Below are 576,716 nucleotides of genomic sequence, written 5' to 3' on the forward strand. Positions count from 1 at the left end.
TTCACTCAACTTCACCTGGCCCTTCACTGAAACATTCCCATAACCAATGGGTTCACTTTCAAAGACTCTTCACCTCATGTTTTCAATGTTTATTGTTTACTTCTTCTTCTTCTTCTTCTTCTTCTTCTTCTTCTTCTTCTTCTTCTTCTTCTTCTTCTTCTTCTTCTTCTTCTTCTTCTTCTTCTTCTTCTTATTATTATTATTTATTTCTCTTCATATTTGCACAGTTTGATGTCTTTTACGCACTGGTTGAACGCCCAAGTTGGTGTGGTCTTCATTGATTCTGTTATCATTATTATTCTACAAATTTACTGAGTGTGCCCACAAGAAAATAAATTTCAGGGTTGTATATGGTGACACTTATGTACTTTGTAATGAATTAATTTTGAACTTTAGGGATTTTTATGATCACTCTCTTCTAACTGAGATAATTGAGTATTGATCAGGTTGGAGGTTGTTAGTCAATTTTCTCTTTACTGATTCAGGAGTATTAAAGCTAATTATAACACCCCATCTCCACCAGGTCAAAACCGAATAACTCAGCACTGATTGGAAATTGAACAACCGTTCACTGTTGCTCTCAGTACAGAGTTTCTTTAACTGTTCTTCTTGTAAGAAGCCATTTAAGACTTCTCTTTTTTGGATTGGAAAGAATAGTATCTGTCCTGAAAAATATAATTACAACAAACTGCCATAAGGCCAAAATTAACACAGGGTAACTGATTGGAAAAATGGACAGGGGCGTATGAAGCCAGATATCTATCTACATTCTTCAAGGTGTACATTATGATATAAGGTTCTGAAATTAATTAGGTAACTTTGGTGAATGTGGGATATCATTTATATCCATACTCAAACAATTTAACTTGAAAATTGGACTTGACTTGATTTAAATTACTGTGAAATTCAAAGAGTTGTTTTCGGGCCACTTGTTTGATCATTTCATTCATATTTTCTCTCTACCACATGGATTTTAATGCAACAATTTAATTTATGGGGTGATGTATCATAAGAATTACGTATCTACATTAATCTCATTTTATTCTTCCCACATTATCATCCCCTACAAATGGTGACAAGGAGGCATACAAGAGCAGGATAGATCAGCTGGATGAGTGGTGTTGCAGCCACAACCTTGCCAGTTAACATCAGTAAGCATGATCATTCATGCTTTTGCATCATTATAACAATTTAAATTAGAGTGGATCATAAATTATTATTTTCTTTCATGATGAATCAGTTACTATAAAATGATCTGATCACACACATTGATTGCATCAATACTTTCACTGATTCTGCAGCCCTTGTAGTCATATCTACACTGCTATGCAGCGAGTTAAACAGTTTTCAAAATTCACCCAAAATGGAACTTTGTCTGGAGTTTTTAATGAGAATTTTTACTTGTGAAATAGCAAAAAGTCAAACAGAACATATTATCAAATTCAATACAGCATCATTGCACGCCTGAATATACCAATACTGTTGATTATTCTCACAATCAGTGTTAACTAATGTAGTACACAAATGCAATACTGCATAACTATGGCATGTAAACAAGAGTAAACTCATGCACAACAATGGCGTAGTGGCTAGTACAACCCTTTACAGTACCAGTGATGTAGGTTCAATTCCCACCGCTGCTTGTAAGGAGTTTGTTTGTTTTTCCTCTGGGTGCTCCAGATCCTCCTCTGTCCAAAAGCATGATTGGTTATTGATAGGAGTTGATAGGTTAATTAGTCATTGTAAATTTTCCCGTGATTAGGCTAGAGTTAAATCAGCAGTTGCTTGGCAGAATGGCTCAAAGGGCTGGAAGGGCCGATTGTACACTGTATCTCAATAAATAATTCAATAGATATTTTTAATAATGATAGGTGATAAACTCACTGCTTCCTTCAAAGTATATCCACTAAGTGTTTAGCAATAGAAACAAACTCTTAAGACTCACAGCTATTGCTGTTTCAAGAACAACTAAAGAGAGGATGGAAATGTATGTCTTTCCACCGTCTGCTTCAAACTGAATGAACTAACCCACAGGAAATGATATAAAAACAGCTTATTTACAAGAAGTAATAATCATACAAAAATTTGCATCTCTAGAGATGCTGATTATAATAAATCCTCTCCAGTTTCAAATCTAATTCTGAAAGTGTTAATTAATTTTTTAAAATCTGAACTCTACAACCTCAGAGGATATTGCAACGACTTAATTCTATTTTCAGACGTTAGAGCACAATGATTGATCATCATGATGCAATGAAGCAGTCAGACACATCAATGGAAGTCATGCATAACTTCCCAATTTCCCCTTCACTGTTAGCCTTCAGCATCCAGCTCACTTCTCTCCCATGTAGTCACATCCATCTAAGAGTCTGATTTCCACCCTCCACCAACGTCTGATTCCTGTGTACCTTCCATGCCTCTGATCTCTACTCTCCTCTTTGACCTGTACTCTCTCCAGCATCTTGTCTTCTGTCACCTCCCATCCTCATCTCTCTTCTAATTACCCACCCTCTGATCTACCACTCATGACCAGTGACTGTTCTGTAGTCCCCTCTCGCAGCCTTCCATCCCTCAAGCCTCTCCCAGAATTTATTCACCCACCCTCTGCTAATCTCCAATTTCTCACCACCAGGGAAAGTTATTATAGTAACTGAGCTACAGACATGACAAGAAATGAGCAATATCACAGAAAATGCTGGCATGTTTTGCTGTTTCTGTCGAAATACCAGTGAGCCAGAAATCAGCTTACAATTTCATTTAATGGTCACTTCATTGAAGTGGCTAAACAGGGGGTCAATCCATTATTGGGTGGTGGGTGGAGATATGTCTCTACCAAAGGAGAGGTAAAGTGCACCTTCCCTCCACTAGCCTGCACGTCACCCTTGGGCAAGGTGCAACACCTGCTTAGCCCACTGCTCATGGCCATGTGAAGCCATAGGAGCAGCGGAGGATGGTCGTAGCTGGAGTATATCACGTCCCAGTTATGCGACCACTGATGGCAGGTGGACGACCTCTGTAGAGTATTGATAATGGCTGGGGTCACCCATCTTGTAAAGACACTGCCCAGAAGGAGGCGGTGACAAACCACTTCCGTAGAAACATTTTCCAAGAGTAGTCAGGGTCATGGAAAGACCATGATTGCACATGTTATATGACACAGCACATTACGAACAAATGATCCAATCCTAGGGTTTTGACTGGAAAACTAGAGACATTTCTTGGTTGGCTGGACAATTCATTGGTGGAAACCAATCAAGTTTTGTGTTATTGATACAAGTTTAGAAAATAGCCTACTCTAGGATTCAGTATGATCGTGTCTGACCTCTATTTCAAAGACATCATCCTGTTCTCCCCCATACGCCTTTTAGAACATAGAACATTGAAGAGTACAACATAGGAATGAGCCATTCAGCCCACAATGTTGTGTTGAGAAGCTAAACAGCAAATCAAAAATGCCCAAACATTAATCCCTCCTACCTACATCATGTCCGTATCCTTCCATCATTTCTACATCCATGTGCCTATCCAAAGGTCTCTTAAAAGCCTCCAATGTATTTGCCTCTGCCACCATACCAGGCAGTGTATTTCAGGCATCCACCACCCTCTGAGTAAAAGACTTACCCCTCACATCGCCTTTGAACCTAACCCCTATCATTTTCAAAGTATGCTGTCTGGTATTAGACATTTCAACCCTGGGAAACAGATACTCTCTGTCCACTCCATCTATGCCTCTCATAATCTTGTAGATCTCTGTCAGATCTCCTCTGTGAAAACAACCCAAGTTTATCCAGTCTCTCTTGATAGCATTTGCCTTCTAAACCAGGAAACATCCTGGTAAACCTCTTCTGCACCCTCTCCACAATCTCAACATCCTTCCTATAGTGGGGGCAACTAGAACTGTATGCTATATTCCAGATGTAGCCTAACCAGAGTTTTATAAAGTTGCAACATAAACTCTTGACTTTTGACCTCAATGCCTCAACTAATAACAGCGAGCATTTCATAAGCCATCATAACCATATTGATGACCTGTGTAGCCACTTTCAAAGGGCTATGAACTTGGATCCTAAGATCTCTCTGCTCAGCAACACTGTTAAGACCTTGCCCTTGACAGTGTACTGTCCCCTTATATTTTGCTTATTGAGGTGCAACATCTCAGGTTAAACATCTGCCATTTCTCAGCCCAGATCTGCATCTAATCTATATTGTGCTGTATTCTTTGCCAGTCTTCCACACTATCTGCAACTCCACCACCAATCTTGGGATCATCCACAATCTTACTAACCTACCCATCTACATTTTCTTCCAGGTCATTTATATATGTCCATTGCAAACAACAGACCCTGCAGGACTACACTAATTACTGACCTCCAGCTTGATTAACTCTCTTCAAACAATACCCTCTATCTTCTGTGTGACTACCCACTGTTACCACTTCCTCTGACAGCTCATTCCACACACCTTTGTGTGAAAAGATTGCCGCTCAGAATCCTTCTAAATCTTTTCCCTCTAACCTTTAACCTCTGTCTTCTAGCTTTAGACACCCTTACTCTTGGATCTTCACCTTATCAATATCCTCATGAATTTATGACTGTCTATACGATCAGCCTTCAGCCTCCTACACTCCAGAGAAAATCAGTTTCAGTCTATCTAACCTTTCTTTATAGCTCAAGGCCTCCAGTTCTTCATCCTCAAGAACCTTTGCACCATTTCCAACTCAGAGTCATAGAAAAGTACAGCACAGAAATAGGCCCTTCAGCCCATCTAGTGCATTCTGAATGATTAAACTGCCTACTCCCATAGACTTCATTGGAACCATAGCCCTCCAAACCCTACCATCCATGCACCTATGCAAACTTCTCTTAAGTATTGAAATTGAGCTCACATGCACCACTTGGCGCTGGCAGCTCATTCCACACTCTCGTGACCCACTAAGTGAAGAAGGTTCCTCTCATGTTTCCCTGAACCATTTCACCTTTCACCCTTAACCCATGACTTCTAGTTGTAGTCCTACCCGACCGCAGTGGAAGACCAGACCAAGAGGGCGGGGAAACAAGCAATGTGCTAAAGACAACAAAATATGCAAGTACCAAAGAGAAAAAAAGAAGTAATAATAATAAATAAATAAGGACTAAATATCAAGAACATGAGATGCAGATTGCTTAAGAATGAATCCACAAGTTGTGGGAACTTTTCAAAGATGGGGCAAGTACAGTTGAGTGAAGTTATCCCTGCTGGTTCAAGAGCCTGGCCTGATCGTTGAGGGGTAAGAACTGTTTTTGAACTTAGTGGTGTGAGCACTGAGACTCCGATACCACCCTTCTGATGAGAGCAGTATTAAAAGAGCACGGCCTGGGTGGTATAGAGGCCCTCGGTAATAGTTGCTGCTTTCCCGCGACAGCGCTCTCTGTAGATGCGCTCACTGATGAAGAAGGCTCTACTCATGATGGACTGGGCTGTATCCACTACTTTTCCATTCAAGGGCTGAGGTGTTTCCATTCCAGGCTGTGATACAGCCAGTCAATATACTCTTCACCACACATCTATTTGAATGCCAGTAAGGACTCGATGGGCCAAAAGGCCTGTTCCAATGCTGTACAGCACTATGACTGGAACGGTGGTACAGGGACTGCCTGTGGTCACTCTTGCCTTTCCTGACTCCACATTTGGAAGTATATTTTGATTTGGCAGCCTGATGTGGTCACTTTAAGAAATGTTAATCAAGCTGCATGCACACCTGTTTTTACTGAGCAGAGAGAATGAAAGCCTGACAGACACATCAACCTGAGCTCAGGAGTCCCAGATAAACTGTTGTTTTCAAGGTTCTTGGATATACTTAGAAAAAAACTCAGCTGTTTATTTCCCTGGTGAATAAGAAGTGTTGTTCTTTCATCTAGCAAGACCAACACATTGAGTGAGTATTCTTATTTTCAATGAAATTAAGGAAAAGTCATGTTTCTAATCATTTATTGCTAATGGTTAGTTTTATATATCTTTCATAAATGACTTTGTGCTTTTGGTAGATTGGGCAAGTGTTAACTCCAGCATGCTTTTCTTCTTTCCGTTTTGCTCACGTTTCACTGATTATGAAGGTTTCAAACTATTAGTGAACCCCAAACATTTGATTGCCCATTTGTGTTTTGACAATACCCCCCACCATTTTGAAGAAAAAGAATTTGTGCTCTTCATCTGTCATTTGGTTTTATGGCTTAATTTTGCAGTTGCCTTCCTTGTCCCTGCAGCATGGGAATTAGGCTTAAAATCATTTGCATATGTTGTGAAAATTCCTGTTTTGCAGCTGCAGTACATTGCAATACATATTTATAAACTATAAATAGCAATAAGTGTATTTGAAAAATTAAATACTATTACATTGTATTGTGTTTAAATTAAATTGTAATTAAATTCAGTTGCATTTAAATTGAATACAATGATTCAGGAATTGCTTCTACCCCCTCTGCCATTGGATTCCTGAATGGATATTAATCCCATGAACTATACTTCACTGTGTTTTTTCCCCTCTCTTTTACCACTACTTACTTAATTTAACTTTTTAAAAAAACATATTTAGCTGTAATTTGCAGTTTTTTATAATGTATTGCAATGTACTGTTGCTGCAAAACAACGTATTTCATTACATATGCCAGTAAGGGTAAAGCTGGTTCTGATTCTGGAGTAATACAAAATGACAGAAAAATATAGTGAAGTTGTGTTCATTGTTTCACTGTCTGTTCAGAAGTCTGTGCCAGTGGAGAAAAAGCTGTCCCTGAAATGTTGAATGTGTGTGCTCGGGCTCCTGTACCACCTTCTTGATGGTAGCAGTGAGAAGAGCACGTGTCCTGGGTGATGGGGGTCCTCATTGAGGCCTGTTGTCTGTTTGAGGCACTGCCTTTTGAAGGTGCATTGGATGCTAGGGAGGATAATGCTCATGATGAGCTGGCTGAGTTTACAACTTACTGCAACTTTTTTCAACCCTGTGCCATACCCACCCTTCCACCCCCCCCCCCACCATACCAGACGATGATGCATCCAGTTAGAAAGCCTCCCCATGCTACATCTATAGACATTTGTGAGAGTCTTTTGGCGATATACCAAGCCTCCTCAAGCTAATCTGGATCTCAGGAAGGCCTAACAGTGCGAGTCAATGGTAAAGTTATCTTTACTGCTGCAGTGCTAATTTTGAGAAGCCATAAAAAGGAAAGCTTTTAACTGCACATGAAGATTTAATTATCATCAGTCTTTATTTGAGATTAATCATCTTAAATCACTAGAATTAAGAATGCCACGGGTTTAATTTGGGCAATAAACAGAAGAGGATTATCTAGCTTACTCAGTACTATACAGTGGAGTGTGAACAGCACTCTTAATGTATTGCAATTATGTTTAACCATTATTGCTTGTAGAAATGTGTCTTATTTGTGTACAATAATTATATGCTTTAGGTTATAAAATAGGGACTCGTGGACTCCCTCTTCTGGATAAACAGCATATGATCATATAGTAGTTTGGTGTGATACTACTTTTTGGTGTAAACAAACATAATTCAAAATTTAGTTTTGTGTGTTTTAGTTTGGTTTTCTTGTTGATCACACTTTCTACACCCTATGGCCAAGATGATTAGAGACCACACTTTAATCTTTGTATTTGGAATGAAATGACCAAATAAATCCTTTAAGCAGGAACTGTTTAAAATATCTGTTTAAAGATGTTTTTTTTTTCAATCCTAATATTCATATTGAGAGGCTATTATCTTAATATAACTATATTTTCACATTTAGATATTATTGAGTAGATTTTCTAGCTTATCAGTAAATCAATAGGAATCCTGGAGAGTTATACATGTGCACAATTTTATATTTAAAACCTTTCTGTTCAAAAGAGTTTTAATCATTGTATCACTTATTTTTATCAGCCTTTGTGATCTGCTTCTGTTACATATTGTGTAGAAACAACAAGGTAAAAGAGGGTGTAGTTTGAGCAAGTTGGATTTTTATTATTACATCACAGTAATGCTTGTGCTACCTGTGAGAATAGAATGATTTCACTTATCACTGAGCATGACAGAATATTTTCAGCGGTGTTCTGCTGAATTCTAATAGCCCGGGATTTGACAGTGATGCTTAATCCTATCAGTTAATGTTATCACAGGTGAGAAAATTGAGAATATACCATAGAGAGAGAAAAGATGTCTTGTGTTTACTGGCTCTTCTTCTGTAAAAGGTTCTTGGGTCAGCTTTCATCGAATCCGTTTTGATTCTGCTCCCGGCTATTTGGCATTGTAGAAATCTCAAAGCCCAATCACCTGACTTTGTTGTAAATAATGGGCTCCAGCTCTTTTTATACTTGTATATTGGCGTAGATGGCCATGGAATCAGGTGCACTGCAGGATCAGAATCAGGTTTATTATCACTGATAGATGTTGTGCTTTTGTAGTACAATGCAAGACCTGAAATATTACTACAAATTACAACAGAGTCATAGAAAACTACAGCACAGAAACAGGCCCTATGGCCCAACCAGTCTGTACTGAACCATTAAAACTGCCTAGTCCCATTAACCTGCACCAGCCCATTGAGTAGAACAGGGGGCTAAGCACTTAGCCTCATGGTGCACATGGGCTGACAGAGATCATGGAGCAGAAGCTGCTCCATTTGGGGAAGGAAGTCGGAGGATCAGAACGGGAGTGCGGCGGGAGCCATTTTGATTTTTTCTTCTCATTGGCGTTAAGAGAGGCGGGACTGCGCAGACGTGTGACGTCGGGCAGTGAAGCAGGGAAGATTTAAAAAGGACGGAGCCTTATACAGCGGGCAGTGTCATTTGCGGGCACCGGAGTGAGCCGGGAGCAGAGTGAAGGCTGAAGGGCTTTGGCTCAATGGGCTTAGGCGGAAACGCGCAAGGCAAGGTAGGTTTAGATTTCAGTTCTTCCTGTTATTTGAGGAAAGGGGAAGTATGAGTGTGAGGGCAGCTTGTTGTTCTCGGTGTCAGATGTGGGAGGTCCTGGGGTCTCCTAGTCTCCCAGACATCCATATCTGCGTCAGGTGCGCTGAGCTGCAGCTCCTAAGGGACTGTGTTAGGGAACTGGAGCTGCAGCTCGATGACCTTCGCCTGGTCAGGGAGAGTGAGGAGGTGATAGAGAGGAGTTACAGGCAGGTGGTCACACCAGGGCCACGGGAGGCAGACAGGTGGGTCATGGTTAGGAGGGGGAAGGGGAAGAGTCCAGTTCTAGAGAGTACCCTAGTGGCTGTACCCCTTGAGAACAAATACTCCTGTTTGAGTACTGTTGGGGGCGGACAGTCTACCTAACAGTGGCCATGCCTCCGGCACAGAGTCCTGCCCTGCAGCTCAGGAGGGTAGGGAAAGGAAGAGAAAGGCAGTAATAATAGGGGACTCGATAGTTAGGGGTCAGATAGACGATTCTGTGGACATGCTCAAGAGACCCGGATGGTAGTTTGTCTCCCTGGTGCCAGGGTCTGGAATGTTTCTGATCGCGTCCAAGATATCCTGAAGTGGGAGGGCGAGGAGCCAGAGGTTGTGGTACATGTAGGTGCCAATGACATAGGTAGGAAAAGGGAACAGGTCCTGAAAGGAGAATATAGGGAGTTAGGAAGGCAGTTGAGAAGAAGGTCCACAAAGGTAGTAATCTCGGGATTCCTGCCTGTGCCACATGACAGTGAGAGTAGGAATGGAATGAGGTGGAGGATAAATGTGTGGCTGAGGGATTGGAGTAGGGTGCAGGGATTCAAGTTTCTGGATCATTGGGACTGCTTTTGGGGCAGGTGTGACCTATACAAAAAGGACAGGTTGCACTTGAATCCCAGGGGGACCAATATCCTGGCGGGGAGATTTGCTAAGGCTACTGGGGAGACTTTAAACTAGAATGGTTGGGGGGTGGGAATCAATTTGAAGAGACTAGGGGAGAGGAGGTTAGTTCACAAATAGAGAAAGATAGTAGACCGTGTGTGAGGGAGGATAGGCAGGTGATAGAGAAGGGGAGTGCTCAGACTGAAGATGTAGGGAAGAAAAAGACAATAAAGTTGTTTGCATCGTTAGGTATAAACAGAGAGAAAGAGGTGGATATTTTCTTAAATGCATCTTTTTTAATGCAAGGAGCATTGTAAGAAAGATGGATGAGCATAGAGCATGGATTGATACCTGGAAATATGATGTTGTAGCTATTAGTGAAACATGGTTGCAGGAGGGGTGGGATTAGCAAATAAACATTCCTGGATTTTGTTGCTGCAGGTGTGATAGAATCGGAGGGGCAAGAGGGGGAGGTGTTGCATTGCTTGTCCTAGAAAATATTACAACAGTGCTTTGGCAGAATAGATTAGAGAGCTCCTCTAGGGAGACTATTTGGGTGGAATTGAGGAATGGGAAAGATGTAGTAACACTTATAGGGGTGTATTATAGACCACCTAAAGGGGAGTGAGGAGCAAATTTGTAAGGAGATAGCATATATTTGTAGTAAGCACAAGGTTGTGATTGTGGGAGATTTTAATTTTCCACACATAGACAATAGGTGCAGAAGTGGACCATTCGGCCCTTTGAGCCTGCACCACCATTCTGAGATCATGGCTGATCATCTACTATCAATACCCGGTTCCTGCCTTGTCCCCATATCCCTTGATTCCCCTATCCATAAGATACCTATCTAGCTCCTTCTTGAAAGCATCCAGAGAATTGGCCTCCACTGCCTTCTGAGGCAGTGCATTCCAGACCCCCACAACTCTCTGGGAGAAGAAGTTTTCCCTTAACTCTGTCCTAAATTACCTACCCCTTATTCTCAAACCATGCCCTCTGGTACTGGTCTCTCCCAGCATCTGGAACATATTTCCTGCCTCAATCTTGCCCAATCCCTTAATAATCTTATATGTTTCAATCAGATCCCCTCTCAATCTCCTTAATTCCAGCGTGTACAAGCCCAGTCTCTCTAACCTCTCTGCATAAGACAGTCCGGACATCCCAGGAATTAACCTCGTGAATCTACGCTGCACCTCCTCTACAGTCAGGATGTCCTTCCTTAACCCTGGAGACCAAAACTGTACACAATACTCCAGGTGTGGTCTCACCAGGGCCCTGTACAAATGCAAAAGAATTTCCTTGCTCTTGTACTCAATTCCCTTTGTAATAAAGGCCAACATTCCATTAGCCTTCTTCACTGCCTGCTGCACTTGTTCATTCACCTTCAGTGACTGATGAACAAGTACTCCTAGATCTCTTTGTATTTCTCCCTTACCTAACTCTACACTGTTCAGATAATAATCTGCCTTCCTGTTCTTACTCCCAATGTGGATAACCTCACTTATTCACATTAAACTTCATCTGCCAAGTATCTGCCCACTTACTCAGCCTATGCAAGTCACCCTGAATTCTCCTAACATCCTCATCACATGTCACACTGCCACCCAGCTTAGTATCATCAGCAAACTTGCTGATGTTATTCTCAATGCCTTCATATAAATCGTTGATGTAAATCGTAAACATCTGTGGTCCCAATACTGAGCCCTGTGGCACCCCACTAGTCACCACCTGCCATTCCGAGAAACACCCATTCACCGTTACCCTTTGCTTTCTATCTGCTGACCAGTTTTCTATCCATATCAATATCTTCCCCCCCCCCCCCCCCAATGCCATGAGCTTTGATTTTATCCACCAATCTCCTATGTGGGACCTTATCAAATGCCTTCTGAAAATTGAGATACACTACATCCACTGGATCACCCTTGTCTAACTTCCTGGTTACATCCTCGAAAAACTCCAATAGATTAGTCAAGCATGATTTACCCTTGGTAAATCCAGGCTGGCTCGGTCCAATCCTATCACTGCTATCTAGATATGCCACTATTTCATCTTTAATAATGGACTCTAGCATCTTCCCCACTACTGATGTTAGGCTGACAGGATGATAGTTCTCTGTTTTCTCCTTCCCTCCTTTCTTAAAAAGTGGGATAACATTAGTCATTCTCCAATCCTCAGGAACTGATCCTGAATCTAAGGAACATTGGAAAATGATTACCAATGCATCTGCAATTTCCAGGGCCACCTCCTTTAGTACTCTAGAATGCAGACCATCTGGACCTAGGGATTTGTCAGCCTTCAGTGCCATCAGTCTACTCATCACCATTTCCTTCCTAATGTCAATCTGTTTCATTTCCTCTGTTACCCTATGTCCTTGGCCCATCCATACATCTGGGAGATTGCTTGTGTCTTCCCTAGTGAAGACAGATTAAAAGTACTTATTAAATTCTTCTGCCATTTCTCTGTTTCCCATAACAATTTCACCCAATTCATTCTTCAAAGGCCCAACATTGTTCTTAACTATCTTCTTTCTTTTCACATACCTAAAAAAGCTTTTGCTATCCTCCTTTATATTCCTGGCTAGCTTGCATTCGTACCTCATTTTTTCTCCCTGTAATGCCTTTTTAGTTAAGTTCTGTTGTTCCTTAAAAATTTCCCAATCATCTGTCCTCCCACTCACCTTAGCTCTGTCATACTTCCTTTTTTTTAATGCTATGCAATCTCTGACTTCCTTTGTCAACCACTGTGCCCCCCCCCCTTTTTGAATCCTTCCTTCTCCGGGGGATGAACTGATTTTGCACCTTGTGCACTATTCCCAAGAATACCTGCCATTGCTGTTCCACTGTCTTTTCTGCTGTTAACTTTGGCCAGCTCCTCCCTCATGGCTCCATAGTCCCCTTTGTTCAACTGCAACACTGACACCTCCGATCTGCCCTTATCCTTCTCAAATTCCAGATAAAAACTTATCACTACCTCCTAATGGCTCCTTTACTTCAAGATTGCTTATCAAATCCTGTTCATTACACAACACTAAATCCAGAATAGCCTTGCCCCTGGTTGGCTCTTGTACAAGCTGTTCCAAGAATGCATCCCGTAGGCACTCTACAAACTCCCTATCCTGGGGTCCAGCACCAACCTGATTCTCCCAGTTCACCTGCATGTTGAAATCCCCCATAACTTCTGTGACATTACCTTTGCCACATGCCAATGTTAACTCCCTATTCAACTTGCACCTAATATCCATGCTACTGTTTGGTGGCCTGCAGACAACACCCATTAGGGTCTTTTTGCCCTTGCTGTTCCTCAGTTCTATCCACACAGACTCCACTTCTCCTGATCCTATGTCCCCCACTTGCAAAGGACAGAATCTCATTCCTCACCAATAGGGCCAATTTCTGTCCCTATGATAGCACGTATACCCTTGTACATTCATTTCCCAGGTCTGATCTCCCTGCAGCCATGTCTCCGTTATCCCAACAACATCATAGACACCCATTCACACCTGAGCTTCAAGCTCATCCGCCTTATTTCTGACACTTTGAGCATTCAGATATAGAATTTTTAGCCCATTTCTCCTCTCTCTGTTTAAATCGCTGCCTATTGTGCTTAACCCAGGTCCCCAAACTCCCATTGGGCTACACGCCCCTTGAATTTTGTTGTCCTTCCTAAATTATTCTTTCTGCACATTTAACTCCATGTTCCGTCAAACCATCCCTCTGTACATGTGTCCTCCTTATCACTTGTTCCGCCTCACCTTACTCTACTACACACTTAATATTCCAGAACCGTGTAGTCCCCAACTGTCCTTTATTCTTCATCTCGTTATCCTCTCTCACATTCTGGATCCCTGCCACCTGCAAATTTAGTTTAAACCCCCCCGAGAAGCACTAGCAAACTTCCCTGCAAGAATGTTATTACCGCTCCAGTTCAGGTGTAAACCGTCCCGCCGGAACGGATCCCACCTTCCCATAGACTAGGAAGCCAATACTGTAAAAGGACTGGATGGTTTGGAGTTTGTAAAATGTGTGCAGGATAGTTTTTTTTTTTGCAGCAATACATAGAGGTACCAACTAGAGACGGGGCAGTGTTGGATCTCCTGTGGGAATGAGATAGGTCAGGTGACGGAGGTTATAGTGGGGTGCAGTGACTAGTGGGGTACCGCAAGGCTCAGTGCTGGGACCCCAGTTGTTTACAATATATATTAATGATTTAGACAAGCGAATTAAATGCAGCATCTCCAAGTTTGCGGATGATACGAAGCTGGCGGTGTTATCTGTGAGGAGGATGCTAAGAGGATGCAGGGTGACTTGGATAGGTTAGGTGAGTGGGCAAATTCATGGCAGATGCAATTTAATGTGGATAAATGTGAGGTTATCCACTTTGGTTGCAAGAACAGGAAAACAGATTATTATCTGAACGGTGGCTGATTAGGAAAAGGGGAGGTGCAACGAGACCTAGGTGTCATTGTACACCAGTCATTGAAGGTGGGCATGCAGGTACAGCAGGTGGTGAAAAAGACAAATGGTATGTTGGCATTCATAGCAAAAGGATTTGAGTACAGGAGCAGGGAGTTTCTACTGCAGTTGTACAAAGCCTTGGTGAGACCGCACCTATTCTTGGTTCCCTATTCTTGCCATAGAGGGAGTACAAAGAAGGTTCACCAGATTGATTCCTGGGATGGCAGGACTTTCATATGAAGAAAGACTGGATCAACTAGCTTATACTCACTGGAATTTAGAAGATTGAGGGGAGGATCTTATTGAAACGTATACAATTCTAAAGGGATTGGACAGGCTAGATGCAGGAAGATGGTTTCTGATGTTGGGGAAGTCAAAAACGAGGGGTCACAGTTTAAGGATAAAGGGGAAGCCTTTTAGGACCGAGATGAGGAAAAATTTCTTCACACAGAGAATGGTGAATCTGTGGAATTCTCTGCCACAGGAAGCAGTTGAGGCCGGTTCATTGGCTATATTTAAGAGGAAGTTAGATATGGCCCTTGTGGCTAAAGGGATCAGGGGGTATGGAGAGAAAGCAGGTACGGGGTTCTGAGTTGGATGATCAGCCATGATCATACTGAATGGTGGTGCAGGCTTGAAGGGCCAAATGGCCTACTCCTGCACCTGTTTTCTATGTTTCTATGTATGTGTTGAGGAGTACTTTGGGTCCAGTGATCACAATGTTTCAATATAATTATGGAGAAGGATAGGACTGGACTTAAGGTTGAGATTTTTTGATTGGAGAAAGGCTAACTTTGAGGAGATGCAAAAGGATTGGATTGGGTCAATTTGTTTTATGGGAAGGATGTAATAGAGAAATGGAGGTTATTTAAAGGTGAAATTTGGAGGGTACAGAATCATCATGCTCCTGGTACGTTGAAAGGAAAGGTTAAAAGTTTGAGAGAGCCATGATTTTCGAGGGATATTGGAAACTTGGTTTGGAAAAGGAGAGAGATCTGTAGTAAATTTAGGCAGCATGGAGTAAATGAAGTGCTTGAGGAATATAAAGAATGTAAAAAGAATCTTAAGAAAGAAATTAGAAAAGCTAAAAGAAGATATGAGGTTGCTTTGGCAAGTAAGGTGAAAATAAATCTGAAGGGTTTCTACAGTTATATTAATAGCAAAAGGATAGTGAGGGATAAAATTGGTCCCTTAGAGAATCAGAGTTGACAGCTATGTGTGGAGCCAAAAGAGATGGGGGAGATTTTGAACAATTTCTTTTCATTGGTATTCACTAAGGAGAAGGATATTGAATTGTGTAAGGTAATGGAAACAAGTTAGATAGTTATGGAAACTATGACAATTAAAGAAGAGGAAGAACTAGAGCTTTTAAAGAATATAAAAGTGGATAAGTCTCTGGGTTCTGACAAGATAATCCCCGGCACCTTGAGGGAAGTTAGTGTACAAATAGCAGGGGCTCTGACAGAAATATTTCAAATGTCTTTAAAAATGGAGGATTGCCTGAAGATTGGCATTTTCCATTGTTTAAAAAGGGTTCTAAGAGTAAACCTAGCAATTATCAGCCTGTAAGTTTGAACATCAGTGGTGGGTAAATTAATGGAAAGTATTCTTAGAGATGGTATATATAATTACCTGGATAGACAGGGTCTGATTAGGAGCAGCCAATATGGATTTGTGTGTAGAATGTCATGTTTGACAAATCTTATTGAATTTTTTGAAGAGGTTACTAGGAAAGTTGGCAAGGGTAAAGCAGTGGATTTTGTCCATATGGACTTCAGTAAGGCCTTTGATAAGGTACCGCTTGGAAGGTTAGTTAGGAAGGTTCAATAGTTAGGTATTAATATTGAAGTACTGAAATGGATTCAACAGTGGCTGGATGGGAGATGCCAGAGAGTAGTGGTGGATAACTGTTTGTCAGGTTGGAGGCCGGTGACTAGTGGTGTGCCTCAGGGATCTGTACTGGGTCCAATGTTGTTTGTCATATACATTAATGATCTGGATGATGGGGTGGTAAATTGGATTTGTAAGTATGCAGATGATACCAAGATAGGTGGCATTGTGGATAATGAAGTAGGTTTTCAAAGCTTGCAGAGAGATTTAGGCCAGTTAGAAGAGTGGGCTGAAAGATGGCAGATGGAGTTTAATGCTGATAAGTGTGAGGTGCTCATTTTGGTAGGAATAATCCAAATAGGACATACATGGTAAATGGTTGGGCATTGAGGAATGCAGTAGAACAGAGTGATCTAGGAATAATGGTGCATAGTTCCCTGAAGGTGGAATCTCATGTGGATAGGGTGGTGAAGAAAGCTTTTGGTATGCTGGCCTTTATAAATCAGAGTATTGAGTATTTAGTATAGGAGTTGGGATGTAATGTTAAGGCATTGGTGAGGCCGAATTTGGAGTATTGTGTACAGTTCTGGTCACTGAATTATAGGAAAGATCTTAACAAATTAGAGAGAGTACAGAGGAGATTTACTAGAATGTCACCTGGGTTTCAGCAACTAAATTACGGAGAAAGGTTGAACAAGTTAGGTCTTTATTCTTTGGAGTATAGAAGGCTGAGGGGGGACTTTATAGCGGAATTTAAAACTATGAGGGGGATAGTTAGAGTTGACGTGGATTGGATTTTTCCATTGAGAGTAGGGGAGATTCAAATAAGAAGACATGAGTTGAGAGTTAAGGGACAAAAGTTTAGGGGTAACACAAGGGGGATCTTCTTTACTCAGAGTAGTAGCTCTGTGGAACAAGCTTCCAGTAGAAGTGGTAGAGGCAGGTTCGATTTTGTCATTTAAAAAAAAATTGGATAGGTATATAGACAGGAAAGGGATGGAGTATTATGGGCTGAGTGCAGGTAGGTGGGACTAGGTGAGAGTAAGCATTCAGCACGGACTAGAAGGACTGAGATGGCCTGTTTCTGTGCTGTAATTGTTATATGGTTATATATGCTGCCAATCCAAACTGACCTGGGTCTGTAATTGAGGAAATTGAGGATCCAATTGCACAAGGAGGTATTGAGGCCAGGGTCTTAAGCTTATTGATTAGTTTTGAGGGGATGATGGTCATAGAGCCATAGAGAATACAGCACAGAAACATGCCCTTCAGCCCATCTAGCTCATGCTGAACCATTTAAGCTGCCTGGTCCCATTGACTTGCACCATGATCAGAGCCCTCTACACACCTGCCATCCCTGTACCTATCCAAACTTCTCTTAGACATTGGAATTGAGCTCACGCGCACCACTTGCACCGACAGCTCGTTCCACACTCTCAGGACACTCCTGAGACAAGAAGTTTCTCCTCATGTTTCCCTTAAACTTTTCACCTTTCACCTTTACCCCATGAACTCTTGTTGCAGTCTCACCCAACCATTTATATTTCAGTAAAAAATATAATAAATGAATAAATAGTGTGGAAATATATTTAAAGAGTCCAATAATATGTAGATAATGAATAAATTGGATTCCTTATGTTATAGCCTGTGGGTGGCAATGGAGATAAATTCCCACTACCTATTAAATGTTCCCAAATGTGAGTTAATGTCATCTTAAAACAAGTCACTTAGGGCAGATGGGACAGGGTAGTGGACCTTGGGCCATTTCAATGAACCATCTTTGTCTTTTTTCCTTCCATCAAACTGTATGATCATACACTTCTGTACACTATATTCCATCTGAGATTCTTTCTTGTCTCTTCTCCCAATCTGTTGAAATCCCTGCTTTCTCAACACTACCTGCCACTGCACCTATTTTTGCATTGTCTACAAATTTGCTCATAATTCCATCGTCCAAATCACTGAAGTATAATGTGAGAAGAAGTGGTCCCAGCACCAATCCCCGTGGAACATCACTAGTCAAAGCAGCCAATCAGAAAAGGCTCTCTTTATTCCCACCTGCCAGTCAGGCAATCTTCTGTCCATGCTGGTATCTTTCCTGTAATACCATGGATTCTTGTTCAATTGCCTCAAAAGCGGCTGAAGTCAAAGTATATTACACCCACTGTCTCCTCTTTGTCTATCCTGCTTGTTATTTCCTCAAAGAAATCCAACTGATTTGTCCGGCAATATTCCCCCTGAAGGAATCCATGCTGACTTTGGTCTATTTTATCATATGCCTCTAAGTACCCTGAAACCTGATCCTTAAAAATGGACTTCAACATCTTCCTAATCACTGAGATCAGGTTAATTGGCCTATAATTTCTTCTGCCTCCTCAGAAACATAGAAAACCTTCTTAAAGATTGGAGTGACATTTTCATTTTTCCAAACCTTGGTAACCATTCCAGAATCTAGTGATTCTTGTAACATCTTTGCCAATGTCCTTTCAATCTCCTCAGCTACCTCTTTCAGAACAGTGGGTCTAGTCCATCTGCTCCAGGTGACATACCTACCTTCATATCTTTCAGCTTCCCTTTTCTGCAATTTCTTTGTCCCCATTATTACCTCTACAGCTTAAATTTTCCAATGGTCTGATATCCACTCTTGCTTTTCTTCTGCTCTTTGTATATCTGAAATAAAACTTTTGATATCATGTTTTATATTAATATATATTAGCTTATCTTCATATTACTTTTGTCTCTTTATGGCATTTTTTAGTTACCTTCTGTTTGTTTGTAAAAGCTTCCTATTCATCTAGCTTCCTACTAATTTTCACTACATACCATCTTTGACTTCCCTCATCAGGTCATGGTTGCATCATCTGCCCTTTAGAATACTACTTCAACTTTGGGATGTATTTATTCTGCACCTTGTCCAAAGAACCTAACACCATTTTTGTTCTGCTCTCATTGCTGCTAGTATCCCCTTCTAATTAGCTTAAGCCAGTTCCTCTCTCATGCCTCTGTAATTCCCTTTACTCCACTGTAATATTGATACATCTGACATTAGCTTCTCCCTCTCAAACTTCAGGGTGAATTCAATCATATTATGATCACTACCTCATCAGGGTTCCTTTACCTTAAGTTCCCTACCCCACATTCCGGCTTCTGTTCAGAGGGGCGTATAAAATTCCCATGAGGATCTTTTTACCCTTGCAGTTTCTTAACTCTGCTCTCAAGGATTCTACATCTTCCAATCCTATGAAACCTCTTTCAAGGGATTTGATTTCAATTTTTTAAACCAACAGAGCCACCCCAACCCCTCTGTCTTTCCAACTGTCCTTTTGATACAATATGTACCTTCCGCAGATGTGATATCAGTGATCCAAAAATCTGAAACCCTGCCCCTTGCACCAGTTCCTCAACCATTCCTTCATCTGTACTATCATGCTGTTCCTGCCCTGACTAGCATGTGACGCTGGGAGTCATCCAGAGATTACCAGCTTGCAGGTTCTGCTTTTCAGCCTCTTTCCTAATTCCCTGTACTCACTGCACAGGACTTCATCCCCATTTCAATCTATGTCATTGATGTCAATATGCAACATGACCTCTGACTGCTCACTCTCCCTCTCGACAATATTCTGTAGCTGTTCTGAGACATCCTGGACCCTAGCTCCTGGACACTAGGTTTACTGATCTATAGTTCCCAGGTTTTCTTTTGCAGCTTTTCTTAAGTAAAGGTACAATGTTACCCACCCTCCTGTGTTTCACCAATTGTTAATGACGCCTATTTCTCAGCCAGTGCTCCCACAATTTCTTCTCTTATTTCCCACGGTGTTCTTGGATATACCTGATCAGGCCCCGCAGATTTATTTATTTTCATATGTTTCAAGGCAACTTGTACCTTCTCCACTCTAATGCAGCCTACTCCAAGACATCTTGGAGTATCAGAGAGATAGAAACTTAGAAACCCTACAGTACAACACTGCTGCGCAGGTTGACTGTGGTTAAGAAGGCATACGGTGCATTGACCTTCAATCGTGGGATTGAGTTTAAGAGCCGAGAGGAAATGTTGCAGCTATATAGGACCCTGGTCAGACCCCACTTGGAGTACCGTGCTCAGTTCTGGTTGCCTCACTACAGGAAGGATGAGGAAGCCATAGAAAGGGTGCAGAGGAGATTTACAAGGATGTTGCCTGGATCAGGGAGCCTGCCCTTTGAGAATAGGTTGAGTGAACTTGGCTTTTTCTCCATGGAGCGACGGAGGATGAGAGGTGATCTGATAGAGGTGTATAAGATGATGAGAGGTATTGATCGTGTGGATAGTCAGAAGCTATTTTCCAGGGCTGAAATGGCTAATGCAAGAGGACACAGTTTTAAGGTGCTTAGAAGTAGGTACAGAGGAGATGTCAGTGGTAAGTTTTTTTTTTACGCAGAGAGTGGTGAGAGCATGAAATGGGCTGCCAGTGAAGGTGATGGAGGCAGATACAATGGGGTCTTTTAAGAGACTCCTGGACAGGTATATGGAGCTCAGAAAAATAGAGGGTTATGGGTAATCTTAGGTAATTTCTAAAATAAGTATAATGTATGTTCAGCACAGCACCGTAGGCCGAAGGGCCTGTATTGTGCTGTAGGCTTTTTTGTGATTTCTATCTCTATAAAACTATCTCAATCTCTGACGTCTTCACGTCCTTCTTCATGGTAGGAGCAAAGATGACATATTGATTGTCTTTCCCACATTCTGAAACTCCACTCTAAGCTTTAGTTTGACTACGAGAGGTGCTATTCTCTCTATTCTCTTTTTCCCTAATCTCTTTTTCTCTTAATATACTTTTAAAGACCTTTTGGGTTCTCCTTAATCATCTCTTCCAAAGCTATCTCATGCCTCCCTTTCTGCCCTTTAGATTTCTTCGAATACACACCCACATCCCCTATGCTTGATGGATTCACCCTGCTGCCTGGACCTGACCCTTTTCACTAACAAGCGCATCAATATCCCAGTTCACCCAGTCTTTCCTACTCTTGCCAGCCTTGCCCTTCATTCTAACAGATCTTGAACTCTCAATCACACTTTTAAAAGCTTCCCACTTGCCAGACATCGCTCCACTTTTGCAAGTTCCTATCCAGTTGTTCACTGCCTGTTATTCACTCGTGGTTAGGGCAGCAATGAAGGTTCTCCATCTCTGTCTGTCCTTGGTCATCTTCCCTATTTTGGCATAAGTGTGGTTCAAACCCCTCATTTCTGCCTTTATGGTACATTGTCAAGTTTTCTTTGGTCTCCCGTGTTTCCTCCACTCACAGGAGTCCAATAAAAAGCTGTCTTTTTTTTGTAATTTACTTTTTTATTGAAGTTCATCAAACAAACATTTCCATAAGATGTATTTCAGACATTGTACATATATATCACAAATCTCCACAAAGTATTTATCTGGGGTATACACTTATAGAAAAGAGTGGAAAGAAAAAACAAGCAAAAGGAAAGAACTATGTGCAAGTAGGAGTGATCTATTTTTTTTTACAACAGATTCATTGATTTGTGAGAATAAAATCAGGCTTATGAGGCATTATGTAGTTAAACCATTTTTCCCAGTATGAATCAAATCGTTCCAGCTTATGATTAACAGATGCTGTTATCTTCTCCATTTTGTAAATGTCCATTGAAATTTCATTCCATGTATTTAAAGTTGGGCTCTCCTGTGATAACCATTTCCTCGTAAGAGTCTTTTTACCAGCCACCAACAGTATATTCATTAAATATTTATCTCTTTTCAACCATTCTTGATGTATATATCCAAAATATATGGTCTGACTCTCTAAGGGTATTACACATTTAAAGATGTCTTGTAGAGCATTGTGTATCCCCCTCCAATAGTTTTTGATAACAGGGCAGTCCCAAAAAATATGATCATGATTTGCATTTTGATTTCCACAATTTCTCCAGCATACAGGGAGGTTACCATCATAATGGGATTTCTGAGAAGGTGTAATAAAATATCTTGTCAAGTTTTTCCATCCAAACTCCCTCCATTTCTGTGAATTGGTACACTTCCACTGATATCTCTATATTGTTGTCCATTCTTCCTCAGATATAATTATCCTTCCTTCCTTCTCCCATTTTGTTTTAATGTATGAAGTTGAATGTGTTTTCAGATTTGACAACCCCTTATACATGCTTGAAATGATTCTACTACCATTATCTGAATTATATGCTTTTCTAAATAGCTCTATCAAGCATGTATTTGCCTTGGTTACTTTTTAAGCGTCTTATTAACATTGTCGCATCTGTAAATACCGATTTTTAAAAAATTTTGTTTTTCTAATAAGTGTTTCTCCTTAAACATTCCAAAACTGAACAATGTTCCTTTTTTCATTATATTGCAAAGAACTGTTATTCCTTTAGCTGTCCAGTCCTTAAATCTAGCATCCAATTTATTTGGTGTAAAATCAGAGTCATATGCACACCATTTAAGAATTGCAATATCTCCCTCTAGATTATATTCTTCTATAGTAGTTTTCCATATTTTAAGAGTCAATTTCACCCATGGGTTATCAATAGTATTTATGTACCTTTGCAGGTTGTTATCAGCCAAAATTGCTTGTATGGGGATGGGAAGTACCTGCTCCTCAATGTTTTCCCATTGAGCGTCATATGATGGGTTGCACCAACATATCACAGCTCTCAACTGTGCTGCAAAATAATAATCTCTAAGAGAAGGTAATCCCCATTCCCCCCCCCCTTTTCCTTTGCTAATTGCAAAGTTTTGAGACGAACTCTAGGCCTTTCACCCTGCTGAATATACCTTGATAGCATCTTGTTCCATTCATTGAATTGATTTTGATTAATCTCTATTGGTAGGGTCTGAAATAGATGTAACAGTCTGGGCAGTATATTCATTTTAATAGACTCTGCTGTGTCTGTGTCTGTCTGTAATTGACCTCTCTTCTCATGTCTGATGTTTCCTTCCACATGACAAGGAAACATCTGTCTAATACAGGCAAAATTTGCCCTGCACTGATTTAGAACTTATGGACAAGATCTGTTATGACCCTTTTCAAAATTAATTTAAAACTAATAGTCACTGTTATGTTTCGGTAACTCCAGAAACTAATCAAAAGAATCGGGAGACGGGGAGACGGATCTACTTAGCTTTAATTTTGATCAGACGCTTACAAATGATGCGGTGGTGTACTACCTGCATATAACCCATAATGAATTATGGAAACAAAGAATGCTTAATCAAACAATGTATTTACAATATTACTCATTAGTGAAATATTAAACACACTACACTCCTTCCGACTTAAACTCCAGCTCAATATAGAATGCATCTCAACTCAAATATGTAACTTATTGTTGTCTAGTAATCATAAAGAGTACAGTGGGAAAAGTCTGAGGCATATATAGCTAAGATGCCTAAGATTTTTGTACAGTACAATCCCACCAAGGTGATCATACCCTTCTTATTTCACAGCTCCAGGCAGAAAAACTCACTGGATGATCCCTCTGGAATTTTATCTTGGACAACTGCAGTTATGCCTTAATCAGAAATGTAACTCTCTTCCTCTCTATCCTTCTAACTAATACCTGTTGATAGTTTTCATACCTTGTGGTGCGTTGGGTGGCATTTTTTGCTGTATCCTTAGCATCTGTTGGTTTTTAATGAGGTTGAGTTACTAGCTCAACGCTGAACCTAGCACAGATGGAAAGCGATCAAGGGGCTGGCTGGATTCGAACCTGGGACCATTTGTCTTGAAGTCTGGTGCTCATGCCACTAACAGCCGGCTGTCTAATACTTATATCCTGAAACATTTAGCTGCCAACCTGCTCCTCCCTTAGCTACGTGCCTGCAATGGCTATGGTGTCCCACGTCCTCTTATCTATCGCTATCCTGAATTCATTTTCTGGCACTGAAAAAAAAAGTCATATTATCTAAATGTGATTTTTGTCTAAAGGGTGGCACAGCAGATTAACAGTTAGTGTATCACTTTATAGCACTGGCAAGCAGTCACCAATCGGGGTTCAATTGCCCCTGCCTGTAAGGAGTTTGTAAGTTCTCCCCCGACCATGTGAGTTTCCCCTGGGTGCTCCGGTTTCATCCAAAATTGCAAAGATGTATGATTAGGGTTGGTGAATTACGAGCAAGCTGCATTGGTGCAGGAAGTGTGCCCAGCACAATCTTTGCATATTTCATTTGATGCAGATGATGCATTTCACTGTACACTTTGATACATACATAACAAATAAAACTAAACACTTAAAAATAAAAGGTTTATCCTCGCTCTCTGCCACACTGCTGCCCATTTTGTCTGCTGACCTGACAGACATTGAATTCGATCTTGTCTTTCAGTCTTCCATCCGGTTTGGATCCCTCACCACTGCCCATCTGTTTTAAACACACCCTAGTAGCACTGGAAAATATGCCTGCCAGATCTACCCCCAGTTGCAGTGAAACCTGTCTTGTTGTGCCGGCCTCTTCTGTCCCAGAAAAAAATCTTATTGGGTCAATAAACTGAAACGCTGTTCCCATTTCCCATATCCTCCTCTCCTTGCCCTCACTAGCAGGTGGCACAGAGAGTAATCCAGAGTTTACTGCCCACAAAGTCTTATCTTTGCAACCTTATTCCAAACTACCTGTATTCACTCTGCACACTACATCCATTTTTTTGTTTTTTTTTTACCTATCTCATTCGTGCCAACATGCCCAATAACTTCTGGCTGCCTTTGAGAATGTCCTACAGGTTGATGAGCACTATCCTTGAGCCTGGCACCAAGGAGGCAACCTACTAGTCTTTGCACATTCCTTGCTAATTGAAATGTTTGTTGATCTTTGTTCGGATGTAGTTTTTCATTGATTCTATTCTATTTATTCAACTGTAAATGCCTGCAAGAAAATGAAACTCAGGATAGCATATGATGACAAAAACTGTATTACCTTTGATAATAAGTTTACTTTGAACTTTGAATAAATAATGTTTCAAATATTTACATTCACTGTTTTCTGGAGACTGAAGATAATTACCTGGCCTGTAGTTGCTACAGAGTTGACTTGCACCAGTTGCCTTTTTAATGAATAGGTATTTTTGCAATTAAATGAGATTACAGCCAAGTCAAGTTTCGTGAATCCTAGTCTGCAACTTGTTGTAAGAAGTGCCAATGTCTGTAAATTGATCCTATTTTAAGATCCGTTTTTATCATCAGTACTTGCATGTTGTTTTGATCTTCCCAGAAATCTGAGATCCAATTTTATTTTGCCCATATGGAAACTAATTAGACCTAATTTTCAGCTTTCGATAATCCATTTTAAACATACTGGTTATTTATTTCACTGTATGTCTGTTAGATTCCCACTAGTCTTGCATTCAGAATTCCACTTGGCTCCTCTAGTACTTTGTGCCTTAATTTAATTCTGTAGTTTACCAAACCATCTTGTTTCTGGATTTTATGACGATTCCATAAGAAATGAACCAAAATAAAAGCCTGTGGAATTGTAATGAGCAATTTAACATGTGTAGCGATCGAAGTGCCAGCAATTGGGGTTTTGATTCCCATCGCTGTCTGTAAGTACAAACGAGAGAAAATCTGCAGTTGCTGGAAATCCAAAAGCAACTCGCACAAGATCCTGGAGGAACTCAGGCCAGGCAGCATCTACAGAAAAGGGTAAACAGTCAATGTTTCGAGCTGAGAACCTGCATCAGGACATCAGGACTAGAGACAGAAGAAGTCAGAGTAAGAAGAAAGAGGAGGGGAGGGGAGGAAAAAGCAGCACAAGGTAGCAGGCGATAGCTGAAACTGGGGGAAGTAAAGGGCTGGGAAGTCGATTGGAAAGTAAAAGAGAGAAAGGGCTGGAGATTGGATGGAAGGCCATGAAAGGAAGGGGCGGGGAGGAGTATCAGAGGGAGGTGACGGACAACGTAAGAAGATAAGGTGAGAGGGGGAAATGGGAATGGTGAAGGGGGGGCAAGCTCAGTTACTGGAAGTTCGAGATGCTCCCTGTCCTCTGGCATTTTGTGTGTACAGTCTGTAAGTACTGTTGTTTGTACATTCTCCCCCTTAACTGCATGGCCTTCCTCTGGCTGTTTGAATTTCTTCTCGTGTTCCAAAGAGGAATGGGTTGGGACTAGTAAACAGTGGGCATGCTATGTTGGAACTAGAGGCATTGTGAGGACTTGTGTGGGCATTCTCTGTTTAAATTCCTTACTTGTACCGTTCTGACAGTGCACGTTAAACCAGTCTATATGAATGCCATGGCCACTTTCTTAGAGGTACAGTACATCATGTCATCAATCTTTCAATTCTGCCAATACTCCCACCATTAAAAACAAACAATCATTATTTGTGTGTGTGCCACTCAGAATCATTATCTGAAGCCTGCCCATGAAATTATTGTGTCATATCCACATTCAGATCATACACAGTGTCAGTATCTGAGCTGGACAGCTTAATCAAGTGAAAGTGTGCGCTTACCTTTGCGTTCTTCCACCATAACCTGGTTACATCGCAGCTCATGTTCACCGAAAGGAGAAAATCTCAACTCGGGTGGCAGTGAGAGGAGTGGGTGAGGTAGCAGTGCGTGACTGCCAGGTTGGCAGCTGGGAAACTGGAACAGATCGTGGCATTTTGGGGATGTAAGGAGGACACAAGGTTTATCATAGTCTTCAGTGTTTCAACCCCACATTAAACCGATCAGACACTGCTACTGTTTTGGTGCTAACTGCAGTTACTTCTTAGCTGCTTCTATGATAATTGGTAACTAGCTTATTCTTGTGACACATGCAATGAGGTACAATGAGAAAACATTTTTTTGTGTGCTACCCATACCCAATTAAGATAGGACAAGGGAAAACAATAACAAAACGCTGAATATAGCACTACAGTTATAGAGAAAGTGCAGACAGATCAAAAAGAAAGAAATGGCTTTATTTAATCACATGTACATTGGAAAATTTGACATCATTTGTGTCAAATCAAATCAGTGAGGCTTCTACTAGAGCAATACATGGCCAGTGACCATAAGACAGGAGCAGAATTAGGCCATCTGGTCCATCGAGTCTGCTCTGCCATTCAATCATGGCTGATCCTTTTACTCTGTCTCTCCTCAACCTTAGTCCCAGCCTTCTTCCCATAACCTTTGACATCATGTCCAATCAAGAACCTATCAATCTCTGCCTTAAATACACCCTACGACCTGGCCTCCACAACTGCACGTGGCAACAAATTCCACAAATTCACCACCCTTTGACTAAAGAAATTTCTCCACATCTCTCTGTCACCATACTTCCAGCACAAACAAAGAATACTAACCCTAACCTGTATATCTTTGGATTGTGGTAGGAAATGACAGCTGACACTAATAACATTACACTAACCGCTATGCTACTGCGTCGCGTCCTATGCTATAGTACCGTCTCTAATACCGTACCAACGATAAGGTGCAAGACCTTCATGAAGTAGATTGCAAGGTTTTCAGTTTAGTGGAGCAAAATTAATGTAGCATTTCAAGCTCAACTTGACTACACATGTGAAGTCATTGACCTTATGGTGGCATCAAATTCCAGCCCTGCCATTGACTTTTCACAGAAAAAGCTCTTCTTTTGAATGTGCTGTTTGATGGTCTCCTGATTGCCGGTAAATTTCAAAACTATAGGGGTCATCAATTTAGTGTAGAATGTAGTTTAAAAGGAAATGAAGTTTCTAGTCAGGAAATACCAGCATTGTTTTTTTTTATAACTTGAAACTGTATTTTGGGAGAGGCCACATCCATTTATGAACTTGAACTTCAATTGTGGTTCTCACAAAAATGCTTTTTTTTTGCTTTCTTGTGTGGGCTGTTTTGAAACTGGTGTTGCAGTCTGACATTCCCTATTGATATATGGAGTCACAGAGAGGGCATACAATATTGCAAAAGTTTGTGAGAACCTAGAGGATTGGGGAGCTTTTTAAAAACTAACAGGAGGCAGCTGAGGAAGCAATAATAAGAGGAAAGATGAACTATGAAGGTAAGCCCAGGCAATAATATAAGAAAATACTCTTTTCATACATACAGTATGTAATGTCGAGACTTTATAAAGTACTGATGAGACCTCACATGGGGTATTGTGAGCAGATTTGGGCCTCTTGTCTTAGAAGAAAAACTGGAGAGGGTTCGAAGGAAGTTCACAAAAATGATTCCAGGATTGAATATGAAGAGTGTTTGATGGCTGTGGGCCTGTATTCACTAAAATTCAGAAGAATGAGGGGTGACCTCATTGAAACCTATTGAATGGGAAAAGGCCTTGATGTGGAGAGTCTAAGACCAGAGGACACAGGCTGTCTATAGAGGGGTGTCCTTTTAGTGGTGAGTAAATACCTTGCTCAGATTCTGTATGTCTAGGGTTGATCTGAAGCTGGGAGCTTGGGATATCTCATCCACCCTGAACTCAGACCTGTATGAATACTGTGTAACTACTGCTCCCATGCAATCTGCCGTCAGCAAGAGATAACAGATGGTAGACAATTATAAAGAAAGTATATTTATGAAAGTTAACTTCATCAAACCATTGTTGAAGAAAAAAGAAGTGGGGGGGGGGGAAGGCCCCATTATAATTAAAACAGCCAAATGTGCATCAGGTTGGAGCTCAAATCTTCCAAAACTGACGTGTCTGGTGTGCTCACAGCGCCAACTCCTATTCATCAATCACTGGTAGAATTTTCTGTCTCAGAATCCATTGAATCGCGCATTCCATTTGCATCGAATCCTACAGCCAGTTCTCTTGGGCTTCTTCTCACTCCAACTCCCACAGAAGAAGACCTCTACCTACCCCAGCGTCCATCACAAAACTTTTCTGCCCAGCATTTTCCAGAACCTCCTCTCAATTCCACCATCCTGATGGGATGATATGACATTTCTAAGCTAATCATAACAACTCCTTATCTTTAATGGTAACCAAAGACGACCAGCAGAGCACACTGCATCTACAGAAAACCATTAAATCGAATACCCTACAACTTCAGTGGTAAGTTATTAACCAGGGTGTTGCATATAAAGGGAACAAGATTGATGAGAGTGGACTGCTGGAAAATGACACTGGACAGGTAGTAATAGGGAGCAAAGAAATGGTGGATGAACTGAATTTTGTGTGGGAGTTCACTGTGGAAGAGATTGGCACCATGCCAGTTATTTGAGTGTAGCTGCTAATACTAAGGAGATGGTGCTTAGGAAGCTGAAAGTCTGAAAAGTGGATAATACACCTGGACCAGATGGACCACACTCCAGGGTTTTGAGAGAGCTAGCTGAAGAGATCATAAAAGCATTAGCAGTGATCTTTCAAGAATCAGTCGATTCTGTAATGGTTCTGGAAGACCCACAAGTCGCAAATATCACTCCACTCTAAGAATGTATGGAGGCAAAAGACAGGAATTTATAGGCTAGTTAGTCTGACGTCAGTGGTTGACAAGATAGTAGAGTCCATGATGAAGGATGAGGTTCCGGGACACATAGTAAAATAAGCCAAAGTCGTCATGGTTTTCTTAAGACGAAATTTGCCTGAAAAATCTGTTGGAAATCTTTGAGGAAATAACAGGCAGGATAAACAAAAGTTGAACACTGAGAGAATCATTATGAACCTCAGACCAATAGATTGAAATCACTTACAATGGGGAAAAAACTGATCTCTTTATTTCTTTTGATTTCTACATGCATTCCAGTTGTCCCATAGCTCCAGATCCCTGGGTTAAATCCTGATCGCCCTGTAAACTGCAGAAAGACCATCGCACCATTGCCCAAGTATAATGGCTTCTTGTATCATGTCAGTTCATTTGGTACTATTAATTGTCCTCTTGCATAATATTAAGTACTTAATTGATTCTGAGTGGGAAATTATAGTTATTGCAGTTGGTAGGAAAGATTTTCTGTAATGCTCCTTGTAACAGTGGAGCTGAATGAGCCTGTTCGAAAGGGTATTCTTCTGCTTATTCAGTGGGTCATGGAGAGGATGTGCCTGATTGTCCATAATGGATAACATTTTGTTTAGTGACCTCCTCTCCAACACTAACTCAAAAGAGACCAGATTGTAGCCAAGGACGGATCCAGCCTTTCTGAAAAGAATTAAAGCATGGGTTCCCAACCTTCTTTAGGGTCCATTAACCTCAGTTTGGGAACCCACGGATTAAAGGGTCATTGATGGCAGTGTAATCTCGTTAGCTTGAGCAATGACAATAAAGTTCTATTCTATTGTTTTTATGGGGACTGAGAATGCTGGATTGCTCTATTGGCAACTGACGTGGACTTGACGGATGGAATGTTTTCTATTGTAACAAATAGGTAAACATGTTAACAAGCTGTGAAATTGTAAAGAGGGGAAGATCAACTCTCTCTCTTCTGTATCACTACTCTGTATCACTACTCTGTATCACTACTCTGTATCACTACTCTGTATCACTACTCTGTATCACTACTCTGTATCACTACTCTGTATCACTACTCTGTATCACTACTCTGTATCACTACTCTGTATCACTACTCTGTATCACTACTCTGTATCACTACTCTGTATCACTACTCTGTATCACTACTCTGTATCACTACTCTGTATCACTACTCTGTATCACTACTCTGTATCACTACTCTGTATCACTACTCTGTATCACTACTCTGTATCACTACTCTGTATCACTACTCTGTATCACTACTCTGTATCACTACTCTGTATCACTACTCTGTATCACTACTCTGTATCACTGCGAAACCCGAATTGTTCAAATGTTATTGTTATTGCCACATGGCTGTGCAACCTGTCATTGGGTATATTTCAAATGGAGGCTGATAGGTTCTCGATGACTGAGGGCTTCAAGGATATGAAGAGAAGACAGGAGAATGTGACTAAGAGGATAATAAATCTGCCATGCTGGAATGGCAGAGCAGACTTGATGGGCTGAAAAGTCTATAACTCTGCTGGTATGTCTCATGGTCTTATTTGTCAATCACATTAACTAGTCTCTTTCCCCCTGCCCAAAAATGACTTTTGACAATTGTCATCACATTTTACCTTGTATCTTGTGGACTTGCAGGAGGCAGCCAAATGATCTGAACTAAAGTGAGTTGTTTCTATCATCCTAATTTGCTCAACATGCACAGTTAAGATTTCTTGCCAATGAAAATGACTTTTATATTAAGTTTTGTGAGCTGTAAAATTGCTTTATTTGGCAGCCATCCATGAATTTCAGAAAAGAAATAATTAATTTTCTGAGAGCAGTAACATAATCATAACGGATGGATTGAGATGATGCCGGTAAGAGTGACTGAATCACCATCCAATCAATGGCCTTCACATGTGGCTTGCAGAGCCATTTCCACTGACAGGAGAAGGGGCAAAGGCAGGTTACTGGCATTTAAAACCAGTCATTTCAGGCAGGTGGGGCTCATCAGCCATGGTTGGCAGCTCATCTAGGAGAAAGACCACTCTGATCCCAAACCTCCGCTGCCTTGCAGCTATACCCACTCATGGGGGCGGTTTCAGGAGTAAACCCTGGATAAAAGTCTGGAGTTGGAGTCTTTATGTCATTCCTACGTTGAGTTCAACACTTACTGCCAATGCCTGTGATGCCCCTGGTGCCAAAGTGTCTCTGCTGCTCCTTTAGATTCACCAGCTGCATGGAGAGGGGGTGTCTGCTGCACAGGCATCATGTTCCTCTTCACACTGTACTGCCCTGGCTGCGTGTTATGTAGACAGCTGGGACGCAACATCCATGGTCGACTCCAACCAACAGAGGGCCTCAATGACCGTGTCATACATGCATTATAATAAGAATATATTTTAAAAAGTGATGGTAGCAGCCATGCATCTGTTTTCAATTGAATTTCATGTTGCATGTTTATTACGGTAGTTAGTCACGTGGATGGGAGCACGATAGAAGTAAAGTGGTTTAATTAAGTGTTCATGCTTTTTAGACATTCTGGTTAGTTTAGCATTACGGAGTTGGTCATGCGATATCTTTTGACTTTATTTTTGTTTAACTTTGTTTAACTTAATTTCATTTTAGTTTGATTATTCAAGATTGTTTTACTAATTACTTAATAAAGGATCGAATACATTTTTCAACTTTGAACATTAGTATTATTAGATTGTATGGAAGATGCATCAACCAACGCCCCCCCCCCCCCCCCCCCAACCGTGTCAAATCTCTGAGCAGTTTTGGTTATTTGAGTAGCTACTACAAGGAGCAATATAGTGAGGTAGTCTTCATGGACCACTCAGTAATTTGAATGGTCATTTGACTGCATTCTACATGCATGCAGAATGATTAAGAGCAGACTGTAAAGAATTACATAGAAACATAGAAAATAGGTACAGGAGTAGGCCATTTGGCCCTTTGAGCCTGCACTGCCATTCAGTATGATCATGGCTGATCATCCAACTCAGAACCCTGTACCTGCTTTCTCTCCATACCCCCTGATCCCTTTAGCCACAAGGGCCAGATCTAACTTCCTCTTAAATATAGCCAATGAACTGGCCTTAACTGTTTCCTGTGGCAGAGAATTCCACAGATTCACCATTCTCTGTGTGAAGATGTTTTTCCTCATCTCGGTCCTAAAAGGCTTCCCCTTTATCCTTAAACTGTGACCCTTTGTTCTAGACTTCCCCAACATCAGAAACAATCTTCCTGCATCCAGCCTGTCCATTCCCTTTAGAATTCTAAATGTTTCAATAAGATCCCCCCCCCCTCAATCTTCTAAATTCCAGTGAGTATAAGCCTAGTCGATCCAGTCTTTCTTCATATGAAAGTCCTGCCATCCCAGGAATCAATCTGGTGAACCTTCTTTGTACTCCCTCTATGGCAAGAATAGGAGACCAAAACTGCACACAATATACTCTAGGTGCAGTCTCACCAAGGCCTTGTACAACTGCAGTAGAACCTCCCTGCTCCTGTACTCAAATCCTTTTGCTATGAATGCCAACATATCATTTGCCTTTTTCATCGAATGCTGTACCTGCATGCCCACCTTCAATGACTGGTGTACAATGACACCCAGGTCTCATTGCACCTCCCCTTTTCATAATCGGCCACCGTTCAGATAATCTGTTTTCCTGTTCTTGCAACCAAAGTGGATAACCTCACATTTATCCACATTAAATTGCATCTGCCATGAATTTGCTCACTCACCTAACCTATCCAAGTCACCTTGCATCCTCTCAGCATCCTCCTCACAGCTAACACCACCACCCAGCTTCGTATATCCATTTTTACAGCATTAACTCTACCTATTAATGTTATTGACATCTTTCCTTTCCAAAGAAATTTCCTTACATATTTATTCAGTCCTTGAAAAAACTTCTGAGGTAATTGTATTGGTAAAGTTTGGAATAAATATTGCAATCTAGGAAATATATTCATTTTTACAGCATTAACTCTTCCTATTAATGTTATTGGTAACATCATCCATTTATCAAGATCCTCTTATTTTTTTTAATAATGGCAAATAATTTTGTCTATAAATTTTTTACATCATTATCAACTCTAATACCTAAATATTTTATCCCATTTATTGACCATCGAAATTGAGTTACTAATCGACATTGATTATTTCCTTTGGTAAGGGGTAAAATTTCACTTTTATCCCAATTTACTTTATACCCTGATACTTTCCCATATTCTTCCAATCTAAAAGATAATCTTTGCAAAGATTGCAATGGGTTTGTTAAATAAATCAAAACATCATCAGCAAATAAATTAATCTTATATTCTTCTTGATTAACTCTAAAGCCCCTGATGTCTGAATCAGTTGTAATTAATTCAGCTAATGGTTCTAGTGCCAATACAAATAAAGCATGTGATAATGGGCAGCCTTGTCTAGTTGACCTCGTTAAGCAAAATGGTGTTGAAATCTGACCATTTGTAACTAGTTTCGCTTGAGGTTTAGTATTTAAGGTTTTAATCCATTGTATAAAAGATTTTCCTAACTCTTATTTTTCCAATACCTTAAATAAAAAATCCCATTCCAATCTATCAAATGCTTTTTCTGCATCCAAAGCAACTGCCACACTCATTTCCTCTCTTTGTGCCAAATGAATTATACTAAGTAACCGGGTTATATTATCCATTGATTGTTTTTAATAAAACCTGTTTGATCCATATGTATTAATTTTGGTAAATGTTTAGATATTCTATTAGATAAAATTTTTGCTAATATTTTATAATCTGTATTCAACAAAGAAATAGGCCTATGTGATGTTGGTTTTAAAGGATCTCTTTTTTTGGCAATACAGTTATGATCGTTGTTAAAAAAGATTGTGGGAGTTTATGTGTTCTTTCCACTTGATATATTAATTCCATAAAAGGAGGAATTAATAAATCTTTAAATTTTTTATAAAATTCTGGAGGAAAACCATCTTCTCCTGGGGATTTATTACTCTGAAGTGATCCTAAAGCTTCTTCAACCTCTTTTAATATAAAGGGCATATCTAATCCTTTCTGTTCTTCCAAATTTAATTTTGGAAGGGTTATTTGTGATAAAAATTTATCTATCTCAGCAATCTTATTTTGTGATTCTGATTGATATAGTTCAGTATAAATTTTTTTAAAAGTTTCATTAATTTCTAAAGGTTTATAAGTAACTTTATTTACACTTGTTCTAATTGCATTTATTGTTTTAGAAGCCTGTTCTGTTTTCAACTGCCAAGCAAGAATCTTATGTGATCTTTCACCTAATTCGTAATATTTCTGTTTAGTTCTCATAATTACTTTTTCTGTACGATATGTCTGGAGTGTGTTATATTGTAATTTTTTATTAACAAGTTGTCTTTGTTTTTCTTCTGTCATATCTTTGAGATTCTTTTTCTAACTTTATGATATCTTTTACCAATTGATCTATTTCTGCCATGTATTCCTTCTTAATTTTAAATGTATAACTTATAATCTGACCCCTTAAATATGCTTTCATCACTTCCCATAATACAATTTTATCCTCAACTGAATGCAAATTTGTATCCAAAAAAAATTGAATGTTTTTTCATAAAATCACAAAAATCTTGACGTTTTAATAAAATTGAATTAAATCTCCATCTATAGATCAATTCCTCCTGATCCATCATTATCATTGTCATTATCAAGGGGGAATGATCTGACAGTATTCTTGCTTTATATTCCACACTTTTCACTCTATCCTGAATATTTTTTGATAATAAAAGAAATCAATCCTTGAGTAAGTTTTATGTCTATTTGAATAAAATGAATAGTCTCTTTCTCTCGGATTAATTTTTCTCCATATATCAATCAGGTTTAAATCTTTCATTAATGACAAAGTTAGTTTTATTACTTTTGATTTTGTAGCAACTTTAGTTGACCTATCCAAAACTGGATCTAAGCAAAAGTTAAAGTCTCCACCTATTAATATTTTATCATGTGCATCAGCCAAGTTCAAAAAATCTTCTTGTATGAATTTTGCATCATTTTCATTTGGTTCATAAATGTTCATAAGAGTCCATAATTCTGAAAAAATTTGACAATGTATAATCACATATCTCCCCACAGAATCAATTACTACATTTTGTATTTTAATTGGTAAAGTTTTATTAACCATAATTGCAACTCCTCTCGATTTTGAATTAAATGAAGCTGCAATGACATTTCCAACACAATTTCTCTTTAATTTCTTATGTTCTGTTTCTGTTAAATGTGTTTCTTGTAAAAAAAAAAGCTATATCTCCTTTCATTTTCTTAATATGTTAAAACTCTTTTTCTTTTCACAGGTCCATTAACATTAAAACTTAAAAAATTAAGTAAATTAATCATTCATAATACCTTGGGAACTCTTTAAAATTCTCCATGTTGCTATGAATCTCTCCCCAACCATCCAGGCAAAAAAGAAGAAAAATAGAAGAAAGGTAAATATATAAGAGAAAAAAACAAAATCTCCCCCCCCCCACTAATGTTGCGAATAAAAAGAAACACATTACCCTCCCATTTTACGGGTCATGGCAATCGCCATGATTGTACACGTGAAACTTGCAGCCATCGATCAGGAGCTCCTCCAACTCCCCCGCAAAAAAAAAGAAAGAAAGAAAATATATTAATGAAGAAAAAAAAATTAATATCTCTACTCCCAATTAATACTCCTCAACTATTTTTTTTCCTTATAAATGTCCGTCAAGTCCAACCTTATTTCAGTCTTCATCATTAGTCCACTTCATTTCTATAATTCTTTACTATTCCTTGTGGATATCAGGTAGTTCTTGTACAAATTTCTCCACTTTCCGGTAGTCAACGAAAAATCTTCTTTCTTTGTTATCCAGGAAAATTATCAACTTTGCTGGGTAGTTCAATAAAAATTTATAGCCCTTTTCCCATAAAGATTTTTTCACTGCATTAAATTTCTTCCGCCTTTTCAGAAGATCGTAGCTTATGTCTGGATAAAAAAAAAACAACTCTTTTCCCTTCTATCATCAATGGGCCATTTCTCTTTTTAGCACCTTGAGTAGCTGCCTTCAAGATCATTTCTTTGTCTTGGTACCTTAAGCATTTTATCAAAATTGATCTTGGATTTTGATCTTGTTGAGGTTTTGGTCTTAAAGCTCTGTGTGCTCTTTCAATTTCAATTACTTGGCTTCCATCTTTCATTTCCAAAATTTTCGGAATCCATTCTTGAGAGAATTTTATTGGATTTTCTCCATCTGTACCTTTCATAAGACAAACAATTTGAATATTATTTTGTCTACTAGAGTTTTCAAGCGCATCTATTTTTTCCAACATCCGTTTTCTTTCTATTGTCCAGGCAAGATTATTGTCTTCTATCTTATCTGTTCTTTCAGTGTTTTCTTCCACTTTTACTTCCATCTCTTTAACTTTATTATCCATCTTCTCTTGTTTTTCCACCACATTATCAAGTGTAATCTGCATCCTTCTTATATCTGTTCTTATAGCTTTTAATTCATTCATCATATATATCAGGATATCACTTATGTCTCCTTTAATCTCTTTCTTCTTTTCCTCTTCTTCATCCTCTGTATTTCCCAAAGAATCTGATTCCACTTCCGATTCACTTCCAATTTCACTTCCAGCTGTAGTTGGGATTTGTAGTTTTGTTAATATCTGTTCATGCATACTTATTTCTTCGCGCATGCATTGTTCTTGCCGTTTCTTCTTAGAGACCGCAGACATTGCCGCAACTTCCTGTCCCGCATCATCAGAAGTGCCATGCACTTCGCCGGGAGGAGATCCAACTTGAGTACGAGGCTTCGCCGAGATGGTTCGGCCTTTTTCCCCGCTGATTTGCGCAGTCTTCGAAGTAGTAGCTTCTGTTTTGGTTTAGGAGCCATATCTAAAAATAATCCTGAGTTGCTTATAAATAGTTTCTAGTAGATATTTGTTAGCTCTTCTTCATTGAAACCCTATTTCATTACTTTTTATGATGGAGCTGGATTCCCAATGTCTTGATCCTACGTCATCACGTGACCGCCCCCCCATCTAAATCATTAATATATATTGTAAACAACTGGGGTCCCAGCACTGAGCCTTGCGGTACCCCACTAGTCACTGCCTGCCATTTTGAAAAGGTCCCGTTTACTCCTACTCTTTGCTTCCTGTCTGCCAACCAATTCTCTATCCACATCAATACCATACCTCCAATCCCATGTGCTTTAAGTTTGCACACTAATCTCCTGTGTGGGACCTTTTGAAAATCTAAATATACCACATCCACTGGCTCTCCCCTATCCACTCCACTAATTACATCTTCAAAAAATTCTATAAGATCCGTCAGGCATGGTTTTCCTTTCACAAATCCATGCTGACTTTGTCCGATGATTTCACCTCTTTCCAAATGTACTGTTATCACATCTTTGATAACAGACTCTAGTATTTTCCCCTCCACCGATGTCAGACTAACCGGTCTATAATTCCCCGGTTTCTCTCTCCCTCCTTTTTTTAAAAAGTGGGGTTACATTAGCCAGGTTCCAATCCTCAGCAATTAATCCAGAATCTAAGGAGTTTTGGAGAAATTATCACTAATGCATCAATTATTTCTTGGGCTACTTCCTTAAGCACTCTGGGATGCAGACCATCTGGCCCTGGGGATTTATCTGCTTTTAATCCCTTCAATTTACCTAACACCACTTCCCTACTAACATGTATTTCCCTCAGTTCCTCCATCTCACTAGACCCTCGGTCCCTTACTATTTCCGGAAGATTATTTATGTCCTTCTTAGTGAAGACAGAACCAAAGTAGTTATTCAGTTGTTCTGCCATGACCTTGTTCCCTATGATCAATTCACCTGTTTCTGACTGTAAGGGACCTACATTTGTCTTGACCAATCTTTTTCTTTTCACATATCTATAAAAACATTTACAGTCAGTTTTTATGTTCCCTGCCAGCTTTCTCTCATAATCATTTTTCCCTTTCCTAATTAAACCCTTTGTCCTCCTCTGCTGGACTCTGAATTTCTCCCAGTCCTCAGGTGTACCGCTTTTTTTTTTTTGCTAATTTATGTTTCTTCTTTGGACTTGATACTATCCCTAATTTCCTTTGTCAACCACGAGTGCACTACCTTTCCTGGTTTATTCTTTTGCCAAACTGGGATGAACAATTGTAGTTCATCCATGCAATCTTTAAATGCTTGCCATTGCATATCCACCATCAACCCTTTAAGTATCATTTGCCAGTCTATCTTGGCTAATTCACGTTTCATACCTTCAAAGTTACCTTTCTTTAAGTTCAGAACCTTTGTTTCTGAATTAACTATGTCACTCTCCATCTTAATGAAGAATTCCACCATATTATGGTCACTCTTACCCAAGGGGCCTCGCACGACAAGATTGCTAACTAACCCTTCCTCATTGCTCAATACCCAATCTAGAATGGCCTGCTCTCTAGTTGGTTCCTCGACATGTTGGTTCAGAAAACCATCCCGCATACATTCCAAGAAATCCTCTTCCTCAGCACCCTTAACAATTTGGTTCACCCAACCTATATGTAGATCGAAGACACCCATTATAACTACTGTTCCTTTTATTGCACGTATTTCTAATTTCCTGTTTAATACCATCCCCAACCTCACTACTACTGTTAGGTGGCCTGTACACAACTCCCACCAGTGTTTTCTGCCCCTTAGTGTTATGCAGCTCTACCCATATCGATTCCACATCCTCCAGGCTAATGTCCTTCCTTTCTATTGTGTTAATCTCCTCTCTAACCGGCAATGCTACCCCACCTCCTTTTCTTTCCTGTCTATCCCTCCTGAATATTGAATATCCCTGTATGTTGAGCTCCCATCCTTGGTCACCCTGGAGCCATGTCTCTGTGATCCCAACGATATCATATTCATTAATAACTATCTGCGCATTCAATTCATCCACCTTGTTACGAATGCTCCTCGCATTGACACACAAAGCCTTCAGGCTTGTTTTTACAACACTCTTAGCCCTTATTCAATTATGTTGAAAAGTGCCCCTTTTTGCTTTTTGCCCTGGATTTGCCTGCCAGCCACTTTTACTTTTCACCTTACTACTTTTTCCTTCTACCCTCATTTTACACCCCTCTGTCTCTCTGCACTTGTTCCCATCCCCCTGCCACATTCGTTTAAATCCTCCTGAACAACAGTAGCAAACGCTTCACCCAGGACATTACCTTATCACTTTGCTGCTTTTCTGCTCAATTCCCTTTGCAAGTAGAGCTTTCCTCAGATAATAGACTTCTCGTTCTGAAATATGCATGAAATTTTCCTAGTTTAAATAGCTTATAGGGATGCCCAAGTAAATCAGTTGCTACAGGGTGGCAACAAAGATAAAAAGGTACAAACTAACTTCTCCACTTCTTGCACTCCTCCAAACATCACCAGAGTTTATTTTTGGGCCGTTTGTTTTTGGGAGATTATGATCATCACAGCCATCAATGTAGCTGCAAGATTTGGTTCCATAGCTGTGCTCAGAATCAGAATCAGGTTTATTATCACTGGCGAGTGATGTGAAATTTGTTAACCTAGCAGCAGCAGTTTAATGCAATAAATAATCTAGCAGAGTGAGAGAAAAAATAATAAATAAAATAAAACATAATTGTAATTAAATCAATTACATATTGAATAGATTTTTTAAATGTTAAAAAACAGAAATACTGTATGTTAAAAAAGTGAGGTATTGTCCAAAATTTCAATGTCCATTTAGGAATCAGATGGCAGAGGGGAAGAAGCTGTTCCTGAATCGCTGATTGAGTGCCTTTGGGCTTCTGTACCTCCTACCTGATAGTAACAGTGAGAAAAGGGCATTCCCTGGGTGCTGGAGGTCCTTAATAATGGACGATGCCTTTCTGAGACGCTGCTCCCTAAAGATGTCTTGAAACTCCTGATAAAGTATAGCCACTGTCTTGCCTTACTTGACTTAAATGACCTAGAAGAAGAAATCCCCATGTCCTTGAAAGCTCACCAATATTTCAGAAATATCTACAGTAGACGAGCTCTAGAATACACCAAGGCATGAATCAAGTAACGGTAAATGGGTTTGAGCATATCTACATGAAGCAGTGTTGCAGGAAAGCAGCATCCATCATCAGGGGCCCCTACTATCCAGGTCCTGCTGCCATCAGGAAGAAGGTACAGGAGCTTCAAACTCGTATCTCCAGGTTCAGGAACAGTTATTACCCCTCAACTGTTTCTGGAACTGCTGGTGCATGCAATTTACAATTTGGAGATCAACTCAGTGATCTAGCACTTTACTATCTCAGAGAATTCCAGGAAGTGAGCGCGGAGCTTGAGGTGAAGCTTAGAGATGGTGTGCGAGCCCTTGATCAACTCCATTTTGCTGATTGAAACATCGAGGCGAGCGAGTGTTCAGCGCTAACTACCTGCCTCTCTCTGTGCTATGATGGAGCTTTGCTGGATGAAGTAGGTGTCTGTGGGTGGAAGCCTATCTCTCTCGCAGCTCTGCCTCTGTGATTGTGCAGTCACCCACTCTCGAGGCTGTCAAAGGATGTTACCAGAGTTCTGTGATTTATAGATTGGACAGGACTGTTTCTGGTTTTATGTCTTTTATATTCTTTGTTTTCACCCGTTCATTCTTGTTGCGATTTAATTTGGCGCGATTTCTAAGTCTTTTTTGTGTGGGCAGAAGGATGGTTGATGTTTTTCTTCGAACAACGTTTATGGTATTCTTTGTTTCATGGCTATTTGGGGAAGATGAATTTCAGAGTTGTATACTGAATACATAATTTTATAACAAAATGAACCTTTGAACCCTTGGGCTCATTAACAAAAGGGGCAACTTCACTCAACTTCATTTGCCCCATCATTGAAATGTTTCCACAAACTATGGACTTGCTCTCAAGGACTCTTCATTTCACATTCTTGATATTTATTGCTTATTTATTTATTATTATTATTTCTTTTCATGTTTGCCCTGTTTTCAAGTTGGTTGACTGCCCAAGTTGCCGGGGTCTTTCATTGATTCTATTGTTAATATTCCATTATGGATTTATTGAGTATGCCAGCCAGAAAATTAATCTTAGCTGTGTAATTAAGCTGTGTGCCATAGGGGGCATGAGTGGGAGGTTGAGAGAGGAGTTGGTAGCAGGCCCGAGTTATCCCCAGTTGTGTCCGAGCCTGAAGGGTTTAGGTGAGGGGGTACAGAGGTCTCTGAGGGTTAGGAAACACCCAGATAAGTTGGCCTATGTAGCGCCTGAGGAACAGGGTGTGAGGTTTACTGTGTGAGGAGGAGATGTCATTGTTTGTGCTTGGGTTAGGGTGCTTTGGCAGGAAAGGTGGCGAGTTATTTAATAGTCATGAGGTCATGACTTTTATTTGATGGGGGGAGAGTGTAAAGGGGGTATCTTTTTCTTTGTTACTGTGTATGTTAATCAAAAATGGCTTCTTTGTTTTAAAAGTAGGAATGCTTCTTTGTTGCGGGAGAGTGCTGGAAGCTTTTTTGGGTTAAAATTTACTGATAACGAGAATTGTATTCCTTTGTAAACCAATTGGGATTAATGTTGTTCTTCTGAGTCTGTAAACTATTGTTGGCAGGCTTTTGGGGAGATCAGTGCGAGGGGGTGAGAGAGAGAGAGAGGACGCAATGCTGTAAACTGGGGTGAGGAACTGACCCCAAGCGGGGGTCCAAGGCCAGGAGGTACCCTGAGGAGAGGAGGCGATGATAGATGTGCTTGGTTGACCACTTCGGGTGGTCCTGAGCTGTGAGTCGAGGAGGTCTGAGGGGATCGAATGGATGCCAGAAGACTTCAGTAACTGAGCTCCAATGGTTGTGCACAAAGTGGTTTGGACTTTGATAAGTTTGGCGCCTTTTCTTTATTTTTTTTTCCTTCATATATACTATATCGTCATTAGTCACTTAGTTATAGTAACCTTTATAAATTGTACTCATTTAATTGCTTATGGTGTACTGTCTGTTTTTGGGTGAGGCGGGGACATCACACAGCATCCACACCAGCTGATTACCCAGTTTGGCGGGGCCGAAGGCTGCTCCCCCTAGACGAGAACAAGCTGAGCGAGCCTGAGGTGACCCAGGGGGTTACATATATAATGACATACATGTAGTTTTTTAGTAAATTTACTTTGATCTTTGAGTTTCAGAACTAGAGTCAGGTTTAATATTACTAGCATATGTCGTGAGACTTTGGCATAAAATAATAAATCTTAAAAACTTGTTTTACAGTAAGTATATGTAAAACAATCAAGTTCAAGGTAAATTTATTATCAAAGTACATATATGTTGACATGAGATTCATTTTCTTGCGGGCATACTCCAAGTCCTAGAACCATAATAGAATCAATGAAAGACTGCAGCCAATAGGATTGATAAACAATCAACCTGCAAAAGAAAAACTGTAAATACAAAAGGAAAAATAATAATCATAAATACCAATAAATAGAACATGAGATAAAGAATAATTAAAAATTAGTCCTTGAAAATAACAAAGAAGTAGTGCAAAACGAAAGGGTGAAAATACTGATGAAGTATTCATGGGTCAGAAATCATGGGTCATGTCCTTTCAAAAAACTGATGGTGAAGAATAAGAAGTTGTTCTTGAAATGTTGATTGTCTCTCTTCTGGCTCCTGTACCACCTCCTTGATGGTAACAATGAGAAGAGGGAATGGAGGAATGGGATGGAGGTCCTTAATGATAAATGCCGTCTTTTGAGGCTTTGCCCTTTGAAGGTGGTCTGGATGCTGGGGAGGTTAGTGCCCATGATGGAGCTATAACTTTCCACAGCTTTTTCCGATCCTGTGCGGTGGTCCCTCCATCCCAGACGGTGATGCAGCCAGTTAGAATGCTCTCCATGGTACACCTGTAGAAATCTGTCAGTGTCCTTGGTGACATCATAATAAGCACTTTATTGATCCTGAGTAGGAAATTCTTTTGTTGGAGCAGCAGCATTTAAGAACACACTTGGCGGTGAGCAGATTTAACTAATAGTAACAGACTGAATAATAATATACATAATGTACCAATGTCCAATAATGTGCAAAAGTAATGTATGAAATAATAAAGCAGAGACTATTGCACTATGATGTGTGTTTTCCTGTCACACAGAGATGAAGTGTTGTAAATGCTTGTTGTTTATATGTCATGTGCTTTTATGACATACCAATCCTCCTTAAGCTCCTGAAGAAATATAGCTACTGTTGGGCCCAGGATAGATCCTCAGAGGTGTCAACTCCCAGGAACCTGAAAATGCTCACCCTTTCCACTTCCCATCTCTCAGAGTTATAGAGAAGTACAGCACAAAACAGGTCCTTTGGCCCAACTAGTCCATGCTGAATCATTTAAACTGCCCACTCCCATTGACCTGCACCGGGACAATTGCCATCCATTTCCCTACTATCCACATACCTATACAAACTTCTCTCAAATGTTGAAGTTGAGCTCACATGTACCATTTGTGCTGGCAGCTTATTCCATACTCTCCCAACCCTCTGAGTGGAGAAGTTTCCCCTCATGTTCCCATTAAACTTCTCACTTTTCACCCTTAAGCCATTACCTCTGGCTGTAGTCCCACCCAACCTCAGTGGGAAAAGCATTTCTTGATAAGAACTGGTGCGTGTTCCCTTGACCTACTCTTCCAGAAATCCACGATCAGTTTCCTTCATCTTACTGACACTGAGTGCAAGGTGGTTCTGCAACACCTCTCAACCAGCTGATCTATCTCACTCCTGTATGTCTCCTTGTCACCATCTGAAATTCTGCCAAGAATAGCTGAGTCATCGACAAATTTATAGATGGCATTTGAGCTGTACCAAGGGTGTAGAGAGAGTAGAGCAGTGGGCTAAGCAGCTATCCTTGAGGTGCACTGGCGTTGATTGTCAGTGAGGAGGAGAGTTTTTTTCTGATCTGCACAGACTGTGAGGATCCAGTTGCTTGGAGAAGTACAGAGGCCCAGATTTTGGAGCTTACTAGAGCTGAGGGTATGATTGTGTTGAATGATGACCTGTAGTCAATAAATAGCAGCCTGATGCAAGTATTACTGTTGTCCAGGTGGTGCAAGGCCGAGTGGAGAGTCAGTGAGATAGCATCCACTGTAGACCAATTTTGGTGCTAGTCAAATTGCTGCCGGTCCAGTTCGTTGTATAGGTCCTTGGTTAGCAGGAACTGGATTGACTGAAGGGCCCGTTTCCTTACTATATGACTCACAAGACCTGAGCTGTCCAGCATGCTGATTGTCTCCAGTGTTGGTATCTTTAAATTACCTTCCTATTGATGTTTATATGTGGGCATTTTATCCAGTAATTAAAATATCTTTCAAAGCTTTTCAAATGCTCTTTTAGAGTGGAGTGATGTTTTAAATTTAAAACTAAACCCTGTCTAATTCTGTTAAAGATTAGCTTTATTTGTCACGTGTACATTGAAACATTGAAACATACCTCCTGTACCTTATAAATGGTCACCGAGTGTTTATGGTCTTCTCCAATTGTAGACTATCTATTTCAAGGCTTGATGTGTTGAGTGTTCAGAGTTGTAACATATGGTTACTTGAGATATTGTTGCTTTCCTGTCAGCTTGAACCAGTCTGGCCATTCTCTTCTGACCTATCTCATTAACAAGGCATTTTTGCCCACATAATTGCCATTAACTGAGTTTTATTTTTTTGTTTTTCACACCATTCTCTGTAAACTCGAAAGACTGCTGTGTGTGAAGATCCCAGGAGATCAGCAGTTTCTGAGATACTCAAACCACCCCGTCTGGCACTAACAATCATTCCACAGTCAAAGTCACATAGATCACATTTCTGATGTTTGGTCTGAACAATAATCAAACTTCTTGACCATTTCTGCATGCCTTTATGCATTGAGTTGCTGCCAAATGATCTGTTGATTAGACATTTGCACTGAGTGACTAGTAAAGCACGCCTCTTCGTGTCAATGACCAACACAGTCTGAGGAAGTGCTGGTGCAGCCCATGCATGTTGCTGTGCTCCAGTACCAAGACAGTATCCCTCCAGCTTAATAGCCTTAGCTCTAATCTGTGTGTCTTTGAAACCAGCACACCTCAAGGAATCCCATGCAGTCCTGGAGAGAATGTACAAACTCCATACAGACAGTGGCAGGAATTGAACCCCAGTCAATGTTCACTGATGCTGCAAGGTAGTTGTATTGAGTTTTGTGAAGTCATCCTTTCCCTTTAAATGTTCTTTACCCGTACTGTGTAAGATAGCTAAAGCCACAGAAACCAAGAAAGGATTAACCTCGAGCAGTGGGAAGTGCTCTTATAACAACCAACCCTTCACTTCCTTGGCTAAGTCATACACTGGGTCAGATACACTGATAGAGGATCACAATGGCTCTTTCCAAGACTTGGGTTAAAATTAATAAATGAACCATGAAGAAAGATCCTGTTTGTGGAGAATGCCCTTCCTGTCTATTCAGGAAAGCTGACTGAAATCTTTGGGAACCCTAATGTCTACATGATTCATTTTGTTTTCACTCTCCTCCAGGCTAGTCTCTGCTGTAGAGGAAGGGCTAACAATTTCCCTGTCTCATTGTTGCACACCAAAGTTTGATTATTCTTTACAAAAAACACAACTTTTCAAGGAGAATGTGGATGCAACGTTACAGTGCTACTTCTACTGAGTTAATGTTCAGTTGGCAACATTCCCTCTAATTTTTTTTTAAACAGCAGCGTAGACCAGCCATTACTCTGAGAAGGATATTTTTATATAGCCTGAAACTGCACGGCACTTAAAATGTTTTATTTTTGCACAATGGCAAAAGTAAAATATTTAGACAAGACTGTGTTCGTGTTCATCAGGACAGCAGTTTATTAAAAATGAACTACCGACTTCATTCTGTGTTTATTTTTACAATTTGCAACAGAGTTGTAACTTGAAACACTGACAATGCAAATCTGTTGAAGCTCTTACAAAAAAACTGTTTCAAAGTAAAGGATATAGCACGTTTATTATTTTAAAAAAAGTTATAGAAAATTTATTAATGCAAAGTTCATATTCACAATTATATTAACATTTCAAAATTGTTAGCAGAATTTCATAACTATATTAACATTATTTTAAAGAAAATCCTAGTGGCATGGCAGCAAAGACTCTGTATACAGGAGCATTTGTTCCTGCATACTGTGTAGCACATAGCTGAGAGGAAACACTTCAGGATGCAGGCATGGCATCTCTTGCATATGGGCACTGCATGCAAGTGTTGGTATGTAAGTGATAACAAGTTTACCTTTTTCTCTCATACTTGCTCATGTGTCATATCAAATTTGAAGGAGTGAGTGTTAGAGATTTCTGAAAGCCATCGTGATGCCCCACAGACCATTTCTTTCCTTTTACAAGTTGAAATTGCCTACAGGTTTTTCAACAGTTGCTTTCGATGATTAACTTTCTCCTGCCACTGTCCAAATTTGCATTCCCATTTGATCTTGGGCTAAATTCCCACAGGATTATAGCATGTGTCAAATATTAACTTTCATTTTATTTTACTGTTGAATAGTTAGCCAAACTTGTTGGTCCAGAGAGAAAAAAATGAGTGACCAGCATAACAGCATTAGAGTGGAAAGTGATGGTGTGGGATAAATCTTTAAGGAGTATCACTTAAAATACCTATTGAAATTAACCATCTGCAGGGATCCTGTAGTGAACTTTGAATAAGTATAACACAAACCATAGGCCATAAGAGCAGAATTAGGCCATTTAGCCCATCAAGTCAGCCCCACTATTCCATCATGGTTGATTTATTATCTCAACAATGTGTCTGGATGACAAGTGATATGACTTTTGAAATATTGCTACACTTGACACTGCCATGACTTGAGAATATTGACTTCAATAAAACATGGCTTTTCTTAGCCCTTCTTGGTTTTAATGAGCAAGTAAGCCTAACAACACCATAATAGTAAGGATTACAGTTACGAAAGGTTTATAGGCACATAGATTTTTTTTTACATAGAAAGTAGGTGCAGGAGTAGGGCATTCAGCCCTTTGAGCCTGCACCGCCATTCAGTATGATCATGGCTGATCATCCAACTCAGAACCCTGTACCTGCTTTCTCTCCATACCCCCTGATCCCTTTAGCCACAAGGGCCATATCTAACTTCCTCTTAAATATAGCCAATGAACTGGCTTCAACTGTTTCCTGTGGCAGAGAATACCACAGATTCACCACTCTCTGTGTGAAGAAGTTTTTCCTCATCTCGGTCCTAAAAGGCTTCCCCTTTATCCTTAAACTGTGACCCCTTGTTCTGGACATCCCCAACATCAGAAACAATCTTCTTGCATCTATCCTGTCCAATCCCTTTAGAATCTTATATGTTTCAATAAGATCTCCCCTCAATCTTCTAAATTCCAGTGAGTATAAGCTAGTTGATCCAGTCTTTCTTCATATGAAAGTCCTGCCATCCCAGGAATCAATCTGGTGAACCTTCTTTGTACTCCCTCAATGGCAAGAATAGGGAACCAAGAATAGGTGCGGTCTCACCAAGGCCTTGTACAACTGCAGTAGAAACTCCCTGCTCCTGTACTCAAATCCTTTTGCTATGAATGCCAACATACCATTTGCCTTTTTCACCGCCTGCTGTACCTGCATGCCCACCTTCAATGACTGGTGTACAATGACACCCAGGTCTCGTTGCACCCCCACTTTTCCTAATCAGCCACCGTTCAGATAATAATCTGTTTTCCTGTTCTTGCAACCAAAGTGGATAACTTCACATTTATCCACATTAAATTGCATCTGCCATGAATTTGCTCACTTACCTAACCTATCCAAGTCACCCTGCATCCTCTTAGCATCCTCCTCACAGCTAACACCGCCGCCCAGCTTCGTGTCATCCGCAAACTTGGAGATGCTGCATTTAATTCGCTCGTCTAAATCATTAATATATATTGTAAACAACTGGGGTCCCAGCACTGAGCCTTGCGGTACCCCACTAGTCACTGCCTGCCATTCTGAAAAGATCCCGTTTACTCCCACTCTTTGCTTCCAATTTGCCAACCAATTCTCTATCCACATCAATACAATACCCCAAAACTGTGCGCTTTAAGTTTGCACACTAATCTCCTGTGTGGGACCTTGTCAAAAGCCTTTTGAAAATCTAAATATACCACATCCACTGGCTCTCCCCTATCCACTCTACTAGCTACATCCTCAAAAAATTCTATAAGATTCGTTGGACATGATTTTCCTTTCACAAATCCATGCTGACTTTGTCCGATGACTTCAGCTCTTTCCAAATGTGCTGTTATCACATCTTTGATAACAGACTCTAGCATTTTCCCCACCACCGATGTCAGACTAACCGGTCTATAATTCCTGGTTTCTCTCTCCCTCCTTTTTTTTTTAAAAACTGGGGTTACATTAGCCACCCTCCAATCCTCAGGAACTAATCCAGAATCTAAGGAGTTTTGAAAAATTATCACTAATGCATTCACTATTTCTTGGGCTACTTCCTTAAGCACTCTGGGATGCAGACCATCTGGCCCTGGGGATTTATCTCCCTTTAATCCCTTCAATCTACCTAACACCACTTCCCTACTAACATGTATTTCCCTCAGTTCCTCCATCTCACTGGACCCTTGGTCCCTTACTATTTCCGGAAGATTATTTATGTTCTTCTTAGTGAAGACAGAACCAAAGTAGTTATTCAGTTGTTCTACCATGTCTTTGTTCCCCATGATCAATTCACCTGTTTCTGACTGTAAGGGACCTACATTTGTCTTGACCAATCTTTTTCTTTTCACGTATCTATAAAAGCTTTTACAGTCAGTTTTTATGTTCCCTGCCTGCTTTCTCTCATAATCTTTTTTCCCTTTCCTAATTAAGCCCTTTCTCCTCCTCTGCTGGACTCTGAATTTCTGCCAGTCCTCAGGTGTGCTGTTTTTTTTTGCTAATTTATATGTTTCTTCTTTGGACTTGATACTATCCCTAATTTCCTTTGTCAACCACGAGTGCACTACCTTTCCTGGTTTATTCTTTTGCCAAACTGGGATGAACAATTGTTGTAGTTCATCCATGCAATCTTTAAATGCTTGCCATTGCATGTCCACCATCAACCCTTTAAGTATCATTTGCCAGTCTATCTTGGCTAATTCACGTTTCATACCTTCAAATTTACCTTTCTTTAAGTTCAGAACCTTTGTTTCTGAATTAACTATGTCACTCTCCATCTTAATGAAGAATTCCACCATATTATGGTCACTCTTACCCAAGGGGCCTCGCACGACAAGATTGCTAACTAACCCTTCCTCATTGCTCAATACCCAATCAAGAATGGCCTGCTCTCTAGTTGGTTCCTCGACATGTTGGTTCAGAAAACCATCCTGCATACATTCCAAGAAATCCTCTTCCTCAGCACCCTTAACAATTTGGTTTACCCAACCTATATGTAGATTGAAGACACCCATTATAACTACTGTTCCTTTATTGCACGTATTTCTAATTTCCTGTTTAATACCATCCCCAACCTCACTACTACTGTTAGGTGGCCTGTACACAACTCCCACCAGTGTTTTCTGCCCCTTAGTGTTATGCAGCTCTACCCATATCGATTCCACATCCTCCAGGCTAATGTCCTTCCTTTCTATTGTGTTAATCTCCTCTCTAACCGGCAATGCTACCCCACCTCCTTTTCTTTCCTGTCTATCCCTCCTGAATATTGAATATACCTGGATGTTGAGCTCCCATATTTGGTCACCCTGGAGCCATGTCTCTGTGATCCCAATGATATCATATTCATTAATAACTATCTGCACATTCAATTCATCCACCTTGTTACGAATGCTCCTCGCATTGACACACAAAGCCTTCAGGCTTGTTTTTACAACACTCTTAGCCCTTGTACAATTATGTTGAAAAGTGCCCCTTTTTGCTTTTTGCCCTGGATTTGCCTGCCAGCCACTTTTACTTTTCACCTTACTACTTTTTCCTTCTACCCTCATTTTACACCCCTCTGTTTCTCTGCACTTGTTCCCATCCCCCTGCCACATTAGTTTAAAGCCTCCTGAACAGCAGTAGCAAATGCACTCCCAGGACATTGGTTCCAGTCCAGTCCAGCCCAGGTGCAGACCGTTCTGTTTATACCGGTCCCACCTCCCCCAGAACTGGTTCCAATGCCCCAGAAATTTGAATCCCTCCCCCTTGCACCTTTTTGCAAGCCACGTATTCATCTGAAATATCCTCCTATTTCTACTCTGACTAGCACATGGCATTGGTAGTAATCCAGAGATTATTACCTTTGTGGTCCTACTTTTTAGTTTATCTCCTAACTCCCTAAATTCACCTTGTAGGACCTCATCCTGTTTTTTTACCTATATCGTTGGTACCTATGTGCACACAAATGTTAAAGGCTTATAGCCTGTTTTGTGCATATCTTGAATTTCTTTTATCCAAAAAGAGGTCTGAGGGTACTGAATTCTTTTTTTTTTTCTGAATGATCAGTTAAAATCTCTGCGATGGAGATGCTAAGACCTTTTGAGTGCAATCTTAAGGGTTCTTTGGAACTAGATAGGTGAATAAAAGGGAGAAAGGAACCAGGAGGTTCTTCACTGAGGCCAGGATGATGCCAGAGAAATTGAAGTCTATAATCTCTCACTATCCACTTAATGAATGTAGCTGTATGGTTAATTTGGAAAATATTTGAAGCTCTAATAAGAAGAATTAAGCATGTTGTAAATGCATTTCTTCTAGTTCAATAATTCCTTGTTCTATTGAGGCTTAATTTTGAGATGCACTAGTTGGCAGTACATGCTGAATGTAATAAAGAAACTGATGACTTCTGCAGCTTCATTTTGAAATGTCAAACAAGGGTAAGCAGATTTGATGAATAAGAAATTGATTCTGTCCTCTTGGGGACATGAATGAAAGAAAACTGTAAGGTTTTGCAAGAGGGAAGTGTTAGATTGATTTTGGTTAAAAGCTCGGTACAGCATCACAGTCAAAATACATGTACTGTTCTGTGCCCTTCAGTATGTTTTGTCTTTTTGCTGGACGATAATGATTTGATGGACAACTGACCTATACCGCCTGAAATTGTTTTGAAATGCTGGCTGCTACAAAACAAAGCAAAAGCAATAGATCCTGGATATCTATTGGAAATCAGGGAAAATGTCATGGCAGTGCTCAGTCAGCAATTCTGGAGAATATGTCTAGTGAGGCTCTATCGGTGAAACTGAGGAATTAAAAAGGTGTGCCCATGTTAATGGGACTATAGATCGCCTAACAGTCCAAGAGATTTAGAGGAACAAATTTGTAGAGAGATTATAGACTGGTGCAAGAAATATGATAGTTATATTTTGGGGATTTTAACTTTCTATATATTGAATGGGAATCCCATACTGTAAAAGGACTAATGAGTTGGAGTTCATCAAAGGTGTTCTGGAAATGTGAAGTCCAATGAGAGAGTGTGAAACACTTGATCTGCCTTTAGGGAATGAGAAAGGGCAGATAACAAAAGTTTGTGTAGGTGGGCACTTTGCATCTAGTGATCACAAAGCTATTAGTTTCAAAGTAAATATGGAAAAAGGTAGGTCTGCTCCAAATTGGAGAAAGACCAATTTTGATGGCATCAGAAAGGATCTATCAAGTGTGTATTGGGACAGGCTGTTTTCTGGCAAAGGTGTACTTGGTAAGTGGGAGGCCTTCAAAAGTGAGATTTTTGGGACTACAAAGCTAATACATCCCTGTCAGAATAAAAGGCAAAGATAACAGGTTTAGGGAATATCGGTTTTCAAGAGATATTGAAGTCCTAGCAGATGAGGTGAAGGAGAATCCTAAGGGATTCTACTGACATGTTAAGAGCAAAAGGATTGCAAGAGACAAAATTGGTCCTCTGTCAGAACATAATGATACTCTACATGTGGAGATGGGGAGAAACCTTATTTTTTTTTGCATCTTATTGGGAGGTGAACACAATTGATAGAAGTGAGGCAAAACAGCAAGTAGGCCATGGATCCAACATTAAAACCTGCCTGTTTTTAATTTGCAATGGTTATGCAAAAATTGTAATGGAATTTGGGAATTCTAGGTTTTGATTTCGCTGAAAATTAATTTGCAGGTTAACTCAGTATAAAAGGCAACAAATGCAATAGCAATCATTTTGCGAGGACTTCAGTACAAAAGCTGAGGGTTTATAAGGTGTTGGTCAGAATGCATTTTGAATATTGTGAGCATTTTTTTTTTGCTCTTCTATCAAAGGAAAGATACAGTGGCCTAGGAGAGGGTCCAGAGGAGGTTCAAAAGAATGATGCTGGTGGGAAAGACTGAGAGCATTTGCATCTCTGAACTTGGATTTACTACATGCAGTAAATTCTATAACAGTATCACAAAGCATCAAATATCACATGGTATATGGTGATACCAAACAGTATCATAGACATAGAGAAGTACAGCACAGAAACAAGCCATTTGTCCCATCTAGTCCATGCCAAACCATTTAACACTGACGCTATTTTGAAGTTCTTAAAGATAGTTAGTAACTTTTATTTACAGGGAAAGCAGTTTAGTGCAATAAAATTTCCGATGCCTTTAATTATAGTTTTTCTCTGTGGCCTAGACACTTTGATCAAGGCAGCAGAGCAAGTGGTCAATTCTAAACTCCTTATGAGCAAAACAGCAACCACCTCAGCACAGCAGTCAACCATTGGTACTCCAGCATGTACACCAGTCTCAATTGCTAATGAACTTTTTTGCAAAGCACTAGACACAGCAGTCATCAGAAGACACAAAAATCAATTGGAAGTGTTGGGTAAAGCAAAAAGCAATCAATGCCCCCAGCTGACAACAATCAATCCCAAATCATTGATTCAAAAGTGGCTCCATTTTGCAAGGAATTAAGCTATCATTGTAAATCTGTTGATAAACCAATCAGTACATACTCACACACCACAAAAGTGGTTGGTGGTGTTGTAGCTTTATTTGAACATGGAAATAGAAGGGAGAGAATATCCACAAGCCCGGTGGGGATGGGGAAGAGTTCCGGCACATGCTGAAAGCGCCGATGGGAGGACAAAAGTGATGGAAGCAGTTGTCCAACTTCAACAGTGTTTGTTGACAACTAGCAGTATATGGACAATTCACAGGGTGTTGAAACATCACTACATCAAAATTAAACAGAACTACAGAGCAACCTTTGATAGAAATAGTGACTGGGTTAAGGCACTGAGGGATCTATATGTATAGCAGAGGCTGAGGGGAGATCTGGTAGAGGTTTATAAAATTACGAGAGGCATAGGTAGAGTATACATGGTGCATCTGTTTCCCAGGGTTGAAATGTCTAATACCAGAGGGCTTGCATTGAAAGTGAGAAGGGGTAGGTACAAAGGGGATGTGAGGGCAAAGTTTTTTTACTCAGTGGTGGATGCCTGGAATGCATGGTAGAGGCAAATACAATAGAGGCATTTAGGAGATGTTTCGATAGGCACTTGAATGTGAGGAAGATGTAGGGAATTGGACATTGTGTAAGTAGGAGAGATTGGTGTTTGTGTTTTCTTTAATTTGCTTTTTAGCTGGTTTGGCACAACATTGTGGACCAATAGGCCTGTTCTTGTGCTGTATTGTTCTATGTTCTAGCTAAGTTGTCAACATCATATGTGTAGGTTTTGCAAAGAAGTACTATATATTTTTAATACACTCTTGCTGGTGTTTCATTTTATCTTGTCTACTGTGATTATTGTGATGGCAGAGGATAATGGAACTATATGGGTGGTAGGGTCACTGTCTTGTAAAGACACTGCCCAGAAGGGGGCAATGGCAAACCACTTCTGTCAAAAATAATTGCCAATAACATGATCGCCCATGTCACATGACACGGCACAAAACAAATGAGTAAATGGAGCCAGAGGCCAATGTGATACCACAAATTCATTTATGTTGACGAAGCTGGCTTCAATGTCTAAGACAAGGAGGTGAGGAGGGAATACTGTATTGCAAAGGACTAGGTCCAGGTACCATGCCAGAGAGATTTAAACATTACAATGTGTGTAGCCATATCAGACAATGGCATTTTGGCTCACCTCCCAATGACTGGGCGAGATAACACCCCACGCCTTATCACATTCCTTGATGGCTTTACAGACAACTCTTGGAGTTCGAGGAGGAACAGAATTCCAGGATCACTGGCCCACGTTATGTCAACATGTGGGACAATTTATCTTGCCAGCACTTAGCTGCAGTGTCAGACTGGTTTCAGCTCATCCATGCATGTGCATAGAATTCCTTTCAACATTTTCTCTATTCCTCAACCCTACTGAGGATTTTTTTGCCCCCTTGCTGGAGACGGAAGGTCTATGACAAGCATCCTTATGACCAACATTCCTTACTAATTGTTTATACAGCTGCATAGACCAACTCTGAGCCGGATGTTATTACACAACTTGAAAAACGCGCCACACTTCAATAAAACATTATATGAAGGAAAATTCCAGCTGAGTGGCAACAAAGGCTTTGTGTATGGGAGCATTTCAGTCACACCATGGCCATGCAACTTAGAGGGAGCAGTGCTTGTGATAAAATGACACTGATAGACATTATGAATGAGGCTTGTCGGATAATCACTGTGTCAGACTGCCAGGGCTGAAATGGGGGAAAAATCCAGGAGATATTTTCTCCCTGCATCACTAGGGAGCACATTCTAAGTGACTTTGAGGAAAACATGGCCCAACATTAGGGCCAGAATAGATCAAAAGTAATCATTATTGTACTTCTGTTATCAGAGATGTATGATTTTTTTTCCCTAAGCATATTATTTTGGAGGACCTACCCTGCACGAGTGCAGTTAGAAGAAAGCACAGCAGTGCCTCTGCTTCCTCAGGAGTTTCCATAGATTCGGCATGACATCTAAAACTTCAAAAAACTTTTATGGTTGTGCAGTGGGGAGTACATTGACTGGTTGCATCCCAAACTGTTATAGAAATACCAATGCCTTTGAATGGAAAATACTACAAAAAGTAGTGGATATGGCCCAGTCCATCATTGGTAAACGTCTACATGAAATGCTGTTGAAAGCAGCATCCATCATCAGGGACGCCCACCACACAGGATGTGCTCTTTTCTCGCTGCTGACATTATGAAGAAGGTATGCAAACCACCAGGTTCCGAAACAGCTATTATTCTGCAACCATCAGGCTCTTGAACCAACTTCACTCGCCCTAGCGATGAAATGTTCACACAACCAATGCAGTCGCTCTCAAGGACTCTACATCTCATGTACTCAATATTTATTTACTATTATTGTTTCTTCATTTTGTATTTGCATAATTTGCTATCTTCTGCACTTTGGTTGTATGCTCTTGGTTGGTGGTCTTTCATTGATTCTATTATAGTCATTATTCTATATCCTTGTTGAGTATGCCCACAAGAAAATGAATTTCTGGGTAGTATATGGTGACATTAATGTACCTTGATAATAAATTTACTTTGAACTTTTAGCAATTTTGGCTTTTGATTTTCACTTAATGACAGATAGTAAACTGCTGAGATTACAGTGAAAGTGTGTGGGTGTTTTCATTCATTCTGTTAGACCTTCAGTTAGACCTTATTCCTGATTGGCATTATAATCACTTTATTTGCAAAAAATGAACTAAATATCATGATCTCTGGCAGTATGCACAATGAGCAGCAAGCATCACACTGTACAACTGATGACACCAGTTCTGTTATTGTTACCACCCTGGGAGAGGTTTCACTGCTAACGTAATGATCTTCCTGCAGAAGCAGTGTTTGGATTATGGGTGCTTTGGAATGGAAGTCATCCAATCAGGGGAGCAGGTTTTTGTGTTGTGTGCCTGATACCGGTGTGAGCTGGGGGCCTTTGTTCATCTGGAGATGAAGAGAGGAGGTTGGAGAGAACCAGTCATAAAATTTGACCTGGTGGGGGGACCATGATTTGATGGAGCAAGGTGCTGGGGTCGACAGAGGATCAGTGAATATGACTCTTGGAAAAGCTGAGCTTCAACATGTGCACTTTGACGGTTTAATTATAATGGGCCCTTTTTCTGTTTTACTTTTCTTTACTAACCCTTTAGTTAAGGTTCATAAATATCCTTTAATCGTATGCAGCGTGCTGTCTGTTGTTTCTTGGCACTGAGTTGGAACAGGGTAGCAAATTACACAGAAGCCACGCAAACCAGGATTTGGGGTGAGAGCCAACTCAATCTGACAGGTTTGACGGGACTGGAAGTGTATTCCCTGGACTTACACAGCCAAGGAAACAGGGGAGGTGGGGGTTTCTCTCATCATGCTTCAGTGAGAAGGATGGTGTGTGTTAGTGATGTAATGCTATGGTTTTAAGTTAATTATTCACTTTTGCTGTGAGTATTTGTCATTTTGAGTGTTTTGCAAACTGTATTAGTGTTTTGCGGGCTGTGGTGATTGGTTTGAGAACGTGGCTACTGTTTAGACCGGTGTGGTTAGGTTGCTGAGAAAACTTCAAGTTACAAATTTATGCGCTGACTGCAGTATCAACAGATTCTTGTAACCATGCTGCATTGTGACTGATTCAGTCAAACTTCCGATGTGTCTTAACTGGTAATTAGGATGTAAATATAATGTGAATAATTAATTGAACAACTGCATTAAATGAATACAATTGAGCTACTGTGGATGAATCTGCCTACGACTAGGTCTTGTGTACATAATGTACTTGGTGACATCTAACCCCTTCCACTCTAATATCACCTGCTTACATTTTGATTTACAGTACAGGTGACCCGGGTTCAATTCCTGCCACTGCCCGTAAGGAGATTGCACGTTCTCCCCGTGACGGGGTGGGTTTCTTCCCTGTGCTCCAGTTTCCTCCCACAGTGCAACGATGTTCTGATTGGTAGGTTGATTGGTCATTGCAAATTGTCCTGTGATTAGCCTAGGATTAAATTGAGGGACTGCTGGGCAGCGTGGCTCAAAGGGCCAGTAAGGCCTGATCAGCTCCTCATCTCAATAAATAAATTTATAATGAGTTTGGATCTGGTTAGTTAAAATTTTATGAAATTACAGCAACATTCATTTTGAGCAACTAACTTTATTTTCATTATATAAAAAACTTTATTGCATTTCTGTACATATAAAAACCAAGTGAAAAAATAGCTGTTATAATATTTACAAAGTGTAATATAAATAGAACTTTGGTATTAAAATACTCAGCTGTAAACTTGTTTTAAAAACAGTAGAAACAGCAAAATATATCCTTTTTTTTCAAAGTGCTAGTTAGTAATTTTCTATTATCATACCATGTCTTTGTATAAGGCTCTTTGACTGAGATTCTTCCCTTTCTTATAAATTAAAAATGAGTTAAAAATTGTATTTATTTCAGTTAATCACCATGATTCCCTTGTTATGAGGTGCATAGTTTATGGTTAGAAATAGATTTAAAGTTTGGGAAGTGTAACCAGTTACACAATAGTACACACAACACTCTAGGCTCTCGAACACTACACACAAAATGCTAAATGAACTCAGCAGGCAAGGCAGCATCTATGCAAATAATATTTCAGGCCGAAACCCCTCTTCTTCAGGGCTTGAAAGGAAGAGGAAGACAGCACAATAAAAAGATCAGGGGAAAAGGAGGATGGCTAGAAGATGATAGGTGAAGCTAGGTAGATGGGAAAGGTAAAGGGCTGTAGGTGAAGGAATTTGATAAGAGTGGGAAGTGGGGAAAGGGAAGGAATAGGGAACCTGGAGGAGGTGATAGGTGAGATGAGTCAATGGGCTCTTGAACTGTTTATAATGAATATTGGGTCACCCATCAGTAAGTAATTTATGGGCAGACCATTAGGCTCAGGATGCAAAGGATTGGTAGTGACCGATGAGGTTAGATTCTCAACTCATGGCAAACAGGTATGAGCAAGGAGGCAAGGGACATGTTGAAGGAAATCCAGATTCAGAAGGTAGGCTGGGTATAGTGCACCAAGGAAATTGGGTGAGAGTCTGAGCTGCTGTTAAAATGTCACAATTGTGCTATTGCAAATCATTCATTACCTTGTCCCCTTCCCATTACATCTTTTCTCACATCGGTCGACAAAGATAAACTTGGACAATGGAACAGTTGTGGGGGATTTTGAGCAAGGTGTCATGGTTTAACACTAGCTAAATGGTGGCTTATGGAAAAACTGACTATAAAAAAAAATTGATACATTTCTATGTCACTAATTCCCAGGGCCCAAAAACTTTTATACCAGGCCACACTTTGGCTCTTGTGGGTCAGTGTACTTTGTAGGTTTGATATTGTCACTGAATATAAAGAGCACTGAAATGGATCATCCCATAACTGGAACTATAATTAAAGGAGAATGGAAGCCTAGAGATAGTCCTGGAGTTGGAGTACTGTCAACATACGTGAATGGGTGGGAGGAGAAGGGCTTGTTTTGCTGGTGTTGTTTTGTTGCACGTTGTGTTCTGTGTTGTTCTGCTGAGCATTATGGGCATGCTATGAAGGCTCCGGCCTGTGTGGCAGCATTTGTGTGGCACGCCCTCAGGTGTGTTGGTTGCTGACAAAAATGATGCAGTTTTGATGTACATAAATCTGTATCTAAATTAACATTCAGGGTAAAAATGAATACCATTGAGATAGCTGGACCAGGAAGGAAGAAATAAAGACTTGTGCTCTTCATTGGCTCCTGCAGGGATGTTAAGTGAAGTTATGAGATTAGGTGGTTGGGTGGAGATATGCCTCTACTAAAGGAGGTGTGAGGCACTCCTTCCCTCTGCTTGCCTGAAGGTCACCCTTGGTTCTTCCCACCTGCTGATCCCCCTCCCCCCACCCCACAAATCAGGGTCACGTGAAGCCATGGGAGCAGGTGGTGGTTGGTCGTATGAGCATCTTAAATCCTGGTTATGCGATCACTGATGCCAGGCAGAATACTCTGAAGAGTATTGATTATGGCTGATGTCACCTGCCTTGCAAAAAGACACTGCCAAGAAAAAGGCAATCGCAAAGCACTTGAAGAAAAAATTTGCCAAGAACATTCATGATCGTGAGACCATGATCACCTACGCCATACAATATGGCATGGTTAATGATTTCGAAAAAAAATCAGAAACTTGTTTCTCGTGTTGCCTAATCCAATAAAACTAGGCATGTTGACAGACTCCAAGAATACAAAAAAGAGAGAGATTCGCTTTCTGACCTTTTAGGCTGAATAATATGTGGTAACATTAAGAAAAGTGTAGATATACAGTGGAAATTCTGGAAAAGGTGATCAGAAAGACTACTTTGAGAAGAAGAATATATGCAGAAAAAGATGGCGAGCTTATGTAACCAATTGGACAAGAGGCCTCTGTGAGAACGGAAGCTATACTACATATTGGAATCAATTGGAATCAACACCAGGTCAAAGTGAAATATTTTTCCTAAGTATTTAAATGTTCTATCTCAGTTCATAATCAAGTGCCTGTGTGTAGTATGTGGAGAGATGAGTAGAAAGGTATCATTATCATTACACAGGAACAGCGTTTTTGGTTATTTCACATACTTCTAGATTGCCGCAGTATGAATTCCAAAGCAGAAAATGTCAATGGTTTTCTATGCTATAAAATTAGAACACCCAAAGCATTTTTATAATTTATATTCCACAATTCCTTTGGTAGAATTTTGTTCAAAATAACAAATATATTTATCACCGTCACTCTGTTTACTTAGCAAGTCATCTCTTTCTAGAGTGATTTTTGTCTAATTATTAGTTTAAAAAGAAAACAATCTCGAAATCCAATTTGCTATACTAAATTAAAAAAGCATTGCAGTGGTGATGTGGAAAGAACCAATTAATTATTTACTCTTTTGCTCTAGGCATAATCAATTTCCATTTGCAATGGCACACAGTGTTGCAGACTATTGATGCACCAAAAGCAATACCATTTTTTCCCCAATATGCTGATTTATTTTTCTCATCTGTGGGATGAAAGATACCAGATGCCTGTGCCTTCTCATAAGAGAAGAAGAAAATCCAATAGTTATCCCTGTGCTTTTTTTTTCCCCGAATATTTTCCATCATTAAGCACTGATGACTAATGCTCTGTCCTTCCACTATATGACGCAGTTTGCTTGCAGGACTGTTTGCCGAGCTTGGAAGTTCAGTTGCAAATGTTTCGTCGCCAATTGAGGTGGCATCATCGGTGCGCAATTGAGTGTTGTTTCTGCCGTGAGCTCATGTTTATATTGGTCTGACCCGTTCTGATTGGGTGCTGTCACACTGGCCGCTCGTCTCTGCTGGGTCTATTGGAGACTGGCGGCCAGTGAGACAGCACCCAATCAGAACAACGCGTCAGACCAATATATACACGAGCACTCAGCAGAAACACTCAATTGCACTCTGATATCACCTGAACTGGAGGTGAAACGTTAGCAAGTTAACCTCCAAGCTCAGTGAACTACCCTACAAAGCAAGTAGCTAACCTGATCTACTAATCTTGCCTTTCATTTCATATAAAGTAGCATTGAGAGTTTGCAAATATTTTCCTACTTTTCACTTTTATACAAAACAGAACATGTTCCAGTGTTAGTTTAATAACGTACTTTGGAACTTTGGATCATTATGCATATTCCTATCTGGAGCTGATCTTTTATATAACTACATCTGTTTCTATGTCAATATTAAATTTGTCTTTAAACCAATTAAAGTAGCAGAGCTCGAATTACATTCCCACATGACTTCAAATACAGATCTATACTCTTTGGTGTTTAACCATTATGGGAAAAGAAAAATTTTGATCTTTCTCACTACGAGTCTAATCGTAGTAACTTTTTGCTTCTATTTAGAAGGATGCTATAGATAACCTTTCTGCTTTAGGGCTGATGTAATTTTCAGTGCTTGTGTTAATTCTAATCCTAAGCTAATCAGTGAACATTTCTGTGTTCCTAAACCCTTATTATTTAGAAAATAATCTTTGTTACTTCCAACATTTTTTTCAGTCAATTACTGGCTGCAGCAAGTGCGGAGAGAATACCATATATAGTAAATCACAATGAACTGTGAATTGTTTCTATTTTTTTTAGTATATAGTTTACACAAGTTGCTCTCCCCAAGATTTGATCATTCCAGCTTGGTGTGTTTTCAGACGTCATTCAGCCTGTTATTCAGTGCTGACTATGAAGGACTCTTCTTTGAAAAAGTGAGTGAAATTCTGAGGCTGGTGATCTTACCATAAAAATAAGCAGAGTGTGGAGATGGATTTTTACTTGGTATTATCTAGTAAAACCCAAGTATTGTTGTGACTTGGAAGATAACTTTGCCCAGCAATGATCAGATTATGTTCATAGTTTGTTTTCAGATCAACTACACAAGTTAATTGTTCAAATAGGTATCTTCCACACTTTAAGTAAAACAATGTTTCCAGTGTTTCACCCTTCCTTTCAAGGAGGATGTGTCTTAATTTACAGAAGCACCTGCACATCTCTGGCACTTTAAGTCAGTACTCTAATGTGCAAGGTAGGCATTGAATATTAACAACTAATCAACCTTGGTGAAGCAAAATCAAACATCATAACCAAGTCCAAGAGCTGCACAGAAGCTCAGTTCTTATTATATTAGCAAATTGTAAAGCTTCAATCTTCTGCAGGTTAACTCCATTAAAAAAAATGGGGATTAAATCACAGTTTCCTAATCAGTTGTGTTCTGTGCCTGCTTGGCATTTAAGCCCTTGAAAGTTCAAACTTTTGAAAGTTAAAATCTAAAGTCAAATTCACCAGTCTGAACAATGCCACATAGCCAACTCAAATATATTGAGTTGTATCACTAGATTCAAATACAGTCTCTTAATCAAATAAAATAGCTTTAATTTAAATCAGATTTGTCGGAATCAGTTTTTACCTTCAGTAGTTTTAGGTTGGGGTGTGGGGTTAAGAACCAAGAGTTAAATATTTGTACATTCCATAACACCATCTTTCAACAAAGCTTCGTTCTTGGCTCATTCAGACATTAGTTGCAATGCTGCTTTATGGCTATTTAATGAAAGTCCTCAGGATAAAAGTGCTTACAAGATAAAAATGCTGTCACTGAGTAATACAGTTGTCACCCATATCCTGAGCATATCGGTCAGATATTATGGTCCGTAATTCGTCAATATCTTTCCGTAATTGATAGACATCGGTTAGCTTCTTTGAAAGAAATTCATCACTGTGGTTATTCTCTTCATCACCCGAACACTGCAAAGCTGTGAAACAAAAGGCACAGAAAACTTGAATTACTACAAAAATTCATCACAAAGAGAGGGTCTACTTGTTTGTATGTTATTTCAGTAATTCCCCATATCATATTCCCACTCATGCTAAATAGTGACTATCTATATATTTATTTTATTTGTTACAATACTCATAGGTTTGGCTCTGTTTTTAAGTTGACATCCTGATTAGTTTTTATCATTGATTCCCTTTATGAACTCCACCATGGACGGTCCAAAAAACCAGTTACAAAAGCACTTTGGTGGAAGAAATAAATGAGCAGACTATTTTTAGATGGGGAGAGAATTCAAAATGCAGAGATGCAAAGGGACTTTGGAGTCCTTGTGCAGGATACCTAAAAGTTAACCTGCAAGTTGAGTCAGTGGTGAAGAAGGCATTCATTTCTAGAGGCATAGAATATAAGAGCAGGGATCTGATGTTGAGGCTCTATAAGGCACTTCACACTTGGAGTTTTGTGTGCAGTTTTGGGCTCCTTATTTTCGAAAGGATATACTGATATTGGAGAGGGTTCAGAGAAGATTCACGAGAATGAAAGGGTTACCCATATGTGGAACATCTGGCAGCTCTTGGGCTGTATTCCCCAGAGTTCAGGAGAATGAGGGGGGATCTCATAGAAACATAACAAATATTAATAGGCCTTAACAGATTAGATATGGCAAAGTTATTTCCCATGGTAGGGGAGTCTGGGACAAGAGGGCATGACTTCAGGATTGAAGGACATCCATTTAGAATAGAATGTGGAGAAATTACTTTAGTCAAAGGGTGGTAAATCTGTAGAATATGTTGCCGCAAGTGGCTGTGGAGGCCAAATCATTGGGTGCATTTAAGGCAGAGATAGGTTCTTGATTAGCCAGGACATCAAAGGGTATGGGGAGAAGACAGGGGAGTGGGGATGACTGGAAGAATTGGATCAGCCCATGATTGAATGGCAAAGCAGACTCGATGGGCCAAATAGCCTACTTCTGCTCCTATATCTTATGGTCATATGGTCTTAAGGTATGTTGGGCATTGGGCTAGTGAAAATCCAGTGCTACAGAACATCAACAGAAGCTCTAAAGACCTCATTCCTGAGAAAGGAAGGATCTTCACCTGGAAGACATATGAAGTTGTGTGGTGGTAGCCACAAGTCTGTTGAAGCTACAGGGCTGATCAAACTTCTAAGAAAGGCTGGTCAAAGAACACCCCAGGAACACCCAGAAGATGGCCTCACCTGGAGGCAACTTGGAAGTCTAGCCCAGAACAGAGGACCCTGGCGGGCTGCTCTTTGTGGCCTATGCCCCAGTAGGGGAGGTGAGCTCAACTAACATTCCCTTCATGACAATACTCTATTGCTTGAACTTCTCCAATTTTGTGTCTGGAATCCAAATAGTCGGTAATAAATTCAACTTCCTATTAGAAGAACAGCCCAAACAACGCAATGCTGGCTAAACTAAACCCAGTCTGGAGAGACAATAACATCACTTTCTGATCCAAGTTGAAACTCCTGTGTGCACTTGTGCTCTCTATCTTCTGGTGCGCATGCAACCCATGGACAGCAGAAATGGAAAAGAAGATCCAGGCAGTAGAAATGAGATGTTTCAGAAGGCTCAAACGACGGAGTACGAAGAACAGTCATCCAGCACATGAGACACTATGAAGATCTACTGTCCACAGTGAAGAAGGGGAAACTGAGATGGTATGGCCACATAACAAGATCAAGTGGATTCTCAAAGACCATTTTTCAAGGAACAGTGCAGGGATAAAGAAAAAGGGGATAGACAGTGGAAGAAGTGGGCAGATAACGCTGCTGAGAGGACCAGAGAGAACTTTGCTGTAACCCAGGTACTCGCCCACAACCGTGAGAGATGGAGGCAACTGGTGTAGCGCTCATCTGTACAATGCCCCTTTAACTCAGGTTAGTTGTGGGGTCTGTAGCTATTAGAAAGGACAAATTTTTTGTCTCCCTGCCCCTCTCATTTGAGATTAATCTTGGCATCTGAAATTTAAAATTCAGTTGTTTGGGGCCAAGCATTGATCATATATGTATATATAATGCAATGTATTATGATGCAACTGTGACAATCAGCAGGAACAACTCAGAATGTCGAGCAGCCTCTGTGGGAGGAAAACATAATATAAAATCACTGTAGGAATATCATTCTTCAGAGGATATGTATCTCAGTAATTTAGCTATAGAAAGGAAATGAAACTATTTCTACAGTGTAAAGTAATCCATGCCTCTGTTATGTTGCACTTAAAGCTCTTCCTGTCCTGTCCTTGAATCAATAACTTAATTTAACCCTCTATTCCCTTCTCTCACAATTGTCCAACCAGGCCTTAAATGCAACTATCCTATTTGCTGCACTCACTGGTCTTCACTGCAATATCTTTATAATGATGGTCGCTAGCTGCGCGTCAGCATTGCCCTCCTATCTCGAGGATATACATCCATGAATAGTGAGACAAGATCGATGCACAATATTTCAAGTGTGATCCAACCAAGGGTCTGTAATATTTGGGGTAAGAGGTCTTTACCCTTTATATACTTCCTTTTGTAATGTAGAGATTGGCTTCCCAATTGTTTGTTAACTTAAGAGTGATTCCAGTACTATAAGACCATAAAGAGAAGAATTAGACCATTCTACCCATTGAGTCTGCTCCATCACAGCTGATTTACTATCCCTCTCAACCCCATTCTCCTGCCTTCCCCCTGTAACCTTTGACACTCTGAATAATCAAGAACCTATCAAACTCCATTTTGAATATACTCAATAACTCGGCCTCCACAGCCACCTGTGGCAATGAACATTCGGGATTATCTGAAAGCCAACACCTTTCAATCTCTTGCAATTTAAAAATCCTCCACCTTTTACTTATTCTGTCACAGGGCCTCATGTTTGTTTTATATTTATATTCCATTTCTCATATCCTTACCCATTCACCTAACCTGACTATATCCCCCAAAACCCCTACCATCCTCCTTTTAATTTGCCCTACTAGGTTCACTTTTTCAGGGCTGAGAGATAAAGATGGCTGGATTTTTCAGATATTCATAAAATCAAAAGATATGGAGTCAGCACGGGATAATGGTGCTAAGGGTAGAAGATCATCTAAGTATTTTAAAGCTACATTAACATCCATAAGGCATGGATTCCTGAAGTTTTGTGCTTTTTGAAATGGGCATGCATAGGACTGAGTGGCCAGTGAGGTCATTCACTAAAAGCTGTCATTATTGTAAAATAACTAGGAATGATGCATCCAATTGTGTCAATACACCCCAGTCTAATTATCTACCAAGCTATAGAAAATCAATAATATGTTCAATGAATACTTGCATTGTATCCCAAGTAACAGTGAAAGATTTGGCTCCTTTCCCTGTGCTCTCTGAGTAAGAATATTGCACAGTGCCTGCAGATCACGCAGGCAATTAGACATTTCCTTCAGCACCATCTGGATGGCTCTTCTCTCGTCAGCTGAGGAGTGCTTGTGCTTCTCAGTTTCCTGTGATCGTTCTTCTAAATTTGAGTTTTCTTCCGCTGTCCTTTGGTTCTTTGATGAATTCTTTAAAGGCAAGAAAATAGATTCAATTTGCATGTCATAGAATTACATCCAAGTAAATATATGTTGTCCATTTCCAACCTGCCAGAGATGCATTGATTAAAACTGTGCATCCTTTTAAGACAACTGGCAGATTTTTGGTTTAATGATTTACTCACAATTCAGAGTTGGGTTTATTATTACTGACGTATGTTGTGAAATTTGTGGCAGCAGTACAGGGCAAGAGAAAAAGGTTACTATAAGTTACAATAAAAACTAAATCAATAGTGCAGAAGAGGAATAACAATTTGTGGGCCATTCAGAAATCTGATGCTGGAGGGGAAGAAGCTATTCCTGAAACATTGAGCGTATATCGAAATGCACAGTGAGATGCATCATTTGCACTAATAACCAACACACCCAAGGATGTGATGGGGGGCAGCCCACAAGAGTTGCCACACATTCCAGCACCAACAGTCCTTGCACACCATGTTCAATAGAACAACACAGAACACACCAAACAGCAAAGCAACAACTGCAAAATAAGCCATATTTCCCCCTCCCATATTAGGGTGGCTTGGTAGAGTAATGGTTAGCACAACACTTTACAGTACAGGGGTCCCAGGTTCCATTCCCACCACTGTCTGTAAGGAGTTTTTATGTTCTCCCTGTGACCGCGTGGGTTCCTTCCAGTGCTCTGATTCCCTCCCATATTTCAAAAGCAAACTGGTCTGTAAGTTAGTAGGTCGTTGTAAATTGTTCCATGATTAAGCTAGGATTAAATCAGGGGATTGCCGGCCAGTGCAGCTTGAAGGGCCGGAATAAATAAACAAATAAATAAATGTTTTCAGGCTCGGTATCTCCTCGCTGATGACGGTGATGAAGGGGGGGGGGGCAGGTGCTGAGGGCCTTTAATGATGGATACCAGCTTCTTGAGACACCACCTCTTGAAGATGTCCTCAATGGTGGGGAAGGATGCTCCTACGATCGGCCTGGTGAGTCTGCAGCCCTCTGCAGTTCTTTCAATCCAATCAGTTCTGGTCGCCTCACTACAGGAAGGTTGTGGAAACCGTAGAAAGGGTGCAGAGGAGACTTACAAGGATGTTGCCTAGGTTGCAAGCATGCCTCATGGAAAAACAGGTTGCCTGAACTTGGCCTTTTCTCCTTGGGCAACGGAGGATGAGAGGTGACCTGATAGAGGTGTATAAGATGAGGAGAGGCATTAATTGTGTGGATAGCCAGAGGCTTTTTCCCAGGGCTGAAATAGCTAACATGAGGGGGCATAGTTTTAAGGTTCTTGGAAGTAGGTACAAGGGGGATGTCAGGGGTAAATTTTTCACACAGGGGTGGGTGCGTGGAATGCACTGCCAGTGACAGTGGTGGAGGCGGATACAATGGGGTCTTTTAAGAGACTCTTAGATAGGTACATTGAACTTAGCGGGCTATGTGGTAGGGAAATTCTAGGCAGTTTCTAGAGTAAGTAATGTGGTTGGCACAACATGCTGGGATGAAGGGCCTGTTCTATATAATCCTGTGCATTATACCAGGTAGTGTTACAACCAGAATGCCCTCTGCAGTACACCTGTAGACCTTTGCCAGTCTCTCTGGTGACATACCAAATCTCCTCAAACTCCCCGTGAAATGTAGCTGATTTAGCTTCTTTGTATTAATATAAAGGAACTTGGAAGTCCTTGTTCCCTACAGGTCAACTTGCAGCTTGAGTCAGTAGGAAAGAAGGCAAATATAATAGGAACATTCACTTTGGGATGAATTTCTATTCTCAAACCGAATGCTTGCCTTGCATTGCAAGAAAGCACAGCTGAGGCTTCATTAGGTGTCAGTCAGATACACTTGAAATATTGTCAGTGACTTTGCGTTCTGTAGCTAAGGAAGAAATGGTTTCAGAGGAGGTTCGCTAGAATGATCCCAGGAATGAAAGGTTTAATACACAAGGAGAGACTGATGGCTCTGGGCATGTACTTGGTCAAACTCAGAAGGATGAAGCAGGGATCTTATTGAAACCTACTGAATACTGAAAGGTTTTGGTAGAATGGTCTTGGAGAGGACGTTTCCAATAAGGAGAGAGTATAGAACCTAGAGGGTGCAGTCTCATAATAAAGGGACATCCCTTTAGAACTGAGATGAGGAGGAACCTTCAACAAGAAGTTTGTGAATCTATGGAATTCACTGCCATAGGGGCCTGTTGAAGGTCAAGTAATCTAGTGCATTTGAAGAGATTAGTCAGATATTGATTTGTAGTAGGGTTACTGGGGAAAAAGCAGCAGAATGCGGTTGTGAAAAAAAATCAACTATTATTGAACGATGGACGAGTCTCAATGGGCTGAATGCCCTAATTCTGCTCCTTTGTTTTATGGTCTCCCTGTTGCTTGCAAAAATAAATCTATATATCCTGAGCTGTAAATCATTTTGGTTAACGCATTAAAAAAATTGCACTTACAGAAGTTAGCAGTCGTCAAATGATAGCATTAGGCCCAAACAAGGTGTCGCCACTCACCCTGAACTAGACTATTTGAAGAGGACTAGCGCACTTACTCCACTACCAGGTGGGCTATTTTTAACAATAGTTTCTGGCCTAATCATTCCCTGGACTCATTCCCTGATGTCTCACTTTCTTTCCAAAACTGCCTAACCCTCATCTCTTCAAATTTCTTCCACTATTGTAGCAAATGCTCTCCGCTGCTCCTGAATCCTAATGTTGCCCAAAGTCCATCTACACTCCTCTGACACCCCTGTGGTAATGGACAAAAGTGGCATTGTGTGCGTGATTGAGTATAGGTTTCCTGGGCAAAACAAGTATTGCTGGCAGGAGACATGCACAATACTATCAAGGAGGCCTGAAACCTTGACTGTGCTTTAATTTCCATAGATGCTGCCTGACCTGCTGAATTTCTCCAGCGTGTTGTATGTGTTGCTAAAGGACTTCCTTATACTTTGCCAAATTTAACATAACTTTTTGGTTGATTATCTCCATCCGCTTGTCTCACATTTCACAGAGCTGTGAACCTAGATTCACCAACTTTACTCAATGCTGTCCTTACTCAAACAAAATTGTTGTTTGTGGCATCATTTTAAAAAAAGCAGCAGAATAAATCTATCTTTCCAATAATTGTGATGATGGTATTATAAAATCGCAGCTGGTTTACTGCTCTCTTTACAGTGAGTAATTTATCAGCAGCCAGGATTCCTTCACAATAAAGACCATTGTTATCTATTTCCTGTTGAAGCAAAAAATTCCATGTCAAGAATATATTAACTGTAATTGCCTCCTAGAATACACATTATTGAGTCCAAATATTAATGATCTAATCTTTTAAGCTGTGACTTGGAAATGATTGTGCATTGAATATTACATCTTCCGCCTATCATTGCTGAGCTTCCCACTTCATTCTGCTTCCCCCTCCCCCCCCACCCCATCTACCTACCCTCTTGCCTGGTTCACCTTCTAGCTTGTACTCCCTTCCCTGCCCTCCCCACCTTATTCTGGCTTGTTTCCTTTCCAGTCCTGATGGAGGGTCTCAGCCCAAAACATCAACTGGTTAGTATTCCTTTCTATAGATGCTGCCTAACCTACTGATTTCCTCCAGCGTCCAGCGTGTTACTCTGGATTTCCAGCATCTGCGGAATCTCTAGTGTTTATGACTTGATGTTTGAAAGACTTGCCAAATGTGCTTCCAAAAATGGTCACATTGTAGTTTTGAAAGTCTCTGACTAACTTTGAATACCAAACACATTAGGATTTGGAATGCACAGTCTGTGGACAGCAGACCCATCATTTTCTGCAATGCATTTGTCCAAGTTCCTTTTAAACAGCCACAAAGATATTGGGCCAGATTTCACTGGATGTAGCCAGTGCCTTGTCTTTGATATTGTGTTTGCAACTAATATTAGGAACAGATGAATAAAAATGTAATTCAATTATTAAAATAATTAAGTAGATTCACTTCAACTTTATGGAAACTAATTATAAATGCAGAATCTATTTCTAACAGATGGTAATGGGCCAGTTGCATCTGGTGTAAAGTGTTTCTGGCACCTCGACCCAGGCCACAAAGAATACTGTACTTGATGGTGGATGTCCTTGCATCTGGCTGCCACTGTATTTCAGGTTTCTGTGTGCACTGTTGAAAATTGAAATCTAGCTCTTTATTGCTATACACACAAAAAAAAAATAATTGCTGGAGGAACTCAGCAGGTCAGGCTGCAGCTATGGAATGAATAAGCACTTGATGTTTTGGGTTAAGGACCCTTCTTCAGGAAATTTAATTTCCAGCTCTCGTGACCAAGAGAGTGTTGTTCAATTTTATTTCAATAAAATCCTTTATTAAGGAAGGATTCTGTAGAGCAATAGACAAAAAATGTATGGAGCTTAATCCTGTACTCAGTGGGGTTCTGTTGATGTCAAGGTGGAGGCTAGAGGGCCCAAGAAAAGGACATTGTTGTTCCTGGGGTGCTTAGAAGTTTAGACAGAAAGTTGAATAGCTTATTCCCCTCTGCCAACAGATGTATGAATGGACACTGAACCCCAGAACACTACCTCACTATTTCTTACTTTTCTCTCTTTTTGCACTAAAGCTTTTTTACAGTATATATTTATTATGGTAATTTATCGTTTTTTAGTATTATGCATAGCAATGTGCTGCTGCCACAAAACAACAGATTTCACAACAGATTCACAGCAGTACACTGGAGAACTCAACAGGAATGAGGTATGCCAGTGATATTAAACCTAATTCAGATATACAGAGAAATGTAGGCCTATGATGGAGAATGGAGAGACCCAGAGTCCCCTGGGGGAACTACATTTGCGTGAAGTGCATCAGGCCGCAGATCCTTGAAGACCGTATTAGGGATCTGGAGCAGCAACTGGATGACCTTCGGCTTGTACAGAGAGTGAGAAGATAATTGATCAAAGTTACAGGGAAGTAGTCACCCTGAAGTTACAGGAGACAAGTAGCTGAGTGACTGTCAGAAGCAATGGAAATGGGCAGTTAGAGCAGAGCATCCCTGTGGCCATTCCCCTCAAAAACATGTATGCTGCTCTGGGTACTTTTGTGGGGGATGACCTCCCAGGAGAATACCACGACGACCACGTTACAGGCACTGAGCATGGGTCCGTGGTGCAGAGGGGAAAGAGAGAGAAGAAGGGAATGGTAGTGATAGGGGACTCAATAGTGAGGGGAACAGACAGCAGATTCTGTGGACTTCCTTGCCTAGTTTGGTACAGACTAGAGAGGCTGAAGGACCTGTGTGTATGTGTTGTAGTGTTCCAATCAATAGTAGCTGTGCTAGGTTTGGTGATTGCTTCAGCAAAATAGTTTCAACAAAAAAAATAGCTTCCCAATTTAACTGTCATATTTATTAGAATAGGCCCATCCCTTAGAAATTAAGAACAATAAACATCTATTTTTGCTATAAGAATTAGCTTTACCTTAAGATTAAAAATGTCACTTCCATTCATTATAACTGCATTTGTCTTTGAGATATACAACTAGACCCAATATCAACCACAGGCAACCCAAAAGGTTCACTCACGTCTTCCATGAGGTCTTTCAACAGCTGCAGGTTTCTCTGTGTCTCTCCAAGTTCCTTCCGAAACATCTGTGAGGCGAACTTTTCTTGTGCCAACCTTTCCTCTAAAGCCTTCAAAATGTATTACAGCAGTTGGTGAACATCTGGCAAATTAGCATTACCACATCAAACTTGACTTCTTTCATTGGCATGCTGAAGGATTTGATTATGGAGGTACTATAGTGGTCTCAAAATTTATTCATAAGGACCAAATTTTCTGTTCTGAGCTGAACAATTTAATTACTAACAATTGCTAAATCTCATATATACTCACTGCACAAGTTGCACATATCAAAAATATTGCCGATGTTTCATGTTTATTGATGCCCTAACCACCTGAAAGTGCTCAGTCACATCAAATGGAACATAATACAAGTTTTGAATTTTTATTGAACTCATTCTGCTTACAAGGTCCATGGCAGCACATGCTGGATTTTTCCCTGAAACAGGAGAAATGTCTTCCTACATGAATTAGAAGGGATTAACCTGACCTGCTCCATTGGGCTTGGTGACTAAAATCTGGTGAAAGGATGTCTATACAAGACTTGGTCCTTACCTTTTGTTCCATCCTGCAGCTATCCTCCTCTTCGACTCTGGCTGGATTCCTCTATTTTTATCATTCCATCTCTGCATTCCCCCCCCCCCCCACCATTGTCCTTGATGCTCTAATATAACCACCAAAGACAATCAACATTGGGAAGTCCATTCCCTAATCAAGCAACTAATGTCCATCCTCCTCTGTGTATTTATCAGAAGCCATGAATTATGTTGAGTTTATAAATTCAACAGACAACTTTGTGAAGACTTGGCAAAAATAATCAGACATAAATATAACTTTTTTTCATTCCTTTTATTCTGAATCCTATGCTCTTAAATTTGACTGAGCTCTTAACATATAATACTAAAAATGCTTTACTTTTATAAATAGTTATCATCCTATAAAAATCTCTAAATAAACTTTATAAATGTTCTTCCACACTGGGGAATCCAAGACAGTACTCAATATTCCTAACAAGCTATGTGTATTAATGTTCAAATTCTCTTATTCTCTAATATGCAAATAATGTAATTTTTTTTTCATGAAATTGACTTAATGAAATAGCACTTATGTAATATCTTTTCCCACTCATCCATACAAGTTCAAACTTATTCAATTTATAGAATGGGATAGAAAAGGATACAGCTGAAGAACACAAAACAAACGTCAGCGACCAGGCTCATTGGCGCTCAGTGTCTGTGCTGATCAAAATGTCAGTTTAAACTAATCCCCTCTGTCTGTACGCAGTCTATAATCTCTTCAACCCTTGCCTGTACATGTGTCTTTTGTATCTGTTTCCACCACCTGCCCTGGCAGCCCATTCCAGGCGCCAAACTCTACGTTTAAAAGAAAAGCAAATTACATTGTGATTACACTTTTCCCTCTCACCTTACAGCTATGTTCTCTAATATTTGATATCTGGGGATAAAAGAATGCCTGCCCAATCTATTTCCTCTTATATTTTCATAAATATCTCTCAGCTTCAGTCATTCCCAAGGAAAAACAGTTTTCCAAATTTGTCCAAACTCTCAGATTAATACTTCTAATCCAGGCTCCCTTCCCAAAGTTGTCACATCCTTCCAGCAATGTGGTGGCCTCCGCAGCGTGCAGTACTCCAAACATGGCCCAACTGAAGTTTAATCCAGGTATGTCATGACTTTCCTTTATCAAAATGTTAATTCCCCAAGAGCAGCTCACACAAATGTACAGATAAAGGGAAATTCTCTCTCCACATTAGCAGAGCCTCAGTGGGATGAACACATTTTGAATCCAGTTAAGCTGACTTTTCAAACTGATTTGAATTCCTACATAGAGACTGAGACCTCTGGATACTTTGCCCAAGTCGTCTGGTGAAAAGGAGATTGCTCACACTCAGGATTCCTTACAAGTGCACAGCGAGACTTGCCTGTGCCAATAGCACCAGTTGCATATGGTGCTGACATGGAGATCATGGCCTTAATCCCCAGTGGTAATTTTTGTCAATAACTGTTAGTTTCTTAACAAATGCCTGCTCACATTCTAAGATGCTTGATTACCTTTTTCTCCAGGTTGGACTTTTCTATTTGCTGTTCTTGATTGTCAATCACCTGTAGACCAAGAAAAGAAAACCAAAGGAGTTTTGCAACAGTACATTGACTCCAGGCTGACAAGCCTTGTTCATTCAGGTTGCTTGTTACCAACCTGGCATTTTTACCATTAGCAACACTTTGCTGTTTGCTTCTACAAAGAGGGTATGTCAAAGAAGCAGACATGTTTACACAACCACAAAATTGTTTTCAGTGAAACTGGTCTCGAGCATTCCACTGTACTGGTGCTTCCTGAGTGATTTTAAATAGTGTGGAGGAATCGGAGAAATGGAAGAAAAAGACAGTGGGGGACAAAAGTGGGAAGATCAGGACAAAGCAAGGTTCCCTGAGGACTTGGAGGAGGCATAGGGGGAGGGAGAAAAAGAGGGGGGGGAGAGAGGGGCAAGATAGGAGAAGACAAAGGGAAGGAGTGAAGGAGGGGAGAGATTAATTGAAATAAGGACAAATAAGAGAAACAAGCTCAGCATACACAGCTGCAAATGATAAGGGGATAGAAGGGATCTGATGATGGATGGATGGAGGGAGGGAGAGATTTCCAGCCATAAATTTAAAAATGTGAAACCCAATTCCAATCTATTTTTTAAAAAAACTTACTTTTATTTTAACAGATATCATCGACTCTGCTTTTCATGTGAGCTTATCATTTAATTAGCTGATAAATGAGTCCATCCCCATTTCTATCTTACATATTTAAGCTCTGTGGACTAAGTTTCCAATGATTTGATAAACCTGGGAGCTGCAAAGAAGCAAGGACTAACATAACCAAAATAATAGTGATAGTGAATATAATGAAACTAAAGCACCAAAAACAAGATCATTTCCATTCCAGGATTTTAAAGGATGTGAGTGAAGATGCCCTGAGTGCACTTCCTCAAATCAGGAGCATTTCTTTCAGATTGGCTGAGAGACAGTGACAGGTGCAATTGTTGAAACATCCATTTTTCAAGACACTACTGCCGAAGTCTATTAGTTGATTAGACTGACTAATTGCCTTAAATTTTCATGAGGCCACAGATGGATTTGTAAAGAGCAATTCACAATGAAGAATGAATATTTTGAAGAATAAGGTCAGGAGAGCAGAATCAGGGTTTCAGCCTGAAATGTCGACTGTTTACTCTTTTCTATAGCTGCTGCCTGGCATGCTGAATTCCTCCAGCATTTTGTGTGTATTACTTTGATTTCCAACATCTGCATATTTTCTCTTGTTAGTGGAATTTCTAAGGATGTTGTTGTTAAGATTCACTAAAGGTATTTGATAAGTCAGGACGACGAAAGAGCTGATTGTGGACTTCAGGAAGAGTAAGACAAGGGATCAGAAGTGGTGAGAGTGAGCAGCTTCAAGTTCCTGGCTGTCAAGATCTTTGAGCATCTAACCTGGTCCCAGCATATTGATGTAGTCCTAAAGAAGGCAAGACGGTGGCTATACTTCATTAGGAGTTTGAAGCGATTTGGCATGTCAATAAATGCACTCAAAAACTTCTACAGTTGCACTGTGGAGAGCATTCTGACAGGCTGCATCACTGTCTGGCATGGAGGGACTACTGCACAGGACCGAAAGAAGCTGCAGAGTGTTGTAAATCTAGTCAGCTCCATTTTGGGCACTAGCCTACCAAGTACCCAGGACATCTTTAGGAAGCGGTTTCTCAGAAAGGCAGCGTCCATTATTAAAGACCTCCAGCCCCCAGGGCATGCCCTTTTCTCACTGTTACCATCAGGTAGGAGGTACAGAAGCCTGAAAGCACACACTCAGTGATTCAGGAACAGCTATCTGATTCCCAAATGAACATTGAAGCTTTGGACACTACCTCACTTTTTTTAATATACGGTGTTTCTGTTTTTGCACACTTTTTAATAATCTATTCAATATATGTAATTGATTTACTTGTTTATTTATTTATTATGTTTTTTCTCTCTGCTAGATTATATATTGCATTGAACTGCTGCTGCTAAGTTAACAAATTTTACATCACAAGCCAGTAATAATAAACCTGATTCTGAGGTTCCTCTTGAGACAGTTAAAAGAGATCTTGAAATTGATTCAAATTCTCTGCCCATGTGACAAGAACCAGAGACAAGGTGTGGGATGTTCAGATGCCACATTGAGATCCTTTTTAACAAGTAAGGGACCTCAACTACTTACTCCATTTATAAATTGTTGAGGGAGGCTGGTACAGAGAATTGCAAAAACTAAATTTGCTGTTGACAGAAAGGTTAGCTGACAAGAACATAAAACTAAAATACCATAAGATACAGGAATCTGCTAAGTCAGAGAGAGGAAAACAAGGTTAATTCCTGGGATGTCCGGACTGTCTTACGCAGAGAGGTTAGAGAGACTGGGCTTGTACACGCTGGAATTAAGGAGATTGAGAGGGGATCTGATTGCAACCTATAAGATTATTAAGGGATTGGACAAGATAGAGGCAGGAAATATGTTCCAGATGCTGGGAGAGTCCAGTACCAGATGGCATGGTTTGAGAATAAGGGGTAGGTCATTAGGACAGAGTTAAGGAGTTGTGGGGGTCTGGAATGCACTGCCTCGGAAGGCAGTGGAGGCCAATTCTCTGGATGCTTTCAAGAAGGAGCTAGATAGGTATCTTATGGATAGGGGAATCGAGGGATATGGGGACAAGGCAGCAACCGGGTATTGATAGTAGATGATCAGCCATGATCTCAGAATGGCGGTGCAGGCTCGAAGGGCTGAATGGTCTACTTCTGCACCTATTGTCTATTATCATTTCATCATGGCTGATCCATTTTCCCTCTCAACCCCAGTCTCCTACCTTCATCCTGTATCCTTTCTTGCTCTGACTAATCAAGAATCTATCAACCTCTGCCTGCAACCAATACAGAGAAAACTATGACTCTGGGATTTCAGTACAAGCAAATACCATTCATTCAGAGCAGCACACACATTGCAGGAGGAAGTCAGCAGGTCATGCGGCATATACAGAAATGAACGGACACTCAAAGTTTCAGACCAAGACCCTTCTTCAGGACTGAGAATAAAAAGGTGGAGGGAGGGGAAGTAGGCTAGCTGGGAGGTGATAGGTGAAGCCAAGTGAGTGGGAAAGCTCAAGAGCTGGAGAAGATATGTGGTTCTTGTGGGTACATGGTCAAAGAGTCAGAGGCTAGCAGACCCTTCCTGGCTTCACCCATCACCTTCCAGCCACCGTTCTTCCCCTCTCCCCACCATTTTATTCTGGCATCCTCCTCCTTCTCACTCCTGAAGCATGGTCCTGACCTGAAACATCGACTGTTCATTTCCATAGATGCTGCCTGACCTGTGGAGTTCCTCCAGCATTTTGTGTGTGCTGCTTTGAATTTCCAGCTTTTGCAGACTTCCTCATCTTTATGATTTATTCATCTTGGATTTTAAAAAAGAGAGGATGGAGCATTTCCTCAGGCAAGACAAGTAGTAGCCAAGGTCCACTGAGACTTGAGGAACCATGCAAGTAAGTCATGCAAAGTTGCAGAAAATAAAATGTTGGCCTTTAAGTTAGAGTATTGGGATGCAATAAAAGTTTTACTGTATCTATACAAAACCAGGGTTAGACTGCCCTCTACAGTACTAAATGATATGCTGATCACCAGGCCATCAGAAGGATACAGCAACCTAAGACAGAATGGGGTGCACGTACCAAAATTATTATTGGACTCCAAGAATAAATTTTGAGAAGATGTTACTGAAGCAAGCATTGAGGAGTAGCAATAGATTCCAAGAACATCCATATTTTTCAAAGTTGTCAGGACCCAGCATGCTACTACTAGAGAAAAAGCTTCAAGCAATCACAACTGTACTTGGCCGTAAATGAAGAGTAAACGTTGAATTGAGGCAACCTGACCATTACAGAGAGCAGGTCTTCAAATAATTTGGTTCACTTTTTAATGTTAAAACATGGCTGATAGCACAGGCTAAAGGGTCTATATGAACTGATCCTTCCTGAAACTTCCTATAAATCTACCTATATTGGATCTTCTGATCTATCCACCACCACTCCCCTGTTATCCCCAATAACGCTACCCTCTGAGCTCTCTCTCCGTCTCACTCTCTGATCTGCAGACATGGCTGGTATCTGCAGCTTTCCTTGCCAAGTGGATCACCCTTTAAACCATCTTGGGATTGGAGCTAAGAACTGCAGTTGGAGATAATGGAGTCACAGATCGCCACAGCACAAAAACTAGTCCTTTGATACATGCAGTCTGCATCATACTACCAGTCTGCCTAGCCCCAACAACCTACACCTGGATCATGGCCCCTGCACTTCCCTATCTCCTAAACATACACACCAGGTCCAGAAAGGTTCTCATCACAGAAACAAAGGATATGAGCGAGCATTAGAAGCATAAATAAAAGCATTCATCAAACAACAGGACATAAGATGAGAACAATGCACACAAGTCACACTGTGGTGGAGAACAAATGGAAAACTACTGCTTGGTGCTCTCAAATCAACCATTAGGAAGTACGTTTCAGAGAGCATGTGGAAAAACTCAAACTCCCTCCTAAAAGGCTGTATTAAAGTGATCAAGAGTAGATGTTGGCAGGTGTCATAAACAAATCTGGGGCTTTGGAACTGGATTATTTTCCTCAATATTTCACAACACCAAGTGACTGCATGAACATACTTGGATGAAGTGGCCCAATGGGTTGTTTGAACACAGATCAGTGTTTCTATTGTGATGAGCAAACCAGGCTGAGATGGGGTCCAGAGTTGACCCCCCTGTGAACTATGCTGCTAATGAGAGAAAGAGATGGGGGGGGGGGAGGCATTCCGCACAGATGAGAGAGAGAGACAGATGATTTAATATTATGGCTCCCTGACTGATTGTTTACCCTTTACTCCAAGGACACTTCTGCCTGCTTGTAAGATTCCTGCAGAGACAGCAAGACAGCTGGTTTGATGGACAGCCAGTGTCCAGCAAGTGATGATAAAAAGCTTCTAAGGCACAGGCAGACACACCATGGGACACTGAAAGAGCATTGTGCACCCACATGAAGATGGGGGTATGGAGGATCGATTCAGGGGGAAATCAATCAGTGGCTCACGGTGTGTGAAGGTGTGATCGGCGGGGGCTTGTTTGTGTGTCCACCCTTGCCTGGGTGACAGGTCTACCACTGAAGAACGGTTGTACGGGGTCACAGTCGGTGACCAGAACAGGACAGGAAGACAATGGGAAGATTGGAGATGACATCATATCTCCCTCTCTCCCCCCCCCCCCCACGGTACACCAGCAACTACCTTGACCTAAAGGAAACTGAACTCTTCACCATCGTAAAACTATTCATTTACCCCCAGACTTTGAAAGAGCTTGGTTTTGATTCCTATTTCCACATGTCTGTATATATCATTGATAACCTGTTTCATATATTTGCATTTTATAGTACTGTATTACTTAGTTTACTAAAACACTTAGTTACAGTAACACCAGGCTCCAACGTGTATTCCATGACTGTTGGTTTGGTAACGTGGTAACGTGGTCACGGGGTACGTGACACTATCAACAATGGTATCACACAGGAAGGAAAGTGGACAAGACGAACCTTGCTGGCATGTTCACACCTTTTCCTGAGGTAGTCATTCTCATTCTGGAGTTGCTTCATGTCCAGCATGGGAAGCCGAGCTCCATCTTCCAGGCACTTTTCTACCTTCTGCTGTAGGCTAGGTTTAAAAACATCAGAAGGCAAATAATGAGGGCACTGAATATCAAAGGTAAACAGAAACACAGTTAAACTGCTATAAATCCGTGCTCAACAGGACAAGGTCGGCGGAATGAAAGGTCGATTCTGTGTGTGCGTCCGTTCAGCTGCCGACTACTGAGAACTGATGTCCTTGCCAATAACACCTGTGGATCATCAATGCATAGGAAATGTCAATCAGTGACTTGAGCTATCTATATTCTTGATGACTGCATGTTTTACTGCTGTCTTATATTTCTTATATGCGCTTTGTACTGTGTGTGACTGTTTGTACTGTTTTGCACCTTGGCCCAAGAGGATCGCTGTTTCATTTGGCTGTATTCATGGGTATTCATGTATAGTTAATTAAACTTAAATATGAACTTGATGATACAGTGCACGAATGAAAAAAAAATGATTTTTGTTTGGTTCAAAGGCATTGACTTGAAACTGACTTGAAATTTTATTTATTCCTTTTCCTATGTGACCTGCTGAATTTTTCCCCATATTCCCAATTCCATAAAGCCACATGAGGCTGCCCTTAGCATTCACAGCAACACTTTACTGGTGTCAGGACAGAAGACTTGTCACTTTTAAGCACACACTTCTCTCATCCATTATCCAAAAGCAGTATTTGTTGCATTGTACTCATTTCTTTTAACAAAAAGATCAAAGTCTTGGAGCTCATTATGTAACACAACCATGAGCTGACCGTATATTTATTACATGGACAGGAGAAGTTCAAAGTGTGCAGGGTTGCAATAGTCACATGGTTCTCAAAATCAATTGTGATTAGATACTATTTTTTGCCATCACAAATAAACAGCGAGATATGGAAGATGTTTTGTGCATTGAAATCTTCTGTAATTCACACCGTTCAATTCAACACGCTTACATCAACATATGGTGTGTGCAGTTCTTTAAAGATAAAAGAGAAATTGCCACCTTAAAATGTATTTTTTAATGATTGAAATCAAATGGGTGGCCAGTCTTCCACCCTATGCCTACAGAAGATGTTTTAAAAAATTAAAATAAAGTTGTTATAATAGCGTTAGGACATTCCTCAAGTAAATTTGACAAGAAAGCAATGGCCCTGAACAGGAACTCAAGGTAGTATATGGTACAATATATATCCTTTCATAATAAATTTACTTTGAACTTTAGTACTGCATACCAAATGCAGCCTCACTAATGACTTGTACAATTGTAACATATTGTTCCAGCTCCTATATTCAATGCCCTGACTTGAAGGCCAGCATACTAAATACCCTTTTTACCATTCTCACTACCTGTGACTCCACTTTCCATAAACTTGTTCTCCAAGGTTCCTCTGTTCCATTACATCCTGTAGTGCCCTACCATTCACAGAGAAATATGGACCGAGCACAAGAAATTGTGACGACCAGCTGGGTGGGCTCAACGGTTAGCATGGACTCATTTGGTCCAAGTGCCTGTGTCCAAACTGTATTGTTCTATGCCTGTGAACTGGAACATACAAACCCTATAAAGCACAGCATCTAGGGAGCAAAGAAAAATGATTATATATAATCAGTAAATGCTGCTTTTTCTACAAGGCTGAGTAACCACACAAGATTTTATTTTGGGAATAGAGGAGAAAGCTCAAATGATTATGGTGGGCAGTGGAATAAATCAACACAGCTGCAGATAAAATAATTCTTGCTGAATCAAATCTGTGACATTTTGCCCCCTATTTTTGTACATTTAATGTGCAAAGCAAGAAATAAGGTGATGGGGTCTGCGTTGTGTTGATGGGGTCTTTATTTCTTGCTTTGAACATGAAGTTTGTACGGGGTAAGGTGTCTTGATACAGCATAGTATTATTGGCCCAGATGCTGTGATTGCAAGGTCAGCAAAATAATTATCTCATCAATTAGAAACTGACTGTAACTTCAGAGAATAACTTGGATGCTTAAATCCTGAAATTGAGGAAGAGGCCTTCAGGACCATGGCTCTGGCAAGAATCCCAAGTTGTGATGGCATCAGTCTGGCACACTCTTTGCTCAGTTGCAATCCTCTAGATTTCAGATGCCAGCCTTAGCATTTGCTCTAGCTGGTTGCATTGAGGAGCACATCCCACCCATCCAAACTATTCGGCAGTATCCGGGTCTGGAGAAGATGACACTGTTGGTGGTTCCTTCTCCCCAACAACGTGCGCTCTCTTGTGATCTTGCCCAGGCCTAATCTTCAGTAATCAGTGAATTTGTGAGAAAGTCATATTTTTATAAACTGTTCTTGCTGCAAAGCACACTGAAAATGTAATGTGGTGAGGTGCGAAGTGTGTGGAGGTTTCATTGGTAGACAGAACTGAGACTAATGCTTAACAACATCTCAGCTGAATATGTGTGTATTATTAATAACTCAGAGTTCAAAGTAAGTATAGTATTAAAGGATGTATATGCCAATATATACCATGCTGAGATGCATTCACAGTAGAACAAAAATACAATAGGATCAATGAAGAACTACACACAAAGACTGACAAACAGCCAATGTGCAAGCAAAGGTAAACTATTCAAACTTAAAAAAAAGATAGTAATAATAGTAAGTATTATTAGTGATAATAAGTAATACTGAGAACATAAGTCCTTAAAAAGAATCCATAGGTTGTGTTTGGTGATCAGTTCAGTGTTGAGTTGAGTGAATTGGGGTTCATGTGCCCAATGATGGAGAAAATTTATAAGAATGTTGACTGGACTTGAGAATCTGAGTTATAAGGAAAGGTTTAATAGGTCAGGACTTTTATTCCCTGGAATGTAGAAGAATGTGGGGAAATTTGATAAGGTATACAAAATTATGAGGGATATAGATAGGGTAAATGCGAGCAGGATTTTTCCACTAAAGTTGGGTGAGGCTAGAACTAGAGGTCATGGGTTAAAGCTGAAATGTGAAATGTTTAAGGGGAACATGAGGGGAAACTTCTTCATTCAGAGGGTCATAAGAGTGTGCAACCAACTACCAATGGAAGTGGTGGATGAGGGTTAGATTGAAGAAAAGTTTGGATAAGTACAGTACATGGCTGAGAGGGGCATGGAGGGCTAAGGTTCAGATGCAAATCGATGGGACTAGATAGAAAAATAATTCAGCACGGAAATGGGCTGAAGGGCCTGTTTCTGTGCTACAGTGCTCCATGACTCTGTCTTCAATGTAATGCCATGGACCATTTATTTACGAGAGCAACAATGCCTCAGTTTGACAATTCATTTGAAGGATTTTATCTCTAAAAATGCAGCACTCCTTAAGCATTTCACTACAATTGCTACCTAGATTTTTGTCCTCTCGTCTCTAGAATGCAAGGACAAATTAGAGCACGCAAAGGCAGAAAACAGTTATCTGATGAATTATTACCTTTGCACAGTAGTGACCAATTCCTTCTCCCTTTTTTTCAAGTTTTCCAGAAGGACCTCCTTCTCTCTGCAAAGGACCCGATTTTCTCCTAGTTTTCTCTCAAAATCTTTGAAGGCACTCTGAAATTGTTCATTTTTCTCTTCCAGGATTGTAAGCTGGAGTGTCAACAACAGGAGTGTTTCAGTCAGTACAGACAAAAATATTCAAGTATTGTACAGAATGATATTACATCATACTATGAACTAATGCATCTTACACAAAAAACCTTTGTCACCTGGATTTAGAGTGACCATTTAGCAGTCACAGATGCTTTTCCACTTGCTCATAATGAGGTTATTCTGCAGTCACAACCCAGTGTTGGATCTCATAACAGCCTTGTTGCCCACTTACTGCTCCCTTGATAAAATACATTCACAAATCCTGATTGCCATATCAGCTGATATTGTATATCATTATCATCATTATCAGGTGCCATGCCCAGTCTGAGCTTTGACTGCCATGACCCACACACTCCTGTTTTGGGTCAAGTGGATCAATTTATTGGTATTCATTTCCAGTTCTCTGGCTGCTGTCTCCATCATCATTTGTCTTTGCCTTCCTCTTGCTTTCTTCCCTTCAATCTTTCCCTTTCTTTCTTTCTTTCTAAATCTTTTTATTAGTATTAGTAATATGGACAGAATACAAATGATATAATGATAAAAAAATTACCAACATACACATTCCATTAATATGAAAAAAAACATACATAATAGTTACAATATATATGAGTTTACCAAGACCTAAGCCATAAGATATATGTATGGACATAATAAATCTAAATATTTCACAATGTATAATATAAAGAAAACAGAAAAAGGAAAGAAAAAAAACAAAAAAAAATTTATAATGCAAAACTAGCTAATCTAATAACTATAACTAATAAGTAATAAAAAAAAGAAACAAAAAAAAGAGAAGGAAAAGAAAAAAAAAGAAGGGGGGCTGTTTATAATATCTCACAAAAATAAGTATTCATCAATGCCGTCACTTCCGGTCCTCTCAAAATACATAAGCTAAAAGCTGGGAAATCAAATGAACTTGGCACAGGGTCATGTTACATCATATGAAAATGTTGAATAAATGGTCTCCATAACTTTTCAAATTTAATAGAAGTCTCAAAAGTACCACTTCTAATTTTTTCTAAATTTAAACATAGCATAGTTTGAGAGAACCAATTAAATACAGTGGGAGGATCAATTTCTTTCCAATTCAACAATATAGATCGTCTAGCCATCAGAGTTAGAAATGCAATCATTCGACGGGCTGAAGAAGATAAATGCAGTGAGTCTAACATTGGTAAACCAAAAATTGCGGTAATAGGATGAGGTTGTAAATCGATATTCAAAACTGCAGAAATAATATCAAAAATATCTTTCCAATATTTCTCCAAAAATGAACACGACCAAAACATATGAGTTAAAGACGCAATTTCAGAATGACATCTATCACAAATAGGACTTATATGAGAGTAAAAACGAGCTAATTTATCCTTGGACATATGGGCCCTATGTACGACCTTAATCTTTCCCATAATTACCGTGCATTCTAACTCCTCTTTCCTAATCACATGTCCAATGAAGTTACGTTGTCTTTTCATGATCTCATACATTATTTCTCTTTTTGTGCTTGCTCTGTTCAAGACATCCTCATTAGATATTCATTTCGTCCATGATATTCTTTGCATCCTCAAAAACCACATCTCTGCTGTTTCAATTCATCTCCTCATGTTACTAGATATTGTCCAACATTCTGAGCCTTATAACATAAATGCATAAACGCAACGTTTCAATACTCTGAGGAGGGTTGTCGTGCCTAGTTTTAGTGTTGGTCAGTAAACTCTTCATTCTGGCAAAGGTGTCTTTTGCCATCTCTATTCTTCTTTTGATGTCTATGTTGATGTGAAGGTCATCACATCCTCCTTAATAAAACTAGCTGCCTATGCCAATTATCTTCATCCCTACCCCTTCCCTTGTCACTGTTTTAACACTTCCAATACTCTCCTCAACAGCTTCCCATGCTCTACCCTCTGTTATCCAGAATATTATTACTGCATTCTATCCTGAATTGATCCTCTTTGTTCCTCAACTATACACATGCCAAAGAACATGAGTTTCTGGGGATCAGTGCAATTTTATTTATTAAGATTATAGCATGGAATAAGCCCTTCCGATCCTTACAGCTATGTTGCCCTGTAATCCCCCAATTTAACCTGAACCTAATCACGGGACAATTTACAACGGGCAATTAACCTACCAACCGGTATGTCTTTGGATGGTGGGAGGAAACAGGAGCACCCAGAGCAAACCCACGCAGTCACGGGGAGAACGTACAAAATCCTTACAGGCAGCATCAGGAATTGAACCCAAGTCACCTGTACTGTAAAGTGTTGTGCTAACCACTACCCTACTGTGCCACCCCATCTACATTCTCAAACGTTTGAATATCTCGCATGCATCCACTCAATAACATTACCAAAATTGCAACACACAAAAAAATACCGCAGGAACTCAGCAGGTCAGGTGGCATGTATGGAGGGGAACAAACAGTCGATGTTTTGAACTGAGACCCATCACAGGACAGGAAAGGGGGAGAAGTCAGGATGTGAGGGAAGAAGGAGGAGTACAAGCTGGCAAATGATAGAGAGACCAGGTGAAGGGGTGGGGGGGGGACTGGTGGAGAATGAAGTACGAAGTTGGGAGTGGTTCTTCTCAGTTTCTTGCAACCTCTCCCTTAACCACACCCAAAAAGCTTCTCCCTCACCTGCCAGCTTATAGTCCTTCCCCTCTCCCTCCCCCTACCTTCTTAATTCTGGCTTCTGACCTCTTCTTGACGAAGCATCACAACCCAAAATATCAACTGTTTATTTCTCTCCACAGATGTTACCTGATCTGTTGTGTTGCTCCAGCATTTTGTGTGCATTACTCTGGATTTTCAGCATCTACAGAATCTCTTATGGTGTGTTTATTAAAATTGTATTCCCTGCCAAATATGCTAGAGCTTTCAGCAACTTTAGATGCTGTCTGTAAGGAGCTTGTATGTTCTCCCATGACTGTATGGGTTTCCTCTGGGTGCTCCAAGTGGTTTCCTCCCACAGTCCAAAGGCTTACCAGTTGGTAGATTAATTGGTCATTGTAAATTGCCCTGTGATTAGGCTAGGATTAAATTGGGGGTCGCTGGGTTGGGCAGCTCCATGGGCCAGAAGGGCTTATTCTGCATTGTTTCTCAATAATTATAGAATTTTGTTTTAATTTCTCCTACAAGATACCTCCCTCCCCCCCAGCATTAAAAAAGGCCCTAATGCACAACACAAATCCCCTAATTCATTGAAGTCATCATATCATTTCGGTTGAACTTTCAAAGATCATATTGGTTATGAGACAACGTATCACATTCCAGATCCGCTCACATTCTTAGTGTTAAGTGGTTTTCATTTAGGGCATCATGCTCAACTAAATTAAATTGCAATAAAGGTCACATCTGTGGGAGATCTTTCTTCAGATGGTGGTGACTAGGATTAGTCTTTCCTTTGTATACGGCAGTTGCAGTGATCAGAGCCTGTCATCAACTTCCAGCACAAACCAGAGAAATCTGCATTTGCTGGAGATTTTTCCGTGTTGATCAAGTTTCAGCAGCTTCGTCCACTCTCCATCGCAGTTCAAACTAAGTGAGTCTTTCCTACTATTAATGCTGCCATATGAATAAAAAAGTATTTAGATTTTTTAATTAATTTAATGAGTAAACCTATAACTACTTCATTCCTGTGCTGTATGGTTCTATGTTCTAAACTTTTAGATAGGTACCTGAATGTGAGGGAAGTGGAAAGATGTGGGCATTATGTCGGTAGATAGGTTAGTTTCATTTGCTATTTGATTACTAATTTAAATTGGTTCAGCAGAAAATAGTGGGCTGAAGAGCCTGTTTCTGTGTTGTACTGCTCCATTTTCTATGTATGATGGAAGCTGTGTGTGGTGAACTATGTGCCTGTCTGGACACGCCCCCTGCTGACTGCTCCTGTGGCTCCTCCCACAGGCCCCCGTATAAAGGCGATCTGAGGCCTGACGCTCGGCCTCAGTCTCCAGGACATAGTATGATGGACACTCACTCCTGGTTCCTTCTTCCAGTCAATAAAAGCCAATATCTCGCCTTACGTCTCAGTGTGAGTTATTGATGGTGCATCACTGTGATTTATATTAAGTATTCTTTACAGTGGTTCAGAAGTTGTGAAGTTCTACTAATAGTAATTCACCTAACATAGGAGATTTTGAAAACACAACACCAAGCTACTTGAGTACTCAGTAAAGTCTTTACATAAAAGAAACAAATTAAATTAGTTTAAATTTAGCTGACTTTAAGTAATTTTGTACTTACGTTTGATTTCAAGTTCAAAGCTCAAAGTAAATTTATTATCGAAGTACATACAGGATATGTCATCAAAATTCCAAACCAACTAGACACACAGAGAATGTGCAAAGACAACAAACACAAAAAGAAAGAATTAAAAAATAATAAATAATTGTGATAAATATTGAGAACATGAGATGAAGAGTCCTTGAAAGTGAGTCCATTGGTTGTGAGAACAATTCAATGATGGGGCAAGTGAAGTTGAGTGGTTACCCCCTTTGGTTCAAGAGTCAGATGGTTGAGTGGTTATAACTGTGGCTGAACCTGGTGGTGTGAGTCCTGAGGATCTTGTATCTTCTTCCTCATGATAGCAGCAAGAAGAGAGCGTGAACTGGGTGGTAGGGGTCCTTGATGATGGATGCTGCTTTCCTACAACAATGCTCTGTGTTAATGTGCTCAATAGTGGGGAGGGCTTTACCTGTGATGATCTGGGCCGTATCCATTACTTTTTGTAGGATTTTCTGTTCAAGGGCAATGGTGTTTCCATACCAGGCTGTGATGCAGCCCCACTCAATATATTGTCCACCACTCATCTATTGAAGTTTGTCAAAATTTTAGATGTCATGCCAAATATTTGTAAACTCCTAAGGAAGTAGGGCACTGTTGCGGTTTCACTGTTGAACTTACATGCTGGGCCCAGGGCAGGTCCTCTGAAAGGATAACACCAAGGAATTTAAAGTTGCTGACCCTCCCCACCTCTGATCCCTCAAGGAGACTGGTTACTGGACCTCCAATTTCCTCCTTTTGAAGAAAATAATCAGTTCCTTCATCTTACTGACATTGAGTGAGAGGTTGGTGTTATGGCACCACTCAGCCAGATTTTCAATCTCACTCCTATATGCTAATTTGTCACAACCTTTAATTCAGCTTATGACTGTGATGTCATCAGCAAACATAAATATGGCATTGAAGCTGTGCTTAGCATCACAGTATAAAGTAATATTGTACTGAAGTCCTGAAGAAGGGGTAGCCCAAAACATTGACTGTTCATTCATCTCCATAGATGCTGCCTGACCTGCTGGGTTCCTCAGGCATTTTGTGTGTGTTGCTCTGGATTTCCAGTGCTCTTGTCTTTAATATATTGTACTGATGTTTTATTTACTCAAAAGGGACCTTATTAGAATTGCAAGAGAAATTGTGGAGTTGTTTGTACTTGCAAATTAATTTGCATAATTCTACAGATGAAAGGTGGTGATGTAAAGATGTGTATAACTATGGTAATAAAGCATTCCACAAATGATTCTTTGAAATAATTCACATCAAGAAATTAATTAGAATCTACTGATAGCTGCCCAAAGCTCAATTTGATTATTTCCACCTTTCAGAGAGAGAAATGAATATAAAAGTTGTATCTCATTGAATCTGAATAGCATGTTGCACAAAGTTCCACAGATTCACTCCCTTCATCTAATGTCAAATCAGAAATACAAGACTAATCGCTTCATTGTTTTTCTGTAGAAATGCGTGCTTCTTGAAGTATAGCATACACGTATGTGTGTGAGAAATGAAAATGTCATAATTAGTAAGAAAGACCCTATTTCACATCAGAATGGTTCAATTTGTACATAATGTATTTTGCAATAGCTCTAGTTTCAAAAGACCAATTCCTTTGAGGGCTGGGAATATATAATTTCAAAAATACAAGGAAGTCTGCAGATGCTGGCAATCCAGAGCAACACACACAAAATGCTGGAGGAATTCAGCAGGTCGGGCAGCATCTATGGAAGCGAACAAACAGTTAATGTTTTGGGCTAAGTAAGACCCTTCTTCAGGGCTGAAAAGGGGGGAAGATGCCAGAATGAAAAGGTAGGGATGGGAAGGGGAGGAAGCTGGCTAGAAGGTGAGAGGTGAAGTCAGGTTAGGAAAGGTGAGGGGCTGGAGGGAAGGAATCTGATAGGAGAGTAGAGTGGACCGTGGGGGTGCGGAGACCTGGGAGGAAGTGATAGGTATGTGAGAAGAGGTAAAAGGTCAAAGTGAGGAATAGGAGAAGATGGGAGGGAGAGGAAATGCTTTTTTTAAATGATCGGAAGGAGAAATCGACATTCATGCCATCAGGTTGGAGGATATCCAGACAGGATACAAGGTGCTGCTTCTTCATCCTGAGCGTGGCCTCATCTTGGCACAAAAGGAAATCATGAACCGACATTCGGAATGGGAATTAAAATGCTTGGCCAATGTGAAGTCCCACTTTTTAATTCAAATATTTTTATAATTTCTATTGCCACTTATATGGTTGTGATAGAAATAATGCAAAATCACAAATGACATTTATTTTCATTTAATGAAAATCAGAGCAATTCTTTCCTGTCAAATTACTCTTAATTTTTGAACTTTCATTGTTAAAATGCTCTCTAAAATTCTGTTTGACTTAATTTCAAATAGTATGGACAATGTGCTAAAATTGAGAACCATTTCCAGCAATTGAAGAATATATCAGTAGATAAGGCTACAAAAGTAATTAAAGAACAAAGCTCTGTACATGGATACACTTAACATTTAAAGTGCAGCGGATTTGTCGAGGGTAACTAATGAGGATAAGCAAACTGCAATCACATCTGAATACTGAAGGGCCTCCGGCATTTAGATCAGGAAAAGATGGAGAAGAGAATCTGTCTACTAATTGTGCTCTAACACAACAGAGAGGTATGACCCGAGTGAATGAAGCAGTTTGGGTAGAGATGAAAAATAATGAAAGCACGACGACACTTGTGAAGGCCCCCAGAACGGAAAGCATATGATAGGACAAACAAAAACGATGAAAATTTACACTTGAAATAAAAACAGAAGATGTTGAAAACAGAAGCTGATAAAGAAACCTCAACATAAAATGTTAATTGTTTCCATAAGGCCTTAAGACTCAAGAACAGAACTAGGCCACTTGACCCATTAATGGAATCTCTTGGCCATTCCATCACAGCTGACTTATTATCCCTCTCAACTGTATTCTGATATACCCGATGACTTGGCCTCCTCAGCCATCTGTGGTAATGAAGTCCACAGACTTGCTAAAGAAATTCTGTTTCATCTTGGTTCTACAAGGATGTCCTTCTATTCTCAGGCAGTGCCTTTTGCAGCTATAGGAAACATCATCACCAGGTCCACTCTATCTGGTCCTTTCAATATTCAATGGGCTTTAATTAGTTTACCCTCTCTTCTGAACTCCAGCAAGTACAGGCTACTGCCTCCTTGTCCTAGACTCCACCACCAGGGGAAACATTCTTTCCACACCTACTCTGTCTAGACCTTTCATTCAAAAAGGTTTCAATGAGATCCTCTCCTCATCCTTCTAAATTCCAGCGAGTACAGACACAAAGCTTGTATAAAGTTTTGTGCAGAGTATATGCCTGTCAGAATAAAGGGTAAAGATAACAGGTTTAGAGAACCTTGCTTTTCAAGAGATATTGAGGCCCTGGTTAAGAAAAAAAATGAGTTGCATAGCAGGGAGAGGCAGGGCTAATAGAAGGCATAGAGTTGACAAGGTGAAGGTGAATCCAAAAGGACCCTACGGCTATGTTAAAAGCAAGAGGACTGCAAGGGTCAAAATTGGTCTTCTGGAAGATCAGATTGGTAATCCATTTGTGAAGTCAAAAGAGAGAGGAGATCTTAAATTGATTTTTTTTTTTGCATCTGTATTTGCTCAGGAGATGGACGTAGAACCAATCAAAGTGAGGCAAAGCAGCATCAAGTTCATGGACCCAAAACAGATTACAGAGGAGGAGTTGTTTGCTGTCCTGAGGCAAATTAGAGTGGATAAATCCCTATGTCCAGACAAGTTGTTCCCTTGGACCCTGTAGGAGACAAGAGTGCAAAAATTGCTGGGACCCTAGCAGGCATATTTAAATTATCCTTAGTGACAGGTGAGGTGCCGGAGGATTAGAGGATAGCTAGTGTTATTCCATTGTTTAACAAAGGCTCTAAACATAAAATAGGAAACTATAGGAAGCTGCCAAAAAGTGGTGAAGGCAAGGCAGTGGATGCTGTCTACGTGGACTTTAGCAAGCTAATTGACAAGTTCCTGCATGGGAGATTGGTCAAAAAGGTTCAGTCCCTTGGCATTCAAGATGAGGTACTAAATTTGATTAGATATTGGCTTTGTGGGAGAAGTCAGAAAGTGGTAGTAGATGGTTGGCTATCTGACTGGAGGCCTGTGACTAGTGGTATACTGCAGGGATTGGTGCTAGGTCCATTGTTGTCATATGTATCAGTTACCTGGATGATACTGTGATTAACTGGATCAACAAATTTGCAGATGACACCAAGATTGGGTCATAGTGGACAGCGAGGAAGATTATCGGAGATTGCAGTGGGATCTGGGCCAGCTGGAAAAGATGGGATGAAAAATGGCAGATGGAATTTAATGCAGACAAGTGGGAGGTGGTCCACTTTGGCAGGACCAACCAGGGTAGGTCTTACACAGTGAACGATAGGTCACTGAGGAACAAAGAGATCTGGGAATACAGATTCATTATTCATTGAAAGCGCTATCACAGGTAGATAGGGTCATAAAGAAAGCTTTTTGGCACATTGGCCTTCATAAATCAAAGTGTTGAGTACAGGAGGTGCAATGTTGTGTTGAATTTGTGTAAGACATTGTTGAGACCTAATTTAGGGTATTGTGTGCTGTTTTAATCACCTACTTGCAGGGAAGTGTAAATAAGATTGAAAGAGTACAGTTAAAATGTACAAGGATGTTGACCATTTCTCCTTGGAGTGACGGAGGATGAGAGGTAACCTGTTAGAGGTGTATAAGATGATGAGGGATGTTGATTGTGTGGATAGTCAGAGACTTTTTCCCAGGGCTGAAATGGCTATCATGAGAGGGCACAGTTTTAAGGTGCTTCGAAGTAGGCACAGAGGAGATGTCAGGGGTAAGTTTTTTACTCAGAGAGTAGTGAGTGCGTGAGATGGGCTGCCGGCAATGGTGGTGGAGGTCGGTACGATAGGGTCTTTTAAGAATCTCCTGAATAGGTACATGCAGCTTAGAAAAATAGAGGGCTATGGATAATCATAGGTAATTTCTAAGGTAAGGACATGTTCAGCACAGCTTTGTGGGCTGAAGGGTCTGTATTGTGCTGTAGCTTTTCTATGTTTCTGTGTTTCTAAAACCATGAGGGATATAGATAAGGTATATGCAAGCAGGTTAATTTTTTACCGAGGTTGTGTGGGATAACAACTAGAGATCATAGGTTAAAGGGGAATGGTAAAAAGTTTAAAGGGAATGAAGGGAAACTCCTTTACTCAGAGCTTTGTGAGAGTGTGGAATGAGTTGCCAGCTTAATGATAGGCTCCATTTTAATGTTTAAGAGATGTTTGGATTGGTACAAAGATGGTAGGGATATGGAGAGCTATGGTTCCGGTGCAGGTTGATGGGAGTAGGCAGTTTAAATGGTTCAGCATGAACTAGGTGGGCCAAAGGGTCTGGTTCTGTGCTCTACTTTTATATGATTACATGATTCTACCAACAAGTACTGATAATGATTTACTAGTTCAGCTGAATCATTCATTTTTTCCTCTGAGATCTCTGTTGGCAGAACTTTTTCAACATTGGAGCTATAATATATCAGAAAATCTTAAAAATAATGTACAATAATAGTGAAAGTTCTGTAAACACTGAATAATTCCGAGAACTTTTGTGGAGACAGAAACAAGTTAACATGCCCAGCTGTAATGAGGGCTGATTTTCTGTGGTGTGAAAGGCAATGGGTGTGGGAAGAAATACTTCAGCATAGTTTTAGCTATCTTTTCCAGCAGATTCCCTATCAGTGTGTGGGGAGAATGGGTGAGTGGTGGGGGTAGAGTGCGAGTCAGTGATGGGGGGATGGGAGCTGGTGGATAGGGGAGGTTAGTAGCATAGGTTGCTGGTCTTGAGGCTGGAGATGATCGCTGTGCGAAGATAATCATCCTGGAAGAAGCATAAAGCAGGCCTGGGGTTTTCAGGAGTGTGACATGCCAGCGATCCTGGGAGATCTTGGGGAGCTCAGAAAGATGGATCCTGTGATGGGAGAAAATGGATCTGTAAACAGATCAGTATTGGACATGGACAGAGGGGACCATCTTGACCAGTTTTGAGAAGATGTGTCTCCTTTTTGCTGCAATCTCCTTTAGTTTCAATTCAGAGTTCATGCTTGGTATTCCTTTGCTAGGTTTCCCCTTGCTCTACCTTTATTAAATGAGAGGCAGCAGCAGTGATAATGCTGTAGCTGGTCAAACCGCTTCATAGGATCAATGGCCAGAGTTTAATCCAGTGTTGTCTACACTGAGTGGCCATTTTATTAGGTACACCTGTATACCTGCTCATGAATGCACATATCTGATCAGCCAATCATGAGACAGCAAAACATGCAGACACGGTCAAGAAGTTTAGCTGTTGTTCAGACAAAACATCAGAATGAGGAAGAAATGTGATGTAAGTGATTTTGACTGTTGGTGCCAGATGGGGTGGTTTCAGTATCAGAGTAACTGCTAATCTCCTGGGATTCTTATGCACATCTGTCTCTAGAGTTTACAGGGAATGGTGAATAAATAAAATAAAACATTCAGTGAGTATCAGTTCTGTGGGCAAAAATGTCTTGTTAATGAGAGAGTTCGGAGGAGAATGGCCAGACTGGTTCAAGCTGGCAGGAAGGTGGAAGTAAATCAAGCAGGCATGAATTACAGCAGTGATGTTTAAATGGTCATCTCTGAATGTGTATTGAAACTTGAAGTGGATGGGGTACAGCAGCAGAAGACAACGAACATACACTCAGTGGCTACTTTATTCGATACAGGAGGTACGAGTACCTACCCTACTGTTATATGGTAGGGTAGGCCAATGCACAGGATAGGCAAACACTGTAGGCCATTGTAGACCCAGCCAATGCAAGATTTTCCCACAGCAAACATGTTAATTGCTTCTCCTGTTTGGAAAGAAATATTCAACATCCAAATTTCGAGGATGTAACCAGGAAGTTAGATGGGGGAGATCCAGTGGATGTAGTATACCTCGATTTTCAGAAGGCATTTGATAAGGTCCCACATAGAAGATTGGTGGGTAAAATCAAAGCTCAGGGCATTGGGGGGAAGGCATTGACATGGATAGAAAACTGGTTGGCAGATAGAAAGCAAAGGGTAGCGGTGAATGGGTGTTTCTCGGAATGGCAGGTGGTGACTAGTGGGGTGCCACAGGGCTCGGTATTGGGACCACTGCTGTTTACCATTTACGTTAACGATTTGGATGAAGGCATAGAAAATAACATCAGTAAATTTGCTGATGATACTAAGCTGGGTGGCAGTGTGACGTGATGAGGATGTTAGGAGAATTCAGGGTAACTTGGATAGGCTGGGTGAGTGGGCAGATACTTGGCAGATGGCATTTAATGTGAGTAAGTGTGAGGTTATCCACTTTGGGAGTAAGAACAGGAAGGCAGATTATTATCTGAATGGTGTAGAGTTAGGTAAGGGAGAAATACAAAGAGATCTAGGAGTCCTTGTTCATCAGTCACTGAAGGTGAATGAGCAAGTGCAGCAGGCAGTGAAGAAGGCTAATGGAATGTTGGCCTTTATTACAAAGGGAATTGAGTACAAGAGCAAGGAAATCCTCTTGCATTTGTACAGGGCCCTGGTGAGACCACACCTGGAGTATTGTGTACAATTTTGGTCTCCAGGGTTAAGGAAGGACATCCTGGCTGTAGAGGAAGTGCAGCGTAGATTCACAAGGTTAATTCCTGGGATGTCTGGACTGTCTTACAAAGAGAGGTTAGAGAGATTGGGCTTGTACACGCTGGAATTAAGGAGATTGAGAGGGGATCTGATTGAAACATATAAGATTATTAAGGGATTGGACAAGATAGAGGCAGGAAATATGTTCCAGATGCTGAGAGAGTCCAGTACCAGAGGACATGGTTTGAGAATAAGGGGTAGGTCATTTAGGACAGAGTTAAGGAAAAACTTCTTCTCCCAGAGAGTTGTGGGGGTCTGGAATGCACTGCCTTGGAAGGTAGTGGAGGCCAATTCTCTGGATGCTTGCAAGAAGGAGCTAGATAGGTATCTTATGGATAGGGGAATCAAGGGATATGGGGACAAAGCAGGAACCGGGTATTGATAGTAATTGATCAGCAATGATCTCAAAATGGCAGTGGAGGCTCGAAGGGCCGAATGGTCTACTTTTGCACCTATTGTCTATAAACTGTTTAATGGCGTATTTGCTATCAGCTTGTTCATTTGTGCTTAATAATGTTTGACCAAATTCTGAAAATCTGCCAGGAATGATCTCAAGTACTAATTACCTGTTGGCTCTGGCTCTGAAAGTCGTCTAGGGTGGGCAGGTCTGCAAGATATTTCTCCAAAGTTTCTATCCTCTGTTGCCGTTCATGACTTTGCTCAGATTCCTTTTGCATCTTCTTTTTCAGGCTGCTAATATACTTCTCTCGTGCCTTCATCTGAAACATTTTAAATAATAATTAATGAGAAACCAGTCTTTTTTCAGAAATATTTGGATTGGTGGTGCCATGGTAACATAGCAGTCCCCACAATTCTATTACAGCTCTGGGCATTCTGGAGCTTGGAGTTCAACAGCCATGCCATTCCGTAAGGAGTCTGTCTGTCCTCCCCGTGGAATACTTGGGTTTCCCCCAGTTGCTCTGGTTTTCTCCCACAATCCAAAGATGTACTGGGTAGGTTAAATGTTCATTGTAATTTGTCTTGTGAATAGGTTAGGGTTAATCAGGGTTGTCAGGATTTGCTGAGGCAGCATGGCTCGAAGGGCCGGAAGGGCCCACTCGGCACTCTATCAGTAAGTAAATAAGTTAAATAAATAATGACCTTCAGCCACTTCAGCCATTGATTTGCACAACCTGGAGAGTGGAAGGGGTGATGTGAACATTGAATCCAACTGTGCTCGCTTTCTGAACACCAAAGAACTACAATAGTTATGAAGAAGTTTACCAACTTAAACAGTTTATTCTGGGTAACTGTTCTGATTGCTTGTGTGCAGAACTTGGGTGTGCTCAATGACAGAGGAGCATTTGGATAGGTAAGATATCGAACTGGGTTGGGATGAACAGAACCAAACTGAATATGGACTCTTTCGAAGACTTTGTGGCTTGGTGCTTTATGTTCTGTGTCTTGCTTGTTTTATTTTGCCATATTGTGCAATTTGTTCTTTGTGCATTGGGGTCTTGATGTCTTTCTTTGTACAGTATCCATGGCTTTCTTTATTGCATGGCTGTCTGTCGGAAGACGAATCTCAGGGTTGTGTATCGCATATATACTCTGATAATAAGTGTACTTTGAATCTTTGAACATAGATGGGCGGGACTGAGAGAGATAAGGGGCTGAACAGAGGAAATTTGGAGTAGTTGGGTGGGCACTGTGGTCGTCAGGGACTGGTTGGGCAGAGGGCTCCTATCCATGCTGTGTTGGTCTAGACTCAAAATCAGTGCATCAGGAGAATGCCTCCACAGGCACAAGAACACAGAAGGCACCAGAGGTCAGGATTCAAGCTAGGCTGCTGGAGTAGTGAGGGAGTAGGTCTGCCAGCTCTGTCACCCAGCTACGCTACTCTGCACTTCCGTTTGAATTTCCATACAAATTGGGATGGAACAGGACAAGTGCTGTGGAAAATCATTGCCATGAGATTCTTGTATGCCTTCACAATCACACTGCTGTAATCTGTCTCCATGGCCAGCCCATAATCTAAGCTCCTGCAGAAGTTGGCAATGTTCCTCTTTTATCTCTATCTTTCTCCAATTCACATGACAATCTTCACCTCATCCCTATGTGTCCCTCTGTGTGAAAACGCTGCTCTGAAAATAATGAGTCCAATGCACAATTTTACAATGTTGCCAATATGGAGTTTCAACTATTCTCTTTGAAATCCAGCCACATTGACATCTTACTGTTAATAATCATTAAGAATACAATTATTTTTCAAGGGAAAAAGTCCTGAAATATATTTGGCACCAAGGTTGAAATTTACTAAAACTTCAGAAGAATATTAAAGTTTATTTGCACTATCTACAATTGTCATTTCACTGTATTAGTTCTATAAATCATCATTTAGACTCTCTACCTTCTCTTCAATTCTCTTCATATCTTCCATGTATTTTTGTGCATTTTTCTTGAGATTTTCTTTGAGACGTACAATTTCAAGTTCAGCAACCGACAGCCTTTGCTGTAGATCCTTTTTTCCACAGTCAACCACTTTGGACATTTCTGTAAGCTGTGAATGTCTCACATTCTCACAAGGAGGCTGAAGCTGCTAAAGAAAAATATTGCAATGTTTATTGGAAATTCTGGTACCTTGGTTATTTCATTACATCCCATCTTGTTGAAGATACAAGTCTCGACACCTTACACATTTAATTTCAATGGAACAAAGGGGTACAATTTTAGTGTAGACTAACTTGTGTGTATTTCTCTGGAGATAGTTGTTCAGACATCCACCATTCAGGGTGGCTCGGTAGTGTAGTGGTTAGCACAATCTCTTTACAGCGCCAGTGAACGCCGATCATGGTTTGATTTCTGCCGCTATCTTTAATGAGTTGATACAATTTCCCTATAACAACATGGTTATCTTCATGTGCTCCAGATACCTCCCATACTCCAAGGGTGTATGATTAGGGTCAGTGAGTTGTGGACATGTTACTTTGGTGCCCAAAGCGCAGTGACACTTCCAATTCCACCCCAGCACAATCCGCGGACTGTGTCGGTCATTAATGCTAAATGACACATTCACTGCACGTTTTGATGTACACGTGACAAAAAAGCTAATCTTTACAACCTTTCAGCTCAGTTGCAGCCAAACTTTGCTGTCAACTTTTTGAATGCTCCCTTGATTAGCTCTTCAAACCTATGATATTGAGAGGCCCATGCAAAAAAACTGACACCATGGAAGGATATAGAAAAGGTCAAAGTAACTTTTACTACATCGATGCCCTGGGAGTATCCACTTCATGGCTGCTGAGGTGCTTTTAAAGAGCAGTCATAATTATAAATAATGGATGTGGCTAAAGGTTAGTGCACAGAAAGTCAAAATTATCTTTCCTTTTGTTATCATTTGTTTTAAGCAGAACTATAGTATTCTGCAACTTCTCATGAAAAGATTATATCTCCCCCTGCACACATTTCCTGTAGGCAATTCCATCTCTCAAGTTGCATCTCCACCTGGTATGGGAGTAGCTGAGCATCGGACCAGAATTCTGTACAAAGGACTGTGAGAATGGCTGAGAGGATCAGAGGGGTCTCCTTAACATCCATTTGGGACATTTATCAGGAGTGCTGCATATGTGAGGCCCTTTATATTACTAAGGATCCCACCCATCCATCCAGCATCCTCTTGGACTTTGTCCATTGGGCAGGAGACGGCGATGCATAAAAACAAGAACGGTCAGGATGAGAAACCGTTTCTACCCTCAGATCATTAGGCTTCTGAATTCCCTGCTGCATCACTTTCAAAGTGTCCCTGGGTTAACCTGTTCTGTACCTTACAATATAATTTAAGTCCTGCCGACGAGGCTTGGCACGAAATGTCGACTGTATATTTTTCCATAGATGCTGTCTGGCCTGCTGAGTTCCTCCAGAATTTTGTGTGTGTTGCTTTAATTTATGCACTTTGCTTTGTTAACTTATGTGGAATTCATCCGTAGATTTCATTCTCACTTAGCTAAGTTGCTGTGTGTTATATGTACTATTGTGGTTTACACTTCCATCCAGAGAAATGTGGTCTTGTTTGACAGTATACACATATATAGTTAAATGACAATAAACTTGACTTGATGACTTGAGTTGACTTGATCACCACTCAAGCCTCTGTAATGGAGTTTGAACACACAATCTTTTTTCTGAGAGGAACATTTGCTATTGCTAAGGCAAGTCTAAAAAGCTGGATGGTTGATAATAAATGAATTGGTCAAGAAAATAAAGCACTCTGATAGAAAATAGATGAGATTGATAGATAAATGAATAAAGGTGTAATTAATCACCAGTAGGTTATTACTTATCCATGGGTTCAAGCTGCATCTTGAGAAGATGCCTGATTGGAAATCTCTGACAAAGATTATTTTTAATAGCATTGCAAAGAATCAGGGTGATGCACCATCAATAACTCTCTGAGACATGAGGTGAGATATTGGCTTTTATTGACTGGAAGAAAAAACAAGCAGCAATTGACCACCATGCTACATCCTGGAGACTGAGGGCCAGGTTCAGGCCTTAATCGCCTTTATGCCGGGGTCTGTGGGAGAAGCCACAGGAGCAGTCAGCAGGGGGCGAGTCCAGACAGGTATATGTAGTTCACCACACAGAGTCAAGGGAACTCCTGTTTCTAGGACCCTCTAGGCTATCTTACATATTATAAATAGGCTAGTAAGGGCAAGGTAGCTCTCAAGAATATCGTTAAACAAAAATAGAAATATTCAGCTCAGAAACACAAGAGATTCTGCAGATGCTGGAAATCCATTGCAACATGCACAAAACGCCGGAGGAATTCAGCAGGTCAGGCAACATCTATGGAAATGAATAAACAGTCAATGTTACGTGCTGAGACCCTTCTTCAGGACTGGAAAAAAGGGGGAAGATGCCAGTATAAAAAGGTGGGGGGAGCAGAAGGAGGATCGCTAGAGGCTGATAGGTGGAGCCAGGTGGGTGGGAAAGGTAAAGGGCTGGAGAAGAAGGAATTTAATAGGAGAGGAGAGTGGACCATGGGAGAGAGAGGAGGAGGAGGTGATAGGCAGCTGAGAAGAAGAGGTCAGAGTGGGGAATAGAATGAGGGAAGGGGGAGGGGAGAAATACTAGAAGACAAAATAGACATTCATGCCATCAGGCTGGAGGAATATGAGGTATATAACAGAATATGAGGTATTGCTCCTCCAACCTTGAGAGTGAGCTCATCGTGGCAAAAGTGGTTGCCATGGACTGACATGTTGGAGCATAAATGGGGAAAGATATTAAAATGATTAGCCACCAGAAAATTCCGCTTTTGGCAAATGGGCAGAGTTGCTTGACAAAGCTGTCCCCCTGTTTACAATAGATCAGGTCTCAGAAATGCAGAGGGAAGCTACACCAGGAGCACCAGATACAATAGATGACGTACTGCCTCACCTGGAAGGACTGCTTGGGGCCCTGATTGGAGGTCAGAGAAGAGGTGAGTGGGCAGGTGGAGAAATATTCAGTTCAGACTATATGTGTAGAGAGCATTAACATTCCAAGCCAATGATCCCGTATCATCACAAAGCTGAAATGTCACTTTGAATCTATTCACTGTACATGTTTAATAGAAATGGTTGGATTTTATATCCTCTTCTGAATGTAATCAAGATACAACATAACTGCTTACTTCCCATTCCCATTCCAACATGGTAGTCCATGGCTTCCTCTACCGATGAGGCCACACTCAGGGTGGAAGAGCAACACCTTATATTTTGTCTGGGTAGCCTCCAACCTGATAACATGAACATCGATTTCTCGAACTCTGGTAATTGCCCCCGCTCACCATCCCCCATTCCTGTTTCCCTCTCTCACCTTTTATCTTTGCCTGTCCATCACTGCTCCCCCCCCCCACCCCGCCAATTGGGTGCTCTTCCTCGTTCCCTTTCTTCCATGATCTTCTGTCCTCTCCTATCAGACTCCCCTTCCTCCAGCCCTTTATCTTTTTCACCAATCCATTTCCTAGCTCTTTACTTCACCCCCTGCCCCTTTCCCAATTTCTCCTACCATCTTGTACTCCTTCCGGTCCTCCTCCCTCTTCTTACTCTGACGTCCATTAATTTATTCCAGTCCTGATGAAGGGTCTTAGCCTGAAACACTAACGGTTTATTCATTTCCATCGACGCTGCCTGGCCTGTTGATTTCCTCCAGCATTTTGTGTGTGGTGCCTTGGATTTCCACTACCAGTAGATTTTTTCATGTTTGTAGAACTGCTATATTGTATATTGTTTACCGTGTTTATATGTAGTGTAAGAGTATGAAGCCCCTATCTGAATATCTAAAGGGGCTGCTCTTTTTGTTTTGGGTGCACTTCACCCCCACACTCCTGATATATGGACGCCCAGAACAGAAGGGGGCGGGTCACTCGGAGGACTAACTGCTGGGCTTGCTCCTGGGCCTGGCCAAGAAGGCCATTCACAGGTCCAGGCAGCGGACAGCCGAGTGCTCCTCCTGCCCCTCTTCCAGGGGTATGTTTCGTGCCCGGGTGTCCCTGGAGAGGGAGCAAGCAATCACGATGGGTACAGTGAGGGATTTCCTGAAACGGTGAGGACACCCCCCTCGGTATTAACTGTTTTATAGACAGTAATAATCATATTTTAATTTGAATTTGTTCACAATCTTGTAAGTACTTGATGTTCATATTTTGTGAAATTTTGTAGTTTTGTATATTAAAAAAATGCTCATTGAGCATACATTACTACAAATTCAATTCCATTCTGTGTGCTTCATGCATCCAGGACCTGTTCCAATTTCTACCCAGAGTTATATAGAAATGCATATAAAGGGCAATACATTGTACTAGCACCATGGTATTCAGAATTACCTGTGTTTTCAGCAAGAGTACAGGGTCGACATGCTCCAAAAATGCCTTTTGTACTTGTAATTCATTTTCTTGTATTTTTCGCTGAAGCTGGAAGATTTGCTGCTCCTGGCTAAAATAAAAAGAGTCAATCAAGTTCTTTTAGTATTAAGTTTACTCATGGGCCTCCAAACAAACCATATATGTTTTTCCTGTCGTTATTTCTCTCAAGTATATAAATTTCTCTGGATCCTCTTCTTTGCTGCTTCATACATCCAGTGTATTTATAGGCAAGGCAACCTATGCGAACAGCATAACGTTTAGCCATGTCATCTCAGTTTCTAATAACAGGCAAAACCAATTCTAGTACTTTTACTGGAACTACAATGAAGGCAAAAGTAAAGCAAATAAAATCTATCAGAATCCAAAGGTACTGCACTGTGCGTCTTCTGATATATGGACACCCAGAACAGAAGGGAGCGCGTCGCCTGGAGGACCAACTGGTGGGCTTGCTCCTGGGCCTGACCAAGAAGGCCATTCATGGGTCCAGATGATGAAAGATGAAAGACGGACAAAGCAAACTGTTCGATCAATTGAACTGTTTTAGGACTGCAAAAAGCAAAACTATTTTTTTAATACAACTCCTATCATTTGCTTCCCGAGATTTAAAAGAAATCCAGAAACCTCAGAAGAATTTGAGATTGGCTCAAGGAATACTTAGATAATAATAAAACAAAACTTAACCCAAAGCTGTGTAAAATGGCCTGCAAATTCCCAAAAAAGTTGTCTTGCGTATTGCTTACGCAGATCAAATAATATACAGTTAGATTGAGCTAGATAAGTTAAAACAATAACAACGCAAAATAAAGTGTAAAAACTACTGAAAGAGTGCAGTGTAGGTAAACAATAAAGTGCTAGATCATAATGAGGTAGATTGTGAGGTCAATGATCCGTCTTATCATACGAGATGTCCATTTAGGAGGCTGATAACAGTGGGATAGAAGTTGTTCTTGACACTGGTGGTACACACTTACATGCTTTTGTATCTGCTGCTCAGTGGGAGAGGGAAGAAGAGACAATGTCCAGGGTGGGTGAGGGCTTCGATTATGTTGGCTGCATTATTGAGGCAGGGAGAATTATAGACAGAGTCCAAAGAGGGAACGTCGGTTCCTGCGATGTGCAGAACTGTGCCCACAACTTTCTGCAGTTTCTTGTGATCACAGGAAGATCAGTTGCCATACCAAGCCACTATGCATCCAGACAGATGCGTTTCTGTGGCACATCAATAGGGATTGGTAAGGATCCACAGGGACATGCCAAGTTTCTTTAGCTTCGTGAGGAAGTAGAGATGTTGGTGAGCTTTCTTGTCTGTGTTGGATCAGGACAGGCATTTGGTGATGTTCCTAGCTAAGAACATGGAGCTTTCAACACATTGGAGTCAGACATGAGCAAGTGCACCACCCACCTTTCTGAAGTCAATAAGCAACTCCTGTGTTTTGCTGACTGAGGTAAGTGTTGCCATGACATCATGTCACAAAGCACTCTATCTCCTTCCTGTACTCCAACTCATTGAAGTGTGGCTCACTACAGTGGTATCATCTACAAACTTGTAAATGCTGAATCTGGTCATACAGTTATGAGATACAGAGAGAAAAGTGGGATCTTATATCCATATTTTCAGAGAATTGCGATAATATTTACAGGGATATAAAAATTGGTGTGAAATATGTGGAAATCAAAATAAACAATTCCAAACATAGGAAACGCGGAGGAAATATTAACAGATCACATCTTTCAATGCTTCTTTTTCATAATAAAATTATGAGATGAATGTCTAAAGTGAATGTTACAAGCATCTTAAAAGATTGTAATTATTAAAACATTGCTACACCATCAGCCAGTAGCGTAGTGGTATCAGATTGGACTTTGAGGCAAATGGTCCTGACTTTGAATCTGACCGAGTCCCAACCTGCGCAGTAGTTACTTCCGTATCTTGCCACAAAACCCTATGGACCACCTCCATGCTATAACTTGACAATGGCACTCAACACCAACCTCTTCAATACAACATTCTGCCCCCAAAAAATTACCTAAAATGCAGTTTAGATCTTGGTAATATATCACAGAAGAAACCAGAAATAATGTTTAGTCTGTGCAGAGCCTAATTTGCGTAAATGTGCACCTGTTCAGAGAGAGCAACTGTGGAACGAGACATTCTTCAGTCACTTGAGGAGCTACAGTATATGCAGTAAGTGCATTCATACAAGTGAGGAATTTCACAGAGGCACCTTGAGAATTTGAAATGCTCAAAGCGATTATAACCATATAACAATTACAGCACGGAAACAGGCTATCTTGGCCCTTCTAGTCCGTGCTGAACGCTTACTCTCACCTAGTCCCACTGGCCCGCACTCAGCCCATAACCCTCCATTCCTTTCCTGTTCATATACCTATCCAATTTTATTTTAAATGACAATATCGAACCTGCCTCTACCAATTCTACTGGAAGCTCGTTCCACACAGCTACCACTCTCTGAGTAAAGAAATTCCCCCTCGTGGTACCCTTAAACTTTTGCCCCCTAACTTTTAACTCATGTCCTCTTGTTTGAATTTCCCCTACTCTCAATGGAAAAAGCCTATCCACATCAACTCTATCTATCCCCCTCATAATTCTAAATACCTCTATCAAGTCCCCCCTCAACCTTCTACGCTACAAAGAAAAAAGACCTAACTTGTTCAACCTTTCTCTGTAATTTAGGTGCTGAAACCCAGGTAACATTCTAGTAAATCTCCTCTGTACTCTCTCCATTTTGTTGACATCTTTCCTATAATTCGGTGACCAGAACTGTACACAATACTCCAAATTCGGCCTTACAAATGCCTTGTACAATTTTAACATTTCATCCCAACTCCTATACTCAATGCTCTGATTTATAAAGGCCAACATACCAAAAGCTTTCTTCACCACCCTATCCACATGAGATTCCACCTTCCGGGAACTATGCACCATTATTCCTAGATCACTCTGTTTTACTGCATTCTTCAATACACTACCATTTACCATGTATGTCCTATTTGGATTATTCCTACCAAAATGAGCACCTCACACTTATCAGCATTAAACTCCATCTGCCATTTTTCAGCCCACTCTTCTAACTGGCCTAAATCTCTCTGCAAGATTTGAAAACCTACTTCATTATCCACAACGCCACCAACCTTAGTATCATCTGCATACTTACTAATCCAATTTACCACCCCATCATCCAGATCATTAATGTATATGACAAACAACATTGGACCCAGTACAGATCCCTGAGGCACACCACTAGTCACCGGCCTCCAACCTGACAAACAGTTATCCACCACTACCCTCTGGCATCTCCCATCCAGCCACTGTTGAATACATTTTACTACTTCAATATTAGTACCTAACGATTGAACCTTCCTAACTAACCTTCCATGTGGAACCTTGTCAAAGGCCTTACTGAAGTCCATATAGACAACATCCACTGCTTTACCCTCAACTTTCCTCGTAACCTCTTCAAAAAATTCAATAAGATTTGTCAAACATGACCTTCCATGCACAAATCCATGTCGACTGTTCCTAATCAGGCCCTGTCTATCCAGAAAATTACATATACCATCTCTAAGAATACTTTCCAATAACTTACCCACCACTGACGTCAAAGTGACAGCCCTATAATTGCTAGGTTTACTCTTAGAACCCTTTTTAAACAATGGAACCACATGAGCAATATGCCAATCCTCCGGCATCATCCTCGTTTCTAATGACATTTGAAATATTTCTGTCAGAGCCCCTGCTATTTCTACACTAACTTCCCACAAGGTCCTAGGGAATATCCTGTCAGGATCTGGAGATTTATCCACTTTTATGTTCCTTAAAAGCGCCAGTACTTCCTACACTTTAATCATCATAGTTTCCATAACTTCCCTACTTGTTTCCCTTACCTTACACAATACAATATCCTTCTCCTTAGTGAATACCAAAGAAAAGAAATTGTTCAAAATCTCCCCCATCTCTTTCGGCTCCACACATAGATGTACACCCTGATTCTCTAAGGGAACAATTTTATCCCTCACTATCCTTTTGCTATTAATATAACTGTAGAAACACTTCAGATTTATTTTCACCTTACTTGCCAAAGCAACTTTGTATCTTCTTTTAGGTTTTCTAATTTCTTTCTTACAATTCTTCTTACATTCGTTATATTCCTCAAGCAATTCATTTACTCCATGCTGCCTATATTTATTGTAGATATTTCTCTTTTTCCTAACCAAGTTTCCAATATCCCTTGAAAACCATGGCTCTCTCAAATTTTTTACCTTTCCTTTCAACCTAACAGGAACATAAAGATTCTGTACCCTGAAATTTTCACCTTTAAATGACCTCCATTTCTCTATTATATCCTTCCCATAAAACAAATTGTCTCAATCCAATCCTTCGAAATCCTTTCACATCTCCTCAAAGTTAGCCTTTCTCCAATCAAAAATCTCAACCCTGGGTCCAGTCCTATCCTTCTCCATAATTATATTGAAACTAATGGCATTGTGATCACTGGACCTGAAGTGTTCCCCAACACATACCTCCGTCACCTAACCTATTTCATTCCCTAACAGAAGATCCAACACTGCCCCTACTCTAGTTGGTACCTTTATGTACTGATGCAAAAAACTATCCTGCACACATTTTACAAACTCCAAACCATCCATCCCTTTTACAGTATGGGCTTTCCAGTCTATGTGTTGAAAATTAAAGTCTCCCACAATCACAATCCTGTGCTTACTACAACTATCTGTTATCTCCTTGCAAATTTGCTCTTCCAATTATTGCTCCCCATTAGGTGGTCTATAATACACCCCTATAAGTGTTATTACACCTTTCCCATTCCTCAATTCCACCCACATAGTCTCCCTAGACGAGCCCTCTTATCTATCCTGCCAGAGCACCGCTGTAATATTTTCTCTGACAAGCAACGCTACACCTCCCCCTCTTGTCCCTCCAATTCTATCACACCTGAAGCAACAAAATCCAGGAATATTTAGTTGCCAATTGCACCCCTCCTTCAACCATGTTTCACTAATAGCTACAACATCATATTTCCAGGTATCAATCAATGCTCTGAGCTCATCCACCTTTCTTTTTTTATTTTTTTATTAATTTTTCAAAACATTTTACAAATTAAAAAGCCCAAATCCCAATGAGGAACATTAAAACAGTGCAATATTAAGCATACAATAACAATATGCTACAAAGGAAGAGAATTTAACAAAAAAAAGCACCTAAATTAAAGACAAGTAAGCTTAGTGTCCTCCCCAAGCCCCACAACACCATCCACCTTTCTACAATGCTCCTAGCATTAAAATTAATTCATTTAAGAAATTCTCCACCTCTTCCTCTCTGTTTATCTCTAACAGTACAAACAACTTTACTGTCTTCTTTTTCTTCCTTCTCCCATACGTCTGTTCCTACACTCTGGCTCCCCTCCCCCCTCATATCTAGTTTAAATCCACTGGAGCCTCTCTAGCAAACCTACCTGCAAGAATATTTGTCCCCCTCCAGTTCAGATGTAAACTGTCCCACCAGAACAGGTCCTACCTTCCCTGGAAAACGTCCCAATTTTCTATAAATCTGAAGCCCTCCCTCCTGCACCATGTCTTCAGCCACGTGTTGATCTGCACTATCTTACTATTTCTAAACCCACCTGCATGTGGAACTGGTCGTAATCGTGAGATTGCTATCCTGGAGGTTCTGTCCTTTAACTTGGCACCTAGCTCTCTAAACTCACCTTTCAGGACCTCCTCTCTCTTCCTAGTCACGTCATTGATCCCTACATGGACCACGACATCCAGCTGCTCCCACTCCCTCTTGAGAATACTGAGAACTCAATCTGAGATATCATGGACCCTGGCACCAGGGAGGCCACATACCATCCATGATTCTCGATCTCTTCCACAGAACCTCCTATCTGTCCCCCTAACTATCGAATCCCCTATCACTACTACTCTCCTCCTTTCCCTCCTTCCCTTCTTGTGCCAGAGACGCAGTCACTGCAACTTGTCCCTGGTAGGTCGTCCCCACCAACAGTATCCAAAATGGTATACTTATTGTTGATGGGAATGGCCACAGGGATGCTCTGCTCTTCCTGTCTATTCCCCTTCTCTCTCCTGACAGTCACCCAACTACCTATCTCCTGACTCCTAGGGGTGACTATCTCCCTGAAACTCCTGTCTATTTCTGCCTCTGCCTCCCGAATGATCCGAAGTTCATCCAGCTCCAGCTCCAGTTCCCTAACACGGTTTGTCAGGAGCTGCAGCTGGATGCACCTTTTGCAGGTGTAGTCATCAGGGACAGCCGTGCTCGCCCTGACTTCCCACATACTGCAAACGGAGCACTTAACTGCCCTAACTGCTGACTCCATTACCTACTCCTAATCTAATTAGATTAATTAAAGGAGTTTACCCAGCCTTACCTCACCTGGAGTGAAGCTCATACTCAGCCTCTGCTCGCTTTTTAATTTCCACCGCTGATGTCGGAGGCCGACTTTCACGTGCCTGTGCAGTCTAGCCTCTTTGCCGCGATCAGTTAAAAGAAACAGCTTCTCTCCGAGCTTCTTTTACCTCTTCCCTCTCCACCCCTTGCTGCGATTTAAATAACTGTTGAAAACTTCCTCTCCTTTTTAAACCTTTGGTGCGTTACATCACGCACCTGCGCAGTCTAGTCTCTTTGCCCCGATCAGTTAAAAAAACCAGCTTCTCTCCGAGTTTCTTATACCTCTTCCCTCTCCACCTCTTGCCGCGATTTCTATTTATTTATTTAAATTATGCTACGGTTGAAAGGTTTATCATATGAGAAGCTTTTGATGGCCCTGTGCTTGCACTCAATGAAATTCAGAAGAATGAAGGGCAGACCTCATTGAAACCTATTGAATGTTGAAAGGCCTCAATTGAGTGGATGTGAAGATAATGTGTTACATACCCTGTAACTGGGTTTACAGACCAGCAGAAGTAGAAGAATCCGTTGGCTTCTGGTGGTACCAAAATCTAAAGGCGTATATTAGTAAACTACACAATACAGTATCAAAAATGCAAATATACATATAAAACAGGCTAGCAATAATAAACATAGAAATGTAGGAATAATAATCAACAATAATAAACAAGCTCTATCAATGCCTCTATCAATGTCTAGGGGTAAATGAATTGTCATTGAAGAATATAAAGTTCAGTTCATGTGTGCTGAGATAGTTGCGGTTGCTGTATTGTAATTTGTTGGAGAGAGAGAGAGAGAACAAGAGATTGAGCAGCTGCAGCCAGCAAACCTTCTGTTGTATTCTTATTCCGTTGTACCGTTGTGGTCATTCAGTTATGACCCCTCCGTTCTCAGCGAGACCGTTCGTCTGTGGTGGACTCGTCACTCTGGCATGAGTGGACACACACTCAAGTCCCCACCGGCCCTGCCATCACACTGTGAGCTTTGTGACCGATCTCCTGATTCGGTCCTCGAAGCCCCCACCTTCCTGTGGGTGCACAACACTCGGCCAGTGTTCACTGGTGTGTCTGTGGGGAGTCTCCCCACACCTGTCTTTTATCCCCACTGACAAGGTATCAGCCATCCATCAACTCAAAATGACCATGTCCATCAAATCAGGCCACTCCTGCTGTCTCCTCAGGAATGTTAACGAGCAAAGTAACGTCCTTGCAGCGAAAAGTAAACAATCCAGGAAGAAGCCGTAATACATAAATCAAATGTGTGTGTCTCTCTCTTATCTGTAGCAGATGTTCCTGCCTCTGAGCTTCATCTCTCTCTCTCTCATTAGCAGCATAGCATAACAATAGTTCATAGTTCTCAAAGGGGGGGGGGAAGAATGGTTAACTCTGCACCCCATTTCCATCAGGTCTGTTCATCACTCATAACAGATGTGTCCTATGGTAGGGGAGCCTAGAAACAGAGGGCCTCAAGAATAAAGGAATATCCATTTAGAATAGAGATGAGGAGGAGTGGTCTTTCTTTAGCCAGGGAGTGGTGAATCTGTGGAATTCACTGTTACAGGCAACAAAGCCAAGTATATTTAAGGCAGAGGGAGATAGATCCTTGATTAGTCAAGCATGAGGGAATACAGGGAGAAGGCACGAGTTTGAGGCTGAGAGAAAAACAGATCAGCCATGATGAAATGGCGGCGTAGACTCAAAGGGCCAAAGGGCCTGATTCTGCTCCTATATCTTCTGGTCTTATTCCAAACCCGCACCACCCTCTGAGGGAAGAAACTCCCCCTCAGTTTCTGCTTAAGTATTTCATATTTCACCCTTTAACCTATGATCTCTCATCCTATTCTCACCTAAACTGAGCAGAAAAGGCCTGCATATGCATTTGCCCTTTCTATATCGCTTATTATTTAAGATATCCCTTCATTCTCTGGTGCTCCAGAGAATAAAATCCTAACTTTTTCAACCTTTCCCCAAAGCTCAGGTCCTCAAATACCAGAAACATCCATGTAAATTTCTTCTGCATATCTTCGGGCTTATTGATCTCTTTAGTGTAAGAAGCTGACCAGAACTGCACGCTATACTCGTGTAGCCTCACCAATATCTTGTTCGTATGACAATAAACTTAAATTTGACTCTTCAAAACTGCTGTAACATACTTACTTATCCCATAATAAGTGGTTCAAATATTTTATGTCACTGGTTACACATTTAACTTAAATAGCTGCCTCCACAATATTTGGTAAAGGTTTGCCCAGAGCAGCCCAAGAAACTGAAATACCAAGTCAGTTTGTCGCTAACCATATCTAAAAATGCCATTATTTTCAAACAACATATTGACGCAGTCACAAAGAAGGCACGACAGGGGCTATACTTCACTGGGAGTTTGAAGAGATTTGCTGTGTCACCAAAGACGTTTGCAAATTTCTACAGATGCTCCGTGGCGAGCACTCTACTGGCTGTGTTATGGGGAGGGGGCGGCACCACTGCACGGGATTGAAATAAGCTGCAGAAGTTGTAAACTCAGTCAGCTCCAACGTAGGCGTTAACATACAATACATCTTCAAGGAGCGATGCTTCAAAAAGGCGGCGTCCATCATTAAGGACCCCATCACCCAGGTCATGCCCTCATCTCATTGCTACCATCAAGAAGGTGGTACAGGAGCCTGATGGAACACACTCAATGTTTTAGTTCTTCTCCTCTGCCATCAGATTTCTGAATGAACCCATGAATGTTACCTCACTACTTTTTAAACTTTTTTTCTATTTTTGCACTACTTATTTAAGTTAACTTTTTCAATATATATATATACTTACTGTAATTTACAGTCTTTATTATGTATTGCAATATATTGCTGCCGCATAACAACAAATTTCATGAGATATGATAAATCTGATTCTGAAGCAAAACCTATAGTTTTTCCATTAAACATCTACCATTTCTTGTCAAGGTTTACTTTGAAACATCAAAAGTGTCATTGCTTTTATTTAGCAGTCAATGATTGATAGATGAGAGGTTCAGTATGACATCACAATTACTGTAGTAGGCAAAGCCGTTGCATAGATTTGGTTAACATTATGGATTAGTTCATTGGACTTTTCCGACAGAATGTTCTTCCACTATTGTGAATAAACATCACTTAAGTTGTGACAAAATAATTATATTTGTAGCTCCAGTACTTCAGTGGATTGAAGAAGTTCATGCTCAATGTGAATTTAACTTCTTTGGACTAAAGTTGACACAATTTAAATACAATTTATTTATTTATTGAGGTACAGTGCAGAATAGGCCCTTCCTGCCATTTGAGCTCTCCTGCCCAACAATCCCCAATTCAACACTAGCCTAACCATGGGACAATTTACAATGACCAATTACTCTACCAACAGCTAGGTCTTTAGACTGTGGAAGGAAATCAGAGCACCCAGAGGAAACCCACATAGTCATGAGGAGAATATCCAAACTCCTTACAGACGGCGGCAGCTAATGAACCTCAATCACTGGTACGAAAAGTGTTATGCTAATGCACTGCCCCAAGATAAGATACAAGATAGAATCCTCTATACTAGAAGACACAGTCATTCGGGTTGTTTGTTATATGTTGAGGATATGAGCTCCATATCCTTACAAATGCTCTAATATATATTAATTATCCAGAAAAGTCAAATATGATTTTCAGAAGCCAGCCAGTAATAGATAATACTATAACCATACTGTTCATGAGTAATTATGTGTCAAAAACTACCAGCCCTTTGAAGGAAAAGAGGGCTGATAATTCGTTATATTGTAGAAGTTATATCAATATTAATTAGCCAGAAAGGACTTTCTACAGTTCCAGTTGTACAATAGGAATTTTTACTTCACCAACAATGATATTAAGTCTTTTACTTACTCTGGATTATCAGTCAAATCCTTGCTGACATTTCCCTTCAGTTAAACACTGAGAAGGCACAATATCGTTAACAATCTGGGTTGTCACAATAATGTAATGGTTAAAAAACATAAATTTCTACAGATGTACCATGGAGAGTGTTCTGACTGGCTGCTTCACCATCCGATTGAAACACATAGCAATCCTGATAGACGGATTAGAAGTGGAAAGACTGGGCAGCTTCAAGTTCCTGGGTGTCAAGATCTCTGAGGATCTAACCTGGTCCCAACATATCGATGTAGTCATAAAGAAGGCAAGACAGCGGCTATACTTCATTAGGAGTTTGAAGAGATTTGGCATGTCAACAAAAACACTAAAAAACTTCTATTGTTGAACGGTGGAGAGCATTTTGACAGGCTGCATCACTGTCTGGTATGGAGGGGCTACAGCACAGGACTGAAAGAAGCTGCGGTAGGTTGTAAATCTAGTCAGCTCCATCTTCAGCACTAGCCTACAAAGTACCCAGGACATCTTTAGGGACCGGTATCTCAGAAAGGCAGGGTCCATTATTAAGGACCTCCAGCACCCAGGGTATGTCTTTTTCACACTGTTACCATCAGGTAGGAGGTGCAGAAGCCTGAAGGCCCACACTCAGTGATTCAGGGACAGATTCTTCTCCTCTTCCATCTGATTCCGAAATGGACATTGGACGCTTGGACACTAACTCACTTTTTTTAATATACAGTATTTCTGATTTTGCACATTTTTAAAAAATCTATTCAATATATGTAATTGGTTTACTTGTTTATTTATTGTGTTTTGTTTATTATTATTTTTTCCTCTCTCTGCTAGACTATATATTGCATTGAACTGCTGCTGCTAAGTTAACAAATTTCAGGTCACATGCTGGTGATAATAAACACAAAGTCCACTGCAGATGTTGTGATCAAATCAACACGTACAACACGCTGGAGGAACTCAGCAAGGTGAGCAGCATCCATGGAAATGAGCAATCAACGTTTCAGGCCGAGACCCTTCGTCAGGACTGAAGGATGAAACTAGGATGGGGGAAGTGAGGGGGAGGGAATTACCAAAAGTTTCATTCTGCCTCCTCCTCCAGCTGCCTATCATCTCCCTCATGGTTCCACCTCCTTCTACTACCCATAGTGCTTTCCCCTTACATTCCTTCTTCACCTCTCCTGCCTATCCCCTCCCCCACCCCTTGATCTTTCCTCTGATTGGTTTTTCACCAGGCACCTACCAGCCTTCTCCTTCCCACCCTCCCCCTGCCTCCTTTATAGGGCCCCTGCCCCCTCCTTCAGTCCTGACGAAGGGTCTTGGCCCGAAACATTGACTGCTCGTTTCTACGGATGCTGCCCGACCTGCTGAGTTCCTGCAGCGTGTTGTATGTGTTCCGGTGATAACAGACAGACATACTTTGTTGATCCCGAGAGAAATTGGGTTTCATTACAGTCACACCAACCAAGAAGAGTGTAGAAGTATAGCAATATAAAAACCATAAATAATTAAATAATAATATGTAAGTTATTCCAAGTGGAAATTAGCCAGGACCAGCCTATTGGCTCAGGGCGTCTGACACTCTGAGGGAGGAGTTGTAAAGTTTGATGGCCACAGGCAGGAATGACTGCCTTTGACGCTCAGTGTTGCATCTCAGTGGAATGAGTCTCTGGCTGAATGTACTCCTGTGCCTAACCAGTACATTATGGAGTGGATGGAAGACATTGTCCAAGATGGCATGCAACTTGGACAGCATCCTCTTTTCAGACACCACCGTCAGAGAGCCCAGTTCCACCCCCACAACATCACTGGCCTTACGAATAATAAACCTGATTCTAGAATGGTGGGGGGGGGGTGGTACTGCAGAGAGTTGTAAAATTAGATGGCTCCATCATGGGCACTAGCCTCCGTAGTTTCCAGGACATCTTCAAGGAGTGAAGCCTCAAAAACAAGTGGCATCCATCATTAAGAATCCCATCACCGAGGTGATGCCCTGTTCTTATTGCTGCCATCAGGGAGGAGGTATGGAAGCCTGAAGAAACACACTCAACAATTCAGGAACAGCTTCTTCTCCTTTGCCATCCGATGTTGGAATAGGCATTGAACTCATGAATACTACCTCACTACTTTTTAATTTTCTACTTTGCACTACTTAATTAATTTAACTATTTGACATGTATATATTTACAGTAATTCAGCTTTTTTTTTCTATTATTATGTATTGCAATGTATTGCTGCTGCAAAGTCAACAAATTTCACAACATGTGCCGGTGATATTAAACCTGATTCTGATTCTGAATTACATGGCCCAGGTTCAATTCCCACCACTGACTGTAAGGAGTTTGGATGCTTTCTCTGTGACTGTGTGGGTTTCCTCCGGGTACTCTAGTTTCCTTCCACATTGCAAACGTCTGTACAGGATAGTAAGCTAACCGGTCACATGAGTGTAATTAAATTACGGGCACATTGGGCCATTTGGATCTGTTATCGTACTGTATCTCTCAATTAAAATAAATATAAACCTTTGCTGCAAATGCAGACAAACAGTGCTCCAGTAGGTGAGAGAAGGTTAGAGACCAAGAGAAATGAGGACAAAAATGAGAAGAAAATACACAGATGATACAAAACTTCATCAAATACATACCAGAAACTTAACTCCTTAAGGACTTTTAATGGAGATGTTTTGGACATAAGGGTTCAAAATAGATTAGAACATATATAAAAAGATTGTTAAAGTTGTTATAGCCAGAGGCTTTGGAGGGGAAAGCACTTCCTGCCTATTAAATGCTCCCACTAGAGTGTGTCTTAAAAAGCCTCTGACAACCAAGCCCACCTCCAGGCCTTATATGGGATTTAGTTAGTAAGCCTGGTGGAACCGTTTTTGGCAGAAGGGGCAAAAGCATCAATCGCTTCAGGCAGATGGAGCTCGTCAGCTGTGGATGGCAGCTCATCCAGGAGAAGGAATTCCTCATCTCAAACCACTGAGGCAAAACCCACTCATGGGGAAAGCTTTGGCAGTAAACCCCGAGGGAAAAATCCCAGAGCTGAATTCCCCAAGGCAGTACTACATTGAGTTCACTGCTGACCAGCAACTCCACTGAAGCTGCTGGTGCCAAACTGTATTGGTCTCTGCTGTTTCTTTGGCTTCTTCAGATGCATTGAGCGGGGGAGATTGCTCCAAAGGGAATGTTTTGCGTATCTAGGCAGACAGGAGGCAACATCCAGGGTGGACCCAAACCAACGAAGGCCTCATTATCATCATATATCAAAACAAAGAGCAATTTTTAGTTTCAATAGCAAGCAGTCATATTTTCAGTCAATGGACCGTTCAATATTTATCCATTATACTCTTTGAGTACAGCCTTCATGTCAATCATCCAGCTGTCAGTATTTTCAATATGAGGTTTTGATTTCATAACAATAGAGCTGCACAAAATGATTGCTGATATGAAATAAATGTAAACCAGTGATTTATATCTCAACAAAATGGATAATTTAATGGAAAGAAAATTGTCTGTCGATGTGATTTCTGGACTTGTTGCAGCAAAATGTGGTAGTGTTAAAGTGGCATCTGCTTGCAAATTGGATGGCAGAGTTCTGCTTGAAAAGTGTTTAAATTTCAGTGAAAATTAATTTACAAAAGAAAATGAGCACTGACTGCAAGTACAACGATTCCAACATTTTCTGTCCTCAGTCCTCCATTTATCTGATGCAGGCCAGAGCCCTACATCCAGAGCAATGCACACAAAATACTGGAGGAATTTGGCAAGTCGGGTAGCATCTATGGAAATGAATAAACTGTCGATGTTATGGGCCAAGATCCTCTTTCAGGACATCCAGCTGCATATGGTATATCGCTGGATTCAATTCCAAGACAGGTCAATGCTTAGTGTGGACTCTGGATAGCACTATGCCACGGGTTTATCTTAGCCTTCTCCTGTCCTCAGGGTTTCCCCATGCATGCAGTTTGCTTTCTAACTCTCACTTTGAAGAATGCAAAGCAATCACAGCAAGGGTGGTTTGTTTGCATCAAACGTTCTCTGCTAGTTACCGAATACTTGAAAATTATTTTGATTTCTAGGTATAGGAAAACATTTAAAATTTGGTTTCCAGGTACTAACTTAGGAAGAAGAAGTTGTCCATGTATCTACCATGACTCCCTTACAAGTATATTGACAGATTTGTCTTTAAGAAAGACCTGTTGATGCAATCATGAAGAAGGCACACCAGTGGTTATAGGTCATTAGGAGATTGAGAAGTTTGCTACGTTGCAAAGACTCAAGCAAACTTTTGCACATGTATTGTGAAGAGAATTTTGACTGGTTACATCATTGCTCGGTGTGGAGGGTCGATACACAGGATCGGTAAAAGCTGCAGAGGCTTGTGAACTCAGCCAGCTCCATTATCGACACTAGCCTCCCCACCATCAAGGACGTATTCAACAGGCGGTGTCTCAAGAATGTGGCATCTGTCATTATTATCATAAGGGAGGAGCCTCAAGATGCACACTCAGCATCATCAGATTGGTGAATTGTTCATAAACCATACCATATTCAAGTTTGCTGATGACACCACTGTTGTGGACTGTATCAGAGGCAGTGATGAATCAGTATACTGAGGCAGATTGAAAATTTGGCAGAGCGGTGTCATAACAATAACCTCTCACTCAATGTCAGCAAGATCAAGGAAATGGTCAAAGACTTCAGCAGAGGGAAAGCAAAAATCCATGATCCTTGGAGGATCAGAAGTGAGATGGTCAGTAAGTTTAAGTTCTTGGGTGTTATTATTTCAGAGGATCTATTCTGGACCCATCACATACAGTAAGTGCAATTGCAAAGAAAGCACTGCAGCACCTGTACTTCCTTGGGAGTCTGCAGAGATTCAGTTGACATCTAAATCTTTAACAGACTTCTATAGATGTGTAGTGGAGAAAGTATTGACTGGCTGCATTCTGGCCTGGTATAGAAACACCAATGCCTTTGAATGGAAAATCCTACAAAAGATGTTGGATTCAACCCAATGTATCATGGGATAAGCCCTCCCAACCATTGAGCACATTGACATGAAATGTTGTCGTATGAAAGCAGCAATCATCTTCAGAGATCCCCACCACCCAGATCATGCTCTTTTCTCACTGCTGCCATCAGGTAGAAGGTGCAAGTGCCTCAGGACCCCTCCAACAGGTTCAAGAACAGTTATTACCTCTCAAACATCTGGTTCTTGAACAAAAAGAGAATAACTACAGTCATTTGCCCATCCTTTGATATGTTCCCACAACCAATTATCTCACTTTTGGGTCTCTTTATCTTGTTATTTCATGTTCTCATTATTTATTACTTTTTATTTATATTTGCATTTGTACCATTTGTTGTCTTCTGCACTCTAATTGATCTCTTTTTGATCCTGTTATAGTTACTATTCTATAGATTTGCTGAATATGCCCACAGGAAAATGTAAAAGGTGACATATATATACTAAGGAATAAAATTTGAACTTTTGAATACTACCTCAGTATTTTCATGTTTTCACATTTATTTATTTATACTTTGAATTTCTTATGTAACTTATTGTAATATTTTAGATGTATTTCATTCTATCACTGCCACAAGACAATGGATTTCACCACATATGTTAGTAACAATAAAGCTGATTCTGAATCAGATATAACATCAGCAAATTCAGGCTGGGGGAGACCAGTTTCTGAAGAGGCAAAGTTTGTTAGTGAACTGGTTATGAACCTTTTGGAAAATCCAGTTTGAGAAGTATTTGTGTATGAGACTTAAAAAGTTCAGCATTTGTGCAGACATAACACTTGTTAAGAGAAGTAGGGAACTCAAATTTCCATCTGGCTTCATGTCTCATGTGATCTTTCAATAGAACAAAGCCAACCTTGCAAGAGAAAACCTAAACACAGAGATTGTTAAAATGTTGAAATCCTGACAGTGCTTTTGTTATTTGATACAATCTAGACCGGGGGTTCCCAACATTTTTTATGCCATGGACCCCTACCATTAACCAAGGGGATTTGTGGACCCCAGGGTGGGAACACCAGATCCAGCATAAGCTGTTGTGTGGCCCATTTGTGATACCAGCTACAGCAAAGCAGTATTACACTGCAAACTTTCAGCTTCAGATTCCTGTGAGCAGGCTGCTTCTGCCACTGGCAAAAGTGAAAAATATTTCAGTCAAAGTCACTTTCAAAATACATGTTTCAGTTAAGTTATAACTTGAAAATGTAATTCTAATAATAATCCACAAAGGAAAAGCTTGAAGGACTAAATGGAATGGGAAATGTTTGGAAGCTGAGTATTGGCTGCTTTCTTTAGTTTATAAAGCTATTCATGAAGAATTGACTTCTTCTAAAGTGAACCTAGTCTAAACTCCATCACGATCTATTAAAATATAACTTATTCCAAAAATGGAATTTAATAAATGCCATAAAACTGAAAATGCAGTCTCTATTCACACTGAAAAATTTGAAGCAATCCTCCAACGAATTGGCTTCCGATGGTGGAAAAATATATGACACATGTCATTTATTCACACAGTTGTAGATGAAGTGGAACACTGCTCAGGAGAGCACTATAGGATGAATACTTGAGGTGCAAAGAAGTCCTTGTGCAGGATTCCTAAAGGTTAATTTGCAGGAGGAGCTGATGGTGAGGAAAACAAATGCAATGTTTTTTTGGTACTCAGACCATAAAACCATAAGATATAGGAACAGAATTAGGCCCGTTGACCCATCGGGTCAATTCATCATGGCTGATCCATTTCTCTCTCAGCCCCTATCCCCTGCCTTCTCCCTGTATCTCTTCAAGCCCTGAGTAATCAAGAATCTATCAACCTCTGTCTTAAATGTATCCAGTGATTTGGCCTCTACAGCTGCCTGTGGCAATGAATTCCACAGATTTATCACTCACTGGCTAAAGAAATTCTTCCTCATCTCCATTCTGCATGGACGTCTCTCCTTTCTGAGGCTGTCCACTAGACTAGCCCACCATAGCAAATGCCCTCTCCACATCCATTGTATCGAGGCCTTTCAGCATTTGATAGGTTTCAATAAGAACCCCCTCCTCATTCTTCTGAATTCCAGTGAGTAAAGGCCCAGAGGCCTCACACAGTCCTCATATGATAAGCCTTTCAATCCCGGAAACATTTTCATGAGCCTCCTTTGAACCTTTCCAATGTCAGCACATCCTTTCTTAGATAAGGGGCCTAAAAATGCTCTTAGTATTCCAAGTGAGGCCTCAACAGTGCTTTATAAAGCCTTATAAAGTCCTTTTTTTTAATATATGCTAGTCCTCCCGAAATGAATGCTAACTTTGCATTTGCCTACCTCACCACCAATTCTATCTGCAAATTAACCTCCAGGGAATCCTACATGAGGTCTCCCAAGTCTCTTTGCACCTCAGCTTTTTAAATTTGGTCTACACTTTTATTTCTTCTACCAAGTGCATGATCATACACTTTCTGACACTGTATTCCATCTGCCATTTCTTTGTGCATTCTCCTAATGTCCTTCTAATAAGTCCTTCTGCAGCTTCTCTGCTTCCTCAACACTACCTGACCCCTTATCTATCTCTGTATCGTTCACAAATTTGGACACAAAACCATCACCAAAATTATTGGGATGTAATGTTAAAATTGTACAAGGCATTGGTGAGGCCAAATTTGGAGTATTGTGTACAGTTCTGGTCACTGAATTATAGGAAAGATGTCAGCAAAATAGAGAGAGTACAGAGGATATTTACTAGAATGTTACCTGGGTTTCAGCACCTAAGTTACAAAGAAAGGTTGAACAAGTTAGGTCTTTATTCTTTGGAGCGTAGAAGGTTGAGGGGGGAACTTGATAGAGGTATTTAAACTTGAGGGGGATAGATAGAGTTGACGTGGATAAGCTTTTTCCATTGAGAGTAGGGGAGATTCAAACAAGAGGACGTGAGTTGTGAGTTAAGGGGCAAAAGTTTAGGGGTAACACGAGGGGGAACTTCTTTACTCAGAGAGTGGTAGCTGTGTGGAACGAGCTTCCAGTAGAAGTGGTAGAGGCAGGCTCGATTTTGTCATTTAAAAAAAAAATTGGATAGGTATATGGACAGGAAAGGAATGGGGGGTTATGGGCTGAGTGCAGGTAGGTGGGACTAGGTGAGAGTAAGCGTTCAGCATGGACTAGAAGGGCAGAAATGGCCTGTTTCCGTGCTGTAATTGTTATATGGTTATATGGTTATTGACATAGAACGTAAAAAAAAGTGGTCCCAATACAGACCCCTGTGGAACACCACTAGTCACTGGCAGCCAACCAGAAAAGGCTCCCTTTATTCCCACTCTTTGCCTCCTGCCTATAAGCCAATGCTCTACCCATGCTAATATCTTTCTTGTAATACCATGGGCTCATAACTTGTTAAGCAGCCTCATGTATGACATCTTGTCATAGGCCTTCTAAAACCCAAGTACGTACATCATTCGATTCTGCTTTGTCTATCCTGCTTGTTATTTCTTCAAAGGATTCCAATAGATTTGCCGGCAAGATTTTCCCATAAGGAAACCTAGTTGACTTCAGATTAGTTAATCATGTGCCTCCAAGTAACCCGAAACCACATCCTAATAATTGATTTCAGCACTTTCCCAGCCATTGTGGTCAGACTAATTGAACTGGAACTTCATCTGCTTCGTCTTTCTCAGGTGATATTTTAATATTACTTCAATTCTGCTCATAAAACACTGCATCTGGACAAAGCAAATAACATCAAATCCCAAAAACTATCTGCATTTAATTTTATTGAAACATCCATGTGTCAGTGCAGGTTAGGACCAGTATCCTTATTTTTAAAAAGCTTGGACTGAAAATCCCATTATAATGTTTTGAGCACAAATTCTAGTCAGAGACTCCAGACAAAGCTGAATGGAGTGTCTCTGTGCTCAGATCAATACTGTTCCAATTTAACAGAAATGACCAGAATTCAGAATTACAGTGCAGATTTCCCAGTCCTGTGAAGATGGATTGTTTTTGGTTCCTGCAAGCAACTCCATTCCCTAGCTGTCAACATTATTCTGCTTTTTGCCACTGTCTGAGGCTGAAACAGATTGCTCTTAACTCCCACAAAATGCTGGTGGAACACAACAGGCCAGGCAGCATCTATAGGGAGAAGCGCTGTCGACGTTTCGGGCCGAGGCCCTTCGTCAGGACTAACTGAAAGGAACGATAGTAAGAGATTTGAAAGTAGGAAGGGGAGGGGGAAATGCGAAATGATAGGAGAAGACCGGAGGGGGTGGGATGAAGCTAAGAGCTGGAAAGGTGATTGGCGAAAGTGATACAGAGCTGGAGAAGGGAAAGGATCATGGGACGGGAGGCCTCAGGAGAAAGAACGGGCGAGGGGAGCACCAGAGGGAGATGGAGAACAGACAGAGTGATGGACAAAGAGAGAGAAAAAAAACAAACATCTAAATATGTCACGGAACTTCCGCCACCTCCAATGGGATCCCACTACCAAGCACATCTTTCCCTCCCCCCCTTTCTGCTTTCCGCTGGGATTGCTGCCTATGCAACTCCCTTGTCCACTCGTTCCTCCCCCCCATCCTTTCCCACCAATCTCCCTCCTGGCACTTATCCTTGTAAACAGAACAAGTGCTACACCTGCCCTTACACTTCCTCCCTCACCACCATTCAGGGCCCCAGACAGTCCTTCCAGGTGAGGCGACACTTCACCTGTGAGTTGGCTGGTGTGGTATACTGCATCCGGTGCTCCTGGTGTGGCCTTTTATATATTGGAGAGACCCAACGCAGACTGGGAGACCATTTTGTTGAACACCTATGCACTGCCCGCCAGAGAAAGCAGGATCTCCCAGTGGCCACACATTTTATTTCCACGTCCCATTCCCATTCTGATATGTCTATCCATGGCCTCCTCTACTGTCAAGATGAAGCCACACTCAGGTTGGAGGAACAACACCTTATATACCAGCTAGGTAGCCTCCAACCTGATGGCATGAACATTGACTTCTCCAACTTCTGTTAATGTCCCTCCTCCCCTTCTTACTCCATCCCTGACATATTTAGTTGTTTGTTTTTTTCTCTTACTCTGCCTGTTCTCCATCTCCCTCTGCTGCTCCCCTCCCCCTTTCTTTCTCCCTAGGCCTCCCGTCCCATGATCCTTTCCCTTCTCCAGCTCTGTATCACTTTTGCCAGTCACCTTTCCAGCTCTTAGCTTCATCCCACTCCCTCTGGTCTTCTCCTATCATTTTGCATTTCCCCCTCCTCTCACTACTTTCAAATCTCTTACTATCTTTCCTTTCAGTTAGTCCTGATGAGGGGTCTCAGCCCGAAACATCGACAGTGCTTCTCCCTATAGATGCTGCCTGGCCTGCTGTGTTCCACCAGCACTTTGTGTTTGTTGTTCGAATTTCCCGCATCTGCAGATTTTGTTGTGTTTGCTCATAACTCCGGTGTCTTATTGGGCCAAATTACAGATCAGCTCATTTACAAAGATAATTTACTTCCATCTCTGTAACAGTGTCCAAGCCTGCCGTTGCCTCTGATATGCAATCTCTCCTTTGTCAAAATATGCAGCCCATTTTCAAGACCAACTGGCTCATCATGACTTCATTTGCCTTCCCATTAAAGCAATGTCCTGATTTTTGACATGCTTGTTCCAATCCTTCCTTGCCGCTATCTCTTCCAAACTTTTATTTCCCAAGCCTCTTTATCCAGGTCTTCCAGTTCTGGCAAAGTAGTCTCCAAGATTATAGTTGCTCCAGAATTGTCTTCTATGCCTTCTGCTGAATTCCCTCCCCAAGCCTCTCAAACTCTGTCTCTGTTTCACCTTTACAATGTTTTTGTAAACATTGCTGTTGCTTAGTGCTGCTGTAGTTAAATGCAGGGGAACAGGAATACCATAGGGTCAGGGTGACGACTTAAAGCTAGAACTATCCCATTCATACAGACAAGTGGAGCAAGAGATGAAGGACCTGGGACCTGTAGGTTCTGAGGAGGACACAGCACTTACAGAATACACATCAGAGATTCTGCAGATGGTGGAAGTTTTAAGCAACACACACAAAATGCTCAATTCCTTCAGCATTCTTTTGTGTGTAACTTATATTGCATTTTTCAGTAACATTCCATATCTGATAATTACTTTGCTCTTATGTCACAACACATCAGCTATTTACGTTTCTTAAATTGCAACAGAGATTTTCGTTCAAAAGTACCTCGCTGACAGTAAATTGTTCTGAGTGCTTCTGAAAAGAATGTAGAAAGTGATATATAGATGCATATCCTTTCCATCAAGATCCTGTAGCAATAAAGTAAGTGAACTGGGATTCTTTTCATCTTTCGCTGTTCTACAAAAAAAAACAATTGCTTTGGTACTAAGGAAACTTACTGCTCCTTTTTCAGTGCGTCTGAAGAGATAGAACCCAGGTGTGTTGGAAATTACCAGCATTTTGCCCCGCCATTTTCCTAAGTGCTGGTCATTTTCCTCTGTGATGCAGCATCAGCCAAACTGCTGAGATTTAGGAGATCAACTACCAGACCTGGGGTCCAACTACAAACTGGAGACAATCGACAACTCTTGATGCCTATAGTGCATTCATAACGTTATTAAAGACCCATCCCATCCCGGAGACTGTCTGTTCAATCTCTTGTCATCTGGCAGGAGATACAGAAACATTTTAGCCAAGATGGTAAGACTGAGAAACAGTTTCTTCTCAAGGCTTGTTGTGCAGCTGAATGGTGCTACACCCCAGAATGCCAATGTCCTTTATGTGTTATGGACTATTGAAGTCACTTGTTGCAGGTAAATATGGGATTTTGTTTTTAATTAAGCCGTACCACATGCATTGCAAGTATCTGTTTTGCATGGACTGGAAGCACCACAAGCTCATTGTCTTGAGCAATGACAATAAAGTTCTATTCTATTCTATTAAAGCTTTTGTTCAACAATTACAGATTTGAAGATTAAGGGGTAAAGGGTTTTTTTTAAATAACTTTATTTTAGTGCTTTCAATGTTTTCTTTGGAGTTAGTATGTTTATGATCTTACTTTTTAAGAAATGTTATCTTTTTGTTAAGTTGTTAATTGCAATGTTACACAGAGGCAATGAAATGGTTAAAAACAACTTTAAGCTTTGACAGAAGTTACAAATGACCTACTCCAGATCCTATACTCTATTTTCCTGTTCTCAATGACAAACATTCAACCCATTTTTCCCCGACACCACGGTTAGTATCAGCTTTGAGAATCTCGGTTATAATTCTTCCGGAGCTATCATTTCCACCCCCCCCCCCCCACTACTCTCAGTCATGCAAATCCTGGGTGGAGATTCAGGAAGACCATCGCATGCAGATAGATATATGATTGTTCATTGCTGTTTCAGTGACCATTTTTTTTTGATCAGTCAGAGTTGTTCGCCCTGAGCTGAACCCACGACCCTGGAGGGCCGCTGGGCCGCTCTTTGTTTGGCTTCTAACACTGACCTGTTTGGCATGTGCGACTCGACTGTGAGCCAAACCACAAGGCCCTGACTCCATCCAATATAACTCTCTGGATCATTGAGGCAGGCAAGCCTCCAAACCTCACAACAAGGCTGCGGGCCTCTTGGCAAATGACACTTTCTTTATGACACTGCTACCACATTTTCTTTAATGCCGTCAGCCTTTCGATCATTTAACCCTTTCTTGCTACAGAACATGCCTAAAACCTGAAACATCTCTATTTCCATTTCCATCTACCCATAACACTAGTGGATCAATCATTACATGAATAAGACTAGAAAGAACATACTTAAAAAAGGTGCAAAGTTGTAATTTACTTACATAAGCTACAGCACTGAAAACACAGAAAACAAGCTGTACAGGTCTTATACAATCGGCAATTTGTCTGCAATTTGAAAGCTGCAGTCATGATTAATGCTGCAATTCTATTTCATAATGACAAGCAAATTAGGTTGAAGAAAACTAAATGGATTTTGACACTTAAAAAGGGCAAAGTACTTTTTACATCACCTGTGCATTTTTAAGACTGATACACCTTTACTTATGTACTTTAAAATATACTTCACAAAATAAAATTTTGCCACTCTTTAATGTCCAGAGGATGATAGATGGTATTGACTTAATGACTTCTCTGCTCATTCAAGCAAAGACAAATAATAAGTGTATCATTTTTACTAAGCGGTGCTCAGCTTGATGCAGTAATGGGTTTAAATGGAGCCAAATAATTGGAAAAAAAAGCCTTTAGGTGCACCTGTCTTCCTGACATGTGATGGTGTTATTAAATCACAAGTATAGCACCTGCAAACAGTTAATATTTAGTACAGAGGAAGTAGAGGGTTGTGAAGATGAAAATCCTATCCTAACTGAAATGTGTAGACTGTATACATAATTTTAATTGGAGGAAATTATATAGCCAAGTTCTTTTTTCCACTCAGAGTGGTGGGTGGTGGCAGAGGCAGATACATTAAGGGACTCCTAGATAGGCACATTGATGATAGAAGAAAGGAGGGGTATTTGGGAGGGAAGGGTTAGATTGATCTTAGAGTGGGTTAAAATATCAACACAACATCATGAGCCCAAAGGTCTGCACTGTGATAGTGTTGCATAGCAGAGATCTTGGGATCCAAGTTCAGAGCTGCTTGGAAGTGGCTACACAGGTCTGCAGGGCGGTTAAGGAGGCTCACGGAATGCTTGCTTTTATTTGTCAAGGCATTGAGTTCAAAAGTCAAGTGGTTATGCTACAATTTTGTAAAACCCTGGTTAGACCGCATTTGGACACAGGTCTGGTTACCCCACTATACGGTGGATGTTGAGGCTTTGCAAAGGGCGCAGAAGAGGTTTACCAGACGCTGCCAGTTTTTAGAGGGGCTGGACAAATTTGGGTTGTTTTCTTTGGAGCACCAGAGGCTGAAAGGAGATCTGACAGAGACTTGTACGATTATGGGAAGCACAGATAGAGTAGACAGGGAGTATCTGTTTCCCAGGGTAGAAATGTCTAATACTAGAGGACATTCACTGAAGGTGAGGGGGGGGGGGTAAGTTCAAGGGGGACGTGAGGTCTAAGTTTTTTTACGTAGAAGGTTGTGGATGCCTGGAATGCACTGCCTGGTATGGTGGTAGAGGAAAATACATTAGAGGCTTTTAAGGGCTATTTAGATAGGCACATGGATGTAAGAAAGATGGAGGGATATGGATCTTGTGTTGGTAGGAGGAATTCGCGTTTGGTTGTTTTTGATTTGCTTTTTTAGCTGATTCAGCACGATATTCGGAAGGCCCAGTCAGCGGCAGGAGCAGACCACAGTGATGAGGTTTCTTGCAGGTTGGCGACACTTGTTTAAAAGTACAGAAGGGACAAGCGGGGCAGCCGTTGTCAGGTGTAGGCCAGTGGTGAGAGTAGGAGTGTCAGGGTTTGGCTCAAAGGAGGCTTTGGTTTGGAAGCCGTGATGATTCTGGTAAGCTTCTGTTCAGGTTGCCTTTCTTCCCTCTTACTGTACTCAGTACAGTAAATGGCTTTTGTGTGTTCTTCATTCCAGATGCCAGACCCACAGTCTCCCAAGAAACAAAACCTGTGTGAAGTGCATTTGGATGCAGTTCCTTGAAGACCATGTTAGGGATCTGGAGCAGCAGCTGGATGAACTTTGGCTTGTACGGGAGAGTGAGGAGGTCATCAATCAGAGTTCCAGGAAAGTAATTACCCCTAAATTGCAGGAGGTGAGTAGTTGGTCAGGAGAAGTGGAAATGTGAATAGGTAGGTTGCACATAACATCCCTGTGGCCATTTCCCACAATAGTAAGCATATCATTTGGGATACTGTTGTGGAGGGCAACATCCCAGGGGAACGCCACGGAGACCGGGTTGCTGCCACTAAGCATAGGTGTGTGGTACAAAAGGGAAAGAGGGAGAAGAGGGGACTGGTAGTGATAGGGGACTCAATAGTCAGAGGAACAGACAGGGGATTCTGTGGACATGAACAGGGCACCTGAATGGGATGATGCCTTCTAGATGACAGGGTCAGGGACATCTTAGATCACATCCACAACATTTTGGAGAGGGAGGGAGAGCAGTCAGTTATCTTGGTACATATTCGTACTGATGACATAGGAAGGAAAAGCAAAGAGATCCTGAAAAGAGAATTTAGAGAGCTAGGTAGAAAGCTGAGAAGCAGGACCTCCAGGGTAGTAATTTCTGGATTGCTGCCTTTGCCACGTACCATTGAGGGTAAAAACAGGATGGTTTGGCAAATCAATGAGTCGTTGAGAAGCTGGTTTGTTAGAGCTGCAGCAGATGGGTGAAACTAATCTGGCAGGGTGGGGACTGGAGTGAGAGGACTCAGGATAGGATGGATGGTAAAAAAGCAAAGATAATGTACAGCTGGTCTGTGAGGAGAGCCGGCAGATGATAGGACAAAATTGCAGCCAACTGGGTGAGTATCATTGCTTTAGGGATTTAGAATTAAAAAGGGTAGCACATACAGTATTCAAGGTGTTATATTTCGATGCTGGGTGGTTTTGCTGGTAAAGAATTGGCATCAAATCCATCAAAAAATGTGTCATAGGATTGGAAGATGTTGAGTCCTCAAGGGTTGAGTTAAGAAACTGCAAGGGTAAAAGGACCCTGATGGCAATTGGATTACAGGCCTCCCAACACTGGGATGAGGACCACAGATTACAACAGGAAATAGAAAAGGCATATCACAAGCGCAATGTTATGACATTCATGGAAGATTTCATCAGGCAGGTTGTTTGGGAAAATCAGGTTGGAAATGGATCTCAAGAGAGTGAGTTTGTTGAATGCCCATGAGATGGCTTTTTCGAGCAGTTTGTCATTGAGCTCACTAGGAGATCAGCTATACTGCATTCGGTGTTGTGTAGTGAACTGGAGGGGATTAGGGAGCTTAAGGTAAAAGAACCCTTAGGAAGCAGTGATTGAGTTCAACGTGAAATTTGAGAGGGAGAAAGTAAAGACTGACATAGCAGTATTTCAATGGAGTAAAGGAAATTACAGTGGTATGAGAATGGAATTGGCCAAAGTAAATTGGAAGGAGAAGCTGGCAGGGATGACAGCAGAGCAGCAATCGTGTGAGTTTCTGGGCAAACTGAGGGATGTGCAGGATATATGTATTCCAAATATGAAGAAATACTAACTTGGCAAAATAGTACTACCGTGGCTCACAGGGAAATTCAAAGCTAATGTAAAAGCAAAAGAGAAGGCATAAATCAAAACAAAAATTATTGAGAAGACAGAGGATTGGGAAGCTTTTAAAACCCTACAGAGAGCAACTAAGAGAATTATTAGGAGGGAAAAGATGAAATATGAAAGCAAGCTTGCAAACAATATCAAAGTAAATAGTAAAAAGTACGTTAAAAAGTAAGAGAGGTGAGAGTGGATATAGGACTGCTAGAAAATTAGGCCACAAAATAATAAGTGGGGACAAGGAGAGGGCAGATGAACTGAATAAGTATTTAGCATCAGTAGTCACTGTGGAAAACACTAGCAGTGTGCCTGATGTTGAAGGGTACTAAGGAGAGCAGTTAATTATACAAGGGAAAAGGTGATCAAAAAGCTGAAATACTTAGGGATATGTAAGTCATCCAGACCAAATGAACTGCACTCTAGGGTTCTAAAAGAGGTAGTGTTAGAGAGTGTGGAGGCATTAGTAATGATCTTTCAAAAATCGTGGGACTCTGGCATGGTGCCAGAAGTCTGGAAAATTGCGAATGTCACTCCACTCTTTAAGAAAGGATATCTAAGGGTATGACAAAGGGTCTCAGCCCAAAACATTGACTGCTCGTTTCAATGCATGCTGCCCGACCTGCTGAGTTCATCCAGCTTGTTTGTACATGAGGAAATTATAAGCCAGTTAGCCTGACCTCAGTGGTGGGAAGATGTTGGAGACAATTATTTAGGATGAGGTTGCAGAGTACTTTACGACACAGGACAAGATAGGACAAAGTCAGCTAGGTTTCCTTAAGGGAAAATCTTGCCTGACAAACCTGTTGGAATTCCTTGAGGAGATTACACATAAAATAGATAAAGGGGATGGAGTGGATGTAGTAGATTTGACCTTTCTGGAGGCCTTTGACAAGGTGCCACACATGAGGCTGCTTACCAAGTTAAGACCCCATGGTATTACAGGAAATTTACTAACATGGCTAGAGCATTGGCTGAATGGTAGGATCAGTGAGTGGGAATAAAAGGATCCTTTTCTGGTTGGCGGCCAGTGACTAATGGTGTTCCACAGGGGTTAGTGTTGGGACCGCTTCTCTTTATGCTGTATATAACTGATTTAGATGGTGTAATAGAAGGCTTTTTTGCAAAGTTAGCAGATGATACAAAGATTGGTGGAGGGACAGGTGGTGTTGAGGAAACAGGCAGAATGCAAAAGGACTTAGATTAGGAGAAAGGGCAAGAAAGTGGCAAATGAAATACAGTGTTGGAAAATGCATGGTCATGCACTTTGGTAGTAGAAATAAATGTTCAGACTATTTTCTAAACTGAGAAAGAAATTCAAAAATGTGAAATGCAAGTGGACTTGGGAGTCCTTGTGCAGAACACCCTGAAGGTTAACTTGCAGGTTGGGTTGGTGGTGAGGAAGGCAAATGCAACGTTAGCATTCATTTCAAGAGGTCTAGAATACCAGAGAAGGGATGTGATGCTGAGGCTTTATAAGGCACTGGTGAGACCTCACCTTGAATATCATGGACAGTTTTGGGCTTCTCATCTAAAAGATGTGTTGGCATTAGAGAGGGTTCAGAAGAAGTTCACATGGATGATTTCGGGAATGAAAGGGTTATCTTATGAGAAACTTTTTATAGCTCTGGGTCTGTACTCACTGAAATTTAGAAGGATGAGGGCAAATTTCATTGAAACATTTTGAATGTTGAAAGGCCTAGACAGAGCAGAGGAGGAAAGGATGTTTCCAATGGTGGGGCAGTCTCGGACAGGAGTGCACAGCCTCAGGATAGAGGGGCATCCATTTAAAACAGAGATGCAGATAAATTTATTTAGCCAGAGGGTGGTGAATTTCATGAGTTTATTACCAGGGGCAGCTGTGGACTCCAGGTCATTGGGTGTATTTAAGGCAGAGCTCGATAGGTTCTTGATTGGACTTGGCATCAAAGATTACGGGGAAAAGGCCCAGTGAGTGGTCCTGAGAAGAGGAAAAAGGGATCAGCCATATTTGAATGGCAGAATAGACTCTATAGGACAACTGGCCTAATTCTGCTCCTATGTCTTATGGTCTTGTGGTCTAACATTGCGGACCAGTAGGCCTGTTCCTGTTTTGTACTCTTCTATATATTCTTCATATAATTTTCTAAGTTTGTATGTTCTATAATTCAGTATTGAACATTTCAGGTCTTTAATCAGACCTATGGAGAAGCGTGTGGACTGGATTGATAATTGGATTAGACTTTATTTGTAATGCCCACTGCGGAACAGATGCATTTCGAAGATTCAAACCCTTGTTTCACTTTAGCCAAATTCCTTGTTTTGAGCTGCCATTATTTAAGTCTTAGTTGTTTTCCACATGTCAATCTGACATTTCCTTACTGGGCTCTTTATTCCCTATGCACTACAGAGCATGACATCTCCCATTACAAGTGATATTCAGACTCCCTACCTGTACCATGTTCTCAGCTCTTTATGCATTGCATCTTGGAAGCACAACAGTTTTTAGATCAGTTTACATTCTACTGTTGTGCAGGCTCAGCCATTTGGAACAGTAACCACATGCTCCATACAGGTTCCTGCTGGGCATAGAATACTGCACTATATGTCATCATAATGGTAGTCACTGTACTTAAAGATAATTCAAGAGACACAAATAATTTTAAAGTCTTCGAGAGACTGAGGTATACTGTACTGATGGACACATTTCTTTCTTATTGTTGCATGTCTTTGTACTTTTAATGTCTCAAGAGGAAAACACATAATGAAGGAACCAAGGAGATTTTAATTACAGTAATTTTGTGTCACACCTCTATCTTTGCTATGACATTAGTATAGAATTTTGCTCACAAATAAACATATAATTTTCTGCCCACAGTGCACCACCATTATTAGGAGTGATTCCTCATGCTTTCATTATCTTTTTATGAAGCTGGTACATCCTCAATAAATTCAGTCATAACAGATGCAAGTGATGCATGTGTGTATTAGGGAAGCAGATAGTTTATAGATAACCTCATCCAAGGCTTCCTGTTGGTTGGGAATATTGAGCTAAACTGGAAATACACCAATGTAGATTTTCAACTTGCCATTCACTTTGGCTAAGGGATTTTACTTTTTAAAAATACACAATTTTAATATGATTATGCCGAACAATATGAAATGATTTATCATGAATGAATTGTATCATGGGATGAAACAGTGAAGCGGAAGTTGAGAAGATGAATTAGTTACAATCATTTCAAGCTGGGAATGGTGAACCTTTGGATTTGACCGCCAGATGGGTTAGTGAGGCAGAAACTGGGTAGCAAATTGAAATGTGGAAGAACAACAGAATATAAAATATTTTGTTTTTGAAGTCAGCAGCAGGACAGATTGCTTTTACCTAGTTCTGAACATTTTCCTATGAATTATAATAACCCTTCATTTATCGAACCAGTGAACAACATTTTTTTTACTCAACTCATTTCTACCATTGCATTTTTGAAGTTAGTAGAGAAACCCATCCCCCTCTCACACACAGGCGTTGTTTCTGTACACTTGTGAGACTTAATTCTATGTCAATTTAGATTTCCAGAATCTAGAACAATATTGTGTGATCGAGACATAATGGTAGCTTTAAAGCTATCTCATGATAGTTAAAGCAACACACACAAAATGCTGGAGGAACTCAGCAGGTCAGGTGCCATCTATAAAACTTAATAAATAGTCAATGTTTCACATTAAGGCACTTCTTCAGGACTAAAAGGGAAAGGGGAAGATACCAGAATAAAAAGATGTGGGGAGGGGAAGGAGGTTTGCTAGAAGGTGATAGGTGAAACCAGGTGGGTGGAAAAGATCAAGGGCTGGAGAAGAAAGAAACTGATTGGAGCAGAGAGTAGACAATAGGAGAAAAGGAAGGAAGAGGGGACCCGGGGGAAAGTAACAGACTGGTGGGCACAAGTGAAAGGTCAGAATGGGGGATAGAGGAATGGGAGAGGGGGTGGTTGCTCACCTGATGGAGAAATCAATACTTATGTCATCAGACTGGTGACAGAATATAAGCTGTTGCTCCTCCACCCTGAGGGTGGCCTCATCTTGACATAGGAAGAGGCCATGGATCAACACATCAGAATGGGAATGGGAACCAAAATTAAAATGCCTGGCCACTGAGATGTCTCACTTGTGGCAGATGGTGCAGAAGTGCTTGATGAAGCGGTCCCCCAAATTACAACGGGTCTTACCAATGTTGAGGGAGCCATGTCAGGAGCACCAGACACAGGAGATTCGCAACTGAAGCGTTGCCTCACGTGGAAAAACTGTTTGGGGCCCTGAGGGAGGTTGTGTACGGGCAGGTGTAGCACTTGGGCTACTTGCAAGGGGTAAGTGCTTAGTGGGAGATAAGTGGGGAGGGACAAATGGACAAGGGAATCATGCAGGGAGCAATACCAGTGAATGTGGAGGGGGAGAGGTAAAAATATTTAGAGGTAGGTCCCTTTGGAGATGGTGAAAGTTGCAGAAGATGATGTGTTGGATATACATTATCCTCTGCATGCTAGCTAATAAAGGTTCAGAATTTTATTGCAACTTATCATATTTATGAATTCAACTATTATATAGAGCTGCAACAAAAAGAAAACATTTAGCCATGCAGACTGTTTATCTAAACACTTCCACAGCCTTTTTAACAGGATTACTGGAGAATTAACTTCTTCAATTTATGCATTGGCTGTTAAGCTGGCAAACTGGAAGATTATCCTGTTGCACGTAAAGCAAGAAAACCAAGAATGATAGAAAATGTCCAGTACTTTACCGTTCAATAATCATGTCCTTTTTTCTGAGCAGACTCTCCTTTATCTTTAACTGTGCATCCTTTTGACATGGGTCATGGTCTAACTGGGTGGGGTACACCATTGAAACCTGCAATGGTGACTTAGTGTGCATCTGAAGAGGAAAATAAGAAAGGCAAATTTAATAAACATTTCAGAATTCATTGACTATGTTCAGTTGATATTGATTAGAATCAAAGTTCAGAGTAAATTTTATTAACAAAGTACATATGTGACACTATATACAACCCTGAGATTCATTTTCTTGTAGGCATACTCAGCAAATCTATAGAATGGCAACTGAAAGATCTACCAGAGTGCAGAAGACAATGAAAATATAAATAAATAGTAATAAGTAACAAAAAAAAATTGGATAAAGATTCCTTGAAAGTGAGACAATTAGTTGTAAGAACATTTCAATGATGGGGCAAGTGAGTGTAGTTATCCCCATTTCTTCAAAAGCCTGAGGGTTGAGGGCTCATAACTGTTCTTGAACCTGGTGCTGTGAGTCTTGAGACTCCTTCTGTACCTAGGCATGGTCTAGATAGTGGGGGTCGCTGATGTTGTATGCTACCTTCCTACAATAGCATTTCATGTACATATGCTCAATGGTGGGATGGGAGTTAGCCATGATGTAGTGGGCAGAAAACTCTACTTTTTGTATAATCATGAAGAATAATTGACACCGTATAAAATATTTCTACCAAGAAACAAGATACTTAAGAAATTACCTTATATAATCATTATTTTTCTGTCTTACCATCACCATCTTGCTTTCATTCACAGTCCCTAGCATACTTAAAGAAAATCCATAATAACATTTGCCATATTTGGATTTTTCAAGCTGGATTTCTGGCCTTGAAGATGCACATGTTGCTCTGTTCCTGTAACCTATTTAGAATCTGGTTTATAATATCACTTACCTTGAAAATCAGATCGCTCTATGTTTTATGTTAAATGTAACCAATTAACGTCTATATTGGGGTTTTAATCATCCTCTAATATCAGACAGATTTATTAAATTTCATATCTATCACTTTTTTCAGTTTCATGGAGTCACAGAGAAGGACAGCACAGAAACAGGTTCTTTGGTCCATCTCATCCCTGATGAAACCATTTGAACAGCCCATTCAAACCATTCAAGCTTATAAAAAATATTTCAAGTTAGATCATTCCAAACTAAGTTTTATTGAAGGACCCTCACCATCCAGGACATGGCCTTCTCTGCTATGATCAAGTAGGAGGTACAGGAGCCTGAAGACACACACTCAACATTCTAGGAACAGTTTCATCCCCCTCCACTATCAGATTTCTGAATGGCCCATGAACACTACCCTGTTATTCCTTTTTCTTTGCACTATTTATTTAATTTGTAATTTATAGTAATTTTTACATCTCTTCATTGGACAAATTTTATGTCATAAGTGAGTGATAATAAAGAAAGGGTAATTCATGCATCTAAATGATCTCTGAAATGTAATCCTCTGATGCAAGAAACCAGAATGATAGAATTAATGTGTAGGGTTAATGGCAATATTTCAATTGATAAAGTGGTAAAGCTTAGAGGTTTATAAATTATTTTGTACTTAAAAATGTATACTAAGTGCTATGGGAGACCCATATCACTTCTAGCCACGGACCACAACAGCAATTATCCAATTGCACACAAGACTCAAGGCATCATGGATAGAGAGATCGGCCTTTCACAGTAAACCACACATGTCCCCTTCTTCTGCTAGCTCCACACTCAGTAAAACAGTATAGAAAATAGGGTGGCACTGTAGTCTGGTGATTAGCGCAAGAGTTTAGAGCTGTAAGATCAGGGTTCGATTCCCATTTCCATCTGTAAGGAGTTTATACGTCCTCCCCATGACAGCATGTCTTTCCTCTGGGTGCTCCGGTTCCTTCTCACACTCCAAAGACGCACAAGTCAGTAAGCTGAGGACATGTTATATGGTGCCAAAAGCATGGTGACAGCCCCTAGCACATCCTCAGGCTGTGTTTGGCTTTGATGCAAGTGACACATTTCAATCTATGCTTCAGTGTAATGTTACAATTAAAGCTAATCTTTAATAGAGCACATCACCCTTCCCAAGAGTGAATAAAGACACAGTGGCGTTGGGTTACTCTGTAAGCAACAAAGTGCATAATTTGTTTTTTATTTGTTTGGAGATACTGTACAGAATGGGCCCTTCTGGCCCAACAAGCCACGCTGCCAGGGAACCACCTATTTAACCCTAGTCAATTCAGAATGACCAATTAACCCACTAACTAGTACATCTTTGGACAATGGGAGGAAACCAGAGCACCTGGAGAAAACCCATGCGCCCTTGGGAAAGACATACATACATTTTACAGATGGCAGAATTGAAGTCCAAACGCTGACAGCCCAGGCTGCAGTAGCACCAGAATAACTGCTATACTACCATTATGTCAGTGTTACTAAATCTAATGTTGGGATTCAAGATAGTGTTGTCAGATATGAAGCAGGACTTAAAGAACATTCTAAAGCAAGGAAGAGATGGAGCAGAGTTCGGAAACATTCCACAGTTGTGTATTCAAAGTTCAAAGTAAACTTATTATCAAATAACATATATGTCACCACATACAACACTGAACTTCAATTTCTTGTGGGTATACACAATAAATTTATAGAAAAATAACCATAATAGAATCAATGAAAGACAGCACCAACTTGGGTGTTCAACCAGTATGCAAAAGACAACAAACTGTGCAAATATAAAATGAAATAAATAAAAATAATAAATAAATATTGAGATGATGAGATGAAGAGTCCTTGATAGTGATTCCATTGGCTTTGGGAATGTTTCAATGAAGAACAAATGAAGTTGAGTGAAACTATCCCCTTTGTTTCAAGACCCTGATGATTGATGGGTACTAACCACCCCTGAACCTGGATCTTAGATGGTTGTAGGCTCAAGATGGTTACAGAAATATGGAGGGAGCCACAGTGAAATTAATACAATGAAGACAACTTCAATTGAAAAGAAAAATATACTGCACATGTAAGTAGTCTAACGTGGAAATAGAAAATGCTGCTAGTGTGGAGATGTTGTTTTTCTATGAAAGAGAATCAAAGTTCATCTTTCAAGCTGAATGAAGTCTGTACTGACAAAGGGTCTTTGACCTGAAATGTTGATGCTATATTTTCTTTTCTCAGATGTGACCAAACTTGCAGAGAATTTCCAATATTCATAAACACGGCAAAGTCTGGAAATGCTGGAAATCAAAAGCAACACACATAAGTTGCTGGAGGAATTCAGCAGGTCAATCAGTATCTATGGAAATTAATAGATAGTTGATGCTTTAGACTGAGACCCTTCTTTAGGACTGAAGAGGAAGGGTAAGACACCAGAATAAAAAGGTGGGGGGGGGGGAGAGGGAAAAAGTCTAGCTAGACAGGTGAAGCCAGATGGGTGGGAAAAGTTGACAGCCAGAGAGGAAGGAATCTGATAGAAGAGGGGAGTGGACCACAGGAGAAAGGGAAGGAGCAGGTGACCCAGAATGAAGTTCTAGGCAGGTGAGAAGAAGTAAAAGGTCAGAATGGGGAATAGAGGAACCGGGTGGGTGAAATAGGAGAAACCGGTAAGATTGGAGGGTATATTTTCTTTTTGTTCAAGACAACTGTAACATAGTAGTATTGTCTGACTGGGAGTTATTGTAGGTCAGGGAACATGGAGGCAATGTAAGCTGAACAGTTTTGGAGGAGCTCCGACAGATAAGTTGTTGAGAATGAGTGAGAGAGACATAGAGCTATACAACATGGAATCAGGTTTCTGGCACAGCTCGTCTGTGCTGACTATGTTGCTTAGTCCATTCTTCTCTATTTGGCCCTGGTTGCTCCAAAGCATTCCTATCCATGTATCTGTCCAATGCCTTTAAAATGTCATAATCGTACCTCCTCTGCCACATCATCTGGAAGCTCATTTTATAGACTCACCCCCCCTTTGTGTGAAGAAGTTGCCCCTCAGATCCCATTTAACGTCTTTCCTTTCACTTGAAAACTATACCCATTACTTTTAGACGCCCCTTTCTAGGGTGAACAGGTGGCAGGGTGGAGACACATCTCTACCAAAGGAGATGTAAAGTGCTCATTCCCTGCGCCAGCTTGCAGATCACCCTTAGGCAGAGTGTAGCACCTGCTTAGCCCCCAGTCAGGGTCACGTAGGAACAGATGGTGGATGGTTGTATGAGCAGCTGGTGCATACAAGAAGTCCTGGTTTTGCGACTACTGACACCAGGCAGACAATCCCTGAAGAGTATTACTAATGACTAGGGTTACCTGTCTTGTAAAGACACTTCCCAGCAGAAGGCAATGGCAAACCACTTCTGTAGGAAAATTTGACAAGAACAATCATGGTCATGGAAAGACCGTGATCACCCACGTCATACGATATGGCACATAATGAATGATCCTGGTGGATGAAAACTGTTTACCTTAACTTACCTATGCCACTCATTATTTTGTAAATCTCTACAAGGTCTTTCCTCAGCCTCCTATGCTATAAAAAGCCAATCTGGAAAGTGAAGCATTATTTTCATGTCCAGGAAATCCACCTTCACATTTTATTTTTATTGGATTAAAAGTGTTTGGTTCCATTTTCTAACCTTCCTGAAGGTTAGATGAGGCCTTTGCAAGTACCCCACACATTGGCAGCCCTATAGTACTCAGCCACTTTCTTTGGCTCTTTACAAATCCAATCCCCAGTATTCCATAAGACCATAAGACATAGAAGTAGAATTAGGCCAATCAGCCCATCAAGTCTGTTCTGCCATTTTTCATGGCTGATGTATTATCCTTTTCAACTCTATTCTCCTGCCTTCTCCCCATAACTTTTGACATCCTTACTAATCAAAAATCCATTAACCTACACTTTAAGTATTTCTGAAGTACATTATCATGCAGAAACATTGCCAATATACCTTATATTGCTGTCTTCATCTATAAACGTTGAAAGCCTATGATTAGCTGTCTCAAGTGAAGCATTGACCTTTAATTAATTCTCTTGCCTAAATGTCATTTCTGGGTTTAATTAATTTTGCTGGTGAACAAGCACTTGAGAATTTATAACTGCAGACCTTAATGTTTTGTGCAAGATAACTGCATATTGCTAGCTGAACGCAGAGAGCTCTTGAAAGGAATAATCTTATGGTGTCCATTAAGCTCTAAGAATGATTGCTACATCTGAAAGGAATAGTTCAGATATTCTGAAATAAAAGCAGATACTATATTGTCACTCAATTTGTATCCATTTGTGGCAAACGTCTACAGATGGTTGGTGGAAATTGTGCTGACTGTCTGCATTATGGTCTGGTGTGAGAACACCAAAGCCTTTGAATGAAGAATCCTACAAAAAGTAATGGTTTCAGGCCAATACATCATGGATAAAACCATCCCAACCACTGAGCACATCTACATGAAACATTGATGTTGAAAAGCAGCATCTATCATCAAAGATCCTCACCACCCAGCCTACACTCTCAACCATAATGCTCTTGAACAAAAGGAAATAACAACACTCATTTTGTTTCTGGTAGTCTCACTTTAAGGACTCTATATCTTGTTATTTCATACTTGTTACTTATTGCTATTTATTTAGATTTGCATCTGCACAGTTTGTTGTTCATTGATCCTGTTTACAGTTACTGTTCTGTAGATTTGCCAAGTATGCCTACAGGAATAAGAATCTCAGGGTTTAAATGCATAACTTGTTTGTCTTTAATTCATTTTTAATATCACCTTTTCACATCCTTTCTCCCCACCTCCCATTCTCTCCCATCTTCTCTCTATATCCAGGCTTCTCTGCACCATTCATCTTTTCCCCTTCCTCCAAATTCACTCTCCCTTTTTGCTTTTTGCTCATTTTCATAAAATATCTCTAGCATTGCTTCCAACATTTGTACCACTGGACTGTTGCCCACAAAATAACAAAGTTCACAACAACAAGTCAGAGATAATAAACATGATTCTGAATAGTTAACTGGTTGATTTAGCATCGGGAACGTATTGAATAAGGAAAAGTCACAGTTTGGAAGCTTTGTTGGAAATGGAAAATACAAGGAGTTGGAAGTTGTTATGGAAATTAAGTGTCCTGCTGTATCACGACTAGACATAGCCTGATAATTTTGTATATCGTTGGGTAGATGGCAGCGTTACAGCTGAACTAGAACACCCTGCTCCCTGGACTGGAAAACCATGGTTTGTCCTGGAGTACCAAACTTTAAAACTAGAGTTGAGATTTTGGTCCTTTGTCAGTCAGTCATTTTTATTGGAACTGAATCATAGTGGCTGAAAACTGGCTCTGTGTTAGTGGGAGCTCAGAGGCCAAGGTGGATTACCCACTCTGTGATCCTGGCTGATAGACTGCTGGCCACTGAGACAACATTGGCTATGTTCTCCTGCAATGAGTCATAGAGTATTATAGAGCACAACAATGAAGAAACAGACCCTTCAGCCCATCTAGTCCATGCTGAACTATTATTCTGCCTACTTCCCATTGACCTGCACCTGGACCATAAGCTCTCCATACCCCTTCCATTCACATACTTATCCGAACTTCTCTTAAATGTTGAAATTGAACCTGCTGGCAGCTCATTCCACACACTCAATGACCTTCAGAGTTCCCGCTCATCTTTCCCTTAAACATTTCACATTTCATCCTTAATCCATGACCTTTAATTCTAGTCTCACCCAACCTCAATGGAAGAAGCCTGTTTGTATTTATCCGATCTATACCCCTCATAATGTTGTATACCTCTATCAAAACTTCTCTTATTACTCTATGCTCCAGGGAATAAAGTCCTAATCTATTAAACCCTTCCCTATAACATAGGTCCTCAAGTCCCAGCCACATCCTTAAAATTTTTCTCTGTACTCTTTCAATCTTATTGATATCTTTCTTGTAGGTAGTTGACCAAAAGTGCACCCAATACTCCAAATTGGAACCTCACCAATAGTGAATACAACTTCAACATAACATCCCAACTCTTGAACTCAGTACTTAGATTTATAAAGGTCAATGTACCAAAAGATTTCTTTATGACCCAGCTACCTGCGATGCCACTTTCAAGTGAATATGGACCTGTATTCCCGGATCCCACTGTTCTATCACATGCCTCAGTGCCCTACCATTCACTCTGTAAATCCTACCCTGGCCTGTCCTCCTAATTGGCAACATCTCACACTTATCTATATTAAATTCCATCTATTATTTTTCAGCCCTGCTTTTCAGCAGATTCAGATCTCTCCGCAAGCTTTGATAGCCTTCCACACTTAGGCCCCAGTCTTGGTTTCATTCACAAAATCACGGATTCGGTTCACCACATTATCATCCAGATCATTGAGGTGGATGACAAGCATGCTTCAAATGGTTGCACAAGTGTGATTCACAGCAGGAGAAGCCTGGTGACATTTTCAGAGTGAAGGAAAGTGAACTTGAAATGGGAGAGATTGTGTTCCAGTCATGGAAAAAATGATTAACAATTGCCCATTAAAATAAAGTTACTCAATTGTAACTCAAGGCAATGGTAAATTAAATCCAACTTCACCAATATACTCAGAGCAGCTGTTAATAAAACTTTATTATCCTGACAGAAATCAGAAATCACTGTGGGCTGAGAAGGCAATGTAGGTAACCACAAATAAATAGATGATTATTTTCTTGACTGTTATTTTCATTTTGTGAGCTTATAAAAATTATCAACATCATACTTGTCAAACATACTTGATGTAAGAGTTATGCTAATGCAATGATTAATATACTTGACAAGGAGCTGGAGATCAGGACCAGAGGAATGTTTGATTTCCACTGTGGCAGCTGGGAACATTAAATTCAAGTAATTAAATCCTGTTTCTTAAAAAGCTAAGCTCAGAGATAATAAGCGTTAAAGTACTGAATTGTTGTAAAATCACTCCTGTTCACTGATGTTCTTTAAGGAATAAAATCGACTAACACTACCCTGTCTGAATAATATGCAATTCCAGACTCATAGGTTGCCAGTTAACTGCTACCTCAGGATAGGGACAATCTGGCATGAAGTAAAAATGCTGGCAATGTCAGGGACATACATATTCTCTGAACACACAGGAACTAAAATACTCCACCAAAACCTTTGGATTCTGCGTGGTATGGAAACTGCACTGTGGTGGACACAGGAGGGCTCTACAACAGGTAGTCAAGCTTCCCAACACATCTCTGTCACCAGCCTGTTTGCTATTAAGGACATGGTTACAGAAAGGTGCCTGAAGGAAGACAGCAATATCATAAAGAATCCCACCTACCCTGCTCTTGGACTGTTTGACCCACTCCTGTCAGCGAAGAGGCTATGCAGCATCCACGTCTGGACCACTACACCCAAAAACAGTTACTTCCCCAATCCACCATGCTCATCAACACCTCCACCCATTAACACACCCCTCCATCACTATAAGTATCATTTAATGTCACTTTACGCACATACAATCAGTCCATATATACAGTACTATGCAAAAGTCGAGGGTTCCTGAGGCTTTCGTACTGTGCTGCATTTGTTGACGTGCAGAGAGGAAGTTTGTATGTCTGGCAGGGACAAAGGAGGTTGGGAATTGCAAGGATGGAGAGCTGCAGGAGGAGTGTGTGTGCTACGGGTAGCAGAGAGGAAGTGCCAAGGGTGAAGGGTGGTGCCAATGCAGACACGCCCAGCCCTAAGAATCCAGGCAAGGTAATTTAATTCCAAACAAATACAAAATGTCTCTCTGGTGCTTCCTGCTCTCTCCCCTCTCCCTTCCCCTTTTTGCAATGATGATTCTCCTCTCCCTGCCTCTTTTCCCACTCTCAGTCCACGATAGAGCCCATATCAGAATCAGGTTTATCATCATTCACATACATCACAAAATTTGTTTTATTGTGTGACAGCTGTACAGTGCAATATATAAAATTACTACAGTACTGTGGAATACTCTTAGACATCCTAGCAATATATAAGTGCTTAAGACTTTTGTTCAGTATTGTACAACAGTTGCTTGTACATTCCATTTTATAGGATTGTCTTTATATTTATAGGGTTTTTAATTTTTTTTCCTGTGTTCCTCATGCTCAGATTTCTGTGCTTCACTGGATACTAATCACTTTGTTCTCCTTTTCACTCACGTACTGAAGAATGACAAACATTCTTGAATCTTTGAAATTGTACATTGTTTTCATGATAGGAACAATTTAACTTTCAAAACACCAGTGAAGCTTTGTAGCTTTGTTTCCCACACTATGGAATTACATCACACAGGCTATTTTGGAACTTCATTCTTTAGTGATTTTGAATATTCACTTTTTAAAAAAAGTAAACCACAGAAGAGCAATAGTTCAAATAGTTTTGGAAATGATTGGGAACATTTGCTGCTGTCATCTGACCAGTTCTGCTCTCCACTAAACTTCGGATTACAAATCCATTATACCAGGTTCATCTTACACCCAGCTCAATTTCCTGAATTTGTACTGTGGCACTCCCCCAGAATGTAGTAAAGGTTCCCAGCCACTAGATAAGATAAAAGGTACAGGTTTCTGATATTCTGTCTGTTACAAAAATGCATTGTAATTACCTCATTATTCATCTTTTGCATGATTTAGTAACCTTTGTCCTGTTCAATCTGTGGTATAATTTGAAGATACTATTCTGATTTGAAGAAGTTATGACAGTGCCTCTATTTTATGAGAGTTTGCAGATTCAGCATATCTAAAACTTTGACAAACCTCTATGGATGCTCAGTGTGGAGTGTCCTGCCTGGTTGCACAATGGCCTGGTACGGAAACACCAATGAATACGTACACGACGCTGGAAGAACTCAGCAGTTCAGGCAGCATCCGTGAGAAAAGAGTCTCTCTTTTCTCACGGATGCTGCCTGACCTGTTGAGTTCTTCCAGCGTTGTGTATGTATTCTTTGATCCACAGCATCTGCAGTTGTATTTTTGTGTTTGGAAACACCAATGCCCAAGAGTGGAAAAACCTACAAAAAGTGGTGGGTACAGCCCAATTCGTCACAGGCAAAGCCCTCCCTGTAATTCAGTGCTGCCACAAGAGAACAGCATTCATCATCAAAGATCCCCACCATCCAGGTCATGCTCTCTTCTCACTGCTGCCATTGGGAAGAACATGCAGGAGCCTTAGATCCCACACCACCAGGTTCAGGAAGTTATTACCTTTCAACCATCAGGTTCCTGAACCAACGTGGATAACTTCACTCATCTGAACATCGAACTGATTCCACAACCTATGGACTCACTTACAAGGACTCTACAACTCATATTCTCAGTATTATTTATGTGTTTGTTTATATGTTTATCTATATATTTTGTATTTGCACAGGTTGCCTTGTGCACATTGGCCATTTGACAGTACTTGTTGTTGTGTAGTTTTCTGTTGTATTCCTTTGTTCAATTGTGAATGCCTGCAAAAAAAATGAATACATGCAGTGATAATAAATTTACTTTGAACTTTGGATGTTCGAAAAGGCTGTGTTACAGCAAACTTTATTCGATAATCATTGCACTTTTATGATTACTTGCTTCTCTTATTGCCTTTGTTTTTCCTGATGCAGATTACATTGTATTTATTGGGTTAGCTTGGGTTCAATAGATGGTATAATTTGAAATTATTATTCTGATTTGGTAATGTGTGGACTGGATGCCCCCACATGTTGAACCCAAAGTACAAAGCAGTGGACTATACAAAATAAAGGAGATTATAAAATTACCCACTTACAGTAATTTGGTATTCCGTGCACACAATCATAATGCCAATAATCTAAAGAAATACAGGTGGAAATGACAATCTTGCATCTGTGGCAGAAACTAGATCAGAGGGCATTTAAAATCAGTCCAGAGCCTTAAAATCAGGACTTCAATGATGTGTGACAAGGTTCTTAAAAGTCATACAGGTAAATTCAAATAGCCTGTGGGAAAACTTGATATAAGATATTTGAAGTAGTTGATGAAATTTACATGTAGTTTTGAAGATGCCTTTATGACTTATTCAAGAATAAGAATGAAATATTTAAGACTAGATTTGTTTCTTCTCCCACTGGAATCCCATCAAGTCAGCATTGGGATGGTGTTGATTTATCACAATGCTCACGAGGTTAGAACAATAAATGACAGAATGTCTAAAAAATGCTATTGGCAAAGAAGGTGTGCATTGGGAATCTACAATCCAAATAAGCAATTTTACCATCATGTTTGACAGTACAAGGATTTGACAATACATTTAATGATTTCAATGAAAGCATACTAATGTAGCCTTTGTTGAAGTTGGCTTTTTACAAGTTAGTGGAGACTCAGCAACTCTACTGAAGGCAGTCCTGATGAAGGGTCTCGGCCCGAAACGTCGACAGCGCTTCTCCCTATAGATGCTGCCTGGCCTGCTGTGTTCCACCAGCATTTTGTGTGTGTTGCTTGAATTTCCAGCATCTGCAGATTTCTTAGTGTTTGACTCTACTGAAGGTAATCGGACACTGAGCAGTACCTTCAAGTTATACCTCTTATTGAAATGATGGTTTTAAATAAATTATACCAAACAAAGTTAGTGGATTTGGCCCAGTACATCATGGGTAAAGTCCTCCCAACCATTGAGCATATCTTCATGAAACGCTGTCATAGGAAAGCAGCATCTATCATCAAAGACCCCCAACACCCAGGTCATACGCTTTTCTCACTGCTACCATTAGGAAGAAGGTACAAGAGCCTCAGGATTCACACCAACAGGTTCAAGAACAGTTACAACCCCTCACCATCAGGCTCTTGAATAAAACGGGATAACTACATTTGCTCTATCATAGAAATGTTTCTACAACCAGTTATCTCACTTTAGGGACTCTTTATCTCATTATCTCATGTTCTTGTTATTTATAGCAATTTACTTATTTGCATTTGCACAGCCCATTGTTTCTGCACACTGGCTGATCTTTTATTGATCCTGTTATAGTTACTACTCTATTGATCTACTGAGCATGCTCGCAGAAAAATGAGTCTCAGGGTTATATGTGGTGACAATATAATAAAGTTACTTTGAACTTTGAAATACAACCAGTATCAAGAGAAACAAGTATTCATAAAAGCATAATGATAATTGCATAAATGGTGTTGGTATAAGCACCTTTTGAGATGTTGGGAACTACGATATGAATTCAAACTTGTAAACATTCAGGGAGTTTCTGTGAATGATTTGATTAGAGTCATTTAGTTACTTAGTGATACAACATGGAGTTCCCATCCCCTGTTCCCTCTCTCACCTTATCTCCTTGCCTGCCCATTACCTCCCTCTGGTGCTCCTCCCCTTTTGCTTTCTTCCATGGCCTTCTGTCTCTTTCACCAATCAATTTCCCAGCTCTTTACTTCATTCCTCCCTGTCCCATTTTCACCTATCACCTGTTGTTTCACTCCCCCCTCCCTCCACCTCTTTAAATCTACTCATCTTTTTTTCTCCAGTTCTGCCAAAGGGTTTCGGCTGGAAACATCAGCTGTACTTTTTTCCATAGATGCTGCCTGCCCTGCTGAGTTCCTCCAACGTCTTGTGTTTGTTGCTTGGATTTCCAGCCACTGCTGATTTTCTCTCATTTGAGATACAGAATAAAATTCACTCTCAGGGAACTTACATGGGACAGTGGATTAAACAAATAAGCACAGAGAAAGAAACCATGGGTTTTGTCTTTTTTTAGACCAAAAGACCATAAGAACATAAGACACAGAAACAGAATTAGGCCATTTGGCCCATTGAGTCTGCTCCGCCATTTCATCATGGCTGAACCAATTTTCCTCTTAGCCCCAATTTACCTGCTTTCTCCCTGTATCCGTACATGCCCTGACCAATAAAGGATTTATCCATCTCTGCTTTAAATATACATAAAGACTTGGCTTCCACAGCTGATAGTGGCAAACAATTCCACAGATTCATCACTCTTTGGCTGAAGAAATTCCTCCTCATCTCCATTCTAAAAAAAAATACCCCTCTATTCTGAGGCTGTGTCCTCTTGTCTTAGACTTACTCACCATAAGAAACATCCTCGCCACATCCACTCTATCAAAGCCTTTCACCATTTGATAGATTTCACTGAGTTTTCTTTCCAGCTTGCAATTCTTGACTAATGCGGAGAATAATGTGGATTTGTTAGTGTGGTGGGTTCATTTCACTGTCTAGCAGTTATTTTGTTTTAAACTTCCTAAATTTAAACTTAAATTTAGTTTTCCATATTAATTTCCCTCTAAGTGTCTGAAAGCATGTTTAGATGCAAGTTGTATATCTATGCGAACACTGTTATTTGCTGAGTTATATCATTAAACAACCTTACCTACATTTGATAGGTTTTTAAATGTATATGTCTCCATTCAGATTGACAGCTGGACAGAGATAAGTGTTTATAGTCTCTTGTGCCTTCAAACACAGCTGCTGGCCACTTAAGAGATTTGCTTTGGAAATTAACAAGGCAATCTCTTAAGCACCGATCATTTTACTCCTCTGTATGTTGAGAGAGAAGCATCCCAGAGGAAAGCATTCAATAGGTAACAGGGCAGCACAAGGTGAACAGTTCTCTAGGAACACAACACCTCTGTAATGTGGGGGGAATCACCTGTACTTGCCAAAAGGGGGATGCAATAATGATTCATAGACTGGTTCCAAGAATAGGAGATTTGCCCTTTAAGATTGAATAGACTGAAACTGTTAGTATAGAATTTAGATGAATGAGAAAAAAAATCTCATCAAAATTTACAAAATTTTCGAAGGGCTTGACAGATTAAATGCAGGGATGATACTTCTCTGGCCTATTAGCTGCTGCCATTGGGAAGAATGTACAGGAGCCTCAGGACTCACATCACCAGGTTCAGGAACAGTTATTACCCCTCAATCATCAGGCTCTTGAACAAAGGGGATAACTTCACTCCCCTCATCATCAAAATGTTCCCAACACCTATGGACTCACTTTCAAAGACTCTTTATCTTATGCTCTCAAAATCTAATGCTTATTTATTATTATTATTTCTTTCTTTTAGTATTTGCACTATTTGTTGGGTTTTGTACACTGGTCGAGTGCCTCAGTTGGCGCAGTCTTTCATTGACTGTATTATGGTTATTATGCTATTATGGATATACTGGCAAGTGAGTGAATCTCAGGGATGTATCTAGTGGCATATTTGTACTTTGCTAAATTTACTTTGAACTTTGAGTCCAGGGGATGCGACTTCAACGTAAAGGGTGGACCATTTATGACTGAGAAACCGTTTACTCAAAGAATGGTGAACCCTTGAAATTCTCCAGGCAGGTTAAATTTGGGAACTCATTCAAAACACCAAGGAATAATGCGAGGGGAATCAAGTACAGTGAGTAAAAAGCTTGGAAATGCCACTAAGGTGAAATCTCAACCATTAATGAATTGGGGAGCAATTCATTAATGTTCATATGGCTGTCCACAGTATTCTCTTTTTGACATTGATTTCAGAGCAATTACTCTGTCATATAAAACATTCACATTACAAACTGGAGATTCATTTTGAGATAAAAAGTATTCACATTTTACTACTGATATTCAAACAATAAACCACCTTTTTTGGAGTTAGTTGAAAAGCACCAAGTTCAATGCCGTCACAGACACAAGAGGTAATGCAGATGCTAGAAATCTAAAATAAAACAGACAATGTGCTGGGGGAGCTCAGCAGGCCGGACTACATTGATAGATGAGAATAAAGAGTCAATGTTTTGACTGATGAAGGGTCTTGGCACAAAACACTGACTGTTTATCCCCATCCATTGATGTTGCCTGGTCCGCTGTGCTCCTCCAGCACATTGTGTATATTGCTCAATGTCACCACAGTCATTTTTGTTCTATAAAAGTAGCAAGACAGACGGACCTAAGAAGGGTAAAAGTCTTAAAGTGTGGACGAAGTGTGGACTAATTCAATGCCAAACAAGGCCTGAGAGTCTGAATGAGATGAATAAGTTCATACAACATGTTCCTATGCAGTGTACAGCAGCTGTCTGTAAACAGAACTACAGTTTGTAACCAGGACAAGTGAAAGTTTCAGTCAATTTTCTTTCCACAGGAAAAAAACATCCGATAAACATCATGATATTTGTTTAATTCAACCCAATCTCTGGCCAACATAATAAGGGGTAGATTATATAAACACAACTGTAACACAGTGGTTGCCTGGCAGTACTGAGTTTGCAAATTATCACATCCAGAGATTTGCCTTTATTGCCAGGTGTTTTTTTAAATGGCTTATACACAGATTCTCAGTTAAGGAATGGCTGGAAATAGCAATAGAACTGGAGGAGCATTTAAGATGCAATTTCAGTCATTCTACATGATAGATAAGGCTGAAAGACTTGTGGTTATGGGAACGGGGATTGATCAGTTAATCTTATGCTGATATGCTTTGTGTGTATTAATTGCTGGTTAACGAAGATATTTGGTTCCCAGTGCACACTTGGTTAAGAGAAAATTCAATATGACCCTGAGACCATAAGATATAAGAGCAGAACTAGGCCATTTGGCCCATCGAGTCTGCTCTCCTGTTTCATCATGGCTCATCCATTTTCCGTCTCAGCCCCACTCTCCTGCCTTCTCTCTGTATCCCTTCATGCCTTGACTAAGCAAGAATTTATCAACCTCTGTCTTAAATACACGTAATGACTTGGATTCTACAGCCAACAGTGGCATTCCACAGATTCACCACTCTCTGGCTAAAGAAATTGCTCATCTCCTTTCTAAATGGATGCCCCTCCTCTATTCTGAGGCTGTGTCCTTTAGTCTTAGATTCTCCCATGATAGGAAACATCCTCTCCACACCCATTCTATCAAGGGCTTTAAAAAAATCGATAGTTATAATGAGGCCACCTCTATTCTTCTGACTTCTAGTGAATACAGGCCCAGAGCCCTAAAATGCTCCTCAAATGACTACCCTTTCAAACTTGGAACAATTTTTGAAAATCTCCTTTGAACCCTTTCCAATGTCAACACATCCTTTCCTGGATAAGCAGCTAAAAACTGCTCACAATACTCCGTGAGGCCTCACCAGTGCTTTATAAAGCCTCAACATTACAACCTTGCTTCTATATTCTAGTCCTCTTGAAATCAATGCTAACATTGTATTTGCCTTCCTCATCACAGACTCAACCTGCAAATTGACCTTTAGGGAATCCTGTGTAAGGACTCCCAAGTCCCTTTGCACATCAGCTTTTTGAATTTTCTCTTTATTAAGAAAATAGCCTACACTTTCATTTCTTCTATAAAAGTGCATGACTTCCCGACACTGTATCCTATGTGACACTTCTTTGCCCATTCTCCTAATCAGTCTAAGTTCTTCTGTAGTCTCTCTAGTTCCTCAAAACTATTTGAGAAAAACACGTTGCTGAGTACAGAGCCCCCGACAGCCAATCCACTGTTCCTGGTGTTGCTTAAACTCCAGTTCTAAAGGCATAGAGTCGGCTCATCCACTGTGCTGCAAAGCCTCAGAACCCTCAAGGCACAGTTCTCTTCTAGGCCACGTCCTTGAGTATCAAAAAAATGGCCAGTCATGAGCCCCCAGGACTGGGTCCCGCCACCGCAAAGAACCGCAATCTGCGGAGTCAATGGATTCGCGTTCCGACATGTCGCAATAGCTACGCATAATATTCCAGGTGCTGTCTCAACAACATCCTTTATAGTTAAAATACCGTCCCAAATTTGGTGCAGTGGCAAGGCATTTAGCAGAATGCTTAAAGGTGCCAGCTGTCAAATCAGGGTTCAATTCCCACTGCTGATTATAAAGAGTTTGTATATTCTCCCCATAATCTCATGGATTTCTTCCTGATGCTCCAGTTTTGTCCCACACTCTAAAGACCTACGAGTCAGGGTAAGTTGTGGGTATGCTATGTTGACTCCAGAAGCACGGCTACACTTGTGGGCTGCTCCCATCACACCTCAGTCTGTGTTAACTGTTGACAGGAAACTACAATTCACTGTATATTTCAAAGCACATGTGAAAAATAAAACTAAACATTAGCTTATCAAAATCCTTTGCTCAATGCCCCATCTGCGCTATTGTTCCATTTTCTTTCTTCACCATCTTGTCTACATATGTCCTCCCTTTCATGCAACCCTAGGTCTACAAAACTCTGCAGCACCCTGCCATCTTCTCATTTAACTTTGCAGTTGTCTGAGTTAAATGCCATCTGCAATTCCTTTGCACAGCTGATCGAGACCAGGGGTTCCCAACCTTTTTTTTAATGCCGTGGACCTTTACCATTAACCAAGGGGCCCGTGGACCTCAGGTTGACAGCTCCTGATCAAGACACTGTTGTAAACTTCAACAACATTCTTCATTGCCCACCACTGCATGCAGAAAGGCAACTAATTAGAGACTGTCAGTATGGTTTTATTCATGTTGCATGAATTTGATCAAGTTTGTTGAAGAGGCAACTTAGAGCACTGATAAGGGCAGGTTGGCAGACTTACTGATCATGACCCCTCTTACTTATACAAAAATATGTTTTTGTATAAGTAAGAGGGGTAGGCATAATAAGCTGTAGCTTCAGCCTATACCCTTTCGGTCTGTTTTAAAGATTTTTATTATTTAATTTTGTTTTTATGAAATTGAAAATTATGCTTTTTGTTATGTTTGTACTGACCAAAGTAAAAATTTCATTCATTCATCCATCCAAATCGTTAATTGATTTGACAGACAACACAGGACCCAGCACCAATTCCTGTAGCACAGAAACCTCTAATTTTAAAGTTAGCTCTACACTACCTCCAGCCTCTGAGTCCTTGCACCAAGCAGTTTTGTGTCCAATCAGTTAGCTCATGCTAGACCCCATGTGATCTCACCTTCTGACCAAGTCAAAAGTCTTGGTGAAGTCTACCACCCAGCTCTCATCAATCCTTTCTTTACCACTTCAGAAGGAAAAGTCAAATATCTGAAACACGAGCTTCCTTATATGACCATCCTATGTCAATTATACTCCTCGGGGGATTGGTTGGATGGCAACCATCTATACCCGACATGTGCCTATTGCTTTATGCTGGCCTGAACCTCAATATCCTAATGTTGCAAGAAGTAAAATGTGTTTCTCACAACTTGAAGTGAGAGAAACATTCATTAAGGAAGAATTAGACTGAATAAAACCCCTTGTTCCAACAAAAAAATCATTAAGCAAATGATTACTACCCTCAGGAGATTAGTAAATTATTTACCAAAACCTCAGAGGAGCAAATATTGTCATGAATTTATCTTCAAGCAATTCTAAATAGTTTGTTTCTCAACACACAATCCCAATTATGCAAATTGCATCACATCTTATAATTAATATATGCAAATGGAAATGGTGAGAAGATTCCTCACTTTGGTTCACTTCCCAGGGAGAAAAAAAATAGTCTTTCTGATTGTGTTACACTGAGGCAATTGCCCTCTAATTCAGGATTTGACACTGTAGCCTAGGCTCTCATCTTAGCACCACCCAAGAAGAATTCTGCACTCTTGACTATACCAATTTCTGAACGAGATATTAAATGAGTCCCATCTTTTACATGCAGGTTGATGTAAAGGGACAAAGTACTGTTTTAAAACAACAGAGATTGACTGGTGTCCAGGTTAATACTCTTTCCTCAGTAGTTAGAGCTGAGGCCTGGGATAGATAACCAATGGCAGGAATGTTTGTGGGCTAAGGTGCCTGCTCTGCCAACTGTTTTATTGTGTTCAGTCTGACTCCCTTGTAGTCATAGCTGCTATTTAATACATACAAAATCTTTTATAAACATCATTACAGAAATTACACTTAGAAAAGTCAATTTGATGTGAAGCATGTCAAGAGTTACTTTCCATTACACAGATCATTTTATTTAAAATAAACTTTAATTTTCCAATTTATTCAGCGGACATAAGTCACAAAGCACATTTGTTGACTATTCTGAACACTCTTTCTAGAACTGCTATCCACTTCTTTTACTAATTGTCTCCATGGTTTTCACTTTCCCACTTGCTAACTTTGTTGGATATCACAGCCAATAAGGAACAGTAGAAGTAACAAAAAATCCTGGACATGGATCAGCTAGAAACGAAATAACCTGAAAACTTTCATATACACACTCACAAATCCTCATTCACACACGCATATCATATTTATACTGAGTTAAATACTGTATGTAATTAGTTTTGCTACAATAAGTGTATGGGACACTGGAAAAATGTTGAATTTCCCCTTGGGGATGAATAAAGTATCTATCTATCTATTAAGTTTGTTGACCTTTGACCAGAGACTCCAATTGCATTCAAGGCCCTAAGAATTAGAGCTTGGCATTCAATTGGTTGTGGGGTGCAGGGTGGAGATATATCAGCACTGGTAAACAATAAGGGTGGGTTTAAATACGAGCAGTTGAGGACAGAGCTGTAGCAGGATGGTAGCAGATCAGGGGATGGATGATCCTGGAGACTGGCCAAGCTGGGACATTTGGTTTAGATAGTTGTAGGATGACGAAAGTGGCAGACCAAGTTTAGGAGATGGTCAATGGAAGAGCAACACACACAAAATGCTGGAGGAACTCAGCAAGTCAAGCAAGATCTACGGAGGGGAATAAACAGTCAATGTTTGGGCCAAGAGACTTCATCGGGACTAGAAAGGAAGGGAGCAGAAGCCAGATTAAGGTGTGGGAGAGGTTGGGAAATGGGAGAAGTTGGTCCATTACTAAAGTGAGAATTAAGCTGCAGATTTATCCAAAAATAATTCCTTGATCTGGGAGGAGCAGGTTGCCAGTCAACAATATGGTCCATGGTCAGCAGTTGTGCTCCAAAAGGAACACCACACTGAGAAATTACATCCTGTTCACCTGTTGCTGTAACCTTCTCAGCACTCCCACAGATTACTTGGATTTACACATGCCTGATCAGAGTTCTGAGGTCCTCAGAGAAGACATTATCACGTTTCACTGCAGGAAAAATGTTGATTTTCACTTGAAAGAAAGAAATGCATTGAAATTTCTCAGAAAGCCATTTTATATTTTACTGGTTCATACACAGGTAACAATGCACTTTATTTTTGATGACTGAACAGCCGAGGTGTACCTAGAACTATTAAAGACCTCATGAACTTATATTCTGACCTAACGATGGCTTAAGGATTAAATTAAACATACTATTTCAAATCAAGTATTTTCTCATTTATACTTAGACCTTAAGACTATAAGATATAGGAGCAGAAGTAGGCCATTCAGCCCATCGAGTCTGCTCCACCATTCAACCATGGGCTGATCCAATTCTTCCAGTCATCCCCACTCCCCTGCTTTCACCCCATACCTTTTGATGCCCTGGCTAATCAAGAACCTATCTATCCCTGCCTTAAATACACCCAATGACTTGACCCCCACAGCCACTCGTGGCAACAATTTCCACAGATTTACCACCCTCTGACTAAAGTAATTTCTCCACATCTCAGTTCAAAAAGGATGTCCTTCAAGCTTGAAGTTGTGCCCTCTTGCCTTAGAATCCCCTACCATGGGAAATGACTTTGCCATATCTAATCTGTTCAGGCCTTTTAACATTTTAACATAGAATGTTTCTATGAGATCCCCCCTCATTTTCCTGAACTTCAGGGAATACAGCCAAGAGCTGCCAGACTTGTGTTCAGATAAAATAATCTGAAATGTTCACTTTTCATCTCACTCCACAGATGTTATTCAAACTTCAGCAGTTTCTGTTCTTGCAATTCTGTATGTTCTGTATGCACTGTATGGTTCATGATACACATGAATACAGACATTTAACATTTAATATAAGTTGTCTTTTCTTACATAAATACCAATCTTTATACCACAACAGGTACGAACCAGAACAATTTCAGTTCCATATTTATTTTCTCAAGCATACAGCCTGTGATTTCTGCCCATTATATTTGTAGCTTCGACTGAATGAGACACATCTTTTGTTTTAAAAGAAAAAGAACTATGTAAACATGAATTGTGAATAATCAGGCAGAGTATCAGTGATTCCATTTCTCTGTCCTTTCTCGACAATTTATTCAGTCTCCATAATCTACTGGTAACCTAGTAACCAGATGCAGAAACACCAGCGCATGTCACGTCCTCTGGGACACCCTGTATTATTTGGCAGGCATCTATATTTCCATGACGATCACTGGTGAGCGAACAGTGTATTCCAGTTGTCGAAGAGTGCATACTTGTGCAATTTCTGGCAGCAGGGTCAGACACAGAGGGAAGGGGACATGCTTTTACAATCGTATGGTGATACACTAGGCCAGATCTCAAGTTCCAAATAGAAGGCTGAATCTGTGGAGCCATCCATTTCTTTCACTGCCAAGACCAGCAATAGATCCTGCATTTTGCTGGCATTCACACTTGCTGTATTGGCCTTTGCTCGCACGTTTTTATCTCCAGGAAGGCAATGGCTCCTGTGGGAGTGCATACTTTTAAGGTGATTAGAATAAAGCATAAAAATATCAGAGCAACACACACAAAATGCTGGAGGAACTCAGCAGACCAGGCAGCATCAGTGGGAAAGAGTCAGTCCTGCTGAAGGGTCTCAGCCCAAAACATCGACTGTACTCTTTTCCATAGATGCTGCCTGGCCTGCTGAGTTCCTTCTGCATTGTGTGTGAGGTGCTTGGATTTCCAGCATCTGCAGATTTTCTCTTGCTTGTGGGAGATATCAGAGATAGCTTTTGATTAACTCAGAGGAGAAAGTGCATGGATCACCCTCCCAGGCGTGGCAAAAGAGGCAGATTCCACACATAAGGGACTTTTAAGAGTCTCTTAGATAGGCAGAACTATGAGGGAGGAATGGGTTAGTTAAGGAACAACTAATCCCATCTTGGAGTAAGTTAAAAGGTCAGAGCAACATCACATTTTCTATAGTTGTACCATGGAGAGCATTCTGACAGGCTGCATCACTGTCTGGTATGGAGGGGTTACTGCACAGGACCGAAAGAAGCTGCAGAAGGTTGTAAATCTAGTCAGCTCCATCTTGGGCACTAGTCTACAAAATACACAGGACATCTTTAGGGAGCGGTGTCTCAGAAAGGCAGCATCAATTATTAAGGACCTCCAGCCCCCAGGGCATGCCCTTTTCTCACTGTTACCATCAGGTAGGAGGTACAAAAGCCTGAAGGCACACACTCAGTGATTTAGGAACAACTTCTTCCCCTCTGCCATCCGATTCCTGAATGGACTTTGAAGCTTTGGACACTACCTCACTTTTTTAATAAACAGTATTCCTGTTTTTGCACATTTAAAAAAAAACCTATTCAATATATATTCAATAAAAATCCAAGAAGTAGACAGATGGGTGACGGTCCAGAGAGGCAGGGGGAGCAGGCAGAGAGAGCAGAGCACCCCTGCGGCCATTCCCATTAACAATAAGTATACCTTACTGGATACTGTTGATGGGGATGACCTACCAGGAATAAGTTGTAGTGGTCCTGCCTCTGGCACAGAGGTTGAACCCTCAACTAGAAAGGGGAGGAGGGAAGAGAAGAGAGCGATAGTTTTAGGGGATTCTATAGTCAGGGGGGCAGATAGGAGATCTTGTGGGGCAGATCGGGAGTCTCGGATGGTATGTTGCCTCCCTGGTGCCAGGGTCCGGGACATCTCAGATCGGGTGCAGGCTATTCTTGAGAACGAGGGCATGAACCCAGATGTAGTGGTCCATGTAGGGACCAACGATGTAGGTAAGGTGAGTGAGGGGGTCCTGCTTAGAGAGTTCAGGGAGTTAGGAGTGAAGCTGAAAGGCAGGACCTCCAGGGTGACAATCTCGGGATTGCTACCTGTGCCATGTGTGAGTGATGCGAAGAATAGAATGATTATGCACATTAATACGAGGCTGAGAGCATGGTGCAGGAAGGAAGGGTTCAGGTTTTTGGATAATTGGTCTTTGTTCCAGAGACATTGGGATCTGTTTCGAAGGGACAGTCTACATCTGAACTGCAGGGGTACTAACATTCTTGCAGGAATGTTTGCCAGTGCTGCTCGGGGGGGTTTAAACTAGATGTGCAGGGGCCAGGGATCCAGATTACGAGAGAAGATGATATGATGAAGGATAAGGGACAGGTGGGGAATACACGTTTCCCAAATATTAATTGTGTAAAGGAGAAAGGTGAGACAGAACATGTATTGGATAAGTTACATGTACAGAGGGTTGGTCAGAAGGAGCATGGGGTTAAATGTGTAGAAGGTTTGGGTGATCTTGAGAAAGTCATCAAAATTCAAGGTGCAATTAGCCCGATGGAAGTTCAAGGAGCTGGGTTAGGTACAATAGACAGTGTTTTAAGCAAAGAGAGGAGGAATGGGCTAAGAATTCTATACTTGAATGCGCGTAGTATCAGAAATAAGACAGATGAGCTTGAAGCTCAGATGAAAATGGGGAACTACGATATTGTTGGGATAACGGAGACATGGCTGCAAGGGGATCAGGCTTGGGAATTGAGTGTACCAGGGTATACGTGCTATCGTAGAGACAGAAATATGGGAAGAGGGGGTGGGGTGGCCCTGTTGGTGAGGAATGAGATTCAGTCCTTAGCAAGAGGTGACTTGGGAACAGGGGAAGTAGAGTCTGTGTGGATTGAGCTGAGGAACAGTAAGGGTAAAAAGACCCTAATGGGTGTTGTGTACAGGCCCCCAAACAGTAGCGTGGATATTGGGTACAAGTTGATTAGGGAGTTAACATTGGCATGTGCTAAAGGTAATGCAGTCATTATGGGAGATTTCAACATGCAGGTGAACTGGGAGAATCAGGTAGGTGCTGGACCCCAGGATAGGGAGTTTGCGGAGTGTCTAAGGGATATATTTTTGGAACAGCTTGTGCTTGAGCCAACCAGGAACGAGGCTATTTTGGACTTGGTGATGTGTAATGAACAGGAATTGATAAGTGATCTTGAAGTAAAGGAGCCATTAGGAAGTAGTGATCATAACATGATAAGTTTTTATCTACAATTTGAGAGGGATAAGGGCAGATCAGAGGTGTCAGTGTTGCAATTAAATAAAGGAGACTACGGAGCCATGAGGGAAGAGCTGGCCAAAGTTAAATGGGCGGATGCCCTGGCAGGAAAGACAGTGGATCAGCAATGGCAGATATTCTTGGGGATAATACAAAAGATGTAAAAGCAGTTCATTCCAATGAGAAGGAAGGATTCAAAGAGGGGGAAGGGGCCACAGTGGTTGACAAAGGAAGTCAGAGATTGTATAGCATTAAAGAAAAAGTATGACAGGGCTAAGATGAGTGGGAATACAGATGATTGGGAAAGTTTTAAGGAACAGCAGATCTTAACTAAAAAAGCAATACGGAGAGAAAAAATCAGGTATGAGCTCAGTCTAGCCAGGAATATAAAAGGGGATAGCAAAAGCTTTTTTAGCTATGTGAAGAGAAAGAAGATAGTTAAGAACAATGTTGGCCCCTTGAAGAATAAATTGGGAGATATTGTTATGGGAAACAGGGAAATGGCAACAGAATTTAATGCGTACTTTAGATCTGTCTTCACCAGGGAGGACACAAGCAATCTCCCAGATGTATGGATGGGCCAGGGTCATAAGATATCAGAGGAATTGAGACAGATTGACATTAGGAAAGAAACTGTGATGAGTAGACTGGTAGGACTGAAGGCTAATAAATCCCTGTGTCCAGATGGTCTGCATCCGAGGGTTCTAAAAGAGGTGGCTCAGGAAATTGCGGATGCATTGGTAATCATTTTCCAATGTTCCTTAGATTCAGGATCAGTTCCTGAAGATTGGAGAGTGGCTAATGCTATCCCACTTTTCAAGAAGGGAGGGAAGGAGAAAACGGAGAACTATCGCCCTGTTAGCCTAACGTCAGTAGTGGGGAAGATGCTTGAGTCCATTATTAAGGACGAAATAGTGGCACATCTTGATGGCAGTAATAGGATTAGGCCGAGCCAGCATGGATTTACCAAGGCCAAGTCATGCTTTACTAATCTGTTGGAGTTTTTTGAGGGTGTAACAAGGATGTTAGACGAGGGTAAGCCAGTGGATGTAGTGTACCTAGATTTTCAGAAGGCATTCGATAAGGTGCCACGTAGGAGATTGGTGAGTAAAATCAGAGCTCATGGCATTGGGGGCAGGGTTTCAACATGAATAGAAAACTGGTGGCAGATAGAAAGCAAAGGGTAGCAGTGAATGGGTGTTTCTCGGACTGGCTGGAGGTGACTAGTGGGGTACCACAGGGCTCTGTATTGGGACCACAGCTCTTCACGATTTATGTCAATGATTTAGATGAGGGCATTGAAAACTATATCAGCAAGTTTGCTGATGATACTAAACTGGGTGGCAGTGTGACATGCGAAGAGGACGTTAGGAGAATACAGGGAGACTTGGATAGGCTGGGTGAGTGGGCAGATACTTGGCAGATGTCATTCAATGTGAATAAATGTGAAGTTATCCACTTTGGAAGCAGGAACAAGAGGGCAGAGTATTGTCTGAACGGTGTAGAGTTAGGTAAGGGAGAAATGCAAAGAGACCTAGGAGTCCTAGTTCATCAGTCAATGAAGGTGAATGAGCAAGTGCAACAGGCAGTGAAGAGGGCAAATGGAATGTTGGCCTTTGTTACAAGGGGAATTGAGTACAAGAGCAAGGATGCCCTTTTGCATTTGTACAGGGCCCTGGTGAGACCACACCTGGAATATTGTGTACAGTTTTGGTCTCCAGGTTTAAGGAAGGACATTCTGGCAATTGAGGAAGTGCAGCGTAGATTCACTAGGTTGATTCCTGGGATGGCAGGGCTGTCTTACGCAGAGAGATTGGAGAGATTGGGCTTGTACACACTGGAATTGAGGAGATTGAGAGGGGATCTGATTGAAACGTTTAAGATAATTAAAGGATTTGATAGGATTGAGGCAGGAAATATGTTCCAGATGTTGGGAGAGTTCAGTACCAGAGGGCATGGATTGAGAATAAGAGGTCAGTTATTTAAAACAGAGTTGAGGAAGAGCTTCTTCTCCCAGAGAGTTGTGGAGGTGTGGAATGCACTGCCTCGGAAGACGGTGGAGGCCAATTCTCTGGATGCCTTCAAGTAGGGGCTAGATAGATATCTGATGGATAGGGGAGTCAAGGGATATGGGGACAAGGCAGGGACTGGGTATTGATAGTGAATGATCAGCCATGATCTCAGAATGGCGGTACAGACTCGAGGGGCCAAATGGTCTACTTCTGCACCTATAGTCTATTGTCTATATGTAATTGATTTACTTGTTAATTTATTATGTTTTATTTTATTTATTATTATTATTATTATTTTCTCTCTCTGCTAGATTATGTATTGCATTGAACTGCTGCTGCTAAGTTGACAAATTTCACATCATAGCCAGTGATAATAAACCTGATTCTGATTCTGGATCAAAGGTCCTGCTATAGTGTTCGATGTTCTACGAATTACAATTCATGTCCTGTAATAAGTCCGACCTGGGGGAGAATCCATGACTCAATCACTTCAGTCTGCAGAATGAGTAACAGAGACGAGAAAATTACTTTTTTCCAAATTAATTGGCCCCAAATTCCTAAGGAAATACTTCATATTTCTATAGGTGGTCATTGCAGGTTATGTCATCTCAGAATTCCATGTGTGCACCCTACAGATTTGTTCAGCACAAAGCAGTCTCTTTGGCCAACCCTATCCATCCCAGTTGCCATCTCAAACAAGAGAACATCTGCAGATACTGGAGATCCAAGCAACACACACAAGATGCTGGAGGGACTCAGCAGGCCAGGCAGCATCTACGGAAAGGAGTAAACAGTCGACATTTTGGGCCGAGACCCTCCAACAGGGCCCTATTCATACCAGCCATTAGGTACCCACTTACACTAATTTCATTCACAACATGTGGTTTTTAGGTATCAATGCCTTGAGAATTCAAACGTTTGAATCGATCATTTTGAAATTTGGTGAGAATACTGCTTCCACCACAAACTTAGGCACTAAGCTCTAAGTTCAATAATACATTTGAAAGAATACTTTCATCCCTTACCCTGGACCTGCACTCTAGTTTATGATACTGCTGTTGAAGTGATTTCAAATAAATTTTCTATCTACCACCAGATCTACCTCTCATAATTTTGTATAAATTTATCTTGCTCCCTCTCTGGCTTCTCCCATCCAAGCAAAACAGATCTATCTTAACCAGTCTCTCTTCATAAATGGAACATTTCATCCCAGGCATCGTCCCAGTGAATCTCATCTACACTCTCTCCATTGCAATCGCATCGTTCCTACACCAAACAGAATTGCAACAATTCACGAGTTATGGCCTCGCCAACATTTTATACAATTTTACTGTAACCTTTCTGCCCTTGTACTCTACACTTGAGCTAACGAAGGTAAGTGTCCTCTGTGCTTTCATCGCTACCCTGTTTTTCCTGTCCATCACCTTCAGGTATCTTTGGATTTGCACACCATGACTCCTCTGTCCCCTAATACTCCTCAGAGCCTTACTGCTCAGTGTGTGATTCCAACCCTTTTCCCAAAGTCCATCAGCAATCTTAAAAGCATTAATTTCCATTGCTTTGCTTCTTTTACTGACTGTTCACTATCTTCCTGTAAACAGATTATTCTCTTTATTTTTCAAAAATACTACCATTTTCCATCTTACCTTCAAGTTTACTAATCATTCTCCCACATTCATATCCAATTCTATAATGTACACAGCAGTGTAGCAAATAGCACGATGCTACTATAGCTGAAGGCATCAGAGTTCAGAGTTCACTTCTGACACCATCCTCCCTAAGGAATATGTGTGCTTTCTCCAGCAACTCTTGTTTCCTCCCAAAGTCCAAAGACGTACTAATTAGTAGGTTAATTGGTTATTGTAAATTGCCCTGTGATTAGTGTACATCAGGAGATGCTGAGCAGCATGGCTCGAAGGGCAGGAAGAATGCCAGTACCAACCCCTGTGGTACAATATTCATTACAGGCTTCCAGTTAAAAAAATATCCCTCCACCAATTTAGCAATGTACCTTCGATCCCATTGGTCTAAACTATAGGATCAGTCTTTCATGTGGAACCTTGTCAAAGATCTTGCTGAAGTCTAACATCAACACATACTCCATAAATTCAATCAAATTGCTCAGGCAGGATGATTTCCAGATAAGGTCATGCTGACTATCATTGATTATCTCTTGATTTTCCAAGTGCAGATTATCCCTATCTCTCAGGAACTTATGAACCTGCAGATTCCAAGCATTTTCTAGTTGTACTTTTTGAATAAAGGTACAACATTTGCTTTCCTCCAATTACCTGGCATGTCAACCTTGGCCAATGAAGATATCAGCAACAAGCTGGAGATCGGACGTTAGTGTAAGGTCCTCCTGCTCCTCTGGCCAGGGTCATGGTCCTAACGTTCTAAGCTGAGGGAAAGATGCAACTCACACTTAAAGAGTCATACTGCATTGATATAGGGTCTTCAGCTCATCTGGACAATGCCAGCCAACATCAAACAAGAGAAAATCTGCAGATGCTGGAAATCCAAGCAACACACACAAAATGCTGGAGGGACACAACAGGCCAGGCCGCATCTATGGAAAAGAGTAAACAGTTGACATTTCAGGCCGAGACACTTCATCACCAATTCTGGGAATGAAGGGGTTAACAAATGAGGAGCGCTTGGCAGCTTTGGGCCTGTACCCACCGGAAATTAGAGGAATAGCGGGATCCTACTGAATGTTGAAATGACTAGATAGGGTGGATTTGGAGAGGATGTTTCCCATGGTGGGGGGTCTCCAGACCTAGAGGGCAAAACATCAAAACTGAGGAGTAATCCTTTAGAACAGAATTAAGGAGGAATATATTTAGCTAGAGAACAAAGAATCTTTGGAATGCTCTGCCACAGACTGCAGTAGAGGCCACGTCCATGGGTATATTTAAAGCAGAAGTTGATAGTTTCCTGATCAGTCAGAGCACCAAAGGATATGGGATTGAGTAGAATCTGGGATCAGCCATGATGGAATGGTGGAGTAGACAGGATGGGCAGAATGGCCTAATTCTATCCCTATGTCTTAGGATCTTATTAGTCTTTATAAAGGGTCTCATTCCACAATGTTGACTGTTTACTCTTTTCCATAGATGCTGCCTGGCTTGTTGAGTTCTTCCAGCATTTTGTGTGTGTTTCCAACCAACATTCCCATCTAAGTTAGTCCTGTTTGCATGCATTTGGTCCATGTTCCTCTATACCAGGAATTCCCAACCTGGAGTCCATCGTCCCCTTGCTTAATGGCATTGGTCCATGGCATAAAAAAGGTTGGGAACCCCTACTCTAAACCTCTCCTATCTAGGTACATGTCAACTGCTTTTAATGCTGCCTCAACCGCTTCCTCTGGCAACTCATTCTATATACTGACTACCCTCATGCTTCTATTAAATCTCCATCTTCTTACCAATGCTATTTAGATCTTGAATCCCCAACACTGGGAAAGGATCCTGCATGAATTCACCCTTTCTATGCTCCTCATAATTTTATGCACCTCTATAAGATCACTCTTCCCTCTCCTACACTTCAATGAAACAGTCCCAACCTGCTCAACCTCTCTCCACAACTCAGTCCCTCGAGTCTCAGCAACATCTTCAAAACTTCTCTGCACTCTTTGCAGACTAATATAATCCTTCCTACGGCTGAAACTGAATACACAGCCTCATTAATGTTTTGTGCAACTATGACGTAACATCCCAGTTTTTATACATCACAACTTAACACCAGCCAGGAAGGGCATATGTAATGCAACTTCGCTCACTTGATTTAAAAAAGATAATTGCATGTAAGTGGATTTTAAAAGAAAATAAACCTTAATTTTTAAGTTTTTAATTAATGTATATATTAATTAAAGTCTATAGATATAGTTGTCATTTAATTTTAATGTATTTTATATTTTACTCATTTGGGGTGGTGGATTATTGGAGATATGCCTTCACTCTGCAAACCTGCAGGCCACCCTTGGGCAAGGTTAGCTCCCCTTCCCCCTGAACAGGGTGACAGGAAGCCATGGGAGCAGGTGGTGGATGGTCATATGAGCAACTGGTGCATATCACAAGTTGTGGTTGTGCGACCACTGACAGCAGACAGGCATTTCTGAAGAGTATTGATAATGACTGGGGTCACCAGTCTTCTAAAGACACTGCCCAGAAGAAGGCAATGGCAAACCACTTATGCCAAAAACAATCACGGTCACCGTGATTGTTTACATTATACGTCACAGCAAATAATAATCATGATGATGTCTTTATTCATAATTTACATCTCTTTGAACTCTTAAGATATCTTATACCATCAGAGACATTTTAAAGCAAGTCCAAAGCCATTAATAATAGCCAGCTCTCAAAAGCCCATTTGGATAATCAGAAATCTACAGAATGAGGCTGAGCCACCTCTTGCAGCCCAAGTCATCCCAGAGCTTAACTACAGCAATGGAGCCTCAAGAGCAATTAGACTTCAGTGGCTGCAAAATACCAGCACTGGAAGTGGATGAATGTAGAGAATGGACTAGGTTGAAGAAGATCCAGCTCATTGCTTGTGTGTTTATACTCAAGTTATCTAATTAACCCTTTTATTTAATTTGTAATCTTTGTAAATTTACCAATATCAATATTATATCCAGCTCTTAAAAAGGTGCCACTGAAGCCATTGCTTGTTACTGCCAGACCTCAACTTTTGCCACTAAAGCAGCCAAGGCACTGGAATCTGCGGCACTCAGGCTGTTGAGTTTGGCTGACGCACATAAATGTAGGCATAGGAAAATCAAGGTTGGCAATTCCTCTTGAGTAAAGTCTAGGCCATGGGCTCCCACTGCATCTATTTACAATCAAGTTCTGATAGTCAGATGATTCTGAAATCCCTCTAGTTTGGTATTTTGTCCCACTGGATGCTCACTTCACATTTCGTGAAATGTGGCCCAGATTTCCTTTTTCCCTTTATACTCATCAGGCCTCTGGCTCCCACGTTCCCTCGAAATTCAGCTATTTCCGTATCTGATACTACTTTGAAAATCAGTGCATTCAGTGGAAGATGTATAATTCTCTCTTGTGAAATATTAAAAAATGAATGTGTTGGAGCATTAATAGGAATAACATCATAGAGTCCAGAAAATCTGCTACTTTGGCACAACCTGAGCCCTGATATGCCAATTAAAAGAATTTTAAAGTCAATAATTTGGATTTTGTGGACATTTAAATTATGATGTTTTTTTCATCATCTCATTAATTTAAAATATGAAAGAGCCGACTTTGTTTTTTACTGTTTGTTTTTAGTCAAAGCTTTATCTGCCTGCAGTTATCAAAGAACCCACAGAATGAATACAGAGCAGCAGCACTTTGAAAGGGGACTGTAGCATGACACCCACAGGTGCTAATTCTCAACATTCTTCACACGTTCTGACTGTGGAAGCACCATACAGGAATCCAGAAAAACAGCTTAGCATGTGTACATAAGCCCACCACAGGCATCCGTTCAGCAGACACATTTTCCTTACAAGCCTGGTCCAAAAGAGAATAAGGTGTTTTGAAAGATTTGAAGTCTATTTCGCACTACAAAACCATTTAGAAATCACACAACACATTCCTATAAAGTCACTCTCGGATTTTCAAAGATTCAGAAGACAGGGAACAAAATCAATGGTGTAGTGGTGTCCCTTTATTCTATCTGCCTTACATCTTGTACAGAATGTTGTTTTATTAGAATCACAGAACTCAAGTGCCCTTTGGCCCATCTTGTCATGTCAGCCATGATGCCTATCTATGCTAGTGAATTTGCCTGAATTAGATCTATATCTTTCTCCGCTATCCAAATGATTTATAAATGTTGGAAATGTCTATCACCTCCTCTGACAGTTCATCCCAAAAGAGCACCACCCGCTGTGTGAAAAACTTACCCCTCAGATCTCCACTTTCATCTTAAACCCATCTTCTCCCATTATAGACACCCCTGCCCTCAGGGGGAAAAAAAACTGAGTTACTGCTTTACAGAGAAGATAATTCTGTAGATGATAAACACAAGAGATTCTGTAGATGCTGGAAATCCAGAGTAACACACATGAAATGCTATAGGAAATTAGGAGGTCAGGCAGCATCTATGGAGATGAATAATGAGTTGACATTTTGGGCTGAGACTCTTCATGACACCTAAAGATTTAAATCTGAGCCCCTTGTCCTTGAACTATTTACTGACAGAAGGAAATCTTTTCCATTTACCCCATCTAAACTGGTTACAGTTCAGCCTTATCAAATCTCCTTGCTTTGCTGTGAAGAGAACAGGCCCAGACCCTCCTATTTAACCTTGAAGCGCAGATCCCTGGAACTATTCCAGTTAATCTTTCTGGTGTCCTTTCCAAGATCCTCATGTGCTTCCTACAGTAACATGGCATGACAGTGTTGGATACCATTAGCCTGACCAGTATCTTATGCAGTACCGTAGTTTGAGCAAAACTTCTAGTTTCCCCTCTATTTATCAATCATATATGTTTAGTAAATCACTCTTTCAACATACCCTACCACTTCTAAAGATTTATACATGTGTACACACAGATCCATCTGTTCTTATTTATCCAGTACCTACTATTTGGTCCTGTGGACTTCGCCTACTCATATAGGCCGGACCAATTTCATATTGATACCATAGTGTTGTCTCTTCAGTCGGAGTTACATTAATTCTCCAACCATAAAGACAACATCAATCAAACAACCTAGCGGTAACACACTGAAGGAACTCAGCAAGTCAGACAGCATCTGTGAGAGCAGTATGACAGCAGGGGACATAGGGCTTTCATCAATTTTATTACAACCTGAGGCTGAAAACTCTCCACCGAGATTAAGCTTCTAAAAGCTTAGTCTTTGATTACACTTCTGTTTTCCTAACTGGCGTAAGTTCAGCTTTGCACTTCTTTTAACATCAGAAAAAATGGCAGACATTTATCTTGTTCCCAAACAAGACATCTCTTTCCCAAATGCCAAAATCAAATAGGTTATTTTGCATAATGTAGATTCCAGCCCCCAGCTAACACCTCCATATTAAGAACAAGAATGGAATGCACCATCTCAGTGGACCTGTCCTTTACACATCATATAAAAGTAATTGCAAAGAAAACACAACAGCATCTCTACTCCTTAGGTGTCTGTGGAGATTCAGCATGTCATCAAAAACCTTGACTGACTTCTATAGATGTGTGGTGGAAAGTGCATTGACTGTTTGCATTATGGCCTGGTACGGGAGCACTAATGCTTTTGAGTGGAAAATCCTACAAAACGTAATGGATTCAGTCCAGTACATCATCAGTAAATCCCTACCCACCATTGAGCACACATACATGAAACTTTGTCGTAGAAAAGCAGCATCCATTATCAAAGATCCTCATCACCCAGGTCATGCCCATCAGATAGAAGGTACAAGTGCCTCAGGACTTACACCACCAGGTTCAAGAACTGTTATACCCTTCAACCATCAGGCTCTTGAACAAAAGGGGAGAACCACACTTATTCTATTTCTGATGTTCCCGCAACTGATCATCTCACTTTAAGGACTCTTTAACTTGTTACTTCAATTTCTCCTTATTTACTGCTAGTTATTTATATTTCTGTTTGCACAGTTTGTTGTTCATTGATCTCCTTTACAGTTACTGTTCTATATATTTACTGAGTATACCCACAGGTAAAACAATCTCAGGGTTGTATGGATTCTGATAATAAATTTTACTTTCAACTTTTGAACATGCTTGGAATATTTAATATTCCAGTAATATTATAAATATATAAACATTCTTGTTTGGATAAATAATTCATTGTGGGTTATATGTAAAAGTACGTGAATGGCATAACATCACCACACCACCATATCATATGTGTGTGCTTCACTTAAAGTAAAGATGTTTACAGGCATCTCTTGTGCTCCCTTGTTTTTCTTTTCACTCGTTTTATGTTTGGAGTTACAAACCGCAACATTGCCAAATCTTCACAAACTTATCAGAATGCAGAGGCACTGCTTTCTTCATATTGAGCAGATGACAGCATTGAATGTCAACTTGCAGTCAATGAAGAGCATCTGCACTGTGTAAATGTTCCAGGTTTGAGTGAAACACTCATTAACTTGTATATCACATAAATATCACAGCATACATTAAAATACATCATTTGCGTCAACAACCAACACAACCTAAGAAGATACTAGAAGCAGCCTGCAAATTTTGCCCAAAATTCCAGCACCAACATAGCATGCCCACAATGCTTGGCAATACACCACAGAATACAACAGACAGCAGAACAAGCAACACACACAAAATGCTGGTGGAACGCAGCAGGCCAGGCAGCCTCTATAGGAAGAAGTACAGTCGACGTTTCGGGCCGAGACTCGCGTCGGTTGTACTTCTCCCTGTAGAGGCTGCCTGGCCTGCTGCGTTCCACCAGCATTTTGTGTGTGTTGCTTGAATTTCCAGCATCTTCAGATTTCCTCGTTAACAGCAAAACAAGCCCCTTTCCTCACTCCCACTGGCCTACACACCCGTTCACACATACAACCCCACAACAAGCCTCAGGGCCTCTGAGCCTCCAGACTCCAATGGACCTACGGACTCACAGGCCTCTGACTTCCCCAGTGGACTTCCAACTCATAGATCGGGGTCTTCGCTTAATGAAGTCTCCTCTACATCAGGTCTAAATATTTTTGACACAAGTTCTAAGGAGGTTAACAAGAACAAATGGCTTCAGTGAACCATGGAAAATAACAGTTTGGGTTTCTTGATTTACGAACGAGCTCTTCATTTTTATGTTATAAACTGTCGAGGCACCACTGTCCAAACACCACCGGAGGTGGTCAGGCGGATTAGATCTGTAATAATTTAGTCAACAGTTTGGATGTGTTTGTAACATCTCCAAATCCAGCCACTGGGTTTTGGCAGCATCATATCTTTAAAATGTCTTATCCTTCCTTTCCTTGGCCCTGCCACACACTCATGCATCACTTCTTTGTATATCAGACTTCAAGCTAAATCTCCTTTCCACATGCCTCATGTCTGAAAGGCTTCTGAGTCACTCTATATGTCAGTAAAACATATTTCTCTCAATTGCAGAAATATGCCCTTGAGTATAGTTCTACTCTAGATTAACAAAAATGTGCAGGATGATTGTGCAAATGGCAAAACGTGCATATTTGCACTGAAGTAGCCTGTTTCAGTGCCTGATCTGTCAGAAACTTAATTATATGAATATCTTAATGGCTTATACTGAATGCATAGATTCCACGTTTCATCTCAAACAAACTAAACATCAGCGACGTCTAAAAACAAAAGGTATTAAAATGGATACTTGTAAAGCATAATTTTAATTATCATATCTTCCAGTTCAAAAAAACTATTACAAACAACTCATGAATTATTTTCCTTTCTGAATTTTTAACTTTCAGAATATATCCATTTAAATTGAAGTTACTTCTGCAGCTTTGAGGGAATCAGTATAGAGTTGTTACTCAAAGTACATTATCAAAGTATATAAGCAGTATGCAACCCTGAGATTTGTCTTCCCTTAGTCTGTCATGAACCAAGGAAACATCATGGAACCCATTCAAAGAAAACATAAAATGCCAAACCCACAAAGGAAAGAATAAATTGCACGAACAGCAAAAATCGAGCGAATAACACACAGAACATTAAACATCAAACCACAGAGTCATTGAAACAGTCTAGGAATGTTCAGTTAAGTTCAATTTAGCATTGTGTTGTTTGTTGACTATAGGCCACCTCGCTCAAAATCACTCAAAATAGTAATTAAAAAAAGATCAACCAGATACGCATATAACTTGAAATGCAGAGCTTCTTAATGAGTCCACACCACAAGCCACATCGATCAAACCTTGTCCGAGACTTAAGATTCTGGCACCTTCCTCCAGTAGCAGTAAGTGAGAGGGAGAGAGGGGAAATTATGAAAGGAAATTAAAGGTGTGCCTTCCTGAGGAATGTAACAGATCCTTTTAAATTACATCTGTATAAATGCAAAACAGAACAATGTAACGAAAATCATATCACCATTCACCACTATGTTGTTCAGTGCATAATATCATTGTAACAGAGTGGACATGTAACTCATTTCAGTTTGACCACCAAAACAATAAACTCTTATGTGCTTTGTTGTGAGGACAATGAACTTAAACTTTGGATTCTGCTAGGAATCCTTGTGCTAACACTTAAGCAGTACAAGTTGCATCTACTGCAAAGAGTTTGCATCTATTGCGCTGCCTGCAGTTCTTCATCGTTGTGAAGATGAAGTTCTTCACCATGTCTAAATACCTGAACTCACTGGGCATACTTTTGCCAGGAAGCTTGCAATGATTCACCATCACTCTCTGGAAGGCAGTTAGGGATCACTCAACACAGATAATCTTAGACTTAGTCAGCTCCCATCACGGGCACTAGTCTCTCTACCAATGCCCAGAAAGATGCCAACTATCATTAAGGACACTCACCTTCTAGGACATGCCTTCTTCTCTTTAATAGTATGATGGAGGAGTCACAGGAATCTGAAGACACACACTCAACTCTTCCCACCCTGCCAAACGTAAAAATGCTATTCCCTATTCCCAGTTCCTCCATCTCCGCCACATCTGCTCCCAGGATGAGGCTTTCCATTCCAGGACATTCTTTCTTCAAGAATTGTGGTTTCCCTTCTGCCATCATCAATGATGCCCTCACCCACATCTCCTCCATTTCCCGCTCGTTGGCCTTCACCCCATCCTCCCATCACCACAACAGGCACTGTGTCCCCCTTGTCCTCACCTACCACCCCACTAGCCTCCGGATCCAGCATATTATCCTCCTCAACTTCCACCACCTTCAACAGGACCCTACCACTAAGCACATCTTTCTCTTTCTACTCCTCTCTGCTTTATGCAGGGATCGTTCCCCCCGCGACTGCCTGGTCCACACGTCCCTCCCCACAGATCTCCCACCTGGTACTTATCCGTCCAAGCGTAAGTGCTACACCTGTCCCTGCACCTCCCCTCTTACCACCATTCAGTGCCCCAATCAGTCTTTCCAGGTCAGGCAACACTTCACTTGTGAGTCTGTTGGGGTAATCTATTGCATTTGGTGCTCCCAGTGCGGCCTCCTCTACATCGTCGAGACCCAACACAGATTGGGGGATAGCTTCGTCAAGAACCTCCACTCCATCCGCCACAACAGATAGGGTCTCCCGGTTGCCATTCACTTCAATTCTGCTTCAGATTCCTATTCGGATATGTCCATATATGGCCTCCTCTACTGCCGTGATGAGGCCAAACTCAGGTTGGAGGAGCAACACCTCATATACCGTCTGGGTAGTCTCCAGCCCCTTGGTACAAACATCGAATTCTCCAACTTCCGGTAATTCCCTCCCTCTCCCTTCCCCCATCCCACTTTCACTCTGCCTCCTCTTCCAGCTACCTATCACCTCTCTCATGATTCTGCCTCCCTCATAGTGCTTTCCCCTTACATCCCTTCTTCACCTCTCCTGCCTATCCCCTCCCTGCTTCCCCTCCCCCAAACGGTGATCCTTCCTCTGATTAGTTTTTCACCTGGCACATTCCCCCTTCCGCCCACCTTCTTTATGGGGCCCTGCCCCTCCTTCTTCAGTCCTGACCAAGGGTCTCGGCCTGAAATGTTGACTGCTCATTTCTATGGATGCTGCCTGACCTGCTGAGTTCCTTCAGCTTGTTGTACGTGTTGACACACTCAACTTTTCAGGAACAGCTTCTTCTCTCTCCTCTGTGATCAGATTTCTGAACAAATCATGAAACCCATGGGCTGTTGTGCACTTATTTATTTATATATATAAATTTCGTACTGTTATTCGCAGTACTTTTATGCATTGCAATATACTACTGCTGCAAATCAACAAAATAAATGGTATCTGTCAGTGATAATAAACCTGATTCTGATTCATTGGCTGAATGCCCCAGTGGTGGTCCATGGCTCAGAATGTGAAAGAGAGCAGGACACTAAAATTTTCCTACTCCTCTTTGAACATTCAGAGGTGATGAGAAACAGTGAGATCCACCCACATGCAACTGGATGGTCTATGACAGGAAAGCATTAAAGGCAGAAGCAGCAAAAGCTTCAGCAGTCAGACTGAAGATTCGGAGGGACACCGATTGAAATACCTGCACTCAGAGACTGATAGTGTAATGTATTTAATATTTCAAAGTAAATTTATTATCAATGAGAAATGGCACAATAAATTTAATATCTCAGTAAAATTTGAGTAATAGTGTAGATATGTTGTTTGATTAAGCATTCTTTGTTCAGTTAAGTAATTCTTTCTAGGTTAAGTGTAAAAGTGCATGAACGGCATACATCATTGCACCACCACACCATATGCGTGTGCCTCAATAAAAAGCAAAAAGGGAGCGTGCAGTACATGCACCCCTGGTCTCCCCATGGTTTCCCTTTGGAGTTACAAAACATAGTGGATAGCTTTGTGCTTTGAGTACTGTGTAGTACATTGATTTCCCTGTCAGAATATCTGTGTGTATTACCAGGGAACACAAAGAAATCTAACATCAATGTTGCATTCAAAAAATAAACATTTACAAAGTAAAAAGCCGTTTATGTTGTATTGACCAGCATTTCCTGTTCTTTGTTTCAGAGTTTCTGGGATCTGCATGTTCTCCCACCTCTGCCTGTAAGGAGTGTGTACGTTTTCCCCATGGCCACATGGGTTTCCTCTGGGTGCTCTAGTTCCCTCCCACAGTCCACAGATGTACTGGTTCGTAGGTTGTAAATTGTCATTGTAAATTGTCCTGTGGTTAGGCTAGTGAAGGAAATACTGTGCAGCATGGCTCAAAGGGCCGGAAAGACCTATTCCACATTGTATATCAATAAATGAACTGTCTCATCACAAGCTCAAACAGATATTGGAGCCCACACTCTCCAGCTGGAATATGTTGTGTAATTCCATGCATGACTTTAGCTTGTTGCATGTATATATACTAAGCTGGAAGTTGCAACTGTTGCCATTACATTTGTCTTTTTAAAAAAAAATCACCGTCTTGAATTATAAATTGGAATAATGTTGCAGTCCATTATTAGAGAAACATCCATTACAAGTCTGAGTAATTTTATTCACTAAAAAGGATAACGTCTTGCTTTCAGCCGCAAAGTAGAATGATGATGTTATCTATTGCTGTATCCAAGTAAAGAAAAAGTAAACAAAATTAAACAGAACATTATCATAGCAAGTTGAATGGTCGACGTGACTGAATTGTGATCTATATTTGGCTGGACTGAAGTGCACAGGGCAAATGTAAAACATTGGAGAAGTCATTTGGGGCCCAGATCTTGTTGGGCTTTCAACAGTGTTTGATATTGATAGCTTCAGAGGTCATTTCTTTCGGCACATATGCAGTCCTCACTTAAATTAGAACACCTCTTGTTCTGCCACTGAAATATCACAATCATAGAAAGCTTGCTGACAGCAAAGAGAATCCATTTCTTGTTTTTATTGATTACTTCCAAATATCACAGGTGACACTGTTCATTTATGTGCTCTTGTTGAAGACGTGTGACTGATGGAAAATGCAGAAGGCATTGCCCTGTATTGTTAGCAAGTTGCCAGCATGGATGTTTTTTTATAGACTGTGATATTGCAGGTGATGGCATTGACAATTCCACATTTCTACTGGTTGAGGTAAGAGATTGACACTATCAGCAGCTGTAATAACAACTTTTGCTATGGCATCTAAAGCAAAAAGTCATCAGTATTAATGATGTAGCCTGGGATAATGAAAGACCTGGGACTTATTTAATGACTGTATGCTTAGTGGCCACTTTATTAGGTACACCTGTACTCCTGCTTGTTAATGTAATTATGTAATCAGCCAATCATGTGGTAGCAACTTACATAAAAGCTTGCAGACATGGTCAAGACGTTCAGTTGTTTCTCAGTACAAACATCAGAATGGGGAAGAAATGTGATCTAAGTGATTTTGGCTAGGGAATGATAGTTGGTGTCAGATGGGGTAGTTTGAGAATCTCAGAAACTACTGATCTCCCAGGATTTTCATGCAGAACATTCTCTATAGAGTTCATAGAGAATGGTGCAGAAAAACAAAACATCTAGTGAGTGGCAGTTCTGTGAGTGGAAAATGCCTTGTTAATGAGAGAGGTCAGAGGAGAATGACCAGACTGTGGTTCAAACTGACAGGAAGGAAACAGAAACTCAAATAACAACGTGTTACAACACATCAAACTTTGAAGCAGTAGGGCAACAGCAGCAGAAGACCATCCACTCAGTGGGCATTAAGGAATGGAGGTACCAAATATTGTATATTAGCTACCATTACGATATACAGTAAAAGATTAATGTCAATGTCACAATTGTAAACACAGGCTGAAGCCATTTAATCTGTTGCTTCAAATTAAGTTAAATATTCATTTTAACAACTGTTTTAATTACTCCTTTATATCATAGAAAAAAATCTAATTTGCTTATGTTGTCTATTAGATTATCTATTGCAGCAGCGAAGTTAGAAGCACAAGCTGGTCATAAAGATTTTGCAATGAACTTCGAGTTTTCTATATTTATTCCATCCTGGATATCCAATGTCTGTAATCATCAATCAATCTCTCAAAATCAAGTGGCTTGGAGATATTATTTTCATATTAATTTATTTATCCAGCATTTAGATAAAATCATTATTTACCAGCTTGTGTATAATTAGACCATTACTGGACTGCCACATCAGATAATCCTGACAAATGACTGGATTGGGAAAGTCACAAAACAACTAATGGTCTAAAAGGAAATGCCAATATCCAGTACACATTAGAAAACAGAAAATAATATTAGTGGGCATTCTGCTCAATTGGATATACTGTACATTCTTTCTTCCATCCCACTCAGAGCTATTAGCTTTTTAAAATTTTAATTTGGCTAAGAATAATTTCCAGCCTTATATTCTCATTGATTTATCTAGCTTTTCAAAAAGCTATCATCTATCGTCTTTTGTTTAAACCAGCGCTGTTTATTTTTTAAGAGTCAGCTAGCTTTGTTAAATTGCATGCATAATTAAACATGACAATTTAGTCTTATATTTATAAGACGATTACACCATAAGATAGAAGAGCAGGATTAGGCCATTTGGCCCATCAATTCTGCTCTGCCATTTCATCATGGCTGATCCAGTTTTCCTCTCAGCCCCAAATTTCCTGCCTTCCCTTGTATCTCTTCATGCACTGGCCGGTCAAGAACCTATCAACCTCTGCCTTAAATGTACACAAAGACTTGGCCTCCACAGCTGCCTGTGGCAAAGAATTCCACAGATTCACCACTCTGACTAAAGAAATGCCTCCTCATCTCCGTGCTAAAAGTACAACCCTCTATCTGGTGGCTGTCCCCTCTGGTCTTTTATCCTCTTGTAGTCTCTGCAGCAGGTGGACAGCAACATCTAGGCCATACACCGTAAGAAACTGGGGCAGAATTAGGCCTTTCAGCCCATTGAGTCCACACTGCCATTTCATCATTTTCTGATTTATTATCCCTCTCAACCCCATTCTCCTGCTTTCACCTCGTAAAAATCCTTTGGAAGCTCATAAGAAAACAGACCCAAAATCAGCAGAGGGAAATCAACAAAGTGATTATGAATCCCAGAAATAAATTCGTCCGTTCTTCACATATTAGGAGATCTGTGCACACCCGTTATAATAGATGGCCAAACATAAGGCATTTTACTCCAATTAATGGAGAGGCAGCTGAAATGTGTGCTTGATCAATGAAGTAATTTTATCTGTTTGCTGCTGATTGCTACCTAGTATCATGTTGATATTATGTTTATATATTGGAATAATGGGTCACAAATCTTTATTTAGTCCAAAGTATGTTTGGTTATTTTTCACCTTTGTCGGGATGAGGTTTGAATCCAACATTGGGCAGAGTATGAATCTGAGAGGTCTTGATGGAAAGGTAGAGTTGTAGATGTACACAGCATGGAAAAAGATCCATCGGCCTATATGGTCCAATCTGACCATCAAACATTAATGTTCAAAGTACATTCATTATCAAAGTATGCATGCAGTGTACAACCCTGACGTTCATCTTCCCACACACAGCCATGAAACAAAGGACCACCATGGAACACATCAAACATCCAAAAAGCAAAAAAAAAACAAATTACATAAAGGGCAAAAAAATGAGTAAAGACCACAGCGTATAAAACAACAGAGTACTTGAAAACAATCTGGGAATGTTCCGTATTACTGCAGGCCACAGAGCCAGCTCACCCTGATCAGAATCTCACAAAATACCAATGAAAAAGGTGTAACAGAAACAAGAGTCCAGCACCAACCTCCAACTGCATTGAGCATGTGGAGAAAAAAACGGTCATATATAGGCACCTTCCTCTGGCAGCAGTGAGCAAGTGGGAGAGAGAGACTGATCAAACACAGGCAGATGGTGCTGAACACCTGCACCCCTTTGGCTCTCGTCCTCACTGATTTTCAATCTTGCTCGATGTTTTAATCGGTGAGAAATGGATTTGATCATGGGCTTGTCTCCGGGTTTCTTGGCCTGTAAGGCTGCACACTCCACTCAAAACCTCACTGAACTCCCTTGGAGACAACAAAGTGCCAGATTGCTCAATTGGCCCAAAAAAATCCACCATCAAAATGCAAATGACAGGTTCCAATAGTAGCAGAGTCGTACTTGAAAGAAGATGAAGTATAAGAGGTAGTTTCATGAACTGTCTGAAGGATGTTGCCTTTGGTCGCGTTCTTTGCTGACGCCATCTTCTTTGACTATTTACACTCATCTCATTTGACCCTCCTCAGCAACTCTCCCCAGATTCTGTCTCTCTCTTGGTCACTATAGGAGAGTTACAGTGATGAATAAACCTATCAGCTCACATATCTTTGGGATGTGGAATTAAACCAGAGCACCAGGGGAAAACCCATATCATCACAGGAAAAACCTGCAAGCTTATAAACAGTAAAGATACTGAAATGAATATCAGCAAGAAAAAGTCTCATGATAGTATACTGTATTTGCTGACATATACATTCTTTGACAATAAATCTACATTGAAATTTACTTTGAACCTTGTATCAATAGCTGAAGATATACCTTTTTAAACATAAATAACCTAAGCTATTGAAAATGGCTATAAACAAAATACCCCAATCAATGAACTGATTTATTAATTGTAAAACTTAAAAGGAAATCTCGCTCATGACATCAATCCAAGTTATTTTTGATTAGTTATTGGCTTTAATATTTCCAATGTCAAACTGATAAGAGAGTTCTCTGATGTCCCCAACATATGGTGGTGAGGAGTACTCCTGATAATTTCTGCATATACCTGACACTTCTGCTTCTTAGTTGATTCTATTCCAGCCACCTGCTTTACCATCCAGCAAAATGTTAAAATTTATGAAGCCACATAATTATGTATTCTGTTATCTAATGTTCACACTTCAATCATCAAGAACCACCATCTCTCTTCTTGCTATTGCGATCGGGAAGGACGTACAGGTCCCACATCACAGGGTTCAGCAACTGTTAATACCCTTCAACCATCTTTGCTCAGCTCAACTCTGAATTGATTCTACAACCTACAGACTCACTTCAAGGACTCTACAACTCGTGCTCTCAGTATTATTTATTCATTAATGTATTTATTTGTTTGTTTAGTTTGTCTTCTTTTGCACATTGGTTGCTGGTTTTTCATTGATTCTATTGTATTTCTCTCATCTACTGTGAACGTCTGAAAGAAAATCAGTCTCAAGGTAGCTTATGATGACATATGTATGTTTTGATAATAAATATACTTTGAACTTAGAAACCCTATTGTCAAGCACCAGGAATTTATTTGTCTTGTGCCATTCAATTTTAATAAAGGATTGATTTTATGTAAAATGCAGCAGTAACACATAAATGGAAATTTGGCCCAGATCCATCGATTCTCTGTGGAAGAGCTGGCCTCCAGCCGGTCTCCTGGTGTACTGAGAGGGCTCTTTAAAAGCACCATCCCATTTTCCATTGGCCGCAATGCTGCATTTGGTGCAGCAGCTGCCTGTACAGTGAGCTGCCTCTATCTGCTGAAGTGTGTGCAAGACTTGTTTCAATGCCTTTAAGGGAGAATAGACCACAATAGTGATTTTTAAAGCAAATAACAGTCCAATTTTTGAGACTTCTTATGTGGCACTAATGCTACATATTGTGCTCATTTAGTTAAAGGATGTCTCCTTAGAACAGAAATGAGGTAGAATTTCTCTAGCCAGAGGCTGGTGAATTTGTGGAATTCATTGGCACAGATGGCTGTGAATGCCAAGTCATTGTGTGTACTTAAAGTAGATGTTGATAGGTTCTTGATTAGTAAGGGTGTCAAGGTTATGGGAGAAGGCAGGAAAATGGGTTTCTGAGGGAAAGTAAAACAGCCATGACGAAATAGCAGAACAGACTTGATCGGCTGAATGGCCTTATTTTGCTCCTAAATCTTATGGTCTTGAGTGAAAATGCCTCTTTTTCATTTTCTGTTTGTTCCCATATTATGAGCAATCCATTCTCTAACAAAACATCAAAATGGTGCAAGTTAACTCAATATCTAGGGTATCATAAAAATTCATGAGCCCTGCACAATAATGACTGGTTTTCTCTCTCCGTGCATGCTACCTGAGTGTTTCTAGAATTCTCTGTTTTATTCAGGAATTTGGTGGAGATAAGTGTTTACCAAATGAGGTGTAAGGAGCTCCTTCCGTCAGCAAGCAGGTCACCGTTGGGCAAGGTTCCTGCTTAGCCCCCGGATCAGGGTCACGTGAAGCAATGGCGGAGCAGGTGGTGGATGATCGTCTGAGCATCTGGTGCACATCACAATTCCTGGTTATGCGACTACTGACGCCAGGCAGATGATCTCTGAAGAGCATTGGTAACGGCTGGGGTCACCCATCTTGTAAAGACACTGCCCAGATGAAGGCAATGGCAAGCCACTTTTATTTGCCAATAACCATCCTGGTCAGGACCATGATCGTCCATGTCATACAATATGGCACATAATGAATGAATTACAGGAATTTTGAAAATTGAAGTTGCTCTATTGCTTGATTGTTTTGAACAATTTGTCAATGTCTATGGCGAGTCAGATGAAACTGTTTTACAATAGGAGCAAGCTGAAATATAAATTACTTTGTATAATTCTGATGGCAGATCACAGCTGCACTTGGTCTGGCCTATCTCTGTAACACCACAGAACTGAACTGCTGCCAGCCCAGGATAATAGGGTTCAGTTCAAGGTTATTCTCTCAGCAGTTGTTAAGTTTCCAGTTTGGGACATAATTTTTTTTTTACCTAAATGCTGATAGTGAAAATTAAGAGACAAACAAGAAAAAATCTGTAGATGCTGGAAATCCAAGCAACCCACACAAAATGCTGGAGCAACTCAGCAGGCCAGGCAGCATCCATGGAAAGCAGTACAGTCGACATTTACTCTTTTCCATGGATGCAACCCGGCTTGCTGTGTTCCTCAGCATTTTGTATGTGTTACCAAAACTAAATGGGTGATTCAAAAAATCTCTTGATTGCTTTGAAGCACGACACTGAAAGAGGAATGTATTTGAGCCTATCATAAATTCTGAAGAATATTTCTTGGGAAAATGGATCAAACCTTGTTTTCCAATGAATGCCCCACGGCTTATTAGTAGGTCCTTACATTTAAGATAACTGAAAAAGCCATTCTCTATATTTAATGCAAATGGTCTAATATTTTCAGCCATTCATTGAGGATCAAGCTCTGTGATTCTAAGGAATTTACAGTGGAAAGTGCATATTAACGGTCAAGGATATTATTAATCTTTGGTTGCTCCAAACAAGATCCACTGTCATTCCCAGAAAGGCCAGATGGAGAGTTCAGGATCTACCACTAGATGGAAGATAATGTTTTGGACTTAGGAAGAAAGGGCAATTTCATCAATGCTGGATTGGGGTTTGGAGCACGGATAATGGAAATAGTCTGCCGGTCTCTGGATTTCTAGGGCTTTCTCAGTCCACCAAGAGTTCATTAGAAAGGTCAGTGAGCTGCTGTTGCGAAAAGGAAACTCTCTAAAGACAACATCAGAATCAATCTGAAGAAATTCGACATTGCACCTAAAAACTGGGAAGACATTGCACTCAACAGGTACACCTGGAGGAAATCTGTTCAAGAGGGAGCTGGTACCAAGAACAAGCGGCAGCTGCAAAAGGAGAGACTGAACAATGAAAAGACCCAATCGCGAGCTACAGCAAACACTCTTGCCCATACTGCAGAGGAATCTGTGGATCCTGGATCGGCATCTACAGCCACCTGAGGGCCCAACAATGGACAGCAGGAGTTCCCAACCTTTTCTTATAATATATATACCATGGACCCCACCATTAACCAAGGGGTCCGTGTCTGTGCCTTAGGAGAACATCATACACAGAGAGTGGTGAGTGTGTGGAATGGGGTTCCGGCGACGGTGGTGGAGGCGGATACGATAGAGCCTTTTAAGAATCTTTTGGATAGGTAGATGAATAGTGGGCTGTGGGTAACCCTAGTAATTTCTAAAGCAGGGACATGTTCAGCACAACTTTGTGGGCCGAAGGGCCTGTATTGTGCTGTAGGTTTTCTATGTTTCTATATTTCTATACTTGACTCAAGAGATTGCACTGCACCACAATGGATATTGTATAGTGGCAGAAAAATAAGTATGTTTACATAGCTTGAAGAAATGGGTCTGGCGGAATTTAACAGGAAAAGCCAAAGGACTTCCTGCCCTGAATTTCTATTCCCTGGACCACCTAGAACAGTATAGATGAATCTCAAACCTCATGCCATATAAGCATTATGCAGCATGATTTCAGACTGAAATACTGTCATTGAATGGTGGAGACATACAGCGGAGAAACAGCCTCTTCTGCCCACTGAGTCCTTGGCATTTGCCAATCATTCATTTGCCCCAATCCCACATGAATTCATCAACCCCCTCCCCACCTGCTCTCAGGGTCTACCACTCTCCTATGCATTAGGAGAAATTTACAGAGGCAATTAACATTCTAAATTATAAACACAAGAGACAATGCAGATGCTAGAAATCCAGAGCAACAAACACAAATTATGGGAGGAACTCAGCAGGTCAGGCAGCATCTATGGAGAGGAATAAACAGTCGACATTTTGGGCTGAGACCCTTCGTCAGGACTGGAAAGAAATGAGGAAGAAAGCAGAAAGAATACTGGCTCCTTCCCCCTTCCTCTCCAGTACTGGTGAAACATCGACTGCTTATTCGTCTCGTAGATGCTGCCTGACCTACTGAGTTTCTCCAACATTTTCAGCATGTAACATACCAAGCTAAACATTTTTGAGATAAAATTGGAGCACCTGGAAACAAAAACACGCACGGCCACAAAATGAACATGCAGACTTTGTGCAGACATTGTGCGTGGTACAGATTGAACCCAGGCCCCTGACACGTTGTGGCTGTGCTGCCCAGTTTAAAAAAACACACAATTACAGCATACACCATATTTTTCTCAAGTTGGTTGGCAAAGTATTAACATTTTTAAAACAAAATCTGACTGCATCTCAAAGCAGAGCTCCTGAAAACAGATGAACCTAGAACATACGGCAGCTTTGGAAACATATGCAAGCAGTTTATTGCTTACAGAAATTGTGTGTTGAGTTACAGGATATTTCTCAAAACAGAACAAGAATATTCACTTTTATATTACCTTTTTTTTTCAGTTTCATCTGCATACATGGCAATGATAGGGAATTACAGGGGCAGCATGGTAGTGTAGTGGTTAGCACAACACTTTACAATACCAGCAATCCAGGTTCAATTGTTGCTGCTGCCTGGAAGGAGTTTGTACGTTCTCCCTGTAACTGCAGGGGTTTCCGCCGCGTGCTCCAGTTTTCCTCCCAGAGTCCAAGGACGTGTACCTGTTAGTAGGCTAATTGGTCATTGTAAATTGTCCTGCGATTAGGCTAGAATTAAATTGGGGTTGCTGAGCGGTATGGTTCAAAGGGCTGAAAGGGCCTATCCATGCTGTATCTCAATAAATAAAAAATAATGAGTGTGTAATGAGCTGCCAGCACAAGTGGTGCATGTGAGCTCGATAAGAGAGGTTTGGTTAGATACATGGATAGTAGGGGGTATGGTGGCTATGTCCCGTTGCAGGTTGACGGGAGTAGGCAGTTTAAACAGTTCGGCATGGATTTAAGTATGAGCTAAACATCTCATAAATTGCCCCATTACACTTCAACGACATTTGAGCCCAAGAATTTTCCAATCATTAAGTGTACTGCGAGAGGTTGTTAAAGTCGAGTGATGTAATGGAAGCAAATTTCTGACTGGACTTGAAAGGGATTCAGACATTGCACTGATGTAAGGGGTATGGAAGTGGGAGAATGTCGCATATCTTCAGTGAAAGAATGTTGAAAGAATCTGCCTGAGAGCTCTGGCCATAAACAGTAAAGAAACTTCCATTTTTTTGGTTTGCTCCTGAGAAACTGCTTCAGTTATTATTTGAACTGCATTACAGATAATCTGATTTCAAACTCTAGGTACAAAGAAAACACAGCATTTTTGCCAGAAACTCCCTCCTGCCTTAAAAGGCACGCTAAACGCCTGACCTCCTCTCAGTACTAAACTATTGTACACGCAATCCAAGCAGCCTGGAATTTCGTCTGCTAACTTCCTTTACACAGTGGGCAAGTTGTGGGATACAGGTTACAGTGGAGGGATAATTGTGGGTGGCGTGAGAGAGTCAGAACTAGAAGCACCAGAAGCGGGGATCTCGAGGGTCATGTCCCCTCGGATGGGGGAAGTGGGGAGGGGTGGAGCAAGATTTCAGGTGAGGTGGCAGGAGGACATGAACAGCTACAAGTGGGAAGTTGGGTTAGGCTAGTGCTGGTGTTGTTTCTAGGCCTGAATGAAGTGCACAGAAATTGCTGATGAGGTGAGAATGAGGGGGAAATGGCATATCCAGAGGGGCTCCACCTGAACAAGGTCAGCATTAGTGGAGATGGTCCCTCAGCAATCTCACAGGATCTGGCTTGAATGATTAGTTCCACTGCTGGATTACACATATACAACTGAAATTGGCTCACTTAGGAGGACAACTTCTGCTCTGGTGACAATTCCCCCTGGAGACCACTCCCATTCCAATACACCTTGAGTCCATAGAAACTGCTGACATCTATTTGTCTATCTAGGTCCACACTCTCCAGCAACTTTTCCGAGGTCTGATCTACTGTTAGCTGTGAGCTCCAGTAAATTGCCCAACTGCCCAGCAATTAGATGAACCCCAATACGTTTAGGTCAGCAACACACACAAAATTCTGGAAGAACTTAACAGGTCAGGCAGGCCAGCATCTAACGGCAGGAATTCACTGTCAGTGTTTTGTACTGAGACCTGTTATGTTCTGTAACTACAAAACATTAAATTAATTCAAAGGACGATACAGGAGTCCAAAAATGCAGGTGTAACTTTGTCTTTACTTTTAACATGTGAGCGTGATAATGAATGCAATTAATGCAATTTTACCTATGACACATAATTATTTCAACAAACAAAAATGCTTGAACAAACAATACACATACAAGATTACTGAAATGTTACTGAAATATTAAATACACAACAAGACCCTTCATCAGGACTGGAAATTACAGGGGGAAGAAGCCAGAATAAAAGGCGGGGTACCTTTACCTTTTCTACCTATCACCTCCAAGCTTCTTATCTCATTCCACCCCCACAACTATCTTCACCTATCACCTGCCAGCTTGAACTCTTCCTGCCCCTCTCTCAACTCTCTTATTTTGGCTTCTTCCCTCTTCCATTCCAATCTTGATGAGGGTCTTGATCCAAAACGCTGATTGTTAGGTTCCTCTTCTTAGACCTGCCTAACCTGCTGAGTGTCTCCAGCATTTTGTGCATGCATTATTTTGAATTTCCAGCATCACATAATCGCTTGTGTTTACAAATTAAGGTCGGGCCTCTTTTCATGAGAAAGTCATGGTAAAGGGTGATTCATGACTGGAACTGCCAAGCTTATTTAAAGCAAAACTGAAAGTTACACTCGCATGTTGAAATTATCCCTCTTTTGTCACAGAGGAAAATATCCAGTGTTTTTTCATATAATTTGGAAAACCAAGCAAATGGAAGTTGCTTCCGCCTGCTTCTGGTTGTATTGGAAGAATCATAGTGAGTAAAGAGATTCTCTGTGTTAACCAAACTTTGAAACTGTGGGCATGGCAGCAGTTGTCAGTTCCCTTCATCTAAAAGAATAATGGATCAAGATGACTGAATTGTGACAAAGATGAAATGAATGCATGCATAACATTTCACTAATTATAAACATTTACAGATCCTGAGGATACTCAAACACATTTTGAACAATATACAGTCAGAACTATGTAATATGCACCGATAAACTTTACATTCGTTATATTTTCTCAGATAATTGTTACTCTGATGCAAGTATGCAGCGTTCAGACTCTAGCCATGAGTGTCAATGTTATTATCTCGTCAGTCAAGAGCAGAGAAGATATGAAATGTTGAGTATATTTAATGAACTAGAATAAATTAATAAATTATAAAGAAATTAAAAGTGAATTGTAGTTGCTATCATTAAGCAGAAAGGAATTGGTTTCAATATTTTCAGAGCACTCTATCATTACTGTCTGTGGTAGTTCAGAATGGTACAGAAATGAAGTAAATGCAAGTCTTTTCAACCATGTGATAAAATAAATAGCTAATTTCTTTAGATAGAATTAGTTGATTTTTTGGATTTAAATAAATCAGAAGCATTAGCATAGACAAGAATGATTAGTAGAAACTACAGAGATAGCAATCGTGAGTATTAAGTACCAGGACAATTGTGTGTACTTTCAGTGGCCATTTTATTAGGTATGCCTGTACACCTGCTCTTTAATGCAAATATTTAATCAGCCAATCATGTGGCAGCAACTCAATGCATAACAGCAAATAGACATGGTCAAGAGGTTCAGTTGTTGTTCAGACCAAGCATCAGAATGGGGAAGTGATGTGATCTAAGTGACTTTGACTGTGGAATGATGTCTGACAGGGTGATTTGAGTATCTCAGAACCTGCTGATATCTTGGGATTTTCATGCACAACAGTCTCTAGAGTAGGGATTCCTGACTTTTTTTTAATGACATGGACCAATACCACTAGGCAAGTGGTCCGTGGACCCCAGATTGGCAGGTTGGGAACCTATATGACTTTACAGAGAATAGTGTGAAAAAAAAATCCATTGAGGGGATGCTCTGTGGGTGAAAATGCCATGTCAGAGAAGAATGGCTAGACCCATTCAAACTGACAGCAAGGTGACAATAAGTCAAGTAAGCACACATTACAGCAGTGGTGTGCAACAGAGCATCTCTGAACACACAAAATGTTGAACCTTAAAGTGAATGGGCTACAGTACAGAAGACCATGAACATACACTCAGTGGCTACCTTATTAGGTACAGGAGTGCTACCTAATAATGTAGCCACTGGGTGTATATGGGAACGATGACCTTGATTTCAATTCAGCATAGTCTGCATTAATCTTTCCCTCAAAAAATGTTAAAATTTCATATAATACATTACAATAGGACTAAATTATAGCTAACACAAGATTAATTAAACAACTATTGATGAAAGCTATCCAAATCCCAGAGATGAGATCATTTAAATACTTGCGATTAACTTCCCATAGCCTGCAAGTGTTCAGAAGCAACTGGTCCAACAGCTGTCAAGAAAATTATAGTGCTCTTCGATCCACTGAAAGAGCAAAGGGAATATATGAGCCAAAAGTGAAGTCTTTGCTATGTGCCCAGGAGAAAGAAATCACTTCATTTTGGGACCAGAACAGCTTTGTATTGCACAAGGCAAGCAACTTTACAAGGCTCTCAGTGGAGTTTTATACACTCATAAATATTCTTATAACTAATCAGTAAACCAATATTAAAGCCAAAATCCTACTCGTCAAAAATATTTCCACTAACATGTAATCTAAACATAATGTTGCCATTTGCTCTGAGAAGCTTCTCCAACAAAGTTTTTGTTACAAAAGTCACATGGAAAAGGATTCTCATGACAGATTTGATCTGCAAAATTTTATTGTTGCTAATTTTAAATATTGCTATCTATAAAATACTGACTACGATAAGGGCCCGGAAACACCTTGCAAAAGAAAAACACCAGCAAATATGCGACGCTGACTATTATGTAAGCTGCCAGCAATCTGTATTGAGGCAAATGTAGACAGTAAGAACCAGTTCACCACAATGATTGATGTCAAACTGCCCGAAGCCACCAGAACAGAAAACATCTATCTCCACGAGGTTCCCCATTGTGTGACAGGAAACTGGTGGATTTACACCAATATCACGAATGATATTTTGGTGCAGTCACTTAAGGCTGTCAGTTCGCACCTGAGGATTGGGAGGCCAGCGAGGGAACAATGAAACATTAGACTTCCAGTTCTACAGTAGTAATTCATTCTTATATGCTTTTCTCATAACTTAAATGCTTTTCCTCTAACTCAATTACATTTTTTATTTGTCCTGTTTCTTATTTTCTGCAACTGATTCAAATGTTTCCCCTTTCCTACTCTTCATTTTCTTTGTACTGAGCTCATATTATTTACAGCCCCTTTCAGATTCTTGTCTCTCTCTGCACATTAAATTTCCTTTGGCCAGTCACTTTGAGATCCCAGATGCCCTGTTTATCTCACCTAACCTTTACCAAAATCCATCAATTTCCAGAGCAAAATTACTGTAACAAGGAGATAAATCTGACTTATGGCACTTCTGCAACATATTGACTAATTACATAATCTATTCCAGGAGGAATGTCAAGTAGTATTTAATGACCACATTACAAACAGAAATGTATCAAGTATTTAGTTAAAAATCTATTTTAATGTGTATAAATTGACCCTTATTAAGCAAAAAAGAAATAGCTGCATTTAATGATATATTCTACTCCTGTATTGTGGACATTTTATCCATGGAATGTGTTGAATGAAGTCTACAATTAATGTCTCAAGCTATTTTATTTATTAATGATCTCAGTTTTAACAGAACCCATTCATGCTGTGCAGCTGTCACACAACAATTTAGTCAGTTGACCTGACCTTGTATTCAATCAGTAAAGAAGTTGATTACTAAAGTCAAAGAATTCTCCAGATGGATGGAGATCTGGTATTTCAGGTGTTTTGACTGTACACTGACTAGCACGTAACCTTTAAATAGTTGTAAGCCAATACACTTGGAAGGGAGACTGCCTATAGTGGTTTGTCAACTTCTTTTTGAGACACAACTTCTTGGGATTTGAAGGAACTTAGATGCTCTAAGTTCATTTCAAATTCTTGAGAAGGAAACCCTTGTAAACTACTGCAAACATTGCAATTTCATATGCATGGATAAACTTACAAGATAAAGAACACACTCTCTAGGTTAAAACATTTTATACAGGTCAGATTAAAGATGGCAATTTTTCATGTCTACAGGACATTAAGAGGACTTTCTTGAAATATTTTGCTTTTGATATGGCAATCCAATATCTGATTTCAAGTTCTCAGATGCCAGTGGTGAGACAGACATTAAAATTATATGGATTGGATCCAGGTTCCTAGATTATAAGACCATAAGATTAAAAAGCAGAATTAGGCCACCATTTCATCATTTCCCTCTCAGCCCTAGTCTCCCTGCCTTCTCCCCGTACCCCTCCATGCCCTGGCTAATCAAGATTCTACTAACCTCTGCCTTAAATATATATGAAGAACTAGCCTCCACGGCTGCCTGTGGCAATGCATTCCACAGATTCACCACTCTCTGCTAAAGAAATTCCTCATCTCCATTCTAAAGGGATGCCCCTCTATTCTGATGGTGTGCCCTCCAGTTTTAGACTTCCCCACCATAGGAAACATTTTCTCCACATCCACAAGGTCTTTCAATGTTCAATAGGTTTCAACAAGGTCACATGTCATTCTTATGAATTCCAGGAAGTACCAGCCCAGAGCCATCAAACGTTACTCATATGATTATTGGCCCTGTAGCAGGAGATATGCATGAAGCTGCAGGTACATGAAAGAAAGGAGATACAGTAAACTAATCCACTGAGAACCACAAGGCATCAGTAATGTGATTATTACATTTATGCTCATGAAATTTGTCTATTTTGATGATGTTCCCTATGCCAGACTGCATTGTTCCCATGCAAAATCTTAAGACAAATGAATCTTTTTACCATCAATTAGTAGAACATCTATGGGATGGTAACACATATGTTAACACATAAACCGGCATACACTTGCAATTGCATTTTGACGTGTTTCAATAACAATCAAAATTACATTAAACCACTGAACTATTCTGTTGATCCACTGGGATTGAGCCAAATTAACTTTCTTTAAAAAAAAAGGTAATTGTTTCCGATGGTTCTCCGACTAAAGCTAAAAATATTCCACAAAACATCTGGTGCATTGGCAGTTATACAGAACTTACTGACCAATAATTATGGACAATATACTTTCACATCAGCCCTCTTGTGTTATATCCTATAAATTGCAGTGCATGGTATTAAATAACTGGCAGAGCAAAATTGATTGTCCCTATTGTCCTGAATGTAGCATTGTTCACTTGAAACTTTAGACATCATTTACCTGTTGGAGTAGATGTCATCCAAAATTTTAAAGTTAAACAGACTTACTTTTATGCAATTGTGGTGTCATTTCAATATCAGAACCTGAAAGTAATGACAACAATGGAAATAGAAGGATTGGTGGACAATAGAAGTGTGTACTCATTTCTCTAACATGTATTTTAGAGAGTATTTGTACATTCGACATTAAAACCACAATTCAGTATGAATTATGCATTTTGCATAAGAAACTAAGTAATCAGGTCTGATGATTAACTATAGATCTGAGGTCTGATCTTCTATTGCAAGCCCACATTCCGAGCCAATTTTTATATCAGTTAGTTTCTAAAATTCTATAGCGATCAGCATGGAGCTCTCATGCTTGAGAATATGCAGGTATGAACAATGACAAAAAGAAAACACACCATCTAAAAATACTGATTAGCATTTCTGTCCAAAATGTTTGGCCCCTTATCCTGAGTTACTGTATTCTTAGTCCCTTATCTTTGTCAATTCCCAGAACAAATTAGTAGGGAGGGGGGGCGTTAGCGGAAGTTTGAGAAATCGATGTTCATGCCATCAGGTTGGAGGCTACTCAGATGGAATTTGAGGTGTTGCTCCTCCAACCTCAGTGTGGCCTCATCAGGGCAACGGAGGAGGCCATGGACTGACGGGTTGGAATGGGAATGGGAAGTGGAATTAAAATGGGTGGCCACTGGGTGATAGCGCTTTTTCGGGTGGACGGTAGGTAGGGTGTGGGTACTCAGTGAAGGGGCCTCCCAATCCTCGTCAGTTCTCATTGATATAAAGCAGGCCACACCAGCAGCAGCAGCAGATACCCGACGGACTCACAGGAGCAGTTTTGCCTCACATGGAAGGACTGTTTGGAGCCTTGAATGGTAGTGACAGAGGAGGTGTAGGGGCAGGTGTAGCACTTGTTCTGCTTGGGAGAAAACCTGCTTGTCCCCCAAGGTAGCCCTATTGTTTCTGCTTGTTCCGACCCCACTGAACTTATATCTGAATACCTCAACTCAGGTATATCCCCACGGGTTCAGTCCCTTCCTACTTCAACCATGACCCATCACACGCTCTTGATCTTGTCAAGGATTTCAGATTTCCTGCCCCCATCATCTTATTTTCACTATGGATGTCCAGTTCCTATACAGCTCCACCCCCCCACCAGGTAAGCCTCAAAGCTGTCCATTTCTTTCTGGACACCAGACCCGACCAGTTCCCCTCCACCACCCACTCTCCCCCATCTGGCAGAACTGGTCCTCATTCTCAATAATTTCTCCTTCGGCTCCTCCCACTTCCTTCAAACAAAAGGTGTGGCCATGGGCACCCACAAGGCTCTCAGCTATACCTGCCTGTTTGTCTGCTACGTGGAACAGCCTATGTTCCAAGCCTACACTGGTGTCCGTCCCCCACTTTTTCTACAGTACATCAGTGACTGCATTGGTACTGCTTCCTGCACCCACAGGGGGCCCATAAACTTCATCAACTTTGCCTCCAATTGCCTTCAAATTTATCTTCTCCATTTCTGACACCTCCCTCGCCTTTCTCAATCTCTCTCTCTCTCTCTCTCTCTCTCTGGAGACATCTTATTTGCTGATATCTTTTATAAACTCTCTGACTCTCACAGATACGTAGACTATACCTCTTCCCAGACTGTTACTTGTAAAAATGCCACCCCTTATGTACGTATAATCTATATTTTCATTTATATTTATCATTATTATTGTTATGAGCAGAGAGACAACATCTGCCGGAAGTAAATTCCTTGTATGTGCACAGGTACTTGGCGATTAAAGTCTGATTCTGATTCTTCTCTCAATTCCTTTGTCTCCACTTCATCTGCTCTCAGTATGAGGCCTTTCATTCCAGGACTATCCTCTTTCTTCAAAGAAAGCAGAATTCCTTCCTCTGCCATCAAAACTGTGCTCAACTGTATCTCTTCCTTTTTGTGCACATCTGCCCTCAGCCCCATCCTCTTGCCACCCCACCAGGGATAGGGTTCCTCTTGTTTGCACCTACCACCCCACCGGGTCCCATGTCCAGCACATAATTCTCTGTAACTCCCACCATTTCCAACACTCTCTGCTTTCCACGGTGACTTCCTTGTCCACTCGTCTCTCCCCGCTCATTTCCCTCCTGGCTCTTATCTTTGCAAGCGGTACAAGTGCTACACCTCCTCCCTCACTACCATTCAGGGCCCCAAACAGTCCTTCCATCTGAGGTGACACTTCACCTGTACTCACTGTTGGGGTCATCCACTGTGTCTGCTGCTCCTGCTGTGGCCTCCTGTGTATTGGTGAGACCCCGATGTGGAGTAGAAGACTACTTCACCACGCACCAAAAAGCAGGATTTTCCAGTGGCCATGTTCCAATTCCATTTCCTATTCCCATTCCAACATGTCAGTCCTTGGCCTCCGCTGCCGTGGTGAGGCCACACTCAGGCTGGAGGAGCAACACCTCATATTCCGTCTGGGTAGCCTCCAACCTAATGGCATGAACATCAATTTCTCAAACTTCCGGTAATGCCCCCCCCCTTCACCATTCCCCACTCCCATTTCCTTCCCTCACCTCATCTCCTTACCTACCCATTCAATCCCTCTGGTGCTCCTCTCCCTTCCCCTTCTTCAATGGTCTTTTGTCATCTCCTATCAGATTGCCCCTTCTCCAGCCCTCATCTCTTTCATCAATCAACTTCCCAGTTCTACTTCATCTCTCTCCTCCATTCCCCCCCCCCCCCACCCACCCAGTTTCATCTAGCACCTACTACCTGGTATTTCTTCCTCCCCTCCCCACACCTTCATACTCTGACTTCCCATCTTTTTTCTCCAGACCCGATGAGAGGTCTCAGCCCGAAATGTTGTCGAGACACATGCAAAGAGCATGTCTGGCAGACAAAAATAAATGGTCTGCACAGGGCAGAGCAAAGCTAAAAAGTCCAGCTGCAGTTTCAAAAAGAGCACTAATCTGCATTGCTGTTGATAAAAAATATCTGATAATGATGAGAGTGACACAGGACTGAGGTAGCCTTGAGATCTACAGTGTGAAAATTAACAATTATTTACAATAAAGGACACTCCTCTGGACATATTCTCCCTAACACAAATCAGAAGTCTCACTATTACGGCAGATATGATCCAAAGGGAAACCAGAAAAGTCCCCACATTATCCCAGGTCCATATGGCCACCCAAAATGGCTGGAAAGTGCAGCAGAAACTCTGGTTCCTCCATTTTTACCAGCGCCAGGATGAACTTGCCCTTGACAGAGGTTGCCTTAAGTGGGGATTTAAGAATTGCTGTCGCACCCAAACTGAGACCTAAAGTGTTGGAGGAGCTACATGCAATCATCTAGGCATCGTCAAAATGAAAACATTGTTTAGTGGCCTGGGAAGATCAGCAGATCTAGCAACTTGCCATGCACTGTTTGGGATGCCAAGAGCAGCACCTCCCCGTTGCTGGGAATGGCCTGCATCGCCCGGGCAGAGGATTCATGCAGATTTTCCCAAACCATGCAAGGGCACAAATTTCTTGGTAGCAGTGAGAGCAGCTACAAACTGCCAGAAGAGTTCCCATGACAGCCTCATAGACTGGTAACGTGCTGAGAAGTCTTTTTTTCAAGTACTGGTGTACCAGAACATTTAGACAATGACACTGGACTGCAGTTTGTTGTGGAAAAGTTTCAGTTGTCCCTGAAAATGAATGGAATAAGACATAGTACATCTGCACTGTACCACCCTGCTACAATAGCAAAAGTTTGCACAGAGTCTAAAGCATGTACTGCATGTGTTCCCAGCAGAGCACACTACACCAACACTGAGTCAGAAGCTTGCAATTTCCTCCTTGCAGGTCGCAATGCAGCACACTCCACAACCAACAACTCAACAGCCGTACTGTTCCTGGGCTGTCTCCTGCATTCACATTGGGATCTCCTCAAGCCCAGTCTCGGGAGTATGCTGGACAAACAGCTGAGACACATTTAAGGCTCTTCAAACAAGGAGGTTGAGTGCTTCACTCCTGGACAAGAAGTCCTGCCGAGGGTCTACAGAGGTGATCCAAGATGGGTACTTGGAAAGATCAAGGACAGAACTGGACCACTCGACTGCGCAGTGGAAATTGTGTCTGATATCATCACATTGATCAGTTGAGGAGAGCAGAGTCAATTGTTAGAGAAGAAAGGTGACCAGAGCTGGCAGAACTACTTCCTGCAGTCCCAGAGTCAACTCCTACAACCATCACGGAGGAGCCCTCAGAACCTAAGATTGTTTCCCAGCCGCAAGTCACACCTGCTAAGCAGAGTCATCCTCCTTGTCTGGAAAAAAAGTTATGCCACAAGAGTAAGAAATCCTCCACAGTAATTAAATTGTTTGGATTGTATGAAACAATTTAATCTTTACTATGCTGTGAATGAAAGAGAGAAAGAGACAGACAAACTGAGAGAGGGGGAGTGCGAGAGGGAGAGAGTGAGGGAGAGAGAGAGAGATGAAGTCTACATTGAATTGAAGTTTATAACTAAGCAGGGAAAAATGTATTTAATATTTCAGTATTGTTTGAGTAGTATTGTAAATACATTGTTTGATTAAGCACCATACACAAAATGCTGCAGGAACTCAGCAGGGCAGGCTGCATCTATGGAAAAGAGTTAACGTCGTCTGTACCCTTTTCCATAGATGCTGCCCGGCCTGCAGAGTTCCTCCAGCATTTTGTGTACATTACTTGGATTTGCAGCATCTGCAGATTTTCTCTTCTTTTTGGTTTGAGTAAGCATTCTTTGATGTTTAAATAATTCATTATGGTTTACATGTACAGTACAAAGTTTATGAATGGTTTACATAATCACACCACAATGTCAAACATGGGTGTCTCACTTAAAGTAAAAATGAAATAAGACTGGTATCTCCTAGCTCCCTGGTTTTCATTTCAATTAGTTTTATGTTTTGCAGTTACAAAACAGCTTCATATTTTGTGCAGGAATAGGAAAGCAACAGATGAAATTTTCTGTCTAGTGGCTAGTATGTATTTCCACTTTGACCATTTGCCAATGTGCTTAATTTATTTTAGTGTCACTAGCAAGTATCCTTGAGAAATTATACAACATAGCAACATAGAAAATCTACAGCACAATGCAGGCCCTTTGGCCCACAAGGCTGTGCCGAACATGTCCTTACCTTAGAAATTACCAAGGATTACCCATAGCCCTGTATTTTTATGAGCTCCATGTACCTGTCCAGGAGTACCTTAAGAGACCCTATCGCATCCACCAACCCTATTGTTAAACAACTTGATTGTCTATATATTTAATGACAAGGTTATAAAAACTGCAAGACTCTAGACATATAGCAGAATAGAGTTTCCAAGGACAGAATCCCTATTGATATTATGTTTGTAAATTTACAGTGACCCCAAGTGTGGTCAAAATAGAATGGGTTTACTATAATTTGCCAACCTGAACCTCAATGTAATCTCTTAACCCTTAGTCTGACGCTGGAAGAATACTCTCATTGATATTGCCAAAGTGATATTGCCAAAATGGCCTGGTCTTTTGTCTTTTTTTTTCTGTTTTCTTAATAGTAACAGGTAGTCCACAAATCACCCAGGGTTCATGAGCCAGACCATTTTCAAGGGCTCCCTGGATGGTGAACTAAGGGTTGGGCTTGGCTCTGACACTGACTACAGAATGTCCGACTGCCAGTTGTGACCTGATCTCACAGCAGCAAGCTATTTGACAAGTCACTACTAAGCAACCAGGAAGAGAGTGGTTTCCCAAGAAAAAGGAAAGCAATGAACAGTTTGAAATATATTCACAATGAACTTCTGTGAACTAGTCCTGATGACTCATGGAATGCAGCCATATCAACTGCTTTCAGAAAAGCAGGTTTAATTCTAAGTGAAGATAAAGAGGATAAACAGAAAAGGCATGTTCTTCAGGCTCCTGCTGACTTAATCCATTGTATATATTTCAAAATATGTTGAAAATGTTCGAATCAAATAAATGCAGGATGAACCACAGGAGGTAAGGACTTTGTTTGACTTCTCTCAAAGTTTCAATGAAATTAAAGCAAATCAATTTGGAATTTCAAAATCTGTAATTGTATAAACGGGACTGGAAGGATAAACACATCCACTCAACTCTGAGCTGACCTCACAACCTACAGATTCATTTTCAAGGTCTCTACAAACTCGTCAGTATTTTTAATTCTTTTTATTTGCACAATATGCCTTTTTTTCATTGGCTGTTTGTCAGTCTTCAGTTATAATTTTGCATAGACTCTATTGTATTTTTTTCCTATAAATGCCTGCAAAAAAATTCATTTCAAGGTGGTATATGGTGACTTACAATATACATACTTTTATAATAAATAATATCAAGGACTCTACAACTCATGTTCACAATCTTTTTGTACTTGTACAACTTTTCTATTGCATATTGGTTGTTTTTGTGTGTTGTTTTACACTGATTAAATTGTGTTTCTTTGTATTTACTGTGGATGCCTGCAAAAAATAAATCTCTGGGAAATATATGGCCACATACTCAATATGTACTTTGATGTTAAGTTTACTTTGAACATCGAATTTACTTTGAAAATAGTGAGCAATCAAATCAGAGACAGAAAGCAGTGGGATGCTGCCTCTCCTGTAACATTGATTACAGCTTAAAGAGTCTGTATTTAGTGATTTTTAAAAAATAAAATAAATTATGTATTTAAGATGAAGTACCTAAAATAAAAGCAGGTTATTTTGGGAGCTGGAAGAGGTTCCTTATGTCAGATGTTTGACTTTTTTATGATTAAATACGGTTGAGAGTAGGCTTCTGAGTTTAATCCAATAAAGACTCATATATCAGCCTGTAACAATACAAACCACGCCCCTTAAAGTTTCTGTTGTCCCCACCCACTTGGTTTAACTGTAATAAACTTTGAGCTACTCAGATGAAAATCGTACAGCACACCGACACTACTTGATCACAGCCACCCTGCAGCTTACACCCCTAACCCACTGAGCCCCTACCAAGGTAAGAGAATACTTTTGCTCTAAGTTAACAACTGTGGATTTAAAATTAATTATTTAAAACAAACATGAAGCTTTTTAATTTTTTTTAAGTACAGTCTCTGCTTGGGAACTGGAAGGAATTAATTCAGTCAAAATAATCCAATATTTGAAGCAGAGGATTAATAATTGAAAATAACATCAAACCTAGAAAATACAATTTAGAACTTTTATATTGTAATAATTAATCATTGCAAGGAAGACTGAACAGAAACAAATACTTTACTTTATGAATATTTAGAGGAATTTCTCCATCTTTATTACTGGGGAAGAGAGAGGAAATACAATAAAACCACACTGATTCAATGCAGTGATATGATTAAAGTGATGCCATCGAATTTTTAACTGGCTCAACATCAAGATTCTGCATTTTTAAAGAAGTCCATTGAATGAAATATCTCCGAAGACTTTGGTCTTGGCTGATCATAAATAAGAAAACAATTAAAATATAGTCAAATGTAAAAGAAAATTGGTGGGACACTGAACGTGTAAGCTAGCAATGAGAAATGCTCAGCTTGTCTCCACCTGGAATTGCACGATTTTAAATAATGTTGAGTATTTGAAAACATTCAAAGCTAAAACTATCGGTATAAATTTTGAGAGATTGCAGGCAGTTTGAAGAATTGGACAAATGATCTGCCTACTTGAATCATCTATATTCTCAGGATTATCAATATATTTACTACACAGATTTTCTTGTCACGTCTTCCAAGATCCACCCTGGGAGCAATTCATCGGTGTCCCACACAGGGAGTAGAATTCCACTCAGTTTATATCTATATTTGTGCAATGATGTGACATTTATCCGCAATTCAGAACATGCCAAAATCCCACTCGAGTTCAGACTGAAGCTTCAATTGTTGTTACTGATGAAATTTTACCATGAAGAATTTACTTTAAGATTTGGATTTCATGTGTTTTCAGACTTCGACTGCTCTCTTGATTCCATGTGTGTGAAATTCTACCAATGAAAGCCAAGAAATATTTTTCAAATCTGCTACCTTTACAAAGAGCAGGCCATTATGTATTACTGAAATATGTGTTTTCACTTTGTCCTTCACTAAAAACGGTACACCCAGAAAATTAGGCTATTCAAAAAACTATTTATTCTAGAAATCCATGGCAGCAATCATGTAGAATAATTGTTCTATCCAACTTGCTCCTTTCTCTAAATTAATGTGAATGTACTAGTGAATACAAAAGTGGAATTTCAACACTAAATACATCAATTAGAAAGTAGTCATGTGGCTTGAACAATCAAACCCCTGGTTTTAAATTAAAAACAAAGTAGTAGATTTGAACATCACTGCATCTGTTTCATCATTGTCATTATGTGCTGTGTTGTATAACGTGGGTGATCATGGTCTACCTGACTATGATTATTCTTGGCAACTTTTTCTACAGAAGTGGTTTGCCATTGCTTTCTTCTGGGCAGTGTCTTTACAAGACCAGTGACCCCAGTTATTATCAAAACTCTTCAGAGATTGTCTGTCTGGCATCAGTGGTCACGTAACCAGGACTTGTGATATGCACCAGCTGCTCATACGACCATCCACCACCTGCTCGCATGGCTTCATGTGACCCTGATCGAGGGGCTAAGCAGGTGCTACACGAAGGGTGACCTGCAGATAGCAGAGGGAAGGAGTGCTTTACACCTCCTTTGGTAGAGACGCATCTCCACTCTGCCACCCAAGCATCTGTTTAACATGTTCAAAATGAATACATCAAATGACATTTACAGGAACCAATATCTTACAATGCTAGGATTCCCGCCACATATCTGATTCAACATAGGGCAGAGCCTTTTTTATAATAATGTGTTAAGTTGATCACTTTAAAAAATATATCCCTTTTACTTTAATCCACTTCTTTCACAGGGCTATTTCATCAGCACCAGATTTTATATCGTATACAGCAACAGACCCTTTGCAATGTTATTAATTATGATAGTGAAGCAAACCAGAGTTCAATACGATTGTTCCACTCACGCTACAGCACCAGTGGAAAGTTGAAAGAATTCCACTGTTAAGTCACTGATCTGGTGAGCTGGTGGTGGGTTAGGTAAGAGGAGGTTAAAAAAAAATATCAGCAGTTGTTCTGTGAACCCAAGATAAATATATTTTCATCCATAGGATTTCTGGAGAATCACAGCCCTGATTCCTAAGCATTGGGTGCCCATGGGTATTTGCTGAAGTGAGACGTGTCACCTACTAACATTAGTGGAAGTAAGGTTTGCTGTCAGTGCAATCACTGTACGGTCAGGATGTCAGATGTGGATTGTAGCTATTTTCAACTCTGGGTTTCAGATTTGCCATTATGTCAGGAACCAGAAGCCCGTGACAGACCTGCAGACATTTTATCACACCGTTAACCCTAAGGCCAACAGAGGCACTAGATGGCACAAGTTAATGAGCCATGTACTGTTAAAGCATAACAATCCTATTGTTGAAAGTGTGCAAGTCTCAAATAATTAAAGACCTTTATTTCAGTGCAGATCATAACAGGTTTTTAATAAGAGTAACACTCACTGGCTACTGATTAGGTACACCTGTACACCTGCTTGTTAATGCAAATATCTAATCAGTCAATCATGTAGCAGCAACTCAAAGCATAAGTGCACAGAGACGTGGTCAAGAGGTTTAGTAGCTGTCCAGACCAAACATCAGAATGGTGAAAGAAACATGACTTTGGCCGTGAAATTATTTTTAATGCCAGATGGATTGGTTTGAGTATCTTGGAAACTGCTGACCTCCTGGCAACACTCCTGTGGGCAAAAGTGCCTTGTTGATGAGGGAGGTCGGAGGAGAACGGCCAACCTGGTTGCAACAGACAGGAAGGTGACAGTCACTCAAATGAACATGCACTACAACAGTGGTGTGCAGAAAAGAATCTCCAACTATGCAACATGTTCAAGTGGATGGGCAACTGCAGCAGAAGACCATGAACATACACTCAGCGGCCACTTTATTAAGTGCAGGAGGTATCTAATAAATTGGCCGCTGTGTGTCGATTGTACTTCCTGGACATTATTTGTCAGGTGAACCAAAGACTAGTCTCGTGTGTAATTTTCAACATGAACAGCAGTTGAGAAAATAGCGAACCATTAAAATGTGAGTTATATTCAATTATAAAGAAGCTGAAATACAAAAATAGATCATGCACTGCAATCTAAACTCATTAGGATTTACATCCTGCTGTATTATGAGCCTTGCTCCCATTCACCTGCCCTTTTCCAATCCCAATTTCCTTCTCTTTCCTTATTTCTAACTGCTAAGTTCTTGATTAAAACTTACTTCCAGTGCAGTTAATATTTCACTGCACAAATTAATGCAATTCTATTTTTAAAACTACTGAAACGTGAATAATTCAGTACAATTAAATTTTGATAAATCTGCATCCAGTCACTGAAGTCAAACTTACACTAGTGTGGGCAACAGTGCAGTTGGATTTACAGACTCGAAGGCATGGCAGTACTCACCTTCTCTGTTTAAACAAAAGGAAAGCAGTTTAGGGAATTACAAGTATGCCAAGGAGATTATGCAGTCATCATTGATGTCACAACTAGGGAGATGATATCATACTGGACCTTCTGCAGATCATAACCCTGTTGATCACTCTCCACAGGTGCAAACACAATTATTAATATAAAAGGTGCCATTCATTAGTTTCAGCTACATCCTTTAAGATCAGCACTCAGCTGCACCTACTGAATCTACCTTGAATAAAAATACAGTTAAGCAGTTTATCTCATGAGAAGTTGGCACACACCAGAGCACTTTTTATCTCTGTCTTTATCTCCACCTGCCTCTTGCTGACGTTCGTATGTACTCTTTGAAATCAGGCGCTTTTTTACCCTGCGACTCTGCACAGTGGTGGGTGGTGGTAGGGGGGTGGAAGTCAAAATATTTAGAACCTGATGCATTTTTAGGGAAAGGATCTGCTGAAATTCCTGGAAGAGACCTGACCTACAGAAGGGTTTGCTCTCTCTTGGATTTCCTTCTGTCCTGATTGCCCTGGGGTTTAGTATTTTGGAGGCCAGAATGAACCTGTCACATGGACCATTGAGTGGCAGGACTGGGGGGCACAACTGAAGTCCACACATCTATGTTTTATAGGGGGGTGTTCAATGTTTAATGAACCTCAACTTCTCATGATCATTATGTAAAGATGGTATACTTAACTAAAGTCAGATATTTGAGAGTAAAGATTTAAGATCTTCAGACATTGTCTTTATTTGTCATAAGCACATCAAAACATTGAAACATTTACATCAATGACCGATACAAAGTGTTGCCATGCTATCGTAGCATTGACACAGCTCACTGACTCTTCCTAGGTCAGAGCACTCAGAGGAAGCCCTTTCAAACTCGGGGAGAATGTACAAATTCCTTACAGAGAGCGGCAGGAATTGAACCCCACTCACTGGTGCTAGCCACACTGCTACCATGATGTTCTTGATTGAGCCATTGGTCAAACCATTGATAGAGCTTCCAATGGTCCCTCAAATCATGGAAAATATGATAAATGCTTAAAACTCGTCAAATAGTGTGTCTTTTGTTGTTAAGATTAAATGAGTATTAAATGGGTAGATGTACTGGAACTTTGTGAGGAGGAAAACAATGAAGAATGTGTTTATTATCATGAGCAATTCCTCACCTGAATGTGGTTTCAAACATGTACAAAACCAGAATTGTCAGAGGGAACTCTGTTACAGGTTGAGTCTCAGTTTTTTTTAAATTGTTTCGTTTTCACACAAAATCTCGTTACTTTTTTCTAACAGTTTAGCGACCTCAAGCTGGACAGTTATGTGAGAAATTTCACAAGTTGAGTCTGAGCTGAATGCCTTTACATGAATGGACAACGAGGTAGTCTGCGTGCAACTTGCAGCAAAGTTCAAAGGAGTTCTTAGTGCAGTTATACAACTTCTGATTATGTGAAAGGGCTGTAAGAATACTTGTGAAAGTTTCACAGAACAGAGCTGCAACAGGGGCTCCTTACCACAACACCCTCATGTTCAAGAGCAAAGGAAAATCTCATCTTATTATTGGTTATATATTTCATGTTCAGGAACATTGTTCATTGCTGAGTTTAGTCACTAATATACACTCTTTGGCCACTTTATTAGATACCTCCTGTACCTAATAAAGTGCCCAATGAGTGTATGTTCGTGGTCTTCTGCTGCTGTAGCCCACTTCATGGTTTGATGTGTTGGGCATTCAGAGAAGTATTTTTGCAAACCACAGTTGTAACATTTGAGCATTTCCTGCAATCTGATGGCATGAGTAATGATTTCTACATCCTGTAAAAAAAAAATTCTCTTCTATTCCCCAGGCTGGCCTCTTACCTCTTCTTACCTGGGTCTCCTGCTCCTTCCCTATACCCTAAGGTCCACTCTCCTTTCCTACCAGATTCCTTCCTCACCAGCCCTTTACCCTTCCCTCTCACCTGGTTTCACCTATCACATTCCAGCTAACCTCCTTCCTCTCCTCCAAACTTTTTATATCGGCATCTTCCCTTTCCTTTCCAGTCCTAGAGAAGGGTCTCAGCCTGAAACGTCAACTGTTTATTCATTTCTATAGATACTGCCTGACCTGCTGAGTTCCTCCAGCATTTTGTGTGTTGCTCTGGATTCCCAGCATCTGCAGAATTTCTTGTGTTTATAGTTATTTGGGTTACTGTCACCCTTCTGTCAGCTTGAACCAATCTGGCCATTCTCATCTGACCTCTTAATTTTCACCCAAAGAACTGCCACTCAATAGATTTTTTTTTGTTTTTGTATAATCCTGTGTAAACTCTAGAGTCTGTTATTTACAAAAATATCAGGAGATCAGTACTTTTTCTAAGATACTCAAACCACCCCATCTGGCACCAACAATCATTCCACGGTCAACATCACATAAGCAACAAAACTGCTTTGAAAGACACTTCAAAAGCTTGAAGGTGGACAGGATTATATTTTTAAACAGATTTTTTTATTGTTAGTAGTCAGACTTGCTAAGAAGGTTTCATTAGTGCTGGGAATATAACTTTGCAAATGATCAAAATCTGAAATAACAACACAAAACATTATGAATAATTAGCAAGTCATACAGTATCTGTAGAAAGAGAAATGGTGTTGATATTTTGGTCAAAGACCCTCTAGTATATCTTCCACAATCTGTGCATTGTTTTTTGTATATTGTGGTTAACACAACATTTCACAGCATCTGCTGTAAAATTGTGATCTGTTTCCCACCACTGCCTGTAAGGAATTTGTACATTCTCCCTGCAACCATGTGGGTTTCCTCTGGGTTCCCTGGTTTCCTCCCACATTCTGAAGATATTCAGCTAGGACTAGTGACATGTTACATCGGCACTGGATGCGTGGCAACGCATGCAAGTCGTCCCTTGCTGATTAAATTTGATGCAGACGATGCATTTCACTGTACTGCATGCTTTGATATACAGCTGACACATAAAGCTAATCTTTAGATATTTTTTGTTTGAATTGAGATGACAACAACATTTTGATTACTTACATCTTAAATAAAAAGTTACTTTAAAAATCTCTTAGTCGGTGAGAATACCCACATAGATAAACACCCGGATTAAATAAGAAGTTGTCATCTCAGATCAAGACCTCACACATCATTTAAACAATAGACAGCATTAACAATTTGGCTTTAAACCACTAGTGAAATCAGACAGATTAGGCAATATAAAAATAAACTTGCTGTTACGTCTTTCAAATTCCATCTCCAGCATCACACAGTAAGCCATAAATATATTTTATATATAATTTTTTTTAAGTATTAGTACCAACCTTGCAAGAAGCAAGGTTATTAGCATTGTCAAAATATTTTATTGTACGTGGCCAATGCCCAATGTTCAACAAGATATGAGTCATGTGTTGTCCAAATTTGGTCAGAACACGAGGCTTCCCAAGTAAGCCCATTTTGTTTTTAACTGTAAGACTACAAAACTGCAAAAATAAAAGCCCTGTTAAAATGTTCATAGAGTGTAATTTGTAAGAGCTATTAACAGCACAGGTGAAAAGCACTGATGGCTCACACAATGTGAGTTTTTAATCAATCCCCATTAAAGTAAATCTCTGACCTGAAAAATTCAAGTGAACAAGATCCTTTGAAACTGGAAGTGAAATATTAGAGACAAGTATGGATTTTTATTGTGTTATATTAAATATATGAAGCCAAACAAAGAATCTAATTAAGTAAGGCACTAGGGTAATTATCCTGTAACATCAGCCCTTTGGAAAATAACCATTATGATATTTTATTACTGGTACCTTCTATTCAATGAAGTATAGTTCCTGTAAATTTAATTAGGCAAAGATAATATAGGTTTAAGAAATAAAGTTAGCTTCAAATGAAGTAAAATTTCCAAAAGTTCCGGAATGGGCTCTCACAAATCCAGCAAAGTGATCAGCACTGGTTACAGACTAGCTCACTGTGCTTATGCCAACTTCACACCAGGAAAGCAGGCAGAAGGCAAAGAAATTCCTGCTTTGTCACATCTTGGTGTTATTACTGTACAAAGCATTGGAAGCAGCAAAAAAGCTCAGCTTACAAAACTAGGTTTTAGCTACCACAATGGAAAATAATCACTGCTACTTCATACTGGTCTATTTTTATCTGATTGAATAAATTGATCAATGTTTTGATTCAAATTGAAAACTCTATTTTACCATACTCAGTAGTGCTAGCTCAACAATGATAACCTGAGCTAATTCCTAAACAATAATAAGGAAGGAGTATATCAGTTTTCAGAAGATCCTGACTAATTTCGTTGATAGGTCACATTCTACAATGGTACCTTAGGAAGTAAACAAGTGCCACAAAGATCGTGTGACTGTTATTAGCCGAGCAGTATCTGCATTCCTGCCACAGTGGAACATTGATGTAGATCATAAGACTCTAAATGTAGCCAGCTGTTAACATTTGCAATTCTGCATTCACTTCAACTAGTTTTCCCTCAGACCCCATGGCAGTGATATCACACAATATAATAAGCAAACTGAATCCTTTCAGTCGAGTCTTGTCTGAAAAAGGAACACACTTCATACACTGGAAAAAAAATCCCCCATTCTATCCCATTCCCCCCACCCCAGATGACACAATACTTTGTGGGCAAGAAGCTATTGAGTATCTTCCAGTTAAAAGATAACGTAATCTGATGGAATAAATTGATAGGAAAGGACTACAACCTGGAAAGCATAGACTATAAAACATCGAATCGGAATTAGGCCATTTGGCCCATCAAATCTGCACTGCTATTCCGTCATGGCTGACTTATTATCCCCCTTAATCCCATTCTCCTGCTTTCTCCCCATAACCTTTGAAACCTTGATTAATCAAGAAGCTATCTACCTCCAATTTAAATACTCAATGATTTTTTCTGCACAGCCTTCTGTGGCCATGGATTCTACAGATTCATCACCCTCTGACTAAAGAAATGTTTCCTCATCTCTGTTCTAAATGGACGTCCCTCATTTCTGAGGCTGTGCCCTCTTGTCCAAGACTCCCCCGCTATAGGAGACGTCCTTTCTGCGTCCACTCTATTCTGACCTTTCAATATTTGATAGGTTACAATGAGACGTCCACTCATTCTTCTTAACTTCATCAAGTACGCGCCCATAAAGCCATCAAACGCTCCTCACAAGAAAACTTTTCATTCCTGGATCATTCTCATGAACCTCCTCTGGACCCTATTAAAGCATTTAGAATTCCCGGCTGTAGAATTTGAAAGCAAGGCAAACTCTGATGGGAAGTCAGCTTGCTGCATTAATCTATGAATAAAATATGTGCCTGTTTGGTCTTGACAGATCTTCTAAAAGTTCAGCACCACCTGTGATTCAATGCTTCAGACCTGTCTGAGCCTAACATCCCAGTTTGATTAAGTCCTATCTTTATGTAGTTCAAATTTGGGATTTGTAAACATATCCAGCCTCTGCCATGACCTCTAGCTACCTCCGAGTTCTGCTTCCTTTGAACTGAAGACTGCAGCTCTTCACAATGTTCAAAGTACATTTATTATTGAAGCATGTGTACAGTATACAACCCTGAGATTCGTCCTCCCACAGGCAGTCATGAAGCAAAGAAACACCATGGCATGCACTTAACGAAAAACATTAAACGCCGAACACGCAAAGAAAAGAACAATTCCTGCAAATACCAAAAAGCAAGAAAATAAACATCAAATAGCAGAGTCCCTGATACAGCCACTGAGTCAGGTCAGTTTAGCACTGAGCAGGACCTCTCCTCAAAATTCAAACTGAGATATTGACTTCAAAACCTTAGAAAGAACTTACAGGGTGGAGGACACTATGTCGTGGGGATAAGTGAGCAGAAAACAACAAAAAAAAAGGCAAATATCAGAAATCCAAAAGAAAACAGAGTAAACTTGAAACATTCGTCAGGTCAGACGCAGTTTGTGGACTGAGAAATAGAAATAACATTTCAGGCCGATCACTTTTTAAAATCAGATAATCATAAGTAAGGTTATGCTGGAAAAGGACAATTGAACCTGCAAAGGAAAGAGTCCCGCCGAAGGGTCTCGTCCCAAAACATCACCCGCCACATTGTGCTTCTTCATCCCCTCCCCCTTCCTTTCCAGTCCTGAAGAAGGGTCTCAGTCCGAAACATCAACTGTGTACTCTTTTCCTAGCCTGCTGAGTTTCTCCAGCAGTTTGCATGTTGCTCAGATTTCCAGCGTCTGCAGATATTCTCTTGTTTGAGATTGGGAAAGGATCATCTTAGAGCATATTATTTGTCACCTGTAGATCGAAACAAGCAGTGGGATGTGTTGTTTGCGTCAAATTGGCGAGGATTGCTCCGGGGTGGGGGGGGGGGCAGCCATGCTTCCGTGCCTATATAGCATGCACACAACTCACCGATCCTAACCATACCTCTTCCGAAAGTGGGAGGGAAACGAGAGCACCTGGCGGAAACCCAAACAGTCACAGGGAGAATGTACAAACTGCTCAAAGTTCAAAGTAAATTTTATTATCAAAGTATATATATGTCTCCATATACAACCCTGAGATTCATTCTCCTGGGCATACTCAGCAAAACTATAGACTAGTATTTATAATGGAATCAATTAAGGATCATCCAACGTGCAGAAGACAACAAACTATGCAAGAGGAAATATAAATAAGTAGCAATAAATAACAAGAGCATGAAATAGCAAAATGAGGAGTCCGCAAAGTGAGATCATTGCTTGTGGGCCGTAATAGATGGGCAAGTGTGTGTAGTTAACCCCTGGTTCAAGAGCATGATGGTTGTGGGGTAGTAACCGGTGGTGTGAGTCCTAAGGCTCCTACAGACAGAGGCGAGAATTGAATCCTGATCTTACAGCTGTGCTGAGTTTGGTTTGTTTATTTGGATATCTTTTTTGTAATTCATTCTGGGGATGCAGGCATCAGGAACTCGGCCAGCACTTAAAGCTCGTCACTAATCAATAGCATTGCCTAGAGTGATACAGCAGGGAAACAGTCTCTTTGGCCCAACCGGTGCATGGTGACTAACATGCTTATCTAAGCTGGTCCCATCTGCCAGCATTTGGCCCATAACCTTCCAAACACTTCCAATCTGTGTAGCTGTTTAATTATCCTTTAAAAGTTGTTATTTTACCTGCCTCAATCTCTTCCTCTGGCAGCACATTCCACAAAGGTGCCATCCTTTGTGTAACACAGTTGCCCTACAAGTTCTTATTTTCCCCCTCTTACCTTAAGTGTATGCCCGCTAGCTCTTAATACCCAACTTTGAGAAAAGGATAAGTGCTTTAACCCTATTTATGCCCCCATGTTATTATACAGCTCTATAAGATCGCTTCTCGATCTCCTACATTCTAAGGAATAAAATCCTATCCAATCTCTCCCTTTAACACAAAAGATTAAAAAGATTCAGGATTCAAAGTACATTTATTATCAAGGTGTGCATGCAACATGCACCCCTGAGGTTTGACTTCCCGCAGACAGCCACTAAACACTATCCTAACAGCATTCTTGTAGATCTCTTCTGTGCTCTTTCTAGTTTTGTAACATTTTCTATGGTAGGGCAACCAAAACTGAACACAATACCCCAAAAGTGTGGTGTCATCAGTGTCCTGCAGATCTGCACCATGACCTCCAATCTAGCTCACTCAGCTTCTCCTCACAAAGCCTGATATTCAATCATGGCAGCATCTGAACCCTCTCTAAAGCTTCAACACCATTCCTGTAGAGTGGCTTCTTAAATCATAACCGGTTTGGTGAAGGTTTATATCCCAATCTTGAAGAAGGATCTGCATAATTAATCATATAACATGCATAAGACAGACTGTCTCAGATATGAGGGCAATGACTGTAGCTTGTGCCTGTTTCTGTTGCAACAGAGGAGACTGAGGGTTGACCTGACAGAGATGCACTGAACTATGAGGGGCATTGATAGAATTATAGTGAGAAAATTTTCCCTGTGGCAGAAAACATCTAAAACCAGAGAACTGAGGATTGACATAAGGAGTAAGTGGTTTAGAGGGAAGAAAATTATTTTTTTTCCCCAATTAGAGTGTAATTGGGCATTTAGAATGCAAAGTCAAAAAGATTCATAACACTTACTTAGTATTGCAATTGAAACAAAGATGTTCACAGGTTTTTTTTTTCCATAGAAGCCTCATGGCCTGCTAAGTTCCTCCAGCATTTTGTGTGTATTGCTTGGATTTCCAGCATCTGCGGATTTTCCCTTGTTTGTTACAGGTTGATAGGGTGGTTAAGAAGGCATATGGTGTTTTGGCCTTCATTAGTTGGGTGATTGAGTTCAGGAGCTATGATGTAATGTTGCAGCTCTACGAAACCCTGGTTAGACCACACAACCAGGGTTCATTGCTTGTCACCTCATTACAGCAAGAATGTGGAAGCTTCAGAGATGGTGCAGAGGAGATTTAACAGGATGCTACCTGGACTAGGGAGAATGTTTTATGAGGATAGGTTTAGCAAGTTAGGGTTTTTCTTTTTGGAGTGAAGAATGGTTGGAGCAGATTAGATACGGGTGCACACGTTGTTGAGAGGCAAAGACAGAGTGAACAGCTAGCACCTGCTAGCTTCAGAGTGGAAATTGTAAATATGAGAGGACATAACGTTAAGGAGATTCAAAGGTTCACATAAGGAGAATGTTAGAGGTAGACTTTTATGATTTACTGAGAATGGTGGGTGCACGAAATGCCCTGCCAGGAATGGTGGTGGAGGCAGAAACATGAGGGATATTTAAGAGACTCTTAAATAGGCACATGGATGAGAGAAAAATGGAGGGCAATGTGAGAGGAAAGGGTTAGATTGATCTTAGAATAGGTTGAACGTCAGCACAAAACCATGGGCTGTAGAGCATGTACTGTGCTATGTTGTCCTATTTTATTCAAAATCCTTTTCTGAGTTGTTGAATGTTCATCAGTTAATCATATTTTTAAAAAGTGCTTTTAAAAAGATGTTTTGGTTCTCATTAGGTTATCACTAGTTGTCAAATATTTTACAGGTCAGGCAAGCAACTGAAAATATACAACTAAGATATTACAACCATAGAACTTTTATCTCTCCCTAGTATCAAAATAAAAAGTATAATTTTTCAAAGAACAAACTTAAAGTCTTAACTAGCAATACAAGTGATTCTTCTATATATAGCTTTTCTTTCAAATTATTATCATAAAACTCATTCTAAGTTTCTCTTTTGGCTTTTCAAATTGTGTGTATAGTTATATTCTGTGATGTCCCACAAATCTGCTCTAATTCCCAATCCTCAGATGTGAAAATGCTTGCAGCTCTTTCAGTTCAGCCACAGATGATTAAAACATACTTTGTGCTATGAATATATTGCATAAACAAATGGGGCCTCTAAAAGATAACAGCAACAGAGAAAATTTCTAGGGTTAGATCAAGAACTTTAAATTACAGACTTCCTCAGTATGAACCACAGAAAACCAGGATATATTAAACTTTTTGGCCACGTTGTTCCATTTCTTTCTACAGTCTGCAAAGTTCAGCAGTGCAAACTAGCCCAGCTTAAGTTACCCAGTATCAGGACTGTCCTAGGTTTAGTCTTCACCTGGATCCCAAAGCCCATTGATTTCAATAGTGATTGTGCACAAGGATTTAAGAAGCAAGCAGGACAATGTTGTTTTCATTTTTATTTCCTTTGCTTTACTTAAATGATTTTATTTATCAAGGATCAATTTTTTTCACCATATGCATTTACATGCATTAGGAATTTGCCGTGATGTCTTGGTCAGAGTGGGACACGCAACAAAAACCAACAACAAACTCCTCTCAGGCTTCCAGCCAGGTACAGGTGTCTATAATAACTGACATTTCGATGACAAACTTTGTATCTTCATCCGGGATGATGCCTGGGCATGTCTAGTCCAGTGGTGTTTACACCTGTCATCCGTCCTTCCTGATTGGTTAGTCTTCATCCAATCAGGTTTCCACAGTCCCACCTTGTTTACAATTGAATATCAGTTCTTACTTAGAGTGAGGCCTTTGTTTTTGTTAAAATTCTTTTCCTCCAGCTTTATTTCAGTATCAGCCAGATGGGATGCATGGTGGAAAGCCACATCAAGGAGCACAGGAGGTGTATCCATTTGGGTTTCCTGGAGAAATCAGCGGTAATAGAACATTGCGTTTGATGGCACAGAACTACTGTGCCTAACCAATGGCTTTGGGAACTAATTGGTGAAGGAAGCCATTGAAATAAAACCAGAGGATAAGAATTTTTACAAAGATGAAGGTCGCGCTCTAAGCAAGAACTGGGATTTGATTGTACACAAAGTGTAAGAGTGGAAACCTGATTGGATGAGGACTAACCAATCGGGGGGGGGATGGACTACAGGGGTATAAATACTACCAGAACAGACATGCCCAGGCATCATCCCTGATGAACATGGCAGAGTTTGACATAGAAACATCGGTAAAAATCGATACCTGGCTGGAAACTCGAGACAAACTCATATATGCCAGGAAAGCACTAGACCCATTTTCAAAAAACAGCAACATTCAACAATTATAAAGAATAAAGAATTATACAAAAATAAAGTCAGAAAATAAAGCACAGATATGCAATAAAATGTGTATAAATAGACAAATACCAGCATGTATTTACGATGTAAAAAGGGTAAATCTATGTATGTGTTTTGTCTTATTAGTTAACTTTGCTTTTGAGATTAAATTATTAATCTTTTAAATTACTCTCTTCAATTGTAAAAGTTTGATGTATTGGGATGAAATTGAGGAAATAAACATAGTGACAGCCTTCAATGATGAAGAATCCCTTTGGGGAGGGTATCGTTCAGAAAGTTAGGGGGGGGGATGAAATATCAAGTTCAAGTTTAATTATCATTCAATTGTACATGAATATAGCCAAATGAAACAGCATTCCTCCAGGGCCAAGGTGTTATGGTTATAATAGCAGAAAACATACAGTTGCACAAAAAACGCCAAAGTCCCTGAATGGCCAGGCCTGTAGAATGATGGTGCATGGGATGTTGTCCTGATCCAGCTTGTTCTTCCACCGAGCAAACACCAAGGGAGGGGCCAGTCCCTAACCCAGAATGGACACCATGGGGCCAACAGAGGCCTCTGCTCTCTTCCACGCTGCCTTGGCATCTCCTCTCCTGGGTGGTTGCAACAGAAGACCCTGAAATCCGAGTGCCTTGTCCTTGCCACAACCGAGACAACACAGCTTCCCCACCATCAGTCTCACCAATGAACTAGTGAGCCAGACCTGCATTATTCCACATTACCAATGTTCAACAGGGTCTTACAATCAGAAGAAAATCGTCCAGGACAATCACTTGCACCTCTTCTTGGACCGCACATCACCTCGGCAAAACAACGGTACACAAAAATTCCAGGTGACAACTGTGGTATGAAATAAGTCCAGCTCCATCGCCTTTGAGCAATCCCTCTATCTCCAACTCTCCTCAAAACCAGCTCTGCTGCTGCCAAAAGACATTTGAGAGGCATTTCAGGAGAGGGGCCTCCAGGTCCAATTTCTGGGTTCCTGCGCAGATCAGAACTCAATATTGTCATGTTTTGTAGCTTCAAACCATTCAACTAATTTGAAGGAAAACAAGACAGCCAAGAAAGAGAGTCTTAGTTTGTTCTTTACTCTAAACAAGACATGCACGTATCGTGTGGTAGCATGATGACCAATGCAATTCACGTAATTACCCAAATAACGTACTTTATTATTGAAACGAACAAGAATACTTAATCAAACAATATATTTACAAGATTACTCAAATGTTACTGATATTTCAAATATACAACAAGTATCCATCAAGATAAGCAGTGGCTTTGTTGGACCAATGGGCATCAATCCAATATGTTTCAAACCTCAGAAATTATATCATTTGGTATACACACGTGTCAAATCCAGAAAGGCTCAAATGGAGGGAAATTCTTATCTCCAACTTGCTGGTTTCAATATTTGTGTGCATCGACACCTATTTATCTGTGGACTCTGTCAATGTCACTGGATTATCACTCAATCAATAATAACATTTGAGTTAGTGAAAAAAATTATTAAATATTTTGTACAAGGTGTCTTATTTAGTGCAGCTGAACCACAGATAAATAAGTAATAATATTATCAATATTCTATGCTTTACAAATGTTATTCAGAATTAATTGCTTAACTGACTCTGCATTTCAATGATCCAAAAATAACATTTTTAGAAAAAATATGGATTTAGCTTGAGGTATGCTAAAATAAATACATTTAGAAAGTCTGAACAGTATTTATTGGCTTACTTGAAAAATATTTAGCATATCCCTTCTAATGTCATACCTAATTATAGCTTCTATCACATAACAGAAAAATGACAGATAATGTCTGTCTGCTGTTAATCAACCTACAAATATATGTCACAAAGTGAATCCAATGTCATACCAATATGCTCTTCCTATTTGTCTTTCCCAGCCATTGCCTAAACTTACAGTTTTGTTTCAGAAAATCAAAGGAGGTTGTTTTCGTGGCCAAGCTATATTCAGCATTCAGACAATAGAAATTCAAAAGATGTGACTTTGTCTGACCTTGGGATGGTTTGTCAAAGATGTAAGGCTTTATGCAGAGATGAAACATATACTAATTAAATATGAATCACAAGGAATGGATTTCTCAAAGAATAAAAACCTGCCCTTCAATATAAAGCAGATTAAAAACTGGCCCCTGAGCAGTTTTGAGGTTCATGTTCTTGACAATCTCATCCCTTTTAGTCTTCTGACTTGACCATTTGTAACACTGAGGTTGCAGTTGACAAAAGTACATCTATTGTCCCATTGACTTGACTTATATATACCATTATTATGTGAGAATGATCTTCTCACAAGTCATACAAAAAATAAATAATTTCAGTAATTTTGCAGAAATATGCAATGGACTGGAAAAGGAGAAAGCACGGTCACACATAATAAAATGTTTATATGCACCACATATATTCTGGAATGAACTATCAGACTGCTATTAACACAATTAACTTTAACACCTGAAATGATGATTTTTTTCATGTTAGATTAGACTTAATATCTTTGCATTTTAAATACAGTCCTCAAGCTTTGACAGTGCAAGGTAATTTTAAATGAACTAGCTTTCAACTCTCTTCTACTTTTGACTTTCAACTAACACAGTTATTACACATCAAACATCAGGCTCTTTAACGAAAGGAGATAATTTCACTCAGCTTCACTTGCACCATCTTTGAAATATCCCCACAACCTATGGACTCATTTTCAAGGACTCTTCATCTCACGTTCTTGATATGCTTTGTTCATTTATTATTATTATTATTAATTTATTTATTTTTGTATTTGCACAGTTTGTTGTCTTTTGCAACTTGGTTGAATGATCAAGTTGGTGCTGTCCTTCAATAATTCTATTAAGGATTTATTGAGAACACACACAAGAAAATGAATATTGTATATGGTGATATATATGTACTTTGATAACACATTTACTTTGATCTTTTTCTTACTGGAGAATTTGTAATCATCATGTTACCCATCAGAATTACTTCTGATACAGCCATGACATAGTTCAGAAGATCTTACCTTGAATTTGTATAATTATCATTGAGGCCTATGATTAAAAGAAATTTACAAATCAATAGAAGCTGTTTCACTGAATTCCAGATTACAGCAAAAAACACATATTGCTGGAGGAACTCAGCAGATTACAGATTCCAGCAAGTCTGTGCTTCTAAATTCAATGTAGATCTTTGTAACAACTGTAGGCAAAGTGAGCATAGTTCTTTCCCCATGGACCATAAAACTTCTGCATTATATGTTGTGGAAAAATGGATCATATTCATTACTTTTAGGAAGCAAAGAAGGAAAATAAAGTCCCATTAGTCATGTCAACATTACGATACAGTCTTTAGAAGTGAAGTGCTAAATTTTTTTTAAAATTTCAAGCATATGCTTTGGTGTGAATTTTAATTCATTTAATTTTTGGTGAGCAAGCAGTGGCTTGACATAGAAACTCATCTATTTCAAAAGTGAGGTGTGGAGTAAACATAAGAGATGCTGTAGATGCTGGAAATCCAGTGTAGCACCCATAGCAGTCGACATTTTGGACCAAGACCCTTCAATCTTGATGGAGGGTCTCAATCAAAACCTCAACTGGTTATACCTTTCCATAGATGTTGCCTGACTTGCTGGGTTCCCTAGCATTTTGTAGGAGTGTAATAATTTAACTCTTATACCCCATTTAAGACCATAAGACATAGGAGCAGAATTAGGCTTTTTGGCCTATCAAGTCTGCTCTGCCATTTCATCATGGCCAATCCATTTTTCCTCTTAGCCTAAGGCCAATATCATACTTGGTACAGCTGGGTAATCTGAGGAGTATAGGAGTAACAAAGTAAGAGAGGGGAAAGAGATTTCTTCCTTGAACTTCCCTGCAAAGATGATGCAACCAAGAAAGGAGCATGTGTCATTGGAAATGTCCAACTCCCATTATCTCCAAGGCAAGGGACCCTTTCAGCACTGACTCTCTGACTGCACTGCGTCTCTTTTATCATGCCTTTAAGAGTTATGTTGCTGCAGAACATGTGAACATAATACTGTAACGATAAAAAATTTTCAGATTGATATCTTGACAGTCCCTCACAAAAAGCCCAAAGTAAATGAAAGAGTTCAGGAGGCATTTGATGTTGCCTTTCACCAATGTTCCATAATTTAAAAAGACTGACTTTTAAGCAAGTAAAATGATGAAAAGTTATTACTAATTTTGAATTAGAATTAGTTTATTATTTTCACATGTACAAAGATACACTGAAAAGCTTGCCTAGCACTCTGTTCATACAGATTAGATAGTTACACAGTGCACTGAGGTAGAACAAGGTAAAACAATAACAATGCAGTGATTATAATAGAAATTATGAGTGGATTCCTACGTAACAGCTTACAATAAGTCGCCACATTCTGCCACCTTCCAGCTAGAGACGATTAGAAAAGAGAAGTTAATTTTATAAGCTACAGAACTTAAAATATATGATTTTATTTCTGTGTTTTCATTTCTTCTTGGAACATAGATGATTGAAGGGAGATTTCATAGAGGTATACATAATCGTAGATAGGAAAAATGCAAGCAGTCTTTTTTCACTGAGGTTAATTGGGACTACAACTAGAGGTTATGGGTTAAGGGCGAAAGGAGAAAAGTTTAAGGGGAACATGAGGGGAAACTTCTTCACTCTGAGGGTCGAGTGAGTGCTGAATGAGCTGCCAGTACATTTAAGTGAAGTTTGGATAGGTACATGGATGGTAGGGATATGGACAGTTATGGTCCTGGTATTGGTTGATGGGAGTAGGAAGTTTAAATGGTTTGGCATGGATTAGATGGGCCAAATGGCCTGTTTCTGTGCTGTAACTTTCTATGATTCTCTGACTTCGTGTTCACAAAGTTAACATTATCAAATCAACCAATGAATGTAGCTGAAAGTTAATTCAAGGAAATTTGATCTGACCCGCTTCTCCATAAAACTAAGACATTTGAGGAAATATAAGCTATATTAATAAGCAGATACAAAGGAAATAAGTTATTAATAATATCTGGTTTAGGCCTAGACATTTAACTTACATGTCCAGTTTACTGAGGTGATGAACTGGGATTCTGTGTTTCTACTTTGAAGCCTATTTTCGCAGCGAGCACGTGCGTCCTTCACTTCTGTGCGGAGACACATTTCTCCTGATCTGTAAATAACCCTGTTGTAAATCTCTATCTGCAACCTGATCTGAGTTCAATTGACTACAGCCCGAGCCTTGCCTCGGGAGCTGTCACTTTTCCACTTCATCTTCATTCAACGTTGCTGGTTGGGAGCTGCAAGGTTCAACTGGCATTACAGATGCCAAAATGGGTCCAAAATAGTGACTGATGCGTGCACGCATAACACGCCTCGTGTCATATTGGGAAGGGCACAATAACTTGTAATGGGCTTGCATGCCAGAACCATGAGGTTTAAGCAAAGTGTAAAGGTCATCCTCATATCTGCAAACATTTGATCACAAACCGGTTAATTTTAGAATCAGAACCGGTATATTATATCTGACATGTCATAAGATTTGCTGTTTTGCAGCAGCAGTACAGTGCCATACATAAAAATTACTATTATAAGTTACAATAAGGAATATATAAAAAATAGGTTAGTGCAAAAATAGAGCAAAATAATGCTCATGAGCTGTTCAGAACTCTGATGGCAGAAGGGAAGAGGCTCTTTCAAAAATATTGAGTCTTCAGGCTCCTATACCTCCTCCCTCATGACATAATGAGGAGAGAGCATGTACTGGATTGATATCTACTTACTAACTGCCTGCTTACGCCACTGGCGCTTACTGTAGCAATGAAGGTCCTCCATCTTCATTGTTGTTTACATAACAATTTTTTTTTGACCAGTCAGGTTTGTTAGAACCTGGAGGGTCAGTTCATTAGACCACTCCTAATCTGACCTCTACCCTTTGACCTGTTTGTCATGGGTGACCCTACCAGGAGCCAAAGCAGAAGGCCCTGATTCCAGCCAGCTCAGCTCTCCAGGTCACTGAGGCATGCAAGCCTCCAAATCCCATGACAAGTGTGTAGTCCTCTTGGAGGGTCCTAGATGGTAAGTGACCGGAACATCATCTTGCTGGGGCAGTGCCATTTGAAGATATCACTGTTGTGGGGAGGATAGTTGCCATGGTGGAATTGGCTAAGTTTACAACCCTCTCCATTAAACACAATCACAGGAGTCAATGCTTAGACACCCACTGCCCCCATTCTGTACTATGCAAGTGATTATTGATCACATGCAGGTTTATTGATGGACAGAGTGTTAGTTACCCTGGTCACAGACTCATGGAGTCAGATTCACAATGAGATACAGCAGGGGCACGGGCCCTTCAGACTACCGGATTCAACTTTGGTAGCATCTGCTGTGCTGTCAATGCTTGGATTCTTTTCAAGGACTTGATCGCAGTGTGAACCTCACACCCAGGAGCACACCAAGTGCGTGCGTAATGTGGCCACCCATCATATCATCAGTTAAGGATCACTCTGGAACAACTGCCCTTCTCTCACCAGCACATTTGTCCTCAGTCTCCTCCTCTTCCAGGGTGAGGCTAAATGGAAATGAGGGAAACAGCACCTTATATTTTTAATGGGTAGTCTACAACCAGATACAGGTATATTAAATCCGCAACTCCAACCAGATGCATATACATCGATCCCTCCAACTTTGAACATAGAACTGTACAGCACAGTAGAGGCCCTTCAGATCACGATGTTGTGCTGAGCATTTAGCCTGCTCCAAGCTCAATCTAACCATAGTCTCCCACATAATCCTCCATTTTCCCTTCAATCATTTGCCCATCTAAGAGTTTCTTAAGTGCCCCTAACGTATCTGCCTGTATTGCCACCCCAGGCAGCATATTCCATGCACCCACCACTGTCATGCGTAAAAAATCTGCCTTCGACTTTTCTCCAAATAGCTTGAAGTTGCGTCCACTTGTACTAACCATCTTTGCCCTGGGAAAAAGGCTTCCGGTAATAATCTCTACCCACCACCTGTACCCTCCTCCCATTTTGCTCTCCTTACATCCACCTCAGGCCCTCTATCACCATTTCTTTCTACACCTCCACCCACTCGATTTCCCATCACCCACACACTCTCCCCCTACTGTTTCCCTCTGCCCAACACATTTCCTTTCCACCAGTGAGAGATGTTCCCACCGGATTTGATTCCTCTCTTAACAGGTTCTGTCATTAACATAGAACAATACAGCATAGTACAGGACCTTCAGCCCACAATGTTGTGCCGGCCCTTAAACCCTGCCTCCCATATAACCCCCCACCTTAAATGCCTCCATATCCCTGTCTAGTAGTCTCTTAAATTTCACTAGTGTATCTGCCTCCACCACTGACTCAGGCAGTGCATTCCACGCATCAACCACTCTCTGAGTAAAAAACCTTCCTCTAATATCCCCCTTGAACTTCCCTCCCCTTACCTTAAAGCCATGTCCTCTTGTACTGAGCAGTGGTGCCCTGGGGAAGAGGCACTGGCTGTCCACTCTATCTATTCCTCTTAATACCTTGTACACCTCTATCATATCTCCTCTCATCCTCCTTCTCTCCAAAGAGTAAAGTCCTGGCTCCCTTAATCTCTGACCATAATGCACACTCTCTAAACCAGACAGCATCCTGGTAAATCTCCTCTGTACCCTTTCCAATGCTTCCACATCCTTCCTATAGTGAGGCGACCAGAACTGGACACAGTACTCCAAGTGTGGCCTAACCAAAGTTTTATAGAGCTGCATCATTACCCCGCGATTCTTAAATTCTATCCCTCGACTTATGAAAGCTAACACTCCATAAGCTTTCTTAACTACCCTATCAACCTGTGAGGTAACTTTCAGGGATCTGTGGACATGTACCCCCAGATCCCTCTGCTCCTCCACAATACCAACTATCCTGCCGTTTACTTTGTACTCTGCCTTGGGAGTTTGTCCTTCCAAAGTGCACCACCTCACACTTCTCTGGGTTGAACTCCATCTGCCACTTCTCAGCCCATCTATCTATCTATATTAATCTATATTACCTCCATCTATCACCTCCTAGTTTCCATCACTATGTCCACTCTTCTTTCTTCATCTGCCTCTCACCCCTCCTCAGCTCTGCCCACCTGTTGCCTGCCAGCTTTGGCTCCTCCCCTTCTCTTCACCTTTTTATACTGGATACCTCCTCTCGATTCTTCACATTCTTAACCCGAAACACCAACTGCCCATTTCACTCTGATCTGTTGAGTTCCTCCAGCATCCTTCCCTGTTGGTCCTGTTGCTGGCTCCACTCAGGAGGCAGCTTGCCTATCTACAGATAATTTCGCCAGTCTGACCCAGTCTGCCGCATCCTGCTCAACTTTGCCAGCAAGCAGGCTTCGCTCTTACCAACAGCTGTCAAGTAACATTTATCTCTTATCAACAGCTGCTCCAGTCAAGGAGGAGGTAAAACAAAAAGAGCCAAGTTAAGAGTAGGCAAATAATAACTAATCAGACTGAGTTTTTAACAATAACAAGTCCAATATCCCACTTACACTAGTGTTTCGACTTCACCATCTCCTAACTGAGTATCAGACATTATCCATTTCATTGCAATGATTCAATAAAAAGCAAACTGAAGATTGAAGCACTTAAATATACAAGCAGAACTTCAGCATGGAAACACTAGCTAATCCATTTGATTAATTTGCTTTCTGCCAACATTCTTCAAGTCTCTACCTGTCATGCCATTCCTAAGCTGCGTTTCCCTGACGGCTGCAGAATGGCTAGTGGAAGGCTGACCGACAGTGGCTAGAGAGAGACTATGGACAATTGTCCTCCTGGCAAACTACAGATCAATACCATTCACCTCCATGGGATTGCTGCCACTTTCCCAAGCTCACATTCCCAGTGATCTGTGGAATGGATGGTTGGAGGTGCATCAAGGACTCGAGGCCACCTGCCCAAGGCTACCCAGATCATGATAACAGCAGGCAGAGCTTGGACAGCAATGCTGGGTGGCTTCTCCCTTTTGAAGGATGTCACCGCTAATTGCTTGCACAATGTGCCTCACCTTTAGAAGATTCAGGTTGGTTTTAATCAGAGCAAGCGAACTAGAACTGAATATGAAATTATTCACTGTGGAGATGCATTGGCAAAATAAAGCGATTAATGCTGGCTTAAGTGATTAATCACTGAAGTGATGATAAGGAAACACCACCAATCCCCTGTACTGCCCATAATTTGTCGAATAGGTGCAAGTTATTCAGGAGTTCTGAGAAACACAAGAGATTTTACAGATGTTGGAAATCCAGAGCAGCACACACAGAATGCTGGAAGAACTCAGCAGGTCAGGCACCATCTATGGAAGAGAATATATAGTCGACTTTTTGAGCTGAGAGGCTTCAGGCAAGTATATGGAGTTAAGTGGCATCTGGGATCAGCAATGAAGGAGTGGCAGAGCAGACTTGATGGGCTGAATGGCCTAATTCTGCTCCTATGTCTTATGGTCTTGGGACTGGAAAGCAAGAGGGAGGAAGCCAGAATCAAAGGAGTTCTGATGCCCATCTTATATGAGAAAATGTTATGTATGTGATTATATGACAGTGCAAAACTATTGACTTTTGATAATACAGAGGTGAAGGTTCATACTTGGCTTCTGGTTTTAAATAAATTATATTATTATGACAGGATATTATATTCTGCTCTGTAATTTCACTCTGAATTAGATTTTGCAAGCAGCGTTATCTCACATCATACATTTGGGGGGCCAGGAATAAATTTCTGTCCAGTTCACCAAATGGACAGCACACTATCTATAACAAGACACCGTGAGTCATACTAAATTACCTGCTAATAGTAATATCCCAGAAGATGTTTTGAACATCAAAGTCATATTTGACATTTTCCAGGAAAAAGTCCTGGTAAACTGGGGAACTCTGTTGAGCACTAAGAGGTCAATTGCGAGTGTCTTGCCTGTGAATACTGCTTTCATAAAAGTACCTAAATAACACAGCAACAGTTATCGTACAAGGGCTCTCCAGAGAGGGTCGTTATTCAGCAAGTGGCACAAGCTATTCACTTTAAACTATCATTTTGCTCACAAAATGTAAATATTGCTGTCTGTTTAAACGAATGATAAATTTTCTATGCATTACTGTGTTTTTCCCCAGAAGTACTAATAATAATCTTTGTTGTACTTGAGCACTTCTCTTATTTGATTTCCTTTCTCACTTTTGCACCTTTCCTCTGCCTGCCTTGTTAGATCTCCTTGAATAAAAGCAGCTTCTGCACTTTCTACAACCTCCTTGCTTCTCTGCCAGCCTCTCATAACGTGTGCCTGAATCACCATGGATAAGGTTCAACAGATAACCAGCTCTGCCCTACGAAGAGCCTCTGCCATTGATGTGAATCCACAAACCAGCCAAAAGCTACATGGGCTCCTTATCAACTTTATTCTGATTGTTGGTTGCCTCCTTTTTATATACGTCGTAAAACTGCTGATGTACTAATACTGCGGCATGGACTCTTCATTAGCAGACTGCTGCAGCTCTTCTAAACTGTGACATGATATTGTGTATATCCTGATTTTTTTTGTTAAGAATACTTATGAAATGATACATTAACACAAATATGGTTAAACAAATATTCTCAGTTTTGTTTCAACATAATTATTTCAAAGGTTAAATCTTCTCATAGTTGAAAAGAATTCCTGTTTAGGTCCATAAAACACACAATGAATGAATGTATGTTACAGCTTTGTCCTTTTAGGCAGTCTTGGCTTGCAGCATCATATGCACTTTACTAAATTAAAAAAAAAGCTACACTCGACGAGTAGAAGTTAACACCTTGAAGAAAGTTTTCCCCTGTAGCCTAAATAAAAGACCATCAGAATATGTGCTCCAGGTGATGGGCTTAGTTAAGATTGTTACAGAAATTTCACTTGGATGCAAGATGTACGTCTGGTAAATAGTTTAAAGTAAAACTGGAGAGCATGACTGCTCAGTGGTTGTCTGAATTATTTAAGAATCTTAGTCTCACAAGATTCAGATAATCACTAAACATTGCATGCAATATGCTTGTAAAGTGGTTTAATGTTTAATGTTTATAAAGACACGTTAACCCCTGTCATTGGATTGTTTGCAATCACTTAGCATGCTTAATTCTTTGCACTTCAGAAACCATTGTATTTGATAAGGACTTGCTTTTATAGAGTGCTTTTCATGGTCCCATATTGGCCTGGTGCAGTTCGAAAAGAGCAGACAGTTTAAATGGTTTGGTATGGACTGGAGGGGCTATACTTTTCAATAACTCTATAACTTTCTCAGAGTTCTCTGAATTGCTGAACATCCAATTAAATACTTTATGGTGAATGGAGCTGGCTGCTGTGTACACATTTTCATTTTGTTGGGCAATTGTTTATTGAAGTGTAAACACGTGAATATTTAGAGTTACTGTAACATGGGTTCAAGTGAAAGAGCTCTTTTGAACATTTAATTTCATCCATTGATATCTACATAATACAACAGTGAGCTGTTTCTTAATTGGAGCCTAGAATCCTTTTCTCCGCAATCCATTCTGAAAACATTTTAAAGATGAATTGTTCAAGAAAGACTTGTTAGCCTCTTTAAGTCCTCGTTCAGAGTAGAAGTGTAAAGAGCTCAGTATTTTTCCTTGTGCATGCACTGGAAATGTTATACTGTTAAAAAAAAACTTGCAATAAAATTCAAACAAGCACTTACTTCTCTTAATCCTTTACACTCTTCGCAATAAACCAACAATTGTTGGATGTTCATTTGATACAAGTACTGGGAAAGTATAATGAAGAATGGAGAAAGTGGAAGTGTGTGTAAGGGAAGCAGGAGCTGCCTGTGTATGTGAAGTACTAGTTCTCACAGATTTCATACACTGAGACCTTGATCCAGTAGCAAGTGTTCAACTGGTGCATAAACGTTAGTATACACACTTAGGTCATGATTAGGTACCTGCACAAGTATGCAGCCACAATCACACAGCCAAAGACATGGGTGGGTATAGATGCCCTTGCTCGCTGCCTGATTATTGTGACTTCTCCTATTCAATTTGCCCTAGCTCCTCTCCATCAATTCTGTCTCCCTGTCACTAAGTCCTTTGTTCAGTGTCCTCCAAGCTCCCTGGCTTCCCTCCAGCCATTACATCCCCCTCCCTCTCTCTTGCATCTCAACACAATTTCTCCTTATTTTTCTGATCTTCCCCACCTGCACCCTGAAGTCTTTCCCAGTCCACCCAAAATTCCTCTCAAATCCCAGGAATGTCAACCGGATACCAGTGATCCCTGCATTCCTATATTCTCGAGACGTGGACAATCTGTAGGCACATCACAGAAGTGAAATGATGCCCCTACAACAAACTATCTGAAATTCTACAAGTCCATTGATGTTAGTTTGCTCATCTTGCCAATGTTCTTTTCCAGGACTGAATCTCTGAAAACACTTACTATGTCCACTTGTGTAAGATACATCAATTAGATGTCTGACACATCTGATTTTCAAAAAAAAACTCCAATATGTGGCAATGAATTCCACAGAGTCACCACCAACAGGTTAAAGGAATGCCACATCTCTGCTGTAAAGGGATGAGCCTCTACTCTGAGGCTGTGCCCTCTGTTCCACAGAAAGCATTGTCCACTCCCTTTAGGCCTTTCAATGTTCGATATTTCAGTAAGATCTCCCTTATTCTTCTAAACTCCAGTGAGTACAGGCACAAAGCCATCAAGCACTCAGAAACAGGTTTATATCTGCTCAGGAAGAACAGTTTTAAATCCTGCCTTGCAGAGTAAACACTACTATTAAGTCCTGTTTGCCTTGACATACTGTATCAAAACAACATGGATTCATTGACTCATTGACACATGGACTCAAAACAATGTCACCGAGGATTTGTTCACTGAGTGTTTAAAAAAAAACATTGACTCACATTAGGACAGAAGTACCTTAAACACAAGAAATTCTGCAGATGCTGGAAATCCAGAGCAACACACATACTTCTAACGGAACTCAGCACGTATCCATGAAAATGAACAATCAACGTTTCACGCTGAGACCCTTCTTCAGGACTGGAAAGGAGGGGGGAAGACACCAGAATAAGAAGGTGGGGGGAAGAATGATAGTTGTGATAGGTGAAGCCAGGTGGGTGGGGATGGTAAAGAGAGGAAGGAATCTGATGGGAGAGGAGAGTGGACCATAGGAGAAAGGGAAGGAGGAGGGGCATGAGGGGGAGGTGATAAGCAGAAGAGGTAAGAGGCCAGAGTAGGGAATAAAGAGGGTGGGGGGAGGGTGATTTTCTTAACAGAATGAGAAATTGATATTCATGCCTTCAGATTGGAGGCTACCGGGAAAGAATTATCGTGTTCAACTTCTGCAGATAAATAACAAAAGATATTATCACTGTTTTCCATTCTGGGAATCATTATTTTTGCACACATAGCAATGTAGTCAACAGCAGTGTGTGATCATGTTTCTTGGATAAGCTGGGTAATATTTAATCTTCCTCCCGAAGGGTTATGACAGAAAAATAATTCCAGAACATTTTTAGTACCATCAACATGGGAAAATAATACTGGAACGATCTGCTTATTTTGCATAAACAACCTAAATCTCAAACAGATAAAAGTGGCTCTGTGATCCTGTCTCCCCGAGCACTCAGGCTCTGCCCCAGGGGCTGAGGGAAATACTTGCAAATACTAAGAGAACCATGAAAGAAATGAGGATTTGGGAGAAAACCAAAACAACTAAATATTTCATTTATATAGCATCTTGCAGGGCATCAGATCACTCCAAAGTATTTCCAGCAAATGAAGGACCTGTGTAAGATATTTAAAGTTGTATTTCACATCTTAGAAGTCAGTGATAGCTAATATAATTCAAATGTATGAAAAAACACATTTGATATGCACACAGAAAGCTCCCTTAAAAAAATTAGTGTCATAATAAGAGTCATAAATAACGAGTCAACCATTGGGAGAGGAGGAAGTATTTACCAAGGCAAACAATGGCACAATGCTATTAAAGCTTGGACATTGTAGAGCTTGGAGTTCAATTCTGGCACCTGTAAAGAATTTGTACAGTCCTCCTGTGATCGCACAGATTTCCTCTAGGTGCTCTGGTTTCCTCACACAGTCCAAAGACTTAAGAGTTAGTAGGTTAATTAGTCATCATAAATTGTCCTGTGATTAGGCTAGGGTTAAATGGATGGTGTGGCTCGATGAGTGGGAAGGGTCTATTTAACAATGTATCTCTAAATAAATAAACAAGCAAACATATGCCACACCTGAGAAGCATGCTTGTTGTTCTTCCACGCCATAGAAAATACCTGCAACACACACAAAACGCAGGAGGAACTGAGCAGGTCAGGCGACATCTATGGAAGTCGACCTCTCAGTCGAAACCCTTCCAGCATCTGAAAAGTATCGCGTATATGACATTCCAGGGATTTGAGAGGAAGTGCTTTCTAAGTATACATTCCCCTACAGCTGAAAATATGATTATTAAAAATTAAATAAGGTTATTAAGCATCGCGTATATGACATTCCGGGGATTTGAGAGGAAGTACTGTCTAAGTATGCATTGATGAGCAAGTTAACATCAATGAATTCGTAGGATTGTAGATAGTTTGTTGTAGGGGCATCATTTCACTTCTGTGATGTGCCTATAGATTGTCCATGTCTCCAGAATATAGGAGTGCAGGGATCGCTGGTATCCTGTTGACATTCCAGGGATTTGAAAGGGAGTGCTGTCTAAGTATACATTCCCCTACATCTTAAAATATGATTAATGAACATTAAAGATTAGTTTTATTTGTCACACGTACATGGAAACATTAGCACATGCAAAGAACTGCGCAGTTTGCATCAAATCAGAGAGGTTTATGCCGGACAGCCCACAAGTGCCACCACACTTTCAGCACCAATGTTGCGTGCTGGTATAAATAACCAAAATACCACATTGTTTTTGAAAAAATAAAGATTGAAAATCTCTCGTAATTGCAATTCACGATTGCCCCACTGATGGTGATACCGGTGGATCTGCCAACAAATTGTCGCATCAACTTCAAGAAATGCAGGGGAAAATATATTCAAAAATAAACCAAACAGTTTCCAAAAATAAGAGACTGAATATGAAAACAAAAGTAAAATGAAGAATGGAAATCAAGATATGGTCATCTTGCGACATCTGGCGCTATCTCTGAACTGGAATGAGATTTCCAAACAGCTAACTTATACTGTCTCTGTCACTACATACCCTGGACATTGCAGCAGGTGAATTTGGGATTGAGAAGATCTTTCACCACCTGATTGAAATGCCAACATAATTGGATATCCCAAATGCAGACACAGTAGTACTTAATTTATGTAGCAAACCCAGTATCTTTCCTACATAAAAGACAAAATACACAGTGATAGCTGCATCCCAGTGCACTGCAAAGGCTCTGGAGGGACTACATATTGAAGAACTTGATCTCTCATTGATCGTTATTAGCTTTGACACAGTTGTTCTTGGTAAAAACCCGGGATAGAAGCAAAGCATGAAATAAGAATGCAACCGACATCACAGAATCAAATGAGAAGGAAATTGTTACAGATTAAAATGGAAAAAGTGGCCAGTATTTATTGCTAAAGGAAGCTGGGGATGAACTCCTGATGCACCATCAATAACTCACTCTGAGACATAAGGCGAGATATCGGCTTTTATTGACTGGAAGAAGGAACAAGCAGTGAGTGTGGAATGAGCTTCCTTGTGTGGAATGAGCTTCCTGTAGCAGTAGTAGAGGCTAGTTCAGTTGTGTCATTTAAGGTAAAATTGTATAGGTATATGGACAGGAAAGGAGTGGAGGGTTATGGGCTGAGTGCGGGTAGGTGGGACTAGGTGAGATTAAGAGTTCGGCATGGACTAGGAGGGCCGAGATGGCTTGTTTCTGTGCTGTGATTGTTATATGTTATATGAGTGACCACTATACTACATCCTGGAGACAGAGAGGCCAGGCTCAGACCTCAATCGTCTTTATACAGGGGTCTGTGGGAGGAGCCACAGGAGCAGTCAGCAGGGGGCGTGTCCAGACAGGTATATGTAGTTCATCACAACTCCACAGATGCCTGTGGAGGCAAATTATTGGGTATATTTGAAGGGGTTGTTGGTAGGTTTTTGGTTCAAAGGCTACAAGGAGAAGGCAAGAGAATGGGGTTGAGAGGGATAATAAATCAGCCAAGATAGAATGGTGGGGCAGTCTCAATGGGCTGAATGGTTTTATTCTGCTCTGTGCCTTATGGTTAAGGATAATGCCAAAGAATTCAGAGACTAGACTACAATTAAATACTAGCAGATTTTGGGATGAGAACTAAAGGAAAAGGAGCCGGTTTATCCCCTCAAACCTGCTCTGACATCCATAAAATGATGTTTCAGTCCCAATGCCTGCTCCCTCCTTGAACCCATTATTATCCTTTATTCATAAATGATTAGAAATTAAACTCAAGTCATTAATATTACTTCAGATATTCCCTTCAATTCCTTGTAGAAAAAGAACATACTGTATGCCAAAATAGGTGGCAAAATGAACTGCAGAGTGACAATTATTTTTCCAGATGTACAAATCTGAAAGGGGATGGTGAACAGTTATTGGTAATCAAAATCCAGTTCCTGGGGACTGGCTCAGAAGTGGTACTGAGACAATCAAGTGACTGTGAGTTGAGCCAGCAGGCTTTCTGAGATGGTCTCCTACAGCAATCTACAATGGAACATCGACAATATAACAAACCTGCAGAGTTCATACACACATGCCTTTCCTCTGCTCATTCTGTTGCTAAGAGGTGGAATTGTGGACAAGAGAGTCCAGCTGAACTAGGAGGAAGGAGGGAGAGCCACTGCTCCCTGAATATAGTTTCCACACCCTCTCTATGATGCCCCCAGGCTGCTTTGGTTTCATCCTATCTCTCTCCCCACGTGTGCTGGTGCTTAATTAGCTGATGTAAATTTTCTGCAGTGCCAGAGAATTGGATGGAATTGTTGGCTTGTGACAGAGAATTTCACAATGAAATGAGTTTGGGAATGGAATTGATGGCAAGGCACAGCCAGCCAGCATAGGCTTACAGGGGTGAATGGCTTCTTTCTGCTTTGCAAGGAAAAAAATTATAAAAATTGAGCAACTCACACAAAATGACGGAGGAACTCGGCAATTCAGGCAGCATCTACAGAGAAGTTTAAACAGTTGACATTTTGGGCAAAACCCTTCATCAGGACTTCTGACTGTGACCCTTCCAAATTCACCAGAATATCTTGTGTATATTATATGAAATTAATATTCTGTGGAACTGTTGTTTACATGTACATTATAAACAGCAACACACACACAAAATGCTGGAGGAACACAGCCGGCCAGCAGCATCTATGGAAAAAAGTACATTTCTAGCATCTGCCGATACTCTCATTTGTGATTATAAACATGCATATGTAATGTGGGCAAGGAAGCACTTGGCAACCATCACACCAGCACGTAGCCAGTTAGTGAAATAATCAGTTTTCTAATAAAATTCGTCAAGTGGAATGCATAAAAATTCTCCCACAGTAGAATGTGAGTAACTTAAAATAGCCTTTGCTGCAGATTCCATTTCAGAAAATACAAAATAAAATCAAGTTTATTACTTATACTTCATAAAATTTCTGTGCTTAGAGATGACTGAAAAATGGTGAACATTATTTGCAATGTATAAACAGAACAGAAAATACTAATCACTCTGCTATGATACGTGAACTGAGCTGTTATTGCAGTTGCACATTTCCTTCTGGGTTGGAAAACCTTTAATTAACCCAAGTCCCCTCCAACTGAAGATTATTGTAGCAAGTAAAGTTCATCTAAAAAAAAATGAACCTTTCATTTCTTTCTTCAAATCACAAGAGGTAATCTACTTCTGCTATGCCTCATAAAAATGTGAGAAGCCAATGTGAGAGTGCAGCTCAAAATATGTTTGCATGATTTGAATGCTACTGCATGTGTATATTTATCTTAAAAATGTGAATAAGTAATGCTGAAGACTTCAATATGGACTTCTGAATAATTCAGAATCAAATAACTAGTCCATACACTGCCTAAGGGAGAAGGCAAATCATACACAACACCATATTTGCATACAGACTTAACGCTATGATGTATTACTACTGGAGAACAGGCACACAACGAATGTTTTACATATTATGGCATGTTTCCTATTTGTTCAGCTACAAAGGAGCTCTCCAGTTTACCTTAAATGGCTACAGTCTTCATCCGTGCACATTTAAAAATAAAATATAAAATTACTCCTTGCATGGCTTACTAGGAAGAGTTAAAAAAGTACCTCGACTTTCAGCTAGAGCCCACTCGACATTACTTTATATGGTAGCAACTGAAACCGTGTCTGGAAAGCATTAAGCCTTTTCCCCTCTAAAGATTTCCATTGGTAAGAAAACAACACAGTGAGATTCTTAGAACAGAAATGGTTAACTTTTACTCATATAATTAAGTATGTTTTTGAGTGAGGAATTAGGGTGGAGGGGGGGTTAAATATTGCAACAAGCAAGGAAATTAATGCCTTGTAAATGCTAACATTTAAACAGGACTTCAAATTCTCAAGTGATGGAAATCCAGTGATGTGGACAGTAATAATAAATATTTAATAAAATGTCACTGAAATAACCAATAAAATTATATTCGGAGGCATTAATAGTTTCAATTTGGATCTCTCTATCAAATGACAATTGCATTTTATAACTATGTCCATACACCAAATCTAACAAAATATTTTACTATACAACAGGGAGGAATGAGCACAAAGGAAAACTGGCAATAAATTGGAATGATGATATGAATCCTTCAGACGACTAAAACGTGACACCAATTGTTTCTGCGACAGGAGATATAACTTAATTCCCTGCGTTCCATCAAGGTTGTGGCTGTGCTGGTGCAAGTCAATATAAAGAATGGATTACCTGATGAACAACAGAGGTCTCAGCCTGCTTCTGAATTTTCTTCTAATTGTCATTGTGTTGTTACTAATGTTTATTATTGTCAAACTCATCTGATCCTTTATTTCTGCTAAGTTCACTGAAGAAAACTCACTGTGGTGATTGCAGTTTTCAGAAGTAGAAAGGAGGACTTGATCTCAATCATACTATTCATCTGAGATGTGCAGAGCTCCACGTTTGACGAAAGCACTCACGTTCTACAAAGACTCTTGCAATGATTGCCATTTTTAAATGCGCAAGTCCTTTCCTGGAAGGACACATCTATTAAGAAATATTAAAGTTAATAAAAATGTGTTGTCTCTTCCAGGAACATCCTCAATAAGTTCCAAAACCATATAAAATCATTTTCTTTCTTAATCCATCAAATATTAATATAATCAAAATTTATGGATGTTAGCTGATTGATAATCAATAGGCTATTGTGTCGGGACCATTACCCCTTCATTCAGAAGTGCATTTCTGTCCAAACGTACTATTGAACTATGCCTTTGATGAAGAACGATTCTAAAATAATAGTTGATATGAAACATTATCGAGATATTTGTGCTCTTCATTTCAGGAGCCCAATATTTAAACAATCAAGATCAGGGGAGGGGTGTGGAAAGCAACACTGTGTTAATGAGTTTCTAAACTGATTCAAAAGCCCTCTCCTTTAATCTGCCCACAATATTTGGTTTCCGTTTCTCTATTTCTTAGCTTGTGAATCTTGAGGCAAAGCAGTAACTAACCCCTGTTCCAATGTAACAGGGGTAGTTACATATGAGAAATAAATGCTGAAAAGCATTAATTATTCACCGTCTTTGACTCTTCTAGAAAACCAAGGGACGAGCAGTAAATGTTGGCCTTGCCATCAAAGCCCAGATACCAAAGATTAAAGGTTGATTTATTCCAGAGTAGATTTGTACCAGTTTCAATTTTAAGTAACATTTACCACAGAGCTGATGCCTGGGGCCCTGGATTCAATAAAAGATAAACCAAGTTGCATTCAACACTCCTTTGTTCAATAAGACAAACGCAGAATAATGGCATTAATTTTACATTTGTGCTGTGCATGTGGAGGAAGTAAATACAAAGCAGTTTTGGGCAGAGAATCATGTTAGGTCATTAGCACTAAAAAGGTGTATACTGTATCACATAACATTAAATGATTGGCAGACACTATATGGCCCATTCAGGACCAGTAGTTAAAGATAAACTTAAGTCATCCCTCCCAACTGATCTCCATCTTGGTACTAATCCCTGCAAGTGGGATAAGCGATATACCTGTCCCTACACCTTCTCCCTCACTACCTTGCAGGGCCCTAAGCTGTCCTTCAAAAGCAGCTGAAGCAACATGTCACCTGTGAGTCTGCTGGGGCCATCTACTGCATCAGGTGCAGCCTCCTCTACCTCGATAAGACCAGAAGTAGATTGGTGACCCACTTCATCAAAAGGCCTGTCACAAAAGGCGAGATTTCCCAATGCCCACTGATTTTAATTCAGCTTCCCATCCCAGCATCAGCTGTAGTATTTATGAATTGCAGAGTCTGAGCTGAGTGCCTCCCCTCTGCTCACTTTAACAAAGCGGACATCTACGTCACGCTCAAGGGATTTCAAGCATCATGTCAGCTTCACAACTCTTAATGACTTCAACAAGTTCAGAAGTGAATTAAGAAACTTCACGCATGAATTCTTTAGAGAAGTTCCAAGTTCAATACTACAAGGCTTTTCTTTAATAAATTTGAGTAACATAACTGACGTTGCTTTCAGAAACTCCTTTAGAAATGAAACGTCCTGTGCTATATGACAGAATTTCTACAGACACAAGATATACAAGATGCTGTGAGATTTTGGTACTGTGAGATCCCTCCATTGTGGGATACGTTCTGAGCCACCACCGAGTCAATTTCACTTTGACGAACTCCTCTGCAAGCTGCATTTTTCAATATTCTTCCTCCTCACCAGATATGGGAAAAGCTCAATGCCAGTCTTCAATGGAAGCTGTACAAATACTTATCACTTGTTGCTATTCTCTCTGGACAGAGTGGCCTTCAGGCATTTCATCTATTTCTGATGATTCATTGGCTTTATAGCTCTTCTAGCAAACGTATGGCAACAGCAAAAGCAGCCATTACAGTCAAGGAGACAACTCAACAAAATGCCCAAGGTTGAAGCCGCATGTTGTTGGACTAAAGCAAATTTTTGATTCCTCATCTGTCACAGAGTACCTCAGGTGCTGTAAGCAAACATTAGAATATTAAGGCTCATTGTTTCCCAAATGACTATCATCAATGCTCAAAGAATGCAAACTATGCCTCCACTTGCAAGTATTTTCCTAATGTGTCAATAAACTTCCCAATATTTGACAATTCTGGATGTGTCACAGAAGTATTATTTCACATTTTTAAAAATATCCATTTTTAAAACTTTGTTCAGATGGTTCGAACAATCACAGATGGAGCATGCTAACTTTTTCCCAGCAATATTTTCCTCATAAAACAGGTTAGGATTTGGGGAGATTTAAGTTCACATGGTGGGCATATTCAACAAACATGCAAGAATGCTCTAGTCATTTAGAAAAAGATTTATGTTTATGTCGTGATTATTGCAGATTACAAAAGTGGGTATGCATTTTGTAAATTAGCATCAAATAAAACAATATTAAGAGTTTAATATGTTTTCTTATTTCTCTGACTGAATATTACACAAGAGACTATATGGAAGGGTGATAGGCTGACTTGAGCTGACTGACAGGTGATCCACCCTCAGTCCCTGTGACTCCTATTTCATATTTCAGCTCAAGTACAGTGAGAAGCCAACACCCAGTTCAAGATGGAGGTCATATGGAGTTATATCAATGATTTAGATGATGGAATAGATAGCTTTGTTGCCAAGTTTGCTGATGATATGAAGATTGGTGGAGAGGCAGGGAGTGTTGAGGAAACAGATAGGATGCAGAAGAACATAGACAGATTGGGAGAATGGGCAAAAAAGTGGCAAATGAAATAAAATGTTGGAAAATGCATGGTCAGGCACTTTAGTAGAAGAAATAAATGAGTGGACTATTTTCTAAACGTGGAGAAAATCCAGGAATCTGAGATGCAGAGGGACTTGGGAGTCCTTGTGCAGAACACCCTGAAGGTTAACTTTTAGGTTGAGTTGGTGGTGAGGAAGGCAAATGCCATGTTAGCATTCATTTCAAGAGTTCTAGAATACAAGAGCAAGGATGTGATGCTGAGGCTTTATAAGGCACAGGTGAGGCCTCACCTTAAGTATTGTGAATGGTTTTGGGCTCCTCATCTAAGAAAAGATGTGCTGGCATTGGAGGGGGTCCAGAGGAGGTTCACAAGGATGATTCCAGGAATGAAAGGATTATAATACAAGGAACATTTGATGGCTCTGGGTCCATATTAGCCAGAGTACAGAAGGATGTGGGGTTGCATTCATTGAAACCTTATGAATGTTAAAAGGCCTAAACAGATTAGATGTGGAAAGGATGTTTCCTATGGTGGGAGAGTCTAGGACAAGAGGGCAGAGCCTCAGGATAGTGGAGCACTCTTTCAAAACAGAGATGCAGAGAAATTTCTTTAGCCAAAGGTGGTGAATCTGTGGAATTTGTTGCCACATGCAGCTGTGGAGGCCAGGTCATGATTGAATGGCGGAGCAGACTCGATGAGCCAGATGGTCTAATTCTGCTCCTATGTCTTATGGTCTATATCTGACCTTCCACTTTTTACTAGACCCAGCAGCAAAGCACAAACTCATCGAGGATAGAGCAAGGGATGTGCCCTGGATGGCACAGCCATCTTCAGCTCCGAGAAGGCAAGCAAGCAAGAACAATCTACCACCTCTCTAAAAATTAATCATTCCTTTTTTCCTCATTACCGGTACTCCTCTTATCAGCATGGTCACGGAGTCCCACTCACCTACACCTCATGATGTCAAAAGGAAAGAACTGAAATTGGAACTAGTTTATTGTTGTCAAGTGTTCTGAGATACAGTGAAAAGTGTGCCTTTTGTACTGTTCATACAGAGCAGATCATTACTCAGTACTTTGAGGTAAAATAAGGTAAAGTGGTACAGCTGCAGAGTAAACACACATTGAATCTCTGTGGAGGATTTTTTTTACTCTTGTAGGATAATGTCCTTTCTGACAAGGGGATCACTCTGCTTGGCAAGCAAGTCTTGTGGTTGTGAAATAATCTCGGGTTCAGGGGCCTCCTCCATGGTGGTTACAGGAGTTGACCCACGGACTGCCGGAAGTGTTCCTGGCAGGTTTAGCCACCTATCGCCTCTAACAATTGACTCTGCTGCCCTCAACTGATCGATGTGTCAGCTCCAAATGATATCAGATGAAATTTCCACTGTCTAGGTGAGTGGTCCAGTTCTGTCATTAATCTTTTCAAGTTCCCACTTTTGATTATCTCTGTTGTCCCTCACCCAGGAGTGAAACATCAGGTTTTCTTGATTGAGAAACCCTACAGTTTGTCTCAGCTGTTTGTCCTGCATACTGCTTCTGAGATTGGGTGTGAAGATCCAAGTAAGGATCCACCAGGAACACACCTAAAATGCTGGAGGAAATCAGCAGTAGCTCCCAAAGGGATTCGGCCCGAAATATTGACTGTATTTTTTTCCATAGATGCTGCCTGGCCTGCTGAGTTCCTTCAGCATTTTGTGTGTGTTGCTCGGATTTCCAGCATCTGCAGATTTTCCCTTGATAAGGGTCCACCCAGGAACAGCATAGCTGGAAAGTTGTTGGTTGGGGGTTGTTGCAATGTGTGAGGAGGAAATCAGTAAGCTTCGGACAGCGTTAGTGTAGCGTGTTCTGCTAAAAAGCCTCACAGTGCTTTTGTTAGACTCTGGAAAAACAAGGTAAACAAGGTGGGACAACGGAAAGCTGATTGGATGAGGACTATCCAGTCAGGAGGTACGGATGGCGGGGATACAAATGCTACTGGACTAGGTACGCACAGGCATCATCCCTGATGAAGATGGCAGAGTTCGTCATTGAAACGTCGGTTCAGATCAATACCTGGAAATGACTGGAAGCCTGAGAAGAGTTTATTCATCATATACGCTGGAAAAGCCAACCCTTTTTCAACTATACAATATTATTCAAATATTGCTGAAATATTAAATTCAGAATTGTCGAAGTCCAATTTATCACACTAGGGAACTATTTTAAAGTGTTATGACAGCAAGGTAGAAGCTGTTCAGGGTGGTACGTGCTTTCAGGCTTTTGTATTTTCAAAAATGGTGTTGGTTCCTTGCCAAATCTCAGCCCTCATTCTGTAACAGCTAAGCACCACTTTCCCTATGCAGAATGGTGATCAGATGTAGGGTATGCTAATTGAAGTTCCAGTAACATCATCTGTTGTCATTCTTCAGGCAACGTGGCAGCACTCACGCATCTTTCACAGCAGTCACAGTCAGATCCTGTTTCAAACCATGACATCTAACCCTGATATGACCTCCTATGTTAACAAACGTAGCACCCTGACTCACAGATGGAGCTGGCTGGACTGTGACCAAAATCTGCAATCAACGTCGTGATTCATTTCACTCACCACACAGGCCAGAGCCTGCGATTGATTCTGATCTGTTGAATATGCTAAGTGAGTTTATTTCTTGTCCCACCACTTTCTTAGATGCCTTGGGATACAGATTTACAGTCCTGATTCAAAGTAACATGCAAGGTTGGATGTTGGCTGCCCACTGCCAGATGGGATTGACAGCATGTTTTATTTGATTTTTATTGAGAGATATAGCACATTAACAGGTCCTTCTGACCTACCAACTTCTTGTAGCAGTATTCCAGCAAATGACTAGACCATGTTCCAGGTGACCCCAGCTGTCATGGTACACATCACTGATCCCCGCCTCTTTAACTACCATTTGGTTCCAATATTTACAATTGGTGCAGACTGTGGTCCACTTTTTGGCAGTGGTTAGTTCAGTACTTGCCTTGAACTGTTCAAGACTTAGAGCAACCCCTCCCCACCCCCATCTGCACAGTAGTCAGGTTGTTGCTTCTCTACATTTGATCTCAGAGCCTGCTGATCTTCACATTTCAAATTTTCTTTCCTCACATAACAGCATCCTTTCCTTTCATGCTTTATTGTGCACAGTGCTGGGAGACACAGGTAATACTTCCAGATCAGGGGTTCCCTGCCTCTGGTTCTTGATGGTAATGATTCATGGTATCATAAAGGCTGGGTACCCCTGTTCTAGATCTTGTTTCATTGATGATATATACCATTTCCTCTAGTTTTCAATTGTCATGTTCTCCTGTGAATTTATCCCGAAAGGTGCTAATTTTTCACACCTACTGTAATAGTTTCTATTTTATCCTTCCATGGTTTATCTCCCTTGTGTTTACACAAGTGGAAATATTTGTCTGCCATCTTTCCTCTATTGATTACATTGCTCAAGATTAACCAGAGGAAAACATCCTTGGACCATTCTCCTCCCAAGTCTGAGAACCCCACATGGAACAAAGCAATCTCATTTTTTCAGATGAATGGTCAAGAGTCTGTTCAGTCAAGCAATTTATTTCCAGATCAGATCATTGTCCCATCTGGTTTACTAACTACAAGATGGTAATCGTTCTTCAATCAGACAAAATGAGCACCAATAGGTGAATTGTGCATAAGGTCAAGAACCTATCGATGCAAGAGATTCTGTGGACGCTGAAAATCTTCAACAACACGGACAAAATGCTGGAGAAACTCAGCAGGTCAGGTAACATCTATGGAAAGGAATAAACAGTCAAGATTTCAGGCCAAGTCCCTTCATGAGGACGCACCAATGGATTATACGTAACGCAATTATTATAGGTTCGTAATGAATTAGTGACTATTGTGAATGCAAACCAACAGTAGCATAACTCTACAATAAATGGGGATTACAATGAGAAGGCCATTTCCAATAAATAAACACGTCTAGGGTAAATATGATTCAGGCAAGCACAAACATAAAAGTTTGAATGTTTCTTTTAAGGGAACATAGGACTGTTATTTGTATGAATATTGACACACCCTTGCAAATATACTGTTCACCAGGAAGCAGTAATTTAGCTTAAAATTGTATTGACAAAATATTTTAAACTATAGCAAATATAATAAAGGACCCATTACATATTGTGCGCACATAATGATTGGACCTCATTAGTGCGTAATCAGTCCAGTTTGCTTCATTTTGTTTACTCACCGCCTGAAAACACAGTCCGAACAAACCATAAATAAATCTCCAAGCAACGTCCAAGGACAAGGCGTCAAATTTTCTCCGAGGTCGTGTGATAACTAATTAAAAGTTGTCTGTAAATTCTCCTTCCTCTGCATGAGGAAGTTCCAACAACAGCATCTGTCCTTCCAAATGGGTACTGTGAGCATTTCACCATGTTCTGCTATGTTTATCAGCTGTCTCCATTCTTTCGTCTTTCTCCTTCTCCTTCCAAAATGGCTGCACTCTCTCCAGAAAATGGCTGCCCACCAGCCTTCTCTATAAGTCTGTTGGGGTCATATACTGTGTCCAGTGCTCCCGGTGTGGCCTCCTGTAAATAGGTGAGACCTGATGTAGATTGGGAGACCATTTCACTGAGTACCTACCAGAACAAGCAGGATCTCCCTGTGGCCACCCATTTTAATTCCACTTCCCAGTTCCATTCTGATATGTCTATCCGTGGCCTCCTCTACTGTTGTGATGAGGCCACGTTTAGGTTGAAGGAATAACACCTTATTTTTCATCTGGGTAGCCTCCAACCTTTTGACAAATTTCTGGTAATGTGCCATTGCACCCCCCCCCCCCCCCACCATTCCACATCCTCCTCCACTCTCTCACCTTATGTCCTTACCTGCTCATCACCTCCCTCTGGTGCTCCTGCCCCCTTTTCTCATTTCCATGACCTTCTGTCCTCTCCGATCAGATTCTCCCTTCACCAGCCCTGCATCTCTTGCACCAATCAACTTCCCAGAACTTCCCTTCACACCTCCCTCTCTTGGTCTCACCTATCACCTTGTGTTTCTCCCTCCCCTCCCCCCACCTTTTAAATCTACTCCTCATCTTTTATTTCTCCAGTCCTGATGAAGGGTCTCGGCCCGAAACATCAACTGTATTCTTTTTCATAGGAGCTGCCTGGCCTGCTGAGTTCTTCCAGCATTTTGTGTGCGTCGCTCGGATTTGCAGCACCTGCAGATTTTCTCTTGTTTGTCATCGAAGACTAATGTTCTTTTGGGCTGCAGCCAGGTCAGCACTACCTGAACGTTCAGACCTTGCTTGCTATTACATTTCCCTCACACGTATCATTCACATCTATTCCTGTCCCATTCTTCATGCAGACACCCAATGTCATGAACAACTGCTTGCCTGCCTTTGTCTGTATCAGCTTAAAATGACCATACCACTTTGGGCTGGCTCATCTTTGGTCACTACCTTTCCATATAATAAGCCGACAACTGACTGTACAAAGTCACTTGCACAGGAAGGTCACTTCAACAAAGACATTTACAGCCTGTATCCATCCTGCTGTATTGCCTCAGTTAATTAACAAACTAAAGTTCACTGTTTTAGGTAATAGAAACATCACATCCTATATCGTTTACATAGTAGCTGCTCAATTCACAAGGGTTTAACTTACCTACAATTACACTTCTACCAATATTTACAATAGAAGAAAAGAAAAGGTATTGATCAAATCTACAACAATTCACCTCCTAGCATTGGGTACAGACAGGTAAGTGAAGTCAGCAGTCACTATTGGATTCCCATGATGTCATCTCCCCTTCTTCCACCATCTCCATCAATTTCAGGTGGAAATTCACCAGCTGGACTGTTTGGACTAGCATTATTACAATGAACAGGATGCCTTGGTCCCTTACTGGCTAAATTTAGGTGTTTCCTGTGTACAGGGATATGTGAATTGAGGAAACACTAAATTGGAGAAGCAACAGGTCATCAGCTAAGCCAAAAGGTATTTTATATCCTGCTTCCAGCCATTTCGGGCAAGAATATTTAAACTTACCACAGAAGCAGAGACCCTAAATCTGAGTAATGTGCACTTCAGAACAAAATACACCCTTTAAGTTCTACTCCTTGGCTTTTAAATGATCCCTGTGTTTTTCATGAGAGTTATTTATACTCCAACACACCACTGAAGTTTTTTCACATTTTTGAGAAATAATGGCACAACAACAAAAAAACAGATGGCAGTGTGAAAATCACTTTGATGTCATTTGATTCACTCCAGAAATTGTCTAACAGTCTCTTTCTACTCCAATATTAAGCTTTACATCACCCATGTTACTAATTTTAATCTGTTATCTAATTGTTCTTTACATAGGTGATGTGTTCAACAAGGGCGTCAGAGTTTTAATTCTTCATCTACCTCACACTGTTAGTGCAGGCAATAACAAGCTTTGTTACCTGAGGGTTTTCAGGCTATGTTCTTGTGTGATTAGATAGATAGATACCCCTTTTTGATGAGATTTAACATCTGATAATTTCTCACAGATTCAGTGCTTCAGTAAATGAATTCCTCAGCCAAGAAAGCACCAACAAGTACCAGCTATATAGGGTAGTATAGCAACATAGTGGTTACATAATGCTATTACAGCACCAGTGATCTGCGCTTAATTTTGCTGCTGTCTGTAAGGAGTTTGTACATTCTCCCCGTGACCACGTGACTTTTCTCCAGGTACTCTGGTTTCCACCCATATTCAAAAGATGTACAGGTTAATAGGTTAATTGGTCATATAGATGTAAGTGGGCAGTGGGGGCTCATTGGGCCAAAAAGACCTGTTACCGTGCTGTATCTCTAAATAAAGCTATGTCCACGTAGCCCTCCAAGACTGAACTGAAGTCAGCTGTTTCTAGATTGTCATTTGCTGGTTAGATCACATAGGATCTACAAAGTATCTCAAACTTAAGGTGGTGGGAGGAAAGTAATTTTCCCAGCTATAAATTAACAAATAGGTTACTAGCCAATAAATGGATAAATGCAAATCAGCGGTAGAGATCTCTGTCATACAGATATACAACTTCATTATACATCATTTGAAGATGGAAAATAAAATGTTTTCATCTACTGTGCTAAATTGAAATGAAAAAGAAGAATACATGTTCCTTAAATATTTCGGGATTTATTGAATTTCTGTAATTTATGACTTTGCAGGCATCTCAGCATCTTTCTTCTCTACTTGCACCTTTTTGCCCATTCATAAACTTTCTCTAAATGAATCACATTTATATAGCACCTTTCATATGTAAAGTGCATTCTAAAGCATATCACAACTGATATTAAACACCTTAAGACTGGGCACTGCAGTAATAGAAACATCGAATTGGTACATGTGTCCCTGTATACAACCCTAAGATTCTTTTTCACGCGGGCATTCACAGTGAACCCCAGAAACACAATAGAATCAGTGAAAGTCCACACTCAACAGTAAGGACAATCAACCACTGTGCAAAAGACAACAAACTGTGTAAATACAAAAGAGGGAAAACATAATAAATAAGCAATAAAATGAAGAACATAAGATGAAGAGTCCTTGAAAGTGAGTCCATTGGCTGTGGGAGCAATTAATGATGGGGCATGAAGATGATTGAAGTTATCCTCTTTGGTTCAAGAGCCGATGGCTGAGGGGTAATAATTGTTTCTGATCATGGTGGTGTAGGTCCTGTGGCTTCAATACCTTCTTCCTGACGGCAGAAACGAGAAGAGAGCATGGCCTGGATAGTGGAATTCATTCATAATGGATGCTGCTTTCCTGCAACAGCATTTCGTATAAATGTGCTCAATGGTGAGAAGTGCATTGCCGTTGTTGGCCTGGGCCAAATTCACTACTTCTCATAGGATTTTCTGTTCAAGGGCATCGGAGTTTCCATACTAGTCAATAAGCTCTCCACCACCCATTTATAGAAGCTTGTTAAAGCTTTAGATGTCAGGCCAAGTCTTGGCCAACTCCTAAGGTACTGTCATACTTTCTTCATAATTGCACTTACATGCTGGGCCCAGGACAGATCCTCTGAAATCATAACAGTGGAGAATTTAAAGGTGCTGACTTTCTCTTCCTCTGATTCCCTGATGAGGACCAGCTCATGGACCTGTAGGTTTCTCCTCCTGAAGGTGATAATCAGCTCCTTAGTCTTGCTGACATTGAGTAAGAGGTTGTTGTTGTGGCCTCATTCAGCCAGATTTTCAATCTCTCTCCTACGTGCTGATTTGCCATTGCCTTTGACACAGCCAATGACAGCGGTGTCATCAACAAACCTAAATACTGCATTGGGGATGTGCTTCGCCTCACAGTCCTAAGTACAAAGTTCATTCGGCCTATCAAACCCATGCTGACTCTTGCAGCAGCAATCCTGTCAATCATGTTCTCCAACTCCATCCAAGTAATGCTACGATTGGTGTCTAGCTTCCTTTGAAAAGTGAGGATTGAAGCTAAGGAAATATTCACAGCTTCTCAAATCTATCTACAATATAGAAATTCCTCATCCTTTGAACTATTCAAATCTTCCCTATGCCTTCTTAGGTCTTCAACATATGTCTGAGGAACAATGACCAGAAATGGATGCAGACAATCTATTATCAGGAAGGGTAATAACTGTTCCAGAACCTGGTGGTGTGGGACCTCAGGCTCCTGTACCTTCTTCCTGATGGCAGCAGCAAGCAGGGAGCAAGGTTTGTGCAGCTCTCCTTGTAGATATACTCAATAGTGGGGGGGGGGGGGGTGCTGGCCTGTATTCAGCACTTTTTAAAGGCTTTGGCATTAGTGTTCCCATACCAGGCTGTGTTGCAACCAGTCAGGATACTCTCCACTGTGAAAATTTAGCTTAGGTGTTCAACTAATAATCACTATCTTCTTATAGTTAAGCAGACTGTTCCAAAGGCAGGGAGGACTTTAATTCAATGTTCTGTTAACTGGATTACACAGATGAATTGTCAACCTTAAAACAATACTGCACGGCATCCTACAAAGGAACTAGCATTCAACTAGGCAATGAGGCCACTGCAGTCAGTACCATGGGTTGGGGTGTGAGGTCTAATAATGTTCTCCATTTTCTCTGCTTTTCTAGTTGTTATGTGCTGGTGTGTAATTCCATTAGTGTTAAACCAACTTTGCAGTGCTTGCCCAAGAGAGTTTCTTCATATCTGAGGCTAGTTCATAATCTGCATTTGTGAAGAGTATTGCAGCACAGCATGTTCACGTTTCACTTGATCTTGACTTTGAACATGTCATTCAAGAGTAGGAATCCTGTCTGAAGTGCTCCCTTAGCTTATACCCCTCTGGAGGCAATTGCAGAGGCTTGGGTGTTGCTTTTGAGCAAATTCTAGACATCAAACGGAAGTCTTCAATGTTCAGCAAGAGAACTGTGTGATGAATTTACAGATATCTTGGGGAGCAAAGTTTGAGTGAACTATAAAGTTCAGGACAGCTAATGGCACATTTTTGTAACTGGACTGTTCATTGCTTTTGCTAACCTGATTTTAAATTTAGCATCCAGATCTTAAATCAGTGAAAGATGTTGATAAATATTATTTTTAAAGATAACTATGGAAACGTCCAGAACACAGAACTGATTCCATTATCTATGGACTCACTGTTAAGGACTCTACAACTCAAATTCTCCGTATTACCTATTTATTATTATTAGTTTTTAAAAATTTGTACAGTTTGTCTTTTGCACATTGGATGTCGGACCTTGTGTGTAGTTTTTCTTTTGTCCCACTTAGTATTACTTGCAAGAAAATGAATGTCAGGGTAGTATATGGTGACATACTGTATACTTGATTCAATAATAAATTCCCTTTGAACTTTGTTTTGAACAGTGTAACTTATGAAAAATATTCCATGGCTGAGGCTGTTGTAAATCTCAGCAAAGGTAAAAGAGTAAGCAAGAAGGATTTTCACAAACTGCTTCTCATATCTTTCTCATAACCAAACTAGGAACTGTAGACAAGACCATAGTATTCTGATTTTTATTTTCGGAGAAAAACATGTTAATACAAAAATTCCCAAAAGCAAACATATTTCTGTTGATGATACTCAAGCAGTTCATTTATTTCAGTACACTCCAGGTGCATTATGCAAAGAAACAGATATTAAATGCTTACCTGCTTCTGATCGGTTTCTTGCCTCAGCTGCTCCTGCGGCTGTTTCTGCTGCCAACCTGTAAATGCACAAGAGTCTTCAGTGGGGCCAAGGCCAAGAGCAGTGGCCTGCATCTGGTCACTAAGCCACCGCTGAGTCCTCAGAGAAGAAGGAGTTGTTGCGCCACAGGCGGGCTTGTGTTCCCAAGACATAAAGCCACGTCTCGGTCTGTAAGTCTCCAGGTCGTCTGGGATGGCTTTGGTTGCAGTCAAGGCACTGAGTGGTAAGTCTGAACGCTTTTTGCTGGGTGAGGATGATGACAAAGAGGAGTCACCTGCAGCATTATAAAAACTCTCAAATTTGTACTGCCCATCAGAAATGGGATACTGGCTCTGGCAGAACTCTTTGGTAGATGTATCCCATCGCTTTGTTTCCTGGGTTTTTGAACATTCTCTGTTGCGATATGTAAAGTTGTCCAGCTCAGTTTCCCCATATGTACTAGGCTTAACATTGAAATTTGTTACAGTGGCCATACAGTTTGCAGAGTTTCCATTGCCAGCAAACTCGCAGTCAGGACTCTCCTTCCCCGTTCCATTGAGCTTGGAGAGGGACGACCATTTCCTGATGGGTCGGGGGTCCTTCATGTCCAAGGATGGGTTCCGAGTAAAAACATTTTGTGACTTGCTAGGCAACATCTTGGAAAGGTTCACTTTAGTACAGGGAGCTCCATCATCCTTTTCCCCAAGTCTGCTTAGCGAGGGATTAGAGGTAGAAGGCATGACATGGGCTGTAGGGATGGCAACGTGTGATCGGATTGGTTTGAAGGATGATATTCCACTTGAGTGCTCTAGAAAAGTAAGAAAAAGAAATAGTGAAATAGAGCAGTAAATAAATGCATTCAACTCCAGCTGAAAGCAAAGCACATTGAACACATTTTTATGGAATAAATATAGCTTTTGAATTCTTTCTTATATTCACCAACCTCTCTTTCAATTCCATTTATTTTTTTTCCAGACTTGGAGAGTGTCATTGAGAAGTTGCCTGACCTGGTCCATGCCTGCTTTTGTCTGGGTTTTGTGGTAAAGTGTTTCTTTCAGACCTACTTTCTACATACCTCTTCACACAGCAGTTTCCCACCCAGTACACAAATGATTCTACTAGTGTTGCTTCATGCACCTAAAGTCAAAAAATCCATTACTGTACTTTTGTTGCTAGTTTTCATCCTGCTTTCAACTTCCCATGGTACCGGATTCTGCTTTTCCCTTCCTTGACCTCGTAATCTCCATTACGGGACATAGGTTTGTGAACAATATTCACATGTTCCGACAGCTATTTTGACTGCATCTCTTTTCGTCCACAGCAAACCCCCACATCTGGTGACCCTGTGATATCTATCTCTGAAGCTGATGTTAGAAGAGGAGTGGAGCTTAATCCACTGCTCTACTCTCTGTACACTGATCGCAGCTCAAATGCCATCTATAAACCCGCCAATGACATCACTGTTTTTGTCAGAATCTTAGATGGTAATGAGGTGGTAAAGAGTGAGATAAATTGGCTGGTTGAGTGATGTTGCAACAAAACCTTGCACTTTATGTCAGCAACATCAAGGAATTGATTCAGGTCAGGGAATTTGGGAGAACTAACTCCAACAAAATACTCAGCAGGCAAGCAGTAGCTATGGAAACAAATAAACAGTTGGTATTTCGAGCTGAGTCCCTTCTCAGGGTCAAAGCTGCCCAAAACAGCTGCAGAATCTCGTGTTTAGAACACACACCAATCCTCATTCAGCAGTCACTGGTGGAAAAGGTGAGCAGCTTCATGACCCTAGGTATCAACATCTCACTCTCAGAAGATCTACCCTGGGCCCAACATATCTATTTTATTGTTTACCTATTAAGATGCAGCACAGAAAAGGTCCTTCCAGCCTTTGGTCCATACCGCCTAGTGACCCCTAATTTAACCCCAGTGACTATTCACAAAGACCAATTAACCTACCAGCCAGTACATCTTTGGACAGTGGGAGGAAACAGAAGCACCCCCGAGGAACTCCACACGGTCACAGGGAGATTCCTTACAGGCAGGGCAGGAATTGAACTCAGGTCCCTGCTACTGTAAAGTGTTGTGCTAACCACTAACCTTGCCACCCCATCACAAAGGCATGTCAATGGCAACACTTCATTAGGTGTTTGAGGAAATTGTGTGTGTCACCAAAGACTGGAAAATTTCTACAGATGTATATTAAATCAAGATACATAAAAAAGTATACAAAATAAAGAGAGACATGGGTGGGGTAGACAGTCTGAATCATTTTCCTTAGCATTAAAAGCAAGTGAGCACAAGTTTAAGGTGAAAAGGAGATTATTAAGTGTTCCGAAGGAAACAATTTTCCACTCAGACTGACAGAGAGCGGTTGGTGCTGTCTTTTATGGTTATTGGACTTATTGAGCATCCCCCCAAGAAAATGAATCTCAGGGATGCATATGGTGACATATATCTACTCTGATAATAAATTTACTTTGAACTTTTGATGGGATATTGGAACAGGTACAATCTTTTTGTGTAAGAGATAGACAAGTATTTGTATAGGCAATTCATGGAAAGACCTAAGGAGACACAACAGAGGACAGATGCTGGAAGCTGGGACAATGATATCCTGGAGGAAATCAATGGGTCAAGCAGCACTGGAGAAAGTAACTTTAAATGTTTTGGGTCAAAACCCTGCATCAATGCATCAAATGGGATTGTTTGGCATGGAATGGTGCACCAAAGTATTATTGCTGTGCTATGATGCAGCAGCATCTACACTTTGAGGAGACTGAGGCATGCAAGGCTCCCCAGCTCCATTCCAACCACTTTCTACAGGAGCACCATCGAGAGCTTCCTGTCTGGCCGCATCATTGTGAGGCACAGAAGCTGCAAGGCATCAGAACACAAGACCCTAAAGAGGACAATAAAAACCACCAAGAGGTTCATCAGGGCCTCCCTTCCCATTTATGACATGTACCAGGAGCACTGTAGTTGAAGGGCCCAGAGCATTGCTGAGGATCTCCACCACCCATCCCACAAACTCTTTGACCCACTACCATCAGGAAGGATGTACAAAAGTATCAGGACTAGGACCACCAGACTGTGTAACAGCTTCTTCCCTCAGGTTGTAACAGTAATGAATACCCTGCCACCACCATGTTCCTGCCACTAGGTCAACAGGCTGTTTACTGCACTGATTACTGTTTACCTGTGCTGTGCTTTACTACGTGCATTTAGAATTAAATTTTTATATAATTAGATTCCAAACAATTGGTTTATTGATCATTACAGAATGTCTCTCTGGTGCTTCCTGTTCCCTCCCCTCTCCCTTCCTCTTTTCCCAACCATAATTCCCTTCTCCTTGCCCCCTTCCCACTCTCAGTCCACAAAAGAGGCTCATATCAGAAGCCAGTTTATCATCATTCACATATGCCATGAAATTAGTTTTTCTTTACTGTGCAAAAATCTTAGGCACCCTGGCTATAAATATGTACCTAGGACTTTTGCATAGTACTACCTATACAGTCAGATGGCAATAAACTTAACCTTGACTCAAACATTCCTTCCAAGTAGCGATTGATGCCTTTTCTTTTTGTGTCAGAATTAGTTAGCCCCATTGCGAGCTCATCCTACCATAACCCCAGCTCAGTTTGTTTCTCGCCACAGATTCTACCTGACTAGATGCCCATTTTCAATGGTCCCTTTAGGTTCTGGTTTCTAGTAATAGTTCTGCATTTCACTACTGCCTTCTTGCTTTTCCTCTCTTTATTCCAACAGTTACAACTAACAAATAGTCACCATCCTCTCTAGGGAAACATCAGCAGTATGCATGCCATCTGGTTGCCACCTCCAGCCCTCCCCTTCCTCTGCAACTGAAAACCCTATTGTTTGCTCATTCTAAAAGGTCTGGTGAAAAGTCAGTGACCTGAAATATTTATTCTTTCTCCCCTCTGTCCGCAGCTGCTGGGCTAATCTTTCGGATGGTTCCAGCATTTTCTGTTTTTATTTTCAAGTTCCACTACCTGCAGTTTTCTGTCACTTTTTGATTAAATGTACTTAAGCGTTTAAAGCAATTTCAGCAATCAATATTTGAAATAGGAACATGTATCACTGAGTTGTAATAATGAAGGAATTAGATGCTTATGGAAAAATTGAACTGTCACACACACTTCCAGAGTTTTTGCCTACAAGGTCTATCAGATCCTTTTCAAGTCCAGCAGTGGTTGAATGATTTCCTAATGCAGGAACCTCATGACTGCAGGTCGTAACTGGAGACCAGTGAAGATAGGAATAACGAGCGTCTGGCAAGAAGATTGTAATCCACTTGGTGCTTCAGTCTGGTTTCAGGACTAATCCTCCCAGGATAATTAAATTGCAGCTCCTTCAGCTTGCTTTTAGCAGCTCATTGATTCCAGACCCCACCCCAACTTTGAGGCAGCACGGTAGTGTAGTGATTAGCTCAATGTTAATCAGAGATCCAGGTTCGATTCCCACCACTGCCTGTAAGGCTCTGTATGTCCTCCATGTCACCCCACAGGTTTCCCCCAGGTGCTCTGGTTTACTCCCACAGTCCAAAGACATCCCAGTTAGTAGGTTAATTGGTCATTGTAAATTGTCCCCATGAATAGGCCAGAATTAAATCGGGGATTGCTGGGTGGAGCAGCTCGGACCAGAAGGGCCTATTCTGCCTGTATCTCAATAAATAAATATAAAACAAGATATTTTTAAAAACTCCATCCAGATCTACTACTCCCAAAAGCTTGTGGCAGACAGCAACCTGGGGTAGAGTTGCAAAGATGTTGGCTCTCATCTACTGCATGGCACCTGCAAAGGATGGGCGGTGATCTTTGCCCAAATATTTAAAGATGAAGGTATTTTCATTCCTAAAATTTCCATAATTTGTACACCCAATAACTCTATTCTAAATTAGCTCAATAAAAAATTCTGAAATGAGGGAATGACATTAAAATAGCAACGGAGAGCAGGAAGGTCTTAGCTCCAATGTTTGGTTAGTTTCCCGATAACATATTGAAGCTAGGAAGATATGTTGCTAGTCAGTTTGCCTGACAGGGTAAATCAGACTGCAAAGATGCCCCCCTCTGTGATACACCATCACAATGGCAAGAAATCACCACACATCACCAGGGAACCTCACAATAAATCCTACAACTTCAGATTCAGAATATGCCACACAGGAAGCCCAACACTGCTGTTTCATGAAGTTCTCACCTCCAGTTTGAATTTCACAAACAGCTTCAGTGTGACGCACAGCATTACTTTAACAGCAAGCAAAATGGTGGCATGGAGCAACTTCTCGATTTCAGGGCTTAAGGTGTGGTTGAAATTACAGAATAGGCTAGTCAAAATTTTCAGTGTGATTGGGGTGAGGGTAGTTAGGGAGAGAGAAAAAATGATTCTGCTCCTGTCCAAAGAGGAAATGATATGGTCTTTGAAAAGTCAAGAAATGCACTTGAAGAGAGAAGTTAGCTTTATTTGGTACAGCTACATTGAAATGTCAAAACATACAGTGAAAGGCATTGTTTAGCGGCACAGACCTACATAGTCTAGGTGGTCTAAGGCAGCCCACAAGTGTCACAACGCTTCTGGTTCCAACATAGCATTCTCACAACTTCCTAACCCTAACCTGTACGTCTTTAGGATGTGGGAGGAAACCGGAGCACCGAGAGGAGTCACTTGCGGCCAAGGGGAGAACTTACAGGACAGCCATTGGAATTGAACGCTGATGTTACAACTGACACTGTAAAGCATAATGCCAACTGCTATAAGGAATAGAAGTTCAAAACACTTCACTGCAAAGAATAGTTAAGTTTATTAATCTTAACTCTGGGATTAATAGATTTTTGGCTGCTAAGGGTGAAAGGGATGTGAGCCACAAGTAGGATTACAGAATCGGGATGCTAACCAGGGAGGAATAGCACATATGATTGTGGGGCTTTGCGTGCCAGAGCTGTCGCCCTTCCAACTGAACGGAAAATTCAGCCGCAGTATTTTTCAAGAGCGAAAGGAAGGAAAATAATAGTGAACCTGATTCACAGACCAGCCCTTTAAGTCACTGTCTGTGAAGATAAAGAAGATAGATAATGGTGAGCAATGAAAAGAGTTAATTAGTGCAAACTTAAAATCTATTTAAAAAGTTATTGATTATTATTAAGTCAAAAACATGCAATGTAATGAGACCTATCACCCTCAGTGGAAAATTCTGTTTATTCCAAGGATAATAATGCTGAGCAGTTTAGCAGCACACTTGTTTAAGATTGCCATCGTGTGGTTAACCCAAGAGCTGCTGTTTGTTCAGGTATGAGAACATCATTAATTTCGGCCCCTGACTCTATTTCTATCAGTTATTTCACTAATGTTCTGTTTATCACATAAATTGGCATTTTTTAACCCTGTGTAGCAAAGCAGTCAGAGAGCTCCACAGCAGCCTTGGCCCATATAAGACTGACTACTTTAAAAAAACAGATTCACTGTATCTACAAGAAATATCGGTACATAATCTCACTAGCTCTCTGCTTTGCTTTGTTCAAAGTAAATTTTATTAACAAAGTACATACTGTATATACATATCACACATACAACCCCAAGATTTATTTTCTAGTGGGCATACTCAGCAAATCTTTAGAATATTAACTATTACAGGATCAATGAAAGATCAACCAGAGTGCAGAAAACTTCAAACTGTGCAAATGCAAATTTAAATATATAGTAATAAATAAGAAGAGCATGAGTTAACAAGATAAAGAGTCCTTAAAGTGAGATCATTGCTTGTAGGAACATCTCAATGGATGGGCAAGTGAGTGGAGCAACTAGACTATAGTATAGCTTATGTCAGGCTGCTATTTATCAATTACAGCTTGAAGTTCAATACTATCATCCCCCAAGCTTCTAAAGCCGGGCATCTGTGCCTCCATCTACAACTGGGTACTTGACTTGCTCTTCGGAAGATTACTGTCAGCGATAATGGCTCCTCCTCAATGACAATCAACACAGGCACACCTCAAACATGCGAGCTTGGTTTACTCTGCACTCCCTGCACTCACGACTGTGTCGTAAAAAAACACGGCTCAACTGGCACCTATAAATTCACCATTATTGTTGCTGATATAATCTCAGATAACAACAAGGTGGTGAAGCGGATTGAGGTAGATTGGCTGGTTTGAACGCTGTCACAACAACCTCACACTCATTGTTAGCAAGACCAAGGAATTAATTGTGGACTTCAGGAAGAGGAAGTCAGGAGAACACGCCAGTCCTCAATGAGGGGTCACCAATGGAAAGAGGGAGCCGCTTCAAATTCCTGGGTGTCCATATCACAGAGAAGCTATGCTGTGCCCAACGCATTGATGCATTCTTAAAGAAGAAATGCCAGTGTTTCCACTTCATTAGAATTTGAGAAGATCTGGTATCTTACCAAGGACTCCTGAAAATTTCTACAGATGTACTGTGGAGAGCATTCTGACTGGAGACTCCAAAGCTCAGGATTGAAAGAGACGGAAAAGGGTTGTACATTCAGCCAGCTCCATCACAAGCATCACCTCCACATCATCAAGTACATCCTTCAAAGGCAGTGTCCCAAGAAGGCGGCGTTCATCATTAGCGACCCTCACCTTTTGGAATAGGGACTCCCAATCTTTTTATGCCATGGACCAATACCATTAATCAGGAGTTCATCAACTCAGGTAGAATATGCCTTTTTCTTCTTACTACCAATACTTGACCCACACTCAAGTATTCAGAAACCACTTCGTCCATACTGCCATCCATGAACACTCATTATTCCTTTCCTTTTGCAATATTTATTTTGTAATTTATAATAATTTTAATGTCTTTGATTTTATTTATTTTAACTGCTGCTGTAGAAGAACACATTTCAAGTAATATTGTTAATAAACTTGATTCTGAACATGTTTTTCTTCAGTTGCAATAAAGTTCTACTTAAAGGCAACTACATTAATTGGCCATTTTTAAACACACAATGAAACTAATAGCACTTTATTTATTCCCGTGCAGTGGCTAACATATTTACATTCATACATGCGTTGGTTGTGCAGGTTCAGGTCAAGAAATCGATCTTCACTGTTAAACACATGCTGACAGGGCATTGCTCAACGTGCAAAGAATCAATGGAATTGGTTTACTATTGTCAGATGTTCCAAGATCCAGTGAAAAGTTTGTCTTGCATACTGTTCATACAGATCAAATCATGGCACAATGCATTGAGGTTGAATAACTTAAATCAATAACAATGCGTAATAAAGCTTAACAGTACAGAGAAAGTGCAGTGCATGTAAACAGTAAGGTAGAAGATCATAATGAGGTATTGTAGATTGTAAGGTTAAGAATCCAATTTATCACACAAGGGAACTATTCACTAGTTTTGTAAAAGTGAGATAGTAACTGTCCTTGAGTCTAGTGGTATATACATTTGAGCTTTTATATTTTCCTGCCTGATGAGGGAGAAGGGGGGGGGGTGGTGTGAGTGTGGTCTTTGATTATGCTGGATGCCTTGCTGAGGCAGACTGATTTCATAGAGGGGAGGCTGGTCTCTGTGATGGGCTGAGGTGTCCTCCCAACTCTCTGCGGCTTCTTGCACTCAGGTGCAGAGCAGTTGCTGTATATCGGTGTAACGCATCCAGATAGAAAGCTTCCTGTGGTGCACCAATAAAAATTTGTAAGGGCTGATGGGGTCTTGCTAAAGTTCTTTAGCTTCCTGAGGAAATAGATCAATGCTAAGTTACTTGAGTTGTGCCCAAAGGCCTTGATACCCATTGCAAACTGCTCTTGGCATGAAATGCAACTTAATGTCTAGGCTTCACTGGTTTCTGGGCTTTGCCTTCTGTCTGTGGGGTGGATCTTGATGGTACTGAACAGGTAAAGGGCTTGGAGCCAACCTACACCTCCCCTCATTTTTATTTCCAGCAAAACCTGTGGAGAAATGAAGAGCAAATTATGATTCACTTTCTGCTGTTTTACAAATCCTGGCAGATGAACATGCAGTTTTTAATGTCATTACAGTGTATCACCGGAAGAAATGATAATCCAAACATAATCCTCTGAACATTCCAATTTATTCACGTCTCTGTAGTGTGGCAAGGAGGCATTAATTATTATGATTTCTTATCAAAGCTCTGACCTCCGTCCCAGTTGCCACCATGCCTCTCACTCAGTTTGACTGCTTTCTTTGACGCACCGTCTGAACACTGCGTCAGGAATTAAGAGACCTTGCATTTGCGTAGCAGCATTCGCCTTCTTGGCAAGTCCTCAAGGCGAACAAGTAAAGTGCAATTAAGTGTTATAATGTAAGAAATTACAACAATTTTCTATTATGACATTGTTCAATTAGTTAAATGTCATAATGGACCCTTAATGATGAAATCAATTTTAAAAAATAGCAGCAACAGAGAGACCCGATGAAAATGAGCCAGTACATTCATGTAGTGCTGTTTCCTTTGTGATTTATTGGTACATTAGGCCACTGTGCTTCTTTTTTTTTTCGCATAATGTACCGTGCAGCAAAACAATAGTTCATTACTTATATGCGTGGGCAGGAAAAGCCTCCCATTGTAGGATTGTCTCTGTCTCAATGCTCACCACATTTCCCATAGAGACTGCTTTCACTTACAGATACATAAGTGGGTTTTCACTCTTTCAAATTTGCACCTGCAGCCTGAACGTATTCAAATACCTGTCGTGAAGAATACATTGCAGTCTTTGTTCCAAAATAAAAATATCAGCAGCCTGCATCACATTGAATTTGCTGAAGAAAAGCTCTGATGCAGATGATAAACAAGCTTAGCTCACATTGAACAGAAAGATCTCTGCTTATTTTGGCTCAGGCTGCTGCCAGAACTTGACACCAATGGTCAATGTTTAAATTCCCCAGTGTTATTATTTCAGAGGACCTGTCCTGAGCTCAGCACGTAAAGTGCAATAACAAATATAGCATGGCAGCAACTCTGCTTCCTGAGGAGTTTGTGGAGGTTCAGCATGACATCTAAAACTTTGACAGACTTCTGTAGATGAATAGTGGAGAGTAAATTGCCTGGTTGCTTCACAGCCTGGCATGGAAACACTAATGCACTCAAACAGCAAACTCTGCAAAAAGTAGTGGATACAGCCCAATCCGTCACGGGTAAAATGCTCCCCGCCATTGAGCTCATCCACATAAAACACTGTCACAGGAAGGCAGCATCCATCCTCAGGGACCCCTACGTCCCTGGACAGGCTCTCTTCTCACTGCTAACATTAGGAACAAGGCTGGTCTTCAGGACTCACACCACCATGTTCATGAACTGTTATTACCCCTCAACCATCAGGCTCTTGAAGCAAAGGAGATATCTTCAACCAGCTTCACTTGCTCCATCATTGAAATGTACCCAAAACCAACCTATGGGCTCACTTTCAAGGACTCTTCATCTCATGTTCTTAATATTTATTGTTTGTTTGTTTGTTTGTTTGTTTGTTTGTTTGTTTGTTTGTTTGTTTGTTTGTTTGTTTGTTTGTTTATTTATTTATTTATTATTTCTTTTTGTATTTGAACAGATCGTTGTCTTCTGCACTCTGGATGAAAGCCCAGGCATCTCTGGACATGAATAAACAAGTCGATGTTTTGAGCCAAGACCCTTCATCAGGTCTGGAAAGGAAGGGGGAAGAAAGCAAGTGGGGGCAGGGGAGGGAATACAAGCTAAAAGGTGATAGATGAAGCCAGGTGAATGGGGAAGTAAGAAGCTGGGTGATGATAGGTGAAAAGGTAAGGGGATAGTGAAGAAGGAATCTGATCAGAGAGGAGAGTGGACCGTGGGGGAAAGGGAAGGAGGAAGGGAACTATGTATGGTGATAGGCAGGTGAAGAAAAGAGAAGAGTTAAGTGGGGGCAGAGTGGAAAATTAAAGAGGGAAGAGGGAGGGGGGAAAATTACCAGAATTTGGAGGAATCCATCAGGTAGGGAGATAACCAGACAGAATAGGAGATGTTGCTTCTCTAACATGAGGGAGGCCTCCTTGTGGCAGTAGAGGCAGAAATGGACTGACATGTTGGAATGAGTTTAGGGATTGGAGTTAAAATCGCTGGCCGCTGGGAAATCCTGCTTGCCAAGGATGAAGCGAGTGTACTTGACAATGCCGTCTCACTAGTGTAGGGAAGATTGCATCAGGAGCACCTGATACAGTAAACCACTCCAACACATTTGCAGGTGAAGTGTTGCCTCACCTGGAAGGACTGTTTGGGTGCCCTGAATGGAAGTGAGTGAAGAGGTGAGTGGACAGGTGTAGCACTTCTTTTACTTGCAGGGGTAATGTGCCAGAAGGGAGATTAATGGGGGGGGGGGGAACAAGTGGACAAGAGAATCATGGAGGGAGCAATCTCTGTGGAAATCAGGTGGAGAGGTAAAGATATGGCAGGATCCCTTTGAAGATGGTGGATGTTTTGGAGAATGAAGTGCTAGATGTGAAGACTCAAGGCTGGGAGATGAGGAACTCTATCCCTGTTAAGGTGGAGGGAAGATGGGTGAGGGCTGATGGCTGGGAAATGGAGGAGATGCGGGTAAGGGGAGCATCAATGATGGAGGAAGGAAATCCCTCTCCTTTGAAGGAGTCGGACACCTCTGATATACTGGAAAAGAAAGCCTCGTCCTGGGAAACAAGGGAAATAAGAAAAGGGAATGTAATTTTTACAGGAGAGAGTGTGGGAAGAGGTATAAGCAAAATCACCATGGGAGCCAGTAGGTTTGTGAAAGAAATCAGTTTGTCTCCAGAGACGTAGGCAGAGTGATTGAGAAAACAGAGCGGGAGGTCAGAAATGGACCTAGTGAATTTGACAGCAGAGTGGAAGTTGGAGGCAGAGTTAATGAAATTGATCAGCTCGGCATGGGTGCATGAAGCAGCACCGATGTAGTGTAGAAGGAGTTGGAGAGGATTACCAGGGAAGGCCTCAAACATGGACTGTTCCACATAGCCATTGTAAAGGCAGGCATAGCAGGGTCCACGTGGATGCAGATGGCTAAACCTTGAGTTTGGAGAAAGTGGAAGAACTAGAATTAGAATTTAGAATTAATATTTACAATTAGTATTTAGAATTAGAAGTTATTTAAATCTTACATCCATCCCACAATGTGAGGGAGTAAAAATCTTTGCATTATGACTCCATCGCAATGTACAGAGATGTGAATTTAGAAGTCTACTGGCTTGTAGAAAGAAGCTGTCCCGAAGCCTGTTGGTCCTGGTTTTAATGCTGCGGTACTGTTTGCCAGACAGAAGCAGCTAAAACAGTTTATGGTTGGGGTGACTGGTGTACCCGATGATCTGCCAGGCCTTCTTTACACACCTGCTGCTGTAAATGTCCTCAGTGGAGGGAAGTTCACATCCACAGATGCACTGGACTGTCTGTACCACTCTCTGCAGTGCCCAGAGATCAAGGTTGGTGCAGTTCCTGTACTAGGCAGTGATACAGCCAGTCAGTGTGCTCTCAATGGTGCCCCTGTAGAAGGTTTTGAGGATTTGGGGCCCATGCTGAACTTCTTCAGTTGCCTGAGGAGGAAGAGACGCTGTTGTGCTTTTTTTTGCTACAAAGCCAGTTATGTACAGTCCAGGTGAGATCATCGGTGATGTGTATACCAAGGAATTCACCCTCTCAACTGCAGACCCTTTGATGATGATCAGGGCAAGCCTGTCTCTGTTCCATCCACAATCAGCTCTTTTGTTTTTTGGATACTGAGGGAAAGGTTGTTATCCTGCCACTGATGTGTCAGGATGTCAACTTCTCCTCTGTAGGCTGTCTCATCACAGCTGAAAGAAAAATTGTTGAGTGTAAGGACCAGTTTTACCAGATGGAGGATGGTGCTGGCAAAGGGTAACAGGTTGGGTCTGTTGTCAAGAATGATATAAGGAACTTCAAGGCCTTGTTGATGAGGGATAGAACTGTACAAAGACTGGACATCCATGGTGAAAAATGATGCAATCAGGACCAGGGAATTGAAAGTTGTTGACGAGATTGTGAAGTGTCATGGATGCCGGTGGGAAGGGACTGAGCAAGTGGGATAGAATGGAGTTGAGGTATGAGGACGTGCATTCAGTGGGCAAGAGCAGGCAGAGACAATGGACCTACCTGGACAGTTATGTTTGTGGACCTTGAGCAGGAGGTAGAAATGAGCAGTGCAGAGTATGGGAACCATAAGGTTGGTGGAGGTGGATGAGATATCTCCAGAGCTGATGTAGTTGGTGATGATGTCAGAGACAGTTTTTTGGTGGTCCAGAGTGGAGTTCTTATCAAGGGGTAAATAAGAGGAGGTGTCTGAGGGTTGTCATCTGGGCTCTGCAAGAAAGAGTTCAGTCCCACCAATGCCAAGGAACTGAAAAGCCTACAAGAAATAAAGGAATATGCCCAGTTTATCCCTATCCAAAGTCCTCCCCATGACTGAGCACATTTACTAGGAGTGCTGCCACAAGAAAAAAAAGCATCCCTCAAGGACACCATCACCTAGGCAATGCTCTCTTCTTGCTTCTGCCATTGAGCAAGAGGTACAGGAGCTCCAGGTTCCACACCACCAGGTTTAGGAACAGGTATTTACCCTAAACACATTAGGGTTCTGAATGGGTGTGGATAACTTCACAAATCTCAACATCGAGCAGTGAGTCACTTTCACACTTTCAAAGACTCGACAACACAGTATTTTTGATTACATTTTTGGCACTATTTACACAATTTGTCTACCTCTGTACATTGGTTGTTTGTCGGTCTTTGTACTTATACATTTTCCACAAATTTTTGATAGATTTTTGATAGATTTTGGTAGATTTTTTTTTCCACAAGGTAAAATAATAATGAATCTCAAGGTGACACATAGTGATAAATACTCACTTTGACAATAAATTTACGTTGAACTTTGAGCAGTTCTTATCACAATGTGAAGGTTTTCAGGAATGAACAGAAGGATGGAGTGGTGATGTGTCAAATGAAGGGTGATACATGACTTGGAGGGAGGCCATAATATTTCTGCTATCTTTCTTTGGGAGAGGTTAAACAGAAGTTTTGTGTATCCTGTACACCATATGCTCCCCAGCAACACCTCAGACTGTTGTGATGGAAGTGATAGAGATAGAATTCAGTAGCCTGACTAATTAAGGAAACTGTACTATCTAGATGATTTTCAACTTCGTGACTGACCACTTCAGAAGACCGTTTACAGTCACTCATTCTTATGTGATGCTGCAGTCAGATCAAAGTACCAGCCTTTGTAAGGATGGTCATTATCCCCAAGGACACCAGGTAATCATATGGTTCTTGGGAATATTTCATTGTTAAGAAAATCATGGCAAGCTTCTTAAAGTGTCCAAAGTATGCATTTCAACTGAAGTTGAAATCTCACATCTCCACAATGCAGTTTGATCAAAAGAATCTCCTAAATCTGGATAACTGTCAATAACATAATTACCACGTAGCATTTCCTGAACAGTAATTTAGCAGGATGACAACTCTATCTGGCTTCTTGAGACTGGTATACAATCCTCTGCAATATCATAATGCCTGTGACATCTTCCCACTGGAATCACTCGCATGTAGATTATCTTTGTCTGATATGCAAAGCTTTGGTGCAATATCCAGATGTTGTCAAGGCTGAACCATCTCCTTCTTCAGTTAACTTAACTACTTTTGAATATCATGTGGATTAAGGGAGTTAGAAACATAGAAAACCTGCAGCACAATACAGGTCCTTCAGCCCACAATGCTGTGCCGAACATGTACTTACTTAAGAAATTATCTAGGATTACGCATAGCCCATTTTTCTAAGCTCCATGTACCTATCTAAAAGTCTCTTAAAAGACCTTATCGTATCCGCCTCCACCACCGTCACCAGCAGCTCATTCCACGCACTCACCACTCTCTGCATAAAAATCTTCCCCCTGACATCTCCTCTGCCGCTAGTAATTGAAAATGTAATAATTGGCAGCACCAATTTTGATATTGTTTGCACTCTTGATTTTGTTATATTTAGTTATTTCTATGAGATTTCTTGTTGTTTTCTCGCAATCTTCTAGGTAGGAAAGCAACAAGTTGAATGCAGGAAAAGAAAATGCAATTACAGCACTATTCAGTGTAAAGAACAGATGAAATGTAAATATCGCATAAAATTTCTACAATCTTTGGCTTCCAAAAATCATGCTGAACAATGGAACAGATACAGTCTGATTGTTTTGGAGAGTCCTCTCTGATTTGCACCATTTCCTCCCATGTGGCTCACTGACCTTATGTCCCAAAGCCTTTTCCTACAGTTTCCTGGCAGGGGCCTCCCTGCTAGTACTTTTGGTAAACAGTCACTAGCTGTAACATAAATTCTTAACAACCCTGGCCAAGCATCATCAAATTAGTGGAGGACAGAAGGATCCTGAGGCCCAGAACCATAGATCCCTCAAAGTTGTTTTGGAAACTGATAGGGTTTTTAAGAAGGGATATGGTATCATAGAAGCATAGAGAACTACAACACAGAAACAGGCCATTCGCTCCATCTAGTCCTTCTCAAATCTATTTAAACTGCCTACTCCCATTGACCTGCACTGGGGACATAGCCCTCCATATCCCTACCATCCATGTACCTATCTAAACTTCTCTTTAACAATCAAATTGAGCTCGTAGGCACCACTTGTGTTGGCAGCTCTCTCCACACTCTCATGATCCTCTGATTGAAAAAGTTTCCCCTCATATTCCTCTTAAACTCTCACCTCTCACCCTTAAGCTATGATATCCGTTTGTAGACCCACTCAACTTCAGTGGGAAAAGCCTATCTATATCCCTCAAACTTTATCAACTCTCCCCTCAGTCTTCTATTTCCAGGGAATAAAGTCCTAACCTATTCCTTATAAGTCAGGTCCTCCAGACCAGGCAACATTCTTGTGGGTTGGCTTTTATTTATGGAGGGATTGCGTTCAAGTTTAGAAAGGATGTGGAAGATTTAAAGAGGATGCAGAAGAGATTTACCAGGATGCTGCCAGGAGTAAAGAGTATCTCATGAAGAGTGTTTGAGCAAGCTAGGGCTTCTCTCTTTAGAGTGTCGGAGGGCGTACTGACAAGTTACTTCTCCATTTGGTATGGGAGCAGACGGGCATCGGACCAGAAGTCCCTACAAAGGACGAGAAACAGTTTCTTCCCTCAGGCCATTAAGCTTCTGAACTCTGTGCACCTGCGTTAATAGTCGGTGAGGAGAAGACATTATGGCAGGACAGTACTAACTGTGGTCTCCCATTGAGGAAATCAACAATCCAATCGCAGTGGAAAGTACTGATGTCCAGGTTTAGAAGCCTGATCATAATTATCGATGGTATGATGGCATTGAACTTCAAGCGATCATTGATAAACAACAGCCTGACATATGTCTTGCTGTTGTCTAGGTGCTCCAAAGCAGAGTGAAATGGCCTTGTAGACCTGTTGCTGCAGTAAGAAAATTGCAGCCATAACCAATCTCTCAAAGCACTTCGTAACCAACCAACCTCTGAAAGCACTTCAGATGTGAATGTCACTGAGCAGTTATCTATGAGGCAGCTCCTCCTGCTCTTTTTGGACATTGATATGATTGCTGCCCTTATGAAGCAGTTGAAGACCTCAAAGAAGAGCAGTGAGAGGTTTAAAATATCCTTGAGTACACCAGACAGTTGATCGGCACAGGAATTCAATATCCTACCAGGGACACCATCGGAGCCTGCAGTGTTATTCTCCTTTACAAAGTGAGCATAAAGGGCATTGGGCTCATCAGGAAGTGAAATGTCACTGCAATTTATAGTGTTAGGTTTTGCCTATAGAAAGTAATGGCATTCAAACCATTCGAATGTGGTGCATCTGATTAAGTCTCTAATTTCGCATGGAATTGCCTTTTTGCTCTCACAATGATCTTCCATAAATTAGATGAATCTCTTGCAGGGCCCTAGATTGCCAGTCTCAGATGTCACAGATCTAGCCCTGAGCAGACTGCAAAACCCCTGGTCTCATCCAGGGTTTCTGCTTTGGGAAAACATGGTATATTCTCAAAGGCACACACTTATCCGAGGAGATCTTGATAAAGTGGTAATAACTTTATTATGTTAATTCAGATCCAAAGATAATCACTGAATATGGTCCTATCCATTGATTCAAAGCAATCCTGTAAACATTCCTCCACCTCCCTTGACAGCTCTCACACCGGCGCTGCAGTCCTCAGTCTCAGCTGGTATGGCGGGACTAGAAGTACAGCCAGGGGATCAGATTTGGGTGTGGAATGACAGGATAATCACTCTTGTTAGTGCTGAAAATGGGATTGAGTGTGTTGGCTCCTCTGATTCTGTAGGTAACCTGAAAGTAGTTTGTCAGAAACTGCTTCAAACCAGGCTGACTGGAGGCCCCACGATGAAGGCCCCAAAGTCATCGGGGTACTTTGCCTCGTGACAGTTGATCATGATGCTCAGCTCCTCCAGTGCCAGCTAGGGGTGGAATAGACACCCGCTACCAAGACGACAACTAAGGACTCCCTTGACAGATCAAATTGAGGATATTTGGCTGCCAGATGCCCCCAGTATGGGGAGAAGGGCTGAGACAAAATTCCCATGTCTGTGAAACAAAATGTGTTAATTATGAAACAGCCTTCCTCTTCTAATCAGTCACTTCCCCAGTGAAAAAAAATAAGATTCATATCACAGACCAAGGTACATGGAACATTTAAAATGGATACTATTCCTTTTTTGGGTGGCAGGGTGGAGATACGTCTCTACCAAAGGAAGTAAGGTGTACCTTCCATCCATTACCTGCAAGGAACCCTTGGGCAAGGTGCAGTACGTGCTTGCCCCCCCCCCCCAATCAGGGTCATGTGAAGTAGTGGGAGCAGATGGTGGATGGTCATTTGAGCAGCTGGTGCATATCATGTCTTGTTTAGGGTCAGACAAACAGTCTCTGAAGAATACAGAGAAATTTCATGCTGGATTTCATGATCAGCAGCTCAATATCAATAATATGCACCCAAAAGTATTCAAGAAGCAAAATCTTTGTTGGCCAGTGTCATGGCTGTACTCACCCATCTTGTAAAGACACTGCCCAGAAGAAGGTAATGGCAAACCACTTCCGTAGAAAAATTTGCCACAGACGATCGTGGACAAAAGACCATGATTACCCATGTCATATGACAAGGCACATAATGAATGAATTACTCTTTCATGGCCCTGCTGCTGGAAAATTGCTTAAGTGTTCTCTGTAAGTCAATGCTATGTTCAACATTACATTATCCGAGACGCAGTCAGAAAATACGTTTCCTCAATAAAAACCTAACATAAAAGTCTCCAAGCTCTCACTAGTCTTCAGATTCAATCTCAGTGGATTAGCATTTATTGATTACAACATGACAAATCTGTCATCTCTATGGTTAGTTGTTAGTCAGATTATAATAGCAGGTTAGCTTCCTAAACTATGGTGCCTGAAGAGGTTATAGGGTACTGCAAAGTCTCCCATGTATTTTAACCCTTCCTGCTCACAAATAAGCTGTTAATAATAGCACAGTTCAGTGTTGGTGCTAGTATTTGTTATTGAACTCTCCAACGTTAACATTATAATTCATTTCTGACTTCACTGATATTTGGAACATAGTGCTGACAGACATAATGTGGAACTCAGCACAGACCAATGCTTATTAAAATTAATATATTCATTCTGCTAAAATTCTAATAGAAGTAGGTTACTCCACAGTATTTTGCTCTAAGAATTCCTCTGTTATTCACAATTCATTTTCATTTCAGCTGCCAGATGAAGTGGTAAATGCGGGCTCACTTTTAACATTTAAGAAAAACTTGGACAGGTACATAGATAAGAGGTGTATGGAGGGATATGGCCCAGATGCAGGTCAGTGGGACTAGGCAGAAAAATGGTTTGGCAGAGCCAAGAAGGGCCAAAAGGCCTGTTTCTGTGCTGTAATGTTCTATGTTTCTATGACAAGAACAGCAATTGCAGAACAAGGCAATGTCATCTTAGATCAACGAGCAATCTGAAGATTATTATATTATGGTGTAATGATTAACAAACTGTTAGAAACCACTTTTTTTAAAAAATACTTTTTATAAGAGTTGTACTTTTTAACAAATTCATGTATTTTTCACACTCACTGGCAGAAAGCAGTATAGCAGCTAAACTAACGTTTTATCACCTTTCTTATTTTTCATTGGCTAAGTATTAGCACATTGCCCACATGACACAATTGTTTTAGTTGTGTAACCTACAAACTAATTCATTCTTATTCAAGGAATTTCCCTTATTCTATCTATAAAAGTGATAGATTTTTCAGAAATGTCATTATTTAGTTTGCTTAGTATTTGTATGTTTGTTTGTACTCTAAAATAAACTGAAATCTTGGAATTAAGACTGCACATCATTCCTGAATCCCAAAGAACTTTAAGGATAAGAAATTAAACAGAGATCCAACAAATGTATTACAGTAATTGAGACAAGCCCAGGGAGGTCTCAAGTAATCAGTGCAGCATAGAAATGCAGTACAAAGAAAGGCCATTTGGTTCACCATGCTCTGCTAAAGTTTCTTAACTGAACTTATGCAATTAATCTGCTCCACTTCCCAAAGAAGTTTGTTAATTCATTGCTAAAACATTCTCTAGTTCCTGTCTAAATAGCCTCTTGTTCAAAACATCTCATTGCCAACATTTGACTTCCCCTTTGATCCTTCATGAATGGCAATTAGTCAAAAATGAAATCTATCTTCTGAGCATCTTCCACAATTTCCACAAAAAAAATTTAGATCTCCATCAACACTGGGTGACACAGTAGCATAATGGTTAGTGCAATGATTTACAGTTCTGACATTAAGATAGGGGTTCAATTCTCACTGCTGCCTGTCGGGACTTTGTACGTTCTCCCCATGACTGCATGGGATTCCTCCAGATGCTCCACTGTCCTTCCACATTCCAAAGATGCACCGTTAGGGTTAGTAAGGGGTGAGCATGCTCTGTTGGCACTGGAAGCTTTGTGACACTTGTGGGCTGCCCAAAGCACAAACCTTGCTGATTTGATCTGACACAAATGCCGTTTTTCACTGTAAATTTCAACATACAGTAAATGTGACAAATAAGGAAAATACTCAATTATTACTGGATTAAACAACCCAATTCTGAACATTTTTCTTCATGATTTTTTTTGAAAAACTTCGTGGTGGATTTCAGTCCTTCCCTTCGGTATAGATCTGTTTTCTGATTGACCTTCCAGTTCAAATGACTATTGTATTCAAAACCATCAGACATATTGATTTGAGGAAATTACCATGAACTCATCAGGAACACTGGCGCGTGCACACTAATGACTTGTCTTCTCCCAGAGCTTATTACCACAAGAGGAAAACACTTCCACTTTATACATATTCAATAACCCCACAGGTGCACAATTACTCAGGAACATAAATTGTACATTTCCTCAGAGAGCATTAAGATCAAGAAGGAACATGTAGACTGTATTGCATGCTTGGCTCCATTTCTAATTGATGGCAATGTGCTTTGATAAGTGATTTGTTCATACTTCGTTAATGATCTTTTCTTTTTGATTGAAACCCTTTCACATTAAAATGTCCCCTTATTCTAATTTTACAGATTATAGCTGATGATTTAGTTTTGGAGAGTTATAACATCTCCATTCACATAGCTTACAAATCACTCAGTGCACCTTCGAATGTCTCCAAGACAGATCCTTTTTATTGAAGTACTCTCGCCCAGCTGACTGCTTTGATAGCTTCTTTCATTTTTCTTCCACTGACTTCATTGGCCAACAAAAACAGTGGTCAATATACTGAACAAGCCTGCAAATTCAGCCTGAACACAGAAGACAGATGCAAAATAATCCATTGGAAATTACATTACAGAGAATCAAAAATAAGTCTATGATTTATACCTCAGAATTAGGGGACAAGCAGTTATAATTATAGGTGCTACCAATTTTTACTGTCACCATCATAATTGTTAAGGAAGCCGTCAAAAAATTGAATTCATTAGTATATTTTTGTGTGTCAATAGATCAACAACTTCATGTAACTCCAGTCCTAAGTTATACACCTGATCACTAATCACTCAAGACTAAGATTGACTCAATCTACGCCTTGCATTTGCATGATCCCACACATGCAATCTTCTTTCAGGGCTACAGTGTACTGGAGACCTCCTCTCTGTGGCCATTCTGTGGGGCACACTGGGCCTTGAGCAGTGACCACCTTAGATAGCGGACTCTCAGAACCCTACTGCCACCCGGAAACACAACTTTGCTCGCTCGCTCACAAAGGCACGTTTCACTGATATTAAATATTATTGATACTTAGAGACATTTAAAAGAATTTTAAATTGATTCAAATAAAATAAAAACAAGTTTAAGTAATAATACGTCAAACTATTGTGAAACAATACAAATAAGGTGAGCTTTAAAAGTAAAAGCAACTCAATGGACTGTTACTATAAAGTTCACTGATCTCATTCAAAAAAAATGGTATGGTGCCACTTCCTGTATGATGGATGTAAAGTTGTGGGCCTGATGGAAAGTACACTCCACCTCTTACACTGTAGTATCCAGACACAGAGACCAATATTTAAAGTCAAAGTAGGTTTATTGTTAAAGTATATTGTCCTGCAGACTGCAACAAAACAACGAAACACCATGAAGCCCACTCAAAGAAAGCATCAAACACCCAATGCAAAAAAAAGTAACAAGCTCTGCAAACTGCAAAAAAATGAGCAAATAACGTGCAGAATATTAAACATCAAGCAGTTTAGTTCAGTTCAATTTAGTGTTGTATCATTATTTGACTGCAGACCGCAGAGCCAGTCTGCCTCGATCAAAATCACACTAAAGAGTAATGATAAAAAAAAAGAGTAACCAGAAATACGTGTAACATGAACCAGAGAGTCCTCTGAAAACAAGACCAATCTACAAGGCACACTGGTTAAACCTTGCCCAATACCTGAGATTCCGGCACCTTTCTCCAGCAGCAAAAAACAAGAGGGAGAGGGAGACTGGCCAAATGCTGGCAGAATGCCGCTGAACACCCGCTCGACTCCCACTCTTGTCCACGCTGACTTCCGCATTGCTCGGCGAGATTGGCAAAAAAATGGACTCCATCCTGGGCTCGTGCCCCATCTCCGGCTTCCAGGCCTCCAGTCCACACACTCTGCTCCAAACCTCACCGAACTGCCTCAGAGACAGCAAAACACTAGGTCGCTCAAATCAGCCCAAAAACACACCATCTAACTGTAAGTCATAGGTTCCAGTCACACACAACTTAGCAGCAGAAGAAATAGTAAAAGAAGTTGTTTCGAGAACTGTCTGAAGGATGCCATCATTGGTCACTGGCACCATCAGTCACATCAAAAGCATCTCAGATCCCCTTTTCTGTTGCTCTCTCTTGGATCTGGCTCTTGGAATGAGTCTTCTGCATTCTCACCCAGCTAGGAGCCGTTTATTCTCAGACCTGTTGATGGAAGTCTGCTTGCTGATGAGGCTTTAAAGTAAAGCAATTTCACTCAATGCAAAATCAATCTGCAAATTAAAAAATCATTTAGTCTGCTGAAAGAGAAATTTGAGCTGCCTCACTCGCACTTTTTTTTGTTACTTACAAATTAGACACTACGTCCAGTCCAAGATTTGTAATTTTGAAATTCTTCCAGGAAAAAATATATTTTTTGATATCTTAAAGAACCTTCCTGACTGCAGGCATCTGGTTTCTAAGGCTGTACATTTGTTTGATGGCTGTACTATAGCCTCCTCTGTGAAGATCAGGGAGGCCTGGAGAGAGGAATTGGGCATTGAACTATCTGAAGCTGCCTGGGACAAGGGTTTGCCTATGACACAGGCCTGCTCTGTTAACAGTAGACACCAACTGATCCAGTCAAGGTTGTCCATCGTCTTCACTATTCTAAACTCAGCTTGCACAAGATTTACCCTTTTGTCTCGCCAAAGTGTAATAGATGTCAAGGGACAGAGGGCACTTTGTCACACACTTTTTGGTTTTGTCCTTCACTGACTAGATTTTGTTCCAAAGTATGTGACTGGTACTCAAAGGCCTAGAAAAGATCCTTCCCCTAGGAAGCTGGTCTCACCATCTTTGGCTGTTCACAATCCTCTCTATACTTCCCTACAGTCATACAACAGTCTGATGCTGGCAGTGACTGTTGCTAAAAGACTTACCCCGAGGGAATGGAAATCACCCTCTCCCCCTTCTTTGCGGAGATGGATGGCTGACATGATCTCAGTCATCCAGATGGAAAGACTCAGGTTCTTGAGAACCAATTCAATTAAAAAATTTTCGGCCATCTAGGATCCATTTCTCACCTACCTAGACAAGGACAGGGGCAGATGAACAATCCCCCCCCCCCCAGCTAATCTTTCACAGCCCTCATTTGAGACTTAATGTTTAGCACTTTTGAGCACTTGTACAACAGGCATCCCTCTAATGTTATGTCCTTTTATTTTGCTCATTTTATTTTCACACATGTCTGAGCTTATATGTTCTTGTTGATTTCATTGTTTCTTGAAAATTTTCAAAGTATATAAAAATCATTTTAAGTAAAGCAAAGAAGGCAGCTCTGTTAAATGCTCTCAAGCAATAAAAATTTTACTTGAGAACTTCCTTCCAGACATTTAATTGTATACTGTCTATTTTGATGATTCTTATCATTGAATCATAAATTCACACAGTAGACGCAGGCCTTTCAGTCTACTGAATCCGTGCCAACCTATTTTCCCAGTTGTCCACGTTAGGACTGTATCCTTTAGTTACTTGGCTATTTAAGTATCTAACAATATGCCTCGTAAAGATATTAATTGACCTTGATTCTACGCACTCCTCTGTTAGCACCCTGGATATCAGCCACTCTGTGTAATATACTTACTTCTCCAGTCTCCTTTAAATCTCCATGCTCTCACCTGAAACCTTGCCTTCTAGCTTTTTTATACCATCACCACTGGAGAAAAATATTTTGATTATCTACCCCATCACTCAGGGCCTGCCCTCCTCTCATTGCTACCATCAGCGAGGAGATACAGGAGCCTGAAGGCGCTCACTGAACAAATCAGGAACAGCTTCTTCCCCTCTGTCATGAGATTTTCTCAATGGACATTGAACCCATGAACACTACCTCACTACAATTTTCTTCTCTTTCTTTACTACTTATTTAATTTAACTTTTTAAATATATTTCTTACTGTAATTTATAATTTACATTATTAAATACTGCTGCCACATAATAATAAATTTCATGACATATGCCAGTGATATTAAATCTGATTCTGATATCTATACCTGTCAAAATTTTACATACTTCCAGTAGGTCATCCCAGGGAAACATGCCTGCACTCTCCAATTTCTTCCAATAACTAAAGTCCTCCAGTCAGGAGAAAAACTGCACCATTTCTGGCAATATCACATCCTTTTAGTAGTGGGACAACCAAAAATATACACAATACTCCAAGTGTTCTTTAAAATTGCAACACAACATCCCAGCTCTTGTATTCTACCCCACCTATGAAGGCAAGCACACCAAATAATTTATTCAATCCTTGTTCAAAGCTCAAATTTATTATCAATGTATACGTCAATATATGCTACCTTAAGATTCACAGCAGATACAAAGAAATAAAACAATCAATGAAAAACTATGTGCAAACAAAGACAGACAAATAATCAATCTGCAAAAATTGCTACTTCTGTTGTGACTTTCATAGAACTATAGAATTTGACCCCAAGGCTTCTTTATCTATTTACATTCCTTGGTGCCTTACTATTTACTGTATACATGCTACCACTAATTCATTTCCCAAAATGCATTACATTTCACTTGTCCAGACTACATTTAATCTGCTAACACTCCACCCAAGATACATTCTGCTATAGCCTTGGGTGATGATGGGTTTGGAATTATTGTTCAGAAATCAAGAATGAGGTGCAAATCTTGTGGTTACAGTTATTTTATACCATATTCAGAACAAAGAAATGACAGTAAAGCACAGCGAGCAAGAAACAGCAGTGAGTAACTAACTCTAACCGCATCCCACTCACTCTAACAATGAACTTGCCTCGTGGTCTTTCTTTAACTGCTAACAGGTTTAAGCTGGACAGGTGGGAGTGTAGTGGTTAGCACAACACACTATAGTAGAGGAGACCTGGGTTCAATCCCTGCTGCTGCTGCCTGTAAGGAGTTTGTATGTTCTCCCCGTGACCGCCCGAGTTTCCTCCCACAATCCAAAGACCTACCGGCTGGCAGATTAATTATTCAATGTAAATTGTCCAGTGATTAGACTCGGATTAAATCAGGGGATGCTGGGTGGTGTGGCTCGAAGGGCCAGAAAGGCCTATTCTGTGTGGCATCTCAAAAAATGAATGAATGAATAAATAAATAAGGACTCTTCTATGTACAGCCTGTGAGACAACAAAGGCACTCTTGATTTATGCCGCTATTACACCTCAGGTTTAGACAAAGAAGAACTGAGCCAGCTATACTACAAATTACTGATGACCCACTGAGCATTTGTAGGCAAAGAAGTGATCATACAAACATACGTAAAAGCAAACATAATGAAATCAGGCTACAAGAAAAATAACAATTTGGACCATAACCAAAAACAGCCACCTTTGTTGTGAGGGAAGTGTTACATTGATCATACGGTATGATAAGAAGTTGACGTGACGTTGTGGGCCACAGGCCCTATACTGGGTATAATGTTTTATAATCTAGTGCATGTTATCCACAACACCAACTTCTATGTCAATTACAAGTTTATGTGTAACAACTATATCATTCATTGTGATTAATATTTAGAATGATTTGGAACTTGATTAGTTTAAATTGCGTTTAAAATTTCAAATTTTATTTTAAATTTGTGTCAACGTGTACCTGCAATTGTCTAGATATAGCTGTAGATGGCACTGCTAGTGACCAATTTCCAAGATAAATACAGCCCAGTAATATCAAGGAACAAAACAGCCACTGAGGAATTGACATTTAATATGTTGAGCATTGCCACACATTTCCCCACACCGGCTATCTGGTGACTCCTCACGGGACAAGCTCCATGTTAGGATCATTATGCACTTACACTCGAAAGGGTTGGAAATCATAAACAAAGGACTTGGGCTGTTTGCACTGAAAATTGAAGTCAGATTTTTAAAAATATTTGATTACAGTAAATTCAATCTCATGTACAATTGGAGGGAGATGCCATTGGTGTCATGTGTCTGAATTAAGCAGAACAATCTGCTTTTTCAACTCCATGACCAGTGAGATTTTGATATCGTACAAATACACTTTTTGAATAAGTTATGTTCAAAGTATATTTATTATCAAAATATGCTTACAGGGTCACAATTGAGAGCATCCTGACTGGCTGCAACTGTCTTAATTATTCCTTTACATCTCTCATCTCTGTCCCTCTGACCCTCACCACACATGCTCCTCAGGGCTGTGTCCTAAGCCCCCTCCTTTACTCCCTGTGTACCTATGACTGCATTGCCACCTACAGCTCCAATCTGCTAATTAAATTTGTTGACAATACTGCCTTATCTCAAATAATAATAAGGTAGCCTGCAGAGAAGAAGTTATCACGCTGACGCAGTGGTGTCAAGAAAACAACCTCTCCCTTAATGTTGTGAAAACAAGGAGCTGGTTGTGGATTACATGAGGAATGGAGACTGATTAACCCCTATTGACATCAATGGATCTGGGGTTGAGAAGGTAAACAGCTTTAAATTCCTCGGCATAAACATCACCGAGGATCTCAGGTGGTCTGTACCTACCAGCTGTGTGGTGAAAAAGGCACAACAGAAACTCTTTCACCTCAGACAGTTGAAGAAGCTTGGTATGACTCCCCAAATCCTAAGCACTTTCTACAGGGACACAATTGAGAGCATCCTGTCTGGCTGCATCACTGCCTGGTATGGGAACTGTACCTCCCTCAATCACATGACTCTGCAGAGAGTGGTGCGGACAGACCAGCGCATCTGTAGATGTGAACTTCCCACTATTCAGGACATTTACACAGACAGGTCCGCAAAAAGGGACCGAAGGGTCATTGGGGACCCGAATCACCCCAATCAGAAACTGCTCCATATGCTTCCATCCAGGAAATGGTGCCACATCAAAAAGCCAGGACCAACAGTTTCTGGGACAGCTTCTTCCACCAGGTCATCAGTCTGATAAATTCACGCTGATACAATTGTATTTCTTTCCTATATTGACTGTCCTGATTTACATACTATTTATTACAAATTATTATAAATTGCACATTTAGACAGAGACATAACGTAAAGATTTTTACTCCTCGTATGTGTGAAGGATGTGAGAAATAAAGTCAATTCAATGTAAATCAATGCAATTCAATTTATACAACCTTGAGATTTGTCTCCTTGCAGGAAGCCACAAAACCAAGAATCCCGACAGACCCCATTAAAGACCAAAGAGGACCATCAGATACCCAATGTGCAGAGAGGAAAAGAAACAAATCATGCAAACAATAAAATCAAGCAAACAGCTTTCGGAACTGAAGTTCACAATGCCAGCCATCACTGCAGCTGATTCAGAAGTTGATTCAGAAGGCCTCAGTCCAGCACAGGGTTAAGTAAACCCTGCGGAGCAGCAAGCCGAACAAATCGTTAGATTTTGTTTTGGAGGAAACAAGATCTAACATGATACTGAGTGCACTGACCATAAGAGCTCAAGTTAGACCCAGTCTGCAGCAGTTTATGAAAAGCAAGTGACCCATACCCAGCTCCTGCAGCCAAAGCATTCTTCACTCTGTTGAGTTGTCCAAGTGCACCATCCCTCAGAGAAACAATTCCTTAGAGGAGAATACATAATCAACATCACTCTGATCCTTACATCACCACAGTGTGTAGCTGTATCACCTTGTGTATCAGTTCCCGCTGTGCAAACATCAGGAGCCTTTACACATGAAGGATAACAACACAAAATGCTGGAGGAACACAGCAAGCCAAGCAGCATCTAGAGAAAGAGTACAGTCAACGTACCGTAGGTTTAGGCCCGAAACGTTGACTGTACTCTTTGCCTAGACGCTGCCTGGCCTGCTGAGTTCCTCCAGCATTTTGTGTGTGCTGCTCGGATTTCCAGCATCTGCAGGCTTTCTCTTGTTTGTGATTGGATTACACATGGAGATTTCAGACTGAACAAAGGGTGGCTCTCATCAAGATGCGGCAAAGTTTCTGAATTGTTGCATTATTCCACATGGTGGAAATAATCGTGTGAAGAATTTTTATTGCAAGCAGTTTCAAAACTCCCTGGAGTGCACATCTCACATAACTGCTCAGGATCCTAATACATATCGTGCACAATCAGGAGTGCTCACCATCGCCTCTACTTTGAGGAGGCTGAAGAGGAGTGGATTACGCAGATCAATTCTCTTGTCCTTCTAGAGGTACACAGTAGAGAGCACCCTAACATGTTTAATCATTGCATGGGATGGGAACTGCACTGCAGAGGCCAGGAAAGCTCGACAACAGGTAGTCAAAACTGGCTAAAACATCAGCGGTGTCAGCCTATCCATCGTCAAGGACTTACAATAGTCTTCGGTGCTTATATATATAGCTAGGGTGCCTATGACCTTTGTCAGCGTGGAGCGGAGAACGAGTTTGTAAATCTGATGGGAGTAAAGGATGTTCTGAATGGTGAGGGTGGAGCATCGCGGGAGGGGTGTGGGACAGGTGGCAGAGGAGGAGTGCTAGAGGCAGATTTGATGTGAGTGCAGATACACCCAGTCTTGAGATACCAGGCACGTCACTTCAATTCAAACAATTTGGGGTTTTAAAGATCATTACAGAATGTCTCTCTGGTGCTTTCAGCTCTCTCCCCTCTCTCTTCACCATTTCGCAACCAGAATTTCCCTTTTGCTACCTCCTTCCTACTTCTCTGTCCACAACAGAGAGTATTAATATTAGATATTAGAATAGTCACAATTTTAGAATCATCACTCACATATGCCATTACATGTCACAAACAAGAGAAAATCTGCAGATATTGGAAATCTGAGCAAGACACACAAAATACTGGAGGAAACCTGCAGGCCAGGCAGCACATATGGAAAAGAGTACTGTTGACCTTTCGGGCCGAGACCGTCTTGCTGAAGCTCACAAAATTTTGAGATATACTTCAGAAACACTATTGCCGCAATTTCCCTTTAAAAAGTGTATTTTCAACCATATTATTACTATTTGTTATTTTTATCTGCGCAGTTTGTCTTCTTTTGCACATTGGTTGTTCGTCACTCAGGTTGTAAGTCACCTTTTCATTGATTCTATTGAATTTCATTGCTCTGTTGTGAATGCCTGCAAGAAAATGAATCTAGGCTTGTATATGGTGACATTTTTACTATTGTTATTTTATTGAGATAGATCATGGAATAGAGCCTTATGGCCTTTCAAGCAGTCCCGCCCAACAAACCCCCAACTTATTCCTGGCCTAAGCGCAGGACAATTTACAATGACCAATTAACCTACCAACTGGTACGTCTTTGGACTGTGGGAGGAAACTGAAGCACCCGGAGGAAACCCACACAGTCATGGGGAGAACGTACAAACTTCTTATAGACAGCAGCAGGAATTGACCTAGGTCACTGGTACTGTAAAACATTGTGCTAATCACTACATTATTGAACATATATGTACTTCGATATCAAATTTACTTTGAGGATGGTAGATGACTATTCATTGGAGGGTTGAGTGCAAAGCCCATCTTCTCGCTTGCTTCAGTGAAATGATGACAGAGCTCAGCACCGAGGCGTGCACACGTGCACTCGGCAGCTTGAATACCGAGACTTGTGTGATACTGCATTGGAAATGTATTCACTGCAAGGTAGCAAACTTTCCATCTGCAGATTAGCTCCTCTCCCACAGGAGGTTTGTTGGCTATGAGATGAAATATTGTGATGTGGAAGTTTGAGTGAGGAATTTTTGCAATGGTGCGCACACTGAAAGCATTCCTGTTGTATCTCTACTGGGGAGTTAGCATCACAGTTTGCAAGCTCCATATGGGGATAAATTGCTGGGGCTTTTGCCATCTCTTTCCCAGTGGTGCTGATGTGTTCTCAGACATTTAATTCTACCTCTCAGTTTTTCTGTTGCTGACACTTTCAGCATTTCTCTTTCCACTGTTCAGGTAGCACTTCCTCCTTGGCACTGTTCTGGCCCAGCATATCCTCAGACTGTGTTGGCTGTTGATGCAATTGACACATTTCGCTGTCTGTTTCAATGTACATGTGACAAATAAAGCTAACCTTTAATATTTATTTATCGAGATACGTTGTGGAACAGGCTCTCCCGGACCTTCGAGCTGCAGCCAACCATCGAAAACCAGTTTAACCCCAGCCTAATCACGAGACAATTTACAATGGCCAAATAGCATACTAACCAATCGGTCTTTGGACTGTGGGAAGAAACCGGAGGACCCGGCGGGAACCCGTGGAGAACGTACACACTCCTTATAGGCAGTGGTAGGGATTGAACCTGCGCTGTAAGGCGTTGTGCTAACCACTACACTACTGCGTGTCATCTTGTTTTGCGATCAGTAGTGTACTTTTTGTTGCATTATCATGTATACTATTTAATCTGGAAACTTCATGCAAGCAAAAAATGTTGTTGCATTTTGGTGTACTTGGCAACATAACTATGTCCAACGGACCTTCCCAATTGACAGAAACAATGATATTGGCAAGGCTGAATAATGAATGATGGCTGGTGTTGTTCCCTATTATCATTTCAGTTGTTATATGGCAAAGCTCCTATCCACTATGAGCTAGATCAGGAATTCCCAACCTTTTTTATGCCGTGGACCCCTATCATTGACCAAGGGATCTGTAAACCCCAGAACTGGAACCCCCGATCTAGATGGACAGAATCTGCAGAGGGAATTCAGTGGGGTCACCCTTACTCTCACAGGAGTAATTTCTATGTGTCCCGAGGCCCAGTCTTCACACACAGAAAGCTGAGGCTTCCACTGAGGTTGCACTACCCTGCACCACCTCACCCTCCACCGGATACAAAAACTCACGAGAAGGTTGGAGGTCTCCGGTTTCAAAGAATGAGAAGGAGCACGAGAACATGGGCAAGTGACAGTGAGAAAGGGAGAGCACGAAAGAAAGCAGAAACATGTGGGTGTACACCACAAAGCAGCAGACACTGAGCAAGTCTCTTTGTCCACAAATGTTCTGTAGTCCCCATGAATTAAAGATTAACTTCCTGGCACAACCGCAATTGTCACAGAAGAAAAGAAACACAGGCTCATTAAAAATCTGTGCTTGTGATCTAGGAGTTTGTGAACAATTTGTTCACAATGCATTTTAAAAATATCGTCCAGTGGGACAAGGGTGTGGGGGAGGTGAGGTCATGTTCTAAAATCTCCAGGGATACATTTAACCAGGATTAATATTTTAAAAGTGATTATGGGGACAAAGAAAGAGCAGATTGAGGAAAAGACAGTTTGCTGAAAAAAATTGCTGTTTGAGAGTGGGTGGAGCTAGAAAGAGTGGGGGGGGGATGAAAAGAGGGGTCCAAAGTTCAATGTTCAAATTAAATTTATTATCAGGATACATATATGCCATCATATTCAGCCCTGAGATGTGTTTTCTTGTGGGCATTCACAGTAAACACGAAATAAACATTGTACAATCAATGAAAAACTGCACTGAAAAGACAGATAAAACAGCCAGTGTGCATACGACAATAACTTGTGCAAATACAAAAAAATAAATAAATACATCATAAATATCAAAAACATGAGTTGTGGGGACCTTGAAATTGAGTCTATAATGTGTGAAACCATTTCAATGTTGAGGTGGGTGAAGTTATCCCCTTTTATTCAAGAGCTTGATAGATGAAGGATAACTATTCCTGAACCTGGTGGTGTGGGGCCTAAGGCTGATGAAGAGGGCATGACCTGAATGGTGGTGGTCCTTGAGGGTGGATGTTATATGTGAAGGAGAGACGGGGGAGTAAAAATAGCGAGAGAGGGTAAGTTGGGAAAAGATATGGGGGGAACATGGAAAGAGAGAGGGGGGCAGGAGGTTGAAAGAGAGAGTGGAAAGAAAAATTGAGCAGAAGTGACAGATGGAAACAGTGGAGATAGAGAAGGTGCAGTCTAGGAGTCAGAAAGGAGGGCAGATGGTCATAGATCATATAGCATACACTGAATTACTGTAGGTAATAAATTAAGCAAATTGTTGGGATTAAAAATTAAATGCTGTCAGCACTGCAGTTGCTGAAGAGATTAATGAAGACAGGCAAAGCGGGGACTCTGAAGAGATCACATTCTTATATAGGATGTTGACGTATGGGCAATAGAGCCTGCTCCTCAGATAGGAAGCTGGCAGTGTGCCAATAGCTATGGGGAAGCACCAGGGCGCCTCATTAACGGCCCAGGGCCGGTGGATGAATCTTCAGCAAGGTTATAATGGATTAGGAGCCATTTCTCATAGAGCGGATGCTAATTAATGGACTGGCTGCTGATTTCAAATAGGACTGGGCAGACTGTATCCCTTGTGATCGCACCTTAAAGTCTAAATGTGCAGCTCAGCCTGAAAGCTAGCCAATGTCCTTCACTCCCACAGCGAGCAAACTGCAGCTTAACACCTGGCCGGTTACCCACTGCTAGTCAGGGCCATGCTACTGGCAGCCAACAGACAGAGTGGTTGGGATCTCACAATGGGAGCAGCAGGGGTGGGCTTTGATGGCTGATCACAGTTCTCAGTCCTCACCTTATCATAATTAAAAAATGAGAGACATTTGATAAGGACCACTGCAGGAGCTCTAAAAGTATTCATCAGGGAAATTACCATATGCAGCATCACTTAATTAATGTATCGTCAGATATGCAAATCAGATTTATTGTCTTGGACATACATCGTGAAATTTGTTTACTTGTGTCAGCAGTACAGTGCGAGGCTTAAGAAATCGATGAATTAAAAAAAACTAATAGAGCAAAAAGTTCATGTTCAATTGTGATTCAACCATACATGAACACCCATGACTATAGCCAAATGACACAGCATCCCTCCGGTGCCTAGGTGCAAAACACAGTACCAACAGTCATACACAGCACAAAGCACATATATCACGTGTAAAAACAAATAAACATATAGTCACACATAAAAATAATATCGCCCAAATCCCTGAGTCCATGGATGCTGTTGGCAAGAAGAAGCCTGCAGGCAGCAGTCAGCAGACAAATGCAATCTGGCTTGTCTTCCACTGAGTGAACACTGGAGGGCAGCACCAACACCTGCATGGACACTGCACCATACAGCCTCAGACATCATCTCCCCTGGCCGGCTACAACAGGCAACAACACAGCACGAGACTTAGTCCAAGTTACAACCAAGGCCATGCAGCTGCCCCACTATCAGTCCCACCAATTAGCCAGTGAACCGGACTTCCACATTACTATGTCCAACAGAGTCTAGCGATCACAAGGAAATCACTCACTGTTAGTCTGTGCACCACCTTTGCAGGCTGACTTTGACACTTCTCTGTAGCCAGCAACAGCACGGTCCAGTCCTCCACTGATGAGGTAGACCTGCGGTCCCTGAAGTTCGTAATGTCCAACTGTCTCTTGCGAGTTAAAAGGGCATTTGAAAAAGACAAAAACACCTTTGGTAAGCCCCGTAGAGGCCGCTGTATCTGAGCATGCTGCCATCTTTCCGGAGGCAAGATGAAAAAGGAAGTAAGATGTAGTAGCTAATTAAGAAAACAAATAGAGAATAGCGAGGTAGTATTCATGGACCATTCAGAAAACAGAAGGTGGACGGAATGGAGCTGATTCTAAAATGTTGAGTGGCAGTCTTCAGGCTCAATACTTCTCCAAAGGTAGTAAAGAAGAGGGTATGTCACAAATTGTAAGATCCTTAATGATGGATGCCACGTTTCTGAGGCACAATCATTTGAAGATACCCTCAATGGTGGGGAGGCCTCTGCCTGCAATGGAGCTGGCCAAGTCTACAACATTCTGCAGCTGCTTTTGACCCTGCACATGGTCTTTGGTGACATGCAAAATCCCCTCAATTGCATCAACATGTTGGGCCCAGAATAGATCAACTGAGCTGAGCTGATACCTCAGCGAGGGCTGGTATGTGTGTCACCCCAGCTTCCCATTCCTGAAGTCCACATCAGCTCTTTGTTTTTTTCCTTTACGTTGGTTGAATGCAAGGTTTTTGCTGCAAACCACTCAACCAGCAGATCTCTCATGCTCTGGTATGCCTCCTCACTGCCGTCCGAGAATCTGCCAACAACAGTACCAGCTATAAATTTATAGCTGGTATTTGAGTTGTGGCTGGAAACACAGTCAGAGAGAATAAAGCAGTGGGCTAAGTGAGTACCCGTGACATGCACTTGTGTTGATTATTCGTGATGTTAGTTGATAATTTATAGGTATTGTATGCCTATTCCTTCATCTACACATTAGTAAAAGGTTAATAAATTAGCAATTTATGAAAATGGAAGACAGTCCAGTTTTTCCATAAACACTTTATGTGAATTTCTAGTACTGCTGCTTGCGATTTTCCACTGACATATTTGTATTCTGGGAATATTTGCCAAATTCTCTAAAACTCTGTCATTAGCACAGCTTGCCAAGGATTATTCCTCTCAGCCCTTTCTTTCCCACACTGACATCATTGTTACAGATTACATCAGTCTTATGGATACTGTAACTAGCTGAGAGGGGAAAACAAGGATAGGAACAGGGGGGAGAAAATCTGCAGATGCTGGAAATCCATGCAACACACACAAAATGCTGGAGGAGCTCAGCAGGCCAGGCAGCATCCATGGAAAAGAGTAAACAGTTGATGTTTCGGGCCGAGACATTGACTGTACTTTTTTCCATAGATGTTGCCTGACCTGCTGAGTTCCTCCAGCATGTTGTGTGTGTTGGTATGAAGAGAGGGACTGTAGATAATGATACGGTCAATTTAAAATCGTGTCAATATTTCGATATTAAGTAATGAATGATGATACAATCCTGAAAAAGCTTTCTAACCTCAGTAGAATGAACAGAATAAAAGGCTGAAGAATCAGAGACAGTCTGCCTCATTGGGTAACATGAGAGAGCAGATAGCTTCAGGAGAAGCCCCAGGTCATTTCAAGGAACCCACGTGCCCCAGATGTCGCCGCATGACTGATAGGGCAATTTCCAGAAATAAATTGGATCAAATAACAATTCTGGAAATGCTTACGTCTTTACTGAACAAAAAAACATGGTATTGCCCATACTTGTTACCATAGGAACACTAACCAGATCACAACAAGGTCACGGGGATCGAACGGAGAAGGAACATCTGCCTCTTCATTTACTCTAGAGTCAGAATAAGTAAGCCCAATAATAAGATATAAAAAAAACATTAGCATTGAGCATGAAGTGTGCAGAGAAAGAGGAGAGTAAAATAAATCAAAAACTGAAACTTATAAATAGGAGTAAAAGTTAAGCAAACAATTCTGCTATAAATTAATTAAAAGTTCATTTTTTATGATAATTGATTCTGGATTTTGAAACACCAATAATACTCAAGCTACAGTGCTTGAATTCATACAAACGCATCTGCATATTGATAGAAATATTTGTGCACATTTAAACTTTAAAAACACTTGGCTGCGAACTTGTTCAAAATGTGAGTGGATAAACACAGAGCGATAACAAATCTGGGATCTCAGTCAACAAGCAACACACACAAAATGTTGGAGGAACTCAACAGGCCAGGCAGCATCTATGGATATGAATAAACAGTTGACATTTCTGACGAGACCTTTCATCAGGACTGGAAAGGAAGGGAAAGATACTTGAATAAAAAGGTGGTGGGGAGAGGAAAGAGCTAGTTGGAAGATGATAGGTGTGCCCAGGTGGATGGGAAAAGCCAAGGGCTGGAGAAGAAAGCATCTAATAAGAGGGGAGATTTGACCAGAGGAGAAAGTGAAGGAGGAGGGACCCATGACAAGATGGTGGTCCTCTTGGGCCACTGTAATCTAGCTGCTTACAGATTATAATTCACAATTTGGAGCAAGTCTTTTCCTTATTATCAGCTGCTGACAGGTTAGTGCACAATTTTTTCCTTTTATTGCTTTTAGTAGTCTGATAACACTTTGCTAAAATGGATTAATTTTGCTGCATGCAGCCAAGATAAGCAAATGTAAACGAGACGATCAAAGTGGAGAACGATGGATTTTCAGATATGGCAAGAACAAGAGGTAAGTAAACCTATAAACTAGAGTCAGGCTTCCTGTTCTCAAGATATTCAACTCTTCTGTGAGATCTAATGAATTTACAGAAATCCTAAATGATTTTCTGAGTTCTCTTGGTATTTGCACAGGCAAGAATAATGTTCAATAGCTCTTACTCGGTAAGGCTAACAGTCCGCTCTTTTTTTTTAAAGAAACAAAATCAGTAACTGGACTTTTAACAGTTATTTGTTTTCACATCCAGTATTTATTATGAATAGCATGGATAATTCATGAAAAATAATCATCATGCAGATTCTGTGAAATGAGAAGCCGCTAGTGTTTCAGGTCAATGATCTTTCGTTAGAACACGTAGATCTTCATGTGGTCATGGAAACATGGTATCAAACAGCATTGGGACAGACCATCTTTCTGAAATGGACCAGCAAACACCAATCTATACTAATCCCATTTACCAACACTTGGTCCATATCCAACTATGCCCTGGAAAGACAAGTACTTGTCCAAATGTTTCTTAAGTGACGTGGGAACTCCTGCCTCAACTAATTTCTCAAGCAGTATGTACAAGATTGAAACTGTCCTCCAAGGGAAAAAAAATCTTCCTCTGATCCCCTCCAAACCTCTCACTAATCACTATTGGATTGCAGTATAGAAATGCTATTTTTCTTGTAATTTGCACAAAGTACTAAGCAATATTTTATTATCAATGTACATATATGTCACTATATACAACCATGAAATTCATTTTCTTGTGGGCAAACTCAACAAATCTATAGAGTAATAACTACAACAGAATCAATGAACAACTGCCATACTAAAGCTTTCAACCAGAGTTCCAAAGACAACAGTGCAAATGCAGAAAGAAACAACAATAAATGTACTTTATATAGTTGTTCTGTGAATTTTCCAGAATTACAATACAGTTGCTTTTGTATTTTTCCAGAAACTTCTTAGTTTTCAGCAGTGTCACATTACTTGAATCTGGCTATTATGGGTTAATTGTTATCATGGGAATTTTTGTTATCTCTGAATATGAGGTGACCACAACTGCTTTTTCTTTGTCTTTTCTTTATTCTCTTGGCTCCACTTTCCTGTTTGTTTTCTGTTCTTGTAGCATGTAATAGACTGATGGTAAGCAAAAAGTTTTATGCCTCATTCTTGACTTCTGACGGACCTTTGGATAACAAAAGAATCAGGATCCAACAGCACCTTAAACCTAGGCCCTCTGGTTTGGATGTCCCTGTTACAGCAGGGTTTCCCATCCTTTTTAATGCCATGGACCCCTGTCGTTAACCGAGGGGGGTTGGGAACCCTGTGTAATAAAGAAAATTTTCACACAATCCACCCTCTGTATGTCCCTCCTAACTTTCCAAACCTCCATCCATCTGCCTCCTCTGATCCAAAGTAAACCAAATGCAGCTCATCCAGAGCAATGGACAGCATGCTGAAGGAAGTTAATGAATTGAGCAGCAACTGAAGGGATAGAGAAATTGTCTCCAGTCTATTCAGTCTGTCATGAATGAAGCCATCCAGTCTAGGCAATTATTCTGGCGAGTCTCCTTTGTACTATTTCCAATGCAAATACATAATTCTCTACAGTGCAGCAAGCAACACTACACATAACATTCTATCTGTGGCCAAAGTGATATTTGATCAATTTTAGCAAGACATCTCTGATCGTAGAATGGAAATAAGTATCCTGTTTGCTTCCTTCATCATTTTATCCAGCTACCCTATTCACTATTTTCCTTCATTTCTCCAAAAGCTGATCCAGGAAGAGAAACAACCAACACTTTGCTCAAAGGCTCATTTTATTGTCAAAGTATGCATGTACTATACAACTCTGATATTTGTCTTATTCAGATAGTCATGAAATACAGATGACCATGGGTTTTGATGAAATAAAAGACATCAACTTTTCCCACCCCACTGGCACGAAAAAGAAAACCAACAAAACTAGCAGACCCCAAAAATCCCCCCTCCCCCACAACAAAAAACAGTGACAATTACAATCCCCGACCCCCTCATTCGCAGAAAAGAACAGTGACAGCAGCACTCTCCATTACACACAAAAATTAACAGATCACCCACCGACCAATCGTTCGCAAGAAAGAAAACACTGAAAACGGAATCAAATCAAATCAAGATAAATTATCAATCAGACCATACATGGATACAGTCGAACAAGACAGAGTCCCTCTGGTGCCCAGGAGTACAATGTTCATGCAAAATAGAGAAAGAGAATAAAAATCACCCACATCGTTACACAAGAAAACACACGCATAGTCCAATTCCCTGAGCAAAATGCAGATTGATGGTTCAGCTCCCGGCAAACCAGCCTGTCCTGCTGGTCGAATACTGCAGGGCAGCACTGACAGGAGAATCCAGCTCCCAACCGAGCACAGATGCCATGCTACCCCGCCAGCAGTGGCTTCTCACCTGGACTGCAGCGGAAGGCAAGCCTGCTTGAGGCCTTGTCCTCCCTACAGCCGAGGCCACGCTGCTGCCTCGCTGCCTGACTCACCACCAAACAAGGGAAACAGGCCTGCGGCATTGCACAGTATCAATGTCCAACAGGGTCTTGCCATCGCAAAAGAAACATCCAAGACAGACACTCACGGTTACACACACACACACACGCTGCTTTTGCACACTAATTCTGATGTCTTCGAGTAGCAGGCAGCAGCACAGTTGGCACCCAGATCAGCTCCTGTGAACCCTCTCCAGGCCTGTCCACTGGCTTCTCCCAGCTTCTCCTCCTCCCGGCCGAATGCCAGCTTCTCCTTCTCCAACTCATCTGCTGGCTCCTTCGAAAGCCCGGCCAGCGGCTCTGAACAACAAACAGATCGCTGATGCAGTAGATCTTCTGTACTCGATGATCGTGGAGTACAGAATAGAAGGAAACCAATATAAAGTACAGCCCAATAAGCACATAAATCTCAGAATATTGGAAACATATTCGTCTGCATACAAGGAGAACAGCTGCACAAACTCAGTCCTTCCATTCAGTGTGACCGCTGACCAAACACACTGATCCGGGTGCCAATCATAGAAACATAGAAATGTAGAAAACCTACAGCACAATACAGGCTCTTCGGCCCACAAAGCTATGCCAAACATGTCGTTACCTGAGAAATTACTTAGTGTATCCCTCTATTTTTCTGAGTTCCTTATACCTGTCCAGGAATCTCTTAAAAGACCCTATCGTATCCACCTCCACCACCGTCACTGTCAGCCCACTCCAAGCACTCACCACTCTCTGCATAAAAAACTTACCCTTGACATCTCCTCTGTACCTACTTCCAAGCACCTTAAAACTATGTATGCCCTCTCATGCTAGCCATTCCAGCCCTGAGAAAAAGTCTCTGATTATCCACACGATCAATGCCTCTCATCATCTTATACAGCTCTATCAGGTCACCTCTCATCCTCTGTCGCTCCAAGGAAAAAAGGCCGTGTTCAGTCAACCTATTCACACAAGGCATGCTCCCCAATCCAGGCAACATCCTTGTAAATCTCCTCTGCACCCTTTCTATGGTTTCCATATCCTTCCTGTAGTGAAGCAACCAGAACTGAGCACAGTTCTCCAAGTGGGGTCTGACCAGGGTCCTATATAGCTGCAACATTACCTCTCGGATCCTATACACAATCCCACGATTGATGAAGGCCAATACACAGTATGTATCTCCTTTGGGAGTGATTGCTGACCTCCTCTGCATTCACCTCAATGCTTCAATCTTCTTCATCACTTTGAGATGGATCCCGTGCTTCATCTCTGAACTTTCCCACGAGTCAGCTTCTGTTCTCGGTCATTTTCAGCCCCCTACCTCTAATCTCCATGAGGCAGCTTTCTGGACACAGCAGAGCACTGGATCCTTCAACCAAGTTTCGAACTGTACATCACAGGCTTCAACAGTTTCCATGACACAAACAACACAATAAGAACAAGCTAAGGGAATAGATAAAGTGAAATAATTCAAGAGATTTGCCATCTGAAAGATGTCATCCGAGGAATTGTTGTAGGAAAAAAAAAATTTAAACATGACTAAGATTGAACATGTTCTTCTTCAAGATTTTTCTGGACTAAGAACCTCATGATATACTCATTTGACACAGCTTCACAACCCCCCCCCCACCCACCTAAGTACAGGAAGAACTGAACTGTGTGTGTGTGTGTGTGTGTGTGTGTGTGTGTGTGTGTGTGTGTGTGTGTGTGTGTGTGTGTGTGTGTGTGTGTGTGTGTGTGTATACATGCTTGCGTGCGCACATGCCCTTAACTCCTGGTGGAGTCGTCAGGGCACCGTCTACTAAGCTTTTTGCACCGATCTTTTTGGCGATTGCTCATCATACAGTGAGTCCTGGGCATCTGAAACCTGGCAGAGCCCATCCAGGAGTCAATGTATATAAGCTGTCTTATATTTATATATTTATCGTGTTTTTTTCTTATTGTGTTATCTTTTGTGTCATTTTGTTGCTGCATCAGAAGTAGAATAACAATTCTCCTTTCCACTTGTGTACAGAAAGTGGCATGAAACAATCTTGAATCTTGAACTAGGGTGATGGAGAATTAGTTTCAATCAAATGTCTTTCCAACAGTTAGATTCAAGAAAAAGATGAGCTCTCATATCTTCTCACAACAGGGGAGGACCCCATTCAGCCTGTTGAGTTTCTGCCTGTGCACAGAGCAATCCCAGCAGATCATATCCCTCACATCCACTATGTTACAGATTCTCTCTCACAAGGCAATCAGCTCTCTGTGACCCTCCTGTTGTCCATCTTGTTCCACAGTGAGAATGGAGAATAGGGAGTCAAAACCAGTACAAAGAGAGAAATAAAAAGAGTAAGAAAATTTAGATTAAAAGAAATGAAGAAAGAAAATGCAAAATAAGCTTAAAATAATTTTAAAGTAGTGATCAGAATCAGATTTAATATCACTGGAATATATCGTGAAATTCGTTGTCTTTGTGGCAGCAGTAAAATAATAGAAACAAACTGAACTACAGGAGATGTATGTAATATATACTTATATAACTAATTTATTTATATATTAGTTAAATTACATCAGTAGTGCAAAAACAGAAACAGTGAAGTAGCGTTCATGGGTTCAATGTCCTTTCAGAAATCGGTTGGCAGGGGAAGAAGCTGTTCCTGAAAATTTATCATTTACAGGAATGTGGATCATCAATATAATTTCTGGTCCTTGAGTTTATTAGATAATCTAGATACACAAATCTCACTTTTAAAAAGGTATTTATATTGTAAACAACACACAAAAATGCTGGAGGAACTCAGCAGACCAGGCAACATCTATGGAAAAAAAGAGTACAGTCAACGTTTCGGGCCGAGACCGTTCATTCCCAGCATCTGCAGATTTTCTCTTGCTTGTGATTTATATTGTAGATACCAACTATAATTGATTAATAATACCGTAATGTAGTAAACTTTAGATTCTTGTGGAAATTTGGCAGAGAGTATTCATTGTGTACAACAAAATAAGGGATATCACAATTAGTAGTGCATCCCTTTCCCAACAAAAACTCTGGCTTATTTATTCACTAATAATCCCACACTCTATTGCCAAGCAAAGCAAAGCTCATTATATTGTCTACATGTTTCCTAAACAATGCATAAGGAGCCATGCCAGAATAACATCCAAATACTAATGAGCAGTTTGTATTCTAGATATATTTATGTTACGATTACTAAACCTTCCACAAAAACCTGCTCCTGGCTGTTTGGCTCACTAGTCCCAGGGATAGGGGGAGAAAGCTGTTTACAATCTCAGAGCACAGAACTAGGAAAAGGATGGGCATCCTGTCATTATTTCCCAAATAGCTTCTACCAGAATACATCAGTAACATAGGAGCAAGTTTGTAAATAGACTATTATAAAACTAAATGTTTAATTATTATTTTAAAAAGCTTTATACCTTATAGTGTCACAATAGCTTAGCTATTAACATTCTATTGTCAGAACAATCCTTGGCCAAGATCTATGCATTTTGGAAGGGAAAGGATACAAGAAATTGTATAATGAGTTTAAAAACAAACAGAACAAAAAACCACGAAGTGTCTGGGATTTTAAAAAAGTCGAATTGCATCATGGTGCTGTGTAATGCTGAGGCTTAGAGAATCATGCTTATCCATAGATTGGAAAGAAATGAAGCTGAAGCAATTTTAGTCTGCTAGTCAGATGACTTACCAAGTTGCTCATGCCTTGTCATGGCAGTGAGCTTACTTTATTGGTGGGAACAACCATTCCACGTTGCTATGATATCTCATGTTCGGCACACCTTTGTGGGCCAAAGGTCCTGTATTGTGCTGTAGGTCTTCTATGTCTCACACATCTCATTGCTTCAGGTGGGTCCAATATTTTATATTAACATATATTTTAATCTGCACTATATAATCAGAACTGCTACCTTCCATATTCACTTGGTGTGGAATTACAGATTCATGCCCGTTCTCACCTTTCTTCATTGCCTGTGTGGTGAGCTGACAGAACTAATGTCTGCCCTATTGGAAAACTCAGTCTGATTTCCATTCCACCTGCTCCAGTGGAACAGTGGGCTCCTCAAAAGGCAACATTACCTCTACCACATCACCACTCAGGTGAAGAGTAAATGTATCCCCTGGCATTGTTCTGGACACTAATCAAAAGGGAAAATGTTCATATTCCTCAGAAGTGATAATAATATGTAAATAAGAACATTTATGTATAAATCAATAGACCATGAACTTGTGGATTAAATGAATAGCAGTGTACCGTAACCATGGGATATCCCTGCAGTCTGTGCTAGAACCAAAGCTGGTTACAGTCTGTATCAGTGACGTGGATTAGGACATCAAGTGTAATATATCTGAGTTTGCAAATGGTAAACGGTAGAATATCATGCAAATCGTGAAGGCTACATTGAGGTATTGGTGGGTGGACAAGGATGTGGCAGATAGGATATAACCTGGAAAAATAAAAGATTATCCCTTTGATTGAAAATTAAAAAGCCAGAATCTGTTAAATAATGCAAAACTGAAATGTGCTTGCATTCAGAGGCACCTGGGTGCCATACAGTTAAACTTTAGTAATTAAAGTAACTAACAAAGCAAGTAGATTTTGAATAGAGAGGATAGACCCCTTGTTCCAATTACATAAGGTCCTTGTGTATCTGGAAGATTGTCTTCTGATAGGGTCTACCAAAGTATTATAATTGAGAAAGAGTAATGAAAGATGGCCAGATTAATCCCTGAAGTGGCAGAAGTACTGCATGGAGAAATTTAATTTAGAGATACAGCACAGTAACAGGGCCTCTGGCCCAATGAGCTCGTGACCCATTCACCTACTAACCTGGAAGAATTTGGACTGTGGGAAAAACCAGTGGAAAGCCACAGAGTCACAGGGAGAACACACAGTATATACTCTTTACAGGCAGCAGTAGGAATTGAACCCTGGTCGCTGGTGATGCAAAATGATGTGCTAACAGCTACACTACCATGCCACCCCCCAAAAAGGTTAAGCAGACTCCTAAGTTTCATTACAAGAAGTGTGATCTCATGAAAATATAGGACATTCTTAACAGCTGTCTGGAACTAGGAATCACTATTTTAGACACAAAGGAATTATTATAGAGGGCAGAGGTGAAAAGATATTCTCTTCACACAGAGGATGATGAATTGTTGGAAATTCATCACTACCAAAGAGATCTTGTGGCATTTACTTTGACCACATTGAAGGCAACAATATTTAAGTACACGGCCTCCCTGGGTTAGCAATGTGCAAACAAGCCTCTGGGATAATATTTGCCCGCTGTTTCAGGCATCTTCTGACAGGAGGTAACAGGGCAATTCTTCATACTGGCCCTCATCCACATGTGCAATTCCCCCCCCACCCCATCCAAACCACAACAATTGTGGGCTGAGTTAAGCCAAGCGGAGCTGGGAACAGTGAACAGACACATTTGTTCACTTACTGAATTAGTGAGGCTCAGTCAGCTTCCCTTCCTGTGCCTGCTCACTCCACCATCATAGCTGTTGCTGTAATCCTCACCCACACACTGACTTTGTTTATTTATGATTTACAAACATTTGAGGTTAAGAACCAGAATCTCTCATTGCTTGGGCACTGCCTGTATCAAGGGAATCATGGGATATAGACCATTTAGTTAAATGGCACTGAGGTAGATGACCAGACATCAGAAGTGAGGAAGAGACATTTACACCCACATCCACGCCCAACAGCTGTTACTATGAATTTAGATTTACCTAAAATTAAATTCACCTGTCAAAATTCCCAAAACCCTTTAAAGCTTTCTCCCTCACCTCTGAAAAGAGTAACAGAGATGAGAAGAAAATCTGAACAAGGCCATTGGCCAAGTGGCATCTGGTATAAAGTTCATAGTTCAAAATAAATTTCATTATCAAGGTATACAGGTCACCAAATACAACCGAGTTTCATTTTCTTGTGCGCATACTTAGTAAATCTATAGAATAGTAGCAGCTTCAATGAAAGACCATACAACTAGAGAGGGAGAGGAAGGAAAGACAGAGAGGGAGTGATGGGGAGAGAGAGGAAGGGAGAAGAGAGAAAGGGAGAGAGAGAGAGGAAGGAGAGAGAGAGAGAGATGTAGAAAGGAGATGGGGAGACGGCGGAGAGATAGATATATTACTCCACCCTTTGGAACTTATGTTTTATAGCATTGAATCACAGTGGATTTAATTTGACTTTTTGATATTGATCAACAGAAAAAGACTCTTTCATGCCAAAGTGAAGACAGATCTCTACAAAGTAATCAGCATTTTGTGTGTGTTACTCTGGATTTCTAGCATCTGCAGAATCTCTTGTGTTTATGATGTACTGCAACTTTGAATTGTTCATTTCAATCAGAACTAGTGACACTCAGCTATTTAAATTCTCATAAGGCTGGGACTTCCTGCAAAAGCACCACAGAAGGCATTAGTCTGAGAGTTAATGAATGGCAGATGGCATTACATCTGTCACAATGCTCCTTTCCTTGACTCCCAGGGAAATCTGAAAAGAATCCTTTTTGCTGAGATTCCTTTGGGAGAAATGGGCTCACCAATCCAACATCAGGCCTGGAGACCACAGTGGGGATTCTAGGCCTACAGATTAGGAGACAAAGCCAAAGAGAGATATATTTTTAATTACTTCATTTATGATGCTTCAGCTACACACACACACACACACACACACACACACACACACACACACACACACACAAAAATGCTGGAGGGACTCAGCAGGTCAGGCAGCATCTATGGAAATGAATATACAGTCAACATTTCGGGCTGAGACACTTCATCAGGACTGGAAAGGAAAGGGGTAGATACCAGAATAATAAGGTGGGGAGATGGGATGGAGGCTGGCTAGAAGGTGATAGGTGAAGCCAGGAGGGTAGGAAAAGTAAACTACTGGAGAGAAATCTGTGTTTTAATTAAATGATTTTGACCATTTAACAAATGTCAGACCTACTTATAAAAATCCTATCAGCTTTGACAGAAAAGTCCTGCTGAGCAGTCAAAGCCTAGGACCTCTGTACCTTTCCAGCTGATGTTTTACCGACACTCCAATCTTTCCCTTCTGTGGGTTGGACGGTAGTGTAGTGGTTGCTGTAATGTTATTATAGCGCCAGAGACTCAGGTTTAATTCCGCCACTGACCATTCTCCCTGTGACCACATGGGTTTCCTCTGGGTGCTCTGGTTTTCTCTCACATTCCAAAATCGTGTAGGTTAATTAGTTACATAGGGTACAATTGGGCAGTGTTGGCTTGTTGGTCCAGAGGAAGGCTGGTATCTATCAATATCTATCGATCTCTCTGTCCTCTCCCCCCCCCCCCCCCAATATCTCTAAGCGAAAAAAAACTCTGAGCATTTGGAAGGTTGGCCTTCTGCATCCAGTCCAGGAGAGCAGAGCATTTTTAAGGAGGTGCAGTGATTCGTAACATTGGAAGGGGAAGTCCAGGTAAGTAGAGGTTTTTCACGGAGATACAAACAGCGATTCCTGACTGCAGAAGAGGAAATCCAGGAAAGTAGAGATTTTTCAGGGAGATGTAAGTGGTGAGTCCTGACAATGGAAAGGGAAGTCAGAATCAGAATCAGGTTTATTATCACCCGGCAATGTGTGTCTATATATATATATATTAAATAGGTTAAAGGTAGTGCAAAAATAAGGATTTACATACAATGATTCCTGACAATGGAAGGGTTGGGGTTGAGCAACACCAGCTGGCCTATGATGGGCATTATACAGCTACATTAATAGTGTATACTTTCATCCAGCCAGGATCATGCATTTTGATGAGACCCCCTCAAAGGAAGGAGAACCAAAAGATCATGCAGTCATGAGTAATATAAAACTGGTCTGCAAAACTGTAATAAAATTCATATTTAAGAATCTGTGGAATTAAACGGATAATGATATCCTGCTGATTCCTGCACTCCGTGTTCCATTACAAGACAATGATACTTTATTTCCTGCAAGTTTAAGTACAAATTGAGAGCACAAAGCAAGAACACAAACCACCATTCATATAATTGTTATGGATACGACTCACTCGCACATTGTGCGAGATTAGTAGGAAATTGCTTCCAAAAGCTCCAGTGTAATGTATACTTCATCTCAAGGGTCATGCTTGAGAAATCAGGTTTTGAATCTATTCTGATCATCTGAAAATAATATTACTGTAAACATGTTTATTTAAAAAATAATAATTGAGCATGGTTGTAATCTATGACTGAAAGATGCAGCAGCAATACTTTTGTATTTGTCTAAAAGGAAATTATGTACCTTAAAACCAAGCACATGTTTGTTCCATTCATTCTTTTTTGGATTCAATCCTTTATTTACTTTAAAAATAATAAAAATAAATGCTTAGGGTAGACAATAAAGTGGACTGTATTTCCCGTGAAGCCTCTCTTTAACAGAACTGAATGGAGCAAACATGTCATCGAAAGGAACTTAACAGGTCAGAGAGCATCGATAAGGAAGAATGAAGAATCAACATTTCGGGCTGAGACTTCATGTGTCCTCATGAGTCCATTGTGCGCGCTACCTGGAATTTCCAGTATCTGCAGAATTTCTTGTTTTCAAACATGCTGTACTTTAGGTTAAGAGAGTAAACTATTCTTGGTTAAGAGAGTAAACAGCTTGTTGGAATAATGACAGGGATCACTGAAGTATCACCTAACTTTGTTAAGATTGCTCATGCTCACAAAATCTTCATTGCCTCAATTGTAAAGTCCAAAACCCAACAAAACTACCATTGATAGATTAGAGCAACAAATAAACACTATCTATTCAGACAGTTCCACGGCAAACTAACTACACTGCAGAGGCTTCACAGTTGTCAGACACTGTAGAGCTAACATTCCCTTTCAAAAACAATTTCAAGAGGAAATTAGAAGCATTGCAATTAAAAAATAAAATCTAAGGCATCTATTATGATTATTTTCCATGTAAAATGTATGTCCAGGCCTTCCCCAGGAAACAGTCATTTTCTGCTCCTGTTTATAATCTGAATAGTCAGCAGGTCAGAAAAGTGGCCATGGAGTTCCCACCTGGCACAAAATGCCAGCAGCAGTTGGCAGATCCATTCCGTCAGACTCCTAAACACTCACTCAAACATCCCTGTTAGCCATTTGCAAGCTGGCAAGGACCCATACCATTAAGTGTAATAAATACATTTTAAAAGGTACTTTTAAAATCTGTATTTTAAAAAATTATAAACAAAAGAAAATCTGCAGCTGTTGGAAATTTTGCCTAAGGGAATCAGCTTGAAATGTCGACTGTACTTTCTACAATAGATGCTGCCTGGCCTGCTGAGCTCCTCCACCATTTTGTGTGTGTTGCTTTTAAAAAAATTACAATTTATTCAATTTATAATAAACCACCAATAATCCAACACCCTTGGGATACTCTGGTGGGCTGGTAGATTTTCTGGACTATTGGATATTACACCTATTAATACCACAACATACCTTTAATTCACCTTCTTTTCATACATTACAGGGTCTTAAAATAAATATTTTCCAGATTGCAGAAAGGAAAACTAAATGATTTTGACGGGACTGCAGGAAGCTGGGTGGTGGGAGGGATGAAGAGGGCAGTGAATAAGATACTGGATTATCAGAATTTTTGAGCTATTACATTAGCAGATTATCAGAGTATTATTGTAAATTGAAAGCAATTCCATTCGATAATAATTTTTTTTAAATGTCTTTGCTTTTGGTACAACTTTAAGCTATCCTTGGGAATTAAATGCTCAAACTCTCCAGAGTATGTATGGATAGCTGGTATGGCCCCTTTAAGGGTTCAGAACAATCCCACTAACTGGCAATCATATTTTTGGCACCAAGAAATGAGTATTTAAAGAGCAGCTGAGATGAGGTTTGGTGCTCAATCACAAGCCTAACTAGAGATATTGTCCAGCATTTTGTTTTTGCTTAATTCTTGTTCCAGATTTTTATCACTATGTCTCGATTCTAGTCATGGATACACCAGCACTTGCATCTAAACCATCCTCGTCAAGGTCTCTCATCACAGAAACTATTAGATAAGTGGGTTATGTTCAAAAGAAAAACAGTTGGGTTAATTTAGCACTTCCACGCAAGGGTGTTCATTAAGTGTGTCAAAAATTAAACTTACAAACATTAGCAAAAGTAGTGAAAAGAATACTGCCAATATTTGCGAAAAGGTATCCCCCAGTAAGCACAACAATAGCTCCAGTGTGAATGCTTGGCAGCTCAGATCCCTCTCCCACTATGGGCCAAGCGCTTCTTTTATTCAGCACCAGGTCAAACTATCTTTAATTACCCACAAAGTTAACTTAAAACTACACATGAATTACAATCTGACCCCACCATGTAGTTACAATCATATTACAAAATAAACCAAAGTATCTACCTTAAATACAGGATAGAAACACATTTACACATCCCCATTTCTAAAGAAATAAAATATTCCACTGCGTATGGTGGGAAGGGCACAATAAAGCGAACCCCGGCCCAGCAGCTTGGTTTGAGACCCATTGTGACAATATTCCAGGGAAGACATTGTAGTCCAGGCACTCAGCGCAACAGCAGCAGGAAAAGGCAATGGTTGTGTGTGTGTGTGTGTAAATGTACGTGTGTAATGAGTGTATTTATCGAGTACTCTCCATCACAGAAACAGTTCATTAGAGACGGAGGACAGCAAAGTTTTGAATTTTTGGCGGTAAAGGTTTAAGCCGCTATTTGACCAACCCCCACCCCACCCACCGAAAGCTGTGAGTCATTTACCACGGTAGCAGACAAAGCTAAGGATCAGTCATGATTGGTGACATCATACACAAATTACAGAATCAAAGAATCAGAGAGAACGCTTTTCCTATGAATAGCGCTCTAATTAATTACCCACAAACGTTTATGCTAACTGCTCCAGAATCTTTCCCATGCTCATCATTATCTCCTCTGCCCTCTCCCATTGGGCAGAAATTGCCCAAATTTAAAAGCTGGCACAACCAGACACAACAACAACTGTATTCAAACAGACCTCTCAGCTGCTAGAAGATTAACTCTTGATCTCTCAATGCACCTTGTGGTAGTACTTACATTTTATTCGTTGACCTGCACTGCACCTTCTCTGTTTCTGTAACTCTTTGGTCTGTATTTTTAATTCCAATTCTTGCCTCTATGTAATTATGTGTAGCATGACATTTCGGAAAGACACACAGAACAATTTTTTTTCAATGTATCCTCATTCAATATATTCTTATTCAAGTTATTAATATGTTACAAACAACAGAGGACCCATAAATGAACCATGTTGGTCGTAAACCACTAGTCACAGATCTCCATTCTGAAGAAACAGTCATTTCTATCCACCAAGCAAATTTTGTATCCAGCTGGCTAGCTCATCTTGGATCCCGTGGGATTTAACTTTTCAGACCAATCGGTCATGCAGGACCTTACCAAAGACTTCATGCTGAAGTCCAATATCTCCGAGAATCTCTTCATCAATCATCTTGGTAGCTTCTTCAAAATAATCTGATTACTGAGACACTATTTCTGATGGTGTACCCTAATCAGTCCTCGCCCAGCGGTCCTTGGGTTTTTGCATCAGGAACAGACTGTTTCATTTGTTTAGGAGATGGGAATGGATTTAAATGGTATAAAGTCATCAACAAATATCCACACATCTGACATTAGGCAGCAAGAAACTCAGCCCTAGAACTGGAGCCCAAAGGATAAAGGGGTGAAATTGATTACCCTGTTTTAAATCTTTAAAGCATATGCAAGCAATAAAAAGAGGACTTTGCTGTTAACAGTAACATCAAATAAATGTATACCCAAGCCAGACATGCCATCAAACGGACAAGGACTTAATTTGCTTGTTTGCCTCCTTCTTTTTCCATTTTTATAATTCTCTTAAAATGGACCTTTTTGCCCAGACGTTTGGTCACATGCCTGATTGTTTCCTCCAGGATCAACTCTTATCAAGAGCATCCTGGACATTTTCCAGTTTTAATGGTGATATAATACAAACTTCATTGAGCGTCATAAAAGTGGCAGCATTGGTTGTTAAGGAAAAAAAGATGAAACAGTTAAAAACAAAAGAGGAAAAATATAGAATAATTATAGAATTCTAATTTCAGAGCCTATTTATCTTGACTCTGAGCAACGTGTTATCAAGTGACCAAACTCCTCTGTGATAAATGCTCTTGAATTCTTCACAAAGTTTCAAAAACACAATGAATCTGTGAAGTGTTGAGAAAACAGAGCACCTGAGACACCCTTCATTATAAATGGTTCAGGAATTGGGGGAATTTTAGTAAGAGCCAAGTGATACTGTAAAAGACAGTATTCCTTTACCATGAAAAATGGAATCAATGCACTGTTCTTGTAGAGGTCAGAATTGCACCAGCATGGCTGCAAACTGATTGCTTTTGAAACTCAATAGCTACAGCAAATCCCATAAGTAATCCCAAGGTCCAGACAACATGCACTTAGCCATTCGATAATTCGGAAATTGAAGGTGAATGTCGGATGTGAATTTCCTCAGTAAACTGAAATTTTTATTATCGCATTCTCATTCAGGATGTAGATCAATTATGTGGTCCAGCTCAGCACAATGAAACTCGATCTGTGTATGTGTAACAAGATTGCCTGAGAGAAATCAGAAAGGAGAAAATGGTAGAGTAACTCAAATATTAATTCAAAAGAAGATATTTACACAGTGGAATGCTGTGGCACAACAACAATGGGAATGTAGTAAATCAGAAATTGTGTCAAATTAACATTCGGACATTTCCCAATCTTTCAAAAATCATTCCTTGTATCACTGGCAAGGCCCTAATATATTGCCCTTTGCTAATAACTCTTCAAAAATTGATGGCAAATCACTTTCTTGGATGCCACAGTCCTTTTGGTTAAGAGACCCCTGTAGTACTGACAGCAAAGATTTTGCTTCCTGAGTACCTCTAGGTGCATCTTATGGAATTTGGGCTGCTGATCATGAAAATCACCATGAACTTTTCCTAACACACACCATTTATTATTTTTTTAAATCTACTATAATTGTTATTTCAACTTACAATTCAAGTCAATTAAAATGTTGCCCACAATGTAAGTGGAAAAGTTTTTTTGTCTTGTCCAGAGCGGATGCTGCATGGCAGGACAGATTTTAGAAAGGCTATAAATTTCAGAGAAGGATTTTGATATTTGAGGCAGATGTTTCCCAGAATAACTGATGCCAAGATTAAGGAAGGTATTTTTGTTGGTCCACAATTCAAACAGGTCAATGACAGAAAATGCGAAGAACTTCTAGTGGGGCCAGACAAAATCACATGGATGTCTTCAAAGATGATGTTGAAAATTTTCTTGATAAGTACAGAGCATCCATATATGCACAGCTGGTTGACAACACACATGAAGTGCAACATGTCACTCAACATTCATTTATTGCATTTGCATTTAGACTTCTCTGAAAATCTTGGTACTGTCAGTGTGGAGCACGGTAAAAGGTTTCATTTGGACATTGCAGTCATGGAGAAACTCTCTCCGGGCAATTGGAATTCATCAACACTGGCTGATTATTGTTGGACACTTAAGCGCAAAGCCTCAGACATTAAGTACAAATAAAAATGAGCAACATTTTTAGCTTACAGTTGTTGAATTATTGTAAATGTACTATTATACAATTAAATGTATTATTTTCAATACATTAATTTCAAACATCCCCAAATTCCTACATTATACAAGTCTGCAGTAATTATATTTCTGCTTAGATTCAATGAGTCTTTCATCAGAAAAAAAATCTGTGGAAGCAACATTTTGGAAAAATCTTGATGTCCAGTGTTCTCCTGGCAGTTTGGGGCTGGCAATGGTGGATAAATAAATGTGGTTACATTTCCAAGTCAGGGTGGAGGTCTTGGAAAGTAATTGTATTCCCATATGCCTCATGCCCTTGCATTTAGTGATAGAAGTTGGGGTCTGGAAGATACTGACAGAGTAGTCCACTGATGGTAGTCGGGGCAATTAAATTTCAAGTCATGTTGTAGATCATAGGTGTCAAACTCAAGGCCCGCGGGCCATATCCAGCCCGGCGTACAATTATATCCGGCCCGCGAGATCATTTTAGATAGATCTATTATTTTAATTATTAATGGCCCGACGATATGAAGCCTATGATTATAAGTTAATACCAATCATAAAAATAATGCTTGCTCAGCAGTCTTCTTCATAAGAAACGGAATTTCTGAAGTGAAACACTTTGTAGTTATAGCAGAGACTGAGACACATGAGGACACGAAAAAACGGAGGCAATGAAAGCTGCGTTCGCACGCGCCCGACTGATCCGGCCCGCATGCAGCTGCATTTTGCCCAATCCAGCCCATGACCTAAAATGAGTTTGACACCCCTGTTGTAGATGGTACATACTGCTGTCGCAGTCCCATCTAATGGTTGGAAAATGACTGTTTAGGGTGGTGGATAGCATTTTGATCAATTAGGCTGCTTTATATTGGATAGCGTTATATTTTATTTAGAGTGACAGCAAGGTTATCACTGTCCCATCCACCCCAACAAGTCTGGGCCATCGAATTACACCCCTGTGACCTGTACATCTTTGGAACATCGGAGGAAACTAGAGCAGCAGGAGGAAACCCACATGGTCAAGGAAAAAAACATACAACCACCTCAGTCCTCAGTGACAGCAGTAGAATTGAACCTGGGCTGTTGGCGCTGTAATAGCGTTATGCCTACCATTGCATGTCCCTGCCACTTGTTGGAACTGCACAGTTTGAAGCGACTAAAATATTCCATCACACAACTGACATGCCCTGTAGTTGGTGGAAAAACTTGGGTTGCTATAAGGCAAGTGACTGGCTGGATAAAACCTATTTGCTCATAATTATAGAATCTGTGTGGCTAGTACAGATGATTTTCTATCATTTGTCATCCCCAGGATATAGATTTTGAACAATTCAGCAATATTATTATTATTATTGAATATCAAGGATGTGTTTAGACTCTCCCTTTTTGGAAAAGGCAATTGTCTAACACACTTATAACACAAATAATATATGCTATACCTGAATAGCCCTTCATACTCCTACCATTCATGTACCTTTCCAAACTTCTCTTAAACTTTGTGCTGGCAGCTTGTTCCTCACTCTCACAACCCCCTGTGTGAAGATGTTTCCCCGCATGTTCCCCTTGAACTTTTCACATTTCACCCTTAACCCATGATCTCTGGTTGTAGTCCCATCCAACCTCAGTGGAAAGAGCCTGCTTGTTAATACTTAATCATAAAAACATTAGGTGAAAGAGAGCAGTTGCAAGTTATTTCGGCATGAACATAAACTAACAAGCACAATAACTGACCTCAGATACATTTGTTAGTTATAAACCACAAGATTTTTTTTTTGCTCGTACAGACCAATCTGTAAAAGACTTTTTATTGCTATTTTGTGTGATTATGATTGGGACCTGCAGTCAATGACCAACGCATCATTAAGTTATACTGAACTGAACTAAACTGAACATTTCTAGATAGTTTCAAGGACTTTGTGGTTTGATGCTTTATATTGTGTTTTTCGTTTGATTTGTTTTAATATTCAGTCTGTGCGATTTGTTCCCTTTTTGTGCATTGGGTGTTTAATGTTTTCTTTGAACGGGTTCTGTAGCTCTTCTTTTTTCATGGCTATCTGTAGGAAGATGGATCTCAGGGTTGTATACTGTGTACATCCTTTAACCATAAATGTTCTTTGAATCCTTAATAATGCCAAAGCAGCTTTTTTAAAACATGTGCTATAACAGTTTACTGTAGAAAATCTGTTCTGCAGTGTTCATTTCAACAAACATTCCTTGACAAAAATCTCCCTTTAAAATTAGTTTTGTGCCATACAAAGATTTGTTCTCACTTCTAATAAGCAGCATAAAAATAGTATTCAACACATGATTGCAAGGAGATCAAAAGGTCTACACCAACAACATCCAAAAAGTAAGTTTAGGAATGTGTCCAATATGACTTTCTTCCCAAAGCAGTACATGGAGTCAAGGAAACATGCCCAAATAACTGAAGCAGGTGAACTTGCTGTGCTGTGCAATAAAAAGTCTGCTCCAGAAGGGTAATTGTTTCTTCCAAAAGCAGGCCTGCACAGAGCAAGGTTTTTGTGGTATGTGCAGCAGTGCTTTCAAAAGGGAGAATAATTTGGCAGAATATTGAGGCACCCAACTCTGGATTATGACTGCAAAGCCACACTTTGGCAGTCTGGTATGTTTGCCATGTTGGGTTTTATGTGCTTTCTAGAGTTACAGTAGAAGTGTGAAAGGTGACGAATGAAATTTTCAAAACACTTGTTTAAATATTTTATAGTTTAATCCTCAAGCAATAATTTACTGGTAAAATGATACTATTGATATCCAATCACAAACGCAAAGCATTAAAACAACTACTGTGTACCCCTGGCTCTCAATATCAGCACGTGGATATGAAATAATCAGGCTTTTTATTTGGTACTTGTAAATGAAGATAGAATATTCTGCAGGTATCCCTGATAAATGCTGCCGTTACATCAACTAAATATTTATCAACAGCAAATACAATGGGGATTGTAGATGTTACTTATCCAAGTGAGTGATGACTAAGGCAAAAACTTTCTTTGTTGCTGTTAGCAATTATTGTGATGTCACAGACTACCTCAACATCTGTCAGCTAAGATCAAGGAATTTCTTGCATTTGGCAGAGGAGGAATGGATCAATCTTTTAGTTCAATGCGAGATGCTAATCTCTCTTTAAAGTTCCCCCCCCCCTTATATTTCAGTGCAGATTTCCAAATTTCTTTTGAATGCTTTTGCAGTAGACTTCAGACAGTTCAAGGGGGAAGAAGAGTATAAATTAGGACCAATGGAAAGGAAAGAGTTAGAGCAGGGGTGGCCAACCTGTCTTAAACCATGGACCAATACCATTAAAGCAAAGGACCCATCAACCCTAGGTCGGGAACATCTGGTTTAAAGAGATGTAGGCCAAATGGAACAAGCTTAGATGGTAATCTTGGTCAGCATGGACCAGTTGGGCCAAATGGCCATTTGCTTTACTCTACTCTTTGACTGCACCCAATTGTTCCTGTGCCACAATTACAAAAAAAATAATTTGCTATCAACGGGACTTTGAGTAGAATTAGAATGGGTGTAGTTAATTGGGAAATATGCAAAACTTTGGCTCCAATTGCAAGAGGTTTTCAAATCTTGTGATTAAATTATATTGAGTGTAGTAACAATGAAATTCAAATAAGGTGGTGGGGTGGAGATGCATTTCTACCAAAGGAGTGTAAGGCGCTCCTTCCCTCAGCTAGCCCGCAGGTCACCCTTGGGCAAAGTGTAGCATCTCCTGAGCCCCCCACCCCTCCCCAGTCAGAGTCATGTGCAGCCACAGGAGCAGGTGGTGGATGGGCAGTTGGTACACATCACAAGTCCTGGCTATGCACCACTGATGTAAGACAGACAATCTCTAAAGAGTATTGACAGTGGCTGGGGTCACACATCTTGTAAAGACAATGCCCAAGAGAAGGCAATGACAAACCACTTCTATAGAAAAAAATTTGCCAAGAATAATCATGGTCAGACCCTGACCGCCCCCATTAAACGGCACAGCACATAATGACTGAGTAAATTGTTGTGAGTGATGAACAGACCTGATGGACAATGGGGTGCAGAGTTAACCATTCCCAACCCCCTTCCTGAGAAGGGAGAGAGAGGGGGGGAGAGAGAGGGGGGGAGAGAGAGGGGGGGAGAGAGAGGGGGGGGAGAGAGGGGGGGGAGAGAGAGGGGGGGAGAGAGAGGGGGGAGAGAGAGGGGGGAGAGAGAGGGGGGGAGAGAGAGGGGGGGAAGAGAGGGGGGGAGGGGGGGGGGGGAGAGAGGGGGGGAGAGAGAGGGGGAGAGAGGGAGAGAGGGGGATATATATATATATATATATATATATATATATATATATATATATAAAAAGCCCAGGCAAGAATATCTGCTACAGATAAGAGGGGGTGAGAGACTGTTGATTTACTGTATTTTGACTCTTCCTGGATTATTTACCTTCCACTAGAAGGACTTTACTTTGCTTGTTAACATTCCTCAGGAGACAGCAGGAGTGGCCTGATTTGATGGGCACAGTCATTCAGAGTTGATGGATAGCTGAGACCCAGTGATTGGGGATAAAAGACAGGTCTGGAGAGACACCCTTCAGACACTGAGTGTTGGGAATCCACAGAAAGGTGGGGGCTTCAGAGACCGAACCAGGAGATCGGTCAGTAAAGCTCACAGTGTTACAGCAGGGCCGGTGGGGACTTGTGTGTGTGTCCACTCATGCCAGAGTGATGTCCACCACAGAAGAACGGTCTAGCTGAAGAACAGAGGGGGCATAACCGAATGACCACAATGATACAACGGATTAAGAAAACCACAAAAAGGCTTGCCTGCCACAACTGTTGCTGTTTGTTACATCTCTCTCTCACTCTCTCTCTCCCCAACGATTTCAACAACCATAACCACCTCAGCAGTTATGAACTGAACTCTATACTTTCCTATGACAATTCATTTACCCCTAGGCATCGATAGAGCTCGTTTATTATTGATTATTATTATTCCTACACTTTTAGGTTTATTACTGCTAACTTGTTTTATATTTGTATTTGCATTTTTGATACTGCATTGTGTAGTTTACTAATAAACACCTTTAGTTTGGTACTACCAGACTCCAACGGATTCTTCTTTCTCTGCTGGTCAGACTCCCAGTTACGGGGTATGTAACAAAATGAACAATGAAATACCCAAGTAAGCTGTCATTGTTCCTAGAGAGAAAAAGCAGAAAGCAGACAGTGTTCTGCTCTACAAAGACTGAAAAAGACTTGGAGGACTGGAGATGCATTGCTAATAAAAGATGGAATTGCATGGATAAAATTAAACTGGGGTGTAGGTCCTTACAACAACAAATACATAGATAATAGAATAATCTAAAAATGCATGATGTAGTGGCCTTAGTGCCTATTATAACCACCCCTTGGGGCCATTATGTTGGCAATAGAATTTCTAGAACATATTATTCCAGGAATTGACCCGAGAGGAAAAAATCTCAGTGAAGTGACAACATCCCTTTCACAAGAATAAATACTGTGTTCATAGAGAAAAATATTTTGCTTTCAGAACTTTAAGCAATGTTCCACTTGATGTTACAACTAGATTTTTCTACAAGAGTCATTTCATTCTTTGAAATATCCTGTGCAGTTTCCAACATTTAACACTTTTGCAGCTTGTTATTTTCTCCATGCTGCTAAGGTAGTCCCGCATACTATTGATTTCTCTTATGATTTACATAGACAGAAATAGCAATGTATTCAAAATTGCAAGTTTGGATCCAAACAGTGGAAGTAATATAAAAATGGCCACTTTATTAAGTACACCTGCTTGTTAATGCAAGGTTGCCACCCTGTACACCACAAGGCATGGAAAGGAACAACAATGGAAAGGTGGAGATTGCTGGCTAAGTCCAGGTGCAGGTTGATAGGAGTAGGTAGTTTAAATGTTTCAGCATGGACTGGATGCACTGAATGGTTTCTGTGCAGTAGTTTTCTGTGACTCTAAATGTTGTGAGTCTTGATGAAGGGTTTCAGTCCGAAGCATCCACTCTAGTTCACTTCATAGATGCTGCCTAAACATCTGAGTTCTTTTGGCATTTTGCGTGTGTTACTCTAAATACCATAAATTTGGCATCATTCCCATTTGAATCCATTGTGGTCTTTTGCAAGGCATGTGATTAAAATTGTTACAACCACGGATTCGACAGTGCAGCAGATACGGCAATTGCACTCGTGAATATCCACGTGTCAGCCCATTATTATTTCATTGTGATCGTATTTAACTCCATTTTTCCATTGTAGCACTTGTCAAGACTTGAGCAAAGCACAGCAATGTTTCGCTGCCTGCTTACATTTGGCCTTGCCTGAGAAATTGGACTGTCAAGTCAGCTGATTCTGAACACCAGTGGTATTCATTTTATATTTAGTTAATCCATCCAGCCGCAGTGTGGCTTCGCTTTCCATTTGAGAGTTTTAGTTAGTGGCCCTGTTTGGCCTAGCGTTTGTTATTTTCATTTCCCTCTGACTCTGTTCACATTAAAGTCTGTGAACTATTGACCCACTTCAGTATCTCTCTCTCTGCACTTGGGCCATATCTGAATGTAGTGACAAAAATGTACAGACAGCCTTCCTTATCCACAGGGGATTGGATTGGTTCCGGACCCCCCCCACCGCCACGGATACCAAAAAATGCGGATGCTCTTCCCTTATTTAACCTGTCTCAGAGCAGTGGACTTTAGGACCCGGCGCAGCTCTGAATCCACAGTGTTCCTGTTCACGAAAATAATCACGATTGGAAATAAGGTGGAAGTAATAAAGCAATCAGAAAGAGGTGAAATGCCATCAGACATTGGAAAAGCGTTAGCCTACAGTCAGTCAATGATCGGAACAATTTTAATGGAGCATGTGAAAGGCCCCACCCTGATGAAAGCTACATTACTAAGCAACGCAGTAGTTTAATTATTGAAATACATACGTTTCTTAAGTGTTTTATATGAATAAAGATAAAATATATGCTATATACTAAGACGAACGTTTGACTAACTGACGCTAAGTAATACCAGATGTACCTGTTCCGACTTCAAATCCAACTTAAAGATGGACTCAGGAATGGAACTCATTCACAACCTGGGGACTGCCTGTACTCTTAAATCATCTCTAGATTACTTATAATACCTAATACAATGTAAATGCTATGTTATACTGTATTGTTTAGGGAATAATGACAAGAAAATATAGTCTGTACATACTCAAACAGTGAGAGAAAACTTCCCGGTGTTCCCGATCCACGGTTGGTTGAATCTGTGCATGCGGAACCCGCGGATAAGGAGGGCTAACTGTAGTGAGTGGAAGCAGACTGCTGAGTAGCGGAAAGTTCAGGAAAAACCTTGCAAAGTGTTTTCCTTTGTGTTGCAGTATGCATATAATATAATAAGATCTGAAACTCACCGAGATTATGGGTTAGAGAGGTGATTCATTATTTATGTAATTTGTTGGTAATTTGAATTATTACAGCATAGAATGAGGCCATTTGGCCCAAAGAATCCACACCATTCTAACTCCCTTACTATTTGCTTCCCATGCACCATCCCCTCCCTATATAACTCTGACAATAAACTTGAACTGAACTTGAATTTTTGGATTCAACCACACACATGTATACAGCTAAATGAAACTTTGTTCCTCTGGGGCCAAGGTACAAAACACAGTGCGTATAGTCACACACACAGCCCATATAGTTATGATATCTAGCACAAACAGTCACAAAATAATATTAGCTCAAGTCCCTGAGTGGCGTGGCCTGAGAATTGATAGGTTTACATAAAGTACATGGACCATTTTATGTACGACAGTATAATGTCGCTAATTAATTTCTTTTCAGTATCTTACAATTACCCTACAGACAATAAATCTCAGATCTGAACTACGCGCTCCATTTAAAAATATTTTCACTCACATCATTTATCATCTGCTGAGATCTTTGATCCTTGAAGGACCAGTTAACTGAGAACAGCTTCCCTCTGTTCCTCCTTTTGAACCCATTGCAGTCTTGGTCAATGTAATCAAGTTTCAATTCACTGCTTCCAAAAGAACTACCCAGCATTTCCAGTCTAACCCTTTAGATGGAATTTCACATCTCTGGATCCACTCTAGTAAATCTGTTCTGCACCAGAGGAATCATTGAAGTAGGTCTAATTATGTCACTATAATCACTTCCAATATTTGAGCTGGATCAGAAATATGGCATTACAAAGCAGTGGTCCACTTATAATACTATCATCTGCTGTTAGGCAGAGTTGCAATGATCCAGACATAATGTATTAATACACAGCTCGGTGTATTTGATCAATTCTTTTTGAAAACCTTTGTAGCTATTAATGCTATGATCCCTGAAGGTACTTCACTTTGTTACCACACTACAAATACCACTTTGATATTCTTTCTACACTGTTTTCATTGAGAGTGGTGACTTCCTTTTTAAAGACGCGTAAATACGTTGCATGTGATCTGGCTCTGGGCTATAGGCTCTTGTGGCTGCAAACTTCAACAACGTGACAAAGATGCAAGAATATATCAGCAGATACAGCCTATAAAAAGGATCTACAAAATCAGAATTGGGTTTATTACCATTGACTTAAGAAATTTGTTGTTTTGTGGCAACAGTACAGCGCAAGACAAAAATTAATAAGTTACAAAATATATCACGCAAAAGACAAATAACAAGACAAGGTTCGTGGGATCATAGACTATTTTATATCATGAAAATCAAGTACATGTTTATCATTAATGCCATTTAATTCTTGCCCAATCCTCTTGAAATACCCTCCAATTCTACTATTTTCCTACACCAGGGATTTCCAAACTTTTTTATGCCATGGACCCTTACCATTATCCAAGGGGTCCATGAACCCCAGGTTGGGAACCTCTGACCTACAAACCAGAATAAATTTAGAGTGTCCAATCAGCCTACAAACATGCGCATATTTGAGATGTGGGAGGAAATCAGAGCACTCAGAAAAAACCTTTGCAGTCAAAGTTCTAAAATTATTATCAAAATATATATATGGCACCCATATACAATGCTGAGATTCATTAGGAATACCCAAAATAGTATAGTAACCATAATAGAATCAATGAAAGACTGCATCAATTTAAGCATTCAACCAGTGTGCAAAAGACAACAAACTGTGCAAATATAAAAAAAAAACAAATAAATAAGCAACAAACATCAAGAACGCAAGATGAAGAGTCCTTGAGAGTGAGTCTTTTGGCTGTAGGAACTTATCAATGATAGGGCAAGTGAAGTTATCACCATTCGTTCAAGAGCCTGATGGCTGAGGGGTAATAACCTGAACCTGCTGGTGTGAATCCTAAGGCTCCTGTACTTTCTTCCTGATGGCAGAGGTGAGAAGAGAGTATGACCTGGGCGGTGGGGTCCCTAATGATAGGTGCTGCTTTCTTACGAAAAAGCTCCATGTAGATATATTCAAAGGCTTTACGTTTGATAGACTAGGCTGTATTCACCACTTTGTGTAGCAATTTTCATTCAAGGGCTTTGGTGTATCCATTGCAGGCCATGATGCAGCCAGCCAATATACTCTCCACTATGCATCTATAGAAATGTATCGAAGTTTTAGATGTCACAAACACTTAAGGAAGTAGAGGTGCTGCCATGTTTTCTTTGTAACTGCACTTGCGTGTTGGGCCCAGGGGAAGTCTTCCGAAATGATAACACGGAGGAATTTAAAGTTGCTGATCCCTTGATGAGGATTGGCTCAAGGACCCCTGGTTTCCTCCTCGAGAAGTCAATAATCAGCGCGTTGGTCTTGCTGACATCGAGTGAGAGGTTGTTGTGGCACCACTTAGTCAGGTCTTCAATCTCCCTCCTACATACTGATTCATCACTACCTTTAATTCAGCCAACAACAGTGGTGTCAACAGCAGACCTGAATATGGCGGAGGAGCTGTGCTTAGCCACACAGTCATTGGTGTAAGTCATGGTCAGAGTGAGAGTGTTCACACAAGCTGCACTAGAATACTGGGTTTCTGGAAGTGTGAAATAGCACCTCACTTAAATGAGCCCTCCCACTATGCATTCAAATGTTAACTTTTTTTCCTTGATCTGATACAGTTATTTATGAAGCTGTTAGATAGTTGTCAACTTTGCATCATGCTGCGTGGTAACGAGCTGTTTGGTACCCAGTGGCCCGTTGCATTATTTTTAGGTCCGCAAGATGCGATTGATTCTGATGCTGTGGTCAGAAGGATTTTGCTGACCCACTTGTTCATATTTAACATTCTTCTCATGGGAACCCTGGTGAAAACCAACAAGAAATAAAGCTAGGCCACTTAACCACAGTATACATCGTGATTAATATCCGCCTTTGTGAGCAGGAAGTCGTGACCAAGTTTTGTGTCAAGATGGTTCCAGGACAACGTGTGTAGACAATGGCCCAAACCAGGTAAATGTTTAAAATCAGATGGTTCTGATGAAGGACAAATACTGAAACAATGACTATTTTTCCCCTCCACAGATGCTGACTGATTTGCAAGTTATTTCCAACAGTTTGTTTTAATGAGGATGAGCAGATTTTGCATTTTCCAACTTACAGTATTAACATGCCAAGCTGCCCAACACATTTCCTCTGAATTCTCTGAAGATGAATCCTTTATTGAGTGTAGGCACATTTCACTCTTGGCAATGGATGGTTTGTGATATTTAAACATGTCAATGTATTTCAGACCAGCCTGTTATGTTCCATCATCCACTCCAGCTATCTTTAGGGTCAGGACACACACACACACACACAAAATGCTGGAGGAACTCAGTAAGTCAGGCAGCATCTATGGAAATGAATAAACAGTCAATGTTTCAGGCCAAGACCCTTCTTCAGAACTGGAAAGGAAGAGGGAAGATGCCAGAATATAAAGGTAGGAGGAGGAGGAGGAGGACAACTAGGTGATAAGTGAAGCCAGGTGGGTAGGAAAGGGCTGGAGATGGAGAGGAGGGTGGACCATAGGAGCAAGAAAAGGAGGAGACAACCTAGAGAGAGGCGATAAGCAGGTGAGAAGTAGGATGAGGCCAGAGTGGGAAAAAGAAGAAGAGTGGAGGAGGAGGAGGGAGGGAGAATTTTTTTACTGGAAGGAGGAATTGATATTTATACCACCCATTTGGAGGCTACCCAGATGGAATATAAGGTGATACTTCTCCACCCTGAGGGTGGCTTCATTGTGGCACAAGAGAAGACCATAGACTGACATGGTAGAATGGGAATGAAAATTGGAATTAATATATTTGACCACTAGGAAGTTCCGCTTTTGGCAGATGGTATGGAGGTGCTCAATGAAATGGTCCCCGATTTATGACAGGTCTCACCAACAACTAACAACAGCAAGGGCCAAACTGTCCCGGGCCATTAGAGGGGCAAAGTGTGCACACGCCCAGTGAACCCACAACCACTTCCAGGACAGCGGCGACACGTGGTGCATGTGGAAGGGCATCCAGGACATCACCAATTACAGGACAACATCACCTGACTGTGCGGGTGATGCCTCCCTCCCAGGTGCGCTGAATAACTTCTACGCCCATTTTGAGGCTGAAAATGACGTGGCGGCGAGGAAGTCCACCCCTCCTGCGAATGACCAGATGCTGTGTCTCACCGTGGCCAATCTGAGAAGAACCCTGTGCAGGGTCAACCCATGGAAGGCTACTGGACCAGAAAACATTCCTGGTAGAGTGCTCAGAGGATGTACAGACCAGCTAGCAGATGTTCTCACTGACATCTTCAAAATCTCCCTGAGCAGTGCCACCGTTCCAACGTGCTTCAAGGCCGCCACCATCGTCCCCATGCCAAAGAAGACTTCAGTGTCCTGCCTAAATGACTACCATCCCGTTGCACTCATATCCATCATGAAGTGTTTCGAGAGGCTCGTCATGAGGCACATCAAGACCCTGCTGCCCCCCTCACTTGACTCCCTGCAGTTTGCGTACCGTACCAACCGCTCAACAGATGACACCATTGCCATCACCCTCCACCTGGCCCTAACCCACCTGGACAAAAAAGACACGTACGTTTGAATGCTGTTCATAGACTTCAGTTCAGCATTCAACACAATCATCCCTCAGAAACTGATTGGAAAGCTGAGCCTACTGGGCCTGAACACCTCCCTCTGCAACCAGATCCTAGACATCCTGACTGGGAGACGTCAGTCAGTCCGGATCGGGAGCAGCATCTCCAACACCATCACACTGAGCACGGGGGCTCCTCAGGGCTGTGTGCTCAGTCCACTGCTATTCACTCTGCTGACCCATGACTGTGCAGCAACACACAGCTCGAACCACATCATTGAGTTTGTCGATGACACGACCGTGGTGGGTCTCATCAGCAAGAATGATGAGTCTGCTTACAGAGAGCAGATGCAGCAGCTAACGGACTGGTGCAGAGCCAACAACCTGTCTCTTAATGCAAACAAAACAAAAGAGATGGTTGTTGACTTCAGGAGGGCACGGAGCGACCACTCCCTGCTGAACATCGACGGCTCCTCAGTAGAGATTGTTAAGAGCACCAAATTTCTTGGTGTTCACCTGGCGGAGAATCTCACCTGGTCCCTCAACACCAGCTCCATGGCAAAGAAAGCCCAGCAGTGTCTTTACATTCTGCAAAGGCTGAGGGAAGTCCATCTCCCACCCCCCATCCTCATCACATTCTACAGGGGTTGTATTGAGAGCATCCTGAGCAGCTGCATCACAGCCTGGTTCGGAAATTGCACCATCTTGGATTGCAAGACCCTGCAGCGGATAGTGAGGTCAGCTGAGAAGATCATCAGGGTCTCTCTTCCCGCCATCACGGACATTTACACTACACGCTGCATCCGCAAAGGAAACAGCATTATGAAGGACCCCATGCACCCCTCATACAATCTCTTCTCCCTCCTGCCATCTGGGAAAAGGCTCCGAAGCATTCGGGCTCTCACGACCAGACTATGTAACAGTTTCTTCCCCCAAGCTATCAGACTCCTCAATACCCAGAGTCTAGACTGACACCTTACTGCCCTATTGTATTGGTTATTTATTGTAATGCCTGCACTGTTTTGTGCAGTTTATGCAGTCCTGGGTAGGTCTGTAGTCAGTGTAGCTTTCTCTGTGTTTTTATTTTTACGTAGTTCAGTCTAGGTTTTGTACCGTGTCATGTAACACCATGGTCCTGAAAAAACGTTGTCTCATTTTTACTATGTACTATACCAGCAGTTATAGTCGAAATGACAATAAAAAGTGACTTGACATGACCAGACCAGTGTAGAGGAGGTCACATCGGAAGCACCAGACATAACAGACATCCCAGCAGATTCACAAATGAAGTGTTGCCTCAGCTGAAAGGATGTAGTTGCTTTCTTCCTGCCCCTCCCCGTAGTTTTAAACGCTGGCAACTGGGCAGATATTTACTAACCTCACTGGAAACTGATCACAGTTTAAGTGGTAACAATATCATTGAAAAAGAGTTTTGAAATCATGCGATCCTCTTCTCTGCACCCATCCATCAGCTTCAGGATCCTATCCTTGCATGGTCCCATTTCATCTAAATAATGAAATCTACATGATATCTAAAAAGCTGTTGTTCAGTCAACTCCACATTTCCCCTATATCCTTTTCTTGGATTGACGTCCTCAGCAATCTATTTTCCCCCTTGGTGACAGCATTTGTCATCATGAAATCAAATTCTACATTTAAGGAATCCTAGTGCAACCTTCCCTTTCTTAATTTCTCCAGTGTTAGCAGGCCACATGTTCAGCTTCCAAGCACACGAGCTACAACCTCATCCACGCAAATGTAGTGGAAACAAAGTCACTACCTTTGTTCTTCTCACTCTCTCCTTTTCTGATCACTGACTCCATCCTTCTTCTTGGACACAGAAAATTTAATGTGTCTTAAATGATTATTTAACATCCCATGGCCCATGAAACAAGAGTCTGAATGCTAGAACTGGCATCACTGTAGACCTGTTCTTGATGTTTGGCATGGATCAAAGAACCAGATTCGAAACCATGTGCATCTATGACCCTAGAATTGAATCAAGCAGAACCCAGGATATCCTCAGACATGGCATCCTCTTTTACTGTACACTGTAATTTCAGCTTGGTTACCTTATCACACAAGTATTGTTAGCTTACACCTAAGTAACATTGTCCTTATTGTATTTCCAATCCCATCTTAATCAATTTGCTTCTGAAATCCTCAATCATGCCATTATCTCCCCTATTCTCCAGTGCTTGACTGGATAGCCTGCTACCTCACACAGAGATCCTTCAAATTTCTGTGGTATTCACCCAAACTCATGCCAAGATCAACTTGCCATTCATAGTCATCCACATCCAGTTATAACACCTTCCAATCCTTCAATGTCTCAAACTTATAATCAGGTAATTAATTCTACACATTCCTCAGATTTCACACTGTAGCATTCTCCTACGCTAGTTTTTGTCCCTCCAGTATCTTGTACTCAACAATTAAACTCAATTCAACACCTTGAACTCAACAATTGCCAGTTTTCTCTGTATCTGCACAAGACTTGAAATCAAGAATTCTAACCCTAATTCACCTTCACCTCCTTCTCCAAATCTCTGAACTTTCCTCATTATTTCCCCCCTACTCTCACTCATTACTCATTTTCTTAAAAATCTGCAAAGCACCAGGAAGACTCCCCCCCCCCCCCCCCGTTATACTTTGACAAAGTTCTTTGAACTTGATTATTAAATGATGCTGTAAATTGAAAGTATTTCTTGTTAAACACGCTGGATAAATTTAAGCAGTTTTGCAGTTTTTTTAAAAAATCCACATTTTATGGTCTGTACCTTGATCAGTTCATTATAATATCAATTTTCAAAGTCAGGAAATCACAAGAGGCCTTGGGATACATGATAGTACATAAAACAGAGCAACTTCCCTGCAGGAGCGGCTATAATTCTGGACTTCCAACTTATTAAGTTTCACTCCAGCTTGCACAAAGCAAGGACTCATACAGGGGAAGGAAGCTATGGCACTGAAAAATGAGGAATATTTTGGAATAAAACCAGACAGCTTAACATCTATTTCATCTGCAGGCAAATAAACCAAGAATCAAAACAGGAAATCACAACTACTTGTTCTCCTCAAGCAATATTTGATTCATATAAACTATCAAGCAAATGGAATTGGAATTTTATTGTCCCATTTAGCGAGGTACAGTGAAAAGCTTGTCTTGCATACTGCTCGTAAGAATCAACTCATTGCACGGTGAATTGAGGTAGCACAAGGTAAACAGAATGTAAACTAAAGTGTAACAACCACAGAGAAAGTGAAGTACAAGTAGTCAAAGAGGTGGAAGACCATAATGAGGTGGATTGTAAGGTAAAAAATCCAGCTTGTCATAGTAAGAAATCATTCAATAGTCTTAATAGTCGAGCTGTGTGGTGAACTATGTGCCTGTCTGGACACGCCCCCTGCTGACTGCTCCTGTGGCTCCTCCCACAGGCCCCTGTATAAAGGCGATCTGAGGCCTGACGCTCGGCCTCAGTCTCCAGGACATAGTATGATGGACACTCACTCCTGGTTCCTTCTTCCAGTCAATAAAAGCTGATATCTCGCCTTACGTCTCAGTGTGAGTTATTGATGGTGCATCAAGCTGCCCTCAAATCTGGTGGCATGTGCTTTCAGTCTTTTGTATATCTTTCCCCTGATGGCAGAGACAAGTAAAGAGAGTGCCTCCAGTGGATGGGGTCTTTGATTGATTTAATGAGACGGCATGAAGTACAAAGAGTCAAGGAAGGGGGAACGAGAAATACTGCAGATGCTGGAAATCCAAGCAACATACACAAGATGCTGGAGAACTCAGCATGCCAGGCAAAATTTATGGAAAAGAGTGGACAGCTGATGTTCTGGGCCATAACCCTTCATCAGGGCTGGATAAAAAGATGAGAAGTCAGAGCAAGAAGGTGGGGAGTGGGGAGGGGAGGAAAAAGTACAAGGAGGTAGGTGATAGGTGAAACCAGGCAAAGGGGAAGAGTGAAGCACAGAGCTGGGAAGCTGATAGGTGTAAGAGATAAAGGTCTGAAGAAGGGGGATATCTGATACGAGAGGATAGATAACCATGGAAAAAGGGGAGGAGCACCAGATGGAGGTGACGGGCAGGTACGTAGATGAGGTGAGAGAGGGTAACAGGACTGGGAATGGTAAAGGGGGAGGGGGCAATTATTCAAAGTTCAAAAACTTGTTTATGCCATCAGGCTGGAGGTTACCTAAATGGAATATAAGGTGCTGCTCCTCCAGCCTGAGTGTAGCCTCATTGCATCAGTACAGGAGGCCATTGACTGACATGTCGGAGTGGGAATGGGAAGTAGAGTTAAGTAGTGGCCATTGGGAGATCCCACTTTTTCTAGCAAACAGAGTGTAGGTCCTCAGCAAAGCAGTCCCAATCTACATTGGGGTCTCACTGATATACAGGAGCACCAGATACAGTAGATGACCCCAACCAACTCACAGGTGAAGTGTCCCCACATCTGGGAGGACTGTTTCGGGCCCTGAATGGTAGTGAGGGAGGAGGTATGGGGGCAGGTATGACCCTTGTTCCACTTGCAAGGGTAAGTTCAGTGGGGAAGGATTAATGGAAAAGGGAATCGCGTAGGGAGCGATTTCTGAGATGTTTTACACTTTCACTACATCAGGCACATAAAAGGTATTCAATAGTAGCAATGGCTCTATACTTCAGCCTTACCATCACAGCATGATACTTGAACATTTCACCAAAAGCACTTTAAACAATTCAAAATCAAATTCAAATGTGGAAAATTGTTCATGGTGAAAGCAGCTATGAAGATACAAAAAAACTCAGATGGGTGATCTTACAGCTTCTCTTAAAATGCCCTCCCCTTCACCATCGCTGTTTCCATATGGTTCTGCAGAGACACGCACTAAGCATCTAAAAATGATACAGCACCCACCCGGAATATTACATGTAGCCAATAAGACAAATTATTTTCAATTAACTTTTACAATACATGTCGATATGTTTGGGTGAGGGTGCTTCGGCGCTGATATTCTGTTGTGTTCTGTTAGTGTACAAAAGGAAGGGTTGCTTGTTGGGGGGGGGGGCAATGAGCTGTTCCATTTTGTGTGGGGAAAAAGGGGCATTGGGATGCCATTTTTTTTTGTACAGGGAATGCTAGGTTTGACGTTGCTCTCTGAACAATTTTTGTGTTCTTTGTTTCGTGGCTATCTGGAGAAGACAAATTTCAGTGTTGTATATGGATAAATGAACGTCTGAAAGTTTGAATATGATCCCAAAGTGATCTTCAATAGCATTTGTCATTTGTTTGAAAGAGTATGCTTACTCCCTATCTAATGGAGATTTAGCAGAAGCTTCCAATCCTTGAAGTTTGCTGGGAAAATCTTGAGCTGTTTCTTTAGCTGACATCTCCTTCTTCTCACTCTTTCAGTATCTTACAAACCTTCAGCTTACAGTGCCTCCTTTGTCCAATAAAGTGGCCACTGCGTGCATGTTTGTGTCCTGCTGCTGTTGCCCATCCACTCAAGTTTTTATATGTTGTGCATTCAGAGATGCTCTTCTGCATGCCACTGGTGTAATGCACAGTGATTTGAGTTACCGTTGCCTTCCTGGTGGCTTGGACCTGTCTGGCTGTTCATCTCTGACCCACAAAACTGCCACTCAATGGATGTTTGTTTTTTTGCTCCATTCTCTGTGAACACTGGAGACTGTTGAGTGTGAAAATCCCAGATGATCAGCAGTTTCTGAGATACCCAAACTGGCTCCAACAATCATCCCACAGTCAAAGTTACTTACATCACATTTTTTCCCCATTCTGATGTTTGGTCTGATTAACAGCTGAACCACTTGACCATGCCTGCTTGCTTTTATGCATTGAGTTGCTGCCGTGTTGGTTTATTTGGTGTACCTAATAAAGTGGCCACTGAGTGTGCAGTACAGAAATGTCACATCTTCAAAATACCATCAGATTCTAATCTTAATTGACTTGCGACTAACTACAAAAATTCAGTCAAGGCGGTGGAGAATAAGAGGTAGCTGAGATTATCCACGGTCTTTGTGGTTGCCTTCCTTGACATACTGACGGGAATGATACATGAAGAGTGTTGAAACTGAAATAATCCTGCGTCTTGCATTAGCAGTCATGGTGCCACCCTGCTGACCACACTCCTCAAGTTAGCATCTAACCTTTCAGTGAAATATTATCTTGCGTTTGCATCTTCTGAATAACCTTGGCTCTGCAGCCTTAGGAGTAAAACCTCTGCAGAGCCTGCCCTGAAAGTGTGCCAGCAGACAATACGATTCAAACTAGCACAAAGTACAAAAATCAATGGAACTTATCAATTCTGTCTTCTTTGGACTTCTTGTACTGGATTACAAAAACTTCATTGTCTTTGCCTTTCAAGAATACAAAATAAAAATGCATAAACTGCATTAAGATAGATCTATTAAGCGGACAAGGAAAGCTTTCTCACATCCCCTTTGTCTGCTGGTGCTATTTTCCATTTCAGCAATGACACAGTACCACAGGACTCATTGGAGAAGCAAAGAAAAAGGATTTTTTATTCTTAACTCCCTAAAGACACTATACATTGTTAGATCATACCAGAAAATGCAATTCCAAACTGCTGAACATTATTAAGCAGAGTTACCAAGAAATTAGAATTCATCCTGTTTTGGTAGATTAAATGTGCTAAATACTGAGCTATAGAAAAGTACAGCACAAAAACAGGCCCTTTGGCCCACCTAGCCCTATCAACTTGCATTGAGACCACAGCCCTCTATATCCTTATCATCCACGTACACTTGTGCAGGCAGCTTATTCCACACTCTTACAACCTTCTGAGTGAAGAAGCTCCCCCTCATGTTTTACCCTTAACATGTGACCTCTAATTGCAGTCCCAAACAACCTCCCACAGTGTCCGAGGGAAGACCTTCTCAGGCCCTGGGGATCTATCCACCTTAATTTGCCTCAGGACTGCAAACACCTCCTCTTCTGTAATCTGTATAGGGTCCGTGGCCTAGCTGCTGCTTTGCCTCACTTCTATGTGCCTGCTCCATTTCCTTAAAACAAAAATAGAAAAGTAGTGAGTTGCAAACAGAGATGAGAAACAGCCCTATGGCATTTCGCAATGCTTTGGTGAACTAAAACAGGATCTCTGCTTTTTCTGTTTGGATCCCAATGCAGAGCTGGCAGCTGCAAGGCTGCACACCGAACACTGTAAAAGAAATTTCACAGTAGGGAAGCAAGGGAGCATTGCCGAGGAGGTGAAGGAAGGGAGAAGAGAGAAGACAAAGCATGCTTTGCTGTGGCTGGCACCACCCACCCGAGGAGCAAGTTGATTGGCTCCCATGCCACTGAGAACCCACAATGCACTGCAAGGTGTGGGCTCATCCTACACACAGACCACATGGCCAAAACAATTTTTCTTTATACAATTGGTGAAGGAAACCCCAATAAATTAACATTATGCTCACCATTGAGACACAAGGCTGAAAAAGGCAGTTTGTGACATTACTCCAGATTCATTCCCAAACCCTGACTGGTGAGCTCCTGGCTTTGCTGAGAGCTAGTAACTGCAGTTAATAGATCTGCAGTTTCTGCCTTGTGACAAAATACACAGCTCACGACCTGGAATGAAGCATTTTGCATCATGCCCTTTTTGTTGGAATCCAAGGCTCAGTTAAGATTCAAAAGGCTTCAGTTAATGCTTCAATTGAAAGGCAGTGGGCATGCAGGGACTCCATCAGCGGGATATCTGCTTAATCCTGTATTCAACTTGAGTTTGTAACCTTTCTGATACAAAGGTGAAAGAGTACCTGGAAGCTCCCAGTAATAAACTGTCTGGGATAAAAGGATGTTTGTGAACTAGGAATTGGAATATGGATGAATTCAAGACCGGATCTGGGACTGAAAGAACAACAAAGATGAGAGTACTCAAAGACAGCGTGTTTAAAAAGAGGTAAAAGAACGTCTAAAAGAAAATTAAGAATTACAATGCTTGTTAGATTACAATGCACAAAGGACTTGAGCTGTGCCACAGCAATAACACACATACAATGGATTATTCTCGTCAGTGACTAAATTTAGAGCCATATAAGACTGTTATACTGTTAATCATCATTATGTGCTGTGTCATATGAAGTGGGCAATCATGGTCATGACCAGATTGTCCTTGGCAAATTTTTCTATGGAAATGGCAGCCTTCTTCTGGACAGTGTGGCCTCAAGACAGGTGGCCTCAGCCATTATCATTCCCCTTGAGAGATTGTCTATCTGGCATCAGTGGTTGTGATATCAGGACATATCAGGACTTGTGATATGCACCAGCTGCTCGTACAACCATCCACCGCCTGCTTCATGGCTTCACATGACCATGATCAGGGTGGCTAAGCAGGTGCTACACCTTGCTCAAGGGCACCCGCAGGCTTGCAGAGAGAAGATGCACTTTAGACCTCCTTCAGAAGAGATGTACAGCTTCTCCAACATGCCAGCCAATACAGTTAATAGTGTATTTAATCTCCAGCCACACTGAACAGTAACTACCCAAGGTCTTCATTCAATTCAAAGATGAGTCAAGTTCAAATTCAATGAATTACATTTCACCTGGTCTGAATTTACAAAGCAAGTTCTTTACTATATTAACCTGCAGTTATCACAGAGAAGTAATTCAATCTAAAATAATAGCCAAATTAAACATGGAAGAGGAATGCACGAGATGATTACTTGAGGTACTTGGTTTAACGTTCTAAATTATCCATAATATTGCCAATAATTAATACAGTTTTATTTTATTTTGTTGTTGCTCTTCCTTTTCACACCTTGTGGCACATTACGCAGCATTGTTTCTATTACTGAGGCATTTTGACAGTTTTTCTCCCCCCAAGGGCAAGTTACTAGCTCGATGCTCACCCCCGGCACAGATGGAAAGCGTGCAAGGGCTGGCCAGGTGCAAACTCGGAACCATTCTCCTTGAATATAGATTAAGAATAGCACAGTGCAGTTTAATGTCATTAAAATATTTACATTGCTGTGTAATTGCTACTGATATCTTAAGATAGTACTTAATAATTAAAGCTATCTTTACCAAATATATTATAGTTGATCATAAAAATATTTTAATTTCACAAAATTGCTACTGCTGTGTCTGCCTACATAGTAACAATAATCCTTCAAGAAAATCCATTATGATTGATCTATTGAAACTTTCCAGAAATTTGATGAGATATCATTTAAAGGCAAACATTTTTTGTATATAAACTGCATATTATCATATAGCTGTGAGGATGCTGTGTAAGCACGAGAGGCACACCCCTGTCCCTAGCATATCCTCAGACTGTTGGTCATTGATGCAAATGACTCATTTCACCATTGTACATATGACAAAACATATAAAGCTCATTTTTAATCTTTAGCTTCTCTCTATGTCAGTTTCAGCCCTTGTATGTGTCCTTGAAACTGGTTATTTTTATTATTATAAGTGGGAAAAAAATCAAAAAGGATAGCTTGTTGATTTTAGAAAGTCTCGACAGAGGCTTACATTGGATGATCATTCTCAAGTAGCTGCATCTTCAGATAGCATACAACTACTAAGTGATATGCAATTGAAATAGAGGTGATTTGTACACAGAATTTCATGCACAAGAAGTTTCTGTCCAAAACAATCAGCATCAGGTTTAATATCACCACCACATGTCAAGAAATTTGTTGACTTTGTGGGAGCAGAACAATGCAATAATAGAGAAAAATGCAAATTACAGTATGAATGCATATATTAAATAGTTAAATAAGTAGTGCAAAAAGAAAGATTTAAAAATGTAGTGAAGTTGTGCTCATGGGTTCAATGTCCATTCAGAAATAGCTTGGCAGAGAGGAAGAAGCTGATTCTGAATCATTGAGTGGGTGCATTCAGGCTTCTGTACCTCCGTCTTGGTAACAGTGAGAACAAGGCATGACCTGGGAGATGGGCGTCCATAATGATGGATGCTGCCTTTTTGAGGCATCAGTCCTTGAAGGCATCTTGGATACTACGGAGGCTAGTGCTTATGATGGAGCTGATTGAGTAACAACTCTCTGCAACTTACTTCAGTCCTGTGCAGTAACCCAAATCCCTATACCAGGCAGTGATGCAGACAGTTATAATGCTCTCCACGGTATATCTATAGTAAATGCAGATCAAAAGGAGATGAACACAAGTATTACCATGTTTCATCTCCTTTTATCACTAGCATACCCACTGAAAATTCAACAGCCTCATTTCTAGTGGTAACTGAATGGCAAAGATGCTTCAGAACAGATTAAATGTTGACCCATAGGGGATTTTTGGATACAGTTTTATGTATTGTTCAAATCTTGAGTCGCTATGAGTGGGGTGGCAGGATGGAGAAGCGTTTCTACCAAAGGAGGTGCAAGGCACTCCTTCCCTCTGCTAGAACGCAGGTCACCGTTGGGCAAGATGTAGCACCAGCTTAGCCATCCCACCCCACCCCCGATCAGGATCACGTGAAACCATGGGAGTAGGTGGTGCATATCGCAAGTCCTGGTTATGTGACCACGATGACTGGCAGATCATTTCTGAAGAGTATTGCTAATGGCTGGGGTCACCCATTTTGTAAAGACACTGCCCAGAAGAAGGCAATGGCAAACCAGTTGTGTAGAAAGATTTGCCAAGAACATCACGGTCATGGAAAGACGTCATATAAACGAGCTCTGCAACTGAAGTAGATAATTACAACCAGACAATCTTAACAACACTGCCTCCATTTGTAACAAAAATAGTAGACATTTCTAATGACCTAGCCATATTCAATGCTACAAAATAAAACTCACTGTAAAATGAATCATTTTCATGCTTAGCAGGTGACTGTATGTATAGTTATCCCATCAACCATCAATCGTTTCCATCCGGCACAATATACTTTCGCCAATTACAATGAAAAACACTCTCATATCTTACAATAAGCAACTTACATACAGTTAGTTCAAAATTCTCACCTACCTTCGATGCTGTCTGAGCTTGAAGTGCCTATTCCAGTGTCTCCACTATCGGAGGTAGCGCTGAATCTTCTGCTGGTGTTGTTGCGACCACTGGTCAAGAGCACAGGGGCCTGCCACACTGCCTCACAACCTTGAACCCATCCAGTATGTGCAACATCAGAACCTGGGCAATGGGAGATTGAACCATGGATTAGAGAAAACAAAAGCTTGATAGATTTTTGTCTTATACAGGGTTAATAGCGCAAAGTATATTACAAGAGAAATCAAAAACGGGAAGGCAACCCTACCAATTCTCCGCTTTGAATGTTTATACTTAGTTACATGCAAACTCACTCCAAGACTTTGCTTCAGTTTCATTTGTGAAGTACGTGGTCCGAAGGCAGAACTGCCTCGCTCTTTCACAAACGTAGACAATGTGCGGCATTGTCAAAATTTCAACAGAGGAAGTTTGCCCAGAATCAAAAATTATCACTCCGTTACTCTGGCATAAATAATGTATTTTTGAAGCTGTCTTCTCCCATTTGCTGCTTAACTCTTCAGATGTAATGGGACTGCTGAGCTTTGATCCGATCCAATAATTGAGAGATTAGGCAGCTCTGCCTGTTGTAACTCAAAACTGAAATAAGACGGTGAAGAAAGTACAAAACCAATCATCAATGATTAACAAGCATTCACCATTAACTCAGGCAACACCAATAACGTTTGATCTTGACCCTATCACAAACATACCCTTTGTCTTTTCAACACCACACCCCCATCCTGCAAAATAGTCTTGTGCTTGTTTTTTTTTAAACCAGAGATCAGCCAAGAAATTAGATTTGTGCGCATTAAGACATGCGTCACTTCTGTCAACAATCAACACAGTTTGAATACCTGCGGGAGGAAGTCAGCAAGTGATGCAGCTTCCATTTAACACATCCAACTCAACCTCCTTGCTCTCCGATTTCAGAAACTGAATCATTTCCATCAGGACTGCTATACAACTTTCCTCCCTCACACTCAAGGCAAGCATGGACTATCATGCAAGCAACTTCTCGAGGGACCCAAAATACCCACGCAATTTGCCCTGCCTGATCACAATTTAAATATCCAAAGCACACAGTTCTGGCAAACATGCCCAATCATGTCAATATCTGTCACATTTGCTTCTTAATTTTCACCTGCAGTCACATTGCTCTTTTCTGTCATCAAGCACTTACTTGGCAACTGGAACACCCCCAGATAATCTGTGTACAAAGCTAATGACAGAAACCCCTCAGACTTCATCAGCTCTCTAATACCCTCACTACTTGTTAGCACACAGTATCCAGAACAGCCCATGGTCTTTTCTCTTGAACCTGTAGGGTGAGAAGGGAGATACTTAAAAACAGAGTGAGTGATATTTTTCCCCAGGGAGAAGGTAGTGAGTATATAGAATGAGCTGCCTGAGAAAGTGCTTGAGACAGGCACCTCAGCATCATTTAAGAAGCACCTGGATGAGTATGTGCACAAGTTCTGCCATTGCTGGAAATCCAAAGCACCACACACAAAATGCTGGAGGAACTCAGCAGGTCAGGTAGCGTCTATGGGAATGAACAAACAATTGACATTTTAAGCCAAGACCCTTCTTCAGGACTGGAAAGGAAGGCAGAACAAAAAGGTAGGGTTAAGGGAAAGGAGGATAGCTGGAATGTGATAGGGGAAACCAGGTAAAGGGCTGGAGATGAAGATATCTGCTGGGAGGGTAAATCACAGCAGAAAGGGGAGGAGGATAGGCATGTAGAGAAGCAGTAAGAGGCCAGAGTGGGGAACAGAAGAGGAAAGGGGGAAGGATTTTTTTTTAAACCGGAAGGAGAAACCGGCATTCATGCCATCAGGTTGGAGGTGATCCGGATGGAATACAAGTGCTGCCCCTCCATCCTGAGGGTGTCCTCATCGTGGCACAAGACCATGGACCGACATGTTGGAACGGGATTAGGAATCAGAATTAAAAAGTTGGAGCGAAGGTGCTATTAATGTATGGGAGGCGGCTGCAGGAATATGGACTGAATCCAGGAAACTGGGACTACCTAAGTGGACAGCATAGTCAGCATGGGCTCGCTGGGCTGAAGGGCCCGAATCCATGCTCTATAACTTTAATACTTCCTCAGCAGTAACATGTGAAAACTATCGTCAATGTGGCATCCAGGGGTTTTTCCTGTGTTGCGGTTAGTAAGGCAAGTAGCCAAACAATGTTACAGATGTCTAACAAAGCCTAACTAAAATACTTATAAACACAAAGTCTGCAGATGCTGGAAATCTAGGGCAACACACACAAAATGCTGGAGGAACTCTGCAGGCCAGGCAGCGTCCATGGAAGTGAGATAAACAGTTGACACTTCAGGCCGAGAACTTTCTTCTTTTTGAGTGTTCTGATCAATATTGAAAGTTTAGTATCCAAAGTGATAGTGGGACATGGCTATTAAAAACATACAAGTGCTAAAAACATAAAAATGGCACAAGAGAAAATGTCTGCATGTTTCCTCTTTTTACTCTCACATCTCTGATAAAATTAAAACCACTGTGTAATTAGTCATTAGCCTGTGTGAAGGAATGTTTACTTCAGGCATAATTGGAAAGGCATGATACCACTGTTTCAATTTTGAAACTGCAAAATGTAAACAGTAATGCACTCGCTCTTTTTCTGAGAAGGCAATGCAATTACTTCCTTCCAAGGTACAAAGTAAACTTGTTATCAAAGTACATATATGTTACCACGTACAACCCTGAGATTTGTTTTCTTGTGCGCACACAGTCAACTCAAGAATTACCATAGAATCAATGAAAGACTACACCCAACAGTCCGGACAATAACCAGTGTGTGCAAAAGACACCAAACAGCGCAAATACAAAAGAATAATAAATAAATAATTTAATAATTGATAAATAAATAAGCAATAAATATTGAGAAATAACATGGAGTCCTTGAAAGTGAGTCCATAGGCTGTAGTGAGTCCACATCTGTTTGACAATTGTGTTTCATTAGTACCAAGATCAATTACTACTTTAAAGAAAAAAGTGAGGCAATGGGATGAAATTTCAGATCCATTGCCCTTAAAAAATCTGATCACAAGTCCTCCCCAAATTATAGCAGGGTTCCTTCCCGAGGAATGGTTCATAAACCAAACAGTCTGCAAGTCAGAAATTGACAAAAGCTGTGTATGGGAGAGGATCACATAAACACCTGTGACCGGTGGGGGTGGGGGGGGGGGGGGGGGGTAAACGGGCATTTAAAGAACAGCCACTAGCCTATCTCACTTGGCTCAGCGTCCAGTTCTACTTGGCTTGACCCAGCCCTTGAATATTGCAGCTCAGATTTGGGAGTTGTTGGGGGTTTGGGATTGGGAAAACCCCACTCCATTTTCACTCAGCAAAAGACGCCTGCAGCCTTACAGCACCCACCAATTTCACAAACACTCCCTCGTATAGATGACGTGCCCTTGGGCAGTGCTAACCTAGGGAGGAACTGCAAGTGGTAATCAGTGGTTACAGTGAATGGTTGTAGAGAAACAGCTATCAAGACCGGTGGCCAATATGTAGCATTATTAGAGATACAGTGCGGCAATAGGCCCCTCTGTCCAAAGAGCCTGCACCGCCCAACTGCACCCATGTGACCAGCTAACCTACTAAGCCGTCTGTCTTTGGAATGTGGCAGGAAACCAAAGAAAACCCTCGTGGTCATGGGGAGAATGTACAAACTCCTTACAGATCCTGGGTCGCTGGTGCTGTAATAATCTCATGCTAACTGCTACGCTACTGAGCCGCCCTGAGAATCGTATGTTGGGTCGTTATCTTCACAGTGATTTGGTTTCGAGACTATTAAAGATAGCATATCTGAAATGACAGCTATAATTCCCACTCATCTACTCTTCTAATAAATGCAATCTGGATTGATGGTTATTATAATAACCCGAATCTGGATTGGCTCTGAATGGAATAACTAATCTGAATAAAGGGCCATCATAATAATAATCATTTGGTTGTTTCACTTTGTAATATAATTAATATTGGTGCTTTTGGAATGTTTTCCATCTAAGTAGTCACCATTCAAGTAACCACAAATTGGTAAATATGCTAAAATGTAAAGTGAATTAGCTGCTCTTGTAAACAATGGCTGCCTCGCCCCAATCCTCATCTCAATGGGTGTGGCATCATCTTATTCTTTCCTCCGCACCTCCTCCATTAAAGTATAGGATTCTAATGCGCCACCCCAACTCCATCATCATCTTCGTGACTGCTGGCCACCCTGGACTTGGCCTCTGCGGGGAGAAAGCAGGAGAACGTGATTGAGGGAAAAGTAATTGAATATTAGAGCAGACTCGACAGGCCAAGCAGCCTAATTCTGCCCTTGTGCAGTAGTAAACATACAAGTCCTGGCCTGTGGCATTGGACAGAATAGTAGATATCAAAAGCCAAGTAAATGGGTTCAATTCCCACCACTGTCTGTATGGAGTCTGTACTTTCTCCCGTGACTGCGTGGGTTTACTCTGGGTGCACTGGTCTCCACCCACAGTCCAAAAATGTACTGGTTTGTATGTTAATTTGTCATTGTAAGTTGTCTTGTGATTAGGCTAGTAACAAAAACTGGGAAATTGCTGAGCAGCGCAGCTCAAAAGGCCGATTCCATGCTGTACCTCACTAAATAAATGTCATTGCTCCTGTGCCCATCCAGTACAGCTCTTAAAGCATGTTAGAATTTATTGGCCGTTGCATCAAAGTGTGATCGACAAACATGGAAGAGTTGATCTGTTGCTGTTTCTGCGGGTCATAACCCTGAAACATTCTCTCTCTTCAACCATTCACAAATAATCCACCATATTTGGCATTCGCATAATTCCCTTCCATGATTTTTTAATGAGAGGTGAAAAACGCATCGTGGCCTGGTGTCTTTAAATGTTAAAACAATACAGGCTACAAACAGGTCCTTCAGCCTAATGCTTCCATGCCAACCATAATGCCCACCTAGTTCCACTTACCCACATTTGGCCCATCTCTGACTAAACCCCTTCCACCTATGTACTTATCCAAACGAATGTTGCTAACACACCTGCCTCAACAACCACTTCCTCTGGTAGCTCCTTCTATATGTGCATCACACTTTGAAAAAAGTTGGCCTTCGGGTCCCCTTTGAATTCAAAAATTTATTGTCGAAGTACATACATGCTCCCATATACAACTTTGAGGTACATTTTCTTGCAGGTAACTCACAGGAAAAATACAAAATTTCACCTTAAACCTATGCTTTAGCTTTTGGCTCCCATTCCCCGGAGGTGGGGGTGTTGGGGGGGGGGGGGAGGAAGAGAAGATAAGTAAGATTGAACAGCAAGATTGCATTTGCAAAGGGAGAAGGAAATAAAGACGGAGTAGGAAAGTGATAATTAGAGTGGGAGGAATATAAATAGCATCTTAAATCAACAGGGGGATGAATGGCCTGTTTCCGTGCCACAGATTCTCTGCAAGGATGTGAAATTTACTTTATTATGCTGAATGATCATAAATCATTTGTGGAATAAGTGAGTTTAATGAGCAGGGCTTGACCTCATCCCATCATGCATGTTTTCCCTAAGTGCGTTATAAATAACTGGAGCTGCACATGGGTACGAAAGGCAGAAAGAGAAAGCCACCCTCAGTGAGCAACATGAAACACAAATAATAGACTGTGGCTGCTCACTTCTTGTTCATACACTCTCACTGCTCAAGGCAGATGACGTTGGGCTGGGATACTGCGTAATTCACTCCTTTGTCAAAAGGGTGTAAAGAAATAATAAACCACATGACATGTGCCTTAAAATGTTCCCCGTTTTCAATATTCAGAATCAGATTGTAAAATTTCTTGTCTTGAGACAGCAGTACATCACAATAAATAATAAAAACTTATAAATTACAATAATAAAATAAATAAATTGTGCAAAAGGGGACCAATAATAATGAGATGGTGTACATGGGTTCATTGTCCATTCAGACATCTGATGACAGGGGAAGAAGGTGTTCCTAAAACATTAAATGAGTGTCTTCAGGCTCCTGTACCTCCTCTATGATGGCAGCAATGAGAAGAGGGCATGTCCTGGGTGATCAGGATTCTTAATGATGGATGCCAACTTTGTGAGGCATCCATCACCTTTTGAAGATGTTCTCAATGTTGGTGAGACTAGTGTTTATGATGGAGCTGGCTCAGTTTGCAACTTTGGGCAGTTTTTTCCCAATCCTGTGCAGTCTCCCCTTCTTACCATATGCAACAAGTTAAAATACACTCCACGGTACGCATGTAGAAATTTGTGACAGTATTTGATGATATATCAAGTCTCCTCAAATTCAGTGAAATATAGCCGCTGTATTGTTATCTTTGTATTTGCATGAATGTGTTGGGCCCAGGTTAGATCTTCAGAGAATTTGACATCCAGCAACTTGAAAGTGCTCACTCTTTCCACTGCTGATCCCTCGATAAGGACTGGTTTGTTTTCCCTCAACTTCTCCTTCCTAAAGTCCACAATCATTTCCTTCATCTTGCTAGTGTTGAGTGCAAGGTTGTTGTTATGATAGCACTCAACCAGCTGATCTGTCTCACTCCTGTACACCTTCCTTGTCATCAGCTGAAATTCTGCCAACAATGCTTATGTCATCGGCAAATTTACGGACGGCGTTTGAATTGTGCCTATCCACACAGTCGTGGGTGTAGAGAGAGTAGGGTAGCGGGCATCCTTGAGGTGTGCCAGTGTTGATCGTCAGCGAGCAGGAGAATGCTACTGTAGGATTTTGCAAATAAAACATGCGAGTCATTTTAAGAGCTTAACAAAAGCCACAACCCTTTGTTCTTGGTTTGTTCATAATGAAAGTAGTGACCTTTTATGGACATATTACATCAGACATATCACTTAAAGTGAACACAACACCTCCATGATGATGTTTGTGAATTATGTAGAATAGTTTCTGTTATGAACAATGTGTCATCTGCCACCCATTACATTACACAATGCTATTTCCGATCCATACACAACGCCATGTCCTGATGAAGTCAAGGATCCAGTTACAGAGGCCCAGGTTTTGGAGCTTGTTGATTAGTACCGAGGGTTACGATGGTGCTAAATACTGAGCTGTAATCAATGAATCGTAGTATATATACAGTATTCCAAAAAATATTTTAGAAATGCCTTTCTTCCAAAATACTAGCTAAAAAAGTCTGCTGGCTATGCTTTTGCTTTCAGTGCCAACTCTTACAGTCGTCTATTCAAAAACCTGATTCTCTCCCTTGTGTCTTTAATTTGCCCTTAATAGGGGAAGGGCAATGTCCTTAAAACCTTGAAATAATTCCAACTGGTGTATTAACTAAATTGACTCTTCTTTCCTCTTTGTCTGGGGAAAGAACTGCAGTGGGAGCAGGTGGCTGAGGGTTTCACTTATTAGACTCAGTTAACCAGACTTCTTTCAGCAAAACCAGCGACTAAAAGGCTTGGGTGCCACAAACCAACTGGAACTATTATATGCATTTAACATAGGAGCCCTGAAAAATAATTATACAGTGCAGACTTGGGATTTCCAAAGGATTATGTTGGTTTTGCCAAACCAAAAGACTGAACATTTTGAAGTACAAATCCAGCAAAAGTAAAGATTCTGCAGTATTTTGCCCAAGTTAAGAAATGATAACTCTGGAAGCAGGTCCCAACAACACCTGCCATACCCAACAGCAAATTTGATTATATAGAGTATTGCAGCGCAGAAATAGGCCCTTTGGCCCATCTAGTACATGCCAAACTATTATTCTGCCGGTCTCATCTATCTGCATCTAGACCATAGCATTTCTCCTCCCTTTCATGCACTTCTTCAAACTTCTCTTAAATGTTGAAATCAAACTTGCATCCACCATTTCGACACTCTCACCACCCTCGGAGTGATGTTCCCTCTCATGTTCCCCTTGAAGTTTCACTTTTCACATATGACCTCTATTCTAGTCTCACCCACCCTCCATGGGAAAAAAATAATCTGCTTGCATTTACCCTATCTATACCCCTCATTGTATGATTTTGATCTATCCGCCTTGGAAGTGGCTCATGAATTTAGACCATAAGACATAGGAGCAGAATTAGGCCATTCAGCCCACTGAACATCATCTGTCATTCTATTGTGGCTGACGTATTTGTCATCTCAACCCCATTTTCCTGCCTTCTTCCCATAACCTTTGATACCCTTAGACATCAAAAACCTATAAACCCCCCACTATAAATATACCCAATGATTTGACCTCCAAAGCTGTCTGTAGCAATGAATTGCACAGATTCACCACCCTATGGCTAAAGTACCTTCTCCTCATCTTTGTTCTAAAGGGATATCCTTTTAATCTGAGGCTGTGCCTTCTGGTCTTATTGGAACATCCTCTCCACATCCAATATCTGAGCTTTTTAATATTTGGTAGGTTTCAAAGTGATGTTCACCTCTCATTCTTCTAGTGAGTATAGCCCAGAGACATCAAATGGTCCTAATGCGTTAGCCCTTTTATTCCCATGATCATTCGTTGTAAGCAACACACACAAAATGCTGGAGGAACTCAACAGACCAGACAGCATCTATGGAAAAAAGTCCAGTTGACATTTCTGGTCAAGAATTTTCATCAGTCCTGCCAAAAGGTCTCGGCCTGAAGCGTTGACTGTACTTTTCTCCATAGATGCTGCCTGACTTGCTGAGTTCCTCCAGCATTTTGTATGCGCGCTTGGATTTCCAGCATCTGCAGATTCTCTCTTGTTTACCATTCATTGTAAGCCTCCTCTGGGCCCTGTCAGATGCCAGCACATCCCTTCTTAGAAACGGGGTCTAAATTTATTTTCTTTTCAAAAGCCACAAGTCATAATGGTATGCTTTAAAAGCGTATTTTCAATTACTGGGGAAATGATTACACTAAAGAAAATAGTATATGGTTATGTAGTTTTCCATCTGTTAGTTGCTGTCAATTATCTAAAACAGATTTAGGGACTGGTGATCAACTGAACATTGTGACAACACGAGATTCTGCAAATGCAGGAACTTCAGATTAACACACACAAAATGCTGAAGGAACTCTGTAGGTCAGGCAACATCTATGCAGAGGAATAAGCAAATGATATTTTAGGACAAGATTCTTCATCAGGACTAATGAAGAGTCTAGGCCCAAAACATCGACTCTTTATTCCTCTCCATAAAAGCTGCCTGACCTGCTGAGTTCCTTCAGCATTTTGTGTATGTGATGTTGTGATTAGAATGGTTTTTAATGACAAAGCTGACTATATCTGCGCAGGTTAACAGAGAATTGCCTCAAAATTCTTGAGTACGATTTTTACCTCAATCAAGAATTAAGAATTTGAAATCATTGGCTAATTGCACTAGCTTTTGCATTCAGCAATCTACAAATAAGTTTAACTAGACGCAAGAGGCAAAAGAAAGAATATGTTTTTTATAACTTTCTGCAATTTTGACTGTAATGTGAATGCATTTACCTGGAAGGCTGATTCATGAAAAAGAAATACTTGCCCACAACTTCTGACATCATACCATCTAATATGATGGATGATAATATTGTTATAGAAGACTGTGCAAAAGTCTTAGGCACATAAAAATTACTATAAGCAAAGATGCTTTCAAAAATAATGAAAAGTTTCTAAATATCAAAAAGTTTACAATAAAGAGCAGTAAACAGTAAAAGACCAAATCAAATTAATACTGGGTGTAACCACAATTTGCTTTTAAAACTGCAACAATACTTTTCGGTACATTGTCGAGCAGTTTTATAATTGGCTAGGAGGTTCTTCCAAGCATCTTGGAGAACTTGCTGCTCTTCTGCAGATTTTGGCTGTCTCATTTGCTTTGTCTCTCCAGGTCATCCCAGACAGCCTCAATGATGTTGAGATCTGGGCTCTATGGAGGCCACACCATCTGATACCATATAAAATATAAAGGGAGCCTTAGACTTCTGAACAGTATTGTATATACCCTAGGGTTCCTTTACTGTTCAGAAAGTTATTGGAGGTACAGATGCACAGAAAGCATCGTCAGACAGTACACAAAAGTGAAACCAATGCTGCACAAAAGGAGATGAATACAATTAAAGCACGTCATGCTTTGGAATAAAAACTGGAGAAGAGTCAATTGGTAGAAAACAGTGACACACCAACTCTCTCCAGCAGTGACAACTCTATCCAAATGCTCCTTCTGAGTGAGAAAACTAGCTGAAAGTAAACTTACACTGGTTCTAACCCCAATATTAGATCTGTGTGCAAAAAAAATACAACATAAGAAACAAGATCATGGGTGATATTTTACTTCACAGCCACTTTTCTACACATCTCCTTAATTCCTAAAGGTTTCTCACATTGTCAAGCAAGAGTTTAAAACATTCATACCCTGACTGCAATTAAAGATTAGCTTTGCCACACGTACATCGAAACATATAGTGAAATATGTCATTCGTGTCAACAGTCCAAGTGTTAATATGTTACTAGCACCAACATAGCATGCCCACAAATTACAAAACTTACAAACAGTGGCAGGAACTGAGCCCCATTCGATAATTGCTCTCTCTCCAAATTTACATCTCCATGCTCCTCATATTGCTAAGGAGTTTTTAAAAACACTTTCATCGCACTGGATTTTACTTAAAAATTCATTATTCAGCATCTTGCCAAACGCAGCCCGAGAAGGTAATGGTCAGCCACTGGTTTAGTTAGCTGATATCAGGGAGGATGTCTCAGGAACGAAATGCAGTGACAAGGAATAGTGATTCTCTTCCAATGCAAGATGATGTTTTGACACGGAGGAAAACCTGTATGTGGTGCTGTTCCCATCAGCCTGTTATCCTGGTACTACTTGGGAGCACAGTGTCATCGGTTTGGGAGATGTCGTACAAACCAAAGTAAGTAATGGTAGTCCATTTTGTTGATGGTGCAATTGAAGCTATTATGAATCATAGGTAGAGAGAATGAATATCTAGAGTGATCAGAGAAGTACTGTTCAGGTTGGCTGCATTGTCCTTGCTAATGCTTAGTTTTAAACTTCACTACTTCTGAATTAGTAATAGATCATTGGTGAAGCTGCTAAACACGGTTGGGTATAGGGTATTGCTTTGAAGAATTCCTTTGTGCAATGTATGAGTTCAATCACTAGAGCTTATTTTCCTATGATGCCCATTGACTCCAGTTTTACTTATAGAATTTATAGAAGCATGCTTTTTGATGTTGAATTCCATTATTTTCTCTTCAGCACTGAAATTAGCTTCTTTGATACATGTTTGGACCAAGGTTGTGATGATGTTTGGAGATGATTGGTCCTGTCCAAACCCAAGCTGGGCATCAATGATCAGACTATTGTTTGGCAAGTTCAGCTTGGAAGCAGAATCCATCTATTTTTTTCAATAATTGAGAGCAGACTCATTGGATGGTAATTGGACTGAATTAATTCAAGTGAAGGATATGCTCATATTTTTATGTTTAGGACAACATTCAACATTGTCAGATAGATACTAATGTTGTAGATATCCAGAGGCATCTCTGCTAGAGATATGGCCGGTTCTGGAGCACATCTTCATTTCCGCAACAGGTTTGCTTCACAACCATATTACCCATGACCACCTACACCCCTTATTGAATCACAACACGGATGTTGTCTGGACGTTGTTGTATCCTGCTTTCGCAGACATTTCTTGAAATTATTCACACTAAATTAAACTGGGTGAAGACTGCCTTCCTGGATGGTGGGCTCTTGGAAGATGACATCAATCACCCTCTTGGTACCTCTGGCCAAATATGGTTACGAATGTTTCAGACTTCCCTCTGTGGTCCACCATTGCTGAGGATGGGAATGCTCTTGGAGTCAGAGTCATAGAGCACTACAGCATAGAAGCAGGCACTTCAGCCCATCTAGTCTGTGCTGAACTATTATTCTGGCTGTTCCCATCAAATTCCAACTGCATCACCGCCTTCCACAGGCTTCCCATCCATGTGATCTCCTCTCATTAACTTTAAATTTTCCACAGGCACAGATGACCAAATCTAGTAAGACTGCAGAGTGATCTGATCCATTGGTTGTGAAATCACTTCTTCCTGTTGATTGCATGCTGCCCTGTGTTGCAACTTCTTAAGCTTATGTTTTTAAGATTTCGCAGTGTTGCTCACCATGCTTATTGAGCCACAGGCTTGATACTTGAAGAGTATGTTGACTCGTTGCATCACAGCCTGGTATGCAAACATGATTGCCCTTGAATGGAAAGTCCAGCAAAAAGTGTTTGTGGTCCAGTCCATCGCAGGTGCAGACCCCCCCCACCATTAAACACATCAACATGAAACACTGTTTCAGGAAATCTTCAGGATTCTCTCTTCTTACTGCTGCCATCAGAGAGGTGGTACAGGAACCTCAAAACTCAATCCACCAGGTTCAGGAACAGTTATTACCACTCAGTCATTAGGCTCTTGAATCAAAGAGGATAACCTCACTTGCCCCATCATTGAAATATTCATCTCATGTTCTTGATATTTATTTATCATTATTATTTCTTTTTCTATTTGCAGTTCGCTGTATTTTGCACTCTGGTTGAATGCCCTAGGTGAGCAGTGTTTCATTGATCCTGTAATAGTTGTTACTCTTATAGATTTATTGACTATGCCCACAAGAAAATGAATCTCACGGTTGTATATGGTGGCATAGATGCACTTTAATAATAAATTTACTTTAAACTTTGATTAAGAGATGTTCTAGGCCTTAAGGGTCTATGTTCCCTGCTGCTGTTCATGGTCACAGTGCAGCAGGGATGTCCATTTCAGAGCTGCTAGATCACATCCACACCAACGAGGGGGTCCGCAATGCGAAGAAATTTGTCTCTACAGGCACCATTTCATAGTCATTGTGACCTACACCATTATAGTCAGACAATCCTACCACAGGTAAATGCTGAGAATGAAGCGGGGCTAAGTACAAATGCAATGGCATGTTTAAGTTTGCTGATGACAAGACTGTTGCTGGCTGAGTCAAAAGTGGTGACGAATTGGCATATGGGGGGAGATTGAAAATCTCATTGAATGGTGTCACAACAACCACCTGCCAACATCAGCAAAACTGAGAAGGGATTATTCAATCAACTGCAGAAGGACTATCAGCTACAAGAGGAAGAAGTCCATGAGCCAGTCCTCATAAGGGAGCCACATAGGTGGCTCTTGAATCATATTCAATAAATCAGACCGAATAAGGAGGGCAAATATTTTCCCCTGAAGTACATTAATGAACAAAATGTTTCATTGCTTAATTATAATAATTGTAACAATTATAGTTATTAATTATTCCAGCAATTCTGGTTTATTTACTGGAATTTAACTCTACAGCTGCCATGGTGGAATTTGACTTGGGTCTCCAAATTATTGTCCGCATGTACAACTTTGAAGTTAAAAAAAGACAAGAACTCAGAAGCACTCTGCAAATCAACTGGCTCAGAAAAAGAAAAGAAAAAAAAAGTGTGTTAATATTTCAGCCCACTGACCTTTTAACAGAACTGGAAAATTGAGAAAACGGGTTATGTTTGAAGCTGTAAAGCAGAGGAAGAAACAAGAGGCATGTCTCTGAAATGCTAACCTGGAGGCAGATTGAGACATTTGTAAAGTTAGTCTGTTTCTCCCAATGAGGTGTATGATTAGATGACAAACAGTAAAGTCCGCTTTTCTCACCTCTTTCAATATCACTACTTCAATACAACAGCTGAGCAACTAGGAGCAGTTCTACCTACTGACAATAAACTTCTCTTACTTAAATTCTTCCCCTGCTGAAGACTATTAATCATTTTGGGAAATCGCTCATTCATGTGTCTTATGGATTAGCTGGCTTGCCAATACATTGCTCAGGTGCTGTATCTACAGAGGGGTCCAGCAGAAATACATTTGACCTTTTCCTCAAAAAGAATTCTCACTTATGTGTGAACTCTTCAAATTCCTTGCACACCAACCAACCTCAAGTCTGCCAGCTTGTGTTGAGTTATGCGAGAATTCATCAGCACAGGATTGCAAGAGGGTACAGAGTGTTGTAGACTGCCAGCACCTTCACTGGCATCATCCTCCTCGCCAGCGAGGACATCTTCAGGAGGCAGTGCCTCAAGGCAGCGGCAATCATCATTTAAGACCCTCACCGCCTGGGACACGCCCTCTTCGTCCTACTACCATCAAGGTGGTGGTACAGGAGCCTGAATGTCCACGCTCAACAATTTAAAAACAGCTTCTCCTCCCTCCGTCAGATTTCTGAATGGCCCATGAACACTACCTCATTATTTATCTTTTGCACTAGTTATTTTGGTAACTTTTACTCTTGCACTATACTGCTGAGACAAAGTAACAAATTTCAATTTTTTTATGTCAGTGATAATAAACCTGTTTCCGATCCTAAATCTACTTGCAATATTTAGTCAATATCCAAATTCATTTCACTTTGAAACCTCGGTATCAGGACTCTCTGCCAAATACCTTCACTGAACACGTGGTGTATGGTCCGGAGTCAGTACTGAATCTTACTGAGATAATCCAATATCCTCACAATAGCACTTATCAGTTTCAATGCCCTGTGTAGATTATGGATTAGAACAGCCAAAGTACTTTGCCAGCAACTGTGATTCATTCTCCCCTCACAAAATATGTGGGCAGCAGATGAGGACGGCGTCAGGATCAAAGGTGTCTACGTTGTTGACAGCAGTGATCTAACTGCATAGGTAAAGAGCAGCCTTTTCTTCACAGGCTGGACCACCCTCTACACTCAGTAGCCACTTTGTTAGGTACCGGAGGCACGTTCATGCTCTTCTGCTGCTGTGGCCCATCCACTTCAAGGCTGCGCTCTCAGAGATGCCCTGCCGCTGTTGTAATGTGCGGTTGTTTAAGTTGCTGTCCCTTTTCTGCCACAGCTTGAGCCCGTTGGTCATTCTCCTCTGACCCCTTTCACTAGCAAGGTGCCTCCAGCCACAGAACCGCCACTCACTGGATGCTGTCTTTTTGTTCCTTGCACCGTCCTCCGTAAACACTGGGGAGTGTTGTGCGTGAAAACCCCGGGAAATCAGCAGCTTCTGAGATACTCAAACCACCCCGTCTGGCACCAACAATCACTCCATGGTCAATGTCACTTAGATCATATTTCTTTCCCCACTCTGATGTTTGGTCTGACAACAACTGAACCTCTTGACCACATCCAGGGGCTTTTATGAACCGAGTTGCTGCCACGTGATTGGCTGATTAGATATTGACATTAATAAGGTGTACCTAATAAAGTGGCCACTCGGTGTATTTTTGGCGAATAGCATCCCTGGACACGTGATGTATAATCCCAAGTCAGTACCGAATCTTACTGAGATAATCCAATATACTGACATCAGCACTAAACAGCTTCAATGCCCTGTGTAGATTGTGGACAAACAGCCAAGGCACCTTGCCATCATTTGTCACTCTTTCTCTCCTCACAGGCTTAACTTGCTTCAATATGAAAGTAGCAAAGAAACATAGGAGAGGAGGAGTGAAAGATATTAGGCGTTATTGAGCTATTAACACTACCCAATGGTTTTATATAGTACATGTACTATCCTAAGCTATACTTTGGTCAATTTTCTTAAAGTAGCAATATAGTCACCATATGTGAATGGCTTTGAAATACCAACTGGTACAACACAGCATGGAGCTGTATAAAAATGAACACTTTCATGGGAATGTTTGTCCATGGTCACTAGTGGTAGTATGTTGTCCTGTATTCAGTTCCATTCACTTTCCAACTAAATAGTGCATGAACCATTACCGAAGGGAGACAAATTTCTAGGCCAACACGTTCAGCAAACTGACATGTTCAGTGAGCTCGTTTGTTAGCTGGTGGATTTATGACTGCCTTGGTTAAACGTGCTAAACATTTTGCGCTTTTTCAGTCATTTTTAACCTTGAATTTCAAAATAAACTTTCGCAAAAATCAAGTTTAAATTAAAAGGCTACGTGGCAAAATCTCTAACAACATCAGCTCCTGCCCCCCCCCCCCAAAGTAAAAGTATTAACATTCATGGCCTGTTACGAGATTTGCAAAGCATCAAAAATGAACGTTTGCTAAAAACATTAAAAGAACAGGAGTACTATACATCTTAAATTTCATTAAACTATGCTGAAATTCAATATAACAGATGCACAATTGCACCATCTGGATCAGCAACATCTATTTAGCAGTCAGCCTCAAACACACAGCTTTCTTCCCCCCCAATCTCTGACAAGCTCAGAATGTGTCATTGGCTTTGATTTTTCTTCTTCTTCTTCTTGTCAATTCAAACACTCTGAACAGTTAAACAACATCTCACTTCTCTGAACTCCAAGCTAGTCTCGGATCCTATATTGATTAGCCACGCTGCTGGTAGGGACACCCTCTTCCAGCTGCTACGTTAACATTCAGCAAAAAAAATAAATCCACTTATTGAAATCAAGATCCCTTTCTGCATGCTTTTTACCTGTTTGTCTGCTGCAGATCAGAAAACCATTCTTGTGGTCTGAGATTACTCTGCCCCACATAGTGGAGTGTTAAGTATGAAACCAAAAGTAATCCAGAATTGACCATAAAAGTACCAGATGCAGTTCCGTAAGACTTCTTTTAAAAAAGTATCCTACTTGAGGCCCATTTTTTGAGCTGACCTCAGACGCAATCCTGAAGGTGAAGATAAACGGCTTTTTTTTTTGGTTTCTTGCTGTAGTCCCGAGGATATCATGCAGCCCCCCACGAGCTGCTGCGATACACTGATATAGACAGCCTGTAGTGCGAGGATGTGATCTCACTCTGAGCTGCTCTGTGTGCTCACTGACAAATTCAATAGAGCCAAATCTCCTCCCACCAAGCTCTGGTCTGCCACTTATTATCTTTGCCCGTTAGCCTTCACAGGCTGCCGAGAGCAGAGGGGTGGGGGGGGAAAGACAAAATCAAATCAGCCCAAAGAGATTTAGAAGTTTTCTTCATTTGTGCTCACGTAGTTCCCAGTTTTATCGTCCAGGCCTTGTTGCACAGCTACCATTTAAATGCAGAACGTGGCTTCTAGTGGGGATTGTTTCTTCATTACGTTCGGCTGTGTCCTAGGGTCCACCCCTAGGCAGTGCACGTTGTCATGCATCTGCTCCACAATACATCATGTTAATTTATCCTCAATCAGTTGATATCCACTGGAAAGTGCACACATTACTGAGCCCCCTTAGAACTATCATAATTTGCCATATGGCTCCAGTTTATGTGAATTACTCAGATGAATGCTCTGCTGTAGAACAGACCAATTTTTTTTTTAAAGAAATATAGCATCATATTTCCAGTAGTCTGAGTTTTAGCTTTTGAATATAGTGTTCCAGCTCATTTATCAAATCGCTTTTTTAAAAAAAAAATTTGGACATTTTGAAAATAACTTTTTAATTTACTTGACAGTTGGAGGTTTGCACATCCTGATTCATTATTTATCTATTTTGTTCAGTTTTGCCTGCACAGTGGCCTTGAATCAGACCCTCCATTAATAACCATTACTGAAGCAGGTTTGGGGTATGAGATTCTATACTGTATTTTTAAACACAAGAAATTCTGCGGATGCTGAAAATCCAAAGCAACACACACACAAAGCGCTGGAGGAACACTGGAGTTCAGGCAGCATCAATGGAAAGCAATACACAGTCAATGTTTCAGGTTGAGACCCTCCATCGGGACTACATTTCATTTTTAGCTTACTTAGTCATTGGCGTCGCTCCCTTTAATTAGGGATGAAGATCCATAATTAGGTTAATTACTTGAGCAAGACAAAGAGAAGCATGAAGTGTTCTGCTGAAACATTCGAGGAATATAAAGTTAGCAGGTAAAATCACAGACAACCAGTTACAAATAATTCATATCCCACATTCAATAATTCTGGATAGCAGTACAGGATAGTGAGGTCAGCTATAATCATTGGGGGTCTCTCTTCCCGCTATTAGACATTTACACCGCACGCTGCACCCGCAAAGCTAACAGCATTGTGAAGGACTCCACGCACCCCTCACACAAACTCTTCTCTCTCCTGCCATCTGGTAAAAGGCACCAAAGCATTCGGGCTGTCACAACCAGACTGTGCAACAGTTTCTTCCTCCAAGCCATCAGACTCCTCAATACCCAGAGACTAAACTGACATCTACATCATTTTATTACTATTTTGTAAGTTGTCCTCTATTGTGCCTACTTTTGTTTATTAGTTATTGTACAGTACTGCCCAACACTGTTTTGTGCACTTTATGTAGTCCTGTGCAGGTCTGTAGTCTAGTGCAGTTTTTATGTTGTTTTACATAGTCTAGTGTAGCCTTATGCTGTCTCACATAGTCTAGTGTAGTTTTGTGTTGTTTCATGTAGCACCAGGGTCCTGGAGGAACGTTGTTTCATTTTCACCGTGTACTGTACCAGCAATTTATGGTTGAAATGACAATAAACTTGACTTGAGGAGGCAGAAGACCAGGCTCATGAATAGCTGCCTACCAGAACACAGGGATTGTGGGAGGAAACCAGAGCACCCAGAGGAAACCCATGAAGTCACAAGGACCTTACAAGCAGCGGTGGGAATTGAACTCATGTCACCTACACTGTAAAGCAATGTGCTAACCTCTACACTACCGTCTGGTCACTGTAAACTATCATGTGATTAGGCTAAGGCTAAATCAGTGGCTGCTGAGTGGGTGGTTGAAAGGCCTATTCCACGTTGTATGTCAATAAATAAGTAAATAAATAAATAATTTCTACAGTACCATTGACATCAGACGGCAATTCACATGAATATTTTCATACAAAATTTGACATGAAAGAATATATTAAGGAAGATGATAAAGAACTTTAAAGCGGATGCATGGTAGCATAACACAAAAATACAACTGCAGATGCTGTGGATCGAAGAATACGTACACAATGCTGGAAGAGCTCAGCAGGTCAGGCAGCATCCGTAAGAAAAGAGTAGCCAACGTTTCGGGCCGAGACCCTTCATCAGGAATGGGGGGTGGGGGGAGAGAGGGCCGAAGCCGGTAATAGAGACAGGGGAGGGGGTAGGGCCTAGAGGCACTTAGCAGAGTGGTTATCATAATACTTTACTCAGATTCCCATACCACCTGTAAGGAGTATGTATGTTCTTCCTAGGACCACATGGGTTTCCTCCGGGTGCTCTGGTTTCCTCCCACAGTCCAAAGGCATACTGGTTGGCAGTCTAATTGGTCACTGTAAATTGTCCTGAGATTAGGCTAGGGTTAAATCCAGAGATAGCTGAGCAGAGCAGCTCGAAGGACCGGAAGGCTGTGCTCTGAGCTGTACCTCAATAAACAGAAATAAAATAGGACAGCCAAAGAGACCTGCTAAAGTTATGACAGGGAAGACGGCTGAGGAAAGGAACTCCAGAGCATAGGTTCTCAGGTACTCTTTTCAGCCAAGAAATTAAGGTGGAGTAAGCAATGGAGAGTGAAAACAAGAACAAAATAAGTGGTTCAGAAGAGAAATAGAGGAGATCAGAATTCTCAGAGTTGTGCAGAGTGGGAAAGTGCAATAGAAGCTGGTAATTGGGGCAGAGGTAAATAAAAAGTTTGGGTGATACCTGGAAAACGTGGCCTTGGGTTATGTTAAGCATATGCAAAACAAATGTCAGTCATTGGACCTGGAGAATTAGTCTGTGCTTTCATGGATACTAGCCTGCATAGCATCCAAGGCATCTTCAGGGAGCAATGCCTCAGAAAGAGGGCATCCATCATCAAGGACATCACCCAGGACATTCCCTCTTCTCATTGCTGCCATGAAGGAGATGGTATAGAAGCCGGAAAACACACAGTCAATGACTCAAGAACAGCTTCTTTCCCTCTGCCATCCAATTTCTGAATAGTCCATGAACACTATTTCACTCCTGTTTTTATTTCTGTTTTTGCATTATGTAATTTAATTATTTGATGCACTTACATACATACACTTAACTGTAATTTGCATTTTTTCTATTACTATATATTGCATTGCACTACTGCCATGAAGTGAACAAATTTCACAGCAAATGCTGGTGATAGTAAACCCGATTCCGATTCTGAAGAAATAAGTAACCTGATCATCTTCCAGTACAGCACAGGACTAGCTCTCAGCCACTATATCTGTGATTAACACAATGGCAAATTAAATGAAAATTTAAATATTTTCGGCCTGTGATGATCCATATTCCTTTATTGCCTGGATATGCACCTGCCTATCCAGCAGCCTCTTAAATGTCACATTCCTATCTGCTACCCCTGGCAGCCTGTTTCAAGCACTTAGCATTGTATATATAAAAAAATACACCTTCAAACTTACCTTCCCCATCCCCTCACCTTAAATGCACATCATCTACTGCTGGACATTCCTACTCTGGGGGGAAAAAAGATTCTGGTTACTAACCCTGTCTATTCCTCACAACTTTATCAACTTTTATCAGGTCTCCCCTCAACCACCAACACCCGAGAGAAAACATCCCAGTCCTCGTAGCGCACACCCTCTTCCTCGGAGCCACTTCTAGACCTAGTCATGCTAAAATTAACTTTCTGAACAGAAATCTATCCACTGAGTATGAAAGGTTGTGAGATAGACAAAATAACAGGGTCTCACCTTTCCTCAAGACTGACTGATCTTAAAAACTACTCGGAATGAACGAGTTGTTTTGAGGCTCTGACCCAAAAAAAATTGGTAGTGAAAACAGAAAAGCCAAGAATCTGGATACATCTCTCCCAAAAAGACCTTAAAAATGTACAAAAGTACCTTTTGAGGTGCTCTCAAGTTCATTTTGGAGATGATTAAACAACATAGTTCAAGAAGATGACACTGATACACTAACCATGACTCAGCTGGTAGAATGACGACTTCCAAATAAGAGATTGAGTGTTCGTCCCATTCCAGAGATGTGGAAATAAAAATTTTGAGTTGAAACTCTGGAGGGAATGTTTTCCTGTCAATGATTGTCTCTTCCATTTGGAGTATTAAACAGAGGCTCTTTTATTTCTGTCGCATATATGGAATATATGGAGCAACTTCTTCCCCTCTGCTGTCTGATTTCTGAATGGACATCAGACCCTTGAACACTATCTTGCAACTTTTCTTTAAATTATTTTGCATTAATTATTTAATTTTAACTATTTAATAAATATATATTTACTATAATTCACGTTTTCTCTGTTATTATAATGGATAAATAGTGGATAAATCTCCGGATCCTGACAGGATATTCCCCAGGACCTTGAGGGAAGTTTGTGTAGAAATAGCAGGAGCTCTGATGGAGATCTTTAAGATGTCATTAGAAACGGGGATTGTGCCGGAGGATTGGCGTATTGCTCATGTGGTTCCATTGTTTAAAAAGGGTTCTAGAAGTAAGCCTAGCAATTATAGACCTGTCAGTTTGACATCAGTGGTGGGTAAATTAATGGAAAGTATTCTTAGAGATAGTATTAATAATTATCTGGATAGACAGGATCAAATTAGGAGTAGCCAGCATGGATTTGTGCATGGAAGGTCATGTTTGACAAAACTTATTGAATTTTTTGAAGAAGTTACGAGGAATGTTGACGAGGGTAAGGCAGTAGATGTAGTCTATATGGACTTCAGCAAAGCCTTTGACAAAGTTCCACATGGAAGGTTAGTTAAGAAGGTTCAGTCATTAGATATTAATGCTGGAGTAATAAAATGGATTCAACAGTGGCTAGATGGGAGATGCCAGAGAGTAGTGGTGGATAATTGTTTATTGGGATGGAGGCCCGTGACTAGCGGGGTGCCTCAGGGATCTGTTTTGGGCACAATGTTGTTTGTAATATACATAAATGATCTGGATGATGGGGTGGTAAATTGGATTAGTAAGTATGCCGATGATACTATGGTAGGAGGTGTTGTGGATAATGAAGTGGGTTTTCAAAGCTTGCAGGGAGATTTATGCCGGTTAGAAGAATGGGCTGAACGTTGGCAGATGGAGTTTAATGCTGAGAAGTGTGAGGTTCTACATTTTGGCAGGAATAATCCAAATAGAACATACAGGGTAAATGGTAGGGCATTGAGGAATGCAGAGGAACAGAGAGATCTAGGAATAACAGTGCATAGTTCCCTGAAGGTGGAGTCTCATGTAGATAGGGTGGTGAAGAAGGCTTTTGGAACGCTGGCCTTTATAAATCAAAGCATTGAGTACAGAAGTTGGAATGTAATGTTAAAATTGTACAAGGCATTGGTAAGGCCAAATTTAGAATATTGTGTGCAGTTCTGGTCACCGAATTATAGGAAAGATATCAATAAATTAGAGAGAGTGCAGAGACGATTTACTAGGATGTTACCTGGGTTTCAGCACTTAAGTCACAGAGAAAGGTTGAACAAGTTAGGTCTCTATTCATTGGAGCGTAGAAGGTTGAGGGGGGATTTGATTGAGGTATTTAAAATTTTGAGAGGGATAGATAGAGTTGACGTGAATAGGCTGTTTCCATTGAGAGTAGGGGAGATTCAAATGAGAGGACATGATTTGAGAGTTAGGGGGCAGAAGTTTAAGGGAAACACGAGGGGGTATTTCTTTACTCGGAGAGTGATAGCTGTGTGGAATGAGCTTCCTGTAGAGGTAGTAGAGGCCAGTTCAGTTGTGTCATTTAAGGTAAAATTGGATAGGTATATGGACAGGAAAGGAGTCGAGGGTTATGGGCTGTGTGGGTAGGTGGGACTAGGTGAGATTAAGAGTTCGGCACGGACTAGGAGGGCCGAGATGGCCTGTTTCCGTGCTGTGATTGTTATATGGTTATATGTTATGAATTGCATCATACCGCTGCTGCAATGACAACAAATTACAAGACAGATGCCAGTGATATTAAATCTGATTCTGAAAAGATCTCAAAGCAAAAATATGAAGAGAAGGGAAGTTATCCCAGAGCTCTGAACAATATTTATTCCTCAAATAGCATCACTGGCTTATCAGGTCACTATTAGTTTGCTGAAAATATTTTGTATAACACCAGAACTTCACACTTCCGAAGCATTTCCCTGACTGTAGAACTTCCCAGCATTGGAAGGTAGGAAAAGGAGTTACAAATGCACAGTTTTGATGAGATGCTCTTGGACTGTCAAGGGAAAAAGTACCAATGAGATTGAAGGCAACATTTCAGTGAAAGAAATTATGTCAAAAGACAGGAAAGTGATGAATCTAGGTTTAAAAATATTGTACAAAATGATTTACCCATCTAATTATAAATCCATTAGTGTCACACTGATGAATCAAAAACCTAATTAATGAAGGTATCGGCTAATGAAGGATCGAGACTTGAAAAGGTCATCCCTAATTGAGTTATTCTAGTAATTGCTAGTTGCATACTGTATATGTAATAGGGACTGCAATAAAAGTGGCAGATTGTGTTTTTAAGAAACGCTTGATAAAGTGGCATACAAGTAGCATGTTGTGCAGTTTAAGACTCAAATGAATAGAATTTTATCCTCAGTCATCTTTTTTTTTTAAAAAAGGTGACATATAATAGCAACTGTTCATTATATTCAATTTCTCAAATTTGGGTTTAGAAATACACTACAGGAACAGAATAAAATGCATAGCCATGGTAATATTGCACAATAAACACAAGTGAAAGATAAATTTCTACCTGCAGGCTCTAAAGATAAGTTGGTGGTCTTCTAGTGCAAAGCACAATCACAAATCCTGGTTATGTGACCACAGATGCCAGGCAGACTGTTTCAGAAGAGTATTGACAATGACTGGGGTCACCCATCTTATAAAGACACTGCCCAGAAAACAATGGCAAACCACATCTGTAGAAAAAATTTCCAAGAACAATCATGGCAATGGAAAGAGGATGATTGCCGACATGATACGACACGGCACATAAAGGTGACTAGTGCAAGGAGAGGAATAGTTGAAGTGTACAACATAGTTAAAGTATACAGCAAGAATTTTTATTTTTCCTTTTTGGTTACAAAACGTAATTGATGATGTTCCCAGGGTTTATATTAGAACCTCCATACATCTCCATACACAGGAGTTATATAGATAGTGGTAGGGGTTAATGTCAACAATTCGCAAACAATAACAATACTGTGCTGTCTTATTGTCTGCAAGTAGCATAAGTCAATAGCTAGTTTTCTTCCCAGCATCAAAATGTCCAATACTAGAAAGCAAGCATCTAAGGTGAAAGGGGGCAAGTTCAATGAAGATGTGTGGAACACACACACACAATCACACACACACGTGATAGGTACCGGAATGTGCTGCCAGAGATGGTGCTGGAGGCAAATCCAATTCAGGTGTTCAAGACGTACTGAGATTGGCACATCGATGTGTAGGATATGGAGAGACATGGGCATTGTGTTTGCAGAAGGTAGTAGTTTATATAGTTTTTTTATAATTACTGGATTATTTAGGTCAGCAGAATATAATGGGCTGAAGGGCCTGTTCCTATGTTGCACTGTTTGATGCTCTATACCAGTTTGGCAAGTTTTGTAAGACCACAAGATATAGGAGCTAAAAAAAAAATAGGCCATTTGGCCCATTGAATCTGTCATTCGATCATAGTTGATTTATTATCCCTCTAAGGCAAGGGCTCCCAACATTTATTATACCGTGGGCCAGTATCATTAACAGAGGAGTCCGTGGACCCTGGGTTCAGATCCCTGCTCTAGGGTTTCACAAGGTCCTTTTCATTCTTCTAAAAGATTGTGAAGAAAAGTGATCTCAGGGACAAGCAATCAGTGGTCAATACTGCTGTTTTTTTTCACATTTTTTTAATCTATTCAATGTACGTATAATATAATTGATTAACTTATTAATTTATTAATTTTTATTTATTTATTTTTTCTCTCTTCTATATTCTGTACTGCATTGAACAGCTGCTGCCAAGTTAACAAGTTTCATGTCACATGCCGGTGATAATAAACCTGATACTGATGCCTTTGACTAAGTCAACTTGAGAAAAAATCTTTCCAGCTAAATGCACCAAAGAGTCTTGAATATTGAATTGAATTGACTTTATTTCTTACATCCTTCACATACACGAGGAACAAGAATCTTTACGTTATGTCTCTATTTGAATGTGCAATTTATAGTAATTTGTAATAGAGAATGTACAACAGAACCGTTGATATAGCACAGAAATACAATTGTGTCAGCAGGAATTAATCAGTCTGGTGGCCTGGTGGAAAAGCTGTTCTGGAGCCTGAAAAGGTGTCTGTAATGAATAGCAGACGAACTTAGCAGCTGGGGCTCAAGGTGTTCACAAACTTTTGATATGCCAAGCTCTGGCACTGCTGAAGCTGCATGGAGGTCAGTACTTCTTTGCATTTGAGCCAAAGCGCGCACAGAAAAACATGGACCCATTGTTGTTTAGCTCAGACCTGCGGGAGTGAGTCTGCTGAAGGCTTTGTTGACAGAGCTTCCATCGAAAGGGAAACTGGGAGGAGCGAAGCACCTCAGCCCAGCAGAATATAGACTATTGGCCGCTTTAGCAAGCTCGCCATAGTCCACCACAAGTGCATTAGCGAGGGCTATGTAAAACTTGATCTGGTTTTTCACAAACAAGAGAAAATCTGCAGATGCTGGAAATCCAAGACACACACACACACACACACACACACAGAGTAAACAGTCAACATTTCAGGCTCCCCCTCCCCTTTCTTCCATGGCCCTCTGTACCCCTCTCCCAGTTTTACCTATCACCTACTATATTGTACGTCTTCTTCCCCTCGCCCACCTGCTTACTGCCTTCTTATCCTTTTTTTCCTCCAGTCCTGATGAAGAGACACAGCCTGAAATGTTGACTGCATACTCTTCCATAGATGCTGCCTGATCTGCCGAGTTCCTCCAGCATTTTGTGACTGTTACTTGATCAGGCATTTTTGCATAAAGATCTCTTTAAAACTAAAACAAGGATAGTGATTGCCCAGGAGAGACTGCATGTGGTCCATTAGTTCTGACGGCCTAGCGTCACCCAGGCTGGGCAAGGAGAGCAACAGTTTGGCGCAATCCAAATGTCCGTGAGTTTTTAGAGCGACATACTCAGAATGCAGGCTGTTTTTGTGAGAAAACTCATAACTATTGCTGAAGTGCAACTACTTAGTGATGCTACGACGTAGTAAAATTTGGTATTGTCCATGGCGATTTCTCACAGCACTTCCAACTGTACAAACCACGCGACAAACCACTGCTCCCAAAACTCTAGCAGCCTCAAAGCAACTACGTTAGTCGACATGTCATTGAGTAACTCTGGAATCACCCAAGAGTGTTGGGGGTCTCCAATGTAGGATTTTGTGAACAAAGCACATTAGAGTAGTTTTACTTGCTTAACAAAAGCTGTGGCCTTTTAGTTCCGGTACTAACAAACCAAAAGCAGTCACCTTACACTGACATCATTCCACAGACACCATCTCTTAAAGTGAACACAACAACTCAATGAGTGTTTGCAAATTACACAAACCAGTTTCTATTATGAACAATGTGTCATCTGTCACTCCTTACATTACACTACTCAAAGTCTATCAGAGGCATCGCCCTCTCCCATTATCAAATAAAATCAAATCAAGTTTAATTATCATTCAAGCTGTACATAGACACAGCTGAATGAGGCAATGTTCCTCTGGGGCCAAGGTGCAAAATATTCAAAGTAGCAAGAAAACATTCAGAAATAGCGAGTAACATAATTCAAAACAGCAAAGAAGCATAGTCACTTAAAAAAAACATTATATTATCCAAGACCCAGAGTGACCATATCCAGCACTCAATGGTGCATTCTCCCAGCAGTGCACAAATGCCCGCAATCCAGCCTGTCATTCCACTTCTTGATGACGGGAGGGCAGCACCGATGGGAGAGACCAAGACCCAGCTGAGCTGAGACACCACGTTGTAAACACTTCTGCTTCTCTCACCTGGTCTGCAGCAGCAAGCAAACGCGAGGCTTGAGCCCTAGTCCTTGCTACAACCAAGGCTACACTGCTCCCATGTCATCTGACCCTCCACCAGACAAGAGTAGACCATGACACCATAGGAGAAGAATTAGGCCATTCAGCCCATTGACTCTACTCCAACATTCCTTCATGACTGATCCCAGATCCCACTGAATCCCATACATCTTCCTTCTTGCCATAACCTTTGATGCCCTGACCAATCAGGAAAATATCCAATTTTGCCTTAAATGTACCCATGGACTTGACCTCCACAGCTGTCTGCGGCAGAGCATTCCAAAGATTCTCAACTCTCTAGCTAAAATAATTCCTCTTTATCTCTGTTCTAAAAGGTCACCCCTCAATTTTGAGGCTGTGCCCGCTGGTTCTGAACACCCCAACCATAAGAAACATCCTCTCCACATCCACCCTATCACATCCTTTCAACATTCGTAGGTGTCAATGAGATCCCCCCACATTCTTCAAAATTCCAGCGAGTACAAGCCCAAAGCTGCCAAATGCTCCTCAGATGTTAACTCTTTCAATCCCGGAATCATCCTCATCAACTTTCTTTGGATTCTCTCCAAGGACAACACAAATTTCTGAGATATGGGGCCCAAAACTGTTGACAATACTCCAAGTGCAGCCCGACTAGTGTCTTATAAAGCCTCAGCATTACATCCTTGTTTTTATATTCTATTCCCCTTGAAACGAATGCCAACATTGCATTTGCCTTCTTTACCACACTCTCAACTTGTAAATTAACCTTCTGGGGAGTCTTGCATGAGGACTCCCAAGACCATCTGCATCTCTGAAATTTGAATTTTCTCCACATTTAGCTAATAGCCTACGCTTTTTTCCCCCTTACCAAAATGTATTATCATACATTTCCCAACACTGTATTCCATCTGCCACTTTTTTGCCCATTCCTCCAATTTGCATTACTTCCTCAGCACTACCTACCCCTCCAGCTATCTTCATATCATCTGAAAACTTTACCACCAAGCCATCAATTCCATTATCTAAGTCAATGGCAAACAACGTGAAAAGTAACTGTCCCAATTCTGACCCGAGGGACCCACTCACTTTTGTTACATTACATGCCCTTTGCTTGGCTTTTATGCAGTCCTTACTTCTTTTTTCAGCCATGGTTGCCTACCCCTGCCATTTGAGAACTTCTGTGGGACATATCTAACATATCCATCCTGAACTTGTGATCTGTTCCCAGAAACTTCAGCCATCTCTGCTCTGCCGTCATCCCCACCAGTATCCTCCTCCAACCCACCGGGGCAAGCACCTCTCTCATGCCTCTGCAATTCCCTTTATTCCATTGTGATACTGATACACGTGACTTGTACTTCACCCTCTCAAAGGGCAGAATGAATTCAATCATATTTGGATCACTACCTCCTGAGTCCCTTTACATTAAGCTTCCTAATAAAATTATTACCCAACATGCAATCTAAGATAGCCTTACACCAAGTAGGTTCAAGCACAAACTGCTTCCAAAAAAGGTATTCAACAAATTCTCTCTCTCACGATCCAACAGCAACCTAATTTTCCCAATCCCCTTGCATATTGAAGTCCCCCATTACAATTGTGACATTACCCTTATTACTTGCCCTTTCTAGCTCTCTTTACAATCTGAACCCCACATCTTAGCTACTATTTGGAGGCTGATATGATTCCCATAATGTTATTTTAAACCCTTGCATTTTCATAACTCCATCCACAAAGCTTCAACGTTCTTTCAGCCTATGTCACCTCTTTCTAAAGATGTAATTCCATCTCTTACCAACAGAGTCACACCACCACCTATGTCCTCCAGCCTGTCCTTTTGATACGAAGTACATCCTTTGATGTTAAGCTCCCAACCGTGATCTTCTTTCAGCCACGACTCAGTGATGCCCACAACGTTATTCTGAGCAAGAAATGGCATTCTGATAATTGTGCCATTTTATTTGAAAACTACATGCATTTAAATTCTGCACTTTAAGGCTTGCATTCTTCGCCCTTTTGGATTTTGCATCTGTGGTACAACTTAACTCTTTGCTCTGTCTGCATTTGTACCCAATCATTGGCATGTCCTTCCTTACATTCACATTACACCCATCATCTACTTGTAAACCTGCTGCCCATCCCCAGCTCTGTCATCCTGGTTCCTATGCCCCTCCCATATTAGCTTAAGCCACTCTCAATAGCTTGAGCAAACCTGCCTGCAAGGATATTGGTCCCCTTCTGATTCAAATGCAACCCATCCCTTTAGCACAGGTCCCACCTGCCCCCAGAGGTCTCAATAATGAATCCAAATCCCTGTCACCCTACTCCAATTCTTCAGCCACAAATTTACCTACCTCATTCTATTCCTATCTTCACTGTCGCATGGCACAGGACGCAATCCCGAGATTACTAACCTCGAAGTCCTGCTTCTCAGCTTCTTTTCTAACTCCAGTATTCTGTTACCAGGACCTCCTCCCATTTTCTACCTATGTAGTTGGTGTCAACTTCAGGATGCTCATCCTCCCATTTCAGGATACTGTAGACACATTCAGAAACATCACAGACACTAGACCCTGGCACCTGGGAGGCAAACCACCATCCACATTTCTTTTTCATACCCACAGAATCATCCATCTGTCCCCCTAACTATAGAGTCCCCATTATTGGTGCCTTCCTCTTCAGTTCCCTACCTATCTAAGCCACAGAAGCAGACTCAGGGCCAGAGGCGTTGCTGCTGTTGTTTCTCCCAGGTACGTTGTGTCCCCATCAGTACTCAAAATGGAGTACTTATTGTTGAGGGGGAGACCCATGCAGTGCTCTTCACTATCTGACATTTTCCCTTCACTCTTTTGACAGTCACCCATTTATCTGTCTCCTGCAGCCTTGGGGTGACTAACTCCCTGTAGCTCCAGTCTATCATCTCCCCACTTCCCCTAGCAAGCCAAAGGTCATCGAGCTGCAGCTTCAGTTCCCTAACATAGACTCTGAGGAGCTGCATCTTGATGCGCCTGGTGTAGAAGTGACCGTCAGGGAGGCTGGAATAGTGGAGAAGGAGCCCATTGGGATTTTGGAGAAGCTGACCTGGGTTCCGACCATGGAAACCCTACATTCAACACCCTGCAGACATACCCCCACCCTCTGTTCTTTCAAGAGTTTAATAAGAAAAAAATCAATTTACCTACTTAGCTCACCTCCGCCTGTTCTCACTGAAGCCGATTGAATCAAAGCCTTACCACTCTGACTCAGATAACTCTGACAATGACCACTCCTCTAGATGGTACCTCTTTTGTGGAGACTGGGTTATTCAAGCTCCGCTCCAGACTTGTGTAAGAACACTTCCACTGCGCCTGCGCTGCTGTCCAACAGGCTTGCGGCAACTTACATTATCACAGTCCAACAGAGTCTTGTGATTGCAAGTGAAACGTCCGAGATCTCCCACAATTATACTGCACCAACTTAGATGCTCCTGAACAGTGGGCAGCAACACAGTCCAAACCCAGTTCAGCTCCTCCAATATCCCAACGGGCTCCTTCTCCACCATTCCAGCCAGCACCTTTGACACCTCGGCCGACTTCACTGGCGACACCACTCCAGCAAGACCCGTCAACGAGCAGTTCACTGATGGAGTAGCACATGTGGTACCCAATGTTCTAGCAGCAAAATTGTCATTGGATCATAAAAAACATTTTACCAAGGACAAAGCTCCTTTGGTTAGCCTCTTAAAAGACCCTATCATATCCACCTCCACCACAGTGGCCAGCAGCCCATTCCACACACTCACCACTCTCTGCATAAAAAAAAACTTACCCCTGACATCCCCTCTATACCCACTTCCAAGCACCTTAAAACTGTGCCCTCTCGTGCTAGCCATTTCAGCCCTGGGAAAAAGCCTCTGACTATCCACTCGATTAATCTTCTAACTCTGTTTTAGACTTCCAGCAACTGCAGCTGTTTGCTTTCCTTTTCACTTGGCTCATCATTGAGTGTTATGAAATCATTGATTTTATTGGGAGAGTGTTTGGAGACATCTGCTAAACAGCAAAGTTTTATCACGGGAACACAGGTCACCAGAAATACGCTAGAAAATATTGCCAGCATTGATTTTTCTGAATTTTTTTTCTTTAGAAGAGTACAATTGAATGAATAAAATTATGTACAACTTTCTGGGATTTCTACATGCAAGGAGGTATCAACACCTTTATACAAGATATTGAAAGGTTCCTTTGGGACTTCAAGCAAGTAGTTTCTGGCAGACACAGACACAATGTGCTTCAAATAATAGTCACTTGTCAAACTCAAGGCGAGAGTGAGCTTCTGATTCATTACAGCTGTCTAGGTTGGTCAGAAAGCATTTTTCTCAGAATTAGACTGGTTTTTATTGCATTTGCCATCTCCCCGAGGAGATTTTGGGCAGTGTGGTACATATATTGTGTTACATCAATATAATGCAAAGGGGTCTCTATGTATATTTGACTTACATCATGGTGAGAATAGTGGAATCAAACCAGAGGTTCAATTTAGTTTCACTAGTTTGATACTAGGTGACAAGTTTTAGGAGACCAAGTTTAATACCCTCTAAAAGTTAGTTTCATAATTGTGAAATGCTGTTGTCCTATTCTTTCCAATTCAGGCAAATATTAATGTACTTTATCTATATCTATCTTTCTCAATCAAGGATAAAGTTTCCCCATTTATCTTTAATTCCCACTTTCTTGTTGCACTGGACTCTGTAGTTCACGTTATCTGTGCTTCTGGTTACTCCTCAACTTTTAAATTGCTATTTTGTTTTGGATTTTGATTGGGGCAGACTGTCTTTGCCGCAAGTAGTCAATAGAAATTTGAGCTGAACTAAGCTGAACATTCCTAAAATGTTTCACGGACTCTGTGATTTGATGTTTTATGCTCTGTGTGTTGTTGCCTAACTTTTTGCCATTTCCATGATTTGTTCTTTATTTTTTGCACATTGGATGTTTGATTGTTTCTTTGAGCAGGCTCCATGGTGTTCCTTTGTTTTGAGGCCATCTGTGGGAAGATGAATGTCAGGGTTGTATGTTGCATACATACTTCAATAATAAATCTTTGGATTTATTTTTCTTATACTTTGATATTCCTTTGTGAGTGATTTTTATATAATCACCTATATGCATGGAATCATTCAGTGAGATTTTCAGTGGTTACAATTGCTTCTGTATTTTTCTGGAAACTTTTTGTTTCAGTGGTTGGCATCATAACACTTGAATCTGGCTCGTTAATGTTATCAGCAGAATTTCTGTGTCCCGTGCTCTGGTACAAGACCACACTACTTCAAATATTTCTCTTTCCCAACTGCTCTTCCATTGTCGGCTCCTCTCTGTTTTCTGTCACCCTGCTTTGCCCTTTCTATTTTTTGCTCTTGTAAAACTTAATAAAATGATTACTTTATGCCCCACTCTTAACTTCCAAAGAATGTTAGGATCCCAAGAGCATCAGGATCCAGCATTCTGGAAAAAAAAGCCTTGTGAAATATTGAGCTGAAAAGGCATTCCTGGTGAAAGCTGAGGGCTACTGGGCTTTGTAATAACTCAGAAAATGGCCACAGCCTGAGCTGTGACATGAATAGGGACCGAAACATCCAGAGATTGATTCTTGGGTCCAGTGACATTGTAATAAGGAGTGCACTTGAGGTAAATGGGAGCTGGTGGAGAATAATTGTTGAAGTCGCTCATGGAAGGTAATATTTTGAGATCCAGCCCATTTTTTTAATTTTTTTTTATTATTTCTAGGATCTTGGCATCCTGCTGGTCTACAGCTGCCCAAAATGGATATAAAAGTAAATTGGAGCACTCAGTACTGCAGGGGGTGAGTGTGGTCACTCCGGGATCTACTGGTGGGCTTGCTCCTGGGCCTGGCCAAGATGGCCATTAATGAGTCTAGGGGTTAAGGGGTAGGTTGTCAAGGCCTCCACCCAGGCCGACTGACTGTCCCTCATCCAGGAATACGTCTGTCCTTGGGTGTCCTTGGAGAGAGAGCATACAGTCACCATGGGGGATTTCCAGAAACAGCCAGCCGCCTAAGGAACTGCCTGCTTTATAGACAGTAATAATCATATTTTATTTTAAATTTGTACACTTGTAAATTTTTGATGTTGGTATTTCAAGTATTTTTGTGTAAATAAACTTTTACAGTTGTGTTTAAAAAAAAAGAAAATTAGTGAATGTAAATGTCCGAGGAGCAGTGATTGGCTCCCTCAGAGGCTGCCTACCAGCAGCCAGGTGGGTCTGTCTCACTGGGGAGCAACAAGGGTACAAATTTCATCCCATGGAGAGTAGTATGAATGAGGACAGGATTAGTACACTGGCCATATTATATGTAACTTTTATTACTCTCAATAATCCTTCACCATCACCTCCATGTGATTACCTGGTCCCTGGATGCAACAACATATATGGGACATTTTCAGAGGCAGTTTGCAGATTTGAACAAACCCTGTGTACAGTGCATTAGAGGTCCTCATTATCTCTCATTTTGTACATCTTGCAAAGGATTTCTTCAAATATCAAGAAAGGTCCTTGACATAGGGATAAACTTTTTTGTAACATTCAACATTAACAGACCAAAATAAACAAACATCTTCTGAGAGGAACTAAAATGCTGATCATAATACTTCTTTACATAAATAAGAGATTCTGCAGATACTGGAAATCTAGAGCAACTTTCAACGATGCTGAGGGAACTCAGCAGATCAGGCAATGTCTATGGGAGTGAACAAACTGTCGTTTTGGGCTGAGACCCTTTTTCTGGGCTGACATGTCCTGAAGTTGCATTTACATGTGTACATAGAATTTGTTAATTGAAATTTATGTTTGTCCTCGTCTTGTAATACACTGCACAGCTGCTGCACAATGCCAACTTTCATGACACTTACACTCTGTGTATGCAGGAATATGACAACAATAAGCACAAGCTCCTGTCTTCAAACTTACACTTTAAAGTCAGTGCTGTTAATCTTACTGTGCTAATTTAATGCTGTAATATCACTATGTGGTGGAGTGGAGATTCTTCTCTACTGGCTCATTCCCTCCACTAGCCTGCAGGTCACCCTTGGGCAAGGTGTAGCACCTGCTTAGCCCCCCCCCCCCCCGAATCAGGGCCATGTGAAGCCATGGGAGCAGGTGGTGGATGGTCATATGAGCAGCTAATGCAGATCACATGTCCTGGTTATGTGACAACTGACGCCAGGCAGACAAACTCTGGAGTCTATTGACGATAGCTGGGGTCACCGATCTCGTAAAGGCACTGCTCAGAAGGCAGCTATGGCAAACCACTTCTGTGGAAAAATTTAGTAAGAATAACCATGGTAATGGATAGATCATGATTGCTAACATCATACAACATGTCATATAATAACAAAGATGAATATCACTGCAACCAACATGGCAATGGTCTGAATTCCTCCTAACATTTGGTGCTGGGGTCAAGTTAAGGAAATCAGGCCCCATGATTCATTTAGGCCCACGTTAAAAAAGTACAGGTCCACAGCAATCATTCTGACTGCCTCACATTTTCGATGTTAGGAAAATCAGTTTCTAACTATTTTCATGCATATTAAGCATTGCTACAGGTGTTAGATTTTGATCATGGACGTTATGCTGGATCTTCACTCTAATGCAAATTCACTCATCCATTCACAGTGCTCCAGACTCATCTTCACTAAGCACCCAAATGCCACAATATGGTTTATATTCATTGTCATTTTCCTGCTCAAAACTTTTACGGACATCTCAACCCATGTTAAAATTCAGAAGACTGGCAAAAACAAAGGCATAATTTTGTTGCTGAACAAATCACTACCAGAATTCAATGCTTTGCTTTTAATTACTTGTGATATGATCTTCAGCTTATGAACATTTGTATTAAAATGGAGAGCATCTAAAAGCCCCATGATTAAAATCTAACTTTTGCAGTAATGAAAGATGATTTGAAACTGATTTTCTGAGCATCAGTAAGGCAGACAGAATAGTTGTTATGGACCTTTATTTTTTGACATAGGCCTAAATGCAGATTAAAAACATGTTTCTAAGTACAAATCTAGTTCTCATCCTATTACCTTGTTGAATTGAGGACACCAAAGTGCATTTGCTAAATGATTCACAGCCAATAAATTACACAGGCAGAATCTAATCAGATGACCTACTTGCGTCTATCTCATCATTGCACAATATAGTATTACAACCACTTGCTCCACCATGTCAGTGTGGAAAATGCAAAGGAGGATCTTCAGCTGCTCCTTTCCTTCAGGAGAAATCATTGCTCAAAGTGCAAGGTTTCTAATGACCTTATGTACCATTTCTTCAGTGTAAACAGATGCTTAAAGATTGGCTTAGAACTGAACAGCTGCTTCCTTTAATAACATTTGAGTCCCAGTCCTCTGCTAGTGCCAGTACAAGTTCTTATTGTGTATGGTAACATAGGAGATAACCCCACTAAGCCAGGAGATTTGATCATGAGGGAAAGCTCCTTCTCTCCACTTCTGCTGGACTCCAATAGGTAAATCTCTGCAGAGCAACAGTAATCCTCAGAACCCCATTTTAAGAAGGGAGAACTTCATCCATGGTCTATGTCTATTAGTGGAAATCCTGCTGTCAACATACGCTCAGTCGCCACATTATTAGGAGTCCTGTGTGGTCTCCTGTGGCTGTAGCCCATCCACTTCAAGGTTCAACATATTGTGCATTCAGAGATGTTCTTTGCACACCACTGCTGTAATGCACGGCTATTTGAGTTATTGTCACCTTCCTGACAGCTTGAACAAGTCTGGCTATTCTCCTTTGACCTCTCTCATTAACAAGGTGTTTTCACTCACAGAACTGCAGCAAAACTGCAGATGTTTTTTGCTAATTTCATCACTCTCTATAAGCTCTAAACTCCAGAGAGTTCACAAATCCCAGGAGATCAGCAGTTTGAGGTACTCAAACTACCTGTCTGGCACCAACAATTATTCTCTAGTCACTTACTGAGATCACAGTTCTTTCCCATTCTGATGTTTGGTCTGAACAACAACTGAACTTCTTGATCATGTCAGCATGCTTTACTGCATTGAGTTGTTGCCATGAGATTGGCTGATGAGATATTGTACAGGTACAGTGCTTATAAAACATTTTCAACCCCTTAGAAGATTTCACATTTTATTGTTTTACAACATTGAATCCCAGTGCATTTAATTTGGCATTTTTGACACTAATCAACAGAAGGCTTTCATGTCAAAGTGAAACCAGATCTCTACAAAGCAATTTAAATTAATTACAAATATAAAACACAAAATAATTGATTGCATAAGTATTCACCCCCTTTAATATGACACACCAAATGATCACTGATGCAGCCAATTGGTTTTAGAGGTCACATAGTTAGTTACACGGAGATCTGTTTTTGGAGACCTGTGTGCAATCAAAGTGTTTCAATTGATTGTAGTAAAAAATACACCTGTATCTGGAATGCTCAACTACCGGTGAGTCAGTATCCTGGCAAAAACTACACTATGAAGACAAAAGAACACTCCAAGAAACTCCACAATAAGGTTATTCAAAAGCACAAGTCAGGAGATGGATACAAATACATTTCCAAGTCACTGAATATCCCTTGGAGTGAAGTCAATCATCAAAAAAAAAAATTGGAATGAATTTGGCACACCTGTAAATCTGCCTAGAGCAGGTTGTCCTCAAAAACTGAGTGACTTTGTAAGAAGGGGACTAGTGAGGGAGGACACCAAGAGACCTACGACAACTCTGGAGCAGTTATAAGCTTCAGTAGCTGAGATGGGAGAGACTGCGGCATACAACAACTGCTCTTCATGGTGGCTGCATCATGCTGTGGGGGTGCTTCACCACAACAGGCCCTGGAAGGCTTGTGAAGGTAGAGAGTAAAATGAGTGCAGCAAAATACAGGGAAACTCTGGAGGGAAACCTGACGTGGTCTGCAAAAGAACTGCGTAAAGCCAAAACTTCACAAGAATGGCTTAAAAACAAAGTTATTGTCCTGGAGTGGCTAAGTCAGAGACCAGACCTCAATCCAATTGAGAGATGTGATGTTGAGTTTGTGGCTGGACTAAAAAGAGCTGTTCACTCATAATCCCCATGCAATCTGACAGAGCTTGTGCAGTTTGTAAGTAAGAATGGGGAAAAATTGTGGTGGCCAGATGTGCAAAGCTCATAAGAGATCTATCCACACCTACTCAAGGCTATAATTGCTGCAAAAGTGCATCTACTGAATACTGACTTGAAGGGGATGAATATTTATGCAATTATTTTATTTTTAATAATTGTAATAAATTTAGACCAATTTGCAGATATTTGCTTTCCCTTTGACACAAAAGAGTCTTCTCTGTTGATCAGTGTCAAAAAAGCAAAATTAAATCCATTGTGATTCAAAGTTGTAAAGCAATAAAACATGAACATTTCTGGTGTAGGGAGGGGTGAAGTTTTTTTTAATATATGGGCAGTGAATACCTAATAAAGTGGCAAGTATATGTTCAGTGACTTTACATGGGCTGAAGCAGAACTCGTTATCCACAGCAGAATAACCAGCAATTTCCTGAGAGGACTCTCACCTCTTGCAGAGTCCCAATAGCATGGCATTTAGACCCACAAGAATCTGCCCCAAACACAACTCATTCTCACAGGTAAGGACCCAGAAACACATTTGGTTTTCAGACTTCTGCCACTAAAGGACAATTACTTTCCCCAGAGTAGACCAAAAAATTCAATTTGTGCAAGGGCTCCTGAACAATAAGCAATCCTCTTTAAAGACAAAGATTACTAGCAGTGTTGGCTGATGACTTCAGCCAAACTTTGCAGTTTTCTGGGAAGGTACTGCATCTGTGCACTGTTGGACACTGAAGGAGATCACTTCAGGAGCCCCTACCTCAATGGGTCCATCCTTGGACAGCTATATTTGAGTTCTTTCAACAGAATTCAAAGTAAATTTATTACCAAAGTATATTTATGCCACCAAATACAACCCCAAGTTTTGTTTTCTTGCAGGCATACAGTAAATCCGAGAAACCTAATACAGTAGAATTGATGAAAGACAGCACCCAACAGGACAGACAAACAACCAATGTGCAAAAGACAACTAAGCAAATATGAAACAGAAAGACAAGGAATAATAATAAATAAAAAATGAATATCCAGAATGTGAGATGTAAAGTCCTTGAAAGGGAGCCCATAGTTTATGGGAACAGTTCATGCTGAAATGAGTGAAGTTATCCCTTTCGGTTCAAGAGCCTGGTGGTTGAGGGATCATAACTGTTCCTGAACCTGGTGTGTGAATCCTGAGGTTCCTATACCTTCTTCCTCATGGCAGCAGCAAGAAACATGTCCTGGGTGATGGGCATCCCTGACAATGGACGTTGTTTTCCTGCGACAACACTGTGTAGATGTGCTCAATGGTATGCAGAGCTTTACCCATGAAGGGCTGGGCTGCATCCATTACTTATTGTAGGATTTTTCATTCAAGGGCATTGGTGTTTCTGTACCAGGCTACGATGCAACCAATCAATTAACTCTCCACCACACTTCTATAGAAGTTTGTCAAAGTTTTAGCTGTCATGCCAAATATTTGCAAATTTCTAACAGAGTCACTGCCATGAATTTGTCTTAATTGCACCCAAGAGTGGGACCAGGACTGATCCTCTGAAATGATAACAAGAATTTAAAGTTGCTGCCCCTCTCCACCTCTCAACAACATTCCCCCCCCACCCCCACCCTCCAATGACAACTGACTATTGGATACCTAGATTCTTCCTTCTGAAGTCAATGATCAGCTCCTTGGTCTTGCTGACATTGAGTGAGAGGCTGTTGTTGTGGCACCACTCAGCCAGACTTTCAATATTCCTCCATATGCTGATTCATCACCACTTTTGTTCTGGCAAAAGACAGTGGTGTGATCAGCAAACTTAAATATGGCATTGAAGCTGTCCTTAGTTTTAAACTATAAACTGAGTGAAGTAGGGGGCTAACCATACAGTCTTGTGGTGTACCTGTGTTGATGGAGATTGTAGAGATGTTCCTGCCAACCCATAATGACAGGGATCTGCAAGTATGGAAATAGAGGATCAACTTGCACAAGGAGGTATTGAGGTCAAAGTCTCGTAGCTTATTGATTAGTTTTGAGGACATGATAGTGTTGAATGCCAAGCTATAGTCAATAAAGAGTATCCAGATGTATGTATCTTTGCTGTCCAGATCTTCCAGCGTTGAGACAATAAAATGGCCACTGGACTTGTTGTGATGGCAGCCAAACTCAAGTGGATTCAAGTCACTTCTCAAGCAGGAGTTGAGGCTCCATCACCAACGTCCAAATGCACTTCGTCACAGTAGATGCAAGCGTTTTTGGGTGACAGTCATTGAGGCAGGTTACCAAATTCTTCTTGCGAATTGAGATGATAGAAGAAGGTGGGTACCTCAGATGGAGGAAGTGAAAGTTTTAAGATCTTGAGGAACACTCCAGCCAGTTGATCAACAGAAATTTTTAATACTCAGCCAGGTACTGCATCTGGGGTCAGATGCTTTTCGTGAGTTCAGCCTCATGAGAGTGACAGCTGGTGGTGTAGTGGCATTCGTGCCAGACTTCGAGGAGAGTGGTCCAGGGTTCAAATCCAGCTGATTCCTCGCATGCTTTCCATGTGTGCTGGGTTGAGCACTGAGGTAGAAACTCAGCCTCATAAAAAACAGACAAAATACTAAAGAAAGAGCAAGGTTGCCACCCATGCAACACAAGGCATGGAGAGGAACAATTCTCCTGACAGATCCTCTCACATCATTCTCAAAAACTGAAATCACAGGATCGTCAGAGGATGTGGGAGTCACTAAGGTTTCTCCGTATCTTGACAGTCAAAGCGAGCATAAAAGGCTTTAGGCCCATCTGGAAGTGAAGCCTTGCTGTCACCTATGTCATTTGGTTTCGCTTTGTAAGAGGTAATAACGTTCAAGCCCTGCCAAAGCTGTGAAGCATCCATTAGTGACTCGAGTTTGGTCCAGAATTGCAGGATGCAGGTCGAAGGGAGTGTAATTCAGAAGAGGTACATTTAGAAGTTTTGTCTCCAGCCTGCAATAATTCATTGTGTTTCACCGGCACCATCATGATAACTAACATCCTAAACAGGGTCCTAAACAGCAGAGAACAGCCAGAAATATTGATCTCCTTACAGGCATGTCCATCTCACTTCCACACACTTTGGTATACAGCACAGTGCCAAACAGTGCCTGAAGTATGTAATGGAAATTCAACTTGGAGTATTTCTATAGCCAGTTTTCCTACAAATTGTAGTGCATTTTTATTCAAAAGCAGGAATGTTAAGAGGAAAATATTCCCCTTCACTATGGATGGGGTGAATGGTTTCTTGGTCTAAGATGGCACTGGTGAAGCCCAATGATGAAGTACTGTCATTCACCACACTTCTTTCTGGGCAATGATCACTGCAAACGATGATCTGTGGCTTCCCTGGTGAAGTTGAGCAGAATCATCTGTACAACAAGGCACTTTTGTGTTGATGGTTAGGTTTCCTGGGGTAGGAAGGTTGCAGCTTGTCCAGGCCGGAGTGGACCTGGAAGCAAGTCGAGACATGGTAAGATTTGCAGTTCAATCAATTTAAGGGCCGAGCCAAATTGGAAAAGGCCAGGTATTGGCTGAATCAAGGATGCAGAGCCGAGCCAGAGGGCATATTGAAGTGACAGAGCTCAAGTCCAAGAGCGAGGAACGACACGAGGTTTGAATGATCTATGCAACCAGCCAGATTGAAATGGTCAGGGTGTTGGGATCGGAGGTGAGAGGCAGGTTGGTTCAGTTCACTGCTTTGTGGGGTTTTCTTGCCTCTGTGCTGAACGGAGTCTGTGGCCTTTAACGAGTGGCTACAGCAATGCCTCGTGCTCTGAGCTTCAGTTCTGAATGTGCTTGCTTGTTCTCATTGTTTACATGTTTTGATATTTTTCCTCTCTGCACACTGGGTGTTTGACAGTCTTCTTTTTGTTTTTAATGGCTTCTTGTGGGTGTTTTTGCTTCATGGGTGTCTCTGAGGAGACAATTCTCAAGATTGTATAAAGTATACTTTGAACTTTGATTGTGATGCCCATCAAGACAATTGTCCAGTGAGGAAGAAACGCCTTCAGGAAAGGATGAGAAGGATGTTCTTGAAAACAAGGTTAATCCACATCCACATGAAAGTGACCAATTTCATTAACGCTTTATTGTGGGAGAACTGTTAGCGGAGACGCTATGTTTATTATCAGACAATAAACCACAACCCTGCTGCCCTTTAGGGAGACAAAAGAAAAAAAAAATCTCTGGACCACCACTCGAAGAGCAGGTTCGTCATACTGAGGCCAAAGGTTTCTCCACTGAAGGCAAATTGACTATTTCATACAGTTCTCTGAGTGGGACTTCTTGACTTTTCTGTTTCCATCACAGGGGTACTACAGAGTGTAATTACCATAGTGGTTCAGAATATATTCTGAAACAGTGGGATAAGTGCAAGTTTGCTCCTTCATTTCTGCTTACTAATCAGCGTCCAACAGCGAGAGGTGAATTAGAAATGAGCCACCCTGATTAGGAGATAAGCTCATTAAAAATTGGAGAACGCTACAGTAGGTAAGTGAATGACATCATCCAGCTTCATCCTACTTGGTTATAGCTGAAGATAAATGTACTGACCTCACCAAGACCGCCAGAAACAAAGACAAGTTTTTGAGGAAAGAACTCAAGCCTCCACTGCCTTGTAGTTATTCCCACTCTTGGGGAGGGCTTCAGGAGTAAACCCTGAGGGAAAAATCCAGAGCTGGAGTCCCAGAGGCAGTCCTACATTGAGTTCATCGCTGACTAGCAACTCCTGCGATACTGCTGGTGCTGAACTGTATCAGTCTCTGATTCAGATACATGGAGAGGTGTAGCTTCCTACACGGGCTTAGCTTGCTCTCCATTTTGGACTGCCCAGGCTTACGTATCTGGACAGCTGAGGTACATCTGTCCTGAATGACGGAGGCCTCTAACCTCAAACTTCTTTATCTTTTTTTTAGTGCTGGATCAGATCCGCAGTAACAATTATTTTGTTTTTTTTTTCCCCCAATCACGTTCATGTACCGGAAATGGCATTAAACTATCTTGATAAGAAGTATGCACCACAGTTTTTGCATACATTTAATTAAACTTGGTCCAATTTGAAAACCCTTTCATACTGAGTATGATACAATTCAAAATATTTCATAACGTTGGCTGCACTCTTTCATGGTGACAGGTTTGAACAACTCTTTTCTATGGCAGTTAAATGAACAGCAAAAAAATTCTGTGCAAATTACTCATCTGCAGACAGGAAGCACACCAGGACATTGAGCAAATGCAAAAGCCTCTTCTTTCAAGGGTATTGATCTACTGTTTTTTGCCCCATAAATAATGCAGGCAACTTGGAGTTCTGCCCGAAGATGAGTGCTTGCTTCCACAACGGACATTGATGTGCAAAATGATACTTCTGACTAAGGCTGTATGTTATTTATGTACAAAATGAGCTCAATAAATGATCTCTTGCTGTGCACCTAGACAATTTTCCCAGACTAGTCACCTTCACGTCCACTGAATGAACTACAATCATCTTAGATTATGTTCACAGATCATTGGCATTTGATCAAATGAAAGAGAGGGGGAAGCCTTTGCTGGTGTGATAAATACAAAGAAGAAGGGTCTCGGTTTGAAACGTCGATTCCTTATTCTTTTCCATAGGTGCTGCCTGACCTGCTGAGTTCCTCCAGCATTGTGTGTGTGTTGCGTTGAATGTACAGTATATGCAGAAACTCTCTTGCTTAAATATATGGAGATATTAGGATATGGAGTGCAAAGAATTGGGATACTCATACAAAATGCTAGAGGAACTTTGCAGGTCAGGTAGCATCTACGAAAAATGAATAAACAGTCAGCGTTTTGGATCAAAACCCTTCATCAGGACTATAAAGGAAGGGAGAACAAGCCAGAATAAAAAGGTGTGGCAAGGGGATAGAGGACAAGCTAGAAGGTGGTAGGTGAAGCCAGGTGGGTGGAGAAGGAATCTGATAGGAGAGGAGAGTGGGCCTTGGGAAAAAATGTGAAGGAGGGGCACCAGGGGGAGGTGACAGGCAGGTGTGGAGAAGGGGTAAGAGGCCAAATTAATGAATAGAGAAAGGAAGGGCAAGAAAAAAAATTATGGCCAGTGAAATTGATGTTTATGCCTTCAGGTTGGGTGCTACCTAGACTGAATACGAGGTGTTGCTCCTCCACCCGAGAGTACCTCCTTGTGGTAGAAGAGAAGCTTTAGCAACAACATGTTGGAACGAGGATGGGGAAAGGAACTAAAAGGATTAACCACTTTCAGTGGATGTAGTAGAGTTGCTCAACAAAGCAGACCCCAATTTACGTCAGGTCTGACCAATGTAGAGGAGACCATATACAATGGATGACCCAAACAGAGTTACCAGTGAAGTGTTGCCTCACTTGGAAGGACTGTTTGGGGCTCTGAATGGAAGTGAATAGGTGGGAAAATGTGCCAGGAGGAAGATCACTGGAGAGCAGGGGTGAGGGAAGTGTTTGATATGGTAGGATCCCTTTGAAGATGGTGGAAGTTACGGAGAGTGATGTGTTGGATGTGGGGGGTCATGGGGTGGGAGGTGAGAATAAGAGGAACAAGAGGAACTGTATCCCTGTTAAGGTAGTGCGAAGAGCAGGGTGAGGGCGTATATCTAGGAAATGGAGGAGATGCGGGTGAGGGCAGTAGCAACAGTACAGGAAGGGAAACCCTGTTCTTTGAAGGAGGATACTTCTGGTGCCCTGGAAATGAAAGCTACAGAGATATGCTGAGATGAGGGAACTGAGAAAATGGAGTAGCATTTTTATAGGAGAAAGCGTGGAAAGAGATACAATCAATATAGCTGTGGGAATCGGTAGGTTCATAAAAGGTGTCAGTAGACAGTTTGCCTCCAGAGAGGAAGACAGATTGAGAAAGAGGAGCGAGGTGTCAGAAGTGGACCAATCAAACTTAAGGGCAGGGTGGAAGTTGGAGGCAAAGCTAATGAAATTGATGAGCTCAGCGCGAGTGCATGAAGCAGCACCGATGTGGTGCAGAGGAGTTGGGGAGCATTACCAGGCAAGGCTTGGAACATGAACTGTTCTACTTAGCCAGTAAAAAGGCAGGCATAGCTATCCCTTGAGTTTGAAGAAAGTGGTTGGAGCAGAAGGAGAAATTGTTGAAGGCGAGGAGCAGTTCTGCCAAACAGAGGAGGCTGATGATGATGATGGAGGTGAACCGGTTGAGCCTTTTGTCAAAGAAAGAGAGATTTAATGCCTTCTTGATGGGGGATTGAGGTGTACAGGAACTTTAGAAAGGGAGGCAGGGCTCCATGATGAAAATGAAGTGTTCAAGGCAATAAGAAAAGGAATATGTAGGAATACAACAGGACAACAGTGATAGGAAAATTTTTTGAGGGATATGGACCAAGTACAGGCAAATGGAAATGGAACTAGCTTGGTTAGCATAGATGTTGGGCCAAAGGGCCCGTTTCCATTCTTTATAGCTCTGAGTCCAAGTGATTATACAAGGCAACACTAAATGCAACAGTGAATTTGCTATCAACCTACCAACTTAATCAACTTGCCAACCTAATCAACTATTCTTCCTAATCAGTCATCTGAGCTTGGAAATATGGTAAAAATTTAGAGCAACTTTAATTTATAAGATTATGAGAGGCACGGATAGGGTAGACAGGGAGCATCTTTTTCCCTATGGTAGAAATGTCTACCTAATATCAGAGTGCATGCATTGAAGGTGAGAGGGTTAGGTTCAAAGGGGATAAGAGGGGTAAGGTTTTTTTTATTCAGAGATTGACAGATGCCTGGAACGTGCTGCCTGGTGGTAGAAGCAAATACATTTGAGGCTTTTAAGAGATGTTCAGAAAGGCCCATGAATATGAAGATGATGGAGGGATATAGACATAGTCTAGGTAGGAGGGATTAGCTTTTGATTTACTTTTTAGATAGATAGACAGATACTTTATTCATCCCTAAGGGGAAATTCAACTTTTCCAGTGTCCCATACACTTATTGTAGCAAAACTAATTACATACAGTATTTAACTCAGTATAAATATGATATGCATCTAAAATCACCCTCCCAAAAAAGCATTAATAAATAGCTTTTAAAAAGTTCTTAAATAGCTTACTAAAGTGCATTGAGTGATAACTTAAGCTCAGTCCTAACCCCGGCACTTAACATGTCACTTTAGCAGGCTCAGCACAACATGATGGGCTGAAAGGCCTGTTCCTGTGCTGTACGTTTCTATGTTCTATGGTCAAGGTGGAAAATCCAGCAAAAAGGAGGAATATGCTGCCTCTAAAATAAAATATCAAAGACAAAGCTGCCACAATAATCGTTAATACTTCAGGGAAGATTGAGGACACGCAAACCTGGTCTTTTTCTTTGGAAGCTGCTGAATATTTAGGCCAAGTCAGATGTATTGCACCTCGTGTTCTACTCCCTCTTACCAAGGACAGTATCAGTCTTCCAATAGAAGAGAAAAATATCTTACTAAGCTTGATTTTAAATAAAGCAGCAAGTTTGTACTTCCATAATAACATTTCCTATCTAAAGCAGCATCAGTTCTCTGAAAAGGTGGATTATAATTTTGTTCTCTTTCTTTCCCCCCCCCCCCAGACAAACTACAGCAAGAATGGTTATATAGGACATCTTTATACTGTGTATGAATAATGAAGTGTCACTCTCAGCTGCTGTGAGATGAAACTAAGGAGGTCTGTTCCAGTTCTGCTTTCCAGTTGTAAAATCATGCTGCTCGCTCAAGTGGAGCTTAGTTACAGATGGAATGCAGCACCTTTGACCTTTGTCATTAGCAGCTTCCTTCACTCAAGGCTCTTCCTGTGATAGAAGTTCTGTCTGTTTAGAGACTGCTCAGTTTATTGAGTGTCATTTCTACATTCTGACTCTAAGGCAGGAAATGCACCCCACATGTGGTACTAAGAAAACCAAGTTCTGCTTTTTTACATTAGTCTTACTCTACCTCTGTTTGATATATAGACTGACCTATTCACTGCTTTGCAGCGTTAGAGATTCAACAGAATTTTCTTTGTTTGGTCTAATGGCTAGGGTTCTTTGTTTCTCCAAACTGTTTTTTTAATGCAAATGATCAGCAGTTAATTCTTTGCACATGGTGTATGTGAAACGTTAACAACATACTTGCCAACCCAATGGCATGAATATCAATTTCCCCATCCGGTGAACAAATTCCACCCTCCTCCCCCCCCCCCCCATGCCCGCACTCGAACCTATCACTTCTCACTTCCCTCTGGGTTCCCTCTCCTTCTCTTTTACATATTGTCCACTCTCCTCTCCTGCCCTTGACCTTTCCCACCCACCTGGCTTCACCAGCCTCTTTCCCCTCCCTTCACCTTTTTATTCTGGCATTTCCCCCCTTCCTTCTCAGAAGAAGGGTCTCGGCCCGAAGTGTTGACTGCTTACTTTTTTCCATTGATGCTGCCCGACATGTATTCACGCATAAGCGTACTCGTGTACACTCACACACACCGTTTAAAGGGAACGTTGCAAACAAGACACTGATAGATTTAAAGGGACCAAGTGGAATGGGGCCCCTGGTGATATTAAACAAACTGCAGGAAATAAAGCTGCAGTGAGTTTATAAACAAAAGTCATAGGAAACAGGGCCTCAGTAAGTTTGAAAACAGTGTAGGAAATGAATAAAGAATTTAAAAGTGTAGAGAGCAGCGTTTAACCAGAGGAAGAAAACAAAACCACAAGGATTTCTCAATAATAGATCATAAGTTTCCCTATTTTATTGAATGCATTTGTGATGCACCATCAATAACTCACTCTGAGACGTAAGGCGAGATATCGGCTTTTATTGACTGGAAGAAGGAACAAGCAGTGAATGACCACCATACTACATCCTGGAGACAGAGAGGCCGGGCTCAGGCCTCAACCGCCTTTATACAGGGGTCTGTGGGAGGAGCCACAGGAGCAGTCAACAGGGGGCGTGTCCAGACAGGTATATGTAGTTCACCACAATTTGCTCCAAGTACAAATACTTGTACTCAAAAACAGTATCTGTAAAGCTATCTGGTATAGTATTCTGACCTAAGCAGCAATCCTTTTCATCAGAACAGCTTCAGAAGTATTAGGGCCAAGTAACTACAATGGTATTCTTCAGTTCTGTGATGTCTGGTGGTGGAAGCAGTCAGCTAAATGAAGACAAGGGAATTTGCAAAGCAAACTGCCACAGGGCACAATACAATAAAAGATGCAGGAATAAGCTTAATAATGTAGACAAAAGCACTACAGCACAGAAACATGGCTCGCAATGTCATGCCAAACTAATTAAACTAATGATAGCTTATTTAAGTCAGTCCTTCTGCCAGTATATGGTTCATTATCCCTCCATTCTCTGCATATTCATGTACCTAACCAAGAGCCTCGACGCATCTATCATTCTTGTCGTCACCACCAACCAGGCAGCTCTCTGGAGTTACCCACCACCCTCAGTAGAAAACGTTGGCCTCACACATCCTGTTTGAATTTATCCCCTCTCAACTTGAAGGCATGGCCTCAAACGTTAGACATTATGATCATGGGAAAAGAATCAACACTGTCTACTCTGTCAATACCTCTCAATTTTATAAACTTCCATCAGCAGTTCAAGAGGGCCTGAAATCACTAAGAGGTACTACCTCAGATCAAATGCGACCACCTGCTGTATTTAAGCGCATTATTAAGAAGAGGAAAAATGTATAGAATGTATGAGTAATGGCCTTCAAGGCAAGTTTCTCATACTGTCTCACTGTATACCATCAAAACTTAGTACAGAAAAGCAGACAGCTCAGCCCCTTGTTCCACAATATATTCAAGACTGATCATTCATCTCCGTGCTTCATTCCCGCGTTAACACTACCTCCCCTAATCCTTTGCTCTCCTGCCACTTTAACCATTCCCCCAATCATTCTGTCCTTCTGCAGACAGCCCGCTTCCTCAAAACTGACCACCCCTCCACCCCAGCTTCATATTTACAAAGTCATCAATTTCTTCATCCAAGTCATTGACATATAACATGAAGAGCAGTACAACTCCAACCCCTGCGGAACGCCACTAGTCACCAGCAGCCAACCAGGAAAAGCTCCCTTTATTCCCACTCTTTGCCTCCTGCTAGTCAGCCAATCTTCTATCCGTGCCTGCACCCTTCCTGTTATACTGGCGGCTCTTATTTTGTTAAGCAGCTTCATGGGTGGCAGCTGTCAAAGGCCTTCTGAAAATCCAAATAAACAATGTCCACAGACTCACCTTTGTCTATCCTGCCTGTTATTTCCTTAAGGAATTCCAAAAGATCGGTTAGGCAAGATTTCCCCTTGAGAAAACCATGCTGACTGTAGCCTATTTTATGATGTGCCTCCGTACCTGTAACCTCATCCTTAATAATGGACTCCAACATCTTACCAACCACTGAGGTCAAGCTAACTGGCCTGTAATTTCATCTCTTCTGCCTCCCACCACTCTTGAAGAGCAGAGTAACAATTGCAATTTTCCAGTCCTCCAGAAACACTCCAGAATCTAGTGATTCTTGAAAGATTATTACTAATACCTCCACAATCTCTTCAGCTATCTCCTTCAGACTGCAGGGGTGTAATCCATCTGGTCGAAGTTATTTATGTATCTTCGGCCATTGGCAGCTTCCCAAGCACCTTCTCTTCAGTAATAGCATTGGCACTCACTTCTGCCCCGACACTTTTGAATTTCTGGCATGCTGCTAGTATCCACCCATTATTACCTTTTTTGTGTCACTCCAGTCTCTCATTTACTCCTTATATATCTAAAAAAAATAATTTTGTACTCTATATTATAGGCTAGCTTACCTTCATATTTCATGTTTTCTCTATGGCTTTTTAATTGCCTTCTGCTGGTTTTTAAAAGCTTCCCAATCCTCCACCTAACTCCTCCCACTGACTACAATTTTGCCCTATCATCTGTTTGTCCTTCCTCTGTCTCACCTCACACGGCATCTGCTTGAAAACCAACAGCCTTATCCTCAGCCCAGTCACTTCATTGCAACCCCTGCCAAATTAGTTTAAACCCTCCCCCAAAGCTCGACCAAAGCTGCCCGCTAGGATATTGATTCCCCTCCATAGGTGCAGGGGTGACCCATCCTTTTTGTACAGGTTTTATCTTCTGCAGAAGAGGTCCCACTGATCCAGAAATTTGACTCCCTGCCCCCTGCTCTGATTCTTCTGTCACACATTCATCTCCCAAAGTATCCTATTGTTACTCTCAGAGAACCCCAGGGTTCTATTTTTCAGTTTTCTACCTATCTCTTGCTTCAGGACCCTCTCCCTTTTCCTACCCATGTTGTTGATACCAATATGTACCACAAATTCCCAGCTGTTCACAGTCCCCCTTTAGAATGTCAAGGACCTGACTATGGCACCTGGGAATCAACGTATCAATTAAAGTGTCTCTTTCACATCCACAAAATCTGCTTTCTGTTCCTCCAACTATGGAAATACCCCCATCACTACTGCACCAGGTACTGTGGTTTCCCGGGTCATTGTTCTCACCAGCACCACACCCCCCCTCCCCCCCTCCGACCTCAACAGTATCCAAAGTGGTATATTTATTGAGGGGAGCAGCCAGAGGTTTTCAGCACTGGCTGCTTATTCCCTCTTCCTCTCCTAAGAGTCACCCAGTATCCTCCGGCACTGGAGGCAGCCAGTGCTGAAAACTTCTGGTCCTGGTAGCGTATTGCTCATGTGGTTCCATTGTTTAAAAAGGGTTCCAAGAGTAAACCTAGCAATTGTAGGCCTGTCAGTTTGACGTCAGTGGTGGGTAAATTAATGGAAAGTATTCTTAGAGATGGTATATATAATTATCTGGATAGACAGGGTCTGATTAGGAACAGTCAACATGGATTTGTGCGTGGAAGGTCATGTTTGACAAAGCTTATTGAATTTTTTGAAGAGGTTACGAGGAAAGTTGAGGAGGGTAAAGCAGTGGATGTTGTCTATATGGACTTCAGTAAGGCCTTTGACAAGGTTCCACATGGAAGGTTAGTTGGGAAGGTTTAATCTTTAGGTATTAATATTGAAGTAGTAAAATGGATTCAACAGTGGCTGGATGGGAGATGCCAGAGAGTAGTGGTGGATAACTGTTTGTCAGGTTGGAGGCCGGTGACTAGTGGTGTGCCTCAGGGATCTGTACTGGGTCCAATGTTGTCTGTCATAAACATTAATGATCTGGGTGATGGAGTGGTAAATTGGATTAGTAAGTATGCAGATGATACTAAGGTAGGAGGAATTGTGGATAATGAAGTAGGCTTTCAAAGCTTGCAGAGAGATTTAGGCCAGTTAGAAGAATGGGCTGAATGATGGCAGATGGAGTTTAATGCTGATAAGCGTGAGGTGCAACATTTTGGTAGGAATAATCCAAATAGGACATACATGGTAAATGGTAGGGCATTGAAGAATGCAGTAGAACAGAGTGATCTAGGAATAATGGTGGATAGTTCCCTGAATGTGGAATCTCATGTGGATAGGATGGTGAAGAAAGCTTTTGGTATGTTGGCCTTTATAAATCAGAGCATTGAGTATAGGAGTTGGGACATAATGTTAAAATTGTACAAGGCATTGGTGAGGCCAAATTTGGAGTATTGTGTACAGTTCTGGTCACCGAATTATAGGAAAGATGTCAACAAATTAGAGAGAGTACAGAGAATATTTACTAGAATGTTACCTGGGTTTCAGCACCCAAGTTACAGGGAAAGATTGAACAAGTTAGGTCTTTATTCTTTGGAGCGTAGAAGGTTGGGGCGGGGGGGACTTGATAGAGGTATTTAAAATTATGAGGGGGTAGATAGAGTTGATGTGGATAGGCTTTGTCCATTGAGAGTAGGGGAGATTCAAACAAGAGGACATGTGTTGAGAGTTAGGGGGCAAAAGTTTAAGGGTAACACAAGAGGGAACTTCTTTACTTAGAGAGTGGTAGCTGTGTGGAATGAAGTAGAAGTGGTAGAGGCAGGTTCAGTGTTGTCATTTAAAGCAAGATTGGATAGGTATATGGACAGGAAAGTAATGGAGGGTTATGGGCTGAGTGCAGGTCAGTGGGACTAGGTGAGAGTAAGCATTCGGCACGGACCAGAAGGATCGAGATGGCCTGTTTCCGTGCTGTAATTGTTATATGGTTATATGGTTATGGTGAGGTTGTATAAGGCATTGGTGATGCCAAATATGGAGTATTGTGTGCAGTTTTGATCACCAAATTACAGGAAGGATTTTAATAAGGTTGAAAGAGTGCAGAGAAGGTTTACAAGGATGTTGCCAGGACTTGAGAAACTGATTTACAGAGAAAGGTTGAATAGGTTAGGACTTTATTCCCTGGAGCGTAGGAGAATGAGGGGAGATTTGATACAGGTCTATAAAATTATGATGGGTGTAGATAGAGTGAACGCAAGCAGGTTTTTTCCACTGAGGCCAGGGGAGAAAAAAACCAGAGGACATGGGTTAAGAGTGAAGGGGGAAAAGTTTAAAGGGAACATTGGTGGGGGGCTTCTTCTCAAAGAGAGTGGTGGGAGTGTGGAATGAACTGCCAGATGAAGTGGTAAATGCAGGCTCACTTTTAACATTTAAGAAAAACTTGGACAGATACATGGATGAGAGATATATGGAGGGATATGGTCCAGATGCAGGCCAGTGGAACTAGGTAGAAAAATTGTTTGTCACAGCCAAGAAGGGCCAAAAGGCCTGTTTCTGTGCTGTTATGTTCTATGTTTACTGAGAACTTTCCCCTGTTCTCACCCAAGTCTATTGAGCCAAAGCCTGCTCCACTCCCCAGCACTAATTGTAGCCTGCGAAAAGGAACCGTAAACTGTATATTTCTTTATCAAACTTCGCACTGCATCACCAATGGACAACCTCTCACGCTGACTGTAGTCCGCTGATGTATAATGTTTACATCATCATCATGAAGTGCTTTGAGGGGCCACGGCTCACATTAGCTCCCACCCACTACTATTCACCTACCACTGAAACAGGGTCATTGCAGATGCTATCCCTCTAGCCCTACTTTCACCCCTGGAGCATTGGACTTAAAAGACACCATGTTGGACTATTGCTTATTAGCTATAGCTTTGTCTTAGATAATTCCATGCAAACATCGTCCAACTCCTAGACTTGGGAATCAACACATCCCTTTGCAATTGGGTCCATGACTTCCGACTAACACACTGCAAATCCACAAGGACAGGCAACATCTCTGGTGTGATTATTCTCGATGCTGACACACTGTACACCTACAACTGCATAGCCAGAGTCTGCTCCATCTACAGCAGGGGCTCCTGACCTGGGGTCTATGGACCCCACCGTTAATGGTAGGGGTCCGTGGGACAAAAATGATCTACAAGTTCACGGATGATACCCCTGTGGTGGGCCATATCTCAAATAACGATGAGTACAGGGAGGACAGCCTGCTGACATGGTGTCATGACAACAATCTTTCTCTTGCCATCAGCAAAACAAAAGAGCTGGTCATTGACTTTAGGAGGGTGAAGCAAGGCACATGCTCCTGTTTGTAGCAAGAGTGCTAAGGTTCAGAGCTCCATGTTGCTAGGGCCGAACATCACCAATTGTCTGTCCTGGTCTAAGAAAGCCACAGTTAAGAAACCTTACCGACACTGCTACTCCCTCACAAGTTAAAGAAATCTGGAGTGTCCTTGTTGTCCCTCATTCACATGTGGCTTGGCTACCAAGCCCAGCAGACCTTTTTCTACTGACAGGAGAAGGGATAAAGGTGCATTTCTGGTGCCTGAAAACCAGTTGCTTTGGGCAGATGGGGCTCGTCAGCTTATCTAGGAGAGGGAAAACTCTGATCTCAAACCTCCTCTGCCTTGCGGCTATACCCACGCATGGAGTAAGCCCCCAGGCAAAAATCAAGAGCTGGAGCCGCTAAGGCAGCCTCACATCAAGTTCAAAGCATATACTAGCAACTCTTTGTGACACCACTGATGCCAAACTATAACTGGTCCCTGCTTTTCCTTTGGATTTGTCAGCTGCTTGGAGAGGGGGAGCCTGCTGCACGGGCCACAGCCTGCTCTCCATATCGTACTGCCCTGGCATGCATACTGGTTTACTTATCACACTGAGAGCTGGGACGCAATACCAACTGTCCAGCAGGAGGGCCTCCTTGTAGCACATACGTTCTAACCTGGGCAGCATCCTGGTAAACATGCTACGATATGGTATGGGCCTCTGTGTGTCAGGGTTGACCATCCTAGCTGTCTAGATAGGCAAGCCTATACACTACAATATGGTGCCCATGAAGCCAGCTTGCTCTTTCCATGCATCTGATGAACCAGGCAGAGGTCGGTACAGTTTGTCACCAGCAGTGTCACAGGTGCTGCCAGTCAGCGTCGAACTCAATGTAAAACTGCCTTAGGGACTCCGGCTCCGGACTCCACACCCCTCCCCCACACCCTGGGTGTTTCTCCCGAAGCATCCCTCAAGAGTGGTAAACAGCAACCAACTCTTCTGTAAAGATATCACTAAATTACTGAGCAGGTGCCAGGTGAAGAAAATTAACTTTATTGTCTTAACTTTTATCAGCTGTTTCACAAAGTTTAAAAAAAAAGGACCAGACTGTACATTAACAACCTGTTACTGTTTGCACTGGACGTGGAGTATGTCCAGTAAAAACTGACTAAAATCAGTCACAACATGGTTAAAAAAATGAAAATAAAACAAATTGTGTTAAAAGGCTGAATACTCTAACTAGGTCATTCACTATTTTACTATAAATATCATAGTTCTTGATACAACACACACATAACACATGGTTATCAAGCGGTACAACTTCACAACAATGACCACTGCCTCAATGAAATTCTGAGCAGACACTAACTAGCCCAGTCTTCATTGATTACACTCATACAAGTAATTTCTCACTTACCTGACAGGAGCTTTGAAGAGATTTTAAATTTATTTTCCTCTCCCTATCTTCTGTAGACAGGAATTAATGTAAGCCAAACATTAAAGAGAACTCCCCTCTCTTCCACATTTCTTGAAAATTGTGAACATTGACAAGCCAGGTTTGAATGAAAAGGGCAGTTCCCTCCTTTTGGCAACACCTCCCAAAACTTCAAACCTCCCAAGGTATATAAATGAAACCCAATCCATGCTTCAGAAGGTGGGATAATCATTACACTTTAAGTTTATAAACAGTGTGATTTAAGGGAAGAGAAGATTAAGTGTTACAAAGAATGTAAATAGAAACTGTGACCAAGTTTGTCCTGTAACCAGCTGCAGATTAGGTTTGATGTGATTACAACACAAATTAAATCAATTCTGTGATTGCCTTTCTAAGTGATGTAACCCCTTCAACCATGCAAAAACAGCAATGTTTTGAATTTTCACTCTGATTAGTTTTCATTTTGCTTTACTGTTGTTAGTTTCAACTGTTGTTTTGAACACAATTAAAATAGCTTATTTTATTAATTCATTTGGTTGAAAGTAAGCTGCAGAGTGTTATAAGCTCAGTTAGCTCCACATGGACACTAGCCTCCATAGTATCAAGGAGTGTTGCCTCCATCATCAAGGATGACCATCACTCAGGACATGCCCTCTTCTCATTGCTACCATCAGGAAGGAGGTACAGGGGCATGAAGGCACACACAAGATTCAGGAACAGCTTCTTTCCCTCTGCCATCTGATTTCTAAGTGGACATTGAACCCAGGAACACTATCTCACCATTTTTTAAATTTCTACATTTTGCACAACTTATTTAATTTAACATATATACATATATTTTAGTGTCAAAAAGTTGTTTTGATGCAACTAGTGTGGCAGTGTAGTGGGCAGTGCTTATTGCTCTCATTTTCAGCTTACACCACTGGCTAGAACTCTTGCAAAAAGGAGTGTGAGTATGCAAGTCGCTCCCTGCCTGTCCAACAGCAAGCCCCCAGTAGTGCCTCCTCGCTGGTAACACATGGAAACTGAACTCCTTCTGGACTCAGGCTGAACGACAGAGGACGAGGAAGAGGTCTGGCCCTTGCACACATAGCACATAGGCTCACCAATGTGTGGACATGTCCTGCTGTCTCACAAACCAGATCTCCAGCTATGGTAAATAGCCCCACTACTTCATGGGCAGCCTTGGGAGAGACAAAGGCTATGGGAGTAAACTCAGACAGCAAATCCAGAGTGGAGCCTCTGAGGTGGCTGGACGTCATTGAACATCCTTCTGGTAGCTGCTGCAGCCAAGCTGGTACCAAACGTATTATAGACAATAGAGAGTAGGTGCAGGATTAGGCCATTCGGCCCTTCGAGCCAGCACTGCCATTCACTGTGATCATGGCTGATCATCCACAATCAGTACCTCATTCCTGACTTCTCCCCATATCCCTTGACTCCAGTATCTGTAAGAGCTCTATCTAACTCTTTCTTGAAAGCATCCAGAGAATTGGCAGAGCATTCCATAGATCCGCAACTCTCTGGATGAAAAGTTTCTCCTCAACTCCGTTCTAAATGGCCTGCCCCTTATTCTTAAACTGTGGCCTCTGGTTCTGGACTCCCCTCGACATCGGAAACATGTTTTCTGCCTCTAGCATGTCCAATCCCTTAATAATCTTATATGTTTCATATGGTTCTTGTATTGCTTCATAAGCTTTCCTTTAGACTACACTGGTGAGGCCGACAGGAGTTCCTTGACAAGTGGGCATCTCAGGATCTACATGCCTTCCACCCAGGCTTGTGATGATAATCATCATCACCCATTGTCCTTCGAGACAGACAGGTGCCAACCACTATATATACACACACGCTGCAATTCAGTTTATTTTTTTTCTATTATTATGTATTGCATTGTACTGCTGCCACAAAGTTAACAAATTTCACGACATATGCCAGTGATATTAAACCTGATTCTGATTCTCAGCTTCACCTCATTTTAAAACACTGAACATGATCTTTTAATGCTCCTTGGATGTGGGGATGGTGCCAGAGGATGACAAATATTACACCCTCATTCAAAAAGAATGCAAAGATAACCACAATGACTACAGGCTTAAACAATGTCTCCAGAACTTTTAGAAGCTATTATCCAGAATATGATCAATAGTTGCCTGCAGGAGAATTGATAAAATAAGACAAGCCTTTTGTTAAGGGCAAATCATAGCAAACTTGTTAGAATATTTTTGAGGAACTAACTAGCACAAGTGGAAAGGGTAATGCAGTTTTAAAAAGCTTCAAAAGGTTCATTTATAATCAAAGTATGTATGCAGTATAAGCTCTGAGATTCTTCTTCTCCAGATAGCCACAAAACTAAGAAAAACCATCGAAGTCATTTCAAAGAGAAACAGCAAACCCACACCCCTTGCACACAAAAAAAGAATAACAACACAATCATCAACCACCTACCCCCCCAAATGAAATGCCGTAAGAACTTCAGCCCCCAAATCTCCCATATAAAAACCTAACAAAAACACAACACGATCATCACCAAACCCCTCCCCCCGCCTTCTCCCACACGAAAATTAACGAAAAGGCAACAAAAACATCAGCTCCCAAATTCCCTCCCCCACACAAAAAACAGGCAAAAGCACAGAATGTAAAAGCAATAAGATGGGAAAAGTCCCTAGTCCAATTCTATAAACGCAGAACCTCAGTAACAGCTTCCAGTTGACTTTGTGTATATAGATTTCCAGTGGCACATAAAAGGCTTTGCACATTACACAAAAGGAAAGTTCATAGTACGGACATGAAATTAGATGGACAATATTCAAAGAAATCCTTTGTGAGATATTCTTTTGCGGACTGGAGGAAGGTGAATAGTAGTATTCCCTTTGGATCTGTGTTAAGACTATTGCACTGTGTGATTTATATTAGTGACCAGGACTTAGGGGTGCAAGCCAAGGATTCTAAAATGTGCGGATGACAGGATTGTGAATTATTTGGGCAACAGGGAAAAATAACAGTGTGATAGAGAGGCAGGTGGAAAAGAGACATTAATAGCCCATGATGTGTTATGCAGAGAAATGGGAGGTGATGTCTTATCAAAGGAAGAACAAGGGAGAGGCAATATAGATTAAAAGACATTATTCTAAAAGTGTTACAGAAACAGAGGGCCTCTGGAAAATGGCTGCTTAAATCACTGAATGTGACAAGGAAGGCAAAATATGAAAACAGGGAAGTTGCACTATTTTTTTTACAAGACACTGTTGCAGGCTCAAATGGAGTACTGTGTCTTATTCTGTTCAACATATCATCGGTGGGATATGAAAGCATTAGAGAGGGCCCAGAAAAGATTTTTAACCTTGTTACTAGAATGGGGGATTTTAGTTTCAAGCATAGATTAGATGGGCTTGGGTGATTTCTTTGAAGAATGGACCAAGGGGATATTTGATGGAGGTCTAACAAATCTTGAGGGATCTGAACAGTGTGGATAGTCGGAGGCTCATCACTCTGGTGGTGGGTTCAAGGACCGCACCTCAAAGGATAAAATAAAGGGAAGATTGTGGATTGTTGGGAAGCCATTTTATGCAGTATGTGGTTGGAATATGGGATGCAAAGCCCACAGATGCGGTTGACTCAGATTCAATTGTGGCCATCGAGAGGGAATTGGATGAATAAATTAATTTTGTTTATGTATTGAGATACAACATAGAATAGGCCCTTCAGGATCTTTGAGCAGTACCACCAGCAATCCCCGAATATAATCCTCGCCAAATCATGGGACAATTTACAATGACAAATTAACCTACCAACCAGTACATTTTGGACTATGGGAGGAAACCCATGTAGTCACAAGGAGAACATACAAATTCCTTACAGGCAGAAGAGGGAATTGAACCCGGGTCACTGCTACTGTGAAGTGTTGTGCTAACCACTACGCTATCATGCAGCCCAATAAATCCATGCTGGAGACAAACTTGCAGAGAAAATGTTAGTGGACGGAACTTGAGGGTTGATCTAATCGAGGACCGAGAAGGACACAATAGGCCAAGTGATCTCCTTATATGTTGCAAGTATGATCCAGTGTTGTCTTCAACAAATAATTTTTTTTGTTCTTACCACCGCTGGTATTATAGCAGCTACTTTGGATCTTTGAAAGAGTTACTCAGCTACTCTTATCCTGCTATTTCCCATTGCTCTTTCAAATCCCATTTGTAAGGATAATAATGAATCTGCTCTTTCTGAAAAACGATCACTGCAATCAATAGATTGTAACTTTCCTTTCAGAGTTGAGCTTTTAAATCACCTGCACAAGCTGGCATTTTTTTTTACCATGAACTGAAGTCTCAAAGGCACAGGGCGTTTGCAGCATGGCTTGTATGGGGAGAATTGTGGCAGCAGGTCCCAGGCCCAAGAGCGTATCGAAGTGGCAGGGCCCAGGGCCAAGAGCGAGAATGACCCACTGTAAGCACCAGACCAGATTGAAAAGGACAGAGTGTCGGGGTCCAGAGGCAGGGGATGGGATGTTCAGCTCACTGCTCGAGCAGGTTGACTATTCTCCATGCTGAACTGAGGCTGCAGCTTGCAACTAAAGGGCCCTTGAACTGGCTGTGACTGGCTTCATAACTGTGGAGTCACTTTCAGTTCCAAACGTTATTGCTCACTTTTATTGTTGTCCCCATTTATTCCCCCCCCCCCGGCACTTTGGGCATTTGATGGTCCTTAATTTAAATGGGTTCTATTGGGTTTCTATGTTTTGTGGCTAACTGTAAGGAGACAACTCTTAAAGGTTGTATATAGTATACATACTTTGATAATAAATATACTTTGAACTTTGAAAGTTTTGATATCATTTCCAACCAGCTGTCCCCAAAGTTGTCAGATATGCTTATGCAGACATCTCAGGTGATCAGCCCCAGTCTGCAGCTCCAGCAAGGCCATTGTTCAGGGCTGCATTTCAAGTTAAATCTACAATCCACATTCAGATCTGAATACTGGTTGCTGTTGAAATTAATATTTGATATGTACCCAACTCCAGAATACACCCTAACAGGAGGTGCCAAACCTGATCATACCAAGTTTGGCAGAATCCTTGAAGCCTCACAGAAAAATTATATACATGCAACAACTACTTAGCTCTCTTATTGCAAGATGACTCAAGACACTTAAGCATGTCCTAATTAGGAACGGTCAGCATGGCTTTTCTCAAGGAGGAGACGGATGAAGGCAGTGCAGTGAATATTAGCAAAACACTTGTCAGGGCCCATCACAGTAGGCTCATCTAGAAGGCAAAGGTGCATGGGATCTATGGTCACTTGGCTGTTTGGATGCAGAACTAGCTTGCCATAGAAGACAGAGGGAGAAATTGATGGATTTTGGTCTGGCTAAAGGGCCAGTGAATCACAGGGATTTATACTGGGACCTTAACTTAAATTGTTCACACACATGCAAGGGTTTGTAGCATTATAGTTGATATAGAATATCAAAGGATTTAGCAGGATATAGATCAATTGCAGGTATGAGCATAGAAATGGCACGCAGAGTTCAATTCAGATAAGTGTGAGGTGTTGCTCTTTGGAGGGAGAATTGTAAATGGAAAGTACACCGTTAATGGCAGAATCCCTAACAAAGCTGAGGTACAAAAGAATTTTCAGATCCATGTCCATAGTTCCCCGAAGGTAGTCACAAAAGTCAATAGGATGGTAGAGGTGGTGTATAGCAAGCTTGTCTCTATTGGCCAAAGCACTGAGTTCAAGAATCAGGAAGTTATGTTGCAGCTTTATAAATGTCTTCTTAGGAGGCATCGCGAGTATTGTATTCAATTCTGAGTGCCCCATTATAGGGAGCAGGCCAAGGCAATGGAGAGGGTGCAGAAGAGCTTACTAGGAAGGGTCCTGAAGAAAGATGCTGAACCAACAATTAGACTGTTTGTTCATTTCCGCTGATGTTGCCTGACCTGCTGAGTTCCTCAGCAGTTCCATTTTGTGTGTGGTTCTTGTGTTTATTAGGAATGCTGTCTGAATTGGAGGGCTTGGCCTAAAAGGAATTGTACTGTTAGGAGTGGTGGTGGAGGCAGTTATGTTAGAATCCTTTAAAAGACTCTTAGATAGGCACCTGACTGTACAAAGAGTGAATATAGACCATGTGCAGTGAGAAAAATTTGGTTTAATTAAGCACTATTAATTTAATTAGTTCAACACAATAACATGGGCCAAAGGGCCTATTCTTGTGCTGTACTATTCTCTGTTCCGTATACCTCATAGGCAAGCAGTCAGAAAAAAGTACCACATATAAAGTCAGAGTTACAAGGGAGGAAACTTAAAATCCTAGTTCAGAGATCAAGGGATGTTATAAACCATCAGAGAATTTGCTGCTTCACTCTGTTCTTGCATTCTTAGGATTAATTTGTGACTTCGCAATATACTTAAAAGACTCATCAGTTAGACAGCTACAACAATGAAAATTAAATTAATCAATGGTCTAAAATAAACAAAATCATCAACATCATTGCAGACTATTTGACGCCTGTGTCACACTGACCGAAGAGGAATCAGTTTCTAACATCTGCTGTGTGCTTCAGACTGCACAGTCCTTCTTTTAACCTTCCCCCCCACCCCCATTTCCTCTTGGTAAGCAAAACTTCTGTCTTTACAAAGACCATCAAAAACATACCCTCAACAAACAAGATGATCAAAGGAACATATTGCTAATCAGCACCATTTGGATTAAAACTCAGACAAAAACCAGTGAGGAGATAACTTACTTGCTTTCCTCATTGTCTCTGCATAGCTTTACCTCGAATTGTAATTCAGTTCATCAGGAAGTTGTGGTGCATTGGGTAAGTTGCAAAAATCTTTAGACAGGAACTCGTGCTTCAGTCACTGACTACAACAAATACATTTCACGGCACAGGGAAAAAAAATGCAATTTCTCAAAATCAGATTGAGACGATATGTCACCTTTGCCACCCATTGTTGTTCAGCAGCCAAGCTGTCAAATGCAGCCTGTGCTAGCTCTAAAGACAGCAGTGTGAAGCAGCCAGAAGAACCAGGTGTTGCTGCTTAGGAGGATTTCCTCAAGGGGGGATTAATTCAATTAGGCAATGTGACACAAATTGCAAGTTCAGCATGTTAAGCTATTAGCTTCATTGCGAAAAAGGTTTATTGAACTTCTATTTACTCTAGGGACAGAAAAAAAACCCAACAAAATCACTAACAATTTTTGAGGGGTACATTTATAATCACATTGTATAAATTAGATGGATCTTCGCTGAAAGTGAGAGGGGAAATAAAATCTGGTTCTCTGACCCAGTGCTGCATCTAAGTAGCATCTCAGTCATCACTCACTCTGTCGCCAGCAGTTGCTTACCTGGCCTGTTTCATGGTCATACTAAGCTCAAGGAGACAAATTGCTGGAGGAACTTGACAGATCAGTCAGCATTTATGGCACGGGTTCCCAACCTGGGGTCCATGGATGCCTCAGTTAGTAGTAGCAGTCCATGGCATTAAAAAAAAGTTTGGGAACCCCCGATCCATGGAAGGAATCAATACTTCGGGCCAAGACCTCATTCACGTGTCCTGATGAAAGGTCTTGGCCCGAAATGTTGACTCCATTCTTCTCCATCACTGCTGCCTGACCTGCTGAGTTCCTCCAGCATTGTGTGTGTGGTACTCTGGATCTCCAGCATCTCCAGAATTTCTTGTGTTTAGCTCAAAGAGAGATGACATGGTTTCCCATTCAATGTCTCTCCTTCCCACAGCCCTTGTTTGCCCATTGTTGGCATGTCACCATCCCAGAGGTGTCAGTAATATGCTGTGGATCTGTCCCTGACCTATTTTTCCTTCAATAATGCAACAAATATCTATCTTTTCAGGTGACAGAAGAAATCTTAATGCATTGTGGTCAGAATTGGCTACACCTTGTTCCTCAAACCATGCATGTTGTTTTTAATTCATGCTGAGACTTTAATCATAAATACTTGTATGAAGTAGCTTACGTCATCTGTAATGTAACTGAATATTATATGAAATAAAAATCTGTGTAAGAGCTGGGTGGTGGTGTAACCCATTAGACCATTGTCCTTTTAATCTATTGGACATGCCAGAATGGTATGACAGCAGTTATTATAACATTATTACAGTGCCAGTGTCTCGAGTTCAATTCCATTGCTTCCTCTAAGGAGTTTACACATACTCCGTGTGACTGTGCAGGTCTACTTCGGGTGCTCCGGGTCCCTCCCACGTTCCAAAGGAATACAGATTTGTAGGATAATTTACCAGAATCAGAATCCCGTTTAATATCACTGGCATATGTTGTAAAATTTGTTGTTTTATGGCAGCAGTAGATGGCAATACATGATAATAAAAATCTGTAAGTTACAATAAGTATATACAGTATATAAGAAAAAAATAAATTAAATAAGTAGTGTAAAAAGAGAGGGAAAAAATGTGAAGGTGCCCTCAATGTTGGGGAGGCAAATTCCCAGGAAGGAGCTGGCTGAGTGTGCAACTCTCCACAGCTTTTTCCAATCCTTTTCAGTGGCCCCTCATACAAGACGGTGATGCAGCCAGTTCGAGTGCTTTCCATGGTACGTTTGTAGAAATTTGTGACTGTCTTCGGTGACATAACAAGTCTTCTCAAATTTCTAATGAAATATAACTGCTGTCATGCCTTCTTTATAATTGCATCAATATGATAGCTCTTCAGAGATGTTGACACCTGAGAACTTGAAACTGCTCACCCTTTCCAATCCTGATCCCTCAATGAGAATTGGTGTGTGTTCCCTTGACTTCCCCTTCCTGAAGACGCAACCAATTTCTTGGTCTTACTGACCAAGAAGGTTGACGTTGCAACACCACTCAACCAGCTGACCAATCTCACTCATCACACCTCCGCATCACAATCTGAAATTCTGCCAACAATAGCTGTGTCATCGCCAAACTTATAGATGGTACTTGTGCTGTGCCTAGCCACATGATCATGGTATAGAGAGAGTACAACAGTGGGCTAAGCACCATCCTTGAGGTGTGTCCGTGTTGATCATCAGCAAGAGGAGATGTTATTTCTGATCTGTATAGACTGGTCAACGATCCAGTTGCAGATCAAGGTACAGAGGCTTGAGTTTTGGAGTTTTTTGATTAGAATTGAGACTATAATTTCATTGAACATTGAGCTGTAAGCAATAGCCAGCAGCCTGCCATTGGTATGACTATTGTCCAGGTGGTCCAAGGCTGATTAGAGATCCAGTGAGATTGAATCCATTATCGATCTATTTATAGTCAAATTGCAACAGGTCCAGGTCCCTGCTCAGGCAGGAATTGATTCTAGCCATGACCAAACCCATCACTGTAGATGTGGGTGCCTCTTGTTGATAGTCATTGAGGCAGCTCACTCTGCTCTTCACATGGGTATAATTGGGCAGTGCAGGCTCCTTGGCCCAGAAAGACCTGTTACCAGGCTGTACCTCTAAATAAAATATTAAAAAATAAAGTACAACCTCCACTCACTATTCAAGTAGTTGTAATTCCCTGGGTCAATGATAATGATAGTGGCATCACTCAACATCAAGAAGACAAAAGAAATGAAAATTAACTTCAGGAAGCCAAGAGGTCCTGAACAAGCTCCACTATTCATACATGGTGAAATTGTGGAAAGGGTCTCCAGCTTCATGTTTTTGGGGATGAACGTCATCGAGGAGGTCTCTTGGTCCGTCAACACAACCTCGATAGGCACAACAGCGACTATACTACTTGAGGTGCTTAAGCAGAGCTGATCTGCTGCAAAAATTGATGGCCAACCTTTATCAACGTTTGATAGAGAGCATACTGACAGTGTGGTACTCGAGCTGCAGCAAGTCAGACCACAAAGCACTCCAACAGGTGATTAGGATGGCTCAGCACATCATTAGGACTCAACTTCCTGGAGAGAACCTACAACTCTTGATAGCTATGGCACAATTGTAACATCATTAAAGATCCATCTCATCCATGACCCTAACTGTTCAATCTCCCACAGGGACATCTTAGCCAAGACAGTAAGACCAGAAAACAGCTTCTTTCTGAGGGCTGTTGTGCAGCTGAATAATGCTACACCCCAGACTGCCAATAGCCTTTGAGTGTTATGGACTATCAAAATCGCTTGTTGTATGTAATGTGGGATTTTGTTTGTTTAATTAAGCCATACCACATGCATTGTAAGTACCAGTTTTGCAATGATTCGAGTAGCAGCACAATCTCATTGTCCTGAGCAATGACAATAAAATTCTATTCTATTCTCGTGGGGGTTCTGCCAAATCAAGACATAATACAGGTGTCGGGTCCTGGTGCTGCAAGTAACCCACAGTGCCTCATAGCTGAAAGTTACTAAATTTTATCTCAATCTATTGTAACCAATACAGTACTGGCTCACAACACAATAGAGTGTACTATCAGTGTGATGACAGGTTTGTGACCCTACAGTGACTGTGTGCTGCTCATTTTTAAAATGAATGTACATTTTTAAATACTGCAGCTGCTGGAAATCCAAAATAAAAATAGAAAGTATTCAAAACATTCAGGACACATCAATGTACAGAGAAGCAGATTTAGTGGTTAGCAGCAATTTCAAACAGACTTGTTTTCTCTCTTTCCAAGTTCTGGTGAAGAGTCTTGACCTGAAATGTGTGTGCTTTTACTTAATACATATGCAGTTGTGCACAGACACAGCAAAATGTTGATGAGGACGAACCTCAACATCGGAAAATATCACCAACGGCACAGACAGTTTCAGGGCGAAACAGCGAGAGTTAAACAGCATGAGAAAACCATCGCAGAGGTTAACAAACGCATAGGTATATTGCAGTAATGGTGAAAGATGCACTGAATTTTAAATGAAAATAACTTCATTTTGATGGCTTCGGTTGGGAAAATTGACAATCTTTTTTTTCTTTTTCAATCTTATTAATATCAACATGATAAGATTAGTACATAGATAATGGGATTACAAACATACAAAATTGAAATGAACATAAAAGGATACACAAGCAATAAGTACAATATAGTTAAGTCTTTCCAAATCATGAATAATACAAATGTCATATAAATGAAACAAAAAAAAACTAAGTAATACATGTTGAAAAAAACCAGAAAAGAGAAAAAGAAAAAAATTAATACCCTAAGAAAAACTAAACTAACAAACTAACCACTAACTATTAAGAAAAAAAATGAGCTGCTTATAGTATCTATAAAAAAAATTACAAAATCATCAGTGTCCCCAACTCCGATCCTCTCAAAATATATTGACAAATATCAAATATCAAATTGACAAATTTGATAGCGCTAATGAAGACTGGTAGTTGTATATCAGGAGGGTTGAACTGTATTGTAACGCGAGCAATGCAGAGAAGCAAAAGACACACCCTACACTTAGTTTAATGGACCCAAGAACGTAGACTCACTTACGCAACCTAGTAACTCCTGCAAAGCCAGCAAGCAAGGCATTCAACAGAATTGTTACAATTCTGCAAAATCCCTCTAGCTCTAAAGCACTGGTAATAGCTGACAGACATAGATTTTACAAAAGGAACCAGTCAAAAGATGAAAAAACGAACAAGAGAAAATCTCCAGATGCTGGAAATCCAAACAAACACACACAAAATGCTGGAGGAACTCAGCAGGCCAGGCAGCATCTATGAAATAAAATACAGTTGCCATTTCGGGCCGAGACCCTTTAGAAGAACTGCCGAACAGTCTAGGCCCAAAATATAGACTGTATGTTTTTCTATCGATGCTGCCTGGCCTGCTGAGTTCCTTCAGCATTTTGTGTGTGTTGCAGTCAAAAGATAAAAGCCTTTCTGAATACAATTGCAGCTCTGTGCAAACTTTCCCAGTACTTCCCCAGTACTGTGATTTTCTGATCCATTTAGAGACAGGTCTGTATGTAGCATGCATAGTCAAAGCATTCAAAATAGGCTACAATCTGAAAGAGACCTAACCTTAGAACGGGCATTGACCGTTGCAGCATCATTAGAGACTGCAGCAAATGATGAAGCAGAACTACAGAAAAGGAGGTTAGAATGTGAAATGCACAAAATGTCCCTGAACGGTGCAAAAAGCCAAAGATGTTATTGATGTGGCAAATCCTCCCATGATGCAAATGATGGTTGTGTAGCGATGTGCTACACACAGCACTGAAATAATGGCACGCAGTCGGTAAGTCGTTCAGAGACTAGTTTATTCAAACTTCGCGGCGCTGGCATTTAATCTTTAGCGCCCGCCCTCTCCGGGTGGAAATGACGTCAGAGGTGCATTACCAAAGTCTCCCCTTCACGCTGGCTATTTGTGAGCTGGTTCGCCTGCGCAGAAAGTGGGTCGCCACAGTTGTTTCAAAGAAACAGTCTGCAGTAAGTGTCACAGGGAAAGTCACATAGGGAGAATCTGTGAGTCAGACAAAAAGCACAACTAAAGAGAAAAACCAGCACCGAGTGTGAAGAATTTCACACACAAAACTAAGCAATTACATAAAGTGACCAAATGTGAAACAGACAACAGAGTCTGACGAAGGTGAGCTGTCATGCCTTAAATTGCATAGTATTTCTGAAGCAGATCACAAAATCATCTGGATCACAATAGATGTATCTGGTGTAAAACTGAAAATGGAACTGGACACAGGGTCAGCTTTGTCTATAATTTCGGAGGCTGACTACAACAATCTGTTTGCTAAGATACCAAAGGCAAGCTGAAGGTAAATGTGGCACATGGAGGCCAAACACAACAGTTACGAGCTTTATATATTGAGAAGTGGAAGGCCAGCACGTTTTGGATGTGAATCCAACTAGATTGGCATTCAATTAAAGGTCTCAGCTTGACAACAACAGGCAACTGCAGAAAATGATAGCACTAACCAGAGATTATCACTGCTGCTCAATGCTAACAAGAAGGTGTTTGAGAAGGGAATAGATGAAGCCAAAGCTGTTCAGGATACCAAAAAAGTTCAAAATGCTCCCCCACAGGTACTGTTATACCTGTGGGAGTGGAGGTTGTCACCATGGCAAAGAGTACATATCAACTTTGCTGGTCCATTCATGGACTCCATGTTTCTGATTGCTGTGGATGCTCATTTGAAGTGGCCGGAGGTTATACCAATGAACTCAACCACCTCAGCAAAGACTGTCTCCACTCTGAAGAATACCTTCACCAGAAACAGCTTAACAGAACAAACTGTGAGTGATAATGGACCACAATACACACCAGAAGAGTTCTGACTGTTCTTGAAGAAAGCTGGCATCAGACTTTTCAAGTCCACTCCTCACTATCTGGTAAATGACACTGAATATTTAAAAGAAGAAGCTTTTTAATGCTTATCCATACCAGGCCCGTGACACAAGGAGAGGCTGCCTTCTCTCTGTGATTGCGCTCAGTTATGGAGAACACGACAAATAGTAACGGGTGTGTGGTGAACTACGTATACCTGTCTGGACACGCCCCCACTGACTGCTCTTGTGGCTCCTCCCACAGACCCCTGTATAAAGGCGATTGAGGTCTGTGCCCGGCCTCTCTGTCTCCAGGATGTAGTATGTAGGTCAACCACTGCTTGTTCTTTCTTCCAGTCAATAAAAGCCAATATCTCACTTTTACAACTCAGAGAGAGTTATTGATGGTGCATCAGGGCATTCTGAATTTACCTGTGAAGGTGGTCACCAGAGAACAGCACCAGATTGTTAAAGTAAAATACAAGAAGTTTCTGTTGTAACACATTCAAAATGTTGGAGGAACTCAACACGTCAAACTGAATCTATGGAAAGGAATAAAGAGTTAACATTTCAGGCAGAGACCCTCCATCAGGACTGGTGAAAAGTCTTCCTTTGAAATATCAACTCTTTATTCCATTCCATAGACGTTGCCTGATCTGCTGAGTTCCTCCTGCATTTCGTGTGTGTTACTCTGGATTTCCAGCATCTGCAAAATCGCACGTGTTAACATGTTTCTATTAACATTCTGCATCTTGTGCTGTTTATATTATGTAACACAGAGCACAAGAGATTTAATTTCTTATCAGCCTGATAAACAGAGCAGTTTAACTACATCAATGCATTCTTGGAGCTTATCTATCACTGGTAAGGCAGATTTCAGTTAAAGTTTAAAACAAGTTATTAAAGTACATATGTCACCATATACAGTTCTGAGATTCATCTTCTTGTGGGTATACTCAATAAATCTATAGAATAATAACCATAACAAAATCAATGAAATGGTGATTATGTCATAGTAGATCGAGGAGAATTGCTGAAGGATGCTTCCCCATTAAGGATTGTCTTACTGCTTCACTGCATGTGAGTGTGAGATGATTTACACTGTTCATACCACAGCCAATTAATTGTACTAATGAATGAAAATCACCTCTAAAATTCTGTTCATTTATCTCTCCAACTTCCTCCGCACTGCTTGATGCACCCTACAAAGATTTGAATAGCTCTCTCTCTCTCTCAAAGAGAGATCCCAGTGATAGCAACATAATATGAACAGATATATTAGTCTCATTACCCCAGTGCTATTAATCCCCCAAAGCACTGCATTTCTGCAATCTTGTAAAACCTGCAGGGCCAATTCGGTTGCTTAAGATAAAGCTGATTCCCTGAACAGAAGTGCATCAGGTGATTAGTCTGATTGGGATGCAATGTGATAAAGCTGCACAAGACCCTTTATCATCAGTTGCTCATTAGGCTTCAATAGAAAATCATTAAGTCAAGGTCAGTGAAACAAGAATTCTTTCACTGGCAATTGAGAAGGGACTTCATTAGCTTGCGATGTTAATCCTTTGAGTGCTGCTTCCGAAACCTCTACCTGCCATTTTGTAAATAGTTTCCTGTGGTAATCAACGGCAGGTCAACAGTCTATTGGGGATTGCCTGCTCGAGCACCTCCACTCCATCTACCAAACGCCATGGCCAGACGTTTTAATTCCCATTCCCATTCTAACATGTCAACCCATCACCTTCTCTTGTGCCAAGGTGAGGCCACTCTCAGGGTGGAGGAGCAACACCTGGGTACCCTCCAACCTGATGGCATGAATATTGATTTCACTTTCCAGTTTTTTTTCTCACTCCCCCTCCCCTCTTCTATTCCCCACTCTGGCCTTTCACCTCTTCTTACCTGCCCATCACTGCCCCCTGGGTCAACTCCTCCTTCCCTTTCTCCTATAGTCCACTTTCCACTCCTATCAGAATCCTTCTTCTCCAGCCCTTTACCTTGCCCATCTACCTAACATCACCTGTCATGTTCTTTCCCCCACCCCCAGCAATGTAGCTGGGGGGGGGGGGGTGGTGGTGGTGGGTGAGTCAATGGGGAGTTGACAGGCATGTGAAAGGGAATAGATTACATGGGTATCAATGGGAGAATGAGATTGATAAAAATGCTCTGAGATTCAGCAGAGACACGCTGGAATCAATTGCCTTCTATGTTAGAGGAAATATAGAGGAATTAATTCCCCCACGCTTCCTCTATTCTCCTCTCAGGCCTTCTACTTCTTCTTACCTGCTTCCCCCTTCCTTCCCTTTTGCCTATGTTCCACTTTCCACTCCTATCTGAATCCTCTTCTCCAGCCCTTTACCTTTTCCCCCCCACCTGGCATCACCTATCACCTTCTAGCTAGCCTCCTTCCTCTCCCCCCACCTTTTTGATTCTAGAATCTTCTCCCCTTCCTTCTCAGTCTTGAAGAAGAGTCTCGGACTGAAACGGTGACTGTTTATTCATTTCCATAGCTGCTGTTAACCTGCTGAGTGCTTCCGGCACTTTTGTTTGTGAGTCTATGGTTATGTATTTAACCAGTCCTATCAACACTAGAAGATATCCTCAGGAAGTTAGAATGTGTTCAGGGGATGTAAAAAGGCCCAGATAGAGTGGATGTGGAGATGATGTTTTCAATAGTCTATGACCAGTGGGCACAGCTTCAGAGTAAAAGTATGACCCTTTGGAACAGAGATGAGGAGGAATTTCTTCAGCCAGAGGATGGCGAATCTGTGGAATTCAATGCCACAAATGGCTGTCAAGGCCAACTCATTGGGTATATTTAAAGCAAAGGTTCTTGAATAGTAAGGGCATCAAAGATTACAAGGACAATGCAATGGAATAGGTTTGAAAGGGGGAAAAAAAATCAGCCATGGCCAAAAGATAGAGCAGACTTGATGGGCTGAATGGTCTAATTTGTTCTTTTGTCTTTGGACACATGAGTCCAGCCTATAATCAGGAGATTCTGCAGAGTTAGTAATAAAGGGTTTTGGCCTGAAACATCGATTGTTTATTTCCCTCCATAGATGCTGGTTAATCTGCTGAGGCCTTCTAGCATTTTGTAGGTGTTACTCAAGATATACAGCATCTGCAGAATCTCTTGTATCTTAGTAAATCCCTGCTAACAATCTGCACTGAAATCCAAGTTTCTCCTCCCTGGCTCACCAGTGACCTCACTATCTCTGTGGTGGACATCAAACTGAAATGTTTGGCATGGGTCTGGACGGATGACTGGAACGAAATACAGAACTGGGAGCGGCCATGACCTTGAAGTATATACTGGGAGTTGCCCTGATCTGAATGTGTGGCTGAGGATTCTCCTGTAGAGTGATACATGACCTCAGCAACGGCAGCATTTGAAAATCCCAGCCTGCAGTGATGTTGCTCGAATCATGGTTGGATCACTCTGAAAATTCTCTGTAGACAGAGTCTTGGCGTCTGTCTGTCCTGCACACAGACCTCTTTGCTGGGCTTTGTTTAAGTTCATTTCAGCAAGCAGAAGAACACTGTGGCATCCATGAAGTAATTTGACTAATTCTGCAAAAAGCTTCAGGTGTGATCTGAGTACAAAGAGCTACTTGGCAGGTGTGTTGAGGAGACAACATTAAGTGTTGGAGCTGCCTGGTGAAATTTCTGATGTCAGTAAGGTGGGCCTTTCAATAGTGCAACTCAGCAGAACTCAATTATTGGTCGTTTAATGGTCTCTGAATGCAGATTACAGCAGGGTTTATTCTTTTCATATTACCACCACCAAAACACTGTAGCATTCTGCATCTTGGCCCTTTAATTTATGTCAGACAGGAAGGAAATAGCCTGGACTTGTTGTCCACCCTGGTGCCAAGATGGTATGTAATCCAACAAATGGATTGAGTGATGACCTTGAACATTTTTATTGGGATCACCAGACCCTGTTGAACATCAGTAGTGTAGAATACTGCATGTCCATTCACTGGCGAGACTGATGGCCGGGGATCTGCATTGCCTCGGTTGGGCTGAGGACTAGGATTTAGCCTTGAGGTTGCCTTAGATGCAGCAGCCTGTTGCAGCTGCCTAGGGAGAGAGCAGGGGACTCTGCTGCGTGCACTAGAATCGTATTGGTTAGGGGATGGCCCATCCTGTTGCTGCCGCCTACTGGTGTTCACTCAGTGCTGCTCTCCAGTGTGTGCTCAGTGGAAGAACAAGCTGGACCAGGGGAATCTACAGTCGTAGAACATTGAACATAGAACATAAAAATCTACAACACATTACAGGCCCTTCAGCCCACAATGTTGTGCCGACCATGTAACCTACTCTAGAAATTGCCTAGAATTTCTCTACTGCATAGCCCTCTATTTTTCAAAGCTCCAAGTAGCAATCTAAGAGTCTCTTAAAAGATCCTATTATATCCTCCTTCACCGCCATCACCAGCAGTGCATTCCACACACCCACCAATCTGCTTGTGAAAATCCTGACATGCCCTCTGTACCTACTTCCAAGCACCTTAAAACTGTGCCCCCTCATGTTAGTCATTTCAGCCCTGAGGAAAAAGCCTCTGGCTATCCACATGATCAATGTCTCTCATGTTATACACCTTTATCAGGTCATCACTCATCCTCTGTCGCTCCAAGGAGAAAAGGCCAAGTTTACTCAACCTATTCTCATAAAGCACGCTCTTCCATCCTGGTAACATCCTAACCAAGGTCTTATATAGTTGTAACATTATCTCACAGCTCTTAAGCTCAATCCCATGGTTGATAAATGCCAACACACCATACACCTTCCCAACAAGACTATAAACTGGCACAGCAGCTTTGAGTGACCTAAGGATACGGACTCCAAGATCCATCTGATCCTTCACACTGCCAAGAGTCCTACCATTAATATTACATTCTGTCTTCAAAGTTGATCTACCAAAGTGAACCACTTCACACTTAAGGACATAAGAACAGAAGAAATAAGGAGCAAGTGTAGGTCATCTGACCTGTTGAGCCTGCTCCGCCATTCAATAAGATCATGGCTGATCTGGCCATGGACTCATCTCCACCTATCTGCCTTTTCCCCACAACCTTTAATGCCCCTACTATGCAAAAATCAATCCAACCTTGTCTTAAATACATTTACTGAGATAGCCTCCACAGCTTCATTAAGCAGAGAATTCCACAGATACATCACCCTCTCACCTCCATCCTAAATCTACTCCCATGAAACTTGAGGCTATGTCTCCTATTTCTTATCTGGGTTGAACTCTATCTGCCATTTCTTAGCATCCTATTAATGTCCTGCTGTAACCTCTGACAACCCCCCCAGATATCCACAACACCCCAAACTTTTACGTCCTCAGCAAACTTACTTACCAACAGTTCTACTTCTTGATCAAGATCATTTAAAAAAATCACAAAGAGGAGAGGTCCCAGAACATATCCCCGTGGAATACCAGTGGTCACTGTTCTCCATACAGAATACGAACCATCTACAACCACCCTTTGCCTTTTGGATCTCCTTGGATCCCATGCTTCCTTACTTTCTGAATGAGCCTTGTATAGGAAACCTTACCAAATACCTTACTAAAATCCATATATACTAAATCCACTGCTCTATCCTAATCAATGTGTTCTGTTACATCCTCAAAGCATTCAATCATGCTCGTAAGGCACCACTTCCCTTGACAAAGCCATGCTGACTATCCCTAATCAGATTATGTCTCTCCAAATGCTCACAAATCCTGCCTCTCAGGATCTTCTCCAACAACTTACCTATCACTGAAGTAAGACTCACTGGTCACACCACTCACAATTGGGTTATGTTATTTTTTTTCTTTGTGACTGTATGTTTTTCGGAAATCATGACCATTTGTTCTATTTGCAGTGTGCTGTTGGTAATCAGTACCTTGGACTCAAAGGAATGCTGTTTTGTTTTACTATATTCATGTATGTTTGATTGATAATTAAACTTGAAACATTGCAATAATGACTGACATCATTTGGTACTCATCTGACATTGGGGATACAGAATGGTTATATTAGTGTGGATTTCCAATGGAAGTCCCCAGGCAAGTTTTAATTTTGGCAAATAATCCCTCACATACTTAAATAGGTTATTGTTCACAGATTGCAAACTAAAATACACTTTCCTGATAATAATTGTTTTCCATGCGAATGAAAAGGTTAGAGTACTCTCACATGTGCCAAATTCTTTTCACAATGAATGTATGAAGTTACATTTATATTGGACATGCCATAATTTTTAAAATTCCAAAGTACTTTACAAATCAATGGTTTTTTTTGACGTGTTGTAGGTTGTAATCACGCTAACTTACACACATTAGAATCAGAATCAGGTTTAATATCACACCATATGTCATGAAATCTGTTGCTCTGCAACAGCAATACATAATGAAAAATACTACAAACTACAATAATAAATATATATATACGGTATACAATATAATCAGGTAGCGGGTGGAGTTACATCTCTACCAAACGGGGTGCAAAGTGCTCCTTCCTCCGCGAGTCAGCAGATCACCCTTGGGAAAGGTGTAGTGCCTGCTTGGCCTCTGGTCAGGGTCACGTGAAGTCATGGGAGCAGGTGGTGGATGGTCACATGAGCAGCTGGTTCATATCACACGTCTTGGTTATGTGACCACTGATGCAAGGCAGACAATCTCTGAAGAGCTTTGATAATGTCTGGGGTCACCTGTTTTGCAAGGACACTGCCCAGAAGAAGGCAATGCTAAACCACTTCTGTGGAAAAAATTGCCAAGAACAATCATGGTCATGGATAAACCATGATCGCCCACATCACATAACATACTATATATATATATATATATATATACATATATACTTATGCCCTTCCCTTGGACAACATCGGTGGCATGGAGAGGGGAGACTTGAGGCTTGGGCAACTGCTGGTCTTTCATTAAAAAAAAACTTTGCGTAGACTTGTGCCCTGGAAACTTTCCAAGGTGCAAATCCACGGTCTATTGAGACTAACTGAGGCCTACACATACAGTGGCATGGAAATGTTTGGGCACCCCTGGTCAAAATTTCTGTTACTGCGAATAGTTAAGTGAGTAGAAGATGAACTGATCTCCAAAAGTTGGAAAGTTAAAGATGAAACATTCTTTTCAACATTTTAAGCAAGATTAGTGTGTTATTTTTGGCATTTAAGGCCTTAAAGTACTAGCCCTTAGTGCAGGAGTGCAAAGACAAGGGATGACAGGCATGGTTGTTCCCTGTGGAGATCAGCTGCAGAGATTTCCCAGCCAAATCAGCATGGTGATTGTTGTCAGCTCTGAGCCTGGACGAAGGAGCAAAAAACAAGCAGCTTGTAGGGTGGGGGAAGAGGCAGAACGAGCCTCTTGTTGGATTTGGAGTAGGTGAGAGGAAGGAAGCTGGAAGCCAGGAGCAGACGGGCAGTGAGTTGGCCACAACTGCCGGCCCACCAACTGGAGAGTGTCGTGGTTAAGGGTCGAAACACTCTGTGAAGGTTGGGAACCACCTGATGACATCTGCTCCTGGCTGAAGGCTACAGTTACCTCATAAAGTGTTTGGAGATTGCATACAGGTGTATTTAACAAGTATTATTTTTGTTTTGTATAATTTCAGAGTGAAAAAAAGGAAAGGAGCACCATGCAAAAGTTTGGGCGCCCCAAGAGATTTGAGTTCTCAGATAACTTTTACCAAGGTCTCAGACCTTAATTAGCTTGTTAGGGCTATGGCTTGTTCACAGTCATCATTAGGAAAGGCCAGGTGATGCAAATTTCAAAGCTTTATAAATACCCAGATCCCTCAAACCTTGTCCAACAATCAGCAGCCATGGGCTCCTCTAAGCAGCTGCCTAGCACTCTGGAAATTAAAATAAATGATGCTGACAAAGCAGAAGAAGTCTATAAGAAGATAGCAAAGTGCTTTCAGGTAGCCGTTTCCTCAGTTTATAATGTAATTAAGAAATGGCAGTAACAGGAATGGTGGAGGTCAAGTTGAGGTCTGGAAGACCAAGAAAACTTTCTGAGAGAACTGCCGGTAGGATTGCTAGAAAGGTAAATCAAAACCCCCATTTGACTGCAAAAGACCTTCAGGAAGATTTAGCAGACTCTGGAGTGGTGGTGCACTGTTCTACTATGCAGTGACACCTGCACAAATATGACCTTCATGGAAGAGTCATCAGAAGAAAACTTTTCCTGTATCCTCACCACAACATTCAGCGTCAGAAGTTTGCAAAGGAACATCTAAACAAGCCTGATGCATTTTGGAAACAAGTCCTGTGGACTGATGAAGTTAAAATAGAACAATTTGGCCACAATGAGCAAAGGTATATTTGGAGAAAAAAGGGAGAAGAATTTTATGAAAAGAACACCTCTCCAAAAGTTAAGCATGGGGGTGGATCAATCATGCTTTGGGCTTGTGTTGCAGCCAGTGGCATGGAGAACATTTCACTGGTAGAGGGAAGAATGAATTCAATTAAGTACCAGCAAATTCTGGAAGCAAACATCACACTGCCTGTAAAAAAAGCTGAAGATGAAAAGAGGATGGCTTCTACAACAGGATAATGATCCTAAACACACCTCAAAATCTACAATGGACTACCTCAAGAGGCGCAAGCTGAAGGTTGTGCCATGGCCCTCACAGTCCCCTGACCTAAACATCATCAAAAATCTGTGGATAAACCTTAAAAGATGGCCCAAGAATCTCACAGAACTGGAAGCCTTTTGCAAGGAAGAATGGGTGAAAATCCCCCAAACAAGAATTGAAAGACTCTTAGCTGGCTACAGAAAGCATTTATAAGCTGTGATACTTGCCAAAGGGGGTGTTACTAAGTACTGACCAGGCAGGGTGCCTGAACTTTTGCTTCAGACCCTTTCTCTTTTTTGTTATTTCAAAACTGTAAAATATGGAAATAAAAAAGTAAGTTTACTTAAAATATTAAAGAAATGTATCATCTTTAACTTTATGCCTTTTGGAAATCAGGTCATCCTTTACTCGCTTAGCTATTCACAGTAACAGAAATTTTGACCAGGGGTGCCCAAGCATTTGCATGCCACTGTATATTTTGAGCCATGATATATAGGAGCAGAATTAGGCCATTTGGCCCATCAAGTCTACTCCATCATTTCATCATGGCTGTTCCAGTTTTCTTCTCAGCCCCAATTTCCTGCTTTCTCCCCATATCCCTTCATGCCCTGACCAATCAAGAATCCAGCAAGCTCTGCCTTACATATACTTGGTCTCCACAGCTGCCTGTGGCAATGAAATCCACAAATTAACCACTCTCTGGCTAAAGACGTTTTTCCTCATTATATTCACATATGTAAATTCTGAATAAGAGCAAAGTAACTAAATATCATTCACCTTGAAGCATTTTAGAAATCCCTACAGTAGAAAAACTGACTTAATTTAACACTAAAATGTAATTCATCTGGAAATTCCTGGAAAATTATATAAACTGGAAAAAGCAATTTATTGAGGAGTTGTATAAGTTTATATTTACTATTATTAAAAAGAAATTACATTTGATTTTAAATATGATCCTGTCATGTGGACAAGTTTTAAAAAGCAAGCAGGTTACAATTTACAGGCATAAATTTTTGCATCTTTGCATTTAATTATGTTAAATTTAGAAGCAAATAACTGGTTTTGATTACACTGGTGATCATAACCAAGCAGGTAGATATTAAACAAGCTTCAAAATTAGGTTGATGTAATACTAAAAATAAAGTGAAAACAGATGGCTACTTTACCTTGGGCCAAGAAATGGCTGTTTGGGGCCTGTACTGAATCATATGATTTTCTCCACCTCTGCCCGTTTTCATGTCTTGGCTCTGACATCATTGACACAGCTGGGAAACAATGACCTGGTAAATTCATCATGACTATTGTTGCCAATTCTGCAAATTAAGTAGAATGAAAATGCTGGAGAACAGGATGTTCAAAGGAATGGATAAATCAGTAAGGTAGGCAGCAACATCTCCAACATGATTAATTTAGTCTAAACCCTGGTGCTTCAGAAGGTTTAGTCTTCAGCCCCTTACTCTACTCCTTCCACGTTCATGACTGTGTGGACAGATTCTGATTAGTGACATGGTATCATGATAACAACCTTTTCCTCAATATCAGCAAAACAGAAAAGCCCATCGTTGATTTCAGGAAGGTAGGGAGGCGCACACGCTCCTGTTATATCAATGGTGTTGAGATAGTGAGAGAGTTGAGAGCTTCGGATTCCTAGGTTTGAACATCACCAATAACCTCTCCTGGTCCAACCAAGTTGATGTCATGCCCAAGAAAACTCACCATTGTCTCACTTCCTCAGAAGACTAAAGAAATTCGGCAAGTCCCTATCGACCCTTACAAATTTTTATTGATCTGCCATAGACAGCATTCTATCTGGATGCAAATCAGCTTGGAATGACAACTGCTCTGCCTGACTGCAAGAAACAGCAGAGAGTTGTGGTCACAGTTCAGTGCATCACAGATTAGCATGGGCTTGATAGGTAGGGTAGGGAAGGTGTATTAGGGAGAGGATAGAACATAATCAGAGTGGTTAAGGGAAGAGATGGGAGAACAGAATTGACTTTCTATAGTAGGTTTTTCTAGCCATATTTGAAGCATAATATTATTATTTTAACATAAAGACATAGATCATCACAGCAGAGTACATGCCTTTTGGCCCATGGTTTTATGCCAATGATTCATTTCAGGTTCTGTAATCAATTATAGCAATTTCCATCAGTCAACATGATTCTTTATAAAGCACCATTACAATACACAGACTGTGGTTTAAACTGACACTTTATTTGCAAGTCTTTTATTTAACCTGTTTTAACAAAGTGACTTACAATGTATTACATTCCTGCTAGTGATAAAACACTTCAGGAAAAACAATTACAGAGTTTCACCAAAGTTAAGGACCGGGGTAGGATGGAGGGGGGGGGGGGGTGGTGGTGACCCAGCCCTGAGACACCAGGCAAGGTAATTTGATTCCAATTGATCATTCCAGAATATCTCTCTTGGTGCTCTCTGCTCCCTCCCCTCTGCAAATTATGATCCCCACTCTCAGTCCACAATAAAGACCCAGTCAGAAGCAGTTTATCATCTCTCAGATGTATGTCATTTTTTTTGTGTGGCAGTACTGCAGTGCAATACATAAAATTGCTACAGTACTGTGCAAAAGTTTAAAGTAGAGGTTCAAAGACTCTTGATTAGTCAGGGCACAAAAGGATATGAAAAGGCAGGAAACGGGCTGAGGGGGAAAATGGATCAAACACGATGAAATGGCGGCACAGACTGGAGGGGCCATTTGGCCTAATACTGCTCCTATATCTTATTTTCCTAATGGTCTTACCCTAGCTATATAACTATATGTATATGTGTGTATAGTACTGTGGCTTTCTGCCTGAGTGCAGGTGCAGATGCTACTCCAAAAATAAACCTATTATAGCAATAAAGTTCTTTGTGAGAGTTCCTGGTGAGGAACTCTTTGGACTCTTCTTCCATCTCTATCTGAAACAGACCACGGCTAAGTCAACTTTGCTGAAGTGTTTTCCTCCAGAAAGACGTCCTCTATCCTGAGAAGAGATGTTGACCTATCTTCATCACTGGGTTGATGGTGATCCTAACTTTACCACAGATGCCAACAGACTCATTCTCCTTGGCTACTGATCACTAGTGTTGCCCAATGGGCTCCAGTCAACCTTGACAAGCATTCCTTCAGACTCCATTTGATCTAGCTCACTAGCTACTTTATCATGTATGCTATAAGGAATCAGAAGGGTTTGTAAAACTTGGGCTTGGCATTTTCATTTAATGATATTTTGTGTGGCATTATCCAGTATCTTTCTCAATTTGCTTTCAGTTATCACTCTTGCAGGGGATGTAGCATTCAAATGGTGGATAGATCTCGAATCTAGCAGTAGCTAACTCAGCCAATTAAGCCCCCACAATGTTGGCTCTCCTGTTTTTACCACATATAAACCCAAAGTGGCACGTTGATTGTTGTACTTCATTGTTACAAAAGTCATTCCCACAGGAATTATCCTTTCTCCATGATGCACCATCAATAATTCTCGGAGACGTGAGTTAAGGTAGGCTTTTATTAGCTGGAAGAAAGCACAAGCAGCAAGCGATCACCACACAACATCCTGGAGACTGAGGAAGGAGCAATCCCTCAGATCGCCTTTATACAGGGGTCTGTGGGAGGAGCCACAGGAGCAGTCAGCAGAGGGGCGTGTCCAGACAGGTATATGTAGTTCACCACACTCCAGTATAAGTTTTCTGTTGGATATTTGGTGGCTTCAGTTTAGTATCTTTGAAATTCCATTCAGATTCATTTTGTGGAATGACTGAAACAGCCAAGCTGGTGTGTAATTCAATTTTAATTAATTTGCCATTCATTTCTGGTGTAAGCCATATTGCTTGTCTATTGTTAGCTTCACATTGTAAACCTTAAGGCTACTCAGTCCTGAGTCACTTTTATCATTATCAGATTTTTCACCAACAGCATGCAGGTTAGTGTCTTTTTGAAACTGCCACTTGACTTTTTAGCTTTTCTCTTCCCTGTGTAGCCACTTATGTTTATCTGCCTGACATGCTCTTTATGTGTCCTATTTTGTTGCATTTTCTTCAAGTTTCACCTTTAAACCTACATTGGTATAGTGTAAGCAATATCAAAATCCAGCCCTATGTTCCCATTGTGAGAGGTGGAAGCTGGTATGGCCAGCCAACAGGGCTCTGTTGAAGCTGGATAGGCCAATCCACTATACAATGGATTACAGAAATATTGATGAACTCCAACTATACCGTCGACTTTGGATGAAGGAGATGGGAGGTCATCAGTGGCCTATATTCCACTGGGAGCTGAAGGCTCAAGAATAATAAGAGGTGTGATGTATGTGAGCTCTTGCCACAATGGTAACATAAATTTCTATTGGCCAGGCAGGTTTTTGTTCAGAAGTTCCAATTTTGTTCATGCTCACTTTCATCCTGAAGTGCAACTCTGTCTGCCTTTTCTATTGATCAAGCAATTCCAACTGCTCTTTTAAATATGAGTTGTGGTTCAGTTAGCAGATATTTTTGAACACTTTCTTGTAAGATTCCACAAACTAAATTATCTCTTAGTGCATCATTAGGTCATCACTGAACTGACAATGCTCAGACAATCTCCTCAATTCAGCCACATAAGCTGAAATGGACTCTCCTTCCTTTTGATTCTGCTCATGAAGCCTAAAGCGTTCTGCATTAACAATGGTTTTGGTTCTAAATTTTCCTGCATTAGTTTCATGATATCAGCAAAGCTCATTTCAGCTGGTTTGTTTGGAGCAGATAAACTTCTAAGCATGTTGTATGCTCAACTTACTCAGCAAACTGGCACCCACTTTTCATTGGTTATTTCATTTGCTTCAAAATACTGCTCAATTCTCTCAGTACATAATATCCAGTTGTCATTTGTACTATTGAACAATTCTATATTTCCAATGTAACCATCCCCTTCTGCTCTTTTTTTATTAGTGCTTATGATTTTCCAGTCCTTACTGTTTATGAACACACAAATTAATCTGTTTTCAGACTTTTTTAACCAAAACATCTCTGTCCATTCCCAAAGAAGCACGGGCTGTGCTTCTTTTAAACTCAAACGGCTCATTGCATTACTTTTTTAAAACTCAAATGTCTTAGGTAGGTAGTCACCTTGGGTTTTTAAAAAATGTCCTCATCCCCACTGTTATGCTTTGTAACTCCAAAACATAAAACTAATCAAAAGAAATACAAGCGAGCCCAAGAGGTGCATGTAATCTTCAATTTTACATTTAGCGAGGCATGCACTAAAGATATAGTGGCTTAATGGTGTATGCCATTCATGTACTTTTACATATAATCTATAATGAATTACTTATAGAGCATAGAAATCTGCAGCACATTACAGGCCCTTCGGCCCACAATGTTGTGCTGACCATGTAACCTACTCTAGAAATTGCTTAGAATTTCCCAATGGCATAGCTCTTTATTTTTCTCAGCTTATCTAAGAGTCTTTTAAAAGACCCTATTGTATCTGCCTCTACCACCATCACTGGCATACATTCCACACACCCACCACCCTCTGTGTGAAAAACTTACCCCTGACATTCCCTCTGTACCTAGTTCCAAGTACCTTAAAACTATGCCACCTTGATTTAGCCATTTCAGCGTTGGGGAAAAAAGCCTCTGGCTATCCATACAATCAATGTCCCTCATCATCTTATATACCTCTGTCAGGACACCTCTCATCTTCAATTGCTCCAAGGTAAAAAGGCCAGGTTCACTCAACCTATTCTCATGGCATGCTCTCTAATCCAGACAACATCCTCAAAAAACAAAGAATGCTTAGGTTTACAATATTCTCGCCAACATCACTACTGAAGCGTAACGGGAGCCGGAACATTGAAGACAGCAAGATTGGCTGTTAGTGGGCTCTGCACTTAGTAACTGATTTGCCATTTCTTGAGTCGGGGAACTCGAAATAAGTGAGCAATGCTTCAGACTAACTGTAACATCGCAATAGCTACTGATGCCTCCCCTGTCATTGTGGAAGGAACGATATCTGTCTTTCCTTTGTTAGTGAGAGACAGAGCCTATGGGATGTCGAAATGTTGAAGTAAACAATCGGTTGTTGATGGACTTTAGACCATGGTCTCTCCATAGGGGCTTTGCTTTTGTTTGCATGGTAGGAATGTTGATAATTTATGCCAGAATAAGTGGGGGAGTGTTGACGCTTTTGCTGCTGCTTGTGGGAGTGGGACAGGGGGCTTTCGGGTTCTAATGCTTTCTTTTCTGTCGTTCACTCTTTGGAGGTATTTTCTTCTGTTTTGAGGAAATCTGCAAAAGGTAAGAATTTCAGGTTGTATATCTCTGATATTAAATGGAACTATTGATGTTACTCAAATATTACAGAAACATTAAATACACAACAAATAGAATCAATGAAAAACTAAACATAAAGACTTACAAGCAAAAGACAAACTGCAAATACAAAAAAACTAATAATAATAATAAGTAAATAAATGCTACAAAGAAAGTGAGTTGTAGAGTCCTTGAAATTGAATAAATAGGTTGTGGAATCAGTTCAGTGCTAAAGGGATTGAAGTTATTCATGCTGGTTCATGAGTCCAAGCATCAAATACGACTCCTAATGAAATTCATTGCATAGTGTACAAAAATAGTGTTTTGCCCTTCAATTCTAGGTGGTTGCTCCATTATTAAAGGCAATTCTGTAAGTCAGATTTAATCAGATTTTGCTGAACTCAGCACCTTTTTTTTCTGTGAAAGTATCATTTTCTGTACCAAATCAAAAGGTGGTGCTAAATGGATGGAGGAATATGTAAAATAACCTAATGCTTGAATTGCTGCTGTTTTACCTAGATTTTAAAATAACATAAGATCAAGTCCAAAATCAGAAGGAAAGATGTCACAGGAATCTGTAACCCATAGATATTAGCTTTCTTTTTCAGATGCACTTCAAAACATCAGTGAAATGCTTCATGTACATCAATGACCAACAAAGTCCAAGGATGTGCTGGGGGCAGCAACTAAGTGCACGCCCACAAATTACAAACTTTACTAACCCGTATATCTTTGGAATTTGGGAGGAAGCTGGACCACTCAAAGGAAACACACGCGACCAAGGGAAGAAAATATAACTCCTTACAATTAACAGTGGAAAAGGAATACCCAATTGCTGGCACTGTAAGGCGTTACGCTAACGTGTGTGTACCGCTGGTTATCACTCTCTGTGATTTTAGCCACACGTGGATTTAGGAAATCAAAATTCGTACCAAAACCAGATGCTGTGCTCACAAGCAAATGCGTATGAATATCAAATACTGGATTTGAGACCGTAACGACTTCTTTTCCATCTCTAACTGTCAGATACTGGATTTACAACCATAATGGTCTCTTTTCTGTCTCTAACTGTGCTGCTGCCCCTCATTCATAACCTCCCCCCAATAGACAAGACAGGGTAAGTTAATACTGTGATATTTAAAGGAACCAATTTCATACATTTTAAGCAGAGGTAACGGACAAAGGATATGCAACTTCAGAGCATTTTTCAGGATGTCAAAACATTCCAGGGTGCTTTGCAACCAACTTGCATTGTCAATGTTAATAGAGGGAACAACTTCTAACAAGACATTTAACATCTCTATTTTAAAGTGAAAATCCTGACAACTGCTTTTCAATTCTTGTTATGTCTGAATTTCTTCTATTGTTCAGCATTGTCTGTGGCTGCTACTGTTGGTGTTGGTTGGCAGGTTGGATGACATTGACGTCTTGATGTGCTGTATGTTGCTATATTCACTCTTCTCCGAGTTTGCTTCACTTCTGAATCCAGATTAAGCTGTTTGCTTTGTTCCCTAGATGACGCTGCAATAAATGTTTCTATTGTATTTCTTTGTCCTACTGTGAATACCTGAATCTCAGTGTAATATTTGGTGACATATATTTCCTTTGATAATAAAATTACTTTGAACTTTGAACTAGATTCACATCTCCTGTTTCACATTTCCAAGTTAACAGATGTTAACTTGGCTGTGATTAAGCTCAACACCAGCCTGTTCAATCACTTGCAAAGAAAAACACTTTAGTAATTGATTTATTTTTCAGGTTCTGGTTAATATTTATTGCCTGTCACTTCAGAGCAGGGGTTCTCAAAATTTTTTGTGCCATGGACTAAAACCATTAAGCAAGAGGTTCATGGACCACAGGTTGGGAACCCCTGCTTTAAAGGGTGGAGGCAACTGTTTAGATTGCCAGATCATGTTAAAGCTCAGGTCACATTGTCACAAGATATTCTGCAGATGCTGGAAATCGCGAAGAACTCACACCATGGTGGAGGATCTCAACAGATCAGCCAGTATCTATGGAGGCAAACGAATAGTTGACATTTTGGGCCGAGACATTTTGCCAGGTCCCAATAATGATTTTGGCCCTGAACGTCACCCTTTCCCTCCATAAATAACGCCACCTCTTAGAGTCATAGAGTCATAGGACATTACAGCAAAAAAGAGAATCTTTGGCCCATCTTGTCTGTGCCGAATCATAAATCTGCCTAGTCCCATCAATGTGCACCTGGACCATAGCCCTCTGTACACCCCCCACCCCCAACCATGTACTTATCCAAAACTTTTTTAAAATATTGAAATTGTGGCATTGATCGCACGGACAGCCAGATGCTTTTTCCCAGGACTGAAATGGCTAACATGAGGAGGCATAGTTTTATGGTGCTTGAAAGTAGGTACAGATGGGTTGTCAAAGGAAAGTTTTACATACAGAGAGTGGTGGGTGTGTGAAATGCACTGCCAACAAAGGTAATAGAAGCAGATACAATAGTGTCTTTTAAGAGATTCTTAGATGGTACATGGAGCTGAGAGAAATAGAGGGCTAGGCGGTAGGGAATTCTAGGCAATTTCTGGTAAGGTTAAATGGTTGACACAACTTTGTGGGCCGAAGGGCCTGTAATGTGCTGTCGATATCCATGTTCTATGTTATATGAAACTGAACCTGCATCCACTGCGTGCGTTGGCAGTACTTAAGTAAGCTTAAGGAATTTAGGCCTAACAGATCTTAAACCATACATAGTAATTTGGTACTGTTGAGATATGATGGAATTTGCAGTGCTGCTATCAAGTTCAGTAAGATGTTTCTTTTTGCCAGAAGCTGTGAGAGTGTTACTATTTTGCTTTTCACCAAAAAAGGTACCAAAATTCCCGTGGTGTGATTTCCGGCAGGTCAGGCGATCTGGCACTGACTCTGAGGGGATTCCACGAGGCTACGACCAAAGTGTACAGCATGGAGGCCAGGAATCCTGGAGGCAGGGCATGGGCCAATGATGGCTTCACTCTCACCAATCTCACCGATTAAAGTACGGAGGAAGATTGGAACCATCGAGGTGAGCGTAGTGTTCTGTGCCGTCTACCAGCCTCTTGTTCCCTGCTGCTGGAGGAGCAGCCTGTGAGTGACGGTCTCTAATTCTCTCTCACTCACTGCTCCTGAAGGAAGGTCCTTGGACTCGAGTGATCTCTCTCTTCCTTGGCGGGATGGAGCCAGAACAGGGTTTAATTGACATAGGTTGTAGATTTGGACTCTAATTCAGGTTTAAGATCTGTTTTAGTTTCTAGTTCTAGTTTCGGTTGCTCTTTGTGAAGTTACTATAACTAGAGCAAATCTCCTTGGGAAACTGAAAGGTCTGAAGGTAGATAGGCCCCCTGGACCAGTTGGTGTACATGCCAGAAGTCTGAAAGAGGTAACTGAAGAGATGTGGAGGTGTTAGTAATTATCCTTCAAGAATTACTATCTTTTGGAACAGTTCCGGAAGACAGGAAAATCGCAAATGTCACTCCACTCTTCAAGAAGGAAGAGAGGCAGAAGAAAGGAAACATTGGCCAGTTAGTCTGACCTCAGTGGTTGGGAAGATGTTGGAATTGATTATTAAGGATGAGGTCTCAGGGTATTTGGAGGCACATGATAAAATAGGCCATAGTCAGCATGGTTTCCTCAAGGGAAAATCTTGTGTATTGGAATTTATTGAAGAAATACCAAGCAGGGTAGACAAAAAAGAATTGGTTGATGTTGTGCACTTACATTTTCAGAAGGCCTTTGACAAGGTGCTACACATGAGGCTGCTTAACAAGCTATCAGCTCATAGTATAACAGGAAAGATCCTAGCATGGATAAAGCAGTGGCTGATTGACAGGAAGCATAGAGTGGGAATAAAGGGAGCCCTTTCTGGTTGGCTGCTGGTGACTAGTGGTGCTTCACAGGGATCTGTGTTGGGACTGATTCTTTTTATGTTATATATCACTGATTTGGATGAAGGAATTGATGGCTTTGTTGCAAAGTTTGCAGGAGGAGAGGCAGATAATTTTGAGGAAGTAGAGAGGATACAGAAGGACCTGGACAGATTAGGAAATGGGCAAAGAAATGGCAGAATGAATTCAGTGTCAGGAATTGTATGGCCATGCACTTTGATCAGAAGGAATTAGACAGATTAGGAGAATGGGCAAAGAAATGGCAGATGGAATGCAGTGTTGGGAATTGTATGGTTATGCACTTTGAAAATACAAAAAAACTGAGGCATAAAGGAATTTGGGTGTCTTTGTGCAGGATTCCCTAAAGATTAATTTGCAGGTCGTGTGTGGTGATGAAGGCAAATGGAATCTTAGCACTCATTTCAAGAGGACTAGAATATAAAAGCAAGGATGTAATGCTGAGACTTTATAAAGCACTGCCAAGGGCTCATTTGGAATATTGTGATCAGGTTTGGGCCCTTTATCTTAGAAAGGATGTGTTTAAACTGCAGAGGGCTCAATGGAGGTTGATGAAAATGATTCCAGGATTGAATGGCTTGTCATATGAAGAGCATTTGATGGCTCTGAGCCTGTATTCACTAGGATTCAGAAGAATGAGGGGTGTCCTCATTGAAACCTGTTGAATGCTGAAAGGCCTCAATAGAGTTGATGAGGAGAGGAGATTTCTTACAATGGGAGAGCCTAAGACCAGCGAACACAGCGTCAGAATTGAGGGATGTCCTTTTAGAATGGAAATGAGGGGCGATATTTTTTTAGCTGAAGAGTGGTGAATCTGTGGAATTCTTTGCCATAGTCAGCTGTGGAGGCCAAGCCTTTATGTATATTTAAGGCAGAGGTTGATAGATTCTTGATTGGTCAGGGATGAAAAGATATGGGGAGAAGGCAGGATATTGGGACCATATAGGTTCATGTAAAAGGAGGCAGAAATTTGGAACTCTCTCTAAAAACTCTGCCATTGATGAGATATAAAGAGCTTCTAAAACCAAAAGAGATTTTTGTTCAAATAAAGGACATGTGGAGCAAAGGCAGAGAAATGGAGTGAGGTGCAGATCAGGCATGATCTTACAGAATGATAAAGAAGGCCTGAGTAGCTAATGGGTGTGTTCAGGATTCCAGCACAGGCATTTCATTTACAACTGGAAAATCCTCTATGTTTAGAACTTTAATAACATTTTATCAGTCTTCACATTTGCTGGCACTATGCTTGATATCAACAAAACTGTTTGTACAGGGGTAACCTATTTAAAAGTTCAAAGTACACTTGTTATCAAAGATTGTATGTGGTATACAACCCTGAGATTCAGCTTCCCCTCAGACAGTCATGAAACAAAGAAGAAACATGGAACCCATTCAATGAAAAACATCAAATGTCAAAGCCCCTCCTCCCCACGCACAAATAAATTGTGCAAATGGCAACAAAACAAACAAGCAAAATCACAGAATATAAAAACTCAAAAGCATATTTCAGTCCAGTTCAGCTCAGTGTTCATTATCTGCAGGCTGCCCAATTCAAAAATCGCCCAATACTAGTAACAGAATTAGACCATACGATTATAAAATATAGGAGCAGGATTAGGCTATTTGGCCCATGGGTCTGCTCTCTATTCCATCATGGCTGATCTATTATCCCTCTCAACCCCATTCTCCTGCCTTCTCATTGTAACTTTTGACGCCCTGATTAATCAAGAACCTATCAACCTTTGCCTTAAATATACCAAATCAGTTGGCATATCTGGTCTGTGTCAATGAAATCCACAGATTCACCACCCTCTGGCTAAGGAAATATTTCCTCATCTCTGTTCTAAATGGATGTCCCTTTATTCTCAGGTAGTGTCCTCTGGTCCTAGACTCCCCCACCACAGGAAACATCCTTTCCACATCCACGCTATCTAGGCCTTTCAATATTTGATAGGTTTCAATGAGATCCCCCCTCATTCTTCTAAACTCCAGCGGGTACAGATCCAGAGCCATCAAACATATGTTAACCCTTTCATTTCTGGAATTTTTCTCATAAACCTCCTCCGGACCCTCTCCAATGCCAGCTCATCCTTTCTGAGGTAAGGGGCCCAAAATTGCACACAATACTCCAAGTGTGGTCTGACCAATGCCTGATAAGGTCTCAACATTGCATCCTTGCATTTCTAGTCCTCTCAAAATGAATGCTAACAATCCATTTGCTATCCTTACCACCGACTCAACCTGGAATCTTTAGGGAATCCTGCACGAGGACTCCCAAGTCCCTTTGCACCTCTAATTTTTGAATTTTCTCCCCATTTAGAAAATAGTCTACACCTTTTTTTTCTTCTGCCAAAGTGCATCACTATGCACTTCCACACACTATGTTCTATCTACCTCTTCTTTCCCCATTCACCTAATATGTCTGAGTCACACTGCAGACACACTGCTTCCTCAACATTACCTGCCCCTCCATCTATCTTCGTATCATCTGTAAACGTGGAAAAAACCCACCAATTCCTCAAAGAATTTTAAAAGATTTGTCAGTCAAGGTTTTCAATTATGGAAGCCATACTGACTTTGGCCTATTTTGTCATGTGCCTCCAAGTACCTGGAAACCTCATCCTTAATAATCAACTCCAACATCTTTCAAAATACTGAACTCAGCCTAACTGGCCTATAATTTCCTTTCTTCTGCCTCACTTCCTTCTTAAAGAGTAGAGAGACATTTGCAATTTTCCAGTCCTCCGGAACCATTCCAGGATCTAGTGATTCATGGAAGATTATTACTAATGTCTCCACAATCTCTTCAGCTACCTTTTTCAGAATCCTGGGGTGTAGTCCTCATGGTCCAGGTGACTTATTTACCTTCAGACCTTTCAGCTTCCCAAACACCTTCCCTTTAGTCATAGCAACTACACTCACTTCTGTCCCCTGGCTCTCTGACATATCTGGCATTCTGCTTGTGTCTTCCACAGTGAAGACTGATGCAAAATGCTTATTAAGTATGCCCACCATTACTACCTCTCCAGTGACATTTTTCAGTGGTTCCAAATACACACTTGTCTCTCTTTTACTCTTGCATAACTGAAAAAAAATTGACTCATGTCCTGTCCTTGATGCTGATTAACATGGTAAATAAATAACTTGCTAACCAAAGATAAGAATGATAAGCATAGCAAACTGCAGACAATTCAAAATAATTGTTAGACAGCACAAAATAATTGTTGATAATGAAATCATAAGACCATAAGACATAGGAGCAGAATTAGGCCATCTGGCCCATCGAGTCTGCTCTGGCATTCAATCATGGCTGATCTTTTTTCTCTGTCTCTCCTCAACCTCAGTTCCCGGCATTCTTCCCGTAACCTTTGATGCCATGTCCAATCAAGAACTTTTCAATCCCTGCCTTCAATACACCCAACGACCTGCCCTCTAGAGCTGCATGTGGCAACAAATTCCACAAATTCACCAGCCTTTGGCTAAAGAAATTTTTCCACATCTCCGTTTTGAAAGGGCGCCCTTCTATTCAGAGGTTGTGCCTTCTATTCCTATATAATATAACTGCTAAGACATATCCTATTTAATGTGAGTTATAAATCTAGAACAGAATGAATTCTTGGTTTGCCTAATCTGTAATTGCCAATACAGAAATTAATTAAATCTAACATCAAGTTGAAATCTTTTTGACATAAATACAAGCGATTCTGCAAATACAGTAAATCTGTAGCAAAACACGCAAAATGCTGGAGGAATTCAACAGGTAAGGCACCCTCTTGCCATGATATTACTGGACAACAAAGATTTTGCTTCCTGAATACCTTTGGGGTATACTTACTGATTTTAGGGAGCTCATCATGAAAATCAACATGAAATTTCCCTATCATACACCATTTTTTGAAAATCATCTGTATTTGTTATTTCAGTTCACAGTTCAAGCCAATTAAAATATTGTCCACAATCTAAATTGAAAGGCTTTCTTCTTGCCTAGAATGTTTCTACTTTGGCATGGTGGATGTTGCATGGCAGGGCAGGACATGTTTTAGAAAAACAGGACATGGAGCCTAGAGAATGTAGATGTATTAGCCATTATGCATGGGCCAGGAATGAAAACAACACTGATACTGATACAGATTTTAAACCCTTAGGTGAGCCTCACCTAATGACTCAATCTTTGTCAAAGGCAAAAGCAGAATTTCTGGGTACAAGACTGCAAGGATGGAATCTGCTGTCAGCAGGTACAAAAATTTCTGTGATGACATTTTGATACTTGAGACAGATGTTTCCCAGAATAACTGATGCCAAAATTAAGGAAGGCATTTTTGTTGGTCCACAAATCAAACAGACACTCATGACAGGTAACACTTCTAGTAGGCCCGGAGAAAATTGCATGGAAGGCAATTTGTTTTCTTGGCAAGCATAGAACACCAAACTACATGCAGCTGCTTGACAACATGCTTCAAGCATACAAAACAATGAAGTGCAACATGTCATTAAAGATTCATTTTCTGCATTCCCTGCAAATCTTGGCGCTGCCAGTGCTGGGCATGATGAAAGGTTTCACTAGGACATTGTGGTCACGGAGAAATGGTATTGGGGTAACTGGAATCCTTCAATGCTGGCAGATTATTGTTGGACACTTAACTGAGAAGCCTCAGTCACTGAGTACAAATGAAAATTACCAGCTAAACATTTTTAGCTTAGATGAACTACAAGTATTGCAAGGCATCAGCACTGTTATGCAATTAAATGCATTATATTAAATAAAAGTTAATTTCTTGATTCTCCAAATTCCCATGTGATGCAAGTAGTCTGAAGTTATATTTGTGTTCAACTAAAGAACAAAAAGAGTTCTGAGGAAAAGACTCTTTGGAAAAAGATTTGCTGTCCAATGTATTCAGCTGTATGGTGGCAGGTGTTTGAGTATAATAGTTTCTGAATTGGCTTCAAATGACAACCTCCGCACATGTGGACATTGATAGCAATTGTAGTGTTTGGAGAAATGTACAGTGCTAGCATCAACTGGAAAGACATGATATATATCCTGATCATAATGTCAGTCAGTATGCAATATCAATGCTAATGCCACACAAGAAGATCCAAACTCAACTGAACATACATTCAGCAGCAAAAAGATCTGGTATTCCTTGCACCTACCTCTACGCCACAACCATTTTACAACTATAAGATACTGACACTTGAAAAGACACTGGTTCAAGTTCTGCAGCTCAACCAGCTTCAACAGCTTTCTCATATTGTACCATGTTGGACAGATTCGGCTTGTGTCTGAAGGAGTGAAAGGTGACTTGTTGGAATGCCCAAGACAGCCAACAGGGAAAAATTGTCGCCAAGTCCTACATCCACCTGCAATGTTGATGTTGAAATATTCCATGTCTCTTCGTTTTTTCACAAGCTTTCCAACAAGGAAATTAACATTTCTGCTAATGTGCTGGGAATTTTAATTTGTATGCCCATCAGACTAATTCTGGAATTAAATCAGAATGAGAATCAGGTTTACTATCACTGGCATACATTGTGAAATTTGTTAACTGTGCCACAGTGTTACAATGCAATACACAATAATAGATAGAAAAATGAATTATAGTAAAATATATATAGTAATTCACAATAGTTGCAATCCTTATTTAGTTTAACTATTTAATATTTAATAACAGTTAAATAAATAGTGCAAAAATAGGAAATAAAAAAGTAGTGAGGAAGAGTCCATGGGCTCAATGTCCATTCAGAAATTGGATAACAGGGGAAAGAAACTGTTCCTGAATCGTTGAGTATGTGCCTTCAGGCTTCTGTACCTGCTCCCTGATGGTAACATATTATGTTTCATTTTTCCCAGTCTTTAATCTTCATGGTGAAAAACTTTTAAACTTCTGTTAAGAGCTGAGAAGTGACTTTCAGTATGTTCTGATGAAGGGTCGCAGCCTGAAATATTCACTTTTTATTCTTTTCCATAGATGCTGCCTGACCTGTTGAGTTCCTGTAGCATTTTGTGTGTGCTGCTTTGGATAACCAGCATCTGTAGATTTTCTCATGGTTTTAAAATGATTTACCTCTTTGGAGAGGAATAATATGATTAGGAATAGTCAGCATGGCTTTGTCAAGGACAGGTCATGCCTTACAAGCCTGATTGAACTTTTTGAGGATGTGACTAAACACATTGATGGAGTTAGAGTAGTAGATGTAGTGTATATGGATTTCAGCAAGGCAGTTGATAAGGTATCACATGCGAGGCTTATTGAGAAAGTAGGGAGGCATGGGATCCAAGGGGACATTTCTTTGTGGATCCGGAAATGGCTTGCCCACAGAAAGCAAAGAGTGGTTGTAGATGGGTCATATTCTGCATGGAGGTCGGTGACCAGTGGTGTGCCTTAAGGATCTGTTCTGGAACCCTTCATGATTTTTATGAATGACCTGGATAAGGAAGTGGAGGGATGGGTTAGTAAGTTTGCTCATAACACAAAGGTTGGAGGTGTTGTGGATAGTGTGGAGGGCTGTCAGAGGTTACAGCGGGACATTGATAGGATGCAAAACGGGGCTGAGAAGTGGCAGATGGAGTTCAACCCAGATAAGTGTGAATTGGTTCATTTTGGTAGGTCAAATATGATGTCAGAATATAGTATTAACGGTAAGACTCTTGGCAGTGTGGAGGATCAGAGGGATCTTGGGGTCGGAGTCCATAGGAAGCTCAAAGCAGCTGTGCAGGTTGACTCTGTGGTTAAGAAGGCGTACGGTGCATTGGCCTTCATCAATCATAGGACTGAGTTTAAAAGCTGAGAGGTAATGATGCAGCTATATAGGACTGAGGTTAGACCCCACTTGGAGTACTGTGCTCAGTTTTGGTTGCCTCACTACAGGAAGGATGTGAAAACCGTAGAAAGGGTGCAGAGGAGATTTACAAGGATGTTGCCTGGACTGGGGAGCATGACTTATAGGAATAGGTTGAGAGAACTCAGCCTTTTCTCCTTGGAGCAACAAAGGATGAAAGGTGACCTGATAGAGGTGTATAAGATGATGAGAGGCATTGATCGTGTAGATAGTCAGAGGCTTTTTCCCAGGGCTGAAATGGTTGCCACAAGAGGACACAGGTTTAAGGTGCTGGGGAGTAGGTACAGAGGAGATGTCAGGAAGTAAGTTTTTTTATGCAGGGAGTGCTGAGTGCGTGGAATGGGCTGCTGGCAACGGTGGTGGAGGCAGGTACGACAAGATCTTTTAAGAGACTTTTAGATAGGTACATGGAGCTTAGAAAAATAGAGGGCCATGGCTAAGCCTAGTAATTTCTAAGGTAGGGATATGTTTAGTACAACTTTGTGGGCCAAAGGGCCTGTACTGTGCTGTAGGTTTTCTATGTTTCTATGATTTGTCCTTTTTTTAATAAATTGCCAAATAAATGTTGACCTAGAAATACACCAGAATTTTGGATAATTGTTTTATGTCTTTTGAACAATTATCTAATAAATATAATTTGCCTAGATTTCATTTTTTTAGATATTTACAGATTAGGAATTTTTAAAATACTGTACTTCCTACTTTTCCAAATTTTGTGTCTTCAGGTATTTTGGAGAACGTTTGAATTAAACCCCTTTCAGAAAGGGCTTATATCAAAACCTTATAATATAATTATGAAGATATATTCAGAGCCCCTTTATAAGACAAAAAATGATTGGGAAAGAGAGCTTAACCTTATTATTCCTATTGAGAATTGGGATAGAATTCTTCAATTAGTTAATATATCATCTATATGTGCCAAACATTCACTAATACAGTTTAAGGTCGTACATAGGGCCCATATGTCCAAGGATAAATTGGCTCATTTTTATTCCTATATAAATCCTATTTGTGATAGATGTCAATCTGAAATAGCATCTTTAACTCTACAACCCCATCCTATTACCGCAATTTTTGGTTTACCAATGATGGACTCACTTCATTTATCTTCTTCCGCCTGTCGAATGATTGCATTTCTTACACTAATGGCTAGAAGATCTATTTTGTTGAATTGGAAGGAAATTAATCCTCCTACTGTATTTCATTGGTTTTCTCAAACTATGTTATGTTTAAATTTAGAAAAAATTAGAAGTGGTGTATTTGACACTTCTACTAAATTTGAAAAGATATGGAGACCATTTATTTAATATTTTCATATGATGTAATAGGACCCTGTTCCAGGCCTATTTGATTTTCCAGTTTTGTTTTCATATATGTCAAGAGGATAGGAGTTGACGACACCGATGATTTTGTATTTTTGTGAGATATTATAAACAGCTCTTTTTTTTCTCTCTTTTTTTATTTTCTCTTTTTTTCTTTTTTGTTTTTTTTCTATTAGTTATTAGATTTTTAGATTAGTTTTTGTATAATGATTTTTTTTTCTCTTTTTTCCTTTTTATTTTTTCTTTTTATTCTATATTATGATACACCTAGGTTTGCCTTGTCTATTTGTATATTGTATCTTTTACTATGTGGGAATACTCATTTATACTGTAATCATTGTTTTTGTAATCTTTTATAGTTAGTTGAAATATGTACGTTTGTAATCCCATTATCTATGTACCAATTTTATTTTGTTGTTATTAATAATGATAATAAAAAGATGGAAAAAGAAAGAAAGAAAGAAATACACCAGAATAATGATGCCCAGTATTCCTAAAGGTTTTAACCTGAGAAAGTTAAAATGATTAACAACAACCTGTGTCAAAAATAGTTTACACAGGGATGCAGCACTCTGCATCCAGTAACTCTCAATCAGCTAGCACACATTTAATCAGGGTTATTTTTCAAGCTGTTGTCATATTTCTTTTGTCGCTGAGGATTTGAACTGGGATCTCTTGCCTCAAAGTCTGGTGTTGATTCCTACACCACTGGTCGGCTATTCTATCTAGGATAAGTTCATTAATTCATCAGCAAAATGCAGGTCTAGTTGCACATTCTTGCTAATAATACTTCAATTGCAAAAGAGTTTAAGTAAATGAACTAATTTAGGTAAAATAATTCATATAGTTCTGCATTATTTTCCTGACCTTTCTCTCCATCTGCATTTTAGACTGGAGTTAGTTTCAGCCTTAAAATCCTACATTATAAAGTATTCATAAAAGTTTACTGCTGTTGAGTTTAATGGATAACGGAACAAGTTAAGGCTCTAAGAACAAAATTAAGTTTATTCACAGAACAACATCATCGGTGAGACTTGGGAGATAAAACTTAATTCTCAAAGAATGACAACATGCTCTACTTTCTTCAAGTAATTTGTTTTGAATGCTTTTATTTCACTGAACAAGAAAAATGGTCCCAGAAGTCCAAATTACATTGCTGAACTTTTGAAGCACTCCAGAAATGGTTTCATAAACTTAACAGCAATTAAACTGCATCCATCCAGAGATTTGGAAAACTGCTGCTAATATACACTGGGACATAATTTTGTCCATCCACCTGCCTTGACAGTGAACACCCATCCCAATCGGAGTGTTACTTGAGGATAACATAAATGGGAGGGCATCTATTCTTCAGGGACACTAGAAAATTCAAAGCAGGACCTCGGAATGGGAGGTTGAATGATTCAGACTAACAGAAATGAATCTGAGTGTCTTGTTTTTTAACATGCTGCCAGATTTTTATACATATTGACTTCAGTGACATGTAAAATAATGTGATGATTCATTGTCACCTGTGTTGCACTACTGTTATTCAAAGGGGGACTTTAGCAGTAAAGCTTGAAGATGACTAAGCGTGTATTCACAAGAATTCAGAACAATGAAGGATAAGCTCATTGAAAGTCATCAAATAGTGAAAGGCTTTGATAGAGAGGAGGTGTTGTACAGTGGGAGAGACTAAGACAAGGGGATACAGTCTCCGAATAGAAGGACGTCCTTTTAGAACAGAGATGATGATGAATTTCTTTAGCCAGGGAGTGTTGAATCTGTGGAATTTTTTGCCACAGGCAGCTGTGGAGGCCAAGTCTTTATGTATATTTGAGGCCGAGGTTGTTAGATTCTTGATTGATCAGGACATGAAGGGATTCGGAGAGAAGGCAGGAGATTAGGGCTGAAAGGAAAATTGGATCAGCCATGATTAAGTGGCAGCGCAGACTCAATGGGCCAAATGGCCTAATTCTGCTCCTGTATCTTATGGTCTTGTGTAAAGGGGGGAGGGGGTTCTTTTTCTTTGTTACTGCGTATGTTAATCGAAATGGCTTCTTTGTTTTGTTAAAAATAGGAATTCTTCTTTGTTGCGAGAGAGTGCTGGAAGCTTGTTTGGGTTAAAATTTACCGATAACGAGAATTGTATTCCTTTGTAAACCAATTGGGATTAATGTTGTTCTTTCTTCTGAGTCTGTAAGCTATTGTTGGCAGGCTTTTGGGGAGATCGGCGCGAGGGGGAGAGAGAGAGAGGAAGCGATGCTGTAAACTGGGCGAGGAATGGACCCCAAGCGGGGGTCCGAGGCCAGGAGGTACCCTGAGAAGAGGAGACAAAGATAGACGTGCTTGGTTGACCACTTCGGGTGGTCCTGAGCTGCGAGTCAAGGAGGAGTTCGGAGGGGATTGAATGGTGGCCAGAAGACTTCAGGTAATTGAGCTCCAACGGGTGTGCTCGAAGTGGTTTGGACTTTGATAAGTTTGGCGCCTTTTCTTTGTTTTCTTTTCCTTGTGTATCATTATTAATTACTTAGATATGGTAATCTTTATAAACTGTAATCATTTAATCGCATATGGTGTCCTGTTCGTTCTTTGGCAAGGCGGGGACATCACACAGCATCCACACAAGCTGATTACCCAGTTTGGCGGGGCCGAAGGCTGCTCCCCCTAGACGAGAACGAGTTGAGCGAGCCTGAGGTGACCCAGGGGTTACACTTGTTTCTATTGACTCAGTGAATAAATATATTTAAACTTACTGGGAAAGTGAGTGTGGTGAACTATGTGTGCCTGTCTGGACACGCCCCCTGCTGACTGCTCCTGTGGCTCCTCCCACAGACTCCTGTATAAAGGCGATCGAGGTCTGAGCCCGGCCTCTCAGTCTCCAGGATGTAGTATGGTGGTCACTCACTGCTGGTTCCTTCTTCCAGTCAATAAAAGCCGATATCTCGCCTTTACGTCTCAGAGTGAGTTATTGATGGTGCATCAGCTCACTTATTTTATATAACAAGATCCAAGAGTTTATTTTAATGCATTCCAATGTAGAAAGTCAATTTCTCCGTTTATCTGTGTTTTAAGCATCAAGTTAACTGAAAAAGGAACAATCACTCCATTGAGGGTATTCCATAGGCCCCTCCAGTAGCAACAGGGATACCAAAGAGCCATAACTATGCAGATTTTGGAAAAGTGCAAAGATAATAGAGTTGTTGTCATGGGTGACTTTCAACTATTGATTGACACTTCAATGCAAAATATTTAAATGGAGCAGAATTTGTTATGTGTTCCAGGAAGGATTCCTGACCCGGTATGTGAAAAGGCTGACTAGAAGTTGGAGGTCATACTGGATTTAGTGTTAGATAATGAACCTGTTCAGGTGACAGTCTTTTGGTGGGTGAGAACTTCAGAGACAGTGACGATAAATCTCTGACCATCAATATAGTCAATGGACAATGATAGGACCAGACAGTATTCTATAAACATTTAATTGCGAAGGTTGAACGTAAAGGCAGAATACAAGGTTAACGGCAGAATTCTTAGCAGCATGAAGGAACAGAGGGATCTTGGGGTCTAAGTACATGCATCTCTCAAATTTGATGTGCAAAGCTGGTTAAGAAAGTGTATGATGTGTTGGCCTGCATTGGTTCGGAGACTGAGTTCAAGAGCTACAAAGTAACTTACACCGCAGCTCTATGAAATTCTGGGTAGACCATACGGAATATTACACACTATTCGCCTCATTATAGGAAGGAGGTGGAAGCTTTAGAAAAGGGGCAGAAGAGATTTACCAGGATTCTGCCTGGGTCAAAGAGCATGTCTTATGAGTAAGTTCAGGCTTTTATCTTTGGAACGAGATTGAGAGGTGATTTGACAGAGGTGTGTACGATAATGACAGTCATGGATAGAGTGGATAGCCAGCACTTTTGTCCCAGAACAGCAATAGCTAGTACCAAAGGACATTCTTTTAGAGTGCATAGAAGAAAGGTGAGTGGAGATATCAGAGGTAGGTTGGTTACTGTGATTGACAAGTGCTGGGCATGCACTGCCAGGGGTGGTGGTAGAGGCAAACACATTGAAGAACTTTTAGATAGGGACATGGATATAGGAAAAATAGAGGGTTGTGGGTTATATAGCAGAAAGTGTAAGATTGATTGTGGAGCAAGTTGAAAGACTGGCACAACAAACAAAAGGGCCCTTTCTGCACTGTACTGTTCTATGTTCTAAAAGAAACTCAATATAATGTATAATACTAACTGCTTATGGAGGGAGAATCATGTTGTGGCATGTGTAACCTCCCAAGAGCTTCCATGCAGAGTAAGCATTAATGCTGGGTGGTTGCTGAAGATTTTCTAATTTAGGGCAGCAAAAGTTCTTCTGCAGATCACAAAGAACACAGACCACTTACATGTGTGAATAAGTTAGAAAAGATCTAATGTATCAACCTGAAAAACATCACCCTTATTTGATCTCTCATACCTGATTCCTCCTGTAACTGAGTCCTTTCTACGAATAACTAGCCCGGATAACTATGCAACATGAAGAAAGCACAGCAGCACCTCTGCTTCCTGAGAAGTTTTCAAGGAGAGGCTATGATATAATACTAGTACTTTGACAAACTTCTGTAGTTGTGTGGTGGAAAGAATATTGATTGGCTGCATCACAGTCTGGTAGGAAACAACCAATACCCTTGAATGGGAAGTCTTACAGAAAGCAGTGGATATGGCCCAGTCCATCATTGGTAAAGCTCTCCCCACCAATGAGCACTTCTGCATGGATATTGTCACAGGAAAGCAACATCCATCATCAGGGGCCCCCACCATCCAAGTCCTGCTCTCTTCTTGCTGCTGCCATCAGGTAAAAGACACTGGAGCCTCAGGACTTGCACCAGCAAGTTCAAGAACAGTTATTATTCCTCAATCATCAAGCTGTTGAACCAGAGGGGATAATTTCATAACTTCACTGAACTGGTTCCACAATCTGTGGATTCAGTTTCAAGGACTCTGCATCTCATGTCCTCGATATTTATTTCTTATTTATTACTATTATTATTATTTCTTTTTTAAATTTTGTATTTGCATAGTTTGTTGTCTTTTGCACACTTGTTACCCGTCTTCTAGGGTGTGGTCTTTCACTGGTTCTATTATGGTTATTGGATTTATTGAGTATGCCAACAAGAAAACAAATCTCAAGGTTGTATATGGTGACCTATATATACTCCAATAATAAATTTAGAATCAGAATCAAAATCAAAGGTTCAAAGGTTCAAGGGTCCATTTATTATCAAAGTACACAACTCTGAAATTCTTCTTCTCCAGATAGCCACGAAACTAAAAAAGGAAAGAACAACAGCACGGTCATCAACCCCCAAATCCCTCCACCCTGCACAAAAAAAAGAACAAGTATGGAACACGCACGTCGACCTCCAAATCTCCCTTCGCACTCACAAAAAATGAGAAAGATTGGGCAAGAAACACAGAATACAAAACAACCTTCAGACTGAAAAAAAATCCACAGTCCAAGTCCACATCCAAAACGCAGAAAACCTGGGCAATACTCTCCCTCTCTGTAGCAGAGTGCTCTCACTAGTAATGAAAAACCAGTCTCCCATCTCCAGTAGCAGTGCAATCCCTCTGCGATAAAAAGGCAGCCAGTGTTTCAATTTCCCTCCTTTAGTCGTCGAACAACTGGAACTTTAATCAGCGAAACGGAGTCCAACATCGGCTCGCAGCCCTCTTGCATGCTGCCCTGGCCTCCCAGAATCCCCTCGGAGACGGCAGAGTGCTGAAACACCAAAACGACCTCCAAACTGCAAATCACATTCAAGACAAAAATCAAACGTAAAAGACATAAAAGAAGTGAAATGTATGGTTTCATGATGAATCCAGATATCGACCAAAGGAGTGTTGTACGCAGGTGCCAGTCTTGACCAGAATCAGGCTTCATATGTAATAAAATCTGTTAACTTTATGGCAGCAGTACAATGATATACATGATTAACAAATATAGAGAAAAAAACCCAAATTATATTAAGTATATCTATCTATCTATATATATATATATATATATATATATAGACAATAGACAATAGGTGCAGAAGTAGACCATTCGGCCCCTCGAGTCTGCACCGCCATTCTGAGATCATGGCTGATCATTCACTATCAATACCCAGTCCCTGCCTTGTCCCCATATCCCTTGATTCCACTATCCATCAGATATCTATATAGCTCCTTCTTGAAAGCATCCAGAGAATTGGCCTCCACCGTCTTCCGAGGCAGTGCATTCCACACCTCCACAACTCTCTGGGAGAAGAAGCTCTTCCTCAACTCTGTTTTAAATAACTGACCTCTTATTCTCAATCCATGCCCTCTGGTACTGGACTCTCCCAACATCTGGAACATATTTCCTGCCTCAATCCTATCAAATCCTTTAATTATCTTAAACGTTTCAATCATATATATATATATATGTCTACTAAATAGGTAAGTTAAAATAAGTAGTGCAAACAAAAAACAGAAATACTAAATAACTGGGTAGTGTTCCTGGGTTCAATGCCCATTTAGAAATTGGATGGCAGAGAGGAAAAAGCTATTGCTTATTCCTTCTGGCTTCTGCATCTCCTTCCCTATGGTAACAATGAGAGGAAGCGTGCCCTGGGTGGTGGGGGACCTTAATGATGGATGTTAACTTTCCAAGCCACTGCTCCTTGAAGATGTCCTGGATACTATGGAGGTTAGTACCCATGATAAACTTCTAAATTTATTCTGAACTTTAAAACTATTTCTGTTTAAGTGATTTTGTTACTACTGCATTCAATCAGTTTCTATGCTTGTGTGAGCATAGGCCATCGACTTTTTTTTGCTGTTGATGTTTTTCTGAAGCAGGCAATTTCTTTTTTATGAGGTCGAGTTGCTAGCTCGGCGCTCAACCCAGCACGGATGGAAAGCATGCACGGAAGCCGGCTGGAATCGAACTTGGGATCTTACGCCCCAAAGTCCAGTGCTGATGCCACTACGCCAGCAGCCGGTGAACATTTGTGTACATTGTGTATGCCTGTGTACATTTTGTTATTGGAGTCATGGAGAATAAAGGAGATGATGAAGCTATTTTCCAGATTTGTTGCTGGAAACTCTTACAGCTTTCCTAATTTCTGTTTGAGAGAAATGCTCTCTTAATTGATGCACATATGTGCCCTAATTTGGAAACAATAGAATCAGAATCACTTCATTGCCAGTATATGAAACATACCCAAACTGATTGTGGATCAGCGCCAAGCATAAACCGTAGGACATAAGCCATGGAATTTGAACAACTTGGGAATGTCTCCATTGTACAGAGGACTGGAACTGTAATCAAATGTGAAGCTAATTGAAAATGGCATGGACTGAATGGTACCTTCACATTGTTCTGTATTAGATTGCTGCCAGAACCCAAGTTCACACTAGTAAAACCAGCTGCTTTATCCCATATCAAGACTGTTGCCTGTGTAAAGTATTAAGTGGATCAGTAAGTTAGGAGCCATGATTCAGTATGCATAGTCAGATCATCAAGTTCAGCTTACTCTCTTGGAGAGTATATTACAGCAGCAACAATTTAAATATGGCTTTAGGTAGTCTATCCGCGTAAGGTAATTCATAATTGAACTTGTGGCCCCGGAACCTATTTGAAGAAAAACTTGGAAAGCTAGAGGAGAAACCCATTATTTTAAGATGGTTGAAAAGCCGGAAGTTCAGAGTTCAAAGAAAATTTATGATCAAAGTAAATATTTGTCACCATATATGGCTTTGATTCATCTTCTTGAAGGCATTCACCATAAATACTAAGAAATACAATGAAATCAGTGAAAAACTGCACACGACAAAGATGGACAAACAACCAATGTGCAAAAGACAGCAAACTATGCAAATATAAAAAGAGAAAAAAATATTGTTAATGATGATGATAATAAAAATTAATAAATAAATAAATAAATCGTAAATATCGAGGACATGAGTGTTAGAGTCCTTGAAAGTGAGTCCATAGATTGTGGAATTAGTTTAGTGTTCAGGTGAGTGAAGTTATCATCTCTGGTTCAAGAACCTGATGGTCGAGGAGCAACCACTGCCCCTGAGCCTGATGGTGAGGCACCTGAGGCTCCTGTACTCCTTCCTGCAGCAAAAAGAGAGCATGAGCTGTATGATGGTGGTCCTTGATCATGGATCCTGTGACTCCTTATAGAATTGCAGGGAATTGCAACCAGTTGTTTTGGCTATATATCTAATATTTGGTTATATTTAATATTTGTTATTGTTTGCATCAGTTCTAAATATTCAACTTATGAACAACCCTTACGGCTAGCAAGACAATGCCAATGCTATTTTCTAATCCATTATGTTTGTGGTAGAAAGGCAGACTGTATGGGTATCAGATAATGAGAAGATAATAAGACACAGGAGCAAATTAGGCCATTTGGCCCATCGAGTCTTCTCCACCCTGTCATCATGGCTGATTTATTATCTCTCTCAATACCATTCTCCTGCCTTCTCCCTGATGCCTTCATTAATCAAGGATCTATCAACCTCCGCTTTAAATATACCCAATGACTTAGCTTCCAAAGCAACGCATTACATAGCTATCTGTGGCAATGAATTCCACAGTTTCACTACCCTCTGGCTGGAGAAGTTTCTCCCCATCTCTGTTCTAAAAGGGTTCTAAATCTCTGTTCTAATTCTGAGGCTGTGCCTTCTGGTCCTAGGCTCCTAGGAGACATCCTCTCCACATCCAATCTATCTATAACTTTAGGTTTCACTTAGATCCACTCTCATTCTTCTAAACTCCAGCAAATACATTCAACACTGAGATCTTGAATAGACTACCCAGTTTAAAACGTCTACTCACATATGAATAGAAATTGCTGAAATACTCTTCAGGTAGCATCGGTGGGGAGAGCTAACATTTCCAGAATTCTGCTTCATGTCAGACATCAAGCATCAGATTTAGTGCAAAATGTATAAACCATCACTTCCATCAATTGCTGATCTTGCTGCCAATCTGGAACATGATGGATACATACAGGTAGAGTATCTGAAATATCTTGTTGTGAGTCAATAACGCCAAGCAGTTGTGTCCACAGTGGAAAATGCAAGGGTCTTTTTATTTATTTTGGGCTTCAGATAAGATGGCGGCACACATAGACACAAAGGCTTCTCTGCGTCCAACCAAGGGTGGAATTGTTCGTCCTTCATGTCTTTTTTATGATCACAAGACACTATTTAATTCCAAACCCCATTCACATTCTGACATGCTAGTCCTTGGCTTCCTCTGCTGCCAAAATGAGGCCTCTCTCAGGTTGGAGGAGCAACACTCCATGCTCCATCTGGGCAGCGTCCAACCTGATGGCATGAACATCAGTTTCTCTCATTTCCAGTCATTTCTCCCCCTACCCCTCCCCTCTTAACCCTACTCTTCTCACCTGCCTATCACCTCTCTCTGTTGCCCAGCTGGTCCGTGCTGAAACCATTTAAACTGCCTACTCCCATCAACTTGCACAGGGACCATAGCCCTCCGTATCCCTACTATCCATGTACCTATCTAAATTTCTCTTAATCATTGAAATGAAGCCCACATGCACCACTTGTGCTGGCAGCTCATTCCGCACTCTCACCACCCCCGAGGGGAGAAGTTTCCCCTCATGTTCCCCTTAAACTTCTCACCTTTCACCCTTAACCCATGACCTCCGATTGTAGTCCCAACCAACCTCAGTGGAAAAAGCCTGCTTGCATTTATCATATCTATACCCTTCATAATTTTGTATACCTCTATCAAAGCTCCTCTCAATCTGCTAAGTTCTAAAGAATTTAGAAAGAATTCTAAAGAATTCTAAATTATTCAATCTTTCCTTATAACTCAGGTTCTCCAGACCCAGCAATATCCTGGTAGATTTTCTCTGCACTCGTTCAATCTGTCTGGATGGATTGTGCCTGCATTGTTGGAGTCTGAAAGAATGAGTGGTGACCTCACTACAACACAAGGTCCTCAGTGAGCAGTTATCTAAGAAAAGATGCATTGGTATTGGAGAGGTCCAGGGGACGTTATTGACCTGCGGAGTTCCTCCAGCATTTTGTGTAAGGTTCTTTGGAATTGATAGAAATCATTTTGTAATTCTGTGCAACTAACTCCAGCTAGGCTCATTCACTCACTTTGATTTAGAATTTAACACACGCAAGATGATTAAAATGGTATCATGTTTCTCTAGTGCAGACTTAATTTAACCCAGCTGCATTACAATGCCAATGAGGATTAGCTTGTCTATCAAAGTCTGATTCAGTTGCCCATTGGGGTCATGCAGATTCCATTTTAACTTTATTTCTGATTCAGTATTTTAAACCCGTTTGTGTGATATATGATCTGTAATGTCATCTGGGAACTTCAGACTCTCAATTTCCTTACAGATTTCCATGTCTCCTTTGGCTCGAATTAAATCAAATTGCTCAGGCTCTGGATTTTTATCCATTTTAGAGTTTTGGATAAGTTTCTATTTGCTGAAGTTTAGAAGAATGACAGGGGACTTCAGTGAGCCTGATAATCATGAATGTTGGAATGATGTTCCCACTGAGGTGAGGAGAAGGATTTCAGAATTGGGGCACACTGAATAAAGATGGGCTGTTAGCAATTTAGGATAGAAATTGGGAGAAATCCTGGAATGGGTGAGCCTGTGAAGTTCTCTAGCTGCTGATACCAAATTGTTATACATATTCACAAAGAAGTTAGATATAGTTCTGAAGTGATCAAGCAGGGACAAGATGCTATATTTGGATAATTACTCATGATTATATTGAATGGCAGAGCAGGCATCTATTTTCTATGTTTCTAAACCTGGTTTGAACTTGCTATCGGACACCATATGAACTATAACTCAAGTAGTACCTCAATAATGCCTGTTATCTCTGCTTCTTCTGCTGCTGATGGGGCTTGTGAGCCATGGTTGGCCACTTACCTAGGGGAAGGAAAACTCTAATCTCAAGCTTCCGCTGTTTTGTAGCTATATCCACTCATGGGAAAGGCTTTGGGAATAGACCCCTAGGGAAAATCCGGAGCTGAAGATCCTAAGGCAAACCTACTTTGAGTTCAATGTTGATGGGCAACTCCTGCGATGCTGGTGGTGCCAAACTGTATCGGTCTCTGTTGTTCATCGGATGCGTGGAGAGGGGGAGCTTGCTACATGGGCAACAGCTTGCTCTCCATATTGTGCTGGCCAAGCTTGCATATCTAGACAGCTGGGTTGCAACATCACACAAAAATACAACTGCAGATGCTGTGGATCAAAGAACACGTACACATCCTGATGAAGGGTCTCAGCCCGAAACGTTGGCTACTCTTTTCTCACGGATGCTGCCTGACCTGCTGAGTTCTTCCAGCATCATGTACGTATTCTAGGTTGCAACATCCATGGTTGATCCCGATCGACAGAGGCCTCACTCACTCACTCACTCTGCTGCTGAAGACTGCAATCAAACTTGGGTTACCTCTAGACTTCTGCATTTCAACTGAGAACTGGTTTACCTCATAGACTCCATTCCAATTCAAAAAGTCTGCTGCCTCCCTCCTAACACACTCTGCCCTTAATTTTTATGTTGATGTTTTACCAATCCTAAATTAAAAAAATCCTATTTTGTTTATCCAGTAATACAACCTGCCCCACATCTTTGTGAATGCAATGGAAGAACCATGAAAAACGCCAAGACTCAGATATGAAGGAACAATGCCCTCTGCATTAGTGTCACTGTAACCTCTGTCCCAGATCATCCTTACACAAGGTTAGAGATGGAGTATACTTTATAATTAACTCATTGTGGTGCACAAACATGGTGGTTCTGTCTCAATCCTCCTCACCCAACCTCACAATCAAATGGCATCCATTTTATCCACCAAGGGAGTTTTCTGTCATTGTCCTGGTATCGGTGTACTTTCCACCCCAGGCTAATGTCAGGCAGGCAGTGGAGAAGCTGAGCAATGTATTCAGCACAAACGAAACCCTGCACCCTTCTTTAACATTACAGGATATTTCAATCAGACCTGTTTGAATAAGACTCCAAACTACAACCAACAGATCAGGTTCAAGTTTAATTATCATTCAACCGTACATAAATACAGCGTTCCACAGGGGCCAAGGCGCAAAACACAATACCAATAGTCATACACAGCACAAAGCATGTAAAACATACAGTCATACAAAAATATAGATAGCTCAAGCCCCTGAGTGACATGTCCTATATATTGATGGTGAATGGGTGTTATTGGCAAGAACAAGCAATCCTTTGCAGTTTGCTGATGAATGTACACATGCACGCTCACATTCCAGCTTGTCATTCCCCCGATCGAACACTGGAGGGCAGCACCAACAGGAGAGGCCAGCCGCCAACCAAGCATGAACGCCAAGCCACACAGCCTATGGTGTCTCTTCTCCTGGACTGCAGCAACAGGCAAGCCTGAGACCATGAAACACCCCTGACATGTGTCGCATTAATAAACAAGGGAAATGAACTTGCAGCATTTTACATTATCAATGTTGAACAGCGCCTTTCAATTACAAGAGAAACATCCAAGACAATCACTCGCTGTTGGATTGCACACTGTCTTCACGCACCAACTCCGATGCCTTCGACGCCTCTCTCTTGCAGCAAGTCGAGCTCCTCGCCAACGAGAGCTCACTGATGCGGTAGACATGCAGTGCTTAAAGTTCTTAATCACATTTGCAACCAGAGGAGCCAACACACTTGACCGCTGTTACGCTGCCATCAGAGACACTTACCGTGACACCCCACACCCACACTTTGGAAAGTCTGATCACCTGGTTGTACTTCTACTCCCAGTGTATAGGCAGAGACTAAAGACCACAGCACCAGTGGTGTGGACCAAGAAAGTCAAGGGAGGTGGAGGAGACCTTAAAGGATTGCTTTAGGCAGTGGACTGGACAACATTCAGGGATTCATCTTTGAGTCTGAGTGAGTATGCCACAGTTGTCACCAGCTTCATCAAGACCCGTGTGGATGAGTGCGTGCCTTTGGGAATATACTGGACATGCCCAAACCAAGAGCTGTGGATGAACCAGGAGATTCATACACCACAGAGAGCTAGATTTGTGGCATTCAAGATCAGTAATCCCAAAGAAGTCCAGGTACATCTTATGGAACGCTACCTTAATGGCGAATAAACGCTTCTGATTGAGGTTAGTGACAGAATTGGATGTACATAGCTCTGGCATTGTTGGCAGGCCATCACTTCCTAACATCATGCCTTTCAGTTAGTCCTGACGAAGGGTCTCGGCCCGAACCATCGACAGTGCTTCTCCCTATAGATGCTGCCTGGCCTGCTGTGTCCCACCAGCATTTTGTGTGTGTTGTTTGAATTTCCAGCAATCTGCAGATTTCCTCTTGTTTGCTCCTAACATCATGAATGGCTGTAATGTTTCACTCCCAGATCAGCTCAGTGTCTTTTATGCATGCTTTGAAAGGGAGAATTAAATTACACCCATGCGATTCCCTGCAGCATCTGATGACCCTGTGATCTCTGTCTCAGAGGCTGACATCAGAACACCTTTCAAGATGGTGAACGCTTGCAAGGTGTCAGGTGCTGATGGTGTACCTGGTAGGGTTCTGAAAACCCGGGCCAACTAGCTGGCAGGAGTGTTCAAGGGCATCTTCAGTCTTGCTCATTGCTGAAATCAGAGGTTCCACCTGCTTCAAAAGGGCAACAACCATACCAGTGCCTAAGAGCAGGGGGAGTTGCCTCAACAACTATCATCCAGTTGCACTCACATCTACTGTGGTAAAGTACTTTATGAGGTTGGTCAAGGCTAGGTTCAACTCCTGCCTAAGCAAGGGCCTGGATCTGCTATAATTTGCCTGTCACCACAATAGGTCTACGCTGGATGCAATCTCACTGGCTCTCCACTCAGCTTTGGATCACCTGGACAATAGCAATACTCACATCAGGCTGCTGTTTATTGACTACAGCTCAGTGTTCAACACAATCATACTCTCAGCTCTAATCAAAGAGCTCCAAAACCTGGGCCTCTGTACCTCCCTCTGCAGCTGGATCCTTGACTTCCTCACCGGCAGACCACAGTCCGTGTGGATCGGAAATAACATCTCCTCCTCACCTACAGTCAACACTGGTGTACCTCAAGAATGTGTGCTTAGCTCACGGCTGTACTGTCTCTACACCCACAATTGTGTGTCTAGGCACAGCTCAAATGCCATCTATAAATTTGCTGATGGCACGTCTATTGTTTGGCAGAATTTCAGGTGGTAATGATGAGGTGCAGAGGAGTGAGACAGACCGGCTATCTGAGAGGTGTTGCAGCACCAACCTTGCACTCAGCCTCAGGAAGACTGATTGTGGACTTCAGGAATGGGAAGCCGAGGGAACACACACTACTCCTCCTCGAGACACCAAAAGTGGAATGAGTGAGCAGTTTCAAGCTCCTGGCTGTCAACATCTATTAAGGGCCCAACATATTGATGCAAGAAAGCACAATAGTGAGTATATTTCATTAGGAGTTTGAGGAAAATTGCTATGTCACCAAAGACAATCATAAATTTCAACAGTAAACACAAAGTACACTGCAGATGCTGTGGTCAGATCAACATATACAGACAAGCTGGATGAACTCAGCAGGTCAGGCAGCATCCATTGAAATGAGCAGCCTGACCTGCTGAGTTCATCCAGCTTGTCTGTACGTATAAATTTCAATAGTTGTACCGTGGACAGCATTCTAACTGGCTGCATCACTGTCTGGTGTGGAAGGGCCACTGTAGAGGATTGGAAAAAGGTCTATCATGGGCATTAGCCTTCCTAGCATTCAGGACATCTTCAAAAGGCGATGCCTCAAAATGATCTGTAAGGACTCTCATCACCCAGAACATGCCCTCTTCTCATTGCTACCATCAAAGAGGAGGGACAGGACCTGAAGACACACACTCATAATTTCAAAAACAGCTTCTTCCCCTCCGCCAACAGATTTCAGAATGGAAAACAAACTCATGAACATTACCATAGCATTTTTTCTCTGTTTGCATTTCATATTTAATGTATATAAATATATACTTATTGTAATCATTTTTATTATTATGCATTGCAATGTACAGCTGTCACAAAGCAACAAATTTCACCAAATATGCCAGCGATATTAAACCTGACTCTGATTCTGTTTCTGACCTGGGGCAGACAGAGGAGAGGCTAAGCTTCATATGGACATTTATGATAATAGTTGTTTTGCATCAGCCTGTTGGTTGGATGAACGACTGAAGACGGGCAAGACAGGCAGCCTTACAGCGCCAGCAGTTGGAAGATCGGGGTTCAGCATGTCATCGAAAACCTTGGCAAATCTCTATAGATGTGTGGTGGAGAGTGTGCTGACTGGCTGCATTATGGCCTGGTGTGGGAACACCAATGCCTTTGAGCGTAAAATCCTACAAAAGGTAATGGATTAGGCTCAGTACCTCACAGGTAAAGCCCTCTCAACCTCGGAATACACCTACAAAAAGTTATCTACAAGAAAACACAATAATCGCTCTGTACTTACTCTTTTTATTACTTATTGATTAAGATACAGTGTAGCATAGGACCTTCTGGCCCTTTGAGCCAGACCACCCAGCAATCACCCAATTTAATCCCAGCCTAATCATGGGACAATTCCTAATGACCAATTATCCTACCAACCAAAATGTCTTTTAACTGTGGGAACAAAACTGGAGCACCCAGAGAAAACCCATGCAGTCACAAGGAGAACGTTCAAACTCCTTACAGGCAGTGGTGGGAATTGAAACCAGGTCACCTGTACTATAAAGTGTTGTGCTAACCCTCTTGTCCAATGTGAACTCCTGGCAGCTCCTATCTTTCTCTCTCAGACTGAGGGCAATGAGCCCCATTAATTAGGCACCAGGATATACCATCTTTAGTTATCCACAAAGTTAACTTAAGACTGCATACGATACACCCCACAAAGTAATTACAATCATATTACAAAATAAACATAAATACACTATTTACCTTAAATACAGTATCCAAATAACGTGCATATACACATCCCCATTACTAAAGAAATGGAGTACGCCTCTGTCAACAGTGGGAAAGGCTTCATAAAGCCAACTCGACTTCATCAGCTTGGTTTAGGACCCAATGGACAACATGGGACCTCTGTGAAATGACAACGTGAAACAGCAGGATGCTTAACACAATCGCACACTGACACTTAATGCAAATAAAGAGCACAATTAAACTGAACTCCGGTTTGACTTTCAATGTACGTAGCAATGCAGAGGGAAAGCAATAGGTTAATTATGAGAATGTACAGGGGAAGACACTGAAGTGATTACACTCGCCACAACGACAGCAGAACAACTAGGCAACGTCCGTACGTGAGTGAAACACGTGTGTTAGCAGTGTGCTTAATAAGTGCTCTCTGTCACATAGTTAATCAGTTCTATGATGCTATGATTAAAGCCTTGTAGATCTCTTTATTCCTTTGTATTCAGATCACCTGGCAACAGATCTTCATTATCACCATATTGTATTGCTCCCCTGTGAATTTTGATATTGGAATTGTTTAACCTAAATGAGAAATACAAAGTTGTTTCATTATAGCAGTGATAGACAATTGTTGGCTAAATTATATTTTACTTAAAATTTTATTTAGACCAGGTGCTACTGCTGCATGTGCTCTTTGTATTGTGTTGCTTAAATCCTTGTGTGTCATTTATATTTTTTTATTTTAGACCTTAAGACAGGAGCAGAAGACTTCAAGTCTGTTCCACCATTATATAATGGCTGATCCATTTCCTTCTCAACTCCATTCTTCTGCCTTCTCTCTGTACCTTTTCATGCCCTGACTAATCAAGAACCTATCAACCTCCGCTTTAAATGCACTCAGTGAGCTGGCCTCCACAGACATCTTTGCAAATTAGTTCCACTGATCCGCCACCTTCAGGCAAAGGAAATTCCACCCCATCACCACTCTAAATAGGCTGTTCTGAGGCTGTGCCCTCTAGTCCTAGACTCTCCCACTAAATGAAACATGCACTTCATATCCACTCTATCAAAGGCTTTCAACGTTTGATAGGTTCCAATGAGACCCTCCATCATTTTTCTAAATTCCAGCGATTAAAGGCCAAGCTCCTCATAGAATAAGGCTTTCATTCCCAGAATCACTCTTGTGAACCTCACTTAAGTCGAATGTCAGCACATCCTTTCTTAAATAAGGGGCCCAAAATGCTGTTAACAATTCTCCAAATGGGGCCTCACCAATGCCTGAGCATTACATCCTTCCCTTTATTTTCTAATTCTCCCAAAAAGAATGCTAACATTGCATTTGCCTTCCTCACCAACTCAACCTGTAAATTAAACTTTAGGAATCCTGCACAAGAACTTCCAAGTCCTTTTGCACCTCAAATTTTTTAATTTTCTCTCCATTTAGAAAATAGCCTATGCTTTTATTCCTTTACCAAAGTACGTGACCATATGCTTCCCTACACTGTTTTCCATGAGCACATTCTCCAAATATTTTTATGTCCTTCTGCAGCTGTCCTGCTTCCTCAACACTATCTGTCCCTCCACCTACCTTCATATCATCCATAAATGTGGCCTCAAATCCATTAAGTCTGTATTCAAAATCATTGACATGCCATGTAAAAAGAAGCAGACCCCCGTGGAACATAACACCAAAAGACCATAAGACATTTGAGAAGAATTAGGCCATTCAGCCTATTGAGTTTGCTCCACCATTCCATCATGTCTGAACCCAGATATCACTCAATCCCATACATCTATCTGCCTCTCGCCATATATTTTGATGCCCTGACCAATCAGGAGACAATCAACTTCCGCCTTAAATACATCTACAGTCTTGGCCTCCACCGCAGTCTATGGCAGAGCATTCCATAGATTCACTACTCTGTGGAAAGAAACTTCTTCCTTACCTCTGTTCTAAACAGCTTCCCCTCAATTTTGAGGTTGTGCCCTCTAATTCTGGATGCTCCCACCAAGAGAAGCATCCTCTCCACACGCACTGTATGTAGTCCTTTCAAATTGCAATAGATCTTCATGCATTCTTCTAAGGTCCAGTGGGTACAGGCCCAAAGCTGCCAAATGCTCCTCATATGTTAACTCTTTCATTCCCTGAATCATCTTCATGAAATTCCTCTGGACTCACTCCAATGACAGCATATCCTTTCTGAGATATGGAGCCCAAAACTGTTGACAATAGTCTGAATGCAGACTGATTAGTGTCTTATAAAGCCTCAGCATTACCTCCTTGTTTTTATATTCTATTTCCCTAGAAATAAATGCCAACATTGCATTTGCCTTCTTTACCACAGACTCAACCCATAAATTAAACTTCTGGGAGTCTTGCACGACGACTCCGAGTCCCTCTGCACCTTTGCTGTTTGAACCTTCTCCCCATTTAGATAATAGTCTGCACTATTGTTCCTTTTATGAAAATGCACTATCACACATTTCCCAACACTGTATTCCATCTGCCACTTTTTTGCCCATTCTTCCAATTTGTCTAAGTCCTGCTGTAATCACATTGCTTCCTCAGCACTACCTAACCCTCACCTATCTTCATATCATCTGCAAATATTACCACAAAACCATCGATTCTATTATCCAAATCATTGACAAGCAATGTGAAAAGTGGAGGTCCCAATTCTAACACCTGAGGAAAACCACTAGTCACTGGCAGCTAACCAGAACCTTTATTACCTCTTGCTGCCTCCTGCCTGTCAGCCATTCCTCTATCCATGCCAGCATGGTTTCTGTAATGCCATAGGATTTTATCTTTTTAAGCAGCCTCATGTGTGGCATCTTATCAAATGCCTTCTGAAAATCCAAGTAAATGACATCCACTACCTCTTCTTTGTCCACCCTGCTTGTTTTTTCATTGAAGAATTCTAACAGACTTGTCAGGCAAGATTTCCCTTTACAGAAACCATGGCTGACAAGGGAAGTCAAAGCTAATGCAAAAGCAAAAGAGAGGGCATACAACAAAGCAAAAATTAGCAGGAAGACAGAGAAAAGGGAAGCTTTTAAAAACCTAGAGAGAGCAACTAAAAAAATCATTCAGAGGGAAAAGATGAAGTATGAAAGCAAGCTAGCAAATAATATCAAAGTGGATGGTAAAAGCTTTTTCAAGTATATAAAAATAAAAGAGAGATGAGAGAGGATATAGGACTGCTAGAAATTGAGACTGGAGAAATAATAACAGGGGACAAGGAGATGGCAGATGAACTAAATGAACATCTTGCATCGGCCTTCACCGTGGAAGACTCTAGCAGTGTGCAGATGTTGAAAGGCGTGAGGGAAGAAAAGTGAGTGCAGTTACTATTTCAAGGGAGAAGGTGCTCAAAAAGCTGAAAGACCGCAGAGTACTTAAGTCACCCGGACCAGATGAACTGCACCCTAGGGTTCCTATAATAAGTAGCAGTAACAATTGTGGTGACATTAGAAATGATCTTTCAAAAATCATTGGACTCTGGCATGATGCCAGAGGACTGGAAAATTGCAAATGTTACTCCACTCTTTAAGAAAGGAGGGAGGCAGCAGAAAGGAAATTATAGACCAGTTAGCCTGATCTCAGTGGTTGGAAGATGTTGGAGTCTATTGTTAAGCATGAGGTTATGGAGTACTTGGTGACACAGGACAAGATAGGACAAGATCAGCATGGTTTACTTAAGAGAAAATCTTGCCTGATGAATCTGTTGGAATTTTTTGAGGAGATTAAAAGTAGGATAGATAAAGGGCTGGCTGGTGTTGTAGTGGCATCAGTGCTGGACTTTGGGGCGAGAAGTCCCGAGTTCAAATCCGGCCGGCTCCCTTGCATGCTCTCCATCCGTGCCTGGGTTGAGTGTCGAGCTAGCAATACGACCTCATTTAAAAAAACCTGGAGAGGGATGGGCTCTGCCAGGTTTCAGATGCACAAGACACGCCGTACAATGAGCAATCACTAAAAAAATTGGTGCAAAAAGCTTGTCATGATGGCGCCCCAATGACTCCACCAGGAGTTAAGGGGGCGCGCGCACACACACACACACACACACAATGTTGTATATTTGGACTTCCAGAAGGCCTTTGACAAAGTGCCACACATAACAACACAAACAAAATGCTGGTGGAACACAGCAGGCCAGGCAACATCTTTAGGAAGAAGTATAGTCGACGTTTTGGGCCAAGACCCTTCGTCAGGTCCTGTTGTCAGGTGTGTTGGTTGAATTTCCAGCACCTACAGATTTCCTTGTGTTTGCGTAAGAAAAGATGTGCTGGCATTGGAGAGGGTCCAGAGGAGGTTCACAAGGATGATTCTGGGAATGAAAGGGTTATCATATGAGGAACATTTGATGACTCTGGGTGTGTACTCACTGGAATTCAGAAGGATGAAGGGGATCTCATTGAAAGCTTTCTAATGTTGAAAGGCCCAGACAGAGTTGATGTGGAAAGGATGTTTCTCATGCAGGGGAGTCTAGGACAAGAGGGCACACCCTCAGGATAGAGGGGCATCCATTTAAAACAGGAATGTAGAGAAATTTCTTTAGCCTGAGGGTGGTAAATTTGTGGAATTTGTTACCACAGACAGCTGTAGACTCGATGGGCGAAATGGCCTAATTCTGCTCCTATGTCTAATGGTCTTATGGTCTTGTATTTATCCTGTACCCATCACTAGTCACTGGCAGCCAATCAGAAAAGGCTCCCTTTATTTCCACTCTTTGCCTCCTGCCACTCAGCAATGCTCTATCCAGGCTAGTATCTTTCCTGTAATTCTATGGACTTTGAAAATCCAAGTACACAACTTCATCTGATTCTCCTTTGTCTATCCTGCTTGTTATTTCCTCAGAGAATCCCAACCAATATGTCAGGCAAGATTTTCCCTTAAGGAATCCATGCTGACTACCGTTAATTTTATCTAGCGACTAGTGCTGACTACAACCTATTTTATAATGTGCCTCAAAATACCACAAAACTACATCTTTATCAATTAGGTCCAACATCTTCCCTACCACTGTCAGACAAACCAGTCTATAATTTCCTTTCTTCTGCCTACCTCCCTTCACGAAGAGTGGAGTGACATTTGCAATTCCACGTAAAGAAACAGCACAGTAATAATGCTTTCCAAATACAACAATGTGACCGACGGACCTGTAGGTCTTTGGATTCTGGGTGTCAGCCAGAGGATACCTACACAGACACAAGAAAATCTGCAGGTGCTGGAACTCCAATAAAGCTACGCACACAAAATGCTGGGGAAACTCGACAGGCCAGGTGGCCTCTGTGGAAAAGTGTAAATGGTTGATGTTTTGGGCCAGAATGTCCTGAAGAAGGGTCTTGTCCTGAAACACTGAGTGTTTTCTCTTTTCCACAGATGCTTCCTGGCCTGCTGAGTTCCTCCAGCAACTTGTGTGGAAAACCCACACAGTCACAGGGAGAATGCACAAACTCTCCTTACAGACAGAGGTGGAATTGAATCTGGGGCCATTATAGTGTTTCGCTAACTGCTGTGTTACCATGACACCCCAATATGCTGAACTTTCTCACTGTGCTGCAAGGTAAAAAACTGTCTCAGTCCCATCACTCGTGTGCCATGATTTTCCCCTTTGTGTCTGAGGTCCATCAGTCATCATGTGCTATTAGTCTCCTTTTAGAAGTAATTGAGTTATTGATTGCAGCTGTGGAATCAAAGGTCTTCGACAAAGTGGCAACACAAAATCTATTGTTCCAAAGGGTGACATCAATTATTAGGGTGTATTCAAATTTCAGACTCCAAATGGCAATGCATTTTAGGAACTGATGTGATTACCATCATTGAGAAAGTAGCAGGCAGCTTGCAAGTGAAACACGCTGGTTTCCCCGGCTATATAAGTCTAGAGAAGACTATCTCCAGCCCTGCCAAACTTGTGAGATTGCGGTGCGAGCCCATCCCAAACCCCCATGTTTGTATGGCTCTGTGTGGATGCTGTGTAATTCGCTACCCTGTAACAAATTAACGCCATGAAATAACAGGCAGTACATTGCATACGACTGAAGGAGTTATAATTATGAATCTTCACTTAACTAAAGGATTAGTAAAGAATAACAAAAAGAAAAAGGCCTATTCTAATTAAACAGTCAAAAGTGCACCAATCGGAGCTCATCTTGAACTTCTCTGTCACTCACCCGCTGGGCCCTCAGTGAACGTGGAAGCACACACCACCTTCCGAGCATTACTCACAATCCATCTCGAACAAACAGGTCTCCCACCAGATTGTACGTCTTCTCTCTTCATCTCCTCTCAAACGAAAACCCGGAGCCCAACCTTAGTGTCCCGCACCAGAGAAACCTCCCCTGAATCCAACCATCTTAATCGGATGGCACCTATTTCTCCTCTCTCTTATCTTCAGCAGTAACCCAAAGATAAGTTGAAAACAAGCAGCTCACAGAACAGCACAAAATACAGCATAACTGTAAAAATATGAACCAGGGCATTACACAAGTTAAACACTACAAATGCCATGAAATCATTATTACTAAACTGCTCATTGACATTCCTGGTCTTTATCGGATTCCAAAGAAGCCTTAAGACTAACATATTTTTCTTAATTCAATATTTCTTCACTCAAATCCACATCAATTTCCTCCCTTTCATTATTAACTTCAAATGTACATTATTTGATCTGCATAATTCAATTATTGTTTAAATAAAATTTGTTGTGAGTTGTCAGTCTTTGTATATATATAGAGTTTTGCAGATTTCTATGGTATTTCCTTTTATCCCCTACAAGAAAATGAATCTCAAGGTAGTATTCTATATAAATACCTCAACAGCCAATGTGGTTTAAACTTTTAGATTTGGGCCAGCATGCTGCAGGAAATAAATGACGAAGGTATTTGAGCACGATGAACTTTTAATGTCTAAAGGTTCATGTGAGGGAGACTGGAGTTATATTCCAAGGAGAAATCAGGTCTTATTTTAAAACTGAAAATAAAACATTTAAAGAATCACTGAACATAGTTCACAGTGCATTATGAAATATGTGGAATATAATACTTTGGTAACTTAGGCAAAATATCTGATTAGAGTTCTGATCTAGTCATCTCAGCACAAATTTACTATCCCTATAGACACCACCTAGACTGATTCTCTACCTTTCCTTGGAGATTTAGTTGTTCAACAAACCAATTCAGAGTCAGAACCACTTTATTGCCAATATGCGAAACATACCAGATTGTGGTTTGATGCCAAACATAAAACACAGGACAATACCATAAAAGTCAACACGGTAGCAACAAACAATTTATAGAACAACGGCACAAACAGCCATGAGCAATCAATCATTAGCAGAACCGTCACATGTGCAAATGTCAATAATCACACTTTAATAAATGGGAACAGGTGAACAGACTCAATAATTATCACAGAACATGGACGGGAAGTTTGCTGATCCTGCTCGGGAGAGTTTGAACTAGTTTTGCAGGGGGCTGGGAACCAGAGCCCCCAGTCAGTAAGGGAAGGATCAGTCAAGCAGGTAGGTGTCAGTGAAAGTATTGAAAGGCAAAATCGAAATAACAGGTGTGATGGGTTCAATAGTTTGAAGTGGGCATAATTTAATGCTAGGAGTATCATGGGTAAAGGTGATGAACTTAGAGCATCGATCAGTACATGGAAATATGATGTTGTAGGCATTACTGAAACTTGGTTGAGAGAGGGGCAAAACTAGGTGATTAATATACCAAGTTTTTGAAGTTTTACAAGAGGAGGAGGTAAAAGGGGGGAGGGTTGCACTACTAATAATGGACAATATCACATCTGCACTCAAGGATCAGGGACTGAGTCCATTTGGGGGTGGAACTCAGGGATAGGAAAGGTACAATCATCCTGATGTAATTGTACAACAGACACCCTAACAGCTACCTGGACGTCGAGGAACAGATATGTAAACAGATTAAGGAAATGTGTAAAAATAATAAGGTTGCTGTAATGGGGGATTCCAACTTCCCTTTTATAAACGGGGACCTTCTTAGTGTAAGGGCTTTAGATGGGGGAGAATTTGTTAAGTGCATCCAGGAAGGTTTCTTAAATCAATATGTGGATGGTCCAATGAGAGGAGGGGCCACATTGGACCTGGTGTTGGGTAATGAGCCTGGCCAGGTTTCTGATCTTTCAGTAGGTGAACAATTAGGGAATAGTGGCAACTCTTTAATTTTCAGGATAGCTATAGATAAGGATAGGTATGGTCCTTATGGGAGAGTTTTAAATTGGAGTCGGGTAAATTACAAGAGCATTAAGCAGGAACTAAAAAGTGTTAATTGGGAACACCTTTTCTCTGGCAAGACCACATCAGACATGTGAAGGGTGTTTAAAGATCAATTGCACAGAGTACAGGAAAGGTATGTTCCTGTTAGAAGGAAGGATGAGGACTTGAATGTCCAGAGAGGTGATTGATTTAGTAAAAGGAAAAGTATGTAAAGCTTAGGAAGTTGGGATCAAACAGAGCAGTATAAAGAAGCCAGAAAAGAAATGAAGAAGGGAATTAGGAGAGCCAGAAGGGGTCATGAGCAGTCCTTGGCAGGTAGGGTAAAGGTGAATCCCAAGCCATTCAACAGATATATCAGAGTAAGAGGATAACTAGGAATAAGATGGGACCACTCAAAGATTAAGGAAGGAAATTTTGCTTGGATGTAGAGAACGTCAGGTACTCATTGAGTACTTTGCTTAAGTATTTACCAACAAAAAGGACTAGGAGATCAGTGCTGAGTGTATTGGTTTGGGCACTTGGAGGTCAAGCAGGAGGAAGCGTTGGGTGTCCTAATGAGTATTAAGGTGGATGAATCCCCAAAAACCTGATAGGATTTACCTCAGGTTATTGAAGGAAGCAAGAAACGATATTGCTGGGCCCTTGACCAGTATCTTTGCGTCCTCTCAAACCTGGTGGGGTCCAGAGGACTGGCGACTGGCCAATGTTGTACCTCTATTTAAGAAGACAATGAGGGAAAATCCTGAGAACTATAGACTGGTAAGTCTCATGTCAGTTGTCCAGAAATTGCTGGAGAAAATTCTTAGGGATAGGATAAATGAGCATTTGGAAACCCTTTGGCCTAGTTAGAGAGAGAGCCAGCATGGCTTTGTACATGGCAGGTCGTGCCTTACCAACTTGATAGAGTTTTCTGACAAGGTGACGAGAGAGATTGATGAGGGTAAGGCTGTGGCTGTTGTCTCTATGGATTTTAGTAAGGCCTTTGATAAAGTCCTTCATGGGAGGCTAATCCAGAAAATTAAGATGTATGGGATCTGCAGTGAATTGGCTGTTTGGATTCAGAACCGGCTTTCGCATAGAAGACAGTTTGAAGGGGCTGGTTGACAGGTACTGATTGACGGGGCTTAGTCGAGCTGGAGATCTGTAATTAGTGGAGTTAGGCAGGGATCTGTGCTGGGACCTTTACTGTTTGCGATGTATATAAATGACCTGGATCAAATGTAGATGGATGGGTGTTCTGCAAATCTAAGATCTAAATAGAATAATTGTAATGCTGCAACTATTTGGTTTCGCTTGAACAAATGGACCCAAACTCGGTAGTTCCTTCAAAACCCACTTTATTGTTAATACAGAGAAAAAATAGAGAGTTGTGAGAAATGTGTTATATTGTACACTACCACTACACTATTGTACCACTAATAGGTAGGGCTAACTTAAGCAACCCCGAGTAGTCTACACCGCCAAGTATACTTAGCAATGTCTGCGTGGTCCCTGAAGCAGGTGATTAGCCATGGACTAGTTAGGGTGGAGGTCCTTGGCGCCGGTTCAGCTGCTCGGCCCGAAGGTGGGACTCAGGCGACTGGTCTTCCCAAGAAGGAACTTGCTCACCTTTATGGAACTGCCGCCACCTCCCAGTCCAGCTGGAAGGGGCTAGGATCCAATCTGATGCTTACATGACCCCAACTTAGCCAATCCAAGTTCGGGTCACATATTAAGTCAACATACATCCTCCACACCTGCAAGTACCAAGGTCGATATTGGCCTCTGCCTCCCCAGGGCCAATGCACCCTATTAAGCTTGCTATCAAACAATGTAAAAAAAACATTTTTAGAGACAAGGTAATTGATGGTTTTTGTGCAAATCAGCACTTTTAGCTTGTTCTCAGGCATGTTATCCGATAGACCAGAGTCAGATATTGTTCTCCCCTTATTTATTATCAAGGGTCAATCTGCCTAACAACATAACAGGCCAACAAATTCCTAATTGTTAACCATTTCTTTACCGTATCCATTATCATACCCACTTACTCCACCCATACACTATACACTTACCTATACAGTGGGTTAGTAAATTTGTGGATGATACCAAGATTGGAGGAGTTGTGGATAGTGTAGAAGACTGGCAAAGAATACAGCGTGATATACAGTGCCTATAGAAAGTATTCACCACCCTTGGAAGTTTTCATGTTTTACAACATTGCATCAGTTTTGTTTTTCTACACACTGAAGAAAAGACTTGTGTCAAAGTAAAAGCAGCTCTCTACAAAGTGATCTAAATTAATTACAAATATAAAACACAATATAATTGATTGCATAAGTATTCGCCCACTTCACATCGGTGTTTAGTAGATGCACCTTTGGCAGCAATTACAGCCTTGAGTCTGTGTGGATAGGTCTCTATCAGCTTTGCACATCTGGACCCTACAATTTTTTCACATTCTTCCTTAAATAAACTGCTCAAGCTCTGTCAGATTGCACGAGGATCATGAGTGAACAGCCCTTTTCAATTCTAGCCTCAAATTCTTAATTGATTTGAGGTCTGGACTCTGACTTGGTCACTCCAGGACATTAACTTTGTTGTTTTTAAGCCATTACTGTGTAGCCTTGGCTTTATGCTTGGGTCTGGGTCATTGTCTTGCTAGAAAACAAATTTCCCAAGTTGCAGTTCTCTTGCAGACTGCATTAGGTTTTCCTCCGAGCTTTCATTGTATTTTACTGCATTCATTTTATCCTCTACCTTCACAAGCCTTCCGGGGCCTGCTGCAGTGAAGCATCCCCACAGCATGTTGTAGCTAACACCACGCATCACAGTAGGGATGGTGTGTTTTTGCTGATGTGCGGTATTTGGCTTATGCCAAACATAGCATTTAGTCTGATGGCAAAAAAGCTCAATTTTGGTTTCATCAGCCCATTGAACCTTCTTCCAGCTGACTTCAGTGTCTTCCAAATGCCTTCTGGCAAACTCTAGCCGAGATTTCATGTCAGTTTTTTTCAACAGTGTCTTTCTCTTTGCCACTTTCCCATAAAGCTGTGACTGGTGAAGCACCCGGGCAACAGTTGTTGTATGCGCAGTCTCTCCCATCTCAGCCACTGAAGCTTGTAACTCCTCCAGAGTTGCCATAGGTCTCCTGTTGACTTCCCACACTAGTCCCTTTCTTCCACGGTCACTCAGTTTTTGTGGATGGCCTGCTCTAAGCAGATTTACAGCTCTGCCATATTCTTTCCATTTCTTGATGGTTGACTTAACTGTACTCCAAGAGGTATTCAGTGACTTGGAAATTTTCTTGTATCCATCTCCTGTCTTTTGCTTTTCAATAACTTTTTCCTGGAACTGTTTGGAGTGTTCTTTTGTCTTCAAGGTGTAGTTTTTGGCAGGATACTGACTCATCAGCAGTTGGACCTTCTAGATATAGATGTATCTTTACTACAATCAACTGAAACACCTGGGCTTCACACAGGTCTCCAAAATCAGATCTCAATTTAACTAATTATGTAATTTCTAAAACAAATTGGCTGCACCAGTGATGATTTGGTGTGTCATATTAAAGGAGGGTGAATCAATTATTTAATGTTTTATATTTGCAATTAATTTAGATCACTTTGTGGAGTTCTGATTTCACTTTGGCATGAAAGAGGTTTTTTCTGTTGATCAGACTCAACAAAGCCGAATTAGGTCCACTAATTTATAAAACATGAAAACTTCCAAGGCGTTGAATACTTTAGTCACTGTAATTAAACTTAAACTTGAAAACTGCACACATTACTCCAAGTGCAAACTGATCAAGGCCTTATAAAGCTTCAGCATTAACATCCTTGCTTTTATATTTTAGTCCTCTCGAAGTTAATGCTAATATTGCATTTGCCTTCCTTACCTGGTCAAGATGGTGCCAGCGTACAAGGCTCCATCGGTCGACATCTACCAGATAGCAAACAAAATTAGCTTTTTTTACTTCTTTGCCATCTGTTTTTCACCTTAAATGTGTCTCTGGGACTGTTAGAGCCTGTGATTTACAACTTGGAGATCATTTGAGCTTTGCTGACTCCCAGAGGATTCTGGGAAGCAAACATGTACTCGGACAACCTTGATGCGAAGAAACTTTGAAATGGGGCACAAGCCGATTTTTGACTCTGTTTCGCCATTCATTGCTGCAGAGGGTTGTAAATCTAGTCAGCTCCATCTTGGTACTAGCCTCCAAAGTACCCAGGATGTCTTCAGGGAGCGGTGTCTCAGAAAGGTAGCGTCCATTTTTAGGGACCTTTAGCACCCAGGGCATGCACTTTTCTCACTGTTACCATCAGGTAGGAGGTACAGAAGCCTGAAGGTATACACTCAGCGATTCAGGAACAGCTTCTTCCCCTCTGCCATCTGATTGCTAAATGGACATTGAATCTTTGGACACTATCTCACTTTTATTAATATACAGTATTTCTGTTTTTGCACATTTTTTAATCTATTCAATGTACATATACTGTAATTGATTTACTTGTTTATTATTATTTTTTATTTAATATTATTTTTTTTCTCTGCTAGATTGAACTGCTGCTGCTAAGTTAACAAATTATAGACTAGTTAGCCTGACATCAGTGGTGGGAAAGATGCTGGAGTCAATTATAAAAGAGGAAATTACGACACATTTGGATAGCAGTAGAAGGATCAGTCCAAGTCAGCATGGATTTATGAAGGGAAAATCATGCTTGACTAATCTTCTGGAGTTTTTTGAGGATGTAACTATGAAAATGGACATGGGAGAGCCAGTGGATGTAGTGTACCTGGACTTCCAGAAAGCTTTTGATAAAGTCCCACGTAGGAGATTAGTGGGCAAAATTAGGGCACATGGTATTGGGGGCGAGTACTGACATGGATTGAAAATCAGCTGGCTGACAGGAAACAAAGAGTAGCGATTAACGGGTCCCTTTTGGAATGGCAGGCTGTGACCAGTGGGGTACCGCAAGGTTTGGTGCTGGGACTGCAGCTGTTTACAATATACATTAATGTTTTAGATGAAGGGATTAAAAGTAACATTAGCAAATTTGCCGATGACACAAAGCTGGGTGGCAGTGTGAAATGTCAGGAGGATGTTATGAGAATGCAGGGTGACTTGGACAGGTTGGGTGAGTGGGCAGATGCATGGCTATTGCAGTTTAATGTGGATAAACGTGAGGTTATCCACTTTGGTGGCGACAACAGGAGGGCAGATTACTATCTGAATGGTGTCAAGTTAGGAAAAGGGGAAGTGCAACGAGATCTAGGTGTTCTTGTACATCAGTCAATGAAAGCAAGCATGCAGGTACAGCAGGCAGTGAAGAAAGCTAATGGCATGTTGGCCTTCATAACAAGTGGAGTTGAATACAGGAGCAATGAGGTCCGTCTGCAGTTGTTCAGGTCCCTGGTGAGACCACACCTGGAGTATCGTGCGCAGTTTTGATCTCCAAATTTGAGTAAGGACATTCTTGCTATTGAGGGAGTGCAGTGTAGGTTCACGAGGTTGATTCCCAGGATGGCGGGACTGTCATATGTTGAAAGATTGGAGTGACTGGGCTTGTATACACTGGAATTTAGAAGGATGAGAGGGGATCTGATTGAAACATAAGATTATTAAGGGATTGGACATGCTAGAGGCAGGAAACATGTTCCTGATGTTGGGGGAGTCAAGAACCAGAGGCCACAGTTTAAGAATAAGGTGTAGGCCATTTAGAACAGAGTTGAGGAAAAAACTTTTTCACCCAGAGAGTTGTGGATCTGTGGAATGCTCTGCCTCAGAAGGCAGTGGAGGCCAATTCTCTGGATGCTTCCAAGAGTTAGATAGAGCTCTTAAAGATAGAGGAGTCAAGGGATATGGGGAGATGGCAGGAACGGGGTACTGATTGTGGATGATTAGCCATGATCACAGTGAATGGCGATGCCTGCTTGTAGGGCCGAATGGCCTACTCCTGCACCTATTGTCCATTGTCAAATTTCACATCACATGCCAGTGATAATGAACCTGATCTTGATTCTGATTCACTGATCACCAATTAAAGCATCAAGGAAGACCGAGACATTGAGACGAATGTGGATGATGAGCGAGAGTTCAGTGTCGACTGCCTGCCCTTTGACTGCCACCGCAGAAGGAGTCTATGAGCGGCCTGATGCAGTGGCAGGTGGGTCAGCCTCTCTGCCTTGTGTGATGTCGGTGACATCAGAGGATGGTATCGTGGTTCTGCATTTCCGGATGAAACATTGCTCTTACGGACTTTGGATTTCATCAGACTTATGGTTTCAATACTCTGTGCAGTTTTACCTGCCGGAGGAAGACGTTGACACATCACAACAGCAGTGGAGGCAGAGGAAAGGTTCCCATTCCATGCCACTGGATCCTGACCTGTCATGGACCTTGTGGTGGCTGCCTGTACATCAGCTTCCCCAATCATGCATATACATTCTCTATTAAGGGAATCCATCATAACATCTCAGATTGGCTTCCACTGCCACCTGTAGACAACCTTTTAGGAGAATCCAGGAGCGCTACTACTAGCATACAAGATTTTATTAGTAGCAGCCAACTCATCTCAAGAGCCAGAGAAATGTTTTACCAGAGTGCAAGTAGGAACATATTGTGTTTCTACGTTGCAGTTTCAAGATCTGCAAGTGCTTTTGAACAACTGTATGTCATCACATTTACTACCACTCCAGATGGAACTCATTCCTGATGTTTATTTAGAGTGCGTTTTGATCCATCATAGATCAAGTACTTTGCTCATGGTTCCATCTTTTACAAAAATCATTCCAATAGTTAAAATTAATGATGCTGCATAAAACCACTTTGAGAGGTTCGTGGAGCTGGGAGAGTGTTGCTGTTTATTGAATACTTAAAATGGCATAAACCATTTCGACCTCAGTTAAGATAAATGGATCGTACTGATACACTGATGCAACCAAATTGCCACTTCACTCCACTCTTCAAGAAGGGAAGGAGGCAGAAGAAAGGAAATGATGGGCCAAGTTAGTCTGACCTCAGTGGTTGGAAAGATGTTGGAGTTGATTGTTCAGGATGTGGTTTAAAGGGTGGTTTGAGGCACATGGCAAAAGTCAGCATGGTTTCCTGTAGGGAAAATCTTGCCTGACAAATCTGTTGGATTTTTTTTGAAGAATAGACAAAGGAGAATTGGATTTTCAGAAGGCCTTTAACAAGGTACCAAATGAGACTGCTTAACAAGTTAAGAGCCCATGATATTACAGATAAGATTCTAGCATGGATAAAGCATCGACTGATTGACAGAAGGCAAAGAGGGGAAATAAAAGGAACTTTTTCTGGTTGGCTACTGGTGACTAGTGGTGTTCCACATCGGTCTGTGTTGGGATCACTTTTTTTAAAAAAAATGTTATATGTCAATGATTTGGATGATGGAATTGATGGCTTTGTTGCGAAGTTTGCAGATGATGTGAAGATAGGTAGAGGGGCGGGTAGAGCTGAGGAGGCAAAGAGGCTACAGAGGACAGATTATGATTATGGGCAAAGAGGTGGCATACGAAATACAGTGTTGGCAAGTGGATGGTTATTCATTTGGTAGCAGAAATCAAAGTTTAGACTATTTTCCAAATCAAGAAAAAAATTCAAGAATCTGAGGTGTTAAAGGAGTCCTCTTGCAGCATTCTCTGGAGGTTAATTTGTAGGTTGAGTCAGTCGTGAGGAAGGCAAATGTGATATTAGCATTCATTTCAAGAGGACTAAAATATAAAAGCACGGATATAATGTTGAGGCTTTATAAAGCACTAGTGAGGCCTCACTTGGAGTACTTTGAGCAGTTTTGGGCTCCTTATCTAAGAAAAAGGTGTGCTGCCATTTGAGAGGGTTCAAAAGAGGCTCATGAAAATGATGCTGGGAATGAAAAGCTTTATCATATGAGGAGCATTTTATGTTCGGTTTTAGGTTCGGGGCCTATACTTGCTGCAATTTAAAAGATTGAGGGTGGCAGGCATTTCATTGAAACCTATTGGATGTTGAAAGTCCTAGTTAGAGTGGATGTAGAGAGGATTTTCCTATAGTAGAGAAGTCTAGTACCAGAGGGCACAAGCTCAGATTAAGGAACATACATTTAGAACAGAGGTGCAGAGAAATTTCTTTAGTGGTGAATCTGTGGAAGTCATTGCCACAGGGGGCTGTGGAGCCCAGACGATTGTGTGTATTTAAGGCAGAAGTCGATAGATTCTTCACAAGGAAGGGCATGAACAGTTACTGGGAGAAGCCAGGAGAATGGGGTTGAGAGGGAAGTGTATCAGCCATGATCAAATGGCGGAGCAGACATGATGAGCTCCTAATTCTTCTCATCAAATTATGTTCACTAATGCCAATGATGACAGTGGCAATGAAACGTTCCTCCAATTACCTCAGGTCTATCCTAAAAACTTCTGAAATGGCAATAGGACTCTTGGATTTTTTAATTTCTAAAACATATTTTGCAAATGATAAAACTTCGGTCATATTTGTCTAGAAGTTCACTGCTGACTGGTGGTGCCAATTGCACTGTACACTCAGTGGCCAGTTTATTAGGTACAGGAGGGGGACCCAGTGTGGCCTGCTGCTGTAGCACTTCCACTTCAAAGTTCAACATGGTGTGCATTCAGAGATGCTCTTCTACACACCACTGTTGTGATACCTGATTGATTGAGTTACTGGCACCTTCCTGTCAGCTTAAACTAGTCTGGGCATTCTCCTCTGACCTCTCTCATTAACAAAGCATTTTCACTCACAGAACTGTTTTTCACACCATTCTCTATAAACTCTAAAGCAGGGGTTCCCGACCTGGGATCCGCAGACCCCTCAGTTAATGGCAGGGGTTCAAGGCATAAAAAAGGTTGGGAACCCCTGCTCTAGCAACTGTTGAGATTGAAAATCCCAGGAGATTAGCAGCTTCTGAGATACTCAAACTGCCCAGTCTAGCACCAACAGTTATTCCATGGTCAAAATCTCTTCGATCACATTTCTGCCCTATTCTAATGTTTGTTCTGAACAACAACTGATCCTTTTGACCTTCTCTGCATGTTTTATGCATTGAGTTGCTGCCATGATTGGCTGATTAGACAGCTGGATTAATGAGCTGGTGTACATGTGTACCTAATAAAGTGGCCACTGAGTTTCTGTCAATAAGCGAATGCAATTATCCCAACATTATCATTTAAAAAGTTTGGTGATATGGATCAAACTTTCAAGAGGACTAGAATATAAAAGCAAGGATGTAATGTTAAGGCAAGAAAAATAAAACTAGATACCGATACCAATTAGCGTCTGTGGAAAGGGAAAGGGTTAATTTTTTCAGGGCTGAAACCCTTTGTTAGAACTGCGAAAGGGAGATTTTTTTTCAAATCACAGAAAGTGGGGAAGGGAATAATAATCTCTGACAGCCTGGGTAATTGCTTAAAGATTGTTCCCAGACCAAATAAAAATTATTATTAATAAAAATATAACTATTAAGTGCTTGATCTGATGATTGAGTGTGCTTTAAATCAGCAAATATCAAAATCGGTATCCATTTATAAATTTATTTTTATTTATTTTTGAGCACGGGAACAGGGCCACTGGCCCGTGGTACCCAATTACACCCAAGTAACCAACTGAACTACTAATCCGCATTGCTTTGGAATGTGGGAGGAAATCAGAGCACCTGGAGGAAACCCACACAGTCAAGGGAGGAATGTACAAACTCCTTACAGGCAGCAGTGGAATTAAACATAGGCTGCTGGTGCTGTGAAGCACTATGTTAACTGCTACACTATCCCATATAATATAAATGCATTTAGAACAGAAGCTCATTTGATGTACACCAAGTGTGACAGGATGATCTGCAGTTAAGCAAAAAGTTTTTAAAATGAAAGAGCACCTTATTATTTGCTACCTTACTGGTCTTTATTAGTAACTCAACCACTGTCAGCAGATTGAAAATTAATCAATTCAGTTCATGTTTTGTCTTTTTATTAAATATAAAGGACATTTTCTTTTAAACGAAAGGTTCACAGCCTGGAGGTACATCTGGAAGCCGTGCAGATGTCTTAACACAATTTTCATTGTGCATTCCTAAGACTAATCCAGCATACTCATTAGTCAAGGACACAGAGTGCTTGCCTTATTAGACTCTCCTGACAGTGGACCAATTTCTTTATGATTGAATCTACTCTTTTTAAAGCCAGCAGCTTACAAAATTATACTTTCACATGGGTTGTGAGACAGCTATTTGTTCACAGTGACGCATTAGATGATCACAAGTACAAACAAAAATGTCTTTTAAAAATATATACAGACCCAAGTTCATCAATTAAATTTTGGGTTTCTTTCTTCCTTCTTCATCCCAGTCAAAATCCAGAACACAATCATCTTCTGTCTCTTCAGAAGAAAAGAGGTACCTACCCATTATAGTGGCAGTAGTGTCAGCAGATGGAAATCCAAAGGTCTTCCTTTTTCTGGACAGCACCGCAGACTTGGCAGCATCATTTTGCACCACACTGCTCTGCTTTGCAACAGATACTTCATTTCCACTTGTGGTCTTCTCAGTTTTCGTGTCAGAAGATGGACTGAAAGAGAAACAAGCAAGCTTTGCTAATGTACTGGAGGCCACCTTTACTTGGCCTGTCACAGCTGAACTCCGGCTGGACTGTTCTCCAGCATTTAACTCTGTGGGAAATGAATGCTTTGATTTATCAGGTGTCACCTTCTGCACCTTTCCCTTGTGTGCATTACCAAGATCCTTCTGCAATTCGAGAGAAGGCTCTGATCCACTGCACTTGGCAACAACTTTACTTGTGTTTTTATGTAAAAGTCGACTTTTAGAATTACAACTATTTAATGTTCGGAGATTTTCTGTGTTATCACTGGCTTGGGATGTCTGCTCAAAATCATATGACAACTCCCTGACTTCGGCAGGGTCAGAGAACAAGATCAAAGGTTTGGAGGAGGAATTACTGGCAGCTGAATGGCTCAGTTTTTGCTTTGGTTTAAATGCAAATGTTTTCAGTTTTATCAGCAGACTGTTCGAATTCCCACTTGTTTCAGACTCTTGTGGAATGGTATCATCATCCTGCAAGGTATGCCTTCTTCCAACTGGTTTCACCGTCTTACGCTGGAGTCCACGTGAAGTACATTGTCCTGAACTATCACCATCAGAACTAGAGTCACCCATGTTTGAAAATGCACTGTAATCACTCGATTCAGATAAATGACTGTTGCTAGAAGTCTTATCATCTTTGAACAACATTCTGCTCTGTGAAATCCGGGAAGCATGCAGCTGTTTTGACACCCGAACAGTTACAGCGTTATTAGGTGTGTTTGAAGACGCATGCTCCTCAACGTCCGTCTGACTTCTGGAGTAATCTGTGCCAACGGCTTGCTTAGCTTGCGAATGTTTATTGGCTAAACCAGCAGACTTCATGTTACTTGGACGACAGGAACCTTTCCACGGTGGAACCTTGTTAGAACTGCTGGCTGCTGCTTCATCCTCTGTGCTTTTTATTGGCTGCAGGCTGGTGGAAAAAGGATGCTGATAAGAAGTCTCTGACACTAGATTAAGTGCGCCGGATTCAGCCGGTACGGTTCCTTCTCTTTCTGGCTCTCTTTCACAATTTTTACTTTGAAAGTCAGCAAACCAGGTCAGACCACTGTCAGAATGATCGATGGAATTCAGTTCCTCAGTGCTTGAATAATGTGCAGCATCAGAAAATGGATCACGTGGGCTTCCTGAGTTCGAACTTCCATTAGATGGCCAGGGTCCTTTTCTATTAATACTTCAAAAAATATGAATTATGAAATATACTTACAGACTGTCATAATCCAAAGAACATTCAATCAAAACCCAGAACTATCCACTATCCACTAGTAAAATCTATATCTATATTTTTGATAACTTCTCAGTTTTTTTTAAAAGCTCTTGTGTTTTATAAGCTGGCAGTAAGAAGCATTTCCTTACATCATATCTTTGAGGAAGAGATTCCCAGCCTGGGTTCAGGCGACCCCTCAGTTAATGGTAAGGCTCCATGGCAACTGAAAAAAAATTGCGAACCCCTGCTACAAGGAGAGTAAGGACTCCACATGAAAGACCCAACACAATCTCCAGTCATGGTTAACAAAAACAGGGCAGATCAGACATGGGTTGGATATAAAAATGAAAAAATAAAAGAATCAGAAGGGATCTTTTATTTGGAGATGCAGTGTGAAACAGGCCGTTCAAGCCATGCTGCCAAGCAATTGCCCGATTTAATCCTAGAACAATCACTTATAATGACCAATTAACCTACCATCCGGTACATCTTTGGACCATGGGAGGCAACTGGAGCACTTGGAGGAAACCCTCGTGGTCATGGGGAGAATGTAGAAACCCCTAGAGGCAGCAATGGAAATTGGATCCGGGTCACCTGTACAGTAAAGCATTATGCTAACCACTCACTACCGTACCGCCCCAATTCCTCAATTTAAAAAGAAAAAAAAATCAAGCTGATTGGTGTGGACTCAGTGGGCTGCGAGCTTTCTGTGGCCATAACAGAGAACCACTGCAAAATGTTTATGCAGAATTTGCAACAGATACCCAATATTTAGGGCACACCTTTCCAAATGGAAAGTTTTACTTAATCTAATCACACGCTGACCTGTAAGACACAGTACAGTATGGCTACAATAACGCATTTGAGTAACTTAAAGAACATCCTCATATAGGTATATTAAAAAAATCCCTGGTGAACAGCAATAACTTCAAAATGCATCTCAAAACTTCATTTCATATTTTCTGTGTCTCAGTGCAGGGCAATTTCTAATATTCCCCCTTGCCAATCTGGACAATCAACAGACCCTTGATAATTGCTTAGATTAGAAAAATAAGCAGACAAGACAAAGCAGCAGCACTAAGTACAGAGCAAAAAGCAAGAAGGGGGTCAAGTGCACATTATGATCGACACAGCTGCTTTTACGGCTGATATACCAAAGATGATGCCTCATCCATCATTAAGGAAACCCATCACTTGGGACATGCTCTCTTCTCATTAAGACCATTAGGGAGGAAGTACAGGACACTCAAGATTTTAAGAACAGCTTCGTCCCATCGGGCATCAGTTTTCTGAGCAGACAATGAACCAACCTATGAACCCTATCACACTTATCCCGCAACTATTTTCACATCTTACTGTTTCATTTTCTAAATTTAAAATATATTGAAGCAGGATTTTTGAGCTGGTCTACAAAACAATGCACATCATGTTTCTTTCAATGCTAGCTGTTGGCGCGTGGCCTAGTGGGCAAGGCATCAGACTAGTAACCTGAAGGTCACTGGTTCGAGCCTCAGCTGAGGCAGCGTGTTTGTGTCCTTGAGCAAGGCACTTAACAACACATTGCTCTGCGACGTCACCGGTGCCAAGCTGCATGGGTCCTAGTGCCCTTCCCTTGGACAACATTGGTGGCGTGGAGAGGGGAAGGCCTACAGCTTGGGCAACTGCCGGTCTCCCATACAACCCTGGCCAGGCCTGCGCCCTGGATACTCCAGGCGCAGATCCATGGTCTCTCGAGACTGACGGATGCCACACACATCTGTCGAAGATAGTGTGCAACAGAGATGATAGAAAGGACAGGCAGGAGATGAGGCTTAAATCAGCCAGTGGCATGAGTTACAGGGCAATAGAGGAGTGGTGCAGTTAAAACAGAAGGCAACAAATACTGGACTGAAAGTGTTATATTTGAATGCTCGCAGCATAAGGAATAAAATGAATGATCTTGAAATTCAGCTACAGATTTGCAAATATGACGATGTGGCCATCTCTGAAACTTGGCTAAAGGATGGCTGCCATTGGGAGCTGAATGTCCAAGGATATACGGTGTATCAGAATGATAGGTTAGTAGGCAGAGGGGTGGTGTGGCTCTGTATATAAGGAATAATATTAAATTATTAGAAAGAGATGACATTGGATTGGAAAGTGTAGAGTGTCTATGGGTTGAGTTAAGAAATGGCAAGGTTAACAGGACACTAACGGCAGTTGTATACAGGCCTCCAAACAGCAGTCGGGATGTAGATTACAAATTACAGCAGGAGATAGAAAAGGTATTTCAGAAAGGCAATGTCATGAGAATCGTTGGGGATTTTAACACAAAAGTAGATTGGGAAAACCAGTCTACTCAAGAGAGAGAATTTGTAGAACGTCTAAGGGATGGCTTTTTAGAACAGCTTGTTGTTGAGCCCACTAAGGGATGGGCTGTGCTGGATTGGGTGTTGTGCAATGATCCGGAGGTGATAAGAGAGCTTAAGGTTAAGGAACCCTTGGAGAGCAGTGATCACAATATGATTGAGTTCACATTTAAATTTGAGAGGGAAAACATAAAATCCAATATGTCAGTATTTCAGTGGAATAAAGGAAATTACAATGGCATGAGAGGGGAACTGGCCAAAGTTGACTGGAAAGGGACATTTGCAGGAAGGACAGAAGAGCAGCAGTGTCTGGAGTTTCTGTGAAAAATGAGGGAAGTGCAAGACAGATATATTCCAAATAAGAAGAAATTTTTAAAGCGAAGAAGGACATTACCGTGGCTGACAAGTGAAGTCAGAGCCAAAGTAAAAGCAAAAGAGAGGGCATAGAAGGAAGCCACAGCTAGTGGGAAGATCGAGGATTGAGAAGCTTTTAAAAGCTTGCAGAAGGAAACTAAGAAGGTCTTTAGGAAGGAAAAGATGAATTATGAAAGGAAGCTGGCGACTAATATCAAAGAAGATACTAAAAGCTTTTTTAAATATATAAAGGGTAAAAGAGATTCGAGGGTAGATAAAGGACTAATGCAAAATGACGCTGGAGACAATGTAATGAGAGATACAGAGATGGCGGAGGAGCTGAATGCATATTTTTCATCAGTCTTCACAGTGGAAGACATCTGCAGTATACCAGACATTCAAGAGTGTCAGGGAAGTAAAGGACATGCAGTGAAAATTACGACTGAGAAGGTGCTCAGAATGCTTAATTGTCTGAGAGTGGATAAATCTTCTGGACCTGATAGAATGCACCCTCCAGTTCTGAAGGAAGTAGCTGGAGAGATTGCGGAGGCATTAACGATGATCTTTCAAGAATCGATAGATTCTGGCATTGTACCGGATGACTGGAGAATTGCAAATGTTACTCCCCTATTTAAGAAGGGTGGAAGGCAGCAGAAAGGAAACTATAGACCTGTTAGCCTGGCATCGGTGATTGGGAAGTTGTTGGAATTGATTGTTAGGGATGAGATTACAGAGAACATGGAGGCACGTGACAAGATAGGCCAAAGCCAGCACGGTTTCCTGAAAGGAAATTCCTGTCTGACAAACCTACTGTAATTCTTTGAGGAAATTACAAGCAGGGTAGACAAAGGGGACACAGTACACATGGTGTACTTTGGATTTTCAGAAGGCCTTTCATAAGGTGCCGCCCATGAGGCTGTTTAGCAAGATAAGAGCCCATGGAATTACAGGGAAGTTAATAGCATAGGTGGAATATCGGTTGGTCGGCAGCAAACAGAGAGTGGGAATAAAGGGATCCTATTCCGGCTGGCTGCTGGTTACCAGTGGGGTCGGTGTTGGGACTGCTGCTTTTTATGCTGTAAGTCAATGATTTGGACTACGACATTAATGGATTTAAACTTGCCAATGATACAAAGGTAGGTGGAGGAATGGGTAGTGTTGAGGAAACAGTGAGCACGCAGGGAGAATTATATAGTTTAGGGGAATGGGCAAAGAAGTGGCAAATGAAACACAATGTTGGAAAGTGTATGGTCATGTACTTTGGTGGAAGAAGTAAACGGGTAGACTATTATTTAGATGGAAAGAGAATTCAAACTGCAGAGATGCAAAGGGACTTGGGAGTCCTTGTCCAAGATACCCTAAAGGTTAACCTCCAGGTTGTGTCGGTTGTGAAGAAGGTGAATGCAATGTTGGGGCTCTATAAGGCACTCGTGAGACCACACTTGGAGTATTGTGTGCCGTTTTGGGCTCCTTATTTGAGAAAGGATATAGTAACATCGGAGAGGGTTCAGAGAAGATTCACAAGAATGATTCGAGGAATTTAAGGGTTACCATGTGACGAATGTCTAGCAGCTCTTGGGCTGTTTTCCCTGAAGTTCAGGAGTGGGGAGGAATCGCATAGAAACATTCCAAATGTTAAAAGGCCTGAACAGATTAGATATGGCAAAGTTATTTCCCATGGTAGGGGATTCTAGGACAAGCGGGCACAACTCCAGGATTGAAGGACATTCTTTTAGAACTGAGGTGTGGAGAAATTACTTTAGTTAGAGGGTGGTAAATCTGTGGAATCTGTTGCCAAAAGCAGCTGTGGAGGCCAGGTCATTGGGTATATTTAAGGCAGAGATAGATAGGTTCTTGATCAGCCAGGGCATCAAAGGGTATGGGGTGAAGGCAGAGGAGTGGGGATGACTGTAAGAACTGGATCAGCCCATGATTGAATGGCAGAGCAGATTCAATGGGCCAAATGGCCTACTTCTGCTCCTAAATCTTATGGTCTTAAAACTTAGTCACTAGAGAAGAATAGCACTTGTGAAAGAGGCTACTGTAACACCAACAATCACTCTGAGCTGCAGAAGCCATGGCTGCAATTGGAGATGAATTTCATGGCTCCACAAATCTGTAAGGCCTTGCGCAAAGAGGGTATTTTTGGAAGAGTGGCCAAGAAGAAGTCCTGTCTAAAAAAGCACACCTCTGCCTGTAAAGACACTGCAAAGCATCACCTATAAGAAACTGTGAAGATGTGGAAGAAGGCCAGATGAGACTAAAGTGGTACACACAAAATGCTGGTGGAATGCAGCAGGCCAGGCAGCATCTATAGGAAGAAGCAATGTCGATGTTTCGGGCCGAGACCCTTCGTCAGGACTAACCGAAAGGAAAGATAGTAAGAGATTTGAAAGTAGGAGGGGGAGGGGGAAATGCGAAATGATAGAAGACCAGAGGGGGTGGGGTGAAGCTATGAGCTGGAAAGGTGATTGGCAATAGTGATACAGAGCTGGAGAAGGGAAAGGATCATGGGACGGGAGGCCTTGGGAGAAAGAAAGGGGGAGGGGAGCACCAGAGAGAGATGGAGAACAGGCAGTGATGGGCTGAGAGAAAGAAAAAAAAGGGAGGGGGGAAAAAACTAAATATATCAGGGATGGGGTAAGACGGGGAACTTTTTGGTCTGAACACTAAGTGTTATGCGTGGTTAAATGTAATACTGTGCATCAGCTTGGTAATATCAACTGTATTGTAAAGTAGGGTGAAGGTAGCATCATCTTTTGGGGATGCTTTTCAGCACCAGGGACTGGAAATCTGGTCAGGATTATTGGGAGATGAATGCTGATAAACACACAGAGATCCTGGATAAAAACCTGCTATCTCTGCCAGAAAGTTTAAACTGGGGAGGAAGTTCATGTTTCAGCTTTAGCAATTCTGTAAGGAATGGGCAAATCTTGCTCCATCACATTGTGCAAAGCAAATAGAGATTAATCCAAAAAGACTACTGGCCCTAAAAGTTGAGGGAGGAGATTCAACCAAGTACTGAACAAAAGGGGTGGGGGGGGGGGGGCAATACTTTTGAACTGCTGACACTTCAGGTTTTGAATTTTTAGTTTTTCATGCTTTGCAATTTTCCGTGTTCTTGGGGTTCTACTGTGGAAAAAAAGGAGCATGTGATTCACAAATAGAAATTCTCAGTTAAATTGTTCGAAATATCTAGTTGTAATACTCGTTTATTTGAACAAAGGTTTGGGGGGCACTGAATTCTTTTTCAAGGCATTATAATTTTTTTAAATATATATTTTCTTTCTTTTCAGTTTTCATTGCAACATTCTTAAAGCATTTAGCATAACAGAAATAAAGCCAATTATCTAAATAATTATTTAATCCAAAAGGTGCAGTATTTTTAATTGTCAAATTAACTTATTCTCAAGTATACTTGTAGTAAACTTTTGTAACATCCCCCAATCTCCAGTGAGCCAGTGTGATGTTTTACCTGTCAAGCCTCTGCAGTTCTTGCTGGAGAAGATCAGTTAGGCCCAGTCTTTCCAGAAGCAGTTCACACTGCATTTTATACTGTTCTCTGGTATCTTCTGGAAAGGACGTGTGCAACGCATTCACACCCCCAAGAAGAGCACCTCCCTGGAAGCAACAAAAATGTAGATTATATAAAGTCACCGAAAATCCAAGATACATGGTCCAATACTGTGTAACACTTTTACACTGAACTCCTGCCTCAGCAAGGACCTGGACCCACTGCAATTTACCTATCACCACAATAGGTCAATGGCAGAAGCAATCTCAATGGCTCTTCACACGGCCTTAGACAATACAAACACCTATGTCAAGATGCTGTTCATCGACTATAGCTCAGCATTTAACACCATCATTCCTACAATCCTGAATGAGAAGTTGCAGAACCTGGGCCTCTGTACCTCCCTCTGCAATTGGACTTCCACACCAGAAGACCACAATCTGCGGATTGGTGATAATATCTCCTCCTCGCTGATGATCAACACTGATGCACCTCAGAGGTGTGTGCTTAGCCCACTGCTCTATTCTCTCTATACCCATGACTGTGTGGCTAGGCATAGCTCAAATACCATCTATAAATTTGCTGATGATACAACTATTGTTGGTAGAATCTCAGATGGAAACAAGATGTAACAACTAGTGGAGGGGTGTCACACCAACAACCTTGCACAATGTCAGTATGACAAAAGAGCTGATTGTGGACTTCAGGAAGGGTAAGACGAAGGAACACATACCAATCCTCTTAGAGGGATCAGAAGTGGAGAGAGTGAGCAGTTTCAAGTTCCTGGGTGTCAAGATCTCTGAGGACTGAACTTGGTCCCAACATATCGATGCAGCTATAAAGAGGGCAAGGCAGCGACTACATGAGGAGTTTGAAGAGATTTGGCATGACAACAAAAACACTCAAAGACTTCTATAGATGTACTATGGAGAGCATTCTGACAGGCTGCATCTCTGTCTGGTATGGGGTGGGGGGTGGGGGCTAGACCGAAAGAAGCCGCATCATGGGTACTAGTCTACAAAGTACCCAGGACATCTTCAAGGAGCGGTGAATTAGAAGTCAGTGTCCATTATTAAGGACCTCCAGCACCCAGGGCATGCCCTTTTCTCACTGTTACCATCAGGTAGGAGGTACAGGAGCCTGAAGGCACACACTCAGCGATTCAGGAACAGCTTCTTCCCCTCTGCCATCCGATTCCTAAATGGACATGGAACCTGTGAACACTACCTCACTACTTTTAAAATATATGTTATTTCTGTTTCTGCACGGTTTTTAATCTATTCTATATACAAATACTGCAATTGATTTAGTTTTCTTCTATATTATGTATTGCATTGAACTGCTGCTGCTAAGCTAATAAATCTCATGACACATGCTGGTGATGATAAACCGGATTCTGATTCTGTAGTATACCTGAACATCACTGAGATAATGTAGCATTCTCTACTTGTTATAGACAGTTTGCTCAACTATAAATTATTAAAGATACAAATGGACAATATTTCCAGAGGACTCAATGGAAATTAACCTCTTTTCTTGTATCCCTGGGTATAACTAAACTTCCAATTTCAATGCCTCACAAAAGATTTGATTCTTATTTCTAGAGCAAATGTTTTTTTTTAAAAAGTACATACCTGCATTGATGACTCCATTACAGAGACCACTGTGACGGCGTCTTCAATAGTTACTACATCTCTAAACATCAATCTGGCGTGGGCTAAACAACAATTTTTTGTTAAATCAGGAAATAAAAATCAGAAAACTACATCTGTATAATTACATTTGCTGCACATTAGTATACAAGCAGACAATTGGAGAATTTCCAATATATTTTGTTTTATTAAAGCAACATTTATCTGGAGGGATAAAAACAATGAAAACCCCTGCACCTCAGTTCCAGCAAGTCTGTGTAAGTTTTGAGAAATATGCAAAAACTTAAGTGAAGTCCTCACTTGATTAACTAACCGGAACTCAATTTAACAGCTTAAATATCCTACATTTCTGCAGGAACAAGTATGCGGCAGTTCTAAATTTCACGCTGGTTCAGCAGATGAGGGCAAATCAGCTTGTCTTGCGCTGGTTTAGCTGTCGCAAATCCAGCTCGTTTTCCTGGGGGGGGGGGACAAACACTGGAGAGAAACACCGATGGGAAGGCCAGCCCCCAACCCAGCACGGATCCCAGCGTACCTACCACACGTGTTCTCTGCCATGCGGCACCTCCACCCCTGCAAGGCATGAGAGCTTGACCTACACAATAACCAAAGCAAGGCAGCTCTCCCTTTGTCAGACTTGCCAATGAACCGGACTCACAGTATTTTATATTACCATTGTCAGCAGGGTCTTGCGATCACAAGAAAAATGTTTAAGATACACACTTGCACCATCTCAAAATATGGTCAATTCCTCTATTTTTAATTATATAAAATAAAATCTATAAGTTCAGTATTGATAATTAAAAGTCCAAAGAAAACTCACCTTCCGCTAAACGAACTAAGCTCTCAAGCATACGTATTGTGGTTCTTGCCGCGTTCCTGTACCCACTTTGACGTTGCACTTGGTAATATTTCAAAAGGATTTTATTTGCTTCTTTGGAAATCTTAGGTTGCAAAGTTTTGATCAGACAGAAGTAGGTTTTCATCTTCTCCATGCTCCACAATTTGTGAGAGACAGTTGGGCAGGCTAAAAATTTTAAGAGAGAATATATTGTTTTTGTATTGACACGAGGGCCACAACCTTGTGGTGGTTGTTGAGCATTGTGTGGCAGAATGACTGAAGAGCTACGTTCGCTGGAGTCAGGGCTTTATGCTTTGGCTCTTCATCAGGTCACTGATGCCAAAGGGTAGAGCCCAGACCAAGAGTGGTCCTTCAGGCTTGGGGGCTCAGCTGAGGGCTAACAACCCTGACTGGTCAAACCGATAGCTGCTACAGAAACAGCAATGAAAAATCCTTCTTTATCGGAGTGTGACGGTATTCCTGAGTCTCCACCCAGTACTTGCATGACTGTCAGTAGTGAAAACCGAGAGGAAGCTACGGACATGATGAAGGAAGTCCTGAACACCACCCGAGATGGAGGACCTTCACTGCTGCTCTAAATGCCAGCATTTCGTGTAATGGGCAGTAAGTAATATTATCTTACAATTAAAACAAACTGGCATGGTATAACATGGTGGTTAGTGTAATTCTAACACTGCGCCACCGACCCGAGTTCCTTTCCGACACTGTCGGTCAGGAGTTTGTACATTCTCCCCATGACCGCCTGGGTTTGCTCTGGGTGCTTCAGTTTCCACATTCCAACCATATACAGGTCAGTAGGTTAATTGGTCACATGGATGTAATTAGGCAAGTTACCATGCTGTATCTCAAACAAAATAAAAAATAAAAAACATTCTTACATGCAGACATTTGATATTATTAAAATATCCTTCTAAGCATACAAAACCAAAAAAAAAAATTCTTGATCTTAAATACCAACCTTTATTTTCCAGAATAAAAGAAGCAATGACTTTGTCCCATTCTTCATTTTTGCTGTCCAGGAGCACCAGAACAAGGTCAAATCTGCTCAGGAGTGGGCTAGCCAGAGCTGTATTGACAGTGATGGATTCATTGGGATCATACTGGCCTTTTGGATTAGTAGCTGCCAATACAGTGGCTCTTGTGTTCAGCTTGCACACGAGACTAAGGATAGAAAGATGATCAGTACCAATGTGTTATAATGATTTACAGTTTTATAATAGTCGTGAATCTCTGCAGATCTGCTGGGGGAGTCGAAGGCCAAAAGCCTGTGAGTCAGAATCCGCTCCAGGCCGAAGCAAGCCTGTCCTGAGGTTGGAGGACTGTCTATCTGCACGGATGGGCAAGTAGATGGGAGGGAGGAACGGGGTTTGTTTTCCTCTTGTTTTGTTGTCTTCTGTTCTGTGTTGTTCTGCCAAGCATTGTGGGCCTGCTACGTTGACACTGGAATGTGTGGTGACACTTGCGGGCTGCTCCCAGAACACCCTTGGGTGTGTTGGTTGTTAACGCAAACAGCATATTTCACTGCATGTTTTGATGTACATGCAATAAGTAAATTTGAATCTCATCTTCAATACTGAATGGGAACAAATAGACTTCAGAATGCATTTCAGCATTGGCCTCCTCTGGACTGGTGTACCAAATGCCTCCAATTTCTCAGCAGGAACTTCAGGTAATATTTAATTAAATTAATTAAATTAACATACAATCGACTACTACACCGAGTGGACTCGTGTTCCTGGAAATCAGACCATACCATGATTTTCCACAATGTAAAGCTGTATCATCTGTACGTGTATCAAGAAACACTAATCAAAAATACATCAATTGTATTAATTAATATTTCTCACATAAGTTCCAAAGTATAAATTTTATGCCCTTTTAATTTGTGCATTCTGCAAGGGTTAATTTCTATTATCCAAATGGCTAATGCAAAGGTCAATCTGTATGCTTGTCTGTCTGTGTTTACAAATAGTATGTCTGGTATCTAATATTCTTCATAGCAAAGCATGACTTTATATTAATGTTCACGATATGGAAGGTGGGCAAAACACTCAGCAGCAAACACCAATGAGGAAATTATCTTAACACCATCTTTTTCTGCAAGTTAATTAAACCATCAGCAGCGAATAAACTGCGTGTAATGATAAATTATTTTACAATTCCCATAATTCTGTACTAGTTCAAACTTTTGAACCAAGTTTATTTAGGATGTTTAAATCAAACATTGATATTACAGTCACTAACAAGAAAAAATCTGCAGATGCTGGAAATCCAAGCAACACACACAAAATGATGGAGGAACTCAGCAGGCCGGGCAGCATCTATGGAAAAGAGTACAGTGAACATTTCATGCTGAGACCCTTCATCGGGACTGGAGAAAAAAAGATGACGATTCAGAGTAGGAAGGTAGGGGGAGAGGGGAGAGAAACACAAGGTGATAGGTGAAACTGGGAGGAGGAAGGGTGAAGTACAGAAATGGGAAGTTGATAGGTGAAAGAAATACAGGGCTGGAGAAGGGGGAGTATGATAGGAGAGGAGCACCAGAGGGAGGTGATGGACAGGTAAGGACATAAGGTGAGAGAGGGAAGTGGGAATGGGGAAGGAGAGGAGGGGGGCATTACCAGAAGTTCAGGCAATCCATGTTCATGCCGTAAGGTTGGAGGCTACTCAGATGGAATATAAGGTGTTGCTCCTCCCACCCGAGTGTGGCCTGACAACAACAGTGGAGGAAGCCATGGATGGCCATATCGGAATGGGAATGGCAAGTAGAAAGAAACTGGGTGGCCACTGACAGATTCTGTTTCTTTCTGGTGGATGGTGTTCGGTGAAGCGGTCTCCCGATCTACGTCGGGTCTTGCTGATATACAGGATGCCACACCAGGAGCAACGGAAACAGGCTCACAGGTGAAGTGTGGCCTCACCTGGGAGGACTGTTTGGGTCCGGTTTGGGAGGAGGTGTAGGGGCAGGTGTAGCACTTGTTCGCTTGCAAGGGTAAGTGCCAAGAGGGATATCAGTGGGGATGGATAAATGGACAAGAGAATCGCATACGGAGTGATCCTTGCAGAGAACAGAAAGGGCGGGGGAAGGAAAGATGTGCTTGCTGGTGGGATACCGTAGGGGATGGTGGAAGTTAAGGAGAAACGTGTGCTAGACGTGGAGGATGGTGGGGTGGTAGGTGAGGACAAGAGGAACCCTATTCCTGGTAGGGTGGTGGGAGGATGGGGTAAGAGGAGATGACCACAAAATGGAAGAGATGCAGATGAGGACAACATTGATGGTGGAGGAAGGGAAGCCCCTTTCTTTGATGAAGGTGAGCATCTCATTAGTTCTGACTTGAAAAGCCTCATCCTGAGAGCAGATGCAGTGGAGACGGAGGAACTGAGATGGCATTTTTACAAGTAACAGGGTGGGAAGAGGTAGCTTCGAGAGTCAGTGGGCTACAGTTGCCACTGGACAGTCTAACTTATATATTACAATTATTTGATTCGTTCTTCTGATAACCACAGGGGCTTTGCAATGAAATATAAATAATAATTTAGTTTGCTGTCATGAAGACTGAATGTTGGGGTCACCGTGGTAATGGAACAGTCAGCACAACACTATTACAGCTTGAGGCGGAGTTTGGAGTTCAATTCCCACACCATCTGTAAGGAGTTCGTACATTCTTCCCGTGACCGCATGGGTTTCCTCCACACGCTCTGGTTTCCTCCCACAGTCGAAAGATGTACCGGTTAGTAGGTCAATCAGTCATTATAAATTGTTCTATGATTAGGCTAAGGTTAAATAGGGTTTCTGTGCAGCGCTCATTGAGCTGAAGGGGCCTGTTCTCGATCTCTAAATAAATAGATAAATAAATTAAATAACCTTTAAAATTAAGGAGACCAAGGAATAACAGTTAGCATAAAGCTACTAGAGCGCCAGCGACCGGGGTTCAATTATGCTGCTCTCTGTCAGGGGCTCATCTGTTCTTCCCCTGACTGAGTGGATTTCTGCCGGGTACTCCGTATTCTGCCCACATTCCTCAGATGTGCATACGGGTTAGTAGGTTATTTAGTCACATGGCTGTAATTAGCCAGTGTAGGCTCACTAGGCCAGAAGAGCCTGTTACTATATGGTATCTCCAAATAAATTTAAACCAGAAACCAAATATCAGTCTTTGTCCTTTGCGAAAAATAACTTTAAAAGAGGAGGAAGTCTTACCCTGCCTTTGCCACGCTGATAGTCTGTTGTTCCATTGCCTCGTGGATGCTACTTTTATCATGCTCTTTAATACTGTTGAACTCATCAATACAGCAAAGGCCTCCGTCAGCCAGAACCAGTGCCCCTGCTTCCAAATTCCACTCACCAGAGTCCTTTACTGCTGTCACAGTCAGACCTACAAGAGGAAGAGAAAACTAATCTTATGGTACACCTCACAGAGAGGAAGAGCTTGCGCTGGTACTATTGGCTCATCCAGCAATCTGGCGTGGAAACACCAATACTCAACAATGGAAAACCTACAGAAGTAGTGGATACAGGCCAGTCCATCACAGGCAAAACCCTCCCCAGCACTGAGCACATTTACAAGGAGCGCCGCCACAAGAAAGCAGCGTCCAACATCAAGGACCCCACCATGCAGGTCAAGCTGCCTCTCACTACCACCATCTAGTAGGAGGTACAAGAGCCTTATGTCTCTCTCCATCGGGTTCAGGGGGATAGTTATTAACCTTCAACTATCAGGCTCCTGAACCAGTGTGGGTAATTTCACTCACCTCAATTCTGGACTGATTCCACAATGTACAGACTTACTTTCAAGGACTTTACAACTCATTTTCTCAGTGTTTATGTATTTATTTATTTATGCAAAATCTGTCTCCTTTTGCACATTGGTATTTTGTCCACCTTTATGTGTAGTTTTTCAGAAATTTTACTATATTTATTTTCCTGTAAATGGCTACAAGAAAATGTATCTCAAGGTAGTATATGGTGACATATATATATTTTGATAATAAATTTACTTTGAAGCATGAAATTTGGTTTGATACACAATCTGCAGCCACTTTATTAGGTACACCTGCTCATTGATGCAAGTATCTTATCAGCCAATCAGGTGGCAGCAACTCATTGCATAAAAGCATACAGACGTGGTGAAGAGATTCAGTTGTTGTCCAGTCTAAACATCAGAACGGGGAAGAAATGTGATCTAAGTGACTTTGATTGTTGGTGCCAGATGGGGTGCTTTAAGTATCTCAGAAACTGCTGATCTCCTGGGATTTTCACACAGAGCAGCGAATGGTGCAAAACACAAAACAACATCCAGTGACTGGCAGTTCTGTGGGTGAGAATGCCCTGTTAATGAGCGAGGTCAGAGGAGAATGACCAGACTGGTTCGAGCTAACAGGCATGTGACAGTATCTTAAATAACCATGAGTTACATCATTATAACATGGCGGGAAGCTATATGGCCCATTAAATTTGTACAATATGTGAATGCGCCACACACAGCATCTGCAGTGTACTTTGTGGTTACGATTCTTTACTCTGCTGCGAAGTCTCTTCAAGAAGTTTAAATCTTCCCTTCGACGGGAGTTCCGTGAGACCCTTTCTCACTGCTCACCCTCTGTGATCTCCGCCTCTCTTTGATCCTTCGATCCTCTTACTGGTTTTTCACCTGGCACCTACCAGCCTTCTCCTTCCCACTCTCCCCCCCACCTTCCTTATAGGGCCCCTGCCCCCTCCTTCTTCAGTCCTGACGAAGGGTCTCGGCCCGAAACGTTGACTGCTCGTTTCCACGGATGCTGCCTGACCCGCTGATTTCCTCCAGCACGTTGTATGTGAATGCAGGAGTTTCTTTACGTTTAGAGTTTAGCCATTTTTCTTTGTTAGCTTACCTTGAAGCTCAGTACTTATCAGCAGGACTGGGACATCACCCCTTCCCAGCTAGCAAATCAAATTGAGAAACTCTAATCAAACACATGTTTCACAACTTGTTCTGAGAAACTCCATGACTCCATTTCTTGTAAGTGCTTACAATATCACAATACATAATGCTAATTTTGACTGTGAAAAATTCAAACATATTTGTAAAGGCCAAAATTATAAATAGAAATATTAGATTCACGATCCAACGATTCAAGGTACATTTATTATCAGAGTGTGTATGCAGTATACAGCCCTGAGATTCATCTTCCGACAGACAGCCATGAAACAAAGAAATACTATAGGAACTGTTCAAAGAAAAATATCAACCCCCCCATGCAAAAAAAAAACAAATCATGTAAACAACAAAAAAAACACACAGAAAAGCAAAATATAAAACACCAACCCATCAAGTTAACAAATAAAACTGGTGAAATTTATCGTGTGCAGTGTCAGTTGTTGATAAGCAGGCAAAGCAAAGGCATCAATAAGAAATAGACAAGGTTACCGTCAAGCATCCAGTTATCTTGGCTGGGAATTCTACAACGTGCCACCAGGTTTTGCTGTGTTGCCCTGATAAAACTAATTAAGAGGGCTATCGATAGGGTAAATGCTCGCAGGCTTTTTCCATGAAGGCTGGGTGAGACTAGAATTAGGAGTCATGGGCTAAGGATGAAAGGTGAAATGTTTAAACGGAACATGAGCGAGTACTTCTTTACTCTCAGAGGATGGTGAGAGTATAGAACAAGTTGCCAGCAGAAGTGGATGATGATGTGAGTTCAAGTTCAACAATTAAGAGAAGTTAGTGTAGGTACATGGTTGGGAGGAGTATGGAGGGCTAAGGTCTGGGTGCAGGTTGCTGGGACTAGATAGAATAATAGTTTCTCACAGATTAGATGGGCCAAAGGGCCTGTTTCTATGCTGCAGTATTCCAAGACAAGTACTTATTATCTAGACTCACAAGCAGAGATAGGTTGCTCGGGCAGGATTAGGAATGGCTGCTGGCATCTCAGGACACGTGTCTCAGTCGTCGGGGAACGCACTGCATTAAAGCACCAGTCAGAACAAACGTACTGAGCTTTGCAAGGAATAAGCTTTCTTTCAGAGTTTGATAATAGTCTGAATTTGTTACACACAGCTGCTGTTTCTTGCAGAATACATGCCATTGATTGGTAGCACAGTGGCCCTGGCAATAATCACAGGCCAATTCTACTCTCTATTAAAGGACATTGCATGGAGATAATATAACTGTTGTTGGAGGGGAAGAGGAGTTTGAAAAGCACCATACCCAGCCTCAGATCAACCTACAGTAGCTGCCAAAGGCTTTCTATCTCCTTTTTATGTATTTCTAGTTAGGGACATTTAAAACTTACTCAACAGATTTATTTATTTATAGTTATTATTATGACTTAGCACAGAACAGAACAGGCTCTTCCAGCCCAACGAACTGCAGTGTCCAGCAACTCACCCGTTTAACCCTGGTCTCATCTCAGGACAATTTACAATGACCAATTAACCTACCAACCTGTAGGTCTTTGGATTATCGAGCACCCAGAGGAAACCAGAACATCAGGAGTAAATCCTCTCAGTTTGCGGGGAGAACGTACGGAACTGAAGTTTGAGCTCTGGAACAACCCAGCTGTAACAGTGTCGCTCTAACTGCTAATTCTAAAAAGTACACATAATCCAAGTCAGGTTATCAGTTTTTGTAAAGGAATAACTGAGGCTTACTACAACTAACATATCCTGACTATTTATTAATTTAGATACAGCGTGGAATAGGCCCTTTGAAACGTGCTGTCCAGCAGTCTCCCGATTTAATCTTAGCCTAATGACGGGACAATTTACCGTGAAACTAGCCTACCAACCAGTATGTCTTTGGACTGTAGGAGGAAACCAGAGCACCTGGAGGAAACCTACGTACTAACTTTTTACTGGCAGGAATCGAACCCATCACAGGTACTGTAAAGCACTGTGCTAATCACTACATTACCATACTACCCCTTACAAAAAGGAAAATAGGTTTTTTTTTAACTTCCCACCTTTTTTAGATAAAATATCTTTATTTGCCACATGTACATTGACACATACAGTGAGGTGCATTGATTGTGTCAAATCAAGTCAATGAGGATTGTGCTAGGCAGCCCATAAGAGTCGGCAGGCTTAAGGCCATGACTTAACTGTACGTCTTTGGAGTGTGGAAGGAAACTGGACCACCCAGAGGAAATCCACACCTCACGGGAAGAGCATACAAGTTCCAGACAGACAGTGGCATGAGTTGAAGCTCAGTCTTATTTCTGGTGATGTATTAGTGCATTACTACAAGACCATGGGAGATAGGAGCAGAATTAGGCCATTTAGCCCATTGAATCTGCTCCGCTATTCCATCATGGCTGATACATTATTCTCAACCCTATTCTCCTGCCTTCTCCCCACAACATTTTTGACACCCTGACTAATCAAGAACCTATCCACCTCCACTTCAAATATATCTAATGACAGCCGTCTGTATGCTAACCGCTGCCCTACAATCCTGATCCAATACTGAAACAAGTCTGTGTAAAAACCGTCTCCAAAAGTGCAGCAAAAATGTAGTAAAATCTGCCTCGAGGGTGTGTCTGAAGCTTGTTTCCACAAAGAAAAGACAGTAATGAAGTTCAAATAACAGAAAATTAAAACAAGCACCAAAACTATATACTCCCCTTTTTAGAAATTGGATTCAGATGGTCACGAAGAAGCTACTCTGTAAATAATAGCTTTAAACTGATCAGTCAATAAACTAAACCTGCGAATATAAAATCAAATCTTTAAAACGTTATCTTTGGTTTATAATTATGACATAAATTGAAACACAAGATGGGTCTGTGGCACTTTGTGCACCAAATAAGATGTCCTAGTGTTACGAAGGATGAACAACTCTGATGGGCAGAAGGGTACAGAGTTGCCCATGTTTCCCCTCCCCCAGGAGAATCACAAACTGTTACTGTTACCACGATGCTAATGAGAGAGAAAGAGATGAAACGAAAACATACTGGGACTGGAACATTTGCTTCTGATAAGAGAGGGGAGAGAGGCTTGTTTATCCACCATATTATGACTCCTGTAAGACCTATGGCTCCGGTGAAGGATTGTTGACTTGGTACTATTCTGTTCATTAAAATTCCTCAGTGGACAGCCGGAGTGGGCTGGTTTGATGGGCTAAGCTATTCAAAACTGATTGACACCTGAGACCCCGTGAGTAGGGATGAAAGTGAGGTCTGGGGAGACACCCCTCAGACACACCAGGAGACGCACCAAGAGACACACTAGTGAGCACTGCATAAGTGTTGGAACCCACGAGAAAAGCGTGGGGCATTGGAGACCGAACTAAGGATCGGTCAGTTTTAACTCACAGTGTTTATAGCGAGTCCGGTGGGGGCTTGTGTGTGTGTCCACCCTTGCCTGGGTGACGAGTCCACCATAGAAGAACGGTCTAGCTGAAGGACGGAGGGGTCATACCTGAATGGCCAGAACAACACATCGACGGATCAAGATCGTAAAGGAAGGTTTGACTGGCTGTCACTGTTTGATCTCTCTCTCTCCAACAATTACAACACATCGACCAACAACTACCTCAGCCTGTATGAACTGAACTGAACTTTATACTCACATATGACAATTCATTATCCCCTAGACAACGATAGAGCTTGTTTATTATTGATTATTATTATACCCACTCTTCTTGGTTTAGTATTGCTAACGTGTATTATCTGTATATTGGCATTGTTGATATTGATTTGTATATTTTTACTAATAAACACTTGTTTTGAAAATAGAACCAGGCTCCAATGGACACTTCTATCTTTGCTGGTAAGACACCCAGTTACGGGATACGTAACACTAGACATGCTACATCACTTCAAGAGGTGAAGCTTTCTTCTGTAATATTGTATACACTGTTGAAGGAGCCGTGTACCTATTCATTGTCAGACTGTATTGTCTTTGAGTTGCATGTTCTCACTCTGGGTTAAGGTAATTCGTCATGTGGGTTTGTCATGTGGGATTGTCATGTGGGACCGGCTGGCGGCATAGAGAGGGTTAAGTACAGAGAGCACATATTTTGCTGACCGCTCATCATTGTTTAAATTTGGTCCATTTATGCTCGCCTCTATTTTACATGAATTATAGAAGAGTTGAATTATTTTATTGATGGTTTGTAAAAAAGGATTAAACATACTTTTTCAATTTGGAATTCAATTAGTTAGAAGCATGTCATACAGTGCAATACTCCTCACTTAACCCGTCAGTGACTTTTAGTTTGTTCTTAAGTAGTCACTACAACTGTAATGCTGTATATATGTTGTAATTTATAGTGTTTTGTTCTTATTATGTATTGCAATGTACTGCTACCGCAAAACAACGAATTTCACGACCTTTGCCAGTGATATTAATCCTGAGGAACAATGTTGGAGGAAGTCAGCTCTCTCATGATATCTCCTCACCTGCTTATCACCTCCCTCTGGTGCCCCTCCTCCTTCCCTTTCTTCCATGGTCTTCTGTACTCTCCTATCAGATTCCCCCTTCTCCAGACCTTTAATTCGTTCATCAATCAACTTCCCAGCTTGTTACTTCACCTCTCCCAGTTTCACCTATCACCTACCACCTTGTACTTCTTCCTCCCCTCTCCCCACCTTCTTACTCTGACTTCCCCTCCTCCTTTCCTGTCCTAATTAAGGGTCTCAGCCCAAAACATCGACTCTTTACTCTTTTCCATACATGCAGCCTGGCCTGCTGAGTTCCTCCATCATTTTGTGTGTGTTGCTTTGGATTTCCAGCATCTGCAGAGCTTCTCATGTTTTCAGTATTAAATCTGATATTGATTTTGGCTTTGCATGCTTAATTTTTATCCCCTCCTGCTTTTTTCTATTTTCCTCTCTGGGAGTACAGGACGTGTGCAGCCTAACCTGCAAGGCATGCCTTCCTGCTCTACATTTCACAACTCCTATAGTATTTTGTCCACATTCTCACTCTCTAACTGCTCCCAGTCTCCCATTGACTAGATAATCTTACTTACAGCTTATCCCAATGGTCAACCCAGTTTTATCTCATCACAGACATCTCCCCTCCCCAACAACCTTCAATTCACCAGCCCAGTTCTGATCCACACCCAGTCTTCAATTTTCTAGTTCCCTGATTAGAGGAAGAATGTGGAAGTTTAAGAGAGGACGGAGAGGAGATTTAACAAGATGCTGCCTGGATTAGAGAGCATGTCCTATGTGGATAGGTTGAGCAAGCTGGGGCTTTTCTCTTTGAAGAGAAGAAGGATCAGAGGAACCATGATAGAAATATATAATTATATAAGAAGCATAGACTTAGTGGATAGCCAGAGGCAATTTCTCAGGATGGAAATGGCTAAAGGGAGAGGGCATAATTTTAAGGTGAATGGAAGAATGTATGGGGGGGGGGGGGATGATGTCAAAGACAGATGCTTTATTTTTAAACAGAGAGTGTTGACTGAGTAGAACCCACTGCCAGGAGAGGTGGTAGAGGCAAATACATCAGGTACATTTAAAGGACTTTTCATATGGATGAAAGTAAAATGGACGACTATGTGGGCAGGGAAAGAAGCACTAGTTTAATCTTGGAGAAAGTTAAAAGTCTAGTTGAGACCACAACAAGAGGCCATGAGTTAAAGGTGAAAGGTGAAATTTGTTTTAGGGGAACATGAGAAGTTTCTTCAATAAGAGAGTATTGAGAGTATGGAATGAGCTGCCAGTGGAAATGGTGGATCCAATGTTTGAGAGAAGTTTGGGTAGTTAGATAGATGGGAGAGGTCTGGAGTCTATGGTCCAGGTGCAGGCAACGGGACTAGATAGTTTAACTGGTCTGACATGGTACAGATGGGCCGAACAGCCTGTTTCTGTGCAGTAGTTTTCTATGACTCTAACTGGTTGGTACAATATCATGGACAAAAGGACCTGTACTGTGCTGTACTGTTCTATGTTCTATGATGGTTTTTGACTTGAAACAATAACTTTTTTTTAAAATCCCACAGCTGCGACCTGACCTGCTGAGTATTTCCAGTATTTTCTATTTGTATTTCCGATGGGGCAGGGTTGACTGCTGGAATAAACAAGAGGTGGCTTTTCATCAGATGTGTTTTTACAGCAGTCCTGTGGTTACTGTTACTGAGACTGATTTATTTTTAAAATACAGATTTCTACTTAATTACTTGAAGTTATGATTTGGATACCAGACTATAAGTGAATATGTAACAAGAATCATATTTTGGTTGTAAATTTCAAATACAGCTCTGTAAAAATAATGGATAATTAAAATCTTAAGAGACTTGCATGATTTACAATCGTATAAATTTTTTTTTATCTTTGTACAACATATCAATATTTCCTTTACCTGCACTGGTGGACCCAATTCCAGCTGTCAGGACCGACCGGGGTACAATTTTTGCTGCGTATTTGAGAAATTGAGATTTCCCAGTTCCGGGATCCCCGACCAGTAAGAGATGAGGTTCACCTTCAAAACAAAGGAATGCTTAAAGGGCACACGCTCTTTCAGTAATTAACTACATGCACTCAGCCTGCAGCAGGAAAATGAGTCTGCACACTTATTGCAGCCTGCCGGCCCATCATTGCCACCCTTACTCCCCACCAGACTGGCCTTTTCCTGGATTCAGAGGACTGGCTCAACCATCAAGGAATCCCTCAAAGCAGAAGAGGTTCTGGAAGGCAAGTGGGCAGCATAACCCGCCTCTGAGTAATCTGATGACCTTTGACTATTAGGCAGCATTTAAAGGCTTTTTAGGTCTTTAAAACTAATCAACAGATACATTTAAAAGTACACGTGATTTAAAAAAAATTAAAATGAATTAAAAACTTACCTGGGTTATAGGGCAAGGTTAAATCCGTTAGGATTATTTTTCTCCAGGAGCGATAAGAGAATGAGGGAAGATTTGATAGAGGAATACAAAATTATGAGGGATCTAGATAAGGTAAGTGCAAGCAGGTTTTTCCACTGAGGTTGGGTGAGACTGGAACTAGAGGTCGTAGTGCAAGGGTGAAAGTTGAAATATTTACAGGGAACTTCTTCACTCAGAGAGTGGTGAGACTGTGGAGTAAGCTGCCGGTGGAAGGAGTGGATGTGGGTTAAGTTAAGTGTGGATAAGTACATGGATGGGAGGAGTATGGAGGGCATTGGTCCAGGTGAGGATCAATGGGACCACACAAGAGAACTATTTGGCATGCATTAGATGGGCTGAAGGGCCTGATTCGGTGTTGAAGTGCTCTGTGAGTATTAGAATACCAACAAATTAAGGGGTAAAATAAAAGCAGATGAGAAGAAGAGTACACTTAAATGTATATAATGTACAAGAGCACCTTCATACATTGCTTCATATGTCTAAAATATTTAGATCTTCTGCCCATTCAACCAACAAAATACCACATGAGACTTAACAGGGGGCCTCATCTTTAAAATGAGACTGGAGGTAATTGTGCAGATGCACGCAATATGAAAGTAAAAAATATAGATTAAGGCAATTAAAATATTTCTACAGACCAGTTAGAAATACACACTAATTTTAAAAAAATACCAGTTTAATAAGATTTCATGCTTATTGCCACAGCACTAACCTCGAACTTTGGTGCCAGCTGCATCAATTCTTTGCACTCCACCTGCTAACGCCATGGCAACCGCCAGCTTAACCACATACATTCCAAATACCTGTGGACAAAGGCTGGCCAGAATCTCATTTCTTCCTTAAAAGTAAAAAAAAAATGAAGTTTTATGATGAAAGAAAAAAATTGCCTCTATTACTTGTCATCAAAAATCCACATAGGCAAATTTATAATCCACTGTAAAACAATTTATCAGAACCAGCACAGGCTCTACTAGCTCCCAGAATCACTCTCCACATGAACTGCTGGCAAGAAATTACAATGTACAGGAGCCTCAGGGTTTACCCCTGCCAGATTTAGGAACAGTTATTACCCCTCAACCATTAGGCTCTTGAACCAAAGGGAATAACATCACTCAACTTCACTTGCCCCATCACTGAAATGGTCCAACAACCTATGGACTCACTTTCAAGGGCTCTTCATACCATAAGACCATAAGATACTTTACTTTATACAGACACTGTATATATCACCATATACATTAATGTCATATATGTCATGCTGAGATTCATTTTCTTGCAGACATACTCAGTAAATCCAAAAACCATATAATCAATTAAAGACACACCCAACAGGACAAACAACCATGGTGGAGGTTGAAGACGATGAAGAAGAAATAACTAAGCAATAAATATTGAGTACATGAGATGAAGAGTCCTAGAAATAAAGTCCATATGTTGTAGAAATAGTTCAGTGATAGGGCAAGTGAAGATAAATTAAGTTATCCTTACTAGTTCAGGAGCCTGATGGATAACTGTTCCTGAACCTGGTAGTGAGTCCTGATGCTTCTGTACCTTCTTCCTAATGGTAGCAGCGAGAAGAGAGCAAGGCCTGGGTGGTAGGGGTCTATGATGATTGATGCTGCTTTCCTGCAACAGCATTCCGTATAGAGGTGCTCAGTGCTGAGGGGGGCTTTACCCATGATGCACTGGGCTGTGGCCACTACTTTGTGTAGGATTTTCCACTTACTGAGAATGAGCGTCAATGAACAAAAAGCTTTAATCAACCGAGATGTATGATGGTTTACTGGGACTGTGCTGCATTAATGCGGTGAAAGTTCAGGCATAAAAATGAATGGCTTTACACTTCCTTTAACAAGCTTTATCCAACCAATGGCCCCACTGCGGAAAAAGCTGATAGGGGTGCAAGTCACTGGCCCACAGGTCCAGCAACCCTAGCGTCCAGCAAGATCTGTAGAGCGTGTTCTCGTTCACTCTGATCCTGAGAGTTGACTTGATGCTGGTGTACAAGATGATAAGAGGCATAGACCGAGAGGAGCCAGAGACTTTTTCCCAGGGCAGAAATGGCTAATACAATGGGGCAGAATTTAAGGTGAATGGAGGAAAATATACGGGGGGGGGGGGGGCGTGATGTCAGAGGCAGGTGTTCTTTCTCCCCACAGAGAGTGGTGGGTGCATGGAATGTCATGTCAGGGTGGTGGTAGAGGAATATACATAAGGAGCATTTATGATACTCTTAGGGACATGCATGACAGAAAAATGGAGGACTATGAGGGAAGGGAGGGTCAGATTGATCTTAACGTAGTTTAAATGTCAATATATTATCATGGGCTGAAGAGCCTGTACTGTGCTGTAATGTTCTTTGTTCTTGTGGTTTTGATAATTGTTCCATTTTCCTCCCTTATCCCAACGATATTCTGGTCGGTAGGCTAATTCACCATAAACATTGGGGCGTGGGCAGGTGGTTAATTGCAAAGTGGGGAGAATAGGTCACAGGGAAAATCAATGAGGAAGAGGATTGCTCTGTGCATCAGCAAATATTCAATACATCAAAACAGCCTCTTTCAACATTGTAAGGAAGTGAAAAATCACCACATACATTTACATGCATTAGGGATTTGATGTGGTGCGTTGGTTGGGACACAGCATGCAGCAAACAACAATATTCAACAATTATGAAGAATGAAGAATAAAGAATTATATAAATTAAGTTGGGGTATGGTTATGAAATTAAATGTCCATAGTTCATAAATACCAGCATGTATTTACAACATAAACGGTGTTATAAGGTAACAAAATATTTGCAGTGCAGTGGGGCAGGTAATAGATAGAGGGGGCTGGGGGGTGTTAACAAGAATGATTGATCAGATTAATTGCCTGGGGAATGAAGCTTTTAAGATGGCATGACATTTTTGTGAGTAGTGTCCACAATGTTTTTCTGGCCCACTTCATATACAAGAACAAGGATGTGATGCTGAGGCTATATAAGGCAACGGTGGTGCCTCACCTTGAGTATTGTGAACAATTTTGGGCCACTCATCTTAGAAAAGATGTGTTGGCATTGGAGAGGATCCAGAGGAGGTTCACAAGGATGGTTCCAGGAATGAAAGGGTTATCATATGAGGAACATTTGATTACTCTGGGTCTGTACTCGCTAGAATTCAGAAGGATCAGGCTGGACCGCATTGAAACCTTTCACATGTTGAGAAGCCTAGACAGAGGAGATGTGGAAAGGATGTTTCCCATGGTGGCAGATTCTAGGACAAGAGGGCACAGCCTCAGGATAGAGGGGCGCCCTTTCAAAACAGAGATGCGGAGAAATTTCTTTAGCCAAAGGTTGGTGAACTTGTGGAATTTGTTGCCACATGTAGAGGCCAGGTCGTAGGGGGTGTTTAAGGCAGCGACTGATAGGTTCTTGATTGGACATGGCTCCAAATGTTACGGGGTGAAGGCCAGGAACTGGGGTTGAGGAGGAGATAGAAAAAAAGTACTAGCCATGACTGAATGGTGGAGCAGGCTTGATGAGCCAGATGGCCTAATTCTGGTCCTATGTCTTATGGTCTTCATTGTCCTGTGCACATGCAAGTTCTGCACTGATGGTAGACTGCAGCAAATGACCTTTTCTGCTGACCTGACAGTTCACCGTAGTTTTTGCATATTGTGAAAGGATCCTGCACCAAACCAGACAGTAACGGCTGATGTGAGAATGCTCTGCATGATAGCAATGTAGAATTGTACCAATACATTCCATATGATGCACCTTAGAAAAGTTTAGTTAAAATTCGTCAACAATTCATGTCCGATTATACCACCGCACAATGGAAGACCTCAAGAATCTAACAAAAGGAACTCATTGGCTCTATGCACATCTGCACCTGCTAGGGGATCATCTTTGTAATTCTCCCAGAAGTCTTCAAATTCTTTCTGGACATCATCATCAATAACAACTCCCATCGGCTGTTCATTGTTCACTTCAAGATTATTGGCTTTCAGGACAAGTTCTAGGTCACAGCGGGAGTCTTGAGACAGAGGCCTCCACCTCTGCATAACCACACCATAAATAGTAATATCATCACCTATAATTAAAAAAACACACTTATTACTGCTAAGCATTTAGTTACTGTACAGTAAAGTAAGAAAACCATTTGAGATTGCAGCAAAACTCCAATAATCCACTATCCAATACTTCAGAAATCACATTTGGTCAGTGACTTATGACAGTCTTATCTCCCATGCTTCCGTGAAATTCACCAGGGCACGAGGATCTTTTGAAACTCACCAGATTGATGGGAGAATTGGATTAGACATTACATAGTGGTGTTAAAAAAGTGGATCAATATCATTTTAAAGTATTAATTAGACTAACATCCAAAAGTCCAGCAAATCTGCCAGTCCAACATCGCCAAAGTCCTGAGTGTGCTGGTCTGTTGATGATTAACACGATCTGACAACCGTTAAAACAGAGAAATAAAATTTGTTTAGATTTGTTTAATCTTTTACCATGAAAATTTTAGAACTGATTCTACTGGCCACACAGATTCTAAATGTGACACTAAAGGTTACAAAAGATAGGCAAATGGAATCTCCTGTTTAGCAAAGAAGTCAAGTCAGGTCAAGTCACTTTTATTGTCATTTTGACCATGACTGCTGGTACAGTACATAGTGAAAATGAGACAACGTTTTTCGGGACCATGGTGTTACATGACACAGTACAAAACTAGACTGAACTATGTAAAAAAAAACAACACAGAGACAGCTACACTGACTACAGACCTACCCAGGACTGCATAAAGTGCACAAAAGCAGTGCAGGCATTACAATAAATAATAAACAGGACAATAGGGCAAGGTGCCAGTCTAGGCTTCGGGTATTGAGGAGTCTGATAGCTTGGGGGAAGAAACTGTAACATAGTCTGGTCTTGAGAGCCCGAATGCTTCGGAGCCTTTTCCCAGACGGCAGGAGGGAGAAGAGTTTGTATGAGGGGTGCATGGGGTCCTTCATAATGCTGTTTCCTTTGCGGATGCAGCGTGTAGTGTAAATGTCCGTGATAGCGGGAAAAGAGACCCTGATGATCTTCTCAGCTGACATAGAACATTTATGATATATTTTTCACCACATAACAGTATAACACAGTCCAGGCCCTTTCGCCCATGACATTGTGCTAACATTTAAATCCACTGCAAAACTCAATCTAACCTTTCCCTCCCTCATAGCCCGCCATTTTTCTTTTAGCATGTACATATCTTAAATGTCCCTAAATATCTGCTTAACCGTTGCCCTTGGCAATGTGCTCCATACCTCAATAGTCTCTGAATAACAGATTTATTTCTGACGTCCCTCCTATACATTCCTCCAATCACCTCAAAATATGTCCTTTTGTATTAGCCATTCCAACCCTCAGAAAAAATCACCATCTGTCCATTCTATCTTTGCCCCTTATACATATCATTTACTCCAAAGAGAAATTCCCTAACCTCCTACACAGTGTATTCACAAAAAAGTGTATAAAATTCAGCAACATATTTGCAACCTTATTAATAATGGATGTGCAGTCATGCCTGAGGTCTCAGTCGGTCAGAGGTGACCATGGATATTGTGTCCTAGCTGTCTAGACACACAAGCCGAGGTAGTACAATATGGAGAGAAAGCTGTTGCCCATGTAACAAGCTCTTCCTCTCCATGCATCCAAAGGAACAGCAGAGACCAATACAGTTTGGCACCAGCAGCATCGCAGGAGCTGCCAATCAACATTGAACTCAATGTAGAACTGCCTTAGGGACTCCAGCTCTGTGTTTTTACCCTCGGGATTTACTCTTGAAGCCTGCCCCATGAGTGGGTATAACCACAAGGCAGCAGAGGTTTGAGATCAGTTTTCTTTCTCCTAGATGAGCTGCCGACCTCGGCTGACGAGCCCCATCTGCCTGAAGAGTGTTAGAAAAGCACCCCAAAGGAACAGGCCCTTCATTCCATCTGGTCTGTGCTGAACCACTGAAACTGCCAATTCCATTAACCTGCACAGGGATCATGACCCTCCGTACCTCTCCCATCCACGGACCCAACCAAACTTCTCTTAAACATTGAAATTGACCACTTGCGCTGGCTGCTTGTTCCACACTCCCACAATCTTCTGATTGAAGGGGTTTCTCCTCATGTTCCCCTTAAACTTTTCACCTTTCACCCTTAAACCATGACCTCTAGTCACGGCCCACCCAACCTCAGTGGAAAAAGTCTATTGGCATTTACCCTGTTTATATCCCTCAATGTTGTATAATTCTATCAAATCTCCTCTCAATCTTCTATATAACCATATAACAATTACAGCATGGAAACAGGCCATCTCGGCCCTTCTAGTCCGTGCCGAATGCCTACTCTCACCTAGTCTCACTGGCCCGCACTCAGCCCATAACCCTCCATTCCTTTCCTGTCCATATAACTATCCAATTTTTCTTTAAATGACAATACCGAACCTGCCTCTACCACTTCTACTGGAAGCTCATTCCACACAGCTACCACTCTCTGAGTAAAGAAATTCCCCCCTGTATTACCCTTAAACTTTTGCTCCCTAATTCTCAACTCATGTCCTCTTGTTTGAATCTCCCCTACTCTCAATGGAAAAAGCCTATCCATGTCAACTCTATCTACCCCCCTCATAATTTTAAATACCTCTATCAAGTCACCCCTCAACCTTCTACGCTCCAAAGAATAATGTACCAAGGAATAAAGTCCTAACCTATCCAATCTTTCCCTGTAACTCAAGTCTTCCATTCCTGGCAATATCCTTGTAAATATAATATGTTATTCCAGTATTCACTGCCTTAAACTATTCATATCAATATCTTTCAGTGCACAGTCAATCTTTTAAGTCATTGCAAATTACTGTTGGTTAGTCATCTGGATAGGTGCTACCAGCAGGTTTTACTTCACAAATATTTGTGGAATGAATTAACTAAAGAGCTATAACAGAAACCTGTTTCTCAGATGTTTCTACCCTGCTCTGATTCCTGACTGGTTGGAATCAGTGATTAGATTCAAATGCCTTGTGCTTTTACAAGAATCACACATGTTTGCCCAAGGTACTGGGGAAAATGAATCAGCATGGACTGAAGTTTGTCCTCAATGTGATAACCGGTCAGAATAATATGGTCTTTTCAGGCTGGAGGAATGTAACTAATGGATTGAAGTTGTTTACCCTTTATACTATCTTTGTACCATACTGCTGCATGCACAGCCCGCTACTGTTCACACCGCTGACGTATGACTGTGTTGCGGAATTTATCTCAAACTGTATCATCACGTTTGCAGATTACACAACAGGGGTTGGCCTCATCAACAACGACGATGAGTCCAAGTACAGAGAGGAAGTGGAGTGGCTGGTGGACTGGTGTGAGAACAACAACCCAAGTCTGAATGTGGAGAAGACCAAGGAAATGACTGTGGACTTCAGAATCAGAATCAGGTTTATTATCACCATCATGTGTCGTGAAATTTGTTAACTTAGCAGCAGCAGTTCAATGCAATACATAATAATATAGAAAAAAGAGTTCATTAATTATAGTAAATATATATGCTTCAAGTGGTTGAATTAAAATAGTGCAAAATCAGAAATAATATATTAAAAAAAGTGAGGCCATGTTCATGGGTTCAATGTTCATTTAGGAATTGGATTTCAGAAAAGAAGCTGTTACTGAATCCCTAAGTGTGTGTCTTCAGGCTTCTGAACCTCCTTTCTGACGGTAACAATGAGAAGAAGGGTGAAGGATGATGAGGGTTCCTTAATAATGGACACCGCCCTTCTGAGGCACCATTCCTTGAAGATGTCTTGGTGCAGAGGAACCATCCCACTCTGTGCATACATGGCTCCCTAGGAGTTCACATCACAAAGAACCTCACCCGGTCCCTCAATACTATCTCCCTGAAATAAGAAGACCCAGCAGTGCCTCCACGTCCTGAGAAGACTGAAGCAAGTGAGGTTTCTTCCCCACCACGCTCCCATTTTACCTGAATTTCACAAGAGCACCATTGAGAGCGTCCTGACAAGTTGCATTCCCATCTGATACGGGAGCAGTAGCGGATCGGGCTGGAAGTCCCTACAAGGGCTGTGATAGTGGCCGAGAAGATCGTCAGGGTTTCCCCACTACTCATCGAGGACATTTATCAAAGTACTGCATGCTCAGAACTCTTGATATTATCAAGCATCCCACCCACCCGTCCAGCATCCCCTTTGACATTCTACCACCAGGCAGGAGACAGCGATGTACAAGAAGGGTCAAAATGAGAAACAGTTTCTTCCCTCAGGCCATTAGACTTCTGAACTCCCTGCCACATCACATCCGAATTGTCATTAGATAACCTGTACCGTACCCTACAATATTTAATTTATGCACTTTACATTGTTTATCTATGTGTAATCTATTTGTATTTAATTCCTACTGTCCTAAGTTATTGTGTGTTATGTGTTTTGCACCCTGGCTTGGAGAAACATTGTCTCATTTGGTGGTGTACACATATATAGTTAAATGACAATAAACTTGACTTTATAGCATACAAATCAGTGATCATAAACCAGAGCCAGATTCTAAAGGATCGGGTCTTGGTCTTCTGCTTAAGATTTAAAGCAGAGGGGGCAGAGGGTAAAGTACCAATGATATGAAAATAGCTGAGAGGACATGTTGAGATGAGAAACCTGAATTGAGTCCATGGCACAAATTTGTAAGGCAAATTAAACACATGGAGCTTAATGGGGAATTGCCAATCGGAAAGAGCTGCAGAGGGTTGTAAACACAACCATCTCCATCTTGGGCACAAGCCTCCCCACCATCAAGGACACGTTCACTAGGTGATGCCTCAAGAAGGTATCATTAAGGACCTTCACCTTCCGAACATACCCTCTTCTCATTACTACCATCACAGGAGCCCGAAGACACACACTCACTGTTTAAGGGACAGTTTCTTCTTCCCTTGCTACTTTGACATGTCAAGATATTTCTACTATTCAAATTATCTTAAATGAGAGAAGATGAAGACACAGCCTACACGATAGTTTAAACCGAAGGTACACAGGAATGTCTCTTCAAAGAGGAAGGTGAACTTCTTGAATTCTCTGCACTGGAGGGTGGTATTAGGAGTATTGGGTTCATTGGGAATACTTGAGGAAGATGTAGATAGTCTTTGAAAGATGAAGGAATTTTGAGCTATGGGGGAACAGAAGAGGAGTTGAGGCCTGGTCATTCTGAATGACAGGGCAGGCCTACTCCTGCCCTGTTTTACGTTCGGAAATATTTTAAATGAATCCTACATATTCATCCTACATACTTTTAATGAACCTTACATGGTACGGCCACGTAACAAGATCCAGCGGCCTTGTAAAGACCGTTCTACAAGGAACTGTGGAGGGGAAAAGAAGGAGAGGCAGACAGAGGAAAAGATGGACGGACAACATGAAAGAATGGACAGGGAAAACACTTGCGGTGACCCAGGCCCTGGCACACAACCATGACAGCTGGACCAGACTGGTGCAAAGCTTGTCACGACGGCACCCCGACGACTCCACCAGGAGTTAAGGGCGCAAGAAGAAGAACATACCCTCTAAATAACTTTAATATGTTAATTTGATTACTTCTAAAAAATGTTTATGGATGATGTTGTTTGGTCCTTTTTTGGGTGGCTTGTCAAGGGCTGGTATAATAGCCCACTCAAGAGAGCTGCTACCTTACAGCTCAAAAACAATCTGCTTTCAATCCTGATCTGGATTGAACACCCTCAAGTCTTAGTCTCCATTTTCATCTTCTCCCTCACTCTGCCTGGCTCCATCTACCCCTTTTATTTCCTTGCTCGCTTCCACCCAGCACTCACCTGCCTCTGTCTCCCAACTCCACCTCTTCCACTTTCCCCTCCTGGCTCCTTTTGCCCTACATCCCTCACCCCTCCTCAATCCACCCATCACCTACCAGCCCCATCTCACCTGTCCTCTTTATATCACTCTCTTCCTTCTTCACTAAAGGTCATAGGTTAAGTGTGAAAGGTTCAAAGGTCGAAGTAAAAAGTACATATATGCCACCATACAATAACTAATAGAATCCAATAACTGCAATAACAGTGTATAAGATGATGAGAGGCATTGATCGTGTGGATAGTCAGAGGCTTTTCCCCAGGGCTGAAATGGCTAGCACGAGAGGGCATAGTTTTAAGGTGCTTGCAAGTAGGTACAGAGGAGATGTCAGGGGTAAGTTTTATTTACGCAGACAGTGGTGAGTGTGTGGAATGGGCTGCCGGCAACGGTGGTGAGGGCAGATAAGATAGGGTCTTTTAAGGGACTCCTGGACAGGTACATGGAGCTTAGAAAAATAGAAGGCTACGGGTAACCCTAGATAAGTATAAGTACAAGAACATGTTCAGCACAACATTGTGGGCCTAAGGGCCTGTATTATGCTGTAGGTTTTCTGTCTCTATGTTTTTAGAATCAATGAAAGACCACACCAATATGGCAGACAACAAACTGTGCAAAAACAAAATAAAAAAGAAACAATAATAATAAATAATCATTAAGTTGAGAACATGAGATGAAGAGTACTTGAAAGTGAGTCCATAGGTTGTTGGAACAGTTCAGGGATGGGGTAAGTGAAGTTGAGTGAGTGAAGTTATCCCTTTCGGTTCAAGAGCCCGATGCCGAGTGATAATGACTGTTCCTGAACCTGGTGGTGTGAGTCGAGGCTCCTGTATCTTCTTCTTGATGGCAGCAGTGAGAACAGAGCATGCTCTGAGTGGTGGGGATCCCTGATGATGGATGTGCTCTGTGCACATGGGCTCAGTGGTGGTGCTGGACTGGGCGAAATATTTAATATACTTAAATATTCAAAGGGAAGCTCAGCGGGTGGTGCAAGCATAGAATGAGAAGTGGTGGATGTGTGTTTGATTGAAACACTTAAGGGAAGAGGACAAGTACATGGATGGGAGGGGTATGGATGGATATAATCCAGGTGAGTATTGATGGGGCAAGGCAGAATAACAGTTCAGCACAAACTAGAAGGGTTGAAGGGCCTACTTCTGCACTGTAGAGCTTTATGACTCTATAATACCCATGGCCCTGAAACATTGATAATTCCCCTCTGCCCCCATTGAGGTAAGTTCACCTGCTGAGTTTCTCCAGCAGATTGTCTTTTGTTCTATGATGTAGTCATCAAAGGTCTTGTAAAACATGGTAGTAGTGATAATATACTAAGTGATTAGATCATTGTTGACTAGATTATTTAGGAATTGTAATTCTGGGTGAAATTATAGTGTCACACATTCTGAAGATTAATTGGTAAAGGCTTTAATGGGGACAACGATCACTTCTAGATTGTACACTTGGGTTCTGATCTGTAGACAGATGCTGTTTGTAAGGAGCATTAAAATTTCACACACCAGTTGGTCTTCCAAAGTTGCTGTGAATGTTGATAGGGTGGTTAAAGAGGCATGCGGTGCTTTGGCCTTCATTATGAAGGTAATTTTGCAGTTCTGTAGATGTAGTTATGTGTGGTTTGACCACACATAAAGCGTTGTGTTCAGTTTTGGTCACCTCATGGCAGGAAGGATGTGAAAGCTTTAGAGAGGGTACAGAGGAGAACTACCAGGATACTGCTTGGATTAGGGAGTATGTCTTATGAGGAAAGGTTGAGCAAGCTATTGCTTTTCTCCAGATCAGGGGCCCCCCAACCTTTTCGTGTGATGAACTATTACCATTAAGCAAGGGTCCGTGGACCCCAGATTGGGAAGACCTGCTCTAGAGCAAAGAAGGATGACAGGTGACTTGATAGGGGTGTACAAGATAAGAGGCATAGATAGAGCAGACAACTAGAACATTTTTCCCAGAGTGGAAATGGCTAATATAAGAGGGCATAATTTTAAGGTGAATGGAAGAAAATATGGGGGGGGGGGGGAGAGAAATGTCAGAGTAGGCTTTAACACAGAGAATGGAGGGTGCATGGAATGCATTGCCTGAGGTGTTGGTAGAAGCAGATGCATTAGGGTCATGAAGAGACTTAGTTAGGCTCATGGGTGAAAGAAAAATGAAAGACTATGTGGGAGGGAAGGGTTAGATTGACCTTGAAGCGGGTTAAAAGGTCAGCACAACATCATGGGTCAAAGGGCCTTACTGCGCTGGACAGTTCTTTGATCAGCCTATCTATGCTAGCCATTCTCACAACTTAATTAGGGACTTGTACCTGATTTGCAGGTGTCCACCAAATCATCTTCCAGTACAACCAGCAACGATCGAGGTATACTTCCCACAGACAGCCTCTGGACCTGTTAGTGAAACAGGGTGGACATGTAAGGAATAATGCCGACAACTGTTGAATGCTGGTCTAATCTTGCAAGGTCCACAGTGACATAGGCAGAGGTCAGGATCAAACCCAGATCACTAGAGCTGTGAGCCAACACCTCTAACTACTTCATCGCTGCTTCATTAAACCAATAGCTCAAGGCACTAATGCACGAGGTAGTGGTCTGTTTCTAATGGATACTTTCTGAAATCAGAAAGCATAAAGCATTTGCCATTCAAGATAAAGCGATTTTTTAAAAAATGTGCACCAGGTCTTAATTATAACGAAACAACATCACAATTACCAAAAATGAACCATTACAAGAGTGGAGATCTCTCTGTTCCATTTTAATTATTGTTGGAAATCTCCACAATTAAATGCTCCCCCCTCTGATTCTGATCCTTTTTTTTTAATGCACTTCTTTCTTCTGCAACCTGGTATGGAAATTAAAATGCCCAGGAATGGAAAAACCTACAGAAAGTGCTAGATATAGTCCAGTCCATCAGAGGCAGAGCCTTCATCACCAGTGAACCCCTCTACAAGGAGCCCAGTCACAAGAGGACATCACCCATCATCAAGGACCTCCACATCCAGGCCATGCTCTCTTTCTGCTTCTACCACTGGGACAGGAGCCTAAGATCCACACCACCAGGATCAGGAACAGTTACTACCCTACAACCATCAGACTCCTGAACCAATGTGGATAACTTCATTCACCTCATCTCTGAACTGATTCCACAACCTACTGACTCCCCTTCAAAGATTCAACAACTCATGTTTTCAGTACTATTTAATTTATTTGCACAATTTGTCTTCTTTTGCACTTTGATTATCAGTTTGTGTTTACATATTTTTAATAAATTCCATTGTATTTCGTTATTTTCTTGTAAATGCCTGCAAGAAAATGAATCTGAAAAGTCGTACATGTACTTTGATAATAAACTTACTTTGACTTGACGTCTCAATAGTTTTCACACTTTTGTACTTTTGGCATAGGATTAAATAATCTACCTTTAGTTCCTGGTTTAGGTTCTGCATGGCTCAGTGAGGATTATTCACTCTGAGGGGATAACAAGATACACATTGCTTGCAGATTGAAACGACTGTTGGCAGACACTGTTCTGCTTTCACCAGGGCAACTGCTGTCAGCACTTATATCTAAGATAATGCAATTCGCTGTGGCCAATTTCAAAAGGCCAAGTGACGTAGCCGTTGTCACCCTCTTTGCTTTTTCTCCATACTTCCACTTTTCTCAAAACTCAACATAGCCCCAGGAATTGAGTGCAGGAATTTTGTTGATTGTTGTGAATACTGAAAAATGGCAGTTTTGACAGTGAACTTCTGTCCATTGAAACATGTAGATGGAATTTCACGTGCACATGTGCCAATGGTATGCAAAATCGCGCAACAAAGACAAATAACTAGGTAGTGGTCATGGGTTCACAGACTGTTCAGTAATCCAACTGTGCAGGGAAGAAGCTGTTCTCCAAAGATTGAACGTGTGTCTTCAGGCTCTTGTACCTCCCCTTAGATGAGGCAACACTTCATGCTTGCAGGTTACATTCCTAACATTAACTATGCTCCAAAAATCAACACACAGGCAGCAGATGGGTAAATACTGTGCCTTGGAAAAAAAACATTCAGCCCTCACAACTATTTTCACATTTTACTCTCTCATTTTCGAAATTCAAAACATATTGAAGCAGGATTTTTTGAGCTAATCTACAACACATTGTGCATCATGTCAAATCAAAAGAAATATTCCTAAAGCCTGTCAACAATTTACTAAAATTAAAATCCAAAATTGTGGGGCTGAAAAGGTATTCATATCCTTTGTAACTACTATGCTAACTTTCCTCAGGTGCAATACCTTAGCAACACACACCAACTTAACAAGGTCGAGAACTGGAGGATCACCTGTGTTCATAAGAATGAATACCCCCTCTCTGCAAGATCCAACAGTATGGTAGATTTTCAACAGACCAGAACAAAATGAAGGCAAACAAGCATTCAAGACATGCTGGAGAAATGATTATAAGGAAGCACAAATCTGGGGGAGGGTAAAAGACAATGTCAAAAGCAATGAGCGTACCTTAAAATCCATCATGAAAAAATGTTAAAAAAAAAATGAAACCACACTGCCTAAATCAGGCTGCCCTCCAAGCCCAGCCACTGGAGAAGAATGGCACTTGACATCTAAAACTTTGACAAAATTCTATAGACGCACAGTGGAGAGAATATTGACTGGTTGCATCACAGCTTGATATAGAAACAACAATGCCCTTGAAAAGAAAATCCTAGAAAAAGTAGTGGATACAGCCCAGTCCACCCCAACTACTGAGTACATTTACATGAAAAGCTATCGTAGGAAAGCAGCATCCATCATCGGGGACCCCCATCACCCAGAACATGCTCTCCTCTCCCTGCTGATATCAGGAAGGTGGTGCAGGAACCTCAGACCTCGCACCACCAAGTTCAGGAACAGTTATTATCCATCAAGCATTAGGTTCTTGAACCAAAGCGGATATCGTCACTCAACTTCATCTGTTCCATCATTGAAATGTTTCCACAACCTACGGGCTTACTTTCAAGGCCTCTTCATTTCATGCTCTCAATATTTATTGCTTATTTATTTATTTATTTGTTTGTTTGTTTATTTATTGATTGATTGATTGTTATTATTTCTTTCTTTTTGTATTTTCACAGTTTGTTGAATGCCTCAGTTGATGCTGTCTTTCATTGATACTGTTATGGTTATTATCATTATTCTATGGATTTATTGAATATGTCCACAAGACAATGAATCTTGGGGTTGCAGAAGCTGACCCACATGTACTTTGGTAATAAATTTACTTTGAACTTTGTAAGAGAGGCTACTGTGATGCCAACAGTCGCTCTGAATCAGCTGAAGAAGTCAGTAGCTGCAACTGAAGAAGTTCATGGTTCCACAATCTCTAAAGCCTCACACAACAAGGGCATTTATGGAAGAGTGGACTGGCAAGGAAGAAGCCCTGGCTGAAAGATAAAACAAATCCTTGCCTGTAAAGACTTTGCAAAGCATCTCTTAGAAGATACTGTAAAGATGCTGAAGCAGGTCTTGTGGTCAGATGAGACAAGAGGTGAACTTTCTGGCCTCAGCATTAAGTGGTACATGATACTCCGCAGCCATACTGGTGGAGGTAGCTCCATGCTCCAGAGATGCTGTTCAGTCGCAGAGAATGGCAATCTGGTCAGGACTGACGGGAAGATGAATGCTGCTAAATACAGAGGGATCCTGCATAAAAACCTGCTCACCTCTGCCGACTGGGGAGGAAGTTCATCCTTCAGCAGGACAAACACTCGAAGCACAATGTCAGAGCAGTCAGGGAGTGGCTCAAATGAAGAAAATCGATGTCCTTGAGTGGCCCAGTCAGAGTCCTGGCCTTAATCCCATCAAACATCCCTGGCAAGATCTCAAAACTGTGTTCCACCACCACTTCCCAACCTTAAGCATGGAAGAACGGGCAAATCTTACTTCATCATGTTGTGCAAAGCTAATAGAGACTTCACCAATAAGACTACTGGCTGTGATAGCTGTGAGAGGTGTTTCAACTAAGTACTTAGCAAAAGGGGAACGAATATTTTTGAACTGCTGACCATTGCAGTTTTGAATTTTTAGGTTTTCATGCTTTACAATTTTCCCTATTTTTGGGGCTCAAATTTTGAAGTAAAGTTTATTATCAGAGTACATATGTGTCACTATGCACAACCCTGAGATTCTTTTTCTGAGGGCATGCTTAGCAAATCTATAGATCAGTAACTGTAAACATCAGGAACTGTAAACTAAACAAACTGTGCAAAATGCAGATATAAATACACAATGAGCATGAAATAGCAATATAACAAGAGTCCTTAAAAGAGTGCAGCTATCTCCTTTTGTTCAGGACCCTGATAGTTGAGGGGCAATAACTATTTTTGAATCTGGTGGCTCTACTGTGAACAAAGGAGCGCGTAATTCACAAATAAAAAAATCTCAGTTAAATTGATTAAAAATCTCTGGTTGTAATACTCATTTATGTGAGCAAAGGATTGGGGATTAAAAACTTTTACAAGGCACTGGACAAGGGAACCTTGAAATTGTCTCCTGTATGGTTAAAATAAATGTAACACAGAAAATATAACATTAGCAAAAAAAAAAAATCACCCAGATTCTGTTTCAGAAGTGTCTTACTGCCAGGAAGCTCCCAATATCACATTCCCAAAGGACTGTAATGTTGAGTTGTGGCAGGAAACAGTTGAACTGAAAATCTGCCAGCCCATCGAAGATGTTTTATGTGGGATAACTTAAATAGGTTTGTATACAGAGAGAAACGAACTCTCTCCGAGTCAGTGTATAATTATTTTATAAACCTGAGGCTTGTGTCAAGTGGTAATGCCAGGTTTTCAAGCAAACTGCTCATCTGAGCGTCAGATTTTGTCTTCTCTCAGGCTAAGACACTAGTCTTCCTCCTATCATTAAGCAAGCTTGAATGTCTATTTCTAGACATGAACCATATCAACTCAAAACTTGTCTAGCTTTTACAATTCAGGTTCACATCATTCTTGCTCAGAATCAGAACCAGGTTTATTACCACTGAGATATGCCGTGAAATTTGTTGTTTTAAGGCACCAGTACAGTTCAAGACTTAAAAGTTACTACAAGTTACAAAATCAAATTCAAAGGTTCATTGGCCATTCACAAATCCGATGGTGGAGGGGAATAAGCTGTTCTTAAAATATTAAGTGTGGGTCGTCTGGTTCCTGTACCTCCTCCCTAATAACAAAAGATCACTAATCCTGGTTGGTGAGGGTCCGTAATGATGAATGCTACCTTCCTAAGGCACTGCCTCTTGAAGATTTTCTTGATGGCCAGGAAGGTTGTGCTTCTACTTAATTACATCATTGTTTTTTCCCCTAATCTACCCCTGATGTCTTCTTGACAGATCTGTAATTGTCCACTGCCACCATGTGGTCATGTAGCTGGAAAAGGATGTACTCTGGTCTATTGTTCCCTATATAAGATGTGCATTAAAGTTGAGCTGGGAATAAATGCGTCACTTACCAAAATCTGGGGAACTAGCACTTAAATTTCATGAAAACTCAATCAAGAAAATGCTAGTGTAAAAAGTTGGTAGTGCAGTGGTTAGCACAGCAGTTTTCAGTACAGGCAACCAAGGTTCAATTCACGTCGTTCCTATAAGGAGTTTGTACATTGTTCTGTGATCGCATGGGTTTCTTTTGGGTGCTCCGGTTTCCTCCCACAATCCAAAGACGTACTGGTTAGTAGGTTAACCAGTCATTGTAAATTGCCCCATGATCAGACTAAGTTTAAATCAAGGGTAGCTGCCAGCATGGCTTGAAGGGCCAGAATGGTTGTTCCACACTGTTTTTCAATAAATAAATTATATCTCAGCCTAAGCTACATGTAACCTGTTCCAGTTTCAGAACTTAAAGGATATTTAAGCTGACAAAGTGTTCCGATGTAAGATCATCATTCTGAAATAGCTGGCCTGCTCTCCTCTCCACAGATACTATCTGGCCTGCAGTGTCTATCCCAATCCTTTTGCTTTGTTAAATGCTTGTTACATAAAAGTGAAAAGGACTTCCAAAGTTACCATAAATTCTAAAGTAGAGTGTTTATATTACCTGTTCCTGAATTTTGATTTCTTGGTAGTCCTTACATCTTGAAGGAGAAGATGAGGAGCCAGAAAGACATGCAAATTTCATTGAGTTACAACCTTCTGGATTAGGGCAGGATTTTGGGCGGCAGAATGTATAATACTGTTCAAAGTCTGCAGTTGCAGTGAAGATGTGTCTGCACTTGTTACACATGTACTCGTGCTCAAATTCCAACACTTTCACCATTCCAGTGCGGATGACTGTGCCAACAATCGAAAGAAAATGGCCCACGTCCCTGGTCTTTGGGATACGATCCCTTGTCAATTCAGGACAAAGTGGCAGTCCTATTAGAAATAGCAACATGCATACACAAGTTAGTTAATACATACCCAAATATAAAAACATAGTTTTCTGACTGTAGGATAAATATCAGCCGGTGCAATACAACAAACCATGTGGTGTTTTATTCTTGAACACTGAAAGAATTTTTATGCCCACAAGAGAAAATAGCCCAAAGGGATTAATGAAGTTTTCTACAAAGGTCTTTATAATTGCCTGTGCCAGTATAGCAGACAACAGTTTTATTTTTAATTAATTATTTATTAGCTTGCTTGTTTAGACCTAACCTAGTCATGGGATCACCCAGAAAACCCCCCAAACATTCCACGGGAAGGACATACAGAGACGCCTTACAGAAAGGTGCCAGAATTGAATTCCAAACTTCTGGGTCAGAACTTACACAGGTGGAACAAAATACCTGTTTCACAATGACAATGGACTTCTAAGTATTAATATCTATTCAGATACACTCTTTCTAATTGGGGCCAATTTTTGATAGCACAACAGAATATACTTTAAAAAACTTACAAACACAAGAGATTCTGCAGATGATGAAAATCCTGGGCAGTGAATGCTGCAGTAATTCAGCGGGTCAGGCAGCATCGAAGGAGAGGAATAATCAGTTGACGTGTTGGGGTGAGACTATTCATCAGAATTGGAAAGAAGGGGGAAGAAGCCAGATAAGATGGAGGAGGGGAAAGTGATAGGCGAAACCAAGTGAGGGGGAAGAAGGATGACTGGGGGAAGGGGGATGAAACAAGAAGCTGGGAGATGATAGGTAGAAGAGGTAAAAGGCTGAAGGAGGAGGAATCTGATAGGAGAGGTGAGTGGACCATGGGAGAAAGGGAAGGAGGAGCATCAGAGGAAGGCGATAGACAGGTGAGGAGATGAGAAGGGATAAGAGGGGAGTCAGTACGTGGAATGGTAAAAGAGAGAGCAGGAGGGGAGAGAAATTACTGGAAGTTAGAGAACTCAATGTTAACGCCATTAGGTTGGAAGCTAGAACACAAGCTATTGCTCCTCCAAGCTGAGATTAGAAAATTTAAAATGCATGAAGGTGACCCTTGTGTTTCCCAAGCATCTTCCCTGTAGCCTGTCCTACAGTAACACTGACAATACAAGTGAAGAAGAGTTGGACTGATTTCTGGATTCCTTCAATCATGTAACATGAGAAATAGAAAATGAGATTCTGTATTTGTGATTAGCCGCCAGTTTCGTACAGAGTAATCATTGTTTAAAGTCCCTGACAGTAGTTGCCACACACCTTTGCTGAAGTTAGCTATGCCACCTTACGTGTATCAGAACCTGGATACGAGAATGACCAAAGCTGCTTTGTGTAGATGAGTTTTTATGAGGTGCCCCAATTTCCTCCCGAGATGTGCTGATGGCTACTCAAAGGAGTAATTTATTCTCTCGTTATGTGCTGTGTCATATGATGTAGCTGATCATCACCATGATTGTTCTAGGCAATTTTTTTTCTACATAAGTGTTTGCCATTGCCTTCTTCTGGGCAGTGTCTTTACAAGACTGGTGACCCAGTCATTATCAATACTCTTCAGAGATTGTCTGCCTTGCATCAGTGGTCACATAAACAGGAATTGTGATCTGCACCAGCTACTCATACGACCATCCACCACCTGCTCCCATGAGTTAATGACAAGTGACCCTGATCGGGGATGGGAGGGGCTAAGCAGATGCTACACCTTGCTGATGACCTGCAGGTTAGCAAAGGGAAGGAATGACTTACACCTCTTTTGCTGGAGATGCATCCCCACCCCACCACTACCCAGAGGAGTAATTAACCACTGTAATTTACTCACTGGAGTAGGCAAAAGAACTGCACTGAGATTCGATGAGCACAAACAGGAGAATTGACTTAAGGAATACAGGGAAATAACAATTAAGAGTTAACAGGACTATATAACAATATAACAATTACAGCACGTGAACAGGCCATCTTGGCCCTTCTAGTCCGTGCTGAATGCTTACTCTCACCAAGTCCCACTGACCCGCACTCAGCCCATAACCCTCCTTTCCTTTCCTGTCCATATACCTATCCAATTTTATTTTAACTGACAATATCAAACTTGCCTCTACCACTTCTACTGGAAGCTCGTTCCACACAGATACCACTCTCTGAGTAAAGAAGTTCCCCCTCGTGTTACCCCTAAACTTTGGCCCCCTAACTCTCAACTCAGTTCCTCGTGCTTGAATCTCCCCTACTCTCAATGGAAAAAGCCTATCCACGTCAACTCTATCTATCCCCCTCATAATTTTAAATACCTCTATAAAGTGCCCCCTCAACCTTCTACACTTCAAAGAATAAAGACATAATTTGTTCAACCTTTCTCTGTAACTTAGGAGCTAAAACCCAGGTAACACTCTAGTAAATCTCCTCTGTACTCTCTCTATTTTATTGACATCTTTCCTATAATTCAGTGACCAGAACTGTACACAATACTCCAAATTTAGCCTCACCAATGCCTTATACAATTTTAACATTACATCCCAACTCCTATACTCAATGCTTTGATTTATAAAGGCCAGCATACCAAAAGCTTTCTTCACCACCCTATCCCCATGAGATTCTTCAGGGAACTATGCACCATTATTCCTAGATCACTCTGTTCTACTGCATTCCCTCAAGGCCCTACCATTTACCATATATGTCCTATTTTGATTAGTCCTACCAAAATGTAGCACCTCACACTTGTCAGCATTAAACTCCATTTGCCATCGTTAAGCCCACTCTTCTAACTGGACTAAATCTCTCTGCAAGCTTTGAAAACCTACTTCATTATCCACAACGCCACCTATCATAGTATCATCTGCATACTTACTAATCCAATTTACCACCCCATCATCCAGATCATTTATGTATATGACAAACAACACTAGACACAGTACAGATCCCTGAGGAACACGACTAGTCACCATCCTCCAACCTGACAAACAGTTATCCACTCTCTCTGGCATCTTCCATCCAGCCACTGTTGAATCCATTTTACTACTTCTAATGAGATCTTAGAGTGCTAGTATGGATTCAGTGGACTGAATGGCATTTTTGTGTCAAAACTGTTGTTCGATATTGAGGGATAGTGCAGAGCACACCAGCGTGGCATCATGCAGGCTGTTCAACTGAACTTTACTAATAACTCTGCTTGTACAGTACGTGAACTCCTCCGATGTGGGAGTGGCTGAGTGACGTAGGAATAACATCATTAACTGCCACAACAATAAGTAAGCACGATTCCGTAATTCAACATTTCACCTACTAACCTGAAATTCTCACGTGAAGATTTTGTTTCATGACCAATCCATGTGGCTCCGCATGAGACTGCAAAACGGTCATGGCGGCTCTGTGTAGCGCATTGTCAAATACTGGAAACAACTCATTCGGAAACGCACTTAAATATTCCCCAATCTCCATGCTGATTTCGAACAGCGAAAGTGCATTCACGGTAATCGGATAATGAGCACCTTGATCTGGCTTTTCCAGAACATGGATGATATCAATTTTGTGGAATTCCACAACATATGATTCAAATACTTGTCCAATTAAGGCAACTTGTTCTGAATTCAGATGCATACTTTCTGTTTGGAAAACAAAAACAAATATTAAATTTTGTTTACGCAGTTATAAGCAGCAATTGTTACTCAACAGATTGAATCAATGCCAATGGCAACAATGTAGATCCTATTAAAAGAAACTCCAATATAGGTACTAATTTTGACAATTGTCTTAAGTTAATCGACATTAACAGTTAGAACTCCTTACCATTGAAATTCAGAATGCTGGTGATCCTTCACCATGAAAACTTTAATACTTCAGAAGGGCATCTCATCGCTAACTTTCCTAATGGAAATTAGGAATAGAAAATAAATTCTAGTCTGTCCAATGATGGTTTCACCTTGAAAATAAAATTAAAAGTATACTTTTCAGTCCAGGTATCCATATTCATGTCAAATTGAAGAAAACTTGGTATGAACTTTACAAATATGCTTGAAAATTATATTTCCCTCATACTTGATACGGCCATCTCACACACTCACTGCTACCATTGGGCAGGAGGTACAGAAGCCTTAAGTCCCACACCACCTGGTTTAGGAAGTTATTACCCTTGTGGTGAACTACGTATACCTGTCTGGACACGCTCCCCCCCCCCTCCCCCGCTGACAGCTCCTGTGGCTCCTCCCACAGACCCCTGTATAAAGGCGGTTGGAGGCACTGCTCCCCCCTCAGTCTCCAGGATGTTGTGTGGTGGTTTCTTGCAGCTAAAAAAAGCCTCCCATCTCCGAGAGTTATTGATGGTGCATCAACTCTATAACCATCAGTCTCCTGAACAGCATAGATATATTCATTCACTGCTACTCTGAGCTGATTCTACGACCTACTGACTCACCTTCAAGTCACTTTACAATTCATGTACTCAGAATTAATTTTTTTATTTGCACAGCTGGTCTTCTTTTACACATAGCTGAATGGCCTAATTTGCAGGATTCGGTGCAGTTTTGGTCACCTACCTACAGGAAAGATAATAAGGTTGAAAGAGTACAGAGAAAATTTACAAGAATGTTGCCAGGTCTGGAAGACCCGAGTTGTAAGGAAAGATAAAGTAAGCTAGAACCTTATTCCTTGGAAGTTACAAGATTGAAGGGAGATTGAAAGAGGTATTCAAAACGATGAGGGGTATAGATAGGGTTAATGAAAGCAGGCTTTTTCCACTGAGGTTGAGTAGGACTACAACCAGAGATCATGGGTTAAGGGTGAAAGGGGAAAAGTTAAAGGGGAAGATGAGGGGCAACTTCACTCAGAGGGTCATGAGAGTGTTGAACAATCTTTTTGATGCCATGGCCAGTGCAATTAAGCAAGGGGTGCATGGACTCCAGGTTGAGAACCCCTGGTCTAGACTAACCTTCAACAAAACTGATCAAAGGTCTATCAGATTGACCCACTAAGTAAGTTTCTTTCTCCACAGATCTGCCCAAACTGTTCAGTTATCTCCAAAAACGTTAGGCACTGCTTTTTGCTGAGCAGATAGCAGAAACACTTTTCACATGCTGATCCATTAAAGGATATTTGTTAATGCAATTTATCTAGGACTGGAAAATAAGCTGTCAGAGATGTCAGAACTGCTGGAAAAGGGAAGACAGGCACGTAGGTCTCACTGAAAAGAGCCAGGCTAGTCGGACACTGTGACTCTGTATAATCCTAAGGCCCATACAAACAGTAGCAGCTTCAAGTTCACACATCACAGCACGCACTGAAGGCTTTCCCAGCTGGTCAGCAGAGCTTTGTGTCTTTAAGTTAAGTGCATAACCCTCACAAGAAGTGGTACAAACACAGTATTGTAACCCAGTGTCTCCATTTCCCCAATAAATCACAGTTGACAGAAGTTCAACTGGACTAAAATCTTTCATAAGTACCATTATGACCATCATCTTACCATGCTGCCATCCTGGATAGCACGCCCACTGGAAACTGAATTAAAATTTCCCCAAGTGATTTCATTTGAACCTCTGCAGCAAGGAGACCGATCAGACTTATCTCAGTTGTTCTGGGTTCCACTCCATCAGAGAGGTTTTCCATTGGTCGGAGTTGACCACGACTGTTGTGCCTCAGCTATCTACGTGATACACAAGCCAGTGCAATACAATATGGAGCGCAACCTGTTGCCCACGCACGTAACAGACTCCCCCTTCTCCATGCAGCTGATAAATCCAAAGGAACAGCAGTGACTGATACAGTTCGACACCAGCAGCATCACAGGAGTTGCCTGTCAATGTTGAGCTCAATATTGGTCTGTCTTAGCTCTGGATTTTTCCTTGGGATATACTCCTGAAGCCTTCCCCATGAGTGAGTACAGCTGCCCGGCAGCAGAGGTTTGAGATCAAAGTTTTCCTTCTCCGAGATGAGCTGTCACCCACAGGTGATGGGCCCCATCAGCACAAACCACTCCATCACCCGACCTCCAGGAATGGCTCGTGTCAACACGTGCCAATCCTTTCAAACAAAGATGTTAATCTCTGGAAATGCCAGCAGCAAGCACAGTACTGTGCCAAATCTATTTTCAGTCAGTTTTTTTGTGAACTTTCTAAACTTATTGGAGTAATATTATTAAAGTCTATTAAATCGCCTTCCAGGATGGCGCTTATACATCAGCCGTGTTGTTACTCTGAATTGCGATTGTGATATTCTGCTCATTTCTCTAAATTCACATGTCTCTACAATGCAACGGAGTCATAATGCAAAGACTTTTACCCCCTCACATTGTTGGTTGGATGTAAGATTTAAGTAAGTTCTAATCTTTGTCAATTCCCCAATTCGAAAAGTTATACATCCCAGATTTGAACTACACTAAGTTCAGGAGGTTTTTTTTTTATTTATTCATTTACCAAATGTGGGCATCACCAGCTCGGCCAGCATTTATTACCCATCCCTAGTTGCCCATAAGAAGGTGGTGATGAGCAGCCTTTAAGTTGAAAGGCCATGTCCAACAGGTGCTGCTGAAGGATGATAAACCAAAAAGTGTGAACTTAAAATCGATTCATAAATTAAATGTTACATATTCATGTATACTTTGATGCTTACAGGTTGCTGTCAAGCCTCGCTGAGTGTGACGTACTGAACGTAACGTGAAAGGGCATTCCAGGCAGATTGCTTTACAAGCAAAATAAATTTGCACGTTTACCATCACTTCTTTGTCTCACGTCTCTGTGGGTCATTCATGACCACCCAGCTTCCCATTACCAGAAACAAAACTGGTGATGAGGTGACAAATCCTGACACGACTTTCACTGATGCCCAGTCAAATTTGTGCCCCTCTTGATCTTCATGGGCAGAGATTGGTCAGGCCACCGTCAGCATTCTCCTCGCTTGGTGACGAAATGTTTGCAAGTAAGTTGCCAAGATCAGAGAACAACTCAACGCAAGCATCAAACACCCAAGCTACATATCTTCCGAATTATTTCCAATGGATAAGACGAGTTAACTTTCTGGAACATGTCTGTGTTTGGGAATCGGAACGATGCTTGGAAGAGCGATGACACGACAAAGCAATAGCGTTCACATACTGAAAAATTTGAAGATTTTGCACTGGCAAACCAAATTCCAGATGATATTCGCGTTTCAAATTTTCTGACTGTGATAAATGGAAAAATGTTTCCCTCTAGTCACTAGTGCAAACTGCTAAGCCTGGCAATAAGTCTTCAAGGACCACTATTCAACTAAACTTTTGATTATTACTGGTAAGTTTACATTTCATAAAAGGAATCAAGGGGAATACGAGTCTATTTCAGAGTTTGTGGCGGTACTGAAGCAATTGCTTGAACACCGATTCTCACACATCATGCCATTGAATGAAGAGCATCCAATCACATTCGCATTGAAGACATAAAGCAAGGCAGAAAGCCACTATGCCCAGATTGAGCAGGAAGCATTCACAATTGTCTTTGGAGTTAAGAGATTCCACCAATTCCTTTTTAGTCGACAATTTACATTACTGATGGATCATTATCTCTTTATGTCAATTTTTGATCCACATGCTGATATTCCTTCCCTGGCTGCCAGTCGAATGCAACTCTGGGCTCCGTTACTATCTACACATCAGTACCATATAAAGTTCAGGAGATCTGAGCACCAAGCTGAAGGACTGCCCAGACCTCCCACAGCTGTTGAAGCTTCAGGACCATCCTGAACAAGATATTTTACTGCAAGGAATTGCTGATAGCTCCGCTAACCATGGCACAAGTCCAGACGCACTGACATTCTGACTCTGTCTGTCTGGTGGCCATGGTAACTCATGAATGGAAAGCAGAGCCCACCATAGAAATGAAACCTTCCAAAGGATCTGGTGAACTGAGGCCCAAGGTCAGATTATCATAAAACCCCCAAGTCCTTATCCAAACACTTAGTCACAACTCCAATTTAGCAGCCTTGATGATTTTGATCAGTTGTGAAAACATGTGCTGGAGGTGCTGGTGGTTCAAGAAGGTGGTGTCCACTCTTAAGGACCTTCACTACCCAGGTAGTGACCTTCTCAATACAACCACTGGGGAGGAGATAGGAGCCTGAAGACCCACGCTCATCATTTTAGGAAAAGTCTCTTGCCTCCACCATGCTCCTTCCTCCCCTTCTCCCCACCCAGCCTCCAACCTTATTCTGGCTTCTGCCCCACACACTCGTACATTCCAGCGCTGCAGAAGGGTCTCGGCTACAATATGAACCATTTATACTCTCCCCGCCCCCATGGATGCTGCCTGACCTGCTGAGTTCCTCCAGCATTTTCTGTGTGCTGCATCAGAGCTCTGAACTGTCTATGAACTCATTACTCCTCTTTCTCACTATTCATTTTCATAACTTACCCTTTCTTGCTCTATGTCAGTGAAAATAAGCCTGATTCTAAGGAAGATCAAGCAATAAATACACCCTCATAGTACAGATTTAACTTCAAGAACAAACCTATGCAAATTTTCCATCAAACTCACCATTTCAAGTTCTGAAACCAATCTCCCTTTTAAATATTCAACTGGGAAGCAACATTAAAGAAAAGTCTACGCCATATTTCCTCTAACTGGATTTATTTTACCAAATTCCAAGTTCTTCCATAAAGATTCACAGAGCAGTACTAAGTGTAAATTATGTTCTGTATACAGTACTGTGCAAGTCTTAGCTAGGGTGTCTTTGGCGCTGTACTATAGTAATTTTATGTATTGCACTGTATTGATGCTGCAAAAAAACAACTAATTTAACAAGCGATGATAAACCTGATTCTGATGTGGGTCTCTATTGTGGACTGAGAGTGGGAAAGGGGCAGGGAGGGGTGAATCATGGTTGGGAAAAGGGGGCAGGGAGGGGTGAATCATGGTTTGGAAAAGAGGGAGAGGGGAGCACCAGAGAGACATTCTGTAACGATCAATAAAACGGTCGTTTGGAATCAAATTATTTTGCCTGGTGTCTCAGGGCTGGGTGGTCTGCACCCGTATCTGTCACTCCCTCTCTACCACCCCTCCCAGCGCTCTCCCCTCGCCATTCCCAACGTCCTTTGCTCTCACCGAATTTACAAGCTGGCTTTCCACTCCACGCTGACAAATACAGGGCTGTGCACAGGTATTAGGCACGACATATGTCTAACACTTTCGCACTGTATTCACCCTTCATTACTTCTCAACTAGTATTAGCCGTTTGCCACACTGCAGCCCCTGCAAATGAGCAATGCCGACGTTACCACACGCTGGCGTTCCTACAAAATAACGCGCAGCCCCGACAGGGCAAACTGCGCTCGTGCGGGATCCCAGTGTTTCCCAATGACGTAACCGTAGGAAGAGCGCGTAGACGAACATCGCAATGACACAACGCGGGGATCCCCGTGACGTCACCAAGTGTAGCGGGCAGTGTCGAGGCGGAATCCCCAGACGCTGTTCACTCCCGTTCCACCTACCCTTCCCAGCTTCTCCCATTATTCCTCCCCCCATCACCTCCCCATCTCTCCTCTCACCTGCATTGTTCAACCCAGAGTAAATTTATTATCGAAGTTCGTATTTTCACCTTGAGATACATACCTACAACTAAGTGACTCAGGTAGTATGTGGTGACATACACGCAATTTCATAATAAATTAATTTTGATAATTGTTTCCTCTACCCGTCATATCCCAGCTTCTCACATAATTTCCTCACCACCACCCCCCCCCCACCCCGGTTCCCGCTATCTGCCGTCTCTCCCCTGGATTGTTCGGCAGTTCATCCCTTTCCTTCTTATTCCAATCTACTCTATACCCTACACCCCCTCCCTCTTCCCCTGGATTCTCCCAACACCCGCCAGCTCGTGTTCCTCCCCCTTCCCCCACCCAGCTTCTCCGATCTTCGTTTCCAGTCCCGATGGAGTGTAAAGCCCTAGTACGACGATCGTTCATTTCGCTGCATAAATGCTGCCTGATGGTCAAACCTTTTGTGTGTGTTGCTCCAATTTTCCGGCATCCCGAGTATTTCTTGTGTTTGAATAATTGATTCTGTTCACAATTCCCGCCAACCGCGCCATCTCTGACAGAAGCAGGGGCCGCAGGAAAACGCTATTTCGACTGTTTTCACCTCTCCTTCAATACCTGAGCTATTTCAGTGAAATTATAATAATTTCTTTTATTATTATTTCATTCGGAATTGGCGGATATTGTGTATTAATAATACATTAAAGAGTGAAGTTTATATTTCCTCCTCCCCCCCCCCTCACAGTGACAATGGTCGTTCCCGGCTTTGCTACTTCAGCGCAGACTCAGTTTTTAAAAAATGAAATCGAAAGAGAAACTGGGCAGAAACTGGAGAAAAGTTAACAGATGCTGGAAATCCAAAGCAACACACACAAACTGCCGGAGCAACTCAGCAGGCCAGGCAGCATCCATGGAAGAGTATACCTGCTGAAGGGTCTCGGCCCGAAACGTCGACTAGAGTCTTGTCCGTAGACGCTGCCTGGCCTGGCATTTTGTGCAGAGAAACGGGTTAGTGAATTTAGGGCAGGAATCTTAATTCTGTAATTAATAAGGTCCAGGCTGCCATGCAGAAAGCAGGTGGAGAAATGGGGTGAGCAGAGGGGATTTAAGTTTTCCGCAGCAAAAAATTCATATTATTAGTATCAGGAGGCTCTTTTTGACTTTAGTGTTGGACTGCACGGACAGACATTGGAACAGGGGTCAGTGATCAGGATTCCTCGGTGTATGGATGGTTGTGAAATTTACACTGAAGCTTCATGTCAGTAAAATACTTGGAAGATGTAATGTCCTTTCTGTGCTTGGGTGGGGGGTGGGGAGCTAATAGGGTATCTATGACTACATTGTAATATGCATTGATTAGAGCTGTCTTAGATTATGGTGTGTTGTATGCGGGTCTGCTGCTCCCTCACTTTTAAAATAGCTCAATGTTATTTTCAAGCCCAGGCTTTACGCCCGTGTTGTGATGCTTTTAGGCCTTTTTCTGACTGTGGCCTGCAGGTGGGAATAGGTCAAACACCATTGTATTTGTGAAGCTTGCAGATGGTTGTGAATTTTTGGGTACAGTACACCTCAGTGGCCGTGAGGGTGATCATCCATCTCAGAATATCCGGATTGTTGGAAACATCAAGATCACAAGATCTGCAGTGTTGGGTGGGAAGATAATGATCATGTTTAATATAACTTAGGATTCAAGTGTGGCTTTATCCATTATTCCTCCCTGGCTCTGTCCTTTACCTGGGGTAGATTTGACCCTTTGGGAGAGACTGTCAGAATGTGCCACATGTGTCTCTGAAGAGGTAGTTATGGAATGGTTCCAGTGTTTACAGATGGCTCTAGAGACCTAGAGCCAGTGCAGTGGTCTATGTCCCAGAATTTCAGGTGTCAATTTAAAAAAAAGTTATTTCAAAATGTTATCCCATTTAAAGAGCTTTGACCAGTGGCCTAGTCAGGACATCAGAAGTTTTGAGAGGAGGGGTCTTCAATCACGTCCACTGCCAGAGTACAAAGGGTGGCAGCAGGACACTACTGCAAAGATGAGCTTTGACCAGAGGCCAGTCAGTAGTTGGGAGTGATTAGCAAAAGAGCAAGTTAAAGGAAGGCAGGAGCAAGGGCAGCGGCCATCGTCCCAGCGACTGTCGTCTGAGTGGTGATCTTGAGGCTTCATCGAAGAGAGGCTCCAGTCAGAGAAAGCAAAGGAAAGTAGATTTCAAGGTTAAGTTTTTCCACTTCCTTTCTTTATATACATTCAGCTAGGACGGTCGAGATACCAGGCAGGATAGAGGATGTGGGAATGCAGGGAGACCTCCAGTGTCCCCGATGTCTACAACTGCGAGAAGTGCGTCCAGCTGCAGCTTCGAAAAAACCACATTAAGGAGTTGGAGCTGGAACGGGATGAATTCCAGATCATCCGGGATGATTAAGGGGTGATAAACAGGCAATACAGAGGGGTAGTTATAACTGACAAGGTTATGCACAGGGAGTTCATTGAGTTAGGTGCTAAGTTAAAGGGTATGAGCTGAGCATTGCTACTGGTGCCACATGCTAGTGAGGCCAGAACTAAGAAGATTACACAGTTTGCTACGAGTCTAAGGAATTGGCGTGGGAGGGAGGGCATAAGATTTTTGGAATTCTATGGAGAAGTAAAAAGCATGATAGACAATGGAGAATCAGCTAATGTATACTTTCAGAAGGCTTTTGACAAGGTGCCACACATGAGGCTGCTTAACAAGCTACAAGCCCATGGTATTACAGGAAAGAATCCAGCATGGATAAAGCAGTTGCTGATTGGCAGGAGGCAAATAATGGGAATAAAGTGAGCCTTTCTAATTGGCTGTTGATGATTAGTGTTGTTCCACAAGGGTCTGTATTGGGACCATTTTATTTATGTTATATATCAATGATTTAGATGTGGAATTGATGGTTTTGTCGCAAAGTTTGCAGATGATACGGAGATGGGTGGACAGGCAGGTAGTTTTGAGGAATTACAGAAGGACTTAGACAGACTAGGAGACTGGGCAAAGAAAAGGCGGATGGAATGCCGTGTCAGGAAGTGAATGGTCATGTAGTTTGGTAGGATATGTGAAAGGGTTGAATATTTTCTAAATGGAGAGAAAATACAAAAAAACTGAGGCGCAAGGGGACTTGGGGTCCTTGTGCAGGATTCCCTAAAGGGTAATATGTTGGTTGAGTCTGTTACGAATGTGCCACAACTCTGAGGGGCCGAAGGGTACAAAGTAGCCCCCTCTTTTTTGAGAATCGCAAGATTGCTATTAATTCGGGTCTGGGACCCAGGAAATGAGAGAGAGGGACATGCAGGAATCCTCAAGGTTTTGAATGTGTCCTGGGCATCTGAAAGACAAAGCCACGGATAACGGCCATTGTCTCTGAGAGACGGAATTGTGTATTGAGTACTGTACTATTAATTGAAGCCCTCAGGGGACGACCAGAGTGGGCTGGTTGAGGGATTGCACCATCCCAACCTGATTGACATCTGAGACCCCATGAGTAAGGATAAAAGAGGGTCTGGGGAACAACCCCTTTAGACGCACCAGGAGAAACACTAGAAATCCCATGACAGCGTTTAATAGCGACAGCCGGTGGGGCCCACGTGCGTCCTTTCCCATCGCCTGGGATTGGCGGGACTGACCACGGAAGAACGGCTCAGCTAAAAGGAAAAGGACACCAACGACATTTCAAAGGATCGACATCATAAAAAAGGAAACTCTGGCAAGTTCCAAAATCTCTCTCTCTTGACTCCAACCAAAGGCTGCAGCCTGAATGAACTAAAGTGACTTTTATATTTCCATCGGACAATACATTATCCCCTAGACAACGACAGAGCTATTTCTTACTGATTATTATTATACCCGCACCTTTTGATCTAGTATTGACGACGTATAGTATCTATATGTTTGCATTGATATTATTTTTGTGTATTTTTATCAATAAATACTGTTAAAATAGTACCATCAGACTTCAACGGATCCCTCTATCTTTGCTGGTAAGTGACCCAGTTACGGGGCACGTAACAAGTCTGTGATGACGAAGGCAAAGGAAATCTCAGCATTCATTTCAACAGGACTAGAATAATAATCAAGGATGATAGAGGATTTATAAAGCACTGTTGAGGCCTCACTTGATCGTGAGCTGTTTTGGGACTCTAGTCTCAGAAAGGGTGCACTGGCACTGGGCAGGATTCAAAGGTAATTCCAGGATTGAACTGCTTGTCACATAAAGAGCATTTTTTTGGCTGCGGCCCTGTATTCACTAGAAATCAGAAAGTTAAGGGGTGACCTCATTGAAACCCATCAAATGGTGAAAGGCCTTGATAGAGTGGATGTGGAGAGGATGTTTCCTGTGGTGGGAGGCCCTAAGATCTGAGGACACAGCGTCAGAATAGAGGGGCTTCCTTTTAGACAGATATGGGGAAGCAATACTTTGGCCAGAGAGTGGTGAATCTGTGCAACCCTTTGCCACAGGCAGCTGTGGAGGCCAAATATTTATGTATATTTAAGGCAGAGTTTGACAGATTGTTGATTGGTCAGGGCACGAAGGAATACCAGTGGAAGGCAGGAGACTGGGGCTGAGAGGAAAACTGGATCAGCCATGATGAAATGGTGGAGTTGACTTGATGGGCTGAATGGCCTAATTCTGCTCTTACATCTTATGGTATAATAAATTTTTAGTTTACTCTTGAAATGGTGGTAATCCTTGCATTGCAGTGGTTAGAGGCTGTATAGCCTTGCATTTGGTTAGAATTAAGACAAACATTACTACAGTTACAGTATTTAGGAGTGTATGTCTGCTTTCCGTGGGTCCCAGCTCGTGTAGGCATGGAAAGAAATGAAATAGTTGATAGGCTGACTAAACAATCTACGAAGATCAGTGCTGTTAATATTGATATTCCACTAAGTAAAGGGAAACAAAGGGTAATTAGGGATCATGTTCTCTCAGTCTGGTAGGTGGGACACAATTGAAGTGGAGACAGATATATAACCATATAGCAATTACAGCTCGGAAACAGGCCATCTTGCCCTTCTAGTCCATACCGAATGCTTACTCTCATCTAGTCCCACCAACCTGCACTCAGCCCATAACCCTCCATTCCTTTTCTATCCATAAACCTATCCAATTCTTTTTTAAATGACAAAATCGAACCTGCCTCTACCACTTCTACTGGAAGCTCGTTCCACACAGCTACCACTCTCTGACTAAAGAAGTTCCCCCTCGTGTCACCCCTAAACTTCTGCCCCTTAACTCTCAACTCATGTCCTCTTGTTTGGATCTCCCCTACTCTCAATGGAAAAAGCCTATCCATGTCAACTCTATCTATCCCCCTCATAATTTTAAATACCTCTATCAAGTCCCCCCTCAACCTTCTACGCTCCAAAGAATAATGACCTAAATTGTCCAACCTTTCTCTGTAACTTAGGTGCTGAAACCCAGGTAACATTCTAGTAATTCTCTTCTGTACTCTCTCTAATTTGTTGACATCTTTCCTATAATTTGGTGACCAGAACTGTACACAATACTCCAAATTTAGCCTCACCAATGCCTTGTACAATTTTAACATTACATCCCAACTCCTATACTCAATGCTCTGATTTATAAAGGCCAGCATACCAAAAGTTTTCTTCACCACCCTATCCACATGAGATTCCACCTTCAGAGAACTATGCACCATTATTCCTAGATCACTCTTTTCTACTGCATTCTGTCACATAAATTACAGGAAGTAATGCGATTGCAGGACAGACATTGGAAGAAAGGGCAAAAAAGTGGCGGATGAAATACAGTGTTGGAAAATGTATGATGCATTGTGTTAAAAAGAAACAAAACACTTATCTAAAAAAGGAGAAAATTCAAACATCAGAGGTACAAAGGGACTTGGGAGTACTCGTGCAAGACTCCCAGAAGGTTAATTTACAGGTTGAGTCTGTGGTAAAGAAGGCAAATGCAATGTTGGTATTCACTTGAAGGAGAATATAATATAAAAGCAAGGATGCCTTGTTGAGAAGAGGACATGGACAGATATATCAGTGTGGGAATGGGAAGTGGAATTAAAATGGCTGGCCACAGGGAGATCCTGGCCAGTATGACAGATGGAGTTAGTGCTTAATGAAGCAATTTTCTGGAATCTGCAACATGTCTCACCGATGTAGAGCAGGCTGAAGGGAAGGATAAGCAGACAACAGAGTCGAGAGACCAATGCCAGCATGGAGAGTAGAGGGGGAAATGTGCCTGATTGTGGGACGGCAGAAGCTGCAGAGAATGGTATATTGAATTCATGGGCTGGTAGGTGAGGACAAGGGAAATTCTAACCCTGTTATGTCCTAGGTGAAGGCTAACATAATGGGAAATTGAAGAGTTTAATGCACAGCAGTGGAAGGACAATCCTGTTTTCTGAAAGAAGTGGATTACTCATACAGTGATGCCAGGAAGTTTGGTGAACCCTGTAGAATTTTCTCTGTTTCTGCATAAATAACCTAAAATGGGATCAGATCTTTGTGTTAGTCCTAACTACATAAACAGAACACTATTAAATAAATAACACAAAAACATTATACTTGTTCATTTATTTATTGAGAAAAATGATCCAATATCACATGTATTTGTGGGGGAAAAATTAGGGTTTTGATCCCATCAAGTCTGTTCCGCCATTTCATCATGGCTGATCCATTTCCTTCTCAAACCCATTCTCCTACTTTCTCCCCATAACCTTTCATGCCCTGACTAATCAAGAAGCTATCAGCCTCTGTCTTAAATGCACCCAGTGACCTGCCCTCCACAGCCACCTGTAGCAACTAATCACACAGATTCACTGCCCTCTGGCTAAAGAAATACCTCCTTTCCTCTGTTATAAAAAGAAAGCCCCCTATTTTGAGGCTCCATCCTCTGGACCCAGTCTCCCCTCCACCAAAGGAAACACTGTCTTCATATCCACTCTATCTCAGCCTTTCAACATTCAATAGGTTTCAATGAGATTCCCCCCTCCCCATTCTTCTAAATTCAGTAATTTCATTTAATATCAGAGAATGTATATAATATACAACCTGAAATTCTTACTCCTCACAGACATGCTTGAAACAGAAGAGGAAAAAAATTCCTAAGAATGAATGGCAGAATAACAAACATAAGAACCTCAAAGCCCGCTACACCCCTCCCACGCATAAGCAACAGCAGGCAGCATCAATCCTCCCCGCCCACTTATTCTTGCATAAAGCATCAGCATTCCACCCCGCCTCCCAGCATGCAAGCAACAGCAAAGTCCCCAGTGAGTCACCATGGTCTACAGTCCATCAATAACTAACTGTTCATTCCAACATTTTGATGTCCCACAGGCTCACTCTCTCACTAACAAAGGAGAGACAGATATGGCTTCCACAGCGAGAGGAGGGACTAACAGTCGCTGCTTTGATGTTACAGTCAATCCATTCCAGTGAGTACAGTCTCCAAACTCCAGTATATGGTGTTTGAACTCATGACATTCGAAAACATTTGGCAGCCAATGACTTGTCTCTGCTGGGCTGCATTTGGAAGTGTACCAGTTAACTTTTCCTGACAATACCCATAGAAAAAAATGTGGTGCAAGATGAGCTCATCATCTTTAGTAATGCTGGTTGAGGGATAAATACTGTGCAATAACGAAGATGTAGCAATTTAGCAGCTTGCCATGTGATGACAAAAGGAGACTGCAGTTAATGTACATTGTCATAGATCTCATGCCAGCTTCAGCCTGCCACAGATTCCCCGGCAGAGGTTCTGAAGGACCGAGCTCATATGTGCTATATTCCCAGTGGTGGGGCACAGCCAGGAAATTGCTGGCAGGCATCAAGTTCAGGATTTGAATTCCAAATGTTAGCAATAACAGAAGTCAAGACACAGTGTACCACAGAACTGCCAGAATTCCCTAGCAAGTTATGGCTCTTCATAAATGCAAGAGATTCTGCTGATGCTGGAAATCTTGAGGAAGACAGACAAAATGCTGCAGGAACTCAGCAGGTCCGGCAGCATCTATGAAAGCTAATGTTGAAGGTCTCGGCTGAAATATCAACTGTTTATTACTCCTTCCCCTTCTTCCTATTTATTCCGGCTTCCAGTCCCTTCCCTTCCAGTCCTGATGAAGGGTCTCAGCCCAACACGTTGACTGTTTATTCCCTCTCCATAGATGCTGCCTGACTTGCTGAGTTCCTCCAGCATTTTGTCAGTATTGCTCGAATTTTGTTGCTGGATACTGGCACTTTATTTGAATTTAGCATCTCATTAGAAGGTCAGCTCAAAGTTCAAAGGTCCCGCAGTAGCTTAAGATGGACTCATAACCTCACAATGTACTTGGTCAAGGCTTTGCTGCCTACACTGCGTCTTGTCAGCAAGACCAAGGAGCTGAATATTGACTCAGGAGGAGGAAACCAGAGGGCCATGAGCAGGTCCTCATCGGAGGATCAGAGTTGGAGAGGGTCAGCAACTTGAAATCCCTTGCTGTTATTATTTCAGAGGACCTGCCTGGGCCCAGCACATAAGTACAATTTCTAAGAAAGCACAGCAGTGTCCCTACTTCCCTAGAGAGAGTGCAGAGGAGATTTACAAGGATGTTGCCTGGATTGCAGGGTGCACCATATGAGAATAGGTTGAGTGAACTTGGCCTTTTCCCCTTGGAGCAACAGAGGTTTAGAGGCGAACAGAGGGAGGGGTTTAAGATGATGAGGGGTATTGATCGTGTGGGTAGTCAGAGGCTTTTTCCCAGGGCTGAACTAGCTAACATGAGGGGGCATAGTTTTAAGGTGCTTGGAAATAGGTACTGAGGGGATGTCAGGGGTAAGTTTTTCACACAGAGAGTGGTGGGAGCATGCATGCACTGCCATCAATGGTTTTGTAAACGGATACAATAGGGTCCTTTAAGAGCCTCTTAGATAGGTACATAGAGCTTAGAAAAAAAGAGGGCTATGTGCTAGGAAAATTCTAGGCAGTTTCTAGAGTAGGTTACATCCTCGCCACAACACTGTGGGCTGAAGGGCCTGTAATGTGCTGTAGATTTCTTTGTTCTCTGTTCCTTAGGAGTTTATGAAGATTCAGCATGATAGCTAAAGTTTTGACAATCTTCTAAAGGTGTGTAGTGGGGAATATATTGACTGGCTGCATCACAGTCTAATATGGGAACACCCTTGCCCTTGAATGGAAAATCCTACAAAAAATAGTGGATATAGCCCAGTCTATCATAGGTAAAACCCTCCCCACCATTGAGCATCTCTACATGAAACATGTTGTGTTCTTATACATACCGTGGGTTACTAAGAACAAACCATATTCTGGAAGAATTAAAATTAAAACTTTTACCTAACAGCAATCAGCAACCATGTTTTCACTATACAAGCTTCACTATACAAAGTAAGATCATTCTTACTTTGTTTTTTTACCACAAAGATCAATAAAAAACTCCTCAAGTTCATTTTCAAGCACTGCATTTACGTTTTTCATTTCTTTTCTATCCCACTCCTGACACGGTTGCTGTTTGCTGTTAGATATAAGTTCCAGTTTTAATTCTTCCAGAATATGGTTTGTTCTTAGTAACCCACGGTACATATAAAGAACACAGCATGGTGTCAGAAGTCGGACTGGAAGAATAATACGTTTGCTAAACACGGGAGAAGCGAAGATAATCCAAAAAAAGAGTGCAAACTTTTTTTGTGTTTGCTAACAGCTTTACAAATGGAAGGGTTGCAACCTCCAAAAACACTTCAACTGAAACAGCTGAAAATTGGAGAAGATTTAAACAGCGATTTGAAATTTATAGGTGATCAGAGCAGGAAAAAAAATCAGAAAAAAATTAAAGCAGCGATCCTACTCCACGTAATAGGGGACGATGCAATTGAGGCATATAACTATTTTACTTTTGAAAATGGAGATAATTTGAATCTAAAAGCGATAATCGATAAGTTTGAAGTATTTTGTATACTGAAGCACAATGTGATGTATGAACAGTATAAATTCATTACATACAAGCAGAAAGCTAGTCGAACGATTGATCAATTTGTCATGGAGGAGGGCTAAGGCACCGGTGACGCCTGTTTCCATCCAAGGGGTCAGTGTGGACATGGTGGAGGATTACAAATACCTGGGGATACAAATTGACAATAAACTGGACTGGTCAAAGATCACTGAGGCTGTCTACAAGAAGGGTCAGAGCCTTCTCTATTTCCTGAGGAGACTGAGGTCCTTTAACATCTGCTAGATGACACTGAGGATGTTCTACAAGTCTGTGGTGGCCAGTGCTATCATGTTTGCTGTTGTGTGCTGGGGTAGCAGGCTGAGGGTAGCAGACACCAACAGAATCAACAAACTCATTCGTAAGGCCAGTGATGTTGTGGGGGAGGAACTGGACTCTCTGACGGTGGTGTCTGAAAAGAGGATGCTGTCCAAGTTGCATGCCATCTTGGACAATGACTCCCATCCAATCCATAATGTACTGGTTAGGCACAGGAGTACATTCAGCCAGAGACTCATTCCACCGAGATGCAACACTGAGCGTCATAGGAAGTCATTCCTGCCTGCGGCCGTCAAACTTTACAACTCCTCCCTCAGAGTGTCAGACACCCTGAGCCAATAGGCTGGTCCTGGACTTATTTCCACTTGGCGTGATTAACTTATTATTATTTAATTATTTATGGTTTTATATTGCTATATTTCTTCACTATTCTTGGTTGGTGCAACTGTAACGAAACCCAGTTTCCCTCGGGATCAATAAAGTATGTCTGTCTGACTGGAACTGAGAAACAACAGTAAAACGTGCGAGTTTGCAGAGCTGACGGACTCTCTCATTAAAGACAGAATTGTTTGCCGCATTCTGGATAACGCTCTGAGAGAAAGACTTAAGAGAACCAGATGTAAATTTGGAAAAAGCTTTGAAAAAGCTTTGAAAATTGTAAAGTCGCAGGTTAAAGAGCTTTTTATTGAGAAATGCAGCATACACACTGTGAATAACCGCAAACATATTAGAAAAAATAATGAAACAGCAATGAAACCAACAGAGACCAAGACGTCATCTGAAGGAAAATACTTTGTGATCGCTGTGTGTGGCAGCACCAACCAAAAAAATGTCCAGTGTATGGGAAAATGTGCAGCCGCTGTGGTAAGGTCAATCATTTTTCACGCTGTTGCAGAAGTAGAAAAGAAATAAAATACGTAAATGCAGTGCTTGAAAATGAACTTGAGGAGTTTTATATTGATGCGGTTTGTGAAAACAAAGTAAGAATGATCTAGAAGCGTGGCAGTGTTAAACGTGCTTGCTGTTAGATGTTAAAAGTTCTAGCTTTAATTCTTCCAGAATATGGTTTGTTCTTAGTAACCCACGGTATGTATGAAGAACTCAATAAAACAATATCACAGGAAAGCATCATTCATCATCAGTGACCCAACCACCACTGCCCCCCCCACCACTACCCAGGACATGCTCTCTTCTCACTGCTGCCATCAGGAAGAAGGTATAAGAGCCTCAAGATTCACACAGCCAGGTACAGGAACAGTTATTACTCCTCAGCCATCAGGCTCTTGAACCAAATAGGGTAACTTCACTTGCCCCATCATTGAAATGTCCTCACAACTAATGGACTCACTTTCAAGGACTCTTCATCTCATGTTCTCAATATTGCCTATTTATAATTATTTCTTTCTGTTTGTATTTGCACAGTTTGTTATCTTTTGCACACTGATCAAACACGCACATTAGTGTCGTCTTTCATTGATTATATTATGGTTATTATTCTATGGATTTATTGAGTATACCCACAAGAAAAAACATACGGTGACATTTATGTATTTTAATAATAAATTTACTTTGAACCTTGCTCACATTCTCAATGAGTAGACTTGCAGGTGCCGCGTTACACTGGAAGTTAACATTAATTTCACTGTTTGAATAATTCAGAATTTATTATAACAAATCTTCCGCAGCGTGCTTCATAAGTTAATTTTTTTTTGCACCATAGATTGCTGGAGGTGCAAGTTCATATGATCACCTGGGAGGTAATGAAACACACTTTGGAATTGGAATCTGAGGACAATGCACAATTAATGATGAAGATGAATTTCTCTGATTTCTGCTGCACTTTGCCTCCTTGCTTCCCTCTGCTCTCAATTGCAGTTCTTCACAGTCACACCTTTTTATATTAAAGGTTATATTCATGCTTTTAATGTGAAAGTAAGCAATCACGGGAAAATTTAATTGGATTCAATTAACATGGCTATTCACAATGGTCGCATGGCAGGGTGGAGATACGTCTCTACCAAAGGAAATGTAAGGAATTTCTCCTTTTTGCTAGCCTGCAGGTCACCCTTGGGTAAGGTATAGCATCTGCTCAGCACCTCCCTCCCGGATTAGAGTCTTATAAGCAGTTAGAGTAAGTGGTGGATGGTCATATGAGCAGTTGGGGCATATCACAAGCCCTGGTTTTGTGACCACTGATGCCAGGCAGACAATCTCTGAATGGTAATGATAATGGCTGGGGTCACCTGCCTTGTAAAGACACTGCCCAGAAGAAGGCAACGGCAAACCACCTTGGTAGAAATATTGGCCAAGAGCAATTGTGGTCAAAAGACTGTGATCTCCCATGTCATTTGACACGGCACATGATGATTCATAGTGGTATATATGCAAACCCTCCGCAAAACAATTTATTGGGACAAGGCACTGCTCTCATCTCTTTACAGTCATCACTGTGTGGCTCAGTACGGCTCAAACACTATCTCCGGATTCACTGATGAACTGTGATAGTGTGAAAAGACGGCATGGTCCAGGAGGCAGGGACCTTTGATGATAAATATTACTCAGCATTACTATCAATGCATGCTTGAAAAGTTACTACAAATAGTTTCACTAACTTTATAGTTAGAAATGGGCAAAATAGGTAATAGAAACTCTACACGAAGCCAAATCCATCCAGAAACGAACGATAAACAATGCAAATTCATCAATATATTCAAAAAGCACCTAAATACTAGAATTTCATGAAAACACAATCAGGAAAATGCTAGAGCAAAAAGCTGGAATTCAGATCTTATGGTAGCGTAGTGATTAGCACAACACTTTACAGTGCAGGCAATTAGGGTCAATTCCTGCTGCTGCCTAATGGGAGTTTGTAGGTTGTCCCCGTGAGCATGTGTGTTTCTTTTCAATGCTCCAGTTTCCTCCCACAGTCCAAAGATATACTAGTGGTAGGTTAATTAGTGATTATAAAATTGTCTCATGATTAAGCTAGAGTTAAATCAAGGGATTGCTGGGCTGCGCAGTTTGAAGGGCGCAGTATCTCAATAAATAAATAAACAAACTTTCTCTTGAGTGTTGCTCAAGATTTCCAGCATCTGCAGAACCACTTGTGTCTCTGGCTACTTTGAGGAGTTCTTCCTTTAATCTTTAACACTAAAGGTCCTAATTTAACCCTCCCTGTTTCACACTATCTATCCAAGCATTTTAGGTGAAAATTATAGTTACATGCTTACTGCTAATGAGGACTTATCTATCACCACTTCAATCTTGCCCTTTTGAGAGATGGTAAATGCACCAATTCCAGATGGGTAGGTTTCTAGACATAATTGAATAGGGCCATATTCAAAGATTTAGACTCCAATGCAAATGATACCAGTAACAATGCTGCCTGAAAAACAGCAAACAGATCCTGTTCCATAAAAGTCAGCAAATATTAATTTTTTTTGTCATTTTTGGGAGCTGTCCATCTTCAAGGATCAACGTCACTCACCATTTACAAGTATCAGGAATTTGCTGTAGTGTGTTGGTCAGGGCACAACATGCAACAAAAAACAGCATTCAACAACTATAAAGAATTATATAAAGTACTGGAAAGTTGAGGTTGGAGTATGGATATGGAATGAGATGTCCTTTAGTACGTAAATACCAGCATGGAAACAGTATTATAAAAATTGATTTAAAGTGTTTACAGCACAGTGCAGTGACGGGGGCAATAGATAGAGGGAGGTGGGGGCTAACTGGAGTGACTGATCAGAATAACTGATTGGGGGAAGAAACTTCTAAGATGGCATGAAGTTTATACCTTAATAGCCCCATAGTGTTTTACCAAAGGAAGCTTTTATAAAAGCTTTTATTTTGCAGGAGGGTAGGTCCTGCAATGATTTCTCCTGCCTCCTTCTTGGTCCTGGACACATACAATTCCTGCAGCGAGGGCAGACTACAGCCAATGACCTTCTCTGCTGACCTGAAATAAAGCTCTAGTTTCAATGACTGGACCAGTCAAATGTCTCTTCTTTATTTCTCCCATCACCGATGGAAAGCCCACAGAGTTGAAGTAAATCATAGGCACAAGAAATTCTGCAGATGTTGGAAATACAAAGCAACACACGTTAAATACTAGAGGAACTCAGCAGGTCGGGCAGCACTTACATTGCTCTTTGAAGTAAATGTACAAGACATAGTAGAAAACACTGGAGAACTGTGCTCTTTGAGTTCTGTAACTGAGAGCCAACAATAAATAATCTTTATACAGCTATGGTGGATGTTATCTAACAGGACAGGATTTGAAGTCACACCCTTGATGCGATCTTTATTGTTTCAAAATTGATCTGCTGGAACATTGCCTTCTCAAATGATTGCATCCTCTGAGTGATGTAATAGCCTGCATGGAAGAAGTGTCAGTAGAAATTATGAATGAATTGGTTCAAGTTTTATTAAAAGTACTGATACCCTTTTTTTTTACAACTTTGCTTCATTATCATTTTAGAAGATTTTGTATCTTCTACAAACATAAAGCAAGGCAGTATTCAGATCCACTCAGTGCAGGCATTTTTCTTTCTGTATTTCTAAGTAATTTTTCTCTGCAAATACTACATGATGATGTATTTTGCTTCTTAGACATTAAGTTCTTGCTACTTTTCAAAATAACTTTTTCTCCCTCTTTGTAATTAAATCACACTGTTTTTATGTCATCTCGTGCTGGTGTCTGACATGAACCCCTAGCCAATTTCACTGTGTTGCTGCAGTCTGGATGTTTAAAATTATACATGCTTTTGCACTGCACGTAATTCACAAGTCCAATAGGATTATATTTCTTTTTCTTTATGCTTTGAATGTCTATCACCGTAGAATAGATATCTTGCATGTGAATTACCTTTGTTTTCTTGTCTCTGCTCTCATGAAGAACTGCATTGGCACAAATAAAGAGAAATATGCCAGTTCCCATAACCATTGGTCCTAAAATCTTCAGCTTGTCAGAGTGTATGTAACTGGCTACAAATCCAGAAATAATCTCCAAGGAAGTAGTCTTTGCTGTCATATTGCTGGTGGTGTTATATGATATGGTTTCAGAAATCTTATAGGCTAAAGGCCAATAGCCCATCACCACCATTACAATTCCTCCCAACACTACCAAGATGCCAAAGGCAGTAATCACTCCTGGAACTGAACACAGTTTTAATTTGGCCTTCAATATGACCACGTTATTTTTAGATTTTTTGGATCCTTTCTTTTGGCATTTATTTGTACGGGGACAAGATTGAATGGATTTATTTGTCCTGGCTGTAATACGAAGAACACCTCCTGTTGCTATCATGATCGATCACCTTCAGAGCTATACCTGGAAGAAAAAAAATAGTGAATAAGTTTCAATAGGTACAGTTTATGTCAGAGAAATGTATACAATATACATCCTGAAATTCTTTTTCTTCACAAACATCCAGGAAAACAGAGGAGTGCCCCAAAGGATGAATGACAGTTAAAATGTTAGAATCCTGAAGCCTTCCCCAGCTCCCCCCTCCTACTCATTAGCAATAGTAAAGCAATGACCCCCCCACCAGCAAAAAAGCATTGGCACCCTCCACTGAACACTCAAGTGTGCAACAAAGCATCAATAAGCTCACAGCTTGCAGTGCCCCAATGACTACTTGTTCACCTGGTAATTCAACCTACTACAGTCTCTCTCTCTCTCTCTCTCTCTCTCTCTCTCTCTCTCTCTCTCTCTCTCTCTCTCTCTCTCTCTCTCTCTCTCCTCTCCCTCTCCCTCTCCCTCTCCCTCTCCCTCTCCCTCTCCCTCTCCCTCTCCCTCTCCCTCCCCCCCCTCTCTCCCTCTCCCTCTCCCTAATAAGGGAAAAAGAGATGGTCCCGTTTGAATAAAAAACAGCTCACTTAACACAATGAGAAGCCTCTGCTTTTCTAATGATTGAAGATTTAATATAAAACTTTGTTCTAAAATTATACTGTCTTATATATACACATATGTATATAAATTAAATAATTATATATATGAATAACTGAAGTCTTTAGATTCAAAGTTCAAAGTTCATTTATTATCAAGGTACATTGATTATACAAACTTGAGATTCATCTTCTTACACGCAGCCACAAAACAAAGAAACCCAAAAGAACTGATAATAACAAGAAGACCATCAAACACCCGAGAGAGAGAGAGGAAAAAGAGCATGCAAACAATTAAATAGACAATAGACAATAGGTGCAGAAGTAGACCATTCGGCCCCTCGAGTCTGCACCGCCATTCTGAGATCATGGCTGAAAATAAGCAAATAGTACTCAGAGCAAAAGTGAGTTCATAGAGCAGCCAGAAAGGGCCACAGCCCGAGCCTCATTTCAGCACAGAGCTGAGCAAACATCACAAAGCCCACAGACATGGACCCCAGAGCAGCTGAAGCAGGCCTGGGGAAATTAATAATGGGAAATAGAGAAATGGCCTGGACTTTAAAGAAGTATTTCTCTGTCTTCGTGGTAAGAAAAACTGAAAGCTTCCAGATCAAAGTCAAAATCTGGTTTGTACAAACACTCATATTCATCACAGACAAATACATTACTGATTAATAGGACTAAAGGCAGATAAGTTCCTTGGACCTGACAGCTTGCATTTTCTTGTAAAAGTATTATCTACAGAAATGATAGTTGCATAAGTTGTGATCTTCCAAAATTCCCTATTTCTGGAAATGTCCCTGTAGATTTTAAAACTGCAATTATAATTCAAGTTGCATAGGGTGTCCAAGGAGGGGTTGCACCCCTGATGGAGGGGCTTGCTGTATCCATTCCAGGGCAGCTCACTCATAAGAACTGTTCTCAACTACTTACTATAAAAAAAAACTTGGGCAAAGGAACCAAGTATATTGCCATTTCAGTATGAAAACTCATTTCTGAGGATGATGCCAGTGCATTGAAATTGACTTTCATTCCTTAAATGGATTTTGCACTGACACCCAGTTTATCTCATAGGTGAAATTTCCATATAAGAAAAGATTTGTCCACTTCTTTGTTGTGTTAAGACACAGACTATGCATCTCCACTGACAAACATCTATAGATGTGTGATGGAGAGAATATTATCCGAATATTATTACAGTCACAGACAGAATTACCAATCCACTTGAATGGAAAACCCTACAAAAAGTAGTGGATATGGCCCAGCCCATCAAAGGTAAAACTCTCCCCACCGTTGAGCACATGTAGATGCAGTGTTATTTCAGGAAAACAGCATCCATCATCGGGGACCCCAGACACCCAGGACATGCTCTCTTCTCACTGCTGCCATCTGGAAGGAGGTACAGGAACCTCAGGACTCACACCACCAGGTTCAGAAACAGTTATTACCCCTCAACCACCAGGCTTTCGAACCAGAGAGGATAACTTCACTCGCCCCCATCTCTGAACTGTTTCCACAACATCCAAGGACTCTTCATCCTATGTTCTTGATATTTATTGCTTATTTATTTTTACTTTTTGTACTTGCACAGTTCGCTGTCTTTTGCACATGGTTTTTTGCCTGTCCTGTCTTTTATGGATTTACTGTGTATGCCCACAGTAAAATGGATCTCCAAAAGCTCATGAGATATAGGAGCAGAATTAGGCTGTTTGGTCCATTGAGTCTGTTCTGTCATTTCATCATGGCTGATCCTTTTGCCTCTCAGAGAAGACCAGAAGATATAGGAGCAGAGGTTGTATTTGTTGACATATACGTACTTCGAAAATAAATTTACTTTGAACTTTGAACTCTATTTTCTTGCAAATGCCTGGAAGAAAATGAATCTGTAATATATATGTGCTTTGATAATAAATTTACTATGAACTTTGATTTTATATTCTCCCCACACTCTCATTATCCCCTTCCAATTTCTACTGCTCACGGACACACCGGCAGTCATTTACAGTACCCGGTTATCCTGCCATCTTTGGAATGTGGGAGGGAATAAATGTAACCATTTAAAAACCACTCCGTCACAGGGAGAATGTGCAAACATCACAGAGACAGCATCGAAGGTCAAGAGAGAACTTTGGCCTCAGGCTGTAAGGCTGCAGCTCGGCCAATTGCACCACCATACAGTCCATAGAACTGCTGAAAGGTGGTGAAGTTCATATGGATCTGGGTGTGTTTGGACATGAATCACTGAACGTTAATGTGCAGGTACAAAAAAAGCAATTAAAAAGTCAAACAGGATCTTGGCCTTTATTTCAAGAGAATTCTTAATATAAAAGGAAGGATGCCTTCCAGCAATTAATTATGGCCCTGCTGAAACTAATTGATACAGTTAGGGTGCCTAAGACTTTTGCAAAGTACTATAGTATTCTCATGTACGTATGGCACTGTAGTGCTGCCACAAAAATAAACATATTTCATTAGATATGAGTGTTGATCAACCTAATTCTGATATGGGTCTCTATCGAGGACTGAGAGTGGGAAGGAGGACTGAGAGTGGGAAGGAGGCAGGGAGAGGTGAATCATGGTTGAGAAAAGGAGAAGGGAGAGGGGAGGGAGCAGTAAGCACCAAAGAGACGTCCTGTAATGATCAAAAAACGAATTGTTTGGGATCAAATGACCCTGGGCTGGTATCAGGGCTGGGTATGTCTGCACCCACCCCTGCCTTCCTCTGCTACCCCTCCCACACCCCTCCTGCAGCACTCCAGCCTCACCATTCCCAACATCCTTTGCTCCCTGTTTACAAACAGGCTCACTGTTCCACATTGACAAATACAGTACTGTGCAAAAGTCTGAGGCATTCTAGCAATATACATGTGCCTAAGACTTTTGCACAATACTGTATATTGTGTATAATATGCCCTCCACAGAAGGGTGTACAGTATTAGTGATAGTCGGAACGTAACAAAGGTTTATCAGATTGATTCCTGGGACTGTAGATTTGACGTACTAGGAGCATTGTCATGGTCCAGTCCGTGAAATCCAGATTCCGGTTCACGGTCTGGTCCGTGAACCCTGGACTCTGGGTCTTCCGGCTGTCCCTTGTTTCAGTTGGGCTTAAGCAAAGGCACCTGATGCTCGTCTTGGGGGCTGGGAATATAAGTGGCTCTGGGGTCGAGTGTGGGGGCTGGTTCGTCTTGTCAGTATCCCTTTGGACCAATCTGCTGGTGGAAGTCTAGAGCAGCCATTCGTGATCTCTAGGCCTTGTTGGAGGACCACCGCTTCATGGAGCTTTGTTGTCTCTAGACAGAGCAGTCATCGGGGTATGGATTCGGCCGTTTTTGGGACCAGCCAAGTGGCTGTCTGCCACTCCGAGCTAGATATGGGTTTGGCTGTTTCCGTAGTCTGCTAAGGTTGCTGTCCGCCCCGAGACTCGGAGCCACCCTGGATTGAGCTCCCTTCCTGTCCTTGCGTCCATGGGCCATCCTGCTGTTACCCTGCAATTGCATCTGTCCCTTCTGGTCGGTAAGCCAAGCCGTCATTGCCGTTACCCTGAGGCAGGACTGTTCCCTTCCCCTCCCCATCTGAATCTCTGAGTTTCCTTGGCGATTTACCTCGGCAGCCATCCTGGCCTGGCATCCAAGGAAGGGGCCCAGCCCTGTGCTCTAAGAAGGAGTACCTCATCCTGCCCAGGAAAGCCTTGAAGATCCCAAGCCTCATCCAGTCCTGTAGCCACATTATGTCTTCGCCTTGTTCCGGGGTCTGAGCCTGAGTCAAGACCCAGATTCTGGGTCCTTGTCCAGTCTCTGGTTCGGAGTCCAAGCCCAGGCTCCTAGCTCCCAGTTCCTTGTCCTGGTCCCACTTTCCGAGCCAAAGTCTTAGCCCAAGTATTTGTTCCTGTCCCAGCTCCTGGTCTGTGTCCAGTCCCCTCCTTAACTCTAGTCCAGTCCAGTTCCCAGTACTTCAGTGTCTGTATCTTGCATTTGGGTCTGTTCCCAATGCCTTCCGTATGACAAGTATAAGTATGCTGGGAGCTCAGCAGACTAAGTGGTGACTTTATTGAATAATACAAAATCCTACAGGGCTTGAAAGGGTAAATGCAGGAATGGTATTTCCATTAACTGAGATGTCTATAACCAGTCATCAGTATCTGATAGTAAGAGTTTAGCTTTCAGGACTGAAATGAGAAGATTCTATCACTAAGTTTAACCCATAATAAGTTTATTCAGATCATTTAGCTAGGGAAAATTAGAAAAACAGAGATTTGAACTTTGAAGTTTAAGAATTGAAGTACCATGGGGAGTATTCTAACTAGCTGCATCACTGTCTGGTATGGGGGGGTAGGAGGTTTCCTACACAGGATCAAAATAAGCTGCCGAAAGTTGTGAATTCAGTCAACTGCATCATGTGAACTAGCTACCATTGTAATGTCTGGATCGATTTCTTTTAGAGCAATGACCACCCACCCCTGAGCACGTGATCTGTTGTTTGCATGTGTACTGTGTACGCATGCTCATTGTTCTCTTGCTCTTTCACTGCAATGTGAAAACACCAGTTAAAGCCATCTCCTGCGTGCATGCTTTTATTTAATTGACGTGTAGTCGTGCATAGTCACAACGAATCGGGAACAAGGATGGGATCTGAATGTCAGAGAATATCCCCAACTGCACCAAATTACAGGGAAAAGCAGCGTGAGTTAAACAGCACGAGAAAGCCATCATGGGCGCTAACAAGCGCGGGGGTACATTGCACAGTAACAGTGAAAAATGCACTGGATTTAAAGTGAAAATAATGTGGCAATGGCTTCAGTCAGGAGAGCTATCGAGAAGTCGAACTGATTGTAAAGCAAACATGCGGAAGAGCAAAAGAAAAGCCCTACATTTCCTAGCTTAATGGGTGCAAGAACATACAGTCTCTTATGCAACTTACTAACCCCTGCAAAGCCAGCAAGCAAGATGATTGATGAAATTGTAACAATTTTACAAATTATTCAAGCCCTAAACCACTGGTAATAACTGAGAGATTTAGATTTTACAAAATGAACCAGTCAAAAGATGAAAGCCTTTTGGAATACATTGTAGAAATTTCCCAATATTGTGACTTCTGAGGCGAATTTTCTGATGCACTAAGGGACAGTGTTGTATGTGGCATGTATAGTCAAAACTCTGTTCAAAAGAGACAGGCTTAGAACAGACATTGACATTGGTAATATCATTAGAGACTGCAGTAAAGGATACAGCAGAACTACAGAAAGTGAGGTTAGAATGAGAAATGAAAAAAAAAATGTCTCTGAAAGGAGCAAAAGGCCGAAAATGTTATCGATGTGGCAAATACTCTAAATGATGCAGATGACTGTTGGTTAGCATTGAATTGAATTGAAAATACACATGGACTAAGATGTTAACTGTCCTGTGCTATCATCAGTTGATCTGCCACCTGTCCTCAGGAGTTTCGGCCCGCTTATGATCAAGACTCCCTCGAGGTGGTGGGCCAGCAGTGCTAAAGCACCACCTCCTACTGATGAGCTTAACAACTTGGCATCTGCCTCTATCAGAGTTGTTGGTTGCTTCCATCCAACAGATAGTCTACTCTTCAAGTATCTATGCAGCTACTGTAGAGTTTACAAAAGATGGATACACTGTCTGACTATCTGCCCCTCTGGATGTACTTAGTTAAAAAGATGTCTGCAAAAAGTATCAGAGACAAGGTCACATAGAGACAGTGTGCAAAGCAGACAAAAAGCACAACTGAGTGAAACGTCTCAAACACAAAAGTAAGCAACTTGCATAAAGTTACTGAATGTAAAACAGAATCAGACAACATAGAGTCTGACAAAGGTGAAATGACATGCCTAGAACTGCACAGTAGAACTGAAACAGATCGCAAAGTTAACTGAATCACAATAGATGTGTCCAGTGTAAAACTCAAAATGGAGCTGCATACAGGATCAGCTTTGTCCATAATTCCAGAGGTTGACTACAACCGACTGTTTTCTAAGATACCATTAGAGAAGAGCTCAGTGATGCAAAAGAGTGTCCCCCAAAGGCAAACTAAAATGAAATGTGATGTATGGAGTCCAAACACAACAGTTGGAGCTTTAAGTATTGAAAAATGGATGGCCAGCATTTTCCAGACTTGAACAGTTGAGAAAAATCCAACTAGACTGGCACTCAAACAAAGCTCTCAATGTGTCATCAACAGGCAACAGCAGCCCAAATGGTAGCACTAACCAGAGACTGGCACAGCAGCTTAATGCTAATGAGAAGGTGTTAGAAAAGGAGTTCAGTACACTCAAAGGCCAGAATTAAATAGAATGAAGCAGCAACACCAAGATTCCACAAAGCCTGTCCAATGCTATACACACTACGTCCTAAAGTGGATTCTGTACTGCAGAGCTTGGAGGCATCTGCAATTCTCTCCATGGCTGAGAGACCTTGGAGACAATGCCCATTCTCCCGGTAATCAAGACAGTGAAGGCTGAAGCTGTTTGCATATATAAGGATTTCAAGTGAGCATCAACCCAGTGCTGTGTACTGTGCAGTACATCCTGCCACAAATAGAAGACATTTTTGCATCTCTGACAGGTGGGGAGAGCTTTTCAAAGATTGACTTTTCACAAGGCTATCTGTAAATGGAGATTAAGGAGTCAAGCAGTCCTCACAATCAACTCTCACAAGGGACTGTTCCAGAATAATCGAACCATCTTTGATGCTGTATCAGCTCCAACAATTTGCAAAGAGCTCCAAGATATTCCACAAACATAATGTTACCTTGAAGACATCATTGTGACTGTTAAAAATGATGAACAGAACCTCCAGAACCTTGCTAAAGTGCTTATCTGGCTGAGTGAGCACGGTCTGCACACAGTGAGAAAGTGTGAGCTCCTCATGAATGAAATCTCATGTTGTGAACACGTCACTGACAAGCATGGCTTACCTAAGTCACAAGAGAAGACTGAAGCAGTGCTATAGGCACCCAAACTGGAAAATATGTCACAGCTCAGGTCATACTTAGGTCTTGTAAACTACTACCACTGGTTTCTCCCAAATGGTGCTGCATTCTTTGAATGCCTTGTTACAGACAGCAGCAAAGTGGGAATGGTCAGAGGGATGTGAAAAAGCATTCAAGGAAACAGAGACTAATAACATTCGATGAACTGCTGACCCATTATGACCCACTCCTGTCCATCAGACTGGTGTGCAATGCATCGCCTTATGACATTAGAGCCGTTTTGTCACACGTTTTGAAGGATGGATCTGAACGCCCGATTGTATTTGCTTCAAGATCACAAACGAGCACGAACGCAACTACGCATAGCTCGACTGAGAGGCCTTTAGTCTAGTATGAAGAATAGAGAAGTATCACCATTTCCTCTATGGACAATAAGTTTACGCTAGAAACAGATCATTGGCCCCTGTGTCCATTTTCAATCCCAGGAAGGGAATTCCAGTGATGACTGCTACCCAGTTACAACACTGGGCACTATTCCTAGGAGTCTATTGAACAGTTATTGTGAAAGCATGTTTATTTAGAATGTGGGTTTATGAAAGGGAAAATTAAATGTTTGATACATATACATTTTAGGTTGCATTAATCTAAAGGGAGAGGAAGTGTGATGTATGGATCTATCTCTTTTAGAACAATGACCCCACCCTTAGCACCATGTATTGATCTGTTGACTGTGCATGCACATTGTTTTCTCTGTCTCTCATGCTGCAATGTGACTGCACCAGTTAATGCCATCTACTACATATGTGCTTATATTTAATTAATATGTAGTTGTGCACAGACACAACAACCATAGCATCCATGACACCTTCAAGGAGCGATGCCTCAAAAAGGCAGCATCCAACGTTAAGGACCCTCATCACCCAGGACATGCCCTCTTCTCATTGCTACCGTCAGAGAGGAGGTCCATCCTGACTGGCTGTACACTGTCTGGTATGGGAACTGTACTTCCCTCAGTTACAGGACTCTGCAGAGAGTGGTGTGGACAGTGCAGTGCATCTGTAGAAGTGAACTTCCCGCTGTTGAGGATATTGAGGACATTTACAAAGAAATTAAGAAGGATTTACGAAGGATCATTGGGGACCCGAGTCACCCCAACCACAAACTGTTCCAGCTGCTACCAACTGAGAAACGGTGCTGCAGCATAAAAGCCAGGACCAACAGGCTCCAGGACAACTTCTTCCACCAGGCCATCAGACTGAATAATTCATGCTGACACAACTGTATTTCTACGTTATGTTGACTGTCCTGCTGTACATACTATTTATTATAAATTACCATAAATTACAATTTGCAGATTTAGGCAGAGATATAACATAAAGATTTTTAGTCCTCATATATATCAAGGATGTAATGAATAAAGTCAATTCAATTCAATTCAGGAGCCTGAAGGCACACACTCAATGATTCTGGAACAACTTCTTCCCCAATGCCATCAAATTTCTGAATGGACTCAGAACCCGTGAACACTACCTCACTACTTTTTACCCACTACTTATTTAATGTAATTATTTTATACATACGCTTACTGTAATTCACAGTTTTTACTGTATATTGCACTGCTGCTACAGGAACAAAAAAAATCAAGACATATGTAGGTGATATTCAATCTGATTCCGATGCAAAAACATTCACTCAGCAGTACAGAAGTTGTGTATAAAAAATGTTGCATCAGAGGTTGATTGAACTCAGCAGATTTTAATTTTTTAAATAAATAATTCTGTGCACTTGCCAAAATTTGCATGTCGGGAGCCACTGCTGACTCTGTGGGATCTCCTCACCAAGGGGTCTGTGGGGGGTTAATTTCTAAATTCAAGGCAGGGACTAATTGATTTTTGTATATTAAGGGAATCAAGGGATATGGGGTTCATACAGTAAAGCAGCATTGAAATGAGTCATTATCTTAACAAATAGTTGCATAGGCATGATAGGCAGAATGGCCTCCCTGCTTTTCGCTTTTACGTTGTTATCCCCTTGTTAAAATACATAACAATTTATAGACAGTCCCATTAATCACTAATGTATTATGAATGAAAAATCAGAGAAGCAGACTTTAATGACTACCATCTATAATAGTACTAAGAAACACTCTTTGCTTTAAAAACAATGGCTACTCATACTGTGCCTTCTACCATAAAGTTTAATCCATGGTACATTTAACCAAGACACTTAGCTAGGGAAAATTTCAAAAATCAGATCATTGAAGTTTGAAGAGATCGTACTCAATCAACACTGCAGAGGTTGTTGATAAAAATAGAAACATTTCTACTTACCCTGAAAAGGCTTGGCTGATATTGGGCCTCTAAGACCAATAATTAAAGATACAGGGAGAAAATGTCTGTCAAGATGATAACCTTTCCAGCATTGTCAGTGTATGTCAGAGTCAAATGTAATAGAACAGTGGCAGACATCGATCAGTTTCAGCAGATTTCCAATTTTTTAAGTAAGTAATTCAAAGTCCACCTGCCAAAAATCATAAATCAGGAGGTTTTAGTCTGTTGCCTGGAAGAGTAGAGCACATCTTGTTATTTTGGAATTGCTTCGTAGTGATTTTGTTGACTTAGATTGCTGAATGCTGTTGGCATCTTGATGTAGCTAACATTATCCTGATTCTCCTGTTGCTATGATACCAATCAGTGACATACAGAATGCAAGTAATTCCTTCCTTTACTTGTCCTTCCCCTCACAGTCTCCACAAAGCTAAATTTCATTTCCTACTTTCTAATTCAAAGCTTTCTAAAGGATAATTTAGGAATGAAGTATACCAAAATGTATCAAGCAATTTCAAACATAAATATCACAAGTATATTTGTAAACAAAGAGTAACCATATTACACAAGACAACATAATGTAAAATCATGGATTGGGAATTATATAAAACTAAGGAGAGTTGCAATTAAATTAATTATATCACTGATAAGAGAAATTTCTTTCACAAATAAGAGCATTAAATATACATACTACTCGAAAGCACATATATCTAAAAAATTATGTCAAAACTTTCCTTATGTGGAGATTTACACATAATACTGTTTATTAGTGAAACAAAATATGTAATAAACAAATAATTCAAATTTATTCAGAACTCTTCAAATAAAGATAGCTGCATCATAGCTTTTATGATCTGTCATGCTGTGTCCACTGGACAACCAAGATTTTGCTTTGTGAATACTTCTGAGTGTATCTGTTGGGATTTTGGGCCACTGACCATGAAAATCACCATGAAATGTCTCCATCATGCTCTATTTATTTTTGAATTTACTTATATTTGTTATTTCAATTCATAATTCAAGTCAGAATAACTTACCAAGATTAAGGAAGGCATTTTTGTTGGTCACAAATCAAACAGGTCATCAATGTCAGGCAATTCGTAGAAATTCTAGTGGGACCAGAGAAAATCACATGGAAGGCTTTCAAGGCTGTTGTTGGAAATTCTCCTGGCAACTACAGAGCACCAAATTATGTGCAGTTGGATGATAACATACTTTAAGCATACAAAACTATGAAGTTCAACATGTCACAAAAGATTAATTTTCTGGAAAAAAATTTCTCTGCTGAAAATCTTGGCACTGTTAGTGATGAGCATGGTGAAATGATTCCCAAGGACATTGTGGTCATGGAGAAATGGTATCAGGGTAAATGGAATCCATCAATGTTGGCTGATTATTAGAACATAACACATAGAAATCTATAGCACCATACAGGCCCTTCAGCCCACAATGTTGTGCCGAGCCTGTAACCTACTCCTAGCTGCCTAGAATTTCCCTACCGTTATAGTCCTCTATTTTTCTAAGCTCCATGTACCTATCTAAGAGTCTCTTTTGTTGGAAACTTAAGTCAGAAACCTCCAAAGCCTCAGACACTGAGTGCAAATGGAAATCATCAACAAAACATTTCTAGCTCAGTTGAATTATTGCAAAGCATCAGCACCGTTATGCAATTAAATGCATTATATTGAATAAACGCTTACTTTTGTTTCTCCAAATACCTACATGATTCAAGTAGTCTGAAATTATATTTGTGTTCAGCTTCAAATGGTCTATCACAAACAAAAATGTTTCTGAGGAAGCAACACTATTGGAAAAAATTGTTGGCCAGTGTAATTATTTCAGTGAGTTGAGTTCAATGTTCAATCATTGTAAAACACAATTGCTCCAAATTAACTTACAATATAATTATCCGAGCAATATTCATCTACTTTATTTTTGTACTGTTCTATTAAGTGACAGAAGTAAACTTATTACTACAGGAACAGAAAATTGCAACTGAACTATTTTGGATCAATCCGACAACAGATTTCCACATTACCAGCCAAATACCCAACAAATTCACAAATCGGCAGGTGCACCATGTGCAAAGGGATCTTACTGTTACCTATAAACTAATTACTGTACTCATGAAATTGTTCATCATGTCGTTGACCAAGTATCTATTAGCTTTAGAGAATATTGTTTTCTCACTGGGGTAAGTTATTTCATCTTGCTGTTCAGTCTTTTTCAAACTGCCAATGCTCTGTCTGGTGTGTAGACTAAACTTCGAGTTTTATATATCTCACTTCATGGAAGACTTAATTGCTTAAGAGCAAAAATAAGCCTTTCAGCCCTAAATCCAATTCATCCATTACACAGGCCATAGCTGATCTATCACCATCTGCCTGACTAGGCTCCAAATACCTGAAAAACAGCAGGAAAATCTCAAAAGCTGGCTTCAATTATTGGCAACTCTTTGTGTGCGATTACAAAAGGAATCATCAAATATTCCTGTTCAGGACATTTACAGCAGAAATCCACAGATACCGTATGGTTATTTCTGTAAACGACATTGTTTTAAGACATTTAAAAAATATCTGTTGATTCTCTAAATCAGCGCATCCGAGATGGCAAGCTCAGGTCACGAGTGCGGTTCCCAATTTTAAAAAAAGGAAGCAAGGAAAGCGAACCTGTATGCAAGTACAATTGTAACACAGAGGCCTTAGTCCTTCTGGCAAATGTAGAGTCTCTGGAAAACAAAACTGAAGACCTTAGAGCAATATTGCAAAACCAGAGGGACTTCAGAGACTGCTGTGCCCTTTGCTTCATGGAACCATAGCTCACCCCTACCAATTCAGATACAACAGCTTCACCATCTGCCACAAACTGAATCTTTCAAAGGTGGAGGAAGCGGAGTACATTTAATGATCAATTCTTCATAGCGCACAAACATGGCAGTTCTGTCTCAATCCTGCTCACCCAACCTGGAACATTTAGCAGTCAAGTGTCGTCCATTTTATCTGGGGAGGGAGATTTCCATCATTATCCTGGCAGTGGCGTACACTCCACCTCTAGCTAATATCAGGCAGGCACTAGAGGAGCTGAGCATCATGATTGACAGTCATGAAACAGCACACCTTGATGCTTTCACTATCATTACGGGAGATTTCAACCAGGCCAGCTTGAAGAAGTCCCTGAACAACTACCACCAACATATCACCTGTGAAACCAGAGGAGGCAATTCACTTGACCACTGTTATACAACCAACAAGAATGCTGACTGTTCCATCCCACTCCTGTACTTTGGAAACTCCTACTTCTACTTCCAGCATGCAAGCAGAGACTAAAGACTGCAGCAGCAAAATGGTATGATCAAGGGAGGTGGAGGAGCACTTACAGGACTGCTTTGAGTTGGATTCATTTTTGAATCTGAATGTATACAGTATGCCTCCATTGTCACTGACTTCATCAAGACCTGTGTAGATGAGTGTGTGCCTTGGAGAACATAACAGATATACCAAAGCCAAAAGCTGCAGATGAACCACGAGATTGGTAGTCTGCTGAGGGATAGACTGGTGGCATTCAAGATCAGTGATCCAGTACAATACAAAAAGTCCAATTTCAACCTATAGAAGGCTATCTTAAGAGTGAATAAATAGTTCCGATTGAATTTAGAGATGGAATTGGGTGAACGTCAGCTCTGACAGTTTTTGCAGGCCATAACTTCCTATAAGACAAAACCCAACATTATGATTTACTGTGATGCCTCACTCCCAGATGAACTCAATGCCTTTTATGCACACTTTGAAACTACACTGGAGTGAATTCCTGCAGCAACAGGTGACCTAGTGATCTCTGCCTCAGAGGCATACCTCATCACGCCTTTCACGAAGGAGAACCCTCACAAGGCGTCAGGCCATAATGGTGTACCTGGTAGGACACTGTAGACCTGTGCCAACCATCTGGCGGGACTGTTGAAGGACATCTTCAATCTCTCACTGCTGCAGTCAGAGGCTCCCAACTGCTTCAAAAGGGTGACAACCATCCCAGTGCCGCAACAACTATCACACCGTTGCACTCACATATACTGTGATGAAGTACTTTAGGAGGTTGGTCAAGGCTAGAATCAACTTCTGTCTAAACAAGGATCTGAATCCATTGCAATTTGCCAGTCACCACAACAGGCCTATGGTGAGTGCAATCCCACTGGCTCTCAACTTGGCCGTGGATCACCTAGGCAACAGTAATACCTACGTCAGTCTGATGTTTAGTGATTACAACTCAGCATTCAACACCATTACACCCTCAGTACTAACCAACAAACTACAAAATCTGGACCTCTGTGTCTCCCTCTACAACTGGATCCTTGACTTCCTTATTGGATGACCACAGATAGCATGGATCGGAAATAATATCTCCTCCTCACTGACTAGCAACACTAGTGCACCTCAAGGATGCACACTTAGCTCTACTCTCTCTACCCGCACAATTGTGTGGCTAAGCACAGCTCAGAACGCTGTCCATAAATTTACTGATAACTCAGCCATTGTTGGCAGAATTTCAGACGATGATGAGGAGTTGTACAGGAGTGACATAAATCATCTGATTGAGTAAGATCACAAGAACAACCTTGCACTCAGCCTCAATAGGTCCAAGGACTTGATTGTGGACTTCAGGAAGGGGAAGTCGAGGGAGCACCCACCAGTCCCCATCGAGGGATCAGCAGTGGAAAGGGTGAGCACTTTCAATTTCCTGGGAATTAACATTTCTGAAGATCGATCCTGGGCCCAACATATTGATGCAGTTACAAAGAAGGCACAACAGTGGCTGTATTTCATTTGGAGTTTGAGGAGACTTGGTATGTCACAAATCTCTACGTGTAGAGAGAATTCTAACTGGTTGCACCACCGTATGGTATGGTGGGGCCACTGCATAAGATAGGAAAAAGCCGCAGAAAACTGCAAACTCAGTCAGTTCCATCTTGCGCACTAGCCTCCCCGACCATGTGGACATCTACAAAAGGTGATGCCTCAAAAAGGCAGCACCCATCATTAAGGGCCCCCATCAATGTACAGGGGCCTGAAGACACAAACTGAATATTTTAGGAGCAGCTTCTTCCCCTCTGCCATCAGTTTTCGGAATAGACAATGAACCCATGACAGTACCTCACTATTTTTTTTTTTTGGCTTTCTTTTTGCACTAATATAAAAACATTAAATTAAATTAAGTATTTCTTAATTTAATTATTTTTTATTATAATGCTGTGGCGACTCATTTCCTGGCACATCCGAACCGGCTCACAATTAGCCAGCTTTCCAGCTAAGGGAGATAGCCTGCGGGGATTTGCGAGCACAGAGCTTTGGAGCCTCTGCGCCATGGGGGGCAGGTTGAGGGAGGCTTAAAAGTGAGGCTGAGGATTTCGAATAAAGCTTTTCCTTCGACTGCAGTTACCGACTCCGTGTTGTAATTTTAGCGCTGCATGTAGCACACCGCTACAATTGGTGACCCCGACGGTCCAAACGATTTTTGGACCAGAAATGACTGACGCTGCCTCTGTTCATGCGGTTTCATTGAAACTGCCGTTTTTCTGGACACAGCGACTGAACCTATGGTTCCAGCAAGCCGAAGCCCAATTCCACGTTCGCCAGATCACCTCCGAAGAAACCCGCTACTATTATGTGGTGAGCTCCCCCGACCAGGACACAGCGGCCCAGGTCGCGGAGTTCGTACAGTCGCCCCCGGCAGACGGCAAGTACACGGAATTCAAAGCCCTGCTCCTCAGGACTTTCGGACTCTCATGGCGCGAGCGGGCTGCCCGTTTACTGCACCTGGATGGCTTGGGAGACAGACCTCCATCGGCTTTAATGAATGAGATGTTGTCTCTGGCCGGAGGACACAAGCCCTCCCTCATGTTTGAGCAGGCATTCCTGGAGCAGCTGCCCGAGGACATACACCTGCTGCTGTGACCTCCGGAAGGTGGCAGCCCAGGCGGACTTGCTGTGGAACGCCAAAAAGGTGAGCGGGGCGTCCATCGCACAGATCTCCCAGCCACGCTCCCAGCAGCAAACCAGTCCAGGCCCGGCCGCAGAGCCTGCCAACCCCCGGCCCAATGAACAGTGGTGCTTCTTCCACCAGCGGTGGGGCACAGAAGCCCGCCGTTATCGCCCGCCCTGCAAGTTCCCGGGAAACGCCAGGGCCAGCCGCCGCTGATGGCTACGGCGGCTGGCCATCGGGATAGCCTCCTGTATGTGTGGGATAGAAGGTTGGGACGCTGGTTTTTGGTCGATACTGGTGCCGAGATCAGCGTTTTACCTCCGACGAGTTACGACACCTGCAGCAGGGCACCGGGTCCCCCCCGAGGGCCGTGAACGGCAGCACAGTAAGGACCTATGGCACCCGTCAGGTGCAGCTACAGTTCGGTTCCAGCCAGTTCACGTGGGACTTTACACTGGCCGCCGTAGCCCAACCGCTTCTGGGTGCGGATTTTTTGCAGGCCCACAGCCTACTGGTCGACCTGCCCAGGAAGAGACTGGTACATGCCGAGACCTTTCAGACGTTCTCCCTGGGTGCAGCCCAGTTGCCAGCCCCTCACCTCGGCTCCATCACGCTGTCCGACAACGACTTCACCAGGGTCCTGGCGGATTTCCCATCGGTTCTAGCACCGCAGTTCACAGTGGCCATGCCCCGACACGGCGTACAGCACTACATCCCGACCCAGGAACCACCCCTCCACGCCCGCGCTGGGCGGCTTCCCCCGGACAAGCTCCGACTGGCGAAGGAGGAGTTCCAGAGGATGGAGGAATTGGGGATCATCCGGCGGTCCGACAGCCCATGGGCCTCCCCCCTGCACATGGTGCCCAAAGCGACGGGAGGCTGGAGACCGCGCGGCGACTACCGTAGGCTGAATGAGGCTACCACACCGGACCGCTACCCTGTGCCGCACATTCAGGACTTTGCAGCAAACCTGAACGGCGCACAGATCTTCTCCAAGGTAGACCTCGTCCGAGGGTACCATCAAATCCCGATGCATCCTGATGACGTCCCCAAAACGGCTCTCATCACCCCGTTTGGCCTTTTCGAGTTCCTCGGCATGCCGTTCGGCCTGAAGAATGCCGCACAGATGTTCCAGTGGTTAATGGACGCGGTGGGACGGGACCTGGACTTCGCGTTCATCTATTTGGACGACATCCTCATAGCCAGCAGCAGTCGTCAGGAGCATCTGTCCCACCTCCGTCAACTCTGCGCCCGACTGAGTGAGTACGGTCTTACAATCAACCCCGCCAAATGCCAGTTCGGACTCGATACCATTGACTTCCTGGGCCACAGGATTACTAAAGACGGGGCAACCCCTCTGCCCGCTAAGGTAGATGCGGTCCGCCACTTCCCCTGACCCACCACGATCAAAGGCCTTCAGGAATTCGTAGGTATGGTCAATTTCTACCACTGCTTCCTCCCTTCAGCTGCCCGGATCATGCGCCCCCTGTTCTCCCTGATGTCGGGTCCGTGCAAGGACATTACCTGGGACGAGGAGTCCACCGCCGCTTTCGTTTAAATGAAGGAAGCTTTGGTGAATGCAACAATGCTAGTACATCCCAGAATGGACGCCCCTACCGCCCTCACAGTGGACGCATCTAACACGGCAGTCGGTGGGGTGCTGGAGCAACTCATCGCAGGTCGCTGGCAACCCCTGGCGTTTTTCAGCAAACACCTGCGGCCACCCGAGCTCAAGTACAGTGCTTTCGACTGGGAACTGTTGGCGCTCTACCTGGCAGTCCGGCATTTCAGGTACTTCCTAGAAGGTCGGCCCTTCACCGCATTCACGGACCACAAACTGCTTACCTTTGCGTTTACGAAAGCGTCTGACCCCTGGTCCTCCTGCCAGCAACGCCACCTGTCCTACATCTCTGAATACACGATGGATGTCCGGCACATCTCGGGTAAGGACAATGTCGTGGCGGATGCGCTCTCTCGCCCTACCGTTCATGCCCTTTCCCAAGGGGTAGACTTTGAGGCACAGGCAGATGAGGAGATTCCAGTTACAGAACCGCAGTCTCCGGTTTGCAGCTCCAGGACCTCCCCGTAGGCCCGGGTGAGAGGACCCTACTCTGTGACGTCGCCACCGGCCAGCCCCGTCCCGTCGTCCCGACAGCCTGACGGCGCTGTGTTTTCGACTCCATTCATAAATTGGCGCATCCCTCCATCCGGATGACTGTCCGGATGGTTTCCAGCAGGTTCGTTTGGCACGGACTCCGCAAACAGGTCAGTGAATGGGCCAAAACGTGCATGCACTGCCAGACGGCCAAGGTGCAGCGGCACACCAAAGCCCCACCGCAGCAGTTCCATCCCGCCCACCGGCGTTTCGACCACATTCATGTGGATATCGTGGGCCCTCTGTCAGTGTCACGTGGAGCGCGGCACCTCCTGACTATTGTGGACCGGTTCACAAGATGGCCAGAGGCGGTCCCGTTCACTGACACCACCTCCGAATCTTGCGCCCGAGCCCTGATCACCACCTGGATATCTCGCTTTGGTGTACCAGCCCACATTACCTCCGACAGAGGCGCCCAGTTCACCTCCAGCCTGTGGTCAGCTATGGCCAGCCTTTTGGGGACTCAGCTGCACCACACAACTGCCTACCACCCACAGTCGAACGGGCTAGTGGAACGTTTCCACCGTCACCTGAAGTCGGCCCTCATGGCCCGCCTGCGAGGAGCCAACTGGGCGGATGAGCTTCCCTGGGTCCTACTCGGCATCCGCACAGCACCCAAAGATGACCTGCATGCCTCGTCGGCCGAGTTGGTATATGGCGCGCCCCTGGTCGTCCCCGGGGAGTTTCTACCAGCCCCACGGGGGCAAAAGGAAGATCCCGCAGCAGTCCTGGGCAGACTACGCGAGAAGCTCGGTAACCTGGCCCCCATACCCACTTCACAGCACGGGCGGAACCCGACCTGCGTACCCAAAGACCTGCAGAACTGTAAGTTTGTGTTTGTACGAAGGGGCGGGCATCGGCCACCGCTGCAGCGGCCATATGAGGGGCCGTTTATGGTGCTCCGGAACAACGGGTCCATGTTCGTGCTGGACGTTGGGGGGAAAGAGGAGGTTTTCACGGTGGACCGACTCAAACCGGCCCATGTGGACCTGGCACAACCGGTCGAGTTTCCGGCACCGCGGCGCAGAGGCCGACCTCCCAAGCAGGTTCCGGCCCAGGCTGTGGACATTGGGGGGTGTATCACCGGTTCTGGGGGGGGGGGGGTTATGTGGCGACCCATTTCCTGGCACATCTGAACTGGCTCACAATTAGCCAGCTTTCCGGCTAAGGGAGATAGCCTACGGGGGTTTGCGAGCACAGAGCTTTAGAGTCTCTGCGCCACAGGGGGCAGGTTGAGGGAGGCTTAAAAGTGAGGCTGAGGATTTCGAATAAAGCTTTTCCTTCGACTGCAGTTACCGACTCCATGTCGTAAATTTAGCGCTGCATGTAGCACACCGCTACAATGCTTTGCAATGTGCTGCTGCCACTGCAAAACAACAAATTTCAAAACATGCCACATCTAATCTATTCAGGCCTTTTAACATTTGAAAGTTTCTATGAGATTGCTCCTCATTCTCCTGAACTCCAGGGAATACAGCCCAGGAGCTGTCAGATGTTCCTCATATGGTAACCCTTTCATTCCTGGAATCATTCTCCTGAATCTTTGAACCCTCTCCAACATCAGCATATCCTTTCTAAAATAAGGAGCCCAAAAACTGCACACGATCGTCTACGTATGGTCTCACGAGTGCCTTATAGAGCCTAAACATCACATCCCTGCTCTTATATTGTATACCTCTAGAAATGAATGCCAACATTGCATTCACCTTCTTCACTACCAACTCAGCCTGGAGGTTAACCTTTAGGGTATCCTGCATGAGGACTCCCAAGTACCTTTGCACCTCTGCATTTTGGATTCTCTCCCCATCTAAATAATAGACTGCCTGTTTATTTCTTCCACCAAAGTGCATGATCATACACTTTCCAATGCATTTTACAGACATTTATAATGTATATAACCATATAACCACGTATGCAGTATGTGGGAGGTCAGGGTCAACACAGTTGTCCCTGATGACCACACCTGCAAAAGGTGCGTCCAGCTGCAGCTCCTATCAGACTGAGTTAGGGAGTTGGAGCAGGAGCTGGATGAACTATGGATCATTCGGGAGGTGGAGGCAGAGATAGATAGGAGTTATCAGGAGGTAGTCACACCAAAAAACCAAGAAGTAGGCAGATGGGTGACGGTCCAGAGAGGCAGGGGGAGCAGGCAGAGAGAGCAGAGCACCCCTGCGGCCATTCCCATTAACAATAAGTATACCGTACTGGATACTGTTGATGGGGATGACCTACCAGGAATGAGTTGTAGTGGTCCTGCCTCTGGCACAGAGGTTAAACCCTCAACTAGAAAGGGGAGGAGGGAAGAGAAGAGAGCGATAGTTTTAGGGGACTCTATAGTTAGGGGGGCAGATAGGAGGTTTGGTGGGGCAGATCGGGAGTCTCGGATGGTATGTTGCCTCCCTGGTGCCAGGATCCGGGACATCTCAGATCGGGTGCAGGCTATTCTTGAGAGTGAGGGCATGAACCCAGATGTAGTGGTCCATGTAGGGACCAATGATGTAGGTAAGGTGAGTGAGGGGGTCCTGCTTAGAGAGTTCAGGGAGTTAGGAGTGAAGCTGAAAGGCAGGACCTCCAGGGTGACAATCTCGGGATTGCTACCTGTGCCACGTGCGAGTGAGGCGAAGAATAGAATGATTATGCACATTAATACGAGGCTGAGAGCATGGTGCAGGAAGGAAGGGTTCAGGTTTTTGGATAATTGGTCTTTGTTCCAGGGACATTGGGATCTGTTTCAAAGGGATGGTCTACATCTGAACCGGAGGGGTACTAACATTCTTGCAGGAGTATTTGCCAGTGCTGCTCGATGGGGGTTTAAACTAGATGTGCAGGGGGCAGGGATCCAGATCCAGAGGGTTGGTCAGAAGGTGCATGGGTTTAAATGTGTAGAAGGTTTGGGTGATCTTGAGAAGGTCATCAAAATTCAGGGTGCAATTTGCCTGATGGAAGTTCAAGGAGCTGGGTTAGGTACAGTAGACAGTGTTTTAAGCAAAGAGAGGAGGAATGGGCTAAGAATTCTATACTTGAATGCGCGTAGTGTCAGAAATAAGAGTGATGAGCTTGAAGCTCAGATGAAAATGGGGAACTACGATATTGTTGGGATAACGGAGACATTGGCTGCAAGGGAATCAGGCCTGGGAATTGAGTGTACCAGGGTATACGTGCTATCGTAGAGACAGAAATATGGGAAGAGGGGGTGGGGTGGCTCTGTTGGTGAGGAATGAGATTCAGTCCTTAGCAAGAGGTGACTTGGGAACAGGGGAAGTAGAATCTGTGTGGATTGAGCTGAGGAACAGTAAGGGTAAAAAGACCCTAATGGGTGTTGTGTACAGGCCCCCAAACAGTAGCGTGGATATTGGGTACAAGTTGATTAGGGAGTTAACATTGGCATGTGCTAAAGGTAATGCAGTCGTTATGGGAGATTTCAACATGCAGGTGGACTGGGAGAATCAGGTAGGTGCTGGACCCTAGGATAGGGAGTTTGTGGAGTGTCTAAGGGATGTATTTTTGGAACAGCTTGTGCTTGAGCCAACCAGGAACGAGGCTATTTTGGACTTGGTGATGTGTAATGAACAGGAATTGATAAGTGATCTTGAAGTAAAGGAGCCATTAGGAAGTAGTGATCATAACATGATAAGTTTTTATCTACAATTTGAGAGGGATAGGGGCAGATCAGAGGTGTCAGTGTTGCAATTAAATAAAGGAGACTACGGAGCCATGAGGGATGAGCTGGCCAAAGTTAAATGGGCGGATGCCCTGGCAGGAAAGACAGTGGATCAGCAGTGGCAGATATTCTTGGGCATAATACAAAAGATGCAAATGCAGTTCATTCCAATGAGAAGGAAGGATTCAAAGAGGGGGAAGGGGCCACAGTGGTTGACAAAGGAAGTCAGAGATTGTATAGCATTAAAGAAAAAGAAGTATGACAGGGCTAAGATGAGTGGGAATACAGATGATTGGGAAAGTTTTAAAGAACAGCAGATCTTAACTAAAAAAGCAATACGGAGAGAAAAAATCAGGTATGAGCTCAGTCTAGCCAGGAATATAAAAGGGGATAGCAAAAGCTTTTTTAGCTATGTGAAGAGAAAGAAGATAGTTAAGAACAATGTTGGCCCCTTGAAGAATGAATTGGGAGAAATTGTTATGGGAAACAGGGAAATGGCAACAGAATTTAATGCATACTTTAGATCTGTCTTCACCAGGGAGGACACAAGCAATCTCCCAGATGTATGGATGGGCCAGGGTCATAAGACATCAGAGGAATTGAGACAGATTGACATTAGGAAAGAAACTGTGATGAGTAGACTGGTAGGACTGAAGGCTAATAAATCCCCGGGTCCAGATGGTCTGCATCCGAGGGTTCTAAAAGAGGTGGCTCAGGAAATTGCGGATGCATTGGTAATCATTTTCCAATGTTCCTTAGATTCAGGATCGGTTCCTGAAGATTGGAGAGTGGCTAATGTTGTCCCACTTTTCAAGAAGGGAGGGAAGGAGAAAACGGAGAACTATCGCCCTGTTAGCCTAACGTCAGTCGTGGGGAAGATGCTTGAGTCCATTATTAAGGACGAAATAGTGGCACATCTAGATGGCAGAAATAGGATTAGGCCGAGCCAGCATGGATTTACCAAGGGCAAATCATGCTTGACTAATCTGTTGGAGTTTTTTGAGGGTGTAACAAGGATGTTAGATGAGGGTAAGCCAGTAGATGTTGTGTACCTAGATTTTCAGAAGGCATTCGATAAGGTGCCACATAGGAGATTGGTGAGTAAAATCAGAGCTCATGGCATTGGGGGCAGGGTTTCAACATGGATAGAAAACTGGTTGGCAGATAGAAAGCAAAGGGTAGCAGTGAATGGGTGTTTCTCAGACTGGCTGGAGGTGACTAGTGGGGTACCACAGGGCTCTGTATTGGGACCACAGCTCTTTACGATTTATGTCAATGATTTAGATGAGGGCATTGAAAACTATATCAGCAAGTTTGCTGACGATACTAAACTGGGTGGCAGTGTGACATGCAAAGAGGACGTTAGGAGAATACAGGGAGACTTGGATAGGCTGAGTGAGTGGGCAGATACTTGGCAGATGTCATTCAATGTGAATAAATGTGAAGTTATCCACTTTGGAAGCTGGAACAAGAGGGCAGAGTATTGTCTGAACGGTGTCGAGTTAGGTAAGGGAGAAATGCAAAGAGACCTAGGAGTCCTAGTTCACCAGTCAATGAAGGTGAATGAGCAGGTGCAATAGGCAGTGAAGAGGGCAAATGGAATGTTGGCCTTTGTTACAAGGGGAATTGAATACAAGAGCAAGGATGTTCTTTTGCATTTGTACAGGGCCCTGGTGAGACCACACCTGGAATATTGTGTACAGTTTTGGTCTCCAGGTTTAAGGAAGGACATTCTGGCAATTGAGGAAGTGCAGCGTAGATTCACTAGGTTGATTCCTGGGATGGCAGGGCTGTCTTACGCAGAGAGATTGGAGAGATTGGGCTTGTACACGCTGGAATTGAGGAGATTGAGAGGGGATCTGATTGAAACGTTTAAGATAATTAAAGGATTTGATAGGATTGAGGCAGGAAATATGTTCCAGATGTTGGGAGAGTCCAGTACCAGAGGGCATGGATTGAGAATAAGAGGTCAGTTATTTAAAACAGAGTTGAGGAAGAGCGTCTTCTCCCAGAGAGTTGTGGAGGTGTGGAATGCACTGCCTCGGAAGACGGTGGAGGCCAATTCTTTGGATGCTTTCAAGAAGGAGCTGGATAGATATCTGATGGATAGGAGAATCAAGGGATATGGGGACAAGGCAGGGACTGGGTATTGATAGTGAATGATCAGCCATGATCTCAGAATGGCGGTGCAGACTCGAGGGGCCGAATGGTCTACTTCTGCACCTATTGTCTATTGTCTATAATGTATATAGAAATGAGACAACGTTTTTCTGAACCAGAGTGTAAAGCTCAGTAGCACACATAACACATGATAACTTATGAATGTAGGGATGAATCATGCATAAATAACAAACTAAATTGCATTAATTTGTAAGGCACGGAACGGATTAACTAGTGACACTTTGAATACGATGCAGCGGGGAGTTCAGAAGCCTAATGGCCTGGGGGAAGAAACTGTTTTGCATCCTGACTGTTCCTGCTTTAATACATCATAGTCTTCTGCCGAATTGTAGGAAGTCAACGAGGATGCTGGATGGATGGGTGGGATCCTTAATAATGCCATGCGTATGCAGTGCTTCTGATAAAGGTCCCCAATGAATGATAGGGAGACCCCTATGACCCTCCCAGCTGTTCTCACAGTCCTTTGTATGGACTTCTGGCCTGATGATTTGCTGCTCCCATACCAGATGGAGAGGCAATTTATCAGGACACTGTCAATGGTGCTCCTGTAAAACGTAGTTAGGATGGGGGAGGGCAGCTTTGCTTTATCAATCTTCTCAGGAAGTGGAGGTGCTGCTGTGCATTCTTCTTCAGGGAGGCAATATTAAGTGACCAGATGAGGAGAAGATTTAAGCCTCCTAAGGTTAGGCATACCATATTCAAAGTGTCATTGGTTAATTTCTTCTGTACCCTACAATATTTAGCTTGTTAATTATGTGTGATTCATCTGTAGATTTTGCCCTTACCTTCATAAGTTATCATGTGTAATGAGTGCTAACTGTGTTACAGTGCTTCACGCCCTGGTTTGGAGAAACATCTCATTTCTCTATACATTATATGGTTATATGCAGTACCTGCATGTATATAGTTAAATGACAATAAACTTGACTTGAATAGACTTCAGAGTGGAGCAGCAAATCATAAACACAAGAGATTCTCACTCAGACTTGCTACCATGGGGAAATGTCCCTCCTTGAAACTTGTACCAGCCCCCTCACCAACCCACCCATCTTTCCCCTCACCTGGTCTCACCTATCACCTGGCCACTTGGACTCCTTCCCCTTGCCACCACCTTCTTACTTTGGCTTCTTCTCCTTTGACTTTGCAATCCTGATGCAGGGTCTCGGCCTGAAACATTGACTCTTTACTCCCCATAGATACTGCTTGACTGGCTGAGTTCCTCCAGCATTCTGAGCATTTTGCTGGTATCTCAGGTATTGTCTGTTTTTATTTCAGCTCTGGGCTCAGATGTTTTCAAATATCCATCATACCACTAGGGGGCCTCCGTTAACTTCAATCAACGCTCAGGTTGTGATGTTTCTCAAGGGAATGACAACAGCTTTCTTCAGGGCAGCACCAGCACTTGCAGCTTTGACAATCTGCTTTTTTCCGAGGTTCATTCTATTCCATTCTTCTCCCAGGCAATGATCTGAGGCTGAGCATAACTCTCTGTGTCCTCAATGTTAAATTGGACCCTGAACTGAGCTTCCACGACCACCTCCAGAAAAATAACCACCAACATCCCTGTCTCTGTTCTCCTGTTGCTAAAACGTTCACCCATGCCTTTGGTGCCTCTAGATTTGATTACTTCAATGAATACCCACCATCTTCCCATTGTCAACACTTTGAGCTCATTCAAAGCTGAAGTAAAGAGTTTATTTCACCTAAAGAATACAATCTTGAACTTCGTAAAATTCAACTGAGCATGAACAAAATATTTGCATTTACATAGCAACATTGTTAACTCAAGGACACCCCAGAGTTCTTTATCATCTTTATAGTCTGATTCTAATTCTATAAATGTTCTGAAATGCTTCTGGCTTTAAATATAGACCATAGGACATAGGAGCATAATTGGACCCCTTAGCCCATCGAGTCTGCTCTGCCATGCACTCTTGCCTGATTTATTATCATTCTCATTCCCATTCTCCTGCCTTCTCCACAAAACCATTGATGCCTTATTATTCAGGGCTCTCTCAACCTCTGCTTTAATTCTATTCAATGACGGCCTCCACAGCCATCTGTGGCAATGAATTCCATTTAAGGATGAAGGAGTACGAGCAGGTAGGTGATGGGTGAGGGGCAAGGTGGGTGGTTGGGGGGGGGGGGTTGCTGGTACAAGTTTCAAGGAAGGGCATGTACCCATCTAAAATTTCAAGTAAATTACAAAACTGGGGCAGGCTTATTTAAAAGCATCGGTGCAAATCGCATACATTGAGGGATAATTCAACTCACTTTGAACATCTTATTCATTCACTTGGGCTGCCTTGTATTTTAGGAGAATGGAGAGAGAAGTGGACAATGAGAAAAGTTTGGAAGTAGTGGGAGTGCAGGAAACAGGGGAAGGGGTGTTAGTTGCCAGGAAATGAAAGGGAGAAGGCTTAAAAATGTCTAGGCCCCTGCGTGAAGGGCAAATGCAGTGACCAAGCTGGGGGCAAGTTAGCTAATCACACACAATGCTAAGGTGGCAGGTAACTCTACTTAAAATAAAAGTCAAAGAAAGTTGTACATGTTTATTAAAAGTAAAGAAAGTCCATCTCCCACCCCCCATCCTCATCACATTCTACAGGGGATGTATTCAGAGCATCCTGAGCAGCTGCATTACTGCCTGGTTCGGAAATTGCACCATCTCGGATCGCAAGACCCTGTAGCGGATAGTGAGGTCAGCTGAGAAGATCATTGGGGTCTCTCTTCCCGCCATCACAGACATTTACACTACGCGCTGCATCCACAAAGGAAACAGCATTATGAAGGACTCCATGCACCTTTCATACAATCTCTTAACCCTCCTGCCGTCTGGGAAAAGGCTCTGAAGCATTCAGGCTCTCACAGCCAGACTATGTAACAGTTTGATCCCCCAAGCTATCAGACTCCTCAATACCCGAAGCCTGGACTGACACCTTGCCCTATTGTCCCTTTTATTATTTATTGTAATGCCTGCACTGTTTTTGTGCACTTGATGCAGTCCTGTATAGGTCTGTAGTCTAGTGTAGCTTTCTCTGTGTTGTTTTTTTTATGTAGTTCAGTCTAGGTTTTGTACTGTGTCATGTAACACCACGGTCCTGAAAAACGTTGTCTCATTTTTACTATGTACTGTACCAGCAGTTATGGTCGAAATGACAATAAAAGTGACTTGACCTGACTATGTGTAACATCCGGTCTAATTTCCCAATGCCCAGAATCATGAGTTATATGCTACAGGTGTGGAGAAAAAAAACATCGATGGATTTTCTCCAATCTAATTTCTGGATATGTCTGACATGAGTTCATTAGTGACTTGATGTCTTCAGAACTATGTTCTTATATTGAGATTTATGTATATAGACCCATTGATGGATAAGTCTTCAAGTATCTGGATCAACTTTATTCAGCATTTACACTTAGACCTTAAGACCATAAGATACAGGAGCAGAATTAGGCCATCTGGCCCATCAAGTCTGCTCCATCATTTCATCATGGCTGATCCATTTTCCTCTCAGCCCAAATTTACTGCCTTCTCTCCATATTACTTCATGCCCTGACTAATCAATAATCTATCAACCTCTGCATTAAATATACCCAATGACTTGGCCTCCACAGCTGTTGTGCCAATTATTCACCACTCTCCGGCTAAGGAAATTCCTCCTCATCTCCCTCTATTCCAAGGCTGTGCCTTCTGATCCTAGACTCCCCACCAAAAAAAATCCTCTCCACATCCATTCTATCGAGGACTTTCAACATTCAATATGTTTCAATGAGATTCCCCCCTCATTCTTCTGAATTCCAGGGTGTACAGGCCTAGAGCCAGCATTCTTTCATTCTGCGAATCATTCTCATGATAATGTATATTAGGAATTTACATATATTGGAAATTTGCTGTGGTGTGTCGGTGCAACATAAGACAAAAGACAACAACATTCAATGATTATAAACAATTATATATAAATAAAGATAAGCATCAGAGGACATTCAAATCTGGTGCTCAGACATCAAATATTTTTCTCCTATATATCAACTCTGGTGAAAGAATCTTCAATTCAACTGTAAATGACTGACAAAAAATATTTTTTGCTGTCCTCCTCAAAGGCTAGAAATGTTTTAGTTGTTATTCTACTGCTGTTGCAAGTGCTGTGTTAAAATTTTCCATTGAGTTTTGATAGAACCATTAGCTGTTTGAAATAAATATTAAAAAGAAAAAAACAGTATTGTCATGTACCTTCTATGATCTTAGAAAGTTCTAAAAGTATGTAATAAGCAGAAAAATAAGTCAATGCACAGTTAATATTGTATTAAAATAAAATGAACAAGAGAAATATGATATGAGCATAGCTCCTCCCAAAGACTGTGTAGTGTTACATATGAATTTATTTAGTCATAACACTGATCACCTCCTACCTGCCTCATCTAATTTGGAGCTTACCTGGGGAATTGTTGGACATGCAATCCACAATTGCAATACTCATTTTGTTTTGCTGGCTTCCAGAGGAACGTTCAGCCAGATTCTGTAACAACACTGGAGTAATCAGAGCCCCAGGAGATATCATCATTGGAGGGATCTTTCCAATCCATAGAATATTGGACATAGTAAACAGAACAGTACCTGGACCATTAAAATGCTCAGGGTAAGTTTGTCCCTGTATTTAATTTGCAATTAATTTAAAGGTATTTGAAAGGAGCTAAGTAAGAAAGATATTTTTATCAGAATCAAATCATAATCAGGTTTATTATCACTACCATGTTCTATGATTTTTTTTGTGGCAGTAGTACATTGCAAGACATAAAAATTACTCCAAGTTACAATAGAAAAATAAATAAATAGTGCAAAAGAGGAGAGATAGTGTTCATGAGTTCATGGATGTTCAGAAATATGATGATGGAGGGAAGACACTGTTCCTAAAATATTATGTGTGGGTCTTCATTTTCTTGTGCTTCCTCTCTGATGGAATTAATGAGAAGAGGGCATGTCCCAGATGGTGAGGATCCTTAATAACGGATGCCATTTTCCTGAGACCCCAACCTTTGAAGACAATCTCAATGGTGGGGAGGCTTGTGCTCATGGTGGAGCTGACAGCGTCTACAAGCCTCAGCTGCCCTTTCCAATCCTGTGCAATGGAGCCTCAATACCAGTCAGTGATGCAAACAGTCAGAACGTTCTCCACATACATCTGTTTTTATGCTGTGTTTCAGAGCTTTGCAATGATCCAGAATATTGAACAGTCAGTGAGGTCTGTTAGCTCCACACTGACGTACTCACCCGCAAGCTCTCCCACTCCATGGACATATTGGGTCCGTGTTTACTACAAGGGAGTCAGAAACCCAACGCGTTGCTTTCCCTAGCAAGCTACTTAAGGCAACTACTCTACTAACTTATATTTTCTTACATTTATCTGGAAACAATAAGAACTTACATATATTATTTTAAATATAAAACTTGCTAATATTCTTTGCCAGAACAAGATCATATGAAATTAAACACAGAGCAATGTAGGGATGTATTGGATCAGATCATGGGCAGCATAGATAAGGAGAGAGATTCTCAGCAGTGTCTTAAAGGAGGAGGAAGAGGTAATGAAGCAGGAACATGACCTTTGAACGTGGACAGCAGAAGAGCAAGAAACCGAAATTGAAGAAACTTAAGGATATCAATAATTTTCAAGTGCGGTGTAGTTTACACAGCTTTCATATAAAACCCCTGGGTCTAAAATCCCAGCAGGGAAAGAACTCAAGGCATGACTGGAAATTAAAGACTGCTCAAAGATGATGCCTTAAAGTGCCAAACAGAGCAGTTATCTTAATGAGTCAGAAGATTTCTGAATTCAGAAAACAAGGACAGGACATTGATAAGGAACAGGGAAGTAGAATGAGGAAGTAATTAAGAAAGAAACATAAAAATTGTTTGTAAGAACATATGCAGGTGAATAAAAAGTAGAAAGTAATCAGTTAATTTCAAGACCATAAGATATAAGAACAGAATTAAGCTATTCGGCCCATCGAGTCTGCTATGCCATTTTATCATGGCCGATCCATTTCCCTCTCAACCCCATTCTCCTGCCTTCTCCCCATAACCTTTCACGCTCTGACTTATCAAGAACCCATCAACTACATCCTTAAATACACCCAAAAATATCTGTCTACATGAGCCCTCCATGTGGTCCTAGACATCCTCACCAAAGGAAACACCCTCTTCCCATCCACTCCATTTGGGCCTTTCAACATTCAGTAGATTTCAATGAGATCACCCCTTAAGGTGGACCCATTACAAAATTAGTCAGAGGAAATTATATTGAGAAACAAGAAAATGACAGATCAATTATACAGATTACTTTGTGTCATTCTATATATATGTATACATTTATGTGTCTTGTTTTTAAGACTTAGGTGAATAAGGAACTGAAGGAAGATCGCAATGCAGCACTTTTGAAATAATAATAAAATTCAGCAGGATTTATGAAAGGGAAATCAGATATAGCAAAATATTTTCATTTTTTTGAGGTTGTAAACCTTGGGCAAGTTGTAGCACCTGCTTAGAATCCCTCCCCCTCCCCCCAATCAGGGTCACATGAAGACATGGGAACAGGTAGTGGATGGTATTATGAGCAGCAGGTGCATATCACAACCCCTGGTTATGTGACCATTGATGCCAGGCAGATAACCGCTGAGGAGTTTTGATAATGGCTGGGGTCACCTGAATAGTAAAGACACTGCCCAGAAGAAGACCATAAGACATAGGAACGGAATTAGGCCATCTGGACAACAAGTCTGCTCCGCCATTCAATCATGGCTGACCCTTTTCTCCCCCTCCTCAGCCCCATTCCCTGGCCTTCTTCCCTTAAGGTTTGATGCCATGGCCAATGAAGAACCTGTCAACCTCTACCTTAAATACACACAATAACCTGGCCCCTCCACAGCTGCCTGTGGTAACAAATACCACAAATTCACCACCATCTGGCTAAAGAAATTTCTCCACATCTCAGTTTTAAATGGATAACCCTCTATCATGAAGCTGTGCTCTCCTGTCCTAGACTCTCCCGCCATGGGAGGCACCCTTTCCACATCTACTCTGTCTAGGCCTTTTAACATTCGAAAGGTTTCAATGCAATTTTCCCAGCAAGTACAGACCGAGAGCTATCAACTATTCCTCATATGTCTTTCATTCCCAGAATTATCCTTGTGACCTTCTTTACAATGCTCAAGGTGATGCCTCACCAGTGCCTTATAAAGTCTCAGCATCACATCCCTTCTCTGATATTCTAGACCTCTTGAAATGAATGTTAACATTGCCTTTGCCTTCCTCACCACTGACTCAACCTGTAAGTCAACCTTTAGGGAGTTGTGCACAAGGACTAAGTCCCTTTGTATCTCAGATTTTTGGATTTTCTGCCCATTTAGAAAATAACCTGTACATTTATTTCTTTTCCCAAAGTGCATTACCATGCATTTTCCAACATAGTATTTGATTTACCACTCTTGCCATTCTCCTAATCTGGCTAAGTCCTTCTGCAGTCCTCCTGTTTCCTCAACACTACCTGCCCCTCAACTGATCTTCATATCATCTGCAAACTTGGAAACAAAGCCATCTATTCCATCATCTAAATCATTTACGTACAGCATAAAAAGAAATGGTTCCAACACTGACCCCTGCACCTCACCACTAGTCACTGGTATCCAACCAGAAAAGGACCTTTTATTCCCACTCACTGCCGCCTATCAATCAGCCAATACACTAGCCTACTAGTAACTTTCCTGTAATGCCAGGGGTTTTAGACCATAAGACCTTAAGACATAGGAGCAGGATTAGGCCATTCAGCCCATTGAGTCTGCTCCGCCATTTAATCATGGCTGATCCCTGATCCCACTCAACCCCATACACCTGCCTGACACCATATCCTTTGATGCCCTGACCAATTAAGGAACAATCACCTTCCACCTTAAATATACCCACGGACTTGGCCTTCATCACGGTTTGTGGCAGAGCATTCCACAAACTCACAACTCCTTGACTAAAAAAATCCCCCTTACCTCTGTTCTAAAAGGTCATCCCTCAATTTTGAGGCTGTGCCTCTAGTTCTGGATACCCTCACCATAGGAAACATCCTCTCCATATCCACCTTATCAAGTCCTTTCAACATTTGGTAGCTATCAATGAGTTACCCCAGCATTCTTCTAAATTCCAGTGCATAGAACCCAAAGCTGCCAAATACTCCTCATTGAATGAATTGAATTGAACTGAATTGAATGAACTTCATTGTCATTATACATAGGCACAATGAAACTTTGGCTTCCCCTCAGGCAATCAGACAAAGCGGTAGATAAAAACAAGACAGTAATAGAAAAGTGGTATTAAATAGTTAAGTAGCATAAAATAAAATAAGTTACAGCAACACCAGAATGTCACGGTAATGCAGAAAATGCCATTAGTGCAAATGTTAACCGCTTCATTCCTGGAATCATCCTTGTGAACCTCCTCTGGGCTCTCTCCAATGACAACACATCCTTTTGGAGATTAGGGATCCAAAACTGTTGAGAATACTCCAAGTGCGGCCTGACTAATGTCTTATAAAGGCTCAGCACTATCTGCTTGCTTTTATAATCTATTCCCCTTGAAATAAACGCCAACATTGTATTTGCCTTCTTTACCACAGACTCAACTTGGAAATTAACCTTCTGGGAGTCTTTCACAAGGACACCTAAATCTCTCTCACACTTGTCAATGAACCTTGTCCCCAGTTTGATAATAGTCCACACTATTGTTCCTTTTACCAAAATGTATTATTGTACATTTCCCAACACTGTATTCCATCTGCCACTTTTTTGTCCATTCTTCCAATTTGTCTAAGTCCTGCTGCAGTCGCATTGCTTCCTCAGCACTATCTACCCCTCCACCTATCTTTGTATCATCCACACACTTTGCCACAAAACCATTAATTCCATTATCCAAATCACTGACAAACAATGTGAAACGTAGTGGTTCAAACACTGACTACTGACCTCTGAGGAACAGCACTAATCACTACAGCCAACCTTTTATCCCCACTCACTGCCTCCATACTGTCAGCCATTCCGCTATCCATTCCAGTACCTTTCCTGAAACACCATTGGATTTTATCTTGTTAAGCAGCCTCAAATTTGGCACTTTATCAAACGAATTCTGAAAACCAAGTAAAAGACCATTCACTGCCACTTCTTGTCCATCCTGCTTGTTACTTCCTCAAAGGACTCTAACAAATTTGTCAGACAAGATTCCCCTTCACAGAAACCATGCTGACTTAGACTTATTTTATCATTAGCTTCCAATTTCTCTCCCATTACTAGCTCACCAGCATCATTTTCCAGTGGTCCAATATCAACTCTCACCTCCCTTTTACTCTTTATATAACTGAAAACAACTTTTAGTATCCTGCTTTATATTATTGGCTAGTTTGATCTTTTCCTTCTTATAGCTTTTTCAATAGCCTTTTGTTGGATTTTAAAAGGTTCCCAATCATCCAATTTTCCACTCACTTTCGCAACCTTATCTGCCCTTTGCTTGTCTTTTATGCAATCCTTATCTTCCCTTGTCAGCCATGGTTGCCTATTCATGCCATTTGAGAACTTCTTCTGTGAGACATATCTATCCTGTGTCTTTTGAACTACTCTCAGAGACTTCAGCCATCTCTGCTCTGCCATCATCCCCACCAGTATCCTTTTCCAATTCACCTGGGCAAGCTCCTCTCTCATGCCTCTGTAATTTCCTTTATTCCATTGTGATACTGATACATGTGACTTCTGCTTCTCCCTCTCAAATTGCAGTACTAATTCAATCATGTTATGATCACAGCCTCTTAAGGGTTCTTTTACATTAAGCTCCCTGATAAGACCTGGGTTATTACATAGCACCCAATCTAAGATAGCCTTTCCCTCAGTAATTTCAAACACAAACTGCTCTAAAAAGCAATCTCATAGGCATTCAACAAATTCCCTCTCCTGCGATCTGACACCAACATGATTTTCCCAATCCCTTTGCATTATGAAGCCGCTCCCCATTTCCCAATCAATGCCTAAGGAACCCGGAGCAGAAATAGGTCACACTGCCCTTCATTTTAATAATAAATATGATCACAGCTGATATACCAAAGCCTCTGTTCCTCTTCTGCGCCAGTTCTCCATAGCCCAGAATTACCTGATCCTTCAAAAAATAAAAAGAAAGATTGAAAGATTAGCTTTATTTGTCAAATTCTCATCAAAACATACAGTGAAGTGCATCATTTGCAATGAGCTGGGGGCAGCCTACAAATGTTGCCACACTTGCAGTACCCACAACTCAGTAACCTTAATCGTACAACTTTAGAATGTGAGAGGGAACCAGAGGACCCGGGAAACACCCTTGAACTCATGGGGAGAACATACCAGCTCCTAATATTAGTGGGAATTGACCCCAGTCGGTGATTGCTGCTGCTGTTAATCCATAAACTAACTGTTACTCTTCAAAAAATATCTGCTTTTGTTTTAAATACCCCCGATGATCTTGCATCCACAACCTACCAGGACAGGAAACTGCAGAGATTCACCACTTGTGCAAGGAGAAGTTCCTAAACAGAACTTAATAGCAACAATTAAGTCCTTCCTTTGTTACTTCAAGATTAAGCTGTATCTAAATAACACAAGATGGAATATGAAGACTGCTAAACCTTTATATCTTTCTAGATTTGAAATTTCCACATTCCTCTTGGTCCAAGCTATGGTGCATTCTATTGAGCAGGTGAATAATTCTACCTTGCTACCGGGTGTCAAATTAGGATATGAAATTTATGACAGCTGCGCTGATGTTGCCCCTGCAGTAGAAGCCACCATGAAATTTATTTCCAAGTTTAATTCCTTGGACAAGAGTATCGAAATTCACTGCAATTACACAGATTATGTACCAGCTGCAAAAGCAATTGTAGGTGATTTGTTTTCAGAAATTTCGATCGTGATTGCAAGAATATTGAACTTCTACCTCATCCCACAGGTACGTACATCTATTTTTCAATTTATTTTATTTTATTGAGATACAGTGCAGAATCTGCCCTTCTGGCTCTTTGAGCTGCGCCACTCAGCAATCCCCCAATTTAATCCTTGCCAAATCACAATTTAAAATGGCCAATTAACCTCCTAACTGGTACGACTTTGGAATGTAGTAGGAAACTGGAGTGCCTGGATGAAACCCACATGTTTACGAGGAGAACAGTCAGTGGTGGGAATTGAAACCAGGTAAAGCATTGTGGTTAGCAGAACGTTTTGCAGTACCAGAAACCCAGGGTTCAACTCCTACCACTACCTATAAGGCATTTGTACATCCTTCTCGTGACCATGTGGGTTTCCTCTAGGTGCTCTGATCTCCTCCCACACTCCAAAGACGTACTGGCTAGTAGGTTATTTAGTCATTGTAGTCTGAGTTGGCTCAGATTAAATTGTTGGACAGCCTGGCTCAAGAACTGGAAGACCCTATTCTGCGATGTATCTCAATAAATAAATAAACTCTGTTACATGAGATGTGGCTATTTTTATTTCAACACACGAGCTTTTGTAATTCATTTTTGAAATGTGGTCATCTGCTCCGGAAAGCTTCAGTGATTTATTGTCCATCAAGACATGTAGAGAGTCACCATTGACCAATGTGTTCACCATTCATCAAGCTGTTGACTTGTGGTTTTTACATATGGGGGAGACTTTAGAGAGATAAGCAGTGAGATAGTCACAGTAATAACTTTTGATTTGGTCACCTAGCTGTAACAACTATGTGAATATTCCAATTCAGATTTTAGTCACTAGTGACTCTGGGAAGTTTAATATATTAAAATAAATCTCATATTGAAAGTCTAAATTAGAGAAAGGCTAATTTTAGTGGTATCTGGAATGATCTGAGCAGTGTTGATTGGGACAGTTTTTTTTCTGGCAAAAGCGTACTTGTTAATTGGGAGGCCCTCAAAAGTGAAATTTAGAGAGTACAGAGTTCTTATGTTCCTATCAGAATAAAAAGCTAGAATAACATGATTAGCAAAATTTGGTTTTCAAGAGCTTGAAGAGTATAAGAAATGCCTGAAAACACTTATGAAGGAAATCAGGAGGGTTAAAAGAAGGAATGAGATTGCTCTGGCAGACGAGGTGAAGGAGATACGAAGGACTTCTACAGATATATTAGGTGCAAAAGGATAGCAAGGAACAAAATTGGTCCTCTGAAAGATCAGAGTGGCCATCTATGCAAGGAGCTAAAAGACATGGGGGAAATCTTAAATGGATTTTTGTGTCTGTATTTACTCAGGAAATGGACATAGAATCTACAGAAGTGAGGCAAAGCATCAGTGAAGTTATGGATTGCATACAGATTATAGACGGGGAGGCATTTGCTACATTGAAGAAAATTGGAGTGGATAAATCCCCAAGACCTGATGAGGTGTTCCCTCAGACCTTATGAGAGGATGGTGCAGAAATTGCAGGGGCCCTAGCAGAGATAGTTAAATCATCCTTTGTGACAAATGAAGTACCAGAGGGCTAGAGGATAGCCAATGTTGTTCCATTATCTAAGAAAGGCACTAAGAATAAGCCAGGAAATTATAGGCTGGTGAGCCTGACATCAGTAGCAGGCAAGTTATTGGAAGGTATTCTAAAGGACCAGATATATAATTAGAAAGATAGAGACTGATTAGAGATAGAAAACATGGCTTTGTGCATTGTAGGTCATGTCCAACCAACCTTTTCAAGAAGGTTACTAGGAAAGTTGATGAAGACAAGGCAATGGATATTGTCTACATGGACTTCACCAAGGCCTTTAACAAAGACCTGTAGAGGAGTTTAGTCAAGAAGGTTCAGTCACTCAAGATGAGGTATTAAATTGGTTTAGGCATTGGCTTTGCGGGATAAGCCACAGAGTTGGAGTAGATGGTTGCTTCTGCAAATTGTGGTGAGCCATAGAGATCAATGCTGCGTTCATTGTTGCTTGTCATCTATATCAATTTGGAATTGATTGATAATGTAGTAAACTGGATCAACAAATTTGCTGATGACAGCAAGGTCAGAGGTACAGTGGACAGAAAGGAAGGCTGACAAAACTTGCAGCGAGGTGTTGACCGGATGGAAAAATGGACTGAAAAATGGCAGATAGATATAATCCAGACAAGTGTCGGGAGGACCAACCAGGGTAAGACTTACATGGTGAGCAGTAGGGCTCTGAGGAATGCGGTGAATCAGAGGGATCTGGGATTACAGATCCATAACTCCTTGAAGTTTGTGTGACAGGTAGATAGGGTTTATGGAGTTATGCATGCATAAGGAGTTATGCAGAAAGATTTTTGCACATTGGTCTTCATAAATCAAAGTATTGAATACAGGAGTTGGAACGTTATGTTGAAGTTGTAAGAAACCGGTGAACCCTGATTTGGATTATTGTGTGCTGCTTTGGTCATCTAAAGAGGTCAATAAGATTGAAAGAGTGGTGAAAAAATTTACAAGGATGTTGCCAGGACTTGAGGAGCTGAGTTATAAGGAAAGATTGGATAGGCTAGGACTTCATTCCCCAGCGTAAAGGGATGAGGGGAAATTTGATAGAGGTATACAAAATTATGAGAGGTTTAGATAGGTTAAGAGCAAGTGGGCTTTTCCACTAAGGTTTGGTGAGACTCGAACTAGAGGTCATGAGTTAAAGGTGAAAGGTGAAATATTTAAGTGGAACATGAGAGGGAACTTCTTCATTCAGAGCATGGTGAGAGTGTGAAATGAGCTGCTAGCACAAGTGTTGGATGGGGGGGGATTGATTTCAATATTTAACAGAAACATGGATAGGTACGTAGATAGGAGGAATATAAGAAAATGAAGGGTTATGGTCCGAGTGTAGGTCAATGGGACTTGTCAGATTAATAGTTCAGCATAGACTGGATGGGTCGAAAGGCCTCTTACTGTGTTGTAGTGTTCTATGGTTCTATCTTCATTTCAGAGCATATAATACGATTAAGTGTATGAATGGGTAAGGTCATGGCTGAGAAAGATAAATATAAAGTTATTCACTTTGAAAGACAGGAAGATTTTATTTAAATGATGAGTTTTTAAGCCAAAGCTTTTAGTCTTCAGAGTGACCTGGGTGTTCTTATATGCAAATCACATGCAAGTACAGGCAGAAATTCAGAAGGCAAATGGCAAGCCATCACTTATTGCAAGAGCATGTGTTTATTCCAATTATACGTAATGGTGGTGAAATACTATTTTGGAAATATGTGCGTAGGTCTGAAGTCCCCATCCTTGATGGCACAGTTTAAGGAAATTGAGTGTGTGAGACAGCAAGGCAAAGGATCAGCTATGGTCTTATTGAATTGTTTATAAGGCCTACACTTACTCCTATTTCATTGTTCCAGGGTACATGAATAGACTTTCTACATCTCATGAACTGGTGCTGTTGTCAATGGAGGTTTTTCTTCATTTCATTTTAAAATCTTTTTTATTTATTATTGAAGATCAACAAAAAATACATAATGTCACTATGTCATTATGTACAATGAAGAATTAAATTAGCAAATAACCAATTAACAAAGCTAAGCAATATATTCATAATAAGAAGAAAAAATAAGGTGTTAAAGAATTTTTTATAAAAGGAAAAGGAAGGGAAAAAAAGAACCCCTACTAATAAAGAGAAAACCCCTACTAACTGAAAAAAAAATGGAAGAAATCCATTGGGAGCACAACCCCGGAGCGATACATCATACAAGCTTCCATAAAAGAAAAACATCAATCCGCCACTCCAATCCATTTAAAGAAAAATCGGAAGGAAACCATATTAATTAACTCAAATCAGATGATAGTAGCGGGCCAATGAACCCCACCTTTTCTCAAAATCAAATCAAGGATCAAAAGTTCGACTTCTGATTTTCTCCAAACTAAGACATAGCATCACCTGAGAAAACCATTGTATCAAAGCAGGAGCAGAAGCATCTTTCCATTTCAACAAAATAGCCCTTCTGGCCAATAATGTAACGAATGCAATTACATGTTGGTTGATGGAGAAATACCATGAATATATTGAGGGATTATACCAAATAAAATTGTCAATTTATTAGCTTGTAGATTAATTTTTAAAACTTTAGAAATTGTAGAGAAAATAGACTTCCAAAAATGTTTCAATCCAGAACACAACCAAAACATATGTGTCAATGTGGCTGTCTCAGTTTTACATCTGTCACACTGACTTTCAACATTAGGAAACATTTCAGACAGTCTCTCCTTTGTCAAAAGGTAACGATATACAATTTTAAATTGAATTAAAGAGTGACCGGCACAGATCGAAGAAGAGTTGACCATCTTCAAAATCCGCTAACAATCTTCTGTTATCAAGGTCATGTTAAGCTCTCGCTCCCAATCTTGCTTAATCTTAAGTGAAGGGTAATTGTTCTGTTGTAACAATAAATTATAAATTTTCCCAATAAAACCCTTCACTGAAGGATTCATTTAAAAAATAATATTCATTTAAAAAATAATATCTAACAGGTCAGAATCCTGTATATATGGAAAATTACTTAAATATTCTTGTAAGAAGTGTTTGACCTGAAGATATTGCAAGAAATGTGAATACGAGAGAGTATTTAGTTACTAATTTCTCGAAAGACATCAATTGGCCATCTTGGAACAGATCCATGAAGGAATAAGCTCCTTTATTCCTCCAAAGAAGAAAGGTAGAATCACTTCATGAAAGTTTAAATAAATAATTTTGATAAATTAGACTAAAAAGTTAAAATTCTTTGAGATTAAAAAAATCGCAAAACTGGAAACAAATTTGTAATGACTGCTTAATCACAGGGTATAAATTTAAATTTGTAATTTTGGCCCATCGTACAGGTAGAGAAGCTCCTAATAATGAGGTTAAGTGAAACTGTTAAACAGCATGAGGTTTTTTTTTAATTATTAGGAGGGAGATGTGGTAGGACAATAATGTAATTCGGAAAAAAAAAGAAAGACAGAAAAAATGGGATATGTGTTCAGGATTTGAAGGCTTGTAAACTACTAATGGTTCATGAAAATGTATGGCCTGATGTAATATGAAATGATATTAGCAAGATTTGACAGATACTGAACATGATAATGCAACAAATCAACAACATAACAGAATGTTTTGGATATTGTGTTAATTTAGTGAGGATATAATTCCAGAAACCCTAGAAATAGCTGTTTCTGTTCAATGCAATAAAATGTTTTGTATCTATTGAGTTAGATCATGAGACGATAAGACCATAAGGCACAAGGGCAGAATTAGGCCATTTGGCCCATGAAGTCTCTGCAATTCCATCACAACTGACTTATTTTCCTGCCTCATCCCTGTAACCTTTGACACCCTTACAAATTAAGAACCCATCAACCTCTGCTTCAAATATTCCCAATAAATATAATCTTTTTCTATTTAATTTGAAGGACTAGACTTCAAATTTTATAAGGCAGGAAGTTTTGAGGTTGAGGATTGTCCATATCATTAGTACTTGTCGTAACTACTTACATCAGACTTAATGTCCTTATGATTGATGTGTTTGAGGCATGCTAGATGAGTAGTTTCATATAGTTCTGGGCCATTTTTGCTTTGGACTGGAAGTCTCTGAAATAGTACAAATTTATTTCTCCTTCATATATTTCCTTCTTTACTATTTGTAAGAAGATATAAATTACTTCCAACACTTTTGACATTTGCTGAAAAGAAGCTGTGTTTGCATTTAATTACATTTTCAGGTAGTGCGAGATGCTTTCATGTTAAAATTTTGTTCTTTCCTGAAATCTCAACAGATGAGTTACGTGTCATCAGCAGAAGATCTCAGCGACAAAACAAAGTTTGCATCATTTTTTCGAGCTGTTCCCAGTGACAAGCATCAAATATCCGCCATTATCAAACTTCTTCAACATCTGAAGTGGAACTGGATCGGAATCCTGGCAACTGATGATGATTATGGACGATCAGCAATGAACAGTTTGATTTCACAAGCAGAGGAACAGAGAATATGCATTGATTTTCATTTCCGAATCCCTGTTCAGAACAAGAAAGACCAGAACAATTTCATCAAAAGTGCTGCACATAAAATTATGAAGTCAAGTGCAGAAGTAATGGTTGCATTTATTAGATCATCAGATATCCAGACACTGTTTGAAATATTGATTAATTATCAAGTAAATAAAACTTGGATCGCTAGTGATGCCTGGTCCAATTCTAAGAAAGTTGCCAGCAATATTCAAGCTGAACAAGTTGGAACTATTTTGGGCTTTACATTCAAAAATGGAACCATCCCAAATTTTAATGAGTACCTGAAGAAATTGGTGACACATACCACAAAAAGTGATGATTTTACCGAGGAATTTTTTAGACATCTAAAAAATGATGTTCCAAGTTCACAGTCAAATAAATCTTATCAATATTCCAAAATAACAGAAAATATTAATGATGCGTACAACTATTGTGTATATTTAACTATCAAAGCCATTACTCATGCTCTTCAGAAGGTACTCAATTGTGATCACCAAAAATGTAATGGAAATTTTGATTTTGCACCATGGCAGGTAAGGATATCAAGGTTGCTTTTGTACTAGACTAGCATCTCTTAAACACTGAGAGCCTTTTCCTCTTCCTTGCTGCTAGTCTTTCATCTTACAGCATTGATTGTCCCAGCACTTTACTATTAGCCATTTTTCTTCCACACATCACTTCATTCAGATATCTGCTGCTGATTTCCTATCCTAAAAAAATGCTCTTGCCTTTATCTTCAAATTTCTTCATCACCTCAATCAATCCTGTCTTTCGCATTCTACCCATAACATGTGCACGTTCTATTCTTCCACTCATAGGTTCATAGAAAATGTATTATTTTAAGTCATTCAGCCCATCTGGTCTCTCCTGGTCAAAGTAGAGCTATCCAACAATAATGCACATTTTATCATTATGCTTGTAATCAGTTCATAGTGCTTTTAAGCACATACACAGAAAATGTAAGTGCAGAGAGGGTATTTTCATTCACCATCCTTTCAGGGCATGAGTTTGAAAGCCCTTCTAGTTAAATCTTCTAATTGCACTCCTCAAAGGGTTGGCTTCAGTTTTTAAACTACACCATCTAATTCTGGGCACCCTAATTAGCAGAAAAGGTTTTTTTTTCATTATCTGGGAAGTTTATTCAAATCAACCATCAAGCTGCTAATTCAATGGTATAAGCCCCTAAGTTATATAACCTCGGGTAAATCTACATTGTATTCCAATTATGGCCAATATACCTTTCTCAGAACTTTTCACCTTACTCTCGAGGTTTGTTTAATAATGGCACAACTTCTCCCTCCAGGTGCCACGTCGTCCAGATTTGAAGGCAAGCATTCCCTCAAGCTTTATGATCATTTTACTTATTAATGTCCATTGTATCAAATCATCACCTTTTAGAAAATTCTTTGTTTTGTTCCTTGTGGATCAAAAGACCCTTCCATTTATCATCTCTGAATTTGATTTTTTTTCTCTCTTTTCGCATTTGCATGGTTTGTTATCTTCTGCACGTTGGTTGTTTGTCCGTCTTTGTTGTGGGTAGCTTTTCATTGATTCTGCTGTATATATACTTCATGTTGTTATCCTGCCCTGATTTATAGGCTAGAAATTTCCCCACAACAGAAGTTAGTGTAACTTTAATTATCTGTAATTCCCTGGTTTTTAGATTGCAAAATTACACTATTTTCCAAAGAAATGGAATACCCAAATTAATATAACCTTGGATGTTTGAAAGTGATAGTCTCACTAATTTCCCATCACTTTTACCTTTCATCATATTATTTCTTACCCTTCAAGACCAGACATCAGTAAACATTAGGAATAAAAGCTGGTACTGTTAGAAATACAATATCATGATGCTTGCATGATGGGGGTTGTGGGGTGGAAGTCGGTGTTTTTGCTGTGCAGGTGGGGGGAGAGAGAGTGGAGGGTGGATGTTTGCATGATGGGGGTTGTGGGGTGGGGGTCGGTGTTTTTGCTGTGCAGGTGGGGGGAGAGAGAGGTGGAGGGTGGATGTTTGCAAGATGGGGGTTGTGGGGTGGGGGTCAGTGTTTCTGCTGTGCAGGTGGGGGGAGAGAGAGTGGAGGGTGGATGCTTGCATGATGGGGGTTGTGGGGTGGAAGTCGGTGTTTTTGCTGTGCAGGTGGGGGGAGAGAGAGGTGGAGGGTGGATGTTTGCATGATGGGGGTTGTGGGGTGGGGGTCGGTGTTTTTGCTGTGCAGGTGGGGGGAGAGAGAGGTGGAGGGTGGATGTTTGCATGATGGGGGTTGTGGGGTGGGGGTCGGTGTTTTTGCTGTGCAGGTGGGGGGAGAGAGAGGTGGAGGGTGGATGTTTGCATGATGGGGGTTGTGGGGTGGGGGTCAGTGTTTTTGCTGTGCAGGTGGGGGGAGAGAGAGTGGAGGGTGGATGCTTGCATGATGGGGGTTGTGGGGTGGGGGTCGGTGTTTTTGCTGTGCAGGTGGGGGGAGAGAGAGGTGGAGGGTTGATGCTTCTTCTGCAGCTTGTGCACTGGGAGTGAAGGAGGGCTTTGGGATTCTGCCATTTCTGTCATTCATTCTTAGGGGTTTCATGGAAGTTAGCGAAGAGTAAGAATTTCAGGTTGTATACTGTAAACATTCTTTGATCTTAAGTTAAACCATTTGAATTTGGATAAGGAAGTGGAGGGATGAGTTAGTAAATTTTCTGATGACACAAAGGTTGAAGGTGTTGTGGACAGTGTGGAGGGCTGTCAGAGGTTACAGAGGGACATCGATACGATGCAAAACTGGGCTGAGAAGTGGCAGATGGAGTTCAACACAGATAACTGTGAGGTGGTTCATTTTGGTAGGACAAATATGATGGCAGAATATAGTATTAATAGTAAGACTCTTGGCAGTGTGGTGGATCAGAGGGATCTTAGGGTCCAAGTCCATAGGACGCTCAAAGCAGCTGTGCAGGTTGACTCTTTACAGGCCATTTCTCTTTACAAAACTGTTTCAACTCTGGCATGGTGGTGGACTTCCTTGCATGAACTGTTTGATTCAGGTCCTTCCACAATGTTCCTGTAGGATTGTCAGGACCTTGAGTTGGCCATTCCAAAACATGAATATTCTTTTTAAACCATTTTGTTGTTGATTTACTCTTGTCTTTTGGACCATTGTCTTGTATTATTCAACTTCTATTAAGCTTCAGGTGACAGACTGCTACCCTGATATTCTCCTGTAAAATGTCTGGATACAATTCTGATTTCATTGTTCCCTCAATGATTGCAAGCTGATCAATCCCTGAGGCAGCAAAGCAGCCCCAAACCATGATGCTCCTTCCACCATGCTTCACAGTTGGGATGAGGTTTTGGTGTTGAAGGACAGTGTCCTTTTTTCTCCAAATAGAGCAATGCGAATTTCTGCCAACAAGTTCAACTTTTGTCTCATCTATCCACAGAACACTGTCCCAGAGGCATTGTAGAACATCCAGGTGGTCTTTCGCAAACTTAAGATGTGCAGCAATGTTTTTTTATTGGAGAGCTGGGGCTGCCTCTGAGGTGCCATTCCATGAACACCATTCTTGCTGGGTGTTTTTCTTACAGTGGACACATGAACAGAGACTTCATAGCAAGTTTCACAGACTTCTGCATATCTATTTGCTGTTACCCTTGGGTTCTTTTACACCTCCTTCAGGACTGCATGTTATGCTCTTGGTATGATCTTTGCAGGATGCCCATTCCTAGGAAGAATAGCAACTGTACTGAGTTTTCTCCAGCTGTATTTGTCTTACTGCGTTATAAATTTAAAATAATTGACGATTGCTTTATTTCCAGTTGCTCAGTGAAATGAAAAAAGTTCGGTTTCCGACAGAAGATGGATTCTTTCATTTTGACAGCTCAGGAGATTATTCAAGTGGCTATGACTTAATACACTGGGAAACTGTGAACAATTCTACAGAATTTATCACAGTTGGTAACTACAGTGCAGAAACACAATCGATTACCCTCCATCCTTATTTTAATAAAACTGCAAAGGTATTTACTTTCAATTTATGTTTTTTCTTTGCGCAATTTCTTTTACATACCTTCTATGGAATAATTTCAAAATTCTACTTCTGTATTGTGTTTCTTAATGGTCTTAAACTTAATTTGGCAAAATCATATTCCAAGTAACAAATAAAGAATGATGTTGAATGTGATTTGTTTAAAATGTTCTATACACATTACAACAAACTACATCAAATATACTATATTTTAACAGTACATTAAAAAAGGTACATTAACATTTTTGTTAAGAGTTAAACACAAGAAATTCTGTTATGCTGGAAATCCAGAGTAACAAACGCAAAATGCTGGAGGAACTCGGCAGGACAGGGAGCATCTGTAGAGAGGAATACACAGTGGGTGATTTGGGCTGACACCCAAATGATGAAAGGTCTCAGATCAAAACGTAGACTGTTTATTCCTTTCCAATCATGCTGCCCGACCTATTGACTTCCTCCAGCATCTTGTGTGAGTTACTGTTAAATTTTATGTTACTCCCTGCAAATGATATGTAACAAAGTATGGAACATTTTAACAGCAAGGAGGAAAACAAAACTGAAACAAACAAGACTAATTAAAAAAAAAACACAGAAATATGGTAGTTTGGATTAAGTGATAGAGGCTGCCAGTCCCCAATAAGAAAGATTTATTACACAAGGCAATTAAGCAAATTAACCAACAGGAATTACTGGAGTATGGTCTAATGTATTAATCTTACTTGTACCTTGGCATGTTAAGTGATTTGGGTGAATACATTTTCCAGTTAAAGTAAGTAATGCATATTCCCTCTTCCTCTCTTTTTGTAAGTTCCACCAGCAAGATATGTCAGATTAGATTCTTTACCAGAGGTTTGGCTGATGCAGTTTTCAAATATGTTGTCCTAGTCTTTAGAAACTCTCCAGCCAATTGTAACTCTGATCGTATCTTCAGGAACTGTCTTAATGCAATAATGGACTTTAATATTATTTTCCTTTCAGAATAGAACATAGAAAAGTACAGCACATTACAGGCCCTTCGGCCCACAATGTTGTGCCAACCATGAGTAACCTACTCTAGAAACTGCCTAGAATTACCCTACTGCATAGCCCTCTATTTTTTTAGGATCCATGTACCTATCTAAGAGTCTCTTAAAAGACCCTATTGTATCTGCCTCTACCACCATCGCCGGAAGTGCATTCCATACGCCCACCACTGTCTGTGTGAAAAACAGACAGACATACTTTATTGATCCCGAGGGAAATTGAGGGAAACTTACCCCTGACATCCCCTCTGTAACTTCCAAGCACCTTGAAACTGTGCCCCCTCATGTTATCCATTTCAGCCCTTGGAAAAGACCTCTGGCTATCCACGCAATCAATGCCTCTTATCATCTTAAACACCTCTATCAGGTCACCTCTTATCCTCTGTCACTCCAACGAGAAAAGACCAGGTTCACTCAAACTATTCTCATAAGGCACACTTTCCAATACTGGCAACATCCTTGTAAATCTCCTCCACACTCTTTCTATAGTATCCACATTCTTCCCGTAGTGAGGTGATCAGAAATGAACACAGTTCTCCAAATGGGGTCTAACTAAGGTCTTGTATAGCTTTAATATTACCTCACAGCTCCTGAACTCAATCCCACGGTTGATGAATGCCAACACACCATAAGCCTTGTTAACAACACTGTCAATCTGTGCAGCAGCTTTGAGTGTCCTATGGACTCGGACCTCAAGATCTCTCTGATCCTCCACACTGCCAAGAGCCTTACCATTAATACTAGTAATACTAATATTCTGTCTAATATTCATAATTTTCACCAGATGTGTTGTGAACAGGCCTGACAACATTTCCTTCAAATGGTTATCTGATGAATGTTGAAGTCCAAAGTTCAAAGTAAATTTATTATCAAAGTACATATATGTCACCATATACAACCCTGAGATTCATTTTCTTGTAGGCATACTCTAAGAACAATAACAGAATAAATGAAAGACCCCACTCAACAGGGCAGACAAACAACCAATGTTCAAAAGACAACAAACTGTGCAAGTACTTAAGAAAATAATAACAAATAAGCAATAAATATAAAGAATGTTAGATGAAGAGTCCTTGAAAATGAGTCCAAAAATTGTAGGAACAGTTCAGTAAATAGGCCAGTGAAGTTGAGTGAAGTTATACCCTCTGGTCCAAGAGCCTAACAGCCAAGGGTTAATAACTGGTACTGAACCTGGTGGTGTGAGTTCTGAGGCTCCTGTACCTTCCTCCTGATGGCAGCAGCAAAAAGAGAGCATGTCCTGGGCAGTGGGTGAAGAGAGCATGATCTGGGCAGTGGGTGAAGGAAAGAAGCTTGAATAATATTTGTTTGAGAGTGATTTAAATCCAGGGTGAGAAATTGAAACCAAGTTTTCATATAAAATTATTTATAGTATTCAACCTTCACCCTCCCATTATCACTTTACTTTTTGATATTCTTTTTTTTGGGGGTGGGGGCTAATCTTTGAAGATGCCTTCAGGCAATAGTTTGAGAAGAACACTGTTACAGGCTGAATATTCACTAACTCAGGCAATTTCATTTTATGCCTCTCGTAGATTGGAGTATTTCGTTGCTCTGACACCTGTAAACCTGGAGAAAGAAAGACTGTTTCACCTGAAAACAATTGTTGTTACAGTTGTAGTAAGTGCACTGAGGGAACTTACTCAGACAAAAATGGTAGGTATCAGGATGGTAGGAAGATGTACCAGATATGAGATTGGACATCCTTGTAGTAAAGTGGCTAATTATATTTAAAACCATGTGCCTTTTACTAATCTGCTACCTAAAGAAGTCTCCAAATGGGGCTCTAGAGTCATAGAACACTAAAGCAAAGAAACAAGCCCTTTAGCCCATCTAGTCCAAGTTGATCTATTAACCTGCCTAGTCCCATCAAACTGCACTCATACCATAGTCCTCTCATTCATGTACCCAATCAAATTTCTTTTAAATGTTGAAATTGAACCCCCATTCACCACTGCCACTGGCAACTCATTCCACAGTCTCATCACCCTCTGAGTGAAGCAGTTTCCCCTCAAGTTCCCATTAAATATTTCACTTTTTACCCTAAATCTATGACTGCTAGTTTTAATCTCATCCTATCTCAGTGGAAAAAGCCTGCTTGCATTTAACCTATCTATACTCCTCATAATTTTATAACTTTTTTCTTTACGTAGTTATAAATCAGAAATAAATCTTTTCTATTTCAATTTGGGCTCCAAAGTTCAATAACAATCTAGAAATCATATTGTTATATTTATTTCTTCTATAGCATACATACATTTAAATCTTTCTTTTCCAATGAACAGAAGGTTATCAAGCTACAGTGCCACTAAAAAATATTCACCTCCCCTGTTTTCATGCTTTATTGTTTTACAACATGAATTACAGGGGATTTAACTTGGCTTTTTTTGACACTGATCAAGAGAAAAAGACTCTTTCATGTCAAAGTGAAAACATGTCTCTACAAAGTGATCAAAATTAATTACAAATATAAAACACAAAATAATTGATTGTATAAGTTGAGATGCATTCTATATTGAGTTGGAGTTTATAGCTCAGCAGGGAGCAGTATTGTGTATTTAATAATTCTGTAGGATTTGGATAATATTGTAAGTATATTGTTTCATTAAGCATCCTTTGTTGTTTACAAATGCATTGTGAGTTATATGTAAAAGTACATAAATGCCATACGTCATTATGCCGCCATGTCATCACCTAAAGTAAAAACAAATGTATGCAAGTTACCTTTTAGCTCTCTTGTTTTCCTTTCAATTAGTTTTATGTTTTGGCATAACAAAAGATAATAATAGCCCTCCATGCCCAATCTATCCATATACTTACCCAAAACTTCTCTTAAGTGTTGAAAACAAAGTGACATCCATTACTTCCACCGGCAGCTCGTTCCACACTTGCACCACCCTGAGCGGAAGTTCCTGCTCATTCCCCTTTAAGTCTTGTATTTTTTCACCCTTATGTTGATTTTTTATAAATTTATAATACTACAAATTTACTTCCAACATGATGGATGTCACTTCAGCATCAGTGTAGGAAGACGGTGGGAAATGTTTTCAAAAAACCTTTAAGATATTTTAATCAATGTGCCTTCTATGCCCTACTCAGTCACTACCTATTATAAATTTCATGTGAGCATAAATAATTAGTAGTTCTTTGTCAACTCTACGTTCAAATGTTTTTTCTCAGTAGTTCTGTTTAACAAATATGAAATTGAAGTCATTATTTGTGCAAATAACAGAAAAATAGTGTGTCTGGTGTAGTATTAATTAGAAATATTTCAATCGGTTGAGCAAATGGCAATTGGGAGGTTAATTGCTGTACAGTCCATGCCTCTGATACATACTAATATTGGAAAAGTGATTAATGGCTGTTAATCATGATCTCAGATTTAGCAGCCTAATGACTCATCCTGAAGAATAGGGTCAGAAAATATGCATAAGTGTGTTGTACTCTTTCATACTATTCCAACTTTTTTTTAATGACCACTTCCTCCTGGAGTTCAAAGCTGTAATTTGCTCCAGTATTATTCATTATGTTGTGAGTAGTTTCAGATTCCTTAAGGTTGTTATAGCCAAGTGTGGTAATGGGGACAAGCTGCCACTCCCTAATACGTGCTCCCAATGGCGTGTGCCTGAGGTAGCCTCTGATAACCAAAGTCAGCTCCTGGTCTTCATGTGTGGCTTTGCTACTAAGCTCAGTGAAGGAGTTTCTACTGAAAGAAGAAGGGGCAAAGCCAGGCTACTGGCACCTTAAAACCAGACCCTTTGGTTAGATGGGGCTGTTCAGCCGTGGTTGGCAGCTCATCTAGGAGAAGGGAAACTGTGATCTCAAACTTTTGCTGCCTTGCAGCTATACTCACTCGGGGTAAGGCTTTGGAAGTAAGTCCCGAGGGAAAAATCTGGAGCTGGTGTCAGACGCTGACTGGCAATTCCTGAGACTCTGCTGGTGCCAAACTGTAACGGTCTCTGACATTCCTTTAGGTTCATCAGCTGTGTGGAGAGGGGGAGCAAGCTACATGGGCAACAGCTCACTCTCCATATTGTACCGGCCAGGCCTGTGTTCCTAGATAGCTAGGACACAACATCCATGGTCAACACGAACCGACAGAGGCCTCAGTGAATAGCTTCACAAACCTTTACTCCCTGTGTAGAAGCCTTGCGTGAAAGGAATATAGTTCGGGGATTTTGTGGTGTGCCCAAATTTCAATGATACATACAGTGGATAATTGGTAGCCAGGCTCATATAACTACCATTAATATCTCAAATCACGTAGATTCACAATTTCAGTGCAGTGCCTCCATAATGTTTCTTCATTGCCGCAGATTCCAGTGACTGTAAGACCTGTCAAGAAGATGAATGGTCCAATAAAGGTAGTTCAAGATGCCAGAAAAGAACAGTGGATTTTCTGAAATGGAGTGAAGGTTTATCTATTGTGCTGATCATATTTGCCATCTTAGGAGTACTTATAATATGTGTGGTAAGCATAATGTTTACGAGATATTTGAGTACACCGGCTGTAAAGGCTGCTGGAGGTTGGATGTGTTACATTATGCTGCTCTCACTGGTGATTTGCTTAGTCAGCTCTATATTCTTTATTGGAAAGCCCACTGACCTCATCTGTAAAATTCGCCAACCGCTCTTCAGCATCTGCTTTACGCTTTCTGTTTCTTGTATTTTGGTTAAGTCCTTCAGGATCATTCTGGCTTTCAGTTTTAATCCAATTGTCCGTAAGAATCTGAGGCTTCTTTATAAGCCATTTCCTGTTATAATTACTGCCACAGGAGTTCAAGTGATCATTTGTTCATTATGGTTATCTTTGGTCCCTCCTAAAACAATTAAAAATAGATCTGATCCCAAAACAATTCTGTTCCAATGCAGTGAAGGCTCCCGTACAGCTTTCGGAATAATGTTAGGATACATTGCTTTCCTTGCCTGTATCTGTTTCATTCTTGCTTTCAAAGGAAGGAAGGCTCCCAAAATGTATAACGAGGCAAGATTCATCACCTTTAGCATGCTTGTTTACCTAATTCTGTGGATTTCTTTTGGAGTCATTTATCTCAACTTGGGAGAAAGCAAATACATAGGAATAATTGAATCAATTGCAATATTAGCATCAGTCTACAGTTTTTTATGCTGTCATTTCTTCCCAACCTGCTATGTAGTTCTTTTCAAGAAGGAAAGCAATGTTGAGTCAAATTATTTGACGCAGGCACGGGAACATTTCAAACAGAAAGGGCAGTTTGTGTGTCCGGTCGCAAAAATGCGAAGGATCTCTCAGATTTCTAATGAAGAACAGACTTGTAACCCTACAGTAGTCAAAGCAAGTATTGAAAGAGAATGCCTCAGTAATCAGAAAACTGGTCACAATTACCTTAACACTAATTTTCAGAATCATAGAGTTTCGCATTGCTTGAGAAAACGGCATAAGAGTTGTTAATTTTTTTTAGCTCATATGTAGAAATAAGTACATGATAAATTATTAGATTAGATTAGATTAGATTACCTTTATTTGTCAGATGTACGCTGAAACATTGGAACATACAGTGAAACGCATCAACATCCAACACAGTCTGAGAATGTGCTGAGGGGCAGCCTGCAAGTGTTGCTACTCTTCCAGCACCAACGTAACATGCTCACATCTCACTCACCCTGGTGCGTAGGTCTTTGCAATGTGGGAGCACTCAGAGGAAACCCACGTGGTCAGAGAACGTGAAAACTCCCTACAGACAATGGTAGGAATTGAACACCCCAATCCCTGGAATTGTAAACTGTACTGGGCCTGTACTCACCAAATTTTTGAAGAATGTTTGAGGGGGGGAGGTGACATCATTGAAACTTACTGAGTATTAAAAGTCTTAGACAGAATGGAGGTGGAGAGGCGTTCCAACAGTTGGAGAGTGTAGGACCGGAAGGCACAGCCTCAGAATAGAAGGGTGTCCTTTTAGAACAGAGATAGGAGGGCATTTCTTCAGCCAGAGGGTGTTGGATCAGTGGAATTCATTGCCACAGGCGGCTGTGGAAGTCAAGTCATTGGGTATATTTAAAGCAAAGGCTAATCGGTTTTTGATGAGCAAGGGCATCAAAGATTATGGGAAGAAGGCAGGAGAATGGAGCTGAGAGGGGAAATCAATCAAAAGACAGAGCAGACTCAATGGGCCAAATGGCCTAATTCTGCTCCTATGTCTGATGGCCTGGCGATCATTGATAATAGGCATCATAGGGAGTAGTTTAGTGGTGCTCCACAAGGATCTGCACTGGGAGTTCTGCTGTTTGTGATGTATATAAATGACAATGACACTCTCTCCCTCTCCCTCTTCTCTCTCCTCTCTCTTTTACATAACTGGGCTATTACACAATAGGTTGGGAGAATGACTAAATGAGGTCTCTTGGGTGATGAGCTTGGCATATATTCAATTGCTCCACATCCACTGTTCCCAGGGTCAGCTGAGAGTAAAAGCTATTGCTTTTCAGAACCCTTGAGTTTTGATTCATCTGCCAAACATTTATTATAACAGCATTGTTAGAGAAGTTTCTTCCAACTTCAAAGCTGTATATTAAAATACTGGCCAAATATATTAATGCTAATTTGAAATCTGTGTTTAAGTGACAGGTTTAATTTGCTCAAGAATATTTGAAAATGTGTTCAATAACTTTTACATTTGAATGTATGGATAATTAATTTAAACTGTATATATTCACAGTTTTTAGAATAAATGTTAATTTGTTCATTATAGATACTCAACTAAAATAGGGTAAATTGTTAAGTGAAAAGAAACTTAGAAATAATAGTTTAAAGCTTTGTACAGTATGAATGATTCTGCTTTGCAACTGTTGAGCATTTCTGCTCTACACTTCGTATGTATATGACAGCTATAACATTTGGGAATAAAAAAACAATTCTGAACTCTTGAACAAATAAATCTTATTTCATAGAATGCCGGTGGCATTCCGATGTATGATGCAATGAAGCTTTTCTTGGAGAAATTAAATGTGACAGTCCACTTACAAACAATTTTCCACTGTTTGAACTTAACCCAGCTATAACGGAGAGAAACTGCAAGTCAATTGAGCAGTCCTGCTGCATATTGAGAGAGTTTTGTTGTATAGGCAGATATCCAAGAGGAACCTAAAGTACCTACAGTGCTGCAGTAAAACTTCAAAGATAATCAGACACTGTTCAAAGTCAATGTTCAAACTTCAAAGTATATTTTGTTATCATAGCTTGTCACCATATACTACCCTGAGATTCGTTTTCATGCAGGCATTTACAGCAGAACAAAAAAGTACAACAAAATCAATGAAAAACTACAAAGACTGACAAATTTGCAAATACAAAAAAAAAATAATAAATACATAAATAAAGCGACACACACACACACAAAATGCTGGAGGAACTCAGCAGGCGAGGCAGCATCTATGGAAAAGAGCAAGCAGTCAACATTTTGACAAGACCCTTCATCAGGACTGGAAAGGAAGAGAAGTAATCTTTTCTCTGTGTGTTGCTTTGGATTTCCAGCACCTGCAGATTTTCTCGTGTTTGTGAAACAGATAAATAAATAGAAAGAACTAGAGCTGTAGAGTCATTGAAAGAGAGATCTTTAGGTAGACATGTGCCTTTTACATTAGGCATCATTCAATATTTAAGAGCATTTAGATCCTACTAAAGATACATGTGACCTTCAAGACTTATCATGAACATAGAAACTCATGTGACACGATGAGGTGAAGGCCTCTGTTGGTCAGGGTCAACCATAGGTATTGCTTCCTAGCTGTCTAAATATGCAAGCCTGGGCAGCATGATAAGGACAGCTAGCTGCTGTCCATGTAGCAAGCTCCCCCTCTCCACTTATCTGATGAACCCAAAGGAACGGCAGAAACCTGTATAGTTTTGTACGAGCAGCATTGCAGGAGTTGCCAGTCAGCATTGAACTCATGCCTTAGGGATTCCAGTTCCAGATTTTTCCCTTGGAATTTGTTCCCAAAGCCTTCCCGATGAGTGGGCTAAGCGGCAAGGCAGTGGAGGCTTGGGATCGGAGTTTTCCTTCTCCTAGGTAAGCTGCCAACCGCAGCTGATGAGGCCCATCTGCCTGAAACGCCTGTCAGTAGAAACAATCTCTCCGGACTTAGTAGCTAAGCCACATGTGAAGGCCAGAAGCTGGACATAGCTGTCAGAGGCTATTTGAGGCACACACTATTGGGAGCATTTAATAGGCAGTGGGAGATTGACTTTATTGCGTACACTTTCCAGAAGTGGCTGCATGACCTTGGCTTTACTAGAAGAGAGATCAAGTCAACCAGCAGGGCTGTAGCTGAGGCAGCAGAGGCAGGATCATCATGGGTGTGGACTAAGTACGCCCAGAGGGGCAGATAGTCGGACAATGTATCCATCTTTTGTAAACTCTTCAGTAGCTGCATAGACACCTGAAGAGTAGACTATCTGTTGGATGTAAGCGACCAACAACTCTGATAGAGGCAGACGCCAAGTTGTTAAGCTCATCAGTGGGAGGTGGTGCTTTAGCACTGCTGGCCCACAACCTCGAGGGAGTCTTGATCATAAGCGGGCCGAAACTCCTGAGGACAGGTGGCAGATCAACTGATGATACCACTGATGATGGCACAGGACAGTTAACATCTTAGTCCACGTGTATTTTCAATTCCTGTCCACATTACCACCCCTAACTACAACAACCTTAAGGAACCTGTGACCTAGTGCAGAGAAAATCAATCTAGTAATGAAATTCAACAGCATGCCAGAAATAAATTATTTGAAAGGTGGATGTATGAAATTTAAGAGGCAACATGTAAAGTTATATGCAAAGTCTAACTCCAGGAAGTGACAACACCAATGCCTGTACTGTAAGTAAAAGCTGCTATAAATCAGAATCAAATTTAATGGTGAGACTCATTTACATACTGTACATTTCACATGGAAATAACAATGAATCATAATTAGTAAAGACATACAAAAAGTTTCTGTGGAATCAGACATTGAGTAACGAAACCAAGATGAGCTTAAACAGAGAAATTAGTTTAGCAAAGAAAGGACCTTCAGACTTTAGGAAGTATCTGATTTCTGGTTGGTTATTGAAAGAGAATAAAGAGATAAATCTTTATAAAGCATCGGTCAGACTGCGCAAGGAGTATTGTGAGCAGTTTAGTGCCCGATATGTAAGAAAATGTGCTGGTATTGCAGAGGATCCAGTGGAGGTTATGAAAATGATCCAGGCAGCGAAAGGGTTAACACATGAGGAGCGTTTGATGGCTCTGGGCTCGTACTCTCTGGAGTTAGAAGAGTTGTTGGGGGGGGGGGGGGTGGTGGGGGTTGGTCACATTGAAACCTACCAAGTTTTGAAAGCTCTAGGTAGAATGGACATGGAGAGGATGTTTCTAATCGGACAGTCTAGGATCACAGGGCACAACCTCAGAATACAAAGACTTCTCTGTAGAACAGAACTGAGGAGGAGTTTCTATACCCAAAGGGTGGTGAATCTGTGGAACTCATTACAACAGATGGCTGTAGAAGCCATGTCATTCAATGTATTTGAAGTGGCAACTGATAGTTTCTTGATTAATACAGACATCAAAAGCTATGAGGAGAAGGCAGGAGAATGGGGTTATGAAGGAAAATAAATGAGCATGATATAATACCAGATCAAACTTGATGGACCAAATGGCCTAATTCTTCTCTTTCGTCTTCCGATCTTATGGTCATTGATGATGGGCTTCCTAGGTAGTGGACGACTGTAAAAGCAGTAATTAGCAGCAATGAGAATAGCTGAAGCAGATTTTCAATTTTCTCCACTTAAGTTAGAAGATGCTATCTGGGTGACATGATGTTAGGCAAAGGCCCATGAGCAGAGAGAGAGACTCAGAAGAGGAATAAACAGTTCCCTGAAGTGTACAGAAGAAAAGGAAAATAATAAACGCTAGGCCAACAGGACCGATAACCAAAGCTCTCAGATTAAAAGTTAACGCCCTCACTGCTACTCGGAAGCAATAACTAAATTAACGATTAATACCGCTCCGTTACTGCGTCAATCTAAATAGTCTTTTTCGCGGAACGTGAACTAAGGTGAATAGAGAGTGTTGCAACCACTGTGCTACGTTCAAGACATGACAAGACTGAAACGAAAGGAAATTAGTTAAATACAAGCACAAAGGAACCCCAATTGGCTGGAATAAGCATACTCATGACTGTGATTGCTGACCCTGTTCAGCTGCCATCCTGCGAGGGTGGGCCAGACTCCATGGTCGTGACCCTGGATTTCCCATGATAACTTTACCTCAACAGACACTGGCTGGCTTGGACATGACTTGAAATTCCAATGAAAATTGATGTTGAAATATTTTTTAATGCAATTTCTTTTATCAGTGCACACAGTACAGTTCCAAAACATGAATGGGCCCAGACCTCATCAAGGATATTTTGCCCCGTTTTATTATGAACTCAAATCACACCACATGCAATTAAAGTAATTATTTTCAGCAAAAGAATAAATGAATGTGATTTAACAAAAAAGTCTAAGTGTGCCATATGGTGCTAGGTTGCTCCATAAGTTCAAATTCAAGTCCAGGTTTAATTGTTCAAGTCTAAGTTTAGCTGTTTTTCAACCGTACACATGTATATAGCAAAATGAAACAGCATTCCTCTGGGGCCAACCAAGGTGCACAAGTCAGTATATACATGTAGTTGCTATAGCACGTACTGTCACAAGATAATTTTCGCACAAGTCCCTGAGCGGTACGGCCTGAAGATGAATGCTGCATCAGATTTTGTCCTGGAGTCATACAATGGTTCATAGCTAATAACATTTAACTTTTTTACCAAATCTAACCTATTTCAGTGAACGTAGGAATGTATAGATTAGGAACAGGAATTATAATGTATGACCCTAGCTAAAGGGGATTTTACCCTTGATCCAAACATAACAACACAGTATAGGCCAATTGCCTTCTCATTCCAGATCTTCAATAAAATTTAAGAAACTCATTTCCATTTTACCAAGGCTCCTTGATAACACACTCATTTAAGGACTTCCTTGATATCAAAGGCAATCACTCTCATCTCACCTCTGGGTTTTAGCTCTTTGACCTGTGTAAAAAGTGTATTGAGAGGTGCAGTCAAGTTGTCCTGGCTAAAACTAATAGGATTAGGTATAGAACTAATAAGTTCTATTATTATTATTATTAGTTTTATTAACTAATTAGTTAATAGAATTAAGAGCCAATGAGCACAATTTAGAGAATATATATCTCTTGATAACATTGATCTTGATATCTTCCATTACTCTGCAGATGACTGACAGAGTGCTGATAGGGTCAAAACTAGCAATTTGTTGGGGTCATATACACCCGGTGTGGCATCCTGTATATTACTGAGGCCCAAATAGATTGGGAGACAGCTTCGCCAAGCACTTATGCTCTTTCCCCCAGAAGAATCGGGATCTCCCTGTGCCACCCATTTTAATTCCACTTTCTATTTCCATTCTGATATATCCATCCATGGCCCCCTCTACTGTTGCAATGAGGCCACACTCAGGTTGGAGGAAGCACACCTTGTATTCCATCTGAGTAGCCTCCAACCTGATGTCATGAACATCAATTTCTCAAACATCTGATAATAACCCCCTCCGTCACCATCCTCCTTTTCCCTCTCTCACCTTATCTCATTACCAGCCCATCGCCTCCCTCTGGTGCTGCCCCCCCCACTTTTCTTTCTTTTATGACCATCTGTCCTCTCCTATTAGATTCCCCCTTCTCCAGCCCTGTATCTCTTTCACCAATCAACTTTCCAGTTCTTTACTTCATCCTTCCCTCTCCTTGTCTCACCTATCATCTTGTTTTTCTCCCTCCCCTCCCCCAACATTTTAAATCTACTCATCTTTTTTTTCTCCAGTCCTGCCAAAGGGTCTCTGCCCTAAACGTTGACTGTACTTTTTTCCACAAATGTTTGCCTGGCTTGCTGCATTCCTCCAGCATTTTGTGCGTGCTGAGCAGACATCTTTCTTTTTGTGTGATTATGGCAATTTTCCACTTTAGAACAGAAAATTAACACAAAGTAACAAAAAATGGGCCATTGAGCACTTTTTAAAATAGTTGTTGGTGATCTTGCACATTTCTCTGAATAAAAATATCAGAAGTATTGAAACGGAGATAAAATGTAAAGAAACACACACAAAATACTGAAGGAATGCAACAGGTCCGTCAGCATCCATGGAAGTGACCAAACAGTCGATCGACCTTTTTCAATCCACCTCACTCTTCTTCTATGCCTTACTGCTGTAAGTGTGTGTGCGAGGTGGGCAGACAACTGCAAACTAAACGAATCTCTAAAAAACAAACAACACATGCTAAAGAACACAAAAGAGAATGGGCTTGCAAGAATCTAGAACAAAAGTAAACAGAATGCTGGAAGAACTCACCAGAATAAACAGCATCTCTGGTGGCGAAAGGAGTACACTGATACATCGGGTCTTCGCTTTTGGTTATTGTCACTGACTTACATGATGTGCAATGCGTTATTTTGCAGTAATACTACAAATTACTATAAATTAAAATAAATTCATAAGGAGTGTAATTGAAGGAATAACAGAGGAGTCTTCATGGTTTCAAGGACGGTTCAGGTCTGTTGACGGAGGGTAAGAAGCTCCGCCTGAATCACTGTATGAGGTCTTCACACTCCTTTACGTCCTCCCCAGTGGTAGCAATGAGAAGAGGGCATGCTCCTGGTGGTGAGATTGATTAGTGATGGATGCTGCTTTCTTGAGACTGGCTCTTACAGGTGTCCTTGATGGTGGAGAGGAATGTGCCAATGATGGAGCTGATTAAATCTATAACCCTACACGGTCTCTTGTGTTATTCCTGGACTGTATCGTTAACTTGGGAGTCTAATGTTTTCTATTCTGTGTTCCTGTGCTTGCTTTTTTTTTGATGCTTACACAACGTGTTCTCTTTTTTTGTGTGTTGGGGGTTTGATGTTTTCCCATGGTTTTCTGGTTGTCTTTGGGAAGATGAATTTCAGAGCTGTATACTGACTGCATACTATGATAATAAATGCCCTTTGAATTTTTGATCCTGTACATTGTTTACTCCAAACAAAGCATCAAATCAGAACTGTACATCTAGAGAAATTTGTAAGAGTGGTTGGTGCATGGAATGCACTGCCTGAGCCAGTGGCAGAGGCAGATACACTAGTGAAATTTAAGAGACTACTAGACAGGTATATGGAGGAATTTAAGTTGGAGGGTTATATGGGGGGGGGCAGTATTTAAGGGTCAGCACAACATTGTGGGCCGAATGGCCTGTAGTATGCTGTATTGTTCTTTGTTCTTTGTCTTTGGTGGCGTACCAGAACTCCCTAAACTCCTAATGAATTAGAGACATTGGCTTACCTTTTTTGTGATTACATCAGTATGCTGGGGCCAGGATAGATCTTCTGAGATCACACCCAGGAACTTGAAGCTACTCACCCTTCCTACATCTCAATAAGGACTAGAATTGGCCCCCTTTCTTCCAATTTTTTTCGCTCCTGCCAATCAGTCAATCTTCTATCCATACCAGTATCTTTCCAGTAACACCATGGGCTCTTATCTTGTTAATCAGCCTCACATGTGGGAACTTGTCAAAGGCCTTCTCAAAATCCAAGAACACAACACAATTCTTCTTTGTCCATCCTGCTTGCTACTTCCTCAAGGAATTCCAAAAGATTTGACAAGCAAGATTTTCCCTTAAGGAAATGATGCTGACTTCAGTCAATTTTATCATGTGCCTCCAAGTACCTTGAACCCACATCCATAGCAATCGACTCCAACATCTTCCCAGCCACTGAGGTCAGGCTAACTGGCCTATAATTTCCTTTCTTCTACCACCCTCCCTTCTTAAAGTGTGGAGCGACATTTGCTATTCTCCAGTCATCTGGAACAATTCCAGAATCTAGTCATTCTTGAAAGATGCCTCCACAATCTCTTCAGTGACCTCTTTCAGAACCCTGGAGTGTAGCCTATGTGGTCCAGGTGACCTAACTATCATCCCAAGCACCTTCTCCTTAGTAATAGCAGTTATACTCACTTCTGCCCCTGACACACCCGAATTTCTGGCGCACTGCTATTGTCCTCCACTAGACTGATGCAAAATATTTATTAGGCTTGCTTTCCACTTCTTTGACCCCCGTTACTAGATCTCCAGCATCACTTTTCAGTGCCTCTTTACATATCTGAAAAAAACCTTTTGTATCCTCTCCATATTTTGGCTAATTTACCTTCATATTTTATCTTTTCACTCCTTATAGTTTTTGTAGTTGCTTTCTGTTGGTTTTTAAAAGCTTCCCAATACTTTAATTTCCCAATATTTCTGTGAGATTATTGCCCTTTCTTGTTCTTTTATTGTGTCTTTGACTTCCTTTGTCACCCATGGTTTCCTCATCCTCCCTTTAGTGTTCTTCTTCGTCTTTGGGATGGATCTGTTCTGTGCCTTCCGAATTCCCCCCAGAAACTCCAGCCATTCCTGCTCTGCTGTTAACCCTGCTTGTGCTCCTTTCCAATCAACTTTGGTCAGCTTCTCTCTCATGCCTCTACAATTCCCTTTACTCCACTGTAATATTGATACATCTGATTTTAGCTTTTCCCTCTCAAACTACAGGGTGAATTCTTTCATATTATGATCACTGCTTCCTGTGGGTTCCTTTACCATAAGTTCCCTATTCAAATCTGGTTCATTACACAACACCCAATCCAGAATTGCTTTCCCCTACAAGATACTCTAAAAAGCCATCTTGTAGGCATTCTAGATATTTCCTCTCTTTTTCCCAATCTACGAGCATATTGAATGAAAACCCCCATGATTACTAGGCCATTTGGCCATTCGTGTCTGCTCCACCATTTCATCATGGCTGATCCAATTTTCCTCTCAGCCCCAATCTCCTGCCTTCTCCCCATATCCCTTCATGCCCTGAGCAATCAAAATTCTAGCAAACTCTGCATTAAGTATACTTGAAGACTTAGCCTACACAGCTCCCTGTGGCCTTTCATCATTCAATAGGTTTCAATGAGGCCACCCCTCATTCTTCTGAATTCCAGTGAATACAGGCTCAGAGCCATCAAACGCTCTTCATATGACAAGCCATTCAATCCTGGAATCATTTTTGTGAACTTACTTTGAACCCTCTGCAGTTTCAGCAAATCCTTTCCAACACAAGGAGACTAAACCTGTTCACAATACTCCAAGTGAGGCCTCACCAGAGCTTTATAAAATTTCAACATTACATCCTTGCTTTTATATTCTTGCCCTCTTGAAGTTGGTCCTAACATTTGCATTTGCCTGCCTCGCTTCAGTCTCAACATGCAAATTAAACTTTAGGGAATCCTGCACAAGGACTCTCAAGTCCTTTTGCACCTCAATTTTTTCAACTTTCTTTCCATTTACAAAAGAGTCAACCCTTTCATTTCTTGTACCAAAGTGCATGACCATACACTTCCCAACATTGTACTCCATCTGCCATTTCTTTGCCCATTCTCCTAATCTGTCTAAGACGTTTTGTAGCCCCGCTACTTCCTCAAAATTACCTGCCCCTCCACCTATCTTCATATCACCTGCAAACTTTGCAAAAAAGCCATCAATTCCAACATCCAAATCATTGACATATAATGTAAAAAGAAATGGTCCCAACACAGATTCCTGTGGAAGACCACCAGCAGCCAACCAGATAAGACTCCCTTTATTCCCACTCTTTGCTTCCTGCCAATCAGTCACTGCTTTATCCATGCTAGAATCTTTCCTCTAATACCATGGGCTGGTAGTTGTTTAAGCAGCCTCAAGTGTGTGTCCTTAGTACACTACATCAACCAATTCTTTGTCTATCCTGCTTGTTATTTCGTCAAAGAATTCCAACAGATTTGCCAAGCAAAACTTCCCCTTATAGAAACTATGCCGACTATGGCCTATTTTATTAAGAACCTCCAAATATCCTGAGACCTCATCCTTAATAACTACCTCCAACATTTTTCCAACTACTGAGGTCAGACTAACTAGCCTATTGTTTCATTTCTTCTGCCTCTCTCCCTTCTTGAAAAGTAGAGAGACATTTGCAGTTTACCAGTCTTTCAGAACCACTCCAGAATCTCGTGATTCTAGAAAGGTTATTTCTAATGCCTCCACAATCTCATCAGCCACCTCTCATGTATACCACCTGGTCCAGGTGACTTATCTACCTTCAGACTTTTTAGATTCCCAAGAACTGTCTCTCTAGTTGATAAATCCCCAGGGCTTGATGGTCTACATCCCAGGGTACTTAAGGAGGTGGCTGTAGAAATTATGGACACACTGGTAATCATTTTCTAATGTTCTATAGATTCAGGATCAGTTCCTGAGGATTGGAGGGTAGCTAATGTTATCCCACTTTTTAAGAAAGGAGGGAGAGAGAAAACAGGGAATTATAGACCAGTTAGTCTGACATAAGTGGAGGGGAAGATGCTGGAGCATAAAAGATGAAATAGCAGCACATATGGATAGCAGTAACAGGATCAGTCCGAACCAGCATGGATTTATGAAGGGCAAATCATGCTTGACTAATTTTCTGGAATTTTTTGAGGATGTAACTATGAAAATGGACAAGGGAAAGCCAATGGATGTAGTGTACCTGGACTTTTGGAAAGCCTTTGATAAGGTCTCATATAGGAGATTAGTGGGCAAAATTAGAGCTCATGGTATTGGGGGTAGGGTACTGACATGGATAGAAAATTGGTTGGCAGACAGGAAACAAAGAGTATGGATTAACGGGTCCTTTTCAGAATGGCAGGCAGTGATTAGTGGGGTACTGCAAGGCTCAGTGCTGGGACCGCAGCTATTTACAATATACATTAATGATTTAGATAAAGGGATTAAAAGTAACATTAGCAAATTTGCAGATAACACAAAGCTGGGTAGTAGTGTGAAATATGAGGAAGATGTTAGGAGAATGCAGGGTGACTTGGACAGGTTGGGTGAGTGGGCAGATGCATTTTAAAGTAGATAAATGTGAGGTTATCCACTTTGGATGTAAGAACAGGAAGGCAGATTACTATCTGAATGATGTCAAGGTAGGAAAAGGGGAAGTACAACGAGATCTAGGTGTCCTTGTTCATCAGTCACTGTAAGTAAGCATGCAGGTACAGCAGGCAATGAAGAAAGCTAATGGCATGTTGGCCTTCGTAACAAGGGGAGTTGAGTATAGGAGCAAAGAGGTCCTTCCCTGGTGAGACCACACCTGGAGTATTGTGTTCAGTTTTGGTCTCCAAATTTGAGGAAGGATATTCTTAGTATTGAGGAAGTGCAGTGTACGTTCACTCGGTTAATTCCTGGAATGGCGGGACTGTCATATGTTGAAAGATTGGAGCGACTGGGCTTGTATACACTGGAATTTAGAAGGATGAGAGGGGATCTGATTGAAACATATAAGATTATTAAGGGATTGGACATGCTAGAGACAGGAAACATGTTCCCGATGTTGGGGGAGTCTAGAACTAGAGGCCACAGTTTAAGAATAAGGGGTAGGCCATTTAGAATGGAGTTGAGGAAGAACTTTTTCACCCAGAGAGTTGTGGATCTATGGAATGCTTTGCCTCAGGAGGCAGTGTCAGCCAATTCTCTGGATGCTTTCAAGAAAGAGTTAGATAGAGCTCTTAAAGATAGCAGAGTCTAGGGATATGGGGAGAAGTCAGGAACGGTGTATTGATTGTGGATGATCAGCCATGATCACATTGAATGGCAGTGCTGGCTTGAGGGGCCAAATGGCCTACTCCTACACCTATTGTCTATTGACTAGTTATGGTAACTTCACATACTTCATGACCCCAGACAGCTGGAACTTTCACCGTGCTGCCTATGTCTTCCACAGTGAAGACTGATGCAACATACTTATTTAGTTCATCTGCCATTTGCTTATTCCCTTTTTTTTACCTGTTCAGCATTGTTTTCCAGTTATTCGATATCCACTCTCGCCTCTCTTTTACATTTTACATATCTGAAGAAACTTTTGGTATCCTCTATATTATATGCCCTCTCTTTGGCTTTTTTGTTGGCTTTGACTTCTCTTGTTCATCACGGTTGTGTCATCTTTCCTTTATATCCTTGGAAGTTAAGCACCCAACTATGATCTTCTTACTGTCATGTCTCCATGATGCCTGCAGTCATACCTGCCAATCTCTAACTGCACTACAAGATCATTTACCTTACTCCATATACTATGTGTATTCAAATATGACACCTTCTGTCCCTTTTCAATTTTGCTCCCATGTTACACTTCACCTCATCCCACTGACTGCAATTTTGTGCTATCATCTGTCTGTCCAGCCCACAGTCTCATGACACACTACATCAACTTGCATACCAGCTGCCCCATCCTTAGCCCTATCAGCCCAGTTCCCATTTCCCTGTCAACTTAGTTTAAGCCCTTCCCAACAGCTCTAGAAAAAGGCTTAACTTGGAGGAGACATGATATCAGCACACCAATGTGGCTCAGCGAAGCTCAACTTATGTGGCTAAGAGGAGCTCACAATTTCACTTTTTTTCACCCATTAACGTCTCCTTATTGAGAAAGTGCACCAGAGTGGGATAGATCAGCAGGTTGAGTTGTGGAGCAACAACAGCTTTGCAATCAGTATCAGTAAGAATAAGGAATTAGTTATGGACTTCAGGAAGGGGAAGTCAGGAGAATGTGCCCTGGTCTTCATCGATGTCAGCAGTGGAAATGGTGAACAGCTTCAAATTGTTGTGTCAACATCTCTGAAGTTATATCCTAGGCCAACATGTTAATGCAATTCTAAATAAGGCATAACAGCTGCTATATTTCATTAGGAGTTTGATGAGGTTTGGTATGCCATCAAAGACTGGTAGAGTTCTACAGATGTACCGTGGATAACATTGTAACTGATCGCATCACCATCTGGTATGGTACCAGAGCGCAGGATTGGGAAAAAATACAGAAGGGGGTTGTAAACTCAACCATTTCCATCATGGGGACAAGCCTCCCCTGCAAGAAGGACATCTTCAAAGGGCAACACTTCAGAAAGGGTGCATCCATCATTAAGGACCCCCATGACATACCCTTTTCACATTTCTACTACTATCAAGGAAGTACAGGACAATTATCATTTTAGAACAATTTCTTCTCCTCAGCTGTCAGATTTCTAAATGGCCCATAAACACATGAAATCCATATTACTATATTGATTGTTTCTTAAAATTATTTATTCATTTTTTATTTATTCCTTTTTGTAACTTAGATTTTTATCTATTGCAGTGAAACAGCCTCTTTTATGACATAGGTCGGTAATAATAAAACATGATTCTAATTCTGACTCATTAGTTCAATACTTCCATTTAATATCAGAGAAATTTATGCAACGTACATTCTGAAATTCTTCTTCACAGACATCCAGAAATACAGAAGAGTTCCCCAAAAGAATGAGTGACAGTTAAAAT

The 576,716-nt window shown here is 41.2% G+C and overlaps 4 protein-coding genes and 1 long non-coding RNA gene across 6 annotated transcripts; 3 read left to right on the forward strand and 2 right to left on the reverse strand.

Moving 5' to 3' along the window:
- Positions 1 to 59,291: 59,291 nt before the first annotated feature.
- Positions 59,292 to 377,087, reverse strand: cep85l (centrosomal protein 85, like). Its single transcript, XM_059981465.1, has 13 exons — positions 377,063 to 377,087; positions 316,406 to 316,567; positions 241,029 to 241,852; positions 133,177 to 133,307; positions 101,860 to 101,968; positions 97,402 to 97,590; positions 95,618 to 95,770; positions 82,917 to 83,071; positions 79,416 to 79,533; positions 73,823 to 73,873; positions 71,714 to 71,821; positions 65,959 to 66,184; positions 59,292 to 62,616 (listed from the first exon to the last, which is right to left on the reverse strand). Exons 1-13 carry the CDS (start codon positions 377,073 to 377,075, stop codon positions 62,456 to 62,458), a joined length of 2,400 nt encoding a protein of 799 aa, XP_059837448.1. The 5' UTR covers positions 377,076 to 377,087; the 3' UTR covers positions 59,292 to 62,455.
- pln (phospholamban) lies at positions 194,586 to 230,282 on the forward strand. Of its 2 annotated transcripts, none has more exons than XR_009514265.1 (2): positions 194,586 to 194,840; positions 227,725 to 230,282. XR_009514265.1 is itself a non-coding variant. In XM_059981466.1 (2 exons), the coding sequence occupies exon 2, from the start codon at positions 219,254 to 219,256 to the stop codon at positions 219,413 to 219,415; it is 162 nt and encodes a 53-aa protein (XP_059837449.1). In that variant the 5' UTR covers positions 194,586 to 194,840; positions 219,169 to 219,253; the 3' UTR covers positions 219,416 to 220,633. The 2 variants fall into 2 exon arrangements, 1 of the variants encoding a protein (XP_059837449.1); XM_059981466.1 differs by lacking the exon at positions 227,725 to 230,282 and adding an exon at positions 219,169 to 220,633.
- A 67,642-nt stretch (positions 377,088 to 444,729) lies between the features above and the next one.
- Positions 444,730 to 489,917, reverse strand: mcm9 (minichromosome maintenance 9 homologous recombination repair factor). Its single transcript, XM_059981233.1, has 12 exons — positions 489,608 to 489,917; positions 486,017 to 486,333; positions 480,254 to 480,335; positions 471,926 to 472,126; positions 468,766 to 468,891; positions 467,531 to 467,650; positions 459,440 to 459,614; positions 456,197 to 456,399; positions 455,200 to 455,403; positions 454,359 to 454,441; positions 452,686 to 452,831; positions 444,730 to 446,475 (listed from the first exon to the last, which is right to left on the reverse strand). The coding sequence occupies exons 1-12, from the start codon at positions 489,915 to 489,917 to the stop codon at positions 445,014 to 445,016; spliced, it is 3,429 nt and encodes a 1,142-aa protein (XP_059837216.1). The 3' UTR covers positions 444,730 to 445,013.
- Positions 489,918 to 496,630: 6,713 nt separating this feature from the next.
- Positions 496,631 to 510,746, forward strand: LOC132400480 (uncharacterized). The gene is made up of 3 exons (XR_009514266.1): positions 496,631 to 496,821; positions 503,154 to 503,251; positions 507,795 to 510,746. It is a non-coding gene; the product is annotated as an uncharacterized LOC132400480 (long non-coding RNA).
- A 28,914-nt stretch (positions 510,747 to 539,660) lies between these two features.
- Positions 539,661 to 563,816, forward strand: LOC132400479 (G-protein coupled receptor family C group 6 member A-like). Its single transcript, XM_059981468.1, has 6 exons — positions 539,661 to 539,845; positions 545,907 to 546,210; positions 551,994 to 552,758; positions 556,019 to 556,219; positions 558,803 to 558,923; positions 561,584 to 563,816. The coding sequence occupies exons 1-6, from the start codon at positions 539,661 to 539,663 to the stop codon at positions 562,696 to 562,698; spliced, it is 2,691 nt and encodes an 896-aa protein (XP_059837451.1). The 3' UTR covers positions 562,699 to 563,816.
- Positions 563,817 to 576,716: the final 12,900 nt, after the last annotated feature.

This window comes from Hypanus sabinus, chromosome 10 (assembly GCF_030144855.1).
Source record: "Hypanus sabinus isolate sHypSab1 chromosome 10, sHypSab1.hap1, whole genome shotgun sequence".
NCBI lineage: Eukaryota > Metazoa > Chordata > Chondrichthyes > Myliobatiformes > Dasyatidae > Hypanus > Hypanus sabinus.

Excerpts from the sequence above, each read along its gene's own strand:
- mcm9 (XM_059981233.1), bottom strand. The coding sequence starts at position 489,917 with ATGCATCTGAATTCAGAACAAGTTGCCTTAATTGGACAAGTATTTGAA. Across the intron at positions 459,615-467,530 it reads AATTGGGTCCACCAGTGCAG|GTCTGACTGTGACAGCAGTA; the intron begins GTAAAGGAAATA and ends TTCCTCTTGTAG. Across the intron at positions 454,442-455,199 it reads CTTAGTTCGTTTAGCGGAAG|CCCACGCCAGATTGATGTTT; the intron begins GTGAGTTTTCTT and ends ATTGTTGTTTAG.
- cep85l (XM_059981465.1), bottom strand. Across the intron at positions 83,072-95,617 it reads TTCAGAGCCAGAGCCAACAG|CTTACAATCCTGGAAGAGAA; the intron begins GTAATTAGTACT and ends TTGACACTCCAG. Across the intron at positions 79,534-82,916 it reads TTGGTCACTACTGTGCAAAG|CCTACAGCAGAAGGTAGAAA; the intron begins GTAATAATTCAT and ends TTTTAAACCTAG.
- LOC132400479 (XM_059981468.1), top strand. The coding sequence starts at position 539,661 with ATGCAATCCACAATTGCAATACTCATTTTGTTTTGCTGGCTTCCAGAG. Across the intron at positions 539,846-545,906 it reads GGACCATTAAAATGCTCAGG|ATTTGAAATTTCCACATTCC; the intron begins GTAAGTTTGTCC and ends ATATCTTTCTAG. Across the intron at positions 552,759-556,018 it reads TTGATTTTGCACCATGGCAG|TTGCTCAGTGAAATGAAAAA; the intron begins GTAAGGATATCA and ends CTTTATTTCCAG.
- pln (XM_059981466.1), top strand. The coding sequence starts at position 219,254 with ATGGATAAGGTTCAACAGATAACCAGCTCTGCCCTACGAAGAGCCTCT.